General features: G+C 49.2%; 13 protein-coding genes, 17 long non-coding RNA genes, 1 other non-coding gene and 2 pseudogenes across 103 annotated transcripts; 18 read left to right on the plus strand and 15 right to left on the minus strand.

Annotated features, from left to right (window-relative positions):
• Positions 1-8,305: 8,305 nt before the first annotated feature.
• Positions 8,306-16,678, plus strand: NFKB2 (nuclear factor kappa B subunit 2). Of its 9 annotated transcripts, none has more exons than XM_077947422.1 (23): positions 8,306-8,814; positions 10,062-10,154; positions 10,426-10,507; positions 10,624-10,664; positions 10,904-11,002; positions 11,079-11,230; positions 11,486-11,592; positions 11,686-11,844; positions 12,142-12,246; positions 12,373-12,458; positions 12,540-12,678; positions 12,891-13,016; positions 13,448-13,657; positions 13,737-13,878; positions 14,245-14,359; positions 14,443-14,656; positions 14,819-14,988; positions 15,110-15,212; positions 15,343-15,494; positions 15,612-15,681; positions 15,897-16,069; positions 16,202-16,313; positions 16,406-16,678. In XM_077947422.1, the coding sequence occupies exons 2-23, from the start codon at positions 10,134-10,136 to the stop codon at positions 16,528-16,530; spliced, it is 2,703 nt and encodes a 900-aa protein (XP_077803548.1). In that variant the 5' UTR covers positions 8,306-8,814; positions 10,062-10,133; the 3' UTR covers positions 16,531-16,678. The 9 variants fall into 9 exon arrangements, with proteins under 9 accessions (XP_077803548.1, XP_015003564.2, XP_077803551.1 ...); XM_015148078.3 differs by having other exon boundaries at positions 16,409-16,678; XM_077947425.1 differs by having other exon boundaries at positions 8,709-8,971.
• Positions 16,679-16,772: 94 nt separating this feature from the next.
• PSD (pleckstrin and Sec7 domain containing) lies at positions 16,773-34,476 on the minus strand. Of its 12 annotated transcripts, none has more exons than XM_077947416.1 (18): positions 34,203-34,476; positions 32,835-32,893; positions 30,518-31,254; positions 30,150-30,252; positions 28,986-29,352; positions 27,929-28,357; positions 26,542-26,736; positions 26,308-26,388; positions 25,868-25,980; positions 25,210-25,268; positions 25,009-25,098; positions 21,369-21,412; positions 19,183-19,373; positions 19,020-19,090; positions 18,738-18,895; positions 18,426-18,570; positions 17,995-18,138; positions 16,773-17,583 (listed from the first exon to the last, which is right to left on the minus strand). In XM_077947416.1, exons 3-18 carry the CDS (start codon positions 31,169-31,171, stop codon positions 17,353-17,355), a joined length of 3,075 nt encoding a protein of 1,024 aa, XP_077803542.1. In that variant the 5' UTR covers positions 31,172-31,254; positions 32,835-32,893; positions 34,203-34,476; the 3' UTR covers positions 16,773-17,352. The 12 variants fall into 12 exon arrangements, with proteins under 12 accessions (XP_077803542.1, XP_077803547.1, XP_015003565.2 ...); XM_077947421.1 differs by lacking the exon at positions 34,203-34,476 and adding an exon at positions 33,996-34,082 and having other exon boundaries at positions 30,518-30,764; XM_015148079.3 differs by lacking the exon at positions 34,203-34,476 and adding an exon at positions 33,996-34,082.
• Positions 33,356-37,272, plus strand: FBXL15 (F-box and leucine rich repeat protein 15). Of its 3 annotated transcripts, none has more exons than XM_077947447.1 (5): positions 33,356-33,551; positions 35,178-35,357; positions 35,482-35,635; positions 35,924-36,429; positions 36,940-37,272. In XM_077947447.1, the coding sequence occupies exons 1-5, from the start codon at positions 33,484-33,486 to the stop codon at positions 37,127-37,129; spliced, it is 1,098 nt and encodes a 365-aa protein (XP_077803573.1). In that variant the 5' UTR covers positions 33,356-33,483; the 3' UTR covers positions 37,130-37,272. The 3 variants fall into 3 exon arrangements, with proteins under 3 accessions (XP_077803573.1, XP_015003569.1, XP_077803574.1); XM_015148083.3 differs by having other exon boundaries at positions 35,178-35,308; XM_077947448.1 differs by having other exon boundaries at positions 35,178-35,308; positions 35,482-35,553; positions 35,956-36,429.
• A 112-nt stretch (positions 37,273-37,384) lies between these two features.
• CUEDC2 (CUE domain containing 2) lies at positions 37,385-48,270 on the minus strand. 3 transcript variants are annotated; one of them, NM_001257660.1, is given in 9 exon segments: positions 37,385-37,708; positions 37,794-37,854; positions 37,940-38,001; positions 38,138-38,320; positions 38,406-38,542; positions 38,654-38,715; positions 38,804-38,947; positions 39,270-39,353; positions 48,141-48,270. In NM_001257660.1, coding segments are annotated over 8 exon segments (870 nt in total). In that variant the 5' UTR covers positions 39,344-39,353; positions 48,141-48,270; the 3' UTR covers positions 37,385-37,561.
• Positions 45,761-48,203, plus strand: LOC144331319 (uncharacterized). Its single transcript, XR_013398371.1, has 2 exons — positions 45,761-46,064; positions 46,896-48,203. It is a non-coding gene; the product is annotated as an uncharacterized LOC144331319 (long non-coding RNA).
• Positions 48,271-49,517: 1,247 nt separating the features above from the next.
• On the minus strand, positions 49,518-50,692 carry LOC144331315 (uncharacterized). Its single transcript, XR_013398366.1, has 2 exons — positions 50,555-50,692; positions 49,518-49,674 (listed from the first exon to the last, which is right to left on the minus strand). It is a non-coding gene; the product is annotated as an uncharacterized LOC144331315 (long non-coding RNA).
• Positions 50,693-52,025: 1,333 nt separating this feature from the next.
• Positions 52,026-92,049, plus strand: MFSD13A (major facilitator superfamily domain containing 13A). Of its 14 annotated transcripts, XM_077947434.1 has the most exons (12): positions 52,027-52,085; positions 64,340-64,405; positions 76,089-76,278; positions 83,870-84,112; positions 84,923-85,005; positions 85,151-85,207; positions 85,594-86,046; positions 86,202-86,325; positions 87,853-87,949; positions 88,552-88,723; positions 88,801-88,994; positions 90,726-92,049. In XM_077947434.1, exons 4-12 carry the CDS (start codon positions 83,945-83,947, stop codon positions 90,986-90,988), a joined length of 1,611 nt encoding a protein of 536 aa, XP_077803560.1. In that variant the 5' UTR covers positions 52,027-52,085; positions 64,340-64,405; positions 76,089-76,278; positions 83,870-83,944; the 3' UTR covers positions 90,989-92,049. The 14 variants fall into 14 exon arrangements, with proteins under 14 accessions (XP_077803559.1, XP_077803566.1, XP_077803562.1 ...); XM_077947433.1 differs by lacking the exon at positions 76,089-76,278 and having other exon boundaries at positions 52,026-52,085; XM_077947441.1 differs by lacking the exon at positions 85,151-85,207 and having other exon boundaries at positions 85,449-86,046.
• LOC114670142 (uncharacterized) lies at positions 64,270-66,081 on the minus strand. Its single transcript, XM_077947453.1, is given in 4 exon segments — positions 64,270-65,415; positions 65,417-65,457; positions 65,459-65,737; positions 65,976-66,081. Coding segments are annotated over 3 exon segments (582 nt in total). The 5' UTR covers positions 65,684-65,737; positions 65,976-66,081; the 3' UTR covers positions 64,270-65,099.
• Positions 92,050-94,231: 2,182 nt separating the features above from the next.
• ACTR1A (actin related protein 1A) lies at positions 94,232-117,780 on the minus strand. Of its 5 annotated transcripts, none has more exons than XR_013397766.1 (11): positions 117,668-117,780; positions 105,834-105,898; positions 104,088-104,163; positions 103,181-103,306; positions 100,637-100,761; positions 99,191-99,407; positions 98,012-98,139; positions 97,027-97,279; positions 96,863-96,924; positions 96,157-96,197; positions 94,232-95,984 (listed from the first exon to the last, which is right to left on the minus strand). XR_013397766.1 is itself a non-coding variant. In XM_077945377.1 (11 exons), exons 1-11 carry the CDS (start codon positions 117,713-117,715, stop codon positions 95,882-95,884), a joined length of 1,200 nt encoding a protein of 399 aa, XP_077801503.1. In that variant the 5' UTR covers positions 117,716-117,780; the 3' UTR covers positions 94,232-95,881.
• Positions 117,781-119,036: 1,256 nt separating this feature from the next.
• Positions 119,037-253,267, plus strand: SUFU (SUFU negative regulator of hedgehog signaling). Of its 6 annotated transcripts, XM_028853493.2 has the most exons (15): positions 119,037-119,409; positions 124,258-124,392; positions 165,964-166,100; positions 211,679-211,821; positions 212,720-212,805; positions 213,072-213,144; positions 216,194-216,347; positions 218,794-218,905; positions 235,018-235,152; positions 237,059-237,197; positions 240,168-240,207; positions 243,590-243,594; positions 245,747-245,830; positions 247,068-247,136; positions 249,903-253,267. In XM_028853493.2, the coding sequence occupies exons 1-15, from the start codon at positions 119,228-119,230 to the stop codon at positions 249,990-249,992; spliced, it is 1,584 nt and encodes a 527-aa protein (XP_028709326.1). In that variant the 5' UTR covers positions 119,037-119,227; the 3' UTR covers positions 249,993-253,267.
• On the plus strand, positions 167,696-168,820 carry LOC144331309 (uncharacterized). The gene is made up of 2 exons (XR_013398359.1): positions 167,696-167,788; positions 168,584-168,820. It is a non-coding gene; the product is annotated as an uncharacterized LOC144331309 (long non-coding RNA).
• LOC144331321 (uncharacterized) lies at positions 173,565-180,244 on the plus strand. The gene is made up of 2 exons (XR_013398373.1): positions 173,565-173,866; positions 179,106-180,244. It is a non-coding gene; the product is annotated as an uncharacterized LOC144331321 (long non-coding RNA).
• LOC144331311 (uncharacterized) lies at positions 191,500-200,690 on the plus strand. Of its 2 annotated transcripts, none has more exons than XR_013398362.1 (4): positions 191,500-191,693; positions 193,235-193,292; positions 198,238-200,336; positions 200,381-200,690. It is a non-coding gene; the product is annotated as an uncharacterized LOC144331311 (long non-coding RNA). The 2 variants fall into 2 exon arrangements; XR_013398361.1 differs by lacking the exon at positions 193,235-193,292 and adding an exon at positions 195,540-195,655 and having other exon boundaries at positions 191,504-191,634; positions 198,229-200,336.
• LOC713635 (large ribosomal subunit protein uL23 pseudogene) lies at positions 191,622-192,223 on the minus strand (annotated as a pseudogene).
• LOC114670273 (U6 spliceosomal RNA) lies at positions 210,613-210,719 on the plus strand. The gene has a single exon (XR_003719741.1). It is a non-coding gene; the product is annotated as a U6 spliceosomal RNA (small nuclear RNA).
• On the plus strand, positions 224,275-226,380 carry LOC144331313 (uncharacterized). Its single transcript, XR_013398364.1, has 2 exons — positions 224,275-224,408; positions 224,789-226,380. It is a non-coding gene; the product is annotated as an uncharacterized LOC144331313 (long non-coding RNA).
• Positions 229,384-234,081, plus strand: LOC144331307 (uncharacterized). Of its 2 annotated transcripts, none has more exons than XR_013398356.1 (3): positions 229,384-229,825; positions 230,143-233,074; positions 233,214-234,081. It is a non-coding gene; the product is annotated as an uncharacterized LOC144331307 (long non-coding RNA). The 2 variants fall into 2 exon arrangements; XR_013398357.1 differs by having other exon boundaries at positions 229,392-229,825; positions 230,136-233,074; positions 233,214-234,080.
• Positions 253,268-265,190: 11,923 nt separating the features above from the next.
• TRIM8 (tripartite motif containing 8) lies at positions 265,191-279,377 on the plus strand. 2 transcript variants are annotated; one of them, NM_001266728.2, is given in 6 exon segments: positions 265,516-266,209; positions 275,721-275,816; positions 276,132-276,365; positions 277,171-277,202; positions 277,335-277,450; positions 277,812-279,377. In NM_001266728.2, coding segments are annotated over 6 exon segments (1,656 nt in total). In that variant the 5' UTR covers positions 265,516-265,639; the 3' UTR covers positions 278,420-279,377.
• Positions 279,378-286,041: 6,664 nt separating this feature from the next.
• On the minus strand, positions 286,042-288,048 carry LOC144331316 (uncharacterized). Its single transcript, XR_013398367.1, has 2 exons — positions 287,914-288,048; positions 286,042-286,447 (listed from the first exon to the last, which is right to left on the minus strand). It is a non-coding gene; the product is annotated as an uncharacterized LOC144331316 (long non-coding RNA).
• A 7,120-nt stretch (positions 288,049-295,168) lies between these two features.
• Positions 295,169-344,661, minus strand: ARL3 (ARF like GTPase 3). 5 transcript variants are annotated; one of them, XM_077947449.1, is made up of 8 exons: positions 344,517-344,661; positions 334,487-334,630; positions 327,885-328,001; positions 312,898-312,948; positions 307,690-307,875; positions 300,956-301,029; positions 300,258-300,461; positions 299,232-299,421 (listed from the first exon to the last, which is right to left on the minus strand). In XM_077947449.1, exons 1-8 carry the CDS (start codon positions 344,517-344,519, stop codon positions 299,250-299,252), a joined length of 951 nt encoding a protein of 316 aa, XP_077803575.1. In that variant the 5' UTR covers positions 344,520-344,661; the 3' UTR covers positions 299,232-299,249. The 5 variants fall into 5 exon arrangements, 4 of the variants coding, with proteins under 4 accessions (XP_015003570.1, XP_077803577.1, XP_077803575.1 ...); XM_077947450.1 differs by lacking the exon at positions 299,232-299,421 and adding an exon at positions 300,064-300,136; XM_077947451.1 differs by having other exon boundaries at positions 298,757-300,377.
• On the plus strand, positions 314,180-321,229 carry LOC144331322 (uncharacterized). The gene is made up of 2 exons (XR_013398374.1): positions 314,180-314,400; positions 320,072-321,229. It is a non-coding gene; the product is annotated as an uncharacterized LOC144331322 (long non-coding RNA).
• Positions 344,662-344,859: 198 nt separating the features above from the next.
• SFXN2 (sideroflexin 2) lies at positions 344,860-374,860 on the plus strand. 17 transcript variants are annotated; one of them, XM_077945386.1, is made up of 16 exons: positions 344,860-344,917; positions 346,483-346,578; positions 356,370-356,443; positions 357,826-358,011; positions 358,201-358,371; positions 359,961-360,059; positions 360,854-360,929; positions 361,258-361,343; positions 363,162-363,222; positions 363,591-363,657; positions 364,299-364,348; positions 364,641-364,690; positions 366,834-366,881; positions 368,632-368,685; positions 371,875-371,939; positions 374,405-374,860. In XM_077945386.1, the coding sequence occupies exons 4-16, from the start codon at positions 357,851-357,853 to the stop codon at positions 374,503-374,505; spliced, it is 1,089 nt and encodes a 362-aa protein (XP_077801512.1). In that variant the 5' UTR covers positions 344,860-344,917; positions 346,483-346,578; positions 356,370-356,443; positions 357,826-357,850; the 3' UTR covers positions 374,506-374,860. The 17 variants fall into 17 exon arrangements, with proteins under 17 accessions (XP_077801512.1, XP_077801513.1, XP_015003490.1 ...); XM_077945387.1 differs by lacking the exon at positions 346,483-346,578; XM_015148004.3 differs by lacking the exons at positions 371,875-371,939; positions 374,405-374,860 and adding an exon at positions 356,130-356,190 and having other exon boundaries at positions 356,299-356,443; positions 368,632-370,202.
• LOC144331318 (uncharacterized) lies at positions 348,623-350,779 on the minus strand. The gene is made up of 2 exons (XR_013398369.1): positions 350,010-350,779; positions 348,623-349,306 (listed from the first exon to the last, which is right to left on the minus strand). It is a non-coding gene; the product is annotated as an uncharacterized LOC144331318 (long non-coding RNA).
• A 55-nt stretch (positions 374,861-374,915) lies between the features above and the next one.
• WBP1L (WW domain binding protein 1 like) lies at positions 374,916-453,234 on the plus strand. Of its 5 annotated transcripts, XM_028853499.2 has the most exons (5): positions 416,838-416,961; positions 421,277-421,467; positions 434,429-434,531; positions 446,803-446,964; positions 449,541-453,229. In XM_028853499.2, the coding sequence occupies exon 5, from the start codon at positions 449,828-449,830 to the stop codon at positions 450,275-450,277; it is 450 nt and encodes a 149-aa protein (XP_028709332.1). In that variant the 5' UTR covers positions 416,838-416,961; positions 421,277-421,467; positions 434,429-434,531; positions 446,803-446,964; positions 449,541-449,827; the 3' UTR covers positions 450,278-453,229.
• On the plus strand, positions 403,907-405,694 carry LOC144331326 (uncharacterized). The gene is made up of 2 exons (XR_013398379.1): positions 403,907-404,117; positions 404,394-405,694. It is a non-coding gene; the product is annotated as an uncharacterized LOC144331326 (long non-coding RNA).
• Positions 434,832-436,087, plus strand: LOC144331312 (uncharacterized). The gene is made up of 2 exons (XR_013398363.1): positions 434,832-434,972; positions 435,567-436,087. It is a non-coding gene; the product is annotated as an uncharacterized LOC144331312 (long non-coding RNA).
• On the minus strand, positions 435,619-443,126 carry LOC144331325 (uncharacterized). The gene is made up of 2 exons (XR_013398378.1): positions 442,974-443,126; positions 435,619-437,369 (listed from the first exon to the last, which is right to left on the minus strand). It is a non-coding gene; the product is annotated as an uncharacterized LOC144331325 (long non-coding RNA).
• On the minus strand, positions 444,263-446,866 carry LOC144331314 (uncharacterized). The gene is made up of 3 exons (XR_013398365.1): positions 446,391-446,866; positions 444,971-446,098; positions 444,263-444,395 (listed from the first exon to the last, which is right to left on the minus strand). It is a non-coding gene; the product is annotated as an uncharacterized LOC144331314 (long non-coding RNA).
• On the minus strand, positions 447,498-456,614 carry LOC144331320 (uncharacterized). The gene is made up of 2 exons (XR_013398372.1): positions 455,426-456,614; positions 447,498-447,927 (listed from the first exon to the last, which is right to left on the minus strand). It is a non-coding gene; the product is annotated as an uncharacterized LOC144331320 (long non-coding RNA).
• Positions 452,581-455,300, minus strand: LOC144331324 (uncharacterized). Its single transcript, XR_013398377.1, has 2 exons — positions 454,862-455,300; positions 452,581-453,564 (listed from the first exon to the last, which is right to left on the minus strand). It is a non-coding gene; the product is annotated as an uncharacterized LOC144331324 (long non-coding RNA).
• Positions 456,615-468,048: 11,434 nt separating the features above from the next.
• CYP17A1 (cytochrome P450 family 17 subfamily A member 1) lies at positions 468,049-474,974 on the minus strand (the record flags this gene model as incomplete). Its single annotated transcript, NM_001040232.1, is given in 8 exon segments — positions 468,049-468,332; positions 468,854-468,957; positions 469,852-470,021; positions 470,334-470,549; positions 471,559-471,645; positions 472,287-472,516; positions 472,757-472,895; positions 474,672-474,974. Coding segments are annotated over 8 exon segments (1,527 nt in total). The 5' UTR covers positions 474,969-474,974.
• LOC144331308 (uncharacterized) lies at positions 468,128-472,115 on the plus strand. Its single transcript, XR_013398358.1, has 4 exons — positions 468,128-468,293; positions 468,944-470,033; positions 470,829-470,948; positions 471,707-472,115. It is a non-coding gene; the product is annotated as an uncharacterized LOC144331308 (long non-coding RNA).
• A 507-nt stretch (positions 474,975-475,481) lies between the features above and the next one.
• Positions 475,482-485,709, minus strand: LOC144331449 (profilin-1-like; annotated as a pseudogene).
• Positions 485,710-490,367: the final 4,658 nt, after the last annotated feature.

Below are 490,367 nucleotides of genomic sequence, written 5' to 3' on the forward strand. Positions count from 1 at the left end.
GGGAGGCTGAGGCGGGAGAATGGCGTGAACCCGGGAGGCGGAGCTTGCAGTGAGCCGAGATCACGCCACTGCACTCCAGCCTGGGAGACACAGCGAGACCCCGTCTCAAAAAAAAAAAAAAAAAAAAAAAAAAAACCTATCTCAAAAATTAGGAAAGAAGTGGGAACAGGAGTGGAGCAGGGTGCAGTGGCTCACGCCTGTAATCCTAGCACTTTGGGAGGCTGAGGCAGGAGGATTGCTTGCCCAGGAGTTCAAGACCATGCACCTGTGGCCACGCTACTCTGGAGGCTGAGGCAGGAGGACTGCTTGAGCCTGGGAGGTCAAGGCTGCAGTGAGCTATGATGGTGCCACTGTACTCCAGCCTGGCAACCGAGCAAGACTCTGTCTCAGAGAAAAAAAAAAAAAAAAAGGCTGGAGCAATTGCAAACTGGCCCACTCCCTGCTGGGAAGCAAAGAAAAACATTTGCTGGAAGTTGCATTCTGTTATTAAAAAGTAGCTGAGGCCAGGTGTGGTGGCTCACACCTGTAATCTCAGTACTTTGGGAGGCTGGGGCAGGAGGATCACTTGTTGAGATTAGCCTGGGCAACATAGTGAGACCCCATCTCTATTTTTTAAAAGATTTCAAAAATATATTTAAAAAACAGAAGACCAGCTGATATGCGTGATTTGTATTGTGGACAATATTGTCTCTCAGAAAGCAAAGGAAGCTGCAAGAGGAACTAATAAGTAAGCCTTAATTCTGACCAACAAAGAAGAATGGCTTGGTGATGTGGAAGTAACCAAATCTTGGGGGAAAGTAATAGCATAGTCTAGAGGGAAATGCTGGTCTTAATGGACATCTCCCACCAGAAAGCCAGGATGGCAGATAAAGTCAGAAGGAAAGGTAGAGACGGTTCCATGACCTAAGACCCTAACATAGAGAGCTGGCATTGCTAGAGCACCTATATGTGTCAGTATTGAGTGCCTTGCTCAAACATTTTATTTTTATTTAATGTGAGGAGGGGGATTTTGTGTTTTTTGGGCTTTGTTTTGTTTTTTTTTTTCTGAGACAGAGCCTCACTCTGTCACTCAGGCTAGAGTGCAGTGGTGCAATCTTGACTCACTGTAACCCCTGCCTCTTGGGTTCAAGCAATTTTTGTGCTTCAGCCTCCCAAGAAGCTGGGATTACAGGCATGCACCACCACAACTGGCTAATGTTTTTGTTTATTTGTTTTTAGACGGAGTCTCATTCTGTCACCAGGCTGGAGTGCAGTGGCATGATCTCGGCTCACTGCAACCTCTGCCTCCGGGTTCAAGCAATTTTCCTGCCTCAGCCTCCTGAGTAGCTGGGATTACAGGCACATGCTATCATGCCGGACTAATTTTTGTATTTTTAGTAGAGACGTGGTTTCACCATGTTGATCAGGCTGGTCTCAAACTCCTGACCTCATGATCTGCCCGCCTCGGCCTCCCAAAGTGCTAGGATTACAGGCGTGAGCCACCGCACCTAGCACCTGGCTGATGTTTTGTACTTTTAGTAGAGATGGGGTTTCACCATGTTGGCCGGGCTGGTCTCAGACTCCTAGAACTCAGGTAACCCACCCACCTTGGCCTCCCAAAGTGCTGGGATTACAGGTGTGAGCCACTGCACCTGGCTGTTTTTGTTTTTTATTTGAGACAGGGTCTCCCCCTGTTGCCCAGGCTGGAGTGTAGTGGCACAATCACAGCTCACTGCCGCCTTGACCTCCCAGGCTCAAGTGATCCTCCCACCTCAACCTTCAAACAACATTTTAGAGGCATTTTCTGCACTTACAGATGAGGCTATATACAGGTTCAGAGGCAAAGTCATGGAATTTAGGGAGCTGGGAATCGAACCCAAGTCAGTGTCACTCTAAACCTCATGTTCTTTGATATGACACTTCTTCCATTCAGAAGTAGTGATGGTGAGGCCAGGTGCAGTGGCTCACACATGTAATCCCAGCACTTTGGGAGGCCGAGGTGGGCGGATCACGAGGTAAGGAGATCGAGACCATGCTGGCTAACACGGTGAAACCTATCTCTACTAAAAATACAAAAAAAAAAATTAGCCAGGCATGGTGGCACACGCCTGTAGTCCCAGCTACTCGGGAGGCTGAGGCAGGAGAATCACTTTTTTTTTTTTTTGAGACGGAGTCTCACGCTGTTGCCCAGGCTGGAGTGCAGTGGCGCGATCTCGGCTCACTGCAAGCTCCGCCTCCCGGGTTCCCGCCATTCTCCTGCCTCAGCCTCCTGAGTAGCTGGGACTACAGGCGCCCGCCACCGCGCCCGGCTAATTTTTTTTTGTATTTTTAGTAGAGACGGGGTTTCACCGTGGTCTCGATCTCCTGACCTTGTGATCCGCCCGCCTCGGCCTCCCAAAGTGCTGGGATTACAGGCTTGAGCCACCGCACCCGGCCAGGAGAATCACTTGAACCTAGGAGGCGGAGTTGCAGTGAGCCAAGATTGTGCCACTGCACTCCAGCCTGGATGACAGTGTGAGCCTCTGTCTCAAAAAAAAAAAAAAAAAAATTAGCCAGGCGTGGTGGTGGGCACCTGTAATCTCATCTACTCGGGAGGCGGAGGCAGAAGAATCGCTTGAACCTGGGAGGCACAGGTTTCAGTGAGCCAAGATGGCACCACCACACTCCAGCCTAGGCAAGAGTGCAAGACTGGGCCGGGCGCGGTGGCTCAAGCCTGTAATCCCAGCACTTTGGGAGGCCGAGGCGGGCGGATCACAAGGTCAGGAGATCGAGACCACAGTGAAACCCCGTCTCTACTAAAAATACAAAAAAATTAGCCGGACGCGGTGGCGGGCGCCTGTAGTCCCAGCTACTCGGGAGGCTGAGGCAGGAGAATGGCGGGAACCCGGGAGGCGGAGCTTGCAGTGAGCCGAGATCGCGCCACTGCACTCTAGCCTGGGCAACAGCGTGAGACTCCGTCTCAAAAAAAAAAAAAAAAAAAAAAAAAAAAAAAAAAAAAAAAAAAAAAGAGTGCGAGACTGTGTCTCAAAAATAATAAATAAATAAATAAATGTAGTGGTGGTGGTATAGAAACCCTCCAAAGCTAAACACATTTTCTATAGCTTCTCATGTGAAATAAAAGGCTAAGCACCTGAGGAAACAGGTTATTACCTAGTGAGCTCAGAGTTTAGTAAAGTTTTTAAAACTGGAAACAGATGCCCACAACCAAGAAAAATATGTGAATTTTCTACGCACATAATGATATGAGAAAGAACAAAACATAGAATGAACTACAATGGGCATTCCTCCCCACCCCACCACCAAATAGAAAAAAATACTAGGAACAACAAAAGTTGTGGTTATTGGAGCCATGGGTATTTACCTTTGTTGAGGGCTCACTGGTTGGAAGACAAGTGGCTGTGAATGAGCAGAGCCACTCAGCCCCAGGGCTCCCATTGAGAAGGAGCCTGTAATCCCAGCTACTCAGGAGGGTGAGGCAGGAGAATCGCTTGAACCCAGGAGGCAGAGGTTGCAGTGAGCTGAGATTGTGCCACTGCACTCTAGCCTGGGCAACAGAGCAAGACTGTCTCAAAAAAAAAAAAAAAAAAAAATAGACTGGGCACGGTGGCTCACGCCTGTAATCCCAGCATTTTGGGAGGCCGAGGCGGGCAGATCACAAGTTCAGGAGTTCAAGACCAGCCTAACCAACATGGTGAAACCCCTTCTCTACTAAAAATACAAAAATTAGCTGGGCATGGTGGTGGGCGCCTGTAATCCCAGCTACTCTGGAGGCTGAGGCAGGAGAATCACTTGAAACTGGAAAGTGGAGGTTGCAGTGAGCCGAGATCACGCCACCACGCTCTAGCCTGGGCAACAGAGTGAGAATCTGTCTCAAAAAATAATAATAATTTTTAAAAATAAGTAAAAGGAAAAATTATTGATACCCCCTATAAATCTGCTCCTCTCTGTGTGCCCCACATCACTAAAGGACAATTCCATTCTTTTTTATGCCAAAACCCCCTCTTTTCTCACATCCTACATCTAATCCTCAGCAAGTCTTGTTACTTCTATCTTTAAATCTATCTAGAATTGCGATTACTTCCCACCACCTTTATCATCCACTAGCACCCAAGCCTCAGCCACTGTCTGTTGGACTACTAGTCTCCCTCCTTCCTTATAGGTCCTTGCATTCGATGGTCTTTACACAGCAGCTAAATGGATCCTTATTTGTTTGTTTGAGACGGTCTCGCTCTGTTGCCCAGGCCGGAGTACAGTGGTGCAATTTAGGCTCACTGCAATCTTCACCTCCTGGGCTCATGCAATTCTCTGACCTCAGACTCCTGAGTAGCTGGGAATACAGATGCATGCCACCACACCCAGCTAATCTTTGCATTTTTCGTAGAGAAGGGATTTTACCATGTTACCCAGGCTGGTCTCAAACTCATGGGCTCAAGCAATCCACCTGCCTCGGCCTCTCAAAGTGCTGGGATTACAGGCATGCAGCCCAAATGGATCCTTTTAAGACACGTTATACCCCAGCCTGGACAACACAGCAAGACCCTGTCTCAAAAAAAAAAAATCTAAAAGCTAAAAAAAACTAGGCTGGGCAATGGACCTCACGTTGAGAGGTCAATGTGGGCAGATCACTTGAGCGCAGGAGTTTGAGACCAGCCTGGGCAACATGGTGAAACTCGTCTCTACAAAAAAATGCAAAAATTAGCTGGGCCTGGTGGCAGGTACCTGTAGTCCTAGCTACTCAGGAGGCTAAGGTGGGATGATCACTCGAGCCCAGGAGTTTGAGGTCGCAGTGAGCTATGACCACACCACTGCACACCACTCTGAGTAACAGAGTAAGAGCCTCTCTCAAAAAAAAAAAAAAAAGATACATTATGCAATTTTCTTTTTTTTTTTTTTTTTTTTTTTTTGAGACGGAGCCCGCCACCACGCCCGGCTAATTTCTTTTTGTATTTTTAGTAGAGACGGGGTTTCACCGTGTTAGCCAGGATGGTCTCGATCTCCTGACCTCGTGATCCGCCCGCCTCGGCCTCCCAAAGTGCTGGGATTACAGGCTTGAGCCACCGCGCCTGGCCCATTATGCAATTTTCACTCCACTGCTCAGAACTCTCTCACAGCTTTCCATCTTGATCAGAACAAAATCCAAAGTTATTACTTTATTCCACCTACTAACCTTCTTGCTGTTCCTCAAATATGCCAAACACTTGTATCAGAGCTTGGCCCTACTGTTCCCTCCACCTGGAACGCTCTTTCTCCAGATATTCCCCATGACTCACTCCCTTACTTTTTCAAGTCATTGTTTAATTGTTACTTCATCAGAGAGTCCTGCTTTGACTGATACCTAGAAAATCCTTGTCACTGTCTAATCCCTTACCTACTTAATTTTTCTCTGTAGCACTTACTACCAACTGATATATATCTGTTGGAGTTTTGTCTGCAAACAGCGGTGTTTAATGGAGTGGGCTCTCACTATTTATTGGTAAATGAATGGAATAAATTTGGGGTGCATCCGCTCTGGGCTAGGCATTGTGCTAGGGCTGGGTGTAGAAACAGATGATCATTAGGATGAAAATTAGTGAAACATGCAATGAAGAAGTTTTTTTTTTTTTGTTTTGTTTTTGTTTTTGAGATGGAGTCTCACTCTGTTTTCCAGGCTGGAGCACAGTGGCGTGATCTCAGCTCACTGCAACCTCCGCCTCCCAGATTCAAATGATTCTCCTGCCTCAGCCTCCCTAGTAGCTGGGACTACAGTTGCCCACCACCACATCCAGCTAATTTTTATACTTTTAGTAGGGACAGGGTTTCACCATGTTGGCCAGGCTGGTCTCGAACTCCTGACCTCAAGTGATCCACCCGCCTTGGCCTCCCAAGGTGCTGAGATTATAGGTGTGAGTCACTGTGCCCAGCCTAACAAAGAGGTTTCTTAAGCCCAGATAGATGAGGCTCTAGCAAATGACAAGCTATTTTGAGTTAGTTTAAAATCTCCAGGCTAACATGCATTAGGAATTGATGAATCTGACAGAGGGGCACACGGGAGCTCATTATACTATTCTCTCCACTCTTCTTTTTTTGAGACGGCGTCTGTCTGTCACCCAGCCTGGATGGAGTGCGGTGGCACGAACATGGCTCACAGCAGCCTCAACTTCCTGGGCTTGAGCAATCCTCCCACCTCAGCCTTCCAAGTAGCTAGGACTACAGGCACTCACCATCACATCTAGCTAACTTAAGTAGAGATGAGGTCTCCCTATGTTGCCAGGGTAATCTCAAACTCCTGAGCTCAAGTGATCCGCCTGCCTCAGCCTCCCAAAGTGAAAATCTCTGTATGTTTGAAATGTTCGCTAATAAAGGTCTTCTTTTTTTAATCTTTAGATAAATTACAGCTTAGACTCTTGTAACTAAAATAGCTCAACCCTTAGGGGTGCTTTTAGAGATGTTGTGGGGACTCGAAGAATCCATGCCAATTTTGGTGGCAATTTGTGAGCACTTTGAAAGGACAGACGTGATCAGTGGTAACCAGCACGGGTTTACTAAGTTAGAGTATACCAAGCTGAATTTCCTCCATTTTAAATTTTATTTTTAAATTTTTATTTATTTATTTAGAGACCTAGTTATGAGACTGGCCAAGTTTTATATTTTTTGAGACGGGGTTTCACCATGTTGCCAAGGCTGGTCTCGAACTCCTGGGCTCAAATGATCCACAAGCCTTGGCTTCCCAAAGTGCTGAGATTACAGGTGTGGGCCACCATGTCTGGCCTTAGTCCATTTTAAATAGGGTTAGGAATCTGACTTACCGGAGAAATGTAGTAGACAACATATCTGGATTTCAGCAAATTGTTTGGCAGAATCTTACGATATTTGTTTGAGAGGCCCACAGTAAGGTGGAAAGGGCTGCTTTGTTTTATATAAATTTAGGGGAAAGAGCTTCATCCTGGAGTCAACAGATTGGGTTTGAATCCTGGCTCTGCCCCTTCCTAGCTGTGTGTTTGGTTACTCCACCTCTCTGAGCCTTGATTTCTTCATCAGTAAAGGTAATATTCACCTCCTAGGGTTGTTGGGAGGGAGAATGAGAACTTCTAAAGTACTCGAACCTAGTGCCTGGGACACTATATTTGCAGGCAAGATGAAGGGGGGTGGGGAAGTAATAGGAAACAGACAGCCCAAATCGAGAGCCATAATAGTCTCTCTTAGTGCCAGTGCAGGCCTGTGATTCTGTTCTTAAAAACGTCTGGGGCAAGCTGCAGGAAAGATCCCAGATAGCCTATGTTCTACCATAAGCCTAAGGGAGGAGGACTCCAGGCATGGAGATTACTCATGGCACCTGCTAAGGAGAAACGCTACTGACCAGAGAGAGGTCCACTCATGTACTCGATACTTGGTGAATTCCTGTCCTGACCTCACTGCCTCTAGAAGTGTTCAGATGGAAACTGGAAGGTCTATAAGAGGCAATTTGGCAGGACACAGTGGCTCACGTCTGTAATCCAAGCATTTTGGAAGGCCAAAGTAGGAGGACCACTTAAGCCCAGGAGTTTAAGACCAGCCTAGGCAACGTAGTGAGATCCATCTCCACTAAAAATTTAAAAATTTGCCAGGTGTGGTGGTGTGCACCTGTAGTCCCAGCTACTCAGGAGAGTGAGAGAATCAGTGCACCCCGGAGTTCGAGGTTGCAGTGAGCCATGATCGCGCCACTGTACTCCAGGCCTGGGTGACAGAGCGAGACACTGTCTCAAAAACATAAATAAATGAAATAGGCCGTGTGCGGTGGCTCACGACTGTAATCCCAACGTTTCGGAAGGCGGAGGCCAGCGGATCACCTGAGGACATGAGTTCGAGACTAGCCTGACCAACATGGTGAAATCCCAACTCTACTAAAAATACATAAATTAGCCGGGCTTGGTGGTGGGCACTGTAATCCCAGATACTCGGGAGGCTGCGGCAGGAGAATGGTTTGAATCCAAGAGGCGGAGGTTGCAGTGAGCCAAAAGCGCCTCACTGCATTCCAGTCTGAGACTAAAAAAAAAGAGGCGATTTCCCACATCGGTGGAAATTTGAGCTGTTTAAACTCTGGATGCCTTTTTCAGTTCTAATATTCCAGATCTCCGTGGTGGATAAACACTTAATTTCCCTTCTCCTGCGCAGAGCTCCTGAGTCCTGGCCCGCTGGGAACCTATCACTTCTATAAAAGTCCGAGGTCCGGACTGTCTCTCCCGGAACCCTGAGGCTGATGAGACAAAGCGAGACAGGGGCCTGGGCCAAATGGAGTCTCCTTGCGGCCTCATGAAGGCCGCCAGAGGGCGCCCGGGACCGACCGCAAAAGCAACTTCCTTCCTCTTCCGCTAACTTCCCGGCAGCCCGCCGCTCAGGGTGGGGGCCCCGAGGGCTGGGGCCGTCGGCTTCCCCCTGGGGTTCCCCCGCTTCGGAGAAAGTCAAGCATTAGGCGCAGCCAAAGCCGAGCTGCAGCGGAAGCTCCCGGCCCAAGGTGGCGCTGGGTCAGCGGGTACCTTCTCGGCGGTCCCCTAGCCGGCCGAACTAGTGGCCTGTCGCCCCGCTGGTGGCCTGTCGCGCCTGGTGGCCTGTCGCCCCGCTCCCTACCCTGAGTGAGCCTGTCCCCTCTCAGGGGCGCGCCCGAGTCGCTCCGGGTTGGCTGCGCCAGTCCAGAGTTAAACTTTCAGCCAATGAAAAAGGGCGCGAGGCGTGACGCACGGAAACGTCATGGGAATTCCCCCCTCCGGGGGGCCGAGAAGGGGCTTTCCCGGCCCCAAGCCCTGCTGGCCGGCGAGGTGTCGCGACCGGTCCCAGGTGGGTCGGGCGCGGAGAGAAGCCGCAACCAGAGCCGCCGCCACGGTGAGTGGCTGGATTCAGACCCCTGGGTGGCCGGGACAAGAGAAGAGCGGGAGGAGGGCCTTTAGCGGACAGCGCCGGGGGCTGGAGAGCAGCAGCGGCGCGCAGGCAACGACACTCAGATCCACGTCGACATCCTTGTACAAAGACACACGGACCCGTACGTACACCTGTACCTGTGCTGGCGCACACACGGCAGCGTCCGTGCAGTCGCACTCGCACACACATGCACACGGAGACGTGCCCACCGGTGCACTGGTGCCTGCACCCACACCCTTCACGCACAAACTCAAGATACGCTCACCCGTGTCTGTACATCAAGACAGGCGCTGACACACACCCACACTGAGAAGCTCAGGACTCACCTGTCTACACACATGCTCGCTTGCACACTCATGTTGACGCCATGGACACACAACATGCACCCAAGCACTAGAGCCGAAACACACTTGTGGAGCTGTGATGGAGACACACGCTTGTATTGGGTGGGGAGCGTGCAGAGGTCTCCCTGTCGCCTGCGTGCCCAGAGCCGGTGCGGTGTGGAACCAGCTGCTGTTGCGAGGTTTGGGAAAAAGAGGAGCCGGAGGAGAAGACACTTTTCCCGCGGCCCCAGAATCGTGTTCTCGGGGCAGAACCCCGGGGCCTCCCACAGGAAAGAGCCCCCGCCTACAGGCTGTTCGAAGGGGAGGCCATCAGACAGCAGGAACGTCCCCCCAAAAGCCCCCGGGTTTATCAGCCGTGGCCTCCCTCCTGGCAGAAATTCCCAAGGTTGCTCCAGACCGGGGGAGGGGAGCGGGAGGCGGACTTGGCTCCAGACTGCCAACCTCCCCACGGCCGTGAGGGACCCTCCTGTTCCCTGCCCTGGAGGGAGGAGGGGGCTTAACCCCCACCGCGGCTCCCCTGACTCTCCTCTCCCTCTACCCGCTGAAAAGCAGCGGGAACCCGTAGACTGGCGAGGGCCTCCCGCCCCTCCCGTCGTGAGGGCGGTGCCACTGGCGTCATTTCCAGGCCCGCCCCCTCCGGCCCCGCCTCCCCTTGGTATTTTCGGGACTTTCCTAAGCTGCTCTAACTTTCCTGCCCCTTCCCCGGCCAAGCCCAACTCCGGATCTCGCTCTCCACCGGATCTCACCCGCCACACCCGGACGGGCGGCTGGAGGAGGTCGGACCGTCCCCCAAATCTGGGCCCCCATCTCCCGCCCACCCCCATTTAGATCTGACCCCCTCCCCCACGCCACTCCTCCCAACTTTAGGCGGGCGCCTAAAATTCTGGGAAGCAGAACCTGGCCGGAGCCACTAGACAGAGCCGGGCCTAGCCCAGAGACATGGAGAGTTGCTACAACCCAGTGAGTCACGCTGCCTGCCCCTGACCCGGCCGGCCGCCCCCCGTGTCTGTCCACCTGTCTGCCCGAGCCCCCTCTGCTGCCACACACCTGCATGCTCGCAGATGCTCTCAGCCTACCAGTCTGTCCATCTGTCTACAACTCTGCCTCCAAAAGGAGCTTTCTCTTGGGCCTGAGGAGGAGGGGGAGTGACCACTGAGGACTTGGAGATGGGAGGTGGGGCCGTGGGGGGCGCTGAGAGTTGGATGCCACCCCCAGTCTGTCTCCAAACCAGGGTCTGGATGGCATTATTGAATATGATGATTTCAAATTGAACTCCTCCATTATGGAACCCAAGGAGCCAGCCCCAGAGACAGGTCAGTAAGTTCACTAACCTCCTCTAGTCCTAAAGGTAGGGGGAGGGAGAGCATGTGCCTTCTGCCTGGGGGAAGGGCTGGGAGATAGTGGCTAAGCAAGGTCTCCCTGTCCCCAGCTGATGGCCCCTACCTGGTGATCGTGGAACAGCCTAAGCAGGTGAGTAAGCAAAAGGGAGGGTGTGGAATGGCTTCAGCTTTGGGGACAAATGGGGTAGTGGTAGCTGGCAGGCCATGGAGGAGCCATTGCCCAAGGAGGCCACAGGGGATTGGATGGTCACTGCTGCTGATCAGAGTGCTGTAGTTGTGGTTCAGAGCAGATACTACCAGGCACTGTGGTCACTGCTGGCCGGGGTGGTCTTCCCTGATCATAATGCTACTCTGCCCTTGGACCTTCAGAGAGGCTTCCGATTTCGATATGGCTGTGAAGGCCCCTCCCACGGAGGACTGCCCGGTGCCTCCAGTGAGAAGGGCCGAAAGACCTATCCCACTGTCAAGGTGAGCCAGGATGGTGCTGGAGGGTTGGCTAAGTGGACAGCACGCCCAAGGCCCTGACAGTCCCTGCCTCTCCTAGATTTGTAACTACGAGGGACCAGCCAAGATCGAGGTAGACCTGGTAACACACAGTGACCCACCTCGTGCTCATGCCCACAGTCTGGTGGGCAAGCAATGCTCGGAGCTGGGGATCTGCGCCGTTTCTGTGGGGCCCAAGGACATGACTGCCCAGTAGGTGCCCTCTACCCCTGGCCCCCACTGATATGCCCCTCACTCTCTGCCAGTCCTAAGCCCCAGCCCACCTCCATGAGCTTAGCATCTGACCAAGGGGAGAGAGGTAGGTTGGCCCCAAACCCAAGGGCCCAAGTAGAAACTCCAATGGCTTCCTTGAGGAAGTAGGGCTGAGCTGAGCCCTGACAATGGGAAAGGCACCTCAGGAAGAAAGAACTGCACAGCCAAAGGCCTCTGATTCTCCCATCTCCTCAGATTTAACAACCTGGGTGTCCTGCACGTGACTAAGAAGAACATGATGGGAACTATGATACAAAAACTTCAGAGGCAGCGGCTCCGCTCTAGGCCCCAGGGCCTTACGGGTATGGGTGCGGTGGGGGGAGGGTCATGGGAGGTGCTCATGGAAGGAGCAGGGAGGGAGAAGCCCAGGGGTCACACATGTACCCACTGCCCAGAGGCCGAGCAGCGGGAGCTGGAGCAGGAGGCCAAAGAACTGAAGAAGGTGATGGATCTGAGTATAGTGCGGCTGCGCTTCTCTGCCTTCCTTAGAGCCAGTGATGGCTCCTTCTCCCTGCCCCTGAAGCCAGTCATTTCCCAGCCCATCCATGACAGCAGTGAGTATCCTGACTACCTGGGGTGCCAGGCCTGGTGGCAGAGGTGGCACGAGGGGTGACCTTAAGCTGTGGAGTCAAACAGGCCCGGGTTTCAGAACCTGGCCCTGCCACATAGATGCTGAGTGATCCTGAGCAAGTCATTTCCTCCCCCTGAAGCTTCTATCTTTAGTAAATGCGAATATTGGGTGGTTCCTGCAGCTCCAGGGGTTGCTAAGATAAGGAATACAGAGCACCAAGCTCCTTAAATGTGGCCATGGCTATTGCATCATCTCAGCTAATCCATATCCCACCCCATAGAGTCTCCGGGGGCATCAAACCTGAAGATTTCTCGAATGGACAAGACAGCAGGCTCTGTGCGGGGTGGTGATGAAGTTTATCTGCTTTGTGACAAGGTGCAGAAAGGTGAGACTGGAGCCCAGGCTGGGCGCCAAGGACATCGAATATAAGACTGGGGCCAGGGAAGCTCTAGGATAAATGGCCCCGGAGATTCCACCGGGAGCTGCGGCCAAGCTTCCGTTTTCCTTGTAGATGACATTGAGGTTCGGTTCTATGAGGATGATGAGAATGGATGGCAGGCCTTTGGGGACTTCTCTCCCACAGATGTGCATAAACAGGTATCCAGGGCTAGGGCCCAGGCTGGGGGCTAAATTAGGCTAAGGACTCACTGACACCCTGTGTCTCCCTGCACCCCCCAGTATGCCATTGTGTTCCGGACACCCCCCTATCACAAGATGAAGATTGAGCGGCCCGTAACAGTGTTCCTGCAACTGAAACGCAAGCGAGGAGGGGATGTGTCTGATTCCAAACAGTTCACCTATTACCCTCTGGTGGAAGGTGGAGCTGGGCTGAGGACCCCAGGGGGATGGTGGGGGGCCAGGCTGGGCTAGAAGGTCCCAAGAGCTAGATGTGGGGATGCATGAGCCAAGTCAGGAGTGTGGAGGGTCTGAGGAGGTGCTTCCTAGGAGCCAGCCTGAGGGCTCTTCTGGGAAGGGCCCCTGAGGCATGACACAATAATTGGGCTCAATCTCATTTTCCTCTGCCCCCAGACAAGGAAGAGGTGCAGCGGAAGCGGAGGAAGGCCTTGCCCACCTTCTCCCAGCCCTTCGGGGGTGGCTCCCACATGGGTGGAGGCTCTGGAGGTGCAGCGGGGGGCTATGGAGGAGCTGGAGGAGGTGAGGGGGTGCTGAGGGAGGGAGGGGTAAAGGCAAGAGAAGCTGTGGAGGAAAAAAAACCAGGGAGAGGCCAGGCGTGGTGGCTCACACCTGTAATCCCAGTACTTTGGGAGGCCAAGGCAAGCGGATTACCTGAGATCAGGAGTTCGAGACCAGCCTGGCCAACAGGGTGAAACCTCATCTTTACTAAAAATACAAAAATTAGCTGGGCATGGTGGCAGGCGCCTGTAATCCCAGCTACTCGGGAAGCTGAGGCTGGAGAATCGCTTGAACCCGGGAGACAGAGGTTGCAGTGAGCCGAGATCGCACCACTGCACTCCAGGCTGGGCAATAAGAGCAAAACTCCATCTCAAAAAAAAAAAAAAAAAAAAACCAAAACTGGGAGAGTCCTGGCTGGTGCCCGTTTCCCACAGCCCTGCCTGTACCCACAGGTGGCAGCCTCGGTTTCTTCCCCTCCTCCCTGGCCTACAGCCCCTACCAGTCCGGCGCGGGCCCCATGGGCTGCTACCCGGGAGGCGGGGGCGGGGCGCAGATGGCCGCCTCGGTGCCCGGCAGGGACTCCGGAGAGGAAGCCGCGGAGCCGAGCGCCCCCTCCAGGGCCCCCCAGTGCGAGCCGCAGGCCCCGGAGATGCTGCAGCGAGGTATGGCCTCCAGGGCACGGACGGTCGGGGCGCTGGGGCTGAGGACCCAGCTCTGACCCACGCCCTCTGTCGCCCCCAGCCCGAGAGTACAACGCGCGACTGTTCTGCCTGGCGCAGCGCAGCGCCCGGGCCCTACTCGACTACGGCGTCACCGCGGACGCGCGCGCGCTGCTGGCGGGACAGCGCCACCTGCTGACGGCGCAGGACGAGAACGGAGACACGTAGGCAACAGAGGGCCTGGCGGACGCGGCGCGGGGTCGGGTGGGGGCAGGAAAGGGACCGGCACAGAGCCGGGCTCTGCAGTTTTCGGACACACCAGGCTTCAAGTCCGGCCTCTCTGTTCACCAGCTCTGTTCAAGATGCTTGGTCTCTCCAAATTTCAGTTTTGTCGACCGTGCAAGGGGTACAGTTATAGCACTTACCTACCTCAAAAGGTGCTAGGAAACGTTAAGTGCAGGCACAGCGATGCCCTGGGCCACGTGCTGGGTTCCACGGGCCCCAGCGAGGGAGTCTATGAGGGCGGTGGGGCTTTGAGAGCGAAGGATGCTCTGAGTGGCTGGGCCAGACTCTCGCTCCCCAACCCCCAGACCGCTGCACCTGGCCATCATCCATGGGCAGACCAGTGTCATTGAGCAGATAGCCTATGTCATCCACCACGCCCAGGACCTCGGCGTCGTCAACCTCACCAACCACCTGCACCAGGTGCGGGGGCGCCTACTGGGGAGGTGGGAGGGGTTGGAAGGCAGGTGGGTCTCGGGCCTGGCTCACCCTGCTTTCATCCCCAGACGCCCCTGCACCTGGCGGTGATCACCAGGCAGACGAGTGTGGTGAGCTTTCTGCTGCGGGTGGGTGCAGACCCAGCTCTGCTGGATCGGCATGGAGACTCAGCCATGCATCTGGCGCTGCGGGCAGGCGCTGGTGCCCCTGAGCTGCTGCGTGCACTGCTTCAGAGTGGAGCTCCTGCTGTGCCCCAGCTGTTGCATATGCCTGACTTTGAGGGTGAGCTCCCCATCTCACCTGACTAGGGGGCAGGTGGGGACCAGGGAGGGTGTCTGACCAGTGTGCAGATTGGACTATGAGGTGTCAAGGTTGAATGGTCAGGGCTGGCCCAAGGACCGCCTTAAGGGTCATAGCTGCAGGTTGAGTATCCTGCATCCTTAGGATTGTATCCAGTACACCTGGCGGTCCGAGCCCGAAGCCCTGAGTGCCTGGATCTGCTGGTGGACAGTGGGGCTGAAGTGGAGGCCACAGAACGGCAAGGGGGGCGAACAGCCTTGCATCTAGCCACCGAGATGGAGGAACTGGGGTTGGTCACCCATCTGGTCACCAAGGTGGGACTGAGGATTGTGGAAGGAGTGGGACCAAGGGTGGTGGAGGGGCCAAAGACGGTGAAGCGGGGGCTGGCTAGGGGGACCATGCTGTGGTGTCAACCCTTGCCGCTCGCACCCCCAGCTCCGGGCCAACGTGAATGCTCGCACCTTTGCGGGAAACACACCCCTGCACCTGGCAGCTGGACTGGGGTACCCGACCCTCACCCGCCTCCTTCTGAAGGCTGGTCAGTCTCACCCTCAGGGGCACTTGAACAGGGTGAGGGGAAGGGAAAGAGGTGCCTCCCGGTCCTCCCACTTTGCAGTCCTTAATGTGGGCCCCCACCAAACCTCCCCATGACGGCCTCCCTCTCCCAGGTGCTGACATCCATGCTGAAAACGAGGAGCCCCTGTGCCCGCTGCCTTCACCCCCTACCTCTGATAGCGACTCGGACACTGAAGGGCCTGAGAAGGACACCCGAAGCAGCTTCCGGGGCCACACGCCTCTTGACCTCACTTGCAGCACCAAGGTGAGGCCAGCCTGGAACTAGAAGCGCTCTGAGTGACGGGGTCCAGAGTATCTGGACTTAAAGACACGGGCTTAAGGACGAGGTGGGAGGTAGTCAGAGCGGCGGCTGTCTCCCCAGGTGAAGACCTTGCTGATAAATGCCGCTCAGAATACCATGGAGCCACCCCTGACCCCGCCCAGCCCTGCAGGTGAGGAGCATCAAGCATCCCCAGCCCAATTCCTCAAACAGAAATTCTTCTCCTTCAGGACCCTCTGAAAGAGGCCTCCCTTTCTCTACCTTCAGCCCCATCCATCACCCCTCGTGGTCCTGTCTGTCGCTTACCTTGGGAGAAAGGCAGTGTTCAGGTGTCCATGTCCCCACCCAACTCTGGAGGTAAATGACATGTCTATGTGTCCCCCTCAGGGCCGGGACTGTCACTTGGTGATACAGCTCTGCAGAACCTGGAGCAGCTGCTAGACGGGCCAGAAGCCCAGGGCAGCTGGGCAGAGCTGGCAGAGCGTCTGGGGCTGCGCAGCCTGGTGGACACGTACCGACAGACGGCCTCGCCCAGCGGCAGCCTCCTGCGCAGCTATGAGGTGGGTTGGCCTTCGCCCTGCCCCCTCCCCATCCTCCTTTCCCGATCTGAGTCCAGGTGCCTCCTTGGCCCCAGGGCTTCCAAGCATACACCCTAACCATGACTCAGACCTCATCCCGCTGTTTTTTTTTAGCTGGCTGGCGGAGACATGGCAGGTCTGCTGGAGGCCCTGTCTGATATGGGCCTAGAGGAGGGAGTGAGGCTGCTGAGGGGTCCAGAGACCCGAGACAAGCTGCCCAGCACAGGTAAAGGGGCATCCCTGGAAGGGGGATCTGGGCTTGGAGGGTGGGAGGCCTGAGTCCTTGACTATCCCATTCCTGTCCCCATTTACCCCCAGCAGAGGTGAAGGAAGACAGTGCATACGGGAGCCAGTCAGTGGAGCAGGAGGCAGAGAAGCTGGGCCCACCCCCTGAGCCGCCAGGAGGGCTCTGCCACGGGCACCCCCAGCCTCAGGTGCACTGACTTGCTGCCCGCCACCACCCCCCTTCCTGCACCCCCTGTACAGTGTCCCCACCTATTTCAAATCTTATTTAACACCCCACACCCACCCCTCAGTTGGGACAAATAAAGGATTCTCATGGGAAGGGGAGGACCCCTCCTTCCCAACTTATGGCAGCCCCTGATGTGACTCTTGTCCCTGGAACCAGCTACCCATCCTGCCCACACGCCAGGCATGGTGAGAAGAGAAGGATGAGGCCCAGCCAGCAAGTCCAGAGCAATTTTAATGGGGGTGGAGGCTGTACAAAGGGCAAGGCCCACTGAAGCGGGGAAAGCCAGGTCGTGCTGCCCCCGGCCCAGGTATGGGGCCTTGGCATGGACGCCCTTCCTCCACCTCCAGCAAGAGAGAGGGTGAGCCCTTGGGGAGGAAGGAGGGGAAACCAGCTCAGCCCCAAATCCTGGTCTCTGTCCAAGCCAGGCCCCAGGACAGAGGGGGGACTGCTGGTGTCAGGGTGGGGTGGTCTCAGCAGAAAGCAGAAATGGCATCAGGCCTCTCCCACACAAAAAAAAAGCATCAAAAGTTCAGGGGCGCTAGCCCCTCCCACCCCCGCCCACCCTGTACGAAAAAGTGCAAAACATTATCACAAAAAGGGGCTCTCGGACGTGCCCCTAGCCTAGGCTCCTGAGGCCCAGGCCCCAGCCCTGCCCTGCCCCGGACACCGCGTCCGGCGCGGTCGGGCCCTAGACCGGGAGGCCCTCGTGGGTGGCCCGAGGCCGGCCCGGGCTCAGGCAGAGCCATGTCATCCTGCAGGTGCCCAGCAGGCACCCCCCACCCCAAACCTCATCTCAGGGCTTCCGCCGCCCACTGCCTGCCCCTGGCCGAGGCTCTGAGCTGTGACGCTGAGCCCGGGGCTGGCTGGAGGGTTTGGACTGCAGGGAGGGACTGGAGTGAGAAGGAGGGAGTCCGTCCTCTGTGCTCCCGGCCTGGGCTAGTGCTGCCTCCACTGCATCCAGCTCCTCGCTGCCTGCCTTCAGCTTGACCCGAAGCAGCGCTGCATAGGTGCTATAGCGGGATTTCTGAGGCAGAGGGGCAGGAGCTGTGAGAGCCTGTTCTCTGCCTTCTGCCCACCCCCCCATCTGGACCAGGGAGGGCTGCCAGCAGGGCAGGAGATGGCAGGTGCCTGGCCAGGACTGTGGGATGGTCCCATGCAGGCTGATACCCTCTCTGGGCTCTCCTGGGACCATCATCTGTAACCTAATGTGTCTTGAGCCTTTACTAGAGCTGGGGAAATGGCACACTTGACATATGCCTCACCTCGAAACCCCAGTGGGTGTCAAATGTTATCCTTCTTGCACAGAGGAGGAAACTGAGGCTTAGATTAAGCAACCTGCCCAAGGACCTCCAGCCGGTTCCACTCTTAGAGTCCATGCCCTTCACCCTAGTGTGGGCCTGCGTGTGTGGACAGAGGCGCAGGCAGGGAGGCTCACCTCAAACTCCAGGTAGGCCTCCTTCTGCCGCTGCTCTTCAGCCTCCTTGCCCCGGCCCTTCTTGCCCAGCTGGGCGGCTCGGTGCTCCCGCAGCTCACTTGCCATGGCCTTCAGCTTGGCCTCGTGGGTCCGCACCTGTTCCTCCTAGTGACCAGGGGGAGGCATGGCCATGGTCACTCTGCCCTATATAGTGCCTCTGTGCAGATTTTTAAAAAGATGCCCGCCCCTTTGGACAAACAAACACTATGTTTGGGTTCCCAGCTGGCAAGTGGGACCCAGTGGGGGCTGGATTTCAGCCCCTGCTCACCCCTGTGGCCAGCATCCTGGTGCAGGGGACATCTCCACGATCATACACAGCAGCCTTGAGTGCAGTGGGCCTGAGCCTAACCCCCTCCATCCCACTGGCACCAGGTGGACAGAGCTGGGGCTACCTGGGAGAGGCGGGTGGCAGCGCTGGGCAGGAGAGGGCGGCTGAACTTCTTTTGGGAGCTAACAGCAGCTGGGAAGGGGGGCGCAGAGAACATAGCGGCTACTACATTGATGCGCGTGATCCAGGACTGCATCTGCTCCAGGCTCCTGGGGAGAAATCACAGCCCCTTGGGACCTGGGCCCAGGGTTTCTGTCCCAGGATGCCAGTCCTGGCTCAAGTGTGGCCTGAGAAGGAATGAAATCCAGAGACAGGGAGGGGAGCAGGATGGGAGGTGGGGGAAGGGGTCCAGGATGGGCAGGAGGAGGGCACTCACGGGGCCTGGAAGAGGAAGACCCGCCAGTCAGCTGTGCGCAGGTAGAAGACATGGGGCCTCTTGCTGTAGTCACTGGCACGAGTGGCCAGGGCATGGTGGATGCTGATGGCATTCTTGAGCTCCGTCTCTGAAAGGGCCTTCCCAGGCTTGTACTCCTCCTGCAGGGGTGCCCATCTTATCCTGGCCCCAAAAGCAGCCTGGGCCAGCCCCACCTATTCCCACCCATCCATCACCCACCAGCCAACTCAGTCCCAGCCCCAGCCCCCTGGCCTGGCCCCACACCTTCTGCAGGTAGAGGATCATGCCCTTGAGGATCCCGTGGAAGCTCTTCCAGCCCCGCTTGCCCCGAGGTGCTGCAGAGAGAAAAGACAGGTCAGGGGACCCTGGAACAGGCCCACTCCCATCCATCCCCCAGACGCCAACCCCCCGCCACTCAGCCACGTACTCTTCCTGCAGTCAGGGTCTGCATGCACCTTTCGCACCAGGGCCCCGTGCTTGTAGACAGCAGCCCCGGGCTCGGGAGTCAGGTCCAGGAAAGGGCTGGAGCCGCTGCCACTGCCCCCGCTGATCCGCTTGATGACCTTGGGGTTGGGGTCGGCCAACTCAGACAGAGAGCGTCTCAGCTCCTCCTCGTCTCTGCAGGTGTGATCACCTCAGAGGGGGCTGGCCGTGGAGCCGTGACCCCCGCTTCAGTTCTGGCCTCTGCCTGCCCTGGAAAAGCTCCCCCAGTGTTTGTGGCTTGGGGGGCTCAACCTGAGGGTCCTGTCATGTCTCCAGCCTCAGATCACACCTCCCCAATGTGTGGTTCTGCCCCCTCAGAGCAGGGCACTTCCCTCAGAGTTCCCCAGCCTAGAGCTACCACTGTCCCTTCCTCCTATCAAGTAGGGCCAGCACTATCCTCTCCATTGCTGCACACCCGCAGCCCTCACGCCCTTCTCCACCAGGACATCCCCGGGTCTGCCTCTGCTAGCTCAACCACATCCAGCCCCGGGCTTTGCTCATGGCTTGTGGCTAAATGGTAGCAGATGGAAGAAGTAGCTTCCTAGTGCCGCCCCCACCCCAACCCCATACATCCTGGTCTACAGGCTCAGTCAAAGAAAAAATCGGATTCTATCTTGTCACTCCCTTGCTCAAGAACCTGCAGTAGCTCCCTGTTGTCTCCCATATGGAGCCTATACTGCATCTCCCCCAACACTGTTTTTTTCCATCCCAGCCAGGCCTGCCTTCATTGGTTCCCCACCCCATACTCATTTCAGCCACCACACCTTTGCCTCCCAAATTCCAACTTCCCCTTTCCTCTTCCCAAATGCTGCCCCAACTTCATGGCCCCAGTCTCAACCCTCCAAAAGCCTTCCCCAATCGCCCCCTGCACCCTAATCCTGAGCTGTGCCTCCCCTGAGATCTCCAGTGACTGGGAACTCCCAGCTAACTGGGCAGTGAGGGAGTCTCAGTGGATAAAAGCAAATGTGAGTGATCTATGAACTGTGAAAATAAGACCTCTACCCTCAGACTGGGGACCCCAAGGCCCAAACTGGATTTCTTCCCTCAGACTAGGCTCTTCCAAGACATACTTATGAGTCTCTATGTTTCTGTTTTCTTTTCTTTTTTTTTTTTTTTTTTTTTTTGGAGACGGAGTCTCGCTCTGTCACCCAGGCTGGAGTGCTGTGGCGCAATCTCGGCTCACTGCAAGTTCTGCCTCCCGGGTTCACGCCATTCTCCTGCCTCAGCCTCCAGAGTAGCTGGGACTACAGGTGCCTGCCACCATGCCCGGCTAATTTTTTTGTATTTTTAGTAGAGACGGGGTTTCACCGTGTTAGCCAGGATGGTGTCGATCTCCTGACCTCGTGATCCTCCAGCCTCGGCCTCCCAAAGTGCTGGGATTACAGGCGTGAGCCACCGCGCCCGACCTTTTTTTTCTTTTTTTTTTTTTTTTGAGACGGAGTCTTGCTCTGTTGCCCAGGCTGGAGTGCAGTGGTGCAATCTCGGCTCACTACAAGCTCCGCCTCCCGGGTTCACGCCATTCTCCTGCCTCAGCCTCCTGAGTAGCTGGGACTACAGGTGCCCGCCACCACGCCCGGCTAATTTTTTGTGTTTTCAGTAGAGACAGGGTTTCATCATGTTAGCTAGGATGGTCTCAATCTCCTGACCTCGTGATCCACCCGCCTTGGCCTCCCAAAGTGCTAGGATTACAGGCGTGAGCCACCGCGCACGGCTGAGTCTCTATGTTTCTATTGGAGGCTGCCAAGAACAGACAGCATGGTTACTTGTTTTGTTCTGTGACATCTGGGCTCCCTAGGACCTGAGAGGGCCTCTTGTGCTGCTGGTCAAGGCCCTGCTTCCAGAGGCTTCTGCTTTTCCACTAGGGTTGCCAGGGGACCTCCCTTTGATGTTTCAGCACCTCTCCTCCCACCCCAACCCACTTGTCATAACAACCCAGCTAGAGACAAGATACAGAACCCCAAATTCAGGCAGATATCTCCAAAGAAGGAAGTGAGGCAGCCTCACTGCCTCTCATGGCCTCTCACTCTCCTCCCCTGCCCCACCCAGGGCCCACCCCAGCTCTCTCAGCCTCCCCAGGCAGCCCCTTCCCCATGCCCCATCTTATCCCCACCACACAGCCCCGGGACTCACATGGCCCACTGCAGCTTCTCATTCTTGATGGAGCTGTACAAGGCCTGGGGGGATGGGGGAAACAAATTAGGGGGTTGTGGGTCAGTACCCCAGTGTCAGAGCTTAGAGCCTTCCCCTCACTTGGGAGACGAGCCAGAACTAAGGGCAAAGGGCAGCAGGATATAATGACCAAGAACACAGGCTCCAGAATGGAGACCCAGGCCCGGCTCCACCACCTGAGCTGCATGACTTTGGGCAAGTATCCATGGAGAGGAACAAACGTAGTAACGTGGGCACAGGCAGTTAGCACAGGGCATCCCGGCACAAGGCTGACGCACAGTAAATGGTTGTTGCTATTATTATCTTTATTGTTGTTAAGGGGCTGTCCTGCTCAGATCCTGGGCTGGAGAAGCACAGCCCTGGAGGGAATGGGGAAAAGCAGCCCAAGAAATTCCCCTTCCCCCAACCATGGGCTCTGGCCTGTTTCCACAGGATGAGCCCACACATAGCATATGGGGAAACTGCGACCCCAGGATAGAGGACTCGCCCTCTCAGCACCTTTCTTCACTAATAGAGAGCACACTATCATGGCTCCCAACACCAAGACAAGCTGAGGCCTCCCCCTAACCCTGACAGCCCCAACAAGCCAAATGCCAGGGTGGTCCAGTGCCCTGCCCATGTGCACACTTTCTCACCAGAGAGCGAACACTCATCTAAAAAGCAGTGGTTTTAGCTTCCAATTCCTGCATAGCCCAAACTCTGTGTGATGTGAACCAGTCACTTCCCCTCTATCCAGCTGGCCTGGGGACATTTGGGGGTTCCGGGGTGGTCAGAAGAGAGAACAGGCTCCAGGAGTGGCACGGGGTCCCCTCTTCTCTGGAGTGGCCTGGAACATGGGTCCACGCCAGCGCCTCCAACTGTGGGGGTACTTCCGTCAGCCTGTCCGTGAGTGGGTGTGTCCCCAGCATGTGCATGTTGGGCTAAGTGTGTGGCGTGTGATGCTGCCTGCATGTGAGCTGGGTGCAGTGGTGACGTTGGCAACTTCCCTGTGATGGGACACAGCCTCCCCTTCACTCCTCCCAACAAACCAGTCTCTGACTCTCTCACTGCCCACGGCCATGCCCAGCCACACGGCAAACCAGGCATCCCAACTGGGCACACACTGTTCACACCCTTGTCTGGGGATGGGTGTACCCCACAGCCTCCAACCCCCGCTCCACCGCCCCCAGCACAACCAAGGCAAATCAACACATAGACCTTCCAGCACACACCCAGTCAAAACCCAGCATGGCTCAGACCCTTAATCCTCACTCACCAACTCTCTGGCCAGAAAGCGGAAGCGTCCACCAAGATCCAACCTGCAATCCTTGCCTCCAGCCTTCTAGTTCATCCCCTGCCCTGTCTCAGGACCCCTTCGGCGCACCACCACACCTCCTTTGAGGGCCCCGAACCCCATTGGTGGGCCGCAAGTCATATTCAATCTAGAAAACCCTCTTCGGTTTGTGAGGCCCACCTTGGTCCCAGGGTCTGTGCCCTCCCTGCCCCCCAGCCCGTGCCCACCTCTGGCTGCCCCTGACCTCTGTCCCTACCAGCCTACCAGGCTCTGCCCTCGGTTCGCGCCGCCCTCGGTGCCTCCCTCAAGCCGCCCCCTCAGTCGCCCCCCAGCCTGGCGTGGGCCGCGGCCCCAACGCCCTCACCGCCTTTTTCTTCTTGCGGCTCTGCAGGCGGCTGACCACCAGGTCGGTGTAGAGCACCGGCTTGAGGCTGCGCGAGCGCTGCGGCCAGCCGTAGCACAGGGTCTCCGCGCCGCGGTGGGTGCGCCCGTAGCGCACGGAGCACAGCGAGCGCGAGCGCAGCCGCCCGGCGCTGCTGTGGATGCTGTTGACGCCGATCATGCTGGCCCGGCCGGCGCGCCGAGGCCCCCGGCCATGCCCCCGCCCGCCCTCGGCCCCCGGGCCGCCCGGACGGCCCGCGGACCGCTCCCCCGACAGCCAGCGCGAGCGGCGCGGCCCGGCCCGAGCCGGCCCGGCTCTCAGGGACACACAGAGTGCGCGGCGGTGGCGGCGCTGTCTGCTCTGCGGCTGGGCTACAGCGGGAGGGGGGCACCGACGGGAAGGGGAGGGCGAGGGCGGGGGGCGGGGATCGCATGAAATGGAGGCGCCGGATCGCGAAGGGGGCCCTCCCCGCGCGGCCACTGGGAGGAGCCTGGGGAGGCCAGCGTGGGTGGCAGCTCCGGGGAGGCTGGGAGCGCGGCTATGCCTGGGGCTGTGACGCTGGGCGGACCCAGCAAGGTCTGGAACTCCCTTCTGGCTCGTCTGGGTTGGGGTGGTGGGAGGCGAGAGGTCGGACCGCTTCCCTGGGGCCCTTTTCCACTGAGCCAAGAGGGGCCCCGAGGGAGGACGAAGGCAGGGAAGGAGCAGCCCCGACTTCATGCAGCTCACCCGCAGATACCCCCCATATATAGATCCCAAGTCACGTAACGCACCTCGATTCTGACGTACACCCCAACAAACCAGACGCACCAGTTCACGGTCATCCCAACTCGCAGACACTACCCATTCAAATGGACACTTCAAAACTTACAATCTTTAGCTCACAAACATACACCCCCTACTCAGAGGCATATGGCATACCTCAGACACGGCCAATTCGAAGATGTACACCCCACCACACATAAACATCCAGCCTACACCCCAACTCAGACACACACTCTAAATCGTAAGCCCTAAAACACAAACACACCAAGCCATACAAACCCTTGATTCACGACGCCCGGGCACACAGATGCAACTCAACTCAAGCATACACCCCAGCTCACCATGGACCTTCCCTCTCGGATACACCCCAAACTCAGAAGCCCAGCACCCCAAGCTCACAGACACGCCCTGGGACACTCCTGTGCTGTTACATGTATGTAGTGGCGCAGAGACACCTTTGTCCAAGCCTGGGGGTTTCTTCAAGTGAGTCCAGGCCTCCCTGGATAAACTACCACCACATCAGGGAGAAGAGTGAACCCATTGGACGAGCCGTTCCCTTCTCCCACCGGCACCAGCCCCTACGTATCTGACCCCTCAGTTGTGGGTCATGGAGCTGGCGCCTGGGAACGGGGCCTGCTCACAGGGAGCCAGAAAGCAGTTTCTGGCTCCAGCTTTGCGCTAACTCGCTGCCAGACCTTGGAAAAGCTTAGTCCATCTCAGGCCCCTCTCCCTCTGGGTCCCTGCAGCGCAGCAGCACCAGGAGGGTCTTTTTGGCTGTCCACGCGGCGGGGGAGCAGTGTGGAGTGTACCCCCACTCAATCCCGGCCCCGTGAAGGGACCCCCGCAACTCCCGCCTTCCACCCCAGCACACACTGGAGGAGGGGAACTGATGAAGGCAAATGCAGGGGCCTGGGCCGCCTGCTTGCGTGTTTTCCAGAACCGGGTCCCCTCCCCCGCCGCGCGCAGCCGCGACCGCACGCATGTGCGCCATGTTCCGGGAGAGCCTGCGCGTGGGGCCGGGGGAGGGGGTGGTCCCCAGGCTGAGTCACGAGAGCCCAGGCTCCCGCGGCAGTAGCGGGGGCCGGCAAGCCCCAGCCCTGCCCTCCCTTGGACTCCGGACTCCGTCGCCGACTGGGTCCTCCATCCTTCCCCTCCAGCAACTTCTACCCTGCCCCGCCCCCCACCTTGAGCAGCTCCCTAGGGAAGTCGCCGCCGTCATTGAGGCCCTCCAGGTTCCCGATGAAGTCCCCGCAGGTCATGCGCTTCCCGATGTTCTAAGGGAGGCAACAGAGGCCTGTGAGTTTGGAGGGCCCTTGGCCTCCCAGGTCCTGAATGTCTGGCCAGGGGTTTGTTTTCTGGCTCCTGCCCGCCCGGCCCCCACTCACGTGGCCGTGGAGATCGGTGTTGAGCAGCATGAGCGCACAGGTCAGAGTGTGGGCGCCGTCTAGGGGAGAGCTGACTTTCAGCCTTGGCTGCCTCCCAGGGACCCTTCCCACAGCCATATTCCCCAACCTCCCAGTTCATCTCCACCTGCTTTGGCCGGCAACCTCCTACCTCCTGAACCCCATTAGTGAACCCTCCCTACAAAGAGCTCCTCTTCCAATAGATCCCTCAGCAAGGACCTAGCCCTCTTCTCAGGATCCGTCCCTGGCTCCCTCAGGTACTGAGGGCTGCCCACTAGTTGCCCCAACGTTCCCTTGCCTCTAAGCCTGGACCACAAGAAAGTGAACCGCAGCACAGTCCTATAGACCAGGGCAGTCAAACGGAAACCCCACTCCAGCCAAGCACTGGCCTGCACAGGCATGCAAACTCCTGCCTCTTCACAGCACACTCAACCCTAGCAATATGCCTGCCCACATGTATGGTTCCACATACATGCAGCCATGACAGCACTGTCTGCACACATGCAAGTTCACATGCCTACACACATGTATATCTATTCCCTGCTGTACACACACTCATGCTCTTGTATACACACACAGGGCCCAGCCCATTTTGCCTCTGTGGCCAGCTAAGAAGCCCCCTGCTCTCGGAACTCCTCACCCTCTGAGGACAGGGCTTCAGGATTGCACTGGAAGTATCGCTGGGAGAAGTGGGCCAGCACGCGCTCTCGTTCCTGGGTCTCACCCATTAAGGCCAGCTCCTTCAGAAACACCCTGGGGAAGGGGCAAGAGAGAGTTGCCTAGCAACCAGGAGTTTCTGGCCTCTGTCTCTGGGGTGACAGGTGGCTTTGAGAGTAGAGCAGCTGGGGTGGGAAGGGGAGGAGAGAAAGGGGATGAGGGTATGCACCCTGAGCATTCACCCATCACCCCTACCCAAGGTCCCTTTACCAGGCAGCTCTGGACCTTGGTCATGCCCAGCCAGCTTGGGAAGGGTGAGGTCAGGACAGCTTGTGGGGGACAGAGGGGCTCAGAGGAGGCATCCTGGGGCCCTAACATGAAGCCTGGAGAGTGGGGGCTGTCCTCCAAAGGGTCAACACCCACCTGAGAGCTTGGTCCAGAGTCATGCCCGTGAAGACAAAGAACTTGAGGTACTCCCCAGCCACCAGTTTGCTGAAGTCATTGCTGTGGGCAGGATAGAGAGACAGGTAGGGTCTCAAGGGGAAGCGCAGGGGGTCAGGTGGGGATTACCCAATGACCTGGGGACATTAGATGGAGAGCTGCCTTCAGGATGCACTCCCTCTGCCCCCATCCTCAGTCCCAGCCTAGTGGCTTTACTTCTTGCCAAGGTGCCGGGCCACATCAGCCTTCCTGAAGCCGTCTAGTCGGTATAGTCTCTTGGCCAGGCGCTGTGCAGCCTCCAGGTCTGCTTTCTGCCCATTGGACAAGGTGTCTGTGCTTCCCAGGGCCAGCCGCTCTGTGCTGTCCAGCTCTGAGTCTGAGTCGGACACCAGCTGGCTCAGGGGTGGTTCGCTGCCGGGATAGAACACCAGCTCAGGCTGGGGCAGGGTCCTTAGGAGCCATCCAGACCCTCCTTCTGCCTCCAGGCGCAGAAGGTGGAGAAGGGGAGGGAGTGGAGGGACATGGGAAAGCATTCTTCTTTTTCCCTGGGAAGGAGATTAGATTCTCTCCATCAGCCTACTCTATCATTACCACCTCTCTGTGGAAGTCCTGCCTTAAATCTAACCCACATCCATCTTGCTGCTGTGGGAGTTCTGGTTGCTTCCCCAAGCTCCCAGGGGCCTACATTTGCTATTAGATGTAGATTATCTGTTCCCACCTTGGCCCTACACAGAAAATAGTCCTTTGTCTCTTAGACCATGGACAAAGGTGGAATAGATGGGCTACTACGGAGGAACTGTGGAGGGTCAGGGAAAGATTTGAGGGCAGCAGGGATACTGGTCCGAAGGCTTTCCCCCTCCTGCCTTTTAGAGAGAGGAGCCTCTCCTTGGTGCTCCCCCTCTACCCACACAGAAGCAGGCTCTGGAGTTAGGGGGTTAAGGGTCAGGGTGCGCACCCTCATTCCCTTTCTCTCCTCCCCTTCCCACCCCAGCTGCTCTACTCGCAAAGCCACCTGTCACCCTAGAGACAGAGGCCGGAAACTCCTGGTTGCTAGGCAACCCTGTCTCCCTGGCCACCCCCTCCTGTTGCCATGGCTTCCATGACTGAGAGGGTAGCTGGCAGAGAGGAGAGCAGAAAGGTTAGACTGTGAAAGGACTTCCTGGAGCTGGACGAGAGATGCCTGATTGGGCAGGGGCAACATGGGAGGGAGGCAGTGGGAGAGGCTGGTGGCTGCATCTTTGGTGAAGCCTCCAGGCTGGGTGGGGGTAAGATCACAAGAATTCTGAGCAGGCTAAAGACTCTGCCAAGGGAAGAAAGAGCCCTCCAGGAGAGCAAGAAGGGTATTCTCCGGGGATCCTTCAATGCTGAATCATGCTTTCTCAAGCCACTGGACTTGAGACCAAGAGAGGCGCTGTGAGGGACTCCCCCTCACAGCTAATGGCAGTAGTCCTCCAAATGGGAAAACAGGATCTGCATCCCCTAACCACCCCTACTCAGGGGTCAGGAATATAAACTAATCCTCACACTCAGGATCTGTCCCTTATAGCAGCTGTTTCTGGAGCCCTGGGGGCCTCAAGTCTGAGGGACAAAAGGAATTACTTACCTGCCAAGGGGTGCTGCACCCAGCCCAAGGCTGTCCTCTGAGTGGCAGGGACTAGGGGGCTCCCTCCCTGGGGCCAGCTTGGCTCTGGCCTCTGCCTCCTCCTCCTCCCCTCTCTGTGTCCAAGGACCATCAGCAGCAGAGCTGGTACCAGAATCCGGTTCAAGAGGGGCAAGTGGGGCGGGAGCTGGTGGGTCAGGCCGGGGGGCAGGGGGTTGGGGAGGCAGCTCAAAGGTGAAGAAGGGGCTCTGGGTTGGGCCAGGTGAGGCCAAGGCCTCCAGCGAGGCGAGGCTGGTATAGGAGGTGCCTTTGGCCCGGTGTGACTCCAGGATGGCTTCGAACACACAACTGAAAGAGTCAGGCCCATCAGCCGAGGGGCTGGTCCCAGGTAGAAAGGGCACAGGTGACTTGAGAGGCATCCGGCTCCCTGGCCTGCAGGGGCAGGGAGAATCTCTGATTAGGGGCCCAGATTACAGGGCTCGGGCAGAATTTCACTGAACTCTCACACTGACTCTGCTTAGGGGATTATCATCTCCTTTTCACTGGCTCCTGCCCACTAACAAAAAAGAGCCTCCAGGGTAGGGGACCAAGCTATTCAGTGCCCCCTGAGGCACACCAGCCCTACCAGTCCCCAGCACCCAGTCCCCTCCCTCCCTGCTAATCTCCCTTTCTCCTCATTTTCCCTGATCCGCTTCCCTCCTGCCATCCCATTTCTATTTCTGGCAACATCTTAGGAGAAGATGAGGCTCCAAGCGACACTGGGGTGTGAGACGGAAAGGAATGTCCCCACACTCCCCACTCTCCCACCAGGATCCGGACTCATGCTCCTGTGATCCTGGGCTTGACTGCGGCCTTTGGCCTCTCACCCTGCCCCCTGTTCTGCTTGAACCCCTGGCCTCTTTGCTTCCCACATCCCCAGTGTTCTGCCAAGCCTCAGGCCTCTGTCTAGAATCTCCTGCTATACACCATGCCCACACCCATCTCTATCCCAAGCCCTTTGAGCCCCGCTCTGCCTGTATGCCAATGGGAAGCCACTTCCTTCTCCCACTCCCCCACTCACCGGGCCCCGTCAGAGGCCTCAAACACCTCGTCATCCACATCTTCTTCCCCGCCTGCCTCATCCTCGTCCTCATCCTCATTGCCACTGCCGAGGCTGGGATGAGGGTCAGGGCGTAGGCCGGGCCGTGGGGCAGGTGGGTGGGCAGTGCCTGGTGGACCCTCAGAGCTGGGCTGACTTTCAATGGCCGAGTCAGCCTCCTCCCGCTCAGCCAGCACCTCATCGATGTCAGTCTCGCGGTAGCACCTCAGGGGCACCGTGTCCAGGTCTGTCTCTGAGTACTTGGCCGCTTGCCCCACAGCCACCCCAGAGCCCTGCCTTGAGCCCACCCCAGGTGGAGATGGGGGGGCCTGCTCTGGGGGCTTAGCACCTGTAGTGTGCATAGGCATCCAGGTCAGGAGGTTATCCACGTCAGCTCCCTGTCCTAATCCTGCTGTAGGAGCTCTGCCCACTGCCTCATATTGGCAGGAAGTTCTCTCACTGTCTAGCCACCATTCCTCCTGCTACAAACTTAGCTTGTTCCTGGTGCCAGTGGAGCTCATTTTAAATCAAGTTCTTGTCAAATGGCTTTGAGGAACTGGGGGAAGACTAGTCTTTTTCTTTCTCTCTTTCTCTCTCTCTCTCTCTCTTTCTTTCTTTTTTGAGACAGGGTCTCACTGTGTCACACTGAAGTGCAGTGGTGCAATTATAACTCACTGCAGCCTTGATCGCCTGGACTCAAGGGATCCTCCCAACCCAGCGTCCCCAGTAGTTGGGACTATAAGTGCACACCACTACATCCAGCTAATTAAATTTTTTGTAGAGACTCGCTATGTTGCCCAGGCTGGTCTTGGATTGCTGGCTTTGAGCAATCCTCCTGCCTTGGCCTCCCAAAATGCTGGGGCCACTGAGCCCTGCTGAGCCTCTTTTCTACTCCATGGAATGCCCCTCAATATCCTGCCGTCCCCTCCCTCCATTACTCAGCTTCCTCCAGGTGTCCCACCCAGTCCCTATCCTCCAGCCTCCCATCATAGCGCAGATGGAAAGGTTGAGGCCTGGGGAGACATTGGCTGACTCAAGAGCCAATTCCAAGGATTAGGGGAAGTTTGAAGGAGGGCTCCCTACTGAGTCTCAGTTGCTGTGGGGAAGGTCCTGCCCTGTTCTCTCTGCCTCAGTCCCAGGCCTTACCTGAGCTGGGGGGGTCCAAGGAGCCATAGAAGAATTCCCATTTGGCTCGAGCGATTCTCTGGGCATGAGAGGAAACTTCCCGGGGGGAGGACCAGGTATCCCCCTGAGCCAAGGAGGGAGACACAGGCACCCAGAGATAAAACCAGACATACAAGGACACAAGAATATGGGACAGAAACAGAAATTAAAACATGCAGGGACAGAGATGGAGGTGCAGAGACACAGAGACAAACACAGAGGGCAAGAGAGAGGCAGATTTAGGACAGATTAAAGGATTCAGAGTGAACAGCAGACAAGCCCATGTCTGACAGGAGGTTAAGCCTTGCCCCTACACTGGGGGCCCCAGGAGCCCAGGGGAAGTTGCATACCTGGTTCAGGAATCCAGTGTCAGCAGGTCCTCTGAAGAGTGTGGCCAGGCGCTCAGGGGGGCCCCCAAGCCCATTGGGGAGAGAGGAGTAAAGGCCATCTGCTCCAACCTGGGGTGGGGCTGGTGGCCCATGTACAAGGTTCCGGCTGCCAGGTAGGGCGGAGCCTCCTCTGGCGGGGAGTGGGTCTGATGTGGATGCTTCCAGCCGTAACTTCCGGTTGGAGCCAGGCCCAAGGGCTGGGGTGGGCCTGGGAGGAGAAACCCCCCCCAGATCCCAGCTCCGACTCAAGCCCCCGGGAGCAGGTAGCCCATTCAGTGGCCTCACACTGGCCTTCTCCACAAAGCGGAAGATGACCACAGAGCTCTGGGCCCCGGGTGGGGGCTGCCCAGTGGGTGAAGAGGGTGCCCAGGGTGAGGGAGCAACACGGGGTGAGGGGGGGCCACGCAGAGGTGTACAGGGTGCTGTCACACGTCCCAGTTCCCGGCCTCGAGGACCTGGACCTGCCACTCGCCGTAGCAAGGAGCCTGTGCTGCCATACATGCTGGCTGGGGGGCTCTGGGGCACTGGGCCTTCGGGGAGCCAGCGGCGTGGGCATCGTGGTGGGGAGATGGCACAGTCGCCTTCCGAGCAGAAGCGCATGGCACCCTGGGCCATGCTGGGGCCGGGGGTCAGGCTGGGGGGGCAGGGATGGCGAGGCCAGGCGGGGAGTAAGGGGGCTGCATGCTCTTCAGACAGGCCTGTAAAAGAGGAAGGGGAGCATGGGGTGAACTGCCAAGGAGTTAGATGGACAGGACAGCAGAGATAGGGAAGGGAAGGTTGGCTGGGGCTTCTGAGTACCAGGGGCCTAGCTCATCCTGGTAATATGGGATCACTGATCCCACGCCTGGGGGCTACTTCCATAGAGGCCTGAGGAGAAAAGAGTTATACACCCGGTGGGCCCCTGGCTCCTTTCCTTCTGCCTGGGGCCCTGAGCATCACCCTGGGAGGACAGAGGAAGCAACTTCAGAAGTTGAGTGAGCCTGGAGTTCTTATGGCACTTTGGAGCTACTTCTGGAATGGGGGAAGTTGGTACTCCACCCTTTGGAGAAGGGGTGTCAGCCAGCTGTCACCATCATACCGCCCTGTGACCCCTATAGTCTCTCTTATGGAGGCTTCTCACTCAGGGAAGGGAAACTCAGGCCTCCTGGAAGGAGAGGGAAGAAGAACAGGGGTTATATAGGGATGCTGGAGGGCTGAGAGGCACAGCATGGAAGTGGGGAGAAAGGCCTGAGCAGAGGGTCCTACCCCCAATATATACATACTGAATGGGAAAGGGACATTCTTCTTCTTCTTCTTCTTCTTTTTTTTTTTTTTTTTTTTTTTTTTTGAGATAGAGTTTCACCCCTGTGACCAGGCTGGAGTGGAATGGTGCTATCTCGGCTCACTGCAACCTCTGACTCCCAGGTTCAAGTGATTCTCTTGCCTCAGACTCCCGAATAGCTGGGATTACAGGCGCCCACCACTACGCCTGGCTAATTTTTGTATTTTTAGTAGAGACAGAGTTTCACCATGTTGTCCAGGCTGGTTTTGAACTCCTGACCTCAGGAGATCCACCTGCCTCCGCCTCCCAAAGTGCTGGGATTACAGGTGTGAGCCACCGCACCCGGCCAGGGACATTCTTTTCTTCATACAGGTACAGACAGGCACACACATACACAGACACACATGCACACACACACATTCATAAGGACAAATATGTCAGTACACAGTTAAACACATTCATAGGCAACACCCTCTGGCACACACAGACACAGACACACACACACTGCTCAAAGACACACCCTCATGCACTCTCATAGTCATAACAAATATGTGTGTAATGAAAAGGCACATGCTTGTTTTACACACACACCATCATCAAACAGGAAGACACAAAGAGGTACCCAAATATATACACAGGCTGTCATTCTCCAGTGCACACAGAGGTCCAGGTGTATCAGACACTCACAGAGACCTACTGCTCACAGTCACATACACATACAGATGTACACATACAGATGTACACACTCAAGCAGGGACACACACCCTCCCCTCCCCCCCACCTACTAGGGTCTCTTGAGGGGAATCTGCATCATATTCCTCTCCTCTCCCTCTCTCCCCAGAGGTAAGACAGATCCCATCCGGGAGAGACCAGAACCAGGTAAAGGGGCCTCTGGTGGCAATGCAGGGGAGGGGCAGAGGTCAGGAGTAGCAACCCTGCCAGGCAGGTTCTGGAAGCTCAACGGGGTCCCAGCGCATACCCGGCGCAGCCCCAACTCAATGCCACCTCAGTACTCACCGCTGCTCGCCCAGAGCTGGGACCGAGGAGAGACAGAGGAGAGGCTGGGCCCAGCTGAGCTGTGAAGGCAGCGCAGCTCCCGTTTGCTCCAGGCCCGCCCGCCTCTCAGTCCCTCCCCCTACCCCCTACGCGCCGCTCAGGCAACGCTAATCCCCCCCACCCCCCGCCCTCTCCCAGGGCCCGGAGCCCCGGAGGCTGCCAGCCCCCTTGGTCGCTAGGTCCCCGCTGGGCTCTCCCGCCAACCTAAGACCCGCCCCAGACAAGGAGGAGGGGGCATGGAACCCCTGGTTCTATTCCCCAGACCCTGACGTGCCCCACCCCACTTGTGTCCACGTCTGTCTCGCCCACCGCCCCTTGAGCCACACGTAAGGCCCGGCTGCACACGCGTGTCCCGCTCCAGACCCCACGCGTGTCCCTAGGAGGCTGCCACATGACCTGTTACATGCCACACGCGCTCCCGCCCCCACGAGCACGCGGCCGCGCCAAGCACACGGTATGGGTGTAGACTGGACCCGCCCCCTAAGTCCAGGAGACCATCAACTATGGAAAGGAGATCTAGGGAACACCGTCTTGAACCCGCCAGGGGTTTTGAGTCTCGGACCCAGGAGACCCAACCGTGACCACCCCCCCCCCAGGATGCAGCAGGGGGATGTTAAATCAGATTTCAGGAAGAACTTCCTTGCTGCCTGAGTTAGGTGTCGTCACGCCTGCCCAGGGGTAAGAGATGACCTAGGGACTGGAAGACGTGGGCGACAGGTAACCCTTGTGCCCTTGGCCAGGGTAGAAGGGGACCCTGCTATTTTAAGAAAGAGCCGCTCGAGTTACTATGGCAACTACTCTCTTTGGGAGGGCCAGGGAGGGCAGATGGTGACCTCGGAAGGAAGAAGGGGTCTGTTCGGGCAGTCAGGGGGCGCGAGGACGTGCGAGGCGGGGGCGCGCGGGGCTCACCGCGGGGAGGGGCGGCGCGGACTCCGCGTGGTGCTGAAGGGGACAGCGCCAGATTTGTCGCACTGCGCAGGCGCAGAGGCGCGAACAAAGGGGGGGACGAGGCGCGCGGCCGGAGGTGGTGCGCGCTCACGTGGCTCTATCTTTGCAGGGGTCAGTCCTCCTAGCTACCCCCTCCCTAAGCAGGCTGAGGAAGAAGAGGTAGCAAGCCCTCACCTAACTTGACCCCTTTCTTGTCCTTCCGCGCCACTGGCTTCTCCCTTCTCGCTGCCTTGCGGGGTGGGGAAACGTGGAAGGAATTCTGGGAAAACCAGATGTCTGGGTTCTCTATTCCCGTCTGGCTTGATTCTGGACAAGGCGCTTCCTCTCCAGGGCCTCGGTTTCCCCATCTTTAAAATGGAGAGATAGCATAGACCTGCCCACCTTTCAGAGGTGCCCGAAGCCCTGACGAGATAACAGATGAGAAGTGGTTTTCATTGTGATAAGCCAGCTGAAGCGGTTGCACCGAAGGAACGCCAGACCGTCAGCGGTGCAGCGGCCCCCGCGTCCTTCACATCCCCCCATACTCATCCCGTGGATGATGGGGGAAGGCACTACCCCTGGGGTCCCCCGGAGCGGATCCTGGGACTGGGACGTGGGGACGCGGTGAGAGGCAGTCTTGAAGCCAAGTCCAGAGGTCTGGGGCGTCACTGCCCCAGGGCGGACCCAGCCTCAGACCCTACAACTAAACCCAAGGCCAGCCGAGAAGCACTACCCCTGGCGGGCTGAGCTGAGCTCTCCTCCTTCTCAGGACTCTGGACCTTTGGAGGAAATGAAAGGGACCCAGTTGGAAATATAGTCTTTATTTGCGCCCCCTACGTCTCTCTTCCCCCGGCAGAAACGCGGCCCAAACTGTTACGAAGTGGAAGAGGCTGGATAGCTCTTCACAATTAATCAGGAATGGGAGGTTTGAGCAGGTTTACTTGATGAGGGAAAAATTATAGCCTCGCCCATTCATTCATTATTTCAACAATTACTTATTGAACACCTGTTACGTGGCAGACAGTAAGAGCCTGGATAGTTTCTCTCCGTTTTTCAAAGTCGGTAAACGCGACCAGAGGGCAGAGGCGAGGCCGGTAACCTAGGAGTCCTGGCTCCGCCCCCTCCGCGTTTGGCCTTGCCTGCTCCTTCCATCATCACTTCACTCAGAGGCGGCTACTGGCCCAAGAGGACGACAGAAGCCAGTCTCTGATGCCCACCGCATTCTCCAGCTTCGGGCCTCAAGCTCTGTAGCTGAGAAGGCGAGGCCTAATGTTACACCACCGGTCTGTTCCGCCTGTGTTTCGGGGTCTACCCGAAAAGCTTTCAGATTGGATCCTCGGTGACACGGCACTCGATTGAATAGGTCTATCTCTACAGCCCAAGGAGGCGGGTTTGGCACGGCCACTCCAAGGCCAAAGCGAGAAAATCTTACTGCGCACGCGCAATATACAGCCGATGGAGCCACCGATGGAGCCGTCCGGAGGGGAGCAAGAGCCCGGAGCCGTCAGGTACCGAGTACCGGAGGGGCCGAGAGAGGGAAGACGAACCTGCGGGAGGGTATCCGAGCCGGGGCTGGGTCTGGGGGCCGCTCTTGGGAGCTGGGGCGCAGGAGCATAACGGAGGTGGACTCGCAGGTAATAGTGGCCTCGGGACGCCGGTGCCAACGCCCCTTTACTCGCAGGCTCCTGGACCTGCCCTGGGAAGATGTGCTGCTCCCACACGTCCTGAACCGGGTCCCGCTGTGCCAGCTGCTCCGGCTGCAGCGCGTTAGCCGGGCCTTCCGGGCGCTGGTGCAGCTTCACCTGGCCGGGCTGCGTCGCTTCGATGCAGCGCAGGTGAGCCGGGGGCTGAAGCCCCGCCCCTGCCTGGGTACCGCCCCGCCTCTAGCCCAGCCCCCAGCCCCGCAGTATACCCTTCTGGACCCCCTTGGGCCGCCGGGGCTGCCCGGGGAGGGATCCACGCAGCAGGGAGTACTCCAAAAGAGCAAGTACTGGGTAGCGACTCAGAGGGAGAGTGAGGTCTCTCCTGGGAGAGCAGGAGGCTGCCAGAAAAGAACTCAGGGGCGCATAGGCGGCTGAGGAGTGCGGGACGGGCTGAGAGTTGGGGTGCCTCCCCGCCCGCAGGTGGGTCTGCAGATCCCGCGGGCCGCATTGGCCCGGCTGCTGCGGGACGCCGAGGGGCTGCAGGAGCTGGCGCTGGCGCCGTGTCACGAATGGTTGTCAGACGAGGACCTGGTGCCGGTGCTGGCGCGTAATCCGCAGCTGCGGAGTGTGGCGCTGGGCGGTTGCGGGCAACTGAGTCGTCGGGCGCTTGGGGCGCTGGCCGAGGGCTGCCCACGCCTGCAGCGCCTGTCGCTCGCGCACTGTGACTGGGTGGACGGGCTGGCGCTGCGCGGCCTCGCTGACCGCTGCCCGGCCCTGGAGGAGCTGGATCTCACCGCCTGCCGCCAGCTCAAGGACGAGGCCATCGTGTACCTGGCGCAGAGGCGCGGCGCTGGCCTCCGCAGCCTCTCTCTGGCCGTCAACGCCAACGTGGGGGACGCCGCGGTTCAAGAGTTGGCTCGGAACTGCCCAGAACTCCAGCACCTTGACCTCACCGGCTGCCTCCGCGTCGGAAGCGACGGTGTCAGGTGCCTGGGCCTGATGGGGCGGGAGGAGGGCAGTCACTTAGCCTCTGCTGGTATGGGGCGGGCTGTAGTTGTTAAAAGCCCGGACTGAGGCTTCTGAATCTTCCTGCAAACCACAGCACCCCTATTCTGAACAGAAAGGGCCTCTAGGGTTGCCTAGGCCAGAGAGCCCATAGTTTAAAAACTTTTTTGAACCAATATTTACACATTGGGAGATTTCATAGAAAGTCGACTTCTGGCTTTTCTTCAACAAGGGGGAAACCTTGCAATCCTAGGTGGAGCTGAGGGCCGAGTTCCCCCCCTTAAATGAGACGGGAAGTCTCCAGCTCACTGGAAGCCAATCCAGGTGCCTCCCTTGTGTAGGGACGGAAAAAGTATGCCCCTGCCCCGAGCTGGAGGGAGACTGGGATTTTGCCAGAGCCAGTCCGAGGCTGAGTGAGCCCGGGCTCCCACCTTACCCCACCAAGGGTGTGGTGGCTTCATGCCCCTAGCCTCACCCTGCTCCTCCCTCAGGACATTGGCCGAGTACTGCCCCGCGCTGCGCTCGCTGCGGGTGCGGCACTGCCACCATGTGGCGGAGTCCAGCCTGAGCCGCTTGCGGAAGCGCGGCGTGGACATCGACGTGGAGCCGCCGCTGCACCAGGCCCTGGTGCTGCTGCAGGATATGGCTGGCTTCGCACCTTTTGTCAACCTGCAGGTCTGACGCGCCTGCCAATCGGAGCACAGCTGGACTGTGTGGCTGGGGCCTGACATTGAGCTGTAGGGAACCTGAACTGTGGGGACCTCTGGTGAGAGGCCAGTGCCCTGCCCCACCCTGGAGCTTCAAATAAAGAGCTTTTTACCCCCTCTTGCCTGGTGCTGCCCTGTTGAAGATAGGGGATTCGAAGTTGGGGAGGAAAAGTCAGACAGGCATAGTATCCCAGTCTTGAGGCAGAAATGACCAGAATGCACTCACACCTTCCTTGGGCCACCTTTACTGTGCCCATGGAGGCAGCTCCGAGAGTAGGTTAACACTATGGAGCAAAGAAATAGAGAAGGGGGACAGGAGTTAAGGGGCCCCTGTGTAGGGGTATAGGGCTCCTGCATCCCTCTGGGATCTGAGCCTAAAAGGCTCGGGCAGAGTCCAGCGAGTGCCTCAATGGAAGCGGTACTTTCTGGCCGGCTTGAGGTTGATGTATGTGGCTTTCATCTCCTCGGCCTCAGGGTTCCGCACGTCTTTGAATCGCTCCCCTTTGGTGCTCACTACCTGGTTGTCGATGTATCGGATCAGCTTCTTGGGGGCCTGTTAGGCAATCAGGCAGTGAGTGGCAGAAGCCAGGAGCCAGTCCCACCCATTCCACATCCCCAGCAACCCTTAACTCTCTCACCTCCTTGGGAGCCATGGGCCGGTGAATCTTCTGATCCTCTGCGCTATCCACCATCATATACCTGTCAAAAACTGGCTGGGTGAAGCTCCTGTCACCCTGGGAAGACCCTCTAGGGCCCAGCCCAGCCCAGGCCAGCTCAGACTCACTTCTGCAGGATGAAGGACTTCAGCTCATCCTTTTGGGGGCCTCTGAGGCGTCTGGGCAGGTCCTGCAGAGAGGGGAGGCCTGGTCTAGGCCCAAGGGCACCAGCAGGGGAAACAGATGGGGATAGGCAAGGGTTGGGGCTTAACTCCAAGGTGGAATGTAGCTGAGGCTACATGGTAGAGGGTGCTGGGAGAAGATACCTGGTTGGGGCCCTCCCAGGCTGCAGGCCCCTCTTCCTTCCCCTCTACCAGCATCTGCACAGCTTCTTCCAAGTCCCCCCGAGCTTTGGCCAGCACCCACTGGGCCTGCTCCACTGAACAGGTAGGGAACACCTCCAGGAGTACATCCACCCCTGGCAGAAGCTCCTCCTCAGCTCCAGTTGCCTAAGGGTACAAACATTAACAAGAGGCAATACTCCCCCCTTTCCAGCCCCCTGGGTCCCTCATCAGTACCCTTCTCTACCAGTACCTCATCTTGGGTGTCCGCAGCAGCAGCAGCAGCAGCAGCAGACCTACTCTCTTCTTTGAGCATTTCGGGCCGCTGCAGGGGCTCTGGGGAGATGGGCACCTGACCTTGGACATCAGAGCTCTGTGGTTGTAGGTTCTCTTAAATAGGCAAAGAGAACATCAGGTTTGCCAAGGCTCTGGGGAGCAGGGAGTTGGGGGGAGGGGTAGTGGGGTTATGAATCACCCAGGTGCCTAGAGCTCCAGACTCACCTTTGTTCCTGGCATCGCTCAGCTGCCCTGAGAGCTTCTGCATCATGTCCCCTATTGTGCCCCTGAAAAGATGAGGGTGGTGAGAGGTTGACCCTGCCCACCCCATAATCAGCCAGCCCCTTCCTCCTCCTGGCCCCAGCCAAAACCTACCTGGGGATGTGGGCGAAGCCAGGCACATAGGCCTCCATCATCTCAGTGAAGGCCTCCATATCGAAGTTCTCCTCTGATGGGCCCGAGGGGCCCAGGTCCTCCAGGACCCCAAGCACATAGGAGAAGATGACCTCATCCAAGCCACTGCAGGAAGGGAACAGGACAAGCCCTGGGTAGGATACTGGATGCCTCCAGCACCCCCACCTGTCCTGAGACTCCAGCCCTCAGCTTCATGAGGTCTATAAGCTAGACCTTCATCCTTGAGGCCAGAGAGTATAACCCCCTCCCTCAGAGCTATGGTTTCCCATCTGCCCAACAAAGGTGACAGGGACAGGATGAGAAGTAAGGCCTTCAGCAAATCCTAATCAGCCCTCCTGCCATCTTTCCATTGGCCAGGACCTATAGTACTGCCTGGCAGCTCCAGCTCTGGGCACTGACATGAACCTTCTCGGGGAGCCGTCTCTACCTGAGGTCGGCCTCCGGGAGGTGCGTCTGGACAAAGGCAAGGAGCGCTGCACTGACGATCCTCTCCAGCTCCATGCTCTCTCTTCTGAAGGGACACAGACAGACAGGATGGCCAGGCCCTCTTCTGCCTTCCCCTACCCACTGGGCCCGGGGGCAGTGGCTCCTCCCTCCAGGCCTGCCATAGAGCCATCTGTTGATGCTGCCCTCTATTTCCCGAAGCAGAACCATGCCCCCTCCTCCGCCCATCTCACCTCCTCCAGCCTGAGACAGGACAGGGCACTGTGTCTGGAGACAGCCTCTAGAGGAGGTGCCCCCCACCTCTCCCCATCCCCCTACCCTATTCCCCAGCATCAGTCCCAGACCTTCTGGCAAGGTCTTGGGGTCACATGCCTCCTGGCTCAGGAATCCCATCACTGAGGGAGCCCCTTGGCTCCCAAGTCCAACCACAAGGGGCCCCATTGTCCAGCCCCTCAAGGAGCAGCCTCAGGACCAAGCACAGCCCTTCTCCCACCCAGAACAGGCCACCCACCCTCTGCACAAAGGGGCTTTTCTGGCTCTGGGGCCCAGATAGAAGGGGAAGCCTTTCATGGATTCTCTCCTCTCACCCAGTCCCTGCCCTTCCCGCAGCTTGGGGCTATCTGCAGAGCACTTTCCATCCTCCTCCCCAAGGCCTGTGGAGCCCACAGATCTGGCCCTTTCCCAACTCTCCAGCCTCCCCAGTCCCTCCTCGCTGGCTCGCTCCCGCCCCACCTTGCTGTCCCTCAGACTTGCTGAGCTTCCTTCTGTTTGTGTCCTGCAGGACCTCCATGGCTTGTCCAGTCACTCCTCAGGGCTCCGCTCAAATGTCACCTCCTCAGAGAGCCCTTCCCTGTCTAACCTACGGCAAATAAGTCTTCTCCATGCCCCTTAACCCTACATAGCACTTACTACCGTTAACATTATTTTGTGCTTATTTGCCTATTGTCTGTCTGCCCCCATAAAATGGAAGCTCCAAAGCAAGGTGGGGACGAGGGGGACACTCTGTCTTATTCATGAGTGTAACCCTACCACCTAGTCAAATGCCCACACTGGCTAGGTGCTGAATACATAACTTGTTGACATGCTCCATTCCCATCTACATGATTTTGACTCCCAAAAGTCTGTTTGGGAGTCAGGAGCATGTGGGTGGTAATGAATGGCTCCAGACCCATAGGTCCAAATGGCAGCTGATCGTCTCACTCAGAAAGTTCAGAGGCACCACCACTTCCACACACCTCACACTCATGATAGACTATCAATCTGCACACATCCCCCCTCCAAACACACATCTGCTTCATCAGCTGATACCACTCAGCTGCCAAAGCTGAAACCTGGGGATTACCCTTGATTTTGCCTTCTTTCACCCTACCAGTCAATCACCAAGTCTGTCAATTCTACTTCCTTCTTTCCTTCTCCGCATGCTATCCACTTCTCCCTATCTTGAGTCTGGCGTCTGCTCCAAAATCTCCACCAAAATTTTTTCTTTTTCTTTTTCTTTTTTGAGACAGGGTCTGGCTCTGTCACCCAGGCTGGAGTACAGTGGCATGATCTCGGCTCACTGCAACCTCCATCTCCCCGGCTCAAGCCATCCTCCTGCCTTAGCTTCCGGAGTAGCTGGGACTACAGGGGTACACCACCTACTATTTTTTGTTGTTGTTGTTTGTTTTAGTAGAGATGCAGTTTTGCCATGTTTTGAGTCCAGGGTTCAAGACCCAGGCTGGTCTCGATCTCCTGGACTTAAAGTCCAGCCTTGGCCTCCCAAAGTGCTGGGATTATAGCCATGAGTCACTCCGTGCCCGGCCTCAAAATTTAGACTGAGGTTGTCAGTTACTTTTTCCAGGTTTTGGTCTAATTAGGTTGAACCATATGAGCTTACCAATTTTGTCTGGTTTTGATCTACAAAAAAAGAGGGGGCAATTTCTCATGGTTTCACCTATTTGCCCTTTCAGCAGCTCCAACTTTGGTTTCTGAGACACCATTCTTTCCTGGTTTCCTTCTACCTCTCTGGCCATTTCGTGGAAGGCCCTTTCTCTGTCCCCTTCTCTGCTGCCCTCTAAATGTGGGAGTTCCTCACATGCAAAGCTGCCGCTTCTTCTCACTGCAGCACTCTTTCTCTCTGGAAGATCTCATCTGGGCCCACATCTTTAAGTACCAATGCCATGTCATCAATTCCCAAATGTCCAGTCCTCTAGTCCAGTCTCCTCTTCTCCTCTGAGCCACAGGCTTGGACATCTACCTCCCTAACACTGCCACATGTGTTTTACAGGCATCTCACACTTAGCGTGTCCCAGACGTTCTCTCAAATGCTTTACTCCTCCAAGGCCATCCTCAGTAAATGCATGTCCAGGCACTGGGCTGTTCCTGCCACAAATATGGGAATTATCCTTGACATCATCCTACCCCTTGCTTTCCCTCATCCAATCAGTCACCAAGCCCTCATCATTATCTCTTGCCACATCTATTTCTCTCCATCTCTACTCCCACTCTTCTCCATTTCTTGCCTGCAAGGGCTTCCTAACCCTTCTCCCCACTCCATCTTTCCCCCAACAACCTATTCTCCACACCACAGCTGTGTGATCTTTACAAAAAAAATCATATTTTTCCGGCTTAAAATCTATCAATGCCTTCCTGCTACCCTTCAGGGAAGTCCAGAATCTTTTCATGGCTTTCCACTGCAGGCCTTACCTTGTCTGTATCTCTCTCCAGCTTCACCATGCATCGTATCTTTCTGGATCATTTCCCTCCCTCCACCCTGGCTTTTTTTTTTTTTTTTTTGAGACAGAGTCTCGCTCTGTCGCCCAGGCTGGAGTGCAGTGGTGCAATCTTGGCTCACTGCAAGTTTCGCCTCCCGGGTTCACGCCATTCTCCTGCCTCAGCCTCCCGAGTAGCTGGGACTACAGGCGCCCGACACCACGCCCGGCTAACTTTTGGATTTTTAGTAGAGACGGGGTTTCACCATGTTAGTCAGGATGGTCTCGATCTTCTGACCTTGTGATCCACCCGCCTCGGCCTCCCAAAGTGCTGGGATTACAGGTGTGAGCCACCGCGCCAGGCCGCTTTTTTTGTTTGTTTGTTTGTCTTGTTTTGTTTTTGAGACAATGCCTCACCCTGTCGCCCAGGCTGGAGTGCAGTAGCGCCATCTTGGCTCACTGTAACCTCTACCGCCTGGGTTCAAGAGATTCTCCTGCCTCAGCCTCCCGAGTAACTGGGATTACAGACATGTGCCACCACACCTGGCTAATTTTTTAGCCAGGTATTTCTAGTATTTCTAGTAGAGACAGTGTTTCACCATGTTGGCCAGGTAGGTCTCAAACTCCTGACCTGAGGTGATCCACCCGCCTTGGCCTCTCAAAGTGTTGGGATTACAGGTGTGACAAAGCACCTGGCCCCACCCTGGCTTTCTTTCAGTTTGCCTCAAGCTCTTTCATGGCAAGGTAGTGTGCCTTCTGAGCCTTCTGCCCCATAATCTGAGCGAGACGATGAGCTGCCAATTGGACCTATGGGTCTGGAGCCATTCATTACCACCCACACGCTCCTGACTCCCAAACAGACTTTTGGGAGTCAAAAGGATGTAGATGGGAATGGAACATGTCAACAAGTATGTATGGAGCACCTATCCAGTGCGCGCATTTTTCTAGGTGCTAGGGCTACACAAACTATTTCTTCTGCCTGGGTATCCTTCTGCCTCCACCTCTTCACTTGTTGTCACTCTGTCTGATCTTTTGGGTCTCATTTCAAAATTTCCTTCCTTGGCTGGACACGGTACCTCACACCTGTAATTCCAGCACTTTGGGAGGCTGAGGCAGGAGGATCGTTTGAGCTCAGGAGTTTAAGACCAGCCTGGGCAACATAGCAAGACTCCATCTCTCTTTTTGGGGAAAAATATTTTTAGGCTGGGCACAGTGGCTCATGCCTCTAATCCCAGCACTTTGCGAGGCCAAGTGGGTCAGATCATGAGGTCAGGAGATCAAGACCATCTTGGCTAACACGGTGAAACCCCGTCTCTACTAAAAATACAAAAATTAGCCAGGGGTGGTGGCATGCACCTATAGTCCCAGCTACTCGGGAGGCTGAGGCAGGAGAATGGGGTGAACCTGGGGGGCGAAGGTTGCAGTGAGCCGAGATGGCGCCACTGCACTCCAGCCTGGACAACAGAGCAAGACTTCGTCCCCCAACACCCCCCCAAAAAAAAAATGAAACTTTTTTTTTTTTTTTTTTTTGAGACAGAGTCTCCCTCTGTTACCCAGGCTGGAGTGCAGTGGCCGGATCTTAGCTCACTGCAAGCTCCGCCTCCCGGGTTCACGCCATTCTCCTGCCTCAGCCTCCCGAGTAGCTGGGACTACAGGTGCCCGCCACCGCGCCCGGCTAGTTTTTTTTTTTGTATTTTTTTAGTAGAGACGGGGTTTCACCGTGTTAGCCAGGATAGTCTCGATCTCCTGACCTCGTGATCCACCCGCCTCGGCCTCCCAAAGTGCTGGGATTACAGGCTTGAGCCACCGCGCCCAGCCTTTAAGAAAAATATTTTTAAATAAAAATAATTCCCTTCCGGCCGGGCGCGGTGGCTCAAGCCTGTAATCCCAGCACTTTGGGAGGCCGAGACGGGCGGATCACGAGGTCAGGAGATCGAGACCATCCTGGCTAACACGGTGAAACCCCGTCTCTACTAAAAATACAAAAAAAAAAAACTAGCCGGGCGTAGTGGCGGGCGCCTGTAGTCCCAGCTACTTGGGAGGCTGAGGCAGGAGAATGGCGTGAACCCGGGAGGCGGAGCTTGCAGGAAGGCGGAGCTTGCAGTGAGCCGAGATCCGGCCACTGCACTCCAGCCTGGGAGACACAGCGAGACTCCGTCTCAAAAAATAAAAATAAAAATAAAAATAAGAATTCCCTTCCTCGGCCGGGCGCGGTGGCTCAAGCCTGTAATCCCAGCACTTTGGGAGGCCGAGACGGGCGGATCACGAGGTCAGGAGATCGAGACCATCCTGGCTAATAAGGTGAAACCCCGTCTCTACTAAAAAATACAAAAAACTAGCCGGGCGAGGTGGCGGCGCCTGTAGTCCCAGCTACTCGGGAGGCTGAGGCAGGAGAATGGCATGAACCCGGGAGGCGGAGCTTGCAGTGAGCTGAGGTCCGGCCACTGCACTCCAGCCTGGGCGACAGAGCGAGACTCCGTCTCAAAAAAAAAAAAAAAAAAATTCCCTTCCTCAAGGGACACTACCCCTGACCTAGAACTGGTTTGGTCCCTGCCATATTACACTCTCTATGCAGGCTATGTTTTCTGACTAGCAGCACCTTTCACAGCCATAACTATTATTTGGACAACGTTTAATGTTTCTTCCAGTTGTCTCATGAAGCAGGGACTACACACTGGGCTGACATTCACCAATGTATACTCAGCATCTCTCATGAAGTGAGCACTCAATAAACAGTTACACCTCAATTTACCTATGAAGAAATGAAGTTCAGTGTGTTTAATGACTTGCCCAGAGTCACCTGGCTTGACTGCAGTAGACAGATTTAAATCCAGGTCACCTAGTTCAGCATCTATTCTAGGGGCTACTCTGGGGAAGGGAGGATATCAAGACTTTCAAGTTGGGACAGGGCTATCTTCTATGCTCACAGTTGCCTGGTCCCCTGAGTGGTAACAGAGTTGCTCATAGCACAGGGGTTACTTTGGAAAGCAGGACTCCCAGCCTACAAGGGGGATGCATGCCACCTGCTCCAGAGCCCTCATGGGCCCTGAGGAAGAGCAGAATGGCTCAGCCCAGGCATACTAGATCCCATCATGCAGCTCCCTCAGGGTAGAGCCACCTCAAGGGACCTACCTCCTCGACCTGGGTTACATCACCCTTGAATCCTGGGCTGTCAGTTGCATGGTAGCCTCTGCTGGGACAAAGGCCCATGGCTGCTGCATGAAAGCCCAGTTTCTTTCTTTTTTTTTTTTCTGAGATGGAGTCTTTCTCTGTCACCCAGGCTGGAGTGCAATGGCGCGATCTCAGGTTCATGCCATTCTCCTGCCTTAGCCTCCCGAGTAGCTGGGACTACAGGCGCCAGCTAATTTTTTGTATTTTTAGTAGAGATGGGGTTTCACTGTGTTAGCCAGGATGGTCTCGATCTCCTGACCTTGTGATCTGCCCGCCTCTGCCTCCCAAAGTGCTGGGATTACAGGCATGAGCCACCGCGCCCGGCTTCATTTTTTTTTTTTTGAGACGCAGTTTCGCTCTTGTTGCCCAGGCTGGAGTACAATGGTGTGAACCTGGGAGGTTCAAGCAATTCTCCTGCCTCAGCCTCCTGAGTAGCTGGGATTACAGGCGCCCACCACAAGGCCCAGCTAATTTTTTGTATTTTTAGTAGAGATGGGTTTTCACCATGTTGGTCAGGCTGGTCTTGAACTCCTGACCTCAGGTGATCTTCCCACCTCAGCCTCCAAAAGTGCTGGGATTACAGGCGTGAGCTACCACACCCAGCTGAAAGCCCAGTTTCTTTTTTTTCTTTCCTTTTTTTTTTTTTTTTTTTTTTGAGACAGAGAGGTTCACTCTTGTTGCCCAGACTAGAGTGCAATGGCGTGATCTCTGCTCACCGCAACCTACGCCTCCTGGGTTCAAGTGATTTTCCTGCCTCAGCCTCCTGAGTAGCTGGGATTACTGGCATGCACCACCATGCTTGGCTAATTTTGTATTTTGAATAGAGACGGGGTTTCTCCATGTTGGTCAGGCTGGTCTCAAACTCCCGACCTCCGGTGATCTGCCCGCCTCGGCCTCCCAAAGTGCTGGGATTACAGGTGTGAGCCACGAGGCCTGGCCTGAAAGCCCAGTTTCTAGGGAAGAAGCTTCTCAGGGATGTGTCTCATGCTTCTGGGTTTTTAGCCAAGGCCTGGGGGCCAGGGAATTTTTAGGAAACTCTTCCCTGTCTCCAAATAAAAAGACTTGCTCCCCTAAGCTTTTCTCTAGTTTGTCTTCCAAGGGAACATCCTCCCTCCCTCCTCCTGTTCTTGGTCCACCCAAACTTCACCCAGGCTTCTAAGCTCTTTTACCCTTCCCCATTCCTGCTAGCCTTCCTCAGCACATCCTTCCTACTCAGGGGCTCCTATAATACTTCTCCCAGCATAGCCCCTGCGTTGGGGAAGACCTGGTCTAGGAAAACCTGCCAGACTGGTTTCCTAATTAGCACCTAAGCAGCCAGCCTTCTCCAGGGTAAGAACATGATTTCCATGAGACATTTCAAATTCCAGATGTAGCCCACAGAACCCCATTACTTCTAGGGGGCCCCAAATTAGGGATCATAGGTTGATGGTGTCTACTAAATGTGACTGTCATCCTGTCATGAGTCCTGCCTAAATGCCTCTGATGATGGTAATATTAGCATTTATTGCCTCTGCTTACTAGGCATTGTCCTAAGCACTTTTACATGTATTAACTTACCTAATCCTTACAATAACTCTAAACGTAGATATGTTTTATTTTATTTGTTTGTTTTGTTTATTTATTTGAGACGGAGTCTCGCTCTGCCATCCAGGCTGGAGTGCAGTGGCGTGATCTCGTCTCACTGCAACCTCCACCTCCCTGGTTAAGCAATGCCCCTGCCTCAGCCTCCCGAGTAGCTGGGATTACAGTCGCATGCCACCATGCCTGGCTAATTTTTTTGGTATTCTTTAGTAGAGACGGGGTTTCACCATGTTGGCCAGACTGCTCTCGACCCCCTGACCTCAGGCAATCCGCCCACCTCGGCCTCCCAAAGTGCTGGGATTACAGGCATGAGCCACCGCGCCTGGCAGTATTATCCCCATTTTACCCGAAAGAAAATGAAGGCACTGTGAGGTTAAGTAACTTGCCCAAGGTCACAGGGCAAGTTAATGGCAGATTTACACCCAGGCTGTCTGGCTGCAGAACCCTCACTGTTAACCACCGCACTACCTCATCTCTCACGATGCAAACTGTGTGGCCCCATCCTATATTCGGAACCTCCTCTCCTGCCTCGCTGGCTATATTGCTTATTTCAGAATCTTTGCTCACACCATTCTCCCAGCTCAGAGCATCTTTGCCTCTGCCTCTCCAAATCTCATTCTGCAGGACTCACTTCCTTTCTGCAGCCAACCCTAACTGCCCCATCTTCACTGCTCCCAGCTGTCCTGGGAGCTTCCCAAGAGAAGCACAGGCCTGGACCCTCCAGATGCTAGGTAGAGACACTGTGGACAAATTTAAGTGAGACTGGGGTAAGAAGTACTATGGTACTCCCTTGGGGTGGGGAGGTGCTTAAAGTGGAGGGAGAGCAGGCCATGTGGGAGGAGGAATCCTGGGAGCTAGTGTGAAAGGAGTCCTAGCGAACTTCTCAGGGAGGCACCAAGGGGTCTAGCATGGAGGTCTTCAATGCTTCTCCCAGCCCCTGTGAAGCCCGGTTCTTGAGGCCCTGGACCCATAACGCAGGCCCCAAAGGATATAATTGTCCCCTGATTCCCAAGTCAGACCTTAGAGGCATCAAGGACATTGAGGAGAACAAGGGATCCCTACATCCAAAGTCAGGCGGGAACACAAACAGGGAGGGCGAGCACAGGAAGTGGGACCGCGATGACGGACGACCCCTGAAGCAGCAGCTCCCTAAACCCGCTAGCGGGACACCCGTAAGCGTCCAGAATAGTGCGCCCGAGGGCACGGGGATGCGGCTGTGGCCTTGCAGGACACATGACGAGGCAGGCCTGAGGTAACTGGTTGTTCCTTGATACAGGCCACGGCGAGAATCAGAGATGGGGGTCCGGTGGGCCCCGGGGGGGTACCGTGGGGGAACACACTGGACGGGTACCCTGGGTCAGCGCTCTCCGCGACTCTCCTAGCCCTGGGCCGGGGGCCGGAGGGGAAATCACCTGCTCCGTCGGGCGCCGCCGGCGACTTGTCCCGCGCGGTGCAGCTCTCATCCCCCAGCCCCACCAACGAGATCAAAGGCGGGGCCCAGAGCGGTTCCCTTCCAGAGGCGCCGTGGCGGCCATGTTTGAGAAGGGCATATTGCCCACAACAGGGCGGAGCTTCTGCTCATTCTCAAGCGTCCCAGGGCTATCGACGGGCTCCCGCGGCGGCCAGTTTTGTTGCGCGTAGGGAGGCGTTAGAAGTGAAGGTCTTGAGAGGGGGTGGAGTTGAAGTGGGTAGGACTGCATCCCCGCCTTGTTCCTTCTCATCCATCAGAGACCTTTCTCTTTCTTTCTCTTTCTCCTCTCTCTCTCCCTTCCTTCTTTTTCTTCTTCTTTCTTCTTTCTTTCTTTCTTTTTTTTTTTTTTTTTTTTTTTTAGACGGAGTCTCGCTCTGTCGCCCAGGCTGGAGTGCAGTGGCGCAATCTCGGCTCACTGCAAGCTCCGCCTCCCGGGTTCACGCCATTCTCTGGCCTCAGCCTCCCGAGTAGCTGGGACTACAGGCGCCCGCCACTGCACCCGGCTAATTTTTTCTATTTTTAGTAGAGACGGGGTTTCACCATGGTCTCGATCTCCTGACCTTGTGATCCGCCCGCCTCGGCCTTCCAAAGTGCTGGGATTACAGGCGTGAGCCACCGCGCCCGGCCCTTCTTTCTTTCTTCTTCTTTTTCTTTCTTCTTTCTTCTTTCCTCTTTCTTTTTCTTTTTTTTTTTTTTTTTTTTTTTTTTTTGAGGCGGAGTCTCGCTCTGTCGCCCAGGCTGGAGTGCAGTGGCCGGATCTCAGCTCACTGCAAGCTCCGCCTCCCGGGTTCCCGCCATTCTCCTGCCTCAGCCTCCCGAGTAGCTGGGACTACAGGCGCCCGCCACCTCGCCCGGCTACTTTTTTGTATTTTTTAGTAGAGATGGGGTTTCACCATGTTAGCCAGGATGGTCTCGATCTCCTGACCTCGTGATTCGCCCGCCTCGGCCTCCCAAAGTGCTGGGATTACAGGCGTGAGCCACCGCGCCCGGCCTCCTCTTTCTTTTTCTTTCTCCTTTCTTCTTTCCTTCTTCTTTCTTCTTCTTCTTCTTTCTTCTTTCTTCTTTCTTCTTTCCCCTTTCTTCTTCTTTCTCCTTTCTTCTTTCTTCTTCGGAGGGAGCCTCGCACTGTCGCCCGGGCTGGAGTGCAGTGGTGGGATCTCGGCTCACTGTAACCTCCGCCTCCCAGGTTCAAGAGATTCTCCTGCCTCAGCCTCCCTAGTAGCTGGGATTACAGCCAGGCTGGTCTCGAACTCCTGACCTTGTGATTCGCCTGCCTCGCCCTCCCAAAGTGCTGAGGATTACAGGCATGAGCCACCCTGCCTGGCCTCTTTTCTTTTTTTCTTTGTTTTCCTTTCTTTCCTTCTCTTTCCTTTCCTTCCTTCCTTCTCGTTCTTTTTTTTTTTTCTTGCTGTTACAGCCCCGGGCTGGAGTGCAGGTTCACGAGCGCGAACATGGCTCATTGCAGCCTCGACCTCCTGGGTTCAAGTGATCCATCTCAGCCTCTGGAGTAGCTGGAACCACAAGAGCATGCCACTACACCCAGCTAATTTTTTTTTTCTTTTTTTTAGAAACGGAGTTTTTGCCACGTGGCCCAGGCAAGTCTCTTAGGTACTGACTTCCCCACCCTGTCTGTACCTTTTGCATTCCCTTAACAGCAGTGTCTCCCCCAGATTGGGGTGGGCTACAGGTCTGGGTCTTCGGAGGGTGGAGTCTGGGATTTTGGACGTGGTCTGGGGGAGGTTGGGTGGTAGCAGGTGCCAGGGTGAGGATCCATCTGAGCCCTGGTCATGGACAGCCTGTAGACCATGCCTATCCCCGGGGCCTTCATCCCGATGTTGGCAGGGCTGCTTGTCTAGAACAGGACAGCTGAACTCCAGGGCCCAACAAGACCTCAGCTTCCTCTTTCTGTTCCTGCTGCCAGAGATTCCCGGTGCTGCCCTGTGGGGAAGCCCCACAGCCCTCCCCTCTTGGGAACCCTGAAATGGGTCACGAGGGGAAGATTCCCATTCAAGGATAAGCTTTCCCATCTCCCATCAGCAGGAATGAGCCCTTTTTAGTGCTAGTTCCCTTGTAGGGTGCTGGGGACCTGGAAGCTGTCCCTGCTCTCAGGGAGCTCACAGTCCAAGAGGGAAGTCCCATCTTTCCTCTCCCCTAGGGATTGAGGCAGTGCCCAGATACTATGCTGCAGTGGCTCAGACCTGTAATTCTAGCACTTTGCAAGTCTGAGGTGGGAGGATCGCTTGAGCCCAGGAATTTGAGACCAGCCTTGAAGACGCGAAACCTTGTCTCTACAAAAAAAAATTTTAAATAAAAAATTATCTGGGCCTGGTCATGCATGCCAGTAGTCCCAGCTACTCCAGAGGCTGAGGTGGGAGGATCATTTGAGCCCCAGAGGTCAAGGCTTCAGTAAGCCGTGATCTGCACTCCAGCCTGAGTGACAAAGCAAGACCCTGTCTCAAAAAAAAAAAAAAAAAAAAAAAAAAGAAGAAGAAGAAGAAGAAACTATGGAGAAAACGGGATGACTGCTTATTGCTTTCTCTTCCACCTCTGGTCCTCACAACAGTCTCTTTCCTCTTCTGGCCTCAGAGACAGCAAGATGCTCGCTGCCTGGGGGAGGTAGCAGGGAAAGGAGGGGCACATTCGACGTCACTTTGCCCATAAAAACACTGCCACTCCAGCCTGGTGATACTAGGGTTAATGAGTTGTGGGGTGACAGCGACTTTGAACTCTGGCCGGGCAGGCCCCTAGGAAGGGGGTGATGGGCAGCCCACAGCCCCAGGCCTCTGCCTGTCCTCCAGAGACCAGCCATCCCTTTCCTCCCCCATCCCCTTTCCTGCTTCCCTCTGTCTGTTGCACAATACTGATGACTCTTCTCTCCCTACCACCCTCCATTCCCGGAACTTTCAAGTTTCCTCAGTAGAGCTGCCCTGAGTTCTGGCCCAAGACCCCTGCAAGCCATCTCTGACTGTGTGCCTTCCCCTCTCCCCTCTCCCCTGTTTGTTGGATGGCAGCTGTGTGTGACCAGGTATCAGAAAGAACTTCCTGAGCTTTCACAGCAGGAGGATGGAAAACACTTCTTAGGGGGAGTCTCTCCTTTCCCAACTCAGACTCTGGGGAGTCCCAGCTCTGTGCAGCAGGAGTCAAGTTCTAGGGGGCCGAGGACACAAGGTGGGCTGAGGAGAGAGACCCCCACAGACACAAGGACACACACATACTGTAAGGTAGGGGCTCCTGGGATCCCTGCCCTGAGGGCTTCTGAAACTGGCTGAACCCTCAGCCCCTGATTTTCTTTCCCCTCAGGTCTCAGTCTCTCCCTCCCCAAAATGGGAACAGATTCCCCACTGCCCTTTGGGTGCTGCTTGAAGCCACACAGAGCTAAAGGAGGCAGAGGGATGCCTCTTGCCCGCCATTCCTTCCAGTGAATTTTGCAGCTGGTGTTTGGGTGCCTGGATCGCCTTAACTGGTGGGAAAAGCTAGAAACCTACGCTGAAGCTTCCCCTAGCACATCATTCCCCATCATCCTGCTTCAAAATGAGAAACTGGACTTGAATTTGGCATAAAGGGCAGATTTTTCAGGCAGAGTAGAGAGAGAACCCAGCGGGCTGGTCTCAAGGGGTGTGAAGAACCCAGTTAGAGACCAAGGTGAGGAAGGGGAGGCTTCAAAGAATGGCGGGGGCGGGGTCCCGCTCTGGCTTGAGGTTAGAAAGGGCTCTCTGGGCAGGGTTCCTGGCCCTCCCACACCTTCCTCCTTTCTCAGAAGAGCCAGCATGAGGCGGGGGCGGGAGGCGGCTGGGGAGGGGGGGGGCGGAGGCCTTATTTAAGGAGCACCGGCTGAGAACATCGTTGCAGATCCAGCCCCAGGAGCCAAAGAGAGGAGATTTCGTGGGTAAGTGGCGGTCCCTTTCTCTGGATTCCAGCAGGGGTGGGGATGGGGTGCCCCTGAGGCGCAGGCTTGGCTTTCCCTCTCTGGGATAGGCAGCAGCTTTGCCATGTGAGTAAGGGGAGCACCCAGCCCTCAGCTGAACTCTCCAGAAAATGAAAATGTGCTTCAGGGAACTCTTTCTCCTCTACTCCTCTATCCCAGGTACTTTAAACCTTTATTCAGGGTTTTGGGGAGATTTCTGGGGAGCTAGGACTCCTGGGCTGGGCTTCTGTCTTGGGGATCTGTATCTTGGGGACTCCCTTTAGCTCAGAAAGCCCCTTGGTTTGCAGAGAGATGCCCTTCTCAGTGTGCGTGTTCTGGCTCTTTCCCCAGCCCCTCACCCCTGCAGCCCCACATCAGGCCCCACCAGGAACACATCTGGGCAGGAAGCGACAGGACTGAGTATGCAGTACTGAGGCCTGGGGATGAATCCCTGCCATGGCCCTGAGCCCCCTCCCCTCATAACCTACTCCAATTCCTGTTGGAATTTATGGAACTCCTGTCCATTTCCTTAGCTGTGGGCCCCCATTTTCCGCTCCAAGCTCAGACCCTCGCTGGAATAGGAGATCTCTTGCTATCACAGGTTCCTTATGTGGAGCAGGCACATACCACCATGCCCGATCTGGGCCTCAACCTACTCATCCTGGGAACGGGAGACAATTCACAGAAGAAAACATGCAAGGGCAGCGTCCAGGCTGAAAGAACTTTGGCCACCTGGCACTGAGAACTGAATTCCATAGGCTGTGAGCTCTAGCAAATGCCCTATGGACTCAGTTCTGGTGCCCGGCAGTGCTACACCATCAATTCCAAGGCCGTGGAGCAGCTGATGGTTCAGGCTCCCCAACTTCCCAGCCAGGTGTTTCTGCAGGCCCACATCTTGCCCACTGGCCAAACCTTTAAATAACTTTGACCCGGGCTACTATTATGCTCAAAGACATCAGGGGCTCTCCCAAATATCTTTACGCTGCCAGAAAGTCTTCTATAGTATGGCCTTCACTTAACTTTCACACCTGATCTTTCATCGCCTCCTGCTCATAACCTGCCACCAGTGAACTCCTGCTGCTCCGGCTCCATACTTCTCACGCTGGTCCCTCCTCAGTGCTTCTGGGGACACCTCTTGCCCGTCACTGTCTGTTGGAATCCTAGTCATTCTTCAAAACCTCTCTCAGATGCCTCTTCTTTTTTCCTTTTTTATTTTTTTGAGATGGAGTCTCGTTCTGTGGCCCAGGCTGCTGGAGTGCAGTGGTGCAATATCGGCTCACTGCAACCTCCACCTCCCAGGTTTAAGTGATTCTCCTGCCTCAGCCTCCCCGAGTAGCTGAGATTACAGGCATGTGCCAACACCCTGTCTCTACAAAAAATTAAAAACAAGGCTGGGCACGGTGGCTCACGCCTGTAATCCCTGTACTTTGGGAGGCCAAGGCGGGCCTGACTTGAGGTCAGGAGTTTGAGACCAGCCTGACCAACATGGTGAAACCCCGTCACTATTAAAAATACAAAAATTGGCTGGGTGCAGTGGCTTACGTCTGTAATCCCAACACTTTGGGAGGACAAGGCAGGTGGATTACCTGAAGTCGGGAGTTCAAGACCAGCCTGGCCAGCATAGCAAAACCCAGTCTACTAAAAATACAAAAATTAGCCAGGCATGGTGGTGTGGGCCTGTAATCTCAGCTACTGGGGAGGCTGAGGCAGGAGAATTGCTTGAACCTGGGAGGTGGAGGTTGCAGTGAGCCGAGATTGCACCTCCGCACTCCAGCCTGGGTGACAGAGACTCTGTCTCAAAAAAATAGGCTGAACTCAGTGGCTCACGCCTGAATCCCCGCACCTTGAGAAGCCGAGGTGGGCAGATCACTTGAGGTCAGGAGTTCGAGGCCAGCCTGGCCAACACGGTGAAACCCCATGTCTACTGAAAATACAAAAATTAGCTGGGCATGGTGGTGGGCACCTGTAATCCCACCTACTCGGGAGGCTGAGGTGGGAGAATTTTTGTTTTGTTTTGTTTTGTTTTGTTTTGAGACGGAGTCTTGGTCTGTCGCCCAGACTGGAGTGCAGCAGTGCATTCTCAGCTCACTGCAACCCCCGCTTCTGGGGTTCAAGTGATTCTCCTGTCTCAGCCTCCCAAGTAGCTGGGATTATAGGTGTACACCACCACGCCCAGCTAATTTTTTATTTTTAGTAGAGATGGGGTTTCATCATGTTGGCCAGGCTGCTCTTGAACTCCGGACCTCAGGTGATCTGCCCGCCTTGGCCTCCCAAAGTGCTGGGGTTACAGGTGTGAGCCACCATGCTCAGCCAGAAGCCTTTTCCAAGAAGCCTCTATCAACCCCCCAACAATGCATATGATCTCTCCACACCCCTCTTCATGAGTCCTATAAGGTCTAGTCCAGTGTCCAGCATATAGTAGCTGTTCAATAAATATTCCTTGCATTTTTGTTGAGTGTGTCTCGTGTATGAAGAGGCAGTTTGGCCTACAGGTTAAGACTGCAGTCAGTTAGCCAGGCATGGTGGTGTGTGCCTGTAGTCTCAGTTACTCGGGAGGCTGAGATGGGAGGATGGCTTCAGCCTGAGAGGCAGAGGTGGCAGTGAGCCAAGATCATACCACTGCACTCCGGCCTGGGCCACAGAGCGAGACCCTGTCTCTCTCTCAAAAAAAAAAAAAAAAAAAGATAAGAAAATTACAATCAAATTTCCCAGGGACATTCTTGGGGTATAGCCTTGGGTAAGTTGTTAACCTCAATGGCCCTCAGTTTTCTCATCTGCAAATGGGAATGATAATTACATCCATGGAATATAATTATATCCACATCAAGGTTTTGTGAAGATTAAATTAAAAGTGTTGATAGTTTCTGTTCAGGGCTTTAGCATGGTACCTGGCATAGAGCAAGTTCTCTTAAGTGTGGGATGTTGTTATGATTCCTATTTTATTCCCTTGAGTAGAATGTGAGCCAGACAAAGGTAAGGTCATTGCAGGGTGGAGGAGGGCTTGAAATTGGTCAGTCAGGGCTTGTTGACTAAGGGGCTCCTGACAAAATGGATTGGGTGACAGGTAAGGCTGGGGCAGGGCCAGGAGTAGGAGGCCATCAGGTCAGGGCTTGGAGTCCCAGGCCCCGCTGGGAGCTGAGAGTCCTGGATTCCTGCCTACAATGTGAGCTCGGGTGGAACACTCCTTGATGGCTCTGGTTTCCCAGCTTAATGTAAATTGAAGAGATCGAACCAGATGAACAACAAGGTCCCTGGCAGCCCAGATGTTTTATGAGTTCTGGGCTTCTAAGTTAACCTCAAAGAAAAGATCAAATAAGGAAGCATCTGTGCTTCCTCCAGGGCTCACATCAACAGGGCCTGGAGTGAAATGGGATGCTGGACTCAGTGACTGGTAGCACCTCCTTCAAAAAGCCTGCAGTCAGGGGCCCTCCTCCCTCGCTGGGGCTGGGGCTAGGGGTAAACTGTGTGCAGTCCAGGGGCACTTCCAGAGAATGCCCCAGGGAGGAATGACTAAGAGAATGCAGATCCTCAGAGATGGGGGACATTGAGAGACTTCAAGACCCAAGAGGACAGACAGGGAAGTGAATATACAACACACCTTATGCTGGAGTGGGACTGATTTATTTGAAGCCTGCGTTGTTTCACAACAGGATTTGAGAATGCTTACCAGCATGCACACAATTCTCCAACATTAAAAAGTAAAATCAGGCTGGGTGCGGTGGCTCACGCCTCTAATCTCAGCAATTTGGGAGGCCGAGGTGGGCGGATCACCTAAAGTCAGGAGTTCAAGACCAGCCTAGCCAACATAGCGAAACCCCAGCTCTACTAAAAATACAGAAACAAAAATTAGCCAGGAGTGGTGGCAGGTGCCTGTAATCCCAGCTACCTGGGAGGCTGAGGCAAGAGAATCATTTGTACCTGGGAGGCAGAGGTTGCACTGAGCCAAGATCATGCCACTGCACTCCAGCCTGGGCGACAGAATGAGACTACATCTCAAAAATAATAATAATAAAATAAAAAGTAAAATCAAAGCCAGGTGCATTGGCGAGGGTTTGTATTCCCAGCTATTCAGGAGCCTGAGGCAGAAGGATCACTTGAGCCCAAGAGTGTGAGGCTACAGGGAGCAGTAATTGCATCACTGCACTTGAACCTGGACTACAGAGCAAGACCTGTCTCAAAATAAATAAATAAAAATAAATAATTTTGAAAAAGTAATGTTAGCACTATGTAAAAAAGAGGTTTAAAATGTTAGCACTATGTAAAAAAGAGGTTTAAAAAATAAACTCAGCCAGGCGTGGTGGCTCACGCTTGTAATCCCAGTACTTTGGGAGGCTGAGGCGGGCGGGGCATGAGGTCAGGAAATCAAGACCACCCTGGCCAACACGGTGAAACCCCGTCTCTACTAAAAACACAAAACTCAGCCGGGAGTGCCACCGCACGCCTGTAGTCCCCGCTACTTGGGAGGCTGAGGCAGCAGAATTGCTTGAACCCAGGAGGCGGAGGTTGCAGTGAGCCGAGATCACGCCACTGCACTCCAGCCTGGGTGACAGAGAGAGACTCTGTCTCCAAAAAAAAAAAACCTCACTGGCCAAGTGCAGTGGCTCACGCCTGTAATCCCAGCACTTTGGGAGTCCAAAGCAAGTGGATCACTTGAGTCAAGGAGTTCCTTTGAGACCAGCCTGGGCAACATGGCGAAACCCTGTCTCTACTAAAAATATAAAAACATTGCTGGGTGTAGTGGCACACGCCTGTAGTCCTAGCTACCAGGGAAGCTGAGGTGGGAGGATCGATTGAGCCCAAAAAGTCGAGGCTGCAGTGAGCCATGATTCTGCCATTGCACTCCAGCCTTGGGCAACAGAGTGAGACCGTCTCAAGGGGATTTAAAAAAAAAAAAAAGCTCATTGGCTGGGTCCCAGTATGATGACTCATACCTGTTATCACAATGCTTTAGGACGCTGAAATGGGAGGATCCTTTAAGACCACCCCAGCAACATCTCCTAGACCCTGTCTCTACAAAAAGTTAAAAACAAGGCTGGGCACGGTGGCTTACGCCTGTAATCCCTGCACTTTGGGAGACCAAGGCGGGCCTGCCTGACTTGAGGTCAGGAGTTTGAGACCAGCCTGACCAACATGGTGAAACCCCGTCACTATTAAAAATACAAAAATTGGCTGGGTGCAGTGGCTTACGCCTGTAATCCCAACACTTTGGGAGGCCAAGGCAGGTGGATTACCTGAAGTCGGGAGTTCAAGACCAGCCTAGCCAGCATAGCAAAACCCAGTCTACTAAAAATACAAAAATTAGCCAGGCATGGTGGTGTGGGCCTGTAATCTCAGCTACTGGGGAGGCTGAGGCAGAAGAATTGCTTGAACCTGGGAGGTGGAGGTTGCAGTGAGCCGAGATTGCACCTCCGCACTCCAGCCTGGGTGACAGAGACTCTGTCTCAAAAAAATAGGCTGAACTCAGTGGCTCACGCCTGAATCCCCGCACCTTGAGAAGCCGAGGTGGGCAGATCACTTGAGATCAGGAATTCAAGGCCAGCCTGGCCAACACGGTGAAACCCCATGTCTACTGAAAATACAAAAATTAGCTGGGCATGGTGGTGGGCACCTGTAATCCCACCTATTCAGGAGGCTGAGGTGGAAGAATTGCTTGAATCCAGGAGATGGAGGTTGCAGCGAGCTGAGATGGCACCACTGCACTCCAGCCTGGGCGACAGAGTGAGACTCTGTCTCAATAAAATAAATAAATAACAAATTAGCTGGGCACAGTGGTACACACCTGTGATCCCAGCAACTCAGGAGTCTGAGGTGGGAGGATCACTTATGCCCAGGAGGTCGAGGCTGCAGAGCTATATCAAATCACTGCAGTCTAGCCTGGGCAACAGAGCAAGACCCAGTCTCTTAAAAAAAAAAAAAAAAAAAAGCCGGGCGCGGTGGCTCAAGCCTGTAATCCCAGCACTTTGGGAGGCCGAGACGGGCGGATCACGAGGTCAGGAGATCGAGATCGAGACCATCCTGGGTAACACAGTGAAACCCCGTCTCTACTAAAAAAATACAAAAAAAAACTTAGCCGGGCGAGGTGGCAGGCGCCTGTAGTCCCAGCTACTCGGGAGGCTGAGGCAGGAGAATGGCGTGAACCCGGGAGGCAGAGCTTGCAGTGAGCTGAGATCCGGCCACTGCACTCCAGCCCGGGTGACAGAGCGAGACTCCGTCTCAAAAAAAAAAAAAAAAAAAAAATAGGGCCGGGCATGGTGGCTCACACCTCTAATCCCAGCACTTTGGGAGGCCGCGGTGGGCAGATCACCTGAGGTCGGGAATTCGAGACCAGCCTGACCAACATGGAGAAACCCCATCTCTACTAAAAATACAAAAAATTAGCCAGGCGTGGTGGCGCATGCCTGTAATCCTAGCTACTCGGGAGGCTGAGGCAGGAGAATTGTTTGAATCTGGGAGGCAGAGGTTGCGGTAAGCCGAGATCACACCATTGCACACTGTCCTAGGCAACAAGAACGAAACTCCGTCTCAAGAAAAAAAAATACTATATATGTATGTCACTATGTCACTGACATTATTTATTTATTTAGAGAGATGAGTTTTGCTATGTTGCCCAGGCTTGGCCTCCTTGACTCAAGGGGTTCTCCTGCCTCAGCCTCACAGTAGCTGCAGTACATGCGAGCACCACAGTGCTTGGTCTCTATTATCTTTACAATGAAAGATAAGAAAGGGCTGGGCATCAGCACTTTAAGAGGCTGAGGTGGGCGGATCACGAGGTCAGGAGATGGAGACCATCCTGGCTAACACGGTGAAACCCCGTCTCTACTAAAAATACAAAAAATTAGCCGGGCATGGTGGCGGGCACCCATGGTCCTAGCTACTTGGGAGGCTGACAGGAGAATGGCGCGAACCCGGGAGGCAGAGCTTGCAGTAAGCCGAGATTGCGCCCTTGCACTCCAGCCTGGGCAACAGAGCTAGACTCCGTATCAAAAAAAAAAAAGAGAGAAAGAAAGAAAGAAAGAAAAAGAAAGGGCTGGTTATGATCTTATCCCCATGGCTGAGCATAATCTATAGTTCTTATTCAAATCTTGCTACTTGTCCCAGTAATGTCCTTCATAACAGGTTTTATTTTGATTCAGGATCCAATCCAGGATTATGCATTGCATTTAGTTTTCATGCCTTTTTAGCCTCCTTTGAATCTGAGACATTTTCTGAAGTTCACATAGTCTTTTTTTTGAGACAGGGCCTCACTTTGTCACTCAGGCTGGAGTGCAGTGGCATGATCACAGCTCACTGCTGCCTGTATCTGCCAGGCTCAAGCAATCCTCCCACCTCAGCCTCACAAGTAGTTGGGACCACAGGTGCACACCACCATGCCCGGCTAATTTTTGTATTGTTTGTAGAGATGAGGTTTTTCTATGTTTCCTAGGCTGTCCTCAAACTCTGGGGTTCAAGCGATCCACCCATGTAGGCTTCCTAAAGTGATAAAATTACAGGTTTGAGCCACTGCGCTGGGCTGGTGTCCATAGTCATTTATGACATTGCCATTTTTGAACAATACAGACAAGTGGGATCATCTCGCTTAGGTTTATCTGAGGTTTCCTCATGACTGCATTACTGCTGAACTGATGTTGTGTTGTTTAACATAGAAAGCTTATGATGTTGACTTGTCCCCTTTAATGATAATGTCAACTTGTTTCATCCTGCTGAACCCACAGTTGGAATCACCCCAAAAGCCTTAGCAGGGGAGTTTCCTCATGGGAGTGCCCCAAACCTTTTCCAGATGGGGCCAGTTGGGATTCCAAAGAAAGTAGCACTTAGCATTAAATAAACACCAGGGTGATCAGTCCAAAGCATTTATTTATTTATTTAGACAGGGTCTTGCTCGCTCTGTTGCCCAGGATGGAGTGCAGTGACATAATCATAGTTCACTGCAACCTCAATCTCTTGGGCTCAAGCAATCCTCCCACCTCAGTCTCCCAAGTAGCTGGGACTACAGGGGCACACCCCCACGCCCAGCTAATTTTTTTTTTTTTTTTTTAAGTAGAGATTGGTCTTGCTATGTTGCCCAGGCTGGTCTCGAACTACTGACCTCATGCCATCCTCCTACCCCAGCCTCCCAAAGAGCTAGGATCACAGATGGGAGCTGCCATGGTCAGCCAGTCCAAAGCATTTATTAGGGAACTTTACATATGGAGTGCTACAGCAATCCTCACGACAGACAGCAAGAGAAAAGGGGTGATCCCCCTAGGTATATCCAAGCAAAGTGGTCAGGGGATAGAGTTTATGTGAGTGTTTAAGGCATTTGGCGCAGGGCTGGGGCTTGTTTCTTTCAGTGTTTTGGCAACAACCTAGATACTTTTATCAGTGCCAGGAAATGTTCAAGACCCCAGTGTGGGTTCAAGCCTTCAGGGTAAAACATGTTGGGTCACAGAGGGGTGAAAAGGACTCTGTGATCTTTGGGTTCAAGACACAGAAATAGGGGACAGACACTGGGGGACCCTAAGCTTTGATAACTTAGTTAAGGTGGTATATACCAGTTTTCCCTATTATACGACTAGCTTACTCTTTTTCACTTTGTAATTAATAAATATCTTATTGGAACATATTTTGAAACTAAACTAAATATACTGTTTTTATTCAAATTTGTTTTTTTTTTTTTTTTTTTTTTTTTTTTTTTTTTTTTTTGAGACAGAGTCTTGCTCTGTCACCCAAGCTGGAGTGCAGTGGCGCGATCCTGGCTCACTGAAAGCTCCGCCTCCTGGGTTCACGCCATTCTCCTGCCTCAGCCTCCTGAGTAGCTGGGACTACAGGCGCCCGCCACTGCGCCCAGCTCATTTTTTGTATTTTTAGTAGAGACGGGGTTTCACCGTGGTCTCGATCTCCTGACCTTGTGATCCGCCCGCCTCGGCCTCCCAAAGTGCTGGGATTACAGGCGTGAGCCACCGCGCCCGGCCTTTATTCAAATTTGTACTCATTAGTTTTATAATCCATGAGTAACCTGAATCAACTTAGTATCACCTGAATCAATATTTGGAACATATTTTATAACTTTCACTCCTTAGGGCTTTTGCACCCACCATACCCTCTGCATGGCTAACTTTGCATTCTTTTTTTTTTTTTTTTTTTTTTTTTTTTTTTTTTTTTTTGAGACGGAGTCTGGCTCTGTCGCCCGGGCTGGAGTGCAGTGGCCGGATCTCAGCTCACTGCAAGCTCCGCCTCCCGGGTTTACACCATTCTCCTGCCTCAGCCTCCCGAGTAGCTGGGACTACAGGCGCCCGCCGCCTCGCCCGGCTAGTTTTTTGTATTTTTTAGTAGAGACGGGGTTTCACCGTGTTCGCCAGGATGGTCTCGATCTCCTGACCTAGTGATCCGCCCGTCTCGGCCTCCCAAAGTGCTGGGATTACAGGCTTGAGCCACCGCGCCCGGCCCTTTGCATTCTTTAGATCTCAGTTTAAATGTCACCTCCTCAAAGAGGCCATCCCTGATTATCTTATTCTAAAGTAAGTTCTGACACTTAATTATTAAATAAAAAATAAAAATAGAACAGGCATGATGGCTTACACCTGTAATCCCACCACTTTGGGAGGCCGAGGCAGGTGGATCACCTGAGGTCAGCAGTTTGAGACCAGCCTGGCCAACATGGTGAAACCCTGTCTCTACTAAAAATACAAAAATTAGCTGGGCATGGTGGCACACACCTATAATCTCAGCTACTTGGGAGGCTGTGGCAGGAGAATCGCTTGAACCTGGGAGGTGGAGGTTGCAGTGAACTGAGATTGCCCCACTGCACTCCCGCCCGGGTGACGGAGCGAGACTCTGTCTCAAAAAATAAAATAAAGTAAAATAAAAATAAAAATAAAGGCCAGGCGCAGTGGCTCACACCTGTAATCCCAGCACTTTGGGAGGCCAAGGTGGGCAGATCACGAGGTCAGGAGAGTGAGACCATCCTGGCTAACAACGGTGAAAACCCGTCTCTACTAAAAATACAAAAACAAAATTAGCCGGGCGTGGTGGTGGGCGCCTGTAGTCCCAGCTACTTGGGAGGCTGAGGCTGGAGAATGGTGTGAACCCGGAAGGCGGAGCTTGCAGTGAGCTGAGATGGCGCCACTGCAGTCCAGCCTGGGCGACACAGGGAGACTCCATAAATAAATAAATAAATAAATAAATAAATAAAATAAAATGTGACAGGCAAAACAGTGCAACTCTTCTTATATAATTAATACCATGTGTGGCCAGGCGTGGTGGCTCACGCCTGTAATCCCAGCACTTTGGGAAGGTGAGGCAGGTGGATCACTTGAGGTTAGCAGTTCAAGACCAGCCTGACCAACATGGTGAAACCCCATCTCCACTAAAAATACAAAAAAATTAGCCAGGCATGGTGGCGTGTGCCTCTAATCCCAGCTACTTAGGAGGCTGAAGCAGGAGAATTGCTTGGACCCAGGAGACAGAGGTTGCAGTGAGCTGAGATCGCGCCACTGCACTCCAGCAGCCTGGGTGACAAGAGTGAAACTCTGTCTAAAATACAGATATAACACATATAAAATACATTTTGTGCATAGAAAAATAGTAGATCGGACCTCAATGATCATTAAGGGGTGCGGGAAATCAGAAAAGACTGTAACTTCCTATATCACATATTTCTGTATTGCAAACTATGTTTAAAACAAACACTGGCCAGGCATGGTGGCTCACGCCTGTAATCCCAGCACTTTGGGAGGCCGAGGCAGGCAGATCACAAGGTCAGGAGTTCAAGACCAGCCTGGCCAAGATGGTGAAACCCTGTCTATACTAAAAATACAAAAAAATTTGCTGGGCGTGGTGGCACGCGCCTGTAATCCCAGCTACTTGGGAGGCTGAGGCAGGAGAGTCGCTTGAACCGGGAGGTGGAGGTTGCAGTGAGCTGCGATCATGCCACTGCACTGCAGCCTGGGCGACAGAGTGAGACTCTGTTTCCAAAAAAAAAAGAAAAAAAAAAAGACACAAAGCAAATTTGACTCTGAGCTCCTTGGAAACCAGGACCAAAAGAAAAGTATGAGCAGTAATAAGATCCTTAGTGCTGGCCGGGCGCGGTGGCTCAAGCCTGTAATCCCAGCACTTTGGGAGGCCGAGACAGGCGGATCACGAGGTCAGGAGATCGAGACCATCCTGGCGAACACGGTGAAACTCCGTCTCTACTAAAAAATACAAAAAACTAGCCGGGCGAGGCGGCGGGCGCCTGTAGTCCCAGCTACTCGGGAGGCTGAGGCAGGAGAATGGCATAAACCCGGGGGGCGGAGCTTGCAGTGAGCTGAGATCCGGCCACTGCACTCTAGCCCGGGCGACAGAGCCAGACTCCGTCTCAAAAAAAAAAAAAAAAAAAAAAAAAAAAAAAAAAAAAATCCTTAGTGCTTAAAAGATAAAAGCAAACCACTGATCAGGAGAAACACCTTTTCCAAGGGCTGAGGTTTGAGAGAATTTCTCCAAGAAGTTCATAAATACAGCAGTACCCAATCAGCTGGCCTACAGCTTCAATAACTCACCTGTGTATACGCAGGTAACTATCGGTCAGCTACAAATGGAAGTTCAGTAAAAGAAATTCCACAAGGGACCATTTCTACAGCTGGGCCTCAGATCTGGCTAGATCCTAGTTAAAATTGGCTATGTGGCCTAACGCTCCAGCAAACTCCTAGAATAATGCAAATCTCAGCCTATTAAGAATTAATGATTATTAGCAAGAATTGGGAGACAAGAAGAGACATTCATCTTAACTTCCAATTAGGCTGGGTTACTTACTTTTACGCCTCTTTTACTGATGAAGAAACTGAGAGAGAGCCTTAAGTTACACAGGTGGAAAATGTCAGAGCCAGCCCTAAACCCAGGTCTTAGACATCCGTTCCCTAGTCATGCCTACCACACTTCAAAAATAGAGCTTATGCCCTCAGCATCTCAGTGGGTGGTGGGCCAAAGGACTATGGAGTTAGAAGGTGCTGGCGTGCACACCTGGAGGCAGATGGTGAAGAGGGGAGTTGGGCCCAGCGATCAGGCACATGCTTTCTCCAGAGGTCCAGTTCAGCTTCATGCCCCTCCACCCTACCTTCTTGTACCCCAGGGTGGGCGGTAAGACTCCCGTTAAACAGATAAACGGATGGAGAAACACCACCCCAAAACATAACAATGATCTCGCAGTGTATACTTGACTTCGCTCATTTATTCACTTTTTTTTTTTTTTTTTTTTTTTTTTTTTTTTTTTTTTGAGACAGGGTTTCAGTCACCCAGGTTGGAGTGCAGTGGCGCGTTCACGGCTTCTTGCAGCCTCCCGGGCTCAGGTAATCCTCCCATCTCCGCCTCCCGAGTAGGTGGGACTACAGGCGCGTGCCACCACACCCGGCTAATTTTTGTATTTTTTTGTAGAGACAGGGTTTCGCCATGATGCCCAGGCTGGTCTCCAACTCCTGGGCTCAAGCGATCCGCCCACCTCGGCCTTCCACAGTGCTGGGATTCCAGGCGTGAGCCACCGCGCCCGGCCTATTTACTTTTCTACTAAGCTGGGGATCACCGTCGCCCCTCGGCTTGGCAAGAAGGGCGGGGGTAGGGGAGCGGTGGGAAAGGAGGGTGGGCTTTGACTCTGATAAGAGGGAAAAGAGGAAGGGAAAGTTGGGGCTTACTGCAGCGCAGGCTCCTTAGGAGAAGGTGGGGAGGAGGAAGAAGAGAGGTCCAGGCCCTTCTTCCATCCCACGTCCTCCACTTCCCAAGGTGCAAGAGGGAAAGAGGTACAGAACACCCAGAGGTGTCCTTGATTCCGTCCTGCCTTTGCCCTTCCCCCACAGTCCAGCAATAAGCCGAGAGAAACAAGTGCAGGAAGCGGGCAGGCAATCATGGGAAAGGCCAAAAAGACAGGTGAGCGGCGCGCCAGCCTCCCGCGCGCAGGTGAGGGCTCCTTTCTGCCTGGCGGGGGAGGCAGACACAGGGAAGAGCCGCGCGCGCGTGCACGCGGGCCGGTCGCAAGGCCTTTCAGCGCCTTCAGCTCAGGCCCTTGCTCTTCCTGGGGCGGCCGCGCTCCGCGGCTTCCTGGGCTGGGCCTCTGTTGCCGCTGTCGCCGCTGTCGGGCCGGCGCCGCACACGCCACTCCACGCGGCGGTAGCGCTCGCTCACGCACGCCGTCGCCCGCAACAGGAACTGGCCGCGGCGCTGGGTGACGCGCACGTCGGCGCGGGGGTAGGTGCCGTACGCGCGCCGCAGCTCCCGGCGCACGAAGTCCGGAAGCTGTAGGGGCTGGCCCTGCGCGCGTTCCACGCGTCCCCAGCGTAGCTCGGCTTGCGGGCTCCCGCCCTCAGGCGGGGCAGGGCCGGCGCGGGGCCGCGGGGTAGGCCGGAGGGCAAGGCCCACCAGGGCGGCGCGGCCTCGGGTGGCGCGGAGGGGCAGTAGAAACGGTGGTATTCCCGAGGGGCCGCCCACTCGCCCGCGTGCAGGCTCCTTGGCCGGCTGCGGAAGCTGTGGGCCTGGATTGGGGGCAGTAGCAGAGGGGCGGCCAGGTAGGTGCAGGTGAGCGGCTGCGGCGGCGGCCAGACGCCCTGCCTGGGCGGCAGCCAGCTGTACGCGTACATAGTCGGCCCCCCAGGCGGCTGCTGTTCTTACTGGGGGCTCCTCCGGATCCAGCCCTGCGGCAGAGGGAGGGGTGTGCGGACAGATTTTCTACTTAACCGCCTCCTGTCCCTGTGGCCCGGTTCCCCAGGACGCCGGTTCATGGGTTTGGGGGAACTCATCCCGAATCGGACATTCAGCTCCCCACCTCGCCTCTTGTCCCAAGGTCGGGCAGAGCCCCACGCTCCCGGCAGACAATAAGGAGCCTTTTCAAGCCCTCGGCCCGAATGCTCTTCCCAGTGACTCCCCACTCACTTGTCTCCTTCAGCCTTGGGGAGCCAGCGGGATCCAGAGCGGGGCTCCTCTCCGCACTTTGTAGCTGAGTTGCTCTGCTCCATGCCCTGCCTCAGCCACTCCTCCTGGTTACCAGGCGAAAGCAAACACCTTGAGCTGGCCAGGAGCCACCAGCGTCTGTCTACACCTGGGTGAACCGTACTGGTACTGGTCGTAGTGGCCCCAACCTAGAGGCAGAGGCCTGAGGTCAAGGATGCCCTCCCTACAGTATCACTGATGGCTTTCTACAGCCTCCTAGCACCTGCAGGTGGATTGGGTTACCCTCACATTTGAGTGAAACTCCTGCACACCAGACACTGAATCAAGTTGTCTGGGAGCATCTAACTGCAAGTTATGTCAACTCGGGGAAGGGGGTGCTGATATTATCTCTGCTTTCCATAGCAAAAAAGCTGCTTGCCTCAGAGTTGGTGTCCAGTGTATTCAGTGAGTGGAGCTTATGTAGGTTAAATAACTCATCCCAACTCACACAGCTGGCTATAGTAAGGGCAAAATTCAACCCCGAGTCTCAAGACTCATGCTCACAATGGTGGTCTTATTGCCCACCTATGCTGGGGCTTCTGGCAGACTGCCTCAAAGTCCTCCCACTCTAGAATGTTAGATAGGCACTTGGTTTTGTTTGTTTGTTTTTTTTTTTTAGATGGGGTCTTGCTCTGTTGCCTAGGCTGGAGTGCAGTGGCGTGATCTCAGCTCACTGCAGCCACCGTCTACCAGGTTCAAGCGATTCTACCACCTCAGCCTCCCAATCCCAAGTAGCTGGGATTACAAGTGCACCTCCACCCCCCGCTAATTTTTGTATTTTTAGTAGAGTCAGGTTTTCACCATGTTGGCCAGGCTGGTCCTGAACTGACCTCAAGTAATCCACCCTCCTTGGCCTCCCAAAGTGCTGGGATTACGGGTGTGAGCCATCATGCCCGGCTACTTTAAATTATTTTCTTTCTTTTTTTTTTTTGAGACAGAATTTTGCTCTGTCGCCCAGGCTGGAGTGCAGTGACACAATCTTGGCTCACTGCAAACTCCGCCTCCCAGGTTTAAGCGATTCTTCTGCCTCAGCCTCCCAAGTAGCTGGGACTACATGTGTGCGCCACGACACCTGGCTAAGTTTTGTATTTTTTAGTAGAGATGGGGTTTCACCATATTGGCCAGGCTGGTCTTGAACTCCCAACTCCGTGATCCGCCCACCTTGGCCTCCCAAAGTTTTGGGATTACAGGCATGAGCTATTGCACCCGGCCTACTTTAAATTCTTAATAGCTATATGAAGTGCATAGTGATGTCATTCTCTCTTAGTAGATAAGGAACCAGAGGCTCAGAGAAGTTCGGCCACTGTCCCAGGTTCCTACAGCCTGTAAATACCACAGTGGCATTTGAACCCAGTCCAACTGATGTCAAAACCCAGAAGCCATTTTAATGAAGCCAAGAAGATTGCTTCATCCAGATGGGGTGAGCCCTGTCTGAGTTCCAGTCCCTTCTGGTGTGGGTCACAACCCCTGCACCTCTTCCTTTTCCAGTGGGGAGAGTGGTAGTTATGAATGATTAAAACTGAAACCCTCTGCCAGCTGCAGGGCTGCCATGTTGCCACACTTTCCTTCCCCATCTCCTGTTGACTGAAGCAGCATCAGCAGCAGCCCTGACAGAAAGGTTCTTCTGGGTTCTCAGTATCCCTCAAAACTCAGCTACCCTCTGGTGGTGGCCACCCTTTGGTGACTCACCCTGGTGATGTCACGCTATTTGTGACTGAGCCACTGCTCCAAGTCTTAATTTGGGCCAGTCCTTTTGAGAGCAGGTGCTGGAGCTGGGCAGTGGATGGAAAAAGGGGGCCTAGTTAGGGTTTCATTTGGACTCTAACACTGTCATAGAACCCCAAATTCAGGCTGTGAACCTGATGCACAGCTAAGGCCAAGCAGTGGGAGACAGAGAAAGGTTTATTTGATTTGGCCAGTCAGAAGGCGGGAGAGCAAATCTCTCAAATCCCTCTTAACAGAAAGAAGCAGCAGGGTGGCTTACACCTGTAATCCTAGCACTTTTGGAGGATGAGGCAGGCAGATTGCTTGAGCTCAGGAGTTTGAGATCAGCCTGGGCAACATGGTGAAACCCTGGCTCTACAAAAAAAAAAAAAAAAAATTAAGCAGGAATGGCATGTGCCTGTAGTTCCAGTTACTTGGGGCGCTGAGGCAGAAGGATCGCTTGAACCCAGGAGATCAAGCCTGCAGTGAGCTGTGTTCATACCACTGCACACCAGCCTGGGTGACAGACTGAGCGCCTGTCTCAAAAAGCAGCAGGGAGTTTTTATGCGACTAAGGAGTGACGGAGGTGGCATTTCAGGGAACCCAGGGTAAATGTCTGTGTTTCTTCAGTCTCAGATAACCCCTTGAGCCACCAGACTTGTGGGCATCAGCAACTGGTCACAATGTCCTTCAAGGCATTCATTCCTTCTGCAATTTTTTTTTTTTTTTTTTTTGAGACGGAGTTTTGCTCTTTTTGCCCAGGCTGGAGTGCAATGGTGGGATTTCGGCTCACTGCAACTTCCGCTTCCCGGGTTCAAGACATTCTCTTACCTCAGCCTCCCAAGTAGCTGGGATTACAGGCATGCACCACCATGGCCGGCTAATTTTTTGTATTTTTAGTAGAGACAGGGTTTCACCATATTGGTCAGCTGGTCTTGAACTCCAGACCTTGGGTGATTCACCTGCCTCGGCCTCCCAAAGTGCTGGGATTACAGGTGTGAGCCACTGCGCCTGGCCTGCAATTTTTTTTCATGACCCCGAAGTTATCTCCTCCTGCTTGACCAAGAAACAGCACATCAGCAGTTTATATTGTGGGAACAAGGAATATTGGGCAAAAAGTGAGTGGTTAGCATGTGCAAGCAAGCATGGGCCTGATCAGAATTTTTTTTTCTTTTTTTTTTCTTTTTGACAAGCTCTCATTCTGTCACCCAGGCTGGAGTGCAGTGGCATGACCAGGGCTCACCGCAACCTTGACTGGGCTGAAGTGATCCTCCTACCTCAGCCTCCTGAGTAACTGGGATCATAGGTGTGCACCACCACACTCGACTAATTTTTGTAGAGATGAAATCCCACTATGTTACGCAGGCTGGTCTTGAACTCCTGGGCTCAGGTGATCATCCTGCCTTGACCTTCCAAAGTACTGGAATTACAGGCTTGAGCCACCATGCCTGGCCTGTGATCAGAATTCTCATTTTTTTAGTCACTAAAAATGCTGGGGGGGCACTCCACTCTCCGTTATGTGATTAGTTCACATTGCATGCCTGTATCAAAATATATGTACCCCACAAATATATACAAAAAACTTTACTTTTTTTTTTCTTTTCTTTTATTTATTTATTTTTTTTTGAGACGGAGTCTCGCTCTGTCACCCAGGCTGGAGTGCAGTGGCTGGATCTCAGCTCACTGCAAGCTCCGCCTCCCGGGTTCACGCCATTCTCCTGCCTCAGCCTCCTGAGTAGCTGGGACTACAGGCGCCTGCCACCTCACCCAGATAGATTTTTGTATTTTTTAGTAGAGACGGGGTTGCACCGTGTTAGCCAGGATGGTCTCGATCTCCTGACCTCATGATCCGCCCGTCTCGGCCTCCCAAAGTGCTGGGATTACAGGCTTGAGCCACCACGCCTGGCCTTTTTTTTTCTTTTAAATGGAGTCTCGCTCTGTTGTCAGGCTGAAGGGCAGTGGCGCGATCTCGGCTCACTGCAACCTCCGTCTCCAGTGTTCAAGCGATTCTCCTGCCTCAGCCCCCCCGAGTAGCTGGGATTACAGGCGCGCGCCACCACGCCCGGCTAATTTTTGTATTTTTATTAGAGACAGGGTTTCACCATGTCGGCCATGCTGGTCTCGAACTCTTGACCTCAGGTGATCCACCGGCCTCGGCCTCCCAGTGTTGGGATTACAGGCGTGAGCCACAGCGCCTGGCAAAATTTTAAGTATTGATTGCTCAGGAAAAAAAATTAAAATGTTGGCCGGGCGCGGTGGCTCACGCCTGTAATCCCAGCGCTTTGGGAGGCCGAGGCGGGCGGATCACAAGGTCAGGAGATCGAGACCACGGTGAAACCCCGTCTCTACTAAAAATACAAAAAATTAGCCGGGCGCGGTTGTGGGCGCCTGTAGTCCCAGCTACTCGGGAGGCTGAGGCAGGAGAATGGTGTGAACCCGGGAGGCGGAGCTTGCAGTGAGCCGAGATCGCGCCACTGCACTCCAGCCTGGGCGACAGAGCGAGACTCCATCTCAAAAAAAAAAAAATTAAAATGCTGGGGTGCTGAAATCTCAAGGGCCCCATTACAATACTCCTTAGGAACCTCGCCCTCTATCTGCTCTAAGGACTGGTCCCAGAATGAGAGAATTTAAAAGACATCCCCCCACAAAGATGTTCATAATGTCACCCTGGAAACCTGTGAATATGTTATATTACGTGACAAGGGAGAATTTAGATTGCAGATGGCAGTAAGATTGCTAATGAGCTGACCTTAAGATGAGATGATCCTGGGTTATCTGGGTGGACCCAATGTAATCAAAAGGGTCCTTAACTGTGGAATAGTGAGGTGGCAGAATCAGAGTCAGAGTGATACAGTGAGTGAAAGACTTGATCAGCCATCACTGGCTTTGAATATGGAAGAGGGTCATGAGCCAGGGAATGCGGGCAGCCTCTGGAAGCTGAAAAACAAGAAAGTGGATTCTCCCCTGGAACCTCCAGAAGGAATGTGGTCCTGCCAAGCCCTTGCCAGTGAGCCATTTCAGACTTCTGACCTCCAGGACCGTAAGAAAATAAACTTGTCTTGTTTTCAGCCACCAAGTTTGTCGTGATTTGTTACAGCATCAGTAGGAAACTAATACCTCTCCCTGCTCCTGTTTATAACTTTGTCTCTGTCCTAAAATCCCAGCACCCCGGAGTGTTCATGGCTATCCATGGACTGACCACACCCCAGCCTGGAGTTTAGTAGTGGGCCCATGGCACTGGCCAGGTTTTCCATCTCTTCTGGGTGGAGAGTGGGGCGCAAGCAAGACTAAGCTCAAGCGGAGCCTGGGAAGGAAGTTTTCAGGCAAAATGAGAAAAATAATGGCCAAGCTGTGAGTTTCTCAGCATTTGTTCACCCTGATTCCAGTACCAACCCCCAGTATTTTGGAGTCCCACACCTTATCTATTCTCAGTAAAGTAGTTCTGGTGGAGTTGAGTCTATTCTATCCTTAGGTTTGGGTGATTTAGGGCTAAACCTTTCAGCACAGCCATCCGTCTGGCCATAGTGATTGACTTGGGCTAGCCCTTGAAGTGATATGGGCCAGTGTAAGGCAAGCCTAGGACTTTATTTTCTTGTTGGGTGGAGGGAATTTTTTGCTTTTCCCAGGACAGAAATCAGAAAGGGTCCTGGACTTAAGTTACACAGGCCAGTAAATTCCTTCTTTATTTAAGCTAGTTCAAATTGTCTATTGCTTGCACTAATGATACACCCCAGGGTATTTCCTACCCCCATTGCTCCCCAGCACTTTGTTATGAAAAAAAAATTTTTTTGTGACAAGAGTCTCACTCTGTCACCCAGGCTGGAGAGCAGTGGTGTTGTCATGGCATACTGCAGCCTCAACCTCCTGGGCTCAAGCAATCCTCCCACCTCAGCCTCCTGAATAGTTGGAACTACAGGTATGCCTCACCACATTCCACAGATTTTTAAAATTTTTATTTTGTTTTATTATTATTATTTGAGGCAGAGTCTCGCTCTGTTGCCCAGGCTGGAGTGCAATGGTGCGATCTGGGCTCACTGCAACTTCCGCCTCCTGGGTTCAAGCAATTCTCCTGCCTCAGCCTCCTGAGTAGCGGGGTAAATTACAGGCACCCGCCACCACACCCAGCTAATGTTTTTTGTATTTTTAGTAGAGATGGGGTTTCACCATGTTGGCCAGGCTGGCCTTGAACTCCTGACCTCAGGTGATCCACCTACCTCAGCCTCCCAAAGTGCTGGGATTACAGGTGTGAGTCACTGTGCCTGGTCCTCCCTCACCACACTGGGCCGATTATTTTTTTATTTTATTTTATTTTATTTATTTATTTATTTTAGACGGAGTCTTGCTCTGTGCCCCAGGCTGGAGTGCAGTGGCGCGATCTCGGCTCACTGCAAGCTCCGCCTTCCGGGTTCACGCCATTCTCCTGCCTCAGCCTCCTGAGTAGCTGGGACTACAGGTGCCCGCCACCACGCCTGGCTAATTTTCTTGTATTTTTAGTAGAGGCGGGGTTTCACCGTGTTAGCCAGGATGGTCTCGATCTCCTGACCTCGTGATCCGCCCGTCTCGGCCTCCCAAAGTGCTGGGATTACAGGCTTGAGCCACCGCGCCCGGCCCTATTTTTTTATTTTTTATTTTTGAGACGGAGTCTTGCTCTGTCACCAAGCTGGAGTGCAGTGGCGCAATCTCGGCTCACTGCAACCCCCTGGGTTCAAGCGATTCCCCTGCCTCAGCCTCCCGAGTAGCTGGGACTACAGGCGTGCACCACCATGCCTGGCTAATTTTTTGTATTTTAGTAGAGACAGGGTTTCACCATGTTGACCAGGATGGTCTTGATCTCCTGACCTTGTGATCTGCCCGCCTTGGCATCCCAAAGTGCTGGGATTACAGTTGTGAGCCACTGTGCCCGACCGGTTTTTTTTTATTTTTTAAAATTTTCTGTAGAGATGGAGTCTCACTCTGTTGCTCAGGCTGGTCTCCAACTCCTGGGCTCAAGCAATCCTGCTGCCTCAGACTCCCAAGGTGCTGGGATTACAGGTGTGAGCCACTGCATCTGGCCATGAAAAATTTCAGTATATAGCAACCTGAGAAGCTTTTGCTCAGGGAACCTTGTGATCAGAAGCTCACTTGAGGGCAAAATGGAGGACAGATTAGAGAGCGAGGGGGTAGAAGCCAGTCATGGAGGAGGTTCTTATGTTAGCTTAGGAAAGCTGAGAACCAAACAGGAGCAAGGGATGGAAAAGAGAGATGCGAGTAGGATTCACCTGGGCTTGATCCAAGATGGTTGTTTTGATGAAGCGCGTAGGATGGAGGGTGGATGCACACGTTTCTGGCTTGGCCACCTGGATGGGCAGTTAAGGCAGTCCTGGAGGTAGAAAACGCTGGAGGGAGATTGGAAGTTTAAGGAATGGTGAATTCGAGTGGGCCACGCTGGACATTCTGTTCAGGCTGGACATGGGAGGTGTGGAAGTAGTCATGAAGAAAAAGGTAATAGGTGAAATTACCATAACAACTGGCACCCTGGGCTTGTCTCCATCTGGTCCCTATCACACTATTGACATTGTGGCTGCCAGCTTATTTGGACCCCACTCAACACCTCTTTCAGGTAGCTATCTTGTTTTTTTATTTTTTATTTTTTGAGACAGAGTCTTGCTGTGTCGACAGGCTGGAGTGCAGTGGCGCGATCTCAGCTCACTGCAACCTCTGCCTCCCGGGTTCAAGCGATTCTCCTGCCTCAGCCTCCCGAGTAGCTGGGATAGCAGGCACCCACCACCGCGCCAGGCTAATTTTTTTTTGTATTTTTTAGTAGAGACGGGGTTTCACCATATTGGCCAGGCTAGTTTTGAACTCCTGACCTCAGGTGATCCGCCCACCTTGGCCTCCCAAAGTTCTGGGATTACAGGCATGAGCCACCGCGCCCAGCCAGCAATCTTGTTTTTGAAGTCCCCTTTACCTCACAGCCTGTGGCCTGGCATGGATTAAAAGTTTGAGTGAATATATGAGTATAAAAGATGGAAACTTGGGACACCCGCCCTTTTCCTTTAGAGGCCCTGGGAGAAAGTGCCACAGTGAAGGGGACTGAAGAGGAATTATTATGTAGGAAGAGAACATGGCAGAAACTAGATCAGAGAGGTGGGAAGTGAAGGGAGGAGAGAATTTCAAAGACAGTGCATAATCTATCTGTCCCATGGTCTGGGGACTCCAGTATGGTTCAAGGAGTTAGGGAGGTGATATGGCCTCTAGTTCATCGCATGTCCCCTCCTCCTAGTTAGCTCTGTGATTGGCAACCATAAAGAGAAATCAGAGAGAATTACAAGGCCCTGTCCTGGTGCTGACATAAAAGGTAACTGGCTATGTTGTCTTTATAATCAGAGGGTTGAGGGGCCTCAGAGTGTAACTGTGTGGCATTAAGTGCAACATGAGGGACCAAAGGTCTTTTCTTTCTTTTTTTTTTTTTTTTTTGAGCCAGAGTCTCACTCTGTTGCTAGGCTGGGGTGCAGTGATTGATTTGGAGTGAGCGATCTCGGCTCACTGCACATTCCGATTCCCTGGTTCAAACAGTTCTCCTCCCTCAGCCTCCCAAGTAGCTGGGATTACAGGCACACGCCACCACGCCCAGCTAATTTTTGTATTTTAGTTGAGACACGGTTTCACTATGTTGGCCAGGATGGTCTCTATCTCCTGACTTCGTGATCCGACCACCTCAGCCTCCCAAAGTGCTAGGATTACAGGCATGAGCCACTGCGCCCGGCCGTGAGGGACCAAAGGTCTTTTCTCCTGGGTCACATTCAGCCCTGGCCCCTGCCAGCCCTCTCCATTTCCATTTCCCCACTGGACACCCAGGGAGGGCTAAGTAAAGACTCGGGTTTGCTTTGAAATAAAGGCACGTGCTAGCCAAAGATAGAAAGGCGGGGAGACTCCTTTAGCAAATGTATGGAGATCCCAGTGTGCTGGACTCCAGGCTGAATGCTGGGTTTTCTGTTCTCACAGCCAGGAAAGTACAGATGGAGGTAAGAGGTGAGGAGAGGGGCAAAATGATCACCTGTCTTCTACTCATGAGGCCTTCTGGATCAGGAGGGGTTTCAGCAATTGTCTAAGTCTAGAAGGGAGATGGGTGTATGTGTGTGTGTGTGTGTCTATGTGTGGCTTGGGGTGACGTGGGAAGTGTGAAGGGTATCTGAAAGAGATTGGGAAGGAGGGAAATGAGACAGGTTAGAGGGAAATGGATTCTGGGGGCAAGGTTCATGGCGTCCCTGGGGGCTCCCCAGGAACTGGTTGAATAGGCTCTAGCCCCTGGACACTACATTGGACCATTTGCTGTGGTTGTTAGGAGGAGGAGGACAATATTCCTGTTGCAGGGAGTTAGCTGACAACCATTAATGAAGGTCATAAGGATGAGCAGTTCACAAAGCTCCTACACCCTTGTTTCTCATTTAATGCCTGAAAAATCCCTGTAAAGCATAAAACAGGCTCACAAAAGGAGGGCCCCAGCCAGGTGCAGTGACTCACGCTTATCATTCCAGCACTTTGGGAGGCTGAAGCGGGAGGGTCCCTTGAGCCCAGGAATTCAAGACCACCCTGGGTAACATAGTGAGACTCCATCTCTACAGATAATTTTAGAAATTAGCCAGGCATGGTGGAGTAAGCTGGTGGTCCCAGCAACTTGGGAGGCTGAGGTGAGAGGATCATCTGAGCCAGGGAAGTGGAGGTTGCAGTGAGCTGAGATCATGCCACCACTGCACTCTAGCCTGAGCAACAGAGCAAGACCCTGTTTCAAATAATAATAATAATAATAACAATAACAATAAAGGAGTCCCTTAGCAAGGAAGTGGTGGAGCTAGGGGATGAGTTCCAGGTCCCCCAGAAGCCAAAGGCCATAGGCTCTTTGCCCTGTGTCCCAAGGTAGGGGAACCAGGCAGAGCTGGAATGTGTGCTGTTTGTTTGCCCAAAAACCTATCCAGGCTTACAGGCCAGTTGGGAGAAAACATAAAACATCCTCCACAGCCTACATTGAGCAAAACAAAACTTGATTTTGAGGAATTGTGCAGGTGTGGGAAGAGGAAAGACTCCCATGTGGAGTCAGGATAGCTGGGTTCCACCTCGACTGGGCCCTTGCTGTTTACATGTCATTGAATCTCTCTGAACCGTAGTTTCCTCACGTATAAAATGGGGATAAAAGCGCCTACCTGCTGGGAATGATGTGAGGACTCAACAAGAGAATGCACGTGTTGTTCTGAATGTAGTACAGGGCACATAGCAAGCACTCAGTACTTTTTATGTTATATTACCATTATTAATACAAGGAGGTTGGGCTGCGTGGTTGCTCATTCAGGCCCTGGTGCTGTTCCCCACCTTCAGGTCTGGCTCCTGTGGCTAGAGCCCTGGTGCCCACAGCTCAACCTGGACCTTTCCACCCTTGAAGGGCTCATGAAGGAGCTGCCACCTCCAAGTCAGCTGCAGCTGTGCATCCGCTCAGACCACAAGACTCCATGGAGATGCTGAACTCTCTTTGTTCTCCCAACAAGTACTAGGCAAGGAGGGAAGGAAGGTGAGCGCTTAGAAAAAAACGTGCTGGTTTGCACTGAAATTACATTAAGCTATCGTGGAGGTAAAGGAGAGGGGTTGAGCCGGTCAAGAATCCAGCAACCTGACCCTATTTGCTAGTATCTCCTTTTGATCGCTAAGGGCAAGCGCCCGTGACAAACATGGCGGCGGCAGCTTCAGGTGCGGTCACCTGCCGGAGCTGCGGTCCCGGGGCCGCGCGGAGCCAATCGCTGGGCGGGGCGGGGGGAGGGAGAGGCTGGGGAAGCCCTAGAAGCGCGCGCAGGCGCACTGGCTTGCACCTGGCTCCCGCCAGCCGTAGGATTAGGCTTCGCCGGCTACGATTGCGGTGAGAAGCTGGCCAGAGGCCGGGGCTCGCGGGCGGGAGCGGGCTGGGCTGGGGCCGATCTGGCACAAACTACAGGCCCGAGTGGGAGGGGAACGCTTTGCGCTCTGGGAGTCATGGGGGCTATCTGCGGGGGTCTTTGGGGTGATCATATTGTGGATTGGAAGAGTTCTGTGGTCCGGGAGGAAGAAGCGGGCTTCAAGGGGGCAAGGGTGGAATCCTCGCAGAAGGGCTCTCCGGGGGTCTGGAGGAAAGGGATGCAGTGGGTCAGATAGCTCCCTGGCGGTCTGGGATCGAGGGATGCACTGGTCAGGCTGGGTTCCGTTCTATTAGCATAAAGGCATTTAACCCTGGTGGCACTTGGGGAGCTTAAAAAAAAACACCGATGCTGGGCCCGCCCTGAGAGATTCCGGTTTAACTGCGCTGGGTGAGGCCTGGGCCTCGGTATTATTGCACAGCTCCTCAGGTGATTTTAATGTGCAGGCGGTGGAGAGCAGCCCTACACGTGTTTCAGCACCAGCTATTGAGTGAAGAGCTCCTGGGCTGATCCCAAACTTCTCAGTGACTTGGGAGGGGTGGGTGGTCCTGAGGTGAAGCTGTCGCTTCTTCAAGGACCTGTGGGGGAGGGGGAGGGGGAGGGAGAAGGTCCCCATCTCAACAAGTTGAAAACTCATTTCCAGCCGGAGGAGGAGGATGGGCCCCCCACCCCCCAACCCTAGTGCTAGACCCTGCTGTGGGGAGACTGGGCAGGAAGACATGACCCCGATAGTGAAACAGGAAACACAGCAGACAATTCAGAGGTCAGCTGCCTGTTGACAAAAGGGCACATATTATACCTTTAATGCTCATTTGTTCATTTGGTATTTCTGAGGACAGGCAGAGAATGGAATTGTTTTCACTGCTTCACAGATGTAGGAATAGACTAAGATAGTAAGTTAAAGATAATGTTCACACCTGACCCAGGGCTCCTGACTCCGAATTATGCCTATTTGTAGCTTTTCCCTCTGCACTAATACCTCTTGTACAGTCTGATGCCCCTCACTCCAGGGGCCCAGTTCGGCATTCTTGGTTCCCTCCACTAAATTCATCAGCCTCCCCCACCCACCATAGGTTGGTTCAGAAATCAGGGAGATGCTGCTGCTTCCATCCCTTTCCAGTCTTTACCTCCCAGGGGCCTGACAGGGTGAAGGAGAAGAGTTTTGACACCTGCCAGAGGGCTCCTTCCAAACAGATCTGATTCTGTCACTTCCCCACTCCCAGCGCCCCACCTGTTGTCCTCAGCATAGAATCTTGTACAAGGTTTACAAAACCTTTCGTGATATGGCCCCTTTCTCCCTTGCTGCTCTGAGCTCTCTTCCCAGATTGTTTCTGTGTCTCTTAGCACAGCGCTGTGCACCCGGCGAAAGCTTAATAAATGTTTCTCTGTTATGATCACTATTCTTTGTACCTGTTGCCTTGCTTTAGTATCTTACTCAGAGAGGCACATCAAGCTTCCCAGGCTGCCCCTTCTCTCTGACTCCCACAGTTAAGCAGAACACAGAGCTAGGGGCACAGTGGGGTCTGAGGATGACAGTTTTCCTATGACTGCTGCTGCTGTTGCCTAGGGCTGAGGATGTTCATACTGACCTTTTAGGGGCCAGTCGACCCAGCAGGGATTGACTGAGCACGCTGAGGGAGCCTGGTGCAGGCAAAGGGCAGGGATCAAGGGTGGGACTAACCCAGGCCTGCTTTATTTTTTATTTTTATTTTTAATTTTTTTTAGAGACAGAGTCTCCTTCTGTCGTCCTGGCTGGAGTGCAGTGGCGCTATCTCACTGCAAGCTCCGCCTCCTGGGGTCACGCCATTCTCCTGCCTCAGCCTCCCAAGTAGCTGGGACTATAGGCGCCCGCCACCATGCCTGGCAAATTTTTGTATTCTTAGTAGAGACGGGGTTTCACCATGTTAGCCAGGATGGTCTCGATCTCCTGACCTCGTGATCCACCCGTGTCAGCCTCTCAAAGTGCTGAGATTACAGGCGTGAGCCACCGCGCCCGGCATCAGCCCTGCTTTTAAGAAGCCTGTGGGCTGGAGGAGGGGAAGGGAGGCATCTGGATGCCTGATAAAGGGGAAATCGGGAGAGAATACTTGATTGGGTGTGCTTGAGAAAGCCGTGACACTGGATGAGCGGGATTTGATAAGATGGGGGCAGGGTGTGGGGGGATAATGAAGTGAGAATGCTGTTGTTTTAGTCAAAACCTGTTTTGAATCTTGACTCCAGCACCTACTAGCTCTGTGACTTGGGCCTGTTATTGAATCTTCAGAGCCTTGGTTTCTTCATGGACAAAGCGTGAATGCAGATAGTAACAGAGCTGTAGGGGGTCTGATGATGGATGTAAAACCCAAGCATACCCTGTATGGCTGAGGAATAGTATATAGTTATCCTAGGGTATCTTAGGTGGCAGGAACAGCATGAAAAAAAGTGTGGAGGTGGCATTTAAAAAGGAATTTGATGGATGGCAGACAAGAGGGGCTAAGATATTCCAGGTGGCAAAAGGCATAAAGTTTGGGTGCTGGAAAGACAATTTCAATCATGGATTTGGCAGAAAGGTCAATGATTTTTATTTTTGATTGATGTTGCCCCAGCCGGTCTCTAACTCCTGGCCCCAAGTGATCCTTCTGCCTTGGCCTTCCAAAGTGCTAAAATTATAGGCATAAGCCACCACGCTCCACCTAGTGACTGATCTTTAAAGATCATGAAACCACACGGTGGCTCACTCCTGTAACCCCAGCACTTCAGGAAGCCAAGGCGGGAGGATCACTTGAGGTCAGGAGTTCAAGAGCAGCCTGGCCAACGTGGCGAAACCCTGTCTGTACAAAAAATACAAAAATTAGTCAGGCATGGTGGCGCACGCCTGTGATCCCAACTACTTGGGAGGCTGAGGCAGGAAAATTTCTTGAACCTGGGAGGCGGAGGTTGCAGTGAGTCAAGAACCCACCACTGTACTCTAGCCTGGGCGACAGAGTGAGACCCTGTCTCAAAAAAATAAAAAATAAAAATAAATAAATAAATATCATGAAACCAAACTTCAGAGAAATGGAAAGAAAATGGTTACTGTAGGCCAGGCGCAGTGGCTCATGCCTGTAATCCCAGCACTTTGGGAGGCTGAGGCGGGCGGATCACGAGGTCATGAGTTGAAGACCAGCTTGATCAACATGGTGAAACCCCGTCTCTACTAAAAATACAAAAATTAGCTGGGTGTGGTGGCACATGCCTGTAATCCCAGCTGCTCGGGAGACTGAAGCAGGAGAATTGCTTGAACCTGGGAGGCAGAGGTTGCGGTGAGCTGAGATTGCGCCACCGCACTTCAGGCTGGGCAATGGAGGGAGACTCTGTCTCAAAAAAAAAAAAAAAAAGAAAGAAAAAAGAAAATGGCTACTGTGGGCCGGGCACAGTAGTGGCTCACACCTGTAATCCCGACACTTTGGGAGGCCGAGGCAGGCAGATCACTTGAGGTCAGGAGTTCGAGACCAGCCTGGCCAATATGGTGAAACCCCATCTCTACGAAAAATACAAAAATTAGACTGGGCGTGGTGGCTCATGCCTGTAATCCCAGTACTTTGGGAGGCCGAGGCGGGCGGATCACGAGGTCAGGAGTTCGAAACCAGCCTGACCAATATGGTGAAACCCCGTCTCTACTAAATATACAAAAAAAATTATGGCCGGGCGCAGTGGCTCACGCCTGTAATCCCAACACTTTGGGAGGCCGAGGCGGATGAATCATGAGGTCAGGAGATTGAGACCATCCTGGCTAACACTGTGAAACCCTGTCTCTACTAAAAATACAAAAAATTAGCCAGGTGCGGTGGCAGGCGCCTGTAGTCCCTGCTACTCGGGAGGCTGAGGCAGGAGAATGGTGTGAACCCGGGAGGTGGAGCTTGCAGTGAGCCGAGATCGCGCCACTGCACTCCAGCCTGGGTGATAGAGTGAGACTCCGTCTCAAAAAAAGAAAAAAAAAAAAAAAAAGATTTTGTCGAGTGTGGTCATGTGCGCCTGTAATCCCCGCTACTCAGGAGGCTGAGGCAGGAGCATGGCTTAAACCCAGGAGGTGGAAGTTGCAGTGAGCCTAGATCGTGCCACTGCACTCCAGCTTGGGCGACAGAGGAAGACTCCATCTCTACAAAAAAATTAAAAAATAAAAAATAAAAAATTAGCCGGGTGTGGTGGTGGGCGCCTGTAATCCCAGCTACTCAGGAGACTGAGGAAGGAGAATTGCTTGAACCTGGGAGGCGGAGGTTGCAGTGAGCTGAGATTGTGCCACTGCACTCCAGCCTGGGTGACAGAGCGAGACTCCATCTTAAAAAAAAAAAAAAAAAAATAGCTGTTGTGTGTTGAGGGTCTTCCATGTAGCAGGCACTTGGCTTTATATTCCTTTTGCATTTCAGCCCCCAGCCATCTAAGAGGTTGACATAACATCCCCACTTTGTGGGCAAGGAGCCTGAGGCTCAGGGAGAGGGAGTGACTGGCTCAAGGCCACCAGCTGGGACCATGAGGATGGGTCTTGGAAGGTGCCAGGAAGGTGGGTGGAGTTGGTTGCAGGTTACAAGATTTCTCACCAGCTTATGCAAGGCTGGTGTGGGCTCCAAGCTGTTCTTCCCTGGGAGAGGTGGGGTTGCTGTTCTCTGCTGGGTGGATTGAGGGTGGGGAGGGCAAGTGGGGGAAGGCTGTTTCCTGATGGAGGAGTGGAATCTGGAAGATAAACCCCCAAAAGAGTAACCCTGGCCGGGCCTGGTGGCTCTCGCCTGTAACCCAGCACTTTGAGGCCAAGGCGGGCGGATCACCAGGTCAGGAGACCGAGACCATCCCGGCTAACACGGTGAAACCCCATCGCTATGAAAAATACAAAAAATTAGCTGGGCGTGGTGGCGGGCGCCTGTAGTCCCAGCTACTCGGGAGGCTGAGGCAGGAGAATGGCATGAACCCAGGCGTGCAATGAGAACCCAGGTGTTCATGAATGGCATAAACTCAATGGCGTGCAATGAGACAAGATGGCAACACTGCACTCTGGCATGGGCAACAAAGCAAGACTCCATCTCAAAAAAAAAAAGAAAAAGAAAAGGATAGGCATTATTACCCCATTTTATAGATGAGGAAACTCCAGCCCAGAAGGGTTGAATTGCCTGAGGTTACACTCTTAGTAGGAAGTACAGTTGGGATTTGAACCCAGGCCCTGATGATGGCAAAAGTCATACCTGTTCCATCTCATTAACCTTCTTCTACCCAGTATGGGTGCAGGGAGGTGGCTGGGGGAGGCTGGGGACCTTGTGTGCAGGGCTCACCTTCACCAGCAACAAGGACAGATCACTGGGCATCTGGGTAGGGATGGGGAGGCTTCACTCCCTTTTGACAAAGGCAGGAGAGTTCTGAAAGCCCTGGAGGAACTGGAGTAAGTGACCCAGCTAAGGATGGTAACAGAGGTGGACATCGTGCTTTACATCCCCAGGCACCTTCAGAGGGCATCTCATTTAATGCCACCTCATCCCTGTGTGGCGGGCGTGGGGCCTCTCCATTTTACAGAAGGGCTGAGAGGTTGGATAGTGATAAATCTCTAAAGCTTTAGTGCTCACCATTTTAAAAATTTTATTTTTATTTATTTATTTTTGAGGGAGAGTTTCGCTCTGTCACCCAGGCTGGAGTGCGATCTGGGCTCACTGTAACCTCCACCTCCAGGGTTCAAACAATTCTCCTGCCTCAGCTCCCGAGTAGCTGGGACTACAGATGTCTGCCACCACACCGGCTAATTTTTGTATTTTTAGTAGAGACGGGGTTTTGCCCTGCTGGCCAGGCTGGTCTCAAATTCCTGGCCTCAAGTGATCTGCCCACCTTGGCCTCCCAAAGTGCTGGGATTACAAGTGTGAGCCACTGTGCCTAGCCCCGTATGACTTTTTTCCATATGTTACTCAGAAAAGCAGTGTCGAGGGAATGTAGGGTGATGGATGTGTTCATTATCTTGTTTGTGGTGATGATTTCACAGGTACATGCATATGGTGTAACTTATCAGCCTGCATGCTTTGAAAACTGTGCAGTTTAGTGTTTGTCAGTTAGACCTGAATAAAGCTTTGAGGAAAAAAAGAAATGCATTTTCTTCAGGGGGCTCAAGGGCCTCAGGGAAAGGCCATCCTCCTGCCTTGGGACAAGATAGGATCACTGTGGCCCACGGGGGTAGTGGTGGGGACTTGCAGGCTTAGAGTGCTTCTTTCTTTTTTTTAAAAATTTCTTTTTGAGACTGAGTTTCGCTCTTGGTGCTGAGGCTAGAGTGCTCGCCTCCCAGGTTCAAGCAATTCTCCTGCCTCAGCCTCCCTAGTAGCTGGGATTACAGGCATGTGCCACCACGCCCGGCTAATTTTTTGTATTTTTAGTAGAGATGGGGTTTCACCGTGTTAGCCAGGCTGGTGTGTTAGCCAGGCTGGTCTTGAAGTCCTGACCTCAGGTGATCCGCCCACCTTGGCCTCCCAAAGTGCCGGGATTACAGGCATGAGCCACTGCACCCGGCTGGGTGTCAGGGTTTTTATAAGCACTGGATGGGGGCGTGGTGGGCCAGGGTGGTCTTGGGAAATGCAACATTTGGGCAGGAAAAAAAAAAAGCCTGTCCTCACCTAGGTCAGGCCCAGGGGTGGAGCCCTAGCTAGGGACCATGCCCTCCTCTACCCAGCACTTCCCTTCCCCACTTCCGTATCATTTAAAGGGACTACGTCCTTCCATTTCCGGCACTTCCCTTCCCGTCTTCCGTATCAATACCAACAGTGAGTGCTTTCTGTGAGTTACATCAGTTAATCCTTATGATTTGCAAAATAGGCATAACAATCTCCTTTTACCTTTTAGAGAAGAGGAGGCTAAGGCCTGGGTTGGGTAACTGCCTGACATTTTACTGTAAGTGCATTGTGTGCCCAAGCTCAGGGTTGTCCCGTCTAGACCATTAAAGTCACACAGTGCGATCTAAGAAGACACTGAGCATTCAGCCCTGGCACGTGACCTGGCTCAGCACTCGCTGGGTGTCTGCCGTCTCTTCCCACAGTCTCTCTGTTTCCTCGAGTCACTCCCAGATTAGTGGTGTCTAGCTCAGCACTGTTTCCGTTGTACTTCATTCATAATTCCCAGCACTGTTGTCAGTACAAACTCTCCTGTTGAAAATGAGTTTTTAAATTATTCAGAGGTCTGGGGTTAAGAGCAGAGCTGGCATTGATCCCTGTTCCTCACTGGTTCCTTCTTTCCCAGGGACGAGGATGACAAGACTGCCTGTGGCCATGAGCCCTCCCCGGTGCTCCTGGGGTTAAGGCTGGGGCTGCAGCCATGGGGCTGGATCGGCCCCAGGCCTGGTTGCTGGGTCTGCCCACAGCTGCGGTCTATGGCTCCCTGGCTTTCTTCACCACCATCCTGCACAATGTCTTCCTGCTCTACTATGTAGACACCTTTGTATCAGTGTACAAGATCAACAAAATGGCCTTCTGGGTCGGAGAGGTAAGGCCAGCGCTGGGTGGCCAACATGGAGGAGGGTGTAGGGTGGAGACTAGAGGCTGTCCAGGCTGCCGGGTAGATTGCAGGTGCCAGCTCCCACCCAGTCAGAGGCATGGGCAGTCCAGGTTGTTCACCAAGACTCAGCAAGAAAAGCTGTGGAGGCCTTGATGACTCCTCCTCGATGGGAACTAGATCAGCTTTCCTGGCCACTGTCTTACATAGTTGCTGTTCTGTGTATTCATATATATAATATGTTCACATACATGAATTTATCAGCTGCATACATTTACCAGCTGGGCTCTGGATGGGTGTGAGTTTGAGGGGGGCAGTGGTTTGACTGGCAGAGTAGGGTTTTGTTTTGTTTTGTTTTGTTTTTGAGATGGAGCATCACTCTTGTTGCACAGGCTAGAGTGCAGTGGCGCAATCTCAGCTCACTGCAACCTCTGCCTTCCTGGTTCAAGTGATTCTCCTGTCTCAACCTCCCAAGTAGCTGGGATTACAAGCGCCCGCCACCATGCCCAGCTAATTTTTGTATTTTTAGTAGAGACGAGGTTTCGCCATGTTGGCCAGGCTGGTCTCGAACTCCTGACCTCAGGTGATCCATCCACCTCGGCCTCCCGAAGTGCTGGGATTACAGGAGTGAGCCACCGCACCTGGCCAGAGTGGGTTTTAGCAGAGGAACTGACACGAGCAAAGGTTTGCGGGTAGGAAAGCTGGGGCCATCTTTGAGGGGTGGTGAGCAGGCTGGGGTGGGAGGAGCCCTGGAGAGGAGGCTGCCTAGAGCCCACCTGCCTGTCTCCCCTCTGCCTGCAGACGGTGTTTCTCCTCTGGAACAGCCTCAATGACCCCCTCTTCGGCTGGCTCAGTGACCGGCAGTTCCTCAGCTCCCAGCACCGGTTGGTGCATTGGGAACAGCTCATAATTGGTTCAGTCCCACCCTACTGCTACCCAGGAGGGAGGACCACTGCCTGTGTTTGGGGTGGAGAAGGAAGGGGAGACTATTTCAGTGTTGCCCATGCCCCTTCCCTTCCTGAGGTCTAGGGTGCTCTGTTTGGGTTGGAGTGGTGGCCTTGGACGCACCCTTGCCTGGCTTGGCAGGTAAAGAGATCTACCCTGGCTTGGCTTGGCTGGCCCCTCTGGACTGTGGACTGCAAACACCCTCTGCTGCTTCTAGAAGATTCCTTTGCCCCATCCCTTCTTGATCCCATCATCTCTCCCAACCTTGAGAAGTGGGCATCCCATACCCTTTGGCCATCAGCCCAACAGGCTAATAATGGGGTGGAAATTGGGGCAGAGGATGGAGTGTACCCACTGCTGAGTTGTGCTTCCTAAATTGCAGACTGGGGACTTGGGGGACAGTGCGACCACCCTGTTGTGAGTCCCACACCCTGGGCCTCCATCCCTCCCCCGGAGCCTGGGCAAGGGGAACTTCGGCCTGCCAAGGCTTACAGGGCATCTCCCAACAACCCTCCTTTCCCCAGCAGGTCAGGCGCTGGGCTCTCCTCAAGGGCCGTGGTGCTGGCCCGGGTGCGGGCCCTGGGCTGGCATGGGCCGCTGCTGGCGCTGTCATTCCTGGCATTCTGGGTACCCTGGGCCCCAGCTGGCCTGCAGTTCTTGCTGTGCCTGTGCCTCTATGATGGCTTCCTGACGCTCGTGGACCTGCACCACCACGCCTTGCTGGCCGACCTGGCACTCTCAGCCCACGACCGCACCCACCTCAACTTCTACTGCTCCCTCTTCAGTGCAGCCGGCTCCCTCTCTGTCTTTGCCTCCTATGCCTTTTGGAACAAGGAGGATTTCTCCTCCTTCCGCGCTTTCTGCGTGACACTGGCTGTCAGCTCTGGGCTGGGCTTTCTGGGGGCCACACGGCTGCTGAGGCGGCGGGTTGAGGCCGCCCGAAGGGACCCAGGGTGCTCAGGCCTGGCTGTGGATTGCGGGTGAGTGGCCAGCCCTGGTTCTTCAGGTCCTCACCAGCAACCTTCTAAGTCTGATTTTGGTGCTGTGTCCTTGGCTTATGGGGGCTGCCCTGGGATGTGTTGGGGGATAACTCTGGCCAGCCCCAGGCAGTTCTCCACTCCCTTCTGCCCCACAGCCTGTGTGGAGAGGAGCTGCTTGTGGGCAGTGAGGAGGCAGACAGCATCACCTTGGGCCAATATCTCCGGCAGCTGGCACGCCATCGGAACTTCCTGTGGTTTGTGAGCATGGACCTGGTGCAGGTATGGGGGAGCAGCTCCAGGCACCTCTACAGCTGGCCTGGACTTCACTCAAGGGGACAGACTCTTCAAGAGCTGGGAACTCGGCCAGGCACAGTGGCTTATGCCTGTAGTCCCAGCAGTTTGGGAGGCTGAGGCAGGTGGATCACTTGAGGACAGGAGTTCGAGACCAACCTGGCTAACATGGCGAAACCCCATAAAAATACAAAAATTAGCTGGGCATGGTGTAATTCCAGCACATCTGTAATTCCAGCTATTTGGGAGGCTGAGGCAGGAGAATCATTTGAACCCAGAAGGCGGAGGTTGCAGTGAGCTGAGAGGGCACCACTGCCCTCCAGCCTGGGTAACAGAGTGAGGAAAAAAAAAAAAGAGCTGGGAACTGAGTTCTGGGCCACCCAGGAGGTCTGCTGGGCAATTTGGTGGCAGGAATGCAGGTTGAGTAGTCAGGAGGCCTGGATTCTAGCGCCCTCTGAGTTTTTCCCTCCCTGTGTGATCTTAGGCAGGTCTCAGGCTCTCTGGGGAGCCCTGTCCTCTCCTGTAAAGTGAGGATATGAGACAGAGATGCCCCCTTTGGGGACCCTTTAACCATTTTTTTAAGACACCAAGCACTGCCAGGTGCAGTGGCTCGCGCCTGTAATCCCAGCACTTTGGGGCGCCAAGGTGGAAAGACTGCTTGAGCCCGGAGTTCGAGGCTGCAGTGAGTTATAATTGCACCACTACACTCCAGCCTGAGGGAGTTCGAGGCTGCAGTGAGTTATAATTGCACCACTGCACTCCAGCCTGGGGGAGTTCGAGGCTGCAGTGAGTTATAATTGCACCACTGCACTCCAGCCTGGGCGGCAGAGCAAGGCCCCATCTCTAAAAAAAAGAAGAGCCAAATGCTGTACCTAAAACATGTAGTATATAAACCAGCTGAACTTAGAAATAAACTGTTTTCATGTCATGAAATTTGTCTCACTGATGTGTTTTCTTTTTTTTTTTTCTTCTCACTTTGTGGCCCGGGCTGGAGTATAGTGGCGTGATCTGGGTTCAAATGATTCTCCCACCTCAGCCTCCCAGGTAGATGGGATTACAGGCATGCAATAAAACACCCGACTAATTTTTTGTATTTTTTGTAGAGACGGGGTTTTGCCATGTTGGCCAGGCTGGTCTCAAACTCCTGGCCTTAAGTGATCCACCTGCCTTGGCCTCCCAAAGTGCTAAGGTGCTAGGATTACAAGTGTGAGCCCCCGTGCCCAGCCTCCCTAATGTGTTTTCAATTAAAAAGAAAAAGCTTTTAATTGCTCAGATACTATTTTGCCATGGCTTCTAACTTTTTAGCAAAGTTAGGTACCACCAGGAATGTGGTTTTAGGTTGTGTTCTGGCATGTTCTGTGTTTAGGGACATGGGGAAAAAGGCCTGCTCTTACTCTTGCTGCTCTGAGGATGGGGTGTGGGGGGGTTGGCAGATGTGTGCTCCCCTGTTGACTTCCGGCCTTGTCAGCTCCCCTCCCACCTGGAAGCCTCCTCACCATCGCTGTCGGGTTGCAGGTCTTCCACTGCCACTTCAACAGCAACTTCTTCCCTCTCTTCCTGGAGCATCTGTTGTCTGACCATATCTCCCTTTCCACGGGCTCCATCCTGTTGGGTGAGTGGGGGCCTTCTGTGCTTCATGCAGGCTGGAAGGAGAGAGACTTTATTTTTAGTAGAGACGGGGTTTCACTGTATTAGTCAGGATGGTCTCCATCTCCCGACCCTGTGATCCACCTGCCTCGGCCTCCCAGAGTACTGGGATTACAGGTGTGAGCCACTGCACCCAGCCAGGACAATCTTTTTAAGACACCAAGGGCTGCCGGGTACAGTGGGCATGGGGGGCAGGGTGTGCTGGGGGTTGGGGGGGGCAGAGGCTGCGCTGGTGTTGGTCCTCTTGGAGATGGTGGCACCCTGAGGGGGTGCAGTGACTGGTTAACACAGAGGAATATCATCTGATGGGCTGGGTGTCAGTCTTGACTCTGTGCTCATCTGGTGGGTTAGTTCATCTTTTTGGGCCTCTCTTTCTCATCTGTAAAGTGGGGATGATAATAGTACTCACCTTAAGGGGCTGTAAGGATGAACTAAGACAGTGACGCTCTTAGCACAGAGCCCATTGCATTGCTAGTGTACAGGAATGCAGTTGGCCGTGAAGCTGGTGGCACTCACTGGCACTGCAGCAGTGCCCTTGACAAGGTGGCGCCCCGTCTTCCTCCCCAGGCCTCTCCTATGTCGCTCCCCATCTCAACAACCTCTACTTCCTGTCCCTGTGCCGGCGCTGGGGCGTCTACGCGGTGGTGCGGGGACTCTTTCTGCTCAAGCTGGGCCTTAGCCTGCTCATGTTGTTGGCTGGCCCGGACCACCTCAGCCTGCTGTGCCTCTTCATTGCCAGGTATGCCCCTGCCCATGCTCCTCCCAACACCTCTGTCCCATGCCTTCATTCCTGCCTACTCTTTCCCTCTACCACAGCAACCGCGTCTTCACTGAGGGCACCTGTAAGCTGCTGACCTTGGTGGTCACCGACCTGGTAGATGAGGACCTGGTGCTGAACCACCGCAAGCAGGCAGCCTCGGCACTCCTCTTTGGCATGGTTGCCCTGGTGACCAAGCCAGGCCAGACCTTTGCCCCGCTGCTGGGCACCTGGCTGCTCTGTTTCTACACAGGTGAGGGCCTGGCGACAGGCAAGGGCTCTTAAGGCGCCGGGGGCACAGCTTACCTGGCACACTGGCAAGCCTGGGCTCTGGGTCCAGTGAGGGAAGGTGGCAACTGGCGTCCCCCCAACATGGCTAGAGTTGTTGGGTCACAGATTCCGCCATGCTTTCTTAGTTCATTCATTTATTCATTCATTCAACAAATATGTACGGAATCCCCTCTCTGCAGGCCCTGCTCTGGGTGCCAGGGAGCTAACCATGAATAAGATAGACAAGGTCTTTGCCACCACGGAGCTTGTATTCTAGTCAGGTGTGGGGTGGGGTTGGCAATAAACAGCCAAATAAGACATTATCAGGCAGTGACAGTGTTACAGTGAAATTAGGGTGATGTGAGATGGCGTGACTCAGAAGCTATGTAGTGTCATCAGGGAAGGGCTCTCTGAGAAGGTGCCCCTCAGGATGTGAGCTGAATGGCAAGGATTTGTCTAGAAAAGGTCTCAGTGAATCACAGGCAGAGGTAACAGCAGGTGCAAAGGCCCAGGGTGTCAGGGGTGATTAGGAGATGTGGCTGGAAAAGTGAAGAGGGCTTTGTTGACCAGGGCAGTATTGGAAGCAAGCTGTTGGGAGCGTTATTGATTGATTGATTGATTGAGATAGGGTCTCCCTGTCACCCAGGCTGGAGTGCAGTGGCACAATCTTGACTCACTACAGCCTTGACCTCCCAGGTTCAAGTGAGCCTGCTACCTCAGCCTCCCAAGTAGTTGGGACCACAGGTGTATGCCACCATGCCGGCTAACTTTTTGTATTTTATGTAGAGATGGGGTTTTGCCAGGTTGCCCAGGCTGGTCTCAAACTCCTGAGCTCAGGTGATCCACCCACCTCGGTCTCCCAAAGTGCTTAGATTACAGGCTTGAGTCACCACTCCTGGCCAGGGAGGGTTTTAAACAGGGAAGTGACGTGGTGTGATTTGACTTTTTAACAAAATTCACTCTGGGCTGGGTGAGGTGGCTCATACCTGTAATCCCAGCACTTTGGGAGGCTGAGGAGGGAGATCACCTGAGGTCAGGAGTTTGAGACCAGCTTGGTCAACGTATAGTGAAACCCCCGTCTCTACTAAAACATACAAAAATTAGCTGGGTGTGGTGCATGCCTGTAGTCCCAGCTATTTGGGAAGCTGAGGCAGGAGGATCACTTGAACCTGGGAGGCAGGAGGATTGCTTGAACCTGGGAGGCAGATGTTGCAGTGAGCAGAGATCGTGCCACTGCACTCTCCAGCTTGGGAGACAGAGCGAGACTCCATCTCTCAAAGAAAAAAAAAAGAAAAAAAAAGTTCACTCTGGCTGCCGTATGGACAGCAGATCATAGGGAGGCCAGAATGGGGACAGCAGGGAGATCTTTGGGAGACTGTGGCAGAGGCCATGGAGACTTGGGTCAGGGTGGTGGCAAGTGGGATATGTTTTGGAGTTGGGGGGAGATGAAGGATTGGGTGTTGGGGGAGTGATGGCGTGAAACGAACCAGGGAACTGAGGAGGACTTTGAGGTTTTAGGCCTGAGTTATTGGGTAGATGGTGGTGCCCGTCACTGAGATGGGAAGCGTAGGAGAGGAGCGGATTTGAAGGACTCAGGAGTTGTAGTCTGCACATGTCCATGTGGTGTCTGAGATGTCACACCATGGACTTGGAGGGCACCAAGGCTTGGAGGGCAATGGGCTGACCATAGTCTTTCTGTGATCTCTTGTCCTAGGTCATGACCTCTTCCAGCAGTCCCTGATAACCCCTGTGGGGAGTGCCCATCCTTGGCCAGAGCCCCCAGCCCCAGCCCCTGCACAGGCCCCGATGCTCCGCCAGGGCTGCTTCTACCTGCTGGTGCTGGTACCCATCACCTGTGCTCTGCTGCAGCTCTTCACCTGGTCTCAGTTCACGCTGCACGGGAGACGCCTGCACATGGTCAAGGCCCAGCGCCAGAACCTGTCACAGGCCCAAACCCTGGATGTTAAGATGGTGTGAGAGCTGTGGCAAGGCCACCCCACTGAGGACGCTGCCGGCAGCCTGGGGGAGGAGCCAGTTTTTTTTTTTTTTTTTTAAGGATTTCATAGCTGTTTTGTTTTTGTTTTTGTTTTTGGAGATGTTCCCTCAAAAAATTGATCTGTTGCCCAGGCTGGAGTGCAGTGTTGCAATCTGGGCTCACTGAAACCTCCACCACCCAGGTTCAAGTGATTCTCCTGCCTCAGCCTCCCGAGTAGCTGGGATTACAGGAGCGTGCCACCACGCCTGGCTACTTTTTGTAATTTTAGTAGAGACAGGGTTTCATCACGTTGGCCAGGCTAGTCTCGAACCCCTGACCTCAGGTGATCAGCCTGTCTCGGCCTCCCAAAGTGCTGGGATTACACGCGTGAACCACTGTGGCCGACCTAATTTTTGTATTATTTAGTAGAGATGAGGTTTCACCACGTTGGCCAGGCTGGTCTCGAACTCCTGACCTCAAGTGATCTGCCTGCTTTGGTCTCCCAAAGTGCTGGGAATATAGGCGTGAGCCATCGCACCCGGCCAGGAGCCAGTTTTACCAGCATTCTGCTCCACCACCTTCCTGCAGTGCAGCCTGGAAGACATGGCAGCGGGGAGCTCTCACTGCAGTCAAAGTCTCTGCTTAGCTGTCTGGCTCAGCTTGGGCAAGGGCTGGGCCGTATGTGCTCAGGGATGTGCTTCTCTTGTGGAGCAGGAGGACAGAAGAGGACCAAGAAGGGAGGGGGCTGTCCTGTGATGCACACGGGCCTGCCATGGGGCGTGGGAGCCTGTCCCGCTGCCTGGCCGGAGCTGGCCGCTGTGGTGCTCAGGAACCACTTTTGATACTGCAACTCCTCTCTTTTTCCCAGTCAGGGAAAGCTGACTCCAAGTCCCACCTCCCCCTCAGTCCACCCTTCTAGTAGTTTCTCTCAGAGGGTTCTCTGCTTCAGCTGTGCTTGAAGTGGCATGCCTCCGCTGCTGCAGGGCTCCCCTACCCCGACACGGCCTCTAAAGATGTTTATTTCCTTACAGACTGATTAAAGTCGGCCATTCTTTTTCCTCAAGTCTGTGCTGTGTGAGTGAATGGTGGGTTGCTGAGGTTGAGAACCAGGATTCCTTACTGACTAGAAAAAGCCCCCAAGAGCATTTTTCTGAATAAGAGTGATAGGCAGGCCAGGCGCAGTGGCTCATGCCTGTGATCTCAGCACTTTGGGAGGCCGAGGTGGGTGGATCACCTAAGGTCAGGAGTTTGAGACCAGCCTGAGCCAACATGGCGAAACCTCATCTCTACTAAAAATACAAAAATTAGCCGGGTGTGGTGGTGCGCACCTGTAATCCCAGCTACTCAGGAGGCTGGGGCAGGAGAATCGCTTGAACCCGGGAGGAGGTTGCATTGATTGTGCCACTGCATGCACTCCAACCTGGGCGACAGAGCAAGACTCCATCTCAAAAAGAAAAAAAAAAAAAGAAAAATGGTGGGTTACCAAGGTGCCAGGGAGAAAAACATAGATTGGTAACTGCATAGGCACTGGGGCCCAAAATGACCATCAGGCCTCAATGCATTTCCCATGTATCACTGTTGGATGTGGTAGTCAAAGAGAGAGGAGCCTCTTTTAGGCCCGAGGTTCTCAGCCTTGGGGTCACCTGGGGAACTTAAAAAATACTGACATCTGAATTCTATTCCTTGGGATTCTGACTTAATGGGTCTGGGGTATGGCCTGGGCAGTAGGATTTTGAACATCTCTGTAGGTGATTTTATCATGCAGCTGGCGCTGAAAACCATGGCTCTCAGCCACCATTTCTCAACCTTGGCACTAGAGATATTTGGGGCCAGATAGTTCTCTGTTGTAGACGTTTAGCACCTCCCACCCCACCCCCCACACACACCAGTTGTGACAAACAAATATATCTCCAGGCATTGCCAGATGTGTCCTAGGAGGCAAAGTTGGTTCCAATTGGGAACCACTGCTCTAGGCCTATGGTTTTTTACAGGCTGCATGGTAATTAAAAATGTAGGCTGTAGGTTCTATGGCCTGGGTTTACATTCTAGATTAAGAAAGGCCAGCGCCGGGCATGGTGGCTCACACCTGTAATCTCAGCACTTTGGGAGGCCAAGGCAGGCAGATCACCTGAGGTCAGAAGTTTGAGACCAGCCTGGCCAACATGGTGAAACCCCATCTCTATTAAAAATACGAAAATTAGCTGGACACAGTGGCAGGCACCTGTAATCCCAGCTACTTGGGAGGCTGAGGCAGGAGAAGTGCTTGAACCCAGGAGGCGGAGGTTGCAGTGAGTGGAGATTGAGATCATGCCACAGCACTCTAGACTGGGTGACAAAGTAAGACTTCATCTCAAGAAGAAAAAAAAAAAAAAAAGGCAGAGCTTTGGGAAATTGCTTAATCTTTCCATGGCTTCAAATCCTTATCTGTAAAATGGACAATAAAAGCACATATACTTTGTAAGATTATTGAGAAGATTAAATAGGTTATCATTTGTCAAAGACCTGGCAATTTTCCTCCCAAGTGCAGGTTTTAAATGGAGAAGTGATTAATCAGGATATCTGAGCATGGGTCTTGGAAACTGCATTGTAATAAGCTCCCGGCCTTTTTTTTTTTTTTTTTAGACAGAGTCTTACTCTGTCACCCAGGCTGGAGCGCAGTGGTGCAATCTTGGCTCACTGTAACCTCCACCGCCCGGGTTCAAGTGATTCTCCTGCCTCAGCCTCCTGAGTAGCTGGGGTTACAGGCGCCTGCCACTGTGCCCAGCTAATTTTTGTAGTTTTTAGTAAAGACGGGGTTTCACCATCTTAGCCAGGCTGGTCTTGAACTCCTGACCTCGTGATCCACCTGCCTTGGCCTCCCAAAGTGCTGGGATTACAGGCGTGGTGTGAGCCACCATGCCGGGCCAAGTCCCTGGCCTTCTTATTCATGTGACAGTTTTGAGAATCTTTGATTTCAGGGATGTTGAGAGCCACTCCTGTCATCTGGAGTTGAGTCTCACCCATGGGCTAGAGTGTACACACGAGTGGGACCTTCTTTCTGTTTTTGAACTTAGGCTGTGGTGTGATCACCCTTTGCTCCGCATCCAACTGACAGGCTGGGACTTGGGCTATGTCCTGGACAAGGCTGGCTGGTGCAACGATGCCCTCTAGAGGATGGATCAGGCCCAGTCACCACCTCAGATTCAGGGCCTGCTACTCTTCGTCTTCCCACTTGGCCCTGGTGACAGACAGATAACAGGCCCAGCTGATGTGTCTATCGGAACGACTTTATTTCAGTACACTGGGCCCCACCAGGCAATGTAGTTTGTGCGAGGCTGTGCGAGGGACAGGCTTGGGCTAAGAGAAGGGAGGTGAGTTGGTTAAGCGCACTGCAGTCCGCGGGGCGCTACATTGCTTTCACACATACCTGCTGCTGCGGCCCACACCTGGCAGGGGCCTTTGGTCATAGGATGGTGTGGGGGAGAATACTGTGTGAAGACTGGGATTGGGATGGGTCTTGGTGTCACAGGTGAGGGTGCCGGTGAAGACAGGCTGGCACCAACTTTGCACCATCTAGGCTGAAGGCCTTTGGACCACTTCTAGGGGTCAGGCCTCGCTCCATTAGCTCCTGGCACTCTGGTCTGGCCCTCTCCCTCAACCAAGCAGGTCCACGGTCAAGAATGGCACAAGATCAGCCCAGCGGGGGCCTTCCCACCTCTACAACCTAGTCCCCTGGTCAGCTACAGTGGCAAAAGGCAACTTGGTAAATTGCAGCTTTCTCCAGTCTTAAGGGCACTGGCTCTCCAACACCCCTCCCTTGCTTAGGGGCCTCTGCCAAAGAAAAATTTTACCTCCTGTTTCAGAAAAATCTAACCAGTAACCAGCCTGTTGATTCCAGGGCAGTGAGCAAGAGGAAAAGGGAGAAAGAGCCTGGTGGGAGTGTCTTTGAATGTAGCTTCCAATCTCAAATGGTCCTGCAACCTGTGGACACTGTCAGCTCACCATCAGCTGGGAGAGATGGGACCCTGGAGGCTAAGCTTAGGTGCTGTAAACATTAGTGTAGCAAGGCAGGAGGCAGCGAGCTCCCTCTCTCCAGCCCCTAACTGAACAAACACTTCAATAAATAAAACTGTTTGAAGATGGCATTGCAACAAGAACGGATGGAAAGCGAGGACCTGGAACCAGCAGGTGCCTTAAACTCTCCCAAGGTCCCCAAAAGGGGACTGGGCTGGGAACATAAACTCTGCAGCCATTCAGAGGGAGGACTGCTCCTGCCCTCCTCCAGTGGCCGGTGTGGTCCTGTTCCCTGGTGAACACAAGGGCCTCCTGCTCTCTCCTAGATCCAGTCTCCGTAATAGCTCTTCGGGTGCTTTTCTAGCCTCCCAAACCAAAATGGCAACAAAACCAGACAGACCTCAACCCCAGCCCCAGTCCTCAGTGTGCAGTCAGGAGGCATCGATAGTGGAGTGACCAGCAAGGGGAGGCAGCAGCTGCCTGGGGCCTCAGGGCACCCTGGGGGTGGGTGTGAGAGTGGGGCCAGCCCAGCCAAGGATGGGCAGCAGCAAGGTCTCCCAGGGGATAGGTTACCTCCCTCTGTCTCCCTGTGGTAGTAAACGGAGTCCCCCACAGCCAGCCAGAGGCCACCTGAGGAGGGAGCACAGCCTTTGCCAGCGCTCTTCCCTGTCAGGAGCCAGTTAGCGGTCAACCCCAGGCCTCAGGCTGTCACCATCGCGCGTAGTTCATCGTCCTTTCTGGGCCTAGGGTCCCTGGGCCACACGGCACTCGCATGTGCGCACACACTCATATCCACACACGCACTCACACACACAGGCAGTTCCTCGCAAACACTCCGACTCAAGAAAGCGAGTTTTAAAGTGGAGTTAACTTCAGAGAGAGGTGAAGATGATGTCCCAACATTAGAAGGTTTTTCTGTGGATGGATCGGGCACCGTCTTCCTCATATTCCTTCTTGGAGACCCACATCTTCTTAAAGGTGTCCAGGGAGGCAAGGATGGAGCCCCTGGAGGGAGGAAACCCAGAGGAACCGTGTGAGAGAGAAGTGGGTGTGTGTGGAGCCTACCAGTCCCCTGGGGCCAAACCAAATGAGGCTTTTCTTTAGAGGGATGGGGTGCTGAGGGGTTATCGGTGCCATCACTTCCTGTTCCGTTCTTACTCCCAGAAGAGCTACTCACCCAATCCACGTGGAATACAGTCTCTCCTGAGGTGCAGATATCTGCAAAGGGGGCGGGGAAAGAGAAATCTGAGACTTCCAGTCCTCCCACTCCCTTTCCCTACAACGCTTCTCCTTCTGCCCATGGCGGGGGATACATTTCACACAAGCCTGAAGCTCTGGCCTCTCTGGAGGGCACTGTGGCCAGCCTCCCACTCATCTGGGGAAGCAGGTTTCCAGTCCCCACAGGTCCCAGGGAAGCTGGGGCTATTGGGCAGCCAGGGAGAAGCAGACTCCGTGGTAGGAACTGTACTCCTTTCTTTAGGATCCCTACTCTCCTCAGACAGCCAACCCCCTTCACCTGTCACTAAGGTGTCAGACTGTGTGACAGGGTAGCCACCTGGGCAGGCAGCACAGCAACATTAAGTCAGTCTCCTCTAAAGATTATAGTTTCCCTGAAAGATCATGCAGGGGGCCCTCTACCTAGTACCCTGCCTCATCTGGGTATTAGAACTGCCTTCCTTTGGCGTGAAGAGGGAGAATGAGAACTCAGCCTCCCTGTGGCAGACCTAGACCTCAGGGTCAGTGTACAGGCTGGGAACCTGGTGCTGCCTGTAGAGCCATGGCTGCCTAAAGAGCTTGGGCAAAGCTAGAGGGAAGCTACACCAGGTGGGACTCTGTCCATGGAAGCCCAATTCCACCCAGGCCAGGCCCCACCATGCTCCTACCCTGATCTTCACATCTTTTGGAGCTAGTTTCTTCACTTCACTCAGTAGCCTGTCACCAAAACCTGAACAGGCAAAGAGGAGAACTTCAAGTCAATTCTCGGGGTGCCTGGAGCCAGCAGGAGCCGAACACTTCCAGGGCAAGGGCTCCAAGAGAAAAGACCAACCTTTGAACAGGGTAGAGCCTCCTGAGAGGACGATGTTGGAGAAAAGCGTGCGTCGCAGGTCCATGTCTGACTTCTGGATGGCGAACACCAGGACCTCGTGGATGCCTTCACTCTCCTCTCCAATTAAATCTGGCCTGAAGAGCAGCTCAGGGGCCCGGAATCGGGAAGGACCAATCTGTAGGTAGGAGGACCAGCTGAAGATGTTGGAGCTGGGACCAAGGTCCCTTTGGGAGTGGGAATGGAAGAGGCCCCTCTGCACATCACTTAGTAACTAGGTGGCTATGAAGTCCAGGCTCAAGACAGACTCTACATGTTAAGAGCTTAAAGGAACAAAGATAGGGCTCCTGGAAACTAGTGAGGGGAGGCTCCTATATTTCATTCTTGCTCTGGCATTTTCCAGCCAAGAGGTCTTTGGCATCAATTCATGGATTTATTTACTCATGGAAACGTCTTCCTAGCAATGGGGGTTCAAAGGAGTGGTAACTCACCCTACACTGCGCCCAGGTGTGGTGAAGGATAGCACTAACCATCCCACTTCCTAATCTCATACTGATGTGGGACAATCCCTTAGCAGCTTCCTCCCCTCTAGCGGGAGGGAGCAAGGTTCCTGCTGCCTCCTCTGCAGGAGACAGGGCCATTCATGCTCAGGAGCTCTGCTGCTCCAGACAGAGGGTGTAAAGCTGGGGTGTCCAATCTTTTGGCTTCCCTGGGCCACAATGGAAGAAGAATTGTCTTGGGTCACACATAAAATACACTAACACTAATGATAGCTGCTGAGCTAAAAAAAAAAAAATTGCAAAAAAAAAAAAAAATCTCATAATGTTTTAAGAAAGTTTACCAATTTGTGTTGGGCCTTACTGCAAGCCATCCTGGGACACATGCAGCCCATGGGCCAGGGGCTGGACAAACTTGGTGTAAAGGGACTGGCCTGCCAGACTCCAGACCTTCATGGGGAATTCTGTTTGGGCCCAGAGCTTCTGTGGACCTAAGGGGACCGAAGAAAGAAGGCAGGCCACCTACCTCAATGGTGCTGCCATCAGGCAGGTAGTACTGAGCCTTCTCTGTCTCTAGCGTCTCATCCTTCTGGGGGTTTATGGATAGGTAGCAGGCTCTCTGCAGAACCAAGCAAGACAGTCAGGCTGGCAGGAAACCTGGTGCACACCCGGTCAAAGGCCCAGGGGAGGAATGTGCTGCTGCACAAACCTGTCTACACACTGTGATGGCCCCAGTGGTCACTATAGCTGCTGCCCAGAAGCAGGGGCAGGGAGGTCTCTGTTGGCCTTCACTGGGTGGCATTTAGCATACGAGTTCTTATCTGCTCCACCTTCCTGGTGGGCAAGCTTGGAAACTTGGCCTCTGGATCCTAGGTCTGAGACCACAACCTAAGTTCAGACCAGGCCCAGGCATCTTTCTCCTTCTACCACTCATATGGTTCTGGTCCTCCTCAGCTCAGAGGTTTCCCTATAGCCACAGGTGGCAGGAGGGTTCTTTTTACTTACAAAGACAAATGTTTTAAATGTATTATGACTTCTTCAAGGATGTTAAAAAATAAAAATAAAAAAACCAGGACTGGGCACGGTAGCTCATGCCTATAATTTCAGTACTTTGGGAGGCTGAGGCAGGCAGATCACTTGTGGTCAGGAGTTCGAGACCAGCCTGATCAACATGGTGAAACCTCGTCTCTGCTAAAAATACAAAAATTAGTGGGGTGTGGTGGCAGGCACCTGTAATCCCAGTCACTCGGGAGGCTGAGGCAGGAGAATTACTTGAACCCGGGAGGCGGAAGTTACAGTGAGCCGAGATCGTACCATTGTACTGCAGCCTGGGTGACAGAGTGAGACTCCATCTCAGAAACAAAACAAAACGAAACAAAACAAAACCCTATGTAATTTGCATATTAGGTACAAAAAACATGCTGAGCCTCTATGTAGCCATCACCCAATTGAAGAAATGGAAGCAGCTCTCTTTCCCCCAATAAGATGGCAGCACGTCAGGAAGGCGAATCTGTCAGTGTGAAGTGGGGGAGACCTGGCTGGAAAGAACAGGGCCTCACCAGGGACCCTCAGGTAGGTGCTTTGCCTGGCTTTACTGGCAGGTGACCAAGGTCTTGGATGCTATGCTCCCAACCCCCACTCCATCCCTAGGCCCAGGGGGCAGCACTTACTTCTTTTATGGCCTTGACAATCTCAAACTCAGAGGATGAGTGGAAGTCGTAGCCCTCCTTACGCAGGTAGAGGCGCAGGAAGCGAGAGACGTCCCGGCCCGCGATGTCGATGCGCATGATGGAGTGGGGCATGGCAAAGCCCTCATAGATGGGCACAGCATGGGTGACACCATCCCCAGAATCCAGCACCACACCTGTAGTCCTGCCTGTGGCATAACTGAAGCAAAGGGGCAAATCGTCACTCAGCACTGCCTCCTCACGCTGGGAAGAAATACACTTCTTTTTAGAGTTCAATGTCAGCTAAACTAAAGCTTGGGCCTGCCTCTCTCCAGGGGCTGTAGAATGGACTGGGTACTAAGGAAGCCCGGGTGTTGGAACAAGCCATGAAATACCTGAACGGAAGGAGCTGAGCTTCTCCAAGTTCCCTCCCTGCACCCAGAAGAGCAGGCCTTCCTGTCTGAGATGGCCTGGCCTTCAGCTGCTTCAGAGACCCAGCCTAGGGCCAGTTTTAACTCTCTAGACAAAAGGCAAAAACCCTCAAATGCCAACAGGGGCCAGGCAGGAAAAGTAAGAGTAAAGAAAAATAAGAATATTTTTCACTTCCATAAAAAATGAAGGCAGGAGAAGACCCTGCCTTACTGGTTTGAGAGCCTGGGGACCTTTGTCAGCCTCCTTCCAAAAAAAGGCAAGTGAGGCAACTGACCCCCTGCTCAGGGCGGGGAGGCCAACAGAGCATGGGCGCGCTGTGGGGAGGGTGGGTTTGCCAGCCCCATCTCAAGTGGCAGCCGCTCTTTAGCTCTAGCTGATTTTTGCCCTGTGGGAATGTGTGCCCGGCATTCCCAGATCTTCCCATTGTTTCAGAGAAGCCAAAAATTTAGATTTTGATGGGATAGCTCTTGATTTTTAAATGCTGGCTCACGATTTGTTAATGGGGTCAAATAAATCCCATGTGTAGGTCACTCATGGATTATCTCTGCCGTAGACCTCATCCTGGTATGAGGTGGGGTAGGAGTGTGACAGGAGCCATGGGGGATGGGAACAAGGACTGTGGTGGCATTCGGATCATGGTTGTCTCAGCAGCCTGGCGGAGCAGCCGGCCACAGTAAATACTGAATAATAAGCGGACACATTACAGGGGCCTCCGGGAAGAGCTGCTGCAGCATGTGGCTGCCTCAGCAGGCCCAGCCAAGGCCTTGGGCACCAAACCCACTAGGAGTCCTAACACTGGCATATGGTTAATAGCAGCCACATATCCTTCTTTGCTTTCAACTACGAAGCCTAAGTGCTCAGTTTCAGCAAAAGCCTCTCTCTCTTTCCTACCATCTTTAACCTTTCCCTAGCAGAGGGGGCTCAAGTTACTCTGAACCATCCCAGAGGGGAGTCAGCCTCAGCTGTGCCAAAGGACTGCTTTCCCCGCAGGGGCCGGGCTAGCCAGCTGCTACTCACAGGCTGAGTACAGCTTGCATGGAGATGAAAAGAGCGGGCACATTGAAGGTCTCGAAGAAAACTTCGGCAGCTCGTTCCCGGTTTTTGCGTGGGTTTAAAGGCGCCTCAGTCAGGAGCACAGGATGCTGGTGAAAGGAGCCCGGGAGACAATGAGGCCAAGGACAGATTTCCATCTTCATTAGTCTTGGGGGAGAAGACCCTGCCTTGCTGTTTTGAGAGCCTGGGGACTTCTGTCAGCCTCCCTCCAAAAAAAGGCAAGCTGTGCCTGTCACCTATCCCTACCCAAGTAGGTTTCTCAACTTTTCAAGTTAATGCCCCCTTTAAAATTTCATTCTGTCCTCAGCTGTGCCCCCCAACTCCCCTCTTTGTCCTCCAAGATTGTTATACAGGCCCCTGTGTCTACTGCATATCTCCAACTGTCAAGAAGATTTTGTGAAACTCTAAATTCCTGCCGCAGACCAGTACCAGTCTGTGACCTGTTAGGAACCAGGCCGCACAGCAGGAGGTGAGTGGCAGGTAAGTGAGCCCTGCTGTCTGAACTCCACCTCCTGTCAGGTCATCAGAGGCACTAGATTCTCATAGGAGTATGAACCCTACTGTGAACTGCGCATGTGAGGGATCTAGGTTGGGCACTCCTTATGAGAATCGAATGCCTGATTATCAGAGGTGGAACAGTTTCATCCCGAAACCATCTGGCTACCCCAAGCCCCCACCCCCATGGAAAAATTGTCTTCCAAGAAACTAGTCCCTGGTGCCAAAAAGGTTAGGGACCACTGCTTTAAAAAAACTGTCTGAAAACAGCCAGGCACGGTGGCTCACGTCTGTAATCCCAGCACTTTGGGAGGCCGAGGCGGGCAGATCATCTGAGGTCGGGAGTTCGAGAGAGACCAGCTTGACCAACATGGAGAAACCCCGTCTCTACTAAAAATACAAAATTAGCCAGGCATGGTGGTGCATGCCTGTAATCCCAGCTACTCAGGAAGGCTGAGGCAGGAGAATCGCTTGAACCCAGGAGGCGGATGTTGCGGTGAGCCAAGACCGTGCCATTGTACTCTAGCCTGGGTAACAAGAGTGAAACTCCATCTCAAAAAAGCAAGCAAACAAACAAACAAACAAAAAACAAAACTGAAAACATCCCACCTGCACCTGGAAATTGATACACCTAGTCTGCACCTCTCTGCATTTTTTTTTTTTTTTGAGACAGGGTCTCACTCTGTAACCAGGCTGGGAGTTCAGTGGTGCGATCTTGGCTTACTACAAACTCAGCACCCCCAGGATCAAGCAGTCCTTCCACCTCAGCATTCCAAGTAGTTGGGACTATAGGCATGCATGATTACACCGGGCTATTATTTTTTCGTATTTTTAGTACAGATGGTGTTTCGCCATGCTGCCCAAGTTTGTCTCGAACTCCTGAGCTCAAGAGATCCACCCAAAGTGCTGGGATTATAGGTGTGAGCCACAGCGACCGGCCTCCCTTTGCATTTTTGAATGGAGAGTTACTTCCTCACAAGTTAACAAGCACAGGCTGTACACAGTGGCTCACGCCTGTAATCCCAGCATTTTGAGAGGTGGAGGTGGACAGATTGCCTGAACCCAGGAGTTCGAGACCAGCCTGGGCAACATGGCAAAACCTTGTCTCTACAAAAAATACAAAATTGGCCAGGTGCCATGGCTTATGCTGTAATCCCAGCTACTTGGGCGGCTGAAGCAGGAGAATCATTTGAATCCGGGAGGCGGAGGTTGCAGTGAGCCTAGATCACGCCGTTGTACTCCAGCCTGGGCAACAAGAGCAAAACCCCACCACACACACACACACACACAAATTAGCTGGGCATGGTGCAGGGGGTGGGGCTGAGATGGGAGGATTACTTGAGCCCAGGAAGTCGAGGCTACAGTGAGCTATTGCACTCCAGTCTGGGCAAAAGAAGTTAATGAGCACAGGCTCTGAATTCTAAAAGACATAGGTTTGAATCCCATCTCTACCCTTTGTTCACTAGGTGACCTTGGAAATACAACTTGGCTCTTCTGAATTTGTTCCCTTGTTTGTAAAATGAGATAATACTACCTATATCTCATAGGAATGGTGTTAAGATTAAATCTGGCCGGGCGCGGTGGCTCATGCCTGTAATCCCAGTACTTTGGGAGGCCGAGGCGGGCACGAGGTCAGGAGATCGAGACCATCCTGGCGAACATGGTGAAGCCCCCTCTCTACTAAAAATACAAAAAATTAGCCAGGCGAGGTGGCGGGCGCCTGTAGTCCCAGCTTCTCAGGAGGCTGAGGCAGGAGACTGGCGTGAACCTGGGAGGCAACGGAGCTTGCAGTGAGCGGAGATCGCGCCACTGCACTCCAGCCTGGGAGACAGAGCAAGACTCCATCTCAAAAAAAAAAAAAAAAAAAAAAAAGATTAAATCTGAATATGCCTGAAAAGCAAATGGCTCCAGTACTCTTGGCAGTGATCATCATCCTCCTCATCATCTCTTAGGGTAGGAGTTTCATACAGCTTTGCATACCCTATAGGAGTGCCCTACACACAGGATCCTCACCTCCTCTGAGAAAGTCTGCAGCTGGTCCTTAGAATAGACATATTGCCAGATGCGTTCCATGTCGTTCCAGTCCTTGACGATGCCATGCTCCATGGGATAGCGGATTGAGAGCAGCCCTCGGTGCTCCTGGGAAAAGAGAACAGGACTTGCAGCTGCAGTCAGGCTCTGCCCAGGACGCTGCTCTCCCAAGACTGAGCAGTGCAAGCTGAATCCCTCGCAAAGAAGCCTTAGCTTCCTGAGCTCCCACCCTGCTGTCCTTGCCCAGGGCTAAGGGTAGGCACTCATTCTCCAGGTCTATATACTGTTTGCTGCAAACTGCCCTCATTCCCGAGAAGCCGGCAAAGCAGGGGGCTTCTGCATTTCCATGGCCCCTCAGGTGCCTCTAGGGCAAGTGGCAGAAGGCACCTTCCTCAGTGCCTGGTTCCAGGACACAATCTCCTGGCTCCCACCTCTGGGCCTCAGTACTTGAAGCCAAGGATGGCAACAGCGATTCTGCTGTTCTGCTTACGAGAGGCTGCATGAGGGCTCTGCCAAAGCTGTATGAATTAACTCATCCCTAGGGTACCCCAGCCAGGATCTCCCCACTGAATATTGTTTGTGAAAAAAATAACTAACAATTTGATCACTGACAAGGCAGTGACAGAATGCAGAAGACAACAGCCCTGTTTTCTAGACTGGTCTCAGTGTTTCCCAAAGTGAGGTCCCAGGTATTTCTTCTCCAAGACCACAGGCTATTCCTGGGAAAAATAAACCACTAGACCTAGGATGAGAGAATCAAAAGGGAGATTTTAAGAGAAAGTTGCCCCTTTTACTTCTGGTTGTGTCCAAATGTTGGGACACGTTCCATGTGGTGAATAATGAAGGTCCTCTGCTGGCTTGAGGCTTGTTCTGTAGGCCTGGGAATTACCTCGGCTTTGGGACCAATGAAGATGTCACCTTCAAGGGCTCCTGCCATGACACGAACATGCTTGGGTCGGCCGACACTAGGAAAGATAGTGAAGAGGACCATCATTTTTCATTTCATGACAGAATACAGGAAGGATATATAGATGAACACACACACTCAAATTCTACTGAGATTATCTTCCAGGAGTGAGGTCACAGTTGATTTTGATTTTCTTCTTTATACTTTTCTGTATTTTCCACAATTTCTAAAATGAAGATGTATTATATTATTTATATATTATTTCATATTTTATTATATTTATTATAAATTATGAAAACACATTTTTAGAGTATTCAATACCTTTAGTTCTTTTCTTTCTCCAGTGTATGTACAGACCAAGAAAGATGAGGAAATGAGAATTTCTAAAGGAGTGATTAACTCAAAACATTTTAGTGTCCTTAGTCCCCTTCCCAGGATCTCTATGTAAAACTGTGATGCTGGGCTGGGCTCGGTTGCTCACACCTATAATCCCAGCACTTTGGGAGGCCAAGGCAGGTGGATCATTTGAGGTCAAGAGTTTGAGACCGGCCGGGTGTGGTGGCTCACGCCTGTAATCCCAGCACTTTGGGAGGCCGAGGCAGGCGGATCATGAGGTCAGGAGATCGAGACCATCCTGGCTAACACGGTGAAACCCTGTCTCAACTAAAAATACAAAAAATTAGCAGGGTGCAGTGGCGGGAGTCGGTTGAGGCAGAAGAATGGTGTGAACCCGGGAGTCGGAGCTTGCAGTGAGCCAAGATTGTGCCACTGCACTTCAGCCTGGGTGACAGAGTGAGACTCCATCTCCAAAAAAAAAAAAAAAAAAAAAGAGTTTGAGACCAGCCTGGGCAACATTAGCTGGGAGTGATGGCACATGCCTGTAATCCCAGCTACTTGGGGGACTGAGGCACGAGAATCACTTGAACCTACAAGGCAGAAGTTGCAGTGAGCCGAGATCGCGCCACTGCACTCCAGCCTGGGCTACAGAATGAGACTCTGTCTCAAAAAACAAAAAAAAACTGTGATGCTTCAGATCGGACAGATAGCCTCTTCCTTTCCCTCCCCCTTTAAGCCCTTCCTGTAAGCCTCTGTGTTCTTCTCCTGCCTGCAGTCTCTCTCCCTTAGGAGGAAAGTTCTGAGAAACTCCTCATTAAGATGGTAGAAGGGCTGTAATCCCAGCACTTTGGGAGGCTGAGGTAGGCAGATCACAAGGTCAGGAGATTAAGACCATCCTGGCTAACACGGTGAAATCCCATCTCTACTAAAAATACAAAAAAATTAGCCAGGCATGGTGGCGGGCACCTGCAGTCCCAGCTACTCGGGAGGCTGGGGCAGGAGAACGGCGTGAACCCAGGAGGCGGAGCTTGCAGTGAGCCGAGATTGTGCCACTGCACTCCAGCCTGGGCAACAGAGCGAGACTCCATCTCAAAAAAAAGATGGTAGATGGGTTAAATGTTAATCCCCAGCCTGGGTGATAGGAGAATTTTAAAAGGAGGGCTCCACAAAGAGGCAATCATCCAAAGCAATGAGTTACCAATGATAAAATTTTTTAGCAACAGATAAAATTGGATTTTTAAAAAGAGGCCTCTGATCTGTGCCTCTCAAATTGCACCATGTAGACAACTGTTTTCCTTTATTGACTCCAAACCCAGCTCCTCTCCCTCATAAGGCTGGACCTATAACAAAGCTGATGAACCTCCAAAACGTCTAAGCTACAGAATGACTTACTAGTTTGGAAAGCAGTATTTGGGGATCTGATCACCAGCAAAACCAGCTTTAATCACACCGGATCCCTGAGGAAAGAGGAGAGAGAATGAGGAGTCAGAACTATCACAAATAAAAGAGGAAAAATACATTATATGGTGCGATTTTTATTTAAGAAAAGAAAGTGGCCAGGCGCAGTGGTTCACAGTTGTAATCTCAACACTTTGGGAGGCAGAGGTAGGCAGATCACTTGAGGTCAGGAGTTTGAGACCAGCCTAGCCACCGTGGTGAAACCCTGTCTCTAGTAAAAATACAAAAATTAGCCGGGTGTGTTGGCATGCACCTGTAGTTCCAGCTACTTGGGAGGCTCAGGTGGGAGAATCGCTTGAACCTGGGAGGCAGAGGTTCCAGTGAGCCAAGATTGTGCCACTGCACTCCAGCCTGGGTGACAGAGTGAGACTCTGTCTCACAGGGAAAAAAAACCCCAAAAAACAAAAAACCTAATATTTGTATATAATATATACATTTATTTGAACCTAGAAAAAAGTGAATGCACACCAAAAAAAGGGAAGTAGAAATAGGATAGCGAGGAGGATTCTCACTGTATACTAAACCATATTGTGTGATTTTTCTGTAGTCTCTGACTTTTCTACATTGAACATGTTTTGCTTTGGGAATTAAAAATACTAGTAATAAAGGGAAGAAAAAGATAGAAAACCTGGGGAAAGAAGAAAGTACCTAGAAGCATCAAAGGAGCCAAGTTCAGGAACTTAAGGTGGGAAAAGCACGTGACTCCTTGTTACACCACCGAGGGGCGCTTTTAACCTACATTCCTGGCTCAGGCCTGAACTCTCCCAGCTTCCAGGGCCTCTGTGACAGACACCACCATGAGCACTGTCATGCTTGAAACGGACTCCCATGGAACACGTGCTGTCTGGTTCTTATTGCAGGGGCACAGCACTATGCTTTGGGAGATTTTTGTTGTTGTTTTGTTTGTAACTATGCTTTCCTTTTACTCCTTGGTCTCCTGATGGTAAAGAAAAGCCTCGTCTGAGAATAGAAGAGAACCACAGTCCTGCTGCTCCAATACTTGGTATGTTGAGTGAGCTGTCCAGAAAAGAATCTAAGTTCTCCCAGCATCTCAGGTACCACCCAGGGCCCAATCAATGTAAACATTGACTAGACACAGAGACCAACCCTGTGCAGGACAGATGTCAAGGCTTAATATTGCTTGTAGATACACCCTGTCCTCTTCCGTGTTTTTTTTTTTTTTGAGACAGAGTCTCGGTCTGTCACCCAGGCTGGAGTACGGTGGCACAATCTCGGCTCACTGCAACCTCTGCCGGCTGGGTTCAAGCGTTTCTCCTGCCTCAGCCTCCTAAGTAGCTGGGATTACAGGTGCATGCCACCATGCCCGGCTAATTTTTGTATTTTTAGTGGAGACGGGGTTTCACCATGTTGGTCAGGCTGGTCTCGAACTCCTGACCTTGTGATCCTCCTGCCTCGGCCTCCCAAAGTGCTGGGATTACAGGCATGCCACCACACCCGGCCTCCTCTTCTTAACTCTTCTACCACCACACCTGATATCCTCGCCTTTCTAACCCAACATGGTTTGCAGCTGCACCTGTAGCTGGGGCAAGCCTTTTCCTGCTGCCTGTTGACCACTCTCCTGGGGTGGAGTGTGGTATTTCCTGACCCCACTCTGCAAGCATTGAACATACCAGGAGACGCTAAGTAGCCAAGGTTATCTGCACCAAAGGCTTCCCAGCAACATGCCTGCTTCCCTCCTTGTTTCTCTTATTCCCACTCTTCTGCAGGAAGAGGGGGAATGAGACTGGCCATCTGGTGCCTGCCTCTGGCAAGACAGAGGTTGGTGAAGGAAGCAAGTGGTTAAAGGAAGCCGGGCATGGTGGCTCACGCCTGTAATCCCAGCACTGTGGGAGGCCGAAGTGGGGCAGATCACATGAGGCCAGGGAGTTCAAGACCAGCCTGGACAACGTGGTGAAACACTGTCTCTACTACAAATACAAAAATTAGCCGGGTGTGGTGCTACACGTCTGTAATCGCAGCTACTCAGGGAGGCTGAGGCAGTAGAATCACTTGAACCCGGGAGGTGGAGGTTGCAGTGAGCCAAGATCGCACCACTGCATTCCAGCCAGGGAGACAGAGTGAGACTCCATCTCAAAAAAAAAAAAAAAGAAAAAAAGAAGTGGTTGAAGGGCAGAGAAAGTGCTATGAGAGGAGAGCAGGGCAGCCAGTACTCTAAGGGAGCAGGAACCTTTGCCAACAGAAGAGAGTGAAAACAGAAGACAATGTGCAAACTCATTGGTCTGGGCAGTACAACAAGGAGCCTGGAAAAGGTGCAGCTGTCAAGTGAGCTGAAAGACTGGGAAGGAGGGGGAACTTGCCTACAAACCCAAGGGCTCTGAGATCAAGGCACGGACAAGCAAGAAGGGAACTCCTAGAACTTGTTTGCTCAGGCTTCCAATGATTGCTCACTGCCTTCATCTGGGTGTGGTGACGCCAACAGACTAATTGGGTCTCCTGGCAGAGGTTAAAAACAAGAGAGGATGAGATCTGTCCTTCAGACCCTGGATATTTTTAAGAGATGATTTTCCTGGGTATTTGATTTTTAGTTTACTAGCAAAAGGACTAGAGTCTGGGTAAATAGGCAGATTATGAAGTCAGATTCATTTTATCTTCTCTGTCCTTCCTAGCAGAGTATAAAAGGCCCAGTTCAAATATCACCGCCTTCCTCCTGAAGAAAAATCCCCAATTGGAATGAATCTTCCTATTATTTTACAGCAAACTGCCATTACCTGCACCATGAGGTGGCATGCACTTCATTCTGCTTTCTATTACAATGTAAGGTTTCCACTTTCGTCTCTTTTCAGTCGAAGTTCCTTAAGGGTAAAGTACATTTCGGCAGTATCTGGCATTTGCTGGGTACTCAACGGATGCTGGCTGAGTAAAATTAAAATCAAGTGCAAATGACTGGCAGATAGAACCTAAAGTATGGAACCTGAATGACCAGCTGAAATGACAGAAGCCCCAGGCAGAGGTGGTTCAGGAAAGGGGAAAGCAGCAGTGGGAGTGATGCACAAGGTGGAACCAGACCCAGCGTGTCCTTGCAGCCCCAAAGCAGGCCTGCCAGGTCAGTCATAGGGTGAAGAATCAGTGGAGAATGAGGAGCAGCTGAGCTGCCTCGATTCTGCTCAAGCCATACAAATTCTGCTAAAGAGCATACAAAAGGGTTACGTCCATTTCTTTAAGAGTATTTACAACTAGGAACTGTGTACCTGGCAAATAAGCTGCCATTGTCTTTGTTATTCACTCTGGCAAGGCCAAATGAACATGCCTGGTAGAGGCTTCTTGAGTAGTCTCAGCTGGGTGTGGTGACTCATGCCTATAATCCAAGCACTTAGGAAGGCTGAGGCGAGCAGATCACTTTGAGATCAGGAGTTTGAGAGCAGCCTGGCCAAAATGGAGAAACCCCATCACTACAAAAAATACCAAAAGGCCAGGCATGGTGATTTTGCCTAGGAAGATTGCCTGAGCCCGTGATGTCAAGACCAGCCTGCACAACATGGCGAAACCCTGTCTCTACAAAAAATACAAAAATTAGCTGGGCATGGTGGTTATGTGCCTGTGGTCCCAGCTACTCAGGAGGCTGAGGTCGGAGGATCACTTGAGTCTGGGAGGTCAAGGCTGCAGCAAGCTGTAATTGCACTGCTGCACTCCAGCCTGGATGACAGAGTAAGACCCCATCTCAAAACCAACCAACCAACCAACCAACCAACCAACCAAACAAAAAGTATGGCTGGGTACAGTGGCCCACGTCTGTCACCCCATCACTTTGGAAGGCAGATGAGGGAGGGTTGCTTGAGGCCAAGAGTTCGAGAGACCAGCCTGGGCAACATGGCAAAACCCCGTCTCTACAAAATATTTATTTTAATTTAATTTAATTTTTTGTTTTGAGATGGAGTCTGGCTCTGTCACCCAGGCTAGACTGCAGTGGCATAATCTCGGCTCACTGCAACCTCCGCCTCCTGGATTCAAGCGATTCTCCTGTCTCAGCCTCCCGAGTAGCTGGGATTACAGGAATGCACCCCCAAGCCCGGCTAAGTTTTGTATTTTCAGTGTAGACAGGGTTTCACCGTGTTGGCCAGGCTGGTCTCGAACTCCTGATCTCAAGTGATCCACCCGCCTTGGCCTCCCAAAGTTCTAGGATTACAGGCATGTGCCACCATACCTGGCCTACAAAATATTTAAAAATTACTCGGGCGTGGTGGTGCGGGTCCATGGTCCCTGCTACTTGGGAGACTGAGCCCAAGAGGTCAAGGTTGCAGTGAGCCATGATCTCACCACTGCACTCCAGACTGGGCGATAGCGTGAGCCTCTGCCTCAAAAAATATATACAAAAAAATTAAAATAAGGCCAGGCGCGGCCGGGCGCGGTGGCTCAAGCCTGTAATCCCAGCACTTTGGGAGGCCGAGACAGGCGGATCACGAGGTCGGGAGATCGAGACCATCCTGGCTAACACGGTGAAACCCCGTCTCTACTAAAAAAATACAAAAAACTAGCCGGGCGAGGTGGTGGGCGCCTGTAGTCCCAGCTACTCGGGAGGCTGAGGCAGGAGAATGGCGTGAACCCGGGAGGCGGAGCTTGCAGTGAGCTGAGATCCGGCCACTGCACTCCAGCCTGGGCGACAGAGCGAGACTCCGTCTCAAAAAAAAAAAAAAAAAAATTAAAAAAAAAAAAAAAAAAAAAAGGCCAGGTGCAGTGGCTCACACCTGTAATCCCAGCACTTTGGAAGGCCGAGGCGGGTGGATCACGAGGTCAGGAGACTGAGACCATTCTGGCTAACACGGTGAAACCCCGTCTCCACTAAAAAACAAAAAATTAGCCAGTCAAGGTGGTGGGCGCCTGTAGTCCCAGCTACTCGGGAGGCTGAGGCAGGAGAATGGCGTGAACCCAGGAGGCGGAGCTTGCAGTGAGCCAAGACTGCGCCACTGCACTCCAGCCTGGGCGACAGTGCGAGACTCCCTCTGGAAAAATTAGCTGGACATGGTGGCATAGGCCTGTAGTCCCAGCTACTCAGAGGCTGAGGCAGGAGAATCTCTTGAACCCATGTTGGGGAGGTTGTAGTGAGCCGAGATTGTACCACTGCAATTTAGCCTGGGTGACAGAGAGAACCTCCGTCTCAAAAAATAAAATAATAAATACAATTTATTTATTTATTTATTTTGAGACAGAGTCTCGCTCTGTCGCTCAGGCTGGAGTGCAGTGGAATGATCTTGGCTCACTGCAAGCTCTGCCTCCCCAGTTCATGCCATTCTCCTGCCTCAGCCTCCCGAGTAGCTGGGACTGCAGGCGCCCACCACCACGCCTGGCTAATTTTTTTCGTATTTTTAGTAGAGACGGGGTTTCACCGTGTTAGCCAGGATGGTCTCGATCTCCTGACTTCGATAAATACACAAATTTTTAAAAATCAGACTATCTGGCAACACTAGGTCCATATTCCTGCATGGGGACAATTGGATAGAAATGAGAAGCAGTTAACACTTTGGTCAGGCAATGCTCAATTCAATGCACCTTTCAGATTTCCCAGTCTGGAAGAGGTGCCTTTCAGGCTATTCTCTCTCTTCTCTTTTGAGTATATTTCCATTCCTGCTTGGCCTCTGCAGGCATTGAGTTTGAGATCCCTATTCTAGGCATTTCCAGCCACTAACTGGTGACATTTCTTCTTCCACATAGTATCTGATTTCTTTTTTACCCTCAGAGGACTTAGCTCAGTGTGAAACACATCCTTGGCTTGCAAAATACATGTAATTGAACAGTGAAAATATCTTTATAAGTCACCTCTTTTTCACCTTTTCTGTCAAGCTAGGGATGGATTCCTGCTGAAGCTGTACAACCAACAACCTGAATATCACAGTGCAAGTGACAGTGTTAGATAAATACATTGACTTCATTTCCTCAGCTAATTCTAGTGTCCCTAAAAACTTAAGTGAATCAGCATTAGTAGGATCAGAAAAGATGATGACAAATTATAAAAAAAAAAATTTCTTTTGAGACAATTAGTGAAATCTGAACATTGACTAGATAACTAATAAGATTAAGGGGTTCTTGTTAATCTAATTAGGCATGATAATAGTATATTGATTATGTTTTTAAATGAGTGTGGGGCTGGGCATGGTGGCTCATGCCTATAATCCCAGCACTTTGGGAGGCTGAGGCGGGTGGATCCTTTGAGGCCAGGAGTTCAAGACCAGCCTGGCCAACATGGCAAAACCCCGTCTCTACTAAAAATACAAAAATTAGCTGGGCATGATGGTGCGTGCTACTCAGCTACTCAGGAGGCTGAAGCAGGAGAATGGCTTGAGCCCGGGAGGTGGAGTTGTGGTGAGCATCACTGCACTCTAGCCTGGGAGACACAGTGACTTCATCTCAGAAAAAAAAAAAAAAAGAATGTGGGAGAGGGAAATGGGCAGGAATGTAGTTGAAAAGATTGGCCAAGAGTTTGATAACTGTTACAGCTAGGTGATGGGATATATGGATGTTCCTTACACTATTCCTTCTCCTTTTGTATGTCTGAAATTGCTATAATAAAAAGAGGTAACAGTAAGATGATAGCACTTAAGTAAACTTTCAAAACACAAACAGCACACTCCCCTGCCTAACTTAAATGCATATGTACATAAAATCATGGATGGATCTAGGCATGGTGGCTTGCTCCTCCTGTACTCCCAGCTACTTGGGAGGCTGAGGCAGGAGGTTTGCTTGAGCTCAGGAGTTTGAGGCTGCAGTGAGCTAGGACTGCAGCACTGCACTCTAGCCTTGGTGATAGAGTGAGACCTCATTTCTAAAAAAAAATTTTCTCCTGACTTATCTTCCTGAGTATAAAAGGAGGACAATTTTATGATGATGGTTGTTTTGGGGGTTATTTGTAAAATAGAGAGAAAGGATAGGGTTGCCAGGCACAGTGGCTTATGCCTGTAATCCCAGCACTTTGGGAAGCTGAGGTGGAGGACTGCTTCAGCCCAGGAGTTCTAGATCATCCTGGGCAACATAGGGAGACCCCATTTCTACAAATTAAAAAAAAAAAAAAAGGCCGAGCAGGTGGTACATGGCTGTAGTCCCAGCTACTTGGGAGGCTGAGGTGGGAGGATTGCTTAAGTTTGGCAAGTTGAGGCTGCAGTGAGCTTTGATTGTGCCACTGAACTCCAACCTGCGCAACAGAGTGAGACCTTGTCTCAAAAAAAAAAAAAAAAAAAAAAAAGATAGGGTTGTGGAAGTGTACAAAGAGTCTTCAATTATATCTGTAATGTTTTATTTCCTTAAAACATGAAGGTGGATGGGAACACTAAAGCAAAAAAAATACTGAAGGAAATACGGCAGCATGTCAATATTTATTAAATCTGAGTAGTAGACACATGCTACCTGGGTGCTTGTTATATACCACACAGAATTTTTCTGTATGTTTAAAGTGTCTCTCTGTTCTTTTTTTTGTCTTTTTTTTTAAGGGGGCTGAAGCAGCACAACATCCAAAGCAAAACAAACAAATGCTTAGCTTATTGTTGAACTTCTGAAAATCCTGCATTTAGGTCCATATAGTCACAAAGACAGTTTTAAGTTTGACAAGAATGTTGATCCATTTTAGGTTTAGGCAAAACTGTAAACTTAGAGGTTGTTTGTTTTTTAAAATAGGCTGGAGTGAGGTGCATGAGCTCACTGCAGCCTCAAACTCCTGGGCTCAAGTGATCCTCCCATCTCAGCCTCCTACAAGGGCATGCCATCAAGCAAGCCTGGCTAATTTTTTTTTTTTTTAAGTAGAGATGAAGTCTGACTGTGTTGCCCAGGCTGGTCTCCAATTCCTGGGCTCAAACGATCTTCCAGCCTTGGCTTTCCAAAATGCTGGAATTACAGGAGTGAGCCACCACATTTGGCCTGGATCTTTCAAAGATTTGAGTTTCAGAATAAACATGGTATTCTGATCAAAGTGTAGTCCTCAAAATGTGGCCTAGGAGCTGCTCTTATCTTACCCTATTCTCTATGGTATGTCTTTGGGAAGAAATAACTTATATTTAGGTTTAAAAAATACCTATCATCGGCCGGGCGTGGTGGCTCATGCCTGTAATCCCAGAACTTTGGGAGGCTGAGACGGGCGGATCACGAGGTCAGGAGATCGAGACCATCCTGGCTAACATGGTGAAACCCCGTCTCTACTAAAAAATACAAAAAACTAGCCGGGCGAGGTGGTGGGCGCCTGTAGTCCCAGCTACTCAGGAGGCTGAGGCAGGAGAATGGCGTGAACCCGGGAGGCGGAGGTTGCAGTGAGCGGAAATCCGGCCACTGCACTCGAGCCTGGGTGCACTCCCAGGCTGGCGAGACTCCGTCTCAAAAAAAAAAAAAAACCCAAAAAAACCCAAAAAAAACCTATCATCATAAAGCTTCTTGGGTGATTTAAAAAAAATACCTATCACTTTATTGTTGTCATTAAAGCACACACCTACCTGCTCCTCCATTTTCCTCATTAAATTCTGATGCAATGACTTGATGCCAGAGTAAGATGAAAGGAGTGGTCACAATTGTCTTATGATTGGGAAAGGCTGTGAACCTAATGGGGTTCTTTCCCTGCTTTCTCTCTCCTGCATTCTTTTGATTACACTCTTCTTAGCTCATAAATAAAGTGTAGCAACATGTTAAGCTATGGAGTTAACATGGCTAGTGACACATTATTCTCATTATATATAATAAGTTGTCTCAGATATTTCAAATAATGTGTCCTATACATCTACCATCTTGAAAATAATAAAAACAAAATGACCCCCGAAAATGTCAAATAGCAAGAACTACCCGAGACCCCAAATCTAAAAATGTGGCAGATATTCAGCAAATACTAATAGGAAAATGACTTAAGTTTCTCCTACTTCACCTTTTGGCAGAATTATTGGCATAATAAAGGACATGTTTTCCCAGAGGGGAAAAAAAAAAAAAAGACAAGTCGATTCTTTAAATCTTGAAACTAAAAATGCATCACTGCTGTAATGCATTTCCAAACATACTACCAGGAAAGAGAAAGAAAAAAACTAAGAAGCATTAGTGTAAGTGATATTAAAGAAAATTGTTGGAGATGGAACTCCTGCCTAGTAATTCAGGAAGCAAAGGAGCTGGTGGGATGGACAGGTTGTTCCTTCTGCATTGCTGATGAAAACAGGAAATTGAATTTCTATATATTTTTCCTTTTTACAGCTAAGAAAAAGGCAGAAGAAGCACAAAGAGCCTGGCTAAAGACAGAAATCATAGTGCTCTCTGAAAATCAACATCAAGAACAAAAAGTCCTACTCAATTATCTGCAGTAACTAACTAGAGAAAACTCCCCATCTTTTCTTTATTTAGGAATATCTTTGTTACTTTGATAGAGATATTAAGTCATTCATCCAATCACCCATCAATTCAATGAAAAAACATTTATTGAGCACACAGAGGTGCCAGACCCTAGGTACTGTGTGTGTATGGAGAGAAGTGGGTGAAGTGAGACTAAAGAAATATCATCTTTCTTAAATTTTTTCTTTTCCAACACCACTAAACCTGTGGGGGAATATCATCCTTTTCCACAAGGATTTAATAGTCTAGCGAGGGAGACAAAAAGAATCCTCTAAAAAATTAGGTATCTGGGTTGGGTACAGTGGCTCATGCCTGTAATCCCAGCACTTTGGGAGGCCGAGGCGGGTGGATCATTTGAGGTCAGGAGTTTGGGACAAGTCTGGCCAACATGGTGAAACCCCGTCTCTACTAAAAATACAAAAATTAGCCAGCCGTGGTGGTGCACATCTGTAATCCCAGTTACTTGGGAGTCTAAGCTGGAGAATCTCTTGAAACAGGAGGCGGAGGATGCAGTGAGCTGAGATCGCATCATTGCACTCCAACCTGGGTAACAAAGCGAGATCCTGTTCCCTCCACCCACCCCCCCACACCAAAAAAAAGAGGTGTCTCTGCCAGGCACGGTGGCTCAGGCCTGTAATCCCAGCACTTTGGGAGGCCAAGGTGGGAGAATCGCAACAGCCCAGGAATTTGAGACCAGCCTGGCCAACATGGTGAAACCCTTCCTACAAAAAATACAAAAATTAGCCAGGGGTGGTGGCGCGTGCCTGCAGCCCCAGATACTCCGGAGGCTGAAGGGGGAGGATCACTTCAGCCCAGGAGGTTGAGGCTGCAGTGAGCTGTGATCTCACCACTGCATTTCAGACTCAGCAACAGAGCGAGACCCTGTCTCCAAAAAAAGAGGGAAAGAAAGAAAGAAGAGAGAAAGAAAGAAAGAAAGAAAGAAAGAAAGAAAGAAAGAAAGAAAGAAAGAAAGGTGTCTCATTGAGCTCAATCCTGACCCTTTCCAGGAGGAATAATAACAAAATAATAAAAACAAAATACCCCTGAAGAGAAGGAAAATTTAACGAAAATAACAAAAATATCTTGGAAAAAGCGAGCAACTTGGAACTGCATCTGTCTGATGACTGGCTCAATTCCTAAGCTGGATGGTTTGAAATCTGTTATTTAACATCCTTGCATACACTGGGGATAGTAATTCCTATCTACCTAACAGAGCTGAAGCTTAAACGAGAACACTGTAATATGCCTAAGGTCCCAAGAGCTGAATCAACAAAGAGAATCTGACAGTCAGCTTACGACAGAGGGAACGGATAGTTTTACTGCAATGGAGGGACCTACAGGGGCACAGAAAGGTATCAATCTGTGGGATCAAAGCTTTGAATCGAAGGCAGAAATGCAGTCGTTTTACAATTTTCTCCTTTCCCCCCAAAATAAGAGCAGTATTTAGATTCTTTCTATTGGTCACTATTGATGCTTCTGCATGGTGATGCTGGCAAAAGGGATGACGGATAAAGTACTGGATTTAGGGCACCTCTGCTATGTGACCTTGGTCTCACGTTACGTCTTTGCGCTTCAGTTTTCTCATCGGTAACACGAGGATCAAAGTTCCTTTTAAACTATGCGTCCAGTTTTTGTGAGGATCCAACTCGAATGTATGTGAAAACGCCCTGAAAGCGCTACAGCGCCAGGCAAATATTAAGTTTGGTAATTTTTTTCCCCTAAGAACTAGGCGTTCCGAAGAGGAAGACAACCTCTCTGCTTGCTTTGTCACTCTCCTTTCTTCTCGACCTTTATCAACTTTGTAATTTATAATCACAGTAATAGCTGACATCCTACAGTAGTTTCTGGCACCAGATTCTCGGGCCCCACCCAGATCCACACTACCAAGCCTCCCCGCCTGCTGAGACCGAAGGAAAACTTAGCCTTTCTCCACCCGCGGGCGGGCCCTCGCCTTTAGGCCCCACCACCCAGAGTTCCGGAAGCCAATCCCCACAGCCCTGGAGCACAGCCCCGCCCCTTCAAGAGGGGAAACAATATGGAGGCCAGGAAGAACGGCAGGGGCGCGAGCCAATCACCGCAGAGGCCTAGCCTCATCCGGCAAGGCCCAGAGGCGGGATCACTGGCCAAGATGGACAGCCAGAGCAGCCAATAGGGCGATCGGAAAAGGGTGAGAGGGCGGGCAACAGGCTCTCACACAGCGGTTAAGGCCCCTAGAGCCAAGGGCCCAAGGACCGGCTTGGACTATCTCTTTCCTCTATCCACTCCAGAGTTCTCCATCCCACTTTTGCTGGCTGGCCGCCTTGCCTTCGGCCTATATGATAAGGGGAGGAAGGAGGCGGCGGTGGCTGAACGCGCCTGACAGGCCGGGCCAGTGACAAAGAGCCGGCGGCTCAGGCTGAACCCCGGGAAGCGATCCTTTCTAGGAGGAGAGCCCAAGTCCCCTTACAAATGGGAAAGACGCAACTCACGTTGTCGATCACGACAGGCTGGTTGGCGATCACATCGTAGGACTCCATGGCAGAGGAATCTCTCCTTCTGGGGAAGGAACTGCCTAGCCGGGTCCGCCGCTAGCGCCACTGACACGCATGCGCAGTCTAGCCGCCGGCTCAGGGAGGCGAGGGAGCTGCCCTACCTCCCCTCTGAAAAACTACAATCCCCAGCATGCTTTGCGCCTGGGTTAGCGCTCTAGGTTGCTTTGTTGCCCGCCTAATTTAAGACTGGGAGTCGTATTTCCAATGCACAGTACCCTGGGATTTGTGGTCTCCCTAGATTAAACAGCGGGAGACACAGGTTGATGGTCATGTTGCATGCCTGGATCTGTAGTCCCTTTGAAGGAGTTCGCAGTGCATACTGAGGTGTATAGTCTTCTTGAGTACTTGTCTGTAGTTCGGTTTGGATTGGTCGTAATTCATGGATGTTTGGATTTTGCAGATCAGTCCTGCCACTCCCCACAACGTTCCCTTAGACAATATAAGGTTCTCATGCTTTTATTTGGGTCTATAAGACTAATAAACATCTCCTAGCACCTCACACTCTAACGAAAAGGAAATGTTAACACACGTACGCGACAGGACATATTCCTACAACATAGGAAAACAATTTAAATTGCATAAAATTAGCTTTAAGGAAAAAACCTGTACATTGTTGTTGCTTTTTGGGTTTTCTTTTTTTCTGCATAGGTGTAAACTTTATAACAGGCTAACATTGATCCGAGGATTGGCAATTGGAACTACTGTTATAGGTAATCTTTTGGTCATTAAAACATCATCTAAGGGTTTCAGGAACTGCTCTAGTATCTCTTTAATTTTCATGAGGAGCTAGAATTGGCATTGACGGTTGAGAAAGTGGAGGTGAAGAGAGGTTATGTGTCACTGCTTTCAAATGAGCCCAGTGCATTTTTTTCTTTGGATTATGTTCTTCCCCAGCCCCCTTCAAATTGCAGGAACCTTTTTGTCAATAGCCCTAGAAAATATTAGATTTATTATAATCTATTAATATTAACGCCCCATGGATTAATGAATCAATCCATTGTCAGATTTATGTTTAAATCCTAGTTAGCAGCGCGTCAGCAAAACAGTAACAAATCCTTTGTTGGCGCACTTCTTGGTGCTTTCGTGGGACCCTAGCACCTCAGAGGGTGCTCAGCATCTCTAAACTTGGGTTCCTCCTAACACTAGGGGGAGACCAAGAGCCTTGGGACACTCCCAACACGGGGGGGAGGGGCCTATTGTCAAGTCACGCCGTCTCTGCCTGTGACTAGCACAGACACTAGCCAATGGGTGCTTGGATAGGGCGCGCCGGCGCCCCGCCTTCCTGAGCGCCCCGCCGCCCCGAGGCACCCTCTGGCAGACTCCGCGGCGGCGACAGCCTGGGCGGACAGTGCGCCGTGCGCAGGCGCGGAGCTGGACCTCGCTGCAGCCCCCATCGCCTCGGGGAGTCTCACCCACCGAGTCCGCCCGCTGGCCCGTCAGTGCTCTCCCCCTCGTTTGCCCTCTCCAGTTCTCCCAGGGCCTGCCCTACGCGCCCCGATGGCGGAGCTGCGGCCTAGCGGCGCCCCCGGCCCCACCGCACCCCCGGCCCCTGGCCCGACTGCCCCTCCAGCCTTCGCTTCGCTCTTTCCCCCGGGACTGCACGCCATCTACGGAGAGTGCCGCCGCCTTTACCCTGACCAGCCGAACCCGCTCCAGGTTACCGCTATCGTCAAGTACTGGTATGCTCTGGGCCGCGGGGAGACGGACAGGCGCGGGCTGGGAAGGGTTAAAGCGCCGAGGGCGAAGTAATTTGTGGGAGGCTGGGAGGAGGGGTAGAGAACGGTTAAAGCACTTGGAAGGAGGGCTTCCTGCTGCGAGGGAAGGAGTTAAGGCTCAAGTTGGGAATGGGGACAAAGGGGTTAACGGAGCCTGTGGGTAGTGAAGGGTTAACCGGGTTTAGGAGAATAGAGTGAGGACTAGGGGTGTGTGTAGGAGCAGAGAGGGGAACGGCATGAGCGAGGGAACTGTAAACGTGGTGAAAAGAGGGGGCGCCTGTAGGGGGTCATTAGTGGGCGAGGGGAAGCCAAGCGGGGGCGGCAGAAGTGGGATGGGAGAGGCGAGGCGGAGCCTGGGGAGCATTTGAGAGGGTTTTGGAGGAGCGAGGCCGGAGAAGCTCAGAGGGCAAGAGACTGCATAGGATGGCGGGCGGGGGGCGGTTCGGGGGGCCCGGGGCTCTCCTGTTGGAGGTAGGAGGGCCAAAGATGAGGGCCTGGTGCTTGTGGAGAGATGAGGAGGAGGTCTCCTTTTGATACCTTCCCGATGAACTCAGACGTCGTATCAGGGTAAAGCTTTTGCTTTTGAAGTTTGACGGAGCAGCTCTTCCTGATAAACTTCTTGCTTACTCTGCACTGTTCTCTTTCTCCGTGCAGAGCTTCCTCCTAGCTCTGCAGCGGCTTTGCTTTAGGACATTAGGTAGAGAGAACCATGGTTTGGTTTAGGATTGAAAGGGACCACAGCTTCCCACCTCCATTTGGAAATAAATGATGGAGACCCTGGGACTCCAGCAGGGAGGAATTGTGAAGTGGGACATAAAGAGGAGCTTCTTGACCATGGCCTGCAGTTTCTCCGGGGAGCTGAGAGTAACCCTCAAGTAGCTTTAGGGTAGGAATGGTCTTTTCTAATTTCCCGTTCCTGTTTGCAACCTGTTTCTTCCTGCAGCATTTGGGCAAAACAGATGTTCTGGGGACTCTGGAAAAGAACCTGTCCTCATGGTCTTGCTGGACCAAAAACAGATACTGGTTGAAACTGTCCAGGACTACATTCATGCAGGCATTGTGTTAGATGATCTTCAGTGAGTCCTGAAAGATGTTCGGCAGCTGCTTGGGGTGTAGCCAAAGGGTAGACCTGAAGGGGCAAGTGGACATCTTTGCTGGTTACCTCTCCTTTTAGAACTGAGTCTCCCTCTTGGTGAAAACCTGTTACTTCCCCTGGACATGGATTTCAGTAGGCTGTGCAGGGCTGAGGCCAGCTGCCTGCGTCAACGGGAGGATGCCAAGAGGCCAACAGCGTGGAGGGCCTGGGGACCAGCCACCTGCTGTCTAGGAAGGGTTGTAGGGAACAGCCTCCTCTGTTGGAGTAGCTAGGAGGAGGTAGAACTGGTGTCACAGTCCTCTCTGGCTGGCAAACAGTTCTCTGGTTGAGAGGAGTTGTTGAAGAGTGCTTCTGAGTGGAAAGCAGCTCTTGCTAGCTTAATGACCCATTCTCATTGTGCCTTTATATTTAACTATTTGTTGTGATGAACTTGTTGTCATGTGTCATGAGAAAGGTAGGCCTGGGCTGGGCACGGTGGCTCATGCCTATATTCCCACCACTTTGGGAGGCCTTGAGGATCCTTTGAGGCCAGGAGTTCGAGAGCAGTTTAGGCAACATAGCCAGACCTTGTCTCTGTTATTTGAAAAACAAAAAAGGAAGTGGGCCTGGCTCTGCCATGCTGTTTGTTCAGGCCTCATTTGAGTGTGAGGAGAAATCCCTACACAGATTCAGGCAACTATTTTTATGTCACACAAGTAGCCATAAAGGATAGAATTGCATGTTAAAGGTATGATAGTGTTTGCAAAGGACTAAGGGCAATTTTTTTTTCCCTTCCTGCTGCAAGCTTGTTAACAGCCGTATCTTCAGAGATGGGCCAACATGTGATAATGAAGAAAAGGGATTGTACTGCACTTTGTGAAAGCCTTGCCTAGATGCAGAAAAATATAAAGAGAAACAGCACAGTGACTGGTACTTTCTCTTTTTTGTTTGAGACAGAGTTTTGTTCTGTCACCCAGGCTGGAATGCAGTAGCATGATCTTGGCTCACTGCAACCTCTGTCTCCTGGTTTCAAGCGATTCTCATGCCTCAGCCTCCCAAGTAGCTGGTATTACAGGCGCACACCACCATGCCCAGCTAATTTTTGTATTTTTAGTACAGGCAGGGTTTCACCATATTGGCCAGGCTGGTCTCAAACTCCTGACCTTGAGTGATCCACCCACCTCGGCCTCCCAAAGTGCTGGGATTACAGGCATGAGTCAGTGCGCCCAGCCATCAGTGACTGGTACTTTCTAAGATGCGGAGGGGTTTGCAAAAATAAGATCCTGAAATTCATTTATATTCCTCACATTTGGGATCCCACGAGGTTTCTAGCAGGATGACTGACCCAGACTGTCTGGGTCTGTCTGTGGCCCAGGGTAGCTTGGGATTCATTTTGCAATAGCAGGGTGGCTCTGTGGCTAGTGATCCCTGAGTAGTGGGGACTACTAACTGAAAGCTTTCTAACTGAAAGCTGAGACTTTGGTGAGCAAGGATCAAAGCAGAGAGTCAGAACCTGTACTCATGGCCCACTTCAGTCCTGCAACTGCCCTGCCGAGAGAAGTTGGGTGTTGAAGGAATTAAGTTGAGGGATGCCCTGGGACCTTGGATAACATCATTGGCTAAGTGTAAAATATGATTTTTTCCCACATACTCATCTGGCCTCTGGGTAGTAGAACAGAATACTCTGCTTGGGGACAGGGTTAATTTTGTCTGACTCTTGGTAGTTCCTTGCAGTTGTAGTTTTAAGGTTAAGCTTCTCTCCTTGATGTGACACCTTGTGGGAGACCTGGTGAGAAAGAGGGCTTCAGGGATGCTGCAGATGGAGCAGAGAATGGTGAACGCAGTTTTGCAGCTCGGTGCAGGATGGACCTAGGCTGTAGCAGGGCAGGTTTAGAAATTTACAGCAGGAAGCTGGAGCAGGTTTGGGGCCTGTAGTGGCTCCCATCTGCTCTGGAGTTCTGTAGCTCTAATGGGGTCTTTCCAGGGATCTCTACTCTTTTCTTTCTTCCTTTGCCCCACAAACTTTTCTAAATCCAACCGGTCGTAGTAGTCAAATGATTTGTTGAAATCAGAGTTAAGGCAGACATGGAGAATTGTCCATCTTCCTCAGTTGAGATGCTAAGCTATTTGTAGCAACTTTCTTAGAAGTTCTATAAATAACTTAGCATTTCCTAGCAGAGAATAGGGATTTCTACAAAGGCAAATAATATCCTGGTAAAAGAGGATGAAACAAGACCTACTGGTTTTAAATAGTGTTTAAATTGCCTGGTGTTGGCAACATTGACTGGGATCACTTGTAACGTGTCTTTTATTTGGTTGTTAGCTTTCCGCCAGCATGCTATCCTGGTTGAAAAGTGTACTCCATTGATGTCCCAGGGGCAGGTGAAGCTTTTGCAGTCTATGGAGTGGTCAGATGTTTGTGGCAGCTCAAGTGCCGTGTTTGTGGGCTAAATGCAGACTTCCTTCCACTGGTTTCTATTTGGTCTATTTCTCTAGCTACCAAAATTTCTTATCCATTCTAAAGGATAACAGGATTTTTTTTTTTTTTTTTGACGCAGTCTCTCTCTGTCGCCCAGGCTGGAGTGCAGTGGCGTGATCTCGGCTCCCTGAAACCTCTGCCTCTGGTGTTCAAGCGATTCTCCTGCCTCAGCCTCCCAAATAGCTGGGATTACAGGCACCTGCCACCACGCCCGGCTAATTTTTTGTATCTTTAGTAGAGATGGGGTTTCACCATATTGGCCAGGCTGGTCTCAAACTGGTCTCAAACTCCTGACCTCAAGTGATCCACCCACTTCGGCCTCCCAAAGTGCAGGATTACACGTGTGAGCCACCATGCCCAGCCAAAACAGGATTTTTTTTTTTTAAAGCACTAATTACTAAAGGGAACTCTTATTGTATTATATTCTCGGAGTGAGACAATAACTGAATCTCTTCTGCAGCTCCTTCTCAGTTGAATGGTGGGGGAAATTTAATGTGGTCCTGAGAGGCCCCAAATCATTTACCGTCCCAGCTCTACCTTTGAGGTGGCAGTCTCTCCTGGGATCATTTTCTGGGTGCAGATGCTCACAGGGCGCAGTTTGACTCCTGCTGCAGTTCTCTGTGCAGAACTGAGTTAAGCCTAAGTTTGGCCTTTGTCACTTGCAGTGATAAGAGACCAGCTTTGGTCTATGTGGTGCAGGCTGGTGTCTGCACGGACTAGAGGCTTTGGGTTTGTTTAGAACAAACTGTAATTAACAAGGGCACAATATAGTCTTTCAGGAATTAGCTGTCTAAGAGGCTGGAGTGGAGCAGAGCCTCTGCTTCCAGGAACAATGCCCATTGGGGATGCTCAGGATGGTCTTTCAACAGAGGCCAATTGATTGACTGATACACCTCTTGCCTTGAAGCTTGCATGTATACAAGCACCACAGAAGAGAGATAATCCCTGCCAGTCTCACTTGGGATCAGTAATTTGAAACAGGAGAAAGCAAAATGGGCAACCACCCAGTCTGTTTTATGTCTAAAAGAGGTCTAGTCTTTCAGGGGTAGGAGAAGGGAGCTTCTTATGCTTGCAGAGTTGGGCAGCCTTAGCTGTCCATCTCTTGGTCTCATCCTGAAGAGATGTGGCCTCTCTTTAGTTACCTTTCACACAGGTTCCTCCAGGATGGGGCCTTTAGGTTTACAAAGTAGAGCGCATTAGCTTGACATTGTTTGATTTCCAGGCTCACACTGACACCCCTGTGTTTTGTTTTTTGCAGGTTGGGTGGCCCAGACCCCTTGGACTATGTTAGCATGTACAGGAATGTGGGGAGCCCTTCTGCTAACATCCCTGAGCACTGGCACTACATCAGCTTCGGCCTGAGTGATCTCTATGGCGACAACAGAGTCCATGAGTGAGTGTGTGCCACCTGTTCTTTATCCAGAGCCTTATTCCTGAGGTTTTCCTGAGCAGGGGTGACAATGTCATAGTGCTGTGAGCTTGGTACTTGTCAGTGGAACCTCTGCATTTCTGCCCTCTGACTATGTCTGCTCATGCCAAGGTGGTCATTGTTAACACCTGATTCCTGCTTACCTGGTTCAGGAAAGTCTTGATGAGCAGGAGTTCCCAAATCAGGTGTTTCTAAGCTTGCCCTGGAGTTTGGGCTTATAGGACGGGAAGGGTAGCATGGTTATGACTCAGAACTTGGGCAGATGCTTCTGTGTCTACTTGCTTTTATTCCCCTATCTTATTATGAAACATTGTAAACATAAAGCAAAGTTGAAAGGATTTTATAGTGAACACTCATATACCCACAACCCAGATTCTACTGTTGATTTTATACTTGCTTTATCACAAATCTGTCCCTCTCTCATCCCTTTATCTATCTTACCTACTTCCTTTTAACCTGTATTTATTTTTTTTATCCTAGTCTGCTTCCATTTGTTGCCCTGTATGCTTTTTTTTTTTTTTTTTTTTTTTTGGAGATAATTCTCACTCTGTCATCCAGGCTGGAGTGCAGTGGTATGATCGTGGCTCACTGCAGCCTTGACCTTCCTAGGCTCGGGTAATCCTCCAACCTCAGCCTCCCGAGTAGCTGGGATGACAGGCAAGTACCACCATGTCCAGCTACTTTTTGTAATTTTTTTGTAGAGACAGGGTTTCACCATGTTGCCCAGACTGGTCTCAAGCTCCTGGGCTCAAGCAGTTCTTCCACTTCGGCCTCCCAAAGTATCGGAATTATGGGTGTGAGCCACTGTGCCCAACTCAGAGTTCATACTCTTTTTTTTTTTTTTTTTTTTTTTGAGACGGAGTCTCGCTCTGTCGCCCAGGCTGGAGTGCAGTGGCGCGATCTCGGCTCACTGCAAGCTCCGCCTCCCGGGTTCACGCCATTCTCCTGCCTCAGCCTCCCGAGTAGCTGGGACTACAGGCGCCCACAACCGCGCCCGGCTAATTTTTTGTATTTTTAGTAGAGACGGGGTTTCACCGTGGTCTCGATCTCCTGACCTTGTGATCCGCCCGCCTCGGCCTCCCAAAGTGCTGGGATTACAGGCGTGAGCCACCGCGCCCGGCCAGAGTTCATACTCTTAATGAATGTATTCTCTTGCCTTTTGAGCAGTTATATCATGTACCCCAATAAGCTACCATCTATATTTAAAAAAATTTTTTTTTTGGCTGGGCACAGTGGCTCATGCCTATAATCCCAGCACTTTGGGAGGCTGAGGCAGGTGGCTCACTTGAGATCAAGAGTTCGAGACCAGCCTGGCCAACATGGTGAAATCCCATCTCTATTAAACATACAAAAAATTAGCCAGGCATGGTGGTATGTGTCTGTAATCCCAACTACCCCGGAGGCTGAGGCACAAGAATCACTTGAACCTGGGAGGCAGAGGTTGCAGTGAGCTGGGATTGTGCCACTGCACTCCAGCCTGGGCAACAGAGTGAAACTGTGTCTTAAAAAAATAATAATAAGGCTGGGCGTGGTGGCTGACACCTGTAATCATAGCACTTTGGCAGGCCGAGGCAGGCGAGTCACCTGAGGTCGGGAGTTCAAGACCAGCCTGACCAACATAGATAAACCCTGTCTCTACTAAAAATACAAAATTAACCAGGTGTGGTGGCACATGCCTGTAATCCCAGCTACTAGAGAGGCTGAGGCAGGAGAATTGCTTGAACCTGGGAGGTAGAGGTTGCAGTGAGCCGAGATTGCACCATTGTACACTAGCCTGGGCAACAAGAGTGAAAATCCATCTCAAAAAATTATAATAATAATAAATAAATTTAAAAAATAAAATAAAAAATAAAGTTTTTTTCTGTTTATATTCTTTTGATGGACAGTTTCTTTAATTTAAATGTAATCGCTCTCTTTTTTTTTTTTTTTTTGAGACGGAGTCTCGCTCTGTCGCCCAGGCTGGAGTGCAGTGGCCGGATCTCAGCTCACTGCAAGCTCCGCCTCCCGGGTTTACGCCATTCTCCTGCCTCAGCCTCCCGAGTAGCTGGGACTACAGGCGCCCGCCACCGCGCTCGGCTAGTTTTTTGCATTTTTTTTTTTAGTAGAGACGGGGTTTCACCGTGTTAGCCAGGATGGTCTCGATCTCCTGACCTCGTGATCCGCCCGCCTCGGCCTCCCAAAGTGCTGGGATTACAGGTGTGAGCCACCGCGCCCGGCCTAAAGTAATCTATGTTCGTATTCTGTCAATTAAAAATAAAATAAGTGTAGTTTTCCCTCCCCCTCATTAGCTTGGTTAATCAAGAGCTGATTTTATTTGTATTGTCATATCCTCTTCTGGTTTTTGCCTTTTGTACTTTCTTGCCCCTTGTACCATGTCTGTTCTATCTTGGTGGTGGCTACTTAACCTGGGCAGGTTGAAAGAGTAGCAGGACTCCTCCTGTCCTGCCTTTTAGCATAGAGACCAATTCTGGAGATGATGATAGTATCATGAAGAAGATGATGATAGCCTTTTCCCCCTTTGTTTAGTACTTACTGTCTTCTATGTCATTGTGTTAAATGCTTTACAATCTTATCAGGTTCTCATTATTTCTATTTTATAGATAAGAAAAGTGAGTCTCTTGAGGGGTTAAATGAATTGCTCAAAGTTACAGATCTAGGGGTAAAAGAGCTGTGATTGAATTGGGCTGTTTGAGTACAAAATTTGAGCTTTTTTGTTTTGTTTTTTGAAACAGGGTCACGCTCTGTCACCCAGGCAGGAGTGTAGTGGCACAATCATGGCTCAGGGCAGCCTCAACCTCCTGGGCTCAAGCAATTCTCCCACCTCAACCTCCCAAGGAGCTGGGACTACAGGCATACACCACCACACCTGGCTAAGTTTTCAAATTTTCTGTAGAGTTAAGGTTTTACTATGTTGCCCAGGCTGGTCTCAGATGCCTGGGCTAAAGTGATCCTCCTGCCTCAGCCTCCCAAAGTGTTGGGATTACAGGCGTGAACCACTGCATTCAGCCTCAGAGTTTGAGCTTTTAACCACTGGGCTATTCCACCTCTCTGAACACCGGCCTAACCCAACTTCCTCATCTCTCTTGTTAAACTCAGAGGCCCAGGTTTCATCTCCTCACTGGTCACGTGTTGGTAACAATGTCTGCAGCTGCCTTTACAGCCTTCCAAATGGATTCATTGCAGTGTCAGCAGAAGGCTTTGGGAACAGGGAATTAATCTTGCCTGAATGGGGACCCAGCATTACAGTATTAATAATGGAGATAGAATAGCAAACAGATGTGGGGAGTAAAGGGACTATGCTGGACCTTAATTTATATTTTTAATAAGAACCTGCAGAGAGTATTTAGTGCAGCTAGCCTGTACCTTTTTGTTGACAGATTTATTTTGGTTAAAAGAATACCATTTCCTATGTGGCTTAAGGATTCTTCCAATCTACCTGCTAGGTATAGGCCCAAGGCCCAAAATAACATGAAGAATGTGATTGAGCAAGCCTCATATTTCAGAAGGGGCAACCTCTTAATTTGAAATAGGACCTTATTCCTTATTGTTTTTTTCTGGTTTAATACTACCCTCTTACATGTGTTTCATTTCTACATGGTACAGCACTTTGTATTCATATGTCATTTATGACAAGAGTGAAACCTCTATTTGGGTTTTCTTTTTTTTTTGAGATGGAGACTTGCTCATCGCCCAGGCTGGAGTGCAGTGACGCGATCTTGGCTCACTGCAAGCTCCGCCTCCCGGGTTCACGCCATTCTCCTGTCTCAGCCTCCTGAGTAGGTGGGACTACAGGCGCCCACCACCGCGCCCGGCTAATTTTTTGTATTTTTAGCAGAGACGGGGTTTCATTGTGTTAGCCAGGATGGTCTCTATCTCCTGACCTCGTGATCCGCCCACCTCGGCCTCCCAAAGTGCTGGGATTACAGGCGTGAGCCACCGCGCCCGGCCTCTATTTGGGTTTTCATGTCACCAATCAAGCCTAGTATTTTCCAGTATTACATCCTGGCACTAGAAGGATATGGAAGGAATGTTCTCAGATATTTACCCAGTTCTGGTCTATGTTGCAAAAGTCAAGAGTACCTCTATAGGCTGGGCATGGTGCCTCACTCCTATAGTCCTAGCACTTTGGGAGGTCGAGGCAGGAGGATCGCTTGAGCCCAGGAAGTTCAACACCAGCCTGGGCAACATAGTGAGACCGCCCCATCTCTACAGAAAATACAGAAATTAGCCAGACATGGTGGTGTGCATCTGTAGCCTTAGCTACTTGGGGGGCTGAGGTGGGAGGATCACTGGAGCCTGGGAGTTCGAGGCTGCAGTGAGCCATGATTGCGCTACTGCACTCCAGTTCAGCTGACAGTGCGAGACCTTATCTCAAAAAGTAAATAAAGACAAATAATAAAACAGAAATAGATACCTTTATAATTGGCCTTGTACTGGGATGACTGGTTTCTTTTTGATCCTGTTAAGTTTTTTGAAGAAAAATGTGATTTTCCACACATTTCATAATGGTGGGACCTCTTTAAAATGACTTAATGAATCCTCGTTTAAATTAGTACTCAAAGCTGAAGTCAGAAAGATAAGTGTTGTGCCATCCAGCTTAAGTGCTAAGAGGTGCTAGGTGGGAATGATGGCAAATGGATATCTGGCAGCAATTCTTCTTCCACTGTCTGTGTCTTCTCTTCAGCAAGAAAGGAGCAAAAGCATTGGTTCATTTTTTCAGCACACATTCATCAAGCACCTACTTTGTATCAGACATAGAACATCATAATAGATGTCTTCGGGATAAAATAGCAAGACATAATTCTTGTCTGAAGGAGCTCATGTTCTAGAGGGGAGATAAACATAAAAAGATTGTTATCATATTGAGTAATAAATGCTACAGTCCATGGGTATAAAATATGATCTGGAAGCAGAGCAGAGGGAGTAACTTCTAATCAGGCTGCTGAATTGCTAGAGGCTGCAGGGAGGAGGTAAAGTTTGAGAGGAACCCTGTAGGAAGGGACCTGGGATGCCATCTGCAGCCTGACGCTATACGATACCAACAGTGCTTTTAGGAGTGAGAGGGACTTGAAAAACCTTCTAGCTCAGTATTTCGAAATCTTCTGGTGCCACATTCATAATTGTCACCACTTGTAGTATTATTTATTTCATGTTCTTTTTAAGTTATCCTCTCCTTTTTAAAACTGATATACATTTATTTTTATTTTTATTTTTGAGACGATCTGCCTCTGTTGCCCAGGCTGGAGGGCAGTGGCAAGGTCACGGCTCACTGCAGCCTCAATCACCCTGGCTCAAGTGATCCTCTTACCTCAGCCTCCCAGGTAGCTGGGACCACAGGCATGCAGCACCACACCTGGCTAATTTTTTGTTGTTGTTGTTGACACGAGGTCTCGCTATGTTGCCCCGGCTGGTCTGGAACTACTGGACTCAAGCAGTCCTCCCTCCTTGGCCTCTCAAAGTGCTGGGATTATAGGCAAGAGCCACTGCTCCTGGCAACAGCGTTTATTAAATGCCTGTTGTGTACCTCCTATTATGATCTTTCCTTCTCCTTACAACCTGTTGAGGGTAGGGACAGGCAGAAGTGAGGGGTCCTCTGCATTTCTTCTTGCTCCTGGCAGGCATGCTTCAGGGGTAGGAGGGGATGCCCACCCTGGTAACCCTAAAAGGGATGAAGAGTACAATGACTTAATAAGCCTTGGGATGGCCATTTTCATTCAAGTTCTTTCCTTATTCACATTCACTAAAGGAAACCAGGCAGTAAAGCACTTGTTTCGATCAAAAGATTCTTAAGCCATTTCTGAAGTTGGAGAGATAGAACAAATTCCAGGTCCAGGCAGCCACAGGAGAGAACAGAGTGCTTCTCTAGGAACCTCAAGGCTGTTCCCAACTGACCTGAGTAGAGAGACTGTCCTTTGGGACTCTTCCCTGGGACTTGGGAGGTGTCAGGCAGCTGAGCCTCAGCTGCCAAGTGCTGTCAGAGCTTGCAGGTCTGACCTTCCCCTTTATGGCCAGGCAGCTGTGGACTGGAATGTGGGGGGATCTATGTGGCTGTAGAAGTGGTTTCAGCATCACTCTCTGTGAGGATTTCTGGCTGCCCCTGATACCACGAACAGCTCTGGCTGGACAGAGCCTACAGGGCCCTAACCGAGGCTGGAAGGCTGGGTAGTTGGAGAGTGCATTTGAGAACTCAGGCAGACTTCCCTGGTGGGATTTTTCTCAGGGCAGGTCATCTGCTGTACATGTTGGGCTGGTTCCAAAGACAGCCTTCGTGTGGAGTTAGCCCAAAAGCATAGGTCGTGCCCATGCCCCACCACCATGGGAGATCTAGGCTCTGTCCCACAAATGCGACTTCTTGGTGTTCATGTCCAGTGGAGTTTGGAGCAGTTCTGCACCCCCCTTGGGGGCTGGAACTGCCGCTGACTGGCTTTCTGGGGCTGCCTCCACCTGGTTGGTGGAGAGCCTCCCTTTCCCTCGTGTTCTTAGCTGGGCTCTGCACCCGCATGAGTTATTTATTAAAACACTGGATACAGATTAACTTTTCCACTTGTTGTTTAGTGTGGCCTCGGTCTCCTGCAGTTGAGAAATGCTAATTTTTCCTCCTCAAAGCTTAGTTTGCAGGAACTTTTTTTTTTTTGAGATGGAGGCTTGCTCTGTCACCCAGGCTGGAGTGCGATGGTGTGATCTCAGCTCACTGCAACCTCCACCTCCCAGGTTCAAGCGATTTGCCTGCCTCAGCCTCCCAAGTAGCTGGGACTACAGGCGCGTGCCACCATGCCTGGCTAATTTTTGCATTTTTAGTAGAGACGGGGTTTTACCATGTTGGCTGAGCTGGTCTCGAACTCCTGACCTCAGGTGATCCACCCACCTGAGCCTCCCAAAGTACTGGGATTACAGGCGTGAGCCATCCTGCCTGGCCTGCAGGAACTTTTTAACATGTCGCTTCCAAGAGAGGTCCTTTCTTTGCCATACACATCTGTACTGGGAGCTTGGTCCCTCCTCTGGTTGGACCTTTGCTCTCCTCCTAGGGCTCTCATGAGGCTGGCAACCAGAATGCCTCCCTAAGCCACTGGGCCCAGCCCTGGCTAAGTTTAGCAGGCTAGAAGAAGTGTTCTGCAGGCTCACTGGGGGGCACACCTCCCTGAAGCCTGGTCCCTCTGCCTTTCCTCTCAGGGATGTTCAGTGTCAGGATGACTATTTGCATGAGATGGTAGAGTTCCCTGCCAAGAACAGGGGATCAGGACCACCAAGCAAGAGTGAGGCTCCCTTGGTCTTGGCCCAGTGTGGCAGGGCCCAACAGGGACTCTCTAGAACCCTTTCTGAGGCCAAAGCTGTCACTTAGTGTTGGAATTCAGGCCCCACATCTCTGAATCTGTGAATTTTTAAAGTTGAGGAGAATTTCTTTTCTTTTTCTTTCTTTCTTTCTTTTTTTTTTTTTTGAGATAGAGTCTTCCTTTGTTGCCCAGCCTGGAGTGCAGTGACACGACCTCAACTCACTGCAGTCTCTGCTGGGATTATAGGCGTGTGCCACCATGCCCAGCCAATTTTTTATTTTTACTAGAGTTGGGATTTTTACCATGTTGGCCAGGCTGGTCTCAAACTCCTGACCTCAGGTGATCTACCCGTCTCAGCCTCCCAAAGTGCTGGGATTTCTTTTCTTTTGTAGCTACAGGAAGACCTATATTGTGGGGGTTCCCAGCAGATGCCTGTGGGTGCATGGCTTCGTCCTTTATTAAGCATTTCATTTACAGCATGGATTGTTTCTTCCTTCATGGGGTAAGGGTTACAAATTCTCCAATTCAGAGAGTCCCTCAACAGTTGGGAAAAAACTTGTCCAGCTGACCCAGTTAAACTCACTTTTTATTTTTTTATTTTTTTTTATTGAGACGGAGGCTTGCTCTGTTGCCCAGGTTGGAGTAGAGTGGCACAATCTTGGCTCACTGCAAGCTCCGCCTCCCAGGTTCGTGCCATTCTCCTGCCTCAGCCTCCCGAGTAGCTGGGACTATAGGTGCCTGCCACTATGCCCGGCTAATTTTTTGTATTTTTAGTGGAGACATTGTTTCACCGTGTTAGCCAGGATGGTCTCGATCTCCTGACCTCGTGATCCGATGGAGTCTCACTCTGTTGCCAGGCTGGAGTGCAGTGGCATGATCTCAGCTCACTGCAACCTCCACCTCCCGGGTTCAACCAGTTCTCCTGCCTCAGCCTTGCAAGTAGCTGGGACTACAGGCGCGTGCCACCACGCCCAGCTAATTTTTCTATTTTTAGTAGAGATGCAGTTTCACCATGGTGGCCAGGATGGTCTCGATCTCTTGACCTCATGCTGGGATTATAGGTGTGAGCCTCTGTGGTGGCCTAAACTCACTTTTAAAAAGCCTGTAGCTGGGCAGAGTGGCTCACACCTGTAATCTCAGCATTTTAGGAGGCTGATCACCTGAGGTCAAGAGTTCCAGACCAGCCTGGCCAACATGGCGAAACCTGTCTCTACTAAAAATACAAAAATTAGCTGGGCGTGGTAGCTGGCATCTGTAATCCCAGCTACTGGGGAGGCTGAGACAGGAGAATCGCTTGAACCCGGGAGGCAGAGGTTGGAGTGAGCCGCGACTGCACCATTGCACTCTAGCCTGGGCAATAAGAGTGAAACTCCATCACACACACAAAAAAAATTAGCTGGGCATGGTGGCATACACCTGTAATCCGAGCCACTTGGGAGGCTGAGGCAGGAGAATCGCTTGGACCCAGGAGGCAGAGATTGCAGTGAGCCAAGATCTCACCACTGCACTCCAGCCTGGGTTAAGGAGTGAGATGCTGTCCCGTCCCTGCAAAAAAAACCAAAAAAACTGAGTGGTGTGGTATTGTGACTACCAGGCCAGAGTGGTGCCAGGTAGGTCAGTGCTGGGAAAGTTCCTTCTCTTCCTCAAGAGACTTAGAAGCCTTTATGGGTTTGATGCAATCTGGTCTCTCAGTCCCAGGATTTTCCCCTGTTCAGCCCACCCTTTTGGGCTCCCCTCTTCCAGGCTGTGCTATTTTCTATTTCGAATGCTATTCCCCATACCTTTCATGTCCTGGGTCTGGGTTTGCTAGCCTGTCTCTTATCCACCTTTCTGATTCAGGGGTCCCAACTCTGGCCTTTGGCCCTTGACTCCTGAATTCATTCATGTATCTTGCCTCTGAGGTATTCAATGTAGCTCCATTTCTTGTTTCAATAGTTCAGTTCTGATGTTTCTGAGATGTATCTGGTGGGATCTTATCCTTTATGATCTCAGCCCTGAGGAATGGTATCCTCACCCATCCAACTAACTTTGCAGCTTGCTGTCCTGCCTACCAAGCTCTCAACACAGAGGACCAGGCTGTGTAGCACACCCACCAGTAGAGCTATGTTGAGACCCCTGTACAGGCAGAACATTGGACAAGATGATATGTTTGAGTGTGGAGACAATGAAGAATCTGACCGAGTGCCTGCCCTTAAAAATGCAGCATGTGCTTGGTAGGAGATGGTGAGGTCCCTGAGAAAGAAGACAGCAGTGAGGATTGGGACTGGGAGCAGTTTCCTGTCTCCCTGTGACTTTGAGGCTCTCTCCCCTAACCCTGTTATCTGGTTCCAAGAAACTTTAAACATATAATAATAATTACAAACAATTATAGCCCTTACTCTGTATAAGGCACTGTTCTAAGTGCTTTATATAAACTCCTTTAATCCTCAGAACAACTCTATGGTGTAGGAGTTATTATCCTTATTTTACACATAAGGAAACTGAGATGCAGAAATGTTAAGGAATTCATCCGCCCAGCCAGTGAATGCTGGAGCTGGGATATAAACCCAGGCAGTCTGGATCCAGTAGTCACCACCTCTTTATTCTACCTCCTGCAGAGAGCTGGAGAATTCTATTCAAAATTATGCTGCTAAATTCAAAGTTATCTTGGATTAATGGAATGAAATGACCATGACTGAGTAGAGTTAACCAGAAAGTGCTTTGTTGGGGGGAAATGTTGAGCTAGATGTGGAAGCTATCTATCTGCCTGCCTGCCTGCCTATCTATCTATCTATCTATCTATCTATCTATCTATTTATTTTTGACACAGGGCCTGGCTCTCTTCGCCCAGGCTGGAGTGCAGTGGTGCCATCTTGGCTCACTGCGACATCTGCTTCCCAGGCTCAAGTCATCCTCCCACCTCAGCCTCCTGAGTAGGTGGTACTACAGGCGCGCGCCACCATGCCTGGCTAATTTTTATATTTTTTGTAGAGATTGGGTTTTGCCATGTTGCCCAGGCTGGTCTCAAACTCATGAGATCAAGTCATCCCAAAGTGCTTAGATTATAAGTGTGAGTCACTGTGCCCGACCTGGAAGCAGCTTTTAAAGAAAGAGTCCTTCAGTATAATGGCAGGAGGGTAAAACGGGACAGTAGGTGACAGGTGTCATCTCTCAAGTCAAGACTTTGCCAACCAGGCTGGGCGTGGTGGCTAACTCCTGTAATCCCAGCACTTTGGGAGGCTGAGGCAGGCAGATCACCTGAGGTCGTAAGATCGGCCTGGCCAACATGGTGAAACCCTGTCTCTACTAAAAAAACACGAAAATTAGCCAGGCGTGGTGGCGGGTGCCTGTAATCTCAGCTACTCAGGAGGCCGAGGCAGGAGAATTGCTTGAACCCAGGAGGCGGAGGTTGCAGTGAGTGAGATCATGCCATTGCACTCCAGCTTGGACAACAAGAGAGAAGCTCTGTCTCAAAAAAAAAAAAAAAAAAAAGACTTCTGCAACCTTATTGTAGTCATTTACAGTAAGTTGCCAGGAAAGTCTGCAACTTTTAAAAACATAAAAATTTCTGGCTTAGGTGACAAGTTCCCATGGTCATGCTGCTGATTCTGTGGTCAGGGATGTGCCCAGCATCTCAGTAGTCCTTATATCAGTGCAGATAGTCATTTAAAATTTTAAAAATTCCTTTAATGATTTATTTTTAATCAACAGACTTTATCTTTTTGTGGATTTTTCTTTGAGCTGGAGTCTCGCCCTTTTCGCTCAGGTTGGAGTGCAGTGGTACAATCTCAGCTCACTGCAACCTCCGTTTCTTGGGTTCAAGTGATTCTCCTGCCTCAGCCTCCCGAGTAGCTGGGATTACAGGTGCCCGCCACCACGCCCAGCTATTTTTGTATTTTTAGTAGAGAGGGGGTTTTGCCATGTTGGCCAGGCCAGTCTTGAACTCTTAACCTCAGGTGATCTGCCCACCTCGGCCTCCCAAAGTGTTGGGATTGCAGATATGAGCCACTGCGACCGGCCGACTTTATGTTTTAGAGCAGTATTAGGCTTACAGAAAATTGAGCCAATAGTACAGAGTTCCTATCTATCCCCCTCTCTCTTTACTTATAGTTTCCCCTATTATTAACACCTTGCATTAGCGTGGTATATTTGTTATCTTTGAGGAACCAATATTGATACTTATTACTACCTTAAGTCCATAGTTTACCTTAGGGTTCACTCTTTCACTCTTTGTGTTGTACAGTTCTTTTTTTTTTTTTTTTTTTTTTTTTTTGAGGCGGAGTTTCGCACTTGTTGCCCAGGCTGGAGCACAATGGTGCGATGTCAGCTCATTGCAACCTCCACCTCCTGGGTTCAAGTGATTCTCCTGCCTCAGCCTCCTGAGTAGCTGGGACTACAGGCGCCTGCCACCACGCCCAGCTAATTTTTTTGTATTTTTAGTAGAGATGGGGTTCTACCATGTTGGCCAGGCCGGTACCGAACTCCTGACCTCAAGTGACCCGCCTCCAAAAGTGCTGGGATTACAGGTGTGAGTCACCACGCCTTGCCAGTTGTTGGGTTTTGGCAAATGCATGTCATGTATACACCATCACAGCATCATACAAACTAGTTTCACTGCTCTAAAAATCCTTTGTGCTCCACCTGTTCATTCCTCCCTCCCCCTAAACCCCTGGCAACCACTGTTTGGTTTTTTTACTATCTCTGTAGTTTTTGCCTTTTCCAAAAGGTCATAGAGTTGGAATCAAATAGTATGTAACCTTTGCAGACTAGCTTCTTTCACTGAGTAATATGCAGTTAAGGTTCCGCTGTGCCTTTTGGTGGCTTGATAGCACCTTTCCTTTTATCACTTGATAATATTCCATTGTTTGTTACGTACCACAGTTTATTCTTTCACCTTTTGAAAAACATCTTGATTGCTTCCAGTATTTTTTGGCGATTTTTAATTAAGCTGCTATAAACATTTATATGCAGGTTTTTGTGTGGACATACGTTTTCAACTCATTTGGGTAAATACCACGGAATGTAATTGCTAGATCATATGTTAAGACTATGTTTAGCTTTATGAGAAGCTGCCAAACCATTTTCCATAGTGGCTGTTCCATTTTTCATTCCCACAAGCAATGAATGAGAGTTCCTATTGCTCCATGTTCTCACCAGCATTTGTTATTGTCTGTTTTTTGGATTTTAGCCATTCCAATAGGTGTGGAGTGGTATCTAATTGTTTTAATTTGCTGTTCTCTCATGACATATGCTGTCGAACATCTTTTCATATGCTTGTCTGCCATCTGTGTATCTTCTTTGGTGACATATCTTTGTTTTTCTTCCTAACCTCCAGCCACTCCCCATTCTACCCTTACCCATACATACTTTTTTCTCACATCATGGGTTCAGACCATGGGGCTAATTATGCTTTCTGGCATAGTTTCCTTTTGGTCACTTCTCAAGCCATTAAATGTGTTAGATCCCGAGTAGGTGCTGGGCCTACCTCCGAATTCCTAAGTCACTGTCAGGGCTAAGTCCCACTCATGGGACTGGCTCATGAGTTCTCTACCTTATATTCTCCAATGATGGTGTCTTCCGTAAAGTGTAGCTGGTACTGAGATCTGCCACCTCAATCCCAAGGTTTGAGATTGATTCTGTCCTCCAGTACAGACTATAGAAAGACTGATATGCAGACTTGTCCATTCCATACCCTATTGGGCTTAACCTTGCCTTTGATGAGAAATGCGTATACCATGCTCCTTTGAAGCCCCAACCAGATCTCAAACTCTCATAGTTAAACCAGCATCAAGAAGACAACGTCTAAAACTTTCCTGGCCCGACCTTTTGCTGTTAAATTCATTATTGTTATCCAACGTCTTAGTTGTAAATTTGCTTTTTTCCACTTATAAAGACAGTTGAACCATTTTACTAAAAATGTTGGGAATTAGAAATGTGAGAAAACAATTACTCATAATCCTATCACCTTTTGTTATACAATTCTATGTCTATTCTTATGATGATTTCTGTAAATAACTCCTAGGGAGTGATGCTGTCCCAGTTGTGTGCAGGGTTTTGCTTTGCATGCATCTCATCTTCTTAGTGAGGACTTAACATCTTCTGAGGCTTCCCTGCTGCCTACTTAACGCTGTTGTCTGAATTCAGCTTGCCCACTGTTGCTAGGGTTTCTACATTCTGAAAACAGCACATTTCCTTGGGAAGATGGCTCTTATCCACTGCCATGTTACATTAACGATATTCCTGTTTTTCCTCCTTGACGTCTCACAGCAGTGAAGAGTGGTTTAGGTAGTATATGTACTAACTGTGCTGTTTGCCTACTTCTCAGATCACAGCTTTACTATCACACATGGTGGTAGCTGTCCTGAGGGGTTGTGTTGTTCCAGTTGTTGCCTTTATTGTTATTTTCCCCTTAAAACAGTCAGGATTTGGTGATCAATGTCACCTGGAGATAAATACCACGAGCTTCGCCCTTTCTTGGGTGCATGAGTACAGAGGACTGAGATTGGCTTACAGAGTGTCCCAGGGTCCTCGTACTCGAGGGACACAGAAGGTTCACAGGCATAAGCACAAATGCCCAGAGCTCCTTTTCAGGTAATTGCCTGAAACAAATGGGCTACCATTTAGGGCTTATGAGAGACCGTCTGTCACACAGGAAGTCAAATAACTTGATAATACTGTATGTTTGCAGCAGGACTAGATCTAGAGATCTAGAGAAGGGGTGGCCCACTGTCCTTTCCTAGCACTGGGTTGTAGGTAAACACACACACTTAGTTCTCATCTGTTGTTGATCGCTGGCCTCTCTTTTTCTTTGGAAGGCCAGACATTCATCTGCTATGTAGATTGTCATCGTTGGGACACAGTTCTGGACATGAGGCTTGTAGTAACAAGCAACATAAACCTGGTTCTGGTCCTCATTGGGTTGAAGGGTCCTTAAGCTGGAAGACATTGTGGGGAGGTGGGCCTGATACAGCTTCAGAGCCTTAGTTTATCACCTGGTGCCTCTTTGTCTCCTCTTCTGCAGTCCATGGCTTGAGGCCTAGTGGAGGGCTCTTGGCAAGAAGGAGTCCTGAGGCTCAGAAATGTGACCAGGCCTGAGTTTGAGGCTGAGACAGTTATCCATTTGTCAGTGAGATATAGCTTCACAGCAGCTTCTCAGAGAGGTATGGTTCACTGGACTCCAGGCCCGCAGCATGTTAGTAAAAGATAGTAGCCCTCAAAGATCCCTTTCCTTCCTAATCCTGTGTTACTCAGGCTTTTAGAGTCCCTGGTCATAGAATCAGCTTAGCCACAGGAAGGCCAATCTAGTACTTTTTCTAGTACTAACCCTCATGTGATACCTGGGACCTCTTGGAGCCCTGCCTCCTACCACCAGTTTCCCTTACTCTGACCTCAAGCCTTTCAACATGATGTCAGGCTGCCCAGGGCCATGGCTATGGGGAGGAGTAACTGCTAGAGAATGGGGCTTGGCCCAGGCTCCCAGTCCCAGGGGATCGAGCTGGCTGGCTGTGCTTTTGGCGTGTGATGGATTTGACTCTTCAAGGCTTCTGACAAAGCTTGGTTGGTTAGAGGAAAAATGTAGTGAAAACCTACAGGCAACACCATGGCTTGCCCTAACCCTCTCGTCTTCCTGGTCTAACTTTTCCCATATATCATGTTGCAGACATGCTGGATTCCCACCCTCCTTGACCCAAGCTGGCAATTTCTCATTCCTGTAACCAGTGGTCTTGCGTAGATAAAAGGCCCAAAAGGAAGACGGTCACTGAGCAGGGAGCCTTCAGAATTAGACCTTCTTCAGCCAGGGCTAGTGGGCAGTCATCTCATGAATCATGCTCAGAACCATCCAGTGGCTTCCTGTCTCGCTTGAGTAAAGGCCAAAGGCCATCACCTTTAAGGTCCTTTGTACTCTCTTCAATCGGCCTTATCTCTGGCTGCTCTGCTCTTCCTACTCTGCCCCCCTTGCTTTTCCTCTGAAGTGCCAGGCATTCGTCTACCTCAGGGCCTTTGCACTTAGTCTCCCTATGCCTGCAAAGTTCTGCCTGCAGATAACTTCATACCTTATCTCACCTCCTCAGACCCTACCTCAAATATCTCCTCTAAATCAGGCCTTCCCTGACCTCCTTATTTAAAAAGGAAATCCTGCACCCTCCCCCCACAAAGCAGTATCCCCCTTTCCTGCCTAATTCTTCTTTTTAAAAACTTATATGTTTGTATAGTCAGGGTCTCACTGTGTTACCCAGGCTGGTCTCGGACTCCTGGACTGAAGCAATCCTTCCATCTTGCCTCCTAAAGTGCTGAGATTACAGACATGAACCACTGCACCCAGCCTAATTCTTCTTTTTCATTTTTTTTTCTTTTTCTTTTTTTTTTTTTTTTTTTAAAGACGGAGTCTCGCTCTGTCGCCCAGGCTGGAGTGCAGTGGCCAGATCTTCGCTCACTGCAAGCTCCACCGCCTGGGTTTATGCCATTCTCCTGCCTCAGCCTCCTGAGTAGCTGGGACTACAGGCGCCCGCCACCTTGCCCAGCTAGTTTTTTTGTATTTTTTTAGTAGAGATGGGGTTTCACCGTGTTAGCCAGGATGGTCTCGATCTCCTGACCTCGTGATCCGCCCGTCTCGGCCTCCGAAAGTGCTGGGATTACAAGCTTGAGCCACCGCGCCCGGCTCTTTTTTTTTTTTTTTTTTGAGATGAAGTCTAGCTCTGTTGCCCAGGCTGGAGTGCAGTGGTGCAATCTCGGCTCACTGTAACCTCTGCCTCCCGGGCTCAAGCGATTCTCCTGCCTTAGCCTCCCAAGTAACTGGGACTACAGGCAGGTGCCACCACACCTGGCTAATTTTTGTATTTTTTGTGGAGACGGGGTTTCACCACGTTGGCCAAGCTGGTCTCAAACTCAAGTGATCTGCCTGCCTCCGCCTCCCAAATTGCTGGGATTACAGGCGTGAGCCACTGTGCCCAGCCTATTTCTTCTTTAAAACACTTATCACTTCTGCAATGTCTATTATGCTTCAAGAAATTTTTTTTAAATCACCATCTAACCTGTTTTACTTACTTACTTATTTGTCTTGTTTATTGTCTGTCCCCCCTCCTTCCCACTAGAACATAAGCTCCCTGAAGATAGGGGTGGAAATCTGCTTTATCCATTAATGTTTCTCCAGTACATCAGCAAATATTTGTTGAACAAATGAATAAAATGGAGGAAGCTCTTGCTTTGGGGTTTTTCCGACTGTTGGAAAAATATTCTCACCACTGGAAACAGAGAATTCTCCTGGCCCAGCACCAAGCCCGAGCTTTTAGCTTGTTCAAGAGTACTTCCTCAGTTTGGACCCTTATTCCCATGGGAGAGGAGACATTCCAAGGGCATTTTGATAGGAGTCAGAGCCTTTCTGTGGGAGGAGGAATGTGATTTTGGAAAAATTGTCTGAACCTTGCTTTGTTTTATTTTTTTTATTTTTTATTTTTGAGATGGAGTCTTGCTGTGTCGTTCAGGCTGGAGTGCAGTGGTGTAATCTCGGCTCACTGCAGCCTCTACTTCCTGGGTTCAAGCGATCCTCCTGCCTCAGCCTCCCAAGTAGCTGGGATTACAGGGCACGCCACCACGCTTGGCTAATTTTTGTATTTTTAGTAGAGACGGGGTTTTGCCATGTTGGCCAGGCTGGCCTCAAACTCCCGGCCTTAGGTGATCCGCCTGCATCGGCCTCCCAAAGTGCTGAGATTATAAGCATGAGCCGCTGTATCTGGCCTGAACGTTGCTTTATAAGGTGAGGGAGTACCCCCATCCCAGCAACTGGCACAGTGCTTAGTATGTGGCAAGCACTTAATTTATTTTCTTTGTTTGTTTTGAGATGGACCCTTGCTCTGTTGCCCAGGTTGGAGTGTAGTGGCGTGATCTTGCGATCTCGGTTCACTGCAACCTCCGCCTCCTAGGTTCCAGCGATTCTCCTGCCTCAGTCTCCTGAGTAGCTGGGATTATAGGCGCGCACCACCATGCCCAACTAGTTTTTTGTATTTTTAGTAGAGATGGGGTTTTGCCATGTTGGCCAGGCTGGTCTCGAACTCCTGACCTCAGGTGATCCACCCGCCTCAGTGTCCCACAATGCTGGGATTACATGCATGAGCCACTGCGCCTGGCCTGTTTTCGTACATTTTTAGAGCACATTACCTAAATATCTGGTGCTCTCTTAGTGCTGGGGATACCATGGAAAGCAAAGCAGGCAAGGTTTCTGCTCTCGTGAATCTTATATTCTTACTGGAGAAACATGTAAAAATGTTATGTAGTTTTAGATAGTACAAGTGCTGTGTTGAAAATAAAGCAGAGGCCAGGCGCGGTGGCTCAAGCCTGTAATCCCAGCACTTTGGGAGGCCGAGACGGGTGGATCACGAGGTCAGGAGATCGAGACCATCCTGGCTAACACGGTGAAACCCCGTCTCTACTAAAAAAAAAAAAAAATACAAAAAAAAAAATAGCCGGGCGAGGTGGTGGGCGCCTGTAGTCCCAGCTACTCGGGAGGCTGAGGCAGGAGAATGGCGTGAACCCGGGAGGCGGAGCTTGCAGTGAGCTGAGATCCGGCCACTGCACTCCAGCCTGGGCGACAGAGCGAGACTCCGTCTCAAAAAAAAAAAAAAAAAAGAAAAGAAAGCAGGGTCCCAGCTACTCAGGTGGCTGAGGTGGGAGGATAACTTGAGCTCAGGAGTTCTGGGCTATTATGCACTATGCCAGTCAGGTCCCGCACTAAGTTCAGCGTCAATATGATGACCTCCCAGGAGCGCAGGACTACCGGGTTGCCTAAGGAGGGGTGAACTGGCCCAGTAGGTCAAAACTCCTGTGCTGATCAGTAGTGGGATTGTGCCTGTGAATAGCCACCGCACTCCAGCCTGGGCAACATGCGGAGACCCTGTCTCGTAAAAAAAATGAAAATAAAGCAGAGCTCCAAGTGTGGTGACATCATGCCTCTAATCCCAGCACTTTGGGGAGACCACGGTGGGTGGATCACTTGAGCCAGGAGTTCGAGACCAGCCTGGGCAATGTGGTAAAACCCCATCTCTACAAAAAATACAAAATTAGTCAGGCATGGTAGTGCGTGCCTGTAGTCCCAGCTACTCAGGAGGCTGAGGTGGGAGGATCGCTTGAGCCCAGGAGGCAGAGGCTGCAGTGAGCCGAGATCGTGCCACTGCACTCCAGCCTAGGTGACAGAGTGAGACCCTGTCTTAAAAAAATAAATAAAATAAAATAAAATAAAATAAGCAGGGGTGGTACTCGGGAACTTACATAGGTAGAAGTAGAGGTTGAGGTGGGTAGGGAGGATACTGTTAGTAATCAGTAATGGCTTCCTTGAAGATTTGAACTGAGACCTCAAAGACAGGTGGCAGCAAGGGCTGTCACATTGTACAACTCTAGGGCCACTGTTCACATTATTCTGTGCAATTGGTGCTCCCTGGAGTTGTACAATGCTGGGAGTCCTGGTGAAGGTCCTAGGCAGTGAAACAGCTAGTATAAAGGCCCTGAGGGCAGCAGGGACCTTGAGGTGTTTAAGGAAAAGAAAGGCCAGTACGTCTGGGGCTTGGTGAGAGAGGAGAACAGTGGAACAAGATGAGGTTGCAGAGTTTGAAGGCAATGTAAAGAATGTGACATTCAATAAATTATTTGTTGACTAATGAGGAAAGAAAAAGCAGGAGGCTGGAGTGGGGTTTTAGGAAGCATTCCAGTATGGGACCTCTCAGCTCTAGTATGAAGACAGGAGAACTGAGTTGAGTGACGGTTTTATTTCCCCAAAAAGGAAATAGTAGCAAAAATGGCTCAAAGGAAATGCCATTAAGATATATATATGTATATTTATAGTACATCATGACATTCAAAGCCATGAAGATATTTGAATCTACTTTGGTAGTGACTAAGAGGGAGGCACATTGCTTTTTATTTATAGTACATCATGACATTCAAAGCCATGAAGATATTTGAATCTACTTTGGTAGTGACTAAGAGGGAGGCACATTGCTTTTTAATACCGTCTTACCTTGTTGAATGTCTCGCCTTGATTATCTCTTTGGGTGGCAGTGGGAATATTATTACCATTTAGCATTGCTCAGCCATGACATGATGTATTCATGTACAGAACACACAAAAAGTACAGTCCTTGCCCTTGGGGAACTGAAATGCCAAAAAGATTTATTTCTTCCCATTGCCCTGTTTCAGGTTTCTTGATCTTCTGGGATGGCTGGGTTCCCAGAGTTCTGGAGGAGAGTGTGGGTGGACAAAAGGCCCTTGGGCAGATGCCTTGCCTCTTGGGTCAGTAAGAAGTCCCCATGCTGCACACTTAGGCACAGAGGGCACCTCGCTTCCCAAATCAGATTGTGATCTTGTCGCCACTGGCCTAGCCTGTCTTTTTTTATTTTTAAGAAGACCTTTGTAAAGGTGTTGCTTTAAGCCAAAGCCAAGAGTGGGAGCTACCATATTGATGCCAAGAAACCCAAGCACTAGGCTTCTTCCTTGGCCCAGAATTCCTGTAGTGCTCCAGGCTAGCATAGGATTCCCCTGGGGACTGGCTGACCTTTGAGTTTGGGGGTGGTTGGGAGTAGATGGAAGAAGGTGCAACAGATGTCCAGCAGGGGATGGTTGACTGTGAGCTTTTACCGCCCTGCAAGAAAGGGTCTGCTGCCCTTGGCTTGGAATTTCTAAAATTCAGTATCTTAGCTGGTACAGTAGCTCACGCCTGTAATCCTAACACTTTGGGAGGCCGAGGTAGGAGAACTGCTTGAGCCCAGGAGTTCAAGACCAGCCTGGGCAACATAGTGCGGCCTCATCTCCACAAATAATAAAAAAAATTAGCCAGGCATGGTGGCATGTGTCTGTAGTCTCAGCTACTTGGGAGGCTGAGGTGGGAGGATTACTTGAGCCCAGGAGATCAAGGCTGTAGTGAGCTGTGATCACGGTACTACACTCTAGCCTAGGCAACAGAGTGAGACCCTGTCTCAAAAAATAAATAAAAATAAAATTCAGTGTCTTATTCCAGGAAACCCTTTGCTCACTGAAAGCCCAGGACAGAGTTAAGCTGCCTGAAGTGTTGGGAGCCGGAAAAGTTTGTTTGGCTGGATTCTCAGCTGAATCAGGGCCGGGAGCCACTGTTTTTGAACTTGAGGAATGCTGTGGGAACATGGTCTTTGGCTCCCAGCAAGACATCTCAGGAACCGTCTACTTGAGTGAGGCAAATGCATTCCATGAATCTGGTTGGATGTTGTATAGCGCAAAGAAAGCACCTTTAACCCAGAGTTGCAACTCAAAGGTGGCTGCTGCAACTACATAACATTTTTACATGTTTCTCCAGTAAGAATATAAATTGGACTCCCACCTCAGAGTGAGAGTGCAGTCTTGGCTGATGTGGTTTTTTTCCTTTCTTTTTTTTTTTTTTAAGATTATACAAAATTGATTAAATATAACTAGAGATTTATGTTTTCTTTTTTTTCTATTTATTTTGTTTTTATAACTGGAGATTTAAAAAAAGCTTAGCTATATCAGAATATTACCATATAAACATATTTCAAAAGTTATTTTTACAAAGTTTTACTACGTACAGTAGTATTTGTGTTGTCACCCAACACCATTTTGAAATGTCTAATAAAGTACCAGTAATTGTGAATTATAAATAAAAAATCTCTGCAGTTGTTTATTTAGTAGTTGTTGACTAAATTCTGTTGTAATGACTGTGACTCAAAGCATCACACAAAGGAACTCTCAGGTCTGGTTAGAAGGTTCTGGGAGGGACCCAAGGTCAGGAAATTGGGCAAAGCTGAAAGACTCGGGCAGCTTTTGAAGGACTGGGCTGATTAAGACCCAGAGCCCAGAAGTTGGGGAAGCTGGAGGCATCTGCTGATACTTTAAAGGATAAACGATGAGCAGAGTTTGCTTTGAGTGAGTACTATGAAAAGCAAAGTTCCAGCCGGGTGCAGTGGCTCGTGCCTATAATCGCAGCACTTTGGGAGGCCTGGGCAGGTGGATCGCGAGGTTAGGAGTTCGAGACCAGCCTGGCCAACATGGAAGGCTGAGGCAGCAGTGAGCCATGATCATGCCACTGCACTCCAGCCTGGGCAGCAGAGTGAGACTTTATCTCTACTAAAACCCCATCTCTACTAAAAATACAAATATTAGCCGGGAGGCCGAGGTGGACAGATCATGAGGTCAAGAGATCAAGACCATCCTGGCCAATGTGGTGAAACTCCATCTCTACTAAAAATACAAAAATTAGCTGGGCGTGATGGCGGGCACCTATAGTCCTAGCTACTCGGGAGGCTGAGGCAGGAGAATCGCTTGAACCCGGAGGCAGAGGTTGCAGTGAGCCGAGATCATGCCACCACACTCCAACCTGGCGACAGAGTGAGACTCCGTCTCAAAAAAAAAAAAAAAGAAAAGGAAAGTTGCACACTAGCTGCCGTGGAAGAGCACTTGCTAGGTGGCAGACACTGTGCTGTCCCACCAAAGCCTCCCACCCTGTGAGATAAGCGTTCTTTTCCCAGTTTTGCAGATGAGGAGCCTGGTGCACATGGAAGTTAACTTGCTTACCAGTCAGCTAGAGAAAGGTGGAGCTGGGATTTGATCGGCTCAGTTGACTTCCACAGCCTGTATTCTCGTCCACTTCGCTGGGCTCCTCTCTGGCATCTTATTGGGATGCTGGAGTAGTACGTTAATAATTTCATGCAGTTTCCACCCAAGTCCACCCAGAGACCTCCAAAGGGTCCAAGGATCGTGAGACTAAGAACGTTTGACACCTGCCTTCCTCACTTCCCAATTTCCCTGTCTCTCAGCCAGGCTCACCACTCTGCCTAAGTCCTTCAGCCCATAACCTTGGGCTGGCATTTAGTTTCTCTTTACCCTTGTCCACTATTTTAAATCTTTTTTTTTTTTTTTAATGGAGACAGGACTCACTCTGTTGCCCAGCCTGAGTGCAGTGGCACAATCATAGCTCACTGCAGCCTCAAACTCCTGGGCTCAAGTGGGGTCCTCATGCCTCAGCCTCTTGAATAGCTAGGACTTCAGGTTTGTGCCACCATGCTTGGTTAACTTTTAAATTTTTTATAGATATGGGGGTTTCACTATGTTGCCCAGGCTGGTCTTGAACTCCTGGGCTCAAGCAATCCTTCTGCCTTGGCCTCCCAAAGTGCTGGGATTACAGGTGTGAGCTGCTGTGTCTGGCCTTCTGTGACTCTTAATCCCAAGGCAATAACCCAAATATGGGAAGGAAACGAGGTAATACGCACAAAAATATTTTCCAAGGCATAACTTTGGAAGCAACTTTATGTCCAACAAGAAAGCAGTGGTCAAATAAAGGACTATATATGGTTTTCCTGGTTTCGTAATAAATGATAATAGTAATTATCAAGAAAATTGTGGTTTCTTGGCTGGGCGTGGTGGTTCATACCTGTAATCCCAGCTCTTTGGGAGGCTGAGTCAGGAGGATTGCTTGAGCCTAGAAGTTTGAGACCAGCCCAGGAAACATAGCAATACCCCATCTCTACCCCCCAAAAAAAAAAAATTATTTAATCAGGTGTAGTGGTGCACACATGTAGTCCCAGCTACTCAGGAGACTGAGGCAGGAGGATCACTTGAGCCTGGAAAGCTGAGGCAGCAGTGAGTCATGATCATGCCACTGCACTCCAGCCTGGGCAACAGAGTGGGACTTTATCTCTAAAAGAATAAAAAATAAAAACAGTAATTTCTTAATTGTGTAAACTGACGGATCAAAAATTGGAGAGCCTTAGAGTCTTAACCAAGGGGCAGGCACCCCCAGAATCAACGTCAGAAACTCAAAATTGCAGGGCTGGTTCAGGCTTATTACTCCCATCGCCCAGCCTTTGTAGTCCCAGCTGGTTTTGCTGGACAGGTCACCTTTCTTGTTGAGCTGATATCCATTCCTTTGTTCAGCTGCTTTCACTAAGCACTCCTGTGCCAGTCAGTGGGGGTATACAAAGGGTAAATCCTTTCCTGATGGGAGAGATAGGCAGCTGAAATACAGCAAGGAGAGTCCTGTGATGGAGATTTGCACAGCGGTAAGGAAGAAGTGATGAGAGCCCTCTCTTGGTCAGGGTCCCAATAAGGGATTGGTGCCTTCAAAGTAGGATATTGGAGGAAGGTGTATTTATAAAGGACTAGCACCATAGGTGATAGTGATGTAACCCAGGGCTAGTGGTTGGCCTGACTGCCACTCTCCTAAGGCTGAAGGGACCAGAGGAGGGAGTGTTATCCAGGAACCTAGAGGAGAAAGTTGTTTTGAGTGTTCTTGAGAGTGACTGTTAGCAGTGACTGTCAATCAAGGGACATAGCACCTTGGGCAATCCCAAAGGGAGGGAACTCTAGCCTTGCTCTCCTCCCTTCTGCTGATTTCCTGTCAGAACTTTTTTTTTTTTTTGAGATGGAGTCTTGCTCTGTTGCCCAGGCTGGAGTGCAGTGGCATAGTGGCATGATCTTGACTCACTGCAGCCTCTGCCCCCCGAGTTCAAGCGATTCTCCTGCCTGAGCCTCCTGAGTAGCTGGGATTACAGGCACGTGCTACTATGCTCAACTTTTTTTTTTTTTTTTTTTTTTTTTGTATTTTTGGTAGAAACAGGGTTTCACCATGTTGGCCAGGCTGGTCTGGAACTCCTGACCCTCTAGTGATTCTCCCACCTCAGCCTCTCAAAGTGCTGGGATTGCAGGCGTGAGCCACCATGCTCCTGTCAGAACTTTCACTGGATGAACCCAGTTAGATGCCAGAGGGCCTAGGAACCCCACACAGGCCAACTCTCCAGGGCAGAGAGCAGGGTAGACATACTGGTTTTCTGTTGCTGCAAATCAGCAGCTTACAACAACACACATTTGTTCTCTCACATCTCCTTTGCACCAGGAGTCCAGGAATTGCTCATCTGAGTGCTATACTTAGGTCCTCCCAAGGCTGCGGCCAGAGTGTCAGGCGGGCTGCATCCTCATCTGGGGCTCCAGTGGGGAAGGATCTGCTTCCTAGCTCCCTCAGGTTGTGTTGGCAGAATTCCTTTCCGTGGAGCTGTCTGGGATCTGTCTTGCACAGTGGGGAATGGAAGGGCAAACAGAAGATACTCGGAGAAGGTGACACCTGAGCCTTCCTGAAGATGAGCAGAGGGCAAAGAAGAGAACACCTGTGCAGAGTTTCAGAGGCAAGGGAGTCATCAGTGTGTCCACAGATCTGCCAGTCCATTCATTTGGCCTAGAGTATAAGGCAGAGGAGGTGCAGGACCTGGTTCACGGTGGCCTTGTGAGTCTTACTGAGAAGTCTGCACTTTATCCTGCAGATTGGGGATAGGGATGGGCTTTGGAGGATTTTTAAGCAGGAGAAAGGTGTATCATTTCCATTTTGGGAACAACACTGAACAGCAGGAGGCAGGAGATCAGTGAGGAAGAGGTTGTTGGTCACCGAGTGAAGTATGCAGAAGGCTAACCCATGGTGTGGCAGTTGAGATGGAGAGAAGAGACAGATTGAGGGCCACTGAGAAGGGAGGGGGCAGAGTTTCCAGAACTCACTGACTGTCTGACCAGCTGCACATGGGGGAGAGGGAGGACTGGAGGATAACTCTTGGGATTCTGGCCTGGTGGATTTTTTAGTTCCTATTGCTGCCATAAAAAATTACCACTAAATTAGTGTCTTAGAACAATGTACACTTATTATGTTATAATTCTGGGGGTCAGAAGTCTAACATTGTCTCACTGGGTCAAAATTAAGGTACCAGGCTGGGTGTGGTGGCTCACACTTGTAACCCCAGCACTTTGGGAGGTTGAGGCAGGAGGACAGCTTGAGCCCAGGAGTTCGGGACCAGCCTGGGCAACATGGTAGAACCCCATCTACACACACACACACACACACACACACACACACACACACACGCCAAGTGTGGTGGCCTGTGCTTGTGGTCCCAGCTATTTGGGAGGTTGAGGTGAGAGGATCCCGTGAGCCCAAGAGGCTGAGGCAACAGTGAGCCATGATTATGCCACTGCACTGCAGCCTGGGCAACAGAGCAAGACCCGTCTTAAAAAAAAAAAAATCAAAGTGCCTCAGGGAGATTTCATTTCCTTGCTGTTTCCAGCTTCTAGAGGCCATGTGCATTCCTTAGCTCACGGCCACTCCTTCCATCTTCAAAGTGAGCAACAACAGACAAGTTCTCATCTCACATCTCTCTGATCTTTTACCTGTCTCTTTCATTAAGGATTCATGGATTAGATTGAGCCCACCCAGATAATTCACTGTAAGATCATCTCCATCTCAAGATCCCTAACTGAATTACATTTGCAAAGTCTCTTTTGCCGTTTAAAGTAGCATATCACAAGTTCCAGGGATTCCAGTGTGGGCATTAGGGAACATTTATTCAGGCTACCACAGTGGTGCTCTTCTTCAAGTTGGGTAAAGATGGAGAAAGACCAGGTTTGGTAAGATACTGAGTTTGGATTTGTGTAGACTGAACTAGAAGTATCTAGGTCTGGTTCTTTGCTTGGGGATAGGTTTGGGAATCCTCAACAGAGGCGTGGTGGCTGAAGCACTTTCATGAGGTTGCTGAAGGAGACTGTGTGGTGAAGAGATGGCAGAGACTGAGTCCTGGTGAAAGTGGAACTTTGTCCCTCTTTCTCCACCTAGGAAGTCCCCTAGGGGACAGGCGGAGGCCACGCAAGGGGAAATGCTCACATTCTGCTTTCCTAGTGAAGAGGTTTCCAATGATGGCCTCCCTTTGCCAGGCTGTCGTTCATTCTTTGCATAGGTGTAAGGGGCAGAGCAGTGGCTAGTCCTGGGGCATCGTGGGGGTTGGGCCAGCACTGAGGGTCTTAGAGCAGATTGACAGGAAACCGTACAAATAGTAAAGGCAGCTGGCGCTCCAAGCAGCTGGTGCTGGAGTTTGGGTGAGTGGTCCTTGGACTTGCTTGGTGTTGCCCTGGGATACAGAGAGATTGTAGAGAAGCTGCAGGCAGTCTCTGTGTAGAGCCCTAGAGGAACTGGAGGTCTGCAGTTTAGGTTTCTCTATAGTCTCTGGGTTCAGCTGGGCCTAAGGCTAGGCTTGTTCCTACGCCTGTTGGAGACATGCATGGGAGATGTGTGTGTGTGTGTGTGTGCGCGCACTTAGAGGGAGGCCACCAAAGGAAAAGGTCTGTGGGTCTATACCTCCCATGCCCACCTCCACCCCTACCCCCTGCCCAGGATCTAGGTCCATTCTTCTGGAGAGAACAGCTAGCCCATTGAGGCGAGAACTCAGCCTGATTCCCAAGGAGAAGGGCTGGTTGGAAAGGAGGACCAACCCCAGGATAAAGGATGGGTCTGCGCAGTTCTCCAGCCTGGGACCAGGAGGAAGGGGAAGAGGTAGGGGGAAAGAAAGAGACAACAGGGCCGGGCGCAGTGGTTCATGCCTGTAATCCTAATACTTTGGGAGGCTGAGGTGGGCGGATCACGAGGTCTGGAGTTCGAGACCATCCTGGCCAACATGGAGAAACCTTGTCTCTACTAAAAATACAAAAAATGAGCCGGGCATGGTGGCACATGCCTGTAGTTCCTGCTACTCGGGAGGCTGAGGCAGGAGAATCGCTTGAACCCGGGAGGCAGAGGTTGCAGTGCGCCCAAATCGCACCACTGCACTCCAGCCTGGTGACACAGCGAGACTCTGTCTCAAAAAAAAAAAAAAAAAAAAAAGAGAGAGAGATAAGAGTTTTTGTAGGGGAAGAAGTGACATCATCCCTGGTTCTGGAGTTGGACTGGGCTGGCCTTCTATGCCATGTGTTTCCAGAGGCATATGGTCCCCTCTTCTGATACCATCACTGGGCTTGAGACTGAGCCATAATGCCTAACCCTGATACCTTTGCAGGGTCAGTAGCCACTGTGACTGGCCTGGCATTCCTTGCTTCAAAGACCAATGGAAGCATCCAGGCCACTCCCAGAGGAAGGGGCCTGACCTTGGGCCTCTCTTGCCATGTCCTTGGCATATCCATATGAACACTTAGCAACAGACTATGTGAAGCCTTGCACGCTAGACCTGCAATAGTGGCCAAGATACAACCCTGCCCTTGTGGGGTTTATAGTCTAGGCTGGAGATGAAGATGTTGATGATGATTTTAAGACAGTCTTGCTCTGTCTCGCTTAAGCTGGAGTGCAGTGGCACCATCTCAACTCACTAGAGCCTCTTGTTTCCTGGGTTCAAGCGATTCTCCTGTCTCAGCCTCCTGAGTAACTGGGACTAGAGGTGCCCGCCAACACATCCGGCTAATTTTGTATTTTTAGTGGAGACAGGGTTTCACCGTGTTGGCCAGGCTGGTCTCAAACTCCTGACCTCAGGTGATCCACCCACCTCGGCCTCCCAAAGTGCTGGGATTACAGGCGTGAGCCACTGTGCCCAGCCTGCATTTTCTTTTTCCCATATATATTTTACTCATATTTTAAATTGTGTATATACATAAACATTTTGAACCATACTTTATGTTGAATTTTGTTTTGTGTTTTTCATAACCATTTATTTGTGGCATAATGTACATAATTTATCTTTTTCTTAAATTATTATTTTTTTTTGAGATGGAGTCTCACTCTGTTGCCCAGGCTAGAGTGCAGTGGCGTGATCTCAGCTCACGGCAACCTCTGCCTCCTGGGCTCAACTGATCCACTAGACTCAGCCACCAGAGTAGCTGAGACTACAGGCATGTGCCACCACGCCCAGCTAATTTTTGTATTTTTCGTAGAGAGAGGGTTTCTCTGTGTTGGCCAGTCTGGTCTTGAATTCCTGACCTCAAGTGATCTGCCTGCCTTGGTCTCCCAAAGTGCTGGAATTATAGGCATGAGCCACTGTGCCCAACCTACATAATTTAAATTTACCTTTTTTTTTTTTTTTTTGAGTCAAGGTCTTGCTGTCACTTAGGCTGGAGTGCAGTGGTGCAGCCACAACTTACTGCAGCCTGGACCTCCCAGGCTCAGTGATCCTACTGCCTCAGACTCCCGAGTAGCTGGGACCACAGGTGCACACCACCATGCCCAGCTAATTTTTAAATTGCTTGTAGAGACGGGATGTCCTTATGTTGCCCAGGCTGGTCTCAAACTCCTGGACTCAGGCAATCCTCCCACCTTGGCCTCCTATAGTGCTGGAATTATAGGCATGATCCCCTGCACCCAGCCCAAAATTTACCATTTTAACCATTTTTAGATTTATAGTTCAGTGGAATTAAGTACATTTATGTTGTTGTGCAGCCATAACCACCTTCCACTTCCAGAAACACACTGTATCCCTTAAACAGTAACTCCCACTTCTCACTTCCTCCAACCCCTGGCAACCACCATCTTATTTCTGTCTCTATCAATGTGACTGCTCTGGGTACTTCATATAAGTGGAATCATATATTTGTCCCTTTGTGCCTGTCTTATTTCACTTAGCATAATGTCTTCAGGGTTCATCCATGTTGTAGCATATGTCAGAATTTTCTTCCTTTTTAAAGGCTAATATTCCATTATATGTATATACCAATTTGGCTTGTCCATCCATTTCTTGACCAACTCTTGGGTTGCTTCTACCTTTTGACTATTGCTAATAATGCTACTGTGAACATCAGTGTACAAATTTCTGTTCAAGACCCTGCTTTCAGTTCTTTTGGATATATACCTGGAAGTAGAATTGCTGGATCATGTGGCAATTCTATGTTTAATTTTTGAGGAACCGCCATACTGTTTCCCATAGCAGCTGTATCATCCTACATTTCTACCAGCAATGTACAAGGGTCCCAATTTCATGACCATTTTGAAAGGAGTTTACTTTTATGCTATAGTGAATACTAGGTGAACAGAAAACATTAGAGGCTATAGAGTGGGGTTCTAATGTAAAGTTCCTGTTCCTCTTTACCAGTTAGAGGTGGAAAGAGAACCCCTTGCCTCTCAAAGGTTAGTCCTCCTGCTTTCAGAACCATTGTTTTTAGTGACTTGTAATGTCCTACCACGTGGGTAGTGTGCTAGAAGTCATAATACCGCTACTTGTAGAACAGTTAGATTGTTTCTAGATTTTTTATTCTTTTTTTTTTTTTTTTTTCCGAGACGGAGTCTCACTCTGTCTCCCAGGCTGGAGTGCAGTGGCCGGATCTCAGCTCACTGCAAGCTCCGCCTCCCGGGTCCACGCCATTCTCCTGCCTCAGTCTCCCGAGTAGCTGGGACTACAGGCGCCCGCCACCTCACCCGGCTAGTTTTTTTTGTATTTTTTAGTAGAGACGGGGTTTCACCGTGTTAGCCAGGATGGTCTTGATCTCCTGACCTCATGATCCACCCGTCTCGGCCTCCCAAAGTGCTGGGATTACAGGCTTGAGCCACCGCGCCCGGCCAGATTTTTTATTCTTATAAATACTACTGAACATACTTATGCAAGAGGCTTTTTTTTTTTTTTTTTCCAAATGTAAGATTATTCTCTTAGGTGAATTGGCAGAACTGGAAACTGCTACTGTAAGTAACTGCCGACACTAAGATCTGCTGTGTTCCAGGTGCTGTTCTAAGTGTTTTCTATATTGTATGTTAATTCATTTTAGTAGCTACCATATGGAAGCTACTGATATCTTCATTTTTGAAAAAAGACTTTTTTAGAGCAGTTTTAGGTTCTCAGCAAAATTGAGCAGAAAGTACAGAGAGCTGCTACACACCCTCTGCTTACCACACGCATGCATGCACACACACGTGCATGCAGCCTCTCCCACTGTCAACATCCTTCCCCAGATTGGTACATTTGTTACAGTCAGTGAACTTACATTGACACATCATCATCACCCAAAGTTCATAGTTTACATTAGAAGTGAGAAGGGGAAGTAAACTCTTCTTATCTACATTTTACAGATGAAAAAACTGAGGCACAGAGAGCCTAAGTGATTTGCCAAGGGTCACACAGCCAGGAAGGGTGGCAGAGCCAGGATTTGGGCATAGGCAGCTTGGCTGCAGAGACTGTGCTCTGGCATTGCTGACGTTTTGGTGGGTCTTGATGCATTGTTGGTGCTTTTTAAGTGTGGCAGTGTTTTGCTTTGTGTGGGTCAGACAGTGGGCACTTCAGGATCGGTTGACCAACTGTCCCCATTTGCCTGGGCTTTTCCTGGTATGTGGGGCTTTCAGTTCTAAAGCCAGAAAAGTCCTGGGCAAACAAGACAAGTTGTTCACCCTACTTCAGCGACTCCAGTCTTTTTTAGTAACTTAATTGTCACGTCTCTTAGATGCCTTCAAATGGTTCCTCAGTCTTTCTGTTTTTCATGACCTTTTGAAGAGTACAGGTCAGTTATTTTATAGAATGTCCTTCAATTTGGATTTGTCTGATGTTTCCTCATGCGTAGGATCAGTGTATGTATTTCTCCATAGGAATATCACAGACATGTTGTGCCCTTCTCAGTGATCATATCAGGAGGCACTTGATGTTGATTTGTCTAATTACTGTTGATGATGTCTAATTACTTTGATTGCTTGGTTAAGGTGGTGTCTGCTAGGTTTCTCTTCTGTATAGTTACTGCTTTTCCATTAATAATTAATAAGTAACTTGTGGGAAGGCATTTTGAGGCTATGTCAGTATCTTGTTTCTCATCAGATTTTTTACCCACTATTTTTACCACCCATTGATGATTCTTGCCTGAATTATTATTACAATAGTTGTCAGATGGTGACTTCTCATTTGATAATTGCTTCAACATTTATTCATTGGTATTGAGATTTTACTGTAAGGAAGAGTTTTCTCCATATTTACTTATTTATTCATTTATTTATATCAATGTATTAGGGCTCTCTAGGAAAAACAATTGGAGATTCACATCTACATATCTATATCTATATTATCTATACACATAATATAGATACAAATGTATAAAGAGACTTAAGAGAAAGAATTGGCTTGTGTAGTTACAGAGGCTGGCAAGTCCAAAATCTTTAGAGCCAGTGTCACTAGGTCCATCATAGTCAGTGTGGACTCATAAGTTTTTATTTTAATTAATAGATTATAATTTGTTAGAATGCTTTAATTTGATGCTCAGATTGTCATTGATTTGGCCAGTGAGAACCTTGAGTTTGGCTTCTCTCTACTTTTGGCATGTTCCCATCATTCTCTGAACCACTTCCTTACTTTCTGGCACAGTAGGAAGTTCCAGAATCATTTTATACTTTGCCAGCCCCGAAATCAGCCTTTTATCCAGGAAGCCCTGGTTTTATTTAGCAGAGAATGGTATATAGAAGCCATAATCTGGGGGCTAGGTATTATCATTGTTCTTGGAGTGTCTTTGCTCCCAGTGGTGAGAACTAGGAAACATACACATACATATACACACACCACTCTATTTCTATATTGGTTTCTCTATTAAATACCATGAATTCATACTGATACCTCCAGTTCTAAAACTATACCTATGGGGGCCTGGTGCAGTGGCTCACACCTGTGCAGAGGCCCAAGTGGGTGGATCACCTGAGGTCAGTAGTTCAAGACCAGCCTGGCCAACATGGTGAAACCCCGTCTCTACCAAAAATACAAAAATTAGCCAGGTATGTTGGTACGCACCTATAGTCCCAGCTGCTTGGGAGGCTGAGGCAGGAGAATCACTTGAACCTGGGAGGCAGAGGTTGCAGTGAGCTGAGATAGCAGCACTGCACCCCAGCCTGGGTGACAGAGCAAGATTCTGTCTCAAAAAATAATAACTAACTTACTAAATAAATACTATACCTATAGGGTTCATTCTTACCTGCCTTTAAAAATATATATATTTCAGGCCAGGCACCTATATGGCTCATACCTATAATCCTAGCGCTCTGGGAGGCCAGGGTGGGTAGATCACTTGAGGTCAGGAGCTCGAGACCAGCCTGGCCAACATGGTGAAACCCCGTTTCTACTAAAAATACAAAAATTAGCTGGGCATAATGGTGTGCGCCTGTAATCCCAGCTAGTCGGGAGACTGAGGCAGGAGAATCTCTTGAACCCTGGAGGTGAAGGTTGCAGTGATCCGCGATCGCGCCATTGCACTACAGCCTGGGTGACAGAGCAAGATTCCATTTCAAAAGAAAAAAAGTTACTTGGGTTATATCTTTTTTTCCCCCTTTGAGTGTGGTTATATGGTTGATTTGAAATACTGTTAGGTTCATTAACTTCTGTTTGTATTATATTTTAGCATTTTTCTCCCTCCTCATTGATTCTGTTTCATTTATTTTGAGTATGTGAAAGCATTATCATGGATCCAAAACCAAAAGTGAGAACTATACAAAAAGGTATATTCAAAGAAATGTTACCCATCCCCGCACCCTGCAGTACTTTCTACCACCTTCCCACCTACTGCATGTAATAATCCATCTCATTCATTTTTGGTTTATCCTTCCCATATGGCTTTCTACAGAAATGAGTAGGTAATGCATATTTTCCTATCTTCTTTCCTTCCTTTCTTTTTTTTTTTTTTTTTGAGATGGAGTCTTGCTCTGTCACTCAGGCTGGAGTGCAGTGGTGCAATCTCAGCTCACTGCAACCTCCACCTCCTGGGTTCAAGCGATTCCCCTGCCTCAGCCTCCCTAGTAGCTGGAACTACAGGCATGCGTCATCATGCCCGACAAATTTTTGTATTTTTAGTAGAGACGGGGTTTCACCATGTTGGCCAAGCTGGTCTCCAACTCCTGACCTCAGGTGATCCGCCTGCCTCGGCCTCCCAAAGTGCTGGGATTACAGGCATGAGCCACCGCGCCCGGCATTTTTTTTTTTTTTTTTTTTTTTTTGAGACAGTTTTGCTCTTGGTGCCCAAGCTGGAGTGCAGTGGTGCGATCTTAGCTCACCACAACCTCCGCCTCCTGGGTTCAAACAATTTTTGTAGTTTTTTTTTTCTTTTTCTTTTTTGAGACAGAGTTTCGTTCTTGTTGCCTAGGCTGCAGGGCAGTGATGGCGCCATCTTGGCTCACCACAACCTCCACCTCCCAGGTTCAAACAATTCTCCTGCCTCAGCCTCCCAAGTAGCTGAGATTACAAGCATGCACCACCACGCCCAACTAATTTTGTATTTTTGGTAGAGACGGGGTTTCTCCATGTTGCTCAGGCTGGACCTGAACTCCCGACCTCAAGTGATCCACCCACCTTGGCTTTTTTTTTTGATGGAGTCTCTCTCTGTTGCCTGGGCTGGAGTGCAGGGGCGTTATCTCGGCTCGCTGCCACCTCTGCCTCCCGGATTCAAGCGATTCTCCTGCCTCAGCCTCCTGAGTAGCTGGGATTACAGGTGCACGCCACCACTCCTGGCTAATTTTTGTATTTTTAGTAGAGACAGGCTTTCTCCATATTGGTCAGGTGGGTCTCGAACTCTTGACCTCATGATCCGCCCACTTCGGCCTCCCAAAGTGCTGGGATTACAGGCATGAGCCACCGCACCCGGCCTGTATTATTATTATTTTTTTTAAGTAGAGATGGGGTTTCATCATGTTGGCCAGGCTGGTCTCGAACTCCTGACCTCAGGTGATCACCTGCCTTGGCCTCCCAAAGTTCTGGGATTACAGATGTGAGCCACCATGCCCGGCTCCTATCTTCCTTTCTTTCTTCCTTAAAAGCATACTATAATATCCTTTTGCTCTTTTTTTTTTTTTTTTGAGACTGAGTCTCACTCTGTCACCCAGGCTGGAGTGCGGTGGCATAATCACAGCTCACTGAACCTTCTATTTCCTGGATTCAAGCGATCCTCCCCTTAGCCTCATGAGTAGCTGGGACTACAGGTACATGCCACCATGCCCAGCTAATTTTTGTATTTTTTACAAAATTTAAAAATTAGCTGTAAAAAATTAGCTGTAAAACAAAATACAAAATTGTATTTTTTACAACAAGGCTTCGCCATGTTGCCCAGCCTGGTGTCGAATTCCTGGGCTCAATCAATCTGCCTGCTTTGGCCTCCCAAAGTGCTGGAATTACAGGCATGAACCACCGTGCCCAGCCTCTTTTGTTTTTTTCGCCTAACAGTGTTCATACCAATTTGTAGAGTTCTTCATTCTTTCTTACAGCAGCATACTAGCCTTTGAGCCATTCTCCTATGAATGGGCATTTAGGTGGTTTCCAGCATTTTGCAATTACAAATTCTTTGAAGTGGGATTGCTGGATCCAAAGGCATAAACCTATATGTAGTTTTATTTGGTATTGCCTAATTCCCTTGCATAAAAGTTGTGCTAATTTATATCCATACCAGCAACATATGAGAGTGCCTGTTCCCCTACAACCTCGGCAACAGAATATGATGTCATACTAATTTTTGCCCATCTGATAGGTGAGAATGGTATCTCATTGTTTTCATTTGCATTTCTTTTATTATGTGTGAGGTCAAACATCTTGTCTTATGCTTAAGGGATATCTATATCTATATCTAGTTTGTGAATTTTTTCTATCAGGTTTTTGAGTTTTTTCCAAATTAAAAATTAAATGAATAAAACATTTATTGATATAATTAATGTAGCATACAGTTCATCCATTTAAAGTGTACACTTTTGTGGTTTTTTGCATATTAATGGTTATGTAACCTTCACTACAATCTAATTTTAGAACTTTTTCATTACCCTGAAAAGAAACTCCATTCATATTCATTAGCAGTCACTCCCCATTTGTCCCCACTACCCCAGTCCTAAGCAACCATTAATCCACTTTCCCCATAGATTTGTCCATTCTGGACATTTGATATAAGTGTAATTTATATTATATATTACAAATTATATTATTTTTCCTGTAATATAAATAAAATCATACAACATATGGTCTTTTGTGACTGGCTTTCTTCACTTAATGTAAGTGATGTAATGCTTATAGTGTTCCAAGTACTGTTTCTAAATGTTTAATCCCCATAACAACTCTATGAAATAGTTACTGTTATTATCCCCATTTTATAGATGAGGAAACTGAGGCACAGAGAGGTTAAATAGCTTGCCTCTGGTCACACAGCATTAAAAAGATGGGCTTAATTAGGCAAAAATAGATTAATTAGGCAACACTTGTAATTTCAGCTACTCGGGAGGCTGAGGTGAGGGGATCTCTTTTTTTTTTTTTTTTTTTTTTTTTTTTTTTGAGACGGAGTCTCACGCTGTTGCCCAGGCTGGAGTGCAGTGGCGCGATCTCGGCTCACTGCAAGCTCCGCCTCCCGGGTTCCCGCCATTCTCCTGCCTCAGCCTCCTGAGTAGCTGGGACTACAGGCGCCCGCCACCGCGCCCGGCTAATTTTTTGTATTTTTAGTAGAGACGGGGTTTCACTGTGGTCTCGATCTCCTGACCTTGTGATCCGCCCGCCTCGGCCTCCCAAAGTGCTGGGATTACAGGCTTGAGCCACCGCGCCCGGCCGAGGGGATCTCTTGAACCCAGGAGGTCGTGGCCGCAATGAGCCCTGATTGTGCCACTATACTCCAGCCTGGGCAACAGAGTGAGATCCTGTCTCACAAAAAAAAAAGGAGATGAGCTTTGGAGTTATACAGACTTAAAGTTCTAGCTCTATCGCTTGCTCTGTGATTTATGGACTATTACGTAAACTCCATCAGTGTTTCTCATTTGTTTGTTAAATGAGTATAGCAATGGCTGAGTCCTAGAGTTATAGAGAGTTAAATGATATGACATCAGGTGTACCTGAGATGCCAGCTTTTTAAAAATAAATCATATACCATGAAATTCACCCTTTTAAAGTGTGTAATTCGGTGGTTTTTAAGTATATTTATAAGGTTACACAACCATTACATTATCTAATTCCAGAACATTTCCGTCTCCCAGGCCAGGTGCGGTGGCTCACACCTATAATCCCAGCACTTTGGGAGGCCGAGGCAGGCAGATCACTTGAGGTCAGGAGTTTGAGACCAACCTGGCTAACATGATGAAACCCCGTTTCTAGTAAAAATACAAAAATTAACGGCGTGGTGGCATGCGCCTGTAGTCCCAACTACTTGGGAGGCTGAGGCGGGAGAATCACTTGAACCCGGGAGGCAGAGGTTGCAGTGAGCCGAGATTGTGCCACTGCGTTCCAGCCTGGGCAATGGAGTGAAGACTCTGTTTCCAAAAGAAAAGAACTTCCATCATCCCAAAAAGAAATTCTGTACCCGTCAGCAATCACTCCTCATTCCCTCCTCACGCTAGTTTCTGGCAACCACCAACCTATTTTCTATCTCTATAGATTTGTCTATTATGGACATTTCATAAAAATAGAATCATACAATAGGTAGCCTTTTATATCTGGCTTCTTTCACTGAGCATGATGTTTTCAAGGTCATCCGTGTTATAGCGTATCCGTACTTCATAGCTTTTTATTGCCAAGTTATATTGTACAGATATACCATATTTTGTTTATCCATTCCTCAACTGATGGACATTTGGGTTGTTTCTGCTTTTTGGCTACTATGAATAATGCTACTATGAACATTGGTGTATACAGTTTCGTGTTAACACATTTTTCTTTTTTTTTTTAGACAGGGTCTTACTCTGTCACCCAGGCTGGAGTGCAGTGGCACCATCAAGGCTCACTGCTGCCTTGACCTCCCTGGGCTCATGTGATTTTCTCACTGCCTCAGCACCCCCACCCCGAGTAGCTGGGACTACAGGTATAAGCCATCATGCCTGGCTAATTTTTTTTTTTTTTTTTTTGTAGAGACGGGGTTTGGCCATGTTGCTTAGGGTGCCCTCAAACTCTTTGGCTCAAATGGTCCATCCACCTCGGCCCCACAAAGTGCTGGGATTACAGGCATGAGCCACTGCATCCAGCCAGGTTTTCAGTTCTCTTGGGCATATACTTAGGAGTGGAACTGCTGGATCGTATGGTGACTCTGTTTAACTTTTTTAGGAACTGCCAAACTCTTTTTCCAAAGTCGCTCCATCATTTTATATTCCCCCTAATGATGTGTAAGTATTCCTATTTCTCCACATTCTCTCTGACACTTATTATCTGTCTCTTAGTTATGCTAGAGGGTGTGGAGCGGCAGTAGCTCACTGTGGTTTTGATTTGCATTTCCTTAGTAATAAATAATGGGCTGGGCCCAGTGGCTCACGCCTGTAATCCCAGCACTTTGGGAGGTAGAAGTGGGCACATCACCTGAGGTCAGAAGTTCGAGACCAGCCAGGGCAACATAATGAAACCGTGTCTCTACTAAAAACACAAAAATTAGCTGGGTGTGGTGGCACAAATCTGTAATCCCAGCTACTTGGGAGGCTGAGGCAGGAGAGTCACTTGAGCCTGGGAGGCAGAGGCTGCAGTGAGCTGTAATCGCACCACTGTACTCCAGCCTGGGAGACACAGTGAGACTCTGTCTCACAGATAAATAAATAAATAATGGTGATGAGTATGAGATGCTGACTTTTAGGTCAGCTCTTTCTGCTCCCCAAGCTGGGTTTCCTCCAGAAAGTCTCTCCTCGGTTTCTGTTCCTCTCTCCTGACTAGACTCAGCAGTCATTTTGGGCTCTTGGATGCTGATTGATACCCTCTTAGTGAGGTACTCTCAGGGAGACCTTTGGGTGAGTTCTGATGGTTAGGCTGTTGTGTGTCTAGGATTCAAGGCATGTGTTCGTATCTTCAGGTTTGATGTTATTCTTGAGGCTGGCACAGCCATCAGGCAGACTTGCCAAACTGTTGGGACAAAGCCAGCCTTCCCCCTAGACATCCCGGTGAACAGGATCCAGGGTTCTTGAGCAGGAAACAGTCTTGAGAGTCTTATCCTTCCTTTTGCAATAAGACAGTTAGAACCCTTTACCCCTACTCTGCCAGACTGGGGAGAATCTTTGTTTTCTTTTTTCTTTTTTTTTTAGTTTCTGTAAGAAGAAATTCTACTGGCCCCATTTACCACCAGCTAGTATTTTAGTAGACGTCTGTGTTAGAAAAATGCTTTGCTCTGACCCAGATCCCACCTTCTGCAGCCCATGCCAATTTCCCCTTATGCTTTCCTTTCTTGGAAGATGTGAGAGACAGCCGCTCCCTAGGAGGGGCTTCATTCTCTGTTCAGACAAAACCACTTTGGCTAGAGAAGCCCTCATGTGAGGAAGTCCAGACCAAGCCAGGCCCCTCCAGGAGACTTTAAAGATGGAATGACCTTGTCACTTGGCAATTGCTTGGGCAGTCTGCTTTGAAAAAGAGAACTTCTGACAGGCTTCAGGTCGTGTGTTTATCCTGAGGCCGGGCCATTCCAAACTCATGTTTCAGAGTTTAGAGTTTGCGTCCAGCTAGCCCGTGGGTGGTAATCAAATGCAGGTGGAGACCATCTGGCCGGGCCTGTCCCTCCCACCCAGCCAAGTGAGGGCTGGCCTGCCCACCACAGAGCTGGCCCAGAAAGCACCCCGCGTGGAGGCAGATGGTGGACACATGCGTGTGCACGCATGCACACCTCTAGGTGCGTGTGCACACCGACCCTCCTTAGTGAAGTGGTGCTGTGTGGATGCATCTGATCCAGTGATTTCTTTCTCTGCCTTTGAGGGTTCTTCCCATTACGCAGCCGAAGAGGAACAAGTTTCTTTTAGTCTGTTTCTCAAGTTTTTGTGGTTAGAAATCATGTACTTTTCTTGGCCCAAGATGAAAGCCCTGGAGTAATAGTCTCATACATTTTACAAAGCTGCCTCTAATTGGTGGCTGCTTAAAATCTTCCCTTTGCCCTACTGACCCATCTCCCTTTACAGAGTTTTAACTCCAGTCAATCTTGCATTACCCCAGGTTTTCACACCCCTCCCAAACCTGCAGCTCCAGGGAGGTAGCTCTCCCAACTTCAGTTTGGTAACTGTTCCCCAGCCTCCCTGCACTGAACTGACCCCAAACAGGGTAATTCAGCGAGGAAATAAAATAGCTTACATTGTGTTGTCCAAGCATCTTCTGCTGGCCTGGTCTCCAAAATTGCACGTGTGTACCCTCAAAATGGATTCTGTTTCCCACATCGCTAGAGATACCTGGGGAAAATGCAAACCGTGGATACTTCTTTTAAATATAGTTGGGCCAGGTGCTGTGGCTCTTGCCTGTGTTCCTAACACTTCGGGAGGCCGAGGCGGGAGGATTGCTTGAGCCTGGGAGTTCAAGGAGTAGCCTAGGCAATGTGTTGAGACCTGTCTCTACAAAAGTTTTCAAAATTAGCTGGTCATGTTGGTGCACACCTGTGGTTCCAGCTACTTGGGAGGTTGAGGTAGGAGGATCGCCTGAGCCCGGGAGGTCAAGGCTACGGTGAGCCACGTTCACACCACTGTATAGAGCACTGTATCTTGCTCTATACAGTGTCTCAAAAATAAAAAAAGAAGGAAATAAGCTGGGCATGGTGGCTTATATCTGTAATCCCAATACTTTGAGAGGCGGAGGCCAGAGGATTGCTTGAGCCCAGGAATTCGAAACCAGTCTGGGCAACATAGGGAGACCTTATCTCTACTAAAAAAAAAGAAAAAAAAAAATGAGCCAGGTGCCATGGTGTGCCTTCTACTCGGGAGGCTGAGACGAGAGGATCACTTGAGTCCCCAGGAGTTCACAGCTGCAGTGAGCTGAAGATCACACCACTGCAGTTGCACTGCAGCCTGAGTAACAGAGTGAGACCCTGTCTCAAAAAATAGATAGATGATAGATAGATAGATAGATAGATAGATAGATAGATAGATAGATAGATACATACATACATACATACATACATACATAGGGCTTGCTCATGATAATTTCTAATGATACCTTTTCAGTCCATTACAGAACTTAGCTTCTCAGAGGTGATCTTTCCCTGCAAAGTGCAGGAGGGCTCGGTTCACCTAGGCACAGAAAACTAGGACAGATGACAGCTTCTGAGACTTGGGAATCTCTTTCTATCCCATCTCCTGGCCTTGCCTCTCAGCGGTGATGATGATGATGAAGGAAAGATGCCACGTGGATTCTAGGTTTGCGCATTGACTGCATCATCAGCCCTTGAGAATTCTCACCTCTGATTGCCTGTTCCAGGAGCTTGGTTGGCTGTCATCTTAGTTTATGGTTTGTGTTTATATGCTGACGAGTTTACATGTGTATAATCATTGTGGCTCGTGTTTGTACAAGATATAATTACTGAAAATTATATCATGAATATTTTAATTTTAACCTTCCCATGCTAGCAAGCCTTATGTAGCTCTCCCTGGATGTTTCCTTTACCTGAGGAGGTGTGGCACCCCGCCAGCCAGGCCCAGCTCTCTGATCCACATCATTGCCCTCTGAGACTTGGGGCTCCTGAGTGTTTCCTGCAAACAGGGAGGCAGGGATTCCTGCCTTCTCTCATTGTCACTTTAATGAGTTATGGCCACAGAAGCAGTCATCCTCATTATTCTGGGTCACTGAGGGATGGGAAGGGAGGGCAACCCATGCATCTCTAGGGTTCCAGCAACTGAAGAGTACATGTGGAGTGCCAGGCTTTAGGAAGAGCTCGTGCTAATTGAGGAGTATGTGTTGGGTGCTGAATTTCAGGAATAATACGGGCCCACCCAGTATTTGGAATCTGCCTTGGGACCTGTCCACAAATGCTGAGTTTGGAGGCCAGCCAGTGCCACCCAAGGTTGTACCCTTGTGGGGCAGAGTGGAGGTGGGAGTGGAGAAGGGATCTCATCCTCACAGAGTGTATTAGTCCATTCTCACACTGATATAAAGACATACCTGAGATTGGGTAATTTATAAAGAAAATAGGTTTAATTGACTCACAGTTCCACATGGCTGGGAAGACCTCAGGAAACTTACAATCTTGGTGGAAGGGGAAGAGGGTGGCAGGCACAAGAGAGTGGGCAAGAGCAGGGAAAACTGCCTTAGAAACCCATCAGATCTTGTGAGAACACTATCACAAGAACACTGTGGGAGAAACCACCCCCATGATCCAATCATCTCCCACCTGATTCCTCCCTTGACACGTGGAGACCATGGGGATTACAATTCAAGATGAGATTTGGGTGGGGACACAGAGCCAAACCATACCACAGAGCATATAGCCTTGTGGCTCACAGGACGTGTATCTTTAGCAAACAAAGTAGATGTCTATTAACAGCCTGAAGGAATGAGGAGCATGAACAAGGGAGATTTTCAGCAGTGTTGCCTCAATCATCTAGGAAGGAATGTTTCACAGCCACAAAATTTGGCACTCATAATTCAGAGTGCCAGCAGTAGAATTTGGCCAGGCCAAGGTCACATCCACATACCCATAGCTGGCAGGAGGACGAGGCAAGAGTTCTGGTTCCCTATGGGCTTCTCAGGTTCCCTCCCAACAAGGCTCACATCGTGGGATACTCCTCTGAATGGAGGGTTTGGATACTGAGGCCACCATAAGAAGGGGGAGGACTTTACACTTTCAAGAGAGTGTTTTTCCTAAGGTAATTGAGCTTAAAACACTTGATTTTTATGTCTTTCAGGTTTACAGGAACAGATGGACCTAGTGGTTTTGGCTTTGAGTTGACCTTTCGTCTGAAGAGAGAAACTGGAGAGTCTGCCCCACCAACATGGCCCGCAGAGTTAATGCAGGGCTTGGCGCGATACGTGTTCCAGTCAGGTAGGAGGCCAGGCTGGCTGCTGTGCTGGTCCTTTTGCCATGAGCGTGGTTGGCTTTGAGTACTAGCAGGTATATTTTCATGTTTGTGGAGTGGCCTTTCCTGGGAGTACTATGCCCCAATTCTGCCATGAGGGTGGCTTGTTTTGCCTGGTGTTTCCTGGTTGGAAAGCCAACTGGGCCGTGGCAGAGAGGGGTACTCTCCTGTGCCCTCCAGCAGCAAGTTCTGTGTTATGTTGTGCCACCCTGCGCCCTTGTCATGTTTCATGGAGGGTTTCTTTCATGTCATCTGATATGATATGTTTCTGTGTGGCTAATTGCTCAGAAGCATTTCCCATCTGACCTCAGATTTTGTTTCTTTGTTTTTGTAAGTAGCCTTCAAATGAAAGCCGAGATATTTTTTTCCCAACTCTTTTGCTCTTGAACTATCACAGACAAAGTGCAGAGCAAGCCATGGTCTCTCAAAGCATGGTTCTTATACCACCTGGCTCTGAACTACCTGGAGAGCTTGTTGCAAACACATATTCCTAGGCCCCATTGCAGATGTCTGACTCAGAATCTTTGGGAGTGATGTTCCTTGGTGCTTCTGGTAGAGACTAAATTTGGAGAACCATAGATCTGGTAGCTTCTCTAGTTACAGTGACTTTTTTTTTTTTGAGATGGAGTTTTGCTCTTGTTGCCCAGGCTGGAGTGCAATGGCACAGTCTCGGCTCACTGCAACCTCTGCCTCCCAGGTTCAAGTGATTCTCCTGCCTCAGCTTCCTGTGTAGCTGGGATTATAGGCATGTGCCACCACGCCTGGCTGTTTTTTTTTTTCTTTTAGTAGAGACGGGATTTCTCCATGTTGGTCAGGCTGGTATCGAACTCCTGACCTCCGGTGATCCGCCCACCTCGGCCTTCCAAAGTGCTGGGATTACAGGCATGGGCCACTGCCAGGCCAGGGACTTCTTTTTTCAAACCTTGAGTAGGTTATACATTTGGGGTACAATAGACCTGTCTAGGTTGAACCCCTCTGCCCACATTTCATACCTGTGGGAGCCAGTTGTTGGCACAGGAGGCAGATCCATAACTACCACCTACCATTGTATGCCCTGTGGAACAGTCTCCTCATGGAGGCTACAATGGGTCTTCTCTAAGCAGGAGTTCCTAAATCTGGCTGCCCATCAACCCCTCAGAGGAGCTTGTCAACACACTGATTTCCAAACCTTCCTGTGAGACTCCAGTTGAGTTAGCCAGAAGTGGGACTAAGGCAGGCCGGGCACAGTGACTCACGCCTGTAATCCCAGCACTTTAGGAGGCCAAGGCAGTTGGATCACTTGAGGTCAGGAGTTCGAGACCAGCCTGGCCAACATGGTGAAACCCCATCTCTACCGAAAATACAAAAATTAGCCGGGCATGGTGGTGGGCACCTGTAATCCCAGCTACTCGGGAGGCTGAGGCAGGAGAATTGCTTGAACTCGGGAGGCAGAGGTTGCTGTGAGCCAAAATTGTGCCACTGCACTCCAGCCTGGGCAACAGAGCAAGATTCCACTGCACTCCAGCCTGGGCGACAGAGCGAGACTCTGTCTCAAAAAACAAAACAACAACAACAACAACAACAAAAAATTAATAATCACAGTAGTTGTGAAATAGAACAATACTAATAATGGAACAAATTATTATTATGTGCCTTTTTGTTTTTTTGAGATGGAGTGTCGCTTTCTCCCCCAGGCTGTAGTGTCGCTCTCTCCCCCAGGCTGGAGTGCAGCAGCGTGATCTCGGCTCACTGCAAGCTCCGCCTTCTGGGTTCAGGCTATTCTCCTGCCTCAGCCTCCCAAGTAGCTGGGACTACAGGCACCTGCCACCACGCCTGGCTAACTTTTTGTATATTTTAGTAGAGATGGAGTTTCACCTCGTTAACCAGGACGGTCTCGATCTCCTGACCTCACGATCCGCCCGCCTTGGCCTCCCAAAGTGCTGGGATTACAGGCGTGAACCACTGCGCCCGGCTTTATTATGTACCTTCTTATGTGTTGCAGTGTGAGGTATATAACATCAACTATGTAGCATTTTCCCAAAAATGTTTAACCTGAATCAAATTATAAACAGGTAAATCCAGATTGTGAGACACTTTAAAGACAAATGCCTATATTCTTCAAAAATGTCAGTGCTCTAATCCCAGCACTTTGAGGGGGTGAAGCAGGAGGATCGCTTGAGCTCAAGAGTTTGAGACCAGCCTGGGCAATGAAGCAAGATCCCATAAATTAAAGATTAGCCAGGTGTGGTGGCATGCCTATAGTCCCAGCTACTTGGGAGGCTGAGGTAGGAGGACCACTTGAGCCCAGGAGGTTGAGGCTGCAGTGAACCATGATTGTGCCACCACATTCCAGGCTGGGCGTCACAGTGAGACCCTACCTAAAAAAATTTTTAAAAAAGGCCTGGCACGGTGGCTCACGCCTGTAATCCCAGCACTTTGGGAGGCCGGGGTGGGTGGATCACGAGGTCAGGAGATCGAGACCATCCTGGCTAACATGGTGAAACCCCGTCTCCACTAAAAATGCAAAAAATTAGCCGGGTGTGGTGGCGGGCGCCTGTAGTCCCAGCTACTCAGGCTGAGGCAGGAGAATGGCGTGAACCCGGGAGGCGGAGCTTGCAGTGAGCCGAGATCTGGCCACTGCACTCCAGCCTGGGCGACTGAGCGAGACTCCATCTCAAAAAAAAAAAAAAAAAATACACACACACACCAATGCTATAAAAAGGCAAGGGGCAGGGGCTATTCTACATTAAAGGAAACATGGCAGTTTAAATGCACTGTTGATCTTTGATTAGATCCTAAATTGAAAAAAAAAAAAAAGGTCATTTTTTTAAGGACAATTGGAAAAATATGAATATACACTGTGTATTAGTTAATAGTATTGTACGCAAAATTCCCTGGATGTGATTATGGTGTTATGGTTATACAGGATAACGTCCCTGTTGCTAGGAGATAAAGGCTAAAGTATTAATGGATAAAAGGACCTGATGTCTTTAACTTAATTGTCAAATGATTCAAATGATTTAACTTAATTGTCAAAAAATAGAACATCTGTGTGTGAAGAGAAGCTAAAGCAAATGTGGTGAAATGTTAACAACTTGTGAAGCTAGGTGAATGGTATTTGGGTATTCATTGTATCGTTCTTTTAACTTTTCTGTAGGATTGTAAATTTTAAAAATAAAATAAAAGTTGTGACTGTTGAGTATACATTGACTAATATGTGCTCTGCAGGTCCTTTCTGTTCCTAATGGCCCCATCTATGGTGGTTATAATGTGCTTGCTGTAGTTTGTGTCTGCAGATCACTTTAAGCACGTCAGAAGGGAACAGGGTGACTACACTCCTAAAAGTGTTCTGTTTTCCAGATTTTCTGTAACATGATTGTATTATTTAAATAACAGGTAAAACAAATCTTTTTAAAATTTTTTTTAGAACATGGCAGGAGATAATAGTAAATTGTTTAAATAATGGGAAAATGATAAAGAAAAGTAAATGGTAACTGATTTAAGATAGGAGACCGGCCGGGCACGGTAGCTCACGGCTGTAATCCCAGCACTTTGGGAGGCTGAGACGGGCGGATCACGAGGTCAGGAGATAAGACCATCCTGGTTAACATGGTGAAACCCCGTCTCTACTAAAAATACAAAAAAATTAGCCGGGCGTGGTAGCGGGCGCCTGTAGTCCCAGCTACTCAGGAGGCTGAGGCAGGAGAATGGCATCAACCCGGGAGGCGGAGCTTGCAGTGAGCCGAGATTGTGCCACTGCACTCCAGAATGGCGACAGAAAGAGACTCCGTCTCAAAAAAAAGATAGGAGACCATGGCTGTGGGCCTAAATGGTGATAGGAATAACTAACATTTAGACTTGTGTTCTATGTGCCACTTCAAGTGACCATTGAATATGTGGACATGCTGTGTGAGGTTAGTGACTGTGATATACCAGCTTTTCAGCTGCAGAAAGCAGGACAACACAGGTTGAGCTGCATGTTCAAGGTCACACATCTAGTGGATACAAAGGTAAATTTTAACCCAGGCAGTGTAGCTCTGAATGGCAGCTCTTGGCCAGACACGGTGGCTCATGCCTGTAATTCCAGCACTTTAGGAGGCCAAGGTGGGAGGTTGGCTTAAGCCCAGGAGTTCAAGGCCAGCCTAGGCAACATAAGGATATTCTGTCTCTACAAAAAATTTTAAAAATTTGGCCGGGCACAGTGGCTCATGCCTGTAATCCCAGCACTTTGGGAGGCCAAGGTGCGCGGATCATGAGGTCAAGAGATCGAGGCCAGCCTGGCCAACATGGTGAAACCCTATCTCTACTAAAAATTCAAAAATTAGCTGGGCGTGGTGGCACATGCCTGTAGTCCCAACTACTCGGGAGGCTGAGGCAGAAGAGTCACTTGAACGTGGGAAGCAGAGGTTGCAGTGAGCCGAGATCACGCCACTGCAGTCCAGCCTGGCAACAGAAAGAGAGACTCCATCTCAAAAAAAAAAAAAAAAAAAAAGGCCGGGTGTGGTGACTCAAGCCTGTAATCCCAGCACTTTGGGAGGCCGAGATGGGCAGATCACGAGGTCAGGAGATTGAGACCATCCTGGCTAATACGGTGAAACCCCGTCTCTACTAAAAAAAATACAAAAAACTAGCCGGGCGTGGTGGCAGGTGCCTGTAGTCCCAGCTACTCAGGAGGTTCAGGCAGGAGAATGGCGTAAACCCGGGAGGCGGAGCTTGCAGTGAGCCGAGATCCCGCCACTGCATTCCAGCCTGGGTGACAGAGCGAGACTCCGTCTCAAAAAAAAAAAAAAAAAAAAAAAATTAGCCATTGTAGTGACGCGTGCTTGTGGTCCCAGCTACTTAGGAGGCTGCAGTGGGAGGATTGCACGTAAGCCTGGAAGGTACAGGCAGCAGTGAATGATGATTGCACCATTGCAGTCCAGCCTGGATGACAGAGTGAAACGCTGTCTCAGAAAAAAAACAAAAAACAAAAACAGGCCAGGCGCAGTGGCTCACGCCTGTAGTCCCAGCACTTTGGGAGGCCAAGGCGGTTGGATCACGTGAGGTCAGGAGTTCGAGACCAGCCTGACCAACATGGTGAAACCTCGTCTCTACTAAACATACAAAAAGTAGCTGGACGTGGTGGTGGGCACCTGTAATCCCAGCTACACAGGAGGCTGAGGCAGGAGAATCACTTGAACCTGGGAGGCAGAGGTTGCAGTGAGCTGAGATCACGCCATTGCACTCCAGCCTGGACAACAAGAGCAAAACTCCATCTCAAAACAAAACAAAGCAAAAAAAGTACACATAACTGTACAGCTTGATGAGTTTTCACAAACCATGTACACCCATGTAACCAGTACCTAAATTGAGAAACAGACCAGTTCTCTAGAAACCTCACTCATGTCTCCTTTTGGTCAATACTCTTATGCTCTCCTGACTTCCAGCAACATCATTCTTTTCTTTTCTTTTCTTTTGTTTGATTTCACTGCATAGTTAGGTCCCTAGCACTGTGTGCCTGAACTCATTGCTAATAGCTTAAGTAGGTCCCTGTCCCCACTCCTCTCGCCTGAACTGTTCTCCATCTGCCTGTGACTGCCAGATCAAGGTAGCAGCATGGTGTGGTGGTTTAAGAGTGTGGCCTCCTGACCCAGACAGCCTGCATTCATATTGGCTCTGCCAGTTACTGCCTCCTTGGGCTACATATACATCCATTTGCTCAGCTATAAAGCAGGGATAATAGTAACCTCATGAAGTTATCGAGAAGTGAGTTAATATCTGTAAAACACTCAGAATGTGCCTGGTACGCAGTAAGTACTATATGTTTTACCTGCAATCATTATCATTATTCAGTCTTTAAAAACTTTATGGATCAAGATGGGTACCTTGGTCTTTTTTTGTTTGTTTGTTTCTCAATGACAGTAAAGACCCTACTTAACAGCAAAACTGTATTAGGAAATGTCTTGCTTGCCCTGAATCAGATGTGCAGCCTCAGCTGACATGATGACACTTGGAGGCATTATCTTACTCACATGGAAAATCAGTAATATTGGTACAAATAAAATTATTTCATTTTGTACATCATATTATATAGCTGAAAACATTCAGTTCAGGTGTGGCTCCTTGGTTTTTTGTAGTTGATTTATGTAGTTGTCTGTGAAGTCTTATGCAAATCAAACCCTATTCTAAGTCCAGTAGAGCCCATGCAGTTTAGTGGGACCTTGTAGTAAATCCCTTAATAAGGTGAAGAATCTTTTTATAGTGTGAGTAATTGCCCCTTATTGTAAATATTTTGTAAGATTGAGTGTAGGTCTATCAGGTTTTCTCAGAGCAGATCACTCAGCTGCTGCTGCAGAGCACCTCCTTTATGACTCGTAGGCATTACTCTACCCCTGTGTGGTTACATGCTACAAGAGTTACTTGTATACATACTGTACAGAACGTGTGTTGTTTATGTTTGATGTGTACACAGATATACCTGCCTACGTACATAGCGTTGTAATTCTGTTTGATGGTCTTGCCTCACTTGTGCTGTCCACCTTAAACTTAGTGAGTTTATGGGGAGCACTCCACCCACTCATTTGCATGTGAGAACATGCTTAGCCGTGTAATCAAGCAAGTGGACTGTTTAGACCTGCTTTTCCAGATCTAAGTAACATCCACAGCCTTACAACCCAGCCTTGGAAATAGCATCAAGGCAGTGGGAGGCGAATGAAAGGGGAATGATGAGGCTCTGGTAGGTGTGGGGGCGGGGGTGGAGATGCCCACACCCAGCCATGGAGCTGTACGAGGCAGCCTTGGAAGCCTGCTCTGAAGCATGACTCAGATGGCTTCTATAACAGTGCTGACCTGCTGGCAGACAGCTACCCTCTGGTAGGTTTGCGCAGAGGTGGAAGCTGAGCTGGAGAGAAAAGGAAGTAGAAATGGGAGAGATCTGAGAATGAAGAGCACCCAGAGGCAGTGAAGGCTTCCAGATGTGGCTCTATAGATATAGATAGATTAGGGTGATTTAGTTAGGATTCTTCTAGTTACAAGAAAATGGGCCAGGCACGGCGGCTCACGCCTGTAATCCCAGCACTTTGGGAGGCCGAAGCAGGCAGATCACGAGGTCAGGAGTTTGAGACCAGCCTGACCAACATGGAGAAACCCTGTCTCTACTAAAAATACAAAAATTAGCCAGGAGTGGTGGCGCGCACCTGTAATCCCAGCTACTCAGGAGGCTGAGTCAGGAGAATGGAGAATCACTTGAACCCAGGAGGCGGAGGTTGCACTACTGCATTCCAGCTTGAGCAACAGAACGAGACTCTGTCTCAAAACAAACAAACAAACAAACAAAAAAATTAGCTGGGTGTGGTGGTATGCACTTGTGGTCTCAGCTACTTGGGAGACTGAGTTGGGATGATCATTTGAGCTCAGGAGGTGAAGGCTGCAGTTAGCTGTGATCATGCCACTGCACTCAGCGTGGGTGATAGAGCAAGTCCCTGCCTAAAAAAAAAAAAAGAAAAGAAAATGGCAGAAACCCAACTCAAACTACGTTAAACAATGAGAGGGCCAGGCGTGGTGGCTCACACCTGTAATCCCAATACTTTGGGAGGCTGAGGCAGTGAGGCAGACAGATTGCTTGAGCCCAGGAGTTTGAGACCAGCCTGGGCAACATGGCGAAACCAAACAAGCGTAGAGTAAAAAACTGAAAAATTAGCCAGGCATGGTGTCATGCATCTGTAGTCCCAGCTATTCGGGAGGCTGAGGTAGGAGGATTACTTGAGCCAGGCAGGTCAAGGCTGCAGTGAGCCATGATCGCGCAACTGCACTCCACCCTGGACGACAGAGCAAGACCCTGTCTCAAAAAGGAGTGGAAAAAAAAAAAAAAAAAAAAAAAAACAGTAACAGACTTTATTGGCTCAGGTGACTGGTACAACAAGGGTTTCAGGTGTGGCTTGATCTGTATGTTCAAACGGGGTCCTCTGGGCTATGATGATAGCTATGACTCTGTATGTTGATCTCGTTCTGCAAACTCTCCCCATGTGCCACCATTGGGGAGGTGAGCACCGTCATTCCTAGTTTCAGTTTCTCTCAGTTTGTAGTCCCAGCAGGCACAGGGCTTTGTGCTTTTAACTTTGGTGTTTTTTGTTTTTTCTTTACTGATTTTTTTTTTTTTTTTTTTTTTTTTATTGAGACGGAGTCTCACTCTGTCGCCCAGGCTGGAGTGCAGTGGCGTGATCTTGGCTCACTGCAAGCTCCGCCTCCCGGGTTCACGCCATTCTCCTGCCTCAGCCTCCCGAGTAGCTGGGACTACAGGCGCCCACAACCGCGCCCGGCTAATTTTTTGTATTTTTAGTAGAGACGGGGTTTCACCGTGGTCTCGATCTCCTGACCTTGTGATCCGCCCGCCTCGGCCTCCCAAAGTGCTGGGATTACAGGCGTGAGCCACCGCGCCCGGCTTTTTTTTTTTTTTTTTTGAGACAGTCTTGTTCTGTTGCCCAGGCATGACACAGTCCCGGCTCACTGCACCTCCGCCTCCCGAGTTCAAGCAGTTCTCCTGCCTCAGCCTCCCAAGTAGCTGGGACCACAGGTGTGCACCAACATGCCTGGCTAATTTTTGTATTTTTAGTAGAGATACAGGGTTTCACCATGTTGGCCAGGCTGGTCTCGAACTCCAGACTTCAGGTGATCCACCCACCATGGCCTCCCAAAGTGTTGGGATTACAGGTGTGAGCCCCCACAACTGGCCTGTCTTTTTATTGATTTTTTGAGACAGGGTTCCTCCTTTGTCACCCAGGCTAGAGGCTAGAGTACGGTGGCACCTTTTTAGTTCACTGAAGCCTCAAATTTCTGGGCTCAAGTGATCTTCCCATTTCAGCCTCCTGAGTAGCTACGACTATAGATGCACACCACCACACTCAGCTAATTTTTAAATTTTTGTAGAGCAGGGTCTCGCTGTTGCCCAGGTTTTGGTCTTAAACTCCTGGGCTCACGTGCTCTACCCACTTTGGTCACCCAAAGTGCTAGGATTACACATGTGAGCCACTGCGCCCAGCCAAGGCTTTAAACTTTGGACATTTCTACATCAATTCTGGGGTAGGACACAGATTAGTTCTGTCTGGGCCATGTGACCACCTTGGTTGGTGGCAGTGGTCCAGATGGACCACCAGGACTTAAGTTGAAAGTCTTCCCTCTGCTCTTCACTTCCAAGCACATGGAGTGGGAGGGAAGTCCTCTAAAGCAAAGGCTAACCACCAGCAGAATAGCACGGCTTTGCATAGGCAAAATCAGTTGCTGCCACAGAACTGTAGGGACATCTCTTATCTCAGTAATCATGGTGTGCAGTTAACACTCGGAAGTCAGATTATTAGAGGAGGTGTCGATGGAGCGGGCACCTTCTGTTCTGTCTTGTATGTGTTGGGATGGTTTTGACTACAAGTAATAGAACACCCTGACTAGAGTGGCCTAACAATAAGGGAACTTACCTTACATAGCAAGCCATCTGGAGGAGGGGCAGTTCCAGGGTTGACTGGCATCTGTTCAGCGATATTGTCAAGGACCTGAGTTGCTCTTAACTTCTCTGCCTTCCTTAACACTTGGCTTGTCTTTTTAAACTGGTTTCCTCATATTCCAGAGATGGCTGCCATAATCCTAGCATCCTGATCACCCTTGACAGAGTCTACAGGCAGTAAGAGAGACATTTCTGTTTTGTGTCCTTTAAAGATGAACCAAAACCTCCACAGAACCGCCCTCGTTGGTGTCCCCTTTGCATCTCATTGGCTAGTGTTAGGTCAAGGATGATATTGGCTGGGAATGGGCCTGGCTCCCAGAAGGGAATGGCCAGGAAAAGGAGAAAAACAAAATTGGGGTTCTGTTAGTAAGGAGGGGAATGCCCATCGGGTGGGCAAAACAATCCCACCTAAGAAGCCCCAGCCCTGCCTGGAATCAGAGGAACCTTGCATATTGGTCAGGACACTCGGCCTGGGAAGAGAATGTTCCAGTCATGAGGACAAGATGGCTGTCATTTCACCTGCTATGGCAGATTTATAAACAAATCTAGCCTGTGGCATGAGTCGTTTGGAAAGTTTTGCAATAAATGTATCAGTAACTTCACCAGTAGACACTTCCATGTCTGTCTGTCCTACTTTGCAGCCAGTTTTTCTTACTTCCCTGTTCCCCTTTCATTTTACGATCAGCTTATTCTTCTCAGATTGCCAGTGACTATTCCCCTGCCCCCCATCCTCTGGGTTTTGTTAGAAAGAAACCATTCCCCAACTCAACAGGGCTTGATTTCTGAACTGTGCTTTAGAATTCTGCTGGAGAGGCTGTCTGCTCTCAGTTCTACCATTGGTAGGCCTTAACCACAAATTCCAAGGCAATTTCATTTGCGTTTTTAGGAAAAACATATCTCCCCAACCTTGTAACTGACACTGGAAATTGAAGTGCCTTCGCTTGCTGCTGTTTAATGGCAACCTCATGACATGTGCTCTGTTGGCTCGATTTGTGAGTCCATCGAGTTGGCTCGATTTGTGAGTGGCTTGATTGCTGAGTGCTGGGATGGCACTGCATGAGTGGGGATCTCTCCCAGGCCATCAGAGCTCATGGCTGATCCAACCCTGTGGTACTGACAGACTCTAACGCTAACAGAGATTTTTGTTTTCACATTTTCTTTCCTTTTCCCTGTTTATAAAAGAAATACTTGTTCATTATAAAATTGAAACTTAGAAATCTAAAATGTGACACAGAAGGTGAAAGTCCTTCATAATTCATTCCCTCACAGAGAAAACTTTGGTGTTCCTCTTTCCAGGTTTTGTTTGCCATGCATATGTCTGGACAGAATTTGCAATATTTTGACCAGGCGCAGTGGCTCACACCTGTAATCCCAGCACTTTGGGAGGCTGAGGGTGGATCACTTGAGGTCAGGAGTTCGAGACCAACCTGGCCAACATGATGAAACCCCATCTGTAGTAAAAAATACAAAAATTAGCCGGGTATGGTGGTGCATGCCTGTAGTCCCAGCTACTTGGGAGGCTGAGGCACGAGAATTGCTTGAACTGGGAGGCGGAGGTTGCAGTGAGCTGGGAGCACGCCACTGCACTCCAGCATGGGTGATATAGAGCAAGACTCAGTCTCAAAGAAAAGAACTTGCAGTATTTTGTAAAAATGGACTATGCTTTTCATACTGTTTTTCACCTTGCTTTTTAAACTTACTATCATTTGGACATCTTTCCATGTCAGGATGTTCTTTTTAACGCGACTCTTTTTTAATGCCTACATATATTGTACTTTATTTAACTAGTCTTCTATTGTTAGACATTTGGGTCATTTCTAATTTTTTCCTTTCACAAAGCTGCAGTGAGCATCCTCGTCTATGTCCATCTTTGTATTCTTACCAAAGTATTTCTTCAGGATAAATTCCTTTTTTTTTTTTTTTTTTTTTTTTGAGACGGAGTCTTGCTGTGTCACCCAGGCTGGAGTGCAATGGCCAGATCTCGGCTCACTGCAAGCTCCGCCTCCCGGGTTCACACCATTCTCCTGCCTCAGCTTCCCAAGTAGCTGGGACTACAGGCACCCGCCACCTCGCCCGGCTAGTTGTTTTTTTTTTTGTATTTTTTATTAGAGACGGGGTTTCACCGTGTTAGCCAGGATGGTCTCGATCTCCTGACCTCGTGATCCGCCCGTCTCGGCCTCCCAAAGTGCTGGGATTACAGGCTTGAGCCACCGCGCCCGGCCGATAAATTCCTTTAAGTGGGATCACTTAGCCGGGTGTGGAGAAATTAACCTTTACATGTTAATAACCATTGCTAAAGGATTTTTAAAGTGAGGAGGAATTAGATGAATGAATATGTTATTAAAATAATACTGTTGGGACCATCCAGTAAATGTTATCGTTATTTTCAACAAACAATAGAAGGATCATTATATAAAAGTGGTTGTTTTTGTTTGTGTGTTTTGTTTGAGACAGTCTCGCTCTGTCGCCCAGGCTGGAGTGCAGTGGTGTGTTCTTGGCTCACTGCAAGCTCCACCTCTCAGGTTCAAGTGATTCTCCTGCCTCAACCTCCTGAGTAGCTGGGATTACAGGCGTGAGCCACCGCACCGAGCCTAGTGTTTTTATAGCAACAAAATACTTTACTGAGTCCTTGAGAATAGGTCTCCCTTCTTAGGTTCCTTGGCCAGAGAGATTGGTTCATTCACACTATGTGGCAGACATTTGGAGTTAGGAAAGATCAGCAAGCCTTTTTTTTTTTTTTTAAGATGGGATCTCACTCTGTTGCTCAGACCGGAGTCCAGTGTTGTGATCACAGCTCACTGTAGCCTTGACCTGCTAAGCTCAGTTGATCCTCCTACCTCAGCTTCCCAAGTAGCTAGGACTACAGGTGCATGCCACCACACCCAGCTAATTTTTATATTTTTTGTGGAGGCAGGATTTCGCCAGGTTGCCCAGGCTGTTCTTGAACTCCTGAGCTCAAGTGATCTGCCTGTGTTGGCCTCCCAAAGTGGAGAGATTATAGGTGTGACCCATTGCGCCCGGCTAGCAAACCTTATACAGTGTGTTACACAGTTTAGAGTTCCAGGAATCCATCCATCATGCTCTTCCTGTCTCTGAAGTTGGAAGTGCTGAGGGACACAGCCTGCCTCTGTAAGTCAGAGAGACATTTCCGGATATTGACAGCAAGTCATGTTTTACATAAGGAACCTCAATGCACTGTAGAGTTTTCCTGGGATTTTCCTCCTCTTGCCTTCCCAAAAGTTAACAGATGTGATTCAGTCTTTTCCTGTTGAGGCCCTTTTTTAAAACTTGCTTTTCTATGCCGGGCGTGGTGGCTCACACCTGTAATCCCAGCACTTTGGGAGGCCAAGGCGGGTGGATCACGAGGTCAAGAGATTGAGACCATCCTGGCCAACATGGTGAAACCCCGTCTCTACTAAAAATATAAAAATTAGCTGGGTGTGGTGGCGTGCACCTGAGTCCCAGTTGTCAGGAGGCTGAGGCAGGAGAATTGCTCGAACCTGGGAGGCAGAGGTTGCAGTGAGCCAAGATCGCGCCACTACACTCCAGCCTGGGCAACAGAGCGAGACTCCATCTCTCTCTCACACACACACACACACACACACAAACAACAACAACAAAAACTTGCTTTTCTATAGTTAAAAGTAAGTAAATGAAACAGTAGGTATTGGCTGGGTGTGGTGGCTCACGCCTGTAATCCCGGCACTTTGGGAGGCTGAAGCAGGTGGATCACTTGAGGCCAGGAGTTCAAGACCAGGCTGGGCAACATGGTGAAACCTCATCTCTACTGAAAATACAAAAATTAGCTGAGCATGATGGCACATATCTGTAATCCCAGCTACTCGGGAGGCTGAGGCATGAGAATTGCTTGAACGTAGGAGGCGGAGGTTGCAGTGAGCTGAGATTGCACCATTGCACTTTAGCCTGGGCGACAGTGAGACTCCATCTCAAAAAAACAAAACAGTAGATATTGAGCACCAGACTGTCTTAGGTACTTAGCTTCTCTCATTTAACCTGTGCAGTGGGTAGCCTGGTGAGGAACATACTGGTTGATATTGCCCCTTATCAGATGAGGTGATAGGGAGGTGATGGACCCTGGAGAACTTCCTACAGCTGCTGAGTGGCAAGAGCAAGCCTTCAGGGACAGCCTAACCAGCCTGCTCTGCGTGCTCCAGCCTCTCAGCCACCAAGGGTCCATTTTAGATGAAGAGAGAGGATTTGGGGAAAAGGAACTTTTTCATCAGTTATATTTATTTTATTTAAGTGCCTGCTACATACCAGAGGCTCTGTCAAATGCTAGGTAAGCTATGTGGAACAAACTTTCCACTGCCTTTAGCTCGTAGAGACAGGCATTGAAAAAATAAGCAAATAAATATTTGATTCCTTAAGATCACCAAAAGGGAAAAATGAGGAACTGAAAGAAGGCTTATGTAGCTGGAGGGAGGTGAGGGAGAGGCGAGGGCTCAGGAAAAGCTGGAGGCCTGGCAGGGATAGGAAAGTGCTGGGCTTGAGGCAAGTAATGGTGCATTTGCCTCAATAGAGTCTTGATTCTAAGGGTAATGGAAAGCTATGAAAGCATGTTAAGGGCTGGGTGTGGTGGCTTATACGTGTACTCCCAGATACTGGGGAGGCCTAGTGCGGAGGATAGATTGAGTCCAGGAAGTTGAGGCTACAGTGAGCCAGGATCATGCCACTGCACTCCAGCCTAGGCAACAGAGCAAGACCCTGCCTCAAAAAACGAAAAAAGAAAAAATGAAAGCATGTTAAGGAGGAAGGTGAAATGGCCAGTTTGGGGAGTGAAGTCCTTTTTTTTCCTTAAATTAAGATGTACTTGGATTTGAAGTATTTGAGACTCTAGCTGCATTTTGACAGTGACTCTTACATGGAAGGGACAGGGGCTGCTGCAGCAGTTGGAGCGCAGGGTCCCTCAGGGTCATGGATACTTCTCAGCTCTGCTATTCCAGTCCCTGGGTCTTAAACTCAGCAGAATCCTGCCTCAAGCCTGCTGTATCCTGAGGCTCTTCAGCCTAAGAAAGGGACTCTCTGTCTTGGGGGTGTTAGCAGCCTCGGCATTGCTGTGCTCAGCAGCACACCACAGGGCTCTCTTCTCAGATCCAAGAGGGAGATCAGGCTTTGCTTCCTCTTCCCTGCCCTGCAGATGAGTGAAGGAAGTCAGGAAGGTTGAGTGAGGAGCTCAGAGTGCTTCCCCAGGTAAGACGTTACTAGGCTGCAGGCAGCTTCTCATCTACAGCTCATCTGACTTTCTTCTTTCATGTCCCAAATGTATGTGGTCTTAATATATTTTCCTCAGGTAAAGCTTTCTGGAAAGAGGTGCTCCATCATCACCAATGAGAGCTGTCAAGCTGTCTCTCTCTTTTTTGGAGACAGAGTCTCACTCTGTCACCCAAGCTGGAGTGCAGTGGTGCAATCTCGGCTTACTGCAGCCTCCACCTCCTAGGTTCATACTGTTCTCATGCCTCAGATTCCTGAGTAGCTGGGATTACAGGCGTGCACCACCACACTCGGCTAATTTTTGTATTTTCAGTAGAGATGGGGTTTTGCCATGTTGGCCATGCTGGTCTCCACCTCTCGGGGTCAGTGATCCACCTGCCTTGGCCTCCCAAAGTACTGGGGTTACAAGCATTAGCCATTGCGCCCAGCCTCAAGCTCTCGTTTCCTGGTTTTGCTAAGCTGCCTGTTGCCCCAGTCAGCTAACTAAAGCCAAATGGAGCTGCCTGGTTATATTCATACCATTTTTCTCCCTCATGCTCTTTTTAATTTTCCTCACATTTTCTTTGCCTCAACCTGATTCATCCTCTTTTCTGGTTGCTGTGGATCTGTGAAATATTTTCATTTTTATCTGTTAGTAATACTGACCAACTATAAGACAAAAAAATCCCTGATTTCTCTGCACTTTCCCAAGATTTTAGATTAATAGTTGAAAGATTGTGTTCCTGCTGCACTGAAGAAAAAAGGTCAGTCCCTCAGAAATGAGTTTGTGCCCTAAAATTTAAGTGATTTAGCCAATATATAAATCTGGGTATTTTTAGGGAAAACTTAAACCCTGAAAGCAGAGGTTGGCAGGTACATCCTGCAGGCCAAATCCTGATAACCAACTGTTTTTATAAGTAAAATTATATTGGAACATAGCCATACCCATCATGGATTACCTGGGCTTCTTTTGTGCCATAGCAGTGGAGTTGAGTAGTTGTAACAAGAATGATATGGCCCTCAAAGCCTGAAATATTTTATCTCTGGCCGTTCACTGCAAAAGTCAGCCAACAACTGACTTAGAGAATGTTTTCCACTTCTGAATAACAACTCAGGTGGAGAGGTAGCCATCTCCGTGAGATTTCAGAGGCCCTGAGAAATGAGTTGCCTTAGTTGGGTCCTGTGCTCTGGCCTATGGTAGAGGAATCAATTACAGTACCTAGAGAGTTTGTTGGGGTTGGGGGGTATGCATCTCCTGCTGTGTTGCTGAAGGATTTTCTTTAGCAAATTCCTTTAGCTTCCATGGGTCTGTATCCATTGGAGAACTACATTAAATGCCTTGAAACTCTTAGTAGAAAGTCTATTTATTGTTTTTGAGACAGAGTCTCGCTCTGTTGCCCAGGCTGGAGTGCAGTGGCACGATCTCGGCTCACTGCAATTCTCCTACCTCAGCCTCCTGAGTAGCTGGGACTACAGGTACCCACCACCAAGCCCGGCTAATTTTTTTTTGTATTTTTAGTAGAGACAGGGTTTCACCGTGTTAGCCAGGATGGTCTCAATCTCCTGACCTCGTGATCCACCTGCCTTGGCCTCCCAAAGTGCTGGGATTACAGGCCTGAGCCACCACGCCTGGCCGAAAAAGTCTATTTGATGCAGGTATTCAGCTAGGATAATTCACCCTCAGACTAGGTCTGTCATCTCTGGACCCCTGTGGAGTTTTAATTGGTTGACTCTTTCAGCCGAATGTGGCCCTTTTGTCGCTGGCACCTGCAATTCAGGGATGCTTTCTGCAGGGGGCATTGAAGCCCACTGGCAAGCAGAGAGATCTGCTGGAGAGTTAGGACAGTAGACCTAGCATCTCTGCAGGAGGTAAAGCACTTTGATGACTGGAAACTGCTCATGATAGAGTGTTCAGTGAAGAGGGCTGGAGAAGAACGTGGCTAAGAGCAGGAATCCAAATGGCAGCTTGCCTGGGTTCAAATCCTAGTTGGGCCATGTGGGACCAAAATTGGACCAGTTACTTCATCTGTGAAACACAGGTAATAGTAATGTCTACTTCATAATATAGGTAGTGTTCCTAATGCAGAGCCTGGCATTATACATAGAAACAATCAATATTATTTATGGCTGGGTGTAGTGGCTCACGCCTGTAATCCCGGTACTTTGGGAGGCCGAGACGGGTGGATCACCTGAGGTCAGGAGTTTGAGACCAGCTTGAAACCCTGTCTCTATTAAAAGTACAAAAATTAGGTTGGGTGCAGTGGCTCACGCCTATAATCCCAGCACTTTGGGAGGCCAGGGTGGGTGGCTCACAGGGTCAGGAGTTCAAGACCAGCCTGGCCAACATAGTGAAACCCCATCTCTACTAAAAAATACAAAAAATAACCCAGGCATGGTGGCGGCACCTGTAGTCCCAGCTACTCAGGAGGCTGAGGCAGGAGGATCACTTGAACCTGGAAGGCGGAGGTTGCAGTGAGCCGAGATTGTGCCACTGCACTCCAGCCTGGGTGACAGAGCAACTCCGTCTCAAAAAAAAAAAAATTATGTTGTTATTTAAAGAGGCATATTGCAAAAGAAAAGGAAACAGGCTTCCTTCCTCCCTTCCTCCCTTCCTCCCTTCCTCCCTTCCTCCCTTCCTCCCTTCCTCCCTTCCTCCCTCCCTTCCTTCCTCTTTCTTTCTGACAGAGTCTCGCTCTGTTGCCCAGGCTGGAGTGCAGTGGCGTGATCTCGGCACACTGCAACCTCTGCCTCCTGGGTTCATGCAATTCTCCTGCCTCAGCCTCCCTAGTAACTGGGATTAAAGGCGCTCGCCACCATCCCCGGCTAATTTTTTGTATTTTTAGTAGAGACAGGGTTTCTCCGTGTTAGCCAGGATGGTCTCGATCTCCTGACCTTGTGATCCGTCTGCCTCAGCCTCCCAAAGTGCTGGAATTACAGGTGTGAGCCACCGCGCCTGGCCAAAACCTGTCAAGAAAAAAAAAAAGGCCAGGGCAGTGGCTCATGCCTGTAATCTCAGCACTTTGGGAGGCCGAGGTGGATGGGTCACTTGAGGTCAGGCGTTCGAGACCAGCCTGGCCAACATGGTGAAACCCTGTCACTACTAAAAATACAAAAATTAGCTACGCGTGGTGGCAGGCACCTGTAATCCCAGCCACTCAGGAGGCTGATGTAGGAGAATTGCTTGAACTCGGGAGGCACAGGTTGCAGTGAGCCGAGATGGCATGGGCAACAGAGCAAGACTCCATCTCAAAAAAAAAAAAAAAAAAAAATTCAGTCATAGTTACCTTTTTTTTTCTTTTCTGATAATAAAACCCATGCTCTATGCAAAAAAAAATTTCAAAATGGCAAGAAAGTACAAAAAGGAAAAAATGACATATAACTCCATCACCCTAATCACATGTGTCTGCCAGTGATCTATGTGGGCATGTACATATTGTTAACAGAATTGGACTCCAACTGTGTAAAGTGTTGCAATCTGTTTTTTTCTTTTTCTTTCTTTCTTTCTTTTTTGAGACGGGGTCTCACTCTGTTACCCAGGCTGGAGTGTAGTGGCACAATCTTGGTTCATGCAAACTCTGACTCCCCAGATGGGGGTCAGGTGATCCTCTAACATCAGCTTCCCAAGTAGTTAGGAAGGACTACAGATGCACACTACCGTGCCTGGCTAAGTTTTGTAATTTTTGTAGAGATAGGGTTTTGCCATGTTGCCAAGACTGGTCTTGAACTCCTGGGCTCAAGCAATCGACCCAAATTTGGCCCAGCCAAATTTTTCTTTTCTTTTTTTTTTTCTTTTCTTTTTTTTTTTCTTTTTCTTGAGATAGGATCTGGTTCTGTTACCCAGGCTGGAGTGTAGTGGTGCAATCACAGCTCACTGCAGCCTCCACCTCCTTGGGCTTAGGTGATCCTCCCACCTCGGCCTCCTATTTGGGGCTACAGGTGCACACCACCATGCCTGGCTAATTTTTCCATTTTTTGTAGAGCTGGGGTTTCCCCATGTTGCTCAGGCTGGTCTCGAACTCCTGGACTCAAGCCGTCTGCCTGCCTCAGCCTCCCGTTTCTGGGATTACAGGCTTGAGCCACCATGCCTGGCCACATGAGTGAACTTTTTTTTTTTTTTTGAGACGGAGTCTCCCTCTGTTGCCCAGGCTGGAGTGCAGTTACCGGATCTCGGCTCACTGCAAGCTCCACCTCCCGGGTTTACGCCATTCTCCTGCCTCAGCCTCCCGAGTAGCTGGGACTACAGGCGCCTGCCACCTCACCTGGCTAGTTTTTTGTATTTTTTAGTAGAGACGGGGTTTCACTGTGTTAGCCAGGATGGTCTCGATCTCCTGACCTTGTGATCCGCCCGTCGCGGCCTCCCAAAGTGCTAGGATTACAGGCTTGAGCCACCGCGCCCGGCCATGACTGAATTTTTAAAAGAACTTCTCAGAGACTGGGGACAGTGAGTCCTGAGAAGCAATCGAGGCCACAAGTGCAGGTGTGGTCAGGTTACCACTTTAAGGTATGCTCTCTGGTACTGAGGAGAATGTGTTTATTGGAACAGCTTTGGATGAGATACAGTGATCTGCTTTCTCACTGTTTCTTCATAGCTCTTAGTGGAAAATGAATGGTGCCCCTAAGCCAGACACAGTACTGCTTGGGCTTCCCTGGGAGTGGGTCTCCACCACCAACCCTGTCCCAAGCCTGTCTTCTTGCCTTGCTGGGCAGACATGAGGACAAGCTTGTTGTTTGGGTTCTTTCCAGGACTCAAGGACCAGGAGAACAGAATGGCCCTGCCTCAAGAGTTCTGATGAGGTTCAAGCAGCATTTCTGACTCCTCACAGAGCCCTCTCTCTGGACAGATGACAGGGCTCTGGACAGAGCCCTCTCTCTGGAGCTTGAGCCAGGGGAGGAAGAGGAAAGGGAGGGAATTCAAGTGCTTTTAAAGAGGAATTGCAGCACACCCAGGCAGTGGATTGTTGTTTTGCTGGCATGCAGCAGGTAGACCCTGAAACAGCACTGGGAGTCCTTCTCTGCCTTGTCCTGCTTGGCCCAGTGGAAGCTGCATACCTGGGGCACTGTGCCGGGCAGGGAACGCATCTCCGGGAGAGGCTGCAGCCCGGTATCTCCTAGCCCCAGGCCTAGCTCCAGCAGCCTGTGTTTGACTTTGAAGATTTAGGGAGAACGGGACACTGTCAACCTCCTGAGCCAACTGGGCATGTCTAGGGCCTCCTGTATTGAGTACCGTGGTGACCTGAACACAGGAAAACCTTTGTCCTTTGCTTCTTTTCACTGGGCTACTCACATCACACATTCATTGTCTTCTGTCCTTGCCTGGTACACTTTTATTCCCCCAAACAAATATAACGTTATTGTTTTCCTAATTACAAAAAGGACATTAAAAAATTCCAGGCAACACTGAAAACATGTAGAAACCATGTCACACAACAGAACAATGGGCAGAGTGGAGTTTCATTTTTACTTAAAAAAAAGAAAAAAGTTTGACTTTGATTATACATGCTCAAAAGAAAGTCTTAAAGATTGTATATCAGGCCGGGCGCGGTGGCTGAAGCCTGTAATCCCAGCACTTTGGGAGGCCGAGACGGGCGGATCACGAGGCCGGGAGATCGAGACCATCCTGGCTAACACGGTGAAACCTCGTCTCTACTAAGAAATACAAAAAAACGGCCGGGCGCGGTGGCTCAAGCCTGTAATCCCAGCACTTTGGGAGGCCGAGACGGGCGGATCACAAGGTCAGGAGATCGAGACCATCCTCGCTAACACGGTGAAACCCCGTCTCTACTAAAAAATCCAAAAACCTAGCCGGGCGGGTTGGCGGGCGCCTGTAGTCCCAGCTACTCGGGAGGCTGAGGTAGGAGAATGGCGTAAACCTGGGAGGCGGAGCTTGCAGTGAGCTGAGATCCGGCCACTGCACCCCAGCCTGGGCGACAGAGCAAGACTCCGTCTCAAAAAAAAAAAAAAAAAAAAAAAAAGAAATACAAAAAAACTAGCTGGGTGAGGTGGCAGGTGTCTGTAGTCCCAGCTACTCGGGAGGCTGAGGCAGGAGAATGGCGTGAACCTGGGCAGCGGAGCTTGCAGTGAGCTGAGATCCGGCCACTGCACTCCAGCCTGGGCAAAAGAGCGAGACTCTGTCAAAAAAAAAAAAAAAGGCCGGGCGCGGTGGCTCAAGCCTGTAATCCCAGCACTTTGGGAGGCCGAGACAGGCGGATCATGAGGTCAGGAGATCGAGACCATCCTGGCTAACACAGTGAAACCCCGTCTCTACTAAAAAATACAAAAAAACTAGCTGGGCGAGGTGGCGGGCGCCTGTAGTCCCAGCTACTCGGGAGGCTGAGGCAGGAGAATGGCGTAAACCCGGGAGGCGGAGCTTGCAGTAAGCTGAGATCCGACCACTGCACTCCAGCCTGGGCGACAGAGCGAGACTCCGTCTCAAAAAAAAAAAAAGATTGTATATCAGATGTTCACAGCAAATGTTAATAGCTGAGAAATGGGACTGATGGGAAGAGATTTTCATGTTTTACTTTATACATTTCTTTGTTGACTTTCTTATAATAAGCCTATGTTACTTTGTAACTTAAATATATGTTGAAAACAGAAATAAACATGCTTCTGAGACGGCCATTTTTATTTGGTTATCATCCTTCTAGGTATGTCTCTATACATAAAATAGGCATTTTTACTAAGTACTGTATATATTAACATACTTTCTTCACACAGCATCATGTCATAGAAGTCTTTCTAGCTAAGTAACTATAGCTCAGCTGGGCACAGTGACTCATGCCTGTAATCCCAGCATTTTGGGAGGCCAAGGCAGGCGGATCACCTGAGGACAGGAGTTTGAGACCAGCCTGGCCAACGTGGTGAAACCCTGTCTCTACTAAAAATACAAAAATTAGCTGGGTGAGTTGGCGAGCGCCTGTAATCCCAGCTACTTGGAAGACTGAGGCAGGAGAATCACTTGAACCCAGGAGGCGGAGGTTGCAGTGAGCCAAGATTGCACCATTGCACTCCAGCCTGGGCGAGAAGAGCGAAACCGTCTCAAAAATATATATATGTGTGTGTGTGTGTGTGTGTGTGTGTGTGTGTGTGTGTGTGTGTCTCCATAGCAGTGCTTGTAATGGTTGTATGGCATTTCATTGTATGCTACTAACAGGCCCCTCTAGGATAAATAGAGCCCTCTGGATGAACTTGCAGATAGTTTCCAGTTTTCCCTGTTTTAAACAACACTATAAGGTTGTTGTCCATATATGAACATCTTAGCAACTGCAGCCAGTTATCTCAGGATCAATTTCTAAAGTGGGATTGTGGTCACAAGGTCCACAGATTTTACAGTTTGGCACATATGCCCAGCTGTCCTCCTTGAAGGTGATTCCACTAGGCAGGATGGCCCCTGCCACGGCCGCCACTGTGTTCTCACCTGTAGTCATGGCCATTTGGCAGTACAGGCATTGAAGAAGCACTGTGTAGTCTTTCAATCCGTAAAATAAGACACAGTACTCTTCCCACTTTTGGTAGCTTTAAGGCAGGCCATATTCCAACATTAAGGAAGTTCTTTGAGGCTGGAGGCCCACAGGCTACTCAGACTCTGTGGCTCTCGGAAAGCCCTGCAGTACCTGAGTTCACCCTCACAACTCAGTCCCTTCTCTCCAAGCAGGAAGAAATGTCCTGGAAGAGTCTGGCCTGAACACCAAAAGAGTTCACTAATGATTTATTGCTACTTCTTCCTATAATCAAATCGCCCAAAATCAGTTATCTGTAACCCCCTTCCTGTGTCTGATTGGTAGGGAAACTTTGAAATTTGGGCAGGTACATAGACAGCTGAGGAGCTGGTCTCTTTACACAGATACTCAGAGGTAAGTGCCTACCTCATGGCCTGTCTCTGACCCAACAGCCCCTTTTGGGTGCCACGTTCAACGAGGGACTTAAACCAATCACAGTGTGTCCAGAGAATGGTGGCTTTCAAACTGGCAAAACCTTTCAAAACTGTCCATCTATGAGGAATGGCTGTGAAAGTGAGGTAACTGAAAACATTCTAGTTGGAAGACGAAAAGATTGAGATGGAATATGTAGGGAGTCGAACTATGACCTACAACAGGAATTTAAAAATAGTTGAGGTCTTACCATATGGAAAAGGGATTTGACTTTTTGTTACTCAGAATAGAGAGCTAGAAAGCTGTTAACTCTTCATTGGGATGTAGAAGAATTTCCTAATGTGGATAGGCGCTGGGAGGCAGTAAACTCACCATCCCTGAAGTTTTTCTAGTAGTCTGGGCAGTTGCTGGCCCAGGTGCTTGTAGAGGGGATTTAAGCGCTGGGTGTGGAATTGGTGATTTGGGAATCTAGAGTGCCAAACCCAGAGACCATTTATTTGCCTACTTACTTACTTACTTATTTATTTATTGAGACGGAGTCTTGCTCTGTCACCCAGGCTGGAGTGCAGTGGCGCAATCTCGACTCACTGCAACCTCCGTCTCCCAGGTTCAAGCGATTCTCTTGCCTCAGCCTCCTGAGTAGCTGGGACTACAGGCACATGCCACCACACCAGGCTAATTTTTGTATTTTTTAGTAAGACAGCGTTTCACCATGTTGACCAGGCTAGTCTCAAACTCCTGACTTCGTGATCCGCCTGCCTCAGCCTCCCAAAGGAGACCATTTATTAATGCTGAGTTTTTTTGTTTTTTTTGTTTGTTTGTTTGTTTGTTTTCTAATTGGTATTTTTGTGACCCCTTCTTCTGTGCTCCAGTCTGGTTTCTTGCAAACAAGTCCTTCCTCCTTCGTCTTCTCGATGCTTCCCAGGTGCTCCACGTCTGACCCAGCTGGGTGACTTCTGAGAACATCCATAAGTACTATAGCTGTGCTTCTTGGTGTAAACTAAGGCAGGAAGAAGGGAGTTGGTTTCCTAAGCTGAAAATTAGAATCATGGCTCCTCGAAGAAATCATCTGCTCTTCTATGTGGATGGATTCTGTGTCTGTGTCTCAGTTCTACTGGATCCTTCTGTCTTCATTCCTTTTTGTGTAAATAGTGGCCATGTTTTCCAGTGGTCAGATCTTTCAAATGAATAGCAACTGCTTAATTTGTACAGTATTTTCAGTACACAAGGCAATTTTTACATATTTTGTTTTCTTAGATTCTTAAAAAAAAACCCTTCAAGGTATACATTAGATCATCACATCATGTTTTGGTAGGTGAAAAAATAGATGGAGAGAAGTTAAGTGGCTTCTTCAAGGTTACACAGTAAGAAAATTGTATCAGAGAATAAAGCTAAGAGAGGAGACTCTTAACTATAGGATCTGATTTTGTCTTGAACAGGAGGGTATACATAATACATTTTGGGTGACTGTTTGTACCCATGACTTGGTAGAAGAAAAATAGTTAGTGCTAATAAGTAACGCTTTCACCTTACACTAAGATGGCCAGTGACTGAGCTAGGAGAAGTTAGTGTTTCATTAATTTATCTTTTGTTGGGTTGCTGGGGATAAGACCAACCAAAATTCTCTCTGGGTTAAAAGTTGATGTTTAAGCAGGCCGGGCACGGTGGCTTACGCCTGTCATCCCAGCACTTTGGGAGGCTGAGGTGGGCGGATCACTTGAGGCCAGGATTTCAAGACCAGCCGGGCAACATGCCAAAACCCGGTCTCTATTTAAAACAACAACAACAACAACAACAAACAAAACGAGCCAACCAACCAACAAACAAAAAAGTAGCCAGGCATGGTGGTGCACACCTGTAATTCTAGCTATTTGGGGACTGAGGCAGGAGAATCATTTGAACCTGGGAGACAGAGGTTGCAGTGAGCCAAGATTGCCCCACTGCACTCTAGCCTGGGTGACAGAGCGAGACTCTGTTTCAAAAAAAAAAAAAAACACAAAAAAAATTAATGGCTTAAAACCCAGTTTCTGTGTGTCTAGAGTTTGGGCACAGCTTATCTCTAGGTCCTCTACTCAGGGCCTTGCAAGGCTACAATTAAGGTGTTTACCAGGCTGCATTCTTTTATTTTCTTTTTTTCCATGTTCATATTACAGGCTGCATTCTTATTTGAGGCTCCCCTGGGGAAGAATATGCCTCCAAGTTCCCTCAGGTTGTTGACAGAATTCCTTTCCTTGCAACTTTAGGATTCAAGGCAGCTTGCTTCTTCAAAGCAGCAATGGAGGAAGCGTCTGACCTTTGTGTAGGGGCACAATTCCCTTTTAAAGGGCTTTTACCTGTTTCAGTCAAGTCCACCCAGGAGAATCTCCTTTTTTTTTTTTTTTGTGATGGAGTTTCATTCTTGTTGCCCAGGCTGGAGTGCAGTGGCATGATCTTGGCTCATTGCATCCTCTGCCTCCCAGGTTCAAGCCATTCTCCTGCCTCAACCTCCCGAGTAGCTAGGATTACAGGCACCAGCCACCACGCCCAGATAATTTTTTGTTTGTTTGTTTTTAGTAGAGACAAGGTTTCACATGTTGATCAGGCTGGTCTTGAACTCCTGACCTCAGGTGATCCATCCGCCTCAGCCTCCCAAAGTGCTGGGATTACAGGTGTGAGCCGCGACTGGCCTCTCCCTGGTTTTTTTTTTGTTTGTTTGTTTGTTTTGTTTTGTTTTGTTTTGTTTTTGAGACAGAGTCTCACCCCAGTGCCCAGGCTGGAGTGCAGTGGCGCCATCTTGGCCCACTGCAACCTCTGCCACCCGGGTTCAAGCAATTCTCCTGCCTCAACCTCCTGAGTAGCTGGGATAACAGGCGCCTGCCACCGCACCCAGCTACTTTTTGTGTTTTTAGTACAGATGGGGTTTCACTATCTTGGTCAGGCTGGTCTTGAACTCCTGACCTCCTGATCCACCCTCCTTGGCCTCCCAAAGTGCTGGGATTACAGATGTCAGCCACCACGCCCAGCCTTTTTTTTTTTTTTTTTTAATGGTGAAAAGATATTACATATATTTAGAATTAGCCAGCTGGACTCAGTTTAGATGATCCCAGTTTTGTTGGCAACATCCAAAGCATCGTAATCAGGAGCCAGCTGAACATACGCCTTCTTCTCTCCATCAGGCTGAATCAGGGTGTTGACCTTGGCTACATCAGGGTCATAGAGCTTCTTCACAGCCTGTTTGATCTGGTGCTTGTTGGCTTTAACATCCACAATGAACACAAGTGTGTTGTTGTCTTCTGTCTTCCTCATGGCAGACTCAGTGGTCAATGGAAACTTGATGATAGCATACTGGTCAAGCTTGTTCTCCGGGGGGTGGTCTTCTGAGGGTACTTGGGCTGCCTTCGGAATCGCAGTGTCTTGGGACACTGGAAGGTAGGTGATGTGCAGATCTTCTCTTTTTTTGTAACTGTGGACACCTTTCAACACTGCCTTCTTGGCCTTCAAAGCCTTTGCTTTGGCTTCAGCTTTAGGAGAAGCAGGAGCTTCCTTCTTTGCTTTCGGCACCATCTTGTGAAAAAGGCCTCCCTTTTAATTAACACAAAATCCTTTACTGTGGCCTCACAGCCGTTAGAATGGCTAATACCAAAAAAAAACAGAAAATAGTATGTTAGCAAGCATGTGAAGAAATTGGCACCCTTGTACACTGTTGATAGGAATGTAAAATGGTGCAGCTGCTGTGGAAAATGGTCTGGTGGTTCTTCAGAAAGTTCAAAATGGAATTACTGTATGATCCAGCAATCTCACCTCTGGGTATGTATCCAAAAGAATTGAAAGCAGGGACTTGAACAGATATTTGTGCACCAGTTTTCATAGCATCCAAAAAGTGGAAGTAACTCAAGTGTCTATCAAAAGATGAATGGGTAAACAAAGTATGGTATATACATGTAATGGAATATTACTCAGCCTTAATAAAAGGAAGGAAATTCTGCCACATGCTACATGCTACAACATGGATGAACCCAGAAGACATTATGGCAAGTGAAATAAGCCAGACACAAAACAAATATTGTATGATTCCACTTATATAAGGTACTTAGAGTAGTTAGGTTCATAGAGACAGAAGGCAGAATTGTGGTTTCCAGGGATTGGATGCAGTGGAATGGGGAGTTATTGTTTACTGGGTATAGAGTTTCAGTTGGGGAAGATAAAAAAAAAGTCCTGGAAATGGAAGGTTGTTATGGTTGCACAACAATATGAATGTACTTAATGCCACTTAAAAATGGTTAAAATGGCGAATTTTATGTTGATGTATTTTACTACAACTAAAACTGAAAAAAAAATTAATAAAGTGATTTGGGACATTAATTTACATCTTTAAAATATCTTTACTTTTGCCATATTCTTTTAACAAGAAGCATGTTATAGGTCTCGCCCACACTTAGGGGAGAGTATTAGACAGGGCTTGAGTACCAAGGGGATGGGGACCATGGGGTCACCTTAGAGTCTGCCTGCCACATTTCCTAAAACTCAGAAGCAAAATAAAACAAGTGAAATTCACAGCATACCAAATCGGTGCCATAACAATACACAGATACCTTTTTTTTTTTTTTTTTTTTGAGACGGAGTCTCGCTCTGTCGCCCAGGCTGGAGTGCAGTGGCGCGATCTCCGCTCACTGCAAGCTCCACCGCCTCCCAGGTTCACGCCATTCTCCTGCCTCAGCCTCCCAAGAAGCTGGGACTACAGGTGCCCACCACCATGCCCGGCTAATTTTTTTTTGTATTTTTAGTAGAGATGGGGTTCCAGGATGGTCTCAATCTCCTGACCTTGTGATCCGCCCACCTCGGCCTCCCAAAGTGCTGAGATTACAGGCGTGAGCCATTGCGCCCAGCCAACAATACACAGATATCTTAAAATACAGTAAGTTGGCTGTATATCCCTAATATATACACAAAGATAGAAAAAACTGTTTTAGTAATCATGTTGTTAATAAAAATATTGATATTATTCTGAAACTAGTATATGGATATTATAGGATAAAGCAAATAAGTGATTATGTTAGAAAGCAAGATGTTCAGCATAAGATTAGAAAGATACAAATATATGGCCAGGCGTTGTGGCTCACATCTGTAGTGCCAACTATTTGAGAGGCTAAGACAGGAAGATTGCTTGAGCCCAGGAGTTTGAGCTATGATTGTGCCACTACACTGTAGCCTGCGTGACACAATGAGACTTTGTCTCTAAAACAATAATAAAGTAAATAAAAGGTACAAATATAAAATCAAATAAGTTAAAATGTTATATTCTTAAATTTGGAATCTAATTAGTAAGATGAACAAAAGATGTTTTCTCTTTCTTTAAAAAAAAAAGTATTTTATCTTTGTCACTAAAAAAGCCTTGAAACAGGCTGGGCACAGTGGCTCACACCTGTAATCCCAGCACTTTGGGAGGTCGAGGCGGGCAGATCATGAGGTCAGGAGTTCAAGGCCAGCCAGGCCAATATGGTGAAACCCTGTCTGTACTAAAAATACAAAAAATTAGCCGGGCGTAGTGGCATGCGCCTGTAGTCCTAGCTACTTAGGAGGCTGAGGCAGGGGAATTGCTTGAACCCGGAGGTTGCAGTGAGCTGAGATCACGCCACTGCACTCCAGCCTGGGCAACAAAGCAAGAGTCTGTCTCAAAAAAAAAAAAAAAAAAAAAATTAGGCTTGGTGGTGCACCTGTAGTCTTAGCTACTTGGGAAGCTGGGGTGGAAGGTTTGCTTGAGCCCAGGTGGTTGAGGCTGCAGTGAGCAATAATGGTGCCACCACACTCCAGCCTGGGAAACAGGGCAAGACCCTTGTGTCAAATTTTTTTAAAAAGCTAGCCTGGTTGAAAATGCCAGTGGTGCCATTTTAGTTGCCAGCCAAGGATGGCTCCTAATGTTCTAGTCCATTTTCTGCTGCTTATAACAGAATATCTGAAACTGGTAATTTATGAAGAAAAGGAATTTATTTCTTACAGTTATGGAGGCTGAGAAATCCAAGGTTAAAGGGCCCCATTTGATGAGGGCCTTCTTGCTGTTGAGGAGTCCCTGCAGAGTCCCAGGGACATCACATGGCAAGGGGGCTGAACTTGCTAGCTCAAGTCTCTCTTCTTATAAACCCACCAGTTTCCACCCCCATTGCCCACCTCTGTGATAATCTATTAACTTATTAATCTATATATGAGGGGAGGGCCCTCATGACCCAGTCACCTCTTAAAGGCCACACCTCTCGATACTGCCAAGTTGAAGATTGAGTTTCAACATGCCTTTTGAGCGAGGCAGACATTCAAATCATACCACCTAGCTTCCTGGCATGTCCAGATTAGTGCCACTGCATTTGGAGTGATGCCACAGTAGTCAGTGTGATGGCTGCTGGTGCCACAGAGCAGAGGGGTCAAGGAGGAGGATCATCTTTCCAACATTAAGTATATAGATAATACATAAATAAATTTCAGATTTTTTTTTTTTTTTTTTGGCAACAGGATCTCTGTTGGCCAGGCTGGAGTGTAGTGGTGTGATCTTGGCTCACTGCAGCCTCAACCTCCCGGGCTCAAGTGATCCTCCCACCTTAGCCTCCAAGTGGCTGGGTCTACAGGCACATGCCACCACACCCCGCTAATTTTTCTGTGTTTTTTGGTAGAGATGGGGTCTTGCTATGTGGCCCAGGCTGGTCTCGAAGTTCTGGACTGGAGTGATCCACCCACCTCAGCCTGCCAAAGTGCTGGGATTACAGGCATGAGGTACTGTGCCCGACCTCAGATGTTAAAAACTTAGACTATACAGATAAAGTCAAAGTTCTATATGACCATCCCACCCAATCTCAGGGCCCTTGCTAAAGGAACCCTCTTTATTCATTTGGTGTGAGTCCTTGTAGCTTGCCAGATTTTTTTCTATGTATTCACCTTCTTCTAGGTACCTATGAAATGATTTGGCTTTCTATGGGTTTTTTTTCTTTCTTTCTTTTTTTTTTTTTTGGACTTTCTGGAAAATGTTTTTTTTTCCTTTCTTTTTTTATTATTATTATACTTTAAGTTCTAGGGTACATGTGCACAATGTGCAGGTTTGTTATATATGTATACATGTGCCATGTTGGTGTGCTGCACCCATTAACTTGTCATTTACATTAGGTATATCTCCTAATGCTATCCCTCCCCCATCACCCCTCTCCACAATAGGCCCCTGTGTGTGATGTTCCCTCTTCCTGTGTCCAAGTGATCTCATTGTTCAATTCCCACCTATGAATGAGAACATGCAGGGTTTGGTTTTCTGTTCTTGCGATAGTTTGCTGAGAATGATGGTTTCCAGCTGCATCCATGTCCCTGCAAAGGACATGAACTCATCCTTTTTTATGGCTGCATAGTATTTAATGTAAATGAAACTGTACTGCCCTTCACAGTTGGGTTTTTCAGTTGACAGTATGTCTTGAAGATCTTTATTTAATTTTTTTTACTGTTGCCTGTGATTCTATTGTATGAATAAACCATAATTTAACTATTCCCCTGGTGATGCACCTTTAGGTTGTTGCCATTTTTCCAGTATTACAAACAGTGCACAGAAGATGCAGTGACCATCCTTATTCATTCCTCCTTGTGACATGTTTTGCTCTAGGGTAGATATTTATAAGTAGAATGATTGGGTCAAAGAGAAGGTACCTTTTATATTAATAGATTCTGCCATTTGGTGACCATACTAGTTTATAGGTCCCTGGCAACTAAATATTTTGTTTTGTTTTGCGGTGACAGGGTCTTGTTCTGTTGCCCAGGCTGGAGTGCAATGATACAATTATAGCTCACTGTAACCTCGAACACTTTGGCTCAAATGATCCTCCAGCATCAGTCTGCCAAGTAGCTGTGGGACTGCAAGTGTGCGCCACCATGCCTGGCTAATGTTTAAATTTTTTTTGTAGAGACAGGGTCTCACTGTGTTGCCCAGGCTGGTCTTGAACTCCTGGTCTGAAGTGACCTTCCTGCCTCAGCCTCCCAAAGCTGGGAGTTTGCACGTGTGAATCACTGCACCCAGTCTAAATGGGTTTTCATTCTAGATTTAACTGGTCTCTTCAGGAAGAAGATGGGAGGAGTAGAAGCATGTGCTGGATTTTTTTTTTTTTTTTTTTTTTGAGATGGAGTCTTGCCTTGTTGCCCAGGCTGGAGCGCAGTGGCACGATCTTGGCTCACTGCAACCTCCGCCTCCCAGGTTCAAACGATTCTCCTGCCTCAGCCTCCTGAGTAACTGGGCTTATAGGCACCTACCACCACGCACAGCTAATTTTTGTGTTTTTAGTGGAGACAGGGTTTCACCATGTTGGCCAGGCTGGTCTTGGATTTTAAAGCTTCAAAAGATTTCCTGGGATTTTTTTCTTCTTTTTTCTTTTTTCTGGAAATGGGGTCTCACGTCTTACTCTGTCACCCAGGAGTACAGTGGTGTGATCATGGGTCACTGCAACCTCCATCTCCCAGGGCTTCAGTGATCCTCCCACTTCAGCCTCCCGGGTAGCTGGGACCACAGGCATATGCCACCACACCTGGCTAAATGTTGTATTTTTTGCAGAGACAAGGGTTTTGCCATGTTGCCAAGGATGGTGTCAGACTCCTGTGCTCAAGTGATCCACCTACCTCAGCTTCCCAAAGTGCTAGGATTACAGGCATGAGCCACTGCACCCAGCCCTCCTGGCATTCTTTGGTTGAAACGTATATAGGACTATGAGTTTAAAACCTCCTTAGTCCCTTTGGCTTTAAGAACAAAGAGGCCGATGGCTCACGCCTGTAATCCCAGCACTTTGGGAGGCCAAGGCAGGTGGATCACAAGGTCAGGAGATCGAGACCATCCTGGCTAACATGGTGAAACCTCGTCTGTACTAAAAATAAAATTAAAAAAAATTAGCTGGGCGTGGTGGCGGGCGCCTGTAGTCCTAGCTACTCAGGAGGCTGAGGCAGGAGAATGGTGTGAACCCAGGAGGCGGAGCTCACAGCGAGCAGAGATCACGCCACTGCACTCCAGCCTGGGCGACAGCAAGACTCCGTCTCAAAAAAAAAATACAAATAAAAAAAAAAAAAGCACGATGTAATTCCAGCACTTTCGGAGGCCGAGGTGGGAGGATCACTTGAGGTTAGGAGTTGGAGACCAGCCTGGTCAGCATGGTGAAACCCCATCTCTATTAAAAATACAAAAATTAGTCGGGGTGCAGTGGCTCACACCTGTAATCCCAGCACTTAGGGAGGCCGAGGCGGGCGGATCACGAGGTCAGGAGATCGAGACCATCCTGGCCAACATGGTGAAACCCTGTCTACTAAAAGTATAAACATTAGCTGGGCATGGTGGCACGTGCCTATAGTCCCAGGTACTCGGTAGGCTGAGGCAGGAGAACCGCTTGAACCCATGAGGCAGAGGTTGCCGTGAGCTGAGATCATGTCACTGCACTCCAGCCTGGAGACAGAGCAAGACTCCGTCTCAAAAAAAAAGAAAGAAAGAAAGAAAGAAAAATTAGCTGGACATGGTGGTGCACGCTTGTAATCCCAGCTGCTCGGGAGGCTGAGGCATGAGACTTGCCTGAACCTGGGAGGTAGAGGTTGCAGTGAGCTGAGATGGCACCGCTGCCCTCTAGTTTGGGCAACAGAGCGAGACTCTGTCTCAAAGGAAAAAAAAAAAAAAAAGAAGAGGCTTGGGCTCTGCCTTGTGCGTAGGTGGCAGGCCCTCGTGCTGGTGAAGGAGAGAGGAACAAGAGCAGGTCTTGCCCAGTTACAAGCCTGTGGGCAGAATATTCTGCCTTCTCATGCTGACAGGTGTCTAAACAGATGGAGCTGCTTAAAAAGAAAAGTTGAAAGCATCTGCTAGATTAAGACTCCAGGCTCTCTCTAAGGGCTAAACAAGGACCTGTGTTCTTTACAGGTGGGCATAGCATATATGGGTGAGTAAATGAGGTTTGACTAGTGACAGCTACAAGCTGTGGCCAGATGAACCCTCCTGAGCTCTGTGGGCAATCAGGGTCCTCACCCTCACTGTGGGGAGAATGAGGCTGCCTGCTGTGTGCCCTGCCCATGTGAGCACAGGGTGTGTCAGGTCCACAGTCTATCTCTAGCGAAGCCGTATCAGTCTAGTTCTGAAAGTTTGCAGCCCCCTAGACTCGCTTTGGGGTGAGAGTCTGCACCCCAGCCTGGCAGCCTGCCAGCCTCCCACCTCTCCCGCTGTGACCTGTATTCCAGTTTACTGAGTATCTCTGCTTATAAAGGGATTTTCCTTACACTTCCCTGTTTGCCTTTATGATTGCGGCTTTGAGGGAGAGGAAGGAAACTGAAGAGCAGGAGGTTCTGGAGAAAATGCATAGGGAAGCAGTTTTGAGTCTCCTTTGGCTAGCTGTGCAATTCCTTTGATTCCAGGCAAAACCTGGAAGGAATAGCCTTTACATTTCCTTTCAGTTTTGCAAGAGCAAATATGTCTTCTCTCAGTCTTCTTTATTTAATCAAGTGGGACTGCGTATTCATTTCCCGTCTCCATGTCTTGCAACCACATTTAGCCAAATTAATATCAGACAGAGCTAGCTGAGGGAAGCTCTCAAACCAAACACTCAAATGAATTTTTCAAGTGATAAAACTGCATCCAGAACTTTGAAAAGGTAGGTGGGGCGGGGGGGTAGGGGTTAATTCTTGTTTCTACCACATGACCAGATTTGGAAACTCTACAACTGGTCACCATCTGCACCATTTGACCAGTTATGAAGAATTTTACCTTCTAGCCCCAAGAGCTCCTCAACCACAGGTGGTACAGAGAATCTGTTTTGGGTCTTCTCCCCTGCACCCCCCCCCCCACAGTTTGTTTGCTTTGTTGTTTTTTCTTTCTTAAAGAGTTTCTGTCTTGCCCTTTCTTTGGAGTTTGATTGGAAGCCCTGCAGAGGAGTTGTTGAACAGTCAGCCATGTTCCTGGGATTATCCTTCCTTAGGAGCATCTGTCTGCTGTGCACTGTGTGGGGAGAAAGGCAGGGGTGCCAAATTCTATTGGTTTGTAACAAATTGTAGCTTCTGAGCTGGGGAGTATCCCATCTTTTCCTCTCCTTGCAGGAGGTCCACTGTTAAAGGGGAATTACCCAGGACATGTTTTTTTTTGCTGCTAGGCCGTTTATACATCATTGCATTCAACTTCTGTCCCAGTTCCTAGTGTGGGCCTTGTCTCCAGACTCTGATGCAAGGTTTCTGTCCTAGTTCCTAGTGTGGGTCCTGCGTCACAACTCTGCTGTAAGGTTCTTTGGCTTTGGCTTCGGGAGGGGGCGTGGAGCCAGGTAGGCAGGGAAGTGGAGGGAGGTGCTCACTCTCAGCTTTATTTGGATTCCTGGAGGACGAAAGTTGCTGTTACCAGGAAAAGTCAGTGTTGATCAGACAAGAAGAGGATCTGCTGCCTTCCTTTGGTGGGTGGGTGCTGTTAGGTTGTGGGAGAATTTGCCTGGAGGAGGCTCTGTGTCTTCGTGAGGGCAGTGCCCTCTGTACAGTGCCTGGAGTTACTCCTCCCTAAAATGAGGGTAGCATTGTGCAGGTGTGCTAAGGGCTCCAGAAATGTCATTTGTGGTTGTGCTACACCCCGTGGCCTAAAACTCAGTAGGCGCCTCATTTCTGGCAATAGACTAGACACACATATCCCTATTCTCCTACTCTCTGGTCTAGAAATTAGGCTTTGGCTGGGCGTGGTGGCTCACACTTGTAATCCCGGCACTTGGGGAGGCCAAGGCAGGTGGATCACTTGAGGTCAGGAGTTCAAGACTAGCCTGGCCAACATGGCAAAACCCCATCTCTACTAAATACAAAAATTAGCTGGGTGTGGTGGCGTGCACCTGTGGTCCCAGCTACTTGGGAGGCTGAGGCACGAGAATCAGTTGAACCCAGGAGGTGGAGGTTGCAGTGAGCTGAGATTGTGTCATTGTACTCCAGCCTGGGCAACAGAGAGAGACTGTGTCTCAAAAAAAAAAAAAAAAAAAGAAGAAGGAGAAGAAGAAAGAGAAGGGGAAGAAGAAGAAGAAAAAAAAGAAAAAAAGAAGAAGAAATTAGGCATGGGTTTTAGAAATTAGGATGAGCTTACGGAGAGATCCAGTGGGGGCAGCGGGCTGACTGAGTGGCCCCCATTAGGAGCACATGGGCTGGGCAGAAGCCAACAGGACTAACTTTGAACTTTACTTCCTTCACTGCCTCAGCCAGAGATGTTTCGTTCAGCAAAACCTCCAGATTTTCTCCTCCTCTCACTGGGGAGTCATGAAGCTCCCAGGCCCGTGTGCACCTGTAGTTCTGCCCCCATAAATGTATTTCTGCTCATGGGCTTTCTGTTGACTTGAGAAGGAACTGTCTTCCAATCTCAGAGGAAGCCTTCTCTGGGCCCAGCTCCGTCGCGCAGCCCACCATGGCCGCAGCAGTAGCAGCTTGAGCCTTCTCAGGAAGGAGGGTGGGTTAGTCAGTTGCCAGAGTCTCCCCACAGGTCTCAGCTTCATCCTGCGACTTCCAGATATGGAGCGTAGGCTAACTGAACCTTTCCTCCTCAGCAGTCAGTGTCACTGGGGACGTGTCTGGCACATCTGACATTTTGGGAAAGAACTGCTAAGCCCCCCTAGGACCAGCTCTCAGTGTTCACAGAAGACACTTAAGCCCTGGTTATCAGAATGATTTGTGAACACCAAAAATGCAAGAGGAGTGGAGATTTTTTCTTGAGAGACTATGATGGCTGTGCCTTTGTCAAATGTTTGACCTCCAACTTGACAGACCTGAGTCTGCCAGCCCGCTTTGGATCACCTCCTGCTCTCTCAAAAACACCTCTTGCAGACCAGCCACTCCTGTGTCACCTGGCATAGTCCGGCTGCATTTCCTGCCCTTGTTCTCTGTCCCTGGAAAGCATGGAATCATCTCAGAGCACGCAGAAAAGCACCTGGAGAAAAGGAGCATTTGGCTTCACGGTGCCAAGCTTCACTCTCCTGGGCTTCCAAAGGGAACATGAGCCTCCTCTCCACAGACCAAGCATGTTCATTCTGACCCTGGGGTGGGGCTTTAGTTTCCAGGCTATTATGTAGAACATCACGGGGGCCTGTACTTTTGCACAGAAGGGAGGCAGGCGGGCACTGTCTAGAGTTAGGATGAATTAAGAACTCTTGAAGAATGTATTTGTAAGAACTCAAGGAATGTATTTGCTTCTGTGTTTCAAAGGCAGCACTAACTATTTTACAAACAATAGCTGTTTTCTTCTGCAACCCCTCTCCCTAGATTTTGCTAACTTATTATATCCGGGACAGTCCAACTTCAAACCACCATGACTGAAGCTGGATGTCGGGGAGGTGGGGGTGGGATGATGGCCAATTGGAGGAGCCAGTTAGATTCTGTGTGCCTGTTTAGCATCTTCCACATTTTCAGAGTTATTGCCCAGGAGTTGTTTGTTAATGGGGAATGAGACGTGGAGGAATGAAATCTTTCTCCCAAGTGAGCAAGGTGTAGAACTGTAACTAGCATTTTTAGCGGGGGAGGGGAGAGACTCCTTTTGCTACTCTGGAGTGATATTTCCCTTCCAGTGAATTTGCCAAACAGCATAGAAGTCTGGAGTAGCCGAGGGAGGTTTCTCCTGGTACTTGGGGGCAAAGCTCCAAGGAGGGAAGGGAATAGAAAGTGTCTACCCAGCCCTTACCTGGAACGGCATTCTTTCAGACACCGGGTGGGGGAGCCTCTGCTGTGTAGTTGGGAGGTCTCTGGGATTTTCACCCTGACTTTTCAATAAGGCTACCTTGGGGAGCAAGAGAGAGGAAGCCAGCTCCTGTAACCGCTGTACTGAACAGCTGGGCCTCTAACTGAGGCATTATTAGCATTTGAAAACCCCTCTGAAGGGGCCAAGAGCTTCCCAGCGTAGGCGCTGGGGCCTGAGTGCTGAGACCCCACAGTGGCTCCAACAGAATGGGGCTGAGCATCCAGGGCATAAAGACCAGACCGGACTCAAGAATGAACCCATTGTGGCTTTGTCCCAGGCTTGAAAACTGTGACCAAGGCTCTTTCATTGTGTTAAGAAAGACCATTTCTTGGCCACAGAAGAGCTCATAAGTCTAGTTCCTTCATCAAGCAGAGCTGCGGAAGACCTGCCCCTCGCTAGAAGTTTCTGTTAGTGTCCTGCTCTCCAGGCATTTCTGATGGAAGTTGCACTTTCTGCTCCCCGCTTTAACTCAGGAGTACCTTTGGCCAAAGCCCGATCACACATGCTCAGAGTGGAACGTGTTGATCCTAGAGCAGCACCTGGGCCTGACTCCCTTTTCTTGCCTTAGAGTCTCCCTCTCGCAGCTGCCTAAATTAAGCCTCTTCCCAAGTTATTAAGCCTGCACAAAGTGCTTTTTGGTCATTCTGGTTCAAACAGTTTGGGTTTGCACAATATTTTAAAATCATGTTAATTCTGGTTAATAAAAGATCAAAGGTCATGACTCCAAATCTTTCCAGCCTTTTCCCTGTTTCCAGCCTTTTCCCTGTTTCCAGCCTAAGTAAATCCCCACCCAGTTTGGGGTATGTTTCTACAGACCAGACATCAGATAGGGATGTAAAGCTCCAGGTAACTGGCCCATCTGTTCCTTAAACCAGGAGCAATGGTGCCACCTACTGGGCACTTGCTGGTAGCTACAAGCTCTGTGGCCAGTCCTGTTTTCTGGTGACAGGTGAGAGTATCTGTACTGTATTCTAGTACATGAGTAATAACATACCGCAGTAGAAAGCATACTGAGTAGGCACACTATTTCCTGCTAACAGGCTTGTATATTGTGTTTGGGCAAGTTGTGCAGGGTCACAACTAGTTAGGGATGGAGGCAAATAGAAACGGCCTTCCCAACTCCAAAGTTCACCACTAAGCCAGGGTTTGCCAAAACCAGCAGGCGATTTCAGCTGGACAAGAGTAGTAACTGGTAGCATAAATAGTGAAGCCACTTTTCTCTCTTTGGTTCTTTTTTCTTTTTTTTTTTTTTTTAAGATGGGGTCTTACTATGTTGCTCAGGCTGGTTTCAAACTCCTCGGCTCAAGCGATCCTCTCGCTGGGCCTCCCAAAATGCTACGATTACAGGCATGAGCCACCATGCCTGGCCCAGTTTGTTCTCTCTCAGTCTTGGTGATTTTGTCTCAGCTGTATATGACTCTTTAAACCTTGAACAGCTCTTTGACCCTTGTTTATTTCAGTTTTTAAACAATGTTAGGTAGGCAACAATATCAGCGAGAAATTAACAATTTGTTATCATCATATTATCCAAAAGTTACCACTTGAGGTAAGCAACACTAATTTTCCATTTATTTTCCTTATCTAGTATAGTGATATGAAGTTACCCTTTCAGAGTAAGTTTGTTCAGGAAAAAAAAAAAAAAAAAAAGACAAGTCAATTTTAGGGGGAAAAATGCAGGTAGATAATGGTACAGATGGTACACAGATACAGCAAACATCCTGATGGGTGTTGTGGATGACCCCAAAGTTTGGGAAGTGTTGGGCCATGCCCATCATCACTGACGTACTATGAGACGTTGGTCAATCTCAAGCATCCTTTCCTCATTTGTAGAAAAGAATATGTTAGTAGATGATTGTTCAGGTCATGTAGACACATACAGTGCTGTGATGTCTCAGCATCATGGGTCAGGTTTCTCCCAGGCCAGGCTGCTGTGCCTGGGGTGGTGGAAACAAGAAATTTAGAGGCTTGGCCTTGCTTCCCCTACTTTGCCTGTGCCTCAAGATTCCTTCCTTTTGCCTGCTATATCCTTTCTTTTTTAATAACAGATTTATTGACATACGATTCACATACCATGTAATTCACAGTTGTGAAACCATCACCATGAAAAAAGAACCTCATATCGGTCACTCCCTATTCCTTCCAACCATCACAGCTGTAGACAACCACTAATCTACTATCTGTTTCCATAGATTTGCCTTTTCTGGACATTCCATATGGATGGAATCATATAAGGTCTTTTATGACTGGCTTTTTTCACTTAGCATAATGTCTTTAAGGTTCATGTTGTAGTATACATTAGTATTTTATTCCTTTTTATTGCCAGATAATACTTATAATTGCTATCTTTTTTATTTTAAACATTCTAGTGGGTATGAAGTGGTGGTGTCTCATTGTGGGCTTTTTGTTTTGTTTTGTTTTGTTTTCTGAGACAGGGTCTCACTCTGTCATCCATGCTGGAATACTATGGTGCAACCAAAGCTTACTGTAGCTGCCACATCTCGGGCTCAAACAATCCTCCAACTTCAACCTCCTGAGTAGCTAGGACTACAGGCATGGGCCACCAGACCCAGCTAATTTTTTTGTTTGTTTGTTTGTTTGTTTGTTTTTTGAGATGGAGTCTCACTCCGTCGCCCAGGCTGGAGTGCGGTGGCACAATCTCGGCTCACTGCCAGCTCCACCTCCCGGGTTCACGCCATTCTCCTGGCTCAGCCTCCCAAGTAGCTGGGACTACAGGCTCATGCCACCACGCCTGGCTAATTTTTGTATTTTTAGTAGAGACAGGGTTTCACTGTGTTAGCCAGGATGGTCTCGATCTCCTGACCTCGTGATCCGTCTGCCTTGACCTCCCAAAGTGCTGGACTTACAGGCGTGAGCCACCGCATCCGGCCTTGTTTGTATTTTTTTAGAGATGGGGTTTTGCCATGGCTGCCCAGGCTGGTCTCAAACTCCTGGCCTCAAGCGATCCTCTCACCTTGGCCTCCCAAAGTGTTGGGAGGCCACTGCACTGGCCTCATGGTGGTTTTGATTTGCATTCCCCTAATGGTTAATGACATTGAGGATCTTTTTATCTGCTTATTAGCTATTTGTATATCTTTTTTTCTTTTTCTTTTTTTTTTTTTTTTCCGACAGAGTCTCACTCTGTTACACAGGCTGGAGGGAAATGGCACGATCTTGGCTCACTGCAACCTCTGCCTCCTGGGTTCAAGCAATTCGCCTCCCTCAGCCTCCCTATAGCTGGGATTACAGGCTCATGCCACCATGCCTGACTAATTTTTGTATTTTTAGTAGAGACAGGGTTTCACCATTTTAGCCAGGTTGGTCTTGAACTCCTGACTTTAGGTGATCCGCCTGCCTTGGCCTCCCAACGTGCTGGGATTACAGGCATGAGCCACCATGCCCAGCTAGCTATTTGTATATCTTCTTTGGAGAAATATATTCCGATCCTGTGCTTATTTTTAAATTAAATTGTTTATCTTTTATTATTGAGTTGTAAGAACTCTTTATATGTTCTGGATGCAAAATACTTAATATATGCTGGATACTTATTAGATATGATTTGCAAATATTTTCTCTCATTCTGTGGGTTTTTTCTTTTTAAAATTGTGATTAAATATGTGTAACATAAAATTTATCATTTTAACATTTCTAAGTGTACAGTTCTGTGACATTATTAAGTATATTCACATTGTTTTGCAGACATTACCACCATCCATTTCTAGAACTTTTTCATCTTCCCCAACTTAAACTCTGTACCCACTAAGCAATAACTCCCCATTCGCTTCTCCCCCAGCTTCTGTCTCTATAAATTTGCCTACTCTAGGTACTTCATGTAAGTGAAATCATGCAGTATTTGTCCTTTTGTGTATATTTATTTCACTTAGTATAATATTATCAAGGTTCACCCATGCTGTAGCATTTGCCAGAATTTCCCTTTTTTATGGCTGAATCGTATTCCATTTTGCGTAAATACTGCATTTTGTTAATCCATTCATCTGTTGATGGACATTTGGGTTGTTTCTACCTTCTGGCAATTGTGAATAATGCTGCTGTGAAGATAGATATACAAATATCTGTTTGAGACCCTCCTTTCAGTTATTTTGGCTATATACCCAGATGTGAACTTGCTAGATCATATGGTGATTCTGTGTTTAAAAGTTTTTGCAGAACCGCTATACTGTTTTGCACAGTGGCTACTCCATTTTATATTCCACCAGCAGTGCACAAGGATTCCAGATTCTTTGCATCCTCACCAACAGTTGTACACTTGTTATTTTCTCTTTTTTTGTTGTTGTTGTTGTTTTTTGTTTTTTTTTGTTTGTTTGTTTCTGTTTTTTTGCGATGGAATCTTGCTCTGTCGCCCAGGTTGGAGTGCAGTGGCGTGATCTCAGCTCACTGCAAGCTCTGCCTCCTGGGTTCACACCATTCTCCTGCCTCAGCCTCCCGAGTAGCTGGGACTACAGGCACCGGCCACCACGCCTGGCTAATTTTTTGTGTTTTTTTTGGTAGAGACCGGGTTTCACCGTGTTAGCCAGGACAGTCTCCTGACCTCATGATCCGCCCACCTCGGCCTCCCAAAGTGCCGGGATTACAGGTGTGAGCTACCATGCCCAGCCCTATTCTGGGTGTCTTGCATTTCCACGTGAAGTTTTGAATCCATTTGTGAATTACTGCAAAGAGGATACCTGTCATTTTCTTTTTTTGTAATGATAAAAGTTTAATTCACCAAAAAGATACAACAATGATAAATACAGGCATATCTCATTTTGTTGCACTTCACAAATACTGAGTTTTCTTTACAAATTGAAGGTTTGTAGCAACCCTGCATATAGCAATTCTATTGGTACCATTTATCCAACAGCATGTGCTCACTTCATGTCTCTGTGTCACATTTTGGTAATTCTTTATTTCTTTTTTATTATTATTATACTTTAAGTTCTAGGGTACATGTGCACAACGTGCAGGTTTGTTACATATGTATACTTGTGCCATGTTGGTGTGCTGCACCCATCAACTCGTCAGCACCCATCAACTCGTCATTTACATCAGGTATAACTCCCAATGCCATCCCTCCCCCTCCCCCCTCCCCCCGATACCTGTCATTTTCATAGGGATTGCACTGTACCTGTAGATCGAGTTGGGGATACTGCCATCTCAGCAACACTTAGTCTTCTGATCCATGAATGTTGGATGTTTTTCCATTTATCTAGGTCTTCTCGAATTTCTTTCAACGACGTTTTGTAGTTTTCAGAGTATAAGTTTTCATTTCCTTTGTTAAATGAAGCATTGCATTATATTTGATGTTATTGTGAAATAATTGTTTTTCTTTCATTTTTTATTTTGTTTTGTTTTGTTTTTTATTTTTTTGATACACAGTCTCTCTCTGTTGCCCAGGCTGAAGTGCAGTGGTGTGATCATAGTTTACTGCAACCTTGAACTCCTGGGCTCAAGCCATCCTCATGCTCCAGCCTCCCAGATAGCTGCAGCTACAGGTGTGCACTACCATGCCTGGCTAATTTGTGTGTGTATGTATGGAGATGGGGGTTCTTGCTATGTTGCCTAGGCTGGTCTCTAACGGCCAGGCTCAAGCAATCCTCCCACCTCAGCCTCTGAAAGTGCTGGGATTAGAGGCACGAGCCACCATGCATGGCCTTAGGTTTATTTTTGGATTGTTCCTTGCTAGTATATACAAATACAAATGATTTTTGCATATTGCTTTGTACCCTACAACCTTGCTGAACTTGTTTAATAGTTCTAGTAATTTTTAGTATGTTCCTTAAGGTTTTCTATATTACAATATCATGCTATCCATGAATAGAGGCAGTTTTACTTCTTCCTTTCTAATCTGGATGTATTTCTTCTTCTTCTTTTTTTTTTTTTTTTTTTTTTTTTTGAGATGGTGTCTCACTCTGTACCCAGGCTGGAGTGCAGTGGTGTGATCTTGGCTCACTGCAACCTCTGCCTCCCAGGTTCAAGCAATTCTCCTGTGTTAGCCTCCTGAGTAGCTGGGACTACAGGAGCACGCCACCACGCCTGGCTAATTTTTGTATTTTTAGTAGAGTCAGGGTTTCACCATATTGGTCAGGCTGGTCTTAAACGCTTGACCTCAGGTGATCTACATGCCTCGACCTCCCAAAGTGCTGGGATTAGAAGTGTGAGCTACCGCACCTGGACTTTTTTTTTTGTTTCTTTTTCTTGCCTAATTGTCCTGGCTTGCACTCTAATACAATGTTGAACAGAAGTGGCGAGAGTAGTGGCGAGAGTAACCATCTCTGTTGTGTTCCTGATTGTAGAGGGAATTAGTTCAGTTACTTACCATTAATCAAGTATGATGTTAGCTGTGGGGTTTTTTGTTAATGCTCTTTATCAAGATGAGGAAGTTGCATCTATTCCAAATCTGAGTATTTTTATTATGAAAAGGATCTTGTCAAATGCTTTTTCTGTCTGTTGACATGATCATGGAGTGGTTTTTTTTTTATAACTTCCATTACATGGATTTTCTTGTGTATAACTAGCCTTGTGTTTCTGGGATAAATTCTACTTGGTCATTGTGTATAACCGACCTTTTTTTTTTGAGACAGAGTACAGAGTCTCGCACTGTTGCCCAGGCTGGAGTGCAGTGGCGTGATCTACACTCACTGCAGCCTCCACCCTGGGTTCAAGCAATTCTCCTGCCTCAGCCTCCCAAGTAGCTGGGATTACAGGTGCCTTCTACCACGTCCTGTTAATTTTTTGTATTTTTAGTAGAAACGGGGTTTCACTGTCTTGGCCAGGCTGGTCTTGAACTCCTGACCTCGTGATCCGCCTGCCTTGGCCTCTCAAAGTGCTGGGATTACAGACATGAGCCACCACACCCAGCCTGTATAACCCTTTTTGTATGTTGCTGGATTCTGTTTGCTGGTATTTTGTTTAGGATTTTTGTTTGTATATGCATAAAGTATATTGGTCTATAGGTTTTTTTTCCTTGTCTTAAACCTTTAAACCTTTGCTTTTCGTATCAGAGTAATATTGGTTTCATAGAATGAATTAGAAAGTATTTCTTCTTTTATTTTTTGGAAGAGTTTGTGAAAAGTCGCTATTAATTCTTCTCTAAATGTTTGGCAGAATTTACCAGTAGAGTCATCTGATGGGCCTGGATTGTTTATATGTGTGTATGTTGTTGTTGGGGGGTTAATTACTTATTCAGTCCTTTTACCTGTTGCATTGTTTCTTTTTCTTTTCTTTCTTTCTTTTTTTTTTTTTTTTGAGACAGAGTCTCACTCTGTTGCCCAGGCTGGAGTCCAGTGGCGTGATCTCGGCTCACTGCAAGCTCCGCCTCCCAGGTTCACGCCATTCTCCTGCCTCAGCCTCCTGAGTAGCTGGGACTACAGGCGCCTGCCACCACGCCCAGCTAATTTTTTGTATTTTTAGTAGAGGCAGGGTTTCACCATATTAGCCAGGATGGTCTTGATCTCCTGACCTCGTGATCCTCCTGCCTCGGCCTCCCAAAGTGCTGGGATTACAGGTGTGAGCCACCGCGCCCAGCCTGCATTGTTTCTTACTTGTAGAACATGAAGGCTGCTTGCAGAAACACACTTACATAAAAGGAGAGGGATTCTGGGAAGAGTGAGCCTAGCAGGAATTTGGTAATTTAGGGGTTTCTAGTTGGCTATACCTGGAGCCGTGCCTTCTCCTCTCCTCTGTATTATTACATCTTAGAGGAAGCAGTCTTCCTTCTCCTACCTAAATGAACACCACTGAGGTTAGGACCAATAACTGGAGCCATATCCTGGATGGAAAAGATGGGTGTGCGTATGTGTGTGTTCTGCCTTACCTCAAATATTGATAAAAAGTGAAGGAAGGTACCTCAACTGTTGAGATTCCCAGATCATGAATGACAGACCACAGTGAACCCGGGAACAGCCATTTAAAGCATGAGATAGCTCTCCATGTGCTGAAAAGAAGTGATCTCGGCCGGGTGTAGTGGCTAATGCTTGTAATGCCAGCAATTTGGGAGGCCGAGGCGGGCGGATCATGAGGTCAGATCGAGACCGTCCTGGCTAACACGGTGAAACCCCATCTTTACTAAAAATACAAAAAATTAGCCTGGTGTGGTGGTGCTTGCCAGTAATCCCAGCTACTTGGGAGGCTGAGGCAGGAGAATCGCTTGAACTCGGGAGGCGGAGGTTGCAGTGAGCTGAGATCATGCCACTGTACTCCAGCCTGGCAACAGAGCGAGATGCCGTCTCAAAAGAAAAAAGAAAAGTGATCTCGTGCTCACTTCAGCAGCACATATACTAAAATTGGAACGATACAGAGGGGATTAGCATGACCCCTGCGCAAGGATGACATGCAAATTTGTGAAGTGTTCTGTATTAAAAAAAAAAAAGAAGTGTTCTCTAAGATATATAATTAAGTGAAATCTGCAGAATAGTGTGCTTCCATTTGTGTACGAACAAAACATGCAAGGGAGCCTGTGGATGCATAGGCTGGTCATACATGGCACCTTGGCACCCATGATGAGAGTCAGAGCTAGTGAGAGACTTAGTACCCTGTGGGGTTGTTTTCCCTTGTGGTTATGTGGCCTTAAACAAAACTCTTTCTAAAGTAATGTGCCTGCTTGAAGTGCAATGGTGAGCCTGTGTGTGAGGAGGCTGTGCCCTTGGCAGCAACAGCTACCCTTTGCAGAATCTGAACATCTCAGAGACATAGCCTGAGGATCCTCATGAGTTGTCTCTGCCACAGTGCGGGAGGCACTATCTAGACCTCCATTTACTTGAAGCCTAGTGTTCCTCAGGAATTCCTGCATCTACCTGTGGAAACTGGTGATAGATCTCAAAGGCCCTCCAAGGTTGGATGTTTCCTTCTGAGCGCCGTTTCAGCAACACAGAAATCTCGTTCTGTTTCTCCAAGGTGAAGGGCTTTCGTTGCCCTGTTGCTTCCCTGTGGACTTCTGGCCAGGTGGCCCCACAAAAAAGCACCTTATTCTTTCTTGGCAGATCCAATCATGGCTCCTGCCTCCCACCATGAGTCGGGATATTGGGGAAATGAAGCAGATGCCAGAAGTCTTTCGGGTTTCCCAGGCCAAAGGAGCTTTCACACTAATAGCCTGTCCTTTTCCATTTAAGTCTGACAGAATTGGCAAGCAGGAACAATTTAGGTTTTTGGAAATATCCACAAGCTCTTTGCTTCCATCCGGAGTGAATGCTTCTCTTCCTTCACAGGGGCTACCCTAAGAGGCTGGGAAGCCTCCCAGCCTGTGCTAGTGAGATCCCAGCCCAGATTCCAGGTCTGGATCTGAGGCCTTGAACACTGAGGATCCTTGTGTCTCTCCCACAGAGAACACCTTCTGCAGCGGGGACCATGTGTCCTGGCACAGCCCTTTGGATAACAGTGAGTCAAGAATTCAGCACATGCTGCTGACAGAGGACCCACAGATGCAGCCCGTGCAGACACCCTTTGGGGTAGTTACCTTCCTCCAGGTGAGGCACAGGTTGAATGCTGGTTCAAACCTTCCTGTAGGAAGAGTCCTGGGAGGATAGGGAGGCTTGAGGAAGGGGAGTGAAGGGAGTGGGAGGTTTCCTTTGGCCTCCTCCTGATTTCTGTTTCCTCTGATGGTTTGTCAGGTAGATTCAGATGGTCTGATTTAACCTGCTGAGATGGGAGAAGGGGGAAAGGGAAGGGGCCATTTGGGTGGGAGAGAATGGCTGTAGCTGAGAGGGAGGAGTGGGGGTGGCAGGTATTCTGTGAACAGTGAACAGGACTTTCTAGCAGGAAGCCAGCTCTGGGTCATCCTTGCTGTTTCCCAGAAGCTGTGGTAACCTGCCCAGCTTTGACCAGTGTTTGTTTTTGGTCACGATGAAGTCTATGTGAAGGTTCCACTGATTCCTTTGATATTTACACAAAGGCCTATCCCCTAATAAGGAAGGGAGGAGTTTCTCTGCAAGCTGCTAGGACCTATTGGTGGTGGTTCCAAGCCTGATAGGTCTCAAAGTCTCTTGTTTACATTCCCCATGATACCAGACTGGGTAGGAATGGCTCCCTGAACCTCCCCAACTTCCAGAGACATAGCCTGAGGACACATCTTGAGTTGCTCAGGCCTTGGTTTTCTCCTTTGCAGCCAAGAGCTAGACTTGGTGTCATCCAGACACAGCAAGGGCAAGGGTCAGGCCTCAGGGCCCACCAGTGGACCCAGCCATTTACCAGCCAGGCAGCCACTCACTCCTAAGGGAACCATCCCATCTTGGCTGTACCAGCTCCTAAGCACAGATCCTGCCTGTGGTCTCCCAACTGGAGGTGACTCAGAGAGCCTGAGTAACTGACCTTCTTGGGGTGGGGAGCTGCCATTAACACACAGTGGCTTTCTATCCTGGGCCTCAGATTGTTGGCGTCTGCACTGAAGAGCTACACTCAGCCCAGCAGTGGAACGGGCAGGGCATCCTGGAGCTGCTGCGGACAGTACCTATGTGAGTACCCATGCAAGGTGGGAGCCTGGCTCCCTGGGCCTGGGGATGGGAGTCCCTCCACCACCCTCCATGTGGGGCTCCCTCTTGCATTGTTATTTCAGGCCCTGGTTTTTCACATCAGGGCTTCCTGACAACTCACTCCCTGACAGTCCCTGACCACAAACTATTCCCCTGTGTCCTAGGCCTGGGGCAGCAAACAGGGCAGGCTGTAGGCCCAGCCCATCAGCCCCAGATCCTCAGTTACCATCCCCTTTCCTTGTCCACAGTGCTGGCGGCCCCTGGCTGATAACTGACATGCGGAGAGGAGAGACCATATTTGAGATTGATCCACACCTGCAAGTATGTCTTGATTGAGGAAAACCTTTCTAGTAACCTGTGCCTAGGCCTCTTCCAAATAACACTGGCTTTCATCCTGGGAAAATGGAGGAGCTTTATGTGTGAGTGAGTAGAAATTTGGCATCATTTGGAACTTGTCCCCTGAATTCTGCGGAGCACATAGGGAACAGAGATTTCAGCCCAGGAAAGCTAGTCCTCAGACATACGTATTTTGGCATTTTAAAAGGATATTTTTATTGTATGTAAATTACATATTGGCTTAAAAAATTAGATCGCCAGCAATAAAAGATAAGTGTAGTGGATATTGCTTGTTTGCCCAGTATTCATTCTCTTGCCTCCCAGACTTTCTTTTAGGGAGCCACCATGGCCACCACAGCCCTGTACCAGACAGTGGTGTAGGTGATAATGACTCCATGGCCCAGCTTCAGGAGTGAGTGCTGATTGGTCTAATGGTCCCATCCCCGTTTTCGCCACATTTTCTATCTTGGACAGTCAGACGCAGAGCTCCTAGCCTGGAAAGGTTGGCACCTTAGACATACAGGCTGGCAGCTGCCCACTCCCTGTGGCCCACCTGGACAGTGTTTCAGTGTCATCTTTGCTGTTTTAGAAGCATTCCTTTGGCATGCAGGTAAATTTAGAAAGCCACAAGAACGTAACTGCCTTTTTTTTTTTTTTTTTGGTGGGGGCGGAGTTTCACTCTTGTCACCCAGCCTGGAGTGCAATGGCGCAATCTCAGCTTACTGCAACCTCTGCCTCCTGGGTTCAAGCAATTCTCCTGCCTCAGCCTCCCGAGTAGCTGAGATTACAGGCGCCCGCCACCACGCCCAGCTAATTTTTGTATTTTTAATGGAGACAGCGTTTCACCATGTTGGTCAGGCTGGTTTCGAACTCCTGGCCTCAGATGATCCGCCTGCCTCGGCCTCCCAAAGTGCTAGGATTACAGGTGTGAGCCACCACGCCCGGCCTATAACTGCCTTTCTTATGGGCTTCTCCTGAAGCAGAAGCCACAGACAGCTAATAATGTTACCTGCCACGTGTCTGGCTCCTTCTACTCCCCTGACCAAATTCAGGTCATTGCCATCTCTAAGCCTGTCATGCTTCTGTAAAAAATCTGGTAAGCCACAGGCAGTTGCCGCGAGTTCCATGTGTTAGAGAAAGAGAGAGGTGGCAGCTGGACATGTAGCCAGCAGCCCCTGAGTTCTTCACTGTAGATTTGTGAGTTCTTGGGCATAAATCCTATTCATTCACAGATGATGCTCCTCTGTTTTCCTAGTGCCTTTAACACTGAACATTTCAAACTGCTGCCACGATCCTCTGTTCTCTCTACTTTAAACTTGGTTTCCTTGTATCTTCTGCATATGCGAGAACCAGGAACCAGGAAGGCTATGCTTCCCTAAGCCCTTGTTCTGTAGCCACACTGGGATCCAGCATGGGGCACTGTGGGCCATTGTTTGGACCCTATCTTAAGTGCCAAGTACTAAGAAAGAACCTGGTCCTTTGCACTAGAAGGGTAAACAGCTGTCCTTCCATGCCAAGAGCTATTCTCCTTCCTAGTCTGCAGGCTCCCCTGAGAGCAGCCCACAGGACCCAGGGTCCCACAGGGAGAAAGGACAGCTTTCCTTCCTGGTGGCTCTGTGTACCAAGTGTGAACTCCTCTGTATTCACTGTGCCTTTCAGGAGCCTGCTTGCTATCAGTCCATTTAGAGCTGGCGTATATTCCTGTGATCCAAGCTCTAGGCTAACCAGCTGTGTGCCCAAACAAGTCCCTCACCTTTCTGCGTCTTAACGTTTTCTTTTTACTTATAAAGTAAATGGCCCAGACAAGTTAAGCCAAGAATTGTCTGTCTGCAACTCTTTAACTAAGTGAGGGACCCCAGGGCAGCCAGTGGAGAGGAAGAAGCTCAGACTATCCCCTGAGCACACCAAAGTATACGCACTCCCCGCCTGGAGTACACAGAGCGCTTCCCTGCTTAGCCTCTTCCTGCTCGGAACCCACAGCTTTGCCCAGGCCACCATTAGCACTTGAAAGGAGGAGATGACTGGTGGGAAGGAGGCATCTGGGGCACAGCCACTTGCTAACTGGTCCCGGGAAATAAGGACAGTACCTGTACTTCTCCCAGATGGGGCTCCCGGGCTGATCGGCAGGCCAGTGTGGCACCCGTGGAGCCAGGAAGCACAGATTCTTGTTGAGGTGCTCAGTCACAAGTTTGATTTGGCCCACATGGGCATAGATGACTTTTAGTTCAAGGTCCAGCATCAATGAAGGGTGTTTTACCAGAAAATCCAGGGATGTTTTGAGTACAACTCTTCCTTGAGGCCATTTGGAGAGTGTTTGGACCCAGCAATACCAAGGCCTGTAGAAAGGTAGGGTCTCGATGGGGAGAGAAGGGTGTCTGCAGATAGTCACTGCACTCCAGGCCCCCATCTCAGTCTAAGAAATGGGAGGGAATCTCCATCCAGAGTCCTTTGCCAAACAAGGGAACCCAAGCATCTAGGGGAAGTCCAGCCTTCTGCTCTCCTGTGGCTCTTCCCTGTGTGACCACACCCTCTAGCTGTTAGAAGGGGAAACTGCAGGTGCTGCCTGTTGCCTGTGGCAGGCTTCCACCCTGTCTTCTATAGCAGTCACTGAGAGGTTCTGCCTGAAGATCGGGAGGAGAGGAAGGATCACACCTCTCCTCAGAGAAGTAGGCTCTCTCATGGCCACATCAGCTCCACCAGCCAGCCTGGCAGAGACAGGTTTGGGGCTCTGACACAGGTAGAGGCCATTGTACTGGAAGGCTGATGGTAGAAGAGATGCTTCCCTTGGGATCTGCATTCCTCCCGGCTTCCCCTAATCCCTGGTTCCCCTGGAGGAGTCCAAGAGCTGGTAGAGACCATCATGCATTGGTAACCAGGGCAGAACAAGGTCAGAGATCCTGCTCTTCCAGCATTTGTCCCATGCTCAGTACCACAAGGGCTCAGTAAATACTGTAAGAGTGGTGGCTGGAAGAGTGGTCACCTTGGGCCACCAGTTCTCTGAAAGAACTCTGGCTCTTTGGTTCTTTTCAAGCAGGAGAGAGTTGACAAAGGCATCGAGACAGATGGCTCCAACCTGAGTGGTGTCAGTGCCAAGTGTGCCTGGGACGACCTGAGCCGGCCTCCCGAGGATGACGAGGACAGCCGGAGCATCTGCATCGGCACACAGCCCCGGCGACTCTCTGGCAAAGGTGGGAGCCAACACCCAGCCTTCCCCCAGCCTTCCTCCTTCCTTTTCCCCAGGGCCTGGTTTCCAGGCTCTCTAGGATGGGTCTCTAACAAAAACAACCCATTCAATAGTTTATTTCCTGGCATGATTTAAACAGCAAGTAAAGTCTTCCAGCAGGGTGGAATTAAGGGAGCTTTATTGGCCCATTTCTAGTTGTGTTTCCTGTGTGTATTTCAAATGCATCACCAGCAGGCACCATTGTGTTTTAGATTTGTCCCTTGCAATCTGAGGTCATGGAGGTGAGTGGAAGCCTTAGAACAGTTACAGGAAAAGTCCATAGTCCACCCAAGTGCAAGAGAAAAGTGTCGGCCACCCACGGAATTGACACAGGGCCCAGCTCTGGCCTGAAGGCCATGCCAGATCCAAGGATCACTCTGGCCTTGGGCCCTCCCAGGCCTTCAACAAGAGAGGCCTGAGTGTGAGGCCGGCTTGCAAATTGCCCACCTCCTGTCATACAGATACAGGGTTAGGGCTGTGGGCAGGGCCTCTGGACCCACTGCATTCCGGATGGGGTATTTGGGAAGGAGGATGTGGCTGTCCTGTTGGAATCTCCCTATGCTGATCTTGGCTACAGAAACAGTTGTGGTTTTTAGTAGAGGGCGTCCCCAACTAACTGCAAAGGAAAAACAGCCACTTACATATACATGTGTTGACAGCTTCTTTGTCTACTTCCTTTCTTCATTCTTCCATCTTTTCTTTTTTTGAAGAATAAGATGTCTACAGCCCTGAATAAAATCCTTACATATATGATAACACTTATAAAAGGTTTTTGTTCATTCTGTAAAGGACAAACTTAAACCCCTAGTGCAAATATTTGAGCCCTTTTTTTTTTTTCTTTGAAACAGGGGTCTCTGTTGCCCAGGCTGGAGTACAGTGGCTTGATCTTGGCTCACTGCAACCTTCACTTCCCAGGCTGAAGTGATTCTCCAGCCTCAGCATCCCAAGTAGCTGGGACTACAGGCATGAGCCACCAACGCCCAGCTAACTTTTGTATTTTTTGTAGTCAGGGCTTCGCCATGTTGCCCATGCTGGTCTTAAACTCCTGAGCTCAAAACAATCCACCCGCCTCAGCCTCCCAAAGTGCTGGGATTACAGATGTGAGCCACCTCACCCAGCCGAGCCCTTTCTTTCCTTCCTGTTTGTTTTAATGGCATGCCAAGTCTGTTGGAGGCTCAAAGACAGGGTATACAGTTATTGGAATCATTTGGTTGCTTTTGACAACCAAATGAGGTTGATTTAAAGAGGGAGTCATAGTCTTGTCTAAAATTTCAGTCATTATTGGCTATTTTTAAAAATTATAAATTAATCCATCCTACTGTAACAAATCAGATCGTTAGAAAAGTTAGTAATCATCTCCTTTCCACTCTAAGACCACTCTTTGAGCAACTAACTTTAATTTGCTTTTTTGTATCTGTTTACAGTTTGCAGAGATAAATTTGGATCCAAATCTCAGTACAGGGGACCAGACTAGTAAGCTTCATCCCAAAGACCAGCAAAGCACCTTACAAAGAAATAATCCCACCAGGGGAACTCTTTCACTTCCTGGCCCTTGCCTCTCCATGGAGAGGCAGAGTTTCCTGGGATAGACCAAGGTGGAGGGATGATCTCGTCTCACTGACTTGAATGCAAGGGGAAGGGGTGGCAAGACCAGATGCTAGTTGACCACCCAGAACCCAGAAAGGTGTGTGAGAGGCACCTGCCCATTCATGGCAGGGCACTTGCAGCCTTCACTCACATCCATTTCAGTGGGCAGAATCCCCAGTAATCAGTCACTGTGCAGAGCCACGTTAAGGGTAAACCTCGGGCCTGTGACACAGGAAGGAAAACGATGGTGGAGAGCGCTTTTCTGAACTCTAGAGGCTGCCCCTGGATTCTACAAGAATGGCACTCTTCCAACCTAGAGCTTCTTTTTTTTTTTTTTTTTTTTTTTTTTTTTTGAGACGGAGTCTCGCTCTGTCGCCCAGGCTGGAGTGCAGTGGCGCAATCTCGGCTCACTGCAAGCTCCGCCTCCCGGGTTCACGCCATTCTCCTGCCTCAGCCTCCCGAGTAGCTGGGACTACAGGCGCCCGCCCCTGCGCCCGGCTAATTTTTTCTATTTTTAGTAGAGACGGGGTTTCACCATGGTCTCGATCTCCTGACCTTGTGATCCGCCCACCTCGGCCTCCCAAAGTGCTGGGATTACAGGCGTGAGCCACCACGCCCGGCCGAACCTAGAGCTTCTTAAGAGCACGGTTGTCCCCTCGCAATCTGTACTCACTCAGCACTCACGTCTGGATGCCTAGAGTGGGCTCAGGACTGGCCAATGTGGTAGTTTTTCTTAGCACCTCTGCTGAGCCAAGTTTTAAGAGCAGGGTGAGAGTTGCTGGGAGCCCACTGGGCCACCGGGCAACTTAGTGGTGTCGTTGCAGACACAGAGCAGATCCGGGAGACCTTGAGGAGAGGACTCGAGATCAACAGCAAACCTGTCCTTCCGCCAATCAACCCTCAGCGGCAGAATGGCCTCGCCCACGACCGGGCCCCGTAAGTTCCCCAGTGTCCATGGACTGGAACAAGAGGATGATTTTGTCCTGAAGGGCCTGTTCCTGTGGATTGCATGAGAGAGAACAATGCACATAGCCCTTGCTGGATGGGCCCAGGATCTCTAGGCTTAAGGGCAGGCATGGTCTGGGGCACACAGATCTATCTGTGGGTCATAGGAGAGGGCCTCAGAGGGGACCCAGCAGACCGTGAATATAAACATCAGTAAATATTTACATGAGCCGTGTGAACAGACAGGAGGCCAGGTTGGGGCGAAATCTGACTTGGGGCCTCCCAGCCTTGTGGGAGCCCATTGTGCTGAGCACGGTTCCCTCCTTATCTCGGTCTCGGCCAGAGTTGCCCTTCCTTCCTTCCTGGAGCCTGGTCTCCAGCTGATAGCTGCAACCCGGGGGGCCTCCCTCTCTGGCCAGCCCCATGCTGGATGCCTGCGGCTGAGGCCCTTCTTCCTGCCTCTCTTCCCTGGGGCCCAGGGAAGGGAAAGGAAGTCTTTTGCAGGCCTCTGCTGCCTGTCCAGGGGCCCCTGTAGCCCTCGGGAGAGACTGTGGCCACCCCAGAGGTCAGATCCGCTTCCTGCCAACCTCTCTTCCTCTGATAGAGGGGATGAGTGATGGGCAGGGCTGGAACTGGGCACCCTCCTCTGCCCTTAGTCCCAGGGCAGCTCTAGGGAATAGCTGCTGGCAGGAGATACTAGGGGGCTGGCAGCCCAAAGCAGGAACCTTGCCTGCCAGGGAGGAAATTGCTGTGCCTTGGGCTGAAAGGGAGGTCAATCATCCTGCAAGACCAGGGTGATCTAGCCTTCTTCTACGAAGTCTTTATTACACATTTGCTGTCTGACAAGCTTGGGCCCAGGGGGCCATCTTGGGTGCACAGGCTCTTCCTTTGGGAGAACATGAGTGAAACAATTACCTTTTAATAGTGTGTGTCTGGCTGTCGATGTGATTTGTTGGAAATGGCTGCTTCTCTGGATTCTAGCTCTAGTTGCTGATCATGGTTCCCAGAAATAGTAACACTTTAGTGCGCTACAAAAAAGACAGGTCCACAGGATCTGGGGTAGTTAGGGAGGGCATCTTGGAGGAGGAAGAACATGGCATTGACCTTCAGGACGCCTTAGAATTTTAATAAGCAGAGGAAGGAACTCAAGAAGATATAGCACAGGGGAGGCCTGGCTGGTTAAAGTTCAGGCTGCCTCCTGAGACCTGACTGGACTAGAGTTACTCTGGGAACAGGGCTGTGCTGAGAGTTGAGCTCTTTGGCAAAAGCCTGGAGAAGCCTCTACCGCCACCTCAGAGCAGCTTTTAACTCCGGCCTGTGGGTTTCTCCAGCCAGCTGCCCTGAAGTAGCTGGCTCGAGGCATCCTGATCATCCCCTGGCAGCAGCAGATGGCCACACCAAGGTCATACGACATATGGAAGCTCTCTACCTGTGAGTCTGGACCCTGTCCCAGGTCTACACTCCTTCCCATTCCCTGAGCTTGGCTTCTCGCTTTGGGCCTCCTTGGCACTGTTGGGAGGCCAAAGGTACTGGAAGGCCTATAACATGGAGATAGTCTCAGTCCAGATGGCTCTCTGCCTCTGGAAGCCTGGGGTTTCTAGGCAGAAGGGCACAAGCTCCTGCAGAGATACAACCTTCTTGCCCCTCTTGTGTATCTGGAACAGGCCTGAGATCTCACTCTCTGGCTTGGGAGCACTTCCAGCTACTGCACCCCTGGACATTGCAAGGGGGCACAAGGCTCTGGCCTCCTAGATATACACATAAGCCCAGACTCAGCCCACACCCTAACTGGGCAGTAGGGTATTGGTTCTGGTCCAGGGGGTCTCTGTAGACATAAGGCAGAGAGGTTGTGGCTTCTACCCTTTGGCTTGAGTTAGCTGAGATACAGAGAGATGGGTGGGAAAAGATTTGAGGTGCCGGGTTTGTCTCCCCTTCCTGAAGGTTTAGTGCCCAGTCAGGTCTCTGAAGCACCAGGATCTGCAGTCTGACGGGATTAGAATGTTTCCTCTGAGGCTGTCAGTGCTGGTTACCAATTTGTTAGCAATTGGTTGAGAAATGGTTTCTCCTCCTCCTTTGCCAAGAACATTCTCCAACACACCCCTTAAGCCTGTCAGACTCAAGCTTCCTGTTATCTCAGGATCGATCATGATGGACTCAGTTCAGTTCAGTGAGCGTGATGTTAATATCTGTGCTGCCCACTCTGGGACCTGACCCCATTTCAGATACACCACATGGATTGCAACTGAGAAAGCTGACCCAAAATGTGCTGGCACCACTGTTTGCTCCACTCCCTGTGCGGGGGCAGCCAGCGTGGGCCATATTTTGTCTGCTGGTCTGATTTCCCCTTAGTCAGGACTTCTGGGCCAGGAAACTCTTATGCATGGGTCTTCCTGGGTTTGTCTGTGGTCTGAGGAAGATACAGAGCTAGATCAGAGGCTCAGAGCAGCTGATCAAGCCTGGGCATTAGCAGCTGGGTGCCGGCCTACTTGGGGGCATCAAGCACTTGCTCTTTTCACACTTCAGCAGCAGCTAAAACATTATTAGTGCTTATTCTGTGCTAGGTAATGTGCCAGTTACTATCTGCTGCCATTCATTTATCTCATCCTCATAGCCATCCTGTGGTCGATAATCTTACATATCCCCCTTTAATGGATGAGGTACAGAGAGGCTAATAAGTATTTTGTCCAAGGTTAGAAAGAGGTTGCGCTTACTTACAGCCATCTATCAGCCATTAAAATGGATGTAATCTTCCTTACCCTATTCTCAGGGACCCCATGGGGGACACATCAGACTGTGTTTCCGAGAAAATAATGACCCTTACTGGTAGAATTCATCTAACTAGTTGCAGCATGAATCGGGACCTCTCACATGGCACCAAGGACAAAGCCAAAGCCTCATGTTAGAAGCCTATTGGGCTTATTTAACTAAACTGTAGGGGAGTTAAATAACTCCTAGGAGATGCCATGAGCCTCGGTGATTCCAAATCCCAGAAATAACAAGCTATGTCATAATTGGCTCATTTATACCAAAATTATTTTGTGACACAAGGCCTTATTTTCTTCATGTACAGAAACTAAAACAACCCTATCTCTGGCCCCTCTACCACCTCAGGGCAAGGGGATTTCTTTCCATTTCGAGGGTCTATTTCTTCCTTTCCAGAAAGGCAGGCCCCCTGGGTAACCTGCTCCTCTCCTACTCTTCGTTGCCAGCCCTCCTCCCACTGCCTTCCCAGAAGGAGAGTCCTTGGCCCTCTTCAGGGCTTCTTCAGCATTTCACAACCCTTGCATTCCAGCCATGAAATTTGTATCTGGCTTTTCCCAAGATGATCAGTTGAGAAAAGCCTCCTTCAGCTTGCTGGCGCCTCCCTTCCCACTGCCTGCTCGGGTGAGTTTGGGAAGGATGGGAAGCAGCTCCTTTGTGCCGCATGAGGACAGCCTGGCTTAAAGACTGTGCCTGCCAACATCTGTAGGGATTTGAGGAGGGAAAAGTTCCTGGGCATCCTCTCTGAGGTCACCTGGTCAGCGTGAACTACGGAGTCTGGTCTCTCTACAGTGCACAGTGCGGTCAGGTGAATTGTGTGTAGAGGTTTTCTTGTCTTTCTGTCTTTTTTTTTTTTTTTTTTGACACAGGATCTCCTTCTGTCACACAGGCTGGAATGTGGTGGCAAGATCATAGCTCACTGCAGCCTTGAGCTCCTGGCCTCAAGTGATCCTCTTCCCACCTTGGCCTCCCAAAATGCTAGGACTACAGGCATGAGCCGCCATACCTGGCCTGTATTTCTCTAAACTGTTGCTCAGATGCTGGGAACCTGCATCAGTATTCTAGGACCACCTCCTCCCTCAGCAAGTGACTTACCACCTGAGGCTGGGGACCCTTAGGGAGCACTCTGAGTTGTGCCCTCCCAGAGGGGGACAGGGCACATGCACGTGTGCACACTTACGTTAGAGGGGAAAAGTTCCTGACTCTGGGAGAAGCACTTTGTAGTTGAGGCACCTCTAAAAAGCGAACTCACCATCACTGCTGAGATTCTCAGTCTTCTAGAATCACACCAGCAACTTTCAAGACCTGTAAAAAAAATTTTTTTGCCTTAATTTCCTGGACAATTAAGATTCTGTATCACGAATTCCTCTGCTGTAACATTCTCATTTGCAACACCTCCCCAACATACACACACACACATATACATAGATTTCTCCGTGCTCTTATGAGTGTCTCTGCACCTGTCTGTTTGGCCTTTGATTGGGGTGACTTTGCTGCCTCTAATTCCCATCTTGAATACCTTGTAACCTGGTCAGGGAGTCATCCTTTCGAGAAAATTGTGTTTTGTTTTGCTCAGCCTATGAGGTCCATGAAGATTAATTAGAAGAAGAAAATATCTCGTTTGCATCCAACCTACCAGTGAATTGGGGTGAAGGAAGGTGAGTTTCCATCTGGGGGAAACAGCTGGGCTGTGGCTGGTGCCGCTCGCACGAAGGGCAGTATTGGGTAACCCTGCTTCAAGGGGTCTCTCCTGGCAGCGCAGTGGCCAGCCTGGAGCCCTCTCTGTCACGTTGGCTTCCCTCACACTCCCACACTGGGGAAGTACAGTTGTTAGCACTGGAAAGAAAGCCCAGAAAGAAACAGCCCTTCTCTTAGGGCCCCAGCCAGACTCTGCAGGGCTGATGAGAGGAACAGCCTAGGCCTCTCTGCTCTCTGCTTCCTGGACAGCAGGCTCCTTTTTGCCTCCCTCACAGTGATCCGTGTTGTCATGCCAAGTACCTTTACAGGACTTTCTCAGAAATACACATTTCAAAGGGCAGAGCAAGGGGCTCCACAGCAAGTCTGGCATGGGTAAATTTCTGTTTTAACTCCGTTCTTTGCTCCACTTCCCCAAAGAGATGAAGCCACGGCCATTGTTAACACCCCAACTTCAGAATTCCTCGCTGGTGCTTGAATTCTCAGTCCAAACGCTGCATCCCCCTCCCTTGAGTTGCACAATCAGGAGTATTTTTATCACCCATCCTTGATCCTCGGTGTCACCCAACACTTCAGCAGTGAGTCACTTCTCCAGGGAGGGGAAAAGGAAGGCTCAAAGGTAAGAGCTAGAGAAAGGAAATGACTCAGTGTCTCAGAAAAAGGAAAGCTGGGGTTCTGGGTAGAGCAAGCTCATTCAGGAGAGTAGGGGTACTAATCTCCCACCCAAGTTAGAGGGCAGGGCTGGGGATGGCGGCCCCTCATGCCCAGAGGAGTTAATAGTTGACTAGGAAATCCCCTAACCTTGATGCAGATTTTACTCACCCTGACTTCTTTAGCCATACTCTGTCACACCATTTCATGATCAGATTTTACCTTTGGGATATTCCCAATGAAAATATTGTGCCTTTTTTTTTTTTTTTTTTTTTTTTTTTTTGAGACGAGGCGAAATCTTACTCTGTCGCTTAGACTGGAGTGCAGTGGCACAGTCTCAGCTTACTGCAACCACTGCCTTCCGTGTTCAAGCGATTCTCCTGCCTCAGCCCTCAGCCTCCTGAGTAGCTGGGATTATAAGCACACACCACCATGCCGAGCTAATTTTTGTATTTTTAGTACAGATGGATTTTCACCATGTTGGTCAGGCTGGTCTCGAACTCCTGACCTCGTGATCCGCCCGCCTCGGCCTCCCAAAGTGCTGGAATTACAGGCATGAGCCACTGTGCCCTGCCAAATACTGCATTTCTAAACTGAGTGTGGTGGCTCATACCTGTAATCCCAGCACTCTGGGAGGCTGAGGCAGAAAATCTCTAGAGTCCAGGAGTTCGAGACCAGCCTGGGCAACATGGCAAAACCCCATCTCTACAAAAAATACAAAAAATTAGCCAGGTGTGGTGGCACGTGCCTGTAGTCCCAGCTACTCAGGAGGCTGAGGTGGGAGGATCACCTGGACCTGGGAGGTTGAGGCTGCAGTGAACCGTGATCACACCACTGCACTCCATCCTGAGACCCTGTCTCAAAACAAAAAAAGAAAATACTGTATTTTGTCATTTGGTTATTGGTGTTTACTATTCACCTTTTATGGCCTTTTACTCCTGTATTGTCCTTATGAGAAAATTTGTCAGAATTACCAGGTTATACAGCCTTGTGCTTAACAAGAACTTTAGAGGTGAGCTGGTCCCCTCTCCCTCCATCCCACACCCACACCCTTTTCCAGTTCTGCCTTAAAGGGAGACCTGCAGGTGGTTCTTTCTCTGGAAAGTTCAGAGCTTTCGTCAGCAATCAGAAAGCAAAAGGAAGAATCTCCCAGGCAAGGGGCAGAAGCTAGAGGTTGGGCTGGGCTCAGCAGGCCAAATCCACTTCACTTGTGAATAGTTGCCAAGCTTGATGCCCTGGTTCCTGTTCCTGGGCGTCCCCAAGGAGAAGGCTCCAAGTCGTGTGGCCACTGCAGACGTCATGACTCATAGGACTGGGATTGTGGCTAAAAGGAGTCTCAATGGTTCAGCTCCTCTCCTTTCCACCCCTGCTGCCACTGACTGAATGGGACCAATACCCTTTAGGCGAATGTGGAAAAAGTAAGACTTTTCCATTCAGAGAGACCAGGGTGGAGGGGAAGCATGGTTGAGACTCTGTTGGTCTGTTATGTGTAGGTAGGGTGATCAGGGCATGTACTATCAACTGTACAGTACTAGAAATCAGGAATCTACCTTGACACTGGAAGGAGAGGGTTTATTAGGATCTATAAAAAGTCACCTCATGCAGTGAGAAATACAAATATAGAATGCATTATATAGACAGGTGGTAAAGATGAAATAGGTCAATTTAGATCAATTGCACCTCTAAACCAGCCCATAAACCACCCCTTGGTGTGGTGCTCTCAATATAGAAGGAATCCTGGGCTGGTCCTTGTGGCTGAGTGGGCAGTTTTTATTGTACATCACCTTGTGCCAGGCCTTGCGTTGTGGGATGCCCTTGTTCCTGTCTTGTGACTTAGACCACTGAGACTTAACGAGGTTATAGAACTTATCTAGCATCAGACTGCAGGGATTAAGTGTCAGCCAGGATTTGAACCTTGGGTGGTGTGACTCTAGATCTGAGCCTCTTCACTGAGTATTGCCTGTAAAAGAGGATAAAGGTGGAGGGATACATGCCAGTTCACCAGAAAACGTAACTGGAAACAGGGTCTTTGACACCTGCATGCCAGCGCACAGAGGAAAGGTGGTATTTTAGCTTGCCTGGAAACCCCTGAAGGTGGCAGTTCGGGAGAGACCGTTTAACTGAGAGAGGGATACTAAAAAATAAAGTGAAATCAGCTAGAGGATACACTCCATCCGAATAAGTGAGGAAGACATATGGGGGTAGGAAATGGATCCAACATGAGAAAGAGGCAAGGAGAATCCAGGGTGAAAGGGAGAATGATCCCAGATGACAACAGTATAGCAGGAATGGAAGGCAGCCAACTCAGGTGGGAGCAGGTTGGAAGGATCCTCTGGAGAAATGTCTCCAAGAAAATAAAATTGATAAATACTTGGTGTATTTGAATGGCTTGGGAGGAAGATGTGTGGACCATTGGTAAGAGTAATTTTTTTTTTTTTTTTTTTTTTTGAGACGTGGTCTGACTCTGTCACCTTGGTTGGCATGCGGTAGTGTGATCTCAACCTCTGCCTCCTGAGCTCAAGCGATCTTCCCTCCTCAGCCTCCTGAGTAGCTGGGACCACAAGCACACGCCACCATGCCCGGTTAATTTTTTGTACTTTTGGTAGAGATGGGGTTTTACTGCGTTGCCCAGGCTGGCCTTGAACTCCTGAGCTCAGGTGATTTTCCCACCCGGCCTCCCAAAGTGCTAGGATTATGGGCGTGAGCCGCCACGCCCAGCCAGTAATAGTAATTCTGATTTAATTGGTGATAAGCACATAGAAAACTAAGAGAGGTATTAAATCCAAGGAAAATAGAAAATTATGACAAAAGGAAAAGTATATTAATATAATACATGGCTCAGCTATAAACAGCATTGACATAGTCAAATAATTTAAACACTTAATACCAGTCCACACAAACTGACGGTGCAGTTATCCTGGAAAAGTGGGAAGGTGTATGGAAGAGAGCCAAAAGCTCATCTTCCATGGTGGGGAGTCAGTAGGTAAAGCCTGAAAAGGAAATACCAGGCCGGGCGCAGTGACTCATGCCTGTAATCCCAGCACTTTGAGAGGCTGAGGCTTGCAGATCACTTGAGGTCAGGAGTTTGAGACCAGCCTGGCCAACATGGTGAAACCCCGTCTCTACTAAAATACAAAAATTAGCTGGGCACGGTCACGCGCCTGTAATCCCAGCTACTCAGGAGGCTGAGGCAGGAGAATCGCTTAAATCCAGGAGGTGGAGGTTGCATGAGCCAAGATCTCGCCACTGTACTCCAGCCTAGGTGACAGAGCAAGACTCCGTTTCAAACAAAAAAAAAAAAAAAAGAAAAGAAAGAAAAAGAAAAGGAAACACCAGGAATTAAAAATAAAGTATATTTAAAATATCAAGGATGGGAGGCTGAGGTCAGGAGTTCAAGACCAGCCTGGCCAACATGGTAAAACCCCATCTCTACAAAAATACAAAACATTAGCCAGGCATGATGGTGGGTGCCTATACCCAGCTATTTGGGAGGCTGAGGCGGGAGAATCGCTTGAACCCAGGAGGTGGAGGGTGCAGTGAGCCAAGATGGCGCCATTGCACTCCAGCCTGGGCAATAGAGCGAGACTCCGTCTAAAAAAAAAAAAATTAAGGAAATATGAAAGAATCATCTACAGAGGTGACAGTTGTCTCTGAGGAGGGGAGCATGGGAAGACAGTGACTATTGTAACGACCCTCATGAAACCCTTTGACCCTTTAAACGCTAAAAAAGAAAAAAGAAAAAGGTATTGTATGAGCTGTTATAGTTTACTCTGCCCAGTGAAAAGAAAGGATGATGTATGCCAGGTAAAAAGCACACAGTTAGTGCCAAGGCAAGCCCAGGGGAACTTCAGCTTCCCTAGCCTCAGGCTGAGAGTTGAGGGTGAGCTGTGGAGAATCATCTGACAGCCCCCTGGAAAGCGTCTGTCTCAGGGGCACAGAAGATAATCGGGGGGAACTCGGCTGTGGACCCAATTCTGACCAGCGGGGAGTGTGAGCCCTGTGAGAAAGCAGCTTGGGCAGGCAGAGGTCAGGAGGGAAAACCCTGGGCCAGTAGTCCCCAGAGGAGGTCCCCGCAACATTTTAGGGGATTTTCTTGGGTGTTCAGTGAAAAGAGGGTTCTCTGGCTACAGTTGGAAAATGCTGGTTTACACAAAATGAAACCAGTACATTTTCCCTCTATCGTCCTCCTCAGAGTCCAAAATGCCAACATTTTGTGAATCTCTGATCTGCGATGGGGCATATTCCATCTACCCTTTGCCGTACCTGTTTTTCTAGAGGCTTCTCTTAAAATTCCATCAAATACCCTTTGGGAAGTCCTGCCCTGTCTTCCAGGAAGGCAGTTCTTTTAAGAATTCAAGGAAAAGATAGATGTGTCTTCATAGTCCTGAAAGCCTGGAAGAAAAGACCACTCAAAAGAGATGGGAGTTTCTTAAGGAGAAATATTATAATTACTCTTTTGCTGGTATCAAGGAGAACTGGGGTTTTGTCTCAGCTCTTTACTCATTGTTTGATCTTGGGCTAGTTATTTAAGTCTCTGAGTTTCAGTGTCTTTATCTGTAAAATGGGGAAAATAATGCCTCTTTATAGAGTTGTGATGGAAATGAAAGGAAGCAAACTATACAAAGGATTTAGCATGGGACCCAGTACCATAGTCTGTGCTCAATAAAAGATGTCTCTTATTATTGTGAATAGTCCCCTGAAAACCAAAAAGAGGTCTAATACCTCCAGGGACCAGCATAAGTCTGTAGAGAATACTTCACACAACTCAATTTGGAAGAATTTGAACAAATGCTAGAAGGAGAGAGATGTTATGTCAGCATAGACTTTAAAGAACAGGGTCAAGAACAGCTGAAACTCAAGAACTGAGTCTTGCAAAAAAAGTGCAATGAGCAGCAAAAAGGACTTTATTTTTGTACTTCTCTTTGGAGTAAGAAGAAGAAAACCTAGACCTAATTGTTTGGACAGAGTATCGTTTATCAGTGGCAGAGAGAAAGCAAAATTTACTCAAGTTCTTATATGGTTCCATATTGAAACAAATGGTTTTATCAGACCAGGAAGGGTCCCACAGGCATTGACAAGAGAGTTGAATCTATTATTTCAGCTCTCCTGGCTCACATGTATTGTGCCTCCAGAACACCAGGAGAATTGGCAGGCAAGAGTCGTGAAGCTGGTGTCAGCAATCTTTGAGGGAATGGGAGAGAGGTGTTGGCAGACTGGAAGTACTCAGAAGTTGCAAGATGCAAAAAGCATCTTGCACTCTCTAGACTAGTGAGCGTGGTGTCACTCTCAGCGAAAATTCTGAACTAGATTATTCAGCAAGTAGGCTGTGAACACTCCAAGGGAAAGAGCGAGTCCTGAGAGTCAGAAAGAGCCAGGCTTGCCAGACCATCCTCATTGCCTTTTTATTTATTTATTTTTAATTTTTTCCAAAGACCCCTAAGTAGACTCAACATTGTCATTGCCTAAAAAGAAATGCTTACCTGGCTGGGCGTAGTGGTTCACACCTGTAATCCCAGCACTTTGGGAGGCCGAGGCGGGCGGATCACTTGAGGTCAGGAGTTCGAGACCAGCCTGGCCAATATGGTAAAATCCTGTCTCTACTAAAAATACAAAAATTAGCAGGGTGTGGTGGTGGGTGCCTGTAACCCTAGCTGCTTGGGAGGCTGAGGCAGGAGAATTGCTTGAACCTGGGAGGCAGAGGTTGCAGTGAGCCGAGATCGCACCATTGCACTCCAGCCTGGGCATCACAGCGAGACTCTGTCTCAAAAAAAAAAAAAAAGAAAAAAAGAAAGAAAGAAAAAAGAGGCCGGGCGCGGTGGCTCAAGCCTGTAATCCCAGCACTTTGGGAGGCCGAGACGGGCGGATCACGAGGCCAGGAGATCGAGAGACGATCCCGGCTAACACGGTGAAACCCCGTCTCTACTAAAAAATACAAAAAAAACTAGCCGGGCGAGGTGGCGGGCGCCTGTAGTCCCAGCTACTCGGGAGGCTGAGGCAGGAGAACGGCGTAAACCCGGGAGGCGGAGCTTGCAGTGAGCTGAGATCCGGCCACTGCACTCCAGCCTGGGTGACAGAGCAAGACTCCGTCTCAAAAAAAAAAAAAAAAAGAAAAAAGAAAAAAGAAATGCTTACCTGCCCAAGCAGATAAAGGAAGTACTGCAGACCATATATAGGCGGGGTTTAGCAAGATGTTTTGAGAACATTCTGACAGCATTATAGGCAAGACAGAAATGTCCGGAGAACATCCAGGAGGGTGAGGGCTATGGTGATGGGAAGGTTGGGTTGATTTATAACTGGTTGGATGGGCATACCCAAAGAGTAATGATGTCAGTCCATCAGCCTGTCTGCCTAGCCCTTTCCTGTTTACTTTTTAATCAAAGCCTGGGATGAGAACATCGATGACGAATTTATCAGTTTTGTCAGTGATCTGAAGTCAGGAAGGAATGCCAATATGAAGAATGCCAGAGTCAGGTTTCAGAAATACCCGAACTGCCGGAACACTAGCCAGATAGTGCAGAGTTCTTCTGTTCCTAGCTCCGTGTAATCAGCCGGACATACTAGTTGGGGGACATACTAGACAGGGGACGTACTAGATGGGGGAGAACGGGTCCCAGGGCAGCCCATGGGATAAAGCCCGAGGAAGATTTCATTGACAGGAGTGCAGTGTGAGCTGGTAGTATGAGGAGGTTACAAATAATAGATAATTCGATGACAGTTTTAATAGAAATAAAATGTCCCAAACAAGAGAGATCATAGTCCCTCTGTGATCTGCACTGGTGAGGTCACATACTATGTTTACTGCCACACACGACACTTCACTTCTGGATGGGACACTCAAACTGACAGGTTAGAATGAGCCCAGGGGAGGTGACTTGAATGGATGGAGAATTTCAGAATCTTATCAAGAATCTAGTTAAAAGTTAGAGCCACAGATAGTAGAAAAAGAAACTTGGTGGGAAGTGAGAGCAGCCTCAGGGGTTGGAAAGGCTGTTATGGGAAGATGGATTCAGCTCACTCTGGGCAACTTGAAGAACAGTGGTTTGAGAATTGCAGGAAGGCAGTTTGTGCTCTGTAGAAGGAAGAGAGCCCTGGCATCACCTCCCTCCATAGAGCAAAGGCCTCAGTGTTCTTTTGGACTATAGTTGGGCCTTTCCAGAGCACCAGTGGTTGACCAAAGCCTGCAGGGTCCTCTCAAGGAGTCAGGAGCACTTTCAAGCCCCATCTCAGAAGTACTCTCTCCCAAGCTCTGGGCAAGAACCTTTGTTTAGCAGGGAACTGGCCTGGCCAGAGGCAGTTGGATTCTGGGCCCAGGATAAAGGCAAACAAGTTTTCGTTAAGCCATTGACATTTTTACAGGAGGAGCAGATAGACTTTTAGAGGCAGCCAGCTAACGTCAACACATTAATACACTTGTCAGATGTATTATGAGCACCTACTACATCCCAGGCACTATTAGATGCCTCATCTGAGTCATCCCATTTAGTCATAATGACCTATTGTTATTTATTCTTGTTAAGAGGATACCAAAGCTCAGAGAGAAGTTAAACCCAATGTCACATAAAACTGGAACCCAGAACTTAAGCTGTTAGCCACTCTGCCTCCTGGAGCACAGCCTTGGCCCTGTGCCTCTGGCAGTCACCAGCGGGTATGAGCTGTGCCTCCCTGTGAGCCCCTCTCCCTTCCAGCCCCCAAAGCCATGCCTTCCCCTCCACTGGGAACTCAGGGAGAAAACAGCCCAGCTGAAAAACTAGGCCATGCTGCCGAGCACACTACTCATTTTTTTATGACTAAGATGAAGCTGACAACCATGCAAAACATTGCAAACCTGTGTCGGCTGCAGATTTAATACCTAACCCAGCCCACACAAATAATTCATGCTTCTGCATCAATGTCCAGAAGAAACAAATCAGCAAAAAGCTGGGTTCTTGTGTGTGTGTGTGTGTATGTGTGTGCGCGTGCACGTGTGTGTGTCTGTGTATGTGTTGTGTGTAGCAGCCGCGTTTCCATCAAAGCAGCATGCCGGAAATACCCAAGCTCCAGGACTGCAGATCTAGCATTTTGCAATTTCTTTTTCTCTTAAAAGATTAAAGTATGGTTTCAAATGATGGAAGGTTGGTGGGAGGTGTAAATGTGGGCACTTGTCACATTAATTCTTCAGATGATTAAGTTCTTTTCCATTTCTTTAAAGCTGTTTGCAGTTGGGTTTGATGTCCTGGTTCTGGGTGAGTGTGTTGTGGCAGTTACCAAGGTGACTTTAGCTGACTTTCAACAATTTATTTTTCCCTCCAGCTTGAGACGTCTGTAGCCCTGTATGCTGTTGATTGTTTTCTGCAAGCCCCCACCCCACCTCCCATTGCTATTCATCAGCATTTTTGCCTGCACCATAGAGGCTGGGATCCTCTAGCAGGCCCCGCCTGGACAAGCTAGGCCTCAGCCCCTTTCAGGAGGACGGTAGTGTGTTTGGAGACAGGAACCGGTGGTAAGAGATGGCACAGGGGAGTGATTGTGAGAGTCACCCCCTGGTTCTTTTGCTTAAACTCACTCTGAGCCCTTTGGCTTGTCACCTCACCTCTGTGAGCCTCAGTTACCTCCACTGTGAAAGAAGGCTTGACAGCGCAGCCTACCTTGTGCTCGCTGGGAGGAATCAGCGAGTGAACCTATGGCCTTAGCAGAGGGTTGGCACAGAGTAAGGGCACAGGAAACATGGCTCAGGAAACACTGCTTCCTGAGTTCTGCTCTTGTTTGGGCCCTGAGGGCACCCTGTGTCTCCACTGAGTCCTCACCTGTTGCTGCTGCCTCCCTCTGAAGGAAGGGAGGTGCAGTGCCCTGGTGGAAGGGAAAGAGAGTTGGTCGGAAGTCTGAGGCTTCGATCAGAAGTCTGACGCACGGTGAGCGGGGACGCGTCACCCGCTCTCTTTTGTAAAGGAAAGAGGTAGATTAAACAACCTCAGAGTTTCCTTCCAGTCCTGAATACTGTGACCCTCTTGGCCATAGCATTTGTCTCCTTCACAGATCTTGTGCAAGGGTGAAGCCAGGGGAAAAGGCAGTTTTAGAGCTGGCTTTAGGAAGGCAGAGGAAGGGACCGCTTTGTGAAGGAACAGTCAGATCCGGGGGTGAGTCCTCACAAAGACAAGGCCAGCAGGCAGGCACGGCCCGTGACCTCAGGGGCATGTCTAACCCACTGCCGCCGCAGGGCCGTCCTCTGTCTTTTGCCTGTGGACCCTATACCTTCCCCTGGGGAGGTGCCCCGCCTGTCAGGGTGCCACCCTGGCTGCAGGCCCCAGCACCTAGCCCCGCAGGGTGTAAGGAGGTTGGGCCTGCCTCTCAGTGGCTGTCCAGCTGTCATCCTGGGTGGCTTCTGCCTGCCACTTGAATGATAAATAACTGGAGCTTCTCACCCAGTTTTTGATGGACACTTGGGGAATTGTTCTGAGATTCACAGCCCAAACCAGGATCCGGCCTTTTGAATAGAATCAGTGGGTAACTCTTATTTCTGGCTGAGGCAGATTTGAGAGGTTGTCAGTGGGGGCAGCTGAATTTGAAAGAGCAAATCTTAGAATGCAAAGGGACCCTGTGACCCAGCCGTGGGCCTCACTGTTGGTGGGAAGCAAGCAGGAGGGAGTGTGAGGCAGCAGTGACAGCTCACCATGCCAAGGCCACAGTCAGGAGGAATCTGGTACAGGCTCCTGGGGCCTTAAAGCCCAGCAGGGCAGGAGCCCGGTTCTGCTTTCCAGCCAATCCCACTGGTCCGACTCCTAAGAGCCCAGCTTGTACTCAGCAGCACAGATTGTATCACCCTCTGGTTAGATGAAGGGTGTGAATGTCCCTGCAGCTCCTGGCTGTTGGCGGAATGTACATCCTCAGAGCCTTCAGGGTCAGCTGGACAGAAACTCTTGGAGCTGCGCATCTCATGGTGCTCAGAGTTAGGGCTCGGAGGCTCCAGGGCAGGAGAGGAAGGGCTCCCAGAAGCTCCTGCTGATCACAGGAAAAGACAAGGCACTGTGCCATATACTTTAATACAGAATGTTGGGGTCGGGCACAGTGGCTCACGCCTGTAATCCCAGCACTTTGGGAGGCCGAGGCGGGCGGATCACCTGAGGTCAGGAGTTCAAAACCAGCCTTGCCAGCGTGGTGAAACCCTGTCTCTACTAAAAATACAAAAAAATTAGCCGGACATGATGGCAGGTCCCTATAATCCCAGCTACTTGGAAGACTGTGGCAGGAGAATCGCTTGAACCTGGGAGGCAGAGGTTACTGTGAGCCAAGATCGTGCCACTGCACTCCAGCCTGGGTGACACAGTGAGACTCCATCTCAAAAAAAAAAAAAAAAAAAAAAAAAAAAGGCTGGGTGCTGTGCCTCACACCTATAATCCCAGCACTTTGGGAGGCCAAGACGGGTGGATCACCGGAGGTCAGGAGTTCGAGACCAGCCTGGCCAACATGGTGAAACCCCATCTCCACTAAAAAGACAAAAATTAGCCGGGCATGGTGGCGGATGCCTATGATCCCAGCTAAGGCCGGGGAATTGCTTGAACCCAGGAGGCAGAGGTTGCAATGAGCCGAGATTGCGCCGCTGCGCTGCAGCCTGGGTAACAGAGCAAGACACCATCTCAAAAAAAAATAGAATGTTGGCCAAAGATGCAGGCTTTATAGAACCAGACCTACCTGAGACCGGATCTCAACTCTGCCCACTCCCTGGCTGTGCAACCTGTGCAAACTACTTAGCCTCCCTGATCCCCAGTCCCTCCTCTTTAAAAAAAAGAGAGAATGGTGGCAGCCATTTCTTGGGGGCATTGTGAGGAGCAGCCAGTCAGTGAGAAGTGCTTGATGCAGTGGCTGGTGCTCGCCAGGCATATACAGAATGGTGGCTGTCAGCATCATTATCATCAGTCACCATTATTGTCTTTATTACTCAGGAGCCCAGCTGGAGACTCCCATCTTGCTCCTCCCTGAGCTTTTCACCTTGTGCTGAACTTTTTCCTGTGCTTGCTTCACAGGAGCCGCAAAGACAGCCTGGAAAGTGACAGCTCTACAGCCATCATTCCCCATGAGTTGATTCGCACGCGGCAGCTCGAGAGCGTACATCTGAAATTCAACCAGGAGTCCGGAGCCCTCATTCCTCTCTGCCTAAGGTGAGCGAAGACAGCCCTGCCACACAGTTTACCCCACAGCACCCAGGTCAGCCTCCAGGGGGCACTTCAGAGCCTCCCCAGCCCCCTCCACCAGCAGGCGTCCTCCAGGGCCTCCAAGGAGCCACCAGGCCTGTCTCCCTGGTAAGGGTGAGGCACCTGTCAGCAGCCTACAAACCTAAGCAGGCTGGGGCTCAGGGAGGGAGGAGAGCTACTCCACTTGGGGCCTGTTTAGGAGCCTGGGGACTCTGAACCAGCCAGTCGTCCCCATGTCACTGGGCCATGGGGTGTTCTCTTTGCCCAACCCTCTGGCTGGCCTAGGTGGTGAGAAGTCTGCCATCCTTCCTAGAGAAGGGCTCTCTTGTCTGCATCTCGTATCGAGCCCAGAGCAGCGCAGTCCCCAATGGGCCCAGCATTGTGGCCAGAGAGCCCCATTGGTCTCTGATTGCTTGCTTGACAGACCTTCCTCATTCGCAAGTTCTGGAGTCAGAATCCACAGGGAATAGGTGCTAAAGAACTCTCCTTTATCCAGAGAAGTGTTCCTCAGCCCTGTTCCCCTTAGGAAGACTCTGTGACCCAGGGAGTCTCAGGTGCCCCCAGCCACCCACAAGCCCAGGGCAGGGATGGCAGGGTCCCCAGTAGCACTGGTTTGTCAGGGCGGGGTTGGGTGGGTTGGGCTCTATTTTCTCCTGCTTGCTGCTTTTCTCATGCAAAACACTCAGTTCTAAAACCTAGTGGCCAGCCCAGCAAACTCCTTGAGGGACCAGGAAGCCCAGCTGTGTCCCTTCTGCTTCTGTCCACAGTGCCAAAAGCCCAGCCCAATGGCCAGAACTCAGCTCTATGCTCAGGGCTGCTGCACGGCTGCATCTGCTACAGCTGGCTACCCCGCAGCCCTGGGGCTCCACCCACACTTTGAGCAGCAGAGGCACCAAGAGTAACTCTAAACTCACAGAACAGTGACAGGGAGGAAGATCTGGCACAGTTGGGACCCTCCCCACTGTCCCCAGCACCTGGGAGTGAGTTTGAAGGGTAACCAGCCTTGGCCAGCCACCCTGGGCAGCGGACAGAGAGCAAGTGGCCAGAATGAACAGGACCTGGCGGGGTCTACCGCCATCCCACCACTACATCCTCCCTAGCCACTTCTCTGGCCAAGACCCAGGGCCTTTCAACTGGTGAAGGGTTAATTGCAGGCAGCCTGAGAAGGCACAGGGCAGGTTCCACTTCCTTTGCTGATGGGCGGCTCTGCCCATTAGCTGCCCCTGCCTGCCACTCCCCCAGGTGTATTTCCAGACTAGGGATTAACAGTAACTTTTGTGGCTCCCTGAGTGACCCCACTTGGCTTCAACTTGCTTGCTTGCTTTTTTTTAAAGATGTGCTGTGGCCTTTGGGCCAGCCACTTAAATGTTACGGGAAAGCCCAGGAGCAGGTGGAAGATTCTGCCCTGGACACTGAAGTGTCCCACTGTGGAGGCACTATCCCATCGTCCCAGGGAAACTTGTCTAGACACTACCTCACCTCCGTCCCCCAAGGAGGGATGTGACCCCCTCTTACCTCTGGGCGTGACCTCAGCAATTGCTACCTTCCCTCTCTGGCCTCAGTTTTCCTAAGGGAGACAAGCTTGAATCTCTGCAGGATCTCTGCAGGGCTTTTGAACTCAGTGTTTTCTGCTAGCTTTGAGCACTTTGGAAGGATAACCTTAGATAATTTGTGAGAGGGGCTTCTCTTTGAAGGTGCTGAAATGAGCGTATTTAGATACAGTCCCCTGTTGGTGGACAGGTAGGGAGCCAGGAGAGCATGTACCTGGCCCGCAGACCATAGTCCCCACTGTCCCAGAGCTTTGGCCAGGCCTGCTGTGCTTGGAACTGTTTCTAGGCCCAGCTCCTCACTGTCTCCATGTTCCCATTCCCAGGGGCAGGCTCCTGCATGGACGGCACTTTACATATAAAAGTATCACAGGTGACATGGCCATCACATTTGTCTCCACGGGAGTGGAAGGCGCCTTTGCCACCGAGGAACATCCTTACGCGGCTCATGGACCCTGGTTACAAGTGAGAAGGCCCTTTTTCTTCTCCCTCCTACCTTTCGTAGACTCTTCCTTGCCCACTTCTCCCTTGGCAGCTCTTGGTGGCACCCCTTCCTGGGAGGCTGGTCATGAGCGCCTCTTGGATTCAGGGCCTGGGGCCTGTGTGTAGATGTGGAGTGTAGATGCTGCTACCCACTCCAGCAGCTCTAGGAGCACTTCCTGACCTTCTCCTCCGTCACCTGAGACACAAGTGTTAACTTTCCAGGCTCTGGCTCTTGGTAATTCTGTTTCCCATGGAAATCCAGGTTGGAGGGATGTAAGACTTTCTGTACCCTCGGTAAACCAAGGTATAAGAACTCGAGGATGAAGCAAGATGGGAGGATGTGTGGAGGCCACTCTCCAATGGCTACATGGAAATCCCACCAGAATTCAGACAGTGGCATGTGTGCCTGGACCAGGGACTGGGCAGGCCTCAGTGGGAAGAGCCTCCCTTTCCCAGCCCACCCCTGATCTGACGGCCCTCCCATTCCTCCTGAGTTTGTGCCACCAGAGATCAGCTGGCTGGTCCAGAGCACTTTGTCCTTCCTTTGCTCTTCTAGCTGGAGCGAGCTTCAGAGCTGATGCCAAGCAGGGGTACTGGGGCCTCAGAGCCATAGGCCTCCTTCCAGCCCCCACCCTGTCCCGGGTCTCTAATGGGTGCTCAGCCTGCTCCACCACACTCCCAATTATCTTGGAGGGACAGCATCCTTTTTTGGCATTTGTTTGTTTGTTGGGGGTGGGGAGAGGATTGAACGCTTTACCTCACCTCACTCACGAGTATCGAGAAAGGGAACCTGACCCTAAACCTAAAGGTGGCCATACCTGGTTTGTGATGTATTGGAGAGGCATGTGGCATTACAGTAGAAGGGAAGAGAATGATGCTGGGTTTGTGGGTTTCACCCAGTCTGGGGAGTCTGTGAAGCATATGTACTCAATACAGACATATTTTTTGTCCCTGCATGTCTACAGAATTTCTCCTCCTTCAGGCCAGCCCCCTCTTCTCCCCCACCACCAAAATACTAACCCTTAATTAAAACAAACAGCAAACAAAGGACACCAACCACACTCCCCAGACTAAGCCGAGATAGAAATGGAAGCTAGTGCTTTAGGGATATTGTGTTCCATAAATTATCTTGCCTTTTTCCACTGTTGTTATTATATCGTTTCATAACAAAATTACTTTGAACCATAAAGTTATAAATACATTTTAAAAGTCCCACTTGGTAACATTAGATTTCTGTCCATGTGGTGTTGGTAGTTACTGTAACAAAAGCTGTGAAGTGTAATATTTGAAATTAGCCCAGCACAAGTGGAAAGGGCCTCCCCTAATTCCCTACCCCCAGCCATGTCCTGGGCTGCTGCCTCTGCCCCTGTGGAGAACAGGGAGGGAGCAGGCCTGTCTCCTGGGCCGAGCTGCTGAGGAGGCTGGAGGTAAGGACAAGCCCCTGAGAGTTCACAGGTCATCATTCCCAAGTGTCCTCAGGTAGCGTGTGTGTGTGTGTGTGTGTGTGTGTGTGTGTGTGTGTGTGTGTGTGTGTGTGTGTGTGTGTGTGTGTGTGTGTGTGTGTGTGTGTGTGTAAGGTTCAAGCACGTTTTCCTGGGACAGTCGGGACTGGGGCCTCCCCGAACTGCAGAATACATTCTACCCAGTTATGTTTCACATCCTCAGCTCTGAACCTATCCTCGGAGCTCTGCCCTCCCCTCCTGGAATGTCTTTCTGCCCTCCAATTTTCAGCAGCTCAGGAACCTTGGCCCCAACAGGACTGGGCAGATGTCCTATTGCCCCTCAGTCCTCTGAATGCCCTTTGGACACAACCCCAATTGCCCAAGCCCCTGACCCTCTAGCTTCTGGGGTTCCCACTCCCAGTGCCACAACCCCCTCACCTCCCTGGCAGCCCCTCAGCGAGCCTGAGGCCCAGCACCCGCTGGCTCCCCAGCACATGGTCCCCTCCCATGGGCTGTTGCCCAGGGAACCGGGGCGCGGTGGGAACGAGCTGCTGGCCTCGGCATGTTTCAATAAAGTTGCTGTGCTGGGAGCTGCTCAATCAAAGGCCTGTGTTATGGGCTCATTAGTGTGGTCCACCACGGGGCCGGCTCACAGGAGAGCTCCTGGGAAGGCTGGCGGAGGCCCCACACCCCAAGCACCCACCCTTGATCACCAAGGGGTTTCTCAGGCCCTTTCCAAGGAGCCCTGGGAAACCCTCTGACCCTGCCCCCAGCTGGATTCTCAGCGGTGGAGCCAACACCCACACCAGCCCTCCTCCCCCTGCCAGGCAGTCAGCACTTTCTGCCTCTGACTGCCAGCCAGCCGCCCCTGTTAGGGTCTTGCCACTGTGGTCACAGGCAGCTCCCTTGCTTGTGGGAACCTGGACTTGTAATTACTTGTGGGCCTCTAGGTCTCCCTCTGGGGCTGGCTGTCTCCATGGGAGTCTGCAGGACCTCCTAGAGGCCTGGGGTTAGACTTGCAGTCGCCAGTGAGGGCCACTGCCCTCGGCCAAGGAGGGCCATAGGCTCCTCAGGAGGGGACCCCAGCACAGAGAGGCCCACCTTTGCTCCCTGCAAGCGTCTCTTGCTCACGTCCCCAGGGTTCCAAGGTGTCTTCTGGGCCTTGTGTGCCCAGGCCTGTTGGAGGCAGAGGAGTAGGAAGGAGCGAAATCCAATAGACCTGGGACATGAAGAGACCCAGTCTTCTGTTCTCTTAACTGCTGCTGGAACTCTCCCATTGGTCCCAGCTGCAACGGAGGGGCTAGGATGACTGTGTTACAGCAGCCTTGGAAGCCCTCACTCCCAGCCCTGGCACCTTGTTCTGGCCACCAGCCCAGGCCTGTTATCTCTTGGGAGGAAGCATGGCAGAGACACCCTGCAGGGGGAAGAGTAACAAAGAGAGGCCGAGAGGAAAAGGTAGAAGGTTTGGGAACCCGAGCCCCTTTTCGGAGCCTGTGGAATGGCCCCAGAGAGGCCTCCACACCCACCTGCTCCCTCACCTTCCCCCATCTGTCCAGACCCAGGAGAGTCAGGGCCCCAGCATGTGGCAAAGCAGGGCTGTCTGCAGACCAGGTGGAGCACAGTGGACACTCCCTGCTTTATGGAGGATCTGGGGGTGCAGGAAGCCAGCACCAGTTCCACAGGCTTTCACTTTCCAGGGAACAGCACCTTGACTCCGTCTGCCCTGCCATTTGCTGTTTTCATCCTTGCTGAGACTGTAAAGCTTATCAGCCAACTCCAGGGCTGTAAGGGAGGCTTTTCAGACCCTGGGAGGGGGCCTGCCAAAGTCTGCTCCTGCACCTCCTTCCCCCCAGCATTCCTCACCCTGGTGGCTTTAACAAGCCGCTTTCCCTTGAGCCTGTCAACACTGGACTGTTAGTCTTCTGAGCGGGAGCCTGGCCCAGAGCTGAGTCGTTCATCCGTCCCCAGCCAGGGTTGATCTGAAGGGGGATAAGTCTCAGCCCCAGCGGTCACATAGAGGTCACATCACCAAATATGAGAATATTGTAGGCCCCACAATGCTTTCTCAGCTGTGTGGTGTCTGACAGCTCACCCAGGTGGCGCCTCCAGTCCCAGGCATTCTCTGCCAGCCCTGATGGGAAGCCCCAGGCGTGGGAGAAGACGCCCAGCAGCTGTTCCAAGTGGGCTCTGCTGCTCCAGGCCAGGCTTGGGAAGGTGCTGCCGAGCTCTCCTCTAGACAAGCCCTGCCTTCTGCCACCCATTTGGATGTTGTGTAGAAGATGACTTGGGAATCCCCAGCCCATGCCCTGGGCACCTCCTCTTTGGTGCCTCTGCTGTTCCTCCTTCCATGGGTGAACCCAGCCATACTTATTCTCCCTGGAGACCTTTGCTTGGACTGCCCCAGAGACCTTGTTGTCCAGGGGAACACCCATTAAGATTTAGAGCCCAGCAATGCTCGTGGGGAGGTACCCTTCCTTGTAGGAAAGGACTGTGATGCCCCACTGTGTCCCTGGCATCCCACAGCCAAAGCAGGAGTCTGAGCCTGCTTCTGCCACCAGAGCCAACTTTTCACTGCCCACTAAGAACGGGAAATGAGCGAGACCTGTGCCCACACTGCAGCCCGCTACCTGCTGCACCACACGCCTCTGCCTCTGACCTGGGAGGAGGGTGTTCTCCAGGCTGTTTTCTGGCTTTTGTCTGGCCTGTGGAGTAGCGGTGGGAGGGAAGGGACGCAGACAGGACTGCTTCCCCGTCCCTGCCTCCTCCACTGCCATCGTGGGTGCCAGAGCAGCTCCTTGGCAGGCTCTTCCACTGTAAACAACACATTTCCTTCCCTGAGAGGAGGAAAGGGAGGGAAAAGAAAGCCAAACTTGTCGGGAAGCAAGAACAACGTGTCAACATGAAGAACAAACAAGGCCCTGGACAAAGTGTGGATTGTCATACCAAGGGGAAGGAGTGGGCATTGTCAGCCACTCTTTGCAGACTCAGAAATATCATTGACCACAGACATCTGAATCGGCGTCAGATCTGCAGCAGCTGGGCCCCTGCCTGCAGCGTAGCCTGGCTTGCCCAGGGCAGGCACTGACACAAGATCACTTTTCGGGTTCCTTTCTGGAACTTGCTGGGACTTGGGGAATTGGGAGGTTGTTGACAATCCTCCTTCATCATCACCCAGCCAAGCTGGTTAAGGCAGCTGGTGTGAGCCCACTGGAGTAGCTGCTGGCCTAGATTCCAAGCCCCCCTGCCTGGCCAAAGGTGGGAACTGGGGGTAACCGGATCCATTGCTCCCCTCGCAGCTCAGCCAGTTTGACGGTAGTGGAGCTATAGCCACCAACTCACCCATACTGGTTAAGCCTGTGCCTAAACCCTCTTTCCCAGCAGCCCCCCACCATGATCTCCTGGGGCACCACTTAAAAATACAAGTGCCGGTCGGGCGCCATGTCTCACACCTGTAATCCCAGTACTTTGGGAGGCCAAGACGGGTGGATCACGAGGTCAGGAGAATGAGACCATCCTGGCTAACACGGTGAAACCCCGTCCCTACTAAAAATACAAAAAAAATTAGCCAAGCGTGGTGGTGGGCGCCTGTAGTCCCAGCTACTCAGGAGGCTGAGGCAGGAGAATGGTGTGAACCCGGGAGGCGGAGCTTGCAGTGAGCCAAGATCACGCTACTACACTGTAGCCTGGGTGACAGAGTGAGACTCCATCTCAAAAAAATAAAATAAAATAAAATACAAGTGCCTGCCGGGCACGGTGGCTCACGCCTGTAATCCCAACACTTTGGGAGGCCGAGGCAGGCGGATCACGAGGTCAGGAGATCGAGACCATCCTGGCTAACACAAGAAACCCTGTCTCTACTAAAAATGCAAAAAATTAGCCAGGTGTGGTGGCGGGCGCCTGTAGTCCCAGCTTGTTTGTCTGCTGTTAAACAGCAGACAAAACTCCGGTCCCTGGCTGGGCCCAGTGGTTCATGCCTGTAATCCCAACACTTTGGGAGGCTGAGGCAGGAGAATGGCGTGAATCCAGGAGGCGGAGCTTGCAGTGAGCTGAGATCACGCTACTGCACTGCAGCCTGGGTGACAGAGCGAGACTCCGTCTCAGAAAAAAAAAAAAAATTTAGCTGGGCGTGGTGGCACATGCCTGTAATCCCAGCTACTCAAGAGACCGAGGCAAGAGAATTGCTTGAACCCGGGAGGCAGAGGTTGCGGTGAGCTGAGATCACACCATTGCACTCCAACCTGGGAAACGAGCAAAACTCCGTCTCAAAAAAATAAATAAATAAATATGCAAGGGCCTTGACCTTGACCCAGAGTATTCTGATTCAGGAGGTGTGAATGGGGCCTAGCATCCCCTTATTTTCAGAAGCTTCCCAGGGGAGTGTGCTGCTCAGATTGATCGGGGGCCTTCCTCTCTTACTAGAGGGTCTCCTCCCTCTGAGGGCTGTTTGTGTACAAACATAAGTGTTTTCTGCCTGGCTCTTGGTAAACGCAAATATCAGTGAGTGCTGTTATCAATATTATTTCTACTGCTACTTTCTGGGCTAGTGAACTGGCAAGATGTATGTATTCACTAGGCTGGCCTGGGAATTTGCCCCACTGCCCTCACTTGGGAACCATCTCTGGGCATGGTTTACCCTCCTTTTTAGTTGGCCAGTCTGATTTTTTAGCAGTATCTGTGACTCTCACGTTTCTAGCCCTCTTAAGTTGAGCAGGTGGCCAGGAAATGTGTGGCTGGTGGAGGTTGGGACTGCTGATTTTCCAGGTCATTGGTAAAAACCAAAGCTTCCTCCATTTCCATCATCAGAAGACAGAGAAGTCATCCCCATCTATATAGGCTTCTATAGTTGGGGTGTCTTCCCAGACAGGAAAAGAGCATCCTCTACCACCATGAGGTCAGATAGCTGTTCCTCTAAAGTCCAGAGCCTTGAGCCAGGTGCGGTGGCTCATGCCTGTAATCCCAGCACTTTGGGAAGCCAAGGTGGATGGATCATTTGTGGTCAGGAGTTCAAGACCGGCCTGGCCAACATGGCAAAACTCCGTCTCTACTGAAAATATAAAATTTAGCCGGACATGGTGATGGTCACCTGTAATCCCAGCTACTCGGGAGGCTGAAGCAGGAGAATCGCTTGAACCCGGGAGGCGGAGGTTGCAGTGAGCCAAGATGGTGCCACTGCCCTCCAGCCTGGGTGACAGAGCAAGAGATTTCGTCTAAAAAGTAAAAGTCCAGAGACTTGACTCCTCTGGGTACCTACCCTTGGGCAAAGCGGGGATGATAGTCACCTCCCTAGCAGAACTGCCACAAGGATTCAATGAAATGACACTGATCAAGCTCTTAGCACAGCGCCTGGCACCTGGTGGAGGTACTGCTTCTGCTATTGGCCATTTTTACTGTCATTTTTATCATCACCATTCCCATTATTATTTGTGACAGAGCCAAGCATCTCTGTAGGGACCCAGTGAGCCTCAGGAGTGCCAAGCCCCAGAACTGCACAGGCTTTTCCCACAGTTGCATCACAAGGGCGAGTCTGTTACTCGGGAGAGCTCCCAGGAGCTGCTCCGTCTTAGCTGTCTATCTCCAGTGTCCTGTTGATACGATCTGTTAACATTCTCAGCTCCAGGTCTGAAATATACAAAGAACAGGGCCTGTTTGTTCAATCCAACCTTCTAAGGTTTAACTCCCAAAGGAAATTAAATTAGGTGCCTGGAGCTATGACAGTCTGTCGTGTTTCTTTGCAGAGAATGTCACCCTTAATATCATGCAGATCTCATGTATAATTTTTCCCCTTTAATTATTTTAAAATAACGTGAAGTTTCCAGCAGGAACCAGCAAATCACCAAAAGCAAAAATGGAGGAGCAACTAGGGTTTGTCCTCATTTTTGATCTGGCCATCCCCTCCCTGAACCGAGTCCAAAATAAGTCCATACACAGATGGTGCCGCGCATGGTGGTTGCTCTACTAAAAGCCACCATAACTCACCCTCTCCCTAGCACCAGTTCCAGACCTTTGTCAGAGGAACCAGCTTAGAAGTGAACTGAATGTTGGTGGCATTACGTTTCCTTGAAGAATAACTCTGGCATCTCACTGGGTGACCACAGCCCCTGTGAACCATTGCCCCTCTTCCTGTCCTCCCTCCACCCCATCTCACCCCCAGCACTTGTTATAGTCCCATATCTATATGCTGATCTGACAGAAGGTCCCTCCCTCCAAGTTATTTGTGAGTTAGAAATTAGCCCAGCCCAGACTGGAGCCATTGTAATATAATTGGGTTTTAGGTATGCTTGTGTTTGTGCTAGCATTTGCAGAGATGGCAACGAGCCCCGGAAATGCCAAAAATATGAATGTAACTTTTGTACTACTTGAGCAGACTGGTGATAACTGGTGGGGAAACTGAACTTTTGGGGAGGACACCCCTGGGATAAGAGAGTAGGAGGAGCAGGGGCTTAGGCTGTGAGAGGGAGTATGTGTATGACTGGAGTCTGGGCAGAGTCGGCCAGTCCCACTTTGGGGAATTAGGAAGAACTATAGGGGTGCACCTCCCCAAACTTTGCCAACTTTGCCTCTCCTGCTGTGTCTTGTCTCTGTCCTCGGTTGGGGCCCTAGCTCCTAGAACAGAGTTTGGTGAGGAGATGTGGACCAGTGGTCAGAGCTATTTTGTTCCTGCTATGGGCTTGGAGCCTGGGAAGGCTGGGTCTTTTGTCTCCCTGCCAACCAAGAGAGAGTTCTTGTCCCCGTGGGAAATGGACTGCCTTCATGCCTGTGTCCCTGGAAGGATGAATAGATGAGTCAGTGTCCTGGGGGTGAGAGTTCAGCATTCGGGAGCAGTACTCCAGGCACTAACTTGAGAGTCCAGACATGACCAGTAAGTATATGGTCTTAACCACTGACAAGCCGTGTGACACTGAGCAAATTACATAACCTGCCTTTGCCTCAGTTTCCTCACTTCCTCAGGAGACAGGGAGTGAGCAGTTAGCATGCCCGGTATGATGGCGGCTTTTCTGCTCACTTGGGGGTAGTGTTCTTATTTCTCACCGCCTCCTCCACCCCCATCCACTTCTTGCTTTGGAGACCTCTATCCTGCGAGCTCCTGAGCCGTCCTGTGTGCTCACCTTCCTTGTTACCTCACAGTGTGGAAACTTTGGTTCTTGGCAACTGACAATTCCCAGGGGAAACCTGGTGGGTATTTTTTCAAGTTCTCAATTCTCCTCCTCACAGGGAGGGTTTCCCCTCAGAGGAGCCCCTCACCTGGATCTTCACCCCGTTATCTTTCTTCCTTTGTGCCCTACCTGGGTGCCCAAGGTGTACAGGAGGAGACAGAGTTGTGGCCTGGGGGTACAGAAGGCTCTGCAGTGGAGGGAGGCTGGGAGGCCCTGGGGACCAGGACAGGGAGGGGGAGGGGTGAAGGAAGGGGTCAGAGTTGGAAGAGGAAAGGCATCCTCACCCAGGGCGTGGTAGGGTGCAGACCTGGGATCAACTTGGCCTGGCTCTGCATAGCAGCCTGACCAGAGTGGGGGGTGGGGGAAAATGGCCCAGCAGATTGAGGAAGGCCTGGTTTTAAAGGCCCTGAGAGCCCTTGGACGTTGGTATTGGCTGTGAAAACTTCTTCAGCGATGAAGGTGGTGGTTGTGCCAGCCAAATAGTGGGGCCAGACTCAGCATCAAAGCGAGAGGCAATGAGGTGTCAGACTAGAACAGCAACGTGGAACACTGGGAGGTGACCTAGAGAAGAGGAATCTCAAAGAAGGCTGGAGGAACTTAGTGGCTGATCGAGCCCACCAGGGCAGGGGCTTGGGAGCTTCCAGTCTGGGAGGATCTAGCTACTGTGAATGGGAATGGAAGTTGGGAGTCCCTTTGTCATCTGTAAAATGAGAGATGTTGGTCCACAATCTCCAGATTCTCCAACTCAGACAATCTTGGATGTACCTTCCAGGGCACTTCCAGATTCCACACAGGGCTTGTATTCCAAATCCAAACAGATTCCTTTTGTCCTGCCATGGTGAGGGGGCAGAGGGGGATATGAGAGCCTGACTGGGCAGCAGCTTTAATTTAATTTTTTTTCCTTTTGCTTTTTCTTTTTTGTTCCTTTTTTTTCCCTGAGATTCCTTTTTACCAGCCTCACCAGTCTTCATTTCCCTTCTGGGAGCAGCATTCCCAGCCCTCCCAATGTCCTCCCTCCTCTCCCCATTGTCCCCCCCTTTCCTTCTATGCCCCAGTCTGATATTGCAGGGAGGTGAGGGTGGGGGGGGGAATGACAGTTGGGGACAGGCCTCAAACACTTCCCTCTGTCCCTTGAACAGATCACAGTGAGCTCGTCTCTCCTCCATGGTCAGAAGAGAGGTATAAAGCTTGGTGGTTGGCAAAAAGATCATACATTTAAAAAAATAATAATAAAAGCCTGCCTTGTGCCTTCACAGATTCTGTTGACCGAAGAGTTTGTAGAGAAAATGTTGGAGGATTTAGAAGATTTGACTTCTCCAGAGGAAGTAAGCTTGTTTGACCTTCCCTGACAACGGGTCCCATCTCTGGGACCGTGTGTGTGTGCTTGCGTGTGCGCGTCTGTGCATGCATGTGTGCGTGGGTACGTGTGTGCGTGTGTGCTTGCATGTATCTGTGTGGCTGCATCTGTGGGCTCCTCCCCAAGGTGCAGGGATAGGCTGGAGAGGAGAATGTAGATTTCTTTTCTGTTTCTATGCACTCTCACCATCCCCTGCCCTACCCCCAGCCCTTGTAAGGACACCCAGCAAATCGTCTGAATTGCCAGCTCCTGAGAGCCTCATTGAAGAGGAAGCCAGGGCCTTCAGGCTAGTACGAGTTCTCCCCAGCCCCTGCTGTTCCCTGGCAGGTTCTGAACAGAACACCCATGTCTGTTGCCAGAGAACATTCCACTGGGGAGTTCTGGTGGGCAGCAAGGGACTCCTGCCCTCGCCTTGGGCCACCCAGGAGCCACTCTCTCTTCTTCCTTCTCCAGCCATGAGCTGTCCCCTCTTAGTCTCCCTCTTCCAGCCCTGGCACAGAGCCGGAGGAGCTGGCAGGCCAGCTGTGGCTATGCCTTCTCTAGCTACTCCTCTGGGGTAGAGGAATGGAGTCCATAATCCCCTTTGTTTTTTCTCCCTTGTTCCCGGCATCCTCATTTGCGGGGACTTACCTCATCCTGGAAAGTCCCTTCCCCTCCCCCTGCTCCTGCCCCCAGCACCCCAGCGGGATGGGAGCCTTCCTGGCCTCAGTGCCCCATGGGTTAGTGAACATTAGCAGGCTGGCTGGGCCTCCGGAGAGCTCTCCTGGGCCCTGCCCTGCCTGTGGCAGAGACAGACCCTTCCCTTGCCCGGTCTGCCGGGAAATGTGCTTGGGGGAGAACTCCTTTGCCTCCCAGGGGCCAGGCTTTCTACCCAGAGGGAGGCCAGGCAGGAGCTAGGTTCCAGCCAGGGTTGGAGCTTCCAGATTCCAGGGCTCCCCGGGCTGGACCAGCTAGGACACAGTCCTCTGGTGTTCAGGAAGCTGAGGGGAGTGCACAGGGCAGGACTGTCCAGTCCAGGTCTCCAGGTGGACAGGAACTCCCCAGAGCCAGGGTCACCCCAGTAGAGCAGTGTCTCCTCTGTCCTCTGGGATGCAGCTTGAGAAATTTGTTCATTTATATATTCTAAAGCCATCAAGCACCCAGTCCATGCCAGCCAATCAACCCCCACAAGTCTCTGGTCCCTGAGTCCCAGCTCCCCATTCAGTCAGACCAGAGCCAGCTGCCCAGAAGCGCTTCCGGAGAGGCCTTGTAGCACTGGGATGGCACTGTGCCAGGCTGCTGCTTTGAGCTTGGGGGCAGGAGGGGGACAGTCCAGGCAAGAGGGACAGAAGCCAGGGGGAGCAGAGGAAAGTAGGTCACTAAAAATGACTTTCTTCTTTTTTTCCTTTTCGGTCCAGAGGCTGTCCCCACACCCTGCCTCACTTGCCACTTTGGTCCTGGCAGAGACAGTCCCCCAGCAGAGGGAGCGAAGAGGGAGGCAGCCAGGAAGGGTTGGGCTTGTCTGCCTTCAGCCCCAACCCCAGGCAAGCTGAGAACACTGTTCTCTCCTTTCCACCCTGCCCTGACTTCTGGCCTAGCCAAGTTAGAAAGACAGACCCTGGGCCGGGCGCAGTGGCTCATGTCTGTAATCCCAGCACTTTGGGAGGCCGAGGCAGGTGGATCACCTGAGGTCGGGAGTTCGAGACCAGCCTTACCAACATGGAGAAACCCCGTCTCTACTAATAATACAATAGTTAGCCGGGCGTGGTGGCCCATGCCTGTAATCCCAGCTACTTGGGAGGCTGAGGCACGAGAATCGCTTGAACCAGGGAAGCAAAAGTTGCGGTGGGCTGAGATCGCGCCATTGCACTCCAGGCTGGGCAACAAGAGCGAAACTCCGTCTCAAAAGAAAAAAGACCTTGTGTCTAAGTTCCAGCATCAGTCCCAGGCAGTGAGCATTTATTGAGCACCAGCTGTGTACCAGACTGTATGCAAAATCCTACAGTAAAGAGGGAATAAGAGGCATCAGCCTCTTTCCCTTCCCCTACCAGAAGCTCCCAGGTGAACGAGAGAAACACAACTGTAGGCAAATCAGTGATTCCTGGGGTAGGGTGGGAAACATTTGGCTCTCCTTGGCCACCACTGGGAGCACTCTGAGGCTGGTAACCCTGGGAAGCGGTGTGAATGAACACGGGGAACAGGGTGGGGATTGGCCCCTCTTGAGGCTGCACCAGACCCAAGGAATCGCCTCAAGCCACACTTGTCCCACTCTTCTGCTCCCACCAAGGCTGCAAGTGTGTTTCTGACTTTGGGGCTGAACTGGGGTCTCCTTCCCTTGGGAGCCTTTGGCCAAGGCTACAGAGGACAGGTTCCAGGGTTCTTCCTGCACTAGCCTCGGAAAAAGAGGCCATGGCAGTGACAGAGTTCAGGCCACTTCCCCACAGCCTCCAGACCCTCCCCCAGCCCCCCATCCTCCAGCCCCAGGGCCTCAGGGAGCAGATTCCTTACATGCCTGTGGCCAGAGGCAGAACCAAGGAAGTGAGCAAGAGGGAGGTCAGCTTAGTGGAGAAAGGAGGAGAAAACGCCCTCCTCCAACCTGGCTCATTATTAGCAGGCCGTGGGGAAAGAAGGGGTCACCAACTCCAGGCGTTTGAGCCCAGCCTCCCACCTGGGAAGGCCTGGGCAGTCTCTAGAAAGAGCACAGTGGATTCTGCTAACCACTCACACTCCTGGTCTGTGCTTGCTCCCTCCACAGTTCAAACTTCCCAAAGAGTACAGCTGGCCTGAAAAGAAGCTGAAGGTCTCCATCCTGCCTGACGTGGTGTTCGACAGTCCGCTACACTAGCCTGGGCTGGGCCCTGCAGGGGCCAGCGGGGAGCCCAGCTGCTCCCCAGTGACTTCCAGTGTAACAGTTGCGTCAATGAGATCCCCACAAATAAAAGGACAAGTGTGAGGAAGACTGCGCAGCACAACCCTGCAGCCCAGTGGGGTGCCGTGCACAGGCCACAGGCCCCCCACCTCACCTCCAGCTCAGGGGCCGCACCCCCCAGATGCCTAAGCCCTGTGACTCATCAGGCCAGTGAGTGGGCAAATGCGGACCCTCCCTGCCTGCAGCCCGCACAGATTCTGGTTTGAGGTTTGACTCTGGACCCTGGCTGTGCCCCTAGGTGGAGACAGGCCTCATTCTCACCTACCCCCTGCCGCACAGCCCAGCAGGAGGGAGGCGGACAGCCAGGTGCAGAGCGCGTGGAGGCAATTCCTAGCTCAGCTCTGGAAGCCTTTGCTACTCAAGCTCCTCTGGCCACGGAACAATTCCTCTGATCATGTTTGGTTTTCTTCTTCTTCATCCCTATTTTATTTTGTAGAAACCGGATGGTATTTTATTGCTCTGCAAAGATGTCCAGAAGCCATGTATATAATGTTTTTTAAACAGAACTTTATTCCCCATCGAACTTTCGTATTCTCTGACAGCGGCCTAGGGCTGTCTCTCTCCTTGGGCTGCCACCAGAGAAGGTGCTTGGTGTCCGCCTGACAGCCCAGAGCCCTGGAGGAGCCGGCTGCACAGAGACTTTTCTTCCCAGCTGGGCCTGGTGGAGCCCAGGGCAGGGGAGAGGAGAGACACTCCCTTGTGCAGCTTTGAGTCTGGTTTCGTGGGGCCAGGGAGGGGTGCTACTGTTTTCCAAGTGAATGGGTCTCAAAGACTCGGTGACCCCAGCCTCATCTTCTAGGCCTTTTCCACCCAACCAGGCCTACCTGTGAGAGGGTGAGGTTCAGCACGTCACACACCATCCCCGCTGTCACTCAGGGCCTGGGTCTCCAGCTCTGTAATCAGTCCTGTCCCATTTCCTCAGTCCCTGGGCCTCCCAGCCTTCAGGCTGCAGGGCTGGCTTACTAAAACTGAAAAATCCACCTCTCAACATCTCTTTCACTTTGGTTCTGCTAACTCTGCTCTCTGCCGCCCTCCCATCCTCCCTGTATCCATTCATGCCCTATCTTTCATTCTCCACTCCTCATCCCGTCTCCTTTCTGGCATCCTGGCCTCTCATGGTCTTCAGCCCCTCACCCCCAGTACTGCAGATCTCAGTCTGCCTTCCAGAAGCCAGCCTATCTCTAGCCCATGGTTTTGGAGTTCCTCTCGGGTTATCTCCCACTCCTGACCTGGAACCAGCAAGCCCCTTTCCTGCCTTCTTACCCCCAATTCTAGGGACAGGACTGCTGTAATACTTCAAGATCACTCTTTACACCTCTTCAAAGCAAAGTCATGACCATGCAGGGCTCCTCATTGCTCCCATCTGCCTCACTGCACATGCAGGCACCACCAGGGATGCCACAGGAATGCCCACAGGGTGCAGGACGCCACTGATGAGAGATCCAGTTAAAGAGCTGCCCCCAGGGGTATGAGGGCACGAGCTGGGTTCTCCAGGGAGCAAGAGTTGAACCTCCATGGAGCCACTAGGCCTGGCCTCTTCTACACATCCCCAGGGCTATCTGGTTAACTCCATCAAGCTCAGAGTTGCAAGGCACATCAGCCTGGAGTATTTGGGAGAGACTGGCTCCAGGTCCCCACCAGCCAAGATGCAAGCCACTCAGGACCTTATGTCAGCAGCTGTGCCTCTACTGCCCTGAGGACTTCCCAGAGGGAGCCCTACTGGCCATCCCCCACCACAGCAGCCCTGCCTGTGAAGCTCTTGTCTTCTGACATTTCATAGGCAGAGAGGTGCCATCAGTTCGCCTCCATTCCTTGCCACGGTGACCAGCCTCTCCCTCAACTCTCTTGCTGGGGACCTGCCTGAGGGCTCCCTGCTGCAGTTTGCCCGCTTCCATCTGCTGGGTGCCTCTATCGTTGGTTGGGTGGGGATGGGTCATTTTCTGAGCTAAGCTTTGTCATTAGTTTGTGAAGCACCTGGTCAGCAACTTGCCCCAGGCCTGGAGGGTCTTTGCGGACTGAAGGTAGACACCAGCCAGCATGGTGGCCCTGTTCTAGGGGAGCAGGGTAAGGCAGGAAGAAGTGGGTGAGCTCCGAGATGATGAGCACATGAAGCCTGTGGCCCCTTCGTACCCCCAATATGTCAGGAGCCTCACGCTCATCCAAGATCCTGCAGGGGCCAGGATCCATCTCACTGGCTCTGAGGCAGGACAGGGCATCACGCATCTCTGACCAGGCCTCCTTTCCCATGGGCATTGGTGCCTCCCAGAGGTTTCTCAGGCTGCTGGCTGGTGAGAGATGACCTTAAAGAAGATCAAGCCAAGCTGACCGTGGACCCTACCCAGCACAGCTGCTGGCACAGGATGCTTGGTGAATGTCCCCTTTCCCTCCCTGCAGCTCTGTGGGAACCCCTGACCTTGTAGTGGGTGGAGGAGGTAAGGGGCCTCCCTCCCTAAATCTGCCTCTTCTGCAAGCTACTTGGAGACTTGCCTAGTCCTACCCACCCCTCCAGGTCCTGAGAAGGGCCTTTCCCTTTGCTGTTTGCCTGCTATATAAGGCAGGATCCTGTGGCTCCGCTGGCTCAGTGTAGGCTGCAGGAGGACCGCAGACTCGGCTGCAATTCTGAGGGGGGTTTGGGAGGCTTGTGCGAGGTCTCAGGCCTGTCTGGGGAGCTGGTGCCTCTTCCTGCCTGTATCTTTCTCTTCCAAGGGCAGTGCTCCAAGGCAGGGACTGGAGACGCCGAGGGGAGAGTCTAAAAGGGCTAGAGCATTTTTAAAAATAGACACAGGGTCTTGGGACTGGGGTTTCAGATTGAGTTGCAAGCAGGGAGAAAACCTGAAGGTCGGTGCCCCTATGGGGCTGACCAGTAGAGAATTTCCTTTACTGTATTTTTGTATCTGGTCTTCCCTCTCTGGCTTGTAGGACATCCGTGCCAGGTGAGGTGCCTGGGGTCCTGTTACAAGTCAGGAGCCCTGTAGAGAGACCCCTCCTTTTGTACAAGTACCTGAATGCTGCAACCAGCAGATTTTTGTAAAATTTTATATTAGTTTTTAATGTCAGTGGCGACTCGGTTCCTGGGGCTGCAGCCAGCCTGGGACTTTTGTAAGAATTTTTGGGTGACTCACTTAGATATCGTTTCCTTCTTACCCCCTCTTCCTCTCTGTAATCTAAGTGCATTAAACATCTTTGCAGAAGTGCCTGGGTTGTGTGCTCATTTCTGGCTGCCAGGAGTAGTGGAGCAGGAAACCCGGGGCCCTGGCAGAGGGAGTGGGTTGTACTTAGCCACTTAGAAGCCAGGATGGAGGGAGGCCCCCAGGATTGTTGTCGAGAGTGGAGGAGGTGCCAGGGAGTTGGGATCACACAGCTGGTGGCTCTTCAGTCATGAAGAAATGACTTTGCAGGGACAGGCTCTCCCTCACTGGTCCTGAATTCCTCTAAGGTCAAGGGGGTAGGAGCGAGGAGCAGTCTGGGGAGATGAGGCGGTGGGAAAAGGCCCTCTCCCTGCCACTTCATCCCTCTTCTACCCTCCTCTCACCAAAAACCCCTTTTGCCTTAGGAAGAGGGGCCCAGACAGGTGAGGAAGGCAGGCCCTCCTCATCTCCTTCGGAGTCCTTGCCCCGGCTTCCAGCTCCTCTCACATGACATCTAAATTCTACCTCCTAATCCAGTGCCCAGGGGCAGGATCCAGATAGAAGGTCAATTCAGAACCGGCGACACCCACTGGGTGACACAGAGGCCAGCCCACCCGCCGTAGCAACTCCACTGGGCCTGGCAGCAGAGGGAGGTGTCGGGTATATCTTCCTTTCCTGGACTGCCCAGCTCCTGCCTCTCCAGGGCTGGGGGGCAGCAAAACAGCCCAACGCCCAGTGTGGGGAGGCATTGCACTGGGGGAGAAGGCACTAGCCTGGCATTCAGGATGAGGGCTGCACCCAGAGTTCTTGGAACCTGTGACCACCCGGGCCCTCACATATTCATTCCCTTCTGGTTTTCTATCCTGGACAGTGGCAGGGGATTTGGGTGGGGCTGGGGCGGAGGTCCTAGGACAGCATAAGCAAGGGAGAGGGGATGTTAGCTCCTATGAGGGGGCTCTTATATCCTGTCCCTTCTGTGAGACCTAGCCATGTGGGGGGCCTTTGCTGAGAGGTCCACATTCCTTCCCCTGCAGCCTTTTACTGAACTCTCAAATGGAGCAATGCAGCAGGTCCTGTCTGGGGCCCTCATGCCCTTTCCCTTTTCTGCCTGGAGACTGGGGGCTGGGGGAGGTACCCTCATCTGACTTTAGCCTACAAGGACACAGTATCAGGGTGAAGTTCTTGCCCCAGAGAATGCAGAATAGCAAGATCCTCTGCTTAGGTGGTTCTGCAGGACACCAGGCTGAGGCTGTTTCTGGAAAGAGAAGGACTCCTGGGCCTAGGGCAGAGACCCCAGCCCTAGAATTAAGGAGGAGAGAGATCTACCATGCCATCTGTAATAATCTCCTCCAGAAAGTCCTGTGCATTCCTCCCAGGCGTCTGCTTTGCCTCATCTGGGGTGCTGGGGGCCCTGGGGAGGGAGTCCCACAGGCATCAGGGGGGCCGGGAAGCCTGAGAGATTTGCCAAACTGGCCTAACCAGAAGAAGGATGCAAGCTACAAGTGACTCAACCCAGCCAGGCAGGCACTGAGGTGGCAGCAGGCTGCAAGGGGGTAGGTGGTGGCGAGGCCAGGGTGGGGTGATTTGCTGCGCAGGAGAAGGGGGAAGCCTGCAGGGGCAGGTCTGGATGTGGTCTGAGAGGGGCAGCCATCTCCAGGCCCCTTCCAGGGGACATGGTGGGACTGACCCATCCCTCCTTTCCTCCTTATTGCCAAGAAGTCTGGGAGGTGAGGGCAGCATGGGGGAAGAAGCAACTGACTGCTGGTGGGTGTCCATGGCTTGAATGAGCATAGCTCTCCAAGTAACTTGTAGGATGAGGGAGACTTTGAGGGGGTTATCATGAGAGTAGTGGTCTTACTGGGGCCAGAGAACTGGTCTTACTAGGGCAGAGACCCTCTTCCTTGATTTTCCAATTTCACCCATCCCACCCCATACATTTCAGTACCATGAGAGCACTGCAAGGATGGAAAATGGGTCTCAACCTTTACAGGACAGATGAAGGCCAACCATGCATTGTCGAGCCTCTACATCTACAGTAACACGGTGGGAACGAACTAGAAAACATTCTGTTGTTCTTTTTTTTTTTTTTTTTGAGACGGAGTCTCGCTCTGTCGCCCAGGCTGGAGTGCAGTGACTGCATCTCAGCTCACTGCAAGCTTCGCCTCCCGGGTTTACGCCATTCTCCTGCCTCAGCCTCCCGAGTAGCTGGGACTACAGGCGCCCGCCACCTCGCCCAGCTAGTTTTTTGTATTTTTTTTTTTTTTAGTAGAGACGGGGTTTCACCGTGTTAGCCAGGATGGTCTCGATCTGCTGACCTCGTGATCCGCCCGTCTCGGCCTCCCAAAGTGCTGGGATTACAGGCTTGAGCCACCGCGCCCGGCCCATTCTGTTGTTCTTTGAACAAGTGTGTGCCAGGCACTCTGTTATATACTGAGATGCCAGACTCAGGCCCTGCCTTAAGAGGCTCGGAGTGCAGTGAGGGGAAATAGACAAGGAAACACATACTTATGAGGAAGAACCATCAAAGAGGAAGGCAGTAAGCTGCTTTCTGTCCCACCCCAGCTTCACCACTTATCAGGGTGACTTCAGCCAGGTGCCTAACCCAATCTGGGGAGATTCAAAAAAAGACTCCTTGAAGAAGTGACATCTAAGTTAAAACCTAAAGGATGCTTAAGGATGAGTTGAGCAAAACAAGAGGAAACTTTACTTTCATAAGCTCTCCAGGCAGTCAAAACAACAAGGGTAGAAGCCTTAAAACTCTGCTTGGGCACTAGAGTGCAATTTGGAGTATATGGTTTAAGGCATCAAGCTTTCATTTTAGGACCATCTCCTTGTCTGCTGGATGGAGAATGTTTTGAAAGGGGGTAAGAATGAAGGAAAAGTGACCAATGATGCTTGCATTAGGGTAGAAGCATCTACCTAGGTGGAGAGAATGGGATTCATTTATTGATTTGACAAATATTTATTAGGCATCTACAATGTGCTAAGTCCCGTTCTACGCACAATGCTAAAGGAGGTATTAGCATTAAAGAAAATACCTCCTTAGACAGATCTTACTTTTTTCTTTTTTTTTTTTTGAGACAGAGTCTCACTCTGTCGCCCAGGCTGGAGTGTGGTGGTGCGATCTCAGCTCACTGAAACCTCCCAGGCTGGAGTACAGTGGTGTGATCTCGGCTCACTCTAACCTCCGCCTCTCAGGTTCAAGAGATTATCCTGCCTCAGCTTCCCAAGTAGCTGGGACTACAGGCACGTGCCACCATGCCCAGCTAATGTTTTATTTTTAGTAGAGACAGGGTTTCACCATCTTGGCCAGGCTGGTCTCGAACTGCTGACCTCAGGTGATTCACCTGCCTTGGCCTCCCAAAGTGCTGGGATGACAGGCATAAGCCACGCGCCCAGCCTCACAGATCTTACATTTTAATGATGGGCGACAGATAATAATTTCTTTCTCTTTTTTTTTTTTTTTTTTTTGCGCTGGAGATTTGCTCTTGTTGCCTAGGCTGGAGTGCAGTGGCGAGATCTCGGCTTACTGCAAGCTCCGCCTCCCAGGTTCAAGCAATTCTCCCACCTCAGCCTCCCAAGTAGCTGGGATTACAGGCGCCTGCCACTACGCCTGGCTAATTTTTGTACTTTTAGTAGAGACGGGGTTTCACCATGTTGGCCAAGCTGGTCTTGAACTCCTGACCTCAGGTGATCCACCCGCCTTGGACTCCCAAAGTGCTGGGATTACAGGTGTGAGCCACTGTGCCCGGCCAGATAATAATTTTCTTTTCTTTTCTTTTTTCTTTTCTTTTCTTTCCTTCTTTCCTCCTTCCTTCTTTCTTTCTTTTTTTTTTTTCTTGAGATAGAGTCTCGCTCTGTCGCCCAGGCTGGAGTGCAGTGGTGCTACCTGGGCTCACTGCAAGCTCCGCCTCCCGGGTTCATGCCATTCTCCTGCCTCAGCCTCCCAAGTAGCTGGAACTACAAGCACCCACCACCACGCCCGGCTGTTTTTTGTATTTTTTTAGTGGAGACGGGGGTTTCACTGTGTTAGCCAGGATGGTCTTGATCTCCTGACCTCGTGATCTGCCTGCCTGGGCCTCCCAATGTGCTGGGATTACAGGCGTGAGCCACCGCGCCCAGCCCAGATAATAATTTTCAAAAGGAGGAAATATCGTACATAGAGACCCATGCTATGGAGAAACAGAGGAGGAGGGAAAGTGGGGCTGGAGGGAGGGATGCATTTTAAATAGAGAGGTCAGGGAAGGCCTCATAGCATAGGTGACATTTGAACAAAGGATAAGGATCTCAATTACTGGAAGAAGTGTGCCATAGGGCTATCTGGGGGAAGATGGGCCAGGGACACTGAAGAGCATCTGCAAAGGGTGAGGGAGTTAAGGAGAAACATACCGGGTGTCTTTGAGGGCACCAGGGAAGCCAGTGTGGGTGCAACAGAGTGGGAGAAGAGAAGGCTAGAAAATTATACAGAGGCCAGACCGTGCAGGACCTCGGAGGGAATTCTAAAACTTTCACTTTTATTCTGGTTGGATTGAGAAGGCATTGGAAGATTTTGAGCAGAGGAGTGACATTTTCTGATATATAGATATATTTGTGTGTATATATATATATGTGTGTGTATATACATACACACACACACACACACGCATATATATACATATTTTTTTTTTTTGAGATGGAGTTTCCCCTCTTGTTGCCCAGGCTGGAGTGCAATGGCACGATCTTGCCTCACCGCAATCTCTGCCTGCCGGATTCAAGCAATTCTCCTGCCTCAGCCTCCTGAATAGCTGGGACTACAGGCATGCACCACCGTGCCCAGCTAATTGTTTGTATTTTTAGTAGAGACAGCATTTCACCATGCTGGCCAGGCTGGTCTTGAACTCCTGACCTCAGGTGATCCACCCGCCTCGGCCTCCCAAAGTGCTGGGATTACAGGCATAAGCCACCATGCCCGGCCATTGTGACTTATATTTTTAAAAAACTGGCTGGGGCCTGGTGTGGTGGCTCACACCTATAATCCCCGCACTCTCAGAGTCCAAGGTAGGCAGATCACTTGAGGCCAGGAGTTCGAAAACAGCCTAGCCAACATGGCAAAACCCAGTCTCTACTAAAGATACAGCTGGGTGTGGTGGTGCACATTGTAATCCAGCTACTTGGGAGGCTGAGGCAGGAGAATCGCTTGAATCCAGGAGACAGAGGTTACAATGAGCCAAGATCGTGCCACTTTTTTAAAAAAGATTACCCCAGCTACTACATTGAGAATTGACTCCAGGAGTTAAGGGCAGAAGCACGGAAACCAGTTACGATACACTGAAATAATCTAGGCAAGAGATTATGGTGAAGTAATGGAGAGGTTAAGAAGTAGTCAAGATTTGCTGGCTCGACACAGTGGCTCACACCTGTAATCCCAGCATGTTGGGAGGCCAAGGCACATGGATCACTTGAGCTCAGTAGCTCAAGACCAGCCTGGGCAACATAGCAAGACTCCATCTCTACAAAAAGTACAAAAATTGGCTGGGTGTGGTGGCACACACCTGTAGTGCCAGCTACTCTGGAGGCTGAGGCAGGAAGATCACTTGAGGTCAGGAGGCAGACATTGCAGTGGGTAATGATTGCACCATTGCACTCCAGCCTGGGCACTACAGAGAGACCCGTCTCAAAAAAAAAAAAAAGATCTGCTGAAGGGTTGGTTCACTGAAAAGCAGAATACGGCAGCAGGAACAGGTTTAAGAGGGAGCAGAAATTAGTATCCTTTTGAACATGTTGAGTTTGAGATGTTTGTTCTAACTCCACATGAGGATGTCATGTGAGCAACAGATATACAAGTGGATGATCTGAGAGATTTAAGAGAAGGATCTAGGCCGGGCGCGGTGGCTCAAGCCTGTAATCCCAGCACTTTGGGAGGCCGAGACGGGCGGATCACAAGGTCAGGAGATCGAGACCATCCTGGCTAACATGGTGAAACCCCGTCTCTACTAAAAATACAAAAAACTAGCCGGGCGAGGTGGCGGGCGCCTGTAGTCCCAGCTACTCAGGAGGCTGAGGCAGGAGAATGGCGTGAACCCGGGAGGCGGAGCTTGCAGTGAGCTGAGACCCGGCCACTGCACTCCAGCCTGGGCGACAGAGCGAGACTCCGTCTCAAAAAAAAAAAAAAAAAAAAAGAGAAGGATCTATAGGACCCAATATCTGATTGAATGGATGAGGGGTCAGGGAGGGCAGTAAGGGACAGACAGCTGTCAAGGTTGTCTACTTCATCCTCAGCTTGGTAATTAGTTGTTTAAGTCCAGGTGCGGTGGCTCACGTCTGTAATCCCAGCACTTTGGGAGGCCGAGGCAGGCAGATCACCTGAGGTGAGGAGTTCGGCATTAGCCTGGCTAACATGGGCAAGACCCTGTCTCTACTAAATATACAAAAATTAGCTGTGCGTGGTGGTGCGCACCTGTATTCCCAGCTACTCAGGAGGCTGCGGCAGAAGAATCGCTTGAACTTGGGAGGCAGAGGTTGCAGTGCACCACTAGCACTCCAGTCTGGGTGACAGAGCAAGACTGTCTCAAAAAACAAAAACAAAAACAAAAACAAAAAAAACATCAAGTTGTTGATAGGTCCACCGACTGAGATGGGGAATGCAGGAGGACGAACAGGCTGGAATGTGAAGATAATGAGTTTGGCTTCCAATACATTGAATTCAAGGTGCCTGTGGGACATCTGTGCAGACAGCATAGTGAGTTATACAGATCTGCAACCAGGAGGTGAGGATTTAGCCTGGAGATACTGACTGGGGAGTTAGCAGCATGTAGATGGTCATAAAGCTCAGAAGTAAATGAGATAGGTCCAGGGTGTAGTAGATTGGTAAGAGAAGAGGATGGAAAGCAGAACTCTGAAGACTGCCAACATTTATGAGATGGAAATTGGAGACATCTATGATTAGAAGATAAGAAGAAAACAAGAAGCATATGATATCTTTTTTCTTTTTTTTTTTTTTTGAGATGGAGTCTCGCTCTGTCACCCAGGATGGAGTGCAGTGGCGCGATCTTGGCTCACTGCAAGCTCCGCCTCCCAGGTTCACGCCCTTCTCCTGCCTCAGCCTCCTGAGTAGCTGGGACTACAGGCGCCCGCCACCGCGCCTGGCTAATTTTTTTTGTATTTTTAGTAGAGACGGAGTTTCATCGTGTTAGCCAGGATGGTCTCAATCTCCTGACCTCGTGATCCGCCCACCTCGGCCTCCCAAAGTGCTAGGATTACAGGCATGAGCCACCATGCCGGCCAAGAAGCAAACATGTTACAAGTTAAGGGGAGTGTTCAAAAAAGACAGTAAGTGAGGAATTGTTTAGATTGCTTATACTGGAGGTCACTGGCAAGGAGGCCAGAAAGGGACCTCCAACTGCTTCTAAGCTAGACCTTCTTTCTTCGCACCATCCTTACAGCATGGAATTGAGGATTAGGACTTAGAAGCCACTTTCTCCTTGTTCGTTCATTCATTCATTCATTCATTCACATATTCACTTGCCGTGCATACAACCCCCCATGTGAAGAGATGCAAAGCGCTACAGACAGGCTCTGTCTTCAGAGGATCAGGGACCCAGGGGTCATATAGAACTGGATTTCAATCTCAATTCTACCATTTAGAACATAATCTTTGATGACTCCAAAATCCCTATCTCCAGGACAAACATCCCCACTGGGTCTGTATACACAATTGTCTCCTCAACATTTCCATTGGGATATGAGCCAACTCAACTTAGAAAGTCCCTTTACTCACCAGTCTGGGCAGCATGGTGAAAACCTGACTCTAGAAAAAAATACAAAAATTTAGCTGGGCTGTGTTGTGTGCTTGTAGTCCTAGCTACTCAGGATGCTGAGGAGGCAGGATCACCTGAGCCTGGGAAGTTGAGGCTGCAGTGAGCCATGATTGCACCACTGCACTCAAGCCAGGGCAACAGAGTGAAACTCTGTCTCAAAAAAAAAAAAAAGGAAAGGAAAGAGAAAATAGAAAAGAAAAGAAAATAGCCTTATTCAAATAATCTAATCCTGTTCAATTTTCCCCTTTTTAGTAAATGGTGCTACCATCAGCCTTTTGTTGAGATCCAAATCCTAGGAATAATTTTTAAAACATTTTTGGAGGAAAGAAGGGAAAAATATAATATATAGAGAGTATAAATATTATAGTATAGCCGGGCATGGAGGCTCACTCCTGTAATGATAGCACTGTGGGAGGCCGAGGCGGGTGGATTATCTGAGGTCAGGAGTTTGAGACCAGCCTTACCAATATGGTGAAACCTTGTCTCTATTAAAAATACAAAATTAGCCAAGCGTGGTGTCACGTGCCTGTAATCCCAGCTACTCAGGAGGCTGGGCAGGAAAATCACCTGAACCCTGGAGGCGGAGGTTGCGGTGAGCTGAGATAGTGCCATTGCACTCCAGCCCGGGCAACAAGAGCGAAACCCCATCTCAAAAAAAAAAAAAAATAGCTGGGCATGGTGGCAGGCACCTGTAATCCCAGCTACTTGGGAGGCTGAGGCGGAATTGTTTGAACCCAGGAGGAGGAGGTTGCAGTGAGCCGAGATCGCACCATTGCACTCCAGTCTGGGTGACAAGAATGAAACTCGTCTCAAAAAACAATAAATTATAGTATATATAATATATGGCATATTACACTATATATAATTTATGGTATAGTATATACAATATGTGGCATATTATAGTATATATGGTATCGTATATATAATATATGGTATACTATAGTATATATAATATATGGTATAGTATATATAATATATACTATAAATACATATAATACATATAGTATATTTATACTATACTTATCACCATATACAGTATATCCAATACTAGAGATAATATATACTATATATAACAGTATACTATACTTATATAGTATACTTATATAGTATCTTATACTATACTTATATAGCACACTTATAATAAGTGTACTATTATATAATATATAATAGATATATAAGGAAGGCCCTGTGTGTTCTGGCCCTTACCTTTCTTCCTGGACACATTGCCTTCTTTCTGTCCTGGAACCTGCCTGTTCTATTGCTTTTGCATTTGTTTTTTTCTTCTGACTGGATCGCTCTTCCCCCAGGTTTCACCTATCTGACTCTTCGTGTGCATTCTGGTCCCAACTCAAATGTCACTTTTTCAGAAAGCCTTTGTGTGAGCCTGTTATTCTCTATCACGAAAATTGTTCTACGTATATTTAAATTAAATTTTTTTGCACGTTTTTCAGGCAATTCCCAGGGCTTAGAAAAATCTTTTGTTGAAGATTTATTGACTGACCATTGGCCTTGGCAGATTTCTGCAGTGCTTTAAGCCATGGTTTCCTTATTAATAGAGGAATAAATGCCTATCTTGCTAGGTAGTTTAAAGCGCCGGGGATGAAGGTAAAAGTATTAAGGACGTCGGGAAATCTCCCCACACTGAACCTTTGCATTTTCCTACTCACTTCCACTGGACTGCTGAGCAAACCGACAAAGGCTCCTTTCCCTCTGGGTAAAGAGCTACGGGACTCTTCACTTCAGGCCCGGAAAGAGGTGGTCCCACTACGCCGTGGCATTATCGCTTTTGTTGTTGTTGTTGTTGTTTGAGACGGAGTCTCGCTCTGTCGCCCAGGCTGGAGTGCAGTGGTGCGATGTCGGCTCACTGCCAGCTCCGCCTCCCGCGTTCACGCCATTCTCCTGCCTCAGCCTCCCGAGTAGCTGGGACTACAGGCGCCCACCACCACGCCAGGCTAATTTTTTTGTATTTTTAGTGTAGATGGGGTTTCACCCTGTTAGCTAAGATGATCTCGATCTCCTGACCTCGTGATCCGCCCGCCTCGGCCTCCCAAAGTGCTGGGATTACAAGCGTGAGCCACCTCGCCCGGCTATCGCTTTTTTAACAAGCGCAGAAAACCCCCTCCCATCCCAACGTTTAATGTACCGAAGTTTGTGAGAGTCACGTGAGACTCTCGGGTCTGCCCCGCCTTAGAGAGGTGGAGCCTCAGCTTGTCGACCAATAGCAGGAGCAGTCTCCAGAACAGCCCCAACGCGACAGGGAAAGGGGGAGGGGCCGGGCGCCCGGCAGCTGTAACAGCACTTCCGGAAAGCACGCCCCGCCTCTCCCCCGGCCCCGCGCCCGTTTCTTTAGCCAGTGCCGGGTGGGCAGAACCTGCGGGTGCTGATTAAAGGCGCCGCCTGCCGCTTTCTCCTCGCCCCCCCGCCGCGACTCTCCGCCCCCTTCCCGAGTAGCGGGACTGGCCTTGATGTAGGGACACCACCCCCCCGTCTCCTTCCGCCCCAGCCCGGGAGCTCGGCTCGCTGCAGCCCCCAGCTCTCTCGCTTCCCCACCCTGCCTGCCCCGCTCTGCTCCGAACCCATTGTATACGGCCGGCTGCGGACTCCCAGGCCGGGCCGTGGCGGGGGCGCTGGGACCCCCGAGTGCCCCTCCAGCTGGTCCCGTGGGCCGCGGCTTCTCAGCCGTCCGCCTTCCTCGCGGCGGCAGCGGCGGCGAGGGCGCCCTTTCCTCCTGGCGCGGGCGACGGGGACGCACCCCCACCCCGCGGCGCCCCTTCCCGTGGGGAGAGCCGGGCTCGAGCAAGTCGAGGCAGGAAAGGGCCGCCGCGGACTGCCCGGCCAGCCGATCGTTTTTATTATCGAGATTATTATTAAAAGGGGGCGGGGACCCCAGGACGCGGGGGAGGGGCTGGATACGCAGGTATTTTTATTAAACAGATTATTCCTGAAATAATAATAATAAGCGCAAGATGGCTGAAGGTGGCTGTGATGAGAGTGTTGGGGTTGGGATTTTTTCTTCCTCTTTTTTCTTTTTTGATCTGACGATAAAGCTCTGAGGCGACAGCCGCTGCGGAGACCTTGCCCGAAGCGCCCTCCCCTCTCTTGAGAAGCAGCGGGCAGACAGACGGACCTCGGACCGAGCAACGGGCGCGGGCCCGCCCCGGACGCGTCGCCTGGGCAGCAGCCGGGGACCGCGGGCGCTTGCCTTTCTGCCGACTTCTTCCAATTCTCATCTTTTTTTTATTTTTTGGACAGGACCGGGGTGGGTGGAGCAGAGGTGGAGAGAAATCGGGACTTCGCGTTTTCTCCCCTCTCTCCTAATTTGTTGGAGGCCGCCAGCCCTCCCCGTGGAAAAAAAAAATCTCACCAAAAAAAAAAAAAAAAAGAAAAAGGAGCTAGAGGACGCCGCGGGCCCCTCAGCGAGTGCGCCCAGACCCCGGCTGCCGCCGCGGAGCCCAAGATGGCTGGGCACTGAGGGAGGTGGCTCGGCCTGGCCCCGCCGCCGCAGGCTGGCTCCGACCGCAGCCCGGAGCCTTCCAGGCCCGAGCAGAGGCCGAGAAGAAAAGAAAAGTGGGGGGGAGGGGGCCGGGGGGGCGAAGGGGGAGGACCGGGGGAGGGGAGGGGAGGGCCGGGAGCCGAGCCTCCTGTTCATTAGCAGTTGAGAAAAATTCCTTTCTAGTTTGATCAATCCTTGTTTTCCTCAGCAGAGCCCGGGCGCCCGCCCAGCGCGGAGACGGGCGCGCGGGGTCTCTTCGCGGCGGGGGCTCCGGGCCTCGGGGGAGCGCAGAAGTAGCCGCCCGGGGGTCAGGCCCGAGCGCCGCCGGGGCTTCTCCCTCCCTCCCTCGCCGGTTGCCTTTTTTTCCACTTCTCTCCCTCCCCCTTCCGTTTCTATTTGTGAAGGGAGGAGGAAGGCAGAGGCGGGCTGGTGTCTCTGGCCGGGGACTGGAATTTCATCTGAATGACTGCCCCTGCGCGCACGCAGCGCCCCGGAGTCGGCCCGCCCGCGCCCCGCAGCCCGCGCCCGGCCAGCCAGCCGGGGGACGCCCGCACCGTGGCCCAGGGACCGCCGGCCCGCCCCTCCCGCCCCGTCCGGATCTAGCAGCCCTCGGTGCGGCCACCCTAGCCTCCTGGCCCCGCGGACCCCAGACCCCGGCCCTCGCGAGGGAGGCGCGGCGCCGACGAGCCAGGCAGGAGCCGCAGCTGCTGCCGCCGCCGGAGGAAGTGTGCTGCTCCCAGGCTCCGTCTACTGCGGGGCGCGCCCCAATGTCAGCCGCGGGGCCGAGCGCAGGCCGCGGGCCGCCACTGCCCTAGCCGCGCCGACGGGGAGGCGGCCTCTTATATGGAATTTGGACCCCGGAGCTCCCCTCCAGGGCTGGAGCCCCGGTCGCGGCCCTGGCGCAGTCCGCCGCCTCCCGCTAGGCGCTCGGGAGGAGGAGGAGACGCAGCCGGCTGCGCGCGCGGCGTGAGGACCGCGGCTCCCTCCTCCGGGGGGCGGGCACGCGGAAGGCGCTGCTGACTGAGCGACCGTCGGGGCCGGCTGGGGCCGGAGCTCGGGGCTCGGTGGGCCTACAGCGGCTCTGGACGGACCCCCGGGGCTGGGGAGTCGGGGAGGCCTGCCCCGGCCCCCCTGCCCGCGGCCGCCATGGCGGAGAATTGGAAGAACTGCTTCGAGGAGGAGCTCATCTGCCCCATCTGCCTGCACGTCTTCGTGGAGCCAGTGCAGCTGCCGTGCAAACACAACTTCTGCCGGGGCTGCATCGGCGAGGCGTGGGCTAAGGACAGCGGCCTCGTGCGCTGCCCAGAGTGCAACCAGGCCTACAACCAGAAGCCGGGCCTGGAGAAGAACCTGAAGCTCACCAACATCGTGGAGAAGTTCAACGCCCTGCACGTGGAGAAGCCGCCGGCGGCGCTGCACTGCGTGTTCTGCCGCCGCGGCCCCCCGCTGCCCGCCCAGAAGGTCTGCCTGCGCTGCGAGGCGCCCTGCTGCCAGTCCCACGTGCAGACGCACCTGCAGCAGCCCTCCACCGCCCGCGGGCACCTCCTGGTGGAGGCGGACGACGTGCGGGCCTGGAGCTGCCCGCAGCACAACGCCTACCGCCTCTACCACTGCGAGGCCGAGCAGGTGGCCGTGTGCCAGTACTGCTGCTACTACAGCGGCGCGCATCAGGGACACTCGGTGTGCGACGTGGAGATCCGAAGGAATGAAATCCGGGCAAGTACCCTACACGCGCGCGCGCGCGCACACACACACAGACACACACAGTCCCTTCCTCCCTCCCTCCCGCCCGGGGACCACCCATCCCGACAGGCTGACTCTTGTGACATCAGGCCAGTAATCCCTGGCCAAACTCTTCTCTGAAAGTTTGGGGACAGGGTCCTGGGAAGAAGGGCCCCGGGTCGCTACTTGGTACATTCTCGCACCTGTGCTCACAGGGTCCGTTTTCTGAGTGCTTTATGGGATTGGGGTGTGGGACCGTCAGGGGTAGAGTCTGGGTGTTGCTTTTCTGTGGTGCGCTGCTCCCTCCCCCAGCCTTGTTGCTGTAGGCCCTACGGGAAGTCACCGAGGCAGTGACCCCGGTCCTGCCTCTCCAGCTGCTGTTTATGTAATGAGTGTCCCGGTGCCGCTGCTGTGGCTGACATGATCCATGATGCTGGCATACCAATGAGGAAGTAAACAAAAGCAGCCATGTTAGTTTTCAGCGCTATTGGAAACACATTGGGGGGGTGGGGGGAGCTTCCGGAGGGAGAGCAGAACTCCGGCCATCTCTCTGGACAGGGCCTGGGCAGCCAGCGAGGCCCGGACAGCGGCTCCGCTATTTGGATTCCTCCCGAGAGCCGGCTCTCCCTGTGTGAGAATCGCTGCCCTTGCCTGTGTGTCGCACGGGCCGCATGAACAAACCTTCAAGTATGTGTCTTCATCATCCTGGCCCTCTCGCCTAGCCCAACCCTCTCGCCGCCCTCCCACATTTGGGGAGGGGAAGTGGAAGACGGAAAAAGAATCCTGTGGGTTTAAGGTTGAGCCGCCTTGAAATCTGGTTTCAGGCAGCTGGCTCCCCTGGGCTGCCGGCTGGGTGATTACAGAACCGCGTCCCCTCCCATTGTATACACCCTGCGGCCGCGGCCAATGTCAAACCGCCTCCCCCCTCAGGCCTCTGGGCCTAGTTTTGGAGCTGGACTGAGGCAATACTTCCGTCCCCTTCAGTGGAGGGGGCTCCTCCTAGGTCCCTCCCCAGTCCTCTGGCTTTCAGGGTTGAGTCATACCGAAAGGAAGGGGTTGGTCTGACACCGAGGAGTCCTCTCTGAAGCCCCACCTTGGGGCCTGGGACCTGGGGCCTGAGGCCTGGGTGTGATATCTGGGGGCTAGGCTGTGCTCCGGTGGGACTGGGAGTGTCTCTGGGTGGGGATCCCTGGAGGTTAGTGGAGGCCAGTGGGGAGGCTGGGTATGAGGAAGCTCTGTTCAGGGCATGATTGGAGATGGGGCTGTTTCCTGTGTGGGGGGACCAGTCAGAATGAGTCACTGTTTAGCAATTAAAAAACATACACATACAACCAACAAAAGGCAGGAGGGCCACCACAGGCTGGGGCGGGGACAGCAAATACGATTTACTGTATAATTAGTTTCCAATCGGATGGACTAGCCCTGGGTTTGTGTGCCAGGATAGGCCTCTGGTTTCTTAAAGGAAGTGTGTCCTCCACCCGCTGTGTCCTCCACCCCAGTTCAGGGCAGGCACAGCCCACACTTTCCCCAGTATTGGGAAGCTGCTGCTATTAATAAAGATGGAAGGGCTGGGGGAGGAGGCCAGGAAAAGTGCAGAGGCAGGAGAAAGGAGGGCTGTCCAGTTCTGTCCTGGGATTGGCAGTGGAAAATGAGAGGAGGGGAAAGGAGATGTGGCTGAAAGGAACAGGGGAGGGGCAGTAACCTGGGCGATGTGCAGATGCCTGCTCGCACCCACAGTGCTGCTGTAGCTGGTCTGAGTGCTAGGGATGTCTTTAATTGGGGTGGGAGAGAAAACATAATTACACCTGACTTGGTGTAGGAGGATAGCTTTAGGTGTCTGTGTTTTTGAGTGTCTTTGAGACTGTGTGCTTCGCCCTCCAATGCACCTGTCTCCCATCTCTACAGTTTGGGGCGCAGACAGGGGTGGGTGGGTGGCATGTGCATGCAGAGTATTCCCTGGGGTACCCCCCAGTAGGCCCCTCATCTCCAGACTCGTGGATTGGATGGAAGCAGGCACTGAACTTTGTCGACAACTCCACAGGGTGTGTGTATGTGTGTGTGCGTGCGGGTGCGTGTGTGTGCGCGTGCACGTGCTTTCTTGTGCCTGGTGTGGGCAGGCTCAGAAGTAGTGGGTTGCATCAGGGCCAGATGTGCAATTCTGTGCGTTCAGCAGCTGTGCCCTGCAGTGGCAGCCTGAGCCCCATCCTTCTCCAGGTTCCTCCTCCCGAGGCCCCTGATTCTTTCTGGTGCCCCAGGCCACTGGGGTTGGAAACCCTTCAGTAGCCCAGTGTTACTCAACTGTGAGTTTGACTTATTGAATGTGGAGAAATAGGGGCCCTGCCTGCCCTCCCAGGAGGGAGAGGAGGGGGTGAGCCATAGGAACCTGAATGGAAGAATCCTCTGCACTCTCTGTAGGCCAAACAGGGGCAGTGGGTGGAGCTCTTTTCCTTGGCCCCTTTTCCCGGGCTGGAGGGAGTCTGCCTTAAAGGGCCTTTGCTGGTATTGTGGGCGAGGGCCACAGAATTCCCCAGGATACAGGGGCAGAAGCACAGAGACCTGGCACTTGCGTTAAAATCTAGGCTCTGCTTCTTGTGCATCCTCTTCTGCCCTCCCAGGGGGATTGCTGACATGCCTGTCAATTGGCTAGAAATAGGAAACCCAGATTAATCCCTCCCTGGTGGCCTCACCATCACATACAGCATCCACAGGTGTACATGGGCCATGGCTTAGAGCAGGGACCCAGCAGGAGGGCAAGCAGGGCCTCCATCCATCCTGGGGGACTACAAGGGGGACTCTCAGAATCAGGCCCAAGCGGGTTGTTGCCCTAATCTTCCCTTGGGAAGCCAGTGTGTCAGCCACATTGCCCTGAGGCCTGAATACTCACTGGATGGTCCTGAGACCATTCTCTAGGATGTGCCTAGATCCTAAATGTGCTCTCCCATGAGGTTGTGGGGAAGCTAAGGGCCCAAGATTTGGACATCCAGGTGGGCTCAGTCCTGGCAATCCTGAGTGGTCAGACCCCTCCTGGCCTCCAGGTTCAGGAGTTCATCTAAAGCAATGAGGGACTGGTGGGAGCTGGGGGGGTGTCCTTATCTCATGACCCCCCACGACATGGAAAGAAGACCCAAGTGCAGGCCTGGTTGCATGTGTGAGGGGCCTGCAGGTATGTGGTGCGTGTGTGTCTATGCAGGTGTATCTGCTTGAGTCTTGTGCAGTTATAGTTGTGTCTCTGCATCATCCCTGGCGTCCCACAGCAAGGCTGAACATGTTGCTAGGACCCTGTTCCTTGCATTCTCAGAGGTTCAGAGTCAAGAAGAGGTGTTCTCTGGGGGAGGAGATCCCACTGCTTGGGCCAGTGTGGGATCTGCCCCTGCTTGGAGTGAGGGGATCCTGTGCACATTGCCGGTGGCTGGAGGGGTCACCCTGAGACCCTGGAGGGAATCCTGGGTTTCCTCTCCATTTGTCTGTCTCTGAGTACGCAGTAAGAGTGAGGGCTGGCTCTACTGGGGCTGGTGCTGAGGCTGGGGCTGCAGCCTGACTCCAGCAGTGCAGACCTCACTGCTCCATCTCCCCACAGCAGACCATACTCCTGCAGGGGTGTGTGTGTTTGTGTGCACACACGTGTGTGTGTGGTGTGAGATCATGTGGCCCCTTCTCTGGCCACCCCGAGTCTTCGTGGAAGGAGGCCCTGGCTTGGCCTTCCTCCGTTGCCCCTGAAACAGAGCCTCAGGCAGAGGCCCAGCTGCCCACCCCCATCCCAGGATCCTGCTGACACGGCCGGGCACCTGTCATGCACACAATATTGACTACTCTGACTCCTGCAGCCCTGGGTGGCCGCACGTCCGTGTCTGTCTGCAGGTGTGTGTGTGTGCATGTGTAGCCAGCACATCTGGGTCGTGTATCTTGGATGTGACTGATTTTTTTGTATCTCACATGGGTGTCTCTGAGAAGGCGCAGCGTGGCTGACTTCAGTCTCTAGTTGCGCGGCCGTGTCTGCCTACCAGGCCTGCTGAGCGCCTGTGAGTCGAAGTTGAGTGTGCCTTCTTGACAGTTGGCAGTACTACTGTGCTGCTCTGTGAGTGCCTGCTCAGGTGATCCTTGCTTGGTGGCTGTGAGTTTGTCAGGGGTCCTGGGACGTCCCCCTGTGGTGGGGGTGTCGGGGAAAGGAGGGAAAGATGGGCTTCCCCTTGGAGTGAGCCTGTGGCGGGTATTGGAGGTAGGAGCCGAATGGGTCCTGTGCTGTTGTATTGGGCACAGTCTGGCGAGGCGGAGTAAGCCCGGCTTGGGCCCCTGCCCCGGGCTGAGCAGGCTGGCCTGGCTGGCCTCCTCCCTGGCTCTGGGAAAGCCTTCCTTCCCGGCTGGCCTGGCATTCAAAGCCAGACAAAGGGGGGCTTTCTCTCTCGCCTCTTTGTTCTGCTGCCCCAGAGCGCTGCTCTCTGCGTGGCAAAAGCTAATTCCACTCTGCAGCTGGGAAGCCCTCTCTGGGGTCTGCCGGGCTCGCATCTGAGGCGCTGCCTCTCTCCTTGCCCTGGTGCCTGCCCTGGAGCCCCTTCCCTCTGCGGCCTGTGGTTTCCCCAGCCTGGGGTTCACATGATAGCCCAAGGCAGAGGCTTGAGGCATGGAAAGGGGGTTTAGGGCAGGCAGAAGCTTCTCTGATGAAAGGGGAGAGTGCTATGGGCCCAGAGACCCAGGGAGAGATGGGGACAGGGACCAGGGGGAGGAGTAGGGGAGGGTTAGGATGGGGTGGCTCTGAGGAGGGGGCTGGAGCCAGAGCTGGAGCTGGCCGGAGAGTCACCGGGCAGGGACCTGAGCAGGAAGAGGCTGCCCAACCCCCTCTTCTTGCCCCTCCCTGCTCTGCCTCTCCCACCACCACAGGGGCTTTTGGAGCCAGCGCTGGTCTTGTCTGAAAACCTAGAGACTGCCTCTTTCCCGGTCCCTGGGGCCCTGTTTCCTCCTGACCTTGTTTCTCTTCAAGGTTGACTTGAGGGTTTTATTATTATTATTTATTAACTTTTATACAGACTAGAGTCCCCAAGCCTCACCCGTCTGCCCAGTCTAGTCTGGCATCAAAAATGGCAGCTGGTGTGGCCAGTCAGGCTCCAGAGGGACATGAGGCTTTCCTGGGGCAGGACTGTAGGGTCTCAGGGTTCCCTGCTCCAGGCTGGGAGGGGACTCAGAGGGAGCAACGGTAAAGCTGAGGAGTGGTGGCCCAGGTGGTGGAGGGTGGGAATGGTGGCTCCTGATTCTTCATGCTTTTGTCCTCACAGGCTCCGGGCAGACCACCGAAGGCCTGAGGCCCGATAGGCAGGGCTGGGGGTGTGAAGGTCCTCCCTGGGCCCCACCTAGTCCCCGTCTCCCTGGAGGCCTGGGGCCTCCAGAGCTTCTAGCCCTGGCCACGTTCCACTTTGCTCTGTGTGCTCTGCTCCTGCGTGCTCCAGTGTGCGCAGTCCAGGCCACGCACCCTGGGGGGTGGGTGTGGGGGTGCGGTGGCGTGTGTAAGGTGCCCCCAGCCCCATCTGCCTGCTCGGAGAGTACTTGCTCTGAATTGAGCTGGGAAATCCGGTCCAATCTCAGCTATGGGTTTTTCTCAGGTGGGAAATGGGGCATTGGCTCTTAGCCATTCCCTGGGGAGGCAGGGGGGGGTTGGGATGGAAAGGAGGCTGCTGGTGGTGGGGGGTCCGGGTCTTCCTTCCTCTGCTCCCTGTCTTCTAGCATCTTCCAGTGTCCTGGCATCCTGATTTGCTCATTTGGTGAACTGGGGTGGGGTCGTGAAGGGGACAGCAGGCGGGTATTTCCCATCTTCCTTCCAATTTCCCAGGCTTAAGGCGGCAGCAGCTCCCACTGTTCTCCCAGGCGCTGTCTGTAGCAGGAACTGGCCCCGAGGGAGAGCAGGCCAGGCCAGTGCAACCCCCCAACTCCTCCCTGACTGGCACCCCCTGGCCAGCCTCCTTCCCCTTCCTGCTCTCACTCCAACCCCTGCAGCAGAGACAGGAGCCCAGTGGCCTCTGCAGCAGGAGGGGGCAATGAAACCCTCCCACCTGCTAGGGACTGTGGCCATGCCTCTGTGTGGCCTGGGCTGGTGTCCCACCCAGAGTGCCCAGGACAGAGAAGCTCGGGAAGACTCTGCTGGCTCCCAGGGCAGAAGTGCTGCCAGGGAAAACTAAGGAAAGCCCGGAAGAAGAGGGAAGGGGCTGAGCCCCACCCCCCCAGGACTGGACAGGAAGGCCCTCTCTCTGCTGTGCCCTGAGGGGTCACTCCCTGGGCATCGGCAAGGGATGGGGCAAAGGGGCACCCACCAGCCTGCGGGGTGGGTGTGGACAGCTCCGCTCCTGTCCTTAAGCTGCGCTGGGACCTTGGAGCTGCCTCTTTCCTACCCCTCCCCTGGGACTCACTTGGGTCCGCCCTGAACCAGCTCCTGGTGGGTTTGGTCGTGGAGAAGCAGCCATGCAGGAAGCCCATGGTGTGAGATGTGTGGGGCCAGCAGGGCCTTTCAGATGTCCTGATCACTGGATGGAGGGAGTGACCTGGACTCTGAGGAGTACCTGAGGGGGACCTTGTCCTCCTGAGGGTAGGCATGGGGCAGCCAGCAGGCAAGAATTTGAGGGCCAATTGTTCCAGGGGAGGTCAGCGGGCCTGATGTTCCTGGAGTGTCCTGGCCTCCTCGCCATCGTGCCAGGCCTCTCGCCATTGTCTGGGGCCTCCAAGGAGGTCCAACCTTCCCTGTGAGGGGGTTGGGTCAAGTGCGTTTGCACCTGTGGCTGTGCCCGCCAGCATACCTGAGGCGGGCTCGGGGCTCAGGTGGCAAGGTATTCTTATGTGCATGTGCAGCTTTGTGCCGGGCGCCCCTGCGCCTGCCCGCCCATGCTGTGTGTGCTGTCAGGCTCTGACCCCTTGGGCTGGCAGCAGATTCCTGTGCCTCTTGGCGCTTCTGGGGGCAGAGCAAGGTCTCCCGGGTCTGTTTCTTTTAGAAGTCCTGTCCTGGGTCACTGAAAGGTTAAGTTGTGTGTGGGCCCCTTGCACCCAGCTTATGAGGTGAAAGCCTCACCCCCACACTTCCTCCTGCTCCCAGGGTTCTGGTTATTTCCAGAGTAGCCTCCAACACAAAATGGGGTCTGGCTGAAGTCTCTGGTGGGCCTTGGTTTGCCCCTACATAAAATGGGCTGGTGGGATGAGGAAGGGATTGATGGCAGCTTGTCTTCGGGGGGCCAGCTGGGTGTGACTGGGGTGGGAGTCATGGCGTTGAACTGGAGGGCTACTCTCAGGCCCCCACAGAGGAAGAAAGAGAAGCACTCCTTGCTGCATGACAGTTACTGTGAATGTCTGTGGTTACACAGAGCTGCTTTGCGAATTTTATTTTGTGTGTGGAACCCGCGGGCTTATTGAGTGAATTTGTTATGCATCTCAAGCCGCCCAGGCCTTTGTGTGGCCTGTCTCTGAAGGGAAGTGGAGAAAGACAGCAGCAAATCCCCGTTCTTAAGAGGCCCTGTGTCTTGTAGGCAGATGAGACCATGGTTTGTGAGGCAATTAGAAGACTCCAGAATAGTGCTGTCTAATAGAACTTCTGCATGATGGTAACATTTTGTAACTTTAGTATCTGAGACTAGTGATACATAGGTACTGGCCACTTGAAATGGGGCTGGTGCATAAGGAAATGATATTTAACTTTTTTTTTTTTTTTTTTTGAGACAGACTTTCGCTCTTGTTGCCCAGGCTGGAGTGCAATGGTGCGATCTTGGCTCACTACAACCTTCGCCTCCCGGGTTCTTCTGCCTCAGCCTCCTGAGTAGTTGGGATTACAGGCATGCACCACCTCGCCCAGCTGATTTTGTAGTTTTAGTAGATACTGGGTTTCTCCATGTTAGTCAAGCTGGTCTCAAACTCCTGACCTCAGGTGATCCGCCCGCCTTGGCCTCCCAAAGTGCTGGGATTACAGGCATGAGCCATAGTGCCCGACCTTATTTTTTATTTTTTGTTAACTTGGATTTAAATAGCCACATATGACTAGTGGCTACCATATTGGACAGCACAACCTGAGAAGGAGGGCAGAGTGGGACAGCCCCACCCCGTAGCCAGGACCGGGAGGGACCTGCACAGCCTCAGAGCGGGGATCATGGAAAGTTTCCTAGAGGAGTAGGGATTTAAGTTGGGCCTTGAAGGATAGACAGGGGAGGGAGGAGGCACTGTGGGCTGCAGAAGAATGTACTTAGAGCTGCAGGGAGTTTCCATGTGCGGAGTGTTGGGGACAGGATACCAGCCCAGCCGGCTGGAAGAGTCAGGATGTAAAAGAGTCTTCATTGCCATGCTAAAGTAGTTGATAGCAGGGAGTCACAGAGAGTTTTTGAGCAGGGGAGAGAGCCTGTCTGAAGACGCATATCTGGTGGGAGGAGGGCAGGAGAGATGAAGTGGCTGGCAGGGAAGGGGTTGTGGGGACAGGAGATTATGAGCTGAGAAGGGCAGCTTGGTCCAGTACCTTCCAGCAGCCTGGCCTCAGGTCTTAGGAGACCCCAAATCTCCTTTCTGTCTGGGTCCCACTGAGGGGCTGAGGGAGCTAGCCAGGACTCCAGAGTCCTAGCTCTTGGTCTTAAGAACAAGGGAGGGGGTGGCAGGCTTGATGCCCCCTAATGTAAGGCGAATATAAAGTGAGATCTCTGGACTGGGACAGAGGCTCATGTGGCTTTGGAAGGGAATTTGACCCCCTGCATCTTAGGGTACTTATCTCTTAGATGACGCTCCCCAGGGAGAGGCAGCACAGACTGGGTAAGAGTGGACCCTGCTGCCAGATCACCTGGGTTTGTGCCCAAGCTCTGCTATTTACAAGCTGCATGACCATGGACAAATTACTTAACCTCTCTAGGCCTCAGTTTCCTCTTCTGTGAAATGAGAATAATGATAGTACTTACCTTATGACATTACTGAGATGATTAGATAAATCTGTACAGGAAAAGTGCTTAGAACAGAGGTTGGTGTAGCCCTGCCTCGAAAGCTCAGGGTTTAAATATGCATGGGGGCTGGGCATGGTGGCTCACGCCCATAATCCCTGCACTTTGGGAGGCCAAGGTGGGCAGATCATTTGAGGTCATTAGTTTAAGACGAGCCTGCTCAACATGGTGAAACCCCGTCTCTACTAAAACTACAAAAAAATTAGCTGGGCGTTGTGGCACACGCCTGTAATCCCAGCTACTTGGGAGGCTAAGGCAGGAGAATCACTTGAACCCGGGAGGCAGATGTTACAGTGAGCCGAGATTGCACCACTGCACTCCAGCCTGGGCAACAGAATGAGACTCCATCTAAAAAAATAATAAATAAATAAATATGCATGGGAAGCTATTCTGAGGAGAGCTAGTAATAGGCCCCTGGGATTGGAGGGGGCCAGAGGGGCTGGGTGGCAGAGGCTTGGTGCCGTCGGGTCAGAGGATCCATAGGATGCATGTGTTGTGTAGAGGGAAGCATGGGTCAGGGTTGGAGCCACAGCCCCTCTGATACCCCCATCCAACTGTCCCTGCAGAAGATGCTCATGAAGCAGCAGGACCGGCTGGAGGAGCGAGAGCAGGACATTGAGGACCAGCTGTACAAACTCGAGTCAGACAAGCGCCTGGTGGAGGTAGCTAAGCCCAAGGCCATGCTGAGGGATGGGGGTGGCTTGAGTGCAGGGCTTTGGGTGAGTTCCTTACTAAGGATTGACTGTGTGGCTCTACGCCAGAACCACTCCATCAGTCATTCAGTGAACTGTCCGTGGATACCCACTGGTGCCAAGGGATGCTGGCTACCAGTGGGGAACTGGCAGGTCAGACCTTGCCCCTGGGAGCCTGGGGCAGCCTGGTAACTTGGAGTTCTAGGATGTGAGATGGGTAAGAGGGGGAAACCAAAGGTCTCCAGTGCTCACCTGCCTGCCCACTCCTACCCCCTGTACTCACAGGAGAAAGTGAGCCAACTGAAGGAGGAAGTTCGGCTGCAGTACGAGAAACTGCACCAACTGCTGGACGAGGATCTGCGGCAGACAGTGGAGGTCCTGGACAAGGCCCAGGCCAAGTTCTGCAGCGAGAACGCAGCGCAGGCGCTGCACCTCGGGGAGCGCATGCAGGAGGCCAAGAAGCTGCTGGGCTCCCTGCAGTTGCTCTTTGATAAGACGGAGGATGTCAGCTTCATGAAGGTGAGCTGGGCCCAGGACCAGGCTGTTGGCACCCAGAGGGCCATTTCCAAATTGAGATCTGCAGTTTCCCCGACCTGTAGCTCACATGCCCTTGCCTTTGGAGCCAGCGTGCATGGGTTCAAATCCACCTGCCTGCTCTTTCTAGCACTGTGACCTTGGGCAAGTCATAGGTACATCCCGGGCCTTGTTCCCTCACCTGCAAAGTAGTGTTGATGATACAGGGCTACTATTCTTTATCCACAATTCCATATTTATAAACATCTCTGAAAACTAACAGAAACAAGTTTTGGCATCTAATTTAACAGCAAAAATTGACCTGAACTGATGTTAGGCAATTTGTGGTCTTTCTCTCACTTGGTAGGAAAATTCAAACATTTTGCTGCAGAAATGTTGATGTATTCGATTGTTGTGTCTTGCTGGGGATGATATGTAATATATGATACAGGCACTGTATATTCCTTCTAAAATCAAAAGAATTTCCAAATTCCAAAACACATCTGGCCCCAAAGACTTGAGCTAAAACAGTGTGGGCCTGCAGAGCCCTTCTTCTTGGGTAGCTATCTGGATGAAGTTATAGATGCACAGAAAGCACTTAACAATGCCTGGGTCATGTGGCAAGAGCTCAGTAAATGTTAGCTCTTCTTCCGCAAATGGCCACCCCAACCCCTGCCACTTTCTGTCCAGAATGAGAGGATCCACCTGGCCTGGGGGAGACTCTCGGGGGGCAGCTTTTGTCTTCCCCTCTCCCCGGGCTCTCCCTGGGCTGCCTTTTCCACTGACTTGACCCTTTTCTTTCCCCCAACAGAACACCAAGTCTGTGAAAATCCTGATGGACAGGTGAGCTGGTGGCCCCAGCCCTCCCAGGGGCACATCCTAGGGAGGGCAGGGGGACCAGGCCCATGGCGGGGAGGTAGGGCGGGCTCACCGGTGATGCCTCCTCACAGCAGATGCCCCGTCCACTGCCCCCAGGACCCAGACCTGCACGGGCAGCAGCCTTTCCCCCCCTAAGATCGGCCACCTGAACTCCAAGCTCTTCCTGAACGAGGTGGCCAAGAAGGAGAAGCAGCTGCGGAAAATGCTAGAAGGTGAGGGTGGGGTGTTCCGCCGAAGGGAGACAGGGCCCTTTGGGGAGGGGTTCAGCGCCAGAGCTTTCCCTCCAAGAGGCAGTGTGGCCCAGTCTGGGAGACCTGTCCTCATATCCTGGCTTTGCCACTTGTAGCTGTGGGACAGTGGGTAAGCAACATGACCTCCCCAGCCTCCATTTCTTCAGCTTAAAGTGGGGATATAACTATTCTCTACCTCCTAATTGTAGAGGAGCAAGCATCACCTGAGATGTAACATTCTCGAGCCTCTAGGTGTCAATGGTCCCCAGGTCCAACCCGGGGAGAGGAGGCCTAGGTTGTTTGGGGCGGGAGCTTTGGCGACTTTTGCCCCAACTCTCCACAGGCCCCTTCAGCACGCCGGTGCCCTTCCTGCAGAGTGTCCCCCTGTACCCTTGTGGCGTGAGCAGCTCTGGGGCGGAAAAGCGCAAGCACTCAACGGCCTTCCCAGAGGCCAGTTTCCTAGAGACGTCGTCGGGCCCTGTGGGCGGCCAGTACGGGGCGGCGGGCACAGCCAGCGGTGAGGGCCAGTCTGGGCAGCCCCTGGGGCCCTGCAGCTCCACGCAGCACTTGGTGGCCCTGCCGGGCGGCGCCCAACCAGTGCACTCAAGCCCCGTGTTCCCCCCATCGCAGTATCCCAATGGCTCCGCCGCCCAGCAGCCCATGCTCCCCCAGTATGGCGGCCGCAAGATTCTCGTCTGTTCTGTGGACAACTGTTACTGTTCTTCCGTGGCCAACCATGGCGGCCACCAGCCCTACCCCCGCTCCGGCCACTTTCCCTGGACAGTGCCCTCGCAGGAGTACTCACACCCGCTCCCGCCCACACCCTCCGTCCCCCAGTCCCTTCCCAGCCTGGCGGTCAGAGACTGGCTTGACGCCTCCCAGCAGCCCGGCCACCAGGATTTCTACAGGGTGTATGGGCAGCCGTCCACCAAACACTACGTGACGAGCTAACGCCACGCAGGCGGCGGGGCGCTGGGGAATCTTCCTCCCCGGCCCCCGGGCTCGGGAGTTATGCATCCAGAGACCTGCCCTTCTACCTTCCTCGCCTCCCCTCTTCCTCATTCCATTGCCCCAGGTCTTTTCCTTTTGGATTTTGTTTTGGTTTTGGCTTTGTTTCTGATTTTTTTTATTATGAATCTCCTGGACGCACAGGTGACAGTGGGAGCTGGCCTGGGCTGGGACCGCAGGTGGCCCTGGAGATGGGAAAGTGTCTGTGTCAAGGCGCTGAGCTCTCTTCTGTCTCTCCTTTTTCCCTCTACTCCTTCCCCTTCACACCCCCGTGGCTGGAAGGAGCCTTAGCTTCCCTGAAAGCTTGGGGGTCCCACCCTTCTTACCCTGCCCGGGAGGAACGCCCAGGGTTTGTTTCTCCTCTTGTTTTCCTTTTGGGCAGTTTGATCACTGATCGAGTAAGGAATGACCTTTAGATTGTGGGACTTTTGTTTTTGTTTTTTATTTTTTTAAACCAAGAATGATTTCTCCTGCTTCCTTCTCCTCACCATCTTCCCAGACGGAGTTCAAAGGCCACTTCTCAAGCAGCTTTTGGCACCTTCAGCCTCAGAGCGGAACCTTTTAAAGACAGGAACCCTATGTCCAGGAAAGGGGAAAAGGAACTTTGCCAATGATAGTGACCACATTAAAAGCAAATAATAATAATATTAATAATAATAAAGTGAAATAAAAGAAATAATAAAATAAAAAAAAATAGCACAGCCCTTGTTGAGGTCAGCAGGGAGGAGGGGCTGCCCGGAGTTGGGTCCTTGCCTGGATTTTGACACAGCAACTTCCTGTAGTGAGCACTTTGTATGAATCGTGGACTTCCTGTTCTCAAGGCGCAGGTATTTATTCTGTAATCTGTCTAGAGCACACACCAAAATCCAACCTTCTAATAAACATGATGGCGCAGTCCCACTCCCTGCCTCGCCTGTTCCCCTGTCCCCCTCCGAGGCCTGGGATCAGTGTGGGGAGGGGCCCCTGCCCTCCTTGCCTTGATTTTGCCCCCCGGGTCCAGCTGGTTCCAGGCCTGTGAATGTCAGTTCGTCAGGCACTGACTCTGTCTGCTCTTGGCCTTGGGTTCATTTGACAAATATTTGCCCAGGGCCTCCCAGGCCCAGCCCCATGCCACCTGGGCCCTGGCATCTCTTTGAGGTTCTGCCAGTGTGCTCTTAGCTGAGGACAAAGGAGAAACACCTTTCTATGGGTCTTGCAAAGTTTACCTCCTTCAGGCCACAAATATTTGAGTGCACACTATGTGCCAGGCACTGTGCAGGGCTGCGGGCATAGAGACGGAATGTCATCTAGCTAGGCCATGGCCCCCATAGTGAGAGGGGACCACTCGGGTCCATACTTCCTTTGGACTTGGGGCTTTGGCCTTGGGAGGGGTGGAGGTGAGGTGGCAAGATGAAAAAGACATCTTGTCCCCATCCACTTCGGCAGAGCTTCTCCAAGTCTCAAGCATGTCTTGGGAGCTTGTTAAAAGGGCTGATTTCTTGCTATGGCTCACGCCTGTAATCCTGACACTTTGGGAGGCCAAGGCAGGCAAATTGCTTGAACTCAGGGGTTTGAGACTAGCCTGGGCAACATGTCAAAACCCTGTTTCTACAAAAAATACAAAAATTAGTTGGGCTTGGTGGCGCACACCACACCTGTGGTCCCAGCTACTCTGGGACTGAGGTGGGAGAACTGCTTGAGCCTGGGAGGCAGAGGTTGCGGTAGGCCTAGATCAAGTCACTGCACTCCAGCCTGCGCAACAAAGCAACAGAGTGAGACCCTGTCTCAAAAAAAAAAAAAAAAAAAAAAAAAAAAAAGAGAGGTAGGGGCGCTGATTCCTGAGGCCCAGCTTAGACTCATTGGGAATCTCTGAGAGCCCAGGAATTTGCATTTTTAATTCTATTCTGACACATCCTGGGGTTGGAGAAGTGCTGCCATCGGGGTGGCCAGGGTCCTCCCTGCTGCTTGTCACAGAGGCCACTGTGGGGAGAGTAAGCTGGGACACCCCAAGGCCCTTCTCTGGAGAGGGACCTCATCATCAAAAGGCTCCAGTTGTAGACTGATGCTCTGCACGGAGCTGTAAGTCCACAGCCCATGTACTTCTGTACTCTGCTGGGTGACTAGCTGTCTTTCCTCTTGTTTGAGCAGAATCAGGGCCTGAATGCCAGCTACCCCAGGAAGCCCAGGACAAGGCAGAGAGCCATGTAAAGTCCCATGCTTGCCAGGCACAGTGGCTCAGGCTTGTAATCCCAACACTTTGGGAGGCCGAGGCGGGCGGATCACCTGAGGTCGGGAGTTTGAGACCAGCCTGGTCAACGTGAAATTTCATCTCTACTAAAAATACAAAAATTAGCCAGCATGGTGGTGGGCGCCTGTAATCCCGGCTACTCAGGAGGCTGAGGCAGGAGAATTACTTGAACCCGGGAGGCAGAGGTTGCAGTGAGCCGAGATCGTGCCACTGCACTCCAGCCTGGGTGACAGAGCCAGACTCCATCTCAAAAAAAAAAAATGTCCCATGCCAGTGGTCCAAGCCTCACTGACCCCTAGCCACCCCTCCCCTCAGAAAAATAAAGGCTTGCCAAGCACGTTGGCTCACGCCTGTAATCCCAGCACTTTGAGAGACCAAGGTGGATGGATCACTTGAGTCCAGGAGTTCAAAACCAGCCTGGGTCATGTGGTGAAACCCGAAAAATTAGCCAAGTGTGGTGCTGTGGGCCTGTGGTCCTAGCTACTCTGGAGACTGAAGTGGGAGGATTGCTTGATTGAGGCTGGGAGGTAGAGGTTGCAGTGAGCTGAGATCTTGCCACTGCACTCCAGCCTGGGCAACAGAGCAAGATCCTGTCTCAAAGGGGAAAAAATAAATAAAGAAAAATAAAGACTTTGGGGCTGGCCAGACCAAACCATAGTCATAGTCTTGCTAACTGCCTCCCCCTTCCTGCCCTGTGGGAGTAGAGGATGACTCGGGTGGAATGGTGGACCCTTGCTTCATCGTTCCCTTCCCCAGTGTGGCAGGGAGCCAGGAGCTTTATGACAACAGCTGGCCTCCCCCTTCCCTCCCTGTGCACCTGTTTGGGGCTAAAGGGAGTGGGGAGATGGCTGGAGCACAGTGCTCCTCCAGCCCAGGGTGCAGGATGCCTGGGGACAGGTGGCAGTGGACAGTCACTTCACTCCACTGACATCTGCTTCTGTCTCACCGTCCCTTTCTCCAGTTCCCAGGAACCCTGGGACGTCCCCCATGCCAACAGTTGGGAGCCAAGACAGAAAGCTGCCCAATTTCTTTCCCACTTGGCCTAGTTTTGTTTTGACTGACGGGAGAGGCCCTTTCTCCAGGTGCGTCAGTCCACTGAGATCTGATATCTGGAGGGGACATTCTGGTGGGAATGGGATGGGCTCGAGCCCCTCCACGTCCCAGCTTTGAAGCCCACCCCAGACAAACACACGCTCACGCACACATCTATAGGTGAAGCAGCAGCTGCCCAGAGTTGGCTTGGGGGGATCTCTAGGCAGCCAGGGAAGCAGGGAGACACTAACCCACCCAGCTGTCCCCAGCCATCCAGCTGTCACCCAGCTCCCAAAAGGGTCAGGGGCAGAGGAGGCCCAGCAAGAGCTGGGGCTGCCCCAGGGAACAGGCTCACTCAGAAGTCATCGGAGGGGCCTTCTCTGCCCTGAACTGGTGGCCCCTTGGAGAGCTGGCTACAGCCACAGGTGCCCCAGCACATGGCCCTCCCCTCCTGCCTTCCCCCAGAGGCCATCACGCCTCCCCTTTCCGGGAAGGGTTGGGGATCCAACCACGTCTCCCCACCCCACAGACCTGTGGCCCAGATGTGCTGAGACTGCAGGGAGGCCACCGCGAGGGAGGGGGCGGGGGTGGTTTCCTCTGCCGCCTGCCGGCCCCAGCTCTTTCATGTTGCCGCCCTCCCCATCCCAGCCTGGAGCCCAGCAGCTGGGCCACTCCTGCCCCCTCCCTCGGCCTCACTCCCAGCTGTCTTTGGGGTGGGGCAGGGCAGCTGGGGAACAGCTGCAAGGCGGGAGCCTGGGGGGTAATGGGTGCCCCCTGCAACTGCCGGAAACGGTCTCTGGGCCAAGAAGGGAGTCTGAAGGTGGGGGTGGGGAGGGCAAGGCCTGGGGGATGATCAGCTCCACCCCCTCTCCCAGCGCATCTGGCCAGGAGACCCCAGCTCAAAGCACCCTCCCAGCTTCAAAGGGCACCCTGCGGTGGGAGGCAGGAGACAAGGGTGGGTGCCCTGACCCACTGAGTCAGCACCCCAGGGCCCCCTTCTCCAAGCTGAGACCCCCACATTCTAACCTCACCTCAGGGTTCTTATAGGCCCTGCTCACACTCTCCCACTCATCCTGTCATTGTCACCTTGGCCTTCCTAAGGCACCCTCATCTTCTCCCATCCGAGGGTGGGGGAGAACCAATTCAATTTGCAACTTCAGGACCCAGGACCCATCTAGCCGCCTGGGGAGTTCCCTACCCCACCTCTGCAGCCTGTAAATTCTGTGGGAGAGGCAGCCCTGGAGAGAGGATCAGAGGCATGTCCTTCCCTAACCTCCCACTCCAGCCTGCTAAGAAATGGGAGCAGGGCTGACCCTACGAAAGTGTGGGGGGGTGAAGGAGCTGGAGTTGTGATCCCTAGGTATCCCCAGACAGACATCACCACACTACAGCTCCTCTTCTAAGGTGATCCCAGCACTTTGGGAGGCTGAGGCATGAGGATCCCTTAAAGAGACCAGCATGAGCAATATAGGGACATCCTGTCTCTACAAAAAATTAAAATATTAGGCTGGGCGCAGTGGCTCATGCCTGTAATCCCAACACTTTGGGAGGCCAAGGCAGGCAGATCACTTGAGGTCAGGAGTTCGAGACCAGCCTGGCCAACATGGTGAAAGCCCCACTCTACTAAAAATAAAAAAAAAAATTATCTGGGCCGGTCATGGTGGCTCACTCCTGTAATCCCAGCACTTTGGGAGGCCGAGGTGGGTGGATCGCAAGGTCAGGAGATCGAGACCATCTTGGCCAACATGGTGAAACCCCGTCTTTACTAAAATACAAAAAATTAGCCGGGCATTGTGGCGCGTGCCTATAATCCCAGCTACTTGGGAGGCTGAGGTAGGGGAATCGCTTGAACCTAGGAGGTGGAGGTTGCAGTGAGCTGAGGTCACACCACTGTACTCCAGCCTGGGGACAGAGCAAGACTCCATCTCAAAAAAAAAAAAAAATTATCTAGGTGTGGTGGCAGGCGCCTGTAATCCCAGCTCCTGGGGAGCCTGAGGCAGGAGAATTGCTTGAACTGGGGAGGTGGAGGTTGCAGTGAGCGAAGATCGCGCCATTGCACTCCAACCAGGGTGACAGTGCGAGACTCCATAACAAAAAAAAAAAAAGCCAGGCATGGTGGCTTATGCCTGTAATTCCAGCACTTTGGGAGGCCAAGGCGGGCAGATCACGAGGTCAGGAGATTGAGACCATCCTGGCTAGCACAGTGAAATCTCATCTCTACTAAAAATGCAAAAAATTAGCTGGGCGTGGTGGTGGGCACCTATAGTCCCAGCTACTTGGGAGGCAGAGGCAGTAGAGTGGCGTGAACCCAGGAGGCGGAGCTTGCAGTGAGCCGAGATCACGCCACTAAACTCCAGTCTGTGCGACAGAGATTCCTGTCTCAAACAAACAAACAAAGAAAAACACACACACATAAACAAAAAATTAAAAATTTAACCTGAGTTGCTGGCATGTGCCTGTGGTCCCAGCTACTCAGGAGGCTGAGGCAAGAGGATCACTTGATTGCTGGAGGATCCCTTGAGCCTGGGAGGTCAAGGCTGAAGCACCACTGAACTCCAGCCTGGGTGACAGAGCGAGACCCTGTCTCAAGTAAATATAATAAGATAAAGTAAAGTAAAATAAAGTAAAAGCCTGGCATGGTGTCTTATGCCTGTAATCCCAGCACTTTGTGAGGCTGATGTGGGCTGATCGCCTGAGGTCAGGAGTTCGAACCAGCCTGGCCAACATGGTGAACCCCTGTCTCTAATAAAAATACAAAAATTAGCAGGGCGTGGTGGTGGGTGCCTGTAATCCCAGCTACTCGGGAGACTGAGGCAGGAGAATTGTTTGAACCTGGGAGGTGGAGGTTGCAGTGAGCCGAGATTGTGCCACTGCACTCCAGCCTGGGTGACAGAGCAAGACTGCGACTCAAAAATAAATAAATAAATAAAATAGCCTCCCTGCATGTTTTTGGAAAATTCTTCCTTGAAGGAGCTTTAGAAACAGTGGTCTCCAGAACCCAGATTCTGGTACTGGTTCTAGAATCCTCTGAATCCTGTTTCTTTTTGTTAAGAGGGCAAGGAATGAAATTGAGAGCACTCTTAGATTGTCGCTGTCTTTTTTTTTTTTTTTTTTTTGTGGAGACGGAGTCTTGCTCTGTCTCCCAGGCTGGAGTGCAGTGACGCAATCTTGGCTCACTGCAAGCTCTGCCTCCCAGGTTCATGCCATTCTCCTGCCTCAGCCTCCTGAGTAGCTGGGACTACAGGCGCCCGCCACCACGCCCGGCTAACTTTTTTGTAGTTTTTGTAGAGACGGGGTTTCACCGTGTTAACCAGGATGATCTCAATCTCCTGACCTCGTGATCGGCCCACCTCAGCCTCCCAAAGTGCTGGGATTACAGGCGTGAGCCACTGCACCCGGCCCTAGATTGCCTCTGTCTTATACTCTGTGCAGAAAAGCTGGGGCGGGGCCTGGGGTTCGGGCTCTTCCAGGGCTAAGATTCCAGAATCTTCTTTGGAGGCTGGGAGGAATGGGAAATACTTCACAGTATGGGGCAGAGTCTGCTAGGGTTGGGGGGGATCTGCCTGGACCAGGAAGGGGCTGGTCCCGAGGACATGAGCTTCTTCCTTCCGTTTCTGTCGTTCTTTCCCAACTCTCTCTCCTTCCACCTGAATCCCAAAGTCTGTCTTCCCTTCCAGGATAGCATGTGTTCCAACTCTGCTGGAATTCCTGCACAGCCCACAACCTCATCACAGTGAAAGTCCTTCCACATAACCAATAGAAAGCTGATGGATAGAGCTCTGGTCTCTACCATATCTATTCTCTCTCTTTTTTTTTTTTTTTTTTTTTTTGGAGACAGTCTTGCTCTGTCATCCAGGCTGGAGTGCAGTGGCCTGGACTTATCTCAGAGCTCTGCACTAGGGGGGTCTTCGAATGTTTCCTTCACGAGAGACCAGTTTTCTTTCATTGTTGTGTGGTTAATGCCTCTCAACTGTAGCAAACTGGGATATTTATGACTTCTCCTTGCACCAGATATTCAATAATTGGCTCTTTCTTGAGGGAGAACCCATCTGCTCTGTGATATAGATTTTTTTTGTTATTATTATTTACACTGAGGCAAGCAGGGGGTGATATGTGAGGTGGTATGCAGCTTGTAGCATGGGGGCTTAGAGATGGCACAGAATGGCCGGGCGCACTGGCTCATGCCTGTAATTCCAGCACTTTGGGAGGCTGAGGCCGGTGTATCACCCGAGGTCGGGAGTTCAAGACCAGCCTGGTCAACATGGTGAAACCTCGTCTCTATTAAAAGTACAAAAATTAGCCAGGAGTGGTGGCAGGCGCCTGTAATCCCAGCTACTCAAGAGGCTGAGGCAGGAGAATCATCACTTGAACCTGGGAGGTGGAGGTTGCAGTGAGCTGAGATCACACCACTGCACTCCAGCCTGGGTGACAAGAGTGAGACTTTTGTCTCAAAAAAAAAGAAATGGCACAGAATTCCATCTCAGAAGTAGAATGCGGTGAGGGGTGTTCCAAGAACTGAGTGTAAGGGTGGGGTGAACTTCTGGTCCACCTGGAAAAAAAACAGCAGTGAATCATTTGACATCTAAATGTCCTGGGCTGGGCGTGGTGGCTCACGCCTGTGATCCCAGCGCTTTGGGAGGCTGAGGCAGGCGGATCACCTGAGGTCGGGAGTTTGAGACCAGCCTGGCCAACATGGTGAAACCCCATCTCTACTAAAAATACAAAAATTAACTGGGCGTGGTAGTGGGCATCTGTAATCCCAGTTACTCAGGAGGCTGGGGCAGGAGAATCGCTTGAACCCGGGAGGCAGACGTTGCAGTGAGCCAAGATCGCATCATTGTACTCCAGCCTGCACGACAAGAGTGAAACTCCATCTCAAAAAAATACATAAATAGGGCCAGGCTCGGTGGCTCACGCCTGTAATCCCAGCACGTTGGGAGGCCAAGGCGGGCGGATTACGAGGTCAGGAGATCGAGACCATCCTGGTTAACACGGTGAAACCCCGTCTCTACTAAAAAATACAAAAAATTAGCCGGGTGTGGTGGCGGGCACCTGTAGTCCTGGCTACTTGGGAGGCTGAGGCAGGAGTATGGTGTGAACCTGGGAGGCAGAGCTTGCAGTGAGTTGAGGTAGCACCACTGTACTCCAGCCTGGGTGACAGAGCGAGACTCCGTCAAAAAAAAAAAAAAAAAAAACAACCCCATAAATAAAAATAAATGTCCTGGCTGCCTGGTTGTGAATTGGATGTTGCCATCAGACACTATCCATGTGGACGCCTGCTGCAGGGCACTGAGCTGGGAGGGGGCATGAATGCAAATGGGCAGCTTGTGGCCTAAGAGGGACTTACCAGCCACACCAAATGCCAGTCCCGCCTGCTGCAGCTCCCCAGTCTCCACCCAGCACACCATATACTGGAAGTCAGTCCGCCCACAGCCTGTGTGCTTCCATGCCCCACTGGCTTCAGACTTGCTGACCCCTCTACCTGGGCTGACTCTCTAGCCTCAAAGTCTCACCTCTGTGCAGCCCTCCTGGCCCCGCCCCCTCTGCAGAGAGTGGCTAAGGGGTAATGAGACGATGTATGTGAGTGCCAGGTCTGGTGCTGGCATAGGCGACTTTCAGGCCACCGCAGCTATCACAATGTTTATGTTCCTTTGGGCCAGCCATACTCCCATGCACTTCGCTCCCTCACTTTGGATTTTAACTAATTGTGGTTCACAGGTTAGGTTGCAAGCTGCCTGGCTTAATGTCCAACTAGCCTGTGAATGCCTGGAGGACGTGAATGTGAATCAGCTCTGATTTTTTTTTTTTCAGAGCCTAGCACAGTGCCTGTATGTTTGTTTAATTAATTCATTCAGCCATTAAGTCATTATTGAGCTCCTTCTTGTGCCAGGCATTCCTTCAATGTCAGGGATATAGCAGTGAACAAAACAAACTCTGCCCTCTTGGAGCTGATCGTCTGTGGGGAAAAGCTAGACAATCAGCCCTAAAGAAGTCACCATGAGAGGCCGGGCATGGTGTCTCACGCCTGTAATCCTAGCACTTTGAGAGGCCAACGCGGGCGGATTGCCTGAGCTCAGGAGTTTAAGACCAGCCTGGGCAACACGGTGAAACCCTGTCTCTACTAAAAATACAAAAAAATTAGCTAGGCATGGTGGCGCATGCCTGTAGTCCCAGCTACTCGGGATGCTGAGGCAGGAGAATTGCTTGAACCCAGGAGGTGGAGGTTGCAGTAAGCTGGGATCACACCACTGCACTCCAGCCTGGGCGACAGAGTGAGACTCCATTTCCAAAAAAAAAAAAAAAAAGAAAAAGTCACCATGAGGCCGGGCACAGTGGCTCACACTTTGGGAGGCCAAGGTGGGCAGATCACCTGAGGTCAGGAGTTCATGACCAGACTGGTCAACATGGCAAAACTCCGTCTCTACTAAAAATACAAAAATAGCTGGGCATGGTGATGCATGCCTGTAGTCCCAGCTACTTGGGAGGCTGAGGCAAGAGAATCACTTGAACCCAGGAGGCAGAGGTTACAGTGAGCCGAGATTGTGCCACTGCACTCTGGCCTGGGCGACAGAGCAAGACTCTGTCTCCAAAAAAAAAAAATAATAATAAGGCTGGGCGCAGTGGCTCCACATCTTAAAGTGTAATCCCAGCACTTTGAGAGGCTAAGGCGGGCAGATCACGAGGTCAGGAGATCGAGACCATCCTGGCTAACACAGTGAAACCCCATCTCTACTAAAAATACAAAAAATTAGCCGGGTGTGGTGGCGGGCGCCTGTAGTCCCAGCTACTCGGGAGGCTGAGGCAGGAGAATAGTGTGAACACAGGAGGCGGATCTTGCAGTCAGCAGAGATTGCGACACTGTACTCCAGCCTGGGTGACAGAGCGAGACTCCATCTCAAAAAAAAAAAAAAAAAAAAAGCCTGTAATCCCAGCAGATCACCTGCGGTCAGGAGTTCGAGACCAGCCTAAACAATATGGTGAAACCCTGTCTTTACTAAAATACAAAATTAGCTGGGCATGGTGGCGCATGCCTGTAGTCCCAACTACCTGGGAGGCTGAGGCAGGAGAACTGCTTGAACCTGGGAGGCGGAGGTTGCAGTGAGCCGAGATCGTGCCACTGAACTCCAGTTTGGGCGGAAGAGCAAAACTCCGTCTCCAAAAAAACAGAAAAGAAAAAGAAACTGAGGCATGGAATGTTCCTTCTATGTGCTAGGTATGTGAAACTCCATCTCAAAAAAAAAAAGGCAAACAACAAAAAAAACAAGTCACCATGAGTTGGTGATAAGCACAGTCCAGGAAGGCAAAGCAGGTTGGGAACACGGGGGATGCCAGGAGGGGAGGGGGTATGGAAGTGTTTATAGGGAGGACTGGGCAAAGTCTGGTTCAGGAGATGGGAAACCTCAAGAATGTTGGGGGGCAAGATCTGGAGGATTCTTGGAGCAAGAGTGTTTCTGGCAGAGAGAACCAGCACAAAGGCCTCCGGCAGAAACTGTTGTTTCAGGAACAGTCAGGGGGCGAGGGCAGCTGGAAAGAGTTGGGGGTGGGAGAGAGCAGCGAGTGATGAGGTCAGACAGGCAGTGAGGGGACAGGGCTCAGGCCATGGGAGGGGTTTTGCTTCTGCTCAGGAGATATTTGCTGGATGAAGAGTTTCACAGGGAGAGGGTTAGAGGGTACCCGGCTGTCCTCTTAGGGAGGTAGGACTTGAAGCATGCCCTAAAGGAAGGGAAAACTCAAAAGAGGGGGCAGACATCCCAGGGAGGAGGTCGCTGTGAACACAGGTGGGAAAATGAAATTGTGGGGATTATGCTTGGGGGAGTAGTGAGCAGAGATTTGGGCACAAAAGCTGTGTGGAGTCCATGGCTGATAAGTCCATTAAAAAGGTTTGGGGTCAGATCAGCAGGGCCTTGAATAACAGGGTAAATGGTTTGGCTTGAGGGACCCACAGCAGCAGGGCCTCTGAAGGCATCTGAGCAGGGGACTGCATTTTAATAATGGAACTAACCCCTCGAAGGAGAAGCAGGCAGGGGAGTCCAGACCAGGCTGGGAGGCAGTGGGAGGGCCAAGGGAGAGACAGGTGGGGTTCAGGGTACACCCTCAACCCAGTCTAAGGAGCGGGAAGGCGGGTGGCTGGGTGTCCAGGTCCTGCTGCTCAGCTAAGGGATGGAAGCCTGGATTAAGCCTTCCGCTTCCCTGCCAGCTAGCCATGGGCCCCCGAGTCAGCAGAAAATCCCGGCTCCAGGGAGGAGGCGGCGTGGAGCCAGAAGCTGCTGAGGGAGCACTGGCAGCAAGATGCCATTGTACATCCGCAATCAAGATGCTTCAGAGGAAATCAAAGCACCAACTGGGGAAATGATGTGTGCACTCTCTTTCTCTCAAACACACATACAAACTTCTGCCTCCAAAATGGGTCAAGTGAAGGCTGTGGGCGTGGGTTGGGGAGGGAGGGCTGGGAGAAGTGAGGGCCTGGGAGCCCGGGAGCAGGCTGGGCCCTGGTGCCCACTCACCCTCCTGGCATAGGGGATGGCAGCAGCTGCAGGGTGGGGCGGGATGTGAGGATAAATATACACCTCCCATGCATATGGATCATGCTCACAGCTGCCCTCCTTGCTTAGTGTTCATTAGGACCAACTGTTTCAGGAGCAGTGGCAGGCGGGTGGGAGAGGGTGAGGTACCCATTCACAGACTGGGGGTAGGGGGGCTGCCTGCAGCTGTGCAGATGCCTCCCCCACTGCCTGGATCAGCATCTCAGCCCCTGAATGCCCCTTCCTCCCGCTTTCTCTTCTCCCGACCTGCTGCTATGCCAGATCTGGAGGTCTCAGGGTGGGAAAGGGGCCTGGGGCATGAGTGAGGATGAAATCCAGGCTGCATCCCCATAGGAGCTGGGGAGAGTGAGGGGGGAGTTGGGCTGGATTGGATCCCTTGGTCCAGGATGGGCTGTTGTTTACAAACCAAAGCTTCTTATCCCCTTCTTCCTAGAAGCCATCTGTAGCATTCCAGCAGGAAAACGGCTTTGGCACTGTCCTCTGGAGGCTCAAGGGAAGCCCCATTCCTATGTGACAGCCCTAGACCAGGCTTGCTCTGTGCCTCCAAAGGGAATCCAAGGGGGCTGAGGTTGGTGGACCAGCATCATTCTGCAGGATTCTGACGTCCTGGCAGCAAGGAGGGCTAGGGAAGGAGAATGCTGGCCTCCAACCCGGGAGCAGGTGCTCCAGGTGGGCCTGGGCCTGGGCTCGGGGAGAGTGCTGAAATGCAGGCCCAGGGAGGGGTCTGGCTGGTGTCACAGGCAGGGCCAAATGTAGCTATATAGCTTGTGCCCTACCCAAGGGAACTGGCTGAGGGGTCTGCAGCTGGTGCCACGCCTTGTACTCTGGTGTGGGGCGTCATCTCCCACATGGGTCAGTGGTGGTCTGGGTGACAGGCCTCTCTAGTGTTAGGAACATGGCCAAGAGGAACTGCCTGCGGACAGAGCCCGTGTGTCTCCTATGGTCAGCTCTTTCTCCTCCTGCTCCAGCGGTCCGAGGCGGCTCCTAGGGCTGCACCTCCAGGGGGCTGGCACAGGGGCTTCTGAGCCCTGGGTGGGAGTGGAGGCAGCTGATCTCAGGCCAGAGCCCCAACGGCAACAGCCTCTCCAGGCCCTTTTCTTGGTTGTAAGGGTGGGGATGGGCACTTCCTGCCCCCTCTACTGGTGGCATCCAGAGCAGCAGCTGACTCTGGGACCCCAGGGCAGGGTCTTCCGGATCCTGAAAACAGGGTGAGTGGCAAGGAGCGAGGGCCACCTCTCGCCTACCTCCCTGGGGTGGCATCATGGAATAAAATGGGCTTTCAGCAAGTGTGCTGGCAGGAATTGCAGTCAAGCCATTTCCTAGCTGTGTGACTCTGGGCAAGTGACTTAACCTTTGTGAGCCTTGGTTTCGTCATCTGGGAACTAGGGACAGTAAACGGCTATCTGGTAGGGCCAATCAAAGGATGAGACCCACTAATGACTCAAAGGAGAAGCAGTTGGCTTAGCTAAATGGGATTCCGCCTGCAACCCTGTACCTCTCAGCTTCAGGTATCCAAGCAAATTTTCCCTGCCCCCTCCTGGACGCAGCTTGCTCTCTGTAGTCCTGTCATTAATATTTCATTTCTTTAGCAAAGGCTTTTTGTCCCTGGGACACTGCTATTCACTCTGGAGGAGAAACCGCTCCGTGCAGAAGGATTCCTTAGCTCCTTTTCTGACAGCAGAGCATTACGAGCCAAAAGCAAACAGGTATTGTGGTATGAATCTGGGACCCAGCAGTGAAACAAGCCTGGGTTCAAATCCTGACTCTGCCCAGTTCTTCCTGTGGGATCATGGACGAGTGATTCGAATTCTATGAGCCCCATCCCCATACTGTGAATGACAATATCTACAGTTAACAGTGTCTTTGCGAGGATTAAATAAGATAACTGTGAAGTACCTGGTGCAAGTGGCTACCTCCTTAACTCTTTTCCCCTGGTCTGACACTGCGGGGGCCTGGTTGTTTGCTGCACTTCCACGCCTGTGTGTGGCTGGTTCTGGACACACACACACACACACACACACACACACACACACACACCCCAGTGCTGGACCAGCAGAATGACTGCAGGGAGCCAGGGCTCTCTTTCTTTCCTTCCTGCCCCTGCTCCTGGTGGCTGCAGCTTCTCTGTGTTCTGCAGTGTTGGAAAAGGAAATTATAGAACAGATTGCAATTAAGGGGGATGAGGGGGAGACAGGGACAGAGGCCCTGAGATGCAGCTTGACTGAGCGCTAAACTGTGTTTGCACCTGGAGTCAATCAGGAGCCTCTGATAAGAGCCTTTCCCACTTACAAATCTAATAGCAGGAGGTGTGGTTGGGGTGGCCCTGGGAGTCCCGAAGGGAGGGGGCTGCTGGCCTTGAAAGTCACAGAGCCACATGGGAGGGAAGGTGGGAGGCAGAGGTCTTGGGGGCCTGGGAAGGTCTGGACTCCAGACTTTCTGCCAGCTGTTATATTTGCTACCATTGATTTAACACCTACTACTCACTGTACGGACATCTCATCTCATCCTCTTGACAACTGCACAACATGATTATTGCCTAATTTTGAAGATAAGAAACTGAGGGCCAGGCACTGTGGCTCACACTTTATAATTCCAGCACTTTGGGAGGCCAAGGCGCGTGGATCACCTGAGGTCAGGAGTTCAAGACCAGCCTAGTCAACATGGTGAAACCCTGTCTCTACTAAAAATACAAAAATTAGCTGGGGATGGTGGCACATGCCTATAATCCCAGCTATTCGGGAGGCTGAGGCAGGAGAATCGCTTGAACCTGGGAGGTGGAGGTTGCAGTGAGCTGAGATTGTGCCACTGAACTCGTTTGGGCAGAAGAGCGAAACTCTGTCTCCAAAAAAACAGAAAAGAAAAAGAAACTGAGGCATGGAATGTTCCTTCTGTGTGCTAGGTATTGTCCTAGATCTAGGCACTTTGTTTACATGAGATCTCTTTTAAATCTCCCTATGCTGGCCTAGTCAACATCAAAATGCTGGGATTACAGGCGTAAGCCACGTGCCCAGCTACACTTTTTAATTGTACTGCACTGTCCCTTTTTTGGGCAGGGAGTGCTGGGAAGGGTTTTGCCAGATTTATCAAAACACAACCAAAAAGCTAGGATGACCAGTTAAATTTTAATTTAAAATAATGCATTTTTTGAGTGTTATACTGATGTCCCAAATATTGCATGGGATATACTTGAATTAAAAATTATTCATTGTTTATCTGAAATTCAAGTTTAACTGAATGTTCTGTAATGTATCTGGCAACCCTAATTCTTCTTTCTCCTGCTTCCAGCTACCAGCTAGTTCTGCCCACAGCTTGCTCTTTAAAGGCTGGGCGCGGTGGCCCACGCCTGTAATCCCAGCACTTTGGGAGGCCGAGGCGGGCAGATCACGAGGTCAGGAGATCGAGACGATCCTGGCTAACATGATGAAACTCCATCTCTAGTAAAAATACAAAAAAACCCCAAAAGTTAGCCGGTGTGGTGGCGGGCGCCTGTAGTCCTAGCTACTAGTGAGGCTGAGGCGGGAGAATGGCATGAACCCGGGAGGCGGAGCTTGCAGTGAGCTGAGATTGTGCCACTGCACTGCAGGCTGGGCGACAGAGTGAGACTCCGTCTTAAAAAAAAAAAAAAAAAAAATTAGCTAGACATGGTGGTACATGCCTCTAGTCCCAGCTACTTGGGAGGCTGGGTTGGGAGGATGGCTTGAGTCCAGGAGGTTGAGGCTGCAGTGAGTTGTGACTGTGCCACTGCACTCCAGCCTGGGTGACAGAGTGAAATCTGTCTCAAAAACACAAAACATACACACAGGCACAAATGGTGAGGCCCTGTGGGACCAGCTGTGCTGCTGTGTCTCTAGCCTGATGAAGGGACAATGAACTCTTCTGCTCCAGAGGGCAGAGCCCGGGACAGCTGCCAACTATGCACCTTCCATGTAACACTGGGCAGGTCTGTTCCCTCTCGGAACCCTCTGTAAATGGAAGATCCAGTATTAGGTACTATGTAACTGCAAGTCTCCCTGCAGGCCCTAACTTTGCTAATTATTTCTTCTCCCTTTTTCCTGTCTGTCGGGCTGGACCTGGCCAAGGATGAAACCCAGTCTATGGTTGTGCTGTGTGAGCAGAGGACATGCAACACCTGGGGCAGGGAACCCAGGGGAGCAGTGCTTGTCAGAGGCTGAGGGGAGGAGGCTGGGCAGAAGGAGCACTCAGAGGCTGGGGGCTGAGGCTGCTGGGAAATGAGCCACTGACAGATTTTTTTTTTTTTTTTTGCGATGGAGTTTTGCTCTTGTTGCCCAAGCTGGAGTGCAATGGTGTGACCTCAGCTCACTGCAACCTCCGACTCCTGGGTTCAAACAATTCTTCTGCCTCAGCCTCCCAAGCAGCTGGGATTACAGATGCAAGCCACCATGCCCGGCTAATTTTGTATTTTTAGTAGAGACAGGGTTTCACCATGTTGGTCAGGCTGGTCTTGAACTCCTGACTTCGGGAGATCTACCTACCTTAGCCTCTGAAAGTGCTGGGATTACAGGCGTGATCCAGCCCTGCCATTGACTGTTTTTATTCTCCAGAGGCGGCAGCTTGCTGAGCATTCAGACCCAGGCTCCCAGCCCCACCTGCACTGAAAGGCTCTGTGATTTCAGGCAAGTTCCTGAACTGGGGCAAGTGCCTCAATTTCCTCCGCTGCAAAGGGGAACTAATGCTTACCATGATGTATCTAAAGTGCTCCGCACGTAGGAGGGGCTTAATGAAGGGCTATTATTGCTATTGTTGGTATCCTATTTTATACATATATCCTTCTGGAAAAAACCTCTTGAAGAAAGCTAACCCCTGAAAGGACAAACACATTTCAGGCCCTCTCTGAGCTTCGGCAAAGAACACAACACATTCCAGGCTGCCTTCGTTCCAGCTAAATTTTATTTGTCGGATTTTTGACAGACGTCTAAATTATACATTGAGTTTTCCACATGACCAAACACCACGTCTCTTCCTTTGATTATCATTTTCAAAAGGGATTATAAAAAAAGAACCTTTTGATGGATCAGACTGAACCCTGAAACCACATGGAGTGCAGAGCTAAAAATAAAAAGAAGTAAGAACTGGTCCCCGAGAAGGAAAGGAAAGGGAAATCAAAGCAAACTCGGACGGGAATGGAGAGACGAGTCCTGGTGAGGGTGACATGGTGTCACCCTCCGGGCCAGGCCGGATAAGGAGCGGCCAACAGTGAGGGTGGGGCGCAGAGTGGCACAAAAATAGCCACTACTTTAGTCCAGAGGGGAATAAAGAAATTTGTCAAAAGCCAGGAGAGAGAAGTGGAGACGGAGGGAGGGAGGAAGGAAGGGGGCAGGACCGTGTCCTCCCAGCAGCCGTGGGAGCTTCGGACTCCTTTAACCCTGGCACATTTCTAACCGCCGGCATAATCGCTGACTTTCAGCTGTGCACCGACATGTTCCCCAGCTCAGCCCACATCAATGACACCCTTGTTTCCATAGTAACCAAGGGAGAGTGAAGGGGAAAGGGTGTGTTGCACTGGGTGCAGGGAATCCAGCCAAAAGCAGCCACACGGGGTAGGTCGGGAGGAGGGGAGGACTCCAGTTTTTCCCACAACTGGCTTGAGCACATATCAGGAGCGCACCCCCAGGCCTCGCCCGCCCTCCGGCCTCCAGCCCTCTCCCCCGCACATTCAGATGCAATTGTGTGCAGGGCAAAAGTCTCGCTAAGACTCACTGGGGACGGGACCAGGAGAAAAGGGGTCTCCCCTTTCCAGCTTCAAATTCTGTCTTCTGGTCAGGGGGCAGGAGTGGGCAGGGAAGAGGCAAGAGGGCTTTAAAAAGCATTTTGTTTTTAAATGGGAGCTTTCAAACTCTGCCTTTTTCAGGCTTCTCTCATCTACCCCAGAGCCCCAGGAGGGTTCAAAAGGGCTCAAAGGGAAGATGAAAGCGTGTGACATCTGCAATGTCTCTATGTCTCTGCAGCTGAGGAGCAAATCGGAACATTTACAGAGGCTGTTATCAGAGGAGTGGCTTCTGCCTGCTAGCAGAGGCCTTGGGAGGGCTCTTTAAAACAGTCCCCTAAGTTGGTGGTAAAAGAACAAAAATATTTTACAGACCCTCCACCGCCAGAGTCAAAGTTCCATAGTGCAGTGTTCCAAAATTGCAGACCTCCAAGCAGGCATTTTGCCCCTCAGATAACTTGTCCCTGATGAACTATTCGGAAGAAAAAACAATTTTCAAGTGCTAGAGCCACATTTGCAGCCTAGTAGAAGGGGGATTTCTGATTTCTTATAATTCTGTGTTGCCTCTGTTCAAAGTAGGAGAGGAGCTTGGGTGAGCCAGAGAAGCCAGTGGAGGAGGTTGCAGAGAGCAGCTAGCTCTGCGGTTTAAAAAAAACCCTCACTTTCTTTTGTTTTGCAAGTCCTTACAGGTCTGTCCACAGCAACTCCAGGACACCTTTTCACGGCTGGCTTTGTTAATGACTTTCACGCCAGACCGCTTTTGAAGCTGGCTATGCCTCAGTCTCTGCTGCATACTCTTAGCCAGAAAAAGCTGGGTACCGAGGGCCAGGGGCTGCAGTGGCCCCATCAGTCTGCTCACATGCCCTGATGGGCTTGGGAAGGGCCACCTCCCAGGATGAGAAGGCAGCTGGCCCCCAGGGACCCACCAGTCACTGGACAGTCTCTTATTTATTCTCTGAAAACCCCTGAGCTCAGGCACCAGAACAGAGTTTAATTCAGCAGCCGGGCAATGCTCTGGCCTGTCTCCCCATGTTTGAAGCTGAGGATTTCTGAGGCTCAGGAAAACGAGCTCGTTTTGCAGTGAGGGGCAGGAGAAATGTTCTGCTATTCCTCTCCAATCAATCAACAGAGGACAGACATTCTGCTGCAGAGAGGCAGAGGAGCCCAGCAGCTGGGGTGACTCTGGCTTCCCTGGACACGACCCCTGCAGTCACACGTACACCCATGTCCTTCCCAGCAGCAAACCCTCTCCAGCCAGGAGCATCCCACACCACCAAGTTGCCAGCACTGTAAAAATTGATCTCTCTAAAAATCGATCTGCCTGGCTTTTCTCAGTGGAGCAGGTTCATGGTAAAGCTGCATTTATTTCTAAAATCTGATAGCAGCAGCCTATTGTGATCGTTTAAACACAGAATTCTTTGAGCTTTTGAAATCCCATCTATAGGATGGCCACAGAGAAGCCAGCTAATCTCAGAGTTGGCTGCTCACTGCTCCACTGAGCTGGAGAAAGCCTGTTTACGCTAGCCTGAGCCCTCGATGTGAGAGCTTTTTAAGGACCTTGTAATTTTTCTGGAATTAAACCTCCCACCTCTCCTTACATTCCAGATGTCATTACAGTCAAAAGTCATAAGAATTTGCTTCCCTGTGTGGCTGGCTGGGGCGGGGGCGGGGGCAGGGGTGGGTGGGATGGGGTATGTTTCTGTAGTGACTTGTCTGCAAGAAAGGTTTTTTTTTTTTTCTTTTTTTTTCTGTCCAAAGAGTGAGGATTACATACGTAGTCTCTGACCTGCGAGACGATGGGATAGTTTAATTATCTGCCTTTTCTCCCCCCACCCCCACCCAGCAGCTTCCTGCCGGACAGACTGAAGCCTGGCTGGGCTGGTGATGGTAAAAATCACTGACAGCAGCAGCAAACACTGTCTGTGGTTTCAAAACCATGGAGGGAATGCAAGGGACGGGTCAGTAAATAAATGAACTCAGCAAAGCTGCTTCTTCCTCTTTTTTTTTTTTTTTTTCGAGAGGAAAAAAAAGCCCACTGGAATTGTCTAAACTGCAATGCAATCTCTTGCTCATTTAAAAGATCTCATTTTCTAATCATGTGCTTTGAGACATTTAATACTATTTCAATTATGCAGAGGAAATAATATAATTCCTTTATTTGAAAAATGATACTGAACCTCAGAGATCAGTTAAATCTACTGCTGGAATGGGGATTCTTTCTAAACTGTGTTGTTCCCTCTCTTCAAACAGCTGTAGCTGTACACAGATGGAAAAACATTTGGTCAGAAAGCAGCAAATTAGTGTTTTTCAGGACCGAATTCGGCTCCCGCAGCTCCTGCGTCTCCATTCGTCTAGATTTTATTTCTTCTTTGCATTGACATTTTTGCAGACCCAGTTCATGCCATCCTTTGAGGGAAATGGGCAGAGAAAGGCAGTGTTAGTTGTAAGAAAAGTGCCACACGCTCCAGCCTGGAGGGGTGGGCGGGGGGGGGTCCCAGGCCCTCCCTCCCAGACCGCTAGCTTTAAGGAGTTTGCTTGGTTCAGGGGCCCACCTCGGTGACCAAGGATAGTGACCTCCCAGGAGGAGGAGGAGGAGGGAGGTCTCTGAGAGCACAAGAGGGAGATGGGAGGGGGAATGCCCAGCGCCTGAACTTGAGATGGGTCCTCAGGAACTCCCTCTGAAAAAATAAACACATCTGCCTGCATCCAAAGCCTGACTGAGGAGCTATCAGGAACGATTCCAGCCATTTTTGGCTTTTTCTAAAAGCTGACCTTTGCTAGGGCATTAAATTCAATAAGCCACCCTTCTGGTGCCCCAGTGTGTTTACAGTGTGACAGTGTACACTTGGGTTAAATTAAATTTCTTTTTGGAAAAACAAACCCACTGCAGTGAGTGTTGAGAGTCACACACCAGGGCGATGTGCATTTACTTCTCTTCCTGCAGCACTTCAGATAGGTTTAAAAGGGTCTGGCCCGCTTCTTATAGCTTTAAGCACCAGCATCCAGAGGGACTGGGGAGAAGGTTCCCTTAAAGGCACAATGACCTTGAAAGCGCCCTCTCTTAGAAGGCTGCAGAGGGACCCAGGTAAAAACCACACAATGCCTACAGCCACCTGGCAGGCGGCACAATTCCTATGGATGCCAGGCCTGTCAGAGGTGAACTCCTTCCCAACCCCCTTTGGAGCTAGCCCTGGACACTGCCCTTCCCTAGAGTCTCCCCAACCTTCAAGAGTGTGTAGAGTTTCCTCAGAAGCCCAGAACAAAATCCAAGGCAGCTGCTGCCACGAGTCCTTCCCCTTGCATCCGTAACAGAGGCTCACAGAGGTCCCAGCTACATCTGCACACATCAGCCATACTGGACACGCCACCGAGTCCCACATTTCCTGTGGCCATGGATCTAGCTGCTGAACCTGAACAGCTGAGACAGCTTACAGTAATAAATATCAGCTGACACCCTTGGCCATTCGGAACATTAATCCCATAAACAATACATCACTGCAAAACAACCAGCAGGCATCCTCTCCCCCAGCGCATCTGACCGTCACCTGAATTTACAGTGATTACAACTCCGCCAGTTGCTGTCAGTGCACTTGGGCAGCAGAACCAGATAATCTGACGGCTGTCCCAGAGCCGACCTCTGACCTTTGCCAAGATGAGGCCGCGGTGCAGAAAGCCCGAAGGTGGACAGCACCTGGCGGCAGCAGGGGGAAGGGCAGAGGAATGCTGAGGTGGGAGAAAGGGGGAATCCAAACGCATCTCTAATTACAACGGGGTCAGCTACTAACTCTGAGAAGCTAAGGGCAATTTTAAGACCATTTTATGAAAAGGATTAATTTAAAGAGAAGCATGTTTAATTTTAGTAGCTAATTGGTTTCCAGGAAAAAAAAAAGATCACCTGCCAAGAGACAAAAAGATTTTACAAACAAAAGAGGGATGAATAAGATACGCATCTTCTCTCGGCTGGGAAGCTGAATAGATCGGCACTTACACGGCACTTTCCACCTTCAGGGGCTCGCACAAGCACTCCAAGGTGGGCACTATGGAGGCTCGCAATCAAACCATCTTCTCAGAGAAATCAAGGACAGTGTGCCCACACTATGTGAACAGCGCTTTGCCTTTTTCTTGCTTTACGGCTGATTAAGGAGAGATTATTGCATGTAACTGAACATGAATGCAGGCAAAGAGATAGGAAAAATATTTACTCAGCTGCAGGAGCCCAAAGCAGAAGGTGGAGGGTGCGGGGTGGTTTTATACCGGGTCTCTGTTATGGAGGCAAAGGAGGGTTCAAACGGCAGAGCCCTGCTGAGGGGCAGTGTCTGGTGTCTCCAGATGCCTGTGAGGACCAGCCGTGGTGAAGTCCTTCCAGCCACTGTCCTGCCAACAGAGGGCGCGTGGAGGCCAGTCCCCGCCAGCTGACCCCCAGCCTGGGCCCCTGCGGCTGCCGCTGCCGCTGCAACCCTGAGTGTGGGAAGCACAGGGAGTGTAAACACAGGCCCCTCTAATCTGAAGCGGCTAGGGTTTGGGGAGTGGCATCTTTCTTGTGCTAGCCAGAAGAGAACTGGGCTGGAAGTGGGAGGGGAGGGAAGGGGAGGCATTGGCCAACAGTGGTACCTCCTCAATCACGTGGCCATGGATCTAGCTGGGGCAAGCTTTGTCAATCACATTGGGGCAAGCTTTGTCAAGCTGCCTCCTGGAAAGGAAAGGCAATGGTGGTGCCCAAGCTCGCCCAGGGGAGGCTCCCATCAGACTTGCTGGAGGTTATATTCCCAGAACCTAACATGATGTCTAGCCCACAGCCCACTTAATTCACATCTTTTAAGTCAATCCTTGTAGAAGCCTGTGAAGTAGGTACTAGTGTTATTTCTCTATCACAGCTGAGGAGATGAAGGCACAGGACAGAGCAGGGCAAGGGCAAGCTGTGGTGCCCAGCATGGTGCTCCAAAGCTGCTTACCAGTTCTCCATGGATGTGGGTACCTGCCAGGTGAAGGGCTCTGCCCCAAGCTTAGAGAGGAGCTGGGAAGCACCCTGAAGACAGGAAAGGGAGGAATTCTAGTTTTATCCTCCTCATGACTTCCGCTGAACGCAGGGGCCTGAGACTGGAGTAGCCCCAGCCAAGCCTCCCTGCAGCTCTGATAGTGCCAGAGGCTGCTATGGGCCATTCAGTTCTCAAGATTCCTGGGCTGTGGGTATCTGTGTGTGCAGAGGCCTGGCTATCTACCTGGCTGCACAATCCTCACATATTAACCATCCACCCAGACCACCACCTCCAGTGGAAATGCTACATTTAGGGACAACATACTTGCAAGAGGAGGAACCTTCTGCTTCTCATGTTTAAATAAATGTTCCACACTACTCTTGCTTTCATCTGGCAAGGAAGGTTTTTTTTTGTTTTTTTTGAGACGGAGTCTTGCTCTGTCGCCCAGGCTGGAGTGCAGTGGCATGATCTCAGCTCACTGCAAGCTCTGCCTCCCGGGTTCACGCCATTCTGCCTCAGCCTCCCGAGTAGCTGTGACTACAGGCGCCCACCACCATGCCTGACTAATTTATTTGTAATTTTAGTAGAGACAGGGTTTCACCGCGTTAGCCAGGATCGTCTCAATCTCCTGACCTCATGATCTACCCACCTTGGTCTCCCAAAGTGCTGGGATTACAAGTGTGAGTCATGGTGCCCAGCTTTTTTTTTTTTTTTTTTTAAACAGACAACTGAGAAAAGGTGATCATTTACTTGAAGTAGGTTACTGCTCTGCTTCTAAAGAAGGAAGTGAACTCATAGGTTTGTTTAATGGTTGAACTTTTTTTTTTTTTTTTTTGAGACGGAGTCTAGTTCTGTCGCCCAGGCTGGAGTGCAGTGGCGCGATCTCGGCTCACTGCAAGCTCCACCTCCCGGGTTCACGCCATTCTCCTGGCTCAGCCTCCCGAGTAGCTGGGACTATAGGCGCCCACCACCGTGCCCGGCTAATTTTTTGTATTTTTAGTAGAGACGGGGTTTCACTGTGATCTCGATCTCCTGACCTCGTGATCCGCCCGCCTCGGCCTCCCAAAGTGCTGGGATTACAGGCGTGAGCCACCGCGCCCGGCTAATGGTTGAACTTTTATTGTTAAAACCTGGTTTGACCAATTTTCTGCACATTTGATCTTCATTATGGGGATGACAATCTTACGGTATGAATAGTCCTCCCTTCCTACCTTCCCCGGACCCTCCCCTGACCAATCTTGCTGAAACTGAATTTGAATTGATTACCTTCAGTTCAATAACAGAGACTAAAGAGAGACATGGAATTTCAAATACTGAGCTTTGTTTGGCCTCCTAGAGAGGAAATACAGTTCCCAATGTCACAATATTATTCTCTCCTATAACCACTGGGAGAAACAGCAGGCCGCCCCTAAGCATACGGGGGAAACTCACTCCTCCCAGAGCTCTGCATCCCAGAAGTTAAGGTGTACTGCTTCTTTCCAAGGGAAGAGTGGTCTCTGACTACGCTGCTCTCTTAAATTTGATCTCTGTACATTGCATCCATCACCGCTCAGTAGTTGGAAGGAAGCGGTGGCAGCCATGGCTGGGTGGGCCTGGTTTTTAGAGCCATGCTGGTTACGTGGTCACAGCAGTAACTGCTTTAAGATGACGAGGTGCTCAGATCCTTGCTGAGCAATGCAGCCTACCCCATTGTGCCATCAGGCCCCCACGGTCAAGGAGCAGTTGGATGCTGCGTACATCAAATATGGCTCGCTGTTTTTTTTTCTGGTGACAAACGGTATTGCACCAGAGAGGTAGCAAAATCGAATGTCCTGAGACTGCTTTCTTAGTCTCCAGAAAGGTTTGAAAATTTAAAAATAAACCTGAGGTCTGACTCACAGGTAATAAGCAGTTCCATATATACCTGGAGTCAATAACAACTGATGCCAGGCCTAGAAAAAAGTGGTAAATGTTGTTTTTCAAAATATTGGGGCCAGGCGTGGTGGCTCACACCTGTAACCCCAGCACTTTGGGAGGCCGAGGCAGGCGGATCACCTGAGGTCAGGAGTTCGAGACCAGCCTGGCCAACATGGTGAAAACTCGTTGCTACTAAAAAAAAAAAAAATACAAAAAATTAGCCAGGCGTGGTGGCGGGCGTCTGTTATCCCAGCTACTCAGGAGGCTGAGGCAGGAGAATCACTTGAACCCAGAAGGTGGAGGTTGCAGTGAGCCAAGGTTGTGCCATTGCACTCTAGCCTGGGCAAGAAGAGCAAAACTCCATCTCAAAAAAAAAAAAATAAATAAAATTCTGTGGCATATTAGGGAGAAGTCCTCCAAATCAAGGAAAATGAAGCAAAACCAAGAAATGGGAGAGTGAGCATTTAGTGTTCCTCCGGAGGCTGACTCGGGGATGGATTACAGCTCGGTGCTCAGACTACTCATGGCCCCTTCTGTGGACACAAGGCAGCTGAAAGCCTATGTGACCTGCTCATGGCTCCTGTCTTCAGGAGGAGGAGAGGGACGTCGGGCAGACATTACAAGAAAAGGTGAGCATGAGGGGGTGGCCTGGAGAGCAACACCCAGGGCACGATCTGCTGGCTCAAGGCTATGGGAGGAGGCAAGTCTCTGTGGTGACCATGGCCAGAGGTCAGGTTAAAACTTCGGATCTCTGCTTTAAGAGGAAATTCAAAGCCAGTATCATTTTAATTACACACCACACACACACATGCACACTCGCAGTATTTTAGAGAGAAACTGTCTTCAAATGCCTGAAACTATAACAGCAGGAAGAGCTGTGGTTTGGGGTTCAAATTCAGGTCTGCGGGTGGAGGAGGGATGGATTTCTCGATACCTTTCTCTGGCTCTAAGCCAGATCCTTTGTTCACTATTTTCTAGACACCAAAGGGGGAAAAAAAAAGACTGAGAGTCCCAGTGCGAATATTTCATCCTAGGAGGGGCCTTGGCAACCTGGGCCTGACCTCGAGGGTGCAGAGTGACACTTCCTCCATGTTGATAATGGAGTCTAGCTGAGGAAGGTTTTGGTTCTCCCTCCCAGATATGTTTCAGTTTCTCCTCTTTCCGCTTTCATCCACTTGACATAACTAGGTCTCTCCTCATCACTCCCCTGGACAGTGGGCCTCCTGGCAGGGCAGAGTTTCTGAGATTGAGGATCTCCTTCCACTTCTCGTGCCCTTTACCTACTCTCTGCTCCTGATGGTCTCCCACGAAAACCTGCTTTAATTATATGATGGGCTGGCTTCGCAGTCAGCGCCAATCAGGAAAAGAAACCCCGGGTCCATCCTCTCTCAGAAGTCAGTTTCCACACCTGAAGCAGGGGCTGGTGAACAACACGTGGTATTTCCCACCCCTGTAACGGCTTCGTATGTGCTGCCTTCAGGACACCAGGTGGAATGGGACCCTGAAACCCATCCCAGGAATCACTAACTTTCTTTTCTTTTTTTCTTTTTTTTTTTCTGAGGTGGAGTCTCGCTCTGTCGCCCAGGCTGGAGTGCAGTGACGCGATCTCGGCTCACTGCAAGCTCCGCCTCCTGGGTTCACGCCATTCTCCTGCCTCAGCCTCCTGAGTAGCTGGGAATACAGGTGCCTGCCACCTTACCCGGCTAATTTTTCTGTATTTTTAGTAGAGACGGGGTTTCACCGTTTTAGCCAGGATGGTCTCGATCTCCTGACCTCGTGATCCGCTCGCCTCGGCCTCCCAAAGTGTTGGGATTACAGGCATGAGCCGCCGCGCCCAGCCAGAATCACTAACTTTCATAGTCCCAAATCATGTGTTTAAGCTACTCCACTAATGAGAAGTGATGTACCTGCCCTACTTCATCCACAGAGGGGCGTGGCTCGCCATCTAGCAGCTCCGTGGCTGTTTCCCTAACTCGCCCCCGTGAGGCTATTATTTAGCAGTACAAGACAGGTCTCTCAAATATGTTTTGATTAAACACGTACAATGTATGTGTCTGTCTTTAAACACTTGAAACTGCAACAGACATTCCAGGTCTTTTTGGTTATTTTTAAACCTTTGTATATTTTCTTTCAGAGTTGTTAGAATCAGATGTCACCTGATTTGCCTATTTAGAGCCTAATCATTTGGGCCAGCTTTTGGGGAGGTGGGGTGGGGTGGGATGAGGAGGAAAAAAAATAGGAATTTAGGGCATTTCAGTAATTATTGCACAGTTTTCATGTTTGAAAGTGAACCTCAAACCATTAGATCTTAATGATATTTTTCTAGTAAAGTCTTTCAATTTTAGAATATTTTTAGCCCTAATAAATAAAAATCACTAAAGGCCTGTACTTCAACTAAGCAATGCTGGAAAGGAATTCCACTTAAGTGACTCTTTTTAAGGCAAAAACCAGGAAGCTGGTGTGTGGACAAGAGCTTGGGTCGGAGGCACCACCTAAGGGAGGCATATGGTCAACCAGGGGCTCACAATGAGAAGTATTTCCGCAGCCAAACTCCACGACCTTTCTCTGGTCCCCAAAGGTTACCACGAAAGGACAATAGACAGCAGATTCCCTTCTTAATTAACATTTTTATTAAATAACCCATTTCAAATAATGGTTAAATTCTCTAAATTTATATCATTCTATTAACCATAATCTAATCTCATTAACCTTGAAATCCCAGTCTTAACTACCCAATTCTATACACCATGGTACTATCTACTAAACTAATTAAGTGACCTTCAAACTATTTCTCCTCCATACAAAAATCATTTTTTATTTTTTACTCATAGTTTTTTGTTGGATCTCTCTTGATATCATTTCCTGTGAACTTGGTTGCTGAAGGCCCCAATCTGGGAAGAACTTTCTTATCAAAATCAAATCATATATAATAATCTCACATTACTCACTCAAACTGGTTTATTTTGCAGCATTCCCCTGCCTGTCCCCAACTCCACCCTCTAACTGCCTAGTAGCTTGCTGCCTCTTTTGTGGCCTAAAGATCCTGTGAAGGGCACTGAGTGTCTACAGTGGTTACACAGCCAGGAGCATGGAGCTCTATCCTTTAATCTCCACCTGATGGGAGTTGGGGGAGGTCGGGGGGTTGGGAAGAAAATGACAGGAGCTCCCTCTCTACCTCCAGGCTTCTCTGAAGCAGTGTCCTTGACTTTAAATGCCATGGCTCTAAATATTGATTCTAGATTACTCTAGTCTTCCTTTTTCACATCCCTAAGGCTGGCAGAAGATACAAGAGCCTTACTGTTAATTCTTGCTTTGCTTTTTCTTCAACACTCTGGTCAAGCAAAAGAAAGATTCCAGAGTTGTACTCGCACTTTCTTACAAGTATGCACACAAACTGTATTGCTTTTCTTCAGCCCCACCTTCATAATAGCCCCCAACCTCAAGATGCTCTCAGCTTTCTAAATTTGTGTTCTAAACCCTTCAGACAGGCTCATGCTGAAGTGGTTTGCAGAAACACAAGAAAATTACTATCTTTTCATGGGTCTCATCTTCATCAACATAACCTTAGGCCTATGACTTCCATCCTGTGTGCAATCAGAGTAAAACGTGTTAGACAAATTTTGATTGTTTATTTTTATTTATTTATTTATTTTGAGACACAGTCATGCTGTCGCCCAGGCTGGAGTGCAGTAGTGCGATCTTGACCTCGGCTCACTGCAACCTCCATCTCCCAGGTTCAAGCGATTCTCCTGCCTCAGCCTCCCAACTAACTGGGATTACAGGTGTGCACCACCATGCCCAGCTGATTTTTTTTGTTTTTTTAGTAGAGACACGGTTTTGCCATGTTGGCCAGGCTGGTCTTGAACCCCTGACCTCAGGTGATCCACCCGCCTCGGCCTCCCAAAGTGCTGGGATTACAGGCATGAGCCACCGCACTCAGCCTTGATGTTTTAAAAAGCAGCCAGGGCTGGGCAGGGTGGCTCATGCCTGTAATCCCAGCACTTTGGGAGGCTGAGGCAGGCAGATCACTTGGGGTCAGGAATTCAAGACCAGCCTGGCCAACATGGCGAAATCCTGTTTTTACTAAAAATATAAAAAATCAGGTGGGTGTGGTGGTGCATGCCTGTAATCCCAGCTACCTGCAAGGCTGAGGCAGGAGAATTGCTTGAAGCCGGGAGGAGGACGTTGCAGTGAGCCGAGATTGCGCCACCGCACTCCAACCTGGGCAATGAGAATGAAACTCTGTCTCAAAAAAAAAAAAAAAAAAAAATTAGGGGGAGCCTGCTTTTCCGGTATACAGTTCCTCAGTACAAAGCAGGGGCTTTCTGTCAGTAGAAGCCTCTCAGTGGGAAAACAACCTGAAGTAGCAGGAAACAGACACCAACCCTAGGGCCGGGGGAGATAACCAACAGAAGAAACAAAAACACTTCTAGGATGACTAGGACGTGTATGATTGTTGGTGGCTATCACCTTGGAAGGACAGGCAGTTAGCATCCGTAATATTAGACACAACACAAAGTCCCAATCCAATCAATCATCAAAGAATCCTAGAGTTAGAGACAATCCTCAGTCTTCTGTTCTCACATCCCTCCCAATGGGGAAGCTTGCTGCACATGTAGGGTGGCTTACCTGGGGCGCTCTTGGAGCACCTCATGATTTCTGATTGGTTGCTAAGCAGAAAAGAACCAAATTCCTCCATGCCCTTCCTGTCTTGGAATGGCTCATCTGCCCATCAAGATCAGCGCAACCAATGAGACAGACCACCTCGGTTAGCTGTCATGTTGCCAGGTGGCCAAGGCTTCCTGTAATCTTACCTGAACGCCCTCTCCTGTGAGAGCTGAGCAAGACTGGATCTGCCAGACTCGGTCGCGGATGGTATGCAGGTTCAGTCCTTCTGCAATTTCAGAGGCAGGAGCTGCTGTGAGCAAATCCTGCTTATTAGCAAAGATGAGCACTGGCACACAACTTAGTTTTTCTTCCTCCAATAATTCCGCTAGTTCCTGGATTTTGAGAAGGGAGAGGGAGGGAAGGTTAAAATCTATAAATCTATGATATATAACCATATACTACCTTTTTCTCTTTTTCCTTTTTTTTTTTTTTTTTTTTGAGACAGAGTCTTGCTTTGTCACCCAGGCTGGAGTGCAGTGGCATGATCTCAGCTCACTGCAACCTTCGCCTCCCAGGTTCAAGTGATTCTCCTGCCTCAGCCTCCTGAGTAGCTGGGACTACAGGCATGTACCACCACACCCAGCTAACTTTTGTATTTTTAGTAGAGACAGGGTTTTGCCATGTTGGGCAGGCTGGTCTAGGACTGCACACCTCAGGTGATCCACCCGCCTCGGCCTCCCAAAGTGCTGGGATTACAGGCGTGAGCCACCAAACCCAGCCAACCATGTATTTCTAATCAGAAAAAACATAACAGTTAAGCTGATCAGCTAGCAACTTTCAAGAGTAGTGACTCTCAAACTTTTTTCTTTTCTTTTCTTTTTTTTTTTTTTGAGACAGGGTCTTGCTCTGTCGCCCAGGCTGGAGTGCAGTGGCGCAATCCAGACTCACTGCAACCTTCCACCTCCTGGGTTCAAGCAAATCTCATGCCTCAGCCTCCTGAGTAGCTGGGATTGCAGGTGCACACCACCATGCCCAGCTAATTTCTGTATTTTTGGTAGAGATGGAGTTTCACCATGCTGGTCAGGCTGGTTTTGAACTCCTGGCCTCAAGTGATCTGCCTGCCTTGGCCTCCCAAAGTGCTGGGATTACAGGTGTGAGCCACCGTGCCCAGTCTGATTATCAAACTTGAACCTGTATAAGATTCCCTGGCAGATTCCTGGGCCCAATCCAGAGATGCTGACTTTGGAAAGTCTGAGCTAGGGCTCAGGAATCTACATTTTTAACAAACTCCTGAAGTGATTCTGTTATAGATGATTCACAGACCAAATTTTTTTTTTTTTTTTGAGACAATATCTCACTCTGTCACCCAGGCTGGAGTGTAGTGGCGCGATCACAGCTTACTGCAGGCTCAGCCTCCTGGGCTCAAGTGATGCTTTCAACTTAGCCTCCTGATCAGCTAGCTGGGACCTAAGGTGATCGCCACCATGCCCAGCTAACTAAAAACATTTTTTTTGGCCAGGTGTGGTGCCTCACCTATGTAATCACAGCATTTTGGGAGGCTGAGGTGGGCGGATCATCTGAGGTCAGGAGTTCGAGATCAGTCTGACCAATATGGTGAAACCCTGTCTCTACTAAAAATTCAAAAATTAGCCACACATGGTGGCGGGCACCTGTAGTCCCAACTACTCAGGAGGCTGAGACAGGACAATTGCTTGAACCCAGGAGGCAAAGGTTGCAGTGAGCCAAGATCATGCCACTGCACTCCAGTCTGGGTGACAGAGCGAGACTCTCTCTGGAAAAAAAAAATTTTTTTTGTAGAGACAGGGTTTTGATATATTGGCCATGCTGGTCTTGAACTCCTTGGCTCAAGGGATCCTCCCGCCTCAGCCTAACAGAGTGCTAGAATTATAGCGATGAACCAACACACCTGGCTCATAGAACACATTTTGAGAAACATCATTCAAGGGAGAAGACAAGAAGTGGCTTGAGATTCAAAACTTACCCAAAGTGATTACCTGCAAATAACTTTCAATGCGTGTGTGTGTGTGTGTGTGTGTGTGTGTGTATGAAATTTAAACTGAAAATGACAATTACTTTAGCGATAATTCTGTTTCATCAATCTCTATCTCTAAAACATGCATGCACATGCTTCACATTTCATCAAACCTACATCCTAAGATAACTTTATTGGTCCATCTGGCAAGGTCCCTGATATTTAGGTTACAGGTTGGGGTCTAAATTATATGTGATTCTGTTTACAAAAACTATAGGAGAGGTTGTATATGTACTTAAATGATAGGCCCATCTTTTTCTCATTAAATTCACATTTTAGCTACTTAAAACACGTGGGCTTTCAAAGAGAACTGTATGGATCAAGAGGCAGATGACTACATAGGACCCCCTCCACCTCCAAGCTCATATTTCACAAGAGTGATAATCCAGAAATCATCAGGGTATGGAAGGGTGGTGAGTTGTTTCCAGAAGTCTGGAGGGTTCTCAACTCAGTTTCAAAAAAAAGGACATAAACATGAGAACTGCTACCTTTGGAAGGCTACCTGTGGTCATTCAGGATACAGGCCAAGGACTCTGCAATGAGAACTTTTTTTTTTTTTTTTTTTGAGACGGAGTCTCGCTCTGTCGCCCAGGCTGGAGTGCACTGGCCGGATCTCAGCTCACTGCAAGCTCCGCCTCCCGGGTTCACGCCATTCTCCTGCCTCAGTCTCCCGAGTAGCTGGGACTACAGGCGCCCGCCACCTCGCCCGGCTAGTTTTTTGTATTTTTTAGTAGAGACGGGGTTTCACCGTGTTAGCCAGGATGGTCTCGATCTCCTGACCTCGTGATCCGCCCGTCTCGGCCTCCCAAAGTGCTGGGATTACAGGCTTGAGCCACCGCGCCCGGCCGAGAACTTTTTAAAAAACTTTTTTTTTTTTTTTTGAGATGGAGTCTCACTCTGTCACCCAGGCTGGAGTGCAGTGGCACAATCTCGGCTCACTGCAAGCTCTGCCTCCTGGGTTCAAGCGATTCTCCTGCCTCAGCCTCCAGAGTAGCTGGGACTACAGGCACATGCCACCACACCCGGCTAATTTTTTGTATTTTTAGTAGAGACAGGGTTTCACCATGTTAGTAGCCAGGATGGTCTTGATCTCCTGACCTCAGGTGATCCACCTGCCTCGGCCTGCCAAAGTGCTGGGATTACAGGCATGATCCACTGGCCTTAAAAAACACTTTAAAATTAATTTAAAAGTTGAACTTTTTTTTTTTTTGAGACAGAGTTTTGCTCTTGTTGCCCAGACTGGAGTGCAGTGGTGCAATCTTGGCTTACTGGAACTTCTGTCTCCTGGGTTCAAGTGATTCTCCTGCCTCAGCTTCCCGAGTAGCTGGGATTACAGGCACGCACCACCACACCTGGCTAATTTTTTGTAGAGACGGGGTATTACCATATTGGCCAGGCTGGTCTCAAACTTCTGACCTCAGGTGATCCACCTGCTTCGGCCTCCCAAAGTGCTGGGATTACAAGTGTGAACCATTGTGCTGACCTTTTTTCTTTTCTTTTTCTTTCTTTCTTTTTTTTTTTTTTTGAGACAGGGTCTCACTCTGTTGCCCAGGCTGGAGTGCAGTGTCTTGATCACAACTCACTGCAGCCTTGACCTCCTAGGCTCAAGCCATCCTCCTACCTCAGCCACCCAAGTAGCTGGAACTACAGGTACATGCCACCATATCCAGCTAATTTCACTCCTTTTTTGTAGAGATGGGGTTTCTCCATGTTGTCCAGGCTGTTGCAACGAGATCTAAGCATGCTTCTTCAAATCAGTCCACTCCACCCCTTGCCTCTCCTATCAGCAAACCCACCCTGGGTAAAATGTCCTTCACTTCTCTATGTAAAATTGGGTACACAAATCACATCATGTAATCATGTTGACATGCGCCCTGCATTTGAAGCCGTATTTGGGTTCAAGGTACACCTCATCTCCTGGCTTAAAATATAAAAGCAGCTTAGTTTTGGCTTGTGTATTTCTTCCTGTCCTTTCAAATTTGTCAAAGTTACCCCTGAATCAATTAAGTAGGTATTGAAAAATGTAAATAAAAATGAGAAGTGAATTGTTCCTTTGGGTTCATTTTCACATGGCCTGGGAAAAAACCTGAAGAGCCTTTGGGCATAGTGCTAAGTTCTACTCGTCTGTATCTCGTATATTCAATTTGATTAAAGCTAAAAAGCTTTAATTAAAAAACTGTTTAGGCTGGGCGTGGAGGCTCACGCCTGTAATCCCAGCACTTTGGGAGGCTGAGGTGGGTGGATCATCTGAGGTCAAGAGTTCAAGACCAGCCTGGTAAACATGGAGAAACCCTGTCTCTACCAAAAATACAAAAATTAGCCGGGTGTGGTGGCGCACGGCTGTAATCCCAGCTATGTGGGAGGCTGAGGCAGGAGAATCACTTGAACCTGGGAGGTGGAGGTTGCAGTGAGCCGAGATTGTGCCACTGCACTCCAGCCTGGGTAACAAGAGTGAAACTCCATCTTGGGAAAACAAAAAAACTGTTTAAAGAACTCTCAACTAATTTCAGACAACTGGTATTTTTGCCAGCTTGCTAGAATAACTGTCTTGTTTCAACTGTAAAGGTTAACAGACAAAACAAAACAAAAACTTCCCTCACTCTCACACATTTACAAGGTTGATTAATGAATACCCAGTTATTTGGGAACTATCTCAACAGAAGAATTAGTATTGGCCGGGCGCGGTGGCTCAAGCCTGTAATCCCAGCACTTTGGGAGGCCGAGATGGGCGGATCACGAGGTCAGGAGATCGAGACCATCCTGGCTAACATGGTGAAACCCCGTCTCTACTAAGAAATACAAAAAATAGCCGGGCGAGGTGACAGCGCCTGTAGTCCCAGCTACTCGGGAGGCTGAGGCCGGAGAATGGCGTGAACCCGGGAGGCGGAGCTTGCAGTGAGCTGAGATCCGGCCACTGCACTCCAGCCTGGGCTACAGAGCGAGACTCCGTCTCAAAAAAAAAAAAAAAAAAAAAGAATTAGTATTTAAAAAATATACTAGGCTGGGTGCGGTGGCTCACGCCTGTAATCCCAGCACTTTGGGAGGCCAAGGTGGGAAGATCACCTGAGGTCGGGAGTTCGAGACCAGCCTGACCAACATGGTGAAACCCTGTCTCTACTAAAAATACAAAATTAGCCGGGCGTGGTGGTGCATGCTAATCCCAGGTACTTGGGAGGCTGAGGCAGGAGAATTGCTTGAACCCGGGAGGCGGAGGTTGGGGTGAGCCGAGATCATGCCATTGCACTCCAGCCTGGGAAATAAGAGCAAAAAACTCCGTCTCAAAAAAAAAAAAAAAAAAAAAATATATATATATATATATATATATATTAGACCTTTGATATAAAACAAAAGAATTATTTACCTGACCCGTCTCTTCAAACCTTTTTCTGTCTGCACTGTCGATTACATATATCTATAAAGGAAAAGAAGAAGGTTATTTCAGTGAGCAGAGATGGAAAAGACAGGGCAATTTCTGCAAAAGAAGCAGGTGATCCCCAAACAGCATATTCCAATTAGCACAACATACAGTAATTCACTGGCGATTCTCATCTCATTTATGAAGGCCAAACAAACAAATACACAAATTAAATAAATAGGGATGCCCAGAAAATACCTTCAGCAACGCTCCAAAGTCTAGGAATTTAGGAAAACCAAGTGGGATAAAATAGCTACATTTAATGGGCACTTGATGTTATCAGTAAACATTACTAGGTCTACTCTATTAACCCTCATTACAACTTTACAATATAGATTTCACTGTTTTCCCTTTTTTTTGAGATGGAGTCTTGCTCTGTCACCCAGGCTGGAGTGCAGTGGTGCGATCTCAACTCGGTTCACGCCATTCTCCTGCCTTAGCCTCCCCAGCAGCTGGGACTACAGGCGCCTGCCGCCACGCCTGGCCAATTTTTTTGTATTTTTAGTAGAGACAGGGTTTCACTGTGTTAGCCAGGATGGTCTCGATCTCCTGACTTCATGATCCACCCGCCTCGGCCTCCCAAGCTGCTGGGATTACAGGAGTGAGCTACCACGCCCAGCCTTTTTTTTTTTTTTTTGAGACAGAGTCTCGCTCTGTCACCCAGGCTGGAATGCAGTGGCGCGATCTCGGCTCACTGCAAGCGCCGCCTCCCGGGTTCACGCCATTGTCCATTCTCCTGCCTCAGCCTCCCAAGTAGCTGGGACTACAGGCGCCCGCCACCACGCCTGGCTAATTTTTTGTATTTTTAGTAGAGTCAGGGTTTCACCATGTTATCCAGGATGGTCTCGATCTCCTGACTTCATGATCCGCCCGCCTTGGCTTCCCAAAGTGCTGGGATTACAGCTGTAAGCCACCGCACCTGGCCTATTTTCCCATTTTATTCGTAAACAAACATAAGCAGAAAGTCAAGTAATTTGCCCAAATTACATCTGGTACTTGAGAAAATTGGGATTCAAACTCAAGCACGTAAGTCCATAGCTGCTCTTAACCTGTCTGCTAAACTGCTTCCCAGATTGTCAGAATGGAAGGGATGGTGTTTTGAGGCATTTATAATCCTATATTCCTCAAATCTCAAAGTACCATCTGCAGCATTAACTATATGCTGACTTCAGGGGCTGATGACAAAGGAGACACAGCTGGGTCAAGATCAAATACTGGAAATAGTAAGGGCACAGTCTTTGCCAGAAGCAAGAAAAGTCTTGAGATTCATCATAAACTACAAATCCCACGATTTCTCCCCATCCCTCAATTTTAGTTTTTTTTTTTTTTTTTTTTTTTTTGAGATGGAGTCTCGCTCTGTCACCCAGGCTGGAGTGCAGTGGCCGGATCTCAGCTCACTGCAAGCTCCGCCTCCCGGGTTTACGCCATTCTCCTGCCTCAGCCTCCCGAGTAGCTGGGACTACAGGCGCCCGCCACCTCGCCCGGCTAGTTTTTTGTATTTCTTAATAGAGACGGGGTTTCACCGTGTTAGCCAAGATGGTCTCGATCTCCTGACCTCGTGATCCGCCCGTCTCGGCCTCCCAAAGTGCTGGGATTACAGGCTTGAGCCACCGCGCCCGGCCAATTTTAGTTATTGCATGAATAACATCCTACAGCAATAAGGGAAATAAGGTAACACACACACACACACACACACACACACACACACACACACTCACACAAGAAAGAAAGAAAAAAAGAAAGAGAAAGAAAGAAAGAAAGAAAGAAAGAAAGAAAGAAAGAAAGATCACCTATAGTTATACCACCCAAACACATTAACTATTTTAATTTCCTATGGAAAGCTCCCTTTTAATCCTCCTTCATATGAAAACTAAAAAAGAAACAGAGATATAATTTTGTAGGTATTTTTCATTAAATGATGTATGTTTTCTCACTTGCTAATCTAAAAATTATCAATCTTTCAAACTTTCTTTAAAGACTTTAAAATTGCTATTAGCCTAATGGTATAATGGAAACATTCTCTTTTAAAATAGCATATCCAACTAAAAACACACACAATCTTCAGTTCTCACCATTACATACGTTAAATTATGTAAGTTACAAGCATTTTTTTTACTCAAAGTCAAATTCTGTGCTACACTGAAAATCTGCTCTTTAGAAAAAAAAAAAAAAAACACAATTAAAATTCCACCGCTTAATGCTCTCTATTTAGAGTCACAAATGCTAAATATTATGCCAGAAACCAATTTCAGCCATTTCCCTCAAGAATACTCTATGTTTTGGCCAGGCGCGGCGGCTCATGCCTGTAATCCCAGCACTTTGGGAGGCTAAGGAGGGCGGATCACCTGAGGTCAAGAGTTTGAGACCAGTCTGACCAACATGGAGAAACCCTGTGTCTACTAAAAATCAAAAATTAGCCGGGTGTGGTGGCATATGCCTATAATCCCACCTACTTGGGAGGCTGAGGCAGGAGAACCGCTTGAACCTGGGAGGCAGAGGTTGTGGTGAGCTAAGATTGCACCACTGTACTCCAGCCTGGGCAACAAGAGTGAAACTCTGTCTCAAAAAAAAAAGAAAAAAAAAAAAAGAAAAAAAAAGAATATGTTTCTACTTGGAGAATCATACGAGGAGAGAGGATGAATATGTTTGGTTTCAATATTTTTGTATGGCATTTTAATTATTGCTCATTATTATTATTGTACTCTGATTCGATGTCAATACATGCACTAATGAGTTCTGCACACCACACACACACCCAACATTCTATGTGTCTGATAAGTCACTCTGCAGAATATGGTGCTTGCTTAGTTTTCCACCAGTGAGAAGTAGCGGGCAGAGTATAAACACAGATGAAGAAAGAAGAAATGCAATGGGAGAGTGAACTTCAAAATAAAAGACCTCATTCAAATTGTTTTATAGTCTATAGTAGCCTAGAATGATTTTCACTCAAGCAATAGTCCAAGAAGATGTGAGGGAAGACCAGGCACAGTGGCTCATGCCTGTAAACCCAGTACTTTGGGAGGCTGGGGTGGGTGGATCACCTGAGGTCAGGAGTTCAAGACCAGCCCAGCCAACAGGGAGAAACCCCGTCTCTACCAAAAATACAAAAATTAGCTGGACATGGTGGTGTGCACCTGTAATCCCAGCTACTCAGGAGGCTGAGGCGAGAGAATCGCTTGAACCCAGAAGGTGGAGGCTGCGGTGAGCCGAGCTCACACCACTGCACTCCAGCTTGGGCGACGGAGTGAGACTCTGTCTCAAAAAATACACATATAGGCCAGGCGCAGTGGCTCATGCCTGTAATCCCAGCACTTTGGGAGGCTGAGGCGGGCGAATCAGAAGGTCAGGAGATCGAGACCATACTGGCTAACACAGTGAAAACCCATCTCTACTAAAAATACAAAAAATTAGCTGGCGCATGCGCTACTCAGGGGGCTGAGGCAGGAGAATCACTTGAACCTGGGAGGGAGAGGTTGCAGTGAGCCAAGATCGTACCACCGCACTCCAGCCTGGGTGACAGAGCGAGTCTCAAATTAAAAAACAAAAAACAAAAAACATACTTATGTGAGGGAGGAAAGAAAGATCAGGTCATTGCTAGGAGTGTCTGGAGCTCAGAGGGCTGCTTGGTGGCTATGTTCAGGTCATCTGGCAAGAAAAGAATGACAAAGCAGGAGAGAGGTGTGCTGGGGGCAAAGGCTATGAATAAAGGTGAGGGTAGGAAGGAAGAGGCTGAGACAAGGCTGATAATATAGTTAAAGATAGTGGGTGCAGTGGCTCATGCCTGTAATCCCAACACTTTGGGAGGCCAAGGTAGAAGGATCGCTTGAACCCAGGAGTTTGAAACCAGCCTGGGCAACATAGTGAGACCCATCTCTGAAAACAAACAAACAAAATTAGCAAGATGCAGTAGCATGTACCTTGTAGTCTCTGTTACGCAGGAGGCTGAGGCAGGAGGATCCCTTAAGCCCAGGAGATTGAGAGTGAGCTATGATCACGCCATTGCACTCCCCTGGGCCACAAAGTGAAACCCCATCTCTCTCTCTTTTTTTTTTATGAGACAGAGTTTCACTTTTGTTGCCCAGGCTGGAGTGCAATGGTGCAATCTTGGCTCACCCCAACCTTCGCCTCCTGGGGTGAAACCGCAGCTCTTAAAAAAAAAAACAAAAAACAAAAAACAAACAAACAAATAAAACCCAGACGGTTGATATGAAGAAACAGACAGTTGGGAGAGGATGGTGAGAAATGGAAAGATCATTTTAATAGTAGACAAGAAAGATGACCAGTCAAATACCAGAGAATCCAGAGGCTGAAGGTCAATGAGAAGAAAGCTTTAATTTGTACTCATAATTATTTGGTATTTATTGCTTTGACATGAAATTTCACTGCAAGCATTTCCATTACAAGATTAGAAAGGAGGATTTTCCTAAATTATACACCAATTTTTCCTATAATTTGGCATTTTCTCAAGTAACTTTTACAAAATGTGAAAATTACTACACAATCATTCTAGGAGTCAGTCTATAAAGGAAGCATCCCATTTATTAAGAGCCAAATGAAAAAGTCATAGGCACAAACAAATCTCTGGTGATCCCACAAGTGTGTTTTCTGCAGCATTATACTTTTTTTTTTTTTTTTTTTTTTTTGAGAAAGAGTCTTGCTCTGTCGTCCAGGCTGGAGTACAATGGGGCGATCTTGGCTCACTGCAACCTCCGCCTCCTGGGTTCAAGCAATTCTCCTGCCTCAGTCTCCTGAGTAGCTGGGACTATAGGTCCATGCCATCAAACCTGGCTAATTTTTGTATTTTTAGTAGAGACGGGGTTTCACCATGTTGGCCAGGCTGGTCTTGAACTCCTATCCTCAAGTGGTCTGCCCACCTCTGCCTCCCAAAATGCTGGGATTACAACCATAACCTACGGCGCCCGGCCCTGCAGTGGTATACTCTCATCCTGATTGTCGCCTCCCCAGCTCCTCCCAATGTCTCCATGCAATGTCTGTTTCCTTCTGGACAACAGCTAAAGATAAGGATTACCTTTACTTTTTCAAAAAAATAGCATAGCTATTGGTTAACTCAGTCATGTAAAAAATGTAAAAAGGCATTTTTTTGAGACAGAGTTTTGCTCTTGTTGCACAGGCTGGAGTGCAATGGCGTGATCTCAGCTCACTGCAACCTCCGCCTCCTGAGTTCAAGCAATTCTCCTGCCTCAGCCTCTGGAGTTGCTGGGATTACAAGCATGCTCCACCACGCCCAGTTAATTTTGTATTTTTAGTAGAGATGGGGTTTTGCCATGCTGGTCAGGCTGGTCTCAAACTCCTAACCTCAGGTGATCTGCCCATCTTAGCCTCCCAAAGTGCTAGGATTACAGGCGTCAGCCATCGTGCCCGGCCAAAAAAAAAAAGATTTTGAAAGCTCCAAACAAATTAATAGTCAATTAAAAATTTTTCTGGTCTTTTGCGAGAAAGTATCAGGGAAAGTTAAACATTTATTATGCTCCTGACTCATCTTTAAACAGTATAGACCTTCACAAGCAAGTCATGAAAGCTACTCGAAAGTCAAGTCATATAATCCATGGCATGATGCTTTAGGCAAAGCCAATTCACATCATTTTTTGGCAACTGTTTTGAAATGCTTATTTGGTTATGGGAGGAAGAACTACAGAAAAAGATTTTGTCTTGATAGAAGTTCAGCCAACTCCAGATCACCAGAGACGGCTCGCCCAGCGTGTGGACGGAGGGCTGTTTGTTCCTCCTCTTGCTTCTGCTCCTCCCAGCTCTGGCTGCCACCTTTTGTCCATTTTATTGCTCCTAACATTTCTCCACCAGATGTAGACAGCAACAAGAAGGTGTGACATTAACCAGTGTGGCTTTTTGATAGCTTGAGTGAAAGTCTATGGAAGGCTCGAACTGATCAGGTGTCTGGATAAACTTGTGGTTTTCAATTAGATGTGCTTCCTCTAGCTTCAGTAGTATAGATAAGTGTGAGAAATTTGGAAATGATACAAGAGATGGTTATCTTCTTTTAGGGTGTTTGAGATCTCGATGTCTTATACTTTAGATATGGAAATGATTAAAGTTACTTTATGGCCGGGCGCGGTGGCTCAAGCCTGTAATCCCAGCACTTTGGGAGGCCAAGGCGGGCGGATCACGAGGTCAGGAGATCGAGACCATCCTGGCTAACACGGTGAAACCCCGTCTCTACTAAAAATACAAAAAACTAGCCGGGCGCGGTGGCGGGCGCCTGTAGTCCCAGCTACTTGGGAGGCTGAGGCAGGAGAATGGCGTAAACCCGGGAGGCGGAGCTTGCAGTGAGCTGAGATCCGGCCACTGCACTCCAGCCTGGGTGACAGAGCAAGACTCCGTCTCAAAAAAAAAAAAAAAAAAAACAATAAAGTTACTTTATTTTATTTACTTATTTATTATTTATTATTATTATTTTTTGAGACAGAGTCTTGCTCTATCACCCAGGCTGGAGTGCAGTGGTGCGATCCCGGCTCACTGCAACCTCTGCCTCCCAGGTTCAAGCAATTCTCCTACTCCAGCCTCCCAAATAGCTGGGATCATAGGCGCCTGCCACTACGCCCAGCTAATTTTTGTATTTTTAGTAGAGACGACATTTCACCATGTTGGCCAGGCTGGTCTTGAATTCCTGATCTCAACTGATCCACCTGTCTCAGCCTCCCAAAGTGCTGGGATTACAGGCATGAGCCACTGTGGCTGGCCTACTTTGTTTAAATTATATTACATTTAAACACAAAGCTGGTATTAATAATACAGTAAATGATTAGTAGTAACATGAATATACCTTGAAAATACATTTATTTTATCTATCAAAAGGCTGTTATTATTTCTGGGTCTAAAGAGAAATGGAAGATACCCTATCCTCTCCCTTCCATCACACTTCAAGTTTTATTTCTTAGTCACTACCCTCAAATTAATAAAGCTGATGTCAGATGTTCTCAATGTCATCTTCCCTAAGAATAATTCTGGTACTTCTAGGAGTTGCCCTTAGTATTTCAAACCTTTTATTTATTTATTTATTTTTTTTGAGATGGGGTCTTGTATGTTACCCAGGCTGGTCTCAAACTCCTGGGCTCAAGGGATCCTCCCACCTCAGCCTCTTGAGTAGTTGAGATTATAGGTGTGCACCACCAGACACAGTTTTGAGAACCATTTAATTTAATACTCCAAAGCAAGGGTAGGCAAACTTTTTCTGAAAGGTCAGCAGTCAATATTTTAGCCTCTGTGGCCCATACAATCTCTTTCACAATTCTTGAACGCTCCTGTTATCGTCAGAAAGCAACCACAGAAAATCTGTACACAAATGCATGCGGCTATGTTCCAAGTAACTTCATGGACACTGAAATGTGAATTTCATATAATTTTCACATGTTGTGAAACATTATTCTTTTGGCATTTCTTCCCCCCAACCACTTAGAAATGTAAAAACCACTCCTAGCTTGAAGGCTATACAAAAACTGGAGGCAGCCTGGATCAATTTGTCGACCTGCTCTAAAGCAAGATTTGATTATGGTACTCTAGAGATAATGGGAAAGAATGAACCAGGCAACTCTTGTGTCAAGCCTCAAGCCTGCTCTTCTAGGCAGTGTGGAGTCTGGTGTAATAAGTCTTTTTCAACCAACAATGGAAGACTATTAAACACAGACAAATATAACCCATCCACCACTGCCACTCTAAGCGGCTACAAAACTGGCAGACACGGCTGTGAGTCACAAGGCCTTAGAATCTAACCCCAGGGACTCAGCTGTTCCCCCAAACTTGTTTAATCTCAAACAGCACTGGAAAATAATGAAAGGTTGACCCTCAATCCAAAATATTATCTTGTACTAGTGCCTAGTACAAGGATGTGCTGGAGGAAGCTTCTCTAGGGTTGTTGTGAACCGATTTTTGCTGTATTGTACGTTAATTCCCGGGTACTCTCAGTTCATGTGAATGTGGAATCCAGGGTTACGTTATATTACAACGACCTTGCAGTCTACCCTCAAGCTATTAGAGCTTATGATTTAAAATTACCCTTACCTGGAGACCAGAAGGTTTCTGAGACCTCCTTATGGAGACTTACAATCATTAATGTCCTTATATACTTCTCTTCCTTGGGTATTTCTTTCAAGATACTTTAATCCAGCAGATGAACAGATAGGAATGTAATTTCTCTCAGCCACCTGCTTTTTCCTCACTCTTGATTGAAAGAGGAAAAGGGAGTCTATAGTTTTTGAAACATGTATACACTTTTTTTTTTTTTTTTTGAGATGGAGTCTCGCTCTGTCGCCCAGGCTGGAGTGCAGTGGTGTGATCTCGGCTCACTGCAACCTCTGCCTCCTGGGTTCAAGCGATACTCCTGTCTCACTGTCTCAGCTTCCTGAGGAGTTGGGATTACAGGCATGCGCCACCACCTCTGGCTAATTTTTATATTTTTAGCAGAGATGGGGTTTCGCCATGATGGCCAGGCTGGTCTCGAACTCCTGACCTCCGGTGATCCACCCACCTCAGCCTCCCAAAGTGCTGGGATTACAGGTGTGAGCCCTCCATGTCTTTTCTTTTCTTTTTTTTTTGAGATGGAGTCTCGCTCCGTCACCCAGGCTGGAGTGCAGTGGCACGATCTCGGCTCACTGCAAGTTCCACCTCCAGGGTTCATGCCATTCTCCTGCCCCAGCCTCCCGAGTAGCTGGGACTATAGGTGCCCGCTGCCTCACCTGGCTAATTTTTTGTATTTTTTAGTAGAGACGGGGTTTCACCGTGTTAGCCAGGATGGTCTCGATCTCCTGACCTCGTGATCTGCCCACCTCGGCCTCCCAAAGTGCTGGGATTACAGGTGTGAGCCACTGCACTCGGCCCTCCGTGTCTTTTCAAGACTTGATAGCTTATATCTTTTTATCACTGAATAATATTCTACTATATGGGTTTATCTATTAACCTACTGAAGGACATCTTGGTTGCTTCCAGGTTTTGGCAATTAGGAATAAAGCTGCCATAAACATTCCTATGCAGGATTTTGTGTGGAATATCAATTTCCAACTAACTGGGTATATATCTTGAAGTACTTCTGGACTGTATGCTAAAACTATGTTTAGCTTTGTAAGATACTACCAACTGTCTTCCAAAGTGGCTATACCATTTTGCATTTCCACCAGCAATGAAGAGGAGTTCCTGTTGCTCTACATACGTATCGGCATTCGGTATTGTCAGTTTTTTTTATTTTAGTCAGTCTAGTAGGTATTAATATGTAGTACTATATTAATGCTGTTTTAATTTGTAAATCCATAATGACGTATAATACTGAACATTTTTTATATGCTTATCTGCCTTCTTTGATGAGGTGCCTGTTCAGATCTTTTGCCCATTTGTAAAACCAAGTTGTTTGCTTATTCTTGAGTTTTTGAGTTATTTGTATATTTTAAATACAACTACTTTAACATACATGTGTTTTGCAAATATTTTCTCCCAGTCTGTGGTTTGTCTTTTTATTCTCTTAGCAGTTTCTTTTGCAGAGCAGAAGTTTTATTTATTTTTTTGAGATAGAGTCTCACTCTGTTACCCAGACTGGAGTACACTGGCATGATCACGGTTCACTGCAGACTCAACTTCCCGGGCTCAAGTGATCCTTCCAACTCAGTCTCCCGAGTAGCTGGGACTACAGATCCACATCACCATGCCTGGCTAATTTTTTTTTTTATTTTTTGTAGAGACAGGGTCACAGTATATTGTGCAGGCTGGTCTTGAACTCCTGGACTCAAAGCATCCTCCCACCTCGGCCTCCCAAAGGGCTGAGATTACAGGCATGAGCCACTACACCCAGCTTCCAGAAGTTTTAAATTCATTTAAGTCCAATTTATTTCTTTCATGGATTATGCTTTTTGTGTATCTAAAACCTCATCACCAAACTCAAGGTCACCTAGATGTTCTTCTATGTTATCTTCTAGGAGTTTTATAGTGTTTGGATTTTACATTTAGGTTTAAGATCCATTTTGTCAAGGGCCTCAGGTAGAAAGAAAAAAAATCCATTTTAACATTTTAAGTTAAGGGGTAAGGATGGGTCTAGATTTTTTTTTTTTTTTTTTTTGCATGTCGAGGTCCCATTATTCCAGCACCACTTGCTGAAAAGATTATCCTTCCTCCCTTGAATTGTCATGTTCTTTTGTCAAAGAGAGTGGGCCATATTCATGTAAGCCTATTTTGGGGCTTTCTATTCTGTTCTGTTGATCAATTTGTCTACTCTTTCTCTGAGGCATGCTGTCTTTTTTTTTTTTTTTTTGAGACGGAGTTTCACACTTGTTGCCCAGGCTGGAGTGCAATGGTACAATCTTGGCTCACCGCAATCTCCGCCTCCTGGGTTCAAGCGATTCTCCTGTCTTAGTCTCCCGAGCAGCTGGGATTACAGGTGCCTGCCACCACACCTGGCTAGTTTTTGTATTTTTAATATAGATGGGGTTTCACCCCATTGGCCAGACTGCTCTTGAACTCCTGACCTCAGGTGATCCGCCTGCCTCAGCCTGCCAACGTGTTGGGATTGTGGGCATGAGCCACTGCGCCCGGCCTATGCTGTCTTGTTTACTTGCTTTACAGTGAATCTTGAAGTCAGGTAGTGCCAGTCCTCTAACTTGTTCCTTTTCAGTACTATACTAGCCATCTAAATCTTTTGTTTTTCCATATAAACATCAGAATCAGTTTGTCAATATCCCCAAAGTAACTTGCTGTGATTTTGATTGGGATTGTATTAAATCTATAAATCAAGTTGGGTATAACTGACATCTTAATAACACTGAGTTTTCCTATCCATGAGCATGGACCATCTCTTTATTTACCTAGATCTTCTTTATTAGTTTTGCAGGTTTCCTCAAACAGGTCCTAAATGTATTTTGTTAGATTTATGCCTAAGCATTTCATTTTGGGGGTGCTAAATAGTATTTTGCTATTAATTTCAGATTTCAATTGTTCACTGCTGATAAAAAGGAAAGCAACTGACTTGTACATATTAATCTTATATCCTGCAGCCTTGGTGTAATCACTTATTAGTTCTAAGTGTTTCCTTGTTGATTTAAAAGATTTTTTTTTAATTTTTGAGATGGAGTTTCACCCTTGTTGCCCTAGCTGGAATGCAATGGCACGATCTTGGCTCACCACAACCTCCACCTCCTGGGTTCAAGCGATTCTCCCACCTCAGCCTCCCAAGTAGCTAGGATTACAGGCATGTGCCACCACACCCAGCTAATTTTGTATTTTTAGTAGAGATGGGGTTTCTCCGTGTTGGTCAGGCTGGCTCGGACTCCTGACCTTAGGTGATCCGCCCGCCTTGGCCTCACAAAGTGCTGGGATTACAGGCATGAGCCACTGCACTCGGCCTGATTTAAAAGATTATTTATTTTTATTTTTTTTGTTTTTTTCTGATTTAAGAGAATATTATATTATCTCACCTTATCTTATCTCAACCTATTCTTATCTTATCTCATCTTATCTTATCTCATCTTATCTTATCTTAGAGAGAGTCTCACTCTTGTTGCCCAGGCTGGATGACCACCATGCCCAGCCTTATTTTAATTTTTTAAATTGAGACAGAGTCTCACTCTGTCACCCAGGCTAGAGTGCAGCGGCGCGATCTCGGCTCACTGCAAGGTCCGCCTCCTGGGTTCACGCCATTCTCCGGCCTCAGCCTCCTGAGTAGCTGGGACAACAGGCGCCCACCACCACGCCCGGCTAATTTTTTGTATTTTTAGTAGAGACAGAGTTTCACTGTGTTAGCCAGGATGATCTCCTGACTTCATGATCCGCCCACCTCGGCCTCCCAAAGTACTGGGATTACAGGCGTGAGCCACCCTGCCGGGCCAACAGTTTTTTAAAATGCAAAAATTCCTGTCCTTACGGAGCTTACCTTCCAGTGTGAGAGAAAGGTAATAAATAAAAATATGTCTGATGGCAACAGGTACAAATAATTTGCTGATAGATCAGATGCGGGGAGTGAGAGGAGAGGGAGCCAAGAATGACTGCATTGTTTCTGGAGGAATGGGACTACCATTTACTGAGAAGACTGTGGGAAGAGTAGGGTTGAGTAGGATGAAAACAGGAATTTGGTTTTAGACACGTTGAGGTTGAGGCCTTACCAGCCCCTGAACTAGAGAAGTCAAATAGGCAGCTGGCTTATATAGTCATATGTTGCTTAATGACAGGGACATGTTCTGAGAAATGCATTATTAGGCAATTCTGACATGGTGCCAACATCATACAGTGTACTTACACACACCTAGATGGTCTACTACACACCTAGGCTGTATGGCATAGCCTATTGCCCCAGGCTACAAACCTGTACACCAAGTTACTGTACTGAATGCTGCAGGCAACTGTAAAACAATGGTAAGTATTTATGTACCTAAACACATACAAGGTAATGTGTTATGACAGCTATGTCAGTAGGTAATAGAAAATTTTCAGCTCTCTTTTTTTTTTTTTTTTTTTTTGAGAAAGAGAGTCTTGCTGTGTCATCCAGGCTGGAGTGCAGTGGCAAAATATTGGCTCACTACAAGCTCTGCCTCCCAGGTTCAAGCAATTCTCTGCCTCAGTCTCCCGAGTAACTGGGATTATAGGCGTCCACCACCACGCCCAGCTAATTTTCGTATTTTTAGTCGAGACGTGGTTTCACCATCTTGGCCAGGCTGGTCTTGAACTCCTGACCTCCTGATCCACCCGCCTTGGCCTCCAAAAGTGCTGGGATTACAGGCGTGAGCCACTGAGCCCGGCAGCTCTATTATAATCTTAAGGGACCACTATCATTTATGAGGTCAGTCACTGACCCAAGTGTTATTATGTGGCACATGACTGTATATGAAACTCAAGTTCAGGGGAGAATTCCAGGCTAGAGATGATGGTTTGAGATTCATAAGTATCTAAGTGGTCGTTAAATCCTTCAAATTAGACGAGGTCACCTAAGCAGTAACTCAGAGAAGAAAAACACAAGGACTCTGGGGCTCTCAAACATTTGGAGGTTGGGAGATTTAAAAAAATAGCAATGGTGGCCGGGCGCGGTGGCTCAAGCCTGTAATCCCAGCACTTTGGGAGGCCGAGGCGGGCGGATCACAAGGTCAGGAGATCGAGACCACAGTGAAACCCCGTCTCTACTAAAAATACAAAAAATTAGCCGGGTGCGGTGGCGGGCGCCTGTAGTCCCAGCTACTCAGGAGGCTGAGGCAGGAGAATGGCGGGAACCCGGGAGGCGGAGCTTGCAGTGAGCTGAGATCGCGCCACTGCACTCCAGCCTGGGCAACAGCGTGAGACTCCGTCTCAAAAAAAAAAAAAAAAATTGCAATGGAGATTTAGCAGAAGTAGCCAGTGAGGAGAAAAACCAAGATAGAATGGTGTCTTGGAAGCCAAGTAAAGACAATGTTTCAAAGACAGCATTACCAATGTTAAATGGGCTGATAGGTCAAGTGAGATGAGTACTGAAAACTGAACCCTATTTTTAGCAATGTGGAATTATCAGTGAGCCTGAATAGAAGGCTCAAGAGTAACTGGGAGGAGATAAAGCAAAGACAGAGCATAGGAAACTCTTTCAAGAAGTTCTGCTATAAAGGGAGGCTGAGGAATGGGACAGTATTGGAGGGGGATGTATGGTCAGGAGGAGTTTTCTGGGGCTTATTTTTTCTTTATTAAGCAAGAAAAGCTACAGGATATGTTTATGTTGATGGGAATGATCCAGAAGAGAGAGACACTTAAGAAACAACAGCAGAGGGTGAAGCTGTTTTGAGATGCAAGATGATTTCTTTTTTTTTCTTTTCTTGAGACAGAGTATCACTCTATCTTCCAGGCTGGAGTAGGGTGGCCTGATCTCGATCTGGGTTCACTGCAACCTCTGCCTCCTGGGCTCAAGCGATCCTCCCACCTCAGCCTCCCCAAAGTGCTGGGATTACAGGCATGAGCCACCACACCTGGTCTAGATGATTTCTACTAGTAATAAATACATAGATATGGCTGCTATTATTGCAGTTTATTGCCTTGCATCATACCTGATGTAAACACAAACTTTTGGTTAGAGGTTAGTAAAAGTGACATGCAATTTTTCTCCCATCTAAGTTCATGAGTTCCCCTAGTTTTAGGGTATGATTATGAGAGTATGTGGCTGAGGTAGAGTAGATGACAAGATCATTGGAGGAGGGCAGGTGAAGGAACTGAGAGGCTGGAGTTTTGTGGAAATCATGTATGTGGACAGTGAAATCTCCAAGAATTCTGAAACAGTAGTGGTCCTAAAGGAAATGACAGTGAGCTGGGAGCTAAAATCTTGGCCTCCAGCTGAATGAATGTTCCCTGCGTCAAGGTATTCCCAATTATGAGGCAGCTTCTTCTACTTCTGGACAACTGTAATTATAGGAAACTTCTTCCTTATTCTGAATTACATTCTACCACCTAATGTTCCCCATCTTGCTCTTGGCTCAGCCCTCTAGAACTATTCAATCCCTCTGACTTAAGATAATTCTTGAAGCTGCCTGGACAGTTCCCAGTGTTCTCTTTTCTAGGAAGAACACTGCCAGGTCTTTCAACCACTCCTTATATATCATGGTTTCCAGTATTTTCACTATTTTGGTTGCTCTCTTTGTGATACACTTGATTCATTGTCTTCCTAGGGGTGACAGTCAGTGGCATGACCTTCTGACTTCCCTTCTGCTATTCAAATCACTATGGCAATTAATAAACACTTTATTTTGCCAAGATGGGTGTGGGTACAACATTGTTACTGAGGGACAGCAAAACATCTTATACAAGTTACACAAAGACATTTTCCCTTTATAATCTGCAGCCTTCTGCTATCCCTGCTAAATTCACAGTGATTAATGTTATGGTGGTGGAATTACTGACAAGAAAGAATGTTACAGTGTCCATATTTCTAATACATGGCAGAAAATACTATGAATTAGTGCATCAGAAGGAGTACTTACAAGAATATCAGTATTTTCAAAATAATTCCTCCAGTATGGTCTGATTTTCCTCTGTCCACCAATGTCCCATACATTCAGTTTAAAACCTTGTGATTGTACACTTTTGATGTTGAAACCCTGAAACAGAAGCAAAAACATCAAGTTTTATTAAACTTTGGGATCATAATTCTGACAAAGTTACATTTAATAACTATGTATTTTTTTATTAATTCTAAAGTACTCTGCCATATGTGATACTGGTAATGCTGAAAATGGTTTGTTGTGACAGAGAATAAAGAAACATATTTATACATGCTTATCTCATCCAGGTTGTGGAGTCAGTGTTAATAATGTCAGGCTAACACAATGTTTTTCTACAATGAACATATATACATATATAATTGCTGAGGATAACTCCAAAGGAGAATAGCTCTAATTAATCAACACACATCACATGCCCATGAAGCTTCAGGACAGTAAAATTTAACAGGACATTTCATGTAACTAACAACAACAACAAAAAAGCTGAATCTGAAGACTCAGCAGAAAAGAACACAAGCTAAATTTAAAGAGGCAAAAGCTACAAATCTAGAGGATTAGATTCTTCAAGAGCAGCTCAAAATAAATTTCCTATAGGGATTAATCAGGAAAAAGAGCAGAACTGAGGATGCTATGGGGGAGGCTGGGTTTATAACTCGAATATATCAGCCCAGTAGGGAGGTGGAGCCCTCAGTTACAGACACTGATGGAAACAAACAAGTGGTCACTTAAAATTGTGCTTTCAGGCCAGGCGCGGTGGCTCATGCCTGTAATCCCAGCACTCTGGGAGGCCAAGGCGGGTGGATCAGGATGTCAGGAGTTCAAGACCAGCCTCACCAATATGGTGAAACCCCGTCTCTACTAAAATACAAAAATTAGCCAGGCACGTGCCTGGAGTCCCAGCTACTCAGGAGGCTGAGGCAGGAGAATCAGTTGAACCCAGGAGGCAGAGGTTGCAGTGAGCTGAGATCATGCCACTGCACTCTGGCCTGGGTGACAGAACGAGACTCCATCTCAAAAAAAAAAAAGTGCTTTCATAGGCAACTCTGATGAACTTGAACTTGAAAAGGAAGTCTTCATTTTTTTTTTTGAGACAAAGTCTTGCTCTGTTGCCCAGGCTGGAGTGCAGTGGCGTGGCCTTGGCTCACTGCAACCTCCGCCTCCCAAGTTCAAGTGATTCTCCTGCCTCAGCCTCCTGAGTAGCTGGAATTACAGGCGCCTGCCACCATGTCCGGCTAATTTAATGTATTTTTAGTAGAGACAGGATTTCACCATATTGGTCAGGCTGGTCTCAAACTCCTGACCTCGTGATCCGCCCACCTTGGCCTTCCAAAGCACTGGGATTACAGGCATGTGCCACTGCGCCTGGCTGGAAGTCTTTTTTTTTTTTTTTTTCAGACTTTTGCTCTTGTTGCCCAGGCTGGAGTGCAATGGTGTGATCTCAGCTCACTGCAACCTCTGCCTCCCGGATTCAAGCGATTATCCTGCCTCAGCCTCCCGAGTAGCTGGGATTACAGGCATGCACCACCATGCCTGGCTAACTTTGTATTTTTAGTAGAGACAGGGTTTCTCCATGTTGGTCAGGCTGGTCTTGAACTCCCGACCTCAGGTGATCTGCCTGCCTCAGCCTCCCAAAGTGCTGGGATTACAGGTGTGAGCCACTGCACCTGGCTGGAAGCCTTCATTTTTAAGACAGTTACTTGAGGTGAAACTTTGAGGAAGGTGAGCAAATCAGGGACAGGCAGAATTGCCAGCTGGGGGTCAGTGTGGAAGGAAACAAATTAACAAGCCCTTTGGGGTTCCCAGAGAATGTATGTCATGAACAAGAATTTTTTTTTAAAGTCTTCTTGCAAAAATTACATAGGGAAACCAGGATTTGAAAAACCCAATCAGGGCCGGGCTCGGTGGCTCACACCTGTAATCTCAGCACTTTGGGAGGCCAAGGCGGGCGGATCACGAGGTCAGGAGATCGAGAACATCCTGGCTAACTTGGTGAAACCCCGTCTCTACTAAAAATACAAAACTTAGCCGGGCGTGGTGGTGGGCACGCCTGTGGTCCCAGCTACTCGGGAGGCCGAGGCAGCAGAATGGTGTGAACCTGGGAGGCAGAGCTTGCAGTGAGTCCACTGCAAGATTGTGTCACTGCACTCCAGCCTAGGCGACAGAGCGAGACTCTGTCTCAAAAAAAAAAAAAAAAAAGAAAAAAGAAAAACCCAATCAACAGCTTGCTACCACAGAAGAGACATTTCAGCCATAGATACGTTTGGGGATGCCTCCACAAACATTTGTTTCATGTGGTAGCCTGTCAACACTGCTGCCTGGCACAGAAGGAGAAGGCACAGTGCAATAGGACAGGAACACTGCCACCCAATTTCCACTGAGGATATACAGTCGCTGGAGGATAACTGGGGATCCTGCTGACTCTCGCTTCTCTAATACGCCAATGACTGAATACATTAGAAGTTCAAGAATTCTAAAGGGAAATAGTGTAAGCTTATTGAAAAAAGTTTCATTGTGACTCACTGGCAAAACTACTTTAGTATATTTTAAAATTTCATACTCAACAATGATATTAAATGTCAAACTCAGTAATACTGAATCCTTTCTGGAATAAAGCAGAAAATAAATAACAGTAAATCTTGGAATACAATAACAGTAAATCTTGGAATTTGACCATATGTATCAATGGGCTTAAATGTCTATAAGTAATGAGACCCAACAAATCTAGGAAGTTATTCTGAGGAAACAATAATAATGAATGGGCACAAACATTTAGAGATGTATATTACATAAGCATTTACATACATAATAACAGAAAGATGTTCATGATCTATTATTAAGTAAACAAGAAGGGACAGGTTCAGTGGCTCACACCCATAATCCCAATTTTGGGAGGTTGAGGTGGGAGGACTGCTTGAGCCCAGGAGTTCAAGGTCTGCCTGGGCAATGTAGTGAGACCCCATCTCTACCAAAAAAAAAAAATTAGCTGGGTGTGGTGGCACATGCCTGCAGTCCTAACTACTCAGGATCCTGAGGTGGGAGGATTGCTTGATACCAAGAATTGAGGCTGCAGTGAGCTATGGATGGCGCCACTGTACTCCAGCCTGGCCGACAGAGTGAAACCCCGTCTCTAAAAAAAATCTATATCTAGATATAGATGATACAAACTAGTATATCCTCTATGAGCCATTTTTATTTTTTATTTTAAATATACCCATCATATATATGCATAGAAAAAAACTTGATACATTCCTAAATGTGAACAGTGGTATGTCTGACTGGGCATTATATATAGGTGACTTCTAGTTTCTCAATTTTATTTATTTATACTTCCTAAATTTACTACAATAAGCACTTATTACTTTTTCAAATATAAAACAAAAAACATAATAAAAGTTTGTTTTTAAATAATATGAAATGTTGATGCAATATAATATCAGAGTCACCTATAACACATCCAACAAAGCCTGAAGTTTAGAATGAGAACTTTGGGTTCCTAACTTTGAGTTTATTTCTGTGTTTGCAGCGTGGAAGTCTTCATGTTAGTTCTTGAGAGATACAGTTTATTGCTAATACTAAAAAAAAAAACCAAAAACCAAAAAAACAAAAGAAAACCTACAAGCGAGGCACACAAAACCTAGTGCTTCTTTTTCCGGCAGAAATCTTGACACACTAATATGTGTTTTCAGCCCTTCTAGGCTAGACTACTGTAATTTGCTCCTCCTCAGGCTATACATTAAATTTGTTCAGAAGCTGTAAAATTGTTCATTTGGTAGCAGTTGAAATGACTTTTCCACAAAGAATTGTGAATCAGTAAGACTCATAGGCCATGAAGTATGCATGCACGCCAGCACAGCCATTCAAACCTGACACCAGGGTCTTATCACAGTACAGTGATGGAAAATAACTCTGGTTTTGCTAAAACCTCTAACCTTTAATGCTCAAACACTTTAAAGTGACTAAGACCAACAAGTTCTCCCTGTTGGCTTAGCCAAAGGTCAGGCATTCTCAGGATTTCCTACAGGGAATGAGTTCTAAGAAACCCACTACAGTTTTTCCAATCAGGACTTATCTTCTTCTTTTTTTTTTTTGAGACAGAGTCGCACTCTGTCGCCAGGCTGGAGTGCAATGGCACAATCTCGGCTCACTGCAATCTCTGCCTCCCGAGTTCAAGCCATTCTCCTGCCTTAGTCTCCTGACTACAGGCGCCCGCCACCACACCCAGCTAATTTTTGTATTTTTAGTAGAGACGGGGTTTCACTATGTTGGCCAGGATGGTCTCCATGTCCTGACCTCATGATCTGCCCGCCTTGGCCTCCCAAAGTCCAAAGTTCTGGGATTACAGGTGTGAGCCACGGCACCCAGGACTCGTCTTTTTTTTTTTTTTTTTTGAGACGAGGTCTCGCTCTGTCGCCCAGGCTGGAGTGCAGTGGTGCGATCTTGGCTCACTGCAACCTCGGCCTCCCAGGTTCAAGTGATTCTCCTGCCTCAGCCTCCCAAGTAGCTGGCACTACAGGCGCCCACCACCATGCCTGGCTAATTGCTTTGTATTTTTAGTAGAGACATGGTTTCACCGTGTTAGCCAGGATGGTCTTGATCTCCTGACCTCGTGATCTGCCCGCCTCAGCCTCCCAAAGTGCTGGGATTACAGGCGTGAGCCACCACGCCCAGCCCAGGACTCATCTTTAAACCTCCACGCTGTGAGCACCATCATTTCCTTATCCTTTATGCTTTGCTTGCTTGCCCTTTTCAGGAAAAAGGAAGGTTGATGAGACTGGATTTAAAAAGGCAGGTAATTGGCCGGGCAAGGTAGCTCATGCCTGTAATCCTAGCACTTCGGGAGGCCGAGGCGGGCGGATTGCCTGAGCTCAGGAGTTTGATACCAGCCTGGGCAACAATGGCGAAACCAGGTGTCTACTAAAATACAAAAAATTAGCCGGGCGTGGTGGTGTGCACCTGTATTCCCAGCTACTCAGGAGAATCGCCTGAACCCAGGAGGCAGAGGTTGCAGTGAGCTGAGCTCGCGCCACTGCACTCCAGCCTGGGAAACAGAGCGAGACTCTGTCTCCCCAAAAAAAAAGAGAAAAAAAAAAAAAGCAGGTAATTTTTTTTTTGTTTTAAAAATTGATACATATTTGTATTTATTAAGTCTGAAAAGTACACGGTAAAATTTTTTCTTTTTTTTTGAGACGGAGTCTCGCTATTCGCCCAGGCTGGAGTGTAGTGGCATGATCTCGGCTCACTGCAAGCTCCACTTCCCGGGTTCACACCATTCTCCTGCCTCAGCCTCCCGAGTAGCGGGGACTACAGGTGCCCACCACCAGGCCCGGCTAATTTTTTGTATTTTTAGTAGAGACGAGGTTTCACCGTGTTAGCCAGGATGGTCTCGATCTCCTGACCTTGTGACCCACCCGCCTCAGCCTCCCAAAGTGCTGGGATTACAGGCGTGAGCCACCACGCCTGGCCAGTACACAGTAAAATATTAACCATGGTCTTTCTCAGAGTTTTCTCCTTTATACTTTTTCTGTGTTTTCTACATGTACTACGTTCATAATCAGAGAAGATAAAGCTATTTTTAAAAAAGAATAGGCCGGGTACGGTGGCTCACACCTGTAATCCCAGCACTTTGGGAGGCTGAGGTGGGTGGATCATTGAGGTTAGGAGTTTGAGACCACCCTGGCCAACATGGTGAAACCCTGTCTCTACAAAAAAAACACAAAAATTAGCAGGGCATGGCGGCGTGCACCTGTAGTCCCAGCTATTAGGGAGGCCGAGGCCCAAGAATTGCTTGGACCTGGGAGGCAGAGGTTGCAGTGAGCCAAGATTGCGCTACCACACTCCGGCCTGTGTGACAGAGCGAGACTCTGTCTCAAAAAATAAATAAATAATTTAAAGAAATAAAATAAAAATAAAAAGAATATAGGTACTCACTTAGATCTGCTGGATTTGTCTATATATGCACAAATACACACACGTGTATATATGTACACATATATTTTAAATTGTAAGATAACATGTACAATATGCAGCTGCTGAGGACATGTGTGGGTGGGGAAGGAGGGGCACATATGGAAGAGGGGTGCATGTGCTGAAAGGTGATGTGTGGAGGCTGAAGCCCAGCAGGGTACAGATGCTGCAGTGCGGTAGCCTGATGAAGTGGGCACTGTGAAGTGTGTCCGTGTACATATTTTAACATTATAACATAAAATGTACCATTTTAACCATTTTAAAGTGTACAGTTCCATGGCATTAAATACATTCACACTGTGGGTCATTATCCACAGAACTCTTTTCATCTTGCAAAACTGACTCACTGTACCCGTTAAACAATAACTCCCCATTCCCCCTCCCCAGCTCTAGTAACCACCATTCTGCATCTGTCTCTATGAATCTGACTACTCTAAATACCACATGAGAATGGAATCTCTTACATATTTTTGAAATCTGGTTATCTTCAGATTGCATAGACTGTTCTCAGAGGCAAAATTTGGAAGTGGACAAAACAGTATTTCCCATTTTGTCTTTCACATTGCTATTATCGTCTTTCTGTGTCACACGGCATCTGGAGCCAAGGTAGTGCTCACCTGTGTAGGTGTGATGTGGCTGATATCTTCAGATGCTAGCTGCTTCAGAAGAGTGGTCTTGCCAGCATTATCCAAGCCCAGGAGAAGTATTCTTAGCTCCTGGTCTGGTGCACTTTTCAACTTGCGCAAAATTGAGAGCAAGCCCTTGAACAACCACAAAGGAGACAGATTACTCTGGAAGCACTGACTTTGATATTACTGTATATCAGAATAACTTCTCCTTGAAAAAAGTTCTTGGTTATAGAGAGCTTATGTTATTATTTTTCACTCTAATACCACTTATTCCATTTGCTTCCTCTTTCCAAGTTTCGGTAGAAGTGCTATAGTAAATTCAGCAACTTAATAAGTAGCATGGCTTATTTCTGCTCCTCCTATCAATCTAGCTTAGCAGTCACCCCAAATCTCCTTGGAGGGTGAACTCTACCCCATCTGTGTTCCCAAAGCCCTTTATATACACTTAGAACAGAACACACATCATATCAAACTAGGTAACTGATGTTTGTATTTTTCTCCTTTACTAAAGTTTCTTGTGGTAAGAGCTACACTTGTCCCACAATGGCTGGCATTTATTAAACAGACACTAGATAACACTTATGGAATTAAATAGAATGACACACCCAAGTTAACACAAGATTTTAAGGTGTTATACAAAAATATATAAAAAGGCTATATAAAATTACAGTTGGGCTCTCTGTTAACGATTTTATCTATTTCATCATTTCGTATTGCATGCCTGTATCAAAACATCTCGTGCACCCTACAAATAGGTAACACCATGGACCCACAAAAATTAAATGGAAAAAATTTTTAAAAAAGATTTTATCACCAGGCGCGGTGGCTAACATCTGCAATCCCAGCACTTTGGGAGGCTGAGGTGGGCGGATCACAAGGTCAGGAGATTGAGACCATCTTGGCTAACATGGTGAAACCCCGTCTCTACTAAAAATATAAAAAATTAGTCAGGCGTGGTGGCAAGTGCCTTGTAGTCCCAGCTACTTGAAAGGCTGAGGCAGGAGAATCGCTTGAACCTGGGAGGCAGAGGTTGCAGTGAGTTGAGATAGCGCCACTGCACTCCAGCCTGGGCGACAGAGCAAGACTCCGTGTCCGGAAAAAAAAAAAAAAAAAAAAAAGATTTTATCTATTTCAGCTAAAATGTTAGCTGAAATAGATAAATGCTCTACTTCATTAAAAATGTTCTACTATCATCTTTCACAAGACCCTACAGGATAGGTGCATGGTATAGATTACCTGTGTTTTTTAAGATTAAAAATTTGGTACAACAGAGAAGTTAGGAAATCATAAAAGGCATCCATGAAACCAAAAAAAAACAAAACAAAACCAAAATTAACTAAGGATTTTTTTTACTGTTAATCTAATATTTCTGTTTCTTGTTTTCATTTATTATTATTTTTAGACAGAGTCTCCCTCTGTCGCCCAGGCTGGAGCGCAGTGGCGCTATCTCGACTCCCTGCAAGCTCCGCCTCCCAGGTTCACGCCATTTTCCTGCCTCAGCTTCCCGTCTCATGTGTCTCTTTTAAAGAAATAACTAAAAATACTGTTTTTTTTTTCCAGGCAGAGACTTTCTACACACTAATTACATTTTAAATTAAAGAATTAAGAGAAAAACAAGTCCAGGCACAGTGGTTCACACCTGTAATACCAGTGCCTCTGTCTTTTTTTTTTTTGGAGACAGAGTCTCCCTGTCTCCAGGCCGGAGTGCAGTGGCGCGATCTCCGCTCACTGCAAGCTCCGCCTCCTGTGTTCACGCCATTCTCCTGCCTCAGCCTCCCAAGTAGCTGGGACCACAGGGGCCCACCATCACGCCCGGCTACTTTTTTGTATTTTTAGTACAGACGGGGTTTCACCGTGTTAGCCAGGATGGTCTTGATCTCCTGACCTCGTGATTCGCCCGCCCTGGCCTCCCAAAGTGTTGGGATTACAGGTGTGAGCCACCGCGCCCGGCCATGCCTGGCTAATTTTTTTTTTTTTTTTTTTTTTTTTTTGAGGAGTCTTGCTCTGTCGCCCAGGCTGGAGTGCAGTGGCCCGGTTTCGGCTCACTGCAACCTCCGCCTCCCGGGTTCACACCATTCTCCTGCCTCAGCCTCCCGAGTAGCTGGGACTAAAGGCGCCCGCCACCACGGCCGGCTAATTTTTTGTGTTTTTGGTAGAGATGGGGTTTCACCATGTTAACCAGGATAGTCTCGATCTCCTGACCTTGTGATCCGCCTGCCTCGGCCTCCCAAAGTGCTAGGATTATAGGCCTGAGACACTGCACCCGGCCTGGATAATTTTTATATTTTTAGTAGAGATGGGGTTTCGCCATGTTAGCCAGGCTGGTCTCGAACTCCTGGCCTCCAGTGATACGCCCACCTTGGCCTCCCAAAGTGCAATAGGCATGAGCCACCTCTCCTGGCCATTATTCATTATTTTTTTATGGATAGAAATATAAAGCATGTTGCTGGGCGTGGTGGCTCACGCATGTAATCCCAGCACTTTGGAAGGCCAAAGCAGGAGGGCTACTTGAGCCCAGGAGTTCAAGACCAGCCCTGGCAACATAGTGAGACCCTGTCCCTACAAAAAATAAAAAACAAATAAGCTAGGCATGGTAGCGCATGCCTGTGGTCCCAGCTACTCAGGAAACTGAGGTGAGAGAATTGCTTGAGCCTGGGAGGTCAAGGTTGCAGTGAGCTGTATTTTGCACTCCAGTCTGGGTAACAGAGTGAGACTCTGTCTCAAAAAAAAAAAAAAAAAAAGAAAAAGAAAAAGAAATAAACTATGTTGATTTTTAGTTAAGAACATAAGAACATCTTTACAGGAAAGTTATTTGTTCTGTGCTATAGCTGATAATTTTGTTCTAACAACACATGGCTAGAACAAGAGTCAAAGAATCCCAGAGTGTAAAGGGCATATAATTTAATCTCCCAGCCCAAGAAGAAATTCCTTCAAACTGAGTCTTAGAATTATGTAAAACGGTTATATTTGTTACTCACATTGTACCAGGCAATAATTCAAACCAGTTTGTTCACTAAGATCAAACAATACTTCTGAGAAATAATTCTCAACAATTGCATCTTTGGACAATCATATGCAAATACGCATAATTATTAAGAATTCCTTTCTGCCTCAGAGACTCTTTGTTTACCACTTTAGTACTGTATTTGTACTGACTTGCTAAGGACCACATTAACCTCTCTATGCCTCAATTTTTTCCAGCAGTAAAATGGAAGGTTCAGTCTAAGCTAGACAAATTCTGTGCCAAAAGATTTGGGGGAGAGAGATTGAATAGATTTGAAACAAACAAAAGTCTGGCTTTTTAAAAGGCCAGACTTTTTTTCCTTTTTCTTTTTTTTGGGGGGACAGGGTCTTCCTCTGTCACCTAGGCTGGAGTGTAGCGGCATGAACACGGCTCACTGCAGCTTTGACTTCCTGGGCTCAAGCGATCCTCCCACCTCAGTCTCTCCAGTAGCTGGGACTACTGGCTCACACCATCCGGCCCCGCTAAGTTTGTATTTTTTGTAGAGATGGGGTTTTGCCACGTTGCCCAGGCTGGTCTCAAACTCCTAAACTCAAGCGATCCACCCAAAGGCAAGACTTTTTTGCTGTTTTTATCTCATCTGGTCTTGAATATTTTGACAGCATTCCTTCTTAAAACTATATTTATAAGAAGTCTCCCTGGTTTTTATTAGCTATATTGCAGTCACTCATTTATAATATCACCTTTCGGAAAAGTAAAAATTAAAATTCTGAGATCCTTAGGGGACTGGTGACATAAAAAGGTTAAGAAGAGGAAAACTCATTTTACTATTCATCCTGAGTTCCTGATTGTAAGTGAAAAGAAGGGGTCTCATTACCTCTTAAAATAAATTCTAAAACATCTGGAATTTATCAAATTAGTACATTAAATGACATATAGGCAAAGTTCTTCTCATGCATTTTCTGCTTAGTGCAGAAATTATGAAGGAAGATCTGTTTCCTATTTTTAAAAAAAAATTTTTTTTTGGCTGTGTGTGGTGGCTCACACCTGTAATCCCAGCACTTTGGGAGGCCGAGGCGGGTGGATCACCTGAGGTCAGGAGTTCGAGACCAGCCTGGCCAACATGGTGAAATCCTATATCTACTAAAAATACAAAATTAGCCAGATGTGGTGACACATGCCTGTAATCCCAGCTACTTGGGAAGCTGAAGCAGGAGAACTGCTTAAACCTGGGAGGTAGAGGTTGCAGTGAGCCAAAATTGTGTCTCTGCACTCCAGCCTGGGCAACAAAAGCAAAACTCCATCTCAAAACAAAAACAAAAAACAAAACCATATATACATATATATGTATGTTGGTTTTGTTTGTTTGTTTTTTTGAGAAAAGGTCTCACTCCTGATGCCTAGGCTGGAGTACAGTGGCGAAATCATGATTCACTACAGCTTCAACCTCCCAGGCTCAGGTGATCCTCCCACCTCAGCCTTCGGAGTAGCTGGGACTATAGATGTGTGCAACCACACCCAGCTAATTTTTTGTATTTTTAGTAGAGATAGGGTTTCACTATGTTGCCCAAGCTAGTCTCAAACTCCTGGCTTTAGGCAATCTGCCCATGACGGCCTCCCAAAGTGCTGGAATTACAAGAGTGAGCCACTGCGCCCGGCCTATAAAATATTTTCAAAGTTTAAAATTAATGTTTTAGGTTTTTCCTCATGTGTCTCTTTTAAAGAAATCACTAAAAATGCTGGTTTTTTTTGTTTTGTTTTGTTTTGTTTTTTTTCCAGGCAGAGGCTTTCTACACACTAATTACATTTGAAATTAAAGAAGAGAAAAACAAGGCCAGGCACAGTGGTTCACATCCATAATACTAGTGCTTTGGGAGGCCGAGGCAGGAGGATAGCTCAAGGCCAGGAATTCAAGATCAGCCTAGGCAACAAACACTAGACACATATCCCTACAAAAAAAAAAAAAAAAATTATCCAGGTGTGGTGGTATGCACCTGTGGTTCCAGCTACTCAGGAGGCTGAGACAGAAGGATGGCTTGAGCCTAAGTTTGAGGCTCCAGTGAACTATGGTCGGGCCACTGCAGTATGGGCTGGGTGACAGTGCAAGACCCTGTCTCAAAAAAAAAAAAAAAAAAAAGAGAGAAACATAATGTTTATTCACCTTAAAAGGAGAGAAGCAAAGCACAGATAAGAAAGAAAAAGAAATCATTCTAACTATAAGGGTGAGCACAGTGGCTCACGCCTGTAATCCTAGCATTTTTGGAGGTCGAGGCAGGCGGATCATTTGAGGCCAGGAGTTTGAGACCAACCTGGCCAACATGGTGAAACCCCACCTCTACTAAAAATACAAAAAATTGGCTGGGCATGGTGGCGGGCACCTATATTCCCAGCTACTTGGGAGGCTGAGGCAGGAGAACAGCTTGAACCTGAGAGGTGGAGGTTGCAGTGAGCTGAGATCACGCCAGTGTACTCCAGCCTGGGCCACAGAGCTAGACTGTCTCAAAAAAAAATAAAATAAAATAAAAATAAAAAAATTCTAACTATAGATAAACGTTATTAACCTAATGGTGTAGAATACAGTGCTTCTACATTTCTAATGAGTAACTTTCCTTATTAGGAAATAATAACTTCAGATGCTTCACCTTTAAGTGAAATTACAGAGAAATGGAAAGTTCAGCTAATGTTTTCTTCCAGCAAAACAATAAATGGCATTTCAAGCATGGTATAGGGAAGACAAGTACAAATATAATACAGCATCATATTAATCCAACTACTGAGGACAGGGGATCACAGGATTATCAGGGTTTGCTAAATAGGGAAGAGGATATTTATAGAGATCAGGGTTCTGCCTGAAAGGTACAAAGTAAGCTGATTTAAGAGGCTGGATGAAAGAGACCAGAATAAGTCTATTCTGTGCCTCTATATTTATATGCCCATATTTTATTTTAACTGTCAAATGAAGGGAGACAGCGATTAGAAGTTAAATTTATTATGGGGCTGAGTTTTGCAGTATAAATACAATGAAATTAATTTTTAAAGTGCATTTTTTGGCCAAAATATCCATTCACGCAATTATCATAAACACCCATAATGTGCCCCAAGTACAACAGTGAGCAAAACAGGCATGATGTCTATGTAGGATTTATATTCCTGTGACATTAAATAAAGCGATTTAAGAAACATGAACTTCAGTTAAAAGTATATTGTGTGTTACCAGCATGTGTGTATACAAGTTATCTGCACCCTGGTGGGCAGAAGTGGTTTGACTCAACCACAAAACATTTAAACAAACTTTTCTACAGTCAAATCATGAATAGATTTGGACTACAGACGTTTTATCTGCCTTGAAATCAGCTTAAACTATTGGCAGAGGCATGGTGCACTGACCTAAAACAATACAAACTAGGTCATTCAAAGAAACCAGAGTGGTGGAGGGGGAAGGAATGTGTTGGTATATGGAAAATATATGTGGTTGTGAGGAGCAGCTAAAATGTAAATTCTGAAATTACGAAGCCAACCGTCAAGTACATACAGTCCCCATAACTAACTTAAATATAACTGACTTCTGTTTGTTTTTATGTCTTTCAACTAAACTCCTATCAGCTTAAAGCTCAAAATTGAGAACTTCATCCAAACTGTGTCTTCTTTCTCATCACCCTCTCCTAAATAAATACAAACAATGTTTCCTGAGGAAAAAAGTCTGGGCATCTCCTCAGGAAGAGTGGGTTCCCACTTCACCAGAGTGCTAATGAAACGATTATGGGCTTTTACACAGACTTGTATTCAGCTTCTGTGTGTGTGTGTGTGTGTGTGTGTATATACACACACATATATATACCTATATATATCTGTGTATCTATATGTGTATATGTGTGTGTGTGTATATATATATATATAAAACACTGAACACAGTTTCAACTAGAAAATAGGAACAGGCTGGGTGCGGTGGCTCACGCCTATAATCCCAGCACTTTGGGAGGCCAAGGCAGGCAGATAATGAGGTCAGGAGATCAAGACCATCCTGGCTAACACGGTGAAACCCTGTCTCTACTAAAAAAAAAAAGAAAAACAAAAAGAAAATTAGCCGGGCGTGGTGGGGGCGCTTGTAGTCCCAGCTGCTGTGGATGCTGAGGCAGGAGAATGGCGTGAACCTGGGAGGTGGAGCTTGCAGTAAGCCAAGATCGCACTACTGTACTCCAGCCTGAGGGACAGAGTAAGACTCCGTCTCAAAGGAAAAAAAAGAAAATAGGAACAATACTTATTGTTATATCTTGTATCTCTTATATCTCAAGAGATGATGCTATGAGGATGAAATAAGGTCATGTATGTAAAGCATGACACATAGCAGCCACTCAAAACACTACCCCCGTGTTTTTTGTTTTTTAAATAATTTTTCACTGGCCATTTTCTAACTAGAAAACATAAATAACTGTTGGGAACAATCTTCAAATGTTGAACATGCTTGAGAACGACCACAAGCTCCATATATGTAGAAAGTGCTCCATAAACACTGAACGAAGGAGTCATATGTTAAATAACAGTGGATAGTTATATGCTAAAATTACTGTCATTTTAGTAATTCATCAAGAACCTGGCATTGTAGCCGGGCGCGGTGGCTCAAGCCTGTAATCCCAGCACTTTGGGAGGCCGAGACGGGCGGATCACGAGGTCAGGAGATCGAGACCATCCTGGCTAATACGGTGAAACCCCGTCTCTACTAAAAATACAAAAAACTAGCCGGGCGAGGCGGCGGGCGCCTGTGGTCCCAGCTACTCGGGAGGCTGAGGCAGGACAATGGCGGGAACCCGGGAGGCGGAGCTTGCAGTGAGCTGAGGTCCGGCCAGTGCACTCCAGCCCGGGCGACAGAGCGAGACTCCGTCTCAAAAAAAAAAAAAAAAAAAAAAAAAAAAACCTGGCATTGTAAAGCAGGCATAAAATAGCTGACTAAATGCTCAGAGAAACCCATATTTGGGTTTTTGCCACAGTTACCCAAATTTGAAAAAAAATATGTATTTGTCACAGCTGACGTTTGAAATAAAAACCAAAAAAACCTTGGGGTTCACTTTTCAGTTGTACAGTTAACCCTGGGGGCTCATGGGATACCAGATGAGACACACTTAAGTCACACCACTGACTAAATTGTGTTTCACTTCAAGTTTTAAGAATAGCTCACACTTTTGGAGATAGAAAAAAAATGTATTTGGGAAACCAGATAAAGAATCCAGAATAATTTGTCCTGATTTCTTATTGTTCATCTTAGGAAAAAGGAAAAAAGAAAAACAAAATCTGTTTTCATCATTGATCACAACAGTTGTATACAACAGTGTTGTATATACACTGTCAATTTGTTGTATAAAGTGCCAATTTGCACCTGGAAACATGGGCAGTGGTTAATTTACTGTGGTCTCTAATTATAAATTAAACAATCATGGAATTACACAGTCCACTTAATTGATAAACAAACTGGGAAAAGTTAGCCAACTCTCATGCACTTCTCATCTATAATGACGAATCTTAACTCTGTTGGTTCGGCATGCCCTTTTCATTTCAATTCTAACTATTTTCTGGGTAAATATTTATGTTTGTACTCATTTGTTGAGAAAAACTTAGCCTTTAATCGGACAGCTCACGTATAAATGATTAAGAAAAAGAAATAGTTGTAAAAATCTGTTTAGCCTGAGGTTAAGAAAAAAAAACTGCAAGTGTAGCAAGTGTGAAATGTGATTGGCAACTTCAAATAACCCTACTTCTTTAACAATCTGACAATGTAAAATCAATTGAGATTTTTTTCCTATCTAAAGCTACTCACTGGATAAACTGACCAAACATACATCTATTTCTTTTTCTTCCTGGGCATCTAGCTTTTTTTCATTTTATTTTTTTACTTCTTAAATTGACAGAAATGGCTCAACATTTCTAAAAGTGAAGAAAGGAACTAGGAAGAGAGGTGGAGCAGTAACTATAAGTTTGATGACAGGCTCTTTGCAGCCAACTAACCTGCTTTAAGTGGTTCAAAATCAATTTTTCTTTGATAGCTCTAAAATTACTCAATTCCATTTTAACTCCCTCCAACTAACTGTACAGACATCAACAAGAAACAGAGTGTCAACGGTCATATCTGTCACAATCATAATTTAGAATTTGGGAAAGCTTTAATTAGGGCTGACAGAGAAAAGGCTTGCCCCAGATTGAAGCTCGATCTCCATTTTTAACATCTCGTTCTTTTCAGTTTGGAGACCCCAAGCTAGGATTAAGATCTTTTGGTCCTGGTGTGGTCACATGCAAGAGGAGATTGCAAAAGGTTTCGAAGGAAATTCCAGAGACCGGGCAGCTAATATGCTTCCATCAACATGGATTAAGCATTGAATGAAAAATCGGTCATCACCAACAACCAGGTCTTGCACAACTCTCAGCAAATAACTAAATAATTCGGGACTGAGGAAGCGCACCCGCCACGCAGACACCAAGACGGCGTAAAATCCACCAGGCATCCCTTCCAAGCGGCTCCCCTTTGTGTCCTGGGACTTACTCCCCTACCCCCCGGGGCCCAGACAGCGCGAGAAGGAGGGCTAGGCTACCATCTCCCCTGCTACCGCCAGGGCGACCTCAGAGCCAGCGGGGCCGGCCTTCTCTCCGCTTCTGGCCGGGCTCCAGACGAACCCCACTTTACTGCAGCGCCGGGAGACCGATTGCCCGGGAAGTCTAAGCCTGCGAGCGAAAGCTGCTCTCTGCAGCTCCTGGGATCCGCCCTCACCCCTGTCCCCAGAGTAACGATGGAGCCTGAGCTCCGCACCCTGCCAGCCGCGCACTCTGCCAGCCCCTTCCCCAAGCCTCGGACCCGCCGCAAGCCCCGCCTTCCTCTCCAGGCCCAGGCCTCCCTCCAGGGCCCACCGTCGGGGCTCCCCGCCGACCCCCGAAATCAGTGCAGAACCCAGATAGCAGGCTGAGCGACGTCCCATTCCCTCCTTAGCTTTAAGCGCAGTGCTCCGCCCTGGGCCTGGGGACGGGAGGGGGGTAACTGGCCGGCTCCAAGGGGGCCCAGGTCCCCATACTCACCATCCTCCCGCCGAGTCCCTCCTCCTCCTCCTCCTCCTGCCTCCCCCGTTACCAAGAGCAACTGCTGCGGCGCCGCCCCCGACGTCCCTCGCACGCACAGCGGAGGAGTGGAGCAGCAGTACGGGGCGGGGTGCAGCGCCGCTTTCCCCAGAGTGCGCAAGCGCGCCAAGGCGCCCGCCCACTGCGAGGGCGGGCTACGGGAGCTGCAGAGGCGGCCGCCGGCTAGCTGGGACCTGGGAGTGTAGAAAGGCTGCCCACGTGGCTGGCGGGAGCCTCCAGGCCTGGGATTGGTCGAAAAGGAGGGGCGTGGACGGGCATGGGGGCGGTTCCCCCGCCCAGGTCTCTCCCCAGGCCAGGTTTCTAAGGCTGACTGTAACTGGTGGCATTTGTCCCGGGACCAGGTAAGGGGCCTTGGGACAAGGGCGCTCACCCTGTCTACCTCCAATCCCCACATCTCGGGAGGGAGCTGAGATTTCTGTCCTGACTGTCCAGGCGGGGCTGCAGCGCGGGCTAGACTTCCACCTACAGAAGCCACGTGGCGCGAGGAGTGTGCCCTGGGGCTGCAGATGGGCCCCTCTGCTCTGATCCCCATTACCTGCGAGTGCCAGGCCGAGGGGCTGGGGCGTTACGAGCCGTCCGGGATAGGGGAGTACCGATGGGGGGAGACCGTCTGTCGGAGGGCAAGAAGCAGCCTGGGGCTGGCCCTGAGCCCTGAGGTGAGCTGAAGCACAGGTGAAAGGCGTTTTGGGGATTGGCCCAGTTTTTGTTTTGAGACAGGTTGTCGCTCCGTCGCCCGGGCCGGAGTGCGGTGTCGCGATCTCGGCTCACTGCAGCCTTCGCCTCGCGGGCTTAAAAGCGATTCTCCCGTCTCAGACTCTCGAGTAGCTGGGATTGCAGGTGGGCGCCACCACGCCTGGCTAATTTTTTGTATTTTGTTTTTGTAGAGACGGGGTTTCGCCATGTTGCCCAGGCTGCGCTCGAACTCCTGGGGTCAAGCGATCCGCCTGCCTAGGCCTCCCAAAATGCTGGGACTACAGGTGTCCCAAAGTGGTGAGCCACCGTGCCCAGCCTCTGGCCGGTTTTGCTAAGCTGCTTTGGACCGGACCGTGCACCATCTGTAGTCCTGGAGGAGGCAACAATGAGCCTGCATTTTCAGCCAAGGAAGAGCAAGAAGGGTACTGGGGTGGGTTGGGAAGTGCTACCTCCCACCCCTTTCCTGATGCAGAGGACTATAAGAAGAGTTTGCACAAACGTGTTAGGCCCTGTTCTAGACGCTGGAGACACAGCAGTGGACAAAATCAGCCCGTATGGAAATTACATCCTTCCTAAGAAATACGTTTCATACCAAATTTCATTTCATTTTCACAACCCCTATAAATTGGTAATTGCGGCCAGGCGCAGTGGCTCATGCCTTTAATCCCAGCACTTTGAGAGGCTGAAGGGGAGGATGGCTTGAGCCCAGGAGTTGGAGACCAGCCCGGGCAACACAGTAGGACCCTGCCTCTACAAAAAGTTTTTTTTTTTTTTTTACTTAGCCAGAGGTTCTGTGGCGCACTTGTAGTCCTAGCTACTCAGGAGGTTGAGGCTGGAGGATTACTTGAGCCCAGGAGCTATTATCACACCACTGTATTCCAGCCTGGGTGACAGAGCAAGACCCTGCCTCAAAAAAAAAAAAAAATGAAAACAAAAACCAACATCTGCTGTTTGCATACCTGCTTCAGATCCTTAGAGAGAAAAGCAGTTCAGAGCCTTGACTAAGGAGGTGATGAATGGAGGTGATGATATAGGCACACAAACCCCTATAATCTACTCATCTGTAGACTGTTAGCCCTTTTGTGAAAAAGGCAAGGCAGGTCGCTCTTTCTAAGTTGTCTGGTTTCTAAGAGCCCACTTGCCTTGGAGTCAGATGAGTATCCATAAGCCTATACCTGGGCCTGCTCCTGTAATTATTACTCTCATTTTCCAGCTTGCTCTAGGCAGCCTTGATCCTAATCCTTGCCTGTCTCAGTGGTCTTTGTGTCTGACCTTCTGGGGTCTTTGGCTACCTTGATCTTCCTCTGATGTAAGTACCAGCGATATGTTTCATTTTTCTCCCTACCTGGGGCTACAAACAGGAATCTTGTGCACTTCTGCTTTTAAGAGGATACCTAGAAGGAATTTGGAAGCTTGTTTTCTGATCTCTGATACCATTTGTCAGAGAAAATCTCTCTCTGGGAAGGATGAGCATTATGTCAGCATTATGTAGTAGTCCATTTCTTTTTTTTCTCTTTTTCCCCTCTCTTTCTTTCCTTTTTTTTTTTTTTTTTTGAGATGGAGTTTTGCTCTTATTGTCCAGGCTGGAGTGCAATGGCGCGATCTTGGCTCACCACAACCTCCACCTCCCGGGTTCAAGCGATTCTCCTGCCTCAGCCTCCCAAGTAGCTGGGATTACAGGCATGCACCACCAGGCCTGGCTAATTTTGTATTTTTAATAGAGATGGGGTTTCTCCATGTTGGTCAGGCTGCTCTTGAACTCTCGACCTCAGGTGATCTGCCCGCCTTGGCCTCTCAAAGTGTTGGGATTACAGGTGTGAGCCACTGTGCCAGGCCTCTTTCCTTCTTTTTTAAGGAGTTGGCAAGTAGGCTATAGTGGATAGAGGACCTTGGGGAAGTGAGTAAGGCCTTAGCTGTTGTCCAATCTTTGAGGACTGGATCTGTTGATTGTTGGTGTTTATATCTGCTGCAAGCACTTAGTGCAGGGCCAAGTGTACCAAAAATGCCCACCGTGGTGGCCCAATCTGTGTGCACTTTCTAGGCTTCAGTTTCCTTTCTGTAAACTGAGATCTTAGATCACTTGTCTTCAAGCTGTGACATTCTGTTTTTTTTGGAGACGGAGTCTTGCTTTGTCACCCAGGCTGGAGTGCAGGGGTGTGATCTCCGGTCACTGCAACCTCTGCCTCCCAGGTTCAAGTGATTCTCCTGCCTCAGTCTCCTGAGTAGCTAGGATTACAGGTGCCTGCCACCATGCCTGGCTAATTTTTTGTATTTTTAGTAGAGATGGAGTTTCACTGGGTTAGCCAGGATGGTCTTGATCTGACCTCATGATCCACCTGCCTTGGCCTCCCAAAATGCTAGGATTACAGGCGTGAGCCACTGCGCCGGGCCTCAAGCTGTGACATTCTCTAATCCTAGGAGGGAGATACCATTAAATCACTGGTCTGATTTTTACTCCTACCTTGTTCCTAGTAGTGTAACCATAATCCTTCAGAAGTGGGGCTACCCTGGACATGATGATGACCTTTTTAGGGAAGACTAGATGTGGCTTGTGTGGGAGGAGGGACAGTAACTATGGAAGAAAATTTAGAGACCGGTATGACTCAGCACAGGCAAGGTAGACAATTTGCAACTCCATGAAAGAAAGCTTGCTCTTGCCGGGCCTGGTGGCTCATGTCTGTAATTCCAGCACTTTGGGAGGCCGAGGCGGGCGGATCACCTGAGGTCAGGAGTTTGAGACCAGCGTGACCAACATGGAGAAACCCTGTTTCTACTAAAAATCCAAAATTAGCCGGGTATGGTGGTACATGCCTGTAATCCCAGCTATTAGGGAGGCTGAGGCAGGAGATTCGCTTGAACCTGGGAGGTGGAGGTTGCAGTGAGCCGAGATTGTGCCATTGCATTCTAGCCTGGGCAACAAGAGTGAAACTCCATCTCAAAAAAAAAAAAAAAAAAAAAAAAAGCCTGCTCTTAGTTCTGTAACCTAGGCAGGTTCTGAGTTTGACTTAAGAGAGGTGTTATCCTTGATGCCAACAGACCCAAGAAGTTGGAATACATTTCAGGTAAGCAGTGAATATTCTTCGAGGGCACGTGGAAGATGTAGCAGGAAACATCACAGACATGATCCCTATGCTCGTGAGCCTTACAGTCTGTCAGGGGAGGCAGACTTTACACGAATCACAGTCAATGACAAGAAGGTGACAATCACAAATGCCCAGCATGCTGCAAAGGACAGGATGCTGTAGGAGTATATATCACAGAAGGACTTGAGTTTGTCCTGAAGGAGTCGGGGAACAGTGCCCATTGGGGTGCGGTGGGTGTGTGGCGGAAATGTTCCAGACAGATCGTTTAGGTTTTTTTTTTTTTTTTTCGGCTTTATGTTTTATTTAAGACAGGGACTCTGCAGTTTCTATCCTGACTTTAGTTAAGAAGGCAAAGGCTCTTGCATAATTAGCAAATGTTTAGTTTACCCCTTGATGATAGTCCCTCCATTCTGAGAAGCAGAGGACTTTTCAATGTTGCGTTAAGGGGAACAGAGATGTCAGAGAAGGTCTGGCGCTGTGTGTACGCGTGTGCTGAGGGGCAGGCATAGCATTTTGCTCAGTCAGGCTGTCTCCAGCGTGCGTGAGCCTGGGGCTCTGTAAGCCAAGGCAGCATGTGGTCAGCCAGCCAAGCTGACTCCTTTTAGGTTCATGTAGAGCCTGGGAAAGTGAACTCTTTCCCCTCCTCCCATTCCTGCTTCAGTTGGGACTGAGAGAAATGCCTTTGGTCTTTGAACCAGCCTGCAGGAGGCCAGGTGGCAGGGGAGAGGGGAAGTCTGAGTTTTGGCAGTGGACTCTTTCTGTCTGCCTTCTGACTTCTCTGGAGATTGCTGCTTCAGAGAAGCATCAGGGCCAGGCTAGGGCGCTGTGGATAGTCCATGTTGAGCCTCTCCTCTTGTCCCTGGTCCTTCCTCTTAGGAAAAGGTGTACCCCCAGCATATCAGCTTCCTGATGTCTCTTCCGCCTTAACGAAAAAAATCTAAAAATTGACCACCACTCTTCCTTCCCCAACTCGGTCCCTCCTGCCTCTTTTCTTGAACTGGAACTCCCGGCCTCCCAAAGTGCTGGGATTACAGGCCTGTCTGTGCCTGTCTCCACCTCCTTTCTCTCTTCTTTCTGGTGGTTCTTCCCATCTTTGGGGGCTTCCTTTTCTCGGCTTCTTTTTTTTTTGAGACAGGGTCTTGCCCTGTTGCCAAGATGGAGTGCAGTGGCACCATCTTGGCTCACTGCAACCTCCACCTCCCAGATTCAAGTGATTCTCCTGCCTCAGCCTCCCGAGTAGCTGGGATTACAGGCACCTGCCACCATGCCCGACCAGTTTTTTGTATTTTTTTTTTTTTTTTTTTTGAGACGGAGTCTCGCTATGTCGCCCAGGGTGGAGTGCAGTGGCCAGATCTCAGCTCACTGCAAGCTCCGCCTCCCGGGTTTTTACGCCATTCTCCTGCCTCAGCCTCACGAGTAGCCGGGACTACAGGCGCCCACCACCTCGCCCGGCTAGTTTTTTGTATTTTTTAGTAGAGACGGGGTTTCACCGTGTTAGCCAGGATGGTCTCGAACTCCTGACCTCGTGATCCACCCGTCTCGGCCTCCCAAAGTGCTGGGATTACAGGCTTGAGCCACCGCGCCCGGCCAGTTTTTTGTATTTTTAGTAGAGGCAGGGGTTTCACCATGTTGGCCAGGCTGGTCTCGAACTCCTGACCTCGTGATCCACCTGCCTCGGACTTCCAAAGCGCTGGGATTACAGGCGTGAGCCACCATGCCTGGCCTCGGCTTCTTTTTTTTTTTTTTGAGACAAAGTCTCACTCTGTCGCCCAGGCTGGAGTGCAGTGGCACAATCTCAGCTCACTGCAACCTCCGCCTCCTGGGTTCAAGTGATTCTCATGCCTCAGCCTCTTGAATAACTAGAATTGCAGGTGCCTGCCACCATGCCCAGCTAATTTTTGTATTTTTTTTAGTAGAGACAAGGTTTCACCGTGTTGGCCAGGCTGGTCTTAAACTCCTGACCTCAGGTGATCCACCCACCTCGGCCTCCCAAAGTGCTGGGATTACAGGTGTGAGCCACCGTGCCTGACCTCAGCTTCTTAAATGTCCTGATTTTTCAGGGTTTGTCCTCAGCTCTCTCCTCTTCCCATTCTGTGTGTGTTCTCACTGGAAAACTTTATCGTAAATCACCTCGATGCTGCTGACTCCGTTTTTTCCTTCTAGCTCTGACCTCTGTTTTCTTTCAAGCCTGAATACCCAGGGGCTGATGAACTTCTTATTCAGCAAATACTTGAATATTGTGCTAGGCACTGGGGTGACAGTGATAAGCAAAATGAACATACCACCTCACTTTACAGGTGAATTATTTAACTTAGTTAAGGTGCTATTTCTAAGAAAAAGACAAAATGACCTAGTAGTAGAAGCTATAGAAGTAAATCTGAAAATTATTTGTACCAAAAAAAAAAAAAAAAGGACAAATAGGTACTATTCAGTGAAGAGAGGAAACACTGGCTTTTGAGTATGGTGTTTGGAAAGGACCTGAGACAGGATGCAGCCTATTGCATTTAAGAAAATCCTGGCCAGGCTTGGTGCCTCACAGTTGTAATCCCAGCACTTGGGGAGGCCGAGGCGGGTGGTGGATCACGAGGCCAGGAGATCGAGACCATCCTGGCTAACATAGTGAAACCCAGTCTCTGCTAAAAATACAAATAGTTAGCTGGGTGTGGTGAGGTAGGAGAATCGCTTGAACTCAGGAGGTGGAGGTTGCAGTGAGCCGAGATCGCACCACTGCACTCCAGCCTGCAGCCTCGGTGACAGAGCAGGACTCTATCTCAAAAAAAAAAAAAAAAAAAAATCTCATGGCAGGACTGGGGGTGGTGGCTCACTCCTGTAATCCCAGCACTTTGGGAGGCCAAGGCAGGCAGATCCCTTGAGCTCAGGAGTTGAGACCAGCCTGGGCAACATAGGGAGACCCTATCTCTACAAAAAATACAAACATTAGCCGGGAATGGTGGCACATGCCTGTGATCCCAGGTACTTGGGAGGCTAAGGTCAGAGGATCTTTTGAGCCCAGGAGGTGGAGGCTGGGGTAGTGAGCCATGATCATACCACTGTACTCCCCGCCGGGCAACAGAGCAAGACCCTGTCTCAAAAAAAAAAAAAAAATAGGCCGGACGTGGTGGCTCATGCCTGTAATCCCAGCACTTTGGGAGGCCGAGGCAGGCGGATCACGAGGTCAGCAGATCAAGACCATCATGGCTAACAGAGTCAAACCCTGTCTCTACTAAACATACAAAAAAATTAGCCGGGCGTGGCAGCGTGCGCCTGCGTGCGCCTGTAGTCCCAGCTGCTGGGAAAGCTAAGGCAGGAGAATGGTGTGAACCCAGGAGGCGGAGCTTGCTGTGAGCCACGATCTCGCCACTGCACTCCAGTCTGGGCGACAGAGCGAGACTCCGTCTTAAAAATAATAATAATAATAAAAAATAATCCCATGGCATTTGAAACTCAACATGGAGAAATCAAGCTTACTATTAATATTTTCTCTCTCAAAGCCAATTTTTCTGTGCTCTCTCGGTTAGCACCTATCACCCAAGTCAGAAACCCTGGATATCACTCTGGATATTTGTCCTGTGTCAACTCAAATAAGCTAAACAAGACTCCCCGGATTCCCTCTCTGGTATATTCCAGTTATAGTGGCTACCCAGGAGCACACATGCACCATCTTCCAGCTCTTCAGACGAACAGTAATCTAGGTGCTGCTGTGAGGGGATTTTGCAGATGTAATTAAATTCCTCAATTGTTTGGCTTTAAGTCAATCAAAAGGGAGATTATCCTGGGTGGCCTGACCTAATCAGGTGGAAGCCCTTTAAAGGAGGGCTAGACCACCCCTGAACCCCCTCTGAGGTTCTGGACTCTGAGCCATTACCCACGTTGCTCCCTCTCCCCCGGGGATGGTCTGTTGCTGGCTGCCTGCCCTGCTGACTTCAGGATTGCCTACCCAGCAGCCACAGTTATGTGAGCCAATTAGCTAATTCCTTGTGATAAATCAATTTCTATATTTTATCAATATTATATTATGTCAGCTTTATATATATTTAGGCCAGGAGTGGTGGTGCATGCCTGTAATCCCAGCACTTAGGGAGAATGAGATGGGAGGATTCCTTGAGCCCAGGAGTTTGAGATTAGAGTGAGCTATAATTGCACCACTCCACTCCACCCTGGGCAACAGGCTGAGACCCTGCCTAAAAAGAGAAAAAAAAAATTATAAAGTTTATATAGATAGATCAATATATATTTATAATATATAAAGTTATATATTTATATATAATTTTGTATAGCTATATGAATTATTTATGTTTATTATGTTTACATATTATATTTAAATAATTCGTATCTCTATATAAATAAATTTATATATTATAAATATATGTTGATATATCTATAAATTTTAAAAAATCATATATATTTATATAGATATATAATTTATATATTGATGTAGATATAGAAATTATTTATATGTTTATAGAATATATATTATAGCATACAAATATATTTTAGAAATACATAAAATATGTATATGTGTGTGTCATAGGCCAGGTGCAGTGGCACGCACCTGTAATCCTGGCACTTTGGGAGGCCAAAGCAGGCAGATTGCTTGAGCTCAGGAGTTAGAGGAACCCCATGTTGCCCCATGTTATGTTTTGGTATCTACCTATCTGTCTGTCTGTCTGTAATCTACTGATTCTGCTTCTCTGGTTGAACCCTGACTGATACAGTGTTCCTTTTATACCTATTGCTTAGCAGATCCTAAGATTCCGCTTCTTTGAAAGATTCTCTCCTGTTCGTCTCTCCTTTGAGTGCACCTGGGTTCATTTGAGCCCTATGTCTTCTTGCCTGGATTATTGGGGTTCCCTTCCAGCTGGTCTCCCTGCATCTCGTGAAGTCTGGGCACACCCTGTTTATTCTTACGACTACCCAGTTTGTTCTTGGTAAACTACATATCTGATCTTGTCACTCTTCTTCTTAAAATCTTTCAATGACTTCCTGAAGTTTTCAGGCAAAAATTTAAAAGCCGCCGGGCGCGGTGGCTCAAGCCTGCAATCCCAGCACTTTGGGAGGCCGAGATGGGCGGATCACGAGGTCAGGAGATCAAGACCATCCTGGCTAACCCGGTGAAACCCCATCTCTACTAAAAAATACAAAAAAAACTAGCCGGGTGAGGTGGCGGGCGCCTGTAGTCCCAGCTACTCGGGAGGCTGAGGCAGGAGAATGGCATAAACCCGGGAGATGGAGCTTGCAGTGAGCTGAGATCTGGCCACTGCACTCCAGCCTGGGCGACAGAGCGAGACTCAGTCTCAAAAAAAAAAAAAAAAAAAAAAAAAAAAAAAAAAATTTAAAAGCCTTAGCTTTTTTTTATGACTCCTTTTTCTCTCCTCTCTTAGTGTATCAATTATACTTCTTTTGAAAACCTTTTTAGCAGTTGCCCAGGAGTTTGCAATATATATTTATGACTAATCCAAATCCACTTTCAAGTAACACTATACCACTGCATGGAATGTGCAAGTACCTTAGAATGGAGTCCTCCCAATTCTCCCTTCCTGTCTTTGCTATTACTGCTGTCATGGATTTCTCTGATCCATAAACTACAATCACCAAATACATTATTGCTACTATTATTTTAAACAAATATATCTGTTTGTTAACTGTTAACAATTCAGAATAAGAGAAATAAACATTTTTACTTATTTTTGTTTGTTTGTTAATGTTTTTTCTGAGACAGGGTCTCACACTGTCATGCAGGCTGGAGTGCAGTGTCACGATCACAGTTCACTGCAGACTTAGCCTTAGCCTCCCAGGCTTAAGCAATCCCCCCATCTCAGCCTCCCAAGTAGCTAGGAACACAGGGACATGCCACCACGGCTGGCTATGTTTTTTTCTTTTTTATTTTTGTAGAGACAAGGTCTCACTATGTTGCCCAGACTGGTCTCAAACTCCTGGGCTCAAGTGATGCTCTTGCCTTAGCCTGCCAGAGTGCTGGGATTATAGGTGTGAACCATTGCACATGACCAGAAGAACTTCTTCTAATATCTTGTAAGTCAGGTCTGCCAGTGACAAATTTCCTGTTTTGTTTGTCCAAGAAAGCCCTTTTTTTTTTTTTTTTTTTTTTTTGAGACAGAGTCTTACTCTGTCACCCAGGCTGGAGTGCAGTGGCTCGATCTTGGCTCACTGCAACCTCCGCCTCCTGGACTTAAGCATTCCTCCCACATCAGCCTCCCCAGTAGCTGGGACTGCAGGTGTGCACCACAACACCTGGCCAATTTTTCTAGTTTTTGGTAGAAAAAAAATACAAAATGAGGTTTCACCATGTTGGCCAGGCTGGTCTCAAACTTTTGAACCTCAGGTGGTCCACCTTCCTTGGCCTCCCAAAGTGCTGAGATTACAGATGTGAGCCACCATGCCTTGCCGACTAGAATTTTTTTTTTTTTTTTGGACAGAGTCTCACTCTGTCACCCAGGCTTGAGTGCAGTGGCATGATCTTGGCTCACTGCAACCTCTGCTGCCCAGGTTCAAGTGATTCTCCTGCCTCAGCCTCCTGAGTAGCTGAGATTACAGGCACCTGCCACCACACCTGGCTAATTTTTATATTTTTAGTAGAGATGGGGTTTCACCATATTGGTCAGGCTGGTCTCGAACTCCCGACCTCAGGTGATCCACCCGCCTTGGCCTCCCGAAGTGCTGGGATTACAGGCATAAGCCACCGCGCCCAGCCCCGACTAGAAATGTTTTAAGGGATATAAAGCAGTTAGTACGTGAGATGGTTCTTCTGTAAGATATGGAGATAGGTGGAAATGGGTAACGACCAACAGGATCAGATGGTATGTACCCCCAAATAGTAATTCCAATGATATATGAAGACGAACATTCCCACACCATCCCTCACCACGGACTCAGTGTTTCTCAATGAGAGACAGAATTCATGTGTGGAGGATCTGAGTCCAAGCCCTTCTATTGTGTAATTGCATTATTATTATTATTATTATTATTATTATTATTATTTTTAACATTTACTTTAGATTCAGGGGTACATGTGTAGGTTTGTTACATAGGTTAACTTGTGTCACTGGGGTTGTACAGATTATTTCATCACCCAGGTACTAAGTTTAGTACCCATTAGTTATTTATTCTGATCCTCTCCCTCCTCCCACCCTCCACCCTCAAGTGAGCCCCAGTGGGGTCTGTTGCTCCCCTTTTTGTGTCCATGTGTTCTCATCATTTAGCTCCTATTTATGAGAACATGTGATATTTGGTTTTCTGCTCCTGCATTAGTTTGCTGAGGATAATGGCCTCCATCTTCATGTCCCTGCAAAGGACGTGATCTCGTTCTTTGTTGTGGCTGCATAGTATTCCATGGTGTACATATACCACATTTTCTTTATCCAATCTGCCATGGATGGGCCTTTAGCATTTCGACAATTTCTGTTGACACATGTTCAAGCTCACTGATTCTTTCCCTGGCCATGTCCAGTCTACCGATGAGTCTATCCAAGACTTTCTTCATATTTATTACAGTATTTTTGATTTCCAGCATTTCCTTTTGATTCTTTCTTGTTTCCATCACTGCTTACGTTATTTGTCTGTTGTCCACTTTTCCCTTCAGAGTCCTTAGAATATTAACCATAGTTTTATTTAAATAATTAATAATTTTATTTATTATTTATTTATTTATTTTAACCATAGTTATTTTAAATTCCTGGTCTGATAAGTCTAAAATCTCATATCTAAATCTGGTTCTGATGCTTGGCCTGTTTCTTCAAACTGTTTTTTTTTTTCTTTTTAGTATGCCTTGTAATTTTTCACTGAAAGCTGGACATGATGTACCCTGTGAGAGGAACTGAGGGGTGAGGTTTTGTTTATCTAGGTTATGTTTACTATTTGCTGTAGCTATAGGTATAAAAGGCTAAATTTTCTTCTGGTGTCCTTGTTCTTGTCTCCCCTACTGTCTATAGGTCTCTAGAGACTTCTTAAATAGGGCCTAAGACGTGTTAGTCTTTTTGTTATCATCCTTGTAATGATACAGGAGCCCTGCTGGTGCAGCGGTGACGTGAGGGAGTGGAGGGATCTACAGTCCTGTGATGAGGTCTCAGTCTTCTGGTGAGTCTGTTTCCTGAACCTTCAAAAGAACTTCTCAGCCTCCCCTTGTCCTCTTTAGGTGAGGCAGGAAGGCAAGAGGTGGCTGGAGTTCTCTTTCCCTGAGTCAGTTAAGTTCTGGTAAAACCCAAGATGGTTAGGCTGTGGTAAAATAGTTTCCCTCAAGGGTAGACTTTGTTAAGAAGAATGAAAGGGCTGGGCATGATAGTGCATGCCTGTAGTCCCAGCTACTTGGGAAGCTGAGGTTGGAGGATTGCTTGAGCCCAGGAGTTCGAGGCTGCAGTGAGCTATAATCATGCCTATCAATTACCATTGTCTCCAGCCTGGATAAAATAATGAGACTCTGTCTCCAAATAATAAAATAGGCCAGATGCGGCAGCTCACACCTGTAATCCCAGCACTTTGAGAGGCTGAGGCAGAAGGACTGCTTGAACCTAGGAGTTTGAAACCAGCCTGGGCAACATAGCGAGGTGCCATCTCTACAAAAAATATAAAAATTAGCCAGGCGTGGTGGTGTGTGCCTGTAGTCCCAGTTACTCAGGAGGCCGAGGCAGGAGGATCCCTGAACCTGGGACGTAATAGTTGCATTGAACCATGATCATACCACTGCACTCCAGCCTGTGTGACAGAATGAGATCCTGTCTCAAAAAAAAAGTAAAATTAAATTAAAAAAAAAAGAAGAACAAACGGCTTTGGAGTTTTTGTTTTGTTTTGTTTTGTTTTGCTTTTCCCCCCCGAGAAGGAGTCTTGCTGTGTCACCCAGGCTCAGGCTGGAGTGCAGTGGCATGATCTCAGCTCACTATAACCTCCGTCTCCTGGGTTCAAGCAATTCTCCTGCCTCAGCCTCCTGAGTAGCTGGGATTACAGGCGCCTGGCACTGCACCTGGCTCATTTTTGTATTTTTAGTAGAGATCAGGTTTCACCATGTTGGCCAGGCTGGTCTCAAACTCCTGACCTCATGATCCCCTCACCTCGGCCTCCTAAAGTACTGGGATTACAGGCCTGAGCCACCGCACCGAGCTGGCTGTTTTTCAAAATGGCTACTTTTCCCATCTCCCTGCCAGAAGCACCCCGGGGTATTATACTGTTTAATGGGTGGGCTTTTGTTCCCAGAGTTCCCCAAGCACAGGCACTGTATTGTCCCCTTTTGCAGTCCCTCCTGCAGTATGGTTAAGCACAGAGCTGACCACCAGCAGGCCTTCAGGAAACACGTGTTGGTGCCCAGTTGCTCAATCTGATGACCATTCACTGGGGCCCTCCCAAGCCGAGTCAGACGATGCCCAGTAGCTGGCAAGAGCAGACCGTCTGCAACAGTAGGAGGTGCTCAGGTCCTCTGCGGTGGGCTTTGATTTAGGGGACAGTGCTCTTCTTCCTCTGTCCCTTAGGTCCACAGTTTTATGTGTGAACAAGATGGAGGCTGACCTGACTGGCTTTAACATCGATGCCCCCCGTTGGGACCAGCGCACCTTCCTGGGGAGAGTGAAGCACTTCCTAAACATCACGGACCCCCGCACTGTCTTCGTATCTGAGCAGGAGTTGGACTGGGCCAAGATGATGGTGGAGAAGAGCAGGTGAGTGGTTGGGGAAGGGGCTGGAAGTAGTAGGGTAACATTGATGGGGTCCTCTTGGGTGGAGGTGGAAACCGAAGATGAAGGAATAGACAGAACTCTTAGGGCTGGGGGCTGGGAGAAGCGAGAGTAGGGAGACTGGGAGATGTTGATCAGGCAGGATGGTGACTGCCTGCTGTCCTTGGGTGGCAGGATGGGGGTTGTGCCCCCAGGCACCCAAGTGGAGCAGCTGCTGTATGCCAAGAAGCTATATGACTCGGCCTTCCACCCCGACACTGGGGAGAAGATGAATGTCATCGGGCGCATGTCTTTCCAGCTCCCTGGTGGCATGATCATCACGGGCTTCATGCTCCAGTTCTACAGGTGAGACTTGGGGGCAGGGCCGTGGGAGGTACAGCTGCCTGGATCTGCTGGTCAGGGAGCCATACTGTGATGATAATAATAGTTCTCTTGATTGGTCACTTACCAGATACCAGGCACTATGCTACATTCTTTGCGCGTATTGCTTCATTTAACCCTCTCAACAACCCTACACTATAGGTACTATTGTTTCCATTTTATAGATGAAGAACTAGAGTTCTACAGAGGCTGAAGAACTTGTCCAAGTTTAAACAGGCAGTAAATACGGGTGCCTGGATTTTAACTGAGGCAGTCCTATGTAGAACCCTCAACAAATAAGTTACCCCAATTCCCTCTTTAAAAAGTACTTTTTCCATATTGATTTTAATTATGTAACAACCAAACAAAACAATAGGTAGTCCCTTTCTTGGCTTGGCTGAGGAGAGAATAGACCGCCTCTGTAGCTGCTGGATGTGCGACTCTTCTTCCCACCTCTTCCTTCCTCCCCTGCGTCCCCTACCCCATGCATTGATTGGTTCAGCTATTGAGCTGGGCTTTGGGCCAGGTGTTGGGAATGTAAAGGCTTCAGTAACCCCCCCATCAAGGAGCTCCCAGTTTTGTTGAGGACACCAAGAAGTAAACAGTTACAGTACAGCTTGGTAAGTGGTAGGTTGGGGGAAGAACATGGGGTTGTGGAAGCAGGAGCATGGAATGACTTACTCTGTCTCAGGAGGGGCAGGGAAGGGTTGGGAAGGTTCCAAGGAGGAAGTGATCTCTCTCAACAGAGCAGGGTTCAGCCACGTATGGAAGGAGGAGGGGGAGATATTTGAGGCAGCGGGGTCAGCCTGCACAAAAACCCAGGTGCATAAAACAATATGGGAACAAGCAAGGCATGGTGGCTCATGCCTGTAATCTTAGCCCTTTGGGAAGCCGAGGTGGGTGGATCACCTGAGGTCAAGAGTTCGAGGCCAGCCTGGCCAATATGGTGAAACCCCATCTCCACTAAAAATACAAAAATTAGCCAGGCATGGTGGTGTGTGCCTGTAGTTCCAGCTACTTGGGAGGCTGAGACAGGAGAATTGCTTGAACCTGGGAGGCAGAGGTTGCAGTGAGCTGAGATCGCACCACTGCACTCCAGCCTGGGTAACAGAGCAAGACTCCGTCTCAAAAAAATAAAAAATAGGCCGGGCGCGGAGGCTCAAGCCTGTAATCCCAGCACTTTGGGAGGCCGAGGCGGGCGGATCACGAGGTGAGGAGATCGAGACCATCCTGGCTAACACGGTGAAACCCCGTCTGTACTAAAAAAATACAAAAAACTAGCTGGGCGAGGTGGCGGGTGCCTGTAGTCCCAGCTACTTGGGAGGCTGAGGCAGGAGAATGGCGTAAACCCAGGAGGCTTGCAGTGAGTTGCACTCCAGCCTGGGCAACAGAGCGAGACTACGTCTCAAAAAAAAAATAAATAAATAAATAATAAATAAAAAATAGATAAATAAATAAAAACCTAGTATGAGAACAGTGTGGGGACCTGCAGATCACGTGCTTTGACTGGCGTGCCCTCAGGACTCCCTGCCATCTGACTTCTCTCTGCCTCTCCTGGCCTTCCTCACTGGTAGGACGATGCCGGCGGTGATCTTCTGGCAGTGGGTGAACCAGTCCTTCAATGCCTTAGTCAACTACACCAACAGGAATGCGGCTTCCCCCATATCAGTCAGGTAGGAGACCTGAGCCCCAGGCTGTCCTCGTGCCTCCCACGAACAGCTTTTCTAAAGAGTTCTGGGCTGGCAGTCCTTCCTGGGCAGCGCCTGCACTGAGCAGGTGACCAAGTTACCGTTTCCCAGGGTTTGGAAGTATTTTCTCAAGCTGAGTAGGAGTGGATCTTCTTCCTAGACCAATTCCAAATGTGTTTATTCATTCATTCTCTAAATATTTCTTCTTGAGTGTGTATTATGTGCTGGGGATGTGCATGGTTCTACATTCTGGGATACATTGTTAAGACATGTGGTTGGGCCAGGCACGGTGGTTCACACCTGTAATCCCAGCACTTTGGGAGGCCGAGGCAGGCGGATTGCCTAAGATCAGTCTCAAAACAAACAAACAAACAAAAAACACCCAGAAAACCAGGGCTGCAAGGCAGAGAACAGCAGAGCTGTGTCTGTGTAGTTAGGCCACTTAGAGCAATCCCTTCTGTGGAGACGACATTTCAACTGTGTCCTGAAGGTTGAGGGTTGAACGACCCAAGAGCCCAGGGAGCCCCTCGCCGCATAGGGAGCAGCCATGTGCAGAGGCTCTGAGGCAGGAAGGAACTTGGTGTGTTCACAGTACTGAAAGAAGGCCAAAGGGGCTGGGGCTCTGTGAGCGAGGGGGAGAGGGTCACAGATAAGGCTAGGGACAGATCCTGTGCGGTTTTCAGGCATGAAGCCTCACCAGCCGACTTTCTCCCTCAAGCCCGTGGTTTGGCCCTCAGCTGGCAGGCGCCCCACTCCCAAGCATCTCTCTCCTCCCCCAGGCAGATGACCCTTTCCTACTTCACAGCCACAACCACTGCTGTGGCCACGGCTGTGGGCATGAACATGTTGACAAAGGTATGGTCTGGGGCTGCTGCAGCATGGTGGCCACGCGGGGGCAGCAGAGTCCTAGGGAAAACAGCCTTCCCCCAGGGACAGTTCCCCAGGCTGGGTAAGCTGGGAATGGCCAGAGCCCTGCTAGCCAAGTGATGAGAAATACACCAGGGCTGTCCCCAGGTTGGTTCTTCTTGAGCCTTTGAGGGAGTTTGGGGTTCCCAGAGTGGGTGTCTGGATGTGTGGCAGTAGCAAGGCCTAATTTTCTTTTTTGTATTCTAGTCGTTCAGCCCCCTCCCCTCCCATCTTCCAGCGCATCTCAACAACTCCTACTATTCCCTTCCTCCAACAGAAAGCGCCGCCCTTGGTGGGCCGCTGGGTGCCCTTTGCCGCTGTGGCTGCGGCTAACTGTGTCAATATCCCCATGATGCGACAGCAGTGAGTATAGGCCCCCTTTTCTCCCTACAAACCACAAGATTAGCAGAAAAGGGGCAAGAAACCAAAGCAGTGGGTGGCTTCTGGGGACTGCGGTGGGCATGGGGAGGGCTGCTGGCCTGAGCCTCTGAAGGGCCCTGGGATTGGCTGCTCCCCTGGTGATGGCCCCGGGAGTGGTGGGTGACCGGGTTAGGCTGTGTGTTGAGTCCCGTGGGAGTCCTCTCCTGGGTGATGTGGGATGGGAAAGACAGGGTGGACCTGTGGAGTTTTACACTGGATTATGTCCTTTTGGACCTGTGTTAAAATTGTGAACTCCTCCTACTTCCCAAGCCCTGGGGATGGCATACAGAATGAAAAGTATCAGGCTGAGGTGTCTAAAGATAGCACAGAACCCACAAGCTTTGAAAGAAGCCAGAGGAGTAGACAGAAATTTTCCAGGCACCCAACTCTAAACTTCTCAGGAGAAAAGGTAAAGGAGAAACTTACTAAGTCTCACAGTTCTTATTTCTTGACTAGAGAAATCTCTGTTATGAGGTTTTAATGATGTAATTATATAAAACACTCAAAATAGCACCTGGAACATAACAGACGTTATATAAGTGTTCACTGTTATTTCTACCATTGTCATCATTATCAATATCTACAAGCCACATTTTCTTGGGACTACCAACAAATGGAAAATGTTCACACTAGCCTTTGTAGAAGGAGCGCTACCAGAATAGTTGTGCACACATGCTGCTCTGCTCATCTTTCCTTCCCCATCCAGTGAACGTTTCCTAACAGGAGAATGAGTCCCTGCCACCTACCGGGGCTTGGGTTGAGTGCTGTCAAGAACTGGCCTGAGAAGAATAGCTGGGGTGAGCTGGGTGCGGTGGCTCATGCCTATAATCCCAGCACTTTGGGAGGCTGAGGTGGGAGGATCACCTGAGGCCAGGAGTTTGAGACCAACCTGGCCAACATGGCAAAACCCCATCTCTACTAAAAATACAAAAATTAGGGCCGGGCACAGTAGCTCTCGCCTGTAATCCCAGCACTTTGGGAGGCCGAGGTGGGCGGATCATGAGGTCAGGAGATCAAGACCATTCTGGCTAACACAGTGAAATCCCGTCTCTACTAAAAAAACAAAAAATTAGCCAGGTGTGGTGGCGGGTGCCTGTAGTCCCAGCTACTCGGGAGGCTGAGGCAGGAGAGTGGTGTGAACTCAGGAGGCAGAGCTTGCAGTGAGCTGAGATTGTGCCACTGCACTCCAGCCTGGGCAACAGAGTGAGACTCCATCACAAAAAAAAAAAAGAAAAAAATTAGCCGGGCATGGTGGTGCACGCCTGTAATCCTAGCTACTGGGGAGGTTGAGGCAGGAGAATCACTTGAACCCAGGAGGTGGAGGTTGCAGTGAGCCAATATCACGCCACTGCACTCCAGCCTGGGTGACAGAGCACGATTGTCTCAAAAAAAAAAAAAAAAAGAATAGCTAGCGTAATCCTTACCAGGTCCTGTAAAGTGGCGCCAGGATGATCCCCATTTTGCAGATAAGCAAAACTGAGGCTTTGGGAGGGTTAAAGACTGCTCAAGGTCACACACATACGCTGCAGTTTCAGGACTCAACCCAGACAGTCCAGGCCCAGGGCCAGCGCTCTCAGCCACTGCCCTAGATCGCTCCTAAGATACTGCTCATTGGAGTGCAGAAGGAAGGTCAAAGGCCCAGGCTACAGGAGGTGGCTTCCTGGAGCTTAAGCGGCCTGGCCTTAGTCCCCTGGCATGTCACGTGGCTGGCAGGCTTCCATCACCCCTTTCCGAAGTCCAGTAACTCCTGTCTGTGTTTAGGGAGCTCATCCAGGGAATCTGCGTGAAGGACAGGAATGAAAATGAGATTGGTCATTCCCGGGTGAGTAGAGGCCTCCCTTTGGGGTGGGAGGAGGAAATTCCCTTTCATACCCTGTCCCCTCCTTAGTGGTCACGGTGGGCACCATTATAGAATTGAGAAGGCTTCTCTGACTTCATCCTCACTCCCTGTCAAATTTTCCCCATGTTTCTCTGTTCAGAACAGGCCCCTTCTGTCCTTTCTCCATCATTTCTGGTCCATAAAAACCTAGCTAGGGGGGAGGGGATGAAGTGAGGTCACTTAGCACTTGGAGGGTCCTTCTCTTCCCCTTTACCATCTCAGACTTGGCCATGATGCTGACCCAGCCCCCTGGTGCAACCCATGTACACTGGATACATCATTTCTGACAACTTACTATTTTCTGCCCTCAGAGAGCTGCGGCCATAGGCATCACCCAAGTAGTTATTTCTCGGATCACCATGTCAGCTCCTGGGATGAGTAAGATGGGGAAGCCCTTCCATCCTGGGGAACCCTGTGACGCAGGGTGGAGGTCTCAGCCACACTCAGGTTTTGGGTGGGAGGTAGGGCCTACCCTCTACAGCCGTGCTTCTCAAACTGTTTTGCTTGATTGCTGCAAGCCTAGAAGAACCATACTAATTCCTAGAACATCAGTTCATCCAAGGTTTGGGGTAGAAAGTTATTTTCATTTTATTAATACTTGTCAAGCATTTGTGTTTAATGTGTAGACAGTGTGGGGTGCTAGGGAGAGTGGTAGAGAAGATAAATTCCCTGCTTTGGTTTGCTTCCAGCAGGGGGCGTATTGCAAAATTTGTTTGCATGAGCTTACAAATGCATTTTTGAGTTTTGACAAGGAGGCTTTGGACCTAGCAGCGCATATTCTCCTGTTACCGCAAGCGTGCAGATTGAGAAGCTTGGGAAGCACTGTTGTGCCGGGACTTTGGGGAGAGAGGTTGGGGGTGGCCATGCCTGCTTACTCTTCTGTTCTGCCTCATGGTTAAGTATTTTCTGGAGCTTCTGTTGAAGGAGAGGGAATCACTTGGTTCCTAGTCTGACTTAAGAGGAAGTCCTAGGGAAAGCCTTCCAGCCCTCCCCTCAGCTTCTCCCCTGGTCTCTTCCAGTCTTGCTGCCAGTCATCATGGAAAGGCTTGAGAAACTGCACTTCATGCAGGTATGTAGGGTTTGCCTTGGCATTTTCCCTGCCCAGAGTGCCTCCAGCCACATCTGTCCCTGGGGATGCCTGACATCTCACTCAAGCCCACACCAGTCTCCACTGGCCTCTTGTTTAGACATCATGGCCAGTTTCCTGACCTGGTCTGCAGAGAACAAGGCCTTCTTTGAGGGCCAGGGGGTCCTTGCCTGTGGGTTTTTCTACCTGGCTGATCCATGGCAGAGCAGGGATGGGGTTCACCTTATGGCATAGAAGTACCATGTGGATCTGTCTTTTATCTGTTTTTATACAGAAAGTCAAGGTCCTGCACGCCCCATTGCAGGTCATGCTGTGTGGGTACTTGTAAGTATCATGTTTTGATGGTTTGGGTTCTGTGTGGCTGGAGCACTCGAGATGTGTCATCTTGTCTAGCCTGTGCTGGAGAACGTGTACTCCTTTACCTGACTTTAAAAGTGGTCAAGCTCAGAATACCTATGGTCCATCTGGAAAGCTCTTGCCCCATCTTTTGTGAGGGCTTCAGGCTGGCTAGACTTTACGCACATGTCCATGTAGGAAGTCCAGTGCTGAGGTGCCCTCCCATCTGAGGGTCTCTCCTTTGACCTTAAGTCTGGAGCAGGTTTTTTTGTTTTTTGTGTTTTTTTTGAGATGGAGTCTCACTCTGTCTCCCAGGCTGGAGTGCAATGGCACAGTCTCAGCTCGCTGCAACCTCCACGTCCCAGGTTCAAGCAATTCTCCTGCCTCAGCCTCCTGAGTAGCTGGGATTACAGGCATGCACCACCACGCCTTGCGAATTTTTGTATTTCATCATGGTGGCCAGGCTGGTCTCAAACTCCTGACCTCAAGTGATCCACCTAGCTCGGCCTCCCAAAGTGCTGGGATTATAGGCATGAGCCACTGTGCCTGGCTGTCTGGAGCAATTTTACAGAAGAGATAAGAATGAGGAGACATAGCTTTGGCTGGGACTGTCACGTGTCCCAGACTCACACAGCAGGGAAATGCTACCAGTCACGTCAATGTTCTTGGGTATCTGCCATTAACTGGAGAAGTCCTAGCATTCACCATGCATTTCAGGGCCATGGGACTAATGACAGCAATACTAACAGCTAACGTTGACTGCATATTTTCTCTGTGTCCCCACTGAACCCAATGCTTCACACCTATAATTTCACTTAATTTTCCCAACCTTAGATATCTACGTATTATTATCATCTCCTTTTACGAATCAAGAAACTGAGACTTAGAGTAAGAAACTTGCCCAAGGGTATATAGCTGGTAACTGCTGGAGCTGAGATTTGATCAACAGTCTAACATTATGCTATGCCAACTTCTGCGAATTGAGTAGTGACCATGGGCTGGGTGCTTTACATACATATCTCATTGAATCCTCACAGTAGCCCTGCAAAGTAGGCACTGCAAAGTGGGCTGCAGTAGCCCCAAAAAGTAGGTTGTCCTCCCTCTGTGCCTCTGAGGTAACTTGCCCAAGATGGCACAGCTAGTAAGTGGTAAAACTGGGATACCAACCCAGGTCTGTCAGAGTCCTGCATCCTGTAAGACCTTGCCTCCCAAACCCTGGTCCACGCCAGCATCATTGGCATCCTCTGATAACTTGTTAAAAGTAAAGACTCTGCAGCCCTTCCCCAGACCCCCTCAGTTGGGACCTGCATTTTAATAAGCCCCTGAAGTTATATGCTCAGTGAAGCTGGAGAAACTGCCTTTCACTGTGCTCTGACAGCCTAGGTGTTCAACTAATAAAGAAGCAGGTCTCAGAATCCACAGACTCACTCCTTCCCCTCCATAGTGCCCCTCCCCCTCCTGGTCGCTCCTCCCACTACAAGTCAATCTTCCCCCTCTAAGTTGCTCCTCTCGCTCCTCATCACTCCTCCCCTCCATGTCCTTCCTCCGTCTCCATGTTGCTTCACCCCATCCAGTCCAAGTCGTTCTTCCCACTCCAAGTAATTCCTTCCCTCCAAGTTGCTCCTCCCCCTCCAAGTCGCTCCTCACCCTCCAAGTCATTCCTCCCTCTCCAAGTCACTCCTCACTCTCCATCCTGTTCCTCCAAGTTGCTCCTCTCCCTCCATGTTGCTCCTCCCCCTCCATGTCCCTCCTCTCCCTCCATGTCCCTCCTCTCCCTTCATGCGGCTCCTCCCCTCCTTGTCGCTTCTCCCCCTCCATGCCAGCAGTGCCTGGGCTCCTTTGGCCCACCGCTCACAGTCCCTGTTTACTTCATTGTCTTCTTCCTCTGCCTGAACAATGCAGTAAAGGGTGGGAATGAGTGATGGGGGTTGGGAGGGTACTGGTTTCATCCCCCTGCCAGAATGAGTATCCTCGCACTGCGGGAACAGGAGAAGGGTTGGAGGGAAAGAATATGGGGCCAGCTGGGAAGGCAGGCCAGGTGCCTGGGCATTGCTCCCTTCCCTTCGGGATAGGGGATGGGCGGGCCTGTGGGGAGATGTCCCCTGATGCTTTGGTTTCTCCTTTCTTGCAGCCTCATCTTCATGGTGCCAGTGGCGTGTGGGCTCTTCCCACAGAAATGGTATCTGCTGTTCATTCCTTACTTGGTTTAACTGACCGCCCTGCCAGTGTGCTCCCTAATCTGCCTGCTGTTCAGAAGGAGACAGGGAAGGGGCAGGAAGGGCAGCACCTGTCTGAGGACAGGTGTCCATCAGCCTAAAGGCTGGGCCTCTTAACCCTGGTGAATTTTGGTAAACCAAAACAGATCTGCGAGGGGCGGGAGAAGCCAGGGGCAGGAATAAGGTTGCTCCCTCCCAGTGGAGCAAGGACTGCCTTGGAGAGAAGGTGGGAGAGCAACAGGAGACTTTCTCTCCCTGCCGGCTGGGTTATTAGGAAGCTCTCCTCTGGCTGGATCTGGTTTTTCACTTTTTTTTTTTTTTTTTTTTTGAGATGGAGTTTCACTCTTATTGTCCAGGCTGGAGTGCAGTGACACTATCTTGGCTCACTACAGCCTCTGCCTCCCGGTTCAAGCGATTCTCCTGCCTCAGCCTCCGGAGTAGCTGGGATTACAGGTGCCTGCCACCATGCCTAGCTCATTTTCTTTTTTTTTTTTTTTTTTTTTTTTTTTGAGATGGAGTCTTACTCTGTCGCCAGGCTGGAGTGCAGTGGTGTGATCCTGGCTCACTGCAACCTCTGACTCCCTGAACGATTCTCCTGCCTCAGCCTCACGAGTAGCTGGGATTACAGGCATGCGCCACCACGCCCAGCTAATTTTTGTATTTTTAGTAGAAACAGGGTTTCACTATGTTGGCCAGGATGGTCTCAATCTCCTCACCTTGTGATCCGCCCGCCTCCGTCTCCCAAAGTGCTGGCATTATGTGTGTGCGCCACCACACCTGGCTTCGTTTTGTATTTTTAGTAGAGACGGGGTTTCACCATGTTGGCCATGGTTGGTCTTGAAATCCTGACCTCAGGTGATCCACCCGCCTCAGCCTCCGAAAGTGCTGGGATTACAGGCATGAGCCACCGTTCCCCGCTGGTCTTTAACACTGAATAAGGGGGCCAGTCGTGGCGGCTCACGCCTATAATCCCAGCACTTTGGGAGGCCGAGTTGGGTGGATTTCGAGACCAGCGTGACCAACATGGAGAAACCCCATTTCTACCAAAAATACCAAATTAGCCGGGCGTGGTGGTGCATGCCTGTAATCCCAGCTTCTTGGGAGGTTGAGGCAGGAGAATTGCTTGAACCTGAGAAGTGGAGGTTGCAGTGAGCCAAGATTGCGCCACTGCACTCCAGCCTGGGCAACAAGAGCGAAACTCTATCTCAATAAATAAATAAATAAAGGGACAAGCAGAGGACTGAAAACCAAAACCCCTCTATTTCCTTTGTGTGTCCAAGAAGGAGGAAGCAGGGAGAATGGATGATGGAAAAGGGAAGGGATACATCAGACTGTGGGGCGGTGGGTGACTGGCCCCAGGAGACAAGCGTAGCTTGAATATATACCCAGACGATTCCAGTCTCCGCTTCCTGGTATTCTAGTTCAATACTAGTTCCATGGTCATCTGCTAGACATCTCTTGTGTCCCAAGCACTGTGTTTGTAATCTTGTGGAGAAGATGGAAGTTGAAACGAAGAACCATAGCCCAAGGAGGATGAAGTCAGGCCTGAGTAATGGTAAAGCAACATTGTGGTATACAAAGGCCAATAATAATCCTAGTTGGAAAAATCAGGAGGGCTTCTTGGAGGTGATATTTGAGTTGGGCTTCATCTGAGGGTAACTTACTGCTTGTCCCCGGTGGCATGCTCATAATCCCCTTCTGCTCTCTTTTCAGTGAATTGCCCGTTTCCTATCTGGAACCAGAGCTCCAAGACACCATCAAGGCCAAGTATGGAGAACTTGAGCCTTATGTCTACTTCAATAAGGGTCTCTAAATGCCCCACCTCAGCAAGGACCAGTCTATTCCCATATTCACCAGCTCCTTCTTAGCTACATGCACACTTGTGTCCTCCTTCCTCTTTGCCAACAAGGCCCGAAAGCCAGGAGAGATTGGGGGGTGGGACAATGAATGCCTCATGCCTACACCCTAGTACTGGTTGATTGGACCTCAGGGGAAAAAAGTGAAAAAGGGTAGCAAAGGCCAATGTCTTCTAGCTGCTTCCTCCTTAACCCCTGTCCCCTGGAAACCAGAAGCTGAGGCCCTCTCAGGGAGGAGACACCAAGCAAATCATTTGGAAAAGTTAGGAAACCTTTAGGATTCTGGTTCCAGCCAGGATTGAGGAAAAGACCTTGGATCAAAAGGAAGCTTCTATATCTCTTTCTTCTTCACTTCTCTCCCGAGCAATGGAACCTTTTAATCATGTAATTCTAGCCGAACTCAGGAAAAAGAAGGGGGAAAGGACTCTGTCCCCTTGGGGCTCATCTCCACCCTTCCCCATCCTCCTCCTCGTTGGCCCCTGGTCAGACAGCTTTTTTTTTTTTTTTCCCCAAGATGGAGTCTTGCTCTGTCGTCCAGGATGGAGTATAGTGGCACGATCTCAGCTCACTGCAACCTCTGCCTCCTGGGTTCAAGCAATTTTCCTGCCTCAGCCTCTCAAGTAGCTGGGATTACAGGGCACCCGCCACCACGCCCGGCTAATTTTTGTATTTTAGTAGAGATGGGGTTTCACCATGTTGGCCAGGCTGGTCTCGAACTCCTGACCTCAGGTGATCTGCCCGCCTCAGCCTCCCAAAGTGCTGGGATTACAGGCATGAGCCACTGCACCCAGCCCGTACAGCTTTTTTGGGAATGCTGCTAACCTTGAAATGATCAGACACCTAGGAGTTATTAGTGCTAAAAAGGGGACCGTGCAAGGCAGCAGAGTTACATGGTTCTTCAAATCATGTCTGAATCTATTCTTGGAATCTTCTGTATAATAAGGGAAGTTCTCTTTCCCCACTGCCACATATGTCTGTTTTAAAAGATAAGTCCACTAACTGTGTGTAAAAATGATATATGTAGGCATTAACCATACACTTTAATGGGTATAATTTTCTGCCTGCTTCCGTTCCTCAGCCCAGTAGGTTAAACAGCAAAGAAAGACTGGTGTGTACTGAATAGGAAAGGGAAGTTTTATTTGGAACCTTCTGAGAGGAAATCAACCAGGACCAAAAAGCCTTAAAGGACACAGAGCAAAGCACAGCCACTTCCCTTCCCCAGCTTGGCTGCCCTAGGTGATTTCTCAAGCTCCTTGGGGGACTGTTGTTTCTCATCTGGAATCAATGTGTGTATGAGTTTTGTCTGGTAGGATTGCTCTCTCCGTCCAAACAATATCACTGTGAACTGAATAAATTTGTTGAAAGAGCACATAGGCACACACACACACAAACTGTAAACTAAGTTAATAAAGCCTGAATGGAAAGCTGGATCTGGCCTTACTTTGGCCTTGGCATGTTAGAGGGTATCACAACTATTATATAAAGGGAACTCGTCTGATGCCTGGAAGCTGTTGTTTATTTCCCTTATTAAAGGGGAAATCCACCTGTCTCCACAGGAAGCTCCAGAGATCTCCCAGAATGGGAACTGTGTTGCCCTAGAGCAAGAGTTGGCAAGCCATGGCCCAAGGGGCCAAATCCACCTGCCACCTGTTTTTCTGCAACTGGGAGCTAAGCAGATTTTTACATTTTTAAAGAGTTGTAAAAAGGAACAACAGGAATGACAGAGACCCTTCCTACATGGCGTGCAAAGCCTAAAATATTTACTGTCTGATCCTTGACACAAAAAGTTTCCCCTGCCCTGGAGCAGTGGTTCTTAAGCACATGCATCAGCCAGGTGCGGCGGCTCACGCCTATAATGCCCACACTTTGGGAGGCCGAGGCAGGCGGATCACCTGAGGTCAGGAGTTCAAGACCAGCCTGACCAACATGGTGAAACCCCATCTCTACTAAAAATACAAAAAATTGGCCTGGCGTGGTGGTGCACACCTGTAATCCCAGCTACTTGGGGCTGAGACTGGAGAATCACTTGAACCCGGGAGGCGGAAGTCGCGGTGAGCCGAGATTGCGCCGCTGCACTCCAACCTGGGCGACAGAGTGAGACTCCTTCCCGAGAAAAGAAAACACGTATCAGAATCAGCTCGCAGACTTGTTAAAGCACAGATTGCAGGGTCCGTTGCAGATTCCTAATTCTGTCACTCTGGGTTGGAGCCTGAGAATGCGCATTTCTGGTCATCGCCGGGTGATGCTGAATCTGTTGGTCTCGGCACCATACGTGGAGGAGCACTGCTCTAAGCGGAAAGGGCCTCCTCCCCGAGGCCAAGGAATTGACTGCAGCTTGACACATACCATAAACTTAGTCCTTCTAAAGTATACAATTCAGTGGTTTTTAATGTAGTCACAAAGTTGTACAACCATCACCACTATGTAATTCCAGAATTATTTTGAGACAGGATCTCACTCTGTTACCTGGGTTGGAGTGCAGTAGTGCAATCACTACTCACTGCAGCCTCAACATCCTGGTCTCAGGTGATCCTCCTGCCTCAGCCTCTGGGGTAGCTGGGACTACAGGCTAATTTGATTTTTTTGATGGGATCTCACTGTGTTGCCAGGCTGGTCTTGAACTCATGGCCTCAAGCGATCCTCCCACCTCAGCCTTCCAAAGTGTTGGAATTATACACATGAACCACTGCATCTGGCCTCAGAACATTTTTCTTAGCCCCAAAAGAAACCCCACACCCATTAGCAGTCACTCCACATTCTCCCTACCTGCCAGCACCTCACAATTCACTTCCTGTCTTTAGAGATTTGCATATTCTGAACATTTCATATAAGTGGAGTAATGCAATATGTGGCCCTCTGTGTCTGGCTTCTTAGGATAATGTTTTCAAGGTTCATCCATGTTGTAGCGTATGCAATTTGATTTTAGCTGGTATCTGAACAGAAAAGTCTGTCTTTGAGCTAGCTTCCTTAGGACAGGAGACCTGACTTTATTTCCAAAAGCAAATAGGAAAAGAGAAACATTATCAGAGCCAGTCGAGCTTGGAAACAACTCCTGACTGATGTTCTTTCAGAACCTACAATGTTTCCCATTCCTTCTCAGCTCCTCAAGCCTCTTGGATTTCCTGTTCTTTTACAGACAACTGCTCTTTTGGAAATGTCTAGAAGGTATGTGGTGGCTATAATGTTCAGGGACATTCTAAAAAGTGGTCACTCAAATTGCATCTCAGTCTCATTTTGTAACATCTCTCTTCTTTGAGTTGGCTGCTGTGGGATGTTGAACAAGAGGCAGTTAAGGTTACTAAAAGGCCTTGGTGTGGGAAGTGCTAATCCAGACTGTCCTATCCAATAGCTCAGCTTGAGCTTTCAGGTAAAAGCAGAAAAGGAAGTTGCGGCAAAATCCTTGGTGTTTGCCAAATTGAATTGGGATTTCTTATTTATTGAGAGAAAAAGGGTATCACTCTCTTGCCTAGGCTGGAGTGCAGTGGCATGATCATGACTCACTGCTGCCTCAACCTCCTGAGTAGCTTCTTTTTCCTGAGTTCGGCTTGAATTGCATGGGTAAAAGGTTCCATTGCTCAGGAGAGAAGGAGGAAATGAAGAAGAGGTATAGAAGCTTCCTTTTGATTTAAGATCTTTTCCTCAATCCTGGCTAGAACCAGAATCCTAAAGGTTTCCTGACTACCATGCCCAGCTAATTTTTAAGTTTTTTGTAGACAGAGGGCCTCACTATGTTTCCCAGGTTGGTCTTGAACCCCTGACCTCAAGCAATCCTCACACCTTGGCCTCCCAAAGTATTGGGATTACAGGCGTGAGCCACTGCACCCTACCTGGGGTTTCTTAGTGATGATGAAACCTAGCCTTTATATGGAAGACTTACAACTTTTTGAGGCCGGGATTGAGAAACCTTGTGCCATGAAAATAATTTGGTCCTTGCCTAGTACTCAATTTTTACTTCTTCTCTAAGAAGCTTGACTTGTGGGATGGATAAGTTTCTAAGAAATGAGAGATTGGCAAAAATACTTGTCACTTTTTGCAGTACTTGGCAAAGCAGGATCAAGATAGACCCAGAACTATGGACTTTCTTAAGCTGAGGCAAAACTGACTTAACTCTTACCTGTTTCCCATTTTTCCAACACTTAAGCCAAGAACAACTCCCTCTGGGTTCAGATGGGGGCTAGACTGGGCCAGGCTGTAAAACATTTTGACAGGTTTTTGAGAGGAAATTGACTGCTACAGTCAACTGTGTTATTTGCCATGGGTCTTCCTTTGTCCATTTATTTTACCAACTTTTTTTTTTTTGCTTTTTTTTGAGACAGAGTCTCACTCTGTCACCCAGGCTGGAGTGCAGTGGCACAATCTCGACTCACTGCAACCTTTGCCTCCCGGGTTCAAGCAATTATTCTGCCTCTGCCTCCTGAGTAGCTGAGACTACAGGCGTGCACCACCACGCCTGGCTAATTTTTTGTGTTTTTAGTAGAGATGGGGTTTCACCATGTTGGCCAGGCTCGAGCTCCTGACCTCAGGATCCGCCCACCTCAGCCTCCCAAAGTGCTGGGATTACAGGCATGAGCCACCACACCTGGCCTTTTTTTTTTTTTTTTTTGGAGACAGAGTCTCACTCTGTTGCCCAGGCTGGAGTACAGTGGGACAATCAAGGCTCACTGCAGGCTCAACCTCCCTAGCTCTGGTGATTGTCCCACCTCAGCCTCCCAAGTAGCTGGGACTTCAAGTGCGTACCACCATGCTTGGCTAATTCGGCTAATTTAATTTTTTTATTTTTGTAGAGACAGGGTCTCGCCATGTTGTCCAGGCTGGTTTCAAACTCCTGAGCTCAAGGGATTCATCTGCCTCAGCCTCCCAAAGGGCTAGGATTATAAGCATGAGCCACCACGCCTGGCTATTTTACTAACATTGATCAAGCTCCTGGTTGAGCCTTGTACAGAATATTACAGGCTTTAAAAGAAGAAGAAAGACCTGATATGCTATACAAAAAGCTGCATACTGGGCAGGCAGATGTGTTACGAGAATCCAGAAGCAGCAGCAAGGAGTGGGGGCTAGGAGTTTGTAAGCAAGGAACTGTATCTGCAATATGTAAATGAAGTTATTGGGCATCTCTTCAGTGGTCAGTGTGAGTGGAATGTGTGGGAAAATGTAGTGGTGAGAGGTGACATAAAGAGTAGACAGGGACGAAGTCACAGAGAGGACCGTGTTGGGAAGTTTGGACCCTCTATTCTGTAGGTAGATGAAGTATTTAAAAGAGGAGGCCATGATATAATAATATTTGGTTTAATGTGGTACGGTTGTGGTATGTGGCAGAAATTTGAGAGGGAAGAATTGGCAACTTGCAGGGCAGCAGGGAAGCCATTTGTATTTAGCTAGAAGAACATGGATTGAAGCAATGGATGGTGGATTTCAGAGCAATTTGTGAGGCAGAACCAGAATTTCGTCCGTCGAACTTGGGGTGACGAAGCACTATGCCTCAGATAAAGGTACTGTCTTCTAGGGAATTTAAACGGACCTAAGTTGCTATTTGGGCAGTTGAGACCAAGAGAGGCATCCTGGTTTTAGTGCTGTGCTGCAAGACAAAAGACATTAAAAGATTTTTACGTTGCAATTGTTTTCCTTTTCAGGAGCGCCTGGTTACCTTTCAGGAATAATTTATTTTCCAGCACCGTTAAGAACCACTATACCTCTTTTTCTTTTTTTTTGCTGTGGAAAACTGGAAAACTAGTACTTCCGCCACACTCAAGATGGCTACATCAGTAATAGCCTTTTCCATCCACCTGTGTGGCCTCGCCCATTTATGTAGCTACTTCCGCCACTCTCTGCGGGTTGGGACGCATTTTACACCTCCTCGCAGCTTTCAAGATGGCCCAGCTTCCTCCTACTTTTTATTGGCTGGATCGCTTCGTCTTCAGGAGAAGGCGGGACTTATGTTTGATCGACAGCTACATTGATCAATGGGCAAAGGGCAAAGGCCAACGAGGAGCTGGAAATGGAGAGTCTCCCGCGTGTCTGGGAGGGTGTTTTGTGCGGGGCGGAGTGGAGCCGAGCCGGAAGCGGGAGGGGAGAGTCAAACAGGAAAAGAAGGGAAGAAGGAAGAAGAGGGTAGAGGAGGAGAGGGAGGAGGAGGAGGAGGGAGGTGGCGGCGCCGTGGCGGAGGAGCAGGAGCAGGAGGGGGATGGAGAGGAGAAGGCTCCTGGGTGGCATGGCGCTCCTGCTCCTCCAGGCGCTGCCCAGCCCCCTGTCAGCCAGGGCTGAACCCCCGCAGGTAAGGGGGAGGGGGCGTCTGGGCCATGCTGGGTCCTGGAGGTCGTCGAGGCCTGGCTGGAGGGGTCTGAAGGAGTGTTGTTGCCAAGAGTTGAGGGGTCCCGAGAGGGGCGTCTATGCCTGGCGTGGACAGGATCTAAAGGGGCGTCGGTGTTTAGCTGAGGGACACCTGTGACAGTTTTGGTGTCAAGGAGGTGGCAGAGGCATGATGCCAAGCGAGTGAGGGGCGTTTGAGACGGCAGGTTGGTTAGGCGGGCTGGGGTGACTGTGGCTGGATAGCGGTGCCAAGCTGGGGATGTGGGCCTTATTCGTGTCCCCTCTGTGGAGCAGGTGTCCCAGGCAGCAATGCAGTATGTACGTCTGTCTGTGTAGGGGTACACAGGCTATTGAGTTGGCCTATGAAGGAGAGGATCCTGAGAGGATATTTCTTTCAGGATGGACTGGGGAAAGTTCCGAGGGCATCTTAGTCTCTTTAAAAAAAAAAAAAAAATTATTATGTTCCTGGGAGAGACTTGGCCCCATTTTTAAATCTGTAAGCCATGGCGCCCTTGGTTGGAGGCAGGACTCTCAGAAGGCAGGTGGGATGAAACAGAGTGGAACCCCTCAGGAGGAGGAGCACTCTTTGAGCTGTAACAAGCTCTTGCGGTTAGGCTGGCTGGCCTGGGAGAGCAAGGCACGGATTCTGATCTGAGCCAGCTCAGGGCTTTTGACCACAGGGTGGTTCTGATGCCAATATGGGCAGCAAATGGAGCACCCCAGCTTTTCTTGCTGGGTGGCTTGCTCCTTACCCAGGCAGAGAAGCTTGCATGTGCTGATTCCAGCTCCAGCTGGCATTTCGAAACCCTAACCAGAGCGTTACTGCTGGTGCCAAGTTGGGTGGGGTGCAGTGGGGGCAATCACCCCTCCTTCTTTGCATTTGGCAAAGCTTTATTATTCTTTTTTCTTCACTTTCTGTTCTTTTCCCCGTTTTTTTCAGAAAGGCATACAGACATAGACACATAGCATAATGGCAAAGTCTATACAACTTAGCGCTTGAACTTCTGTTGTGAACAAGAGCAGAAACTGAGTGCCAGCAAAAATACTTATCTTTTCCCTAGGAGTTTTAGGACTGCCTTTTCACAAATACATCTTGTTTTGCCCATTATCCTCTGTTTTAAAATACTGATTAAAAAATAAGTTGAGGCCGGGCGCGGTGGCTCAAGCCTGTAATCCCAGCACTTTGGGAGGCCGAGACGGGCGGATCACGAGGTCAGGAGATCGAGACCATCCTGGGTAACACAGTGAAACCCCGTCTCTACTAAAAAATACAAAAAACTAGCCGGGCGAGGTGGCAGGCGCCTGTAGTCCCAGCTACTCGGGAGGCTGAGGCAGGAGAATGGCGTGAACCCGGGAGGCGGAGCTTGCAGTGAGCTGAGATCCGGCCACTGCACTCCAGCCTGGGTGACAGAGTGAGACTCCGTCTCAAAAAAAAAAAAAAAAAAAGTTGAAATTCACATGACAAAAAACATTTTAAAGTGAACAATTCAGTGGTATTTAGTACACTTACAATGTTGTGCAACTACCACCTCTATCTAGTTCCAAAACATTTTCATCACCCCAGCAGAAAACCTCGTCCCTACTAAGCAGTTACTCTGTGTCTCCCTCTTCCCCCAGCCCCTGGCAACCACCAGTCTGCTTTCAGTCTCTATGGATTTATCTATTCTGGATATTTTATATAAATGAGATCCTACAATATGTGGTCTTTGTGCCTGGCTTCTTTCACTTAGCGTTATGTTTTCAAGGCCTATTCACATCGTAGCATGTACTAGTACTTCATTCCTGTTTATGACCAAGTAACTTTCCGTTGTCTGTATACCACAATTTATTTATGCATTGAAGCATCTAATTTTTCTTTAGGATATGTTTGTGTATACTAGAAATACCATATGAAAGGAATGGAGCTCATTTTCTAGCCCAGCGTATTCCCTTTTCTAGGGTTGGGACCCTTCTGTTTTAGCCTTTGTTGGGGTTGTTTTTCCAGTGAAAATCATAAACTGGAAGGAGAAATACATTTTCTTTGTTTACTAGAAAAGTTATAGTCCTGAGACAACAAAATATAGAATATAGTAAACACAGAATTTACTTTTCCTTTGCGCGTGTCTGTTTCTATAAGTATCTTGAAAAGGCTGTCCCCAATAACCAATAAATGACATCGGTAGAGGGTTGGTTTAGGAATGTCAGAGCTTTTGAAGATGGGCTGGTCAAAGATAGGAACTAGATCCACTTTTTCAGCAAGGGGAATGATGGAAAGTGGAGGTTCCTACTAGGTCATGGAGCCTGGGAGGTGTTGTGAAGATGTGGAAGGGGATTGTTAATATTGTATCCTAATTGCAGTTTGCAAACCACAGGCTGCTTTCTTGTATCTCTGGCACTTCTAATACTTAATTTTGGGGACAGGTGTCTTTTGTACTTTGTTGCATTTGGATGAATGCTAGCACTGACCAACAGCTGTTACGTGGTTACAATTCCTGCAGAGGAGGGAAAGTTTTTGTAATGAGCGGTGGCCCTCTTCCTAACCAGTGCCCACATACCCTCACTCCTGACACTCCCCATACACTCCCATCCCTCACCTTATACCCTGTCTCTTTCTGTCCGGGACTACCAGATATCTATAGTGAGATTTCTGTTTTGAATTTTAACCTTTGGAATGCAAGTTGCTATATAATTATTAACTCTGAATCCACCACAATTTAGTCAATGTATTTTTTGGGTTTTTTTTTTTGTCTGGGGGGAAAGGGTTGCTTGTACAAATCAGTAAGGAAAAAAAATCCCAAGGCCGTTTTGGCACAGGGCTACTTCAAGTACCCACTGTCCTTAATTCAACAGTGAAGTCCAGCTAACTTTGAATTCAGGAGGACTTACTTGTACTCATTCTGTGTCGAATAATGATATCTGCACCTTATTGCATTTCTCCCACAAAATTGATCTACTTAAAATCTTTTTTTTTTTTTTTTTACATACACATTTACTATCAGAAATAAATGATATTGGGCAACTTGCTTTCCCTGTTACCAGTTCTGCATTGAAACAGCCATTTCTTGTTATGCAGGCAGGCCCTGGAAAGTTCATCATCTAGTTCATTCTGTGGTTAGGAACTTAGACTTAATTCTCCTATAGGTTATGACATTACAGCTCACAGACGTGAATGCTTAAATCTATAAAGAATGAAAAAGGACGGGCGTAGTGGCTCACCCCTGTAATCCCAGCACTTTGGGAGGCCGAGGCAGGCAGATCACAAGGTCAAGAGATCAAGACCATCCCGGCCAACATGGTGAAACCCCGTCTCTACTAAAAATATAAAAATTAGCCAGGCATGGTGGTGTGCGCCTGTAGTCCCAGCTACTCGGGAGGCTGAGGCAGAAGAATCTCTTGAATCTGGGAGGTGGAGGTTGTGGTGAGCCAAGGTCATGCTGCTGCACTCTAGCCTGGTGACAGAGTAACACGCCATCTCAAAAAATAAAAAATAATGAGAAAACAATAGAGACTCCAACAGCCTTGGCATTTGTTTCCTCCAGTTAGATTATGATTGAGATACACAGAGTTTCTTTTGGTTGTTTAGATTTAACCAGAATGTTTGTTTTTGTCATTGTTGTTTTTGTTTTGTTTTTGAGACAGGATCTCACTCTGTTGCCCAGTCTGGAGTGCAGTGGTGTGATGTGATCTTGGATCACTGCAGCCTCGACCTCCCAGGCTTAAGTGAGCCTCCCACCTCAGCCTCCTGAGTAACTGGGACTACAGGTGCATGCCACCACACCCTGCTAATTTTTGTGTTTTTCTGTAGAGATGGAGTTTCGCCATGTTGCCCAGGCTGGTCCTGAATTCCTGGGCTCAAGCGATCTGTCCATCTCAGCCTCCCAGAGTGTTGGGATTACAGGTGTGAGCCACTGTGCCCGGCCTAAACAGAATATTTGACTATGTTATTTAAAATAATGTTTTGGGCCGGGCGCGGTGGCTCACGCCTGTAATCTCTGCACTTTGGGAGGCCGAGGCGGGCGGATCATGAGGTCAGGAGGTCAAGACCATCCTGGCTAACACGGTGAAACCCTGTCTCCACTAAAAATAAAAAAAAATTAGCTGGGCGCAGTGGTGGGCGCCTGTAGTCCCAGCTACTCGGGAGGCTGAGGCAGGAAAATGGCGTGAACCCGGGAGGCGGAGCTTGCAGTGAGCTGAGATTGCGCCACTCCACTCCAGCCTCGGGGACAGAGTGAGACTCTGCCTCAAAAAAAATAAATAAATAAATAAAATAAATAAAATAATGTTTTGGTAGAAATGTCTTTTTTCATAGGGTAACTCAGCCAGTGGTTTAGGGACACATCTCTAGAGATGCAGTCCTTACCTTTCCTTTCCTTTGCCAAGCTTAAAACTTCGAGCTGGATGGGGGCCCCAGTTCCTGCTATTTTTTCCCACCTAACCCTCAATGGCATACCCTTTGGTTCCCACCTCACCTTACTCACCCCCATTGCCCAGTTTTCAGCCTGGAAGCCCTATTTCATTCTTCTTTCTTTCTTCTTTCTTTTCTTTCCTTTCTTTTCTTTTCTTTTTTAGATGGAGTCTCGCTCTATCACCCAGGCTGGAGTACAGTGGTGCGATGTCTGCTCACTGCAAGCTCCACCTCCCAGGTTCATGCCATTCTTCTGCCTCAGCTTCCCGAGTAGCTGAGACTACAGGTGCCCACCACCACGCCTGGCTAATTTTTTTGTAATTTTAATAGAGACGGGGTTTCACCGTATTAGCCAGGATGGTCTCGATCTCCTGACCTCGTGATCTGCCCGCCTCGGCCTCCCAAAGTGCAGTGATTATAGGCGTGAGCCACCGCGCCTGGCTCCATTTTCCTTTCTTTCAAATGGTATGTCAATGCCATCACCATCATTCCTTCTTGTACAATAGTAGGATGCGAGACTTCCAGATTCTAGTCCCTTTTACCTCACCTTCTTAGTGCATTTGATATACCAAAGTGTAAAATCAGCACCTTGAGTTTCTGTAAACTCTTTCAGTGGAATTCAGTAGGCATGAAAGAATGGACATTTACTGAAACGTCTACTCTTTGCAGCAGGCTATTATTGCTGGGCTCTGGGAACCATCAAATGAGTATGGAATCCCTGTTCCCCAGTAGCTGGTAATCTTGTGGCAAGAACAGATAACACACACGGTGAATTGTAATCCAGAGGTTTTGCTGAAATGCAAGTACAAACAAAGGACTGTCAGAGCAACTGATTCTGCTAGGGCAAGAGGAAGATGGGGTGCTAGGAAGAACTTCATTAAGGAAAAAGCATTTGTTCAGGACTTTAAAGGTTGATAAGGATGAGTAGAATATCTATGAACCAGGAAAGGGAAAAATGGATTCCAGTGTGGAAGAATGAAAATGGAGAGTGTGTTTGGAGGTAGCATGTACTCTGTGGCAGAAGCTTTGTGTGTGTATGTGTGGAGGAGTGTGGAACTGGGGGAGGCTGGAAAGGGAGGCTGTTGTCACATGGTCAGGAGGCCTTTCATCCATTCATCTAAGGCTGTACCATCCAGTAGAACTTTCTGTGATGCTGGAAATGATCTCTCTCTGTGCCATCCAATTCAGTAGCCACTTAGCCAGGTGGCTGCTGAGCATTTGAAATGTGGCTAGGATAACTGAATTTTGAAGCATATTTAATATTTATTTGTTTATTTACATATTTTTATTTTTTAGAGACAGGATCTTGCTCTGTTGCCCATAGAGTTTCTGTAGCTGGAATGTAGTGGTGTAGTCATAGCTCACTGCAGCTTTGAACTCCTGGGCTCAAGCGATCCTTCCACCTCAGCCTCCCAAGGAGCTAGGACTGTAGGTGCGTGCCACCACACCTAGCCCTATATTTAATTTTTTTTCTTCTCTCTTTTATTATATATATATATATGTGTGTGTGTGTGTGTGTGTGTGTGTGTGTGTATTTAAAATAGAGATGGTAGTCTCACCATGTTGCCCAGGTTAGTCTAAAACTCCTTGGGCTCAAGTGATCCACATTGGCCTCTCAAAGTGTTTGGATTACAGGCGTGAGCCACCACGCCTAGCCTAATTTTTTTTAGTTAAAAATTTTTTTAAAGAGAGGAAGTCTCACTGTATTGCCCAGGCTGGTCTTGAACTCCTTGGCTCAAGCGATTTTCCTTTCTCAGCCTCCCAAAGTGCTGGGATTGTAGGCGTGAGCCATATGCCCGGCCTTCCATATTTAATTTTTTTTCTTTTCTTTTTTTTTTTTGAGATGGAGTTTCGTTCTTGTTGCCCAGGCTGGAGTGCAACGGTGCAGTCTTGGCTCACTGCAACCTTTGGCTCCTGGGTTCAAGGGATTCTCGTGCCTCAGCCTCCCAAGTAGCTGGGATTACAGGCACTGCCAACACGGCTGGGTAATTTTTTTCATACTTTTTTGTAGATACGGGGTTTCACCATGTTGGCCAGGCTGGTCTTGAACTCCTGACCTCAGGCGATCGGCCCACCTTGGCATCCCAAAGTGCTGGGATTACAGGCATGAGCCACTGTGCCTGGCCGCCCATATTTAATTTTTATATCAACTTTATGGAGATATAATCAGGTCAGACGCAGTGGTTCACACCTGTAATCCCAGCACTTTGGGAGGCTGAGGCGGGTGGATCATTTGAGGTCAGGAGTTCGAGACCAGCATGGCCAACATGGTGAAACCCCATCTCTACTAAAAATACAAAAATTCTTGTGCACTTGTAATCCCAGCTACTCAGGAGGCTGAGGCAGGAGAATCGCTTAAGCCCCATAGGTGGAGGTTGCAGCAAGCCTAGATTGCGCCACTGCACTCCAGTCTGGGCAATAGAGTGAGAGACCCTATCTCAAAAAAAGAAAAAAGAAAAGAAACTTTTTTTTTTTTTTTGAGACGGAGTCTTGCTCTGTGCCCCAGGCTGGAGTGCAGTAGCGCGATTTCGGCTCACTGCAAGCTCCGCCCCCCCGGGTTCACGCCATTCTCCTGCCTCAGCCTCCCGAGTAGCTGGGACTACAGGCGCCCGCCACCTCGCCCGGCTAATTTTCTTGTATTTTTAGTAGAGACGGGGTTTCACCGTGTTAGCCAGGATGGTCTCGATCTCCTGACCTCGTGATCCACCCGTCTCGGCCTCCCAAAGTGCTGGGATTACAGGATTGAGCCACCGCGCCCGGCCAAAAAAGAAACTTTATTGAGATAATTTACATGCCAAAAAATTCACCCTTTTAAAAGTATACATAAATTGGTGTTTCAGTATAGTCACAGAATTTGTGACTATCAGTGCTAATTTTAGCATATTTTCTTTATTTTTATTTTTATTTTTCTTTCGAGATGGAGTCTTGCTCTGTGGCCCAGGCTGGAGTGCAGTGGGGCGATCTCCAGGGTTCAAACTATTCTCCTGCCTCAGCCTCCTGAGTAACTGGGACTACAGGCGCCCAGCACCACGTCCGGCTAATTTTTTGTATTTTTAGTAGAGACGGGGTTTCACTGTGTTAGCCAGGATGGTCTCAATCTCCCGACCTTGTGATCCGCCGGCCTCAGCCTCCCAAAGTGCTGGGATTACAGCCGGAAGCCACCACGCCCCACCCAATTTTAACATATTTTCTTTAGCCCAGAAAGAAACCCCATAGCCGTTAGCAGTCACTTCCCTTTCCAGCCCCTTTTCTTCTATCCCTTAGTGACCAGCGATCTACTTGCCATTCCTATGGATTTGCCTATTCTGGACATTTCATATAAAGGGAATGGTACCCTATGTGGTCTTTCGTGGCTTATTTCACTTACCACAAGGTTTTCTTTTCTTTTTTTTGAGAAAGAGTCTCACTCTGTTGCCCAGGCTGGAGTGCAGTGGCGTGGTCTTGGCTCACTGCAACCTCTGCCTCTCAGGTTCTTGTGATTCTCCTGTCTCAGCCTCCTGAGTAGCTGGGACTACAGGCATGCACCATCATGCCCGGCTAATTTTTGTATTTTTTAGTAGAGACTGGGTTTTGCCATGTTGGCCAGGCTGTTCTCAAACTCCTGACCTCAGGTGATCTGCCCGACTTGGCCTCCCAAAGTGCTGGGATTACAGGTGTGTGTAATTGTGCCCAATTAAGGTTTTCTTTTTTTCTTTTTCTTTTCTTTTTTTTTGGTTGAGACAGGATCTCCCTCTGTTGCCCAGGCTGAAGTGCAGTGGTGCAATCTCGGTTTACTGCAATCTCCACCTCAAGCAAACCCCCTATCTCAGCCTTCCTAGTAGCTGGAACTACAGGTACACACACACACCCAGCTAATTTTTGTATTTTTTGTAGAGATGGAGTTTATCATGCTGACCAGGCTGGTCTTGAACTCCTGGGCTCAAGCGATCTGCTCACCTTGGCCTCTTAAAGTGCTGGGATTACAACACAGCTCACGGCTGTGAGCCACCACACCCGACCAATGTGATATTTACTTATAATAATTTAAACTAAATAGCTGTATGTAGATAATGACTATATATTGGGGGATATGATCTAACAGCTTTCCAGAGTAGGGGTTTGGTACAGTCAAACATAGTGGTCATGTCATGGGCTCTGGGGTCAGACCACCTGAGTTCCAAACTTTATACTATCCTTGAGCAAGTTACATAACCTTTTTGTGCCTCAGCTTCCTCATCTATAAAATGGGACTTGTACTAGTGTGGGGTTGTCATGAGGTGAAAAGACATAATATATGTAAAGCTCTTGGAATATACTCAGTGATTATTAAGTATAGTAATAATGATCACCATCATTGCTATTTGCATTCCTCAGAGTGTATTATGGTTTGTAAGTTAGTATCAACTCCCCAGACTAACTTCAGGAACTGAGATCTGGAGATTTTGCAGGTGACTTTCTTGATTCTGTTCTATGTCTGAATTTAGGTTTGGGGAGAATTTTGTCCTTCCAGAGGACATTAGTCACTGTCACAGCTTGGGAGTGCCACTGGCATCCTGGAATGCTCGGGACAGCCCCCCACGGCAGAGACTTTTCCAGCCCAAAATGTCAGTGATGCCGAGGTGGAGAAATCCTGGCTTAGTGGGACCTGCTGTGGCCTTACCAGGTCCTGTTCATTATCGCAGAGCTTGGGGTCAGCCTTCTTGCAAGAACAACATAGCATTGTGAAGTGTAGGAAATTACCTTGGACAGCAGGTTTTCGGTGGGACGGTTTGAAGCTTTGATATGCCGAATCTCACTGCCTTTCAGGTTTGTTGATGTATGTGATCAGTCAGCTCTGTCTTGTCAGCCAACATCAAACATTTTGAAAAAAACACATTTTTTTGGTCTGTGATTCAGTAAGCAGGTGAGCCTCCCTTATTTACCCCATCTTGAACTTTCTTTCCTCTTGCTTTGATCTGCTATGTGGTTTTATTTTAAGAACATGATTTGCTTTGGTCCCAGTGAAAACCTGCTGGTCAATTACTTTATTTGCTCAGTGTCCTCCACAGTCCTGCAACCAATCAGAACTGAGTCATGTTCTTAGAACTTTTTCCTTTCCCCATTCCAAGTCCTGGCTCTACTCTGATTTTCGGCCTCAGGAACGTTGGTTTGCTCTCACACACGTTTAGCCTGTGGAAATCATTAGGTGTTCTCAGGGTCTGCCACAAGAGAAGCTAAGTGTCCTGGACCTCAGGATGGCTGTGTCTCAAGGAGAGTCCTCTTTTCAGGCCCCTAGGAGGCAGCTCATCTGTGGATGTTTGAGCCGGCGGGTCTTTGTGGATGCTGTGGGTATCTTGCATGGCTTTGGATTCAAAACTTCACCTGTCTTTTGAATGCCTGTCCACCCATACCCTTGAGAGGACCTCTTCCCTTCCTGCCGTCAGCTATTAGGGCTAACACTTGGGAGATCATCAGGTTCCAGGTGGTAGAATGGCTTGGGTTGGTTCCTTGCTCCTACTACCCCAGACATGGACATCACTGGGGCCACTGATCCCACTTAACTGCACAGCCAGTAAGAGCAGCCACCGAGTGATGGATTCTCCTGCTTCCGCCTCCCAAGGACCTAGGACTACAGGCACACGCTGCAGCAACAGAGGGTCTTGGTGGCCTGTCTCCTTGGTGGCATACACAGTAGACAGGCTGAGGTCTCCCTTTTGAACCATCCTTTTCAGTTCCACTAGGTGGAGCAAAGTCTGGCCTGAAAACTGCATGCTATGTGGAAACCACAAACAAACAAACACAAGTAAATCCAGAACATTGCAACCTTGGAGGTCAAGAAAGGGGAAACAAATCCCATCCTATTGAATTTTAAGGCGTGTTGATACAATTCTGAGCTTTCCTGATGTGGGGATTAAGTAGGTCATCCTCTCAGACTTGCAGATCGCCTGTCTTGCATGGTCTGGGTTTTTGGGATATGCTTGCTTACTCAGTTACATTCCCATAGCTCTGGTTTATTTACTTTTGGTTTTCTCCTTTCCACACTTTCTTCTGTGGGAAATCAGAGGAGTTGTTTATCTTCTGCTCCTGGTACTGTTGTTCTCACAGTGCCAAAGCTAAGTTTTGATTCAAGATCTCAGGTGTTTAGAATAATTTAACTTAAACATTTTTGGAAGAGGTAAAAATAAATGTAAGATGTTACAAGACTGTTTGTGGCTTGGAAGGATGGGTCCTAGAGTGGAGAGTTACGAAAACATGTCTGTTTTGATTTTTAAATATCTAGCAAGACAAATGTTACACTGTAACACTTTTATTACACATCCTTTCAGATCAGAGGCATGCATTCATGGAGAAAATATTCGTATTTTTCAGAATTCTACATGTTGCTTTTTGGTTTGCCATTTCCTAATTTATTTTCCTCATTTAAAATCCCACCTGGCAGTTTCATCAAACAGAAACAACAAGCAAAAAAACCACAACTTAGTTTATTGATCAGATTTAAATATTTTTCTCTCTTAGTGGTTCATTTGGGAGAAGAAATTACTATTTGGCTTTCTACACCAGGATGTTGGAATATTGTAGCTCTTTGGAACTTGAATACAGAATTGAATAGTGTGAGTTCATCCTGCTTACTCCTTTCTTTTTCCTTGGATAATTTGTCTTTAAGTTTTGCAAATCCATTTGCTACATTTGGGAGGGGGTGAGGAGCATAAAACCCACCCCAGTGTGATCTGGCACAATGGCTGACTTTCCATTTTTCTTCCTTAGAGCTGATTGCTGCTTTTCTTTGAGCTTTAAGCCTTTTTTTTTTTTTTTTTTTTTTTTTTTTTGAGATGAAGTCTTGCTCTGTCATCCAAGCTGGAGTGCAGCGGTGTGATCTCAGCTCACTGCAACCTCCGACTCCCAGGTTCAAGCGATTCTCCTGCCTCAGCCTCCCTAGTAGCTGGGACTACAAGCACATGCCACCATGCCTGGCTAATTTTTATAGTTTTAGTAGAGATGGGGTTTCACTATGTTGGCCAGGCTGGTCTCGAACTCCTGACGTAACCTGCCTGCCTCGCCTCCCAAAGTGCTGGTGCTGGGATTACAGGCATGAGACATTGCACCAGGCCCCTTTTTAATTTTTTTTTAATTTTTTTATTTTTAGAGATAGGGTCTCGCTATGCTGCCCAGGCTGGAGTACAGTGGCACAATCATAGCTCACTGCAGCTTCGAACTCCTGGGCTCAAGCGATTCTCCTGCCTCTGCCTCCCAAGTAGCTAGGACTATAGGCACACACTACAGTGTCCAGCTAATTTTGTTTTATTTGTTTATTTATTTATTGAGACAGAGTCTTGCTCTGTCACCCAGCTTTAAAATACCTTTCACCTTTTTTTAAAGAGACGAAATCTGTCTCTGTCGCCCAGGCTGGAGTGCAGTGGCACGACCTTGGCTCAATGAAACCCCCGCCTCCTAGTTCAAGCCATTCTCCTGCCAACCTCCCCAGTAGTTGGGATTACAGGCATGCACCACCATGCCCACCTAATTTTTGTATTTTTACTAGAGATGGGGTTTCACCATTTTGGCCAGGCTGGTCTTGAACTCCTGACCTCATGATCCACCCGCCTTACCCTCCAAAAGTGCTGGGATTACAGGCATGAGGCACTGCTCCCGGCCTTGTTTTATTTTTTGTAGAGGTAGGATCTTGCTATGTTGCCCAGGCTGGAGTACAGTGGTAATTCACAGGCATAGTCATAGTGCACGGCAGCTTTGAATCCCTGGCCTCAAGTGTTCCTTCTGCCTTAGCCTCCTGAGTAGCTAGGACTATTACTTTTTTTTTTTTGAGATGGAGTTTTGCTCTGTTGCCCAGGCTGGAGTGCAGTGGCACGATCTTGGCTCACTGCAACCTCCACCTCCTGGGTACAAGCAATTCTCCTGCCTCAGCTCACTGAGTAGCTGGGATTACAGGCACACACTACTACGCCTGGCTAATTTTTGTATTTTTATTAAAGATCAGGATTTCACCATGTTGGCCAGGCTGGTCTCAAACTCCTTATCTCGAGTGATCTGCCTGTCTTGGCCTCCCAGAGTGCTGGGATTACAGGCGTGAGCCACTGTGCCCAGTCTACATTCTTTTTTAATTACACAAAAACAACACATGCTCATAACAGTGTTAAATAATAGAAAGATTAAAAAATGTTGGCCGGGCCTGGTGGCTCACGCCTGTAATCCCAGCACTTTGGAAGGCTGAGGCAGGCCGATCACGAGGTCAGGAGATCGAGACCATCCTGGCTAACATGGTGAAACCCCGTCTCTACTAAAAATACAAAAAATTAGCCAGGCGTGGTGGTGGGCACCTGTGGTCCCAGCTACTCGGGAGGCTGAGGCAGGAGAATGGCGTGAAGCCGGAAGGCGGAGCTTTCACCGAGCTGAAATTGCACCATTGTCCTCCAGCCTGGGTGGCAGAGTGAGACTCTATCTCAAAAAAATATATATATATATTGTTTAGAGTAGAAAGTGAAAGTTTGTGGTTTGGTATGCATTTTTGGTGGTTTTTCTGCTTATGCTGCATATTCATAGATATATTAATATTCATACATAAACTTTATGTATATATATACACACATATATATACACACACAAATACACACACCCACACATATATATAACCATAAAATTGTTTGGTACAGGTAGGGTTCTTTATTTGTTTTAAAAACAAAAATGTAGGCCGGGCGCGGTGGCTCAAGCCTGTAATCCCAGCACTTTGGGAGACTGAGGTGGGCAGATCACTTGAGCCCAGGCTGGAGTGCAGTGGCACAGTCTCAACACAGTGTGGTCTTTGCCTCCTGGGTTCAAATAATTCTCAGACCTCAGCCCCATGAGTAGCTGGGATTACCAACGTTTGCCACCATACCTCGCTAATTTTTTGTATTTTTAGTAGAGACAAGGTTTTGCCATGTTGGTCAGGCTTTAAAATACCTTTCACCTTTTTTTTAAGAGACGAAATCTGTCTCTGTCGCCCAGGCTGGAGTGCAGTGGCACGACCTTGGCTCAATGAAACCCCCGCCTCCTAGTTCAAGCCATTCTCCTGCCAACCTCCCCAGTAGTTGGGATTACAGGCATGCACCACCATGCCCACCTAATTTTTGTATTTTTACTAGAGATGGGGTAAACTCATCTTTACTAGATGAGACCATCTTTACTAGAGATGGTCTCAAACTCCTGGCCTCAATGATCCATCCCCTTTAGCCTCCCAAAGTGCTGGGATTAAGACGTGAGCCACCACGCCCAGTCCAATTTTTAAATTTTTTGTAGAGACAGGGTCTTGCTATGTTGCCCAGGCTGGTCTTGAATTCCTGGCCTCAAGTGCTCTTGCCTCAGCATCCCAAGTAGCTGGGATTACAGGCACAAGTCACCGCACCCAGCGATACTATTATTCTTGTTTGCACGTCATTTTGCTCTCTAGCGAGAAGAGTGATGGGGTCACCACCAATGCAGATGGGCGCTATTTGTCAAGTATAGGAGTCATCACCCATCTTGACCACAGGGCTAGACCACATGTAGCTCTGTCTGCTGTCGTACACAGTACTGTGCTGCATTGAGGGGGATCCTTGACTTGTGTCCCCAACCTCCATTTGGCATTTCCTGTTCTGAGGGGAAGATGGTTTCTGAGTCTTTTTTTTTCTTTTCTTTGATACAAGGTTTCCCTGTGTCACCCAGGCTGGAGTGCAGTGGCACGATCATAGTTCATGGCAGCCTGACCTCCTGAGTTCTAGCGATCCTCCCACCTCAGCCTCCTGAGTAGCTGGGACGATAGGCGTGCACCATTACGCCCAGCTAATATTTGTATTTTTTTTTTTTTTTTTTTTGAGACGGAGTCTCGCTCTGTCACCCCGGCTGGAGTGCAGTGGCCGGATCTCAGCTCACTGCAAGCTCTGCCTCCCGGGTTCCCGCCATTCTCCTGCCTCAGCCTCCCGAGTAGCTGGGACTGCAGGCGCCCGCCACCTCCCCCGGCTAGTTTTTTTGTATTTTTTAGTAGAGACGGGGTTTCACCGTATTAGCCAGGATGGTCTCGATCTCCTGACCTCGTGATCCGCCCGTCTCGGCCTCCCAAAGTGCTGGGATTATAGGCTTGAGCCACTGCACCCGGCCTAATATTTGTATTTTTAGTACAGACTGGGTTTCACCATGTTGGCCAAGCTGGTCTTGAACTCCTGACCTCCAGTGATCCTCCTGCCTCGGCCTCCCAAAGTGCTGGGATTATAGCATGAGCCACTGTACCTGCCCCCACCTTTTTTTTTTTTTTTTTGGAGACAATCTCACTCTGTCACCCAGGCTGGAGTACAATGGCACGATCTCGGCTCACTGCAACCTCTGCCTCCCAGGTTCAGGCGATTGCCCTGCCTCAGCCTCCCGAGTAGCTGGGACTACAGGTGCCTACTACCACGCCTGGCTAATTTTTTATTTTTAGTACATGTTGGCCAGACTGGTCTTGAACTCCTGACCTCATGTGATCTGCCTGCCTTGGCTTCCCAAAGTGCTGGGATTACAGGTGTAAGCCACCACGCCCAGCCCCCTTTTTTTTTTTAATAACAGTTTTATTAAGATCTAATTCACAGACCTTAACATTCACCATTTTCAAGGGTATGATTAAGTGGTTTTTAGTATATCCACAAGGTGTGCCACAGTCACCACTATCTTAATTTCAGAATATTTTCATCATTCCAAAAAGAAGCCTTATAGCCATTAGCATTCATTCCCCTTATTTTCCTCCCTCCAGTCCCTGGCAACCACTAATCTACTTCCTGTTTCTATGGATTTGTCTATTCTGGACATTTCATATGAATGGAACCATACACCATGTGGTCTTTTATGACTGGTTTTCTTAAAACTTAGCATGTTTTCAAGGTTCATCCATGTTGTAGCATGTATCAATACTTCATACATTTTTACGGTCAATTAATGAAGGGTCCAGCCCTACGGGGTTTAGCGGGTGCTCTCCCCATGTGCGGAGACGAGAGATTGTAATAAATAAAAAAAGAGAAAGAGATAAAGAGAAAGCAACTGGGCCTGGGGAACCACTACCATCAAGATGCGGAGACCGGTGGTGGCCCTGGCTGGGCTCGCTGATATTCATTGCATACAAGACAAGGCGCAGTGTAAGGAGGGTGAGTCTTCTAAGTGATTGACAAGGTGAAGCAAGTCACGTGATTACAAAATAGGGGACCCTTCCCCTTTAGGTAGCCGAAGCAGAGAGAGGAAGCAGCATACGTCAACGTTTTCTTCTCTGCACTTATAAGAAAGATCAAAGACTTTAAGACTTTCACTATTTCTTCTACCGCTATCTACTACGAACTTCAAAGAGGAACCAGGAGTACGGGAGGAGCATGAAAGTGGACAAGGAGCGTGACCATTGAAACACAGCACCACAGGGAGGGGTTTAGGCCTCCGGATGACTGCGGGCACGCGTGGATAATATCCAGCCTTCCACAAGAAGCTGGTGGAGCAGAGTGTTCCCTGACTCCTCCAAGGAAAGGAGACTCCCTTTCGTGGTCTGCTAAGTAACGGGTGCCTTCACAGACACTGGCGTTACTGCTTGCCCAAGGAGCCCTCAAGAGGCCCTTATGTGGGCGTGACAGAAGACTCACCTCTTGCCTTCTAGGTCACTTCTCACAATGTCCCTTCAGCACCCGCCGGTTATTCCTAGGTTGTATTAGTAATACAACAAAGAGTAACATTAAAAGCTAATGATTAATAATGTTTATAATAATGATTCATAATTGTCCATGATCATCTCTATATCTAATTTGTATTATAACTATTCTTATTCTAACTATTTTCTTTATTATACTGAAACAGTTTGTGCCTTCAGTCTCTTGCCTTGGCACCTAGGTACTCTTTCGCCTACAAATTAATACTCCATTTTATAGATAGACTCCATTTTATTTATTCATCAGTTGATGAACATTTGAGCTGTTTCCACTTTGGGACTATTATGAATAATGCTGCTGTGAACGTCGGTGTACAAGTTTTTTTTTGGTTTTAGAGATGGGGGTCTTACTATATTGCCCAGACTGGGGAGTAAGCTATTCACAGGCAAGATCATAGCTCACTGCAGCCTTGAACTCCTGGGCTCAAGTGAATCCTCCTGCCTCAGCCTCCTGAGTAGCTGCAACTACAGGCATATGCCACTCTGCCTGGCTTGATGTACAGGTTTTTATGTGGACTTGTTTTTAATTATCTTGGGTGTATACCTAGGAGTGGAATTGCTGGGTTATTTGGTAATGCTGTGTTTAACTTTTTGAGAGACTGCCAGACTTCTCTGAAGCAGCTGCACCATTTTATACCCCCAACAGCAATGTATGAGAGTTCCAATTTCTCCAACACTTGTTATTGTCTGTCTTTTTAATTATAGCCATGCTAGTGGGTGTGAAGTAGTTTCTCGTTGTGATTTTGATTTGCATTTCCCTAATGACTAGTAATGTCAAATTTTTTTTCCTGTTCTTATTGGCCATTTGTGTATCGTCCTTGGAGAATTCAATCCTTTGTTCATTTACCCTTATCTGACTCAGGGCCCAGAGGTCTTCCCAGTGAGTGATGTCCAGGGTGAGGTTTTCTTTTAAACTGGGCTCTGTCAGGGCTCCGGCATTTCCAGACTTGGCTATGTTCCTGCCTAGTCTTATGACCCTGGGCCACTTAACCTCTCTGAGCCTGCCTGCTTGCTTGCTTTTCTTTTTTCTTTTTTCTTTTCTTTTCTTTTCTTTTCTTTTCTTTTCTTTTCTTTTCTTTTCTTTTCTTTTCTTTTCTTTTCTTTTCTTTCTTTCTTTTCTTTCTTTCTCTCTCTCTCTCTCTCTCTCTCTCTTTCTCTCTCTCTCTTTCTCTTTCTTTCTTTTTTTCTGAGATGGAGTTTTGCTCTTGTTGCGCAGGCTGGAGTGCAATGGCACGATCTCGGCTCACCGCAACCTCCGCCTCCCGGGTTCAAGCGATTCTCCTGCCTCAGCCTTCCGAGTAGCTGGGATTACAAGCATGTGCCACCACGCCCAGCTGATTTTTGTATTTTTAGTAGAGACGGGGTTTCTCTATGTTGGTCAGGCTAGTCTCGAACTGCTGACCTCAGGTGATCACCCACCTCAGTCTCCCAAAGTGCTGGAATTACAGGCGTGAGCCACCGCGCCCAGCTGAGCCTTCCTTATTTCTATCAGCATCCCCCAGAGACTGCTCTGAGGCCAGCCATTCCTTGATAAGAGACCTATGTGGTCAGAGAAGTCTCCCCTCTCATTTGGGGAGTCTTAGTGCGTATGCTTACAGTTCAGCTTCTCAACAGTCACACAGTTAGGACATCTATATGAAACCTTTATCCAATATATAAATTGCAAATGTTTTCTCCTGTTCTGTTTTGCCCTCACTTTTTTTTTTTTTTTTTTTTAAGATGGAGTCTCACTCTGTTGTCTGGGCCAGAGTGCAGTGGCACGATCTCGGCTCACGGCAACCTCTGCCTCCCAAGTTCAAGTGATTCTCCTTCCTCAGCCTCCTCATTAGCTGGGAATACAGGCATGTGCCACCACACCCGGCTAATTTTTTTTTTTTTTTGTATTTTTTGGTAGAGATAGGGTTTCACCATGTTGGCCAGGCTGGGTTTTTTTTTTTTTTTTTTTTTTGAGACGGAGTCTCACTCTGTTGCCCAGGTTGGAGTGCAGTGGTGCGATCTTGGCTACTGCAGCCTCCACCTCCTGGATTCCAGTGATTCTCCTGCCTCAGCCTCTCAAATAGCTGGGATTACAGGCACCTACCACCATGCCGAGCTAATTTTTGAATTTTTAGTAGAGATGAGGTTTTCCTATGTTGGCCAGGCTGGTCTGGAACTCGTGACCTCAGGTGATCTGCCTGCCTCGGCCTCCCAAAGTGCTGGGATTACAGGCGTGAGCCACTAAGCCCAGCCTTAACTTTTTTTATGTTTAATTTTTTCTTTTTTTGAGATGGAGTTTCACTCTTGTTGCCCAGGCTGGAGTGCAATGGCACAATCTTGGCTCATTGCAATCTCCACCTCCCGGGTTCAAGTGAGTCTCCTGCCTCAGCCTCCCGAGTAGCTGGGGTTACAGGCACCTACCACCATGCCTGGCTAATTTTTTGTGTTTTTAGTAGAGACAGGGTTTCACTGTGTTAGCCAGGATGGTCTTGATCTCCTGATCTTGTGATCTGCCCGCCTCGGCCTAATTTTTTGTATTTTTAGTAGAGATGGGGTTTCACCATGTTGGCCAGGCTGGTCTCGAATTCCTGACCTCAGGTGATCCACCCACCTCGGCTTCCCAAAGTGCTGGAATTATAGGTGTGAGCCACTGCACCCACCTTTAATGTTTAATTTTTTAGGAACAGTGTCTTGCTGTTGCCCAGGCTGGAGTGCAGTGGTGTGATCACAGCTCACTGCAGCCTTGACCTCCTGAGCTCAAGCAATCCCCTACCTTAACCTCTCCAGTAGCTGGAACTACAAGTGTGTGCCACCACATCTAGCTAATTTTTAAAACATGTTTTTTTATAGAGACGGGGTCTTCCTATGTTGCTTATGTTGGTCGAGAACTCATGGCCTCAAGCATTCTTCCCACCTCAGCTTCCCAAAGTGCTAGGATTACAGACAGGAGCCACTACAGCTGGCCATCTTTTAGAGATCGCACCACTCCAGCCAGGGTGACCCTGTCTCAAAAAATGAAGAAGTAAAAATAAATAAAAAATGAGTCTCTAAAAGATAACAATGTTTCTCAACATTAATGTCATCCCATAGCATCCCCAGAAAACTTGACAATAATTCCTTAATGTTGTAGGATAGGATCTTGCACTTGAGAATTTAAAAAAGATCTAAGAATAAAAATATTGTTACAAAATTCAGCTAATTATGACAGTTCTTCAGTTTTCTTAATTAGCCCTCAGTACGTTCCTCTACTTGAAAAAATGTTACTCCCAACAGTACCCTCAATCCCATGAGAATCAAAAGTACTCTTTCAATCCCAGCATTCTCAGTGTTACTTGACCAGGTCTAGTAGTGGTGTTTTAATGATAACCTTTTTTCCACCCTGCAAAACTTGGTCTTTCATTTTTTTTTTACACACACATCTGTTTCCAACCTTTGCTTAGTGTATAAAGTGAAAGATTAACTTATGACTTTTGCCCTCAATTTCTAGTGAAGAGAGAATTTTGGGGAAAATCCTCTTATCTGAGATTGCATAAATGTTCAGAGAAACATGGAAAAATGAAGAGACCCTGCCAGCGTATCTTCTCTTCTTCAGCTTTTCGGCAGTGCAAGCTGTGGGTCCCTATCCTGTGTTTGGCTGACTATGCCTACCCTTACAATACAGTACTGGGGGTTTCAGAGCAGGTGAGCAACGCTGCTGAGGGAGAAATGGAACGTAGAATTTAGAGACTGAGGCTGGGTGCAGTGGCTCATGCTTGTAATCTCAGTACTTTGGGTGGCCAAGGTGGAAGGATCACTTGAGGCCAGGAGTTTGAGACCAGCCTGGGCAAGGTGGTCAAACCCTGTCTCTACAAAAATACAAAAATTAGCTGGGTGGTGTGGCTCATGCCTGTTGTCCTAGCTACTTGGGAAGCTGAGGTGGGAGGATCACTTGAGACCGGGATGCAGAGGCTGCAGTGAGCTGAGATCGCACCACTGCACTCCAGCCTGGGTGACAGAGTGAAACTTTGTCTCAAAAAAAAAAAAAAAAAGAATGTGGAGACTGAAAGACACTGAGAGATAAGGATACTGTGAACAGATGTTTGGTTAGAGAGTCTGTGCTACTCAAAATGTAGGAGATTTGGGGTTGAGCAGACTCCTGTGTGACTCTTCCGAGGCTTAACTGTAAGCTTATACATTGTGACTCTACAAACGAGATGGTAGACTTTGATTACATGGGCCTCTTATCACAGAAATGGCTGGCCTGGGAGGGGTCTCTGTGCAATGCTGATAGAAGTAAGGAAGGCTCAGAGAGGTTAAGTAATTAGCCCAGAGTCATGAGACTAGGTGCTAGCATGGCCAGGTCTGGAATGCCAGAGACCTGGAACAATTTAGTTTAAAGGAAAGTCTCCCCTTGGGCATCCTTCACTGGAGTCTCATGGGAAGACCTCTGTCCCTTCAGTTAAAACCCTTAGTCTAATCCAAGGTCACTTTACATTTTCAGACCTCCAGTATATACATCTGGGAAGCAGGGATAGCAATATCCTGTTACCAGCTGTATACCAGCTGATAGAAGGAGCAGCTAAAATGGATGGGCAGGTTGTTTATCAACCTTGAATTCTGATTTTATTGAATTGTTTCTCTGTATTTTATTTTCCTTTTTTTTTTTTTTGAGACAGAGTCTCGCTCTGTCATCCAGGCTGGAGTGTAGTGGCACAATCTTGACTCACTGTAACCTCCGCCTCCTGGGTTCCAGCAATTCTCGTGCCTCAGCCTCCCAGGTAGCTGGGACTATAGGTGCACACCACCACACCCAGCTAATTTTTGTATCTTTGGTAAAGACATGGTTTCACCATATTGGCGAGGCCAGTTGCAAACTCCTGACCTCAGGTGATCCGCCTGCCTCGGCCTCCCAAAATGCTAAGATTACAGGTGTGAGCCACCGCGCCTGGCCTTCTCTGTATTTTCTTGAAGTTTGCTGAGTTCTCTGCAAGAAGAAGGAGGATGACTTATCGTGCCTCTCACTGGCGAGCTCCACCTTTTCTGTAATTTTGAGCACAGTGCAAGGCCTTGGAAAAGCTTTGTTTCTTGAGTCTCTCAAAGGAGAAGAACAACATTAGTGTTTCTGGGAGGGCCAATGGCTGTGCTGTGATGGGGCATGGATGCTTTCTCAGAGGTACTTTCCCCCAAGCTTTAGGCATGTCTGACCATTTCTTCTGCCTTGTTCTAGTGCTTTCCTCATGATTTAGACTCTGGATGAAGGTGTTTTTGAAGTAGGTTTACTTACTGCTGTCATCCTGTGTCACCTCACTCTCTGTGGCCTGGAAGTGCAGGGTTTCAGGCCTGGCTGTGGGTGGGCGTTATATGACAAAGGGCTCAGCGTCCCTTGCATCTGGTATGATGCCCTCTCTGGTTTCACCACCTTTAGTCATCATTTTACTTGGGGTGTGGACATATTTGTTCCAGGAGCTTCCCCACCCTCTACAACTTATTGGAGGGATAAATTGTCCTAATGTTTTCTTCTGGTGTTTTTAACCATGAAATCTTAGACCTGGAGTAGATTTGGTTACCAAATAGCCTAAGGAGGGAGGACATAATATTTGATTTATGTAAGATCCAGGAAATAAGGGAAGGCACAATGCCATGAGCTGTGCTTCCAGCTAGACCTTATTAAGTTTCACAATCCTTTATGCAAAAGAGACAACTTCCAGGTGTTGCTAATGGAGGTATCTTGTGACCTAGAGACAAAACCAGGAGCAGCTTCCTTCTATTTCTCCAAATCCAAAAACGATTGCTAGGGAGTTAGACCATGGCCCAGCTCTGCTTTGAGAAAGGGAATTTTGCTTTTGAGATGATTGAAGTGCTTTAGATTCCTCAGCTTAGAAATGAGAGACGTACAGATAATGAGACACACGGAGGCTTTGCCGCATCAGACTTCATGAGCTTGGAGAACATGCAGGTGCTCTCCTGACCTCTTAGCTGTTTGTCAGGTTTCTATGACCAGGCAGGTGTTACCAGTCCTAATGTTTAGGGATTCAGCTATATTTTAACTTCATTTTTATGATCCTTTTTTTTTTCCAGACAGGATCTTGCTCTGTCACTGAGGCTGGAGTGCGGTGGTGTGACCACAGCTCACTGCAGCCTCAACCTCCCTGGACACTCAATTGATCCTCCTACCTCACCCTCCCCAGCAACCGGGACTGCAGTCATATAGCACCACACCCAGCTAATTTTTGTATTTTTTTTGTGGAGATGGAGTTTTGCCATGTTGCCAGACTGTTCTCGAACTCCTGGACTCAAGTGATCCACCCTCCTTGGCCTCCCAAAGTGCTGGCATTACAGGCATGTGCCACCACACCCAGCCAGGATCCTCTCTTTAGTCACGTCTTTATCTCTTCATTCGTGTAACAATCTTTTCTTGAGGGCCTGCTTTGTGTAAGGCATTGTGCTTGGTACCGTGAGGGATATGGAAGTGAATGTTTCACATCTTACCCCTAAGTTGCTTACTTTAGAGGAGAAGGTAAGGCTGAGAAGAAATAACTAAAACATAAAGTGTGAAATGGCTTTGTTGAGTTTATGAGTCGCATATAAGAAGTGAGTGGATTTTCCTGTAAAAGCACAACCAAGATGATTTCTTTCTGGACAGTGAGAATGCCTAGAGCACCCAGAACTGCTTCTAAGGACTCAGAGAGTTGAGCTGCCTGTCATAAAATGACCTTGCTGTTAGCCTTTTTCTTGGGTCAGCCATCATTGTACCCACATTCCCACTTAATGTAGACCATGTCTCTATCTCACCCAAAGTTTAAATAACAGTGAAAGATGAAATCAGATTGGTGGAGACCTGGAAGCCTAATTTTCCTAATGGATTCTCTTTCCAAATTACATCTGGCCGAGGTGGGAGGATCACTTGAACCTAGGAGTTCGAGACCAGCTTTGGCAACGTAGGAAGACCCTCCCTCTATAAAAATTTTAAAAAATTAGCCAGGGCCAGGTGTGGGATTACACCTGTAATCCCAGCACTTTGGGAGGCTGAGGCAGGCAGATCACCTGAGGTCGGGAGTTTGAGACCAGCCTGACCAACATGGAAAAACCCCATCACTACTAAAAATACAAAAATTAGCTGGGCATGGTAGCGCATGCCTGTAATCTCAGCTACTCGGGAAGCTGAGGTAGGAGAATCGCTTGAACCCAGGAGGCAGAGGTTGCAGTGAGCCGAGATCGCGCCATTGCACTCCAGCCTGGGCAACAAGAGCAAAACCCTGTCTCAAAACAAAAACAAAAACAAAAAACAAAACAAAAAAAAAACTAGTCAGGCATTGTGGTAAATGCCTGTAGTCTCAGCTACTTGGGAGGCTGAGGTGGGAGGATTGCTTGTGTCTGCGAGGTCGGAGGCTACAGTGAGCCATGATCGCACCACTGCACTCCAGCTTGGGTGACAGAGCGAGATCCTGTCTCAAAAACAAAGAGCAAGCCTGACCAACGTGGTAAAACCATGTCTCTATTGAAAATACAAAAATTAGCTGGGCATGGTGGCATAAGCCTGTAGTCCCAGCTACTTGGGAGGCTGAGGCAGGAGAATTACTTGAACCCAGGAGGCAGAGGTTGCAGTGAGCCGAGATTGCGCCTCTGCATTTCAGCTTGAGCAACAGAGCAAGACTCTGTCTCAAAAAAAAAAAAAAAAAAAAAAAAAAGGCAAAAAACAAATTACATCTGAGTGTGTTTCATGTAGTTGGTGTGATCTACGTCCCTCCTTTTGTTCTTATTCTAATCTTCGGTTTGGAGAGCAATTTGTGAGGAGGCATGAAATGTATCTGGAGACAGCTATGAACTGTAGCCTGCTGATTTTCATGTAATTCTTGGCTACTTGCCAGTATGGCTGGGGTTAAACTGTTTCCAGGGTAGGAAAAACAGGAACCTAGCATTTTGGTATGAAAACAAACAAGGCTGCTTTGTACTTGATGAAGCTCAAGTTGCAGATCCAGTGAGAGCCCATTAACTATTGGTGATGGCCCACTGACAATGGTGAGTTTCAGAGACCCCAGCACATTCTGGAAATAGCAGCGAATGGTTGTGCAGCCTACGAAAGTAATAAATATTTCTGCAGTGATTGTCAACAACAAAATGATTTTCTTGTTTGGGGGGCAGGGAGGCAAGAGGCAGAAACCTTAGGAAGCTGTTGCACACCAGTTTCAGCTTCTGCTACTTTTATTTCTCTCCATTTAAAGCTGGGTGCAGTAGGCCGGGCGCGGTGGCTCACGCCTGTAATCCCAGCACTTTGGGAGGCCGAGGCGGGCGGATCACAAGGTCAGGAGATCGAGACCACGGTGAAACCCCGTCTCTACTAAAAATACAAAAAATTAGCCGGGCGCGGTTGTGGGCGCCTGTAGTCCCAGCTACTCGGGAGGCTGAGGCAGGAGAATGGCGTGAACCCGGGAGGCGGAGCTTGCAGTGAGCCGAGATCGTGCCACTGCACTCCAGCCTGGGCGACAGAGCGAGACTCCGTCTCAAAAAAAAAAAAAAAAAAAAAAAAAAAGCTGGGTGCAGTAGCATGAGCCTGTGGTCCCAGTTACTCAGGAGACTGAGGTGGCAGGTTCACTTAAGCCCAGGATTTTGAGGCTGCAGTATATTATAATGGCCCCTGTAAATAGCCACTGCACCCCAGCCTGGGCAACATAATGAGACCCTGTCTCTCAAAAAAATAAATAAAAGACTGAGGCTGCTCCAATGACATGGGGTGGAGTCAGGAACCTAGGACTCTTTCTGGCCCACTTTAGAGAGCAAGATTCTGTGAGGTTGAGGTCAATGACTGGGAAAGCCCTAAAGTTCTCATCTGTGTCTTTCTTCTACCTCCTCCAACCTTTGCAATAAAACGAAATCAAAACCCAGATTTACCATATTTTAGTAGTAAATATAAAACAAGCAAAACAAGGGTCTAAAATACTCCACTAAAATAGAAATTCCTATATTTGATATTCGTGCTGCTACTGTAATCATTAGAAAGAAAAAATGTGCTGGTCAAAGGTACTCATTACATGTATACTTGTGTAGGGCCTTGACATTCTACCTCCAACTAATCTTTGCGTCATCTTTTTCTGCCTTTGGACATATGCCCCATGCGTCCTTGTTTCCATGCTTTTATTCATGATCTGCTCTGCATAGTGCGCTCGTTTTATTCACCAAAACCCTACCTATTATTTTAGTATCCGTCTCTTTGGGGTGTTGTAGTTTGTTTTTGTTTTTGTTTTTGTTTTTTAAGACAAATTCTTGCCTGTTGTCCAGGCTGACATGTATTGGCATGATCTTGGCTCACTGCAACCTCCGCCTCCTGGGTTCAAGCGATTCATTCTCCTGCCTCAGCCTCCCAAGTACCTGAGATTATAGGCATGCGCCACCATGCCCGTCTAATTTTTGTATTTTTAGTAGAGACTGGTTTTGCCATGTTTGCCAGGCTGGTCTTGAACTCCTGACCTCAGATGTTCCACCCACCTTGGCCTCCCAAAGTGCTTGAGCCATCGTGCCTGGCATTGGTTTGTTTTTTAAGAGATAAGGTCTCACTCTGATTCCTAGGCTAGGGTGCAGTGGTACAATCACAGCTCACTACAGCCTCAACCTCTTGGGCTCAAGTGATCCTCCTGCCTCAGCCTACTGAGTAGCTGAACCTACAAGGCATGCGCCACCATGCCTGGCTAATTTCTTAACTTTTTGTAGAAGCGGGGTCTCACTATATTGTTCAGGCTGGCCTTGAACTCTTGGCCTCAAGTGATCGTCCCACATCAGCCTCCTGAAGTGTTGGGGAACCACTGTGTCCAGCTCTTGATAAAATTTTCTTTGAAAACAAAAACCTTCTTTGGCCATTCTGTCCCTCAACAGCATCCCTTCTTTGTTTTCTTTTTTCTTTTTTTGCTGGAAGCTCAGAGGATCATCCAGCATCTCTTCTTTGAGCTCTTATGTCGCTGTGTTTGTCCCCCACCTCACCATGTTTATCATAGAGTACATATGTTTGTTTCTATGTAGCTAACTAAATAAATCCTCCAGGGCAAGACTGATTCATCCAACAGTACATCTTTGTTATCCCCACAGCACATCCTGGGTGGACTGGATGCAACTGTAAATATCAGGTCACAAGTAGGGGGGAAGTGACAATTAATATCAAAATCCTATCTCAATGTGTGTCCAAGCCTTTTTTTTTTTTTTTTTTATTTTTTTGAGACTGGGTGTTGCTCTGTTGCCTACGCTGGAATGCAGTGGCGCGATCTCGGTTCACTGCAAGCTCCGCCTCCCGGGTTCACGCCATTCTCCTGCCTCAGCCTCTCGAATAGCTGGGACTACAGGCGCCTGCCACCACACCCGGCTGATTTTTTGTATTTTTTAGTAGAGACACGCGTTTCACCGTGTTAACCAGGATGGTCTGGATCTCCTGACCTTGTGATCCGCCCGCCTCGTCCTCCCAAAGTGCTGGGATTACAGGCGTGAGCCACCGCCCCCAGCCGTCCAAGCCATTTTGGAGTCATACAGACCTGGTTGAGATTCTGGCTCCACTGCCTATTAGGTGTGTGTCCTTGAACGAATTACCTAACGTCACTGTAAAATATGAGATGTCACCATCTGTTGGAATCTTCCCTCTCTGAAATATGTCATTTGATGTTTAGTAGAGGATTACATACTGCAGTTAAGAACCATTTACCCAGCTCTCTTTCCTGAAAGACTCAGTAGTAGGAAAGCACTTACGGGTTTTTACGGATACCTTGTGGAAGAGATAAGCTCTGTGACTTGTAGAACAGAGCCTTGTCCTGCCCAGAAGCAGGAGAGGTGTGTGTTTTCTTGCCTGGGCAGGCCTGCTACATGCCTGCCTTTGTCCAGCCCCAGGACATAGATAAAGCTAGTGTTCTTGGTTTCTAGCAGTTAAGCAACCTTTAGTGTTTCTGCTTGGCAGAGTTCTGGGTTTGGGATTTATCCCCTTACATTCCCCAAAATAATTACTTCAGGATCCTTTTGTTAATGCCCAGCCTCACACCCATGACAAGAAGATGTCTCAGTTTAACTTTTATTGTGACACTCATGTTGGTTTGAGGTTTAAGTTAGTATTTATTCTCTCCTTTCTTGAGTCAGAACTGTAAGGCATTTAAATGGGTGCGTGCCCAAACCAGAGAAAGATAAGAAAGATCTCTTATCTTAGACATTCTGTGTCTGCCCAGCAGCCTCTGCTCAAAGCTCCTGGAAACAAAATGGCCTTACGCCTGGAGATTATCTCCTACCCTAGAAGCCTGGTAGTTACTGTCTTGTTCTGACAAACTCTCTTTCTTCAGATCCCTTGATTGTGAAATAAGATACCCCTAGACCTTCAGCCGTAGTTGCCATCACCCTCAGTTGACCAGATGACATGGGTGTGGGAGCAGCTCACCAGGTTCCCAAGAGCCATGACCTGGGAAGGTCTCCAGCCTATTCCTTGTGTGTGGATCTGTTGTGCATTGGGAACAGATGAGAATGTTAGGGCTTTCCCAGTCATTGACCTCATAGAACCTTGCTCTCCAAAGTGGGTCAGAGGGACCCTAGGACCCTGACTTCACACTCCAGAATGCCACCATCATATACGGTGTGCACGGCAGTCTCATAAACAGGGTTCCAGAGCGCTGACCAGGGACCTGCCTGTCTGCTTAACATTCTCCTGACCCTCAGTTCTGATTTTTGCTGTTTTTTTTTTCCCTTGTTTGTAACTTCTTATATTCTAATATCTGATGCCTGCGTGATCATAAAGGAAACAGCCTGTGGAGCCAGAGTCTTCACTCAAATCCTTGCTGTCTCACAGCCAGCTGTGTGACCTTGGGCAAGTTACATAAACCCCATATGCCTCCATTTCTGCAGCTGAGTAATAGGGATAGTAATAGCCACATCCTAGGGTTGTTGTGGCTTTGAGATGTTGGTTAGATAGAGTTCTTAGCATGGAGTCTGGCTCATGGTCAGGGCTGAACAAATGATTATCTCTCCCCTACCCCACCCCAGAATTTAAAGATTATACATATAAAGACTGCCTACAGAAATGTTGCCAAAACATACTTAAACAAATTTACTACAGTAAAAGAATGAATTCAGGTAGCTGTGAGCATATATGTTGTTGCAGTATGTCTTAATTTAATCCGGTAGGGCACAGTGGTTCATGCCTGTGATGTCAGCATTTGAGGATGCTGAGGTGGGAGGATTGCTTGAGGCCAGGAATTTGAGACCAACTTGGGCAACAGAGCGAGACTTCCTATTTAAAATAAAATTTTAGGGAGGCTCAGTGGCTCAGTCCTGTTGTCCTGGCTCATAAGGAGTGGGGGCCAAGCGTTTGAGACCAGCCTGGACAACATAGGAAGCCCTCATCTATGTATCAACAAAAAAAACATTTAAATAAAAATTTAAAAAGTTAATCTGAGGCCAGGCATGGTGGCTCATGCCTGTAATCCTAGCACTTTGGGAGGCTGAGGTGGATGGATCACTTGAGGTCAGGAGTTCGAGACCAGCCTGGCCAACATGGTGAAACCCCATCTCTACTAAAAAGATGAAAATTAGCTGGGAGTGGTGACATACACCTGTAGTCCCAGCTACTTGGGAGTCTGAGGCAGGGGGATCACTTGAACCTGGGAGGCAGAGGTTGCAGTGAGCCAAGATCGTGCTACCACACTCCAGCCTGGGTGACAAAATGAGACTCTGTCTCAAGAAAAAAAAAAAAGTTAATTGGAATCCAAAGGGTAATATTTTCAGCAGTACTATCTCTGGGGATTCTCTGAACTGCGGAGGAGGAAACTGCCTCAGTAGAAGGATATCCCAGATGCTGCTTGGGGCCATAAGTAGTTGTTAACCTGCAGCTTTTTTTTTTTTTTTTTTTTTTTTGAGACGAAGTCTCGCTCTGTCACCCAGGCTGCAGTGCAGTGGCACAATCTCAACTCACTGCAAGCTGTGACTCCTGGGTTCACGCCATTCTCCTGCTTCAGCCTCGTCCTCAGCCTCCTGAGTAGCTGGGACTACAGGTGCCTGCCACCACGCCCAGCTAATTTTTTGTATTTTTAATAGAGAAGGGGTTTCACCGTATTAACCAGGATGGTCTTGATCTCCAGACCTCATGATCCACCCGCCTCGGCCTCCCAAAGTGCTGGGATTACAAGCGTGAGCTACCGTGCCCGGCCTTTTTTTTTTTTTTTTTTTTAATTTGAGACAGTCTTGCCCTGTCACCCAGGCTGGAGTGCAGTGGCATGATCTCAGCTCACTGCAGCCTCCATCTCCCAGGTTCAAGTGATTCTCCTGCCTCAGCCTCCCTAGTACTGGGACTACAGGTGTGTGTCACTGTTTTTAGTAGAGATGGGGTTTCCCCATGTCGGTCAGGCTGGTCTTGATCTCCAGACCTCGTGATCCGCCTGCCTCGGCCTCCCAAAGTACTGGGATTACAAGCATGAGCCACTGTGCCCGGCCCCCCACTTTTTTTTTTTTTTTGAGACAGAGTCTCATTCTGTCGCTCAGGCTGAAGTGCAGTGGTGCGATCTTGGCTCACTGCAACCTCTCCCTCCTGCGCTCAAATGCCCCTCCCACCTCAGCCTCCCAAGTAGCTGAGACAACAGGCATGTGCCACCATGCCCAGCTAATTTTTGTATTTTTTGTAGAGATGGGGTTTTGCCATGTTGCCCAAGCTGGTTTTGAACTCCTGGGCTCAAGCAATCTGCTCACCTCAGCCTCCCAAAGTACTAGGATTACAGGCGTGAGCCACGGTGCCCAGCCAACCTGCAACGTTTTGACAACATAATCCTGCTTAATTCTAATTTAGTATGACTTCCTTTTTTTTTTTTTTTTTTTTTTTTAAGTTGGTGAATTCAACATTGAATTTAATTCTGCATTGGCAGGCGGATGACTAAAGTCATTCGAAGAAGGATTTACCCTACCTTTGGCTCATCATGTATGAGACTGGATCACATACATAGAAGAACCCATTTTTTCAGGCTAACAGAAATTGTTAATGATCATCTTGCTTTTCAAATGGCAAAGCTGACTACTTTGTCACTAGGTTGTAGTAATATTTGTATAACATGGCAGAAAGTGAACTCACTTTCCTGGGAATGCCTGAATTTGCCAACTCAACCTCTTTTTCTCCTCACCCCTCAGATCTCAGTGCTTAGTGAATGTTAGTGAGGGGCTGTAGGCAAGAAGTTGATTAGTAAGAAAGAAGCTGTTGTCAGCAGTCACTTTTTTAGAATATATTGTACTAGGTGTAATGCCTTGGGTTAAATGCTGCCTTGCACACAGGAATTTATAATCTGTGAGAAGATAAAAATAGACAAATGCTGATTAGAAACACTGTCTTGGGTAGCATCATAAAAGGATGATTCATTAGGAAATCAGGAAGTCTATAATGCAATTTTGATCATTTAGGTTGTATTTTTACGAATTTTTTTTTTGGATTTCTAGTAATTTTGTCGCAATTCCACTTCTTCTGAGATCATCACTGATGAATATTATTTAGAATTATGGGGCCAAGCTTAGTGGCTCATGCCTGTAATCTCAACACTTTGAAAGGCTAAGGCAGGAGGATCACTTGAGGACAAGAGTTCAAGCCTGGACAACATAGTGAGACCCTGTCTCTACAAAAAATAAAAATAAAAATAAAAATATATTAGCTGAGTGCGGTGGCGTGTGCCTATAGTCCCAGCTTTTCGAGAGGGTGAGGCAGGATGATCACTTGAGCCTAGGGTGACAGAACAAAACCTTACCTTTTAAAACAAACAAACAAAAATGGAAGGAAGAAAAATATGGAACACTTCATAGCCCATTAGAGCAAGGTTTCTTGTGTGTTTTGGTCATAGTGGCATCCCCAGTGCCTGAAACAATGCCTGGCACACTGTAGGTATTCAATGAGCATGGAGTGAGTGAATGAATGGTACACTTATGCCATGGCACTCTTTCTGGAGAATTGCAGGTGCCAGTCTGTCTTGTTAGATCAGTGCAGATTACATTGCCCATGAGGTGATGAGGATGCTCTTTCCATCAGTTTGATTGCCAAAGTTAATGCTGTGTGTGTTTTGTGGTTCTCAGTGGTTGCCAGGGAACCGAGGAAGTGAAAGGAAGGGGTTGAAAGCAGCCTCATTGCTCTTCCCTGGGCGGCTGTACCTTGATGTCCAGCCTCGTCTGTCTGGCAATTTGACCTGGTTGTGAGAGTGGCAAAAAGGCCTGGGATAGACTGACCGTATCTTGAGAATATGTATGTGCTAAAGAATGGCTTCCCAGTCCCTAAACCCCGGCAGCAGCAGGAGCCACTTCTTTTACACATCAGCCACCTTTTCCTCTAGCAGTGAGGCTGTGATCCATTCTTTTTGTGAGTCTCGAGGAAATGGCTCAGCCAGTTTGGCACATTCATTTTCTTGTCAGGAAAGTCAATGTGACCTTGACCGTCAGTGGGGACCTGCAGTAAACACGTTGTGTGTCTGGCTGGATTCTAATGATCAAACAGTACTTTTGGCACCTCACTGTGCTGTACGTGTCATGTGCTGCTAATTTATTGTCCTAGGTTGGGGGTTATAGATAGTAATTTGCAAGAATCATTTCTGACTTTCATGGATGATGCCCAGCACAGTGCCACTACCATAGAGGCCTTGGATAAGTATCATGAAAGAAAATTGTTGCAGAAAATGAAAGAAAAGATGAAATATACTTGCTTTGAGTCCTGGACAGTGTAATTAATTTGTAGCCGAGGAAGTTAGTGAAAAGTAATTTTTTTTAATCCCATCACTTTAGGAGGCTGAAGTGGGCAGATCACTTGAGTCCAGGAGTTCAAGACCAGCCTGGGCAACATGGCGAAACCCCATCTCTACACAAAAAAACAAAAATGAGCTGCGCATGGTGGCATGTGCCTGTAGTACCAGCTAGGGAGGATCGCTTGAGCCCGGAAGGCAGAGGTTGCAGTGAGCCAAGATCATCACGCCACTGTACTCCAGCCTGCGTAACAGAGTGAGACCCTATCTCAAAAAAAAAAAAAAAAAAAAGTAACTTTGGATTTATAAAGCTCCTCTGAAGATTGTTCTCCTTGAGTCATTTCTGGAAATCCAAACCCAAACATAGACCTTTTGTACTGTGCGAGTGTTGTGTTTGGTAGAGGATTCAGGCCCAGGGAGAACTGCTGTGACCTGCTGTTTCAGGGAGGGTAGCCAAAAGGGATTTGGCTTACACCACCGACTAGGGAAAGTCAGAGCAGGACACCATCCCCAGGGCCCTTGCTTGTGCAAAGCTTGCGTTAGAGAACTCTTTTCTCCCTGAACTGAACTTAGTGAAGAAAACACGACAAACCTAAGGCGGTGAACTTTTCCGAACCAAGAGTTGGTTTAAATATAGATGATCTGCCTTTCTGGCAACTTGGAGGCTGCGGTGGGACTTGTTGTACCTTTTATAAGACAAGTGAGGAAAGATGTTGGCACCTGTACTTGTGTAGTTTGTTTATGAAATATAAACTCTCCGGTGGAAGCGAGGACTTGAAAGGGCAGCGTCCAAGGTAGCGTGTCCTACCTTAGCTGGGGAAAAGGTGCTTCTCCAAGCCCCCACTGTGAATTGCCTCATTCCCTAGAGAAAGTTGGGACAGCCAGGCTTCCTGTCCTATTATGTATTGAGACCAACTCTGGCAGGGGTGGGGGTGGAAAAGTTTCTGTGAAACTGACAGACACTGGACTGGATTTTCTTTCCCAGGGAGGAGAAACAATACTTTAGGAGCTACAAAGTCAGTCCTTATTCAGAGCAGTGTTCCTCTTTTCAATTTTAGAGACTTGATTTATGTACCCCCGAGCCTACTTAGAGCCAAGGGGATGCAGCAGCCTGCTCCCATCTGCAACCCCCACCATCCTCCCACAGTGGGCTCTGGCTCTAGGTGGGTCCAGGGCTGGGCATTGCGGGTCTGCAGCACATCCTCCTCAGTATTCCAGCGCAGCTGTCTGAAGTTTTTTCTGCTGCGCCTGAACTGATGTCATTTCCCACTTGGCAGACAGCTTCGGCTTTGCTGCGTCTGAGATATGTCACGAGAAGGTGGGGGTGGGCCAGAACCAGGCGGGGGGAGTAGCGAGGAGAGCAGGAGACAGTGTGCCTGCTCGGTCCCAGGACTCTGTTTACTTTGCTTTGCTAAGGAAGGCTGGTGAACCAGGACCACCGCGCACACAGGCCCATCAGGGGCAATGCTCATTCCAAGACCTTAACTTTTAAGAGCCCTTTGTTCCAACGTTAGTGTGGACGATGCTCTTGCAGGATGCCTTTCCTTTTGGGTCTTAGACAGGTAATTGGTTCCGCATGGATCGGGTTTGGAAGGGAAGAAGGGGTGGGAGCTTGTTTATTGTACTACTGCTTTGGGTGGAGGGAATATTTTAGCAAATGCCTCTCGGTTAGACCAGGCCAGCTCCCACACAGAACTTTCCAGTCTCCCTTCTTGTTTGCTAGCTGCTCCTTACTTTCAGAGCCACCGTGTTCTTAACCCTCTACGTCCCCGAGGTTTCTCTAGGGCTGTCCAGTTCTGATTTTCCATCAGATACTGTAAAACTGCTTTGGAAACTTCACGGAGAAACAGCTGAAGAGTGGGGCTGGGGAAGGGGAGAGGCAGAGTGCGATTCTTGCTGCAAACCCCTTTTATTCCTTCTCCATTTTGATTTGGCTAGTTAGTGGAGATTTCCTCACAGTCCTCTGGTTCTGAAGGGACTCTGCGCTGGGGGTGGGTCGAGGGCTCCGTTCTTCTAAAGGAAAGGCTTTCTTCCTTTCAAGCATGTGCCTGGGGCTGTGCGGCTGAGGGACGTCCAGGACACCTCAGGGGAAGGGGTGTGGAATTGACCCCATTTTGGCCTTACCGACCGATTTTTCAAACAAACCCCTGTGGCAGAGACTTGATTGCTCGGTGAGCCGCCCTTTGAAGTGGGGGCACTGCATTCATTCCAGCCGGTAAAGCAGTGTGGAATGAGAGAACAGTAGCAAGCCACCAACTGCTGTCTGCTGAGAACACAGCTGTTGCCAACTATTTGTTCCAGGGCTTCTGAGAGTCGGACACCCCCACCCCCTCTTCGTCTGAGAGGCATGTCTGTATCGGAATGTGTAACTGTAACCAGCAGCTGCTGGCTGTAAGGGGTGGGGAGGGAGCACACACCCTCTGCTGCCCGTTCCTGGGTGAGGAAAAGCCACAGATGAGCTCATAACAGAAGCCCTAGAGGGGAGCTGCTAGGGTCCACTGGTTGCCCTCACTCTGAGAAAAGTGCTAGATGGGCAACTCTCCTTTGAGTTGCCTACAGTTCTGTTCAAAGGAAGCTCCTCTGAAAAGCCCCAAACCTTCCATTACAGCTCTTGTTATCTTCAGAGTGTTGCGTTAACACAGCTGATGGGCAGAGTGGTGACCACTCTGAACATCCCCTCTGGCCCCACAAGAAAGGCTGTCCTTTTTTTTTTTTTTTTTTTTTGAGGTGGAGTCTCACCCTGTTCACTCTGTTGCCCAGGCTGGAGTGTAGTGGCATTAGCTCACTGTAACTTCTGTTTCCTGGGTTCAAGCGATTCTCCTGCCTCAGCCTCCTGAGTGGCTGGGATTACAGGCATGTGCCACTATGCCCAGCTAAGTTTTGTATTTTTAGTAGAGACAGGGTTTCGCCATGTTGGCCTGACTGGTCTCGAACTCCTGACCTCAGGTGATCCGGCCACCTAGGCCTCCTGAAGTGCTAGGATTACAGGCATGAGCCACTGTGCCTGGCCAGAAAGGCTGTCCTTTTAACCTATGGGCAGAGTGAGCCCTGGAGAGGATTTCGAGCAGTGTTGGAAATAGGATGAAGCTGGACGAAACGTCTCATGCTGTGTCAGCAGGCTGAGAGGGCGAAAACTGCCTAACAGAGTAGAAAGAGTGGGCTGGGAGCTGGAAAGACCTGCATTCATATCCCAGCTTCCCTGGGGTCTTGGGCAGGCCCTTAACTGCTCTGAACCTCATCTGTGAGGTTGCACGGGGATTCCACGAAAGAATGTATGTGAAACGTTTGCACCTTGGCTGGTAGAGAGTAGACATAACTCTTATTTTGATCTACTAATTCCCAAAGGATGCACCACTGCAGGGGTGCAGGAAATGAGAAGCGAAGGGACTGATACCTTGACAGGAGCCAGTTGTGCTGGGCGGGAGCCCATAGTGAGGGGAGTGAGCTCTTGCATCTGTAGTCAGTGACTGCCATTGTGCAGTGACGTACAGCTGGGAGGCCACCTCTTACTCTACCAAGATCCTGTTAATCTTATATACTGAGGTGGCAAGAGGGCGAGGGCTTGCGTCCAGTTACTTGGACATGTAGTGAGAGAATGAAGCAGTGGGTAGCATTTGATTAAACTCTTCAAAGAGAGTGAAGGGTTGGGATGGTGGTTGTGGGGAGCATCTGAGAGGATCAACAGCAGGTGAACCTTTAGCTCTTGTGTCTGAACAGTTGCCTGGTGGCAGGCAGAATTTAGAAGACCTCTGAAGGCCTTTCCTGCCCTGGGCTTCTGTGACTCAAACCTTGCCTGTGCAATCTTGGAGTAGTTACATATATTGTATATTTCTAGTATTTTGTGTCAGACAGTGTAACTATGTTCTTTATTGGAGCCATGTAGAAACCAGCCTTCTAAAGATCACTTGGTGATAATTCTAAGAAAAAATGACACATAATGCACACACACACACACACAGAAAATTAATCTTTATCATACATATGTATGTACTTTGATTTATTTTTTCCCCTTAATCCATATGATTATTTTTTCCCTGTAATCCTGTGTCTTATGTGGTAGGATTATTCTGTTTGTACAGAGGTGCATGCTGAGGCTTAGAGAAGTTAAGCCATTTGCCCAGCATTGCTCAGTTGTCTAGAGAAAGGGTAATTGAAGATTTTTGTTGCTGTTTTTTAACTTGAGTCTTTCCCAAATCCTGGGTTTTTCTCACTACCTAGACTGTGCGGCTTGATGTCTGAGAATAGAGTATGATTAATGCATTGTTCTCCTTGGGGCATGTTTCTTTCTAGCCTGCCTAGGTAGGAGATAAGATGCTGCTTACCCCTTAATCCCAGCTATTCAGGAGGCTGAGGCAGGAGAATCGCTTAAACCTGGAAGGCGGAGGTTGCAGTGAGCTGAGAGGCCCCGCCATTGCACTCCAGCCTGGGTGACAAGAGCGAGAATCCATCTCAAAAAAAAAAAAAAATCATTCTTGTTGAGTCTCGTTCTTGTCTCCCAGGCTGGAGTGCAGTGGCACGATCTCGGTTCACTGCAACCTCCACCTCCCCGATTCAAGCCATTCTCCTGCCTCAGCCTCCCAGGTAGCTGGGACTACAGGCATGTGCCACCACGCCTGGCTAATTTTTTTGGTATTTTTAGTAGAGATGGGGTTTCACCATGCCTGGCCAGGTTGGTCTCAAACTCCTGACCTCAAGTGGTCCTCTTGCCTCAGCCTCCCAAAATGCTGGGATAATAGACGTAAGCCACCAAGCCTGGCCAAAAAAAAATGTAGATTCTTTATGTCTGGGCCAGGGCCCTGGAATATGCATTTCTGTGAAGTTCCCCAGGTGTTTCTGACCCAGGTTGTTTCTGGTCACACTTTGAGAAACTGTCCTCCAGAGTTGGGCGGCATGGAAGTAATTACAAGCCAGTGTGCTGAGACGACAACAGAGGAACGCCCAGGGACTGGGAGAGCACAGCGTGGGGGCACGTACCTGAATCAGGCTAGGGGAGGCTTTCCTGAGAAGCTGATATCTGATCTGACTCTTGAAGGATGAGTAGGAGAGTTTACCAGACATATGAGTTGGGGAAAGAGCATTCCGGACAGATCAGGTTGGGAGAGTTGTTTTTGTTTTCTCCTGCAGATGACAAGGGAAACTGTCATTCATCTGTTGAGTCTTGGCATTGAATCTGCCTGAGGCAAGATAAGGACCTTAGTTCACCAGGTATGGGTGTCTTTTATGGATACCAAGAAGGAGGAAGACCTCAGGGCCCTTCTGTCTAATAATGAGCATGGCATGATTTCAGTGTCTGTAAAGGGCAGATAAACTGTAGGATGTATTAGTCCTTTCATGCAAGGGACAGTCAGACAGGTCACAGAAGCTACAGTGTTGACCAAAAAAATGCTCTTTTTGTGCTTAGATGAGCCAAAGCTCAGAGGAAGATAGTCACCTGCTGAACTTTTTGGGTATGGCACTATATACCAAATTTTAGATATAACACACAATTGGGCATGCTATCCCTTTATTTATTTATTTATTTATTTATTTATTTATTTATTTATTTTGAGATGGAGTCTCGCTCTGTCGCCCAGGCTGGAGTGCAGTGGCGCGATCTTGGCTCACTGCAAGCTCCGCCTCCTGGGTTCACGCCATTCTTCTGCCTCAGCCTCCTGAGTAGCTGGGACTACAGGCACCCACCACCACTCCCGGCTGATTATTTTTGTATTTTTGGTAGAGACGGGGTTTCACCGTGTTAGCCAGGATAGTCTCGATCTCCTGACCTCGTGATCTGCCTGCCTCGGCCTCCCAAAGTGCTGGGATTACAGGCATGAGCCACCATGCCCGGCTGCTATCCCTTTATTGTCTGACAAGATGAGAAAATAGGTTTTCTGATTAAGAGAAGTTCCATTATGTGTACCTAACAAAGGGATTACTAATTTTCGGAGAACAGTATTGCAACAGAATGTTCTTAGTCATGATTTGAATGACTTCTATTTCATGTTTATCCAGAAGGTATTGATTGGGTAAGCCCGATGCGTTTCTTAGGAGCAACACTCAACAGCTGAAAAGTACTGTGCACCTGTTCTACCCAAAGCATATTGTGGATACAGAGAGATATAAACTCCATCCCTGCCCTCAAGGGATTTACAGTCAGGTAGGGAAAGTAGAATAAGTGCACAGGTAATGAGGACATTCTGCAGGTGGTGGCAAATGACATAAGAAAAGAATAGAATGCCGCAGTTCAGAGGTGTGAAGAGGCAACCCTTCTGGAGGTGGCCTTTCCCACAGTCCAGTCCAGTAGTATCAGTTGTTGCATTGTAGGTACTAGGTGTGTGGAAGGACCAGTGGGTGGTAAGTTCTAGTTGACGGAATGCAGGCTAGATCCATTAAGACACTAATTTTACATCTTGCATCTTGGAGTATTGCCTTTCTCAGTAGGAAAGACCCATTGTTTTCCCAGTTGTCCACACCAATGACATGGGATGGTCCCTGATACTGGGAATGAATAATATCCATCAAAACCCTCTTAGGGTCCCTTGCCTGGGTTGGAATTTGTCATGGAAAGAGCACAGGGGGCAACTCCTGGCCCAAGGGGCTGTGTGTGTTTTTGAAAGGGTGAGCTGGTCCCTGGGCTGATGCTGAATGTGACAAGGCAACTAGATTGTTGCATGGTACTTACTCCCTGGGCATAGGAAGTGGCTTTAGAGTCTCACAAGGAGAGCACTGGAAAGGCTGTGTGATAGCCAGCTAAAGCTGCAGGGTGGGAGCCATGACTGCAGAGAGGGAAGGAGGGGAATTGCTGGCTTCCAATTTAACCCCTCAACTGCTGAATGTTAGCCAGCATGGACTTGGGGTATTTATTATTTCACCACAGTGGCCACCCATGAGGGAGGAGGTCTTATCTCCTTTTTGCTGTAAGGAAACTGAAACCCAGGGAGAAGTTATCTGTTCCAGAACCCAGGGCTAATGTGTGGCAGGAGGGGCCTGGAGTGCAGGTCTTCTTGGTGTCTGTCTGCCCCTGCCCGTTGTTCTGGCTTGGTACCCATATTCACAGTCTGCTGCAGGCCTCCTCCTCCCTGCCTGTTCTGTGCACGGCAGAGGACTGAATGTTGACTACCAGTTGCTGTTCCCCTCGGGCACCATCTCTTTCTACCAGGTTGAGGACAAATTAAGCAAGATCTCGCTTGGAAGGGAACTAGTTGTATGTAGCAGCAAACACCAAGGTGACACTTGTTTGTGCTACCAAAAGTTGAAGCCAGAATCCTTATCTAAACTGATTTGTAAAAGTCTTGTGACAACTCCACAGAACACCTCATTTCCGTACTGTCACCAAAGGTGAGAAAGGTGGTGCTTCCGCAAGCCCTTTCAGGTTAATTTTTTTTGTGTGGTTAGGGGGAGGGATGGAGTCTGGCTCTCACTCTGTCGCCCAGACAGGAGTGCAGTGGTGCGATCTTGGCTCACTGCAACCTCTGCCTCCCGGGTTCAAGGAATTCTCGTGCCTCAGCCTCCCAAGTAGCTGGTAGCACTTGCCACCACACTCGGCTAATTTTTGTATTTTTGGGAAAGATGGAGTTTTACCATGTTGGCCAGGTTGGTCTCGAACTACTGACTTCAGGTGATGCACCTGCCATGGCCTCCCAAAGTGCTGGGATTACAGATGTGAGCAACTGTGCCTGGCCTCAGGTTAATTTTTGAACCCTCAACCATTTCTGTTGAAAGAAGCTGCTTTTTATTTTTTTTAAGGAATGTGGCTTGTTTTTCATTACATCTCTGTTATCAGAGCAAAGAGAAAGCAGTGTACTGGACAGTAACTTAGTGGAAAAGAGGCTGTGGCTGCTGATTTTGAAACATTATCCAGGATGGAGCCAAAGAAAACAGTCACTTCCTCCAGTGACAGCCCATGAGTTTGACCCGCCCCCTCCCACCCCTTTTCCTTGAAGAGGTAAATTTTAGTCCAGGAAAACAGAATACGTTGGGGCTATTTTAAAAAATGCTTTGAAATTCCTTCTTCTGCCCTAATTCCTTAGCACCAGTAAGATAATAGTTTCTTACCTCTTCTTTCCTAGGGCTTCTTGACTCTTATTTCTTGCTAATTTGCAGCAACAGTGGGTTGAAAGAGCCCTGAGAATGGTAACAGAGGGGTACAGATACAGGGGCCTGAGCCATATCTGTGCCCCCCTGTAACCATTGTTTCTCTGGGCAGGGCTCATCTGAACTTGAACCCCAGACCTCACAAGAGGCTTCTATTGCTGGTTGCTGGAAATGGTGATAAAATCCTGCGAGGGGAGGGGCAGTGCAGAGAAGGAGACTTGGCTTTGGGTATGGCTGGAGTGTGACACACTGACTTCTTTTCCTGAAAGTGGCTCAGGGTTTGCCGGGACTGTGTTGCACATAAGACTTTGGTTTCCTCGGGCATTGCATCAAGGAGGCCAGAGTATTATTTATTATTGCTTGGTTTTCTTGCTTAACACACAAGACTTAAGGATCTCCCAACTGTGACGCATGGTCTCGATGTGGTTTCAAATACCGTCCAATTGATCTTGTGGTTTCCATCAAGGGTTTGAAATCCCTTGTTACCCACCAGGCAGGCAGTGGTGTGAATACCTGTGATTTCCCACCTCTCTGGGTGTGGTTCTGGAGTGTCGTAGGGAGGTTAGGACAGGCTGGGGCGGACCGCCAGCACAAATAGAACCTAGTCATTCCTGCGTCTCTCTGTAAGGTTCCAGATTCATGAGCCAGGCTCAGCTTGTGCTGGGTTACTGTAAACCAGGATGAGAGTGCCACGGCTAGAGAGCCACGGTTCAGTCTTGCACTGGTCATGTGAAAATCACACACCCACAGCCTTGCCTTAGGCTTTGGAGGACCCCTTGATGCTGCTGCTTGTACCGTGTAGCTAAGAGGCACGAGGGACGACTAGCTCCTATGGTTACTTGACTCAGCGGTCACCAGGTTCAGGACTTTGTGAAGGCTTTTTGGCCAGGATAGGTATGCTTGTGAGACTGACATCAGCCCTGCTCACGGGGAATTTAGAGCGGGGTGGTGGCAGGGAGTCTGTGAAGCAGTCAGGGAACAAGACTGGCTAAAACACAGTTCTGCACAAAATATTGTGGGCAGTTTGGCTAAAACAGGGGTTCTAAACTAGGGACAGTTTTGCCCTTCCCCCATAGAGGACATTTGGCAGTGTTTGGACATTGTTAGCTGTCACAGTGAGGGGAGTGGGAAGTTGCTACTGGCATACCTAGTTAACAGAGGCCAGTGATGTTGCTAAACATCCTACAATGTACAGTTCAGTCTTGTACAACAAATAATTACCTGATTCCAAATGTCAGTAGAGCTAAGGTGGAGAAACCTTGGGGTAGAAATCACAGACTCATAGTAGTCCATTTTGCTTGGGAAGCAGGAGTCACAGGGCTGAGGGAAGAAGTACCATATTGTTTTAATAAAGGGGAAATGGGTAGACCTTTCCTGCTGCTTTCTAAGCAATGTGTGTTCATTATCTGCCCAGAAATTTAGAATTTTGACATTGGTTGTCCCACTAATCACCAGGTACTCTGTCTTATCAATGACAGGTACAGAGTCATTTTTTGTGGGCCAGTAGATATGACCAAGCCCATCTGAAATATGGATATGACCAAGCCCATGTGAAAAGTCGGATGGAACTGACGTTTCATCTCTTACTCAAATAACCTGGATTACCACCCCCGAGGAGGACAGGATCTCAGTAGTACCCAAATGACTTTATACATACAACTTAAAGAACAATTAGGCATAGTTATTTTAGTAGTAGCCCATATTTGAAGCCAGGTACCTATTGCTGTGGGTATAAGAAATTAGCTGGATATGGTGCTGTGCACCTAAGGTCCCAGCTACTTGGGAGGCTGAGGCGGAATGTTTATTGTAATCTATCATTAGTAACATACTGACGTCCACCCGGTCCCCGTTTTCTAAATCACCGAAGTCTATTTTAATCTTCAAGTCCAAGCTCTTAGAGTTCTAAAAGTTCTTGTTTCTTTAAAGTTTTTCTGTCTTTTGGAGACACAGCCTCTGGATTCTGAAGATCCTTTTATCCTGTGCCTGTTTGCAGTGAGACCCTTGTAAATGTGACTCCTTGTCAGAGTTAGAAGTAAACAGTTCCCTTGAGCAGTGCTGAACTTTTTGCTGGCAATACATCTCTGGTGCTGGTCCCAAGACAGACAACCACACAAGGCAAGTCCCATTACGATCTTTGCTCCCAGCAGGGTCTGGTGCAGTGAGGTGGAACTGCTGAGGGAAAAAAAAAAGGGTGTTAAATTTAGAATTATGCTTATAATGAGGAATGAGATGTGGCATATGCCTTTCTCAAATGAAACTGGCAAATCTCTTCTCAAGCACATCAGCAACAAATTAACTTGTACCTTCAATATTTCAGATCCTTTTGAAAACTATACTTCTTTCTTCTTTCGAGGCAAGGAAGTGGATATTCTATTTGACTAAGAGCTATTTTCAAGATACAGTAAAGACTGTTGAGCTGGAGCCCAGTTACAGAAAGGATAAGGAATCAAAATCAGAAGATCAGGGTTTTGACAGTCCCGATTCTGTCATATTCAATCTTAGGTCTAAGTGTCATTCATTTCTTTATAAGATAGGGGGGCAGTAGCACCTCTTCAGAGACCCTTGCAGTTCTTTTTTTTTTTTTTTTTTTCTTTTGAGACAGAGTCTCACTGTGTCACCCAGGCTGGAGCACAGCGGCATGATCATAACTTACCGCAGCCTCCACTTCCCAGGCTCAAGTGATCATCCCACCTCAGCCTCCCCAGTAGCTGGGACCTTAAGTGCATGGCACCACACTCAGCTAATTTCTTATATTTTGAAGAGACAATCTTGCCATGTTGCCTAGGCTGGTCTGGCAACTCCTGGCCTCAAGCAGTCCTCCTACCTCTACCTCCCAAAGTGCTGGGATTACAGGCATGAGCCACTGCACCTAGCCCCATGCATTTCTTTTGTTTGTTTGTTTTTTTGTTTGTTTGAGACAGAGTCTTGCTCTGTCGCCCAAGCTGTAGTGCAGTGGCACGATCTCAGCTCACTATAACCTCCACCTCCCGGGTTCAAGCAGTTCTTCTGCCTCAGCCTCCTGAGTAGCTGGGATTACAGGTGCCCGCCACCACCTGGCTAATTTTTATATTTTCAGTAGAGACAGGGTTTCACAATGTTGGTCAGGCTGGTTTCGAACTCCTGACCTTGTGATCCGCCTGCCTCAGCCTCCGAAAGTGCTGGGATTACAGGCGTGAGCCACCACACCTGGCCCCCTTGCAGTTCTCTAAGTTGTTCAGGGGAACTGTTTACTTCTACCTTGGACAAAGGGTCACATTAAAAAGGGTCTCACTGCAGAGTGTCTTGCAGGCAACTGGCTGGCAGGCTCAAATGAGAGGCTGACTTTTAAAAGATATTTGAAGGGCTCAAGAGGGTAGGGTGCGGTGGCTCACACGTGTAATCCCAGCACTTTGGGGGGCCAAGGTGGGTAGATCACCTGTGGTCAGGAGTTTGAGATCAGCCTGGCCAACATGGCGAAACCCTGCCTCTACCAAAAACACAAAAATTAGCTGGGCATGGTGGCATGCGCCTGTAGTCTCAGCTACTCAGGAGGCTGAGGCATGATAATTGCTTGAACCCAAGAGGTGGAGGTTGCAGTGAGCTGAGACCACACTACTGTACTCCAGTCTACGGTGGGAGTCAGAGTGAGACTGTCTCAAAAAAAAAAAAAAGTTCGAGAGCTCTATGTAAATGTATATTTATTTATTTATTTATTTATTTTTTTTTTGAGACAGAGTCTCGCTCTGTCGCCCAGGCTGGAGTGCAGTGGCCAGATCTCAGCTCACTGCAAGCTCCACCTCCCGGGTTCACGCCATTCTGCTGCCTCAGCCTCCCGAGTAGCTGGGACTACAGGCGCCCACCACCTCGCCTGGCTAGTTTTTTGTATTTTTTAGTAGAGATGGGGTTTCGGCCGGGCGCGGTGGCTCAAGCCTGTAATCCCAGCACTTTGGGAGGCCGAGGCGGGTGGATCACGAGGTCAGGAGATCGAGACTATCCTGGCTAACATGGTGAAACCCCGTCTCTACTAAAAAAAATACAAAAAACTAGCCGGGCGTGGTGGCGGGCGCCTGTAGTCTCAGCTACTTGGGAGGCTGAGCTTGCAGTGAGCCGAGATCACGCCACTGCACTCCAGCCTGGGAGACACAGCGAGACTCCGTCTCAAAAAAAAAAAAAAAAAAAGAGATGGGGTTTCACTGTGTTAGCCAGGATGGTCTCGATCTCCTGACCTCGTGATCCACCCGTCTCAGCCTCCCAAAGTGCTGGGATTACAGGCTTGAGCCACTGCGCCCGGCCTGTGTATTTCAATTATATACACGTATTTACATGTTTGTGCATCTTCCCTGCTTGAAATGATTACCCTGAGGCTTTGCCACATTACAGATCATTAAATAAAGAACACATTCTATTGATTAGATTGTACTTATGAAGGAACAAGATGAACTTGAATATTTCAGGAAGCTTTGTAGCAACAAGAATTGAAATAAACTTTAAAAAGTTTGTTAGGTTTGTTAGGTTTTTTAAACCTAACAGCTTAGTTATTACAAAGTACCCTCCAAGGCAAATTTCATATCTTATCTGTCATTTTTGTGCCTGTCAGCATCTAGCATGAAAGTTTAGGGTAACCCTAAGCATTAAATTCCTTCCACTAAATTTTGGGTTTTAGGTCCTGGACATTTTTCCCAGCTGTATGATCACTCTGAACCTGTTTCCTATAAAAAGGTAATGTAGGTAAAAACACCTAGGTCAGTGGTTGATATACACAGTCACTGGGCAGAACTGGTTGTCTTCCCCATGCTGTTGTGGTAGGAGATTTTTCTAGATTATCCACAGGTGTTCCCATCATGCGGTGGAGAAGGGCCCCTCTTCTTTATCCAGGTTCCTATTTGACATGTATTTAATTAAGATGCTGCTTGAGCCATAGTGTAGAGAATTCAGATGTCTGCTGCTTGTATTTAGGTGTCTTTAGCCTGCCTTAACTTCAAGGTTACTACTAAACTTTAGAGCAGGAAGTGACAGGTGCCCGCAGGGGCCAGCCAGTGGCGTGACTGAGTCAAGCAAATGGGATTATTGGGCAGTAGGGATGGGGCAGGGGATGGGACTGTGTAGACTGGAGAAGCTGGAGCCCACATACATCTCTGCCTAGCCTCTTACGGCCCTTTGTGAATGTGGTCCTTGATTTTTCTAAAGAAACTGGAAATCCGGATTTTTGTATGAATTTCTCTCATTTTAAAATGTTGACCATCAGTTCCACTTTTTGTTTTTTTTTCTGAGACATGGTCTCACTCTGTTGCCCAGGCTGGAGTGCAGTTAACAGCTCACTGCAACCTTGAATTCCTGGGCTCAAGTGATCCTCCTGCTTCAACCTCCCAAGTAGCTAAGACTACAGGTGCCTGCCATCATGCCTGGCTAGTATTTTTCATTTTTAATAGAGACGAGGTCATGCTTTGTTGCCCAGGCTGGTCTCAAACTCCTGGGCTCAAGCAGTGCTCCCACTTCAGCCTCCGAAAGTGCTGGGATTATAGGCCTGACCCACTGCACCCAGCCCACTTTTTTGTTGTTGTTGTTGGGGACAGAGTCTCACTCTGTTGCCTAGGCTGGAGTGCAATGGCATGATCTCAGGTCACTGCAACCTCCGCCTCCAGGTTCAAGTGATTCTTCCGCCTCAGCCTCCCAAGTAGCTGGGATTACAGGCACCTGCCCTCATGCCCGGCTAATTTTTGTATTTTTGTAGAGATGGGGTTTCACCATGGTGGCCAGGCTGATCTTGAACTCCTGACCTCAGGTAATCTGCCTGCCACAGCCTCCCAAAGTGCTGGGATTACGGGCGTGAGCCACTGTACCAGGCCCCAGTCCACTTTTTTTTTTTTTTTTGAGACAGAGTTTCGATCTTGTTGCCCACCCCTGCTGGAGTGCAATGGTGTGATCTCGGCTCACTGCAACCTCCGCCTCCAGGGTTTAAGCGATTCTCCTGCCTCAGCCTCCCGAGTAGCTGGGACTACAGGCATTCGCCACCACACCTGGCTAATTTTGTATTTTTGGTAAAGACAGGGTTTCTCCATGTTGGTCATGCTGGTCTCGAGCTCCCGATTTCAGGTGATCCACCTGGCTTGGCCTCCCAAAGTGCTGGGATTATAGGCGTGAGCCACCACGCCCAGCCGACCCAGCCCACTTTGTAAAAGTTGAAAAACAACGGTGCCATGTAGGCATAAAACTCATTAGTGGGCCCACTGGGGCTTCAGGGCCACTAGTGCAATCTCCACTTTTTTTTTTTTTTTTTTTTTTGAGACGGAGTCTCGCTCTGTCGCCCAGGCTGGAGTGCAGTGGCCGGATCTCCGCTCACTGCAAGCTCCGCCTCCCGGGTTTACGCCATTCTCCCGCCTCAGCCTCCCGAGTAGCTGGGACTACAGGCGCCCGCCACCTCGTCCGGCTAGTTTTTTGTACTTCTTTTTAGTAGAGACGGGGTTTCACCGTGTTAGCCAGGATGGTCTCGATCTCCTGACCTCGTGATCCGCCCGTCTCAGCCTCCCAAAGTGCTGGGATTACAGGCGTGAGCCACCGCGCCCGGCCCAATCTCCACTTTTAAGAGGGAAGAGGCAGTGATACAACTGTGGGAAGAAAAGGACCTACTTCATCGCACCAACTGTGAGTGGATGACAGTAGGCTAAACTTCCCCCCTGCTCTGCCTGAGTGCCACCTGCTACTCACCTGCTCTGCTGCATGCTACCTGCTGTTTCAGCCCTCGGCTGTCTGCACCAGCCCTTGCTAAAGAAGCCATGCTTCTCAATGGACATACTCTAGCAGAAGAGGCCAGTGATGAGGGATTCCTGGGGACTGCTTTTCCTTCCGAGTGTCCAGGGGTGAAAGAGTGGTCCATGAACCAGGGTCCTGTTCTTCTGTAGCCTGCCAGACACCACAGGCCTGCATGCCCCGGGACATTGACAAGTAGACCTTAATAAAACCGTGGGATATGTTGCAACTTCCGATTTTTGCTCTGGGATTTTCCTACCAGGGTCAAGTAGCTTTTTCTGAATTTGTTATTCAGGTTCCTAATGCAACACAGGAAATGGATTTTAATTTTTTTTGCTAGCTGCTCTGTTTGGGGGCTGTTTAATGAGGATGTAGTTGCAGTGTAGCTTTGGCAGTAAGTACTGGTGTGGATGGGAGCGTAGCTAACATGTCAGTTCTTTTTAAAATATATATGTATGATCTATTATATGTTTTAGTGGAATGAGGCATAGAGAGTATAAATAATGTGCCTTGATTCTATGTAGGTACTCTTGTGGGTAACTGTGTTGGGACACGTTTGGGATTGTAGAAAAATAATATGAGTCTATTTCATGTTTAGAGAGCAGGAACTGTTTATTGTATGTTCTTTTCAGATCCAGGGCAGTGGTTCTCAAGCTTGAAAATACATAAACATAACCAGGGGAATGTGTTTTAAAAGGTGGATTTTCAGTCCCTGCCCCCAGAGGGTCTCAGTCTATCTACATTCTTGACAAATACTTCAGATGATTTGGGGCCTATGGACCACACTTTTGGGAAACACATCCCTATTTTGTTGCATTTGTTGTCTAAGCATGTTCATTGTTATTTGGGGGCAAGTTCACTTATTTGTAAGATGCCCTTATTGTCCTGATTCACTGTGTTGCCCTTCCTCAGATTCTTGGCTACAGTTAGTCTTTGGGAGGCCCCAGACCAAATTGTTACAGGATGCCCTGTGGGTTGAAGTCAATGGACCCCTGTTGTCCCCACTACTATCCCTGGGACTTCCCTTTGGGGACCATGACACTGTGGGCTCATCTTGAGGCCGCAGCCACCTCTTTTGATTCCAGGCTTTTCTCACATTGGTCACGAGCTCCAGTCTTTGGCTTTACTCTTTAGGGTACTCTATAGCTAAAGGATGGGGGACTGGGTCCTCTTGAGCCCAGGGAGCTGGAGTCCAGAGCCCTTAAGGAGTAAACCACACTATCAGATCTGAGGGATGAGGCTGAACCTTATCAGACAAGATTTACTGGGTTGGTTAGGGGAACCTGCCCATGTAGCCCAGGTTATTTGTTCTTTTGGAAAACTACTGAATTCAGCCAAACAGCATAAAAATCCATTCCTAGTGTCCCATTGCATGTAAGACAAAGTCTTGGTTAACTTCTTAGTAATAGCTTGTCCTTTATGGGGAAGGATGGAATTGAGCTCTTTTAGCCAAAGCTTATGGAATAATTATCAGGTATGGTATATACTAGAAAGGATACGAAAGTAGTACATGACAACCCTACCATCAAAGAAAGGGAGATTAGGCTGGGCACAGTGGCTCCCGCCTGAAATCCCAGCACTATTGGAGGCTGAGGCAGGAGAATCGCTTGAGCCCAGAGTTTGAGACCAGCCTGAGCAACATAGTGAGATCCTGTCTCTACAAACAATAAAAAAAATTAGCTGGGTGTGGTGGCATGTGCCTGTGGTCCTAGCTACTTAGGAGGCTGAGGTGGGAGGATTGCTTGAGCCTGGGAAGTTGAGGCTGCAGTGAGCTATGATCGTGCCACTGCACTGTAGCCTTGGTGACAGAGTGAGACCCTGTCTCAAGAGAGGAAAAAAAAAAGGGAGACTAGGCTAACACACTAACACATAGGAAGCAATAGGCCAGGACTCCTGCTGCATCATCCCCCTTCATGAGCTTACTTTCTTCATCCTTAGCCCTTTGGTATTCTCCTTCCACCCAATTTGAAAACATGTGCCCTTGAACAATTATATTTATTTCCCTCAACTCTTTAAACAGTCGGAGAAAACCAATAGTGGCCAGGTGCGGTGGCTCACGCCTGTAATCCCAGAACTTTGGGAGGCCGAGGTGGGTGGATCACCTGAGGTCAGGAGTTCGAGACCAGCCTGGCCAATATGGTGAAACCCTGTCTCTATTAATAATACAAAAAATTAGCCGGGTGTGGTGGTGCACGCCTGACGTACCAGCTACTCAGAAGGCTGAGGCAGGAGAATCACTGGAACCTGGGAGGTGGAGGTTGCAGTGAGCCGAGATCTTGCCACTGCACTCCAGCCTGGGCGACAGAGCGAGACCCTGTCTCAGAAAACAAAAACAAAAACAAAAAACAAAAAACCAATACTATTAGGGAGAATGTGATCTTAACTTTCTTTTTCTTTTTCTTTTTTTTTTTTTTCTTGAGACGGAGTCTTGCTCTATCGCCCAGGCTGGAGTGCAGTGGCGTGATCTCGGCTCACTGCAAGCTCTACCTCCCGGGTTCACGCCATTCTTCTGCCTCAGCCTCCTGAGTAGCTGGGACTACAGGTGCCTGCCACTACGCCCGGCTAATTTTTTTTGTATTTTTAGTAGAGACGGGGTTTCACCGTGTTGGCCAGGATGGTCTCGATCTCCTGACCTCGTGATCCGCCCGTCTCAGCCTCCCAAAGTGCTGGGATTACAGGCGTGAGCCAACGCGACTGGCCAAAAATATTTTTATATTTATTCAAGTCTCCACCATAGCCTAAGGGAGGGACTAGCCAAAACCAACAGCGAATTTACAAACTGTGGTACTTTGGAGATTATTTTATTTTATTATTTATTTTTTACTGAGACAGAGTCTGGCTCTCTTGCTCAGGCTGGAGTGCAGTGGCACAATCTCGTCTTACCACAGCCTCCGCCGCCTGGGTTCAAGTGATTCTTGTGCCTCAGCCTCCTGAGTAGCTGGGACTACAGGTGCACACCACCACGCCTGGCTAATTTTTTAATATTTTTAATAGAGATGGTTTTTGCCATGTTGGCCAGGCTGGTCTGAAACTCCTAACCTCAGGTGATCCGCCTGCCTCGGCCTCCCAAAGTGCTGGGATTACCGGCATGAGCCACTGCGCCCAGCCTGGAGATTATTTTAATTGTTATACAAAGCCTATGAGGTCTGACCTCAGCTGAATTCTTAGCTCTTCTTTCACACTGCTTTCCCTGAGATCACTGTAGTCAGCTACACGAGTCTTCTTTCTTTTCCTTGAGCACACCAAGTTCGTTTCTGCTCTGGTGTTTTTGCATGGATTTGATATTTCCTCTTCCTGGAACACTGTTCTCACAGGTCTGGTTAAGCTGGCTCCTTACACTGTTCTCACAGGTCTGGTTAAGCTGGCTCCTTACACTGTTCTCACAGGTCTGGTTAAGCTGGCTCTTTTTCAGCAGTCAGGGCTTGACTCAGATGTCACCTACTCAGAGTGGCCTTTCCTGACCACCCTATCTAAAACTCTTTGTCTCATTATCCTGTTTTATTATCCTCATGGAGCTTATTACTGCTAGTGAAATTCTAATTTTGCTTGTTAATTGTCAATTTTCCCAACTGGAACATATTTAAAAATCTTTTTGCCTTTGTTATTCTGCGGTTTCATACAATGTACCTAGGTGTGGGCTTCTTCTTATCTGGAAATTTTGTATCTTTTTTTTTTTTTCTGAGACAGGGTCTCGCTCTGTTGCCCAGGCTGGAGTGCAGTGGCATGATCTCGGCTCACTGCAACCTCCGCCTTCCAGGTTCAAGCGATTTTCCTGCCTCAGCCTCCCAAGTAGCTGGGACTACAGGCGCGTGCCACTACACCCAGCTAATTGTATTTTTAGTAGAGACGGAGTTTCACTGTGTTAGCCAGGATGGTCTCGATCTCCTGACCTCGTGATCTGCCTGCCTCGGCCTCCCAAAGTGCTGGAATTACAGGCATGAGCCACTGCGCCTGGCCGAAATTTTGTATCTTTAATCAGTCTTATATAGAAAATTTTTGGTTATCCCTTTAAATATTTCCTCACCTCCATTCTTTTCTTCCCAAGCTTCTTTCTCATTTTTCATTTCCATGTTTTCTCTTGTAGAAGCACTTTGATGGTTAATTTTCTCAGATCTATTCTCTAGTTTATCAATTTCCTCTTTAACTTGGTCTCCTCTCTTTGTGACCCATCTGTTGAGTTTTTTATTTCAATAACTATTTTTCTACAAGTTTTATCTGCCTGTTACTATCTCTTGTTTGGTAATGTTCTTTTCTTGTGTTTTTAATTCTTTCTTTTTGGCTTTAATCATTTGAAATATGCTTGTATCTTAGGGAGTTTTTTTTCAGGGGGTCTTATCCTGCTATTTGTTGGATTTGTCTTGTTTGTAATGGATTAGTTTTGTGTATATATATATGTGAGTGTATATATATATATTTTTTTTGAGATGAGTCTCGCTCTGTCGCCCAGGCTGGAGTGCAGTGGTGCTATCTTGGCTCACTGCAAGCTCTGCCTCCCGGGTTCACACCATTCTCCTGCCTCAGCCTCCTGAGTAGCTGGGACTACAGGTGCCTGCCACCACGCCTGGCTAATTTTTTATATTTTTAGTAGAGATGGGGTTTCACCATGTTAGCCAGGATGGTCTCGATCTCCTGACCTTGTGATCCGCTTGCCTCGGCCTCCCAAAGTAGTTTTGCATACATTTTTATATCTTGGATTGTGAGCTTTATTTATTTATTTTATTTTTATTAATTTTTTTTTGAGACAGAGTCTCTCATTGTTACCCAGGCTGGAGTGCAATGGCACAATCTCGGCTCACTGCAACCTCTGCCTTCCGGGTTCAAGCAATTCTCCTGCCTCAGCCTCCGGAGTAGCTGGGATTACAGGCGCCCGCCACCATGCCTGGCTAATTTTTTTGTATTTTTATTAGAGACAGGGTTTCATTATGTTGGCCAGGCTGGTCTCGAACTCCTGACCTTATGATCTGCCCGCCTCAACCACCCAAAGTGCTGGGATTACAGGCATGAGCCACCGTGCCCGGCCAACAGAACTTTATTTGTAGGAATCCTTTGTGCCGTGGCTAAGGGTAGATCTCTTCAGAGTTCTGTATTTCTGCCAGATGTTGCAGGGTTATTGCCAGCCTGGGACTACTTTTTGTGTTAAATTTTTGGCTTGGGGATCTTCAGACCATGTAGTAATACAATTCAAATCTGAAATAATCTGTGATCACACATTATTAGAGGAGATGCTGTTTTCCTCCCACTTTAGGGCTTTTTATTGTCACTATGTGCCAGTGGGCTAATGTTTTTTCTAATCTGTTCTCCCCCTCTGAGGGCCCCAGCTTTGTATTGGTTCTCAGTTCCAATTGCCTGTTTTAGGTGGGCCCAAGATCAACAAACTACCCTACTTTCTAGGTCAACTGGAAAGGCCTGATCTCATTTACTTTTACTACTGTGGTCTCTAGTTCCCGCTATCATTTTTGGTCCCGGGTGATCCTGCTTGCTTTCTTGCGAGTTCAGCTTTATAATTAGAAGGGATTGTTGTATAGCCAGGGTTTTATAGCAGAAGAATTTTTAGTTACCTACCCAGCTATATTGCCAGAAGCAGAAGCTGTCCTCTCCCACCCCCCGAATATCTTGTTCATTGCTATAGCTGTAGCATCCCGCATAGTGCCTGGCACATGGTTGGGGGAAGGGGGTCAATACGTACGTGTTAAATGATTTGGAGAACTGAACATTTCCATTAGGAATTAGTTCTTGGCCAGGCATGGTGGCTCACACCTGTAATCCCAGCACTTTGGGAGGCTGAGGTGGGAGGATCCCTTGAGCCCAGGAGTTCAAGACCAGCCTGGGCAAAGTAAGGAGACCGTCTCTATTTAAACAAACAAACAAAAAAAGATTTAGTTCTTCCTGCAGGGAAAGCCAGAGGTGATGCTCCAAATTAATTCATATCCAGCAGCCAAGATATTTGGTGTCCTGTGCTTTAGCGTCCCAGGAAGGACTTCAATTTTCTTATTTTTCACTCTTAAACTTTAAAATGTTTTCCTAAGGACATGACGCTGTTGCCATTAAGCCAGTTGCTAGCAGAGTTTTCCAGACCCATAAAGTGGCAGATTAAAACCATGCCTGGGGAAACATTACTGCCCAGTGTGTCTTTTTATGCTGGCACTTAGAAAGTTTTTACGCTGATTAAATTGACCTTTACAGTGGCTCAGCTAAGAATAGCAACTGTAAGATGTGGAAACTGTTGAGGAAAATGTTGTTAGTCCCACAGTTTATACTGCCACCAAAGAGAGGAGATAATTTTTTGCATATGTGCAAAAGGCATACTGTTTATCCTTTCCATTGTAAAAATGTTTTTTCCAGTTTGATGTTGGTCTTGCTTGTCTCTTCTTTGTGACTTTGTTTTCTGTTTGGTAACCATGTGTGCCTTGTCTCTCAGAGCTGGTCACTGTGGCACTGGGGCTGAAGGCACATACCTGTAACAGATGGGGCTCCTAGTAGTCACTACCAGGGTCACTCCCGAGGTGAAAGACCTCAGCGTAAGAGCATTCATTATGCACCAAAGTTCCTTTTTGACAAGTTGTACATTTCTAGCTTTCTGGGGTTTTGTTTTAGCCGGGGAGTTTTGTGCAAATGAAAACATTGCCAGGAAGATGACATCTTTAAAATGCAAGTATGATCTTGTCACCTCCCTGTATAGAGTGGTCCACACCTACCTAACTTCCCTATCTACTTCTTCTACCATCTCCTTCTAGCTAAAGGCCTTTGCTTGTAGCATTTTCTTTGCCTGTGATGTTCTTCTCTGTCCTCTTCCTAGTTTCTTTCTTTTTTTTTCTTCTCTCTTTTTTTTTTTTTTTTTTTTTTTTTTTTGAGATGGACTTTCACTCTTGTTGCCCAGGCTGCAGTGCAATGGCACTATCACAGCTCACCGCAACCTCCGCCTCCCAGGTTCAAGTGATTCTCCTGCCTCAGGCTCCCAAGTAGCTGGGATTACAGGCATGTGGCACCACACCCGGGTAATTTTTGTATCTTTAGTAGAGACGGGGTTTCTCCATGTTGGTCAGGCTGGTCTCAAACTCCCGACCTCAGGTGATTCGCCCGCCTTGGCTTCCCAAATTTCTGGAATTACAGATGTGAGCCACTGCGCCCACTAGTTACTACTTTCTAACCATACTGTCAATCTCAGTTCAAGCTTACCTTCCTCCCAGAAGCTGTTCTGGACTTTCTTGACGAGTTCCTAGGTCTTATCTTTTACGCACTGTCACCTAATCTGTACTTTTCCTTCCTAACATTTATTGTAGTCACAATTTTATCTGCGTAATTATTTTACCATCTTTCATTAGACTGCAAGTTTTGTGAGGATGACCTAAACAATATAATAATGTGTAATGTGCTTTGAAGATGCTTGGAAGAAAAGCATAAGCTAGGTGTGGTGGCTCATGCCTGTAATTGCCGCACTTTGGGAGGCCAAGGTGGGATGATTGCTTAAGACCAGGAGTTCGAGATCAGCCTGAGCAACATAGCGAGGCCCTGCCTCTACCAAAAAAGTAAAAATAAAAAAGCCAGATGTGGTGGCACATGCCTGTAGTCCTAGCTACTCGGGAGGCTGAGGCAGGAGGATCACGTGAGCCCAGGAGTTTGAGGCCACAGTGAGCTACAGTCGTGCCACTGCACTCTAGCCTGGACAACAGAGCAAGACCTTGTCTCCAATAAATACATAAATTGTAAAAGCATAGGATAATCATAAAGCGTGCTGAGAATTTTTCATATTTGACCTTTCCATTGCATTCTTTCCAGTTCCTTTTTCTTTTCTTCTTCATGGGTCTGGAGCAGCCCACATTGCCACAGAGAACTTGGCTGTTCTGAAACAATTCTGAGTGAAGGCAAAGTACTGTTTGGATGGTCTTTCATGCCCAGCAATAGTGGCTCACAGAATAATGTTGATAGTAGGAGCTCAGAGAAGTTAGGTAGCCCAAGGTCACACGGTTAATAGCCCTACTGTAAGAGCTGGGCTTTGAACCCAGATCCAGCTAACTCTTTTTGTTTTTTTTTTTTTTTGAGACAGGGTCTGACTCTGTCACCCAGGCTAATGTGCAGTGGTGTAATCATGGCTCACTGCAGCCTTAACCTTCTGGGCTCAAGCAGTCCTCCCACCTCAACCTCCCAAGTAGCTGGGACTACAGGTGTGCAACATCACACCCAGCTAATTTTATTGTTATTTTTGGTTGAGACGGGGTTTTGCCATGTTGTCCAGGCTAGTCTCAAACTCCTAGGCTCCAATAATCTGCCCACCTTGGCCTCCCAAAGTGCTGAAATTATAGGCATGACCCACCACACCTGGCACCAGCGAATTCTTAACTACTTAGGCTTTGTGTAGATCTTGAGCCACCTGGAGGTGTTTGAGTCCTAGGTGTGCAATGATTAGGCTCCTCATATAAGGAGGGGTGGAAGAGCACAGGCAGCATTTCCACACCACTGTTCTTTGCTGTGGGTTTGCATGAGAGGAGACATAGATTTCATGATATCTTGCATTGGCTTGAGGCTGCTAGGTCAGAGTGGACAGGGGATGTGGAGAATAATAAAACCTTAAAGTTGAAGGAGACAACTTTAAGTTGTCTTTTTTTTTTTTTTTTGAGACGGAGTCTTGCTCTGTCGCCCAGGCAGGAGTGCAGTGGCCGGATCTCAGCTCACTGCAAGCTCCACCTCCTGGGTTTACGCCATTCTCCTGCCTCAGCCTCCCAAGTAGCTGGGACTACAGGCGCCCGCCACCTCGCCTGGCTAGTTTTTTTGTATTTTTTTAGTAGAGACAGGGTTTCACCGTGTTAGCCAGGATGGTCTCGATCTCCTGACCTCGTGATCTGCCCATCTCGGCCTCCCAAAGTGCTGGGATTACAGGCGTGAGCCACCACGCCTGGCCTTAAGTTGTCTTTAAGGCGTGGTGGCTCACGCCTATAATCCCAGCAACTTGGGAGGCTGAGGCAGGAGAATCACTTGAACCCAGGAGGCGGAGGTTGCAGTGTGTCAAAATCATGCCACTGCACACCAGCCTGGGCGACAGAGAGTCCATCCTTCCCCACCCCCCAAAAAAAATTTAAGGAGACATTAGCGGTGGTCTTAACCAGACCTAGGGCCATTGAGTAACTTGCCCAAAGTCCATTTCTGTGTAGTGATAGAGCTGGGGTCTACAAAAATTAGACGGATGTGGTGGCATGCACATGTAGTCCCAGCTACTCAGGAGGCTGAGGCAGGAGGATCAGATCAGTTGAGCCTGGAGGTCGAGGCTGCAGGGAGCCGTGATCACGCCACTCTACTCCAGCCTGGGCGACAGTTAGACTCTGAGTGAAAAAAAAAAAAAAAAAAAAAAGTAGGGGGGCGGGGAGAGCTGGGGCCAAACCCAAGGCTCCTGGGTTTTCCACACCACTATTGACTGACACCAGCAGGTCTCTCTGAAGGAACTCACTTCGGCACTCATACCTGACTATCTCCCAAATCCTCCTTCACTTCTTCCTTGCTAGAGATCCACCTTCTTTTGTCCCCCTGCAGCAGAAAATGACAGTTCCCATAACCAAGACCATCCCAGGCAGCTCAGGGACTCTGTATTTGGAGGAGGGAGAAGGACCACAGGGGACTAGATAAATAGATGTCCACATCTTGTGATGTTTCAACTTAATGATTTTTCAACTTTATGATGGTGCAAATGACATACGCAGCCAGTAGAAATCATTTGTTTTTCACTTTTAATACAGTATTAAGTAGATGACATGAGATACTCAATACTTTATTGTAAAATAATTTGTGTTAGAGGATTTTACCAAACCGTAGGCTGATGTAAGTTCTGAGCATGTTTAAGGTAAGCTAGGCTAAGCTATGCTGTTCAGTAGGTTAAGTGTGATAAATGCATTTTTGACTGACGATATTTCAATTTATGATGGGTTTACCAGGACATAACCCCATCGTAAGCCAAGGCACTTCTGTACTGGGTTAAAAAGTTTCTGAGGAACACTGGATTCAATGATGCTTCCACTCTGCTGCTCTCCCTGGGAAAGCAGAGGCAGAACGGTGAAGCAGAGTGGGGTCTTGTTTATTCCAGGCCCCCTGCCTCGGTGCACAGAAGATCTGAGAGAAAAGTTGACTGACACCAGTAGGTCATGAGGATGCCACTTGTTTACATTTCAAATGCATTCCACTGTATGTCTCACTTAGGACCAGTTGGCAGCCCTGTGTTCCGAGCCTGGGTCGCCTCTGGTGAATTTTCCTGAGACAGAAGGTGTCATTGGATTCTTTCTTGTGCCAAGTGTAGGCACCACTGCCTCTTTTAGAAGCTATGTGGACACTTTGAACTGTGCTCTTTCAAGCCAGTGCCAGAAGAATGGCATTCATAGGGCCTGGTAAACTTGGGAGAAACTTTCTGATGTTTTTATGAAAGGCGTGTTTTGCTCTGAAGTCAAAGAGTGTGTGTTCTGGCCAAAGTAGCAAGCATAGATCTGTTTTTTCCACATGTACCGGGCTTCAGAGGAGAAGTTGACTAGATAGCCAGTGTATCATTTTGCTTGTGGTGGGCTGGTGGGATGGTGAAAACGGAGGGAGGAAGGAGTATAGGGGACAAGATACTTAGATGGTCCACAACTTGTGATGGTTCAACTTAATGGTTTTTCAACTACGATGGTGTGAGTGGCATACACGGCCAGTAGAAATCATTCTGTTTTTCACTTTTAGTACAGGATTAAGGAGATGGTATGAGAAATCCAACTTGATAGCCAGTGTCTCATTTTGCTTATGCTGGATGTGGGAGGGTGGTTGTGGAGGGGAGAAGGAGCACATGGAAAGAACTCTGCGTGCAGTGTTATGAGGGCCTCATTCTCAGGGTTTGTAAATGCCACGTTTCCTTCTTTCTAAACTCTTATATCAGAATGTAAAGCTTTTGAGACCAAGAAACACCTAAAGATTTATGGTGGAAATGTGCACTAAGCCGGGGGACTGGGTTTTCAGCCCTATGCTTTCTCTTATTGTCTCTCTGTGGCTTCAGGTGCCAGTCCTGTTTCTGCCCAGCCTCTAGCCCTGTAGACAGTCCCTGGAGTGCTTGGTGTATACCCTTGGCCAAGTAGACAGTGTAGTAAAGCATGGCCCAGAGAGGAGGAGCCGACCATGTGACTCCAGTTTCCCCTGGCAGCTGTCCTCCGGATGTGCACTGTGGGCAGGGCCAGCCTGAGTCGCTGCAAATACTGTGGCTTTAGTTTCTTTGCTGAGCAGGGCTTTTTTCCTTCTTAACTCTGAGCTTCTTGGAGATAAGGACAATGTCTTATTCATCTTTGTATCCCTTGAACCCAACACAATGCTTGGCACAAAGACCGCGTCCAGTAAGTGACTGTGTTACTGTTTAGGATGAAGAAATGTTGAAGGCCACGTATAGCAGATGCCTTACAGGTTTCATCATCCGCATAGTGGTCCCAAGTACATTTTGGGCTAAGGTTAACGCTGGTCTGGGAGATATTTTATATCTTACATGTGAAACATTTTTTTAAATGTTTCCATCCTCATCCACCAGTGCTGTGGACAGAATTTGGCAGACTGCTAGATGGCCACTCAGCAGTGCCCTTTGAGTGTCCCTAACAAGGGACAGTATGAATCCTGGATCCAGTCAGGATTCTTATTCAATAAGCAAAAATGATCTAGCAGATTGAAATTGGACTGTGTTGTCTAAGCAGTTTGGCCCTTTATTGAAAAGTGAAGAATTTCAGTTGTGGATTTTTGTTGTTGTTGCCCTCTTTAGGATCACACTGTGAATTAACCTTGGAGAGCAAGTGTTTTAAAAAGGAGAATGGGATAACTGAGCAGATGCTAATCCTAGAATACATACCGCATTAATTATTCCAGGAAGTTTCACAGAAAAGCCGGTTTTATTTAAAACATACTGCAGCCGGGCGCGGTGGCTCACGCCTGTAATCCCAGCACTTTGGGAGGCCGAGGCGGGCGGATCACAAGGTCAGGAGATCGAGACCACGGTGAAACCCCGTCTCTACTAAAAATACAAAAAATTAGCCGGGCGCGGTTGTGGGCGCCTGTAGTCCCAGCTACTCGGGAGGCTGAGGCAGGAGAATGGCGTGAACCCGGGAGGCAGAGCTTGCAGTGAGCGGAGATCGCGCCACTGCACTCCAGCCTGGGCGACAGAGCGAGACTCCGTCTCAAAAAAAAATAAATAAATAAATAAATAAAACATACTGCTAATTACCAGAGAATCATCACTCTCCTACTGGCTGAGGTTAGCACCAGAACATGAAATGTTTCTACTTGGACATAAAGAAAGTGAGGCAGCCCTTTCCTGTCCTGTCTGAGGAAAACTTACTCTGCCAATTGCTTTTGTGTCCTGAATCTCCTCTCCTCTTTAATAAAGCATATTTTTTTCCAAAACTCTTTTGTTGTTGTGTAAATCTTTTAAAGTTTTGTTTTGAGACGGAGTCTCGCTCTGTCGCCCAGGCTGGAGTGCAGTGGCACAATCTCGGCTCACTGCAATCTTTGCCTCCCCAGTTCAAGCGATTCTCCTGACTCAGCCTCCTGAGTAGCTGGGATTACAGGCATGTGTCACCATGTCTGGCTAATTTTTGTATTTTTAGTAGAGACGGGACTTCATCATGTTGGTCAGGCTGGTCTCGAACTCCTGACCTTGCGAGCTGCCTGCCTCGGCCTCCCAAAGTGCTGGCATTACAGGTGTGAGCCACCGCGCCTGTAATGCCAGCCAAAGTTGTTTTTCGTAATGGAATAAACATTGATACAGACTGTTTTGTGGGCAGGTGAATAGACAACCAGGAGGACAGTGATGAGAAGGAAAGTGTTGAAAAACTGTCATTTAATATGCTAACATGCTTTTTAAATTTTTTAGGATAAGGAAGCCTGTGTGGGTACCAACAATCAAAGCTACATCTGTGACACAGGACACTGCTGTGGACAGTCTCAGTGCTGCAACTACTACTATGAACTCTGGTGTAAGTCCTTGCTCGGGTGTCTCTCAGTATCCCAGCATCCCAATTACGGCCTCTGTAGCCCTTTTCGGGACAGTGTTGGTGAGTGGAATCTGTTTATGGGTTCCAGGCGTGCTTCCTTTGTAGAGGAAGAGAGTTCTGGTGCTCTTTGGACTTTGTTAGCTGAAGACTAGAGAATATGGTTTCAGCAAGGTCTGCTGCAGAAGCTCTTGCCTGGGGTTTTCCTGGATGCCCCCTCCATTGTGTGCTGAGCCGACAACAGCTTAGGTCCATCCTTGGGCCAGCCCAGAAGCCCTGGTTTGCCTTTTTTTTTTTTTTTTTTTTGACGGAGTCTCATTGTCACCAGGCTGCAGTGCAGTGGCGTGATCTCAGCTCACTGCAACCTCTGCCTCCTGAGTTCAAGTGATTCTCCTGCCTCAGCCTCCTGAGTAGCTGGTATTACAGGTGTGCGCCACCATGCCCAGCTAATTTTGTAGAGATGGAGTTTCACCATGTTGGCCAGGATGGTCTCAATCTGTTGACCTCGCGATCCGCCCGCCTCGGCCTCCCAAAGTGCTGGGATTAGAGGCGTGAGCCACCGCACCCGGCTGCTTGCTGTTTTTGCAGAGAGAGGTTGCGAGCCAAGCTACTGCGAATGCCAGGCCACTCTATATGGTCACTGTGCCATTTTTTTGTAAGGACCAAGGGGCTTCCAGAATTTCCCATGGAACCTCATGGAGTCCGTCTGTTTCTGAGGGTCCTTCGGAAAGGAACAGTCTTTCCCTAGGTCCCTGCCTATATAGGACCTTCTGGAGAGAGGGAGTCTTGAGGCTCAGCTCCTTTTATTTCTTACCCAGTTCTCACATGGAAGCTCCTGGAGGATTCTCCAGTGTACCTAACCTTTCACTGTCGGCTGAATGCCATGTGGAGGCCAGGCACAGTGGCTCACGCTTATAATCCCAGCACCCAGGGAGGCCAAGGCAACTTTGAGCCCAAGAGTTCAATACCAGCCTGGCCAACATGGTGAAACCCCCTCTCTACTAAAAATACAAAAATTAGCTGGGCATGGTGGCGGGCGCCTGTAGTCCCAGCTACTCAGGAGGCTGAGGCAGGAGAATCACTTGAACCCAGGAGGCAGAGGTTGTGGTGAGCCAAGGTTGCACCACTGCACTCCAGCCTGGGCAACAGAGCGAGACTCCATCTAAAAAAAAAAAATTGCCATGTGGAAACCGTCCTTGTCTTGCCACTGGTTTGACCGAGGCCAGAACCACTTGCTTCTTCAACTTGCACGACAGTGGTGATGTTGTTAGGGTCTTCAGGGAGTGGCCCAGGGTTGTTTAAACTGGCACTCTTTGTACTCTGACCTTCCTGGAACTCAGATGAGACAGTGTAGGATGCTGGACAAAGAATGAGAGGGTGTTGGGCGGGGGTGGTCCTTAGGACAGGGAGGCCCCAGGTGACCGACATCGCAGTAGTTCTTACAATTGTCTCTTGAGAAAGGAGACTGCAGAATGGTTTCCCCAGATGATTCTAAGCCCTCATCACTGCCTCCATTTGGAAACAGACTTTGGGTTTGTCAAACTATGCCCTTGCCCCCACCGTTCTATCTGCCCCTTTCCCCTTCCTCATCCCCCTGCCAACCCCCGTGTCAGTGATATGGCAAGAAGGCAGCCAGAAGGACTATTGTTTGGGCCAGAGAGGAAATTAGACTCTTGGCTGGAAGGTCTTTCCCTCTGAAATGCAGTTGTATTTGTAGCCAACAGGAGTGGTTCCTCCAAACAAGACCTCTCCCTCACCCTTGCCCTTCCCTTTTGCGAACTGAGGACGGGCTCATCTGCCTTTCTGAGGAATTCCAGGAGCAGTCCAGTGCAGGAGAGCACAGGGCTCAAGATGTCCCCACCAGACCTGCAGATATATAAGCAGCAAAGAAGGAGGGCACAGTCATTGTTGCTATTTTAGAAGGGGTGGGGCTGAGAAACTTACTAGAGGACACACAGTGCCAAGCAGGTAGACAGACTCTGTTTAAATGTTTTAAAATGCAGATAACCACAGGGTTCAAATTCTCCTTCCCACCCTTTGTTAAAACAAAAGTCGAAGCTGGGCTGCCAAAAAGCCACAGAGCTGCAGTTTGTTTCTCTGGGGCCTGGCCAGGCGGCATCAGTTGCGAAAAGGAACGAAGTTGCTCATGGCCCCATCTCAGATTGACAGAGCCTCCTGGGCTTTTGGCAGAGTCGACACAGGAGCCACTGGAATTGGGTCACCAAAGCCAGGGCCAGGGGGTGGAGTGGCAGGGACAGGGAGACCCAGAGGGCAAGGAGGTAGTCTGGGAAAGCAGGTGCCTCACCCCAAGGGCTTAAAGAAGGTCAGAGAAAGAGCTGCATGAATGGCTAAGTGTCTCTCCAGCTATGGGCATTTGGGAAAGGAGGAGTCCCGGCAGAGAGCAGTGTCTAGACGGAGAGAAAAGGTGCCCTGTTATACGAGCTGGCACGTGTTTTCTATGTTCTGGAGGCATGGGAGGCACAAAAGCAAAACGCCGCTCTCAGAAGTCCTCCAATATCCCTCTTTATTGAGGTCATGGCCTCTGCCTGGCATGTATGGGAGGGAGGTTGATGTTGGAACAAACACCTGAAGTTCTCATCAAAACGGCACTTTTTGTTGCTTTCAACCCTGTTGCCTCTAACTACCTCTCAACTTTGCCTGAAGTGTGAAAGTCTTGGGCTTTGGGCTGATTTCCTTCCCACCTTCCTTTGGAAAGAAAAATCCTCAGCCAGGAAATCCTTTGGCAGAGTTTTCATTAGACAGGGCAACTCCTTAACTATAGTTGCCTACAGGAAAGGCCTCAGGGAAAAAATGCCATTTCTACTCACCCTTTACCTCTACTAAACTGAATTTTCCTGTGTGCTGAGGAAAATTCTTAATTCTCACACACGTACTTACACACATACACACGTGGTTTACACAGACATACAAGCACACGTAGACTGAGCTCTGGCCGGCAACCTTTCCCACATGTCTCTAATTTTTCATAACCTAAGCCTGCATGTGATGAGAACGGAAGATCCTATTTTATAGGGGCAGTAGTTGAGGCTATAAGGACCTGATCATTGCTAGTATTGTCTCCATGCATTGTTATGGCACGTGTACTTTAGTTCATCATTCCATCAGTTATTCATTCAACAAACCCTTATTCCAGTGCTCTTGAACTTCGGCTGGCATCAGAATTTCCTTAAGGGCTACTGAAAACACACTCTTCTGGGCCCTACTCCCAGAGCTTTTGATTCAAAACTGAGAATTAAAAAACCTGAGAATGTGCAATTGTAACAAGTTCGTAGTTGATGCTGTGACCTCCTCTGGGCTGGAAAGTGGAGAGACAGAATTCTTACCTTAAGAAGGTAATCCAGTAGGGAGGAGATAAGATGTCCAGTGGCCCAAACCCCAAAGCCACTCCTCCCAGTTCTCATCCCGGGGCTCTCTCCACTCAGCAAGCTACATTTTCTAGGGAGAGATCAAAGTTGGGAATTTCTGCCCTTGAGATCATTTGGGAGAATTTCACCCAGGCATCAGTTTCCCCTGGTTTGGGCTTTAGGAGGGAGAGGGGTATGTTTCTGGACAGTGGAATTTCCCTGAGGTGACACGAAACAGGCTATTATTAGCAAATCCTGTCAATGCTGCCCAACTTGTTTTTCATTTTTCATTCTCTCTCTCTCTTTCTTTCTCTCTCTCTCTCTCTTTCCTTTCCCTCCCTCCCATCTCACTCCTCCTCTCTCCCCTCCTTCTCCACTCTTCCTTTCCCCTCCCTTCCACCCTCCCCTACCCTTTCGCCCACCCTCCCGTACCCTTCCCCCCACCTTCCCCTCCCCTTTCCCCAGCCTTTCCCCCTCCTCCTTCCCCTCCCTCCTCCCCCTCTCCCTCTCTCTCTCCCTTCCCCCTCCCACTTCCTTCCTTCCTTCCTCTTTTTTTGTGTGTAACACAAGGTTTCACTCTATCACCTAGGCTGGAGTATAGTGGTGTGATCTTTGGTCACTGCAGCCTTAACCTCCTGGACTCAAGGGATCCTCCCGCCTCAGCCACTTGAGTAGCTGAGACTAGGAGTGCGTGCCACCACGTCCAGCTAATTTTTATATTTTTTTGTAGAGATAAGATTTCACCATGTTGCCCAAGCTTCGTTTTTTACCTGTTTTTTTTGTTTTCGTTTTTTTTTTTTTTTTTTTTTTGGTTTGTCTTAAGATACCAGTTGTTAGCAAGAGCTCAGTAAATAGGAGTTGACTGAATTTCCGGTGAATTTTGCCAAGAACAGAACCTAAAAGCAGACTATGGACTTGTTCCTAACCCATGTTTCTTTTTTTCTTTTCTTTTTTGAGACAGCGTCTCACTCCCTTGCCCAGGCTGAAGTGCAGTGGCATGATCTCACTTCCCAGGTCCAAGCAATTCTCCCACCCCAGCCTCCCAAATAGCTGGAATTATAGGTGCGTGCAACCACGCCCAGCTAATTTTTGTATTTTTAGTAGAGATGAGGTTTCAACGTGTTCGCCAGGCTGGTCTCCAAATTCTGAACTCAAGTGATCCACCTGCCTCAGCCTCCCCAAGTGCTGGGATTACAGGCATGAGCCACCGTACCGGGCCCTGTGTTTCTTTATGGAATACTTTTTGGGGGTCAAAAGGGAAATTGAAAGGAAATTGTAAAGGAAACCTTTCCCGTCTATGGTTAAACCTGTAACAACAACAATGAACATACTAAGAATTTACCGTATGTCAGCCATAGTTCGGCGTACAATACATATATTAACTCATTTAGTCCTCACAGTGACCCGATAAGTTAGAGAGCTTTATTCTCCCTGTTTTACAGATGAGGGAAGTAAAACCAAAATGACCAAGGTCACAAAGCTAGAATATGTGTTTTTAAGCTGGTCTTTGAACCCAGGCCATCTGCCTTTTCCACGTCTGCAGTCATGCTTGTAGGAAAGTTGGCTGGGCTTTCAGATGAAGTTGCAAGTCTCTGACGTCTTCATTTCCCAAATTCAGGCCTTTTCCACTGTGACAGTGGCAGGAGCTCCTGCTGAGAGCAAGGAAGGGCCCGGGGAGCCAGTCACCCACCGTCATGCAGGATGGGAGGAGAGCTCACTTACAGTATGCTTGATCCTCCTCATGGGAATTTCCTGCCGGTTGAAAAGTGGTGTTTTCCCAAGTTTGTAGTGAACTCTTGGGGTTTGTAGTGTAGTCATGGGGCACATGACTCAGTTCCTACACTGCACTGTGATTGTTTTTAAAAACATGTTTTCCATTTTGCTTAGCATGACAAATGCACCCCACAGTGAACTCACAGTTTTCAAACTTGTCATTGAGGAATGTAGTCTCTTGGTAGGTGTGTGTTTGTCAGGGAAAGGAGGGTTGGATTTCTGTCGCTGGTGTGTCTTTTGTTGGGTTTTCCTTTTTTTTTTTTTTTTGAGGCAGTCTCGCTCTGGTCGCCCAGGCTGGAGTGCAGTGGCGCAATCTTGGCTCACTGCAAGCTCCGCCTCCCGGGTTCACGCCATTCTCCTGCCTCAGCCTCCCGACTAGCTGGGACTACAGGCGCCCACCACCTCGCCTGGCTAATTTTTTGTATTTTTAGTAAAGACCGGCTTTCATCATGTTAGCCAGGATGGTCGGGATCTCCTGACCTTGTGATCCGCCTGCCTCGGCCTCCCAAAGTGCTGGAATTACAGGTGTGAGCCACCACGCCTGGCCGGGTTTTCCTTTTTTTTAAACTTTCTTCCTTGTGCTTGCTTCAGCAGCACCTATACCAAAATTGGAATGATACTGAGATTAGTGTGACCCCGGCCAAGGATAGCAGGCAAATTTGTGAAGCACTCCATAAAAAAAAGTAAAAAATGTGAAAATGAACTTTCTTCCTTAGTTTTGAAATCTAGCTAAAAGACTAAAATTTTTCCTAAGTTAGGCAGGCGTGGTGGCTCACACCTGTAATCCCAGCACTTTGGGAGGCTGAGGTGGGTGGATCACTTGAGGTCAAGAGTTCAAGACCAGCCTGGCCAACATGGTGAAAGCCTGTCTCTACTAAAAATACAAAACTTAGCCCAGCGTGGTGGTGCACGTCTGTAATCCCACCTACTCAGGAGGCTGAGGCAGGAGTAGAGTCTCGCTCTGTTGCCCAGGTTAGAGTGCAGTGGTGCAATCTTGGCTCACTGCAATCTTTGCCTCCCCGGTTCAAGTGATTCTCCTGCCTCAGCCTCCTGAGTAGCTGGGATTACAGGCATGTGCCACCATGCCCGGCTAATTTTTGTATTTTTAGTAGAGATGGGGTTTCGTTGTGTTGGCCAGGCTGGTCTCGAACTCGTGACCTCAAGTGATCCATCCGCCTTGGCCTCTCAAAGTGTTGGGATTACAGGTGTGAGCCACCATGCCTGACCTTGTGTTGGCTAATTTCTTTTCGCAGTCACCTTCTGCCCTGCCTAATATTTCCTTAAAAAAAAAAAAGCAGCTGGGCATGGTGGCTCACACCTGTAATCCTAGCACTTTGGGAGGCTGAGGCAGGCAGATCACCAGAGGTCAGGAGTTCAAGACCAGCCTGGCCAACATGACAAAACCCCATCTCCACTAAAAATACAAAATTAGCTGGGTGTGGTGGTGCACGCCTGTAGTTCCAGCTACTTGGGAGGCTGCGGCAGGAGAATCGTTTGAACCCAAGAGGCGGAGGTTGCAGTGAGCTGAGATCATACCACTGCACTCCAGCCTGGGTGACAGAGCGAGACCCTGTCTCAAAAAAAAAAACCCTCTTTTTTTTTTTTTTTTAAATACTTCTGGTTCAGTGAATCTAGCCTTTTTCTGGATCAAGGATTCCTTTAAAAATCTGATGAATACTTTAAATTCTCTCCCCAAGAAAAATTTGTAATCACACTGCAGTAGTCAGGATAGGCTAAGTGATGCCACAGGAATGAGCAAGTCCAAAATCCTAGTGACCTATAAAACAACAGGTTTATTCCTCACTCACACTGTATGTCCATCGAAGGTTGGATGAGACTTTTGTTTCCACTTCAGCATCCTCTGGGGCCCAGACTGATGTGAAATCACCATCTGGGATGTTGCCAATTGCCAAAACAGAAGGAAGACTAATGGAGGGTCTCATATTAGCAAGGCACATTTTGGCCTCTAAGTGACATATATCACATCCAATCTTGATTCATTAGTTAGACTTAGTCCCAAAGCCTCACCCAGTCACAAGGGGGTCAGGAAGTTCAAGCCTACCTACATGCCTAGAAGGAGAAGAAGCAGAAATACTTGGCAAACATGAAAACCCATGCATGCGATTTTCTTTAAAATGGGGAAAACGAAACAAACCAAAACAAAAACAACCATGTCGGCCACGTGTGGTGGCTCATACCTGTAATCCTAGCACTTTGGAAGCCAAGGTGGGAGGATTGCTTGAAGCCAGGAATTTGAGACCAGCCTGGGCAACAAAGTGAGACCACCCCCATCGCTACAAAAAATTTAAAAATTAGTCACGTGTGGTGTGCACCTGTAGTCCTAGCTACTAGAGAGGCTGAAGTGGGAGGATCCCTTGAGCCCAGGAGTTGGAGGCTGTAGTGAGTTCTGGACTCTACTGCACTCCAGCTTGGGTGACAGCTTAAAAATTAATTTAAAAATTTTTTTTATTAATTTTTTTTAAAAAATTGTAAAAGCTGTGAAACAGATCATATATATTGCAGTATAAAAGTTAGAAGTTGGTTTACCCTTAGGTAGAGAACTATTGAAAAAATGACTGGTGGCCAGGTGAAAAACTAGTAGAGTTAGATGCTGGCTGTCTTTTTTTTTTTAGAGATGGGGTCTCGCTGTGTTGCCCAGGCTGACCTCACAAGAAGCAGTCCTCTCGTCTCAGCCTCCCAAGTAGCTAGGATTTTAGTTGGGAGCCACTGCCAAGCAGATGCTGATTATCTAATGGGAGAATGTACTTTTAAAATTTTAAAGTTTGGCCATCTGCGGTATCTCACACCTGTAATCCCAGCACTTTGGGAGGCTGAGGCAGGAGGATTGCTTGAGACCAGAGTTTGTTTGAGACCAGCCTGGGCAACCTGGTGAGACCTCATCTCTACAACAACAGCAGCAACAACAACAACAACAACAAAATTAGCCGGGTGTAGTGGTGCGTGCCAGTAGCCCCAGCTACTCAGGAGGCCAGAGCAGGAGGATCACTTGAGCCCAGGAGATCAAGGCTGCAGTGAGCTGTGTTCACACTACTGCACTCTACCCTGGGTGACAGTGAGACCTCGTCTCTTAAAAATAAGTTTAAAAAAATTGGCCGGGCGCGGTGGCTCACACCTGTAGTCCCAGCGCTTTGGGAGGCCAAGGCAGGTGGATCACTTGAGCCCAGGATTTTGAGACCAGCCTGGCCAACATGGTGAAACCCTGTCTTTACTAAAAATACAAAAAAAAAATTAGATGGGCATAGTGGCACGCACCTGTAGTTCCAGCTACTCAGGAGGCTGAGGCACAAAAATCACGTGAGCCTAGGAGGCAGAGGTTGCAGTGAGCCGAGTTCCCTTACCACTGCACTCCAGCATGAGTGACAAAATGAGACCCTGTCTCACAAAATAAATAAATAAAAATAAAGTAAAAAAAAAATAAAGTTATAAAGTAACCCAGAAGTATAATGGAGTGTGAGATTACACTGAGAAAGTAAGAGAAGCATAGGTAATACCAAATGGTTGTCCCAGAATCATTTAGACTTGACTCCAGAATATACAGCAGCCAGGTTCTTAAGCAGAGTGTCCACCCCAACAACCCTAGGAGACGTTATCAAACTATGTCTGTAGCTGGTTTCACCTCCATAACTCCTTTCCAGCTGCTCCACCCTTCTCCGAGGGCTCCTCTGCCAGTGTCCACTCTTCAGTTAGCCAGTATTCATAAAGAAAGAAACGTAAGTTAAGCAAGTTTGACTAGTGAACCGGGAAAGACCAAAAGGGAGACTTCTAAGTTCGCTTTATGGTCTCTGGTTAGGAATGGATTTTCCTGTCTGCTGATGGGTAACGGAAAAAATCCTCTGTCTGTTCTCTTGCTGCAAGGCTGCAGCATGAAGGTTTGGTTGAACAGTGATACCTACTGAAAGCAATTAGGTGCCATGGAATGGTAGTGCCAGCCTGCCAGGGCTGGGGGGCGTGTCACCATCCTGCCCTACTTGGTGGAGGGCAGCTTTGTGGGGAGATTCAATGGGGGCATCCCAGGGGGACAGAGAAAGAGCTGTCACCAGATGCCACACCCTAAATGCCAGGGGATCTTTTAGAAAATTGTGTATATACAAATAAGGGGGAAAAATATCAAGGATTTGTTCATTTTTACAAGTCTGTTTTGTGGGGGAGGGAGGCATTTTTTTCTGTTTTTAAACAAGGTTAACTTGATTTAACTCATTCTGACAAGAGATATATGTGGAAATACTTTAAAAATTTTAAACATGAATCTATAATTACAAAGCAGATGATAAAAAATACACATAGCATTTGGAATGGAAAACAATGGAAGTTTTTCAATAATAGAGAACAAACAATATTATCTATTCTTATTTAGTAACAACTCATCTTAAAATTATTCATTCGATACATTTTTCATTGAGAAAAAAATATTCTTCCTACTACAGAGAAGTATATGTCCATCTTAGAAAAATTAGGAAATAGAGGTAAGCAAAGAACAAAGGAGGTGGTACTGTCTGTCATCCAGAGTTACCCCATGGTTAGAGCTTCCTGACTATACCCCTCCTTTTTCTGTCCATATATACTTCTTTTTTTTTTTTTTTTTTTTTTTTTTTTAAGACTGAATCTCACTCTGTTGCCAGGCTGGAGTACAGTGACGCGATCTTGGCTCACTGCAGCCTCCGCCTCCTGGGTTCAAGCGATTCTTAGCTTCCTGAGTAGCTGGGACTACAGGTGTGCGCCACCATGCCCAGCTAATGTTCGTGTTTATTTTTAGTAGAGATGGGGTTTCACCATGTTGGCCAGGATGGTCTCGATCTCTTGACATTGTGATCTGCCCACCTTGGCCTCCCAAAGTGCTAGGATTACAGGGTATGAGCCACTGCATCTGCCCATACGTAATTTTTTTAAGCAAAAGTTAGGATCATATTTTATTTTGTCATCTGCTTTTTTCATTTAATATCAGAAACTTTATCAAAAATAATATTGTGTAATTTTTTAATGATTCATATTATTTCATTGTGTAGCCATATTCCTAGGGGAATTTAAAAACCTACCCAGAAATTAATTTATTGATTAAAAAAAAAACAAAAGCTAGCTAAAGTAAAATTAGTCATAGATATTTTTTAAATTTAATTTGTTTTGGCCAGGCGTGGTGGCTCACACCTGTAATCCTAGCACTTTGGGAGGCTGAGATGGGAGGATCCCTTGAGCCCAGCGTTCAAGACCAGCCTGGGCAACACAGTGAGAAAGCCAGGCATGGTGGCGTGTGCCTGTAGTCCTAGCTACTCAGAAGGTGGAGTTGGGAGGATGGCTTGAGCCCAGAAGGTTGAGGCTTTGGTTGAGCTGTGATCGCCCCACTGTACTCCATCCTGGGTGACAGAGCAAGACCCTGTCTCAGAAAAAAAGAAAATTAATTTGTTTCTACTTTTATAATTTGAAAGAAAATAATCAAAAGAAGAAAATTTAAATTTCTTATTCTGTCATTTAAAGATGTCATTATTTTTGTTTTCCTTTCCGTTCTTTCCCCGTCATGTGTGTATGTGTATGTGTGTGTATGTTAAAAGCAAAATTCCTCATTAACTAAAAAAAAAACAAATTTAAAATCCTGTTGTGCCACACATTTAAAAATTGGAGAGGAGGTCTTATACTGTGGTTTGCTGAGATTCTCTGAGTATGATCCCAGAGACAGCACAGAGGGAAATAAAGTGCTGTGGGGCTTGGCCTCTGTTCCGCCACCCTTTCCTGGAGCAGGGAGGAAGAGGGGGCTGCTAATGGCCCTGTGTCTACTGCAAAGGCAGGCCAAAGGGAGGGAGAGTTGATTGTGGCAGTGGGAGATGGAATTGTACCCGATTAGGATTATGTCGAGAGCAGAGGAAATCATTTACACTCTCTAGGGAGGAGATGGACCTGAGGCAATTAGAATTTTTCCACCTCTAACTTTAGTGATTCTTGTATTACAGAGGCATACGTGATAGAGAAAAGCACCTGATCTTTTTGATGCTATCAGGAGAATCCTAAGACTTCTTTTGTCGGGAGGCCCCTCTGAGGCCCCTTGCAAGTGCTGATCCTCTGAGTTGGTGGGGAGGGGAGATGGGCACTAAGAAAGTGGAGCATTTTCTCAGTGATCTCTTAAGAGAGGAGGAGGAGACCGTCCCAGAAGGTGAGCATATTTAATGCTCACAAAACCTATAATGCAGGGGGTAGCCATCAGTGGTGCTGGAGAGATGCCTTGGCACTCATGCCTTCCTCCAAGGTGCTGGAAGCATCCTGGAATGAGAGACCTGCTTTGTTGTTATCATTCTGTTTTGTTTTGTTTTGTTTTGTGACTGAGTTTCGCTCACCCAGGCTGGAGTACAATGGTGCAATCTCGGCTCACTGCAGCCTCTGCCTCCTGGGTTCAAACGATTCTCCTGCCTCAGCCTCCTGAGTAGCTGGGATTATAGGTGCATGCCATCATGCCTGGCTAATTTTTGTATTTTTAGTAGAGACAGGGTTTCACTATGTTGGCCAGGCTGGTCTTGAACTCCTGACCTCAGGTGATCTGCACGCCTCGGCCTCCCTAAGTGCTGGGATTACAGGTGTAAGCCACTGCGCCCGGCCATTCTTTTTTTTGAGACAGTCTTGCTCTGTTGGCCAGGCTGGAGTGCAATGGCGCAATCTTGGCTCACTACAACTTCCATCTCCTGGATTCAAGTGATTCTTGTGCCTCAGCCTCCTAAGTAGATGGGATTACAGGCGCCTGCCACCATACCTGGCTGATTTTTGTATTTTTAGTAAAGATGGGGTTTCACCACGTTGGCTAGGCTGGTCTCGAACTCCTGACCTCAGGTGATCCACCCACCTTGGCCTGGGATTACAGGCATGAGCCACCACACCCGATCTGTTGTCATCGTTCTTACATTCCCGCCCACTTCTATCCCATGTGTCTTTCACTCTGGCACAAACATTTATGAAAATTGATCACATGGCTTCCATGTAAATTAACTGGGTGAGGCCCAGCCATGCCAGCTTCAACCACGTGGGCACTGTCCAGGGACCTCCCTCTTCTGCAAGCTGCCCTTCTGGCTGGTACTCACTGTGTGTGAATGCCTCTCTGTCTTGCCTTGCCCACTCCCCAGGGTTCTGGCTGGTGTGGACCATCATCATCATCCTGAGCTGCTGCTGTGTCTGCCACCACCGCCGAGCCAAGCACCGCCTTCAGGCCCAGCAGCGGCAACATGAAATCAACCTGATCGCCTACCGAGAAGCCCACAATTACTCAGCGCTGCCATTTTATTTCAGTACGTACACCCAAGTCCCCATACCCACCCTCAGGAGCACAGGTGCAAAGACCCAGGGCTCAGACTGAATATTGGTGGCCAGGGCCCCTGTAGGCATAGGGGGTTTGTCTTCTCCCTGCCTCTCCATAAAGCAAGGTCTTGAAAGTATAGGAACAAGGGGGCACTCCTTCAGCACAGAGGAGCAGGTGCTAGGGATGCAGTTCCCTGAAGCCACTGGGCCATTCCAAAGCTCACAGTGGCTGGGTTCTGGCTGGATCTCTGCTCCTTTAGCACCTGCCTGCCTACCCACCTTCCTACCTACCTACCTACCTTCCTTCCTTCCTCTCTCCCTCCCTCTTTTTCTCTCTTTCTCTCTTTCTTTCTTTCCCTGCCTGCCTGCCTTTCTATCCCTCCCTCCCTCTTTTTCCTTCCTTCCTCCCTTCCTTCCTTCCTTCCTTCCTTCCTTCCTTCCTTCCTCCCTCCCTCCCTCCCTCCCTCCCTCCCTCCCTCCCTCGCTCCCTCCCTCCCTCCCTCGCTCCCTCCCTCCCTCCCTCTTTCTTTCTTTTTTTTTTTTTTTTTTTTGAGATAGAGTTTCGCTCTTGTTGCCCAGGCTGGAGTGCAATGGTGTGATCTTGGCTCACTGCAACCTCTGCCTTCTGGGTTCAAGCGATTCTCCTGCCTCAGCTTCCAAAGTAGCTGGGATTACAGGCATGCACCACCACACCCAGCTAATTTTTGTGTTTTTGGTAGAGATGGGGTTTCTCCATGTTGGTCAGGCTGGCCTCGAACTCCTGACGTCAGGTGATCCGCCCACCTCGGCTTCCCAAAATGCTGGGATTACAGGTGTGAGCCTCCCCTCCCCTCCCCTCCCGTCCCCTCCCCTCCCCTCCCCTCCCGTCCCCTCCCCTCCCCTCCCCTCCCCTCTCCTCTCCTCTCCTTTCCTTTCCTTCCTCTTTGTTTTCCTTCCTTTCTTTCCCTTCCTTCCTTCCTCCCTCCCTTCATTCCTCTATCCCTCTCTCTCTTTAATGGCAGATAGTCAGATAATAGGACAATAATTATTAACATTTATTGAGCACTTACTATGTGCCAGGTACTGTGCTAAGCACCTAGTCCTTCTAGATGTGGAACTGAAACAGTTGTGGGCCGGGCTCGGTGGCTCACACCTGTAATCTCAGCACTGCGGGAGGCCGAGGCGGGCAGATCACTTGAGGTCAGGAGTCAGTATATAACGTGAATGAATTGAGATTTGGGGTTCATTGGCCTGAATTCCTCCCATTTTGCTTATTTCTGTGTGATATGCCTGAGCAGAGGTTGCCATGAAAGGGGCAACTGGAGGGGTGGCATTGGGACTTTTGAGCACCGAGAAACTTAGTGACTCTGTGAAGAGCACTTCCCGGACTTCCCTGGGGCTTCTTACGTGTGACCTCTCAAAGGGTCAGTGGAGGCCCAGGTGTCCAATTTTCCAAAGCCAGTCTGCGTGTATTCTACAAAATAAACTTTCACAATTGTTTCTTTTTTTTTTTGAAGACAGAATCTTGCTCTGTCACCCAGGCTGGACTGCAGTGGCACAATCTCGGCTCACTGCAACCTCCTCCTCCTCCCGGGTTCAAATGATTCTTGTGCCTGAGCTTCCCAAGTAGCTGGGACTACAAGGACGTGCCATCACACCCAGCTAATTTTTGTATTTTTAGTAGAGATGGGGTTTTACCATGGTGGTCAGGCTGGTCTCGAACTCCTGAGCTCAAGTGATCTGCCCGCCTCAGCCTCCCACAGTGCTGAGATTACAGGCATAAGCCACCGTGACGGCCCATAATTATTTCAGTTCCACATCTAGAAGGGTTAAGTGCTTAGCACAGTGCCTGGCATATAGTAAGTGCTCAATAAATGTTAGTAATGTTATATTATAATTAAATTATCTGTGTCATAAGGCATTCAGCACATTCAAAAGATAACTCACCTAGCATGTTTTTAATAAGCTTTGGATGGCATAGGCCCCTTACCCTTCACCGGTCACCCATCTGCTCCTGATCTGAGCCAAGGTGAAGTTTGGTTTGTGTTTCCAGACCACCTCCAGCCACACTAGAGACAACAGAGATTTCTAACCCCCTAGCAAAAGACCCTGCGTAGTGCATTTGGAAGGTTAGGAGGAAGAAAAGTAGTTAAGAAGTCTAAGTCAGAGACCCTGACCCCGAGGCCTGTGGGACTTGGATGAAGGACACAGTCTAAGCAAGAACACGAGACTCGTATGCATGTGGAAATAGGTCCATTCCAGGCAGAAGTTATTTTTTGGCCATCTACCACGTTTGCCTAATTCTCAGCCTTAACTCCCAACAGGCATGAAGTCCTTGCCTACGAAGCAGCTTTAGGGGCTCTCAGATTTCAAGCAGCTAGGTTAGGCCCCTCCCAAACTGTCCCTCTCTCTCTCTGCAGAATTGCTCACAGCTCTCTCTCCTCTGCCCACAACCAAGAGCTGTAGCCATCACTTGGTGGGTGCTCTGGGGTGGGAAGAGACAGTGCAAATGTTCAGCGGGAGCTTTGCAGTCTGCCCTAGAACATGACGAGCGCAGTAATTTCTCCTTCCTACCTCCTCATTTTAGGGTTTTTGCCAAACTATTTACTACCTCCTTATGAGGAAGTGGTGAACCGACCTCCAACTCCTCCCCCACCATACAGTGCCTTCCAGCTACAGCAGCAGCAGCTGCTGCCTCCACAGTGTGGCCCTGCAGGTGGCAGTCCCCCGGGCGTCGATCCCACCAGGGGATCCCAGGGGGCACAGAGCAGCCCCTTGTCTGGTCCCAGCAGAAGCAGCACAAGACCCCCAAGCATCGCTGACCCTGAGCCCTCTGACCTACCAGTTGACCGAGCAGCCACCAAAGCCCCGGGGATGGAGCCCAGTGGCTCTGTGGCCGGCCTGGGGGAACTGGACCCAGGGGCCTTCCTGGATAAGGATGCAGAATGTAGGGAGGAACTGCTGAAAGATGACAGCTCTGAACACGGCGCACCCGACAGCAAAGAGAAGACGCCTGGGAGACACCGCCGCTTCACAGGTGACTCGGGCATTGAAGTGTGTGTGTGCAACCGAGGCCACCATGACGATGACCTCAAAGAGTTCAACACGCTCATCGATGATGCTCTGGATGGGCCCCTGGACTTCTGCGACAGCTGCCATGTGCGGCCCCCTGGTGACGAGGAGGAAGGCCTCTGCCAGCCCTCTGAGGAGCAGGCTCGAGAGCCTGGGCACCCGCACCTGCCACGGCCACCCGCATGCCTGCTGCTGAACACCATCAACGAGCAGGACTCTCCCAACTCCCAGAGCAGCAGCTCCCCCAGCTAGAGCAGGCCCTGCCAGCACCCACAACTTGGCAAAGCAACCAGGGTAGGGGAGAACCACGAGAGAAGCATTAAGTGACTTTCAAAGACTTTCAGAGTACAGCCACTTGGTTCCTTTTTGTTTGTTTTCCTCCTTCTCTCCTGCATTTTCCTCCATCTCCAGGTACAGTTCGGGGTGTGGATGCTTCTCCTTCCACAAGGGCACAGTGTTGTGGAGGCTAAGTTGGTTCTGTGACTCATTCCTCATACTCCAACTCCATCTCCGTTCTTTAAAGTCAAATCTCACCTACCTGTTTGGATCAGAGAGATGTGGTTTAAAAGCCCCCAAGGAAAGAGGCTGGGACTGTGCCCTGTCATGATTCTTGGTGATGGATTAGGTTTGTGCTCTGATTCTAGTTTAAGAGAACGTTGCCGTGTCTCAGTCCAGGAGAGGCAGCCCATCTTGGCCCTGGATGAAAAAGGAAGCCCACAGAGGCCCAGGGCTTGTCACTGTGGCTGCCAGTGTCTGCCGAGCCAGCACTGAGCTAATCCTGTGGGAGGATGAGAGCTGCTGGGCCATTGTATGATAGGTTGGTAGGGGCTTGTTGATCTGTCAAATTCCAGGTGACAAGATCGATGCACCCCATGTGCCCTTGAGGTGCCTCTTCCCCGGGCTCTGGCTGGCTGCAGGCTGGTTCTGGTGTGAAAGATGATACTGCCTTTTCTTCGTTTGTTTGTTTCCTCTAAAAACAAACAGCAAAAGACAGCTGAAAACAAGAACTTCACCGGTGGGCAGGCAAGAATTCTCTTCTGGAAACTGACGTTTGTGGCTCTTTCCCAAGTTGGCTTTCAAAGAGCCTGGCTGCCGTTGAGCCAGAAGATGTCTTGTGTGAAGGCTGGGGTGGAAGCTGTCTTGGAACCTCTGCGAGCCGGGGGCCCTAAGCCACAGCAGTGAATAGAGGCGCAGCGCTCGGCCCCTCTGCCCTTTGGTCTGTGTTCACAGGTGACCCGTGTCAGCCTGTGTTGCCAGCACACGCCCTGCGGGCCTTCATGTCTCACTGTTCCGTATGAGGAAACAGACAGCGGACTGAGGAAGCCATGGCCCCTGAGAAAGGGCCCCTGTGGCCTGGCTCTCACACAGAATTTTATCTTTGATTCTGAAGAAATATTTTTTGTGGGTTTTTCTTTCTTTTTTTTTTTTTTTTTGGTGGCGGTTGTTGTTTGTTTTAAACTGACCACTTGGAAGAAATACCTTGGTTATCTGTGGTTTTCATGCCTTGTCCCTGCCTCTGCCCCCACCCCTTTTGAGTCGGGTGACTCATTTTTCTGTGTAGAGACTCGGTGGCCCAGGCAGGAGGTGGAAGCAGCCGTCCGGAAGGCCCTGGGGACGCTTGTGCCTGTTGCTCAGCTTCAGGTCACCGGCTGAGCTGTGACAGGAAAATCCGAATGGAGGCAGCAAACAGCCAAAACAAACATTCCCCGCCCGGCCCTGTGCATATAAAGAGTCTGTTTCTTCCCCCAACTCTTGAACGATGATGATATTCAGACGAAGCATTGATGTTATGGAAGAAAGAAAGAAAAAGAAAAAAATATATATATATGTGTATGTCCAAAAACAGACAAATCCAAGGCTGTGAGGTAAACATGTCTGCATTTGGATTCCACAAAACCAAAATCCATGTTGAACAAAGTGAAGTCCGTACACAGTGACTTTTTGGGTGAGCCGTGTGTGTCTGTCCATTGTGTGTGAGCCTCAAGCCCTGTTTTCCTGTGAAGATACTTTGAGTGGCAGCCATTCTCCCCACGTGAACCACACGTCTGGAGCACAGACAGCCCTCTCAAGGTCATTGATCTTACGCATTTACTGTTTACCGAACAAATGTCTGACTGTGTACTCGGGAGTACTCCGCAGCATTGTCGACTGCAGTCCCCTGTGTTTGCCAGATACTGTGCTTGAAGTAGAGGTTTTACTCTACTCATCACTGCGATTTGCACATTGCTCCGTGGACACTCGGAGACCTGTGTTATGTTCCCTGTAAATGGAAGCGTGCTCTGAGCCTGTCTGCCTCCCTCGGCTGCTGCTGGTCCTCAGTACCAGCCCCCAGGGGTGTCCACAACCACTTGGGACAGAAGAAGGTGGAATTTCAGACAGAAGCTTGATTGGGTCTTCAGTGACAGGCTTGGACTAGCTGTGGCCCAGACATCGGCCCTGCCCAGAATTGCCAGGAGGAGGCTTTGCAGGCTGTAGCGGGGCCACAGGGCCTGCCTCCCTCTGGTGAGTCCAACAGTCGCAAGCAAGCTAGCATGTGGCCAGAGGCGGCCAGAGTGTGTCACAGCTCTCAGATGCCTTTCCTTCCACCTTTTTTTTTTTTTTTTTTTTTTTAAGAATCCCCAAATAACTCACTGAAGGGTCTCAAAGGCGAACAAGTTTTACCAAAATGAATCCTTTTTCAGTTAACAGATCAAATGGATGAGTTCTGACCCTCTCAAGTTCCTTTCCCCAGTTAGAGTGGGGAACTGGGCAAGTGTTAACTGTGGGACTCACTGCAGCGTCCTACCCTAAAGGCACGAGAAGACAGAAATGCAACCTGCGGAGCTGGGCTTGGATCCCAAGTCACAGTTTGGCCCCTGCTACAGGAGGCTGCCCTGCTCAGAGAGAGATTTAATAGGGAGCTGAAGGAATCCTTAGGGGGCCAGGGAGATGTGACTGAGACTGGTTTTCCACGTGAATGAGACGGGGTTGGTGGAGGGTTTGGTGCTACAGCCAGTCGGAAGATTTGCAAATGCGAACACATTCCTGTGTGGGGCACGCTACCCTTTGTCAGTTATTGTGAATATGTGTATTTTAAGCAATAAGATTCAGCTGGTCAGACTTTTCTGGGCAGTCTCGGTGACGCATTTCCTGTGCTGTGATTGTTCTGAAGACAGAGTGGCTCTAACCACTGTGAGAAGCCCGAATAAAAATTGATCCCCAAAATGCTACTGCTCTTTCTTGCTGCACTTCGTTCCCTTTTCTTCTTCCTCAGTCTTCAGGGAATTGCACCTCAAGATCCTAAACCACAAGCACTTTTCTCTACCCAGAGACTGAGAGGTTGTCACACAGCCATTGAGGACAGGGTGCTGGGCCAAAGAGAAACCACAGGGCCAAGGGCAGCTGGACAGGGCTGCTGGGTCCACACTCTGTCCTGAGGAGTCCTCCCCTCTCTCTGTCAGGGAATATTCCTGATGTTTGGAATACTTTGGAAAGTCCCATAAACAGGCTAAAATCAGATCCCGAGAAAGCAGAGACAAGTTTTGTCAGATACCCCGTTGCTAAAACATGGCTTGTTTTTGAGACAGAGTCTCACTCCGTCGCCCAGGCTGGAGTGCAGTGGTGCGATCTTGGCTTACTGCAGCCTCTACCTCCCAGGTTCAAGTGATTCTCCTGCCTCAGCCTCCTGAGTAGCTGGGATTACAGGCACCCACCACCACGCCCAGCTAATTTTTGTATTTTTAGTAGAGACGAGGTTTCACCATGTTGGCCAGGCTGGTCTCGATCTCCTGACCTCAGGTGATCCGCCTGCCTTGAGCTCCCAAAGCGCTGGGATAATAGGCCAGCCACCCTGGCCTGGGATTACAGGTGTGAGCCACTGTGCCCAGCTATTTTTTTAGTTTTATTTTTTAAATAATAGAGACGGGCTGGGCGAGGTGGCTCACGCCTGTAATCCCAGTGCTTTGGGAGGTCAAGCTGGGCAGATCACTTGAGCTCAAGAGTTTGAGACCAGTCTGGGTAACATGGCAAGACCCCATCTCTACAAAAAATACAAAACTTGGCTGGGCGTGGTGCTGTGCGCCTGTGGTCCCAGCTACGTGGGAGGCTGAGGTGGGAGGATGGCTTAAGCCCAGGAGGTGGAGGTTGCAGTGAGCTGAGATCACACCACTACACTCCAGCCTGGGCAAAAGAGCGAGAAGACCCTGTATCCAATATATATATATATATATATATACACACACACACACACACATATAATATATATATATAACATATATATATAGAGAGAGAGAGAGTCTAACTGTTGCCCAGGCTGGGCTCAAGTGATCCTGCTGGCTTGGTTTCCCAAAGTGCTGGGATTACAGGTGTAAGCCACTGTGCCCGGCCAAAACATGGCATGTAAAAGAAAGCAAGCACTCTGAGAGATCTTTTTTTGTTGACATGATAGACATGGGGGTGTATGCTTGACCTTGGAATTTAACACACAATATAATGTATTGAGTTGCCCACTTTCTGCCCAGCACTGTGTCAGAGGCCCAGGATAATGTCAGAGATAGAAGATGAGGCCTCTGCCCTCTAGAACTTACAGTTAGAAAGACAAAACGTGGCCGGGCGCGGTAGCTCACACCTGTAATCCCACCACTTTGGGAGGCTGAGGCGGGTGGATCACCTGAGGTTGGGAGTTCAAGACCGGCCTGACCAACATGGAGAAACCCCATCTCTACTAAAAATATTATAAAAATTAGCCAGATGTGGTGGCACATGCCTGTAATCGCAGCTAATCGGGAGGCTGAGGCAGGAGAATCACTTTAATTCGGGAGGTGGAGGTTGCGGTGAGCCGAGATCGCGCCATTGCACTCCAGCCTGGGCAACAAGAACGAAACTCTGTCTCAAAAAAAAAAAAAAAAAAATACCTGTGTGAAATAGTTAATTAACAATGTAAGTTTGAGGTGAAGTGAGTGGTACAGATATGGAGCTTTTCAGGGATAGTGGGAGGTAGTTTGAGGTCTTGAATGCCAAGCAAGAGGTCTCGGAGCTGATTTTAGGTAGTGAGGAAGCCACCAGTGTGCCAGAATCTGTCATCGTGGGCCAATGATTCTTTCCTAAGACAAAGAGAGTTCCTTTGTTTGTTTTACCATCTGCTTAAGACTGACCTCTTAGGTGTAAGTCGTTTTTTTTTTTTTTTTTTTTTTTTGAGATGGAGTCTCGCTCTGTCACTCAGGCTGGAGTGCAGTGGTGCCATCTTTGCTCAGTGCAACCTCCACCTCCCGAGTTCAAGCGATTCTCTTGCCTCAGCCTCCCAAGTAGCTGGGATTACAGGTGCCTGCCACCACGCCCAGCTAATTTTTGTATTTTTAGTAAGGATGGGGTTTCACCATGTTGCCCAGACTGGTCTCGAACTCCTGGTCTCAAATGATCCACCTGCCTCAGCCTCCCAAAGTGCTGGGATTACAGGCGTGAGCCGCTGCGCCCGGCCAGGTGTAACTCCTTGTTTGAAGAACAGCTTGCTACTTCTGCCCAGGGAGGACACCCCTACCCAGCAAGACTGCAGATGGGCAAAGCAAGGTAGTACACATCCTAGGAACCCTCCAGGAAGGGGTTCCTGCCTCCGTAAGTGGAGTGCCCACTGGTGGGCCGGCGCCCTGGGGATGCCGGCAAGTGAGTGTTGTCCTCGCTCGGCCCTGGCTTGCCCAGCAGTCAGCCCTGTTGTCTCTGTAGGCCAGTGTTAGCCAGACATGCCCCCACCCCTGTCCTTGACCCTCTGGCAGAGGACATTCCTGGCCCTTCGCTGACACTAGTGGAGTGGTTGCTGACTTGTTCTTTCTAAACTGTTGGGTTCCTTCAGGCAACCCCAGTAGGGCCACGCTAGCTTCTAGAGACAGTTCTGCTCTGAAACCACGGGAAAGAACTGGGAGCACATCATACTTGCCTTCTTTAAGCTAATGTCTGAGTGGCGCAAAAACAAAATGGTGTATAACTCTCAGGGGCTGGTTGCCAGGGGCTGGTTTCCAGAGGCTGTGCATGTACCCTGGGTGCCCAGGTCTAGAGGGGACACCATGCCATTGGACCCCAGGCTGCCGGGTCACTGAGTTCCTCATTTCTGTAATGAAGTTGCTTGTCTCTATTGCCCCATGTGACCAAGTGCAGGTGGCGACAGTACCAATGCCCGGAACTGCAAAACAGAGTACTTTTGGTGAACAAGAATTTCAAGAAACTCCACATTCTTCAGTTTCCTGTTTTCAGCCAGGGGTGAAAACCAAGGTTTGACTCAGAAAAGGAGGGAGAAGTGGGTTTGGTTGGTAGCTTCTTGCTGAATCTGCTGGGAAGGGTTGTGGGTCTTGGGAGGATTTGGGTTCTGGCCTGGGGGCAAGTGTGGCCTCACTGAACAGCTGAGCCTTTATTGAGCACCTAGCAGGTGCCAAGGCATGATAATGCAAAGATGCCTTAGGACTGGACAGAGTCTTGCTCTGTCACCCAGGCTGGAGTGCAGTGGCGCAATCTCGGCTCACTATAACCTCCGCCTCCCGGGTTCAAGTGATTCTCCTGAACTGGGATTACAGATGTGCACCATCACACCTGGCTAATTTTTGTATTTTGGGTAGAGACGGGGTTTCACTATGTTGGCCAGGCTGGTCTCGAACTCCTGACCTCAAGTGATCTGCCTGTCTCAGCCTCCCAAAGTGCTGGGATTACAGGTGTGGAGCCACCACGCCTGGCCCTGGCTCCTCTTTAGAAGACCTAATGGTGTTCTCGAGAGGAAGGAAGGCACGTTGGCAGTTTTAGTACCATGTAGAAAGCGCCACGAAGCATGTGTGCACAGAGGAGAATTTAGTCAAACTAGGGGATCAAGGCAGGTTTCCTGGAGGAGATACCTCTAAATTGAGTTTGTCAGGTGAAGAAAGGTGCAAGGGAATTCTAGGCAAATGTTTTTTCTGCAGACTATTGAATGTCTACTATGTGCCTGGTGCTGAAAAGCACAAAAAAGCATGGGAGGCCTACAATAGGAGACTGCATGGCATGTAGAAAGCTGCGAGCAATTTATCGCCGCATTCTGGGAAGTAGCAAGAGATCAAACTGGAGAGAGAAGCAGGTCATATATTTTAATATTTATTTATTTATTTATTTAGAGATGGGGTCTTGCTCTGTCACCCAGGCTGGAGTACAGTGGTACAATCTCGGCTTACGGCAACCTCCGCCTCCCAGGTTGAAGTGATTCTCCTGTCTCAGCCTCCCGAGTAGCTGGGATTACAGGTGCACACCACCACGCCTGGCTAATTTTCATATTTTTAGTAGAGATGGGGTTTTGCCATGTTGCCCAGGCTGGTCTCGAACTCCTGAGCTCAAATGACCCTTCTGCCTCAGCCTCCCAAAGTGCCAGGATTACAGGCATGAGCCACTGCACCTAGCAAAATATTTTAATTTAATTTGTCTTTATTGTTTTGTTTTAATTTGTCTTTATTGTTTTGTTGGTTGATTGTTTCCACAATGCCGGTCTTGTGTGAGCATCTTAGCTACATTTAAAAAAAAAAAAATTAGCCTCAAGCTGGGCACGGTGGCTCACGCCTATAATCCCAGCACTTTGGGAGGCTGAGGCGGGCGGATCACCTGAGGTCGGGAGTTCTACCCCGTCTCTACTAAAAATACAAAATTAGCTGGGCGTAGTGGCGCATGCCTGTAATCCCAGCTACTCAGGAGGCTGAGGCAGGAGAATCGCTTGTACCCGGGGGGCTCAGGTTGCAGTGAGCTGAGATCATGCCATTGTACTCCAGCCTGGGTAACAAGAGCAAAACTCCATCTCAAAAAAATAAAAAAATGTAGCCTCAAAACAGGTCTCTGAGGTAGACTGCAATTATTCCTGCTTTATTAATGGGATTGTGGCATCCAGAGGACTTAACTAACTTTACAAGATCACAAAGCTAATAAGTGGCAGAGCTAGGATTTGAAGCCAGGTCTGTTGGCTCCAAGGCAAATGTAATAACCAGAAGGCTGGGCAGTGAAGAGCTGTAATGTAGGTGCTCACAAGCCACATGAAGAACTTGTGACTTCTTCCTCTCTCTCTTCTCTTTTGGCCCAGGCTGGAGTGCAGTGGCACAATCTCAGCTCACTGCAGCCTCGACTTCCCAGGCTCAAGTGATCCTCCCACTTCATCCTCCCCAACTAGCTGAGACTACAGGTGTACACTGTCATGCCCAGCTAATTTTTGTATTTTTTGTAGAGACAGGGTTTTGCCATATTGCCTACGCTGCTCTTGAACTCCTGGGCTCAAGCAATCCACCTGCCTTGGCCTCCCAAAGTGCTGGGATTCCAGGCATGAGCCTTATAATTTCTTTTCAAAGGTGAGGGAGAACTAGCGAATGATACATTGAGCCAAGAGTAACATGGTGAAAAATGAAACAGACACCATTTCCTCAGGAGCTACCCTATCTCCTCTTGCTCCAGGGGGCAGACCCCCTCACACCCAGCCAGGCTTCACCTCCAAGAGCCCCTCAGTGCTAAAATGGCGTCACCCCGGGACAGGTGACGCTGCTTGCCACCAGTAGTCAGACCAATGTCAACTTCCAGGGAGGGTGTAACCCCTTGGAAACATTGTAAAATTCTCAGGAGTTACAGTTTGGATCTTGTCTCTTTTCCTTGAAAGAGTGTTTTTGCTCTTCCTCCAAGGGGATGAAAGTAGAACCTTCTGTGTTTGTGAGGGGAGAAGAGGATTTTTGTTTGACCTGAAATTTCTCCTCACTCTGTTTTGTTTGTTTTTGGCTTTTTTTTTTTTCCTTTGAGACAGAGTTTTGCTCTTGTCACCCAGGCTGGAGTGCAGTAGCACAATCTCAATCTCCGCCTCCTAGGTTCAAGTGATTCTCCTGTCTCAGCCTCTCAAGTAGCTGGGATTATAGGTGCCTGCCACCACACCCGCCTAATTTTTTGTATTTTTAGTAGAGACGAGGTTTCGCCATGTTGGGCAGGCTGGTCTCGAACTCCTGCCCTCAGGTGATCCACCCGCCTCGGCCTCCCAAAGTGCTGGGATTATAGGCGTGAGCCACCGCGCCTGGCCTCTCCTCACTTTGTTATAAGCCTGTTCCTCACCATAGCTTCAGATACCCTTCATTTCATGTTTTCTCACCAAGAAGTCTCAAGAAACCCAATCCCATGGAAACTGTGACAGAACACCTTCTGTGCTGGAGCCGTGAGTTTGTCTTTGGGTTCTCCACCCGCTGCCCGGCAGTCCGTCAGCCCTGGCCCTGTGTGGACGGAGCAGGCAGGCAGCAGGCCAGGGGCTGTAGTTGGCCCTCCGGGGACAGAGCAGGGAGGGTGGGTTCCCCAGGGTTCCATCCTGTGGGGGGATTCATCTGCACACACCCGCTCCCCCTCCTGACCAAACTGGTGGCTTTTGGGGAGATTTGTATAAAACCCTGAGAAGGACTCATTTCTTGGGTTTGGATATAGACAACGATGAGAAACCCAGTATTTATCAAGGCACTAAATGTATTTCATAGGTTCACATTTGATCCTCACAGTAACGCTATGACACAAACATCCCAGTTCCCCCCCCACCCGCCCCCGCCATATTACAGCTGGGAAAACCGAGGCTTAAGGCCACATAAGGTGTCCATGGCCACTCAGTCTGTAAATGACATCACCAGGAGGATCTGTCTCTGCAACCTGACTTTAAGTCATCTGCAGTCCCATCTGTGTGGGACTCTCCTGCCCACATGCTCCTTTCTGCCTCTCATCCGCACCAGAGCCTCAGAAGATGGGCTGCACAGGCGCTAGGTTCCCCCACATTATCCACGGGGAAACTGAGGCTCAGGAAGTTAGTGATGGGCCTAAGATCCAGGACCAGGAAACGGGAGCCGGGACCGAGCACCTGGGTGGTCTGGATCTAATTCATCCATTGCGCTTCCCACCCCACTGCACGGCCTCTGTGACCGGATCCACACCCTCCAGAGAGGGGCGCTAACATCTCTGAGTGTGACTGCAGAGAGGGCTCCTCATTTGCCTCAGGTTTTGTGGCCACCCGAGGCTGATAGAACATTCATTCACTCTCACCCTCCCACAATAGGGAAGGATTTCCCCTCCCATCAGCAGGGAGACTCAGGGGAACTGCTTTTCTTCCTTTTTTCTTTTCTTTTCTTTTTTTTTTTTTTTTTTTTTGAGACAAAGTCTTGCTCTGTCACCCAGGCTGGAGTGCAGTGGCACACTCACTGCCAGCCTCGACCTCCTGGGTTCAATGTGATCCTCCCACTTCAGGCTCCCAAATAACAGGGACCAGCTGGGACCACAGGTGCATGCCACCACACCTGGCTAATTTTTTGTATTTTTTTGTAGCGATGGGGTTTTACCATGTTGCCCAGCTGGTCTGGAACTCCAGAGCTCAAGAGATTCGCCCACCTTGACTTCCCAAAGTGGTGGGATTACAAAGTGCTGGTGTGGTGAGCCACCACCCCCAGCCCAGGAACTCCTTCTCAGTTTTTGTTTGTCTGTTTTGAGACGGAGTCTTGTTCTGTCGCCCAGGCTGGAGTGCAGTGGCACAATCTCAGCTCACTGCAACCTTCACCTCCCGGGTTCTAGTGATTCTCCTTCCTCAGCCTCCCACGTAGCTGGGACTACAGGTGTACACACCACGCCCGGCTAATTTTTGTATTTTTAGTAGAGACGAGGTTTCACCAAGTTGGCCAAGCTTGTCTTGAACTCCTGACCTCAGGTGATCCACCTGCCTCAGCCTCCCAAAGTGCTGAGATTACAGGCATGAGCCACTTAGCCCAGCCAGTAACTGCTTTTCTTTAAGACAAGAGTGGCCCATTTTTCCTGGGAGGGTTGGCTCTTAATAGCTCACTAGAACTGATTATTAAATTTTCAGGAATTTTATGAGCTGTTTATATGAAGCAACCAATTTAAAAAACTTGGCCGGGCACAGTGGCTCAAGCCTGTAATCCCAGCACTTTGGGAGGCCGAGACGGGCGGATCACGAGGTCAGGAGATCAAGACCATCCTGGCTAACACGGTGAAACCCTGTCTCTACTAAAAAAAGAAAATACGAAAAACTAGCTGGGCGAGATGGCGGGCGCCTGTAGTCCCAGCTACTCGGGAGGCTGAGGCAGGAGAATGGTGTAAACCCGGGAGGCAGAGCTTGCAGTGAGCCGAGATTGCGCCACTGCACTCCAGCCTGGGTGACAGAGTGAGACTCCGTCTCAAAAAAAAAAAAAACAACTTAAACCTACAATTGAGTTATATTAAAAACAAAGGTGGCCGGGCGCGGTGGCTCAAGCCTGTAATCCCAGCACTTTGGGAGGCCGAGACGGGCGAATCACGAGGTCAGGAGATCGAGACCATTCTGGTTAACACGGTGAAACCTCGTCTCTACTAAAAATACAAAAAAAACTAGCCGGGCGAGGTGGCGGGCGCCTGTAGTCCCAGCTACTCGGGAGACTGAGGCAGGAGAATGGCGTAAACCTGGGAGGCGGAGCTTGCAGTGAGCTGAGATCCGGCCACTGTACTCCAACCTGGGCAGCAGAGCGAGACTCCGTCTCAAAAAAAAAAAAAAAAAAAACAAAGGTAATAAATACTCAAAACTGATCATTTCCTAGTTATTTTACTACATGTTATTGTTATCTGTGCCTTTGAGGTTATTTACATTTATGTATCAGAATGGTGGAACTACTACATAATGGCATTTACTATATAATAATAGTGGTAAAAAACATGTAATGCTATTATGTGTCTCTTTCCAACCCTGTTTACTGGCATCACATTGGTACCTTAAAATTGGTCATGGTGGGAGTATTTACACCACAGTAATCAGCAAACACTACAAATCAGGGCTATTCCACACACCCTCGCCCCTCCCAGACCTGGTTGTTAAACATTTACTTATCACACCACTGGTTAGGACAGTCTGAGGCTCAAACGGTTAACTGTGAGGTCTTGGCAAAGACCTTCCAGCTTTGTCAAAGATCTGGGCTTCCTTCTGCATAAGGAGATAGAATTTATTTACTATCATTGAGCCAAATAACCAAGTGATTTAGAGCATTTGATTCAGTCCTCTTGAGTCAGAAGGTGGGACTCGGACATGGAACCAAATTAAGGACTAGCTAAAACAGGTAGCGGGGGCAGAAGAAGCTTTCCATAAGACATGCCTGCCACTGTGCCATGTCAGTTTACCATTGCCATGGCAAAACCTAGGAGTTAACATCCCTTTTTGTAGCAAAGACCTGATGACCTGGAAGTTACCACCCTCATCCTGGAAATCTCTGCATAATCCACCCCTTAGTTTGCATATAATTCAAAGCAGATATCCGTATGAGTGCAGCCCTGTCTCTGTGTTGCTGTTCTGAGCACACTTCCATGGGTAGCCCTGCTCAGTGAGGAGCAGCACCTCTGCTGCTCTGTGCACTGCTGCTTGCTGGCTACCACCACCAGCTTGCCCTGGAATTCGCTCTGGGTGAAGCCGAGAACCCTCCTGGGCTAAGCCCCAGTTTTAGGGCTTGCCTGTCCTGCATCACTCTTGTTTGTCTAACGTTCTATTTGTCAGGTGCTGATATGCAGGATAAAGAACATGAGAAGGCTCAGCCTTGAACTCCAGAGATACAGGAGGTGGACAGTGTCCCTGGGGGGCCCCACCCATTTCAAGCCCAGGCAGATGCTCAGATGCCAAGGTTCAGTTTAGGTTCAGTACCAAGGAACAGAAGCTGAGTGCTGAAGAGGGATAGTCATGGTGGACTCATGAGTTATAAAAAATGTATTTGAGCCTCAAGGTGGGTGGATTTAGATCAGTAGTGAAAAGCCCTTCCAGACAGGGGAGAGCAGTTTGGGCAGGAGTCAAAGTTCATAAAGTCATTTTCTAAACGGTCACTCACCTTTCCTGAAAGGTACTCTCCCGGCCAAACATCCCGAGAGCCCTTCGGCATGACCACAGGGGGCAGGTGGGAAAGCATGGCTGGCTCCTCACCATGCACCACTGAAATCTTGAGTTCTGGTCCCAGCCCTGCTGCTAAGTAGCTGTGTGATCTGGGGCAAGTCATAGCCTATCCCCAGCCTCCACAATGGCCCTCAGTTTCTTTATCTTCAAAATGAAGGTTTAGACAGGACACAGTGGCTCGCATCTGTAATCCCAGAAATTTGGGAGGTCAAGGTAGAAGGATCACTAGGGGCCATGAGTTTGAGACCAGCCTGGGCAACATAAAAAGATCCCCATCTCTTCAAAAAACTTAAAAATTAGCCAGAGTGGTGGCACACACCTGTAGTCTAGCTACCCTGGGGGCTGAGTCTGGAAGATCTCTTGAGCCCAGGAGTTCTAGACTGCAGTGAGCCATGATTGCACCACTGCACTCCAGCCTGGGTGACAGAGTGAGACCCTGTCTCAAAAAAAAATGAAGTCCATAGGAGAGTCTGTGGGCAGCTGCCCCCAGCCCCCATCACAAGCAGCCTGGGAGAGATGCTGACACCACAGCGAGCCCAAGGGAAAGGCTATACTGGAGGTTGTCCCCTTCCCTCTCCTGGTTCCTCTGCCACCATCAGCTGAGTGCTGGATTGAGTCAAGCTATCCTCAGCTCAAAGCAGAGGGGAATAAGATTGGCTGGAGGAAAGTTAAGTATTTCAGATTTGCTCAGAATTTGAAAGGCTTATTTATTTATTATTATTATTTTTGAGATGGCATCTCTCTCGCTCTGTCACCCAACTGGAGTGCAGTGGCACAATCTCTGTCACCCAACTGGAGTGCAGTGGCACAACCTCAGCTCACTGCAACCTCCACCTCCTGGGTTCAAGTGGCTCTCCCATCTCAGCCTCCTGAGTAGCTGGAACTACAGGTGTGCACCACCATGCCCAGCTAGAGATGGGGTTTCACCATGTTGGCCAGGCTGGTCTCAAACTCCTGAGCTCAAGTGATCTGTCCACCTTGGCCTCCCATAGTGTTGGGATTACAGGTGTGAGCCACTGTGCTTGGCCTGAAAGGCATTTTGTAGACTAGTGATGAACAGATAAGCAATTAGCAGAAGGTCTGTGTTCTCTGTGGAAGTGGCGGGTGAGTTTAACTGGGATAGAAAACATCCCAAGTTTGCAAGAATCTCATACAATGTCACTTGAGAACTCTGGGGCGGGGGGCTTGGGGGGCGGTGCACGTCAGTGTGTACAAGATTCACCTGGATAGCCCGGAAAATGCAGATTTCCAGGCCCTGCTCCCAGAGTGTACTCAATGCATGAAAGATAGGGACCAGAGTCTATGTTTTTAAGTAAGTTTCTCAGATGAGTCTGGCTCAAGGGGTCTGTGAGCCACACTTTGACAGATACTGACCTGGTGCGTATTACATCTATCTATATCTATTTGTCTGTCTGTAGGTTCCCATGTATCTTCATCTCTGTCTCTCTCTCTCACTCTCCCACCCACACACATATCCACTCTTTCATTCTCCAACTATTGAACCAGAACGTTGAATGGCAGGAAAATGAAAGACTAATCCTTCTTCTTCTTTCTTTCTTTTTCTTTAGAGATTGGGTGTTGCTCTAGGATGCAGTGCAGTGGCGTGATCTCAGATCACTGCAGCCTCGGCCTCCTGGGGTCCAGCAATCCTCCCACCTCAGCCTCCTGAGTAGCTGAGACTACAGGTGTGCCACTATGCCTGGGTAATTTTTTTTTATTTTTTATTTTTCTAGAAACAGGGTCTCACTGTTGCCCAGGCTGCTCTCAAACTCCTGGGCTCAAGGGATCCTCCTGCCTAGGTCCCCCAAAGTGCTAGAATTCCAGGCATGAGCCACCACACCTGGCCTTCTACAGGCTCTTTAGCAAAGTCTCAGGGTAGGTGGCAGATGAAGGCCAAGACCGAGTTAGGGGATAGTAGGGAATGGTCCACTGCCACCTGATTAACAAACCTCTTTATAAGGAAGAAGGTAGTGCTGTAATTGAAAACTGTGTCTCGCTCCCTATAGAGACTTCTCTCTAAGACTAAGCGAGGCAGGGGATCAGCCATGCTCTGCTGAGGTCCTTCTCTCTAGTCAGAGGGGAAGGACTGGGTTGTTGATGATCTGACCCTGGTCTGGCTGGCACCAGGGAGTTGGGGATGGGGCCTCTCTTTAGGCTAAAAGGGCCAGTTTATTCCGGGATGTCTCAGGACATTCATGTGCAGACCGGCCAATGACCAAGGTTTAAATATACCGGTTTCAAGATATAAAGGAGTCAGGGCTCCATTTTCTTTCTTTCTTTTTTTTTTTTTTTTGAGACGGAGTCTCGCTCTGGCCAAGGCTGGAGTGCAGTGGCGCGATCTCGGCTCACTGCAAGCTCCGCCTCCCGGGTTCCCGCCATTCTCCTGCCTCAGCCTCCTGAGTAGCTGGGACTACAGGCGCCTGCCACCTCTCCCGGCTAGTTTTTTGTCTTTTTTGGTAGAGATGGGGTTTCACCGTGTTAGCCAGGCTGGTCTTGATCTCCTGACCTCGTGATCCGCCCGTCTCGGCCTCTCAAAGTGCTGGGATTACAGGCTTGAGCCACCGCACCCGGCCAGGGCTCCATTTTCTAATGAGGAAGCTTTTACAGACTTCCTGGGGTTTTTGAGTGGGGAGAAGGAGGCGGAACCCACGCGCTGCTGCAGAAGACAGCTGTAGAAGCCCTTACCTGGCAGTGTTTACTCCAGGGAAGGATGAGGAAAGGGGGACACGTCAGTCTTGGTCTTTGCAGACCAAGACAGAGGGATGGCAATGGCAGGTCCAGTCTGTGGGTCACATACACTCCCCCAAGATCAAACCTGTGAGGTAACATGCAGTGAAACCTGTTTGGATCAAAACAAGCAACATTTTTGCCCTACTTTCTTTTTTTTTTTTTTTCTTTTTTTTTTTGAGACGGAGTCTCACTCTGTTGTCCAGGCTGGAGTGCAGTGGTGCAATCTTGGCTCGTTGCAAGCTCTGCCTCCTGGGTTCATGCCATTCTCTTGCCTCAGCCTCGCAAGTAGCTGGGACTACGGGTGCCCATCACGCCCTGCTAATTTTTTTGTATTTTTAGTAGAGATGAGGTTTCACCATGTTAGCCAGGATGGTATCGATCTCCTAACCTCATGATCCACCTGCCTCAGCCTCCCAAAGTGCTGGGATTACAGGCGTAAGCCACCATGCCTGGCCTGCCCTACTTTCAAAATATAAACTTAGGCCAGGCTTGGTGGCTCACACCTGTAATTCCAGCACTTTGGGAGGCTGATGTGGGATCATTTGAGGTCAGGAGTTCGAGACCAGCCTGGACAACATGGCAAAAGCCCATCTCTACTAAAAATACAAAAATTAGCCAGGCATGGTGGCAGGTGCCTGTAATCCAGCTACTTGGGAGGCTGAGGCAGCAGAATGGCTTAAGGGAGGTGGAGGCTATCGTGAGCTGAGATCGCGCCACTGCAGTCCAGCCTGGGCAACAGAGCAAGAGTCTGTCTCAAAAACAAAAACAAAAACAAAAACAAAAAACAAACACACACACACACGGAAAACAAAACATAAACTCAATCCTACCACTTCTCACTGTTTCCACTGCTGTAGCCATGGTTTAACTCATCAACATCTGGTTTTCCTGGACCAGCACAACAGCCTCCTTCCTAACTGTTCTCCCTGCTCCCACTCCCATCCCTTAGCAGGACATTCTCCACACAGCAACTACGGTGATCTTTTATAAATACAAAGCAGCCAGGCACAGTGGCTCATGCCTATAATCCAAACACTTTGGGAGGCTGAGGTGGGAGAAGCGCTTGAGCTTAGGAGTTTGAGACCAGCCTAGAAAACACAGCGAGACCCCATCTCTACAAAAAGTAAAACATTAGCCAGGTGTGGTGATGTGCGCCTGTAGTCCCAGTTACTCGGGATGCTGAGGTAGGAGGATTACTTGAGCCTGGGAGGTTGAAGCTGCAGTGAGCCATGATTGTGCCACTGCAATCAGCCTGGGCAACAGAGTAAGTGAGGAAGCTTTTACAGACTTCCTGGGGTTTTCGAGTGGGGAGGAGGCGGAACCCACGCGCTGCTGCAGAAGACAGCTGTAGAAGCCCTTACCTGGCAGTGTTTACTCCAGGGAAGGATGAGGTCACTCAAAAAATAAAACAAAACAAACAACCCCCCCAAAAACAAAACAAAAAACAGGCTGGGGGCGGTGGCTCATGTCTATAATCCCAGCACTTTGGGAGGCTGAGATGGGTGGATTACCTGAGATGAGGAGTTCGAGGCCAGCCTGACCAACATGGCAAAACCTTGTCTCTACTAAGAATACAAAATTAGCCGGGCGTGGTGGCACGCGCCTGTAATCCCAGCTATTCGGGAGGCTGAGGCAGGAGAATCACTTGAACTCAGGAGGTAGGGTTTGCAGTGAGCCAAGATCGTGCCATTGCACTCCAGCCTGGGCAACAAGAGCGAAACTCCATCTCAAACAAAAACAAAAACAAAAAAAACAGATTGTTCCACTTACATACTTAAAATCCTCCAGTGACTTCCTGTCATAATTAGAATAAAACCCAACCTCCCTCCTGGCCTCCTGTAATCCCAGCTACAGTGGGAATGGACCACTATGTCCCACTTTGACCTCATCAGGGCCCACTCTCCCCTTCACTGGCCATGCTGACGTCTCCCAGCTGGAGGCCTTTTCACCTGCTTCTCTCTCAGCATGCAACACTTTTCCTGACCCCTTGTTCAAAGTAGCCATCCACTGCCTCTGCCATTTTCTCATGACATCACACAAATTGTGATTGACTTCAAAGCACTTATGAGTCTCTGAACTTATTCACGTGTTAGCCTTCACTAGAATGTAAGCTTCAGAGACCATGGAGCTCGAGTGTCCTGAGACAGTGAATGGCACATAATAGGTGCTCAATAAAATCTGTGTTGAAAGAATGAGTGAGCAAATGAATACATAAATGAACTACTCAGGGACCTTATGGAAAACAAAAAAACTTTATGCACATCACTGGCATTGCCACAGGCTGAAAAAGAAGGCGGAGTGGGCTGGGAGCAGGGAAGAATGGCGGAGAACGGGTGGGGGGTTGCATCTCTAAATCGGTGTTGTGGGGCCACACAGGGTGGACAGGGGCTGTGAGTTACAGCCTTTAGGTGCTACCCTCAGCCTGGGCTTCCCTCCAGGCCTGGCGCACCTTGATCTTCACTTTGAAAGAGTCGATCAGAAAGACCACCTTTGGGTTGCCTTCCAGGGAGGGCAGCTGCCCATCATCTGGCACCTCCAGGTCGAACCTCTGCAGCAGCCAGGCCATGATGAGGAAGAGCTCCTGGCGGGCCAGGATCTCACCTATACAGGAGCGAGGTCCTGCTCCGAAGGGCAAGTAGCTTAATGATGGTGAGATAAGCTGGGTCCCCGCTGGATTCAAGAAACGCTCTGCAGGCAAGGAGTGGCATCAGCCAGGGGCTAGGGCAGGAGGGAGGAGAGGCATGGTTCTGCCCTGGCTGAGGGGGAGACATGGCCCTGCCCAGGGAACCCCCATCTGAGGATGTAGCCTTATTGTGGGGGAACCCCCGCCTGGGGAGAGATACAGCCCTGCTCTCAGGTAGCCCTTAATGACACAGAGGAAATGAAATATTCAGGAAAGATGGAAAAGAGGTGGAATTAACCTATGAAAATACCACCACCCAAGGGGAGAAGGGACAGACTTAATGGCAAACAGAGGCGTAGAGGGCTTCTTGGAGGGTGCATTTGCAGTTGGTTGGAAGAGTGTGGGAAACCCAGCTGTGAAGAGTTTGGGTAAGTCTATGGCAGGATGAGGGTGTCAACAGGTATGTATTGTTGGGGCCAAGAGTTTTCTAGTAGCAAGCTTGGCAGAGGTGAAGGGGTACTGGGGTGGTGGAGCAGAGTCCAGGCTGGCTGTGCGGCCCAGGATGCAGGACAGGACAGGGACTCACCAGGCATGAACTGGTCCGGCTGGTGCCACTCCTTCTCATTGTGATGCAGCGCCCACAGATTGATGATAACGTGTGTGCCCTTGTCCACAGCAAACTCACCGATGCTGCTCCAGAGAGGAAGAGGAAAAGTGGGTCTGGGACGTTATCCTCCCTTCCCTGCTCAGCCTCATGCCCCCTCATTCCTCCACCGTGGGGAAAGTGCCCTTTACTCCCTCGTTCCCACTCACTCACCTTTTCCTCAGCTTCTGCCAGCTCAAATCTAAATCCATCCCTTCTCCAGCCCTTCCCTCCTGACAGCTTATGTCTGAACACCTGTGTCTGTGGACTTTGGTGTCTGGCAGTGGATGTGGGTGTGCGTTTGGAGCTGCGGCGCATGTTATGTGCGCGCTGCAGCTGGTTGGAGCATGGAGCTCCCAGTCTTTCATCCCAGACCTCATGTCTCCGAGGGCAGCAGGAAGCTCCTCCGGGAAGTCAGGCAGATCTGTGGATGAGTCAGTGCGTGCATGTAGGTGGTAGAGACATGGAGCCACAGGGCTGAGGGCAGGATGATTTTTATTTTATTTATGTATTTATTTATTTTGAGACAGAGTCTTGCTCTGTCACCCAGGCTGGAGTGCAGTGGCGCGGTCTTGGCTTACTGCAACTTCCGCCTCCCGGGTTCAAGCGATTATCCTGCCTCAGTCTCCCAAGTAGCTGGGACTACAGGCGCATGCCACCGCGCGTGGCTAATTTTTGGATTTTTAGTAGAGAAGGGGTTTCACCATATTGGTCAGGCTGGTCTTGAACTCCTGACCTCATGATCCATCTGCCTCGGCCTCCCAAAGTGTTGGAATTACAGGTGTGAGCCACTACGCCCGGCTGGCAGGATGTTTTTAGCAGTTGATGGCTGACTGACTTTAGGTTGGCCAGCAGGGGCCGGGGGTGGGGAGAACCAGGTGGGCTGGCAAGCTGTGTTGAATGCATCATGGGGCTAGATGTCGCTGGGAGGGCAGGCACACCTGGAGTCAACGTTGGCCTTGTGGGGGATGAGCATAGGGGCCACGGGCCTGATGCGAAGCACCTCTCGGATGGTGGCCTCCAGCAGGAGGAGACGGTTACGGTCACTGATGGTTGGTGTGCGGCTGAAACCCACATTCTGGTCAATCTCCTCGTAGAGCTTCTTCTTCACCTGAAGACCACAGTAAGTTGGAGGTGACTAGTGTGTGTAAGTCCAGGAGAAGCAAGGGCTTGGAGAAGAATCCAACTGTGACATCCAGAAGAGCCTGTCCAGTCCCTTCCCAGTAGTGGCTCTGGGGCCCAGGCCCAGCTTCCAGAAGATAGGGCAGCTCTACTCTGGGGTCAAAGCCAACTACTGCTTGGGTAAGGGGCAGGGCAGGCCTAGTCTTCCTGCACAGAAAGCCTGAGGGAATTGGCTCTCCCTCTGTCTGCAGCCCAGAGGTTGGGCTGCCTGGGGTCTGGGATTGATGAGGGGGAAGCACACCTGAGGATTGTGCAGCAGGAAGGCCACGATCCATTTCACCACAGAGGTGGTGGTCTCCACGCCAGCCCCAAAGATGTCCCCTATGGTGGTGAGAATGTGGTTATCTGAAAGCAGCTCTGAGTCTTGATCTGGGCCAGCGTTGCCATTATCTGAATTCATCTTGGCTTGCATCAGTACGTCCAGCATGTTGGTGATAGAGTCGCTGTGGAATTTCTCCTGAGTTGGGTGAGGTTGGGAGACATTAATAAGGAAGGAGCCCCATTTGTGACACTCCTGCCATACTCTGTCCCTGACTAGAGATAACAAGGCTCCTTCCACTTAGAAGCGGAGCGAGTCTGGGCAGGGCCTACGAGCTTGTGGAGGTGGGAGGCAGCCCTGGGCCCTCTTCGAATTTGGTGGAGAGGTTAGGTCTCTTCTAGGATCCTCTTCAATTCGTAATTCCTCACTTTTCCATCCCAACTCCTTAAGTCAGTTTTTTTTTTTTTTTTTTTTGAGACAATCTTGGTGCAATGCCCAGGCTGGAGTGCAATAGCATGATCTCAGCTCACTACAACCTCTGCTTCCCGGGTTCAAGCAATTCTCCTGTCTCAGCCTCCCGAGCAGGTGGGACTACAGGTATGCACCACCATGCCCAACTAGTTTTTGTATTTATTTATTTTTTTTTGGAGAAGGAATTTCACTTTTGTTACCCAGGCTGGAGTGCAATGGCATGATCTCTGCTCACTGCAACCTCTGCCTCCCGGGTTCAAGTGATTCTCTTGCCTCAGCCTGCCGAGTAGCTGGGATTATAGGTATGCGCCACCACACCTGGCTAATTTTGTATTTTTAGTAGAGACGGGGTTTCTCCATGTTGGTCAGGCTGGTCTCGAACTCCCGACTTCAAGTGATCCACCCACCTTGGCTTCCCAAAGTTCTGGGATTACAGGCATGAGCCATCTTGCCTGGCCTAGTTTTTGTATTTTTAGTAGAGACGGGGTTTCAGCATATTGGCCAGGCTGGTCTCGAACTCCTGACCTCAATTGATCTGCCCACTTCGGCCTCCCACAGTGTTGGGATTACAGGCGTGAGCCACCGCACCCGGCCCTTAAGTCAGTTTTTATTGTACACCTACTATGTGCCAGGTTCTACTAGGTTTTGAAGCTCCTACAGCGTGTAGAATGGACCCCACCCTGCTCTCGTAATTACTTTTAGCCTAACTCATATTCTCTTCTGCTGTATCACCTACCTTGTAATTTTCAAATATTTTAGTCAGCAGATCATTTCGTGTTTTAACATGCCTCTTTAATTTTTCCAGAGTTTTGTTGGGGAAAACCTGGGAAGTAAAAAGAAATGTTAAATCCACCCTTCTTCCATTTTGCTTCTCCGGCTGCCAGAGTCTCTCCTGGAGGCAGATCTTAGCTTTCTGTCTCTGGAAGTTCCTACTCCACCCCTGACCTTCAGCCAGAATGGAAGGCAAGATGGGGACACAGAACGGGTTCATCATGACAATGAAGACAATTCTAAACAGGGGAGGAGGGCGTGGTCTCCACCTCTCCTTCCCCATTCAATCAAACATCAAGCGCTGACTCTGCTGTGTGCCCAGCCCTGAAGACCTGAGCCTGAAGCCTCAGACAAGCTCGCTAAGCCTGCTTCTCACCTGCACAATGGGGATAATACAACCGACCTCCACGGGGAATTCAGTGATGAATGCTTATAGAATGCTTCATACTGGCACATGGTCATTGGAAAAGAAATGAAGGTCATTATCTGGAGTACTAAGGTGCATAATTAAAAGGCTAAATCTATCTCTGCAGAGAAGTGGCAAAGGTTTTAAGTGGCAGAGGACGTAGAGGTGGCAGAGATAGGAAAAAGATGGGTCACTGCGGCTGGAGCGGGGAAGTAAAAAGGAAGGAAGACTGGGGACACTGTCAGGGTCTACTAAAACCTGAAGGCAGGGTGTGGCATCATGCTCACCTTCAACCAGGGGAATAGGTCCACCAGGCTCTCCTTGCCCAGGCTGTCTATGATGCCTTCATTGTAATTATGTACGATCTTCAACTCAGGGTCCCCATTCTTGTAGGAGATGTTGAAGCAGATCAAGGAGATGACATTGGTTATCGCCACGAAGACAGGAAAGGAGATGTCTATGGTCTGTCCGTTGTGGGTGGCCAGCATATCACACAATGTACTGATTTCCTGACAAACTGAAGGGAGAGAGGGGCATGAGGGTGGGAAATGGATCAGCGCCATCACCCCCTCTCTCTACCAGTTGCTCTTAACAGGAGCAGGGGACAGATAGCAGATGGCCACTAGATGGCAGCAGTAGCCAAGAAAAGGCTGCATTGCGCTCTAGTCCTAACCCTTACCCCTGCCCAACCCTCCTCTCCCTCCAGCAGTTCCTGTGGGATGCAGCCCTAGCCCCAGGGGCCAGTCTTGGCACTCACTGATCTTCTCCAGCTTCTGATCGCCATCCTTGAACAGGGCAAAGGTGGCCATCGCCAGCCTTCGATGCAGCTGCCAATGTGCGCCGTAGTCAGCAAAGGCAATACCCTTACGATTGTTGGACAGGATGTCTAGAGTTGTCTTTGGAGAGCAAGCGAGGCTATAGGAATCACACACCATCCACCCCACCCTTGCCCGTGCACCTCTGGTCCCTGCTCTCCTTCCTGGGGGAGAAGGCAGGTACCTGGCCTGCTGACTTCCATGGGGCACAGCCCCACTGCACTCCACCATGACTCCAAGGGCTTCGTAGGACAGACCCTAAGGCCTCCTACTCCCAATTCCATCAGAAACACAGTAGATCGGGGAGAGAGAAAGAACCCTTAATTAGAATGCGGCAGCACTGGGCTTCTGTTCACTGACAGGGTGCCCTCTGGGCTTCTTTTTGCTCATCAGTTTCTGACCAGAGGAAGGCAACTCTGGATGGGATAAACTCTCTAAACTATGCCTATCCAGATGGTAGGGAGCAGGCGGGATTGTAGAGGCTGAGGACTGCACAGGTCTCTGCTTTTCCCTGAGCCCTCAGGTGAGCTAAAGGCACCGCTCACCTCACTCGGGTTTACCCTTCCATTGCAAGCCTGCATACCTAGCCACAAGCCCACATTTGGAGAGTACAGATGTTTTGTCTACACAGTCTGGACTTGGGCCGAGCCCCTGCCTCCTAGAGGTGCCCCCAAAAGCATAAGGGTCCAAAGCCTCCCTTTTCCATCTCCTGACCCCGAAGATCCCCATGACTAGCCTCCTCCATCTTCTCTGCCCCGGGGAGGAAGCCAGCAGAGGTGGGAGCCAGGTAGTTGCTCAGCAGACCTGGCTGATTGGTCCAAGGAAAAATAGACCAACCCTTGGCTTGATCAAAGCTGACAGGCTGGTGGGGCGCAGTGGCTCATGCCTGTAATCCCAGCGCTTTGAGAGGCTGAGGTGGGGGGATCATGAGATCAGGAGTTTGAGACCATCCTGGCTAACACGGTGAAACCCCATCTCTACTAAAAATACAAAAAATTAGCTGGCGTGGTGGCATGCTCCTATAGTCCCAGGTACTCGGGAGGCTGAGGCAGGAGAATCACTTGAACCTGGGAGGCAGAGGTTGCAGTGAGCTGAGATTGTGACACTGCACTCCAACCTGGGCGACAGAGAGAGACTCTGTCTCAAAAAAAAAAAAAAAAAAAAAAAAGCTGAGAGACTGGGGGCCCTACTGGGGTGTTCAAGGCAGTTCTCAGCAGCAGGGTGCTGGGCTGGGGGCACTGGCAGTGTTTCTGGATGATCAGTACCCCTCCTGGCCGGGGAGCATGACAGCAAGCTCAGTAGGAGGCTCATCAGCAACCCTGAAACGTTATTGTAGATCACTGCCCCTGTGAGCTAGAGCAGCTGGAAATGGCATCAGGAAACCAGCAATCCCAGCCTGCAACAGCAAGGCTACTTCTCCCCAGCAGCTTTCATGGAGGACAGTAATCACTGCCGCCATTTTCCACGAAGAGTAACATGAATCCTGGTTGTATAAGGGGCACTTACTGTGCTGGGTGCTAGGTTAAGTGCTGTACATGCACCTGCTCAGTCCATTAGAGAAGTCTAGGCCCAGAGAGGTCAGTGGAGTGAGGACTCCTTGACCCCTCAGACCACTGCGGTCTTCCCATCCCACCTCCTGGGCAGCCTGGTAGAGGAGACTTTCCTTTAATTCTTCCTGCCTCATTTAGAGGCTGGGTGGGGGTCTGAAGGTTCACTCCCTTCACATCACCCCACTAGTCTACTTTGGGAAGAATTACAGGTTGTTGGAGCTGGAAGCACCATTCTAGGCATGGTCTGAAGACCTGAACAATCGCAGGGGGTGGTGAAGGGGGCAGGGAGGAGATAGACACCACTTACCACTTGAGGCCGCCCAGAGAAGTCCTTGCCCTTCTTAATAAGCACCTCCTTGGCCAGCTGGTGGTGGCCAACAATCACTGTAGTCTTGGTGCCCATACGAACGGAATAGATGGGGCCATATTTTTTCTGCAGCTTGAAAAAGTTGTTATGCATATGGCCATGTCTGGGGAGGAATGGCAGGCTGCCCACCAGGGGCAGGGACAGGAGGCTCTTAGGATACTTGGCACCAGGGCACCTTCTCTTGGGCCAAAATAAATAGGCTAGGGTGAGCAGCAAGAGAGCCACAAGCTCCCACATGGTGGCTGGGTGTCAGCAGGCAAGATAGACAGTGGTGGAGTAGAAGAGCTGTGGCAACTCTAGGGTACAAGGAGGCCTTTTAAAGGGCTACCCTGATCTTCACCTTGACTTTGTGTTATCTCTTGCCTTGTGCAAAGATTATCCTGGAGCCCAGCCAGGCCTGAGCTCATTTCCAGAAGGGAGAGAAGCAGGAGTGAAGGTCTCCTCAAGGGCTGGCTCAACTCCAGGGCAAACCTCCGGAGGAGGAGCTAGGTAAGGGAGGTCAGTTGACCCCCCTCTGAGGAGCTCCCCATGCTTGAATGACCCCAGAGTGCAAATGGTATCTGGGCTCAGGAATCAAGGCTTGAAACTTTCCATGTTGCAAAATCAAAATCACTGGACAGATGACAGAGTCAGGAGGGTCACGAGTAGCAGGGACTGTCAAAGGTCTTTTATGTGTTCTTTTTTTTTTTTTTGAGACAGAGTCTTGCTCTGTCACCAGGCTGGTGTGCAGTGGCGTGACTGTCCATCCAGCCCTGGCCCTCAAGGCCATGTGGTTTTGGCAGCAATAAGGGGTGTGGGGTAATGGCCCCCAAAATAAAAATGTTATATGTGTGTATGGGAACAAAAGGGGTGCAAAGCTGTGGGGAGCAGTGGAGGGGAAGGGACAGATGAGGTCAGTACTGGGAACGCCAGAGGTGGGAGGCTGTTTCATAACATTCCTTGTTGATCAAACTTGTCAACACCTTCTTTGCTCATCAGCAGGACTAGCGTATTGGGGGAACCACCCCCAATATTTCAACATAGGTTCTTTCTATAAGTGTTGGCCAGCTGAGAAATAAGAGAGACAGTATAAAGAGAGGAACTTTACAGCTGGGCTGCCGGGGGTGGCATCACATATCAGTAGGACCATGATGCCCGCCTGAGCCTCAAACTGGCAAGTTTTTATTAAGGGTTTCAAAAAGGGGAGGGGGTGTAAGAACAGGGAGTAGGTACAAAGATCACATGCTTCAAAGGGCAAAAAGCAGAACTACTAATAAGGGTCTAACAAAGATCACATGCTTCTGAGGGAACAAAACAAAGGGCAAAAGCAGAACTACTGATGAGGGTCCAACAAAGATCACAATGCAAAGGGCAAAAGCAGAACTACTGATAAAGGTCTATGTTCAGCAGTGCACGTATTGTCTTGATAAACATCTTAAACACCAGAAAACAGGGTTTGAGAGCAGAGAACCGGTCTGACCACAAATTTACCAGGGCGGAGATTTTCCCCACCCTAGTAGGCCTTAGGGTACTGCAGGAGACCAGGGCGTATCTCAGTCCTTATCTCAACTGCACAAGACAGATATTCCCAGAGCGGCTGTTTATAGACCTCCCCCAAGGAATGCATTCCTTTCCCAGGGTACTAATATTACTATTCCTCGCTGGGAAAAGAATTTAGCAATATCTTCCCTACTCATACGTTTATAGGCTCTCTGCAAGAAGGAAAATATGGCTCTTTTTGCCCGACCCCACAGGCAGTCAGACCTTATGGTTATCTTCCCTTGTTCCCTAAAAATCGCTATTATTCTGTTCTTTTTCAATGGTGCACCAATTTCATATTGTTCAAACACACATGTTTTACAATTAATTTGTAAAGTTAACACAATTATCACAGTGGTCCTGAGGTGACATACATCCTCAGCTTACAAAGATAACAGGATTAAGAGATTAAAGTAAACACAGACATAAGAAATTAGAAAAGTATTATTTGGGAACTGATAAATGTCCATATCAAAATGAAATCTTCACAATGTATGTTCCTTGGCCGTGGCTCCAGCTGGTCCCTCCATTCAGGGTCCCTGACTTCCCGCAACATCTCTCCCTTTCTTTTTGTATAAATGTGCCATGGCGATGAAGGCTGTTCATTCTCTCGGTTTTGACACAGGATTCTTTGACTAATCTGACACACTAAAAACAAGCCCATTAAACAGAGAAACATGATTCCAAAATTTACTACAGTGGAGCCCCCAATAGACTTAATCCAAGTCACGGAGTTTGGTCTAGAAAGACTTTCTGCCACCTGATCTAACGCCACAGCTCCAGGCATAACGGATAAATGAGCTTGAGAGGCTTCAAAAATTTGTTTCTTTAGTTATGTCCAAGGATAAATTATCTACCCAGAAGGTGTCTTTTGACTATTTCCCATGAATGATCAGTCTCATTGTAGGAATATGGTGTGATACAGATATCAGAAGTGTTCCAATCACATTGCATTTGCATGTGATGTTCGAGACTCATTAGCTGATCCCCAAGCCAAATAACAGACTGTCTTAATCATTAATTTGACCAGCTAATTTTTGATCAATGCCTTGTTGAGAATTCCTCATTTGGATGGAATTGGCTTGCCAATCATTAACAAAATGAGTCACTTGAATAGATTGGTGTAATGCCACTCTGGCAGTGATGGCCAGTGCAGTGACTGTAATTAGGCCCATGATCACAGCAATTAAAGTGAAAACAAATCTCTTAGATCTTTTGAAAATTAGTTGTAATACTTCATTAATTAAATGTACTGAGGGGGAAGATTCCCAAGGTCTGGGTAAAGTTACTGGTATCCAGATTCCTTCTTGAGCTTGAACCAACATTACACTTTTCCTAAAGTCAAAACAGGAGTTAACACAAGTGTATAAATGATAATTAATGCATTGGGCAGTTTGATTGTTCATCCAAATTTTGATATTTCCCACTAACAGCATGTAAGGAGGCTTAACACAACTCTGTATAGGAATAGTCAGGCTGGAGGTAAACAAAACAGAATGTTTGAATCTATGTTGATACTGAGAGAGAGGAGTGGCTGTGGCAACGCCCGATATTCTCTGCCATAAAGAAGCAATCCGAGGTGCCCGGGGATGCTGAAGAGGTAGAGGGGCATACTTGGGTCAAGAAGAATTATCATAATGCCAATCAGAGTCCCATAAAGGAGGATTGGCATCAAAAAGGGGAAAAGGGTTCAAAGGGAATTTATCATGGGGTTCAGAATCACGGTTGTGAGGGGTGGTAGTGGGGACAACGGACAGAAAAGTTTTCCCTTCCCATACTTGTAGTCTGGGACATGGCAATAGCCAATTTCCAAAGTTCTGCATGTTCTGGGCTCAGAATGGGAACATCATACGAGGCCTTGGCGGTGGGGGCGGGGGGTAATGCCCTTATCTTCCTATTTTAAGGGACAGAACAAGCTGAACTTCCTATGCAAAGTAGGATGATGATCCTTGTCCTCCCAATAAGAAATAAAACAAGTAGCCTCCAGGCATTCCCTTCTGCCAGAGAAGCAACTGTTTGTCAAATAGCCCTTTGGTGCCCAGTTTATTACTAAACCATATGAGTCATTTTTTAATACTACTGCATGTGAATTAACACAACCTTCCCTAATTAAAGTTTTAGATGGGCCCTCAAAATTTTTAGGACATGGTTTTCCTACAGGTTTATATTGAAAGTATGGGGTATCTCCTATTACTCCCCCTTTCATTTGTCTTAAAGGAGAAAGGGAGAGGCTGGAGACCAAATGTTCCCATTCCCCTGTGGCTGATCTCTTCAGCAGGTAAGCAGCCCAGACTTGAGTTCCAGATGGATACAAGCAGGTACATGTCCGAGGCACAGAGGAGGGTATCTATAACCCACAGTAACATTAAATGCAGTGCCTTCTTTTCCTGGTTGAGCGGGGCAATGGTCATCTGTAGCTCCAGATATCCACACACTATCATTAGTATATTTCCAAAGGATCATCCATCCAGGTGAGAGGTCAAATAAGTGGAGGAAAGGCACATAAGCCCAATAAGAATAATTTTGTGTAGCAGGTAAATAAGTGTGAGGGGAAACTGGTGAGACAGAAAGTATAAGGAGGAGATTTTTTGTTTGTTTGTTTGTTTGAGACGGAGTCTCGCTCTGTCGCCCACGCTGGAGTGCAGTGGCGCGATCTCTGCTCACTGCCAGCTCTGCCTCCCAGGTTCACACCATTCTCCTGCCTCAGCCTGCCGAGTAGCAGGGACTACAGGCGCCCGCCACCACGCCCAGCTAATTTTTTGTATTTTTAGTAGAGACGCGGTTTCACCGTGCTAGCCAGGATGGTCTCGATCTGCTGACCTTGTGATCCGCCCACCTCGGCCTCCCAAAGTGCTGGGAACACAGGCGTGAGCCACTGCACCCGGCCAGAATTATTAAATAAAACCTATTGTAAGCAAGATCCATGCTGAAGGATGAATAGAAGAACAGGGGGATGTTATTTTCAGGCTAATAGAAATGGTGAGATTTTTAGGTTCATAAGGAGAAAAAGAAAGGGAATTAGAAGTGGGATTAGTTAGAGGGGTCTCTGTTGCCTTTAGGAAGGATTGAACAAGACCCTTTTTGATTTGGCGTGCCGGTTTCTGAGGAGTCGGCACAGACTTCACCAGGTATGAGGGTGTTCTCTGATGCAGACGTCTCTTCCCTGTGGTTTTTACTGTCAGCATTCACACAAAGTTTAAGTCTTCTAGTGGGCACCAAGACAGGGGACTGATGATCTCCAGGTGAAACACAAGCATACCCTCTTCCCCATGTTATGATTGTTCCAGGTTCCCAGGTATTGGTCTGGGAATTAAAGGCAAAGAATTAGGTAGTAAATTTAGAGGAACTGTACTGCAGAGATCGACTGTCCCGCCCCCAACTGTGGAGGTGGACAAGCATTGTACTGAGACAGAAGAGGCTGGGACCCATCTGGGTTGGCTGTAGGTAAATTTATTTTTGCTGGGGGCTGCGTTGGGACCGCTTGAAGCGGGAACACAACATTGATCTGAGTCTGAGGTGTCCCATTTGATATTGGGGGCTGGGACTGGCCCCGCTTCCCATTTCCCTGGTTCTGTGGCAAGGAATTTCCATCTATATCAGACTTAAGAGTGGCAAGTACTTGCCCAATGTTTACCTTTATGACAATGAGGACAAACAGTAGCAGGAGCATTTGGCTGTGTTTTTTGAGCCGGTTTGGCCGCCTTTAAGTTTCTAACAGTGCAATTTTTTCGAGTATGACCAAGTTGACCACAATTACAGCAGGCTCCAAGGAAAGAATCAGTCGAGTCAGTTTGACTGCAATCCTTCATGGTCCGTGCCCACAGAATAGCTTTGTGGGTCTCCAATCCAATGCCTTCACAAGCTTTAATATATGCAGGCAACACCTCGTGATCATGTAAACTTTGTCGTTGGACAGAACGCATGGCCATTTTACACTCGTGGTTCGCATTCTCAAAAGCTAACACACAAAGAAGAATACCTTGAGCGTGCTCATCAGAGACAGATTTTTCAACAGCATCTTGTAATTTAGCCAAATAATCAGGATATAATTCATTGTGACCCTGTTTAACAGTAGTAAAAGAAACAGGACCTTGGCCTGGGATGTGTAATTTACCCAAGCTCTCATACACAACTTTGTTACTTGTTCTGTGGTGAGAGCATCAAAGCCTAATTGGGCGGTAGTGTCAGAGTTATTATTGGAGCCTGTGAGCCGAGCCTGAGTAACTAGAATGCCATCAGCCCGATTTAGCTGAGCCTGCAGACGGGCCTCCTCTGACCACCAGGGACGGAATTGTAAATGCTGAGATGGAGTTAGAAGAGATTTTGCCAAAAGGTCCCAGTCTAAAGGAAGCAAAATGACCTCAGTACAAACAGTCTGTAATACCATTTTAATATATGGAGAAGTAGGACCATACTGAGTACAAGCATTCTTGAATTCTTTTAAAAAGGTAAGATAGAGTGGTGCATATCAACCCATTTGTACCCCTTGAGCATTGCAAGGTTCCAGCATGACCGGATAAGACCACGCCTCTAATCTACTTGCTTTTTTGTTTTGGAGTAATAAGTGTAGCATGGAAGTTTCAAGAACAGGCACATGAGATGGAGTCGGCATAGAAGTGACAGGAAAAGTATGTGTAGATAAGGGGAACTGAGGTTGAGGAGGTCAGACCGGTATGACAGCATGAGAAATGGGCTTTGGAGGAGGAGAAGAGGCAGAAGCATACCAGTGATTATTGCCCAATCCTGTGCAACAAGAGTGGCAGGTGTATCCATGTGTGAAGATTGGTACAGAGAAGCAGGTTGAGTGGATGGCAAAGTGACCGGCTGAGGGACCGAAATGACAGGAGGGTGAGGGGCTGCAATGGACAGGGAAGGGCCTGCAGAATTACAGGTAAATTGTAGTTTAGTCCTGGAGTCATTAGACGGCTCCAGAGGCAAAGGCTGTAAAGGTTTGAAGAGTGAAGAGTTAGCATAGATATGGTCCCGGGCTGTCCGAGTAGGGGCCACGGGAGCTACAAGTACCGGCTCTTCATGAAAAGAAATAAGATCATCAGAGGGTGACGTTAAGCCAAAGTCACCGGAGTTAGATATTGAATCTTCAATATCCTCAGGTGGGGGAGGAGCAGATGAAGGGAGAGAGAGGCTGAGCAGATAGCGAAGGCCGAGCGGGAGAGGAAAGCTGAGGAAAAGGTGGAATGTCTCCAGATTCAGAAAACTGTGGTAACTGCAGGGGGTCACGGGATTGGTATGTCATTAGGATGGCATGTACCAAGGCCCAGTCACCCCAAACAGTGATGGGAACATAATATCCTGTCAGGACCAGTTCCTGGAATTTTGCACCAATATGATCCCATAGTTCCACATCTAACGTTCTCTTTTCAGGAAACCAAGGACAGTGTTCTTCCAGCGCTCTGAATAGGGTGACCATATTTTCCAAGGGTACCCGAACTCCCCCCTGTTTTAACAGGAGTTTAATATAGCAGAGATAAGCATAATGTTTAGACTCTGCGTGACCCATAGTTACCCCGCACAATACACAGACAATTCACCAGTCTTCAGGGAGCCAAACAAGTGTTTCTGTGGACCGGACTGATGAACGTTTCTCCGCACCTTCCAAAGGGAATTGTGTTCCCACATGCACTTAGGAAAAAGAAAACTATGTTGGCATGCGAGATATTGGGGGAACATGCCCCCAATATTTCAGCATAGGTTATTTCTATTTTCCATAACTGTTGGCTGGCTGAGAAATAAAGAGAGACAGTATAAAGAGGAATTTAACTGCTGGGCCACCAGGGGTGGCATCACATATTGGTAGGACCATGATGCCTGCCTGAGCCTCAAACCAGCAAGTTTTTATTATGGGTTACTTTTTCTTCTTTTCTATTTTTTTTTTTTTTTTTTTTTTTTTTGAGACAGAGTCTTGCTCTGTCACCCAGGCTGGAGTGCAGTGGCGCAATCTCGGCTCACTGCAAGCTCAGTATCCTGGGTTCATGCCAATCTCCTGCCTCAGACTCCCGAGTAGCTGGGACCACAGGTGCCCGCCACCACGCCTGGCTAATTTTTTTGTATTATTAGTAGAAACGGGGTTTCACTGTCTTAGCCAGGATGGTCTTGATCTCCTGAACTCGTGATCTACCCAACTTGGCCTCCCAAAGTGCTGGGATTACAGGCATGAGCCACCACGCCCAGCCTATTAAGGATTTCAAAAAGGGGAGGGGGTGTAAGAACAGGGAGTAGGTACAAAGATCACATGCTTCAAAGGGCAAAAAGTAGAACTACTAATAAGGGTCTAACAAAGATCACATGCTTCTGAGGGAACAAAACAAAGGGCAAAAGAACTACTGATAAGGGTCCAACAAAGATCATAAGGCAAAGGGCAAAAGCAGAACTACAGATAAGGGTCTACATTCAGCGGTGCACGTATTGTCTTGATAAACATCTTAAACACCAGAAAACAGGGTTTGAGAGCAGAGAACCGATCTGACCACAAATTTACCAGGGTGCAGTTTTTCCCCACCCTAGTAAGCCTGAGGGAGTACCCTCAGGCGTATCTCAAACTGAGACCAGGCGTATCTCAGTCCTTATCTCAATTGCACAAGGCAGACATTCCCAGAGCGGCTGTTTATAGACCTCCCCCCAGGAACGCATTCCTTTCCCAGGATATTAATATTAATATTCCTTGCTACGAAAAGAATTTAGTGATATCTTCCCTACTTGCACGTCCATTTATAGCCTTTCTGCAAGAAGGAAAATATGGCTTTTTTTGCCCGATCCCACAGGCAGTCAGACCTTACGTTTGTCTTCCCGTGTTCCCTAAAAATTGCTATTATTCTGTTCTTTTTCAAGGTGCACCGATTTCATATTGTTCAAACACCTATATTTTATAATCAATTTGTACAGTTAACACAATTATCACAGTGGTCCTGAGGTGACAAACATCCTCAGCTTACGAAGCTAAAAAGAAATAAGATCATCAGGGGGTGACGTTAAGCCAAAGTCACCAGAGTTAGATATTGAATCTTCAATATCCTCAGGTGGGGAGGAGCAGACGAAGGGAGAGAGAGGCTGAGCAGATAGTGAAGGCCAAGCGGGAGAGGAAAGCTGAGGAAAAGGTGGAAGGTCTCCAGATTCAGAAAACTGTGGTAACTGCAGGGGGTCACGGGATTGGTATTACATTAGGATGGCACATACCAAGGCCCAGTCACCCCAAACAGTGATGGGAACATAATTTCCTATCAGGACCAGTTCCCAGAATTTTGCACCAACACGATCCCATAATTCCATATCTAACATTCCCTTTTCGGAAAACCAAGGACAGTGTTCTTCCACCACCCTGAATAGGGTGCCCATGTTTTCCATGGGTACCTGAACTCCCCCTGCCCCGGTTTTAACAGGAGTTTAATATAGCAGAGATAAGCATAATGTTTAGACTGTGTGTGACCCATAGTTACCCTGGACAATACACAGACAACTCACCAATCATCAGGGGGCCAAACAAGCCTTTCTGTGGACTGGATCGATGAATGTTTCTCTGCACCTATGAAAGGGAATCGGGTTCCCACATGCACTTAGGAAAAAGAAAACCACATTGGCACACCAGATATTGGGGGAACCCACCCCCAATATTTCAACATACATTATATTTTCCATAAGTGTCGGCCGGCTGAGAAATAAAGAGAGACAGTATAAAGAGACGAATATTATAGCTGGGCTGCTGGGGGTGGCATCACATATTGGTAGGACCATGATGCCCGCCTGAGCCTCAAACCGGCAAGTTTTTATTAAGGGTTTCAAAAAGGGGAGAGGGTGCAAGAACAGGGAGTAGGTGCAAAGATCACATGCTTCAAAGGGCAAAAAGCAGAACTACTAATAAGGGTCTAACAAAGATCACATGCTTCTGAGAGAACAGGACAAAGGGCAAAAGCAGAACTACTGATAAGGGTCCCACAAAGATCACAAGGAGAAAGGCAAAAGCAGAACTACAGATAAGGGTCTATGTTCAGCGATGCACGTATTGTCTTGATAAACATCTTAAACAACAGAAAACAGGGTCTGAGAGCAGAGAACTGGTCTGACTACAAATTTACCAGAGTGGAGTTTTTCCCCACCCTAGTAAGCCTGAGGGTACTGCAGGAGACCAGGGCGTATCTCAGTCCTTATCTCAACTGCACAAGACAGACATTCCCAGAGCGGCCATTTATAGATCTTCCCCCAGGAATGCATTAGTTTCCCAGAGCATTAATATTAATATTAATATTCCTTGCTAGGAAAAGAATTTAGCGATATCTTCCCTACTCGCACATCTGTTTATAGGCTCTCTGCAAGAAGGAAAATATGGCTCTTTTTTTTTTTTTTTTTTTGAGACGGAGTCTCACGCTGTTGCCCAGGCTGGAGTGCAGTGGCGCGATCTTGGCTCACTGCAAGCTCCGCCTCCCGGGTTCCCGCCATTCTCCTGCCTCAGCCTCCTGAGTAGCTGGGACTACAGGCGCCCGCCACTGCCCCCGGCTAATTTTTTGTATTTTTAGTAGAGACGGGGTTTCACTGTGGTCTCGATCTCCTGACCTTGTGATCCGCCCGCCTCAGCCTCCCAAAGTGCTGGGATTACAGGCTTGAGCCACCGCGCCCGGCCCGAAAATATGGCTCTTTTGCCTGACCCCACAGGCAGTCAGACCTTATGGTTGTCTTTCCTTTTTCCCTAAAAATCACTATTATTCTGTTCTTTTTCAAGGTGCACTGACTTCATATTGTTCAAACACATGTTTTACAATCAATTTGTACAGTTAACACAATTATCACAGTGGTCCTGAGGTGACATACATCCTCAGCTTATGAAGATAACAGGATTAAGAGATTAAATAAAGACAGGCATAAGAAATTAGAAAAGTATTATTTGGGAACTGATAAATGTCCATATTAAAATGAAATATTGACAATTTATGTTCCTCTGCCGTAGCTCCAGCCAGTCCCTCCGTTGGGGGTCCCTGACTGCCCGCAACTCTAGCGTCCTGACAGTCATGGTAATAGTGACATTGAAGGTGGGAGCTCCATCGCTGGTCTTGGTACAAAGATGGGTCAGTTCTCCATCCTGCAGCAGTGGGTTTCGGATCACAGAACATTTCTGGCCCCCAAGTGTCACTCCATTCGCAAAAAAACTTGACCAGTCTTTGCCAATCAGGACATCAGCCTCAGTTGGCCAGATGTTGACAAAGGTTTTCCCAGGGATGGTGGCCTGGATGGAAGGCAAGTCCTTGTAGCCCACGATGGCTGCGTCCTACAGGTCCCTTCCACCACGAGGTTGTCGATGTGGGTGTTCCACCCTGCTGTGGGCTGCTTGTGGCACTGCTGTCACCTCACGGGCAGGTAGGGGAAGCGGAGAGCTCAGGGCATGCACTGTGGTCGGGACCGCTGCTCTGCTAGCCGTGCAGAAGCCCTCGTACAGCCACTTCTTGGAAGTGACCATTTTAAGCATTTATTTGAAATCGATATTTTTCACTGTATTGATCCAAATGACTTCAAGCATAAAAGAATGGACAGATCAATTTTATTTGTTTACAAAAAGGAAAATGTGGCCAGTCATGGCCAAGGTTAACAAAACAAAGGGCAAAGCTTAACTAGCTGAGTGTGGACTCCAATCATTGGAAAGACTGGGAAGATGATTCAGATGAAGCCATGTCTGATTTTGATCATTTCTCTGAGATGGTGAACAATATGGGTGGTGAAGAAGATGTAGATTTAGCAGATGGAGCAGACGATCATTCACAAGGCAGTGATGATGAAAAAATGCCTGATCTGGAGTAAGGAATATTGTCATTATCTGGATTTTGAGAAAGAAAAATAACTTCTCTGCAAGATTTCATAATTGAGAGAATTCCTGAGTTGATAGCTCTAAAGACAGATGCTGTATTTGCTTACTTTAACCCATTTTTCAACCTGTTTGTTCTTTAAAAGGCCTCACTAAGGGTTGGTATGTACCACTGTATGGGGCAATTTTCAGTCAGCTAAGGCAATAACCTTATGCATGAACATTTCCCAGACTTCCATGAAGCTGTTGAAGTCCTAGGCAATTGATGCAGCAGTTGTGATAAATACATACATCTCACCTAAGTCTCCTTTTCTTCATAACATAGATACTGACATGATAGAAAGCGCTCAGCTTAGGGAAAGAGAACTAAATTTTAGATTATAGGACATGGATTCAAAAGTGGCTGGAACAAATTGGCTGACATCTTACTGGTAACCTGCTATTCCTCTTCTGTTGTTCTTCAGGATTGTTCCACTAAAGCTTACCTTTCAAAAAATTTACCTCTCAGGCTGGGCGCAGTGCCCCACGCCTATAATCCCAGCACTTTGGGAGGCTGATGCGGGCAGATCACATGAGGCCAGGAGTTTGAGACCAGCCTGACCAACATGCCAAAACCCCGTCTCTACTAAAAATACATAAATTAGCCGGTCATGGTGGTGTGCATCTGTAATCCCAGGTACTTGGGAGGCTGAGGTAGAAGAATTGCTTGAACCTGGGAGGTGGAGGCTGCAGTGAGCTGAGATCACGCCACTGCACTCCAGCCTGGGTGACAGAGTAAGACTCCGTCTCAAAAAAAAAAAAAAAAAAAATTGATATTACCAGATGAAATCACAGCCCCAAGGTAGTGGACATTCTTGGTGTCAATCATTATAGAAGAGAAGGGCCAACAAGGAGTTGTTAGTTGAGGCTCACAGAGGTGGGAGATGGCATCTGTCCCTGCCTCCGGGAGTGGTCTGTCTGCAGGTTCAGTGAGGACTGAAGTGAAGGCTGCTGGAATTAGGCAGGAAGGCACAGGTAGGGGGCCTCATGATGAAGAAGAGCTGGCCAGGCCTCGTAAGTCAGACTGCCTGGTTGCCCATTACTCAGAATTTTCAAATGTTGTTCAGATTTTTTTTTTTTTTTTGAGACGGAGTCTTGCTCTGTCGCCCAGGCTGGAGTGCAGTGGCCGGATCTCAGCTCACTGCAAGCTCCGCCTCCCGGGTTCACGCCATTCTCCTGCCTCAGCCTCCCAAGTAGCTGGGACTACAGGCGCCCGCCACCTCGCCCGGCTAGTGTTTTGTATTTTTTTTTAGTAGAGACGGGGTTTCACCAGGTTAGCCAGGATGGTCTCGATCTCCTGACCTTGCGATCCGCCCATCTGGGCCTCCCAAAGTGCTGGGATTACAGGCTTGAGCCACCGCGCCCGGCCTGTTGTTCAGATTTTTAAGGCCATTTGCAGCCAGGGGTGTGGGCTGGGATGAAACCTATGAGAAACTTTCATGAAAGAAAGGGGATTTGAGGTAGGCCTTGAAGGAGAGCTAGGACTGATGCAGGACAGTCAGGCAAACCTTAAACTGGGGCTTAGCCCAGGCGGGTTCTTGGCTTCATCCAAGAAAGAATTCCAGGGCAAGCTGGTGGTGGTAGCCAGCAAGCAGCAGTGCACAGAGCAGCAGAGGTGCTGCTCCTCGTGGAGCAGGGCTACTCAGGGGTAGTGTGCCCAAAGTCACAGCTCAGAGGCAGAGCTGCACTCATATTTACAGCCACTTTTAATTATATGCAAATTAAGGGGTGGTTATATAGAAATTTCTAGGATGAGGTAGTAATTTTCAGGCCATCAAGTTATTGCCATGGAAAGGGGTGTTAATATCTGGGTGTTGCCAAGGCAATGGTAAAGTGACATGGCACACTGGTGGGTGTGTCTTATGGAAAGCTGCTTCTGCCCTGGACCTGGTTTTTTTTTGAGATGGAACCTCACTTTGTCGCCCAGGCTGGAGTGTATTGGTACGATCTTGGCTCACTGCAACCTCCGCCTCCCATGTTCAAGCGATTCTCATGCCTCGGCCTCCCAAGTAGCTGGGACTACAGGCACACACCATCACACCGGCTAATTTTTGTATTTTAGTAGAGACAGGGTTTCGCCATGTTGCCAGGGCGGTCTTGAACTCCTGAGCTCAGGCAATCTGCCTGCGTCAGCCTCCCAAAGTGTAAGGATTACAGGCGTGAGCCACTGTGCCCAGCCTGTGCCAGATCTGTTTAACTGGTCCTGAATTTGGTCTGGTGTCTAAGCCCTGCCTCCAGAGTAGAGTTCACCTTCCTGAGTCCAGTCCCACCTCCTGCCTCACAACTGTTAGGTAGAGATGTGAAGGAGTAGGGAGAGAAGGGTGTTGCTGGAAGGGAGAGTAGCAGAGGCTGGAAGGAGCATGGCATGAGGGAAATGGTGATGGCCTTAGCTGAAAAGATGAAGAGGTGTGTTGTGGGGGATCCCTGAGAAAGATCTGAGATGTACACTGAATCAGGCTCTGGAGTCCTGGAATAGAAGGGTATAAAGGGTATAGGGAGGCTGTAGGAGCTATTGAGAGCACTGCAGCAGGGGGCAGCAAGATGACAGTGGTGTCTTAGGAGGGTGAAATTGGTGCTGGTGCATGGGGTAGACTGGATGAGGAGATCGTGTGTAAAGCCTGAGAGCTGGACTGACAAGTGGAGAGGCCTGAATCCTAAGATCCAGGCAGGGGCCTCAGTGGGGTCAACCAGCTGGTAGGGAAATATGAATGGCTACTTTCTACTCCTACAGTGACTGCCAAGCCGACCTTCTGATATTTCACCCCAATCACAAATAAGAAACGGGAATTAAAAAACACACACACACACACAAAATGTGATGCTTCACACCCTCACCACCATATTATAAAAGTTATACATCATTGCAGAAATCTGGAAAATGCAAATTACTAAAAATAAATATTTTTAAAATGTATTTTTTAACCTAAACGAGGCTGTATTGCATTTTTTGGCATGAATAGTTTTCTATAACTTTCCTATTATTATTTCTCTTTCTTCTCTTTTGACAATGTCTGTCTTCTTTTTTATGTTTTTATTTTTAGACGGAGTCTCACTCTGTTACCCAGGTTGGCGTGTAGTGGCGTGATCTTGGTTGACTGCAACGTCTGCCTCCTGGGTTCAAGTGATTCTCCTGCCTCAGCCTCCTGTGTAGCTGGGACTACAGATGCGTGCCACCATGCCTGGCTAATTTGTGTATTTTTAGTAGAGATGGGGTTTCACCATGTTGGCCAGGCTGGTCTCAAGCTCCTGACCTCAGGCGACCTACCCACCTCGGTCTGGGATCGCAGGCGTGAGCCATTGTGCCCAGCCTCTTTTGACAATGTCTTTCTATATTGCCCAGGCAGGACTCAAACTCCTGAATGATTGATTTTCAGAAGTGAAGGGGCAGATCCTGATTGTTTGGTTTGCAAAAGGGGGTTCACTGAGGTGAGCTGTCATAACTGATCAAACAGATTTCTTTTTTCTGCTTATTTTCTTTATTTTTTTTTTTTGAGACAGGGTCTGGCTCTGTCATTTAGCCTGAATGCAGTGGTGCAATCACGGCTCACTTCAGCCTTGACTTCCTGGGTTCAGGTGATCCTCCCACCTGAACCAAGTAGCTGGGACTACAGGCACATACCTTCACGCTCAGCTAATTTTTGAACTTTTCATAGAGATGGGGTTTCACCACAATCCCCAAGCTGGTCTTGAATTCCTGAGCTCCAATGATCCTCCCTACTTGGCCTCCCAAAGTGCTGGGATTACCAGTGTGAGCCACTGCGCCCAGCTGAACAGATTTCAAATGAGTTCTAGTAATATATTAGTTTTCTACTACTATATTACCATGAATATTACCACAAACTCTGTGGCTTAAAACAACACACCTGTATTATCTTACAGTCTTGGTGGGTTAGGAACCTAAGTACAGTTTCTCTGGGCCATCTACTTAGCATCTCACAGGCTGCAGTAAAGGTGTGGGCCAAGGATGGGTTTCATCTGAAGGCTCTACTGGGGAAGAATCTGCTTCCTATGTGCCTGGTTGTTAGCAGAATTCAGTTCCTTTTGATTGCTGGACAGAAGAGCTTTTTTTTTTTTTCACTGGCTGTCAGCTGGAGGCCCAGAGGTAGGTGACTAGATGGTACTTGCAGTTCCTTATCATGTGGAGCTCTCCAACATGGCCACTCGCTTACTCACAGCCGGCAAGAGAGAGAGGCTCCAGCAAGATGAGGGGAATGGTGATGTAACATGTAATCTTATGTAACAACATCATGTGTTTCTTATCACCTATACATACACAA

The sequence above is a fragment of the Macaca mulatta genome, chromosome 9 (assembly GCF_049350105.2).
Source record: "Macaca mulatta isolate MMU2019108-1 chromosome 9, T2T-MMU8v2.0, whole genome shotgun sequence".
NCBI classification, from domain to species: Eukaryota; Metazoa; Chordata; class Mammalia; order Primates; family Cercopithecidae; genus Macaca; species Macaca mulatta.

What these genes read in the sequence shown, in the direction of transcription:
- SUFU (XM_015148000.3), top strand. Translation starts at nt 119,228, where the DNA reads ATGGCGGAGCTGCGGCCTAGCGGCGCCCCCGGCCCCACCGCACCCCCG. An exon ending in ACCGCTATCGTCAAGTACTG is followed by an intron (nt 119,410 to 124,257) that starts GTATGCTCTGGG and finishes TGTTTTTTGCAG; the next exon opens with GTTGGGTGGCCCAGACCCCT. An exon ending in GGGTAGTTACCTTCCTCCAG is followed by an intron (nt 211,822 to 212,719) that starts GTGAGGCACAGG and finishes CCTGGGCCTCAG; the next exon opens with ATTGTTGGCGTCTGCACTGA.
- MFSD13A (XM_077947433.1), top strand. Translation starts at nt 83,945, where the DNA reads ATGGGGCTGGATCGGCCCCAGGCCTGGTTGCTGGGTCTGCCCACAGCT. An exon ending in GGCCTGGCTGTGGATTGCGG is followed by an intron (nt 86,047 to 86,201) that starts GTGAGTGGCCAG and finishes TCTGCCCCACAG; the next exon opens with CCTGTGTGGAGAGGAGCTGC. An exon ending in CACGGGCTCCATCCTGTTGG is followed by an intron (nt 87,950 to 88,551) that starts GTGAGTGGGGGC and finishes CTTCCTCCCCAG; the next exon opens with GCCTCTCCTATGTCGCTCCC.
- TRIM8 (XM_077945383.1), top strand. Translation starts at nt 265,640, where the DNA reads ATGGCGGAGAATTGGAAGAACTGCTTCGAGGAGGAGCTCATCTGCCCC. An exon ending in AGGATGTCAGCTTCATGAAG is followed by an intron (nt 276,366 to 277,170) that starts GTGAGCTGGGCC and finishes TTCCCCCAACAG; the next exon opens with AACACCAAGTCTGTGAAAAT. An exon ending in GCTGCGGAAAATGCTAGAAG is followed by an intron (nt 277,451 to 277,811) that starts GTGAGGGTGGGG and finishes AACTCTCCACAG; the next exon opens with GCCCCTTCAGCACGCCGGTG.
- NFKB2 (XM_077947422.1), top strand. Translation starts at nt 10,134, where the DNA reads ATGGAGAGTTGCTACAACCCA. An exon ending in TAGGCCCCAGGGCCTTACGG is followed by an intron (nt 11,593 to 11,685) that starts GTATGGGTGCGG and finishes CCCACTGCCCAG; the next exon opens with AGGCCGAGCAGCGGGAGCTG. An exon ending in CCAGCCCATCCATGACAGCA is followed by an intron (nt 11,845 to 12,141) that starts GTGAGTATCCTG and finishes CCCACCCCATAG; the next exon opens with AGTCTCCGGGGGCATCAAAC.
- ACTR1A (XM_077945377.1), bottom strand. Translation starts at nt 117,715, where the DNA reads ATGGAGTCCTACGATGTGATCGCCAACCAGCCTGTCGTGATCGACAAC. An exon ending in TTGTCAAGGCCATAAAAGAA is followed by an intron (nt 98,140 to 99,190) that starts GTAAGTGCTGCC and finishes TTGGTTCTGCAG; the next exon opens with AGAGCCTGCTACCTATCCAT. An exon ending in TCTTTCTTCGGTCCCCTTAG is followed by an intron (nt 97,236 to 98,011) that starts GTCCACAGAAGC and finishes CCTTGGTCCCAG; the next exon opens with CTCCAACATCTTCAGCTGGT.
- ARL3 (XM_077947449.1), bottom strand. An exon ending in TTGAAAATACTGATATTCTT is followed by an intron (nt 312,949 to 327,884) that starts GTAAGTACTCCT and finishes TTTCCTTTATAG; the next exon opens with ATATATGTAATCGACAGTGC. An exon ending in GGTTTGAAGAGACGGGTCAG is followed by an intron (nt 307,876 to 312,897) that starts GTAAATAATTCT and finishes CTCAAAATCCAG; the next exon opens with GAACTAGCGGAATTATTGGA.
- CUEDC2 (XM_015147998.3), bottom strand. Translation starts at nt 39,343, where the DNA reads ATGGAGCTGGAGAGGATCGTCAGTGCAGCGCTCCTTGCCTTTGTCCAG. An exon ending in GGCTTCGCCCACATCCCCAG is followed by an intron (nt 38,716 to 38,803) that starts GTAGGTTTTGGC and finishes TCATCTTTTCAG; the next exon opens with GGGCACAATAGGGGACATGA. An exon ending in CCTGGGAGGGCCCCAACCAG is followed by an intron (nt 38,002 to 38,137) that starts GTATCTTCTCCC and finishes CCCTCTCTGCAG; the next exon opens with GACCTGCCCAGACGCCTCAG.
- PSD (XM_077947411.1), bottom strand. Translation starts at nt 31,171, where the DNA reads ATGGCCCAGGGTGCCATGCGCTTCTGCTCGGAAGGCGACTGTGCCATC. An exon ending in TGAAGCCCTGTCCTCAGAGG is followed by an intron (nt 25,269 to 25,867) that starts GTGAGGAGTTCC and finishes GCTCTCCCCTAG; the next exon opens with ACGGCGCCCACACTCTGACC. An exon ending in CTGCCACCCGCCTCTCCCAG is followed by an intron (nt 18,139 to 18,425) that starts GTAGCCCCAGCT and finishes CCTGGTCACTAG; the next exon opens with GAGGAACAGGTGCGGACCCA.
- SFXN2 (XM_077945385.1), top strand. Translation starts at nt 345,083, where the DNA reads ATGGGCCCCTCTGCTCTGATCCCCATTACCTGCGAGTGCCAGGCCGAG. An exon ending in CATGTCAGCTCCTGGGATGA is followed by an intron (nt 363,658 to 364,298) that starts GTAAGATGGGGA and finishes GGTCTCTTCCAG; the next exon opens with TCTTGCTGCCAGTCATCATG. An exon ending in GGGCTCTTCCCACAGAAATG is followed by an intron (nt 366,882 to 368,631) that starts GTATCTGCTGTT and finishes CTCTCTTTTCAG; the next exon opens with TGAATTGCCCGTTTCCTATC.
- FBXL15 (XM_077947447.1), top strand. Translation starts at nt 33,484, where the DNA reads ATGTTAAATCAGATTTCAGGAAGAACTTCCTTGCTGCCTGAGTTAGGT. An exon ending in GTCGTCACGCCTGCCCAGGG is followed by an intron (nt 33,552 to 35,177) that starts GTAAGAGATGAC and finishes CTATCTCTACAG; the next exon opens with CCCAAGGAGGCGGGTTTGGC. An exon ending in GAAGACGAACCTGCGGGAGG is followed by an intron (nt 35,358 to 35,481) that starts GTATCCGAGCCG and finishes CTTTACTCGCAG; the next exon opens with GCTCCTGGACCTGCCCTGGG.
- WBP1L (XM_077945394.1), top strand. Translation starts at nt 394,640, where the DNA reads ATGAAGAGACCCTGCCAGCGTATCTTCTCTTCTTCAGCTTTTCGGCAG. An exon ending in TACTGGGGGTTTCAGAGCAG is followed by an intron (nt 394,766 to 434,428) that starts GTGAGCAACGCT and finishes TAAATTTTTTAG; the next exon opens with GATAAGGAAGCCTGTGTGGG. An exon ending in CTACTACTATGAACTCTGGT is followed by an intron (nt 434,532 to 446,802) that starts GTAAGTCCTTGC and finishes CCCACTCCCCAG; the next exon opens with GGTTCTGGCTGGTGTGGACC.